The sequence below is a fragment of the Ursus americanus genome, chromosome 33 (genome assembly GCF_024610735.1).
Source record: "Ursus americanus isolate L20-20 chromosome 33, mUrsAme1.1.p, whole genome shotgun sequence".
NCBI classification, from domain to species: Eukaryota; Metazoa; Chordata; class Mammalia; order Carnivora; family Ursidae; genus Ursus; species Ursus americanus.
The window spans coordinates 896,731-1,381,780 of record NC_142159.1 but is presented as its reverse complement, the minus strand read 5'-3'; the positions used below and the strand labels follow the sequence as shown (position 1 = coordinate 1,381,780).

The 485,050-nt window shown below is 45.4% G+C and overlaps 6 protein-coding genes, 1 long non-coding RNA gene, 2 other non-coding genes and 1 pseudogene across 42 annotated transcripts; 5 read left to right on the top strand and 5 right to left on the bottom strand.

The window, feature by feature from the left end:
- Positions 1–22,413: 22,413 nt before the first annotated feature.
- AKIRIN1 (akirin 1) lies at positions 22,414–33,673 on the top strand. Of its 2 annotated transcripts, XM_045771920.2 has the most exons (5): positions 22,414–22,763; positions 27,274–27,414; positions 29,842–29,976; positions 31,257–31,328; positions 31,995–33,673. In XM_045771920.2, exons 1-5 carry the CDS (start codon positions 22,544–22,546, stop codon positions 32,003–32,005), a joined length of 579 nt encoding a protein of 192 aa, XP_045627876.1. In that variant the 5' UTR covers positions 22,414–22,543; the 3' UTR covers positions 32,006–33,673. The 2 variants fall into 2 exon arrangements, with proteins under 2 accessions (XP_045627876.1, XP_087714814.1); XM_087858688.1 differs by lacking the exon at positions 27,274–27,414.
- A 10,229-nt stretch (positions 33,674–43,902) lies between these two features.
- NDUFS5 (NADH:ubiquinone oxidoreductase subunit S5) lies at positions 43,903–49,086 on the top strand. Its single transcript, XM_045771938.2, has 3 exons — positions 43,903–44,021; positions 45,498–45,715; positions 48,859–49,086. The coding sequence occupies exons 2-3, from the start codon at positions 45,500–45,502 to the stop codon at positions 48,961–48,963; spliced, it is 321 nt and encodes a 106-aa protein (XP_045627894.1). The 5' UTR covers positions 43,903–44,021; positions 45,498–45,499; the 3' UTR covers positions 48,964–49,086.
- A 30,451-nt stretch (positions 49,087–79,537) lies between these two features.
- Positions 79,538–409,413, top strand: MACF1 (microtubule actin crosslinking factor 1). Of its 21 annotated transcripts, none has more exons than XM_087858390.1 (101): positions 79,538–79,772; positions 206,017–206,078; positions 218,600–218,689; positions 220,971–221,066; positions 223,101–223,178; positions 227,075–227,167; positions 249,724–249,890; positions 250,683–250,795; positions 250,889–250,995; positions 251,410–251,529; positions 251,681–251,776; positions 252,424–252,551; positions 252,635–252,728; positions 252,930–253,084; positions 253,858–254,134; positions 255,310–255,438; positions 256,296–256,373; positions 256,978–257,139; positions 258,704–258,808; positions 259,710–259,805; positions 260,890–261,015; positions 263,528–263,680; positions 265,492–265,646; positions 266,789–266,915; positions 267,467–267,650; positions 268,074–268,243; positions 272,279–272,457; positions 273,119–273,257; positions 273,932–274,125; positions 275,108–275,270; positions 276,191–276,274; positions 279,350–279,457; positions 279,659–279,757; positions 281,362–281,514; positions 281,830–281,918; positions 284,953–285,088; positions 288,625–294,066; positions 294,603–294,752; positions 296,840–297,055; positions 297,143–297,292; positions 299,380–299,613; positions 301,819–301,968; positions 303,557–303,790; positions 305,041–305,244; positions 307,980–308,498; positions 309,259–309,435; positions 309,697–309,820; positions 310,621–310,829; positions 311,209–311,526; positions 314,323–314,489; positions 315,938–316,094; positions 317,964–318,081; positions 321,880–321,942; positions 322,597–322,838; positions 323,788–323,917; positions 324,598–324,797; positions 327,743–328,238; positions 328,908–330,379; positions 357,730–357,891; positions 358,095–358,265; positions 358,902–359,068; positions 362,454–362,613; positions 362,958–363,284; positions 364,267–364,351; positions 364,886–365,127; positions 365,815–366,021; positions 367,372–367,491; positions 367,922–368,029; positions 368,907–369,125; positions 370,091–370,294; positions 372,009–372,240; positions 373,346–373,572; positions 374,058–374,180; positions 374,271–374,372; positions 374,996–375,097; positions 375,192–375,365; positions 375,457–375,612; positions 375,755–375,952; positions 376,538–376,666; positions 377,364–377,537; positions 380,077–380,232; positions 380,334–380,540; positions 380,674–380,793; positions 381,209–381,378; positions 382,445–382,604; positions 383,421–383,615; positions 383,959–384,087; positions 384,985–385,128; positions 385,592–385,780; positions 388,204–388,324; positions 389,031–389,194; positions 390,531–390,693; positions 391,974–392,128; positions 392,980–393,054; positions 394,201–394,218; positions 397,212–397,329; positions 398,121–398,174; positions 403,234–403,445; positions 403,960–404,070; positions 406,475–406,604; positions 407,454–409,413. In XM_087858390.1, the coding sequence occupies exons 1-101, from the start codon at positions 79,553–79,555 to the stop codon at positions 407,708–407,710; spliced, it is 22,734 nt and encodes a 7,577-aa protein (XP_087714516.1). In that variant the 5' UTR covers positions 79,538–79,552; the 3' UTR covers positions 407,711–409,413. The 21 variants fall into 21 exon arrangements, with proteins under 21 accessions (XP_087714516.1, XP_087714515.1, XP_087714522.1 ...); XM_087858389.1 differs by having other exon boundaries at positions 398,121–398,189; XM_087858399.1 differs by lacking the exon at positions 79,538–79,772 and adding an exon at positions 92,983–93,296 and having other exon boundaries at positions 398,121–398,189.
- Positions 146,178–146,284, bottom strand: LOC123776131 (U6 spliceosomal RNA). The gene has a single exon (XR_006775282.1). It is a non-coding gene; the product is annotated as a U6 spliceosomal RNA (small nuclear RNA).
- On the bottom strand, positions 395,526–398,674 carry LOC148107202 (uncharacterized). Its single transcript, XR_015722723.1, has 2 exons — positions 398,556–398,674; positions 395,526–398,129 (listed from the first exon to the last, which is right to left on the bottom strand). It is a non-coding gene; the product is annotated as an uncharacterized LOC148107202 (long non-coding RNA).
- A 4,416-nt stretch (positions 409,414–413,829) lies between the features above and the next one.
- LOC123776110 (bone morphogenetic protein 8B) lies at positions 413,830–449,803 on the top strand. Its single transcript, XM_045771904.2, has 7 exons — positions 413,830–414,163; positions 427,797–427,986; positions 428,382–428,530; positions 436,661–436,855; positions 437,641–437,720; positions 438,279–438,389; positions 446,414–449,803. Exons 1-7 carry the CDS (start codon positions 413,830–413,832, stop codon positions 446,561–446,563), a joined length of 1,209 nt encoding a protein of 402 aa, XP_045627860.1. The 3' UTR covers positions 446,564–449,803.
- Positions 429,671–432,216, top strand: LOC123776123 (succinyl-CoA:3-ketoacid coenzyme A transferase 2, mitochondrial-like; annotated as a pseudogene).
- On the bottom strand, positions 439,909–466,879 carry LOC123776111 (peptidyl-prolyl cis-trans isomerase E-like). Of its 9 annotated transcripts, none has more exons than XR_015722801.1 (5): positions 466,539–466,879; positions 461,396–461,487; positions 460,103–460,834; positions 458,787–458,910; positions 451,953–458,419 (listed from the first exon to the last, which is right to left on the bottom strand). XR_015722801.1 is itself a non-coding variant. In XM_087858597.1 (4 exons), exons 1-4 carry the CDS (start codon positions 466,060–466,062, stop codon positions 443,731–443,733), a joined length of 525 nt encoding a protein of 174 aa, XP_087714723.1. In that variant the 5' UTR covers positions 466,063–466,530; the 3' UTR covers positions 439,909–443,730. The 9 variants fall into 9 exon arrangements, 3 of the variants coding, with proteins under 3 accessions (XP_087714723.1, XP_087714722.1, XP_087714724.1); XR_015722802.1 differs by having other exon boundaries at positions 466,682–466,879; XM_087858597.1 differs by lacking the exons at positions 451,953–458,419; positions 460,103–460,834; positions 466,539–466,879 and adding exons at positions 439,909–443,804; positions 465,828–466,530.
- A 2,373-nt stretch (positions 466,880–469,252) lies between these two features.
- PABPC4 (poly(A) binding protein cytoplasmic 4) lies at positions 469,253–484,832 on the bottom strand. Of its 5 annotated transcripts, none has more exons than XM_045771916.2 (16): positions 483,695–484,832; positions 480,751–480,944; positions 479,873–479,988; positions 478,464–478,603; positions 478,022–478,116; positions 477,224–477,361; positions 476,523–476,618; positions 473,574–473,846; positions 473,158–473,245; positions 472,898–473,017; positions 472,311–472,397; positions 472,089–472,216; positions 471,065–471,158; positions 470,823–470,953; positions 470,581–470,640; positions 469,253–469,560 (listed from the first exon to the last, which is right to left on the bottom strand). In XM_045771916.2, exons 1-16 carry the CDS (start codon positions 483,885–483,887, stop codon positions 469,543–469,545), a joined length of 1,971 nt encoding a protein of 656 aa, XP_045627872.2. In that variant the 5' UTR covers positions 483,888–484,832; the 3' UTR covers positions 469,253–469,542. The 5 variants fall into 5 exon arrangements, with proteins under 5 accessions (XP_045627872.2, XP_045627873.2, XP_045627871.2 ...); XM_045771917.2 differs by having other exon boundaries at positions 470,538–470,640; positions 472,946–473,017; XM_045771915.2 differs by having other exon boundaries at positions 470,538–470,640; positions 483,695–484,831.
- Positions 476,124–476,258, bottom strand: LOC123776133 (small nucleolar RNA SNORA55). Its single transcript, XR_006775284.1, has one exon. It is a non-coding gene; the product is annotated as a small nucleolar RNA SNORA55 (small nucleolar RNA).
- Positions 484,833–485,050: the final 218 nt, after the last annotated feature.

The following is a 485,050-nucleotide window of genomic DNA, read 5'->3' as shown; positions in this document are numbered from 1 at the left end:
TTCCTAGATCAGAGCAAATTTTGAAATTCAGAACCATCATGAAATGCGGCAGGAAGCCTTTCTGCCTGTGCCCAGCACTCTGCAACTGTTTAGCACCTGTCTCAAAAACATACTAATTTTTAACACGTGGTGCAAAACAACTGGATATCCACGTGCAAAAAATCAAAGTTGGGCCCCCAGCTCACACTATACACAAAAATGAACTCAAAATGGATCATAAACTTAAATATAAGAACTAAAATTATAAAACTCCTGAAAGAAATACTGGAGTAACCTTGGATTAAGCAACAATGTCCTAGATGTGACGTTGAAAGCACAACTGACAAAAGAAAAAACAGGTAAGTTGGGCTACCTCAAAATTTAAATGTGTGTGCTGCACACAAGACCACCAAAAAAAAAAAAAAAAAAAAAAGGAGAGAAAATATTTGCAAAATCATATATCTGATAAGGGACTTGTCCAGAATATATAAAGAACTCTTAGAACTCAATAATTAAAAAGACATAAACCTCAATCAAAAATTGAGCAAAGTGGGGCGCCTGGGTGGCTCAGTCGTTAAGCGTCTGGCTCAGGTCATGATCCCAGGGGCCTGGGATCAAGCCCAGCATTAGGCTCCCTGCTTGGCAGGAAGCCTGCTTCTCCCTCTCCCTCTCCCTCTGCCCCTGCTTGTGTTCCCTCTCTTGCTGTCTCTCACTCTGTCGAATAAATAAATAAAATCTTAAAAAAAATTGAGCAAAGAATTTGAATGGTATTTCTCCAAAGAATATATACAAATGAACATAAGCACATGAAAATATGTTCAACATCATTCATCACTGGTCATTAGACAAAGGCAAATCAAAACCACAATGACATACCTACATGGTACCAGCCTGACCTCTAGGGAAGCTCAACCAGTGATTGACGGCCAACCAATGGCCCCATGATTTAATCAATCGTGCTTATATAACGAAGCTCCAGTAAAAACTCTGGACTCTGAAGCTTGGTAGAGCTTCCTGGCTGGCAAACATTGATGTGCCAGGAGGTGACATGCCCTGATTTCACAGGTAGAGGGCATGGAAGCTCTGCATTGGAGGCCCTCCCCACTTCTGAGGCTCTTCTTTGGCTGGTCCTGACTAGTCTTGTTTATAATAAAACTATAATTGTAAGTATAGAGCTTTGCTGAGTTATGTGAGTCATTCCACCAAATTTTCAACCCGGGGGGGGGGGACCTCCCACTTTGTAGCCAGTTGGCATAAATGGGGGTGGCCTGGGGATGGCTGAAGTTTGGGTGCCTTCTGAAGTGAGGGCAGTTTTGTTGGGGACCATGCTTTTTAATGGTGGGGTCTGTGCTAACTCCTGGTGGTTAGTGGCAGAATTGTATTGCAGTACACTAGCTGGTGTCAGAATATCACCTTATATGGTAAAAGGGGTAACTAAATTAAGGTTATCTGATCCACCTGGATTATCCAGGTGGGCCCTGAATTCAATCACAGGTATCCTTGTAAGAGGGAGGCAGAGGAAGATTGGCCACAGGCAGAAGAAGAAACGGCAATGTGACCACAGAGGCAGAGAGTAGGATGACGTAGCCACAAGCTGAGAAACCAACTAGCCACCCAGGCGCCCCTAATGTCTTGATTCTTGCTTTTGGCCCAGTGACACTGACTTCAGGCATCTGACCTCTAGAATTATGTGAGAGTAAATTCCCATTGTCTCAAGTCAGCAAGTTGGTGGCAACTTGTTACAGCAGCCATAGGAAACCAATGTATCTCATTTACAGATAAAACTGAGGCCCAGAAACTTTCCCCAAATTCTGCAACAAGGACAAATGCACTTTCAGGCTATCTGGCCCCAGAGCCAATGTTCCCAATGGCTACGCTGTCCTGCAACGAACAGAAAGAAGATTCCCACGGCTCACCATCTGGCTGTGGTTGCCACATCCCCTTCTTCACAACTCCGGAGGTCTGCTCCTTGCAATCTCCCTCCTCTCCTTGAATTCTGCATTAACTTCCTTTAGGCTAAATGAAACAAAAGCACCCCCAGCTTATCACAGGAAATGGGAATTTGGTGTAAAGAATCACATATAAGGGTGAGCCTGGGTGGCTCAGTACTTAAGTGTCTGCCTTCGGTTCAGGTCATGATCCCAGGGTCCTGGGGGGCTCCCTGCTCAGCGGGGAGCCTGCTTCTCCCTCTCCCTCCGCCTGCTGCTCCCCCTGCTTGTGCTCTCTCTCTCTCTGTCAAATAAATAAATTAAATAAATAAACAAATAAATAAATAAAATCTTTAAAGAAAAAAAAAAGAATCACAGATAGGAAACACACAAACCGGCAGCTGGATGGCTCAGTAGGTTAAGTGTCCAACTCTGGATATTGGCTCAGGTCTTGATCTCACGGTTGTGAGTTCAAGGCCCACACTGGGCCTGGAGCCTACCAAAAAAAAAAAAAAAAAAAAAAAAAAAAGCACAAAAACCACCTTGGGCTGTATATCCAGGCTTTGTGCAACTGGCCCTTTGCCATCTAGAATACAGTAACAGCTCTAGTGGACAAAGACACCACCAGTGGTCACTCCCCTCCCCCATCCACAGGAGGTCATCTATTGCTTCCTACCCTCCACTCTCTGGACACAGTTCATCTCTGTCCTTGCCCCTGTTTCTTCCTGCTACTTCTACTGGTGGCTTCTGTTCCTGATCTCCTTCTATCTCCTGCTGGATTTCTGCTTTCTCCTAGATGCTACAACCCTATGGCTTCTGCTTAGAGCTTTTTCCTTCTGTGTCTCGACTACCGTTTCACAAATAGTCAAATGCCGCAAAAAGGAATATAGTGAGGTTGGTCAAGCCCTATCTGATCTGGTGCCCTTATTGGTCAGAGGTCTTTCGAGACCACCTTATAATGATTCCTTATATTTCATATATTTATAATGATTCTTGTGAAATCAGTGAAACTGATTTCAGACATCTGACCTCTTAATATTCAATATATTCAAAAACAGTTACATAATGGTTTTTAATTTTAAAGTGTTGATATTTGCAATATGCTAGAAATCCTATCCTTTGCAGTATTTATCTTAGAATGAAAAAAAATTATTTTTTTTCAAAGATTGTATTTATTTATTTGAGAGAGAGACAGCGAGAGCACAAACAGGGGGAGGGACAGAGGGATAGGGACAAGCAGACTCCTGCCGAGTGCAGAGCCTGATGTGGGGCTCGATCCCAGGACCCCTGAAAAAAATCACAACTTGAGCAGAAGTCAGATGCTTAACTGACTGAGCCACCCAGGCATCCCAGAATGAAAAAATTTATTTTTTTTTAAGATTTTATTTATTTGAGAGAGAGAGTATAAGAGAGAGCACGAGTGGGGGAGTGGCAGGCAGAGACAGAAACAGAAGCAGACTCCCTGCTGAGCAGAGAGCCCCACGCGGGGCTTGATTCCCTGATCCCCCAGGACTCCGGGATCATGACCTGAGGAAAAAATTTAAATGTCAACTAAAACATATGCACAAGAGCACACAGTTTTTCAAAACTGTTTTAGAGGATATGTAAGCAAAACAGTTGGTTCAATGCCCAGCTTCTTTGTTGGGGTCCCACAGCAAATAATGGGAATAAAGGTTGTGGGTTGAAAAATAAAAGTAGCTGACCACAAGTGACTCCACTGAGAGATACTTTCTGACTTTATTAAGAAGAGCTGCGCGTAGCATTTGAGATGCATTATCTCACTTAACGCTGGTAATTCACCTGTGATGTAGGTTCATTTTGCAGGTGAGCAGGCTGGGTTCAGAGGGGTTGTGACTGGCCCAGGCTTACACAAAGTGGTCAATAACTGAGCTGGGATTTGAACCCACATCCGCCCGATCCCCAGATCTGTGTTTTAACCACATCATTGCGCTATTTGAGAGGCGTCTGCTACGTCCCATCTCTACGAACGGCTGCCAGCAGCAGCGGTAGTCAGAGCCCCACACACAATACAGAGGCAGAGCCCCCAACAGTCAGAGCCCCCAACACAAAACAGAGGCAGAGAGGAGACTCAGGGTCAGCTCAGACAGGGACAGAAGAAGACCCAGAGCATTGTGGACCTGTTGCTAATACAGGCTCTGTACCTCAACAAAGGAAGCCGGAGTGTCTTCTGGTGGTCTAAGCAAAGTCACCATCCCCGTGCCACGTTGACAGGAAGGGTGGCCTCTGCTGTCCTGTCTTGGGGGATGGGGAGCAAACACCTACCAGCAGATGATTATTCCCCCTTTGTTCCACACTCCTTTGACATTCACGGTATTTCCCTGGATCTCTTTTTCCTCCCTTTTCTTTGTCATCCTCTACCAACGTGTGATTTACTTCCCCTCAGAAATAACACAATACATGGGCACCTGGGTGGCTGAGTCGTTAAGCGTCTGCCTTCGGCTCAGGGCGTGATCCCGGCGTTCTGGGATCGAGCCCCACATCAGGCTCCTCCGCTGGGAGCCTGCTTCTTCCTCTCCCACTCCCCTGCTTGTGTTCCCTCTCTCGCTGGCTGTCTCTCTCTCTCTGTGTCAAATAAATAAATAAAATCTTAGAAAGAAAGAAAGAAAGAAAGAAAGAAAGAAAGAAAGAAAGAAAGAAAGAAAGAAAGAAAGAACACAATACAGAGGCTAAGTTCATGGACTGTGGACCCAGATTTTTTTGAATCCTGGGCCCTACTCCTTGCTAGTTATGCGATCTTAGACAAATTACATAAATTCTCCATACCTTGGTTTCCTTTTTAAAATCCTACCATTAAATTTGCATACTTCTGATCCATTTTTTCAAGAGCTGCATTAAATGTACTATACTTTCTTCAACCACTGCTTGAGTGATGACTATTCTCTTTAATCTCAGTGTTTGGCCACTGTGAACAATGCTGCAATAAAGACCCTTGTAGATACAGTTCAGTGCATTTCTTTTATAGGAGGTCTACCCAGAAGTGGGATTTGTAGATGAAAGGGTAGGTTTTCATCTTTAAATAGGTGTTTGCTGAAATGCTTTCCGAAAAGCCTATACCGGGAGCACCTAGATGGCTCAGTCAGCATGTGACTCTTGATCTCAGGGCCATGAGTTCGAGCCCCACCTTGGGCGTACAGATTACTTTAAAAAAAAGGGGGGGTTACCTGGGTGGCCTTGCTCAGCGGGGAGCCTGCTTCTCCCTCTGCCTCTCCCTCTGCCTGCTGCTCCCCCTGCTTGTATTCTTTTCTTTTTTTTAAGATTTTATTTTTATTTATTCGACAGAGATAGAGACAGCCAGCAAGAGAGGGAACACAAGCAGGGGGAGTGGGAGAGGAAGAAGCAGGCTCATAGCGGAGGAGCCTGATGTGGGGCTCGATCCCATAACGCCGGGATCACTCCCTGAGCCGAAGGCAGACGCTTAACCGCTGTGCCACCCAGGCGCCCCCCCTGCTTGTATTCTTTCTCTCTCTCTGTCAAATAAATAAAATCTTTTATAAAAAAAAAAGGCTATACTACTTTAGAGCAATATGTAATAATGCCTCTTTTTCAGCAATCCCACCAGCAATAAATGTTGTCTAAATTTTTTAATTTTCACAAGCTGGTAAGCATAAAGCAAAATCTTACTGTTACTTTAATTTGCATTTCCCTGGCTTCAGTGAGTCTGAGCACTCTAGTATGCTTGTTGTGCATTCATATTTGTTCTGTGAATTATTTCTTCAAGGCCATTGTCCATTTTTCTGCTCAGTTCTTAGTCCCCTTCTTGACCATTTGCAAGAATTCCTCTTATGTTATAAATGTTAACTCTTGGGTGGCTCAATCACTTAAGCATCCAACTCTTGGTTTTGTCTCAGGTCATGATCTCAGCATCATGGGATCAAGCCCCACATCAGGCTCAGTGGGGGACTGGAGGTGTCTGCTAGAGATTCATTCTCTCTCGCCCTCTGCCCCTCCCCCCATGCTCTCTCTCTCTCTTTCAAATAAATAAATCTTTTAAAACATTTATAAATGTTAACTCTCTGTTCACTCAGTTGTATTTTCTCCCCAAAATTTTTTTGCCTGTTTTTGACTTCATGTAAAAGGCTTCATTTAGGGCACCTGGGTGGCTCAGTTGGTTGGGCGTCTGTCTTTGGCTCGGGTCATGATCCCAGGGTCCTGGGAGCCTGCTTCTCCCTCTGCCTCTTTCTCTCTCTATCTCTCATGAATAAATAAATAAAATCTTAAGAAAAAAAAAAAGGCTTCATTTAGTCAAGTAGGCTCTGCACACAACATGGGGCTTGAACTCTTGACCCGAGATCAAGAGTTGCAAGCTCTGCAGACTGAGGCAGCCAGGCATCTCCTCTTTGCTTTTCTAACAGCTGGGTTTGCTGCGTTGGTCTGCCTCATACCTAGGTTGTAGGTATGGTCTTCTGCATTTTCTTTCTTTTTAAAAAATACGTACAGAAAAGGGGTGCTTGGGTGGCTCAGTCACTTAAGTGTCCGATCCTTGATTTGAGCTCAGGTCATGATCTCAGGGTCGTGAGATTGAGCCTATGTCTGGCTTCTCGCTGGGCATGGATCCTGCTTAAGATTCTCTCTCTCCTTCTGCCTCTCAAAAAAAAAAAAAAATTCTATGCAAAATTAAAATAATTGCTTTTTAAAAAATGTTCTCCTCTTTAAATTATGTAACATATCTAAATTTTACCAAAATGTTTTGAGCATCTGAACTTCATACAGGAACTTTACCAGGGAAAGTGTCTTTTTTTCTTTCAGCTTTATTGAGGTATGATTGACAAATAAAATTTTTGTATAGTTAGGTTGTACAACACAATTTTTAAAAGTGTATAAGGTGAGGGGAGCCTGGGTGGCTTAGTTGGCTAAGCATCTGACTTTTGATTTCTGCTCAGGTCATGATCTCATGGTCGTTGGATCAAGCCCCACGTTGGGCTCTGCGCTCAGGATGGAGCATGGCTGCGATTCTCTCTTTCCCTCTTCCTCTGCCCCTCCCAACACTTGTGTTCTCTCTCTCAAAATAAATAAATAAAATCTTTAAAAAAAAATAAACCTGTATAACATGGCGGTATACCTACACATTTTGAAATGATCACCAGCAAGATGATTAACACATCCGTCACTTCACATGGTCACCATTGGTATAGTGACAACACGTAAAAGCTACTCTTTTTTTTTTTTTAAGATTTTATTTATTTATTTGACGGAGAGAGAGCACAAGTAGGGGGAGCAGCAGGCAGAGGGAGAGGGAGAAGCAGGCTCAGCCTAGTACAGGGCTCTATGCCAGGACCCCAGGATCATGACCTGAGCCGAAGGCAGACGCTTAACGACTGAGCCACCCAGGCACCCCTAAAATCTACTCTTCTAGGAAACTTCAAGTATATTAACTATAATCAGCATATTGTACATTAGATCCCCTCTTACATTTTCTTCTAAGATTTTTATTTTTATTTTATATTTACATTTAATTGTAAATATTTAAGCCATCTGCTGAAATTGCATAAGATAGGGGTCAAATTATTTTCTTCCAGGGGCACCTGGGTGGCTCAGTTGGTCAAGCCTCCAACTCTTATTTCAATTCAGGTCGTGATCCCAGGGTCATGAGATTGAGCTCCCAAGTCGGGCTCTGCGCTGGGCACGGAGTCTGCTTGGGGCTCTCTCCTTCTGCCCCTCCCCACCCCTTACCCCTACTCGTGCTCTCTCTCTCTTAAAAAGAAAATAATTTTCTTCCATATACAGAACCAGTTCAACAGCATCATTTACTAAAGGAACCATGTTTTCCCTTTATGACAAATGACACCATTGTCATATGCTGAACTGTCTAATACACTAAGATCTAGTTTTAGATTTTCTATTATTTTCTACTGAACTAGTCCTATGCCAATATTATATTACTTTGATGACAGCAGTTTTATGAATATTCTGACATCTGGTTAAGCAAGTAGTCCCCCTTCATTATACTTCATTTTTATACTTTCTTTGTTTATTCTAGGGCATATATTCTTCCATATGGGTTTAAGATTCTTTTAACAATTCAATTCGATGTACTTAAAAAAAAAAACGCCTGTCTGCATTCTAACTAGAATTGCATTACATATAAATAATTAAAATTTTTTTTGTCTTTATAACATTGTTCCCCAAGAACAAATAACTTTCTTTTGGTCTAGCTCTAATTTTATGTTTTTCAATAAGATTTCACCATATTCTTTATATATGACCTGTGACTCTGTTCAACTTATCCTTAAGTGTTTTCTTCTTTTTTTTTTTATTGTGACGGGATACACATAACATAAAATTTACCATCTTAACTAATATTACACCACATGTTAATTATACTGGAATTTTTAAAAATTAAAAATTAAAAAACAAGAATTGTCATCTCAGCTGTTTTTAAAGTTTACTTATTTATTTTAGGAATCTCTACACCCCACATAGGGCTTGACCTCATGACCCCTAGATCAAGAGTCTCACACTCTGCTGACTGTGCCAGCCCCATCTTAGCCATTTTTAAGCACATGGTTCAATGTCATTAAGTACATTTACATGGCTGTGCAGCCATCACCACCATCCAGCTCCATAACTACTTTCATCTTCTTAAACTGAAGCTCTTACCTATTAAACTATAGCTCCCCAGTGTCTCCTCCCCTCCACCCTGACAACCACCTTTACATGCACTGTCTTTATGACCTTGACTACTCTAAGTGCTTCGTAAAAGTGGAATCACACTGTATTTGTCTTTTTGTGACTGGTTTATTTCACTTAGCATAATATCCTCAAAGTTCATCCACGTTGTAACATATTGCAGAATTTCCTTCCTTTTTAAAAAAATTTTTCTTGTTTTTTAATTTTTTACTTTTTTAGAATTTCCTTCCTTCTTCAGGCTGACAATATTTCACTGTTTGTATGTACCACATTGTGCTTATCCATTCATCAGTCAGTGGATACATGGGTTCCTTCCATGTTTTGGCCATTGTGAATAATGCTGCTATAAACATGGGTGTATAAATAGCTCTTCAAGACCCTGTTTTCAACTCTTGCGTATAGCCAGAAGTGGAATTGCTGGATCCTATGGGAATTCCATTTTTTTTTAAGATTTTATTTATTTATTCGACAGAGATAGAGACAGCCAGCGAGAGAGGGAACACAAGCAGGGGGAGTGGGAGAGGAAGAAGCAGGCTCATAGCGGAAGAGCCCAATGTGGGGCTTGATCCCACAACACCGGGATCACGCCCTGAGCCGAAGGCAGACGCCTAACCGCTGTGCCACCCAGGTGCCCCAAGGGAATTCAATTTTTAACTTTGTGAGCAACCACCATACTATTTTCTTCAGTGGCCGTTCTTTTACGTTCCCATCAACAGTGCACAAGGGTTCCAATTTCTCTACATCCTCGCCAACATTTGATATTTTCTTTTTTTTTTTTTTATTACCTGCCCTACTGGGTATGAGGTGGTATCACTATAGCCTTCATTTGCATTTCCCTAATGATTAGTGATACTGAGCATCTTTTCATGTGATTACTGGCCATTCCTTTATCTTCTTTGTAGAAATGTCTATTCCAGTCCTTTGCCCATTTTTGAATCAGGTTTTTTTGTTCTTGTTGAGTTTTAGAAATTCTCTTTATATTCTGGATATTAATCCTTTATCAGATATATAACTCACCAATATTTTCTCCTGTTTTGTGAGCTGCTTTTTTACTCTGCGGATAGTGTTTTTTGATGCACAAACTTAAATTTTTCATGTAATCCTTTTCTTTTGTTAGCCGTGCCTTTGGTGTCATGACCAAGAAGTCATTGCCAAATCCAAGGTTGTGAAGTTTTTGTCCTATGTTTTCTTCCAAGAATTTTATTATTTTATGTCTCACATTTAGGTCATGGATCCATTCTTAGTTAATTTTTATATAAGGTATTAGGTAAAGGTCCACTCTTTTACATGTGAATACCCAGTTTTCCAAGCACCATTTGTTGAAAAGATTGTTCTTTCCTTGTTGAATGGTCTTGGCACCCTTTTCAAAAATCATTTGACCATATATGTGGTGGTTTATTTCTGGGTTCTCTATTTTATTCTGTTGGTCTATATGTCTGTCTTCATGCCAATACCCTACTGTTCTGATTACTATAACTTTGTAGGAATCTAAGTAATGTAGTAATATAAGTAGGAGTATAGGTCTTCCCGATTTTTTTTTTCATTTTTTATTTTAATTTATTATTTTTTAAAGATTTTATTTATTTCTTTGACAGAGAGAGGGGGAGAGAGCCCAAGCAGGAGGAGCTTCAGGCAGAGATAGAGGAAGAAACAGGCTCCCCGCTGAGCAGGGAGCCTGATGTGGAACTCAGTCCCAGCACCCTGGGATCATGACCTGAGCCAGAGGCAGATGCTTAACCGAATGAGCCACCCAGGAGCCCCTGTTCTTTTTTTTTTTTTTAAGATTTATTTATTTATTTTCGGAAGAGAGAGAAACCCAAGCAGACTCCACAGCATGCACGGAGCCCAACATAGGGCTCGATCCCACAACCCCAAGATCACAACCCAAGCCCAAACCAAGAGCTGGACGTTCAACCAACCGCACCATCCCAGCACTCCTCTTCTTTTTAAGATTGTTTTGGCTCTTCTGGTCCCTATAGATTCCATCTGAATTTTAGGATGGGTTTTTCTATCTCAGCAAAAAAATGTCGTTGGGATTTTGATAGAATTGCATTTAAACTGTAGATTGCTTTCGGTAGTATTGACATATTAACAATATTAAATCTTCCAATTTATGAACATGGGACATGTTTCCATTTATTTACGTCTTCCTTAATTTCTTTCAGCAATGTTTTGTGTAGTTTGCATTGTACAAGTCTTTCACCTCTTTGGTTAAGTTAATCCTTATTTTTTTTAAGATTTATTTATTTATTTGAGAGAGAGCATGCGTGAGGGGGAGTGGAAGAAGGAGAGAGAGGGAAAGAGAAAGAAAGAAACTCAAGCAGACTCCACACTGAACGTGGCCCAATGCAAGTCTTGATCTCACAACCCTGAGATCATGACCTGAGCCAAAATCAAGAGTTGAATGCTTAGCTGACAGCCACCCAGTCGCCCCAATCCCAAAGTATTTTATTTTTTGGTGCTATGTAAATCGAATTGTTTTCATAATTTCCTTTTCAGAATCCTCACTGTCCATGTATAGTAAATGATTTTTGTGTGTAGACTTCATATCCTGCTACTTAGCTAAATTCATTCATTAGTTCTAACAGCTTTTTTGGGGGGTCTTTAGGGTTTTCTACATATAAGATCATATCATCAGCAAGCAGAAATAATTTTACCTCTTCCTTTTGATTTTGAATGCCTTTTATTTATTTATTTTTCTTACTTAATTGTGTCGGCTAGAACTTCCAGTACTACGTTGAACAGAAGTAAAAGTGAGCGTCCTTGCCTGGTGCTTGATTTTAGAGGAACAGTTTTATTCTTCCACGCTTGGGTATGATGTTTGCCGTGGGTTTGTCCTATGTGCTTTTTATTATGTTGAGGTAATTTTCTTCTAATTTTGTTGAGTGTTATCAGGAAAGGATGTTGAATTTCATCAGTGCTTTTCCTGCATCAATTGAGATGGTCATTTGGGGTTTTTTCTTTCGTTTTGTTGCATTGATCAATTTTCATATGTTGAACCATCCTTGCATTCCAGGAATAAGGCCCACGTGCTCACGCATCCTCTTAGTACGCTGTTGGATTCTGTTTGCTAATATTTGGCTGAGCATTTTTGCATCAGTGTTCAGAAGAGATTTGGTCTGTTTCTAGATATTTTATAATGTTATTGGGAATAAATTTTTTCCATTTCCATTTGTAGTTGTTTACTTCTTTTTTTTTTTTTAAGGTTTTATTTTCAAGTGATGTCTACATCCAATGTGAGGCTTGAATCCACAACCCTGAGATCCAAAGTCACACTCCACCCAACTGAGACAGCCAGGTGCCCCATGTAGTTGTTTACCTTAAGTATAGAAAAAAAAATTATTTGGGTTGCCTGGGTGGCTCAGTTGGTTAAGCGTCTGCCTTCATTCAGCTCAGGTCATGATCCCAGGGTCCTGGGATCGAGTCCCGCACTGGGCTCCCTGGTTGGCGAGGAGTCTGCTTCTACCTCTTGCCTGCCACTCCCCCATTTGTGCTCTCTCTTTCTTTTTTTTTTTTTTAAGATTTTATTTATTTATCTGACAGAGATAGAGACAGCCAGCGAGAGAGGGAACACAAGCAGGGAGAGTGGGAGAGGAAGAAGCAGGCTCCCAGAGGAGGAGCCCAATGTGGGGCTTGATCCCAGAACACTGGGATCACGCCCTGAGCCAAAGGCAGACGCTTAACCGCTGTGCCACCCAGGCGCCCCTGTGCTCTCTTTTTCTAACTCTCTCTGTCTGACAAATAAATAAATAAAATCTTTAAAAAAAAAATAGAAAAGTTGTTGTTTTTTAGTTTTATTATTTTTTTTATTTTAGAGAGAGAGAGAGCAAGCATGAGCAGGGGGAGGGTCCAAGGGAGAGGGAGAGTGAGAATCTTAAGCAGGCTCCATGCTCAGCACAAAGCCCAATGTGGGGCTTGATCTCATGACCCTGAGATCATGACTTGAGCTGAAATCAAGATTTGGACGCTTAACTGGCAGATCCTCCCAGGCGCCCCCACACTATTGTTTTTGTTTTTTTTACCTTGGGGGCACCTGGGTGGTTCAGTCGGTTGAATGTCCAACTCTTGATTTTGGCTCTGGTCATGATCTCAAGGATGTGAGATCAAGCCCCATGTCAGGCTCTGTGCTGAGAGTAGAGCCTGCTTGGGATTCTCTCTCTTTGTCTCTTCCTCCCCCCACCCCCACTCATGCTCTCTCTCTCTAAAAATAAAATAAATTAAAATAAAAATTGTAAAAATATATTTGCCTTGTAGCTACCTGCCTTTTCAAATTCTCTTACTAATTCTAGTAGGTTTTTTGTCATTGTTGGTATCAGCACAATTAGTACCTCTTCTTTTCTAATGTTTATGCAATGTCTTACCTTGTTTTAATCCCTATGATAGTAACTCTGAGGCAATATTTAATAACAATGGTGATTGTGGTCCTTCCTGTCTAGTTTTAATCAAAGTAGTTTGAGAATTTCAGCACTTGGAATGCTACTGTTTGTTGGTTAGAGATAAAGTCTTTTTCATGTTTAAGTAATTTCGCTCCATTTCTTAATGTTAAACAATTTTTCTTTTCATTATTTATTATCATGAATGTGGTTCTCATATATTTTAGAGAACTTGAATTTGCCTGTGCTCTTAAATGATAGGGCAAGCTTGCTTTTGGCATGTGATTAGAGCAAACTGTACATTCTTATTAAGAATGGCTATTGAATTTTATTCAGACCTTTTCAGCATCAACTGATATTATCTTAAGGCTTTTTTTTGATTCATGAAGTTTGTGAATTATGTTTCCTGATATTCTAATCACCCTCATATGTTTGAAATAACCCAGTTAGGTCACAGTGTGTTGCTTTTGTGTATTGAATTTCATTTGCAAATATTTTATTTGGAATTTTTGCCTCTATTCATTAGTAAAGGTGAGCAATAGTTCTCTTTTGGAATTATCTTTATCAGACTTTGGTTTTGAAATTATGTCAGCTTCATAAAATGTGTTGAGGAGTTTCCTAAGTTTTGATTGGACTAGTAGATGAAATACCAGTGGAATTGTGTGTTATTTAAAGGTTAGATAAAACTGAGTTGGAAAACCATCAGGTTCTGATCCTTTTACTTTTTTGTATTTTTTATTTTTTTAAGTAATCTTTCTATCCAATGGGGGACTTAAACTCACTACGTCGAGATCAAGAGTTGCATGCTCTACTGACTGAGCTAGCCAGGTGCCCCTGATTCTTTTATTAAATGGTAGTTCTTTAATTACCTTTCAAATCTCCTTCGTGATGAATGCTATATTATAGTTTTCCTATTTTTAAGTAAATTTATATAATTTATAATCTAATTGGAAATTAACTATTTCTGTTACCTTTTGAAATGCTTTGCCACCAAGTTGCAAGTAATATTCTAATTTTTTCATCTCCTCCGTATGTATGATTGTCCCCTTTCTCATTCCTAATATTTTGTCTTTCTTTTCCTTAGTAAAACTTTGAAGTTTATCGATTTTACTATCCTTTAAACGAAAAAGCTTTCACTTTAGTCATCCTTTTTGCTATTTTTTGTTTTATGACTTCAGCTTTTTTAATCAATGATTTCTTCCTATTTTCCTTTAGTTTATTTGCTTTTCTAATTTCTTAAGATGAATTGTAAGTTCATGTATGTTTTCAGTATTTCATTTCCAATACTGAAGGCACTAGGCTATAAAATTTGCCCTGACTACAGAAGAACTGTTTGCTGCGTATAGATTTTAATCTGAAATGTTCTCAAAACTTTTATTGCTTTCTAGTTTACAACTTCAATTTTTATTTCCTCTTTGATTTCAGTGTTATCTAGGAATATGCTTATTAATTTCCAGGCATTCAAAAATTTTCCTATCACCTTTTTTTTTTTAATTAATGCATTTGTTTTAGTAATCTCTACACCCAGGGTGGAGCTCATGACCCCGAGATCAAGAGTTGCGTGTTCTACTTACTTACTTAGCTAGGTGCCCCCCCTTCACCTTTTTATAATATAGTTCTAATTTTATTGGATTATAACTAAAGTGTGCTCTATAAACTTGCTTTTGAAAAAAATACATTCATGTTTTCTTTGTGGCATGAGTATGTGGTCTAATTTTGCAAATGATTCATGTGCATATAAAAAAAAAGGATATTCTCCATTCAATGGATGTTAGGATCCATAAATTACTATTAAGCCAAATTTGTTTAGGGGCGCCTGGGTCGCTCAGTCAGTTAAGCATCAGACTTTGGCTCAGGTCATGATCTCAGGTTCCTGGGATCAAGTCTCACGTTGGGCTCCCCGCTCAGTGGGGAGTCTGCCTGTCCCTCTGACCCTCCCCCTGCTCAGGCTTTCTCTCTCTCTCAGATAAATAAAGTCTTTAAAAAAATAAATCAGGGGCGCCTGGGTGGCTCAGTCGTTGAGCGTCTGCCTTCGGCTCAGGGCGTGATCCTGGAGTTGTGGGATTGAGCCCCACATCAGGCTCCTCCGCTATGAGCCTGCTTCTTCCTCTCCCACTCCCCCTGCTTGTGTTCCCTCTCTCTCTGGCTGTCTCTCTCTCTGTCAAATAAATGAAATCTTTAAAAAATCAATCAATCAATCAATCAATCAATCAATCAATCAAGGGGCGCCTGGGTGGCTCAGTCGGTTAAGCATCTGCCTTTGCCTGGGGTCATGATCCCAGGGTCCTGGAATCCAGTCCCGCTTCTCCCTCTGCCTGCTGCTCCCCCTGCTTGTGCTCTCTCTCTCTGTCTCTCTGACAAATAAATAAATAAAATCTCTTTAAAAAAAGAAAAGTCTATCTGTTAAAATAAATAAATAAATAAAATGTGTCTGTTCAATTATTCAGTTCCTTTATGGTCTTGCCTATTATTCAGTACTAAATCTATTTAATCACAATATGACTGCATTTCTATCAAGTTCTCTTTGCCTTTCTAATCATTTATTTTTATTTTTATTATTTGTTTTTTAAGTGGGCTCTACGCCCAATATGGGCTTTGAACTCATGACCCAGAGATCAAGAGTTGCCTGCTCTACCAACTGAGCCAGCCACAAGCCCTTCAGTAGTTTTTTCTGTATAGATTTAGCTGCCGTGTTGTTTAGTTTATAATCATTAAAACTTCTTAAATTATGCTTTCTATGATCGTGTCACATTACCCCACTGAGTTCTTCTTCTTTAGATCCCTCCTGATATTAACACCGTCACTTCCGCCTTCCTTTTACTTAGCATTTGCTGGATTTGCCTCATCCACTCCTTATTTTCAGCTTTTCTTTATCACTGCATTTTTCTTTTAAGATTTATTTATTTATTTTATCTCTCTCACTCTCACTCTCTCTCAAATGGATGAATAAAATCTTAAAAAAAAAAAATGGGGGGGCACCTGGGTGGCTCAGGCAGTTAAGCGTCTGCCTTCAGCTCAGGTCATGATCTCAGGGTCATCAGCTTGAGCCCCATGTCAGGCTCTCTGCTCAGCGGCGAGTCTGCTTCTCCCTCTCCCTCTGCCCCTGTGATCTCTCTTGCTCTCACACTCTCTCAAATAAATAAGTAAATAAAATCTAAGATTTATTTATTTGAGAGAGAGAAAAAAAGAGAGACTGTGGGGGGTGTAGTGAGGAGCAGAGGGAGAGCGAGAGGGAGAGAGAATCTCAAGCAGACTCCATCCTGAGTGTGGAGCCCTATATGGGGCTCGATCTCAGGACCCTGAGATCAGGACCTGAACTGAAACCAAGAGTCAGGTGCTTAACCAACTGTGCCACCCAGGTGCCCCTTTATCACTGCATTTTAATCTGTTTCTTATATATAGTACCGAGTTGGGTTCTTTTTTTTTTTTAAGATTTTTTTCATCCATTTGAGAGAGAGCACAAGCAGGAGGGAGGGGCAGAGGGAGAGGGAGATGCAGGCTCCCACTGAGCAGGGAGTCCCACAAAGGGCTCGGTCCCAGGACCCTGGGATCGTGACCTGAGTCAAAGGCAGATGCTTAACCAACTGAGCCACCTAGATGCCCCTGGTTGGATTCATTTTTAACTCAATCTGACAACCTGTCTTTCAATGGGATAGTTCTGTTTATTAACGTTTAATGACAATTAATAGCACTCAGTTCTGTCGATTGATACTGTTTATTATTTATTTTGCTTTGCTGATTCCTCTGGTTTTATCAAATTACCATTTGTTTCCCGTTTTTTCTTTTTCTTTCTTTCTTTTTTTAAGATTTTTATTTATTTATTTGAGAGAGTGAGAGAGAGCAGAGAGCACAAGTGGGGAAGGGGGGGCAGGAAGGGAGGGGCAGAGGGAGTAGGAGAGGCAGACTCCCCGCTGAGCAGGGAGCCCAATGCAGGGCTTGATCCCAGGACCCTGGGATCATCACCTGAGCCAAAGGCAGAAGCTTAACTGACTGAGCCACCCAGGCCCCCCTACACCCGCCGCCCTTGCTTTTTCTTTTTCTTGTTAATTTTTGAGTTCTACTATACTCTTCATTTTTATTTATGATTTTTCTCCTTTCCCTATGCTTATTACTGCATGCATATTTTTCTACTGTCACATAAAAAAATACCAACTATTTGCCTTATAGAGATGCTTTCTTCCCCCGCTTCTTCCTTCCCTTCCCCCAACAAGATATGATCTTTTAGAATGCTTTTATTTCTCCATTCTCCACTCACATGAAACTTGTGGATGGATTTTACCACCTCTCTCCTGACTCCCACCCCAATTTCCAGATCTTGCTCAGATAATTTGGTACTCTTTGTTTCAGGCTATTATTAGAATTTCCTGGGGCACCCGGCCCGCTGAGTTGGTAGAGTACGTGACTCTTGAACTTGGGGTTGTGAGTTTGAGCCCCACACTGGGTGTAGAGATTACTTAAAAATAAACAAAATTATTAAAAAAGTCACATTTGTTGCATCATGGACGGCACTGGAGGAGATAATGCTAAGTGAAATAAGTCAAGCAGAGAAAGACAATATCATATGGTTTCTCTCATCTATGGAACATAAGAACTAGGAAGATCGGTAGGAGAAGAAAGGGATAAAGAAAGGGGGGGTAATCAGAAGGGGGAATGAAACATGAGAGACTATGGACTATGAGAAACAAACTGAGGGCTTCAGAGGGGAGGGGGGTGGGGGAATGGGATAGGCTGGTGATGGGTAGTAAGGAGGGCACGTATTGCATGGTGCACTGGGTGTTATACGCAACTAATGAATCATCGAACTTTACATCGGAAACCAGGGATGTACTGTATGGTGACTAACATAATATAATAAAAAAATATTATTATTAAAATAAATAAATAAATAAAGGCCAAACAGTAACCACATCAAAAAAAAAAAGTATTACCTTTGCAGTATATTTCTTAAATCTCAAGAATTTTTTTAGCCTTTATATTATATAGTTCCTGATAGTTTATTAATATCCCATGGATAATATTATGTATTTCCAGGTAGTCTATTAGTATCCAATGGATAACCAATGGATATTGATAGACTATCAGAAAATTAAAACATTTTAAAAAATGGCTAAGAATTCCTACCCTAGATAAACCCAGCTGCCCCTATAACTTCAATTACCATTTCTACACTAATGACTCCAGTTTTTTCTCCAATCCAGACTTCTGAATTTCAGACCCACAGTTTTACACACACGCTTCCCACTTGAGAATCCCACATGATGCTTTAATGGGACCTCTAACTCAACAGGTACAAAACTATGCATATCTTCCTCTCCAGTCTGGTCCTTACTTGATAAAAACTTTTTTGGAAAATGGCACTGGGAAAGAGTCATACCTGAGTCCTTCCTCTCTCTTACCTCCATACCTAATCCTCGCCAAGTTCTGTTCATTTTATCTTTTGTTTGTTTGTTTTTAATATTACTTTTTAAAGTTAACATTTTTTTAGTAACGTCTACACTCAACATGGGACTTGAACTCACAACCCCAAGATCAAGAGTCACATCCTCTTCCAACTGAGCCAGCCAGGCACTACTGTTCACTTTATCTTCTAAACTTTGCTTGTGTCAGTCTACTTCTCTCCATAGCTTGGAGACTTTACCTGTTTTAGTAGAATGGAAGAGGCAGAAATTAGACCGCTATGGGTTGACACTTGGTAGGTAGGAAGATGTAAAAGAAGACAGCAAATATAGACAACTCCTTTGAAAACTTTAGACAAAGAATCCTAAAAGATTTTGGAAGATGGTATCCTTCTTTCCTTTCATTCTCATCCCCAGCTTTAGCCCAGCCATGCCCCCTTGAGAGAAAGAAAGCAGAGCTTTCACAGGATGAACTAGCATTGAAACACCTGCAGGTGGGGATATGAAAGAATTTGTGTGTGCCGGGGAGGTGGGAGGCTCCTTGTAATATTATAAAACTAATGCTACAAGGCATGCATCTGGACAGATAAAATAACCTCTACTGATTTCCACCCACCCCAGCTCTCCTCCAACCAGTTCTCAAAACAGCAGCCAGGAATCTTTTCAGATGTAAATCTGATCATACTTAAGCTCTTTTGTTCCCACCTTAACCCCTGAAGTGGCTTCCCACTGCTCTTAAGATAAAGGTAGCCAGGACTGGGCGGCTCAGTTGGTTGAGCGTCCGACTCTTTGATTTCAGCCCCGGTCTTGATCTCGGGGTCTTGAGATCAAGTGCTAGGTCAGGCTCCGTGCTGGGTGTGGAGCCTGCTTTTAGGATTCTCCCTCTGCCCTGGTCCTGCACTCTCTCTCTAAAAAAAATCAAAGTTAAAACACAAACAAAAAAAGATTCTCTTTAAAAAAAAAAAGCAAAGAAAAGAAATAAAGGTAAAAAAATCTCTTGGCAGCCAGTGGGGCATTAAATGATCAGGCTCCCACCTTCCTCATCAGTTTTTCCTCCCTGACTCTGTGCGTTCCTGCTTTGTACCACAGCCACTTGAGACTTCCTTTGAGTCTTCAAATACATTACGGTCTTTTTTATAACAAGATACTGGATATGCTGTCCCCTCGGATTGAGATGTTCCCAACCTGTGCTGTCCCCTCGGATTGAGATGTTCCCAACCTGTCTTGGCGTAGTTAACTCCTAGCTCAAATGTCACTTCTTCAGGGACGTCTTCATTACTCTCCAAGATTGGTTAAGTTGTCTGTTGTCATCTCTCATAATATTCGGTCCTTTTCCTTCATAGTCCTTGTCATGGTTTGTGATTATATATTTGTCGTTGTGATGATTTGATTGTCTGCCATCTCTAACAGACTGGACGCTCTAGGAGGACAGGAACCATGTCTCGTTTCATACCACAGTAGCCTCGACCACGATAGCATAGTGCCTGGTAATTAGTAATGTGTGTGTATGTGTGTGCATGTGTACGATTGGTCAAGTGTCTGGATATGCAGAGCAATGAAGACCTGCACTGTGGTGACCCCATAAGCAGACACCACACTGAGTGGCTGTCAGAGCAGCCTGTCTGCTTCCCTTCAGGATATCTCTCTGGTTGGGCCACTGTCAACTGCAACTTATAATAGGATATACCACCTACTGGTTTGGTTTCTGAATCACCTGAATCCACCCTTATTCAGCAAAGTGGACTATCAACTTTCAGGGACAGAGAGAACAACCTCAAAATAATTACCATTTATGCATTCAACCAATATTTATTCTATGCCAACCCTCACTGTATTCGAGCACTGTGCTGGGATGGGGAAACACAGATGAATGAGGCCTGGTTATTATTCTCAAGGAATTTATAGTTTTGATGCACAGTCAAATATGTAAACAAATTATAACTTCCTGTTTTAAAACACTAATATTACAAGGCACGCTCCAAGTTTTAAAGGATCATAGGGAAGAGACTGATTATCAAAGCACTTAGCAAAACCCTAGCTAGATAAAGTGCTGTTAATGATGACCCAGGAGACACACTTTTCAAACATTCTAAGCTCTAACTTTGGACCACTTTAAACCACAGAAAACAATTTACATGTTAGACAAGCCCCTTAAAAAATAGTCATCAGTTGGTTGCTTTTATGTCCTTGGCTTTTATTGAGCATAACAAGAAATATCTGTATGAATTTTGCTTTTGCATTTGTTGTTCAAATCTTCTTGATTGCTTTGTTATACCATTCACTGGTTCCTAATAAAGTCACAGGAGCAACTACCTTTAGAATTAGCAGTTAGCTGTGGAAAAAAAAAATGTATGGTCTGTCTCTTCTGATGCACTAATTCCTTTTAGATACCATCTACCATTAAAAAAAAAAAAAAGGCACCATATACTGTTTCCATTTTTGCCCCGGCAGCCAGGAAGCTCAGAACTGTTTCAAATTCAGTCGCAGGCATATTTAACTTTAGGATAATTGTGATCTCTTTTTAGTGTGGCCTTAATATTCTATTTCTGGTTTTCTAGCCTATTTTAAAACTTCCTTATGTCCTTATGAAAAAGGGATGGGATAAAATAAATTTGACATCTGGTATGTTCAGTCATCTTAGAATTATTTCTGCTATTTGTCAAAGATAAATACAGGTGTGCCTGGGTGGCTCAGTCAGTTAAGCAGCTGCCTTCAGCATGGGTCATGGTCCCGGGGTCTTGGGATCCAGCCCCATGTCGGGCTTCCTGCTCAGCAGGGAGATGCTTGTCCCTTTCCCTCTGCCTCTCATGCCTTCTCTCTCTCTCTCTCCCTTTCTCTCTCTCTCTCAAGTAAAGAAATAAAATCTTTAAAAATAGACAAACAAATTAAGATAAATACAAAAAAAAAAATTGACCTGTGCTTGGATCTTTATAAAATCTAGAGAAACTGGGGAAGATCCAGAGAAAAACAACAGAAAAGGGACAAAGAATGGGACTGAGGTAGTACGACCATATTTTCCAACTCAACTATTGGGGCACATTGATCTGGCATGTGGCCTATTAGAAAAGAGAAGAGTATCTGAAACTTGCACTGTACTGGAAACCTCCCTCGCCCTGGAGCTATATTGAAGTAGACAGATCCCAGGAGGAATGGCCATTATTCAAGGTATCTGAATAGTTATAGAAAGGTTTTAACCTTTTTTGGATCACAGATTGTTTGGTGATCATTTGAAAGCATTTGACCTGCTTCCCAGTAATACAGAAACATACAGCTTCTGAAAGTGGAACCCTCCTGTTATCTATGTATCTTTCCGGAATTTATCAAAAGCATTTTACAGCTGTCACTGCTATAAAGAATTCTCATAGACCCGAGGAAGCACTGAGCTGCCAGGTCAGATGCAGAGACTGGCAAATCAGTTACCAGCTTAAGTTCTTAACACTCTGATACCATTCCAGGATGATTTAAGCCAATGGGTTTTGTTTTTAACTATTGTGAGTAGCAGACCCCTTTGATGAGCTGCTGAAGATATGGGTCATCTATCCCAAGATATATAGACACAATTTTGCACACAATCTCATGGGGTTTGAGGACTTTCTAAAGTCCATACTCAGATCTCAGGTTATGCTTAAGTGAAGACTTCCCTAGACTCGGGAATGCCCTTGAAGACCTTTTAGAATGCCCCTCTCTTCCACCACGGGGACTAGAGCGCCCTAGATTGGAGGTTTAGCTGACCCGGAGACACCCGACCCCCCGCGCCCTCTCGACTGGCCTCTCCGAGCTCACCCCTCCCCCACACCCCTGCCGCGCAGGTGCGAAAACCTAAGGGGCCACCCCGGCGCGACGGCTCGGGGAACTGGGGGGACGCCAGGTGGGGGGGTGGGGGATGATGGGACTCCGGGAGGGGCGGAGGCGGGGGTGGGGGCCTTCCCGAAGTTGCTTGGCGACCAAGCTCTCCGCCCAGACTGTTCCATTTCCTCAGCGGGGGGCGCCGCGGGCCGGAACGTGGCTGACGGGCGTCCCAGAGCGGCCCTCTTCCGGCTTCTCCCCCTCTGCCGGACGGTGGCCAGGGCCCGTGACGTCACAGGAGGCGGGGCCAGCGCCGCTGCCGGGTGCTGGAGGCGCCATTGGAGCCGGCTTGGCTTGTGAGCTCCGCTGAGGAGCCGGAGGTTGGGCCGCAGTTACCTCCGCGTCCGCTCCTGATTCCTGGCCCCTCAGCGGCATGGCGTGCGGGGCGACGTTGAAGCGGCCCATGGAGTTCGAGGCGGCGCTGCTGAGCCCTGGTTCCCCGAAGCGGCGGCGCTGCGCCCCTCTGCCCGGCCCCACTCCGGGCCTCAGGCCCCCGGACGCCGAGCCGCCGCCGCTTCTCCAGACGCAGACCCCACCGCCGACTCTGCAGCAGCCCGCCCCGCCCGGCAGCGAGCGGCGCCTTCCAACGCCGGGTAACCTATGCTGCGGGCTTGGCAGGAAGCCAGGCCCAGGCATTTTGGGGGTGGGGGTGGGGCGGCTATGGGCGCTAGGCTAATTCACCCACAGACCCCTTCTTTGCCCTGAGAAACGGGAACTGGGGTGCCGCTGGGCCTCGTCGCTTCCGGGGATGGGAGACATCCGGGAGGGATGGTGGGGCCCCAGTGCCCGTTTTCGGTTTTCCTGGAGCTGGAGAGACTGGAGGGGTGGGCAGCAAGAGGAAGATGGGAATATCCCTGGCCGCTCGGGGCCCTTCCCGTGCGCAAAGCCCCTCCTGCCTCCGCTGCCCGGGCCTGCACAGAGCCGCCCAGCAGATCCAGTGGGCCATGGAAAATGGGATTCTACTCACGAACCCGGCCTTGAGGGTGGGGGCTGGGGGCGGGTTCCTGGGAAGGGGCCTGAGTGCGTGCTGTTCACTGTAGTGTAGTTTGGAGGGAGACCTGATTTCCAGAAGTCTTCAGGAACCAGAGGCCGTCGCAGAAGTCATGGAATTCGATTTCAACCTATTTCTAAGGGTCTGGCCATGTTCTTCTATTGTATGGCTATTGTCTTGTACCATATATGGCTTGAAATCGGTAGGTCGTTAGCTAGAATTTGAGAATCCTTAAACATACAGAGGTTCCGGAAGCAGGAATTCAACTATCCGTAACAGAGACTCTTTCAGTAAGGATTACACGTTGGTCAGGGAAAGGGGAGAGCTAGTGTGACTGGAGAGTTAGGACAACCCCCCCCTCCCGCTAACCATTGTGTAGGAATAGAGGGGAAAGTGCATCAGAATTAATGTAGCAGTTTTAAAGGGCTCCTGGAAATGGGGGAGGTCCTCAAAACTGGACTTCGGCAAGTTATTTCTTTATGTGTGTTTTTCTATTACTCAGGTGTAAGTGGAACCTTAGGACTGCCTTAAAATCGTTCTTTTCCTCATCCTTTTTCAGTTACCAGTGTCTTTGGGCTTTATTTCTTTCCTCTTTCCTCTGCATATCCATAATGCAGATTTCAGGCTCTCCTACTCTCATTCCGAGATGCCTGCAGTTGCCGGCCAAGCTCTCCCAGATGCTGTATCCTTCTCATGTTCACCTCTTCTTTATCCTGGCATTCAAAGGATTTATCAGCTATAACCATGTGCCTTACTCAATCTTCCACACATTTTTTTTCTCTTCCAAACAATGCTTTTGCTGCTCTCTTTCTCCAGACCCACCTGGGTGTGCCTGTTACCCTTGCCTTCCATCATGATGTTGTCTTCCCCTTGCATTTGCTAATCCAAATGCAGCCATTTTTGCAAGTCTCTCACCCGTTACCTGACTAACCCTGCCCCAAGGAACTCTGTTCTTTAAATTCCCTGACCACTTAATGGCGCAAAGCCTTATGTACTGAATGAGATAGTGTTTGCAAACGTTTTTTGTAAAGAGCCCTTCAAAGAGCAGGGGACTGGTGCCTGGATGGCCCAGTCAGTTAAGCATCAGGGTCTTGATCCCAGGGTCCTGAGTTCAGGCCCCATGTTGAGCTCCATGCTGGGCATGGAGCCTACTTAGAAAGAAAAGAAAAGAAAAGAAAAGCAGGGGACAGAATGCCCACTTGAAGTGATATTTTTTCGTCTGCTGTTCCTACAGATAACAAGATAGTCATAAAATCTTTCTGGATCTCTCTTCTGCAAAATAGAATTAATACTTGCCCTATCTATCTTGATGGATTTTATGCATGTTTTATTTCATCCTATCATACTCTGTAAACTAATTCTGTTGTAGTTCACATTACAGCAAATGTTTAATAAATGATTGTTGAATGCATTTGGAAGCCTCAGTTTTGCAGAGTGCAATAATGGGAGTCACTATTCTTTTTATTTTTAAATTTTAATTTTCATATAGATCATGCAAACTACCTTCTTGGTCATTTATATTAAAATATTTTATTTAAAATATTCATTTGTAAAAATTGATCAGTTAAACTCCTTAATGCTTATTGGAATATGGTTCTGTCAAGAAAGAAACATAAAGTATGAATGATTGATTATATGATGCTTTGGCTTAAGTGGAAGATGTCTTCTTCTGGATTAAAAAGGAAGAATGGGGAGGAAATGTTAGTTGCTTTACAAATTGAAAGAATAAAGCTAACTAATAGGAAAGTGAATTTAAAAATCAGTGACTTCATTTTGTAACATTGTAATTGTTATTTCAAAGGTTATGAAGTTCTCTCAGAAATGGTGAAGAAACTATGTTTTTATTTCACTTAAAAAAAAAGATATGTGTCATAGCACTTTTTGTGGAAAAGGCATATAAAATTAAGCTTTTTACCGCTTAAATGAGCTAAGTTGATACCAGGCATAGGAGGGTGTTGCTGACCTGAGGGAGATGTTTGTAAACATGGAGTGAGTCTAGGTGCAAAGCCATTAATTGACCATGACTTGAGGGTCGGGGAGTAACATCCAGACTGAAGTAGCATTTAGCTGGGTCTTGAATGACGGAGGTGGAAGAAAGATGGCAACATTTCAGGCAAAGGAAAACTGCTTGAGCAAAGCCCTGAAAATGCACAAATTAAGGAAAGGATAATGTAATGTAACTGGGCTATAATGAGAGAGGGAACTGGAAACAATTTGGGGCCAAGTCTTGGAAGGCATGGAATGCCATGTTGAAGAGTTTGGATTTTTTTTTTTAAGATTTTATTTATTTATTTGAGAGAGCACAAGCTGGGGGAGAGAGACAGAGGGAGAGGGAGAAACAGACTCCCCACTGAGCATGGAGCCCAATGCCGGCTCGGTCCCAGGACCCTGGGATCATGACCTGAGCAGAAGGCGGACACTTAACTGACTGAACCACTGAGTCACCCAGGCTGAGCCACTGAGCCACCTAGGCACCCCGAAAAGTCTGAATTTTGGAAGAAAAAAAAAAGAGTTTGAATTTTGGTCTGTAACAGCTAGGAACCATTGTAGAATTTTGAGGATAGGCTTTGTCAGATATAACCCAGAGGCACAATGTCAAATAATAATGGGATGCAAAGGTTAAAGTTATTATCCACTGTTAAAAAAAATTTGCATTTTTTAAAAAGTGGCCTTTTTGGAGAGAAAAATCACATCTACTTCCTTATTTTTCTACTGTGCATGCCATATTCAGATTCTTGGACTTGCTTGTCCTTTAACCAGCCTAAAAGTTGTATCTTTCCATTTGTTCACTTCGCCATACAGGAGGCAGTTAGAGGGTTTATCAAAGACCTTCTGTTCTTGTGAGCATTGTCCTCATACTTGTCCTTTCTTGTTTCAAGGCTTTGCAGTTCCTTACATCCTTGTATTGAATCTGACAAGTATATGCTTGGAGAATAATACATTTTAAAGATGAAGTGAAGACTTCATAAATTCAAGGATCTTAAAATATGAACTTCATAGTATTTTTAAGGGAAAGCTTTGCTAATCCTACATTGTTTATGTGTTTAGGCTGAGTGTTAGCAAATTTAGTTATGTGTGGAGATATTTTCAGTTTGTGTCAGTTCCTAGGCTGTACTGTCACTTGTTTTCAAAGCTTCATTGGGTAGGCAGTTAACATTTATATTGAAGAAGTAGGCTAAAGATCCTGAATGACTTTCCAAGGTCATAGTCACACAGCTAGGAAGAAGCAAAATGGCATTATTAACACTCAACCCCATAAAAAAAATACAATTATAGCAAAGTATACATTAGAATAATGTGAGTGGGGTGGTGATATGATTTTCTGGGTTTTATTTTTGATAAGGAGGCTTTATTATCTGGAAATTGGATACATATTCTACCGCAAAAATGAAAAACTTGAAAACCACATCCTTTCAGACTCTGTGTTGTCTCTAGGAATGTACTTCAAAGTGAATTTGTGTGCCCTGGACTCCCTTAAATAGCGTTAGCAAATTTGGTTTATGATTACTTTGACTCAGAACAGTAATCTGAGTCCTATCAAGTATTGCCTCTCAGTAGGATCAGAAAGTTCTTTTCTAAGCCCTGATCATCAGTTCCAAGCAATAAATCTCAGGTCGTCCCGTGGCCTGTGTCCAGGAGATGACCATATTGTGGTCTCTTCTGTCCTCTACCCCAAAGATCTTGAGTCCCAAACGGGACAAGAGCTTCATTTTTAGAAGGCCTTGGATGGTAAGAGAATCACCCCAGTACACTAGTTTGTAAAATTGTGCAGCTTAACAGAGATCAAAAATAGCTCCTTATTAGGTGAAGGATGGGTTTTTTGTTTTGCTTTAAGTTGTACTAGTTAATCCTAAAGCAAACTGCAGATCTAGTCTTCATTGTCACAGGAAAACAAGCAAAGGGATCTGTCTGGAGGGCTTATGCTGAAATATCTGATCTTCCACGTATTGTTGAAATAGCAGTAAGAGGGAACACTTTGGGGGTCATAGGAGGAGTGCTTTATTCAGTATAAACATTTTTTTTGCTAATATTAATAACATGGGGGAAGGGGCAAGAAGTTTGAAGAAATGGCACAATAAGTGAATGCTCAAATACGTTCTTTTTTTTATTAGAACAAATTTTTCAGAACATAAAACAAGAATATAGTCGTTATCAGAGGTGGAGACATTTAGAAGTTGTTCTTAATCAGAGTGAAGCTTGTACTTCGGAAAGTCAGCCTCATTCCTCAGCACTCACAGCACCTAGTTCTCCAGGTAAGCAAACATTAGTGTGGATAGAGCGACCATTTAAGAGTTTGTAAATGGTACACTTGGTGATGAACCTTGGGTGTTGTATGTAAGTGATGAATCACTAAATTCCATACCTGAAATTAATACTACACTCTATGTTAACTAACTGGAATTTAAATAAAAACTCGAAAAAGGAAAAAAGAGTTTGTAAGTGGTTCTTAAAATGATGGTTTCCTGGGGCACCTGGGTGGCTCAGTTGGTTAAGTGTCTGCCTTCAGCTCGGGTCCTGATCCCAGGGTCCTGGGATCGAGCCCTGGGTTGGGCTCTCTGCTCAGCTGGAGCCTGCTTCTCCCTGTCCCTGCCACTCCCCCTGTTTGTACTCTCTTGTCAAATAAATAAAATCTTTTAAAAAATAAAATAAAATGGTGGTTTCCTAATCCAGAATTGATTTCATCTAAAGTAATAAAATTGGTAAAATGTATGCATTATATTACTACTAATAAATACTCTGAAACTGTAGAGTCATGAAATTGGAAAAAAAAACCTTAGGTTGATTTGATTTGGCTTCCATCCACCCAGTGCAGAAGTACCTTCTGTAACTGCAGTGTCTAATATCGTAGCCATTAGATTAGCCACATTTTAAGTGCTTAGTAGCCGCATGTAGTTCTTGTATTAGCACAACTGTGGGACAGTTCCATCATTGCACACATTTGTGTGACAGCAGTGCTCTATAACATTGACAGGTGGTCAGAGAGGATGTGCTCAAAAATAGAATCTCAGGGTTGGAGAGAATCTTCCTGGTCACATAGTTCAGCCACCAGTCTTGCCTGCCATATCCCTGCAAATAGTCAAGAGGCTAGTGTGCAAACATCTCCATTGGTGGTGAGCCCTGTCCTTTAACAGTAAAGGAGTTTATTTCCTTACAAAGTATTCTAATTTTTAGTAGTCTGAGAGTTAAAAATTACCTTGATTAAAAATTTTCTCCTTATAGAACACAGATTGTGTTGGCCAGGAGCTAGGGAGAGAAGGGAATGGGGGGAAACTGCTTAATAGTAAGGGGTATTACTTTGGAGTGGTGGAAATATTTTGAAATTAGATAAATGTGGTTGTACAAAATTGTGGGTATACTAAATGACACTGAATTGTTCACTTTAAAATGATTCATTTTATGTGAATTTCACCTCAATTAAATTTTTTTTGAAAATTTTATTTACTTGAGAGAGAGAGTGAACGAAAGAGAGCATAAGCCGGTGTAAGGGGAGAGGGGAGGCAGAGGGAGAGGGAGAGCAGACTCCGGGATGAGCAGATGCGGGGCCTGATCCGAGGACCCCAGGACCATGACCCAAGCTGAAGGCAGATGCCCAACTGACTGAGCCACCCGGGTGCCCCTCCCCTCAAACAATTTTTTAAAATTTTTCTTATGACCCAAAGGTCTTGGCTCCAGAATAAAGTAAAAAATGTCTCGTTTCAGAGTGCTTAATGGTTTACAGATTAATTGGGCTGAAGAAATGGAGTCTAGGCTGAGCTTTGAGGAACACCTCAGAACTGGGCTACCAAGTAGCTGCTGCTGCTTTTCTCATGATCAGGAAGCTGATTTCCATGTTTTCTGGCATTCCAGTGAATATTTTGGTTTCTAACTACTATCTTATGAACATTTCATTCTCCTCTTCCTAGATTCGAAAGGGATCAAGGATGAGATATGTAGTGCCTGATTGTCTCCTTCATTCATACTTCAGTGACTTTGCTAACAATTCGTTATATTGGGCAAGTTACTTGGTCTCCTGAGCATCAGACTTCTAACCATTTCTTCTCAGAATCACCTATGAAGCTAAAAGATGGCCAGGCCCTAACCTCGAATTAAATCAGAATGTGTGTCATGTTTTGTGAATTCTACAGATAATTATGATGAGCCTCGGTTAAACATAGGTCTAGATAATCGCCAAGGATTTGGGTGGCTCTGTGCATCTGCTTTCTCTAATCCAGACTAGAGGCTTTATATCAACTTACTTTTTGTTCTAGTTCTTTACCAAATGAGCATTGAGTATGGGCTCACATTGTTACGGCATCAGAACTGTTTTTCTGTATGCAGATCACCTAGCACACCTGGATACACATTGTTCCTCCTCCTTCTCGGTTTACCTTTGGCTTGACTTTATAAACTAATGGCAGAAGCTCAGAGATTTTGTGAAATATCCATGTAGAGTTGTGAAGAATACCATTTTTCTGAACAGTTTTTGTATCCCCTAGGACTGTTTGCATAAAGTTATTACTTCTGAACCTTAGAACTATAATGTATTATTTAAACTGGATTTGTCTTGGGCCACCTGGCTGGCTCATTAGGTAGAAACATGGGACTCTTAATCCCGGGGTTGAGCTTGAGCCCCACATTGGGTGAAGAGATTATTTAAATCTTTAAAAAACAAGAAAAACCTCAATTTGTCTTTTGGCCAGGTTCCTCCTGGATGAAGAAGGACCAGCCCACCTTTACCCTCCGACAAGTTGGAATAATATGTGAGCGTCTCTTAAAAGACTATGAAGATAAAATCCGGGAGGAGTATGAGCAGATCCTCAATACCAGACTAGCAGGTAGGCCGAGGCGGCGACTGTGCCGGTGTTAGTAGCGTTCGGGAAATAATAAGGGTGAAGTAAATGGTAACTTAGAAAAAGAGCAGGACTTCGTGCAGGAAAGTTTAATGAGTTGTGAATAGTAAGTTACTCTCTTGGGTGATTCTAAACACTTAATTTATACATTATAGGAAGGACTTTTCATTTACATCTCTGAAACAAGATAAACCAAGCTTTTCTTCTTACATTTTTCCATATGAATAAAGGCAGTGAGTAGTTTATTTGGGCTAACCTCCCAGCCGGTGTTTGGAAGTGCAGTATACTCAACATGGTCAGACTTCCGGTGGCAATCACTTTGTGGAAGTGGGAAATCTGCCCTTCTGTGATTTGGAGGTACATTAGTTTGGAAAGCACAGTTTGAACAAAGGGAGTTGACAGTGATGTCAACCTTAAGTAGAGCCTTTTGTGAAAGGAAGAGATCTGAATCCGGAATAGAAGGTAGTACCCATTTAGTGAAAGGGTGTTGACAATGTTGGGTCGGAGAGGTTTTAGACAACAACTTTTTCCTGTAACAGTATTATTTCCTAATCTGGTGACCCACACCACATGGTTCCTCAGAATGTTAGAAAGTCTGCTTTAAATTGAGAACTTTTGGTTTAACAACAGCTAAACGGGTTTCTTTATAGTCGAACTTCTTTGATCCTTTAATATACTAATAATGTGTATTAAAACAAGAAGCTCCAGTATATCATTTCCCCTCTCCTACCTCCATCCCTAAAATTGTTAAGCTGAGCTCTAAATCTGTTCATGAATGTCAGACTACCTTCTTTTTTACTGAGTTTCCCTTTAGAAGGTAGTTCTGTGGGACTGTTTACAATTAGGTAGTGTTAAATTTTCTGTGCTTTTTAGCCATTCCACTTCTTTCACTCAATGTGTCTGTTGAGATTTATAGCAAGGATAGACTCAGAAAAGAGCTTCAGGCTTCATGTCTTACAGAGTTTCTAAAATTTGTTGACTTGTGGTACCGATCCAGTCTGTCTGTCTTGAGAAGCCTTTAATAGGGGATGGAGTTACCGCAGGGGCAAGATTAGGAAAATGTGATATTGTAGTGACCAAATCTAGGAGCCAGGGATTTGGCTCTGGGATCTAAAAGGAAGTAATCGATCTCAGAGCGGCTGTTACAGGGAGGGTCTGAGAGTGGAGAATTTAAACTGGGAAGCTAGATGTGATCCTGACACTTGATTCTTGAAAAACTGGGGTAGAGTTCTGGGGATAGTATATACTGTCTTTCCCCCTTACAGAACAGTATGAATCTTTTGTGAAATTCACACATGATCAGATAATGCGACGATATGGGACAAGGCCAACAAGCTGTAAGTATTGCCAAGTTTTTCTTTGAATTTTCCAACTTCCAAAGCGAGATGTTGACACTGAATACCTTGTCTCCTGAGAGCAGAAAACCCCTGTGAAGTAAAATAATAGCTAACATGAAAAAAAAAAAAAAAAAACCATGCCCAGCATTGTGCTAAGCCCATTAAATCCTCATGAAGTTTATTTAATCTACAGTAACCCTATGAGGGAGGAACTGTTGTTAGCCCCATTTTACAGGTGAGGATGGCACTTAAAGAGGTTAAATAATTTGTCCAAGCTCATAAAACTAGTAGTTCAGCCAGGACTGAAACCTAGGTAGTCTGACTGCAGTACCAATTTGTTTGTTACCTGGCTTTTCCTCCAGAAAGGTAGTTTCAATTATTAATTTATTAGAGTTAATTCCTCTAGCTTATCAAATGTGTGGTCAGAATTTTTTAATTCTGGACATCTTGGAACCACTAGTTACTCAAAACATGAAGTAATAAATAGCTGTATATCTAAACTGAAGCTGAGTCGGGTGTCTTAAATTCTGGAAACCTTAGGACATTTTAAATGTTGACTTAAATTCTCCATGTTGCTTATCACATTTCCCATTGGTTAATATTTTTAAAAAGCACAGCACTATATTTTTAGTATTCTTAAACTGTTTTTTTCCCTCTAATTTATAGATGTGTCCTGAAGCTTTCTTGCATATCTGGGTACCAGGTTTGACCTCAAGAGATGGCTGCTGTACACTTTTTGCAACTGGTTTGATATCACATTTCAGCTCCAACTTTGCATCCTGAGAACACTTAAACGTTTCTGCAGGTCCATTTTATACAACTTGAAAGACCTTAAAACTTTCTGGTTGCCACAAGCATATCTTTCTTTTCTGCTCATCCAATAAACAGCTGTGCCCTACTGTGATAGATTTTCCAAACAAAAATACCTGGAGCAGCAGTTTAGCAAAATATGCCCTCAGTGGCACTCAACAAATGGAGTTTCCCCAAGCACAGTTCTGTAAGAAGTGTGTGTGAGAGTGTGTGTATATGTGTGTGTGTGTGTATTTTAAGTTATTATTTGTATTGTGCAAATTTTTTTGATCTTGGGGATTCTGGCTGTGAATTTGATGCACGACAATTATGGTTAAAAACATTTGCTTGGTCTACAGAAGATCATTAATGTTTTGTGACCATATAGTTGTAACGGTGGATTGTTTTATGTTGTAGGTGTTATTGTTAAATACAGGGACTGTTTCCAGGCACAGAATATGAATCATAAGTTAGGATGGACATTAGATGTGATGATGATGACATAGCAAAGGTCTGTGGTCCTAGGTCTACAAACGCGTGGTGAGGAATTAGGACAAACTGGAGACGGGCCGCTTGACACATGGACTCTGCCTAGCCGTGTTGAAAAATACTTTGACTCCAAGCCTTAAAATACCCACGTGGAGTCTGTGCTCACCTCATTCACACAGAGAATGGACACTGAACCTCTAAAAAGAAAAAGTCTCCCTGGAGCAGGAGCATCAGGGTTTGCTTGGGAGCACAACAGAGGTGAGCGTGGGGCTGGGCCAGGCCCTGGTGGCCCTGCTACTTGGGAGGAGCCATTTTGCCTTTGTATCGGTTATTAAACACAGAATTTGGATTCTTTGGTCAGGCTCCCCCAAATTCTTTTTAAGAAGTGACCATGTTCAACTGCTTGAGCTTTGTTTTGGCAACCCCCTGCCCAAAGTTGCTTACAGACTGTTCTTCACCTTGTTTCCAAGGCTGTGGAACAGAAAGTAGCCTCTGTTTTGAGGAGGTGGAAGTTAAGTATACATTTATTTTTTACTGTGACTTGTTCAGGACCACATTTTACAAAATGCCTTGTTTCCTTTATTATTGTTTCTGGAAAGGAAAGTTCTATTAAAATTGTTTTAGTTTGAATATAGAATAGTTTTATTAATTAGGGCTTATTTTGAAAAATTCTGAGTTTAATTCAAGTGTATGCCAGTACCTTCCAAAGTAAGGTAATATTCAGAGACAGTTGTTCTGATCAGATGGCTTAGAGAAATTCTGGAATATTCATATTCGAAGATTCCTTATTAATGAATGTCTTTGACTTAAATCTAACCAAAAACTGCAACATTATTCTTTGTACATTTTCATTATATAGTGTTAACAAGCTTAGTTGCAAACAAATAAAATACTTAAGCTATTTGTTTACCTTGCCTTCTTAATACTGTGATAATGTTTCTTAATTCAAATAATTTATGTGAGGCTGCTATAACCATTTCCCCAGTAAGACATTACATTTAAGATTTATAGACTTTTTAAAAGGCCCATCAGTGATCTTTAAATAATTAAAGAATTATTTTACTTCATATTTGAAGGGCAGTTTGTTTCATCTCTTCCTTTTCCAGGGTGGTCACTTGTTCCTGGAAGAGGAGCTAGCCGTGGCTGTCATGGGAGTGGCCTTACAGTGGGATAGTCACACCAAAACAAGGGAGGGGCAGCTGGGGGGGCGGGCATCAGAAGTCCTGAAGGTTGGATTAGGAATGGGGAACGCTGCTGCACTGGTGTTACAGAATCAGTGTGCTGGAGGGCAAATGTCAGTCCCGTTCCTACTAAACGGTTCTGCGTGGGGGTAGAGTAGGGTTCTATAAGGGAAGTAATAGACACTCTCTTACTGCACCCGGTGTTGTTAGGCTGTTACGATATGGTTGCCCTTTGGGGCCCTAGGGTAAGTAAGACCGCCGTGGCTGGGTTTTTGGAATCTCCTCAAAAGGGACTAGACGTATTTGTTTGGTGTTTTATCCAGAGAAGAGACAGTTCCTAGGACAGAAAATGGGGACCTATAATGTAGGCCTTAGACTGACAAAAGAAGTTTTTCCCTAGACTTGATTTCTAGAGCTTGAACTTAGGGGCATTCCCGGGTAGGGAAGTGTCTTTGTCCCATGGAGGTAGGTCAAAGCCCAGGGAAGAAGTCAACCTACAGAGACCTATAAGGATAGGCCAGGACTTGTGGTCTCAGAACAGCCTCATCTACCACCCTAGTCACAATTTTTTGTTTTAATAATATTTATTACCCTCTTTTGGTAAAATCTTAAGGGGAATGAAAGGAGTAGGTATTCATACTTAGGTCAGAGGAGTACAGGGGAGATCAAAGTTCCTGAGGCAGATAATTGTTAAGAGCTCCCCAAGGAGAAGAGCATCAGGGAATACAAGAATTCGGGCCAACCTCTCACTCATGGTGAATCTTCTCTGCCCACCATGGAGGACGGGTTGGCTGTGTTGTAGGTAAAGGAATGGCCTTTGGATGTGTGTAGCCCTAGAGTTTAGTTTGCTACATGAGCCTTGCGAAGCTACTGAAATTTGTGAGCCATAGTTTTTTTGTCTGTAAAATGAGGGTGAATTGTATGTACATCACTGGGTTTTGTTTTCAAATGCGAGATTAAATAGCCCATGTAAAGAAAGTAGCACAGCCCTGAGACATAAAATATGCATTTGACACTGTTACATAGCAGGTTTCTTTACAGTGGTCTTCGTTAGATCTGAAGACCCAAATGTTTCTTTCTGCAGCTGCAATTCTCAACTCTCCACTATGAATAGCCCTTTGTTAACATCAAAATCTCACATTCTCTAATTAGAATTTGTACTTTTAAGTGTTTGACTGAGAATACAATAAAAGATGAATGACCAATGAATTCAGTAATGCCTTTCAGTGAATCTGTATTTTGTTACTCACTGTAGCAGGGGTCAGCAAACTAAGGCCTGGTTTTATAAATAAAGTTATATTGACACACTGCCACACCTATTTGTTTGCGTCTGTGGCTGCTTTCATAGTTGGCCACTCCAGAAACAGGTAGTATGGGCCACGGAGTTGAAAATACTCTGGCCCTTCACACAAAAGTTTGTGGGCCCTTGCACTGTAGCACTGATACACATTTGAAAAGCTCACAGACAAGGCAAACTCGGTGTATCGTGAGTTGGTGGACAAGAACCTTAATTTGTCATTTCTAGGGAGTCACACCTCTGGTGTGGCCTGATAAACATCCTGTGCTTACAAATGAAAACCGACTGATTGTCAAGGTGAGTATCTTGCAGAAAAAGCTAATGAAGTTTCAGAGCAATGATTCTCAAGGATGGGGACAGGGAACAATGCTGTGGGGTGGGGGGGTGGTTAGAATGACTTATTTTTGGCATATTTAATTTTGAAATTTTAGATACAAAAGTGGGTGTAAGGATTTTATGTTTATCAGAAGATTGTTAAGTATTGTTCTTAAGGAACAGTGGTTTGACTGCTGCCCGGGTGATTATTTCCTTAAAATGGCTTCAGAGAGTGCTGTCGTCCACAGCTACAGTTAAACTGGTCCTTGAATAACGTTGATACCTTCAGGAAGAAAGAAGTAAGTTTACCTAGGGAAAAATCTCCAGCTACTTAACCCCAAATGATACTTTCAAATGATTAGCACTTCATTGTGAAGATTACCTAAATTTGTTTAAAATTTAAGCACCTGAAGTCTTCATGGGTCTCTTGTTCTTACTGATTGTTGCTTACAGTATCTTGTCTCTTTATGTGCCAGATTATCTGTGAGCTGGATGCTACATTTAACAATTGGAGTAAACAGGACACGGATAAGGCATCTGCCTCTAGGGGATTTCTGGCCGTCTGTGCTGGGATGTTACTAAACCTTAATTCAGACTGAAGGCTGGAGGTTCCCTAGGTCTTCCAGATTGCACACAACCAGCTCTCGAGTCTGCGTGAGGACTGGTCTACTTGTGTTTCACCCTTATCTTGAAAGTGTAATACTGAGGAATCCCAGCTTCAGGAGCCAGTGATGGGGGTTCCCACCTTTAGCTGGCCTTAGGTTTTGATTTTTTTTTTTATTAAATGTTTTTTTATTATATTATGTTAGTGACCATACAGTACATCCCTGGTTTTTGATGTAAAGTTCGATGATTCATTAGTTGCGTATAACACCCAGTGCACCATGCAATACGTGCCCTCCTTACTACCCGTCACCGGCCTATAAGTCAAGCAGAGAAAGACAATTATCATATGATTTCTCTCATCTATGGAACATAAGAACTAGGAAGATCGGTAGGGGAAGAAAGGGATAAAGAAAGGGGGGGTAATCAGAAGGGGAGAATGGGATAGGTTTTGAATTTTGTCCCCTTCAGTCCGTGAGGCTTCTGCAAAGTGTGCTGCGGGCCCCCAGGGGCTTCCAGGCTGGCAAATGCCCTTACAGCACAGCTTTGTGTTCTGGGCTTTCCGGGTTCTCAGATTGTGGCTCAGTAATTCCTAATTACCTAGTTAGCCTTTTTATGTTTTTAAGAAAATAATTTTTATATTTCAACTGCTTTTTCATTGACTAGCGATAGGCTGATCCAAACTTCCTCATGCTCTGTATCTAGAGGTGCAAGTTCCCATGTGTTTTTGGTCTCAGAGCTTTGGTGAAGGTGCTTAACCTGGTGTACCCAACATGCCTTCAGTGGGAGATAAGAGGGAAAGACATGTTTATATTGGATTCGAGTGTTTTTCCAATCATTTGGCAAGCATTACTGGTGTCTTCTGAGTTCTTTATTTGTGGAGGATAGATACTTTGAGCTTTTAAAGCCTGACAAGTTTTTTAAAAAACATTTATTTATTGTTTTAGCGGGGGGGAGAGGCAGGGGGAGAGAAGCTCTAGAAGACTCCCCGCTGAGCTGGAGCAGGACACAGGGCTGGATCTTAGGACACTGAGATCATGGCCTGAGCTGAAATAAAGAGTCAGAGGCTTAACCAACTCAGCCACCCAGGCACCCCTAGCCTGCCAAGTTTTGTAAGTAGCCCTAGTCCATCTTATATCCTCAGTACCTGACTTGGAATTAACCTACATAAATATACGTAGGCATTTGGATCTTGACCCCTGAGAAGGAGTCTCCATCTAGCGAGGAACTAAGCAGGTTAGGTAAAAGTTGCTGCCTGTTGAGTGAATGGTACAGATAATGGCCTAAGGTAAAGAAGAGATGGTTCTTAGTAGCAGTGGTGACCAGGAAGTTTTCATTTGGGGAGGCAGAGTTGGAGCAAGGTTTCAAAGGATGAATAAGACTCAGGCAACAGTAGGAACTGGTGGGACACCTGGGTGGCTCAGTCGGTTAAGTATCCATCTGCCTTTGGCTCAGGTCCTGATTCCAGGGTCCTGGGATTGAGCCCTGAGTCAGGCTCCCTGCTCAGCAGGTTATCTGTCTCTCCCTCTCCTTCTGCCCCTCCCCCACTCACGCTCCCTTGAGCGTGCTCTCTTTCAAATAAAAACTTTTTTTAAAAGTAGGAATTGGAGCTTGAAATGAGCAAAGGCTGCGTGGTGGGAAATCACAGCAGTGTGTAGTGAGGACATTCTTGTTTCGCCAGAGTAGGAAATCTTGTAGATCCTGGGAAGAGAGCTTAAAGCTCGGTAGTAGGGGCTAGATAATGAAGGGTTTTGACTACTAGGCATTGAGCTATTAATCTGTGGAAATCTTGGAGAGTTTTGGGGAAACTAATTCAGGGGTAAGTACAAGACAGAAGGGCAGATACCAAACTAGACAACAGGTTGACCGGTTAAGGAGCCTCTTTTTTGTCCCATCAGAGATAACCAAGGCCTGTACATTGATTGGGAAGGATGAGTAAACATGGCTCTGGCTTTGCCGGGCTAAGAAGCTCCTTGAAGGATCTCTCTGGGCTCATTTTCCCTCTTCGTATAGACACACGGTGAAAGATCCTTTTTCTTCACTTAGCTAATCTAGCCCAGTTCCACGGCTGCTGCTGCTGTGAGGGGTTTTTGCATAGATTCTTTAAGTCTACCTAATCTTAAAAGCACTGGTTAGTTCTTACATAAGCTATTGAGAAATTGTCCTCAAACTGTCCTCACCACCAACTCAGTCTGTCATTTTTAATGGTGCTCCTGTTGTTCCTCTGCCTGGAGTTAAAGTTCTTCTCACTTGACAGTCGTCTACTCAAGTGGCAGTTGTCTTCCGCTCCCTTGCTTGCTCCCTGCTCTCTCCCTAACAGGCAGAGTTAACCTGTCCATTTGATACATAATTTTTTTTAAAGATTTATTTATTTGAGAGAGAGAGAGCAGGAGAAGACGGAAGAGGCAGAAGGAGAAGGAGACTCCCCACTGAGCAGGGGGCCCAATGTGGGACTCAATCCCAGGAGCCCCGGATCATGACCTGAGCCAAAGGCAGACGCTTAACCAAAGGAGCCAGACACCCCTCATTTGATATATATTAATTGAGCACCTACTATTTGCCAAGTACTGTTCTGGGCACCAGCAATGTATCACTGAGCTGGACAGAAAAGGATCCTGCTCTTATGCTTCCTTTCTTAGGAGGCAAGACAGGCAAACTAATAACACAAGTTAAATCCAAGATTTAAAGGTGTTTAAAGAAAATAAAATGGTAGAGTAACTAAGATGCCTCAACTGGACTGTGAGGAAGACCTTTTAAGGAGGCAGACTCTTACACAGTACTTCATTTTAGCACTGCATTTTGTCTTTATAAAGTTGTATAATGCATTTATGTGTCTACATGACCCACTATACTGAGCAATTAGTAGCACCTTGAACTATTCTCAATTCTTGGCTCTTTTTTTTTTTTTTTTAAGATTTTTTAAAAAATTTACGGACGCCTGGACGGCTTAGTTAAGCGTCTGCCTTCGGCTCAGGTCGTGATCCCAGGGTGCTGGGATAGAGTCCCGCGTCTGGCTCCTTGTTCAACAGGGAGTCTGCTTCTCCCTCTGCCTGCCACTCCCCCTGCTTGTGTGTGCTCTCACTCTCTAACAAATAAATAAATAAAATCTTTTTTTAAAAAAAGATTTTTTTAAAGTTTTATTTTAAAGGAATCGCTACACCTAACGTGGGGCTTGAACTCAATCCAGACATCAGGCGTCCATGCTCTGTCCACTGAGCCAGCCAGGCCCCCCTCTAGTTTTGCCTCTTAAATGACGAGTGACTAAATGAATTCTGTGGCTACTCCTACCCTTTTCTAGTCAGTGCGCTACCTGAAACTCTCCCTTAACTCCCAGGTAAAATAATTTTAAGCCTTCTACAGGTTGTCTCCCTGTAGCCAGGGTTAAAAGAGATGTGGTCCTTACCCTAGAAAAGCTCACAGTCTATGGGCAGAAATGGATAAAACTTGCTTTGATAAGTGTTCTGTGCATCTGGACAGAGAGACCAGGGTGTTTCCTGGGGAAGGCTACTCGGCTGCCCTGGCAGTTTCCCCCCAGGTAGTTTAATCACCCTGCTCTGTGCTCAGGAAGGCTGACTCACTAATACAGCTATATTGGTCTATAAAACCAGACTCCAGTGTGTTGTTTTATTTAGTTTTTTCAATTTTAAGTAGGCTCTGTGCCCAGCGAGGGGCTTGAACTCATGACCCTGGGCTTAAGAATCCCATGCTCTACTGAACCAGCCAGCTCCCCCTCCAGTGTGTTAATTTATGATGAGAAGTATGTCAGGTGCAGCAGACTACCCCATTGGCCTTAACAGTGTGTTTTCTTCATGTAATCATACCACTTGAGAAGCCTAATTGAAGTCAGAATAAGGGGAGTTAATTCTGGAGATGGAATATTTACCATCATCAAGTTACCCCTACCACCATGAACCCGGCACAGGTTCCCACTTCAGTTATGCTGCTTTAGTTCCTGGTCTTGTTGCATCTTCAACTTGGTATCTTCTCCACTCCCGTGGGCATATTCTTCTCCGGTTTTAATAATCACTCCGGCTTCCAGTATATTCCAGGAGTTTGCACCCATTTTTTTAAAGTTGATTTCTTATAGTAATCTCCACATCCAACATGGGGATGGAACTCAGGACCCCCATCAAGAGTCACATGCTCCACCGACTGAGCCAGCTAGGCGCCTCGGCCTTGGTCCCCATTACTCTCTAAGATGATTTTGCTTATTGGCTTTTTTGTATCTATCCTATAGCGGGGGGCTCGGGGGCTCGGGGGCTCGGGTGGCCGTAAGTCTCCAAACTGTCTTCCCCAGATATGCTAGGACCCTCAGGCTATCCAGTTGTTTGCTCAACTCTGTAGCAGTGGTATGATACAGGCCCGAAAAGTTCCCCATGTGTTGAACTATACAGACGGCCTATCTGCCGAAGGGTAGTGTTAAAGCTTTTCTTGGGTTATAACTGAGTAAGGTGTGTAAACATGAAGGAATCCTTCAGGTCAAGGACAGAAGTCCCGGGAATGGACTTTTAGAAGGCCTGCGACCGTCCACAGCCTGCGCTCACACAGGGCTGAAGCTAGTTTTCAAGGGGGTGGGGAATGGGGGGCTTAGATTAGGTCATCAGGCCATCCACACCCGCTGAAGCTGGGAGCAAAGCTCTGCTTGCTTAGCACAAATCGCGGCGAACGCCTGGCCGAATTCCACTCGGTCTCCGCGCCTCGGCTTCCCGAACACAAAATGGAAGAACACGACAGCTCGGGTTTGCTTCTGCGCATAAAGTTCTTCGAAGTCGTTGTAAAAAATCACACTTCCCCGAAGCAGAGAATCTGCAGAGCAAGGTACAGGGAAGGTAGACGAAGGGCGTAAAAGTGCAGCTGCAGCGCAGTGGCAGCGCAGCGCTAAGGTCGGGAACCACCGCTCTTGTCACGTAAACCTCAAGAATCCAAGAGCGCGTGCGTGTTCACTATAGCAACGGCGCAGACTCAGTTCTGGCGTGGGCGTTCTGGGAGTTGTAGTTTTCCAAGATTTGCAGTACAGGAAGACCGATCGCGGACATCCTCTCACACCGTGCGGGCACGGGGGTGTCTGCACGTCCAGTGGAGGGGGCCGGCGTGTCAACAGTGAACAGCATCTGTAATAGAAGTCTGCAAGGCTGGCGGGACTCCTAGTAAATTCCTGAGGAATTTGGGAAGCTTTCATCAGAAAACGCTCTGTAAATGACCTGGACGGATTAGGCATTCGCCAGGGAGACAGTAGGAAGGTGGCAGCGAGCGGGTGGGACCATTCCAGGCAGAAGAAACTATTCCTACAGAGTTTGGAAGAGCAATTCTAGATGGCCGAGAACACGAGGAGGCTGACTAAGCAATTGTATCCGAGGATTTAGAAATGGGAAGAAATCAGATCATGAGGGGTTTTGAATGCCAAACCCAGTAATTTGAACCTTTTCTTGAATACACTGACACCTGACACACAACCCAAGCAGTATGAATAACCCCCTCCTTTGTGTTTTCCCTTGTTTTGTTCATATTTCTGTTTTATCACTTGCTATGGTATTCTGTGCCCTAGTCCGAAGAGCGCGACAAGGGCCGTGGCATAAGATAAAAGCTCAGGAAGTATTTTGGTTTTGGGGGTTTTTTTTGGTTTGTTTTTTTTCAGGAAGTGTTTTTTGAATGATCAGTTTTGAGTTTTAGAAAAGCAACTGGCAGCAGTAGGGAGAGTGGGTAAGAAGGGAGCAAGGCTGGATGTAAAAAGCCATCAGAGTAATTGCTTTGCCTACCTTCAGATTTCCCTCTATCCAAGGGTTGAAATCTAGCACGTCAAAATACATTTCCAATGTGGGTCTTGTTTGGCCAACACTTGGAAAAAAAAAACACAAAAACCTAGTTGCCCGCATTTTAAAAGTGGTAGTTTTCACATTTAAACAATAACAAAAGATTTCTGGCTTCTCTTGAAAAACTTGGGAGATTCGACAATTTGGGGGCCCTGATTTTCTCAACAGCTATAGGATAGAGCTGAGTAGCTGCCGCCGCCTTCAGACAGGACATATCCTCTCCAGTTTGTCACATTCCACACGACTCCTTCCATCAAACTCGGGCCAAATGCCAGCTGCCATTTATTATGGTGCTTGCTTTTATTTCCTTATAGTGAACCCTGTTGGGCCTTGGAGGCATTTGAGTCACCCATCTTTGAACTAATCTATCCTGCCTGGTATCTGAGGAGTGATACAATGAAATTAGTATTTTAGAAACATTATTCAGTGAAAAACAGATTAAACTGAGGGAGCTGTGAGGCAGAAGGAAGAAATAAATGAGAAACCTGTTGAAGGAATATTTGAGAGAACGTGGCCAGTAATTAAAGATTGGATGAAAGATGAGGACAAGGCAAAATACAACTTCAGAGTTTCCTGCCTGAATGATTGGGAAGATGATATCACCAATTTAAACAAGAGAAATGGAAGAAGTGGGAAGGGAGTTGGCAATCAATATCTTGCTATCTCTACTATTTTGTGGGCAAGGGCTGGCCACGAATTACCAGTTCCATAATTTTCCAGTACTCTGCTGGACATGCATTAAGTGTTCAGGAAATTCTACCTGAACTGAAACTCTGATCCCAGTTGGGAGGTATATATATCTGATGGGCTGGGGGGAGCAGAGGGAGGATTGGAATGCTTGAAAGAAACCAATTAAGCTGTGGGACCTTAGGAATTCTCTCCAGAGTGGGTGATCCTAGGGCTTGGAGGCAGTTCACGCATTCTGGGGAAGAACTCATGCAAAAGTCCTGAAGCAGAGCAAGAATGTGACGCACAGAAATGGAGATGGGGTGGAAATGGTGTCCTTCCAGGGGAAAGGGGGGAAAAAATCAGAGACTGGCTGGCAGGACTTTTCCAAGAATACAGTGGAACAGCAAGTTCTTGGATGGGGAAGAATAGGCAGAGGATTTTGGACAATGAGGCTGGGGAGGATGGAAGACTTCTTTAAACGTTTCTGAGAGCACATCATTTAAAAGGAGAATAAATTTTCAGCCCAAACCCCAAATAAATATTTATATTTTATGTTACTAATATGTACAACTGCAGTCATGTTACATACTTCATAAACACTTACACCAAAAAATAAAAATTAAAGGGGCACCTGGCTGCCTCAGTCCCTGGACCATTGCAACTCTTGATCTCAGGGTCTTGAGTTCCAGTCCTATGTTGGGTGCAGAGTTTACTTAATAAAAAAAATATTTTAAAATAGAAATTAAAAGAGATTAGATAAAAAATATAAGTATTCGAGTAAATTTTCTTTCTTCACACCCAGTATATGTCACACACGCCACTTCGGAGGCCGTGCTGTAATCAAAGGGAGCCACTGGATGTTCTGAAACAGAGGAGCGGCATGGTCTCTGTTGACTTTCTCGAATCTGCAAGCTTTAGAGGCAGAGATATCAAAGAACTGTAACTGCCTTGGAAAGCAGGGCTTTCCACGTGCCAGGAACCGCCTCGGTGTTTTACGCTTAACTCATTTAATCCCCAAAGCTGTAGGTACTCAAGCTGACAAAACTGAGGCATAGTGAGATTAAGACACTTTCTCAGGGTCATACTGAAGTGACGGCGCCAGAATTGGAACCCACCCAGCGTAGGTCCACAGCCCATGAGCTTAACCACTACTGGCAGAGGTGGAGGTGGGGAAGGCACTACTTTTTCTCTCTTATCGCCCGGATCAAGCCCCTCACCAATCCGAGCTGTCGTAAGAGTGCTAGGCACAATGCGAGCAGGCGGCAGAAACTCACAGAGGGGCCGCATCTAAGGGAGTCATCTAGAACTCAGTTTATTTACAAGTCCGTAACCTCAAGAGGCTGATGTCGACGATGCGCAAGCGCAGACCGAGGGGCTTGGTTTCTATGGTTTCCGGGTGCGACAGCAGAGGGAAGGTCGGGTCTCGCCGTCGTGCTGCAAGCGTCGCACTGCGGGCGTCCTTTGCGGCAGGCCTCTGCGTCGCTCGCAGATCCTCCAGAAGCGGCGGCCAGGGGGGAGACAAGGGCACCGCGGCGCGACGGTAGGGGCTGCGTTTGTCCGCGGGTAGATCCTTCCGAGATTTCTTTAACGAATTTTCTCTTGCTTTCCTGGGTGTCCGTTTTTCCAGGCCCGAACTCTGGGCATGTTTTCTGCGTTCCCAGGCCCCTGCGCCCACAGCCAATGTCACTGATCGCGCCTCTCTCGGCTGTGTCCAGGTTAACTTAGCTTTCTGCTGGACTAATGCTTTGGCCTTCTGTTTCTTAACCTGAGGTCCACCCACCTTATACTGGCTTTCAAGGCGCTGAGTGATTGCGGCCCCGCCAGCCTCCAGCTCCTTTCGTTCTTCATCCCGACATGCACTCTGCGCTCCAGCCGGATCTGGGTGCTCAGTGTCCCGCAGACATACCCAGTACCTCCGGCTGTGATTCGTGCTGTGCTTTACTGGAATACTCTGCCCACTGACCTTCACTTGGCAAACTGAACCCTTCTTAAAGGCATTTTCAGATCTTCTGGGCAGAGTTGGTGCTTACTCCTTCGAGCTACACCCCCTGTGCGTTGGGTTCCCGGTTCCTTGTGTGTCTCCATTCTAGTGCTTACGTTGCAGCTGCTGCTTTTCCCCCATTCCAGTGCCTGGAACGTTATTACTCAGTAAACGAAAGAATGGGTAGAAAATATAAAAATTAAGTTCACCTGTGAATCTACCACTCATACGTGACTTTGACATTTTTTGTGATTCCCTCCAGCCTTTTTTTGCAATTTTTCTTTGACATTGTAGACCCTTGTTTTTAAATTTAACATTAAAATATAAGTACCATGTATATTATCTATCATATTCTACTAGGTAGGTACCGGATTAAATTATCCATTTCCCTAATGTTGCACACTTAAGTTGTTTGAAATTCTCCCCCCCGCCCCTAACAATTACTGAGCCCCTGCCGGGTCCCTGCCCTCACAGCACTCATTGTTCAGTAAGGGAGACATTCAAGTTAACAGTCCATTACAGGGGCATGCAAAGTACTCGTACGGGAAGTTGAGATGCTGTGAGAACATAGAGGAGGAAAACCAGATTCAGGATGCATTCACAGGAGAAGTGTCATCTGAGTTGATATGAATAGAAAAATGTAAAGAAATGTTTTTGTGCTTGTGCGTTTTTGTTCTTTTCAGTTATTTCTTCAGATCTATCTCAAAGAATTGGGATTGAGTCAAGGCATAAACACTGACTTTTGATTAAAACGACCTTACAAAAAATGACCTTCTCAATACAGAGATGACTTTTATGCATTGTTTTTTAGTTCTGGTGGTTTTTTCCCCCTTGGGTTTTGTGAAAACACAGGTATTGCTAATCTACCATAAACTGGAGGAACCTGTCAAATGAAAAAATTTAATGAGACTATATTGGGAGAATAGCATAAAATACCTTTCTAGAGAGATGCTTATAAATGTCTCATTTTTCTTAGAAATTTCTCATTTGATTGCACTTTTATGGCATTATTTATTTTTTTATCTTCCATTTCAGCCATGCCTTTCTTTGATGTGCAGAAAAGGCTGGGCCTTAACTTAGATCATTGGATGACAATCCAAACTGCTGAGCAGCCTCACAAGATTCCAGGTCGATGCCATGCTTTTGAAAAAGAATGGATAGAATGTGCGCATGGAATTGGTGGTACCCGTGCAGAGAAAGAGTGCAAGATAGAATTTGACGATTTCGTAGAATGTCTGCTTCGGCAGAAAACGGTGAGGAGTGACGGAGACGGGAGCTCAATTATTTCCTTGTGTCTTTGGGTCTGCTTTCAAGTGTTTTTAACTGGTCATTGGCAATGGCTTGCCCGATGTGAATGGGCAAAACTGTTGTGGTGAAACACTCTCTCTACATAGGTTGCATGTCAAGGAAGTTAAATCCCTTCAGATCTGAGAAGGGTCTATTGTTCCTCAGTGTTCTTCCTTATCTTCTGACATGTTTTCCTTAGCGTTGCACCCTGCTGTAGCCACCAGATTAGAAATCGCATGTGTTTGTGTATTCCCATTTTTGCAGTAGGCTATAAAGCAGAAGTTACCAACCAGCTTTGGGTGTTTGTCCTTGAATGTCTCTGGGTGAAAGTGTTCCAGATTCATCGAACCCTCATTGGAGAGGTGGTGAAAACACTATTACACTGAGCCTGGTATAACAGTCTCTGGATTAATTTCTACTCTGGGGAAAATGGAGGTGTTAAGGAAATTATTTTAGGTGAGCCTGGCCGATGAGGCAGGGGAAGAAGGATGTTAGCAGCATGATGTCTTCCTCCTCGAGAGTTGAATGAGTTACGTAACATGTGGACTGTATTCTCCCTTAGAGAACAAATCTTTGGGTGTTGGCTGTTATTTTGCCTGTTTCTCTGCTCCATATATAACAAATAGAAATGTTTTTATTACTCCCAACTCCTTGGAGTTCAGGAAGGCAATTTAAATTTTTAAATTTATCAGTTATTTGTATCAAAATTTGTAAGTTTCTTATCTTTTAACATTTGCTATTGGCATGTGGGTAAAGTGAAGCCAAACTTGGAAGGAATTAGCGGGTATCAGGTAGTAATTTTGTATTGATCTCTGCAGGAATATTGATCATTAAGTGAGTAATATTGTAGTATTACTGAGGGACAGTGAGTGGGTCATGGTTAGCCACCTACCAGCTATTTAGTTCACTATATGTCTTAACTTCTCTTCTTGTGGGCCCCAGTTACTCATTACTCAGGTTAAGACTACTCTTCATGCAAAATTTACACCAAAAGGAGGCAGTGTGGTGAGGCGGAAGGAACACTGGATTGGGAGTTAAGAGGGCTGGTTTTGTTGTTGGTTTGTTTGTTTTGTTCTCTTAAGACTTTATTTTTAAATAATCCCTACCCAACATGGGGCTCGAACCCACAACTTGGAAATCAAGAGCCACACGCTCCATTGACTAAGCCAGCCTGGTGACTCGCAGAGAGCTGGGTTTTAATGCTGGTTCTGCCACCACCGGTTTTGTGACTTTGGGCAAGTCACTTCCCTTTTTGGTCTCAGTTTCCTTATCCGGAGATATCCAAGAGTTGCTCTCAGGTCACTTCCTCATCCTGTGAATTTGTAAACAGGTCTGTTACTGTTTTAGAGGTCACCCTGAATAACTAGATACTTAGCTCTAGGTGAAGAAGCTAATGAATCAGGGAATTAGAATCAAGCACTGTTCTAAGTTCTTAGCTTGTAATAGTGGATTTATTTCACACAATAATCCTGGGAGATGCTTTACTAGAATTTTTCCGATATACAATTAAAAACTTGGGGCAAGACAAAAAAAAATCAAGGCCATTGCCTAAGGTCATATTGCCAGAAAGCGGTGGAACTGGGATTTGAACCTGGCAGTGCAGCTGCAGGGCCTGAACTTCTATCTACAGCACTAGGAGGTGTTAGACTTCAGAGACAGATTCGGCATTAGGTGTCGGATTAGCTCGATCAGGACTAGTCCTCTGTTGGGAGATTCTTTATTTTTGGTTTTTAATTTTTGGGATGAGATTCTTTAATAGAGAAATGTTTAAGAGTGCAGTCTTTTATATTAACAATACTGGAATTTTTAAAAATGCAATCTTTTAAAAATGGCTAATGTTTCTATCATAATTTAGGACACCTAGAGGTTTTTCCACTGAAGTTACATCCTGACTGATTCTTTAAGGTTGATGGGATCTTTTACTAAATATACTGACTCTTCATGCCTTTGTGAAAACTTACTCACCAAACAAAGAAATATTCACTGAAGCACCTATTACGTCAGGAGCTATTGTAGGTGCCAGGAATATACGTAAGAAAACAGCAAGAAGTCCCTACCCTAGCGGAGCTTATATTTGGGTAAGGGGGTGTCAAAATTAACAAACAAGTTAAAGTGTGTTAGGTGTTGGTAATTGCAGCAGGGAAGATAAAGATACAAGGCGCTGTGCGTGGGAGCTGAGTGGATGCTCTTTCTCTCTCTCTCTCTCTCTTAAAGAGAGTGGTCAGAGAAGAGCTCAGCACTAGAAGACATTTGAGCAGAGACTTAAAGTGAGCCATGTGGATGTGAGAGAAGAATGTTCTGGTTATAGGAAAGAGCAAGTGCAAAGGTCCCTGAGCTAGAGCGGACAGAATGAGGGAAAATACTAAGACATATAGTCAGAGGTAGGCCTGGTAAGTCATAAGGAAGGATTCAGGTTTTTTTCTCGGTAAGATGGGAAGCCATTGGGTTTTGGGCAGAGGAATAATGCAGTCAGGATTAGGGCGTGTATTTTGTGTGTCACAAAACCTGTGTGAATTACAGCTTTCCTATAATCTTGTATAGCATGGCTTTCTGTGGTTGGGAAACACCAGTGTCCTACCTGAGAGGAGGAGGCAGAACTCAGGGCTCAGTAGTGACAGTAGCTGAGCACATACCAGGTCTTTATTTTGGTGTGGTGAAGAGAAACCTCATATTGGCTGTTTCTGCTTCCTTCATACCCAGTGAGCAGTCACCAGCAGCAGTGCCAATTTCACAGAGAGGTCAGGACTCTATCAGCTGTGAGACTGTCTTATCTTTTAATATTGTAAGGATTTAAGTATGCACAAGTATGCCTCTTAAAGGTTTTTGATCTATGTTTTGTTACTGTTTTTGTAAATAGCTGTATTCCTGTATATAACAGGAACATTTTAGTTACTATTTTTAAAGGAGATCTTATGCATGCCAGAAATTCGTTAAAGGCTTGGGAAGTGATTTCAAGTTACTTCTTTAAAGAAGGATTTCATCTCAGAGGACCTCTAGGATGAAAAGCTTCCATAGTTTAAAAATGAAGCCAGTTTTCATTCTGTTTCTCTAGCCCTCAAGTTTATGGTACATATTTCCCCCTAGTTTAAATACTTCTTTCCTTTGACAGATGAAACGTCTGAGTGACATCAGGAGGCAGCGGGATAAACTAATAAAGGAAGGGAAGTACACACCTCCGCCTCACCACTTGGGCAAGGAGGATCCTAGGCCCTGAGCAGAGCTGCTGCTGATGGCTGGAAGCCGATTTTCATGTTCTCTCTTCTCCCCTGGAAAGTTCATTTACTGAAAACCTCTTTGTGAAAGTGTCTAAAAATAAAGGATTGCTCTATCCTATTTATTCTATTTTCTCTTGGATCATACTTTTTTTTTTTTTTTTTTGAAGATTTTATTTATTTATTTGACAGAGAGACAGTGAGAGAGGGAACACAAGCAGGGGGAGTGGGAGAGGAAGAAGCAGCCTCCCAGCGGAGGAGCCTGATGTGGGGCTCGATCTCAGAGCACCGGGATCATGCCATGAGCTGAAGGCAGACACTTAATGACTGAGCCACCCAGGCGCCCCATTGATCATACTTTTCTATAATGAGATTGCAACCTTTTTTTTAGATATGGAAAAATACCTTTACCTATGTCTTAAAAAATAGCATGTAGGTAGTAATAAGCAGGATTTAATGACACTTACTATGTATCAGGTACTTTAAATATGTTAACTCGTTTAAGAACTTGCAGTATTCTTTACTGCTTTCTTTCTGGTTTATTTTCCATAAAACACAGACTTGGGCTGGGAAGGGGAGGCAGTAGAGAGAGTGGTTGTGTAAATTCAGATAATTTTTTTTTTTTTAAGATTTTTTTTTACTTATTTATTTCACAGAGACAGACAGCCAGCAAGAGAGGGAACACAAGCAGGGGGAGTGGGAGAGGAAGAAGCAGGCTCCCAGCGGAGGAGCCTGATGTGGGACTCGATCCCGGAATGCCGGGATCACGCCCTGAGCCGAAGGCAGACGCCCAACGACTGCGCTACCCAGGCGCCCCTGTTTTGTTTTTTTTTTTTAATTTATTTTCAGATAATTTTGAAGAAGCAATCCCATTGCTTCAATTTGCTATCTTATATCAGTGGCATATTAGTACTTCAAATGACATATTTAGGAATGGGGTTTTTTTGTTTTTTAAGATTTTATTCATTTATTTGTCAGAACACAAGCAGGGGGAGCGGCAGGCAGAGGGAGAAGCAGGCTCCCCACTGAGCAAGGAGCCCTATGTGGGACTCGATCCCAGGACCCTGGGATCATGACCTGAGCTGAAGGCAGATGCTTAACTGACAGAGCCACCCAGATGTCCCTAGGAATGTTTGTTTGTGGTTTGTTTTTTTCAAGATTTTATTTATTTATTTGAGACAGAACAGGAGCAGTGGGCAGAGGGGAGGGACAAGCAGGCTCCCTGCTGAGCAGCGAACTCAGCGTGGAACCCGATCCCAGGAGACCCTAGAAATGGTTTTTTAAAGAAAAATGCAGATGTAGAAGGGATGTATGAACCTTAAAAAATTAATGTAAGTGTTGAGAATACAATTAAGACCTCATATCTTTTAGAGTTTTTTCCAACTTTTTGTGTGTGGTAAGATACACAGAACACAGTTTACCATCTTAACCACTTTTTCCCCTTAGTAACCCCTGTTAGGTACACAGCTCACTGATATTAAGTATATTCACATTACTGTACAACCATCCCCACCATCCATCTCGAGAACACTTTTCATCTTGCAAAAGTGAAGCTCTTTAATTCTCCCTACGGTAACTCCCTCCTACTCCTTCCCCCAGCCCCTGGCAACCACTGTGCTACTTTCTATGATTTTGGTTATTCTGCTTCACGTAAGTGGAATCATACAGAATTTGTCTTCTTGTGACTGGTTTATTTCACTTAGCATACTATTCTCAAGGTTCACCCCCGCAGCATCTCGCAGAATTTCTTTCCTTTTTAAGGCGGAATAAGATTCCATTGTGTGTATACCACATTTTGCTTATCTATCTGTTGGTGGACATGTCCACTGCTTCCATGTTTTAGCTTTTGTGAATAATGCTGCTATGAATATGGGTGTACAGATAATCTCTTTAAGACCCTGTTTTCAGTTTTTTTGACTATATACCCGGAAGTGGAATTGCTGGATTATAAGGTAATTCTATTTTTAATAGTTTGAGGAACTGCCGTACTCTTTTCCATAGTGGCTGCATCATTGTTTACATTCCCCAACAGCCCACAGGTGTTCCAGTCTCTATATCCTCGCCAATACTTGTTATATTCTGGGTTTTTTTTTTTTTTTTTTTTTTTGTAGCTATCTAATAGATATTTGGTGGTACCTCATTGTAGTTGGTTTTTTTTTAAAGATTTTATTTATTTATAAGCAGGAGCGGGGTGGGGGTGGGGGTGGGGAAGAGGTAGAGGGAGACGCAGACTCCCTACTGAGCAGGGAATCCAACTCGGGGTTAGATACCAGGACCCTGGGATCATGACCTGAACAGAAGGCAGACGCTTAACCGACTGAGCCACCCAGGCGCCCTAGAAGTAGAACTTGAATCTAAATCTAGGCTTCCACTTCTAGATGACCTTTTGCTAATGTGATAAGAAAAACCTAGACAAAATAATTCAGAGTTTTCCGTGGTGCTAATAAAAATGGTCTATGTAAGGAGGCCTTGAACTGAACTCCAGAAAAATATGTATGTAACAGAGCTGGTCAGCTTCCGTTCCGGGGGTGGGGGGGGCTCCTGGTGCGGATATGGGTAGGCCTGCCATAGGGAGATATTGCAGGGCTAAGGGGGGAACTCGCTGGGTCTAAGATGACCCTTTGGAAGGGAAAACAGCTTGGAATCGGGAAGAACCTCAAACACAGCAAAGTGCCTGCTTCAACAATTCTGCCTTCACTCCTGCTGCCTTCCCCTCCATATAAATAATGTAGCTGTGTACATTCTTGGGGTGACTACATTCTGGGACCCTGTCAGAGCTGACTCCAAAGGTGAACCAAGAATATCTAGAAGTGGGGCGCCTGGGGGGCGCAGTCGTTAAGCGTCTGCCTTCGGCTCAGGGCGTGATCCTGGTGCTCTGGGATCGAGCCCCACGTCAGGCTCCTCCGCTATGAGCCTGCTTCTTCCTCTCCCACTCCCCCTGCTTGTGTTCCCTCTCTCGCTGGCTGTCTCTCTCTGTCAAATAAATAAATAAAATCTTAAAAAAAAAAAAAATCTAGAAGTGCAACCAACTCAAATTCTTCCCAGCTCAAATTCTGACAAGATCAAGAAGACAACATCTAGGAAGGTTGGGAGTTTTGTTAATCACAGGTGAAATCAACTTAATTAAAGCCGCAACTCAGCCCTAACCCTACTCTAAGACCAGTCTGAATGATGAGTCCTTCTGATGGTTAGAGAAAAGGGTTTCTACAAAGCAAATATTATTTATTCTATGCTTATTTCTTTTGATTTTTTCTTCAATAAGAAACTATTCTTCTTTTATATACAGTATCTGATATGCACTATCAAATTGTAAAACATGCAAAGAAGTGAGAAAATGTGACCCAGGGGTGCTTGGGTGGCTCAGTTGGCTAAGTGTCTGCCTTAGGCTCAGGTCATGATCTCAGGGTCCTGGGATTGAGCCCCTCATTGGGCTCCCTGCTCAGTGGGGAGCTCCCTCTTCCCTCTCCCTCTGCCCCTCCCCCTTCCACTCCCTCCTCCTCCTCATATGCTTGCTTTCTATCTCTCTCAAATAAATAAATTAAATCTTTTTTTAAAAACGTGACCCATAATCGAGAAAAAGTCAACAGAACTATTATAAATTTTATTATTATAAACAAATGAAAATTATAGAACTGAAAAATACAGTATCTGAAATGCATTGAATGGACTTAACAGATTGGATGCTATAAAAGAATCAGTGGATATGAAAACAGATCAGTAAGAACTAAAGCAGAGAGAGAAAAAAGATTAGAAAAAATAGAGTATCAGTTACCCATGGAGTAATACAAAGCAGTCTTCGTATATTTGGAGTCTCAAAAGGACAGGAGAGAATATAGCATGTGACATTGGAAAACAGTCTGAAAATGCAATTAAGAGAACAATTCCACTTACAATAGCATTGAAAAGAATTAAACACTTAGGAATAAATTTAGCAAAAGTGTAAAACTTAACTCTTAAAACTTCAAAACACTGGTGAAAGAAATTAAAATCTGTAAAATGGAAAGACATGTTCATGATCAGAAGATACTATTGTGAGGATGATGGCGTTACTTCCTAAACTGATCTACAGATTTAACATAATCCCTTTCAGAATCCCAGCTAGCTTTTTTGTAGAAATAATAACCTGGATCTTAAAATTCATATGGAATTATAAGGGACCCAGAATAGCCAGAGCAGTCTTGAAATTGAAGGACAAAGAGGAGGGCTCTCACTTCCTAATTTCAAAATTACTACAAAGCAATAGTAATCAAGATAGAGTGATACTGGCATAACTGTAGACATATATAAATCAATGGAACAGAATTGAGAGTCTGGAAATAAACCCATATATCCATTGTCAATTGATTTTTGACAATTTTTGACATTGGATAAAATTAATTTCCACAAGTCCAAAGAGATCAGCCAGTAATATGGATACCTGACAGAATAAAATCAACACTCTTGAGAAGATAATAACAGAAGCCAGAGTCTCTACTACTTTTATCATTCACAATATTTAATATATAGTAGGCATGTATACTATAAACAAGAAATGTAACCCATAGTAAAGGGAAAAAGCAGTCAACAGAAATAGACTCCAGGATGATTCAGAAGTTCAGTTAGCAGACAAGGAGTTAAAAGCATCTATTAAAATGTTCATGGGGTACCTGGGTGGCTCAGTTGGTTAAGTGGCTGACTCTTGATTTTGGCTCAGATCATGATCTTAGGGTCATGAGATTGAGCCCTGTGTTGGGCTCCATGCTCAGTAGGGAGTCTGCTTGTGATTCTCTCTCTCTCCATATCCTTCAGCCCCTCCCCCCTTGCTCTTTCTCTCACTGTCTCTCTCAAATAAATAAATCTTTAAAAAAAATATGTTCATGAAGAGGTAGGGAATCTTAGAAGAGAAATGAAGACATGCAAGAGAGCAAATGAAATTTTAGAACTGAAAACTACCATACCTAAAATGAAAAATTCAGTAGGGGCACCAAGTGACTCAGTCATTTGAGCAACCGACTCTTGACTTCAGCTCAGGTCATGATCTCACGATCATGAGATTGAGCTCCATGTTGGACTCTTTGCTCAGCATGGAGTCTTCTTGAGATGTCTCCCTCTCATGCTGCCCCTTCCCCTCCTCTCTCTCAATGGATACATTTTAAAAATCTTAAAATGAAAAATTCACTAGATGGGCTTAAGAACAAATCAGAGACACTAAGAGAAAGGTTCAGTGACATTGAAGATCAATCAAAGAGTTTTACTACAAAGAAAGATAGCCGAAGGAATCTCGAAAGCAGGTTACATGAAAGAAGTCAGACACAAGGGACTGTATATACTATATGATTCCATTCATAGGACTTTCATGACCATACAAAGTAATCTCTGGTCATAGCAAACAAAGCAGTAATCGCCAAGGAGGGACAACTGGATGGGGATTGGATGCGAGAGGACATGAGCACTCTGGGAGTGGTGGAAAGGTTCTTTATCTTGATTGTGGTGGTGATTCCATGGATGTACACAATCCTCAGAACTCATGAAACTGTACACGTAAGAGCTGTGTATTTCACTGTATGTACAGGATTAACCTGAAAGAAGGCAAGAAAAAAGGAACAGGAACAAAAAAACAGGTGAAATAGATAGGAAACAAGTAGCAAAGTGGTATACTTAAACCCGACCAGATTAATACTTAAGAAATGGTAAATATGTGAGTAAATGTAAAAGGTAGCTTTCCCGCTTCTCTTAATGTCTCTGAAAACTACAAAGTGGTGAGAAAAATTAAGGACAGCTGTGGTAGGCTGCTTCTAAAATGACTCCCAGTGATCCCCATCCCCTGATCCTCATGTCCTGTGTAATCCCCTTTTGTGGTGTGTAAGCCTGACTTACAGAATATGTTAAAAGTGAGAGGATGCATAGGACTGTTATCCACCTTGCTGGCTCGCTCGCTCTCTCCCTCACTCACTCTCCTCACCTGCTCACTTTGAAGAAGCAGGATACCTTGGACTTTGACACCTGCCCACACCATCCATCCAACAGTAGTGAGGTAACCCTCATCCATGCAGAGGAGGATTTTGGAGATGAGGAAACTGATGAAAGAGGCTCTTAAAAACCTGTAAGTGAGGAGCACCTGGGTGACTCGGTCAGTTAGGCATCTGCCTTCGGCTCAGGTCATGATCCTGGGGTCCTGGGATTGAGTCCTACGTCAGGCTCTCTGCTCAGCCGGGAGCCTGCTTCTCCCTCTCCCTCTGCCATTCCCCCTGCTTGTGTGCGCTCTCTCTCTCTCAAATAAATAAATAAAATCTTTTTTTTTAAAGATTTTATTTATTTATTTGACAGAGACAGAGACAGCCAGCAAGAGAGGGAACACAAGCAGGGGGAGTGGGAGAGGAAGAAGCAGGCTCCTAGCAGAAGAGCCTGATGTGGGGCTCGATCCCAGATTGCCGGGATCACGTCCTGAGCCAAAGGCAGAAGCTTAACCGCTGTGCCACCCAGGCGCCCCTCAAATAAATAAATAAAATCTTAAAGAAAAGAAAAACTTATATGTGAAGTCCTAAGCAGACCCCAGAGTGACCCACAGGTCAAAATGAATATAATTTGTATGGCAAAATTTGGGAACTGAATTACAGTGTGGCTGCCGTGCAGGTTTTCAGATTGGTTTCTGGTAGCGCAGGAAGGAAGCAGACCAGAATAGCACGGCAAGCACTCTGAAAACCAAATTGTCTTTGGAATGACAGCTCTCAAAATTAAGCCAGGACCTGAGCACTAAACTAAAAAGCGTGACTACCAGCTAAAATAGATTTAAGTAGGATCCAGAGTCTCATAACCTAATACACAAAATGTCCAGGTTTTAATAGAAAATCACTCATCGTGCCAAGAACTAGGAATTTGAATGAGGAAACAGAATTAGCAGATGCCAACACAAAGATAGTTCAGATGTTGGAATTATCTGACAAAGATTTTAAAGCAGTCATCATAAAAATACTTCAGCAAGCAATTACAAACTCTTGAAACAAAATAAAAATCTCAGCAAGTAGAAAAACATGGGAACCAATCTGAAATTATTGAGCTGAAAAGTAGAACTCACTGCATGGGCTTAGCATCCAAATGACAGAAGAATCAGTGAATTTACCAGTAGTTCTAGAAAGAAATGTAAGAGTATGTATATACGATCTTAGGTTGGCAAAGATATCTTACAAAGAACACAGAAGCCACTAACCATTAAGAAAAATTGATAAATTAGATTTCATTAGATTAAAACTTCTATTCATCAGAAGACAGTATTAAAAACGAATAGGCATGCCGGGGCACCTGGGGGGCTCAGCTGGTTAAACATCTGCCTTCGGCTTGGGTCATGATCCTGGGGTCCTGGGACTGAGTCCTACGTCGGGCTCCCTGCTCAGCCGGGAGCCTGCTTCTCCCTCGGCCTGCCACTCTCCCTGCTTGTGCCCTTCATCTCTCTGTCAAATAAATAAAATCTTTAAAGATTTTTAAAAAATGAATAGGCAAGCCAAAATTGGGAGAAATCTTCAAAATACGTATATATGATGAAGGTCTTATATCCAGAATATGTATGGGTGTGTGTGTGTGTGTGTGTGTGTGTGTACATACACGTGCATATATAGCTTGGATTTCTGCAAATCTATAGTAAAAAGGCTAACAACCCAGGTTTTTTTTTTAATGGCAAAAGACTTGAATACATATTCCCATAAAAGAAGATATACACATGGTCAATGAGCACATAAAAAGATGCTAAAAAAAAGTGCTTGATATCGTTAGTAATCAGGAAAATGCACATTTAATACATAATGAGATATCTCTTCACACCAACAAGAATGGCCAAAATTTTTTATTATTTATTTTTTTAAAGATTTTATTTATTTATTTGAGAGAGAGAGAGCATAAGCAAGGGGAGTGGGAGAGGGAGAAGCAGACTCCCCACTGAGCAGGGAGCCCAATGGTCTTGATCCTAGGACCCTAAGATCATGACCTGAGCTGAAGGCAGACGCTTACTGACTGAGCCACCCAGATACCCCAAGAATGGCCAAAAATTTTTCAAAACTAAGAGTACCAAATGTTAGTGAGAATGTGGAACATCTGGAACTCTCTTACATTGCTGATGGGAGTATAAAATGGTATTGCCACTTTGGGAAATTATTTTGCAGTTTCTTTTTATTTTAGATAAAGCACATGCAGGCATGGGGGGAGGGGCAGAGGGAGAGAATCTTCAAGCAGACCCCCTGCTGAGTGTGGAGTCCAACATGGGGCCCGGTCTCACAACCCATAAGATCATGACCTGAGCTGAAATCAAGAGTCAGATGCTCACTGACTGAGCCACATGCCCCCCTATTTTTCAGTTTCTTAAAGTTAAATATACATTGGCCACACGACCAAGAAGTTTCACTCTGAGATGTTTTCTCGACAAGTGAAAATGCTTGTTTAATCGAAGTTGTATTGAATGTTCATAGCAGCTTTATTCATAATAGTAAAAAACCCGAGCGATCGTTGGTACGATAAACAAATTGTGGTGTACCCATATAATGAGACACTTCCCAGCAGTAACAGTGAATAAACTGCAGGAACACACAAGCACTTGGATAAATCATAGTCTTTATGTCGAGTGGAAGAAGCCAGATGCAGTGTACATTGTATGATTCCATTTATACAAAATTCTGCATTTTATGTGTAAACTGTACCTCCATTAAAAAAAAATCCTGGTTTATTGAACTCCAAAGCTCACACTCTTGAAAGATAGTGAATCTACATCCATTTCTCTGTATTCTCTGGTCAAAGCATTGTGATTTATCAATGGAAAGAAAAAGTAAATTCCTCTGAGGGACGTACAATTTAACCATAAGTCAACGCACAATAAGATAAATACAACTGGAGGCAAAATTTAAAGACTGAAGAGGAGCTTGTTTCTGGATTATACTCTACTGAGCTCTGTCATCAGAGTAAATCACTTAAGCCTGTCTGAATCACTGTTTCCTGAAATGAAGCTTTCTTCCAGCACTGCATTTCACTGATCTGTGAACTTCCGGCGAATCTAGTGCAGACTGCATGGAGACCTTGAGAGGTGTGGCAGGGCTTCCGCCGGCAAACTTGTGGGCAGGGCGGTTCAGGTAGTCACACGGGCAGAGGTGGGTAGAGGGGATTATGAGTGGGTCCCTCAGTTCCTCCTGAAGCAGAGGTCCTCCTTGTGAAATGGCTTATGTGTAGCATTCTGGTGCAAAGAATGTTCAAGAACCATGAGGCCCAAATGTGGAGTAGCCAAGGGGGAGCAAAGAGAGAGACCTGACTGAATAGGTGAGATTGAGGTGGGGAAGAAAGGCAGAAGAAAAATGATGAAATTTCCTTACTATCTACAGCCCATTGACAAGTCCTTGAAACAGGCATGGTGACATTCCTCTAGGGACTCAGCTGCCTCGATGTGAATACTTTGCTGAGGGCAAAAGGCAGTCGTAGCCCGACCCCCAGGACCCTGTAACATATACAAATTCTTTTGGAAACTTCCTTTATCTTTACCCCCCAAAGGTACGTGTTGGCAATCATTCCCCAAGCATACGACCCCCCGATAGACATCTGAAGGGTCTCATGACTCAGGTCTTATTAGACAGTAATAAATGACCCTTTTCCCAACAACAGCTAGCCCCCTCGAGGTCCTGGAAAACTTGCTTCCCAATTCCTTAGAGACTTAAGCTATCCCTAACCCCCTCCCAACTTGGGCCACTCTCATGACCCCAGTGCGGCTTTTTCTGCCCACAAGTCCTGTCCCACTGCTTTCACAAAATCACCTTTTTGCACCAAAGACGTCTCAAGAATTCTTTCTTGGCCGTGGCTTCGAGCCCTAAAGTCTTTCCTACATCAGGATGAGCCATGAATGTAAGTGCAAGAGTTTACTGACAGCACTGGGGAGCCCCCATAGGTTCAGGAGCAAAGGAGTGACGTGATCAGAGCTTTGGAAGATTGGCCAAACAGCCTCTGAGGGACAGGTGGAGAGGGCAAGGAAGGCTCGATCTGTGTTTTTCGGAGGCACATGTTGGCCCGCTATCTCTGGCTTGGGGGAAGCAGGGAGAGTAATGGAGACTAATGCAAGGGCACACATTTGGCCTAGAGTAGTGGTGGTAAGAGAGCAGAGGAGGGGATGGAAGGGAGGCACGCCTGGAGGTAAAGTCCCTGGCCTCCTAAAAGGGCACCCCTCAGGTCCCTGCCTGGAGTCAGTCAAAATGGTGTCCTCTCTCCTGCCCCACTATCCAGCCTTGGCACCTGGAGGACTCACTCCGATGTCAGTGACCATTCAAAGTGACAGTGGCACCTGTCATTTGCAGACCATAGAGATCAGAGCAGAAATGACCCAGGCCACAGTGACTTATTATTAATCTGCATATCATTTAGAGGCACTTATCTGCCAGCCCTGGCTGGAGACCGCAGCGACGCTGGACAGTTCTCCTTCTCTTGCTCAGTATTATCACTATTCTGTTATACAGGGCCAGCCCTTTCGAAGGGTCTCTTTAAGGGGAGTTTCCCCCTGGTTGGCACTAGTGCTTCTGTTTCCTTATGGCACAGAGGGCCAGGCACATGGCTTTGGCCAAGGAGAATGATGATGTCCCAGCCAAACACTCCATCAAGATGTATTGAGCTGGCCGGCGCCTTGCTGACCGCCCAGATTGTTTTGTGTTTGATCTTCCAAAGACAGAGCACATAAGGGAATCCCGGGTCACTCGGGAAGCTCCCGTCCTCTGTCAATGGTTGGGCTTTGCTTTATCCCAGCAGAGCAAAGAGGTTGCTCCTCATTTCTCGGCTCTGGCCAGACACAGCGGTGGCTGGTCCTGCACACAGAAGGCCAGAGGTGTGGCCTGGGGATAAGGAGGAGTGAGGATTCAGGAACAGAAGAACAGTGGCTTCCTCCTGATATTTCCCTTTCAGGAAGGAGCCAGAGTGCACTGGAGTGAAGAGACTGGGCAGCTCATGAGGCCTCATGTCTCCGAGCAGAGTCGGTGAACTCAACAATTTGAAAACATCTCCCTTGAGCGTGACTCTGCCACCCCAGCCGTGCTGCTAACTTTGGGCACTGAAGTGACAGCGGACCAGGCTAAGAGAACCACTGGTTTGAATCTGTGATGAGAAATGGACCACGTTTATAGGCCTTTCCTTGGTTCGACTAACACTCACACGTGGCCAGGGTCATCAGTCTGGCCGAAGCTTCCAACACAACATCCTTTGCTGCTTTAGAACACAAAAACTGCCTCCCCTCGGGGCTTGCCTTTGCAGCCACCAAGAATCCGAGGCTTCTGCTGACTTCTGTTTCTCTGGGCCACCTGGCTCACTCTCGCGCTTCCACAGGAGCGGGCTGGGAGCGTAACTCTGGGTCATGTCATGATTAGGGGTTCTCTAGGAGGAATGAGCTAGCTGTTTTCTGAGACGAGAGAGGAGAATTTTTTTTTAATTATTATTTTTAAATTATTATTTATTTGACAGAGAGACAGCCAGCGAGAGAGGGAACACAAGCAGGGGGACTGGGAGAGAGAGAAGCAGGCTTCCCGGCGGAGCAGGGAGCCCGATGCGGGGCTCGATCCCACAACGCTGGGATCATGACCTGAGCCGAAGGCAGATGCTTAAGGACTGAGCCACCCAGGGGCCTGAGAGGAGAATTTTTTTCTTTTCTTTCTTTCTTTTTTTTTTTTTTTTTTACCGTAGCTGCTTAGAACAGTCCGTGCTAGAGCAGAGTTTTGTTTTGTGCTGGGAGAGAGAGAGCCTTCCCACGATGATACAGCAGAATCCGTTAAGGATCCCGCCAGTGGCTCCTTTTCCGGTGTCACATCCCATCTTTGTTGTGGCCAATACTTCCTGGAGATGGGACACAAGTTCTTATACGGAGGCAGCAAGTGCAGACTCCGACAGAAATGTGAGAACCAGCGATACAACCCTGTTGTGGGTATAAATGCATTCACTGGGAGAGGGCAGGACCGACGGCAAGCTCGCCAGAGCCATCCGTGGTGGCAGTGGGCGTCCAGCTCCAGCCAGCTGCTATGAAGCAGAAGCGCAGACCAGGATGACTTCTCTTCCAATGGTTCATGAGAAACCAGAGGTCTACATTTTTATGAGAAATGTGTGATTTTTTTTTTTAATTTATTTATTCGACAGAGATAGAGACAGCCAGCGAGAGAGGGAACACAAGCAGGGGGAGTGGGAGAGGAAGAAGCAGGCTCATAGCAGAAGAGCCTGATGTGGGGCTCGATCCCAGAACGCCGGGATCACGCCCTGAGCCAAAGGCAGACGCTTAACCGCTGTGCCACCCAGGCGCCCCTAGAAATGTGTGATTTTTAAATGTGGGCCTCTATCTTTTTAAAGGATGTAGAGCCACTTCCACATCTGGAAAGATGGAACAGAGGTACTTTTCCCTATTCCTCCTGCTAAGTATAGCTAGAAACTCTGGATTAAGTTATGGATCTTGAGCTAAGATCATCCTGGATTATCTCAATGAGCCCTAAATCCAACGACAGGTGCCCTGGAAAGAGATAGAGAGAAGACACAGACGTATTGGTGAAGGCCATGTTAAGATAGAGACGGACACTGGGTGTAAGGACCCACAAGCCAAGGAATGGGGGAAACCAAAAGAAGCTGGATGAGCTTCTCAAGCAAGGATTCTCCTCTCACATCTTCGTAGGGAGCGTGCTGATTTAGGACTTAGGGCCTCCGGAGAGGGGAGGAGAAGTTTCTGTTACAAGCCACCAGGTTTGTGCTAATTTAAATACACCATGGAGGGGGCGCCTGGGTGGCGCAGTCGTTAAGCGTCTGCCTTCGGCTCAGGGCGTGATCCCAGTGTTCTGGGATCGAGCCCCACATCAGGCTCCTCCGCTAGGAGCCTGCTTCTTTCTCTCCCACTCCCCCTGCTTGTGTTCCCTCTCTCGCTGGCTGTCTCTGTTAAATAAATAAATAAAATCTTTAAAAATAAATAAATAAATAAATAAATAAATAAATACACCATGGAAGACTGCTCACCCCTGACAAGGACCAAACTCGATACGGCAACAACTTAGATGGATCTCAAGGGCTGAGTGAAAAAAAGCCATCTCAAAAGGTCGCACACTGTATAATTCCATTCATGTAACGGTCCTGAAAAAACAAAATTGTAGGGATAGAAAAGAGGTTACCAGTTGCCAGAGGTTAGGGATGGTGGGGTAGGCGGGAACATGATTATAAAGGGGCCGCACTGGGGAGATCTCTGGGATGACCAACTCTTCTGCGTCTTGATTGCGGTGCTGGTTACATGAATCTGAAAGTGACAGAATGACACAGCCGATGGGGCACCTGGGTGCCTCAGTCAGTTAAGCATCTGACTCATGGTTTTGGCACCGGTCATGATCTCACGGGTCGTGAGATCGAGCCCTGCATCGAGCCCAGCATTGGGCTCCACACTGAGCAGGGAGACTGCTTGAGATTCTCTCCCTCTCCCTTGACCCTCCCACCACTCATGTGCATGCTCTCTCTCTCTAAAATAAATAAATAACTCTTTTCTTTTAAATGACAAAGAGCGGGGCACCTGGGTGGCTCAGTTGGTTAAGATTCTGCCTTCGGCTCAGGTCATGATCCCAGGGTCCTGGGATTGAGCCCCACATCGGACTCCCTGCTCCACGGGCAGCCTGCTTCTCTCTCTGCCTGCCACTCCCCCTGCCTCTCTCTGACAAATAGATAAATAAATAAATAAATCTTAAAAACAAAGTAAAATAAGATAACAAAGAGCTCTTGATTCCCATCAACTATTCACGTTGTACAAGTGTAAGTTTCCTGCTCCTGATACTGTGCCACAGTCGTGTAGGATGTAACCACTGGAGAAAACTGAGTGAAGGGTACATGGCACTCTTCTGTACTATCTTTGCAACTTCCTGTGAATCTATAATTATTTCAAAATGAAAGGTGTTGGGGTGCCTGGCTGGCTCAGTCGGATTAGCGGGTGACTCTTGATCTCAAGGTCGTGAGTTGGAGCTCCACGTTGGGTATAGAGATTACTGAAATAAATGAATAAGCTTAAAAGGTTTTTTTAAAAGTTAAATAGCACGAGGGAACTTTTGGGGATGAGGGACATGGTTTATAGACTCTGTTTGTAGTAGTGGTTACATGAGTGAATACAGTTCTCAAAGCTTACCTAACCATTCTCTTAATGTGGGTGCATGATGTTGCCTGTAAACTATACCTCAGTCAAGTACTTTAAGTTCAACAACAACCACAGACTATGGAGTAAACAAAATACACCAGCTTGCAGCCTGAGTTTTTCTAGGCCAAACATTGGAATATTTTATCTTTTGCCACCCAGTGCCTTCCAAATCAATACGTATTAGCGAGTACTTGAATGCCGGGGTTCCACTGCCTCTGCAACGTCTGACGGGGAATAGAGATAGGCAAATGTTTATCAGATGGAGGTGTGTTAGGAGAGGAGATACTCTGGGGCTTCCAGCCTAATGGGATAATTTAGATCATCTCTTGCGTACGTATCTGGAGCCCCTCTCTCCTTGTAGTCCAAGGAGTAAACACTTAAAGCCAGTCACCCGTAGGTGATATTCTCTCCATCCTAGAGAGTAAGTGCTTCGGGACATCCGAGAAGCCAGTCTGGAGGGGCGATTACTCTTGGCGTCGTTTGGGTTGTTGCTTCTCTTTCTGTGTTCTGCTTCTCTATTACACTGTGAGTTGGAAGGCGGGGACCCTTCTATGTTGTTCTAACCGTCTCATTCCTTACATTGAATTCAGCAGCCACTCAAAAATCCTTTGCCATTGATGAACTGTAGTACCATTTGTTCAGGGAGATACCCAGCTATTTATGATATGAACAGGAACAAATTCGAAAGTGCACCTATTCCATGTGCTGAAGACAGCAGGTGAGACACTTACATGGAAGCCTTTTCCATCCCAGATCAACCTACTCAGCTTCCCATCAGTTCATCATCCAAAACAGCCAAAGACCACTTTGAGGAATAAAGCCGAAAGAAATAACAGCACATGTAAATAAAAATGCACACAGGGGGCGCCTGGGGCACAGTCGGTTAAGCGTCTGCCTTTGGCTCAGGTCATGATCCCAGGGTCCTCGCATTGAGTGCTGCAGCGGGCTCATTGCTACATGGGGAGCCTGCTTCTCCCTCTGCCCGCCACTCCCCCTGCTTGTGCTCTGTCTCTCTCTCCCTCTCTCTCTGACAAATAAATAAATAAAATCTTAAAAATAAATAAAAGTGAAAATACACGCAGGAGAATATTTGTTGCAGCATGGTTGGGATTAAATTGAAAATAATCAAAATGTCTAAGAGGAAATAAACAGATTATTGCCTACCCCAAATGTCATACTAAGTAGCCATAAAGAAATGAGAGACAGACTTTGAAAAAGTTCTGTATTAAAAATAAAATACAGAGCTGCCTGGATGGCTCAGTCAGTTAAGCCACTGACTCTTGGTTTTGGCTCAGGTCATGATTTCAGGGTCGTGAGATCGAGCCTCGAGTTGGGTGGGCTCCACGCTCAGCACAGAGTCGCCTTGCCCTCTGCCCTTCCCCTCACTGTCTGTCTGTCTGTCTCCCTCTTTCTCTCGCTCTCTTTCAAAAATAAATGAATCCTGGGGCTCCTGGGTGGCTCAGTCGGTTGAGCATCCGATTCTTGGTCACGGTCATATAAATATATATCTTGCGGTTGTGAGATCGAGCCTGGAGCTGGCTCTGCGTTCAACAGAGAGTCTGCTTGGGGGAGTTCCCTCCCTCTGCCCCTCCCTGCACACGTGCGTGCTCTCTCTCAAATGATCAAAATAAATCTTTAAAATGCAAGGCATCTGTGATGCCTGGCGGGCTCGGCTGGTGGAGCAAGCAACTCTTGATCTCAGGGTGGTGGGTTGGGTGTAGAGATTGCTTAAAAATAAAATCTTTAAAAAAAATTAAAATAAATGGGGCAATTGCCTGGCTCAGTAGAGCATGTGACTCTTGATCTCAGGGTCGTGAGTTCAGACCCCACATTGGGCACGGAGCCTACTTAAAAAAATAAAAATAAATAAATATAAAAATAAACTATTAAAGCGACATGCAAAGCATCTAAAATAAAAACATAATTGGCAAAAGATAAAAGAAAGAAAATGCAAGTTTCAGAGTCCAGCTATATTACACATGTATATGTGTTAAATGAAATCATAAATATATATGAATTTAAGGAAAGGTCTGGAAGTACATAATAACACTTTAACACTAATTGTTTTTGGAATCTGGGATTAGAGACAAATTTTTACTTCTTTAGATAATTTTTTTCAGTAGTAGGATTTTTTTTAAAGATTTTATTTATTTATTAGAGAGAGAGTGCACGAGTGGAGGGGGAAGGGGGAAGGGACAAGCAGACTCCACACTGAGCAGGGAGCCTGAGACAGGGCTCGATCCCTGGACCCCGAGATCAGGACCTGAGCCAAAGTCAGACACTTAACCGACTGCGCCACCCAGGTGCCCCTAATTATTTATTTTAGAGAGAGAGTGTGTGAGCAGGGGAAGGAGCAGAGGGGGAAAGAATCTCAAGCAGACTCCACATTGAGCACTGAGCACAATGTGGGGTTCGATCTCATGACCCTGAGATCAGGATCTGAGCCAAAACCAAGTCAAAACTGACTGACCCACCCCAGTGCCCCATAGTAGGATTTTTTAAAAAACCCTCTTAGATCCATGAAAACATGCTTACTCTCACTCATATTACGAGCAGTGCGAGTAAAGAGGGCACGTGATGTGATGAGCACTGGGTGTTACCACGCAACTGATGAATTAGTGAACTCTATGTCTGAAACTAATGATGTATTATATGTTGGCTAATTGAATTTAAATTAAAAAAAGAAAGCGCAGGGTGAGCTGACACTGCACTGGTATTTCATTTTTCACCTGTCAGACTATCAGGGAATACGGTAAGCAGATCTCACACACTTCAGGAGCGCGTTTCCGCTGGTGCTGCCTCACTGGTGGGCGATTTGACAATATCTATGAAAAGTATAAATCCATACACCTTTCGACTCAGGGATTTCACTTCTAGAAATTTGTATTTCAGATGTGACATATGTGAGAATTGACATTTATACACAGTTCTTCCTGGCAGCATTGTTTATAATAGCAAAAGACGTGAAATCACGTAAAAGCCCATCATTAGGGTACCAGTGATATTAATTATGATACATCCATACAGTGAAATTATATTCAGTTGTTTATAAAGAATACAACATCTCTTTATGTGTTTTTCTCTGAATTAATTATTGTGGCCGAGAAATGCAATGTTATGATGGGTTTAGCCTGAGTTTACAAGATCCTTCCAAGTGGGTTGGGGAAGAAGCCCTGAGGTTGAATCCTGGACCTTTGGCTTTTTCCTATAACCAAGCTGTACCTTGCCAGTTCCGGGCACTTGCTCCCTGCTTCGTACTGCTTTGTACTCTTGCCTAATTTCATCTCTGGTTGGTTGTTGACCAGCCCTCTCAGAGGCTAGAGTTCATTCATTCTTTCACTCATTCATTCATTTGCTAAATATTTATTGCATGTGATTTTGTGCCAGATACTCTTCTGGGGACAGGTGCGGGGTGGAGGTGGGGGGAGGTATAGCAGCGATCAAACAGGCACAAATCCTTGCCTTCGTAGAACTTATATTCCATGGCCCCGAGGAACCAATCTCCCCAGAGCTGAGCCCCACTTTCTGCTGCTCGTGCCCACAGCCCATTGCCCAAATGAGATAAGATCTGCAAAGCATCAGCTCTATTTCTGACACCTGAAAGACAACGTGGCATCGTAGAACGAGGTCAGTTTTTAGAGCTCACAGACTTGGGACAGGTCTTCCCTCCGGCACTTACTGGCTGTGAGACCTTGCTGAAGACGCTTCTCCATTCTGAGCCCTGATTTCCTCATCTGTGAAATGGGATACTGACAGCACATACCTTGTAGTGTCGTAAGGACTGAATATAATATACTGTTATTTGGGAAGCAAGGAGCACCATGCCTAAACAATGAGGGGTTCGTACATGGTAGATATATGAGTTTTGGATGTCGGAACCAGGAGACTCGTGCTCAGCCAGGAAGGTAGAGTGAGTCGGCATCTAGGAACTGGGACAAGGGAATGGAAGAGAGTAAAGGAGAAGCAGACTCTAAGCCGCAGTCCCTAGCCAGAGCGCAGGAGCTCAGGGTGGAAGAAGGGGCAGCTTTCAGCCCTGCCAGGATCATCTCTGGGCTGGGGGTTGAGAGTGACTAGCAAAGAGAAGAGTGGGCAGCAGGACCGAGGTGGCATGCAGGTCCCTGGAACCCGGACAGCAAGGGGACGGGCACCATGGAAGGCTGAAACAAAGGCTGCCGTCACCAAGTCCCCAGGCCTACCTACCTCACCTAAGAGGCTAAGAGCCTTCCTCCACTCCCACATCCAGTCCCTGCCACCTCTTCGGGGCCCCCACACCATCTGTAACCTATTCTCCCCAGTCTCTCCCTCTCTATGCCTCCTTTCAGATCAGTTTTCAATCAACCCCAAATCTTTCCCTGCTTCAAAACAAACAAGCAAACAAACTCCACAACCCTCCAGTTACTATCCTATCATTTCTCCTTCCCGTCACCGCCACACTTCTCCACCTCCTCCTCAGTGCACGCCAGCCGGGCTCCTACCCTCAAAAGTCCACTGAGCCCGTTCACGCCAGATCACCAGTAACAAGGAAAGACGTCCTGTGCGTCCGGTGCAGGCTCTCTTTGTCTCTGAGCCTCGAGTCTGCAGGGGTGAAAGGAGAGAGAGAGAGCTGGTTTCCTGTGCAGTAGAAGAGGGATCCAAGACCCCACGCTGCCTCCCCTATAATTAGAAGCAGTATAATGATAAAGGAACACGTGCGCTGCGTTTCATGTCACAAAGGGACCTCACATGTCCCTGCGCGGAGCGCGTCAGTGGTTTCCTGATCACACACAGAATAATTCCAGACTGCTGTGACCACGGCCCCCCAGGGTCTAGCTCCTGCCCTTCGCTCCAGCCGGCCTCCTCCCGCGTTCTGCCCACTCACCCTATGCCTCAGCACTCGCTTCGACTGTTTCTTTTGCCTGAAACGTTCCCCCTCTACATCGCCCAGTTTTGAAACTACCAGCCACGTGTGGCTGCTCCAAATTGAGACGTGCTGTGAGTGTAAAAGGCACACGGGATTTTTGAGGACCTAGTTCACAAAAAGAGATGTTCAAATATCTAACTAATTTTGTATGTCAATTACATTTTGAAATGACAGTGTTTTGGGTATGTGAGATGTGGAGGATTGTTGTGAGGACTGAATATGCCAATATTTGCAATATATCATTCAAATTAATTTCACCTGTTGCTCTTTACTTTTTTAAAATAGTCTTTATTTTTTCAACCACATTTAGGTCCACAGCCACACTGAATGGCAAATCCAGAGAGTTTCCATATACCTCCTGCCCCATAGATACACAGCCTCCCCTGCCACCATCGCCCTGGATCACAGTGGTACATCTGTTACCATCGATAAACTTTCATGAACCCATCATCCTCCTCATCATCATTGGAAGTCCATAGTTTATATTAAGGTTCACTTTTTTTTTAAAAAAGATTTTATTTATTTATTTATTTGACAGAGAGAGAGACAGCCAGCGAGAGAGGGAACACAAGCAGGGGGAGTGGGAGAGGAAGAAGCAGGCTCCCAGTGGAGGAGCCTGACGTGGGGCTCGATCCCAGGACTCCAGGATCACGCCCTGAGCCGAAAGCAGACGCTTAATGACTGAGCCACCCAGGCGCCCCAAGGTTCACTTTTAATGTTGTACATTCTGTGGGTTTTGACAAATGTGTAATGACATTTATCCACCATTCAGAACACTGCCCTAAAAATACTCTGTGCTCTGCCTATTCATCCCTCCCTCCCCCATAACCCCTGGCAACCAATGATGTTTGCTTTTTTATTTTCCTTAATGTGTCTTCTAGAAAATTTAACATTATAATGTAGCTTGCACCCCATTTCCATCGGACAGCATCCTCTAGAAGTTCACAGGTCTGCCTCTCTTCCTCTCTTCAGGTCTTGGCTCCAACATCACCTCCTCAGTGAGGTCTCCCTGACCGCCCTCCCCTACCCAAAATAGCAGTCCCACTGTCATATTTTCCTTTCTGCTTCATTCTTCTTCCCGGCACTTGTTAATAACTCTATCACACCGAAATGTAGTTGTTCATTTAACGCCTGTCTCCCCTACTAGGCTTAACGTTTTGTGGGCACAGATACATCCTCTGTCTTGCTTCTCACTGTGTCCCCAGCTCCTCTAACAGTAGCTGGCACACAGTAGGCTCCCAATAAGTACTCGTTTAATTAATTAATTTCAATATTGCTAAAGCCAAAAATGTCTTGAGCCAAGTAACTGAAAAGACAATGATGACAACAACGAGAAGTGACAGCAGAAGTCTCTCTGGCGACTCTTGAGAGTAAGGAATCTTCTTTACCGATCTTCTTGGTGTCTCTCTGGCCTGAAGGGGCCCAGGTCCATGCCCAAACCAGTCCCCGGGGCCAGAGGAAAAGTCATCACCCACTGCCTTAGGCACTGCCATTTTCATTCCTTTCCGCGCTCAACTTTTCAGCCCCTTCCTCCTAACCGAACACCTCCTCCCCGCTGTCCCGTGACGCCCTTCTACTTTTCCTCCTACCTCTTAGGGTCCAGCGTTGAGGCAGCTCAGGGCTCTGTCCTCCTCCCTCCTCGCTCGTCACTTGCCCTTGGCGAGCTCAACACGGACGCTCAACTTTCTGTCCTCGTCCTCATGCAGACACCTCCCCCGCACCCCAGATCTAGTTCTGGCCTTGATCTTTCTCCTGAGCTCCAGGTCTGGGTATCTCCACCGAGCAGCCCAAGGGTACTTTGAAGGTAGCATGTCTAAAAATGAGCACGGTATCTTTCTCCCCAAACCTGTTCTCCTTCTGTATAAACTTAGAAAATGACACTTAATCTGTATGCGACAGAAGTCAGGAGGTTTGCTTGGCACCTCTTCTCCCTCACCCTCCACATCTAGTTCATCCTTAAGTCCTGTTCATGTCCTTTTTTTCTTAAGTAAACTCTTAACCTCTACCCCCAATGTGGGGCTTAAACTCATGACCCCAAGATCAAAAGTCATGTGCATTACTGACCAAGCCAGCCACACACCCCTGTTGATGCCCTTTTATTTTTTTTTATTTTTTAAAGATTTTATTTTTAAGCAATCTCTACACTGAATGTGGGGCTCGAACTCACAAACCCGAGATCAAGAGTCACACTCTCCACTCACTGAGCCAGCCAGGTGCCCTATTATTGCCTCTTTTTTTTTTTTTTAAAGATTTTATTTATTTATTCGACAGAGATAGAGACAGCCAGCGAGAGAGGGAACATAAGCAGGGGGAGTGGGAGAGGAAGAAGCAGGCTCATAGTGGAGGAGCCTGATGCGGGGCTCGATCCCATAATGCCGGGATCACGCCCTGAGCCGAAGGCAGACACCCAACGGCTGTGCCACCCAGGCGCCCCCCTATTATTGCCTCTTTAAAGGTCTTTGATTCCTTACAATTCTCCCCATCTTCACTGTTACCATTCTTGTCCAGGCTTGTCAGGACAAGTTGAAATGTCTTTTCACTGGCGCCCATCAATAGCTTTCTCACACTCAATCTAACCTCCTTATAGTCTATTCTCCTCCCAGCACCCAGAATGATTTTTTTTTCTAGAACATCTACTGGATTAAGTCCCTGCCCTATTTGAAATGTCAGAATGGCTATCATCAAAAAGACAAGAGATAACAAGTGTTGGTGAGGATATAGAGAAAATGAAACCCTCATGCACTGCTGGCGATGATGTAAATTGGTGCAGCTACTGTGGAAAAAAGTATACAGCTTTCTCAAAAAATTAAAAGCAGAACTACCATATGATCCAGGAATCCCACTTCTGGGTATATACCCAACAGAAATGGGAACAGAGTGTCAAAGAGATCTCTGCACGCCTATGTTCACTGTACATTAGTCACAACAGCCAAGATTTGGAAACAACCTAACTGTCCATCAACAGACAAATGGATGAAGAAGATGTGGCATGTGTGCAACAGAATATTATTCAGCCATGAGAAAGAAGGAAGTCCTGCCATTTGGACAACATGCATGGACATTGGGGGCATTATGCTAAGTGAAATAAACCAGACAGAGAAAGACCAAGACTGTGTGGTATCACTTATATGTGGAATTAAAAAAAAGGGGGTCAAAGTTATAGAAACAGAGAGTAGAAAAGTAGTTGTCAGGGGCTGGGAGGTAGGGGAAAGAGGGACAGGTTGGTAAAAGTGTACAAACTTTCAGCTATAAGATGAATAAGTTCTGAAAATCTAATGGGAAATATGGTGACTATAGTTGATAAATTGTATTACATAATTAAAATTTGCTAAGAGTTGAACTCAAGTGTTTTCATCCCCCCCAAAATATTGTGTGTGTGTGTGTGTGTGTGTGTGTGTGTGTGTGTGTGTGTGTGTGATGATGGCTGTGGAGGGGATCCTTCCACACGTATGTGTATGCCAAACCATCGTGATGTTCACTTTAAGTATCTTACAATTTCATTTGTCAACTATACCTTAATAAAGCTGAAAAAAAAAAAACAAAAAAAAGCAAAAAACCAAACAATCCAACCCTCCAATGGCTTCCCATGGAACTTGGGAGAGAATCTAAAACCCAACATTCTCCATAGTTTCTCCTAACTACTTCTCAAGACTCATTTTGGACAACTGGCCCCCAGCACTCTCCATGCCAATTATTGTGAACTTCTGTCAATTTCTCGAGCATTCGATACTCTCTCTCAGCTTCAGGTCTTTGTATATACTGATCTCTCTACTGGGAAGTCTCTTCCTCTGCTGTTCTCACTTCATTGATTCATTCATTCAAGCTCATTCATTCAACAAGTGTCTACGCAAGCCTGCGGTGTGCCAGGCGCTGTAGGGACACAGCGTGAACAGCACAGACAGCGTCCTCTCCTGGAGCATCCTGGTGGGGGAGACAGAAAAGAAACAAGTAAACAAATAAGCAAGATAATGACAAAGTGATAACTGTTACAAAGAAAATAAAGATGTTTAACAGAGGTGGTTACTTTAGATGAGTGATCAAAAAGGCCTTTTTTAGGGGTGAATTTTAAGCTGAGTCCTGGATAATGAAAAGGGCACCAATTATACATTTTAATTTTTTTTTTAATTTTAAGTAGGGTCCATGCCCAACATGGGGCTTGAACTCATGATCCCCAGATCAAAAGTCCCATGCTTTACCCACTGAGCCTGCCAGGCACCCCAATTATGCAACATTTTAGAGAAAGGAATTCCAGGCAGCTAAGACAGCTTTGCAAAGCCCTAAAATGGGAATGAGATTCGCTTGTGAGAGGAACAGAAAGAAGGTGTGATGTGTTGGAATCCAGTGAGCAAGGGGTCTTGAGATTAGATCTAAGCAAGGGCCAGATCATTATGGACCATTATAAGGAGTTATATTTTATTCTAAGTGCTACTTGGAACTGTGTGTGGGGCGACATGACATGATTTATGTTTAAAAAAGGTTCACTCTTGGCTGCTTCATGGGTTGAAGTGGGTGGGAGCAAGAGTGGAAACAGGAAGAGCATTCAGAAGGCTAGAACAGTTGTCCAGGTGAATGACGGATTAAGGTGGTCATAGAAAGATGGAAGAAGTGGATGAGTTCAGGATCCGTTATGGAGGTAGTTTGTCAGCCCTTGCTGATGTGGAAGAGAATGAGAGAAAAATCAAGAGTAACTACTAGATCTTTGACTTGAGAACCTGGGTAGGTAGTGGGGCCATTTTTTCTGAGATGGCAGAGACGGGGAGGGGGAGTTTTGTGGGCGGTAGGGGCAGATACCAGGAGCACTATGTGGGACTTTGTGAATTTGAGATGCCTGTCAGATATCTGGATGGGGATAGGGGTGTCAAGGAGGCAATTGGATCTGAACCTGCAGCCGAGATGAGATACAGATGGGATACAAATCTGGATGTCATCAGTGTCCGGATGTGAGGAATCACTCAGTGAAAGGTGGGAGGGAAATGTTCTAGGCAGAACTTAGAAATTTTCAAAGTCCCTCCAAGTTTGGGGAGCCTGTGCTCTTGCCTCTGGATAGCATTACTTCACAGGCCTCCAGCCTCTACTCAGGTCCATGTTTACCTCCACCTTCCATCGGACACCTGTCTGCTGCCAAAGGGTCCAGGGGAATAGGTTGGGATAGAGGACAAAGTGGAAGGACAAGCCAGTATGGAAGATGTAGATAGGTGACTGGAAGAGTTTCCATTTAAGCAAAGACCTAGAAAGACAGGGATGAAAGTCCTGGTAAAATTATCTGGCCTCAAACTTCTAGGAAGTGTCCCTGTTCTGGCTCCCCCCCAGAGCCCTGTACATCCCCCCTCCCCATCTCCGCACCATCCTTGAAGTATAATTGCCCTTTTGCTTGTCTGTCTCCCCACCAAGACTGTGAGCAGCATGAGAACGGGGGCCATGCCTGTGTGATTTGGTTTTGAACCAGCCGCACAGAACAAAGCTGGGTGCTTGGCACTGAATCCATGCTTAATTAGTGTTTGCTGAATGGATGGATTCGAGAGCGAGTGTCGTTTTCCTGATGTGGCTGGAAACCTAGGGGCCCAAGCCAGTCTGGGGCCAAGTTCAGGACTCCAAATAGTCCTGGGTAAGAGGTTGTTTTGGTGCCCCTCCGAGGAGAGAACCCTGCCCAGGTGTTTGGGGTGTGAGGCTCCCTAGTTCCAAGGCCACTAACTTCTGGAGGGAGTTAGCAGAGGTCTTCAGTTGGTGAAATGGGGGACAGTAGAGGGGAACACTTACCAAACCCAGAGGACATGGTAGAAGGGAATAATTTTTAAGTGTCTTCCCCCTCCACTATGCCTCAAATCCTCAAGGACAAAGACCCGATCAGATTCACTTCTGTGTCCCGACAGGACGCAGAACTGTTCCCAGCACATAGTATCCCTCAATAAAAGACTGGCTGAAATGAATCGAAGCCCAGTAGCCCAAGGTTACTGGCCAGCTGCCAGCTGCAAAAAGCTCGGCAAATCCTACCAGCAGCTCAATCCCCGGCAGCACTGCTGGAGCTAGAGCCCCGGGGAGACACAGCGGAATGTCCTAGGTCCTAAGTCCCGAAGCCTCTGGAAGCTCCACCTTCTCACAGCCCACAGCATGAATAATTCAGGACAGGATTGGTGGTCAGATTTGGGAAGGACAATGAGGTTGAGAAGAGGCAGACCTTCCGATGCTCTCCAGTCAGAGAGGGACTTCAGGCTGCCTAGGTGATGAGACAGCCCTGCCAGGAGCTCTCCCCGGCTGGTCCTGTCTCTGGAGCGCGGGCCGCAGCCCCAGCCCCGGAATCACTTGCACACCCAGCCACCGGCACTCTTGCTACGTCTTCCTCTTGGCACCCACGTTACCCTCTCACCGGAGAAGGGTTTTTTGCCCTTCTGCTTCTGCCTCATGGTTTCTCAACCCATCCCCACAGGAACTTTCCAACTGGGCGGCCAAATTCTCCTGGGCTGAGGCCTCTGCAGGCTTCTGGGGAGAGATGTCCCACACAGGGACCTGAGCTACCAACCCAGCTATGCTTTGGGTTACATTTGGGGACCCCTGACCTTTCTCTGGAAGTCTAAAAGGTACCTGTGGTCCGCAGTGAAGAACCCTTGGCTGAATTAAAGGACCTGGAGTCTTTGCCTTGGCTTCAGATGGTAGAGAGCAATGGTTCCAGTAGCATGAGATTTAGAGTCTTTGCCTTGGCTTCAGATGGTAGAGAGCAATGGTTCCAGTAGCATGAGATTTAGAGACAGGCCTGGGCTTTAACCCAAGCCCTAACACTAGCTTGCTTTGTGGCCATCAGCAAGTCGTTTAACCTCTCAGAGTCTCTGTTTCTTTATTGTAAAATGAGAATAATAAAGATACCTACTGCGCAGGGTTATGGGGAGGGTTTAACAAGATAATGTACACAAAATTCCCCGGGGCATTGCCCAGCACTTAAGAAATTTAATAATGGTGGTTCCTTTCCTTTATTTAATATGGGAGAATGCATTCAGACAGAAACCTAGAAGGTGTCATTGGGTGGAAATCCCTCCCTTCCCAACCCCATTGTCCCTTCCTGGGATCAGAGCCTCATTCCCTTTTGCTGGGACTATTGCACTAGTCTTCTGGCATAACCACCCTCACCCATCTTGTGCCTGTCCTTGGGTCACTTTCACTCTTCTGCTTTCCTTCCTTCCTTGGCTGCTCTTACCATATAACTTACACCAAATTTCTTAGCTTGAAGTTCAAGAGCCTCTAAGTTAGTCCCACTCACATTCTCCTAACCTTTACAGTGAAAAGGAACCCATGAGGACATGGATTCTAGTCTGAACCAGCTACTTTTCGTCCTGGATGACTGAGTAAATTATCTAGTCTTAGTTTCTACATCCAGAAATTGAAGATCATAACACTGCCTCAAGGGGTGCACTGTGATTTCTGTCCTCTGTCTGTACTTCTAGGTCCAGTGGAGTCAGTGGGTAGGGACCAAATGCACCTTGCTTATTATTGTATTCTTAGCACGGAGACCAGGGCCTGGCACATGGTAGATGTTCAGTACATCTATTTGTTGAAAGGCCGAATGAACAGGATTGTGAGAATCAGATACGGCATGACCCAGGAATGGTCCTTGCATGGTCCCCCAGGAGGCACACCCAAATAGTAGCTGTCGCTATGCAGGCTACTAGTGGAGTGACTTGAGGCAAATACCCTCCCTTCTCCGAAGATATTCACTATCTGTGCTATGAAAGCACCGAAGGCATTCCTGGCTCGTATTTTCTGTATTACTAGGCGGAGCATGCAGAAGCAGCTCGATAAATGTTTTCTCAGGAGATGCAGCCTCTTCAGAGGCTCAGAATGGAGCCGGTGCTGTCTAAACAAGAGTCTGAGTTGCCTCCTGGGCCTGGCTCCCCTCTGCCCTTTACCCCGTGGGGAAGATGGGGCTTCCTGACCCCTCCTACACTCAGATCCAGAAGCCCAGCGGGTATGCGGACCGGCTTGGGCGCTCTCCGGAGCGGAAGCAGAAGCCCCAGGAGCAGGGAAAGAATGTGGGTTTGGGGGAAGCGGGCAGAGGAGGGGCAGGAAGGGGAATGGGCCGTTCAAGAACCAGGTCCGTGCTGAGCGACAGCCCGGCAGCCTGGGACAGCGACTCGGGGACCCGCGGTGAGGAGCTTCAAAGGGGCGGGCGGGGGAGCCAGACCCGGGTCAGCGAGCGGCCGCGGGGCCCCGGCGGAGAGGGCGCGGGAGCACAGGGCGGGGAATGTGGGGGCGTGAGTTGGCCCGGGACCCGGCGGCCGCACGGGAGGAGTTGCGGAGGGAGGGACCCAGAGAGAGGGCCCGGGGGCAGCAAGAGGACGCGGGGGGCAGCGCGGAGGTGGCGCCGGGCTGCGGCCGGGCAGGGGCGCGCGGGGAGCAAGGCAGCGGCCGCGGGTGGGGTGCAGGGCGGGGGGGAGCGTGCATCGGGGGGCGGGGGGCGGCGTCGGCGCCGGGGGTGGGGGAGCGGGTTGGGCGGCTGCGCCGGCTCTGCTTCAGCCGCTGCCGCTAGGGCGCGGGGGGCGGGGGGCTCGGCGCCGCGAGCTCGGCCATTGTGGGAGCCGCTCCCCTCGGCTCCGCTGAGCTTCAGCCCGGGGCGCGCCCAGCCGCCGCCGCCGCCTTTGCTGCTGCTGCCGGCCGGTCTCCCTTGCTCCGGCTCCCAGGGTAAGGCGCGGGGCGCGGGGCTGGCTGCAGGCTCCTTGCCTGTCCGCGGGTGCGCGGCGGCGGCGGGGCGCGGTGCTGGATGGCGCGGGGCGGCCGCGCCCGAGCCCGGGCGGCCGGCGGCAGCGGGAAGGCGGGTTGACAGGCGCGGGCATCGCGGCCGCCCGGGCCTCGCACCTGCAGCCCCAGCGGCCGGGGCGGGGGAGCGCCGAGCGCGCGGGGCGGGGGGTCTCCCCGCGGCGGACGCTGCCCGGGCCAGAGGGAGGCGTGTTCTCCGGGAAGATGGGACACTGAGCCCTCCCGGGCCGGGCGAGACAGCTTGCGGGAGCGGCCGGGGCCCGGCCCGGGAGGACGCTTCCCGGCCCCAGATCTCCGCCGCGGGCCCCGGCACCCGCTCGGCCTTCGGTCGCGCGTCCGCATGGCGCGGCCCCGCTCTTTGTCAGCCGCGCGCGGCGGGCACGCGGACCCACCCGCGGCGCCCCGGGCTCCCGGGCGCGCCCCTCCCCCACCGCGGGGAAGGGGTGGGGGCCGGGGGCGGGAGGGCCGCAGCGGGCGAGCCAGGTGAGGTGTCCGTCGCGCACCGGGCCTACGGCCTTGGGAGTGGGTTGGGGGCGTGGGCGCGCGCTCCGGTGAATCGGGGGCTGATGGAGTGACTCAGGTGACCGAGGGGTGGGGCGAGAGCCCCGAGGTCAAACAGGTGTTTGCGAGGGTAGGCAGACTGACCGGGGTAGAGCCGGGGAGGGACGCTCTCCTCGGGAAGAGGCCGGGGACATGCCGGCCTTTGTAGTAAATGGGCGTCTTGGGGAGGAATGGGCGGTTCTGGCTTGAAGCAGGTGGTCTGAGAGGAGGGGCGTTTTCCTGGCCCCGGGTGACCGTAGGGAAGGAAGCCTCGCCTGAATTTCCTCCGAGGCCGGGGCAGTCGCTTCGGCATCCGACCTGGCTGTGGGAGGCGGGCACCAGAAGTAATTGCGGGGAGGGGGTAAATGCTAGGATAAAAGGCAAAGCTGTGCCAAAACCTGGGTTCTTTCCTTTCTGCCTTCCGTGGCTGGATTCCTTCTTGATGTTCCATGGGAAGAGGGCCCGAATGCTTCTGGCACAGGAGGTGCCCTGGCAGGGCTGTTCCGTCTGCCCGAGGCTGCTTGGAGGCCTCCTGTAACCGTTTGCTGTTTCTTTTGTTATCTCTTCACATTCTGTGCTTATGGTGGGGCTCTGCCAGTGACCCTGTCCCTGCCCCTTGCTGCCTCCAGGCTGAGGTTCCCAGAATCCGGGAGGAGCTGCGCCCAGAGACCCACGGTGTCCAGCTATTTGGGCCACCTCATGCTCTCCACACAGCCCTAGGTGCCAGTATTCCCCATAAGGGAAAGCCGACAGTCTCCTGCCCACCTGGACCCTAGAGCCAAAGTGAGAGCTGGTTAGTTGAGCTGGATTTGCGGCCTGCAGGGAGGCTGGTAGCTGAAGGCATGCACCATCCCGGTCTGATGAGGCGGTTGGGATGGTGGCCCATGTGTAGCAGATGGTTCTGGGAAGTGAGCTTGGCCTGGCTGAGGGACGGCTGCCTGGTCTGGCCAGTGGAGCCCAGCTGGCCCCAGAGTGGTTGTGTTCCATTCAGATCTCTCCACTAGCTAAACTGACCAGAAAAACCGACTTTCTGTACCAGCTCCCCCATCCCCACGCTGTGCCACGTATTCGCTCAGCAGCCCTTGGAATAAGCAAATGGACATTTTATCTAACGCCCATTGTGATGCCAGCCAGTTTTATATTTGCATTTCACTGTGTTCTTAAAACATCCTCTAAGGTGAAATATTGCCCCCATTTTGCAGATGAGGAAACTGAGTCCCAGAGAGGTGAAGTGAGTTGCCCCAGACCACACCAGTGGTAAAGTGGCCAGACCAGAGTTGATACGCACGCAGGTCTGTCTTATTTCAAGATCAGTACTTTTCCCAATAGACTGGCCAGAGATGGAATGGGAGAAATGTAGAATCTCTGTCTATTCTAGCTCGTGCTTTGTTTCATGCCTGCCAGTGAGATCGTGCTTTAGCTTTTTGAAAATCCTTCCCATCTGCTGCCCCACTTTACCCTTACAACATTCCTGGAAGGTAGGTCGAACAGGAACGTAACAGTAGATGCTGTTCATTGAGTGCTTATTAGACACCATTCACTGGTTAGCGCTCTACCTGCAGGAGCTCATTTGTGCCTTGCAAACAATCCTGTGAGGTGTAGGTGCTGTCGTCATGCCCACTTTATAGATGAGATTGCTGAGGCTCAGAGGTCAAATGGCTTCCCCAAGGTAGAACTTGAATCCACGTCTTACGATCTGTGGGACTTGAAAGCTCCAAATGTACCAATAACAATAATAGCTGTTGCTAGTAATAGGAGCTTAACTTTTACAGACTGTTTTCAGATTTATTTTTTTATTTATTTTTAAGATTTTATTTATTTTGAGAGAGAGAGAGTGGGGGGGGGAGGGGCCGAGGGAGAAGGAGAAAGAGAATCTCCTGCAGACTCCTTGCTGAGCTCAGAGCCTGACCAGAGCCTGGACCCACGACCCTGAGATTATGACCTGAGACCAAACCAAGAGTCGGACGTTCCCCTAACTGAGCCACCCGGGCGCCCTGAGTATTTTCAGATTTATTAACATCTCCATGCGTGTTACCTCCTGGGATTTCTCTCAAGCCCCGTGAGTTCGTTTTGCCGTGTTATCATCATCCCAGTTTCCAGATGAAGACACTGAGATTCAGAGAGGCGAAGAGGTCCAGTCAGTGGCAGAACTAGGACGAGCACCTGCTTCCCAAGTCCCGGGCGCCTTAGACGGCCGAGCCCTTCGCCTGCTCACGTGCCCTCCTCTCTCCCACAGCTCTCCTGCCCCTGGGCTCCCAGGCCCTCCCGCGGCGGCCCTGCCTGGGCGATGTCTTCCTCAGACGAAGAAACGCTCAGCGAGCGGTCCTGCCGGAGCGAGCGGTCCTGCCGGAGCGAGCGATCTTACAGGAGCGAGAGGTCAGGGAGCCTGTCCCCATGCCCCCCGGGGGACACCTTACCCTGGAACCTGCCGCTGCATGAGCAGAAAAAGCGGAAGAGCCAGGACTCGGTGCTGGACCCTGCGGAGCGGGCCGTGGTCAGAGTGGCCGGTAAGAGAGGCCCGGGGGAGCCGGGCGGCGGGAGGCAGGGCCACACTGGGCCCGTGTCCACGGGCTGGGGGCGAGTCGCGCGGGGGGCCCCTCGGGGCGCTCTGAAAAGCCAGCTGGATTCCAGTTTGGCATTATTACTGTTGGAAAGAGGATGGAATAACGTTAAAGAAAAAGCCGACCGAGTAGAATGTGCCGCTTCTCATCCCCGGGAGCTAGCTGGAGACCTGTTTCCATTTTTGCACCTTTTCTGTCTTTGTCCCCACGCAGTTGCCTTCATGGCTTACCTACCATTCTGGAGCTGACTTTTTTTCACTTACTCTTATACCCAAGTGATTTTTCATATTATACCTTAGGCTTTAGAGTTACCATTTATAAAGGCTGCGTAACATTTCATGATTTTAAAAATCCTACTCATTTTCTACTTTTTTTTTTTTTTTTTACCATAATAGACAGTGCTGCAGAGAACATCTTTATGAATACTAACACTTGACTTCTGTCGAGTTATTTCCTTGGAATAAGTCCTCGGAGAGGGCAGTTTCACTCACATTGCTTTCTGCAAATGTGGTAACACCTACCCTCCCTGCCAGCCGGGGCTGGGGCTGCCCCCTGCCGTGAGCGATGCCCGCTTCTCCTTTGCCAAACAGCTGAGCGTGCAGGGCAGCGGTTAGGAGCACAGACTCCGCAGGCAGGGAGGCGAGGCGCTGGACTGTGGTCCTGCCACCGGCCGGCTGTGTGGCTCTAGGCAAGTCTCTTGTCCTGTCTGAGCCTCACTTTCCTCGGCTTCAGTAAGACAGCTTCCCGTGCAGAGCTGCCTTGAGGATGAGATGAGATCATGGATGTGAAGCTCTCAGCACGGTTTCTGGCTCAGGAGAGGGGAGCGTTGCCGAGTGCTCCCTCTGCTGCTTCCTCGGAGGGCGTCCAGAGCCGCCTCCGGGGCTGTGCTCAGCGTCCCCGGCAGACAGCGGGGCCAGAGTGCAGAGGCAAAATGAGACAAAGCGGGGCGACAGTTAGTTCAGTGACATCACCCGCTTTCATTCCATCACCAAGGCCTGTCCTGCTGCCTCTTTTGTGTCTCTCAAATAATGCCCCCGGCCCGCCTCTGCTTTGTCCCCTCGCACCTGGACCTTCCAACCTGCATCTCAGCAGTTCTCCTCGCCGGCTCGCCCCTCCTCCTGGTGACTCACAAGGGTATTTTGTTCTAAAATACAAACCTGATCCTGTTTGTTACTCAGCAGCTTCTCAGCCTTCTTTGGCTCTTCCCGGCCCGGGGAGTAGAGGCCCCTGAAATCAGGCCCCTCGCGAGCTTCACCTGTGTTATCTCCGCCTCTAAGCACCTTGCCACCTTGAGCTCTACCTTGATCCCTAGAGCTGTGCGTCTTGCAGGCTCAGACCTCCACACTTTAGCTTTCTTCTCTGCAAGGCACTGGGAAAGTGCTGCCTCGTCTGTCCCCCATACCCCCAGTGGTATCCAGAGCTCTCTCCCCCGCTCTCGTATTCATACTTTTCCCTCCCCTGTGTTCCCTTGTACGGTATGGCAGTTATCCCCCAGGGAACCCGTCACTCCCTCGGGACTGTTAGCAACACCGCCTGTGTCTTGTGTATGTGTTTGCCCCCAGCTACTTGATGGGGCCTTCTGTTGGGTTAACCAGCCCCGAATGACTGAAGGAGTGCGAGGAGGGTTTAGGGGGGATTATGTGACCGATTGTGATCAGGAGCAGGCAGTGGGCTGTGATGGGGTGCTAGGTAAGGAGAGGGTTCTGTGGGCTTAAGTCCTGGGGGGGGGGGTTAGCAGAGGTGAATCTCCAAGGAGGAGACCTGGCAGGCAGGCTGGAGAGTTTGCACTCCTTTTGTGGGCAATAGGAAGCCCTTGGAGAAAGGACTTTGGGCCTGTGGCATCAGCCAATCCGTAGAGTTTCTCAGCTGTCTCTAGGATGCCGGAAGGCCTTTACTTGTCTCCAGCCTTGAAGGGCCCCGACCAAGGGGTCTCAGGACCCACAAAGCTCTCATTTTCCTGAGGGCGTCTTCCTTCTACCTCCATATGCTCTCCAGCCCCATCCTCCACCACGTGGACATACTTTGAGGTCCCTTTGTGATGATTTCCCCTTCCAGGCTGCTCTGAGGGGCCCCACGGGATGATTTGCCCGCTGTTTAACATTAAGTCTAGAACAGAAGTGGAGCGGACTTGAGAGGGCTTCGGCCCCAGGCAACATCCCTAAAGATGCTACTGGGTCAGCTAAGCAGAGGAGAGTGTTGTGTTTCCGGCATCCATGCTGATCTTCTCTACCTCCTGATGCTGCCAAATGACAGTCTTGAGGAGGGGGCTGGGCCAAGGAGGCTGAAAATGTGGAGACTGTCATGGTTAAAAATAACTCGGGTGCTGCAGTTGGGCGTGTTTCGTTAGCAGCAGAGAAGAGGCGGGACGGCTGCTTCAGGGCCTGGCTGAAATCTTGCTGTGATTTTGGAGCGTGGTGGGGGCTCGACCAGGGTTAGTTAAAAGGCAGCCTGGCTTCTGCAGGGACTGCTTCCTGTGAGGTGCAGGAAGGGCATGTCTGGGAGACCCTGGGTGCTCTGAGGCCCTCTGAAGTTACAACTTTCATTCTGGGAGGAAATGAAGTCAGTCTGGCCCTGGAAGCCGGCTGTGGCCCGTGCAGTTTTCTCTTCCCCATGGGTCTGAGTGTGAAGCCAAGTGGGGGTGCCTGAATCAGTCTCACCAAATAGAGAGACCTCCCTCCTTCCCCGGCCCCATTCAGTGTCCTGTGCTTGAGAGGCCTGATGGGGAGGTGGCCCCTGCTGGTCACACATGTCGGACTGGAGAGGCATGTCAGGGCTGAGAAACCCGCTGATCTCAGTCTACAAAGCCCAGACAGGTTCTGGGGGCTCCATACATGCTGTAACCCGATTCTTCCCATCCTCATCCTTTCCCGCCAGTTTCTCTCTCCTTGGCCAGCCCTATTCTCAACTCCTTAAGCCTAGCCGCATTACAATGGAACAATAGTCCATTAACAAGAAAGCCTATTTCTGTTGATCCGTGTTTTGGTTTGCATAGAGATTTCACAATAATTGTGAGTTGGGTAGGACATGTGTTAGGATCTGAGGCCCAGAGGATTTAAGCAACTTGCCTGTAGTCACACCCTGGTAGAGACAGTTCTCTGACTCTGGGCACACTGCTACTTCCATTTCCTTAGGCAATGTGTGGCAACCAGGCCAGGCTGAATCTTCTGCAGGTGACAGTCTAAAAAGCTGAGCTGGTCTCCAGACTCACCTGAGAGCCCTTCTGATCACTTCTGGGAGAGGTCTCTGGCCTATAAAAAGGCAAAGATCTCCGAAACTTTGCCTCTTTGAAGAACTCTGGCTCTCTGTTGTCGGCGAACAGCTTTAGGGATATCCTTACTCGTGTGGGGGTGCAACAAGGAATGGGAGGGACTGGGGAAGGTACTCTAGCAAGCAGCACAACCCCACAGGAGAGGAAAGAAGGCTTTATCTCTTGGGGCTTGTGGGGAGCCCCCCGCCTCCTCCGGGGAAAAGCCGGGAGCAGGACAGAGTGTCCCACTGTTGCACACTGTACAGTTCTAGGGGGCGCCATTCCTACTTTTTGTCATTGTGGAATTGTGTATTTATGATGACGAATTTCCTGCAGATGGCAGTAAAGTGTCTGGAAGAAGGGATTCCCTTTGGGCTGGGGCTGGGCTGGGTGCAGGAGGAATTCACCACCCATGTATCCATCGGGTATTCATCCATCTAACATCACAGCTTCAGGACCCTCCCTGTTCTTGGCATTGATATTCAAAGATGGCTGAAGATGTGGTCCCTTCTTCACGGAGCTCAGTCTGGTTGAGAAGATAGCAGGGAAAAAATAATTACAGTCCTGCGTGCATCGTGAAAGAGGGGAGCACAGGGACTCAGGGCTAGGGATTGGCCTCCAAGTTAACCAGTAGAAATCATCTGTAGGATTTGTTCTTGGGGGCCCCTCTGCAGGTGCTGGTGAAATCATCATCTGCTCCAGTGTGGCCTCCTGCAGGAAGCCTTCCCTGATCCCTCCAGTCAGAAAGCAGTTTTATCTCTGCCCAGCCCTTGTTTCAGTTGACCTTATATGAAAGTTCATTGTTTCCACCACCAGATCTAGAGGTCGCTGTACTTAGGAGTCCCATCTTACCCTTCCTTGGTGTTGCCCCAGGATCTCACTCTGAGAGCATGGGCTTACTAGAATCTACAAGCCCAGTGAGGGCCGTGAGATGCAGTTCTGATGCTGGTTTGCCCTGCTTTCAGAGCTCAGCTCAGCTCAGCTGCTGGAGTCTCTCAAGGGCTTACCTTTGGGCAGACAGCCTTTGAGAGCACATGCCTGGTCAGAGGGAGGGGCCTGCTTCTCTGCGCCCATGCATCTCTCCTCCAGGATGGAAGCTCTGACAAGGAGCCTCTTTGCTTGTTCATTCATTCATTCATCCATTCAATTAAAAAAAAAAAAAAAAAGTGGATTTAGCCCCAGCGAGGTTCCAGGCTCTATGGAGGCAAGTGGACCTGGAGTCAGAAAACTTGGGCGAATGACTTCACTTCTTAGAGCCTCAGTTTCCTTATCTGTAAAAGGGAGATGATGGCATTTGCTTTGAATGATCATTGAATGAGAGTCAGAATGTGTTAGACAAACACGGGTTAACATGCCCATTACTGCACTTAGCCTGTCATTCCCTGTTAAGTTCTCTGAGCCACTAGAAGACGCAGTGGAGTCTCGTGGAAGGCAGCAGTTTCCTAGGTGAGCAAGGGAGGGGCTCCAGGCCTCTTAATTCATCCCTTTCTTTTGTTCACACTAGGGCTTTGTCAGAGGGCAGGTGGAAATGGTTTTTTTCTGGCCAAGCCAATTTGGGAAGAAAGGAATGCAGGGGTGGGAAAGGGAGCCCTAAAAACAATTCCACTGGGAACCCTTACTCCAGAGCCACCAGTCTTGCTTGCCCCAGGCTCTTTGACCTGTGCACCCAAGGAGGCTTCTCTTCCTTCCTAGCTTCTCCACTCTTTTCTGGTAGTATCCTGGGAGTCCCTGATCCTGTCCTGGAGCTTGGTTTCAGTAGCAGGAGACAGGAGCAGGGAGTCCCATGAAAGTGGGGCAGAATGGATTGTAGCTACACACCACCAGCTCAGCCCCAGCCCTTTGAAAGTGAATCTGGGTCACAGTAGCTGCGGGGATGGAAAGTGACCACGTGGGCAGGATTTTGTGCAGGCAGCAGAAAAGACAGCCCGACTGTCTTTTCTCTGAGGCTCAGGGTCTTTGTGGGACCCCAGCTGGTGAAGGAAGGTGGTTGCCATATTGCAAGGTGTTGGCTTTGTGCCGTTAGTTTCCCATCATGATTTTCTAGTGACTTCCCAGGTGACATGGAGACAGGTTTGGAAAGGCAGTCTGACTCATGTCTCTCTGTTCTGAAGCAAGCTAAGGACTGCGGTTAGGAATGCGGAGGAAGGACTGGTTCGTTTGGGGGCTGCGGAAGGCTGTTGTTTCTCAGTCCCACGGGGTTAGAGATGACATGCCGCCGGAGGAGCTGACCGTGCAGCGGAATCTAGGGCTGCACTTTCTTTTGTTCCAGCAGCCTTCCCCCTGGGGAGGCGTCTGTGAACATATCCGGGCGGGGGGATTATTAATAACCCACCATCACCAAAGTGCTTATCCTAAGTCCAGCCATTTGCTGCGGCTAGGACCTGCTGTGATTTGGCCCTGGGTCTGTCTATTGCCACCTGTCAGGTAGAAGCGGGCCAGCTTCCTGGCTCTGCCTTGGCGCTCCTGCAGGAGCAGAGCCGGTGCACCTGGCTGCCATCGCTGCCTCGACTTAGGATGCTGCTGCAGAGACGGGCTGGCAGCCCCTGCAACTTTTAAAGTGAGGATGCACGGAAGTTTCTGTCCTCACCCCTACCCAAGAAGATACCAGGCTTTTGCCTTGTGTCCAGGGGAAGTTTCTGCCTGGAGCCTCAGTGGGTGTGTCTCTGGACATGCCTTTCCCTCTGCATTCCCTCCTTACCCGTTTCCTCCCTCCCGCGCTCACTCTTCCATTCATTCACTCAAAGGCATGGCTTTGGGAGTCAGCTGGAGTCCTAGTTCCAGTTCCATCACTTGCCAGTTGGGTGAGCCTGGGAAATTACAAACCTCACTGAGCCTCACTTTCTCACGGTTAAAATGGGGGAGCAAGAGTGCCACTGTGGGTGGGAGTCTCATGGGGTGGGTTAAATGAGACAGTGGGAGTGAGGTGCTTGGCCCAATGCTTGCTATGTAATCAGCGCTAGATACACATTAACCATTCTCATGAATAGCATTCATTTGCTCATACACTTGTTCACTAATTCACGAATGCATTGATTCATTACTTGCTTATTCATTGATCGTGCACCTACTCGTTTACCACATATTTCTAGAGCTGCTTTGTGCTAGGCTCCGACTGGGCTTCAGAACCCAGCTCCCTCCCGAGCAGGCAGCTAGCATACAGCCCGAGCTGCATGCACATGGCAAGCCGGAGTTATCTGGAAGTTCCTAGTGGGAAGGCCTTCCTCCTACTTGTGCCCCCACTGCTAGCTTAGTGCTATGATAGAATTTGATCTGGGCCTTGGGAAAGAAATAGGACTTTGCCAGGACAACCTGAAGAGAAAGGGCATATCCCTGTTGTTTGTTTCTATTCCTGTTCTCCTCTCTTCGGCCTCAGTAGAAAGGAAGGAAGGGAAATGAAGAGAGAACAGCCAGTAGGAGTTAGGAATTAAAGAATTCAGAGGATGGTTGGGGGATTTGAACTCTGGACTCAGTCCAGGAGCTCCCAGGAGCTGGTGCCAGCTGGGATCCCCTAGTAAGTAATAGTTGTAAAAGCCACTGTGTATTGAGTCCTAGATGTGTGCCTATATCAGTCAGTCCTCAAAGGATCCTGGGAACTAGTTGCTATTCTCCCCGCTTTGCAGAAGAGAGGTGAAGGACCTTGTCTGAGGTCAGACGGTAAGCTGCTGGTGGAGCTGGGATTCAGCGTTGCTGAATGTGTATGGCGCCCCCTGGAACACCCCACGTGCGTTGTGCCCTTCAGAGTTCCCCATTGCTGTGGTTCAGGTTGGCCTAACTCCAAATTGCCTGCAGTCTTCAGAACATTTCACACACACCAAAGTTGTGGGAATAGTGTAGTGAACCCCCATCACCCAGATTCAAGAATGATCAATTCATGGCCAATCTTATTTCACTCACGCACCTCACTTCTGCCTCCCCAGTTACAGAGATGGAAGTTCCGCCTCCTCACAGTTAAACTATTATATTGCCCCCCTCCCATAGTCGATATATTGGTTTATCTGCTCAGTAGCCATATCTGAACTAGAACCATCCCACTCAACCCATTTCCCAGAGGCATCATGCGGGATTCTGACTTCCGAATGCCAGGGCCCCAGGCATCATGTGTCCCTTCCAGTGTTGCTTATCTGATCCTCCGGCCCTTCCAGCTTGCGGTTCATGCCGTACTCCCAGAGCACGTGGAGCTAGGCTCAAGCATTCCCAGATCTGTGTCTGGAAATTTGATTTCTGAGGATGGTGTCTGTCTGTTTTGCCTAAACCACTTCAAACCTATGGACCCTGGGTTTGAATCAGGATCCTACCAGTGTAATTAAGAAAGTCCCCTGAAAATGGATTTCGAGGATTCAGCTTAAGAGACTGGACTTGAAATGCAATAGAATTGAAGTCTTTAAAATCATAGAGAGGAAGGATTCTGGTCTTGTGAGAGGGGCCTGGGCCCCAGGTCCGCCCACGTGAGCATCCCCCGCTCTCTGGGGCTTCTCTGGGATCTGTGCTCAGCTTCCAGGCTGCCTGTCACTGCCGCTGTAGAGGTTTCTGTCTTGAGGTAGTACTGGATGAGGAGATTTTTTTTTTTTAAGATTTTATCTATATTTTTGAAAGAGAGCGAGCGGGAGAGTGAGCATGAGCGGGGTGAGAGGCAGAGGGAGAAGCAGGCTCTCTCTCTGCTGAGCTGGGAGCCCAATGAGGGGCTCAGTCCTGGGACTCCAGGATCATGACCTGAGGCGAAGGCAGATGCTTAACCGACTGAGCCACCCAGGTGCCCCAGGCAATGTTATTTCAAGAGGAGGGGTTAGCCACAGCTCCTAATTTGGGGAGCCTCCCAGTTCCCCCAAAGAGTGCAGAGTGCCTACAGCCCTGTTTGGTAGGAACCAAAGAGACCCTACACAGGATGAACAGGAAGGGAGATTGGGTGCAGTTGACTGAGTGGGGCTCACATTAGCCCGTTTCCTTCAAAAGAGAAAAAAAATATGGTTCTAAGTCACAGAAAGCCTGGGAGACTGCAGAGGGGCCAACAGCTTTCCTGTTCCCAATGCCGGGTTTGGGCGTACGTGCTTTATTTGACCTCATCCTTAAAACAACTTTAGGAGGCAGATGTGCCATAGTAGATGGAACAGAAACCCAGAGTCCCGTAGCTTGTTCAAGGTCTCCCAGCCTGTAAGGGGCCAAGCCAGGAATGGCTCTAGCTCTGCCTAGGGCAACCCACGGCCTCCCCCATTACAAGGAAGGGTAGTTGAATAATAGCCAACATCTGCGCAGCACTTCAAGGTTCACAGAGTGCCTTAACTCCCATTATCTCCACTGTGCCTCGGGAAGCCCCGGGCGGGCGAGGCATTCCACGCCCCTTCGGGACAGCTGCCTATCAGGGGTCCAGCTTCTGCTCATTTCCCCGGTAAGGATTGGAGATTCTTTGGCATTGGCTCTGACAAGCCAGGGGAGAAGGCCTAGGGAGAGGCTGAGGTGGAGAGACTTGGCCAGTTGCTATGGTAACCCAGATGGCTGAGTAACCATTTTGAGGGTTGCTATGGTGACGGGCTGCCTGTGGCAGGGATCTTGTCTTCCTGGGTGGCTGGCACCATCCAGACCTCTTAAACTAGTGACGTTGCACTTTCTGAACAGAAGAGGGCAGCATGATGGTGGGCAAAGGCTTCCTACCCCAGAGCGGATCTGGGGAACTGGAGGCAAAGCTTAGTTACATGTTTCCAGGGGCTGGGCGGAAAGGGAGTTTTGGCTGGTAATGGAAAGGCTGATGGGGCTGAGCCTTGAGGCAGGTGTCCTGAGACTAGAACTGGATGATTTTCTTCCAAGATCTAGCTGAAGGACAGGGCTTGGGGCAGTCCCCTCAATGTCGGGCTCCAGCTACTACTGGGGAATGTAAAAGGCACAGGAGACAGCGTACCCCTGCAAGGAGGAACAGAGCGCGTGCGCACACACACGTGCACGCGCACTTGCACGCACACGCAGTACTAGCAAAGAATTTATTTATAAAGCATCCATTAACACATGTAAAATAATGCAGTAGGAGCTAAGCTGAAGAAGTGCTGGGAGTAAACCTTCTAGAGGTTGGAGGAGGAGCACTAGCAGGAGAAATAATTTTTCACTTTCTTCTTTCTTCTCTGCACCTGAAGCCCTTGGCCACTGAGTGGACGCTGAATTGGCTGCTCAGCTGTCTTGACTCACAGATCCAGCCCACATCGCCCACCCCCAAATGTCCTCAGTTGAGACATCTATGCCTTCAGCAAATATTTCTTGAACATCTACTAGGTGCAAAGCATTGTGTCAGGTCCTATGATGAGGGAAGATGAAAGAGATGTGTCTGCTTCAAAGAACTTCTGAACCAGGATATTAAGGAGGCAGTGATGTAGACACCCACAATACATGCGGCTGGAGCCCCAGGAATGAGAGAAAGAAATTGCGGCCAGGATTTTGAGAAGAGCCTCTTCTACCTGGGTTGATTAAAAATAACTTCATGTCATTTTTGGGTGAGCTTTCAAGGTGGGTAGGATTTCATTAGGTGAAATTGGGGAGTGGAGGACATTCCAGGCAAAGGCTCGGAGTTTCATTGTAGGGGAAGACGCCGCACATGAGGGTATCATGGGAGACCAGCTTGTAAAGTAAAGCAGATGTCAAAATATGGAGGGCTTTGACTGCCAGGCACAGGTAGGGGATACTGTGAGAGACAAGCATATTCTCTTCTTAAGTACTCTAGCTTTCTAGCTAGTCAGAAGCCACAGGCAGCCGAGTATTTTAGGATCATCTGGTTCACTCATTCATCCACTGAATCAAAATTTTAAACAAATATTTGACGAGTGCTCTGCCCGTGCCAGGTCATTTGCTAGATGCAGGTCCTGTGGTGAACAAGGCAGACAACAGCCCCAGTCCTCAGGGAGCTAATGGTTTCGTGAGGATGAAAGACATGGAACTGATAGCTTCAAGTGTGATGGATATTACCAAAGGGGAGTAGAGGGGGAGGGAGGATCTACTAATCCGGTGGATCAAGGCAGGCTTCTCTGCGGGAGTTTCAACAGAGGTGTGAGTAGGAATGAGCCAGGCCAAAAAAGGAGAACAGTGAAGACTTACAGCCTGGGAAAAAGAGCAGGTGGGAAGGCCCTGAGTTGAGAAAGCACCTGTTTGAGAAGCTGAAAGCAGTTGAAAGAGGCTGGACCTTAGAGAGAGGGGCCCTTGATGAGGCTTAAGTAGGGGAGGACGCAAAGGAAAAATAAGGCTTTATTTACTTGCATTATGCTTTTCTCCCACTAGATGTCCTTCTGAGTACATCCTGCCTCCTTCGGCTTCCCCATTGCAGCCTCCTTAGAAATGCAACAGCAGTCTCGCCATCAGGAGCAAAGGAAAATCATAGACCAAAAGCAGAAAGCCTCAGAGCTGTCCTGATTGTGTGGTCTGGCTATAAATTTAGACTGTTGCTTGGAAAAAAACAGAAAACCTCCCCTTCATAGTCTTCCTTCTTCCCATCCCCCCACTCTCCAGCAGCTGCTTTGTTCCTCTATCCTTATAAAATTTTTTCTGTATAAAACAGAAACATCAGCCAAACATGTGGACTTCCCCTTTTCCATTCATTAGAAGAATTCATTACTTCAAAATCTCATGGGAGCATTTAAATGCAAATCTTGTCAAGAAAGCTACTTGAGTCTGAGAAGCCCTCCAGCCACAACCCAAACCAGAACTTTCTTCCTTGATTACTATGTTTCTTAAGAGGAATCTCAACCTCTGGCCCTCTCCCCCCCCAACCCCCCCCAAGCCTTCAACAAAGTCTGATTCCCAGAAGAGACTCTCTTTCCCTTCTTGCCTGTCTTTCTTCACTTTTGGCAAGCCTTGGTCACAATTCTTGAGGAAGCTGCTTACAAAGTGGCACACGTAGCAGCCCCAGGAGGGAATGGAGGGACTTTTCTATTTACTGTAATGAAAATGAGGCGGATGTCTGGGGGTGAGGGTGGAGGTGTGTGTATGTGTATTTGTGTCTGGGCCGTCTTAGCCCTACTGGAATAAAATAATATAGGAAATGCAGATGACTCAGCGCGGATACAGTCAAGGTCCCCAGAGTTAGCATTTCTATATTCTTTGCTGTTTACGAAGAATGTGCTTATGCCATCAATCTCCAACTCCTTCACCCTGCATTTTCCACTAAGTCTCTTATTTGAAAAATAATAAACCTCACGCTTATTCTCCTTCTTTTCTTAAACTGAGCTCACTAGCAGCTGACACCAAACTGGGGTCTAGCTTTTTTTAAGCACGAAGGATTAAACTGGAAGGAAACGAGCCTTTGTCCAAATACCCTCCCTGTCTGCCCTCTTTTAGGCCCTTCCCTGTATGATTTCCATGCCTAGAACTTGGGCAGGTCAGCAGAACTTGATGGATGGAGAAAGATATGATTAATGACTTGCTCACCCGATTTTTGATCATGGTATGATGTGGAAACAACCAGTACGCACCTATTAGCGAAAAGCATCATCTTTTCTTATTAATGTGCTGAGCATCGACCAAGCACTTGGCACTACTCATAGTCTATAAAGAGGCAGGCCTTGCCCCAGGGGGAAGAAGCTCCTCTTTAAAAACCTTGAGAATAGGAACTGAAATGGAAACCTCAGTCCCAATTTTGCCTGCTCAAAGTCCCATGGATTCTTTTTTTACTTGCTAATATGCTGCTATTGTGAGATCAGCCAGCTTAACTTTTTACCCACAACCACCTCCCCACCCCCTGAAAAATCAAGTTAACAGTTGATGAGGCCCTGGAGGATAATGGCTGGATGAGGGGAGATGGGGGCAAAAAGATCACCTGCATGTACCTGAGTTGCTCATTCACAGCTATGCTCCCCCCCCCCTCGTGTGGTCTGTGAATATTGGGACTGAAAGACACACGGATGAATGGAGGATCGGATGATATTGGGAACTCCCTTTCTCAAAATGGTTCCAAATAAATCCCTACCTGTATTTACCAGTTTCCTTCCTTCACTTTCCTTTCCCCTGACAGAGAATACTGGGCTTCCTTTTTTTTCTTCCCTGACCAGCTAGGCTCCAGGATCCTTTCCTTTGTTCCATAACAGGTCCCCACATTTCTCCCTTCCGATCTAAGGCTTCCTGTTCTGATGGCTGTCACAGCGCCATAATCCTGTTGGGTCTTTCCCCCTGTAGATTTATGTCCTCCTGTCTCTCTTATTCACCCCACCGTGCGGTCAGAGTCCCGTTTTCATTCCTCCCCCCCACCATTGTCATTTCTCAGCTTCTGGCTCCTCATCCTTGGCCTGGTTTCCTTCATGGCGCTTGGCGTGCCCTCTCATTTCAAGTTCAGTTTCTTCCGTTTCTGGAAAACCCTTTGTTTCTGGGATTCCGTGTGGCCTCCGTGTGGCCTTCGGCCTCGCACTGCAGCCCTGTCCGGATCCTGCCCCTGTCCTCATTCCGGCCGTGCCTAGCCTTGGATCTATCTAGGTCCTTGGCGCTCTCCCTTCCCCTCAGTTTCTCTAGGCCCGTCTCCAGCGGCGGCACAGGCCCGGCTCGGTTTCCTCCAGCCAGTGGGCTCCCTTCTTTGTCCCAGCGGCGGGTGGAGGTCAGCGCCGAGCGGGGTGCCCGCCCGCCCCGTGGCGTCGGCCCGGGGTCTCCCTGCCGCCGCGGCCGGCCCAGCCCTTCATTCGCGCGTGGGCCCCTCGGCCCCGCGCCCCCCGCCTCCCTCGGCCCGCGCCCCCTGCCCCGCCGGCGGTGGTCCGCGGCCAGCCGGGACCCGCGTGGGCAGTCGGGGGGCCGGGCCGCGCCCGGCGGCCGAGGCGGCGGGAGAGGGGCGGGAACGGGCCGGGCCTGGCCCTCCTGACAGGAGGAGTCGCCGCCGCCGCCGCCGCCGCGCCGGGGCGGGCTGAGGGAGGAGCGGAGCGAGGGGTGGGGAGGCGGAAACGCGAGCCGGGACCGGCGGAGCGCGAGCGGCCGGGTGCGGGCGGGCTGAGGAGCGGAGCGCGACTGCCAGGCCGGGCGAGGCGGGAGAGGAGCGGACAGCGGAAAGCGGACAGCCGGAGCGCCGCCGCCCCCGAGCCGCACAAAGGGCCGAGGCTGGGGCCGCCGCCGCCGCCGCCTCAGCGCGCGGGCCTGGAGCCGGCGCCGGCGGGGGCCCGGGGAGAGCGCGGCGCGGGCGGCCATGGCCGGCTACGTGCCGGGTCAGCAGCCGGCCAACCGCAGCCAGGAGAAGGAGTTCGTGCAGGCGTACGAGGATGTGCTGGAGCGCTACAAAGGTGCGGCGGGCGGCGCGGCGGGGGCCGGGGGCTCGCCGGGGACCCCGCGGGCCGGGCGGGGTGGCGCCCACCCCGGCGTCGGGGCTGGCCCCCGACCTGCTCCTTCTCGGGCCAGCTCATTTGCGGAGTTGAGATAAGCCTGCGGGAGACGGCGCTTGCCCTAGCACAGGTTACATTAGCCGCCCTATTATCTGGAAGGAGGCGAGCCCGGGCGCTGGCTCCGGAGCCCCGGCGTCGTGGGGAGTTGCCGGGGAGGAGGAGGAGTCGGGCGCGAGGAGCCTCCCCGTCCGCCCCGAGTGCCCGGCTCCCCTCGCCGAGGCTCGGGCGGTCCCGAGCCCGCCCGGGGGCCCTCGCCCCCCTTTGTCTCCCTCAGTCTCCGCTCGGTCGCGTGGCGGCCGGGGTCGGTGAGTGTGCACTTTTAGGGGGGAGGCCTCCTCCCCGCCCAGCCCCGGGGGGCTTCGAGCCGGTGGAGGCGGGGGTCTGCCGCTGCTCTCCCTCCCACCGAAGGGCTTGCGGTCAACCCGGGTTGCAGCCCGGAGGCGCTCTGGCTGAGCAGTCCCGCACCCCAGTGGCTCCTGCAAGGCCTGGGTGTCAGCGAGAAAGTTTTGACAGGCGGAGGGTCTGCGGACTGCGGCTCCCCAACGTGTCCCGGGCCGCCCGAGGTGCCCTTCGCGCTCCAGGCCGGGCTGCGCGGCCCCGGGGGCCCCTGCTCAGATCTTGAACATCCAGGGCTGGGCTTTTGCTTTGTGTGGCAGTTGAGCTTTCCAGACAGGGAGATTTCCCCCAGAAACTCCAGAGGCAGCACTTTCTCCTATTTTATATAGCGGCGCCCTTGTGACTGGGCCTCTAGTTTCTTTTCATCAGAAGGAGAGGAAACTTCAGCCCTTATGACTGAGTCCAGCATACTTGTTTACGACACCTACCCAGTGAAGGGAAACTAATGCAGAAGCTGTAAAACGCTCCCTCTTTTTCTTTCCTTGTGGCATTAGAGTTCTGCTTGGAAAAGCAGCAGGAGAGAGAGCAGTGAAATGCTAAAGGGACCTGCTGAGGAGGTCTGCTTGTTCCCTTCTGCATCAGTTCCTGTAAGCTGTCCAGGTTTCCCTGCCTGCAGCAAGTGTTCCGTCAGCCCCCTGTGGTCTTTCTTTTAAGAAATGTGGTTCATTTCAGAGCACAAAGAGGTTAGATTGTGCTGCTGAACTTCATTGAAAAGATGCTGCTAAGTGAATGGTTGGTTCCCTTAAGTTTCCTTGCAGGCTTTTGAGCAACACGGCGCTCTTCAGAGGGAGGACACTCTGCGCCTGTCTTGGGCTGTGACAGCTTTAACAACTAGAAGAATTATAACATAAATAGGTGAAGAAATCTCAGCACCTCACTGGATCATGTTGCTGGTGGCCTCCAGCTGAAAGGAAGTTGGATTCCTAGCAAATGAAAGGAGGAAAGAAAGGGGAAAGTAAGGCCGGTTCCAGGAGAGAGGCCTCTTGTGCTTGGTTCTTTTAGCTGGCTCACTTAGTTTGGTTTCCTCTGAAAGACTTTGATCAGGTGTATAGGAATTTGATCCTTTCCAGGCACAGATCTCTTTCTTGGGAGGAATGAGTCGAAAATGGTTGGTTAAAATAAATTAACTTGAGCTGTTTGAATTGTTGTGCAGACTGCTCTATATTAGGTGCAGAAGAATTTCTCATCCCCCGCCACTGCACCATTCTCACTGGGAAGTCAGGGTGGATTAGGATCCAGGCCTTTGTTACTTTGCTGTATGGAATTCTTGCATTTTCCAGATTTAGAAATCCCCTTAGTGCCTTTATAGGAGAACTCTTTGCCTAAGCTGGAATCAATCGAGTGACCAGGGGTGTAGTTTGTGAGAACAAAGACAAGAATTAGTTTTGGAGAGACTTGGGGAAATAGATATTGATGATGTTGGGGTGATGGACTCTCATTGGTTGGCCACCAGATTAAGTAATCTGGGTCTCTCTCTCTCTGCTGCTGTTAATTTGTAGTCGCCTCATTCTACAAATGAAACAGGATTTTTGTATTCAGAAGAAGAGCTAAAGTTTTCAGCTGCATAAACTGTCCCTGGAAGGGGCAGAGGCCAGAAGGGAAGTGATGCATTTGCATTGTGAAGGGAGTAGAACAGTATGTATTGCAGCTGTATTAGGAATGGTTGTCAGGCATGGATTTTCCATAATTGTGCCTGGCAACCATTTCTCTGTGTGTTGGTAGTGAGCATGGTTTTGGCAGGATTAGATGATTCAGCATGGACATAAACACTCTCTCTCATTTCCTAAATATCCCAAAGGCTCTTTCAGAGCCTGACTGTCCAGCAAACAGGAGGTATTAGCTAATAACTTTCTGTCCTAACATTTCAGATAGGTAGCAACCAGCAGAGCCAGGATATGTTCTTCTTCCAGTTCTCCAACAATTATTAAATATCTATTACAAATAACACAGTCTTAGGCGCTGGAAATGCCAGAATAATGAATGAGATCTGGTTCCTGCCCTTGGTTATTCACATCTAGCAAAGGAAAGACCTATGCAAACAAGTAATTATGATACTATCAGTGCCAGAACAGAGGTGTGTATAAAGGACCGTGGAAGCAAGAGGAGGGATGAGTATTTCCACTCGGGGTTCATTGGGAGATTTGACAAAGGAGGTGACCCTTGAATTTAGTCAGATGGAGGAGGGTGGGGAGAAGATGGGAATAAATACCACATGCAAAGGTTTCGAGGTAGAAGTGAATGGAGGGCTTTGAGGAACAGAATGTGAGTAGTTGGGTATGACTAAAGGGCAAGAGTTTTGGGAGCAGATGATACTGTAAAGGATCAGAGTCCCACTTATAAAGATTTTTTATGGCTTTATTCCATGGGCAGTGGGGGAGTCGTTGAAAGTTAAAAAAACAACAACAACGAGTCTGTCAACTTTATGAATTCATGATAGAGGAGACATACCTGTCCAGTGATTGGAATACTTACATTGCTGTCTGGGTCACCCTTTTCCTTGTACCATAGTGACTATGAAGCTGGTAATCAGATGGTTGCTTGGTACACATGGAAACAAAGAAAAGAGACATGCATTGTTTTGAGGAATATTTCATCCAGATGATTTGGGCCAGTTGCAAAGTTTTCCTTTGGGTAGATTGAGGTTCTTGTGAACACCGAAGCAAACTAGGAAGAACAGGCAGAGAGGAGGAGAACCAGGATCTGATTCTTTTCCCGGGGGTACGGACAAACTCTGTGCAAGTAGCAGGCCACATACGGGCGTAGTTTTAGGTTTTAGAGAAGTTTAAAAAAGAAATACAATCCTGGTTCCTGGTGGTTGGTTAAGCAGAAGGGTAATATGTAAGTTGGTTTGTGCGGAATTAGATTTTGTGTTTTCACAAAGCCCTAAAGACTAAAGAGCCTTTACATGCCAGGCTCAACGAGGAGTAAAAAACATTCACATTTCAACTTTGGTAACATGGACTGTCCGGTACTTAAAAACTTCATAGTTCTCACTAGATGCCATGGGTTATATGAAGCTAGTTATGACTGATATTCGTTTATTGAACACAAAAAGAACTTACAGAACTTACTGTACAGAGAGGAGTGAAGGATCTGCATATTATTTAACATTCAAAACTAGCAAGGCAGTGTAGTATAGTAGAGACGAGGTTTTGAATTTCTTTAGTCTTGTTCTCCAGTCCTGGTTCTGCCATTTAACATCTCCTTTGGGTTTCACATCTGTTAAAATGGGATTGATAACACTAACTCCTTGGGGTTCAGGAGAACCCAAATGAGCTACTGGCACATATGAGGCCATTCATGTTTAGAAAAACTTCCATGTAGATAAGACTTCATTTATTTATTTGTTTATTTATTAAGATTTTATTTATTTATTTGACAGAGAGAGAGACAGCCAGTGAGAGGGGGAACACAAGCAGGGGGAGTGGGAGAGGAAGAAGCAGGTTCCCAGCGGAGGAGCCTGATGTGGGGCTCGATCCCAGGACTCTGGGATCACGCCCTGAACCGAAGGCAGACGCTTAACGACTGAGTCACCCAGGCGCCCCGATACTTTATTTTTTACAAGGTAGTTTCATATTTATTATCTTATTCGATCTTTATAATGTTTTGTAAGGAAAATATCATACACATGGATACATTTAGACATGCAAACTTAAATTATTGTCCAAGAGCCAGGATCCCAGATTTCTAGATGAAGGTTTCACATTGTATCACAGAAGGAGTCTTAAAATCAGAGCAGTGACTTGGGTTAAATGAGATAATTGTGAAAATACTTCAATTGTTAATATCATTGTTAGTTTTTAGCCTCTGAACTATACTCCCATAACCCCTTATGTGGCATACATTTCCAGATGTCTGAACTGTGGAGAATTTCTCTTCCTTTCCTTTTATTATGGGTGAAGTTTCATGGTATGTAAATTACTTCAACATTTAAAAAAAGATAATTTTTTTTATTTTAGTAGGCTCCATGCCTAGCATGGAGCCCACCTCGGTACTTGAACTCACGACCCTGATCAAGACCTGAGTGGAGATCAAGAGTCAGATGTTTAACTGACTGAGTCACCCAGGCACTCCCCTCCCCCGAATTTTTTTTAAGTAATCTCTACACCCAAGGTGGGGCTTGAACTCAGGACCCTGAGATCAAGAGTCACGTGCTCCATGGACCGAGCCAGCCAAACACCCCCACGCTGAAATTTTTATACAAAAGCAATGTAATGCAAAGTGATCAAGTTTTGTTAACACAGTGGTTAGAAAATATAGGCTGAGGCTTTGGTATTGTTTAACTAAGTGACTCTCTGAAGCAACCTCTTGGTTAAATGTAAACTCAGTTTTTAAGTTCCTTTTTAGAACACAGCCCTTGAATTGGAGTGGATGGCTTCTAGACAGAACAATAGAATAATTGCTGCTTCTGGACATGGACACTGTTAATTCAGAAAGTGAGTCAAGTCCGTCTGCTGGGAAATCACAAACTTTGGCCACATTCATGCTGTTGAAATCATAAAATGTGTGCATGTGCTAACAGTGCTTATGGGAGCTACTGCTTTCATCTTGGGCTTGCTTGGCAAGTGACATAATACACACCAGGGAAATGCATCAGCTGAGGACTTATTATCGTGGTATTTTTCAGTGCCAGTTTCAGGTTTTGGAGATGATGGTAGAAAGAAAGCTATTCAGAGTGCACATTCCAAGATCAAAGGTCACAAGTAAACAATTATGGGTTGCAAAATTAATTTGTAGCATTTTTCTCAGTGCTCTTGAAACACCCAGGCCTTCCTTTTACTAAATAAGGTTGGCCCGTTAGCTTCTGGTAATTATATGTTGAGCCATGTTGCGATGAGGTTATATGATATGCTGAAGCTCCTGCTTTTGCTCTTCATGGTTTGTTTGTTTTAAGATTTTATTTATCCATTTATTTTAGGGAGAGAGGGAAGGAGAGAGAGAGAGAGAGAGAAAACTCATGAGTTGGGGAAGGGGCACAGGGCGAGGGAAAGAATCCCAAGCAGACAACATGTAGAGTGTGGAGCCCGACTCGGGGCTGGATCCCACAACCCTGAGGTCATGACCTGAACTGAAGTCAAGAGTCGGCCACTCAACTGACTGAACCACTCAGGCACCCCACTCTTTATGTTTTGATTGGAATTTAAGCCTCTGTTGGCTTGCTTCTACCAAGGGCATTTGCTCATTTCTGTTCTGGGGAAGCCCTTTCAGGCCTGTTGACTTGGCGTGTAGTATTTAAGAGTGTTTATTTCATCTTTCTGGGATTACTTCTTCTTCTTCTTCTTTTTTCTTTGAAAAGATTTACTTATTTTGTTGAGAGAGAGAGAGAGCTTGAGTGCGAGGGGGAGAGGGAGAGAGAGAATCTCCAGCAGACTCCACGCTGAGCACAGAGCCCAATGCGGAGCTTGATCTCACCACCCTGAGATCACCACCTGAGCCGAAACCAAGAGTCGGATGCTCAACCAGGTGCCCCATTTTTGGTTACTTCTAATAAAATACTGTTTTTCCTTCCAGAACGTCTCAGTTCCTGGAATAAATTACAATGAATCACTGATTCTTTGTCTCTGGCTTTCAGGGCCTTTTTTGCTTATTCTGCATACCTAACAGTATCAACTGATAATTGTCCAACACAGCTCTCTGCTCCATTTGGGTAGGTCTCAGTATTCCTTCCCCCTAGGTCTTCATATCTGCCCCTGTGCCTTTACGTTCTCTTCCTGGAATGCCCTCTAACTTTCTCTCTGATTATTCAACTCTTATCTTTTTTAAAAAGAATTAAAGCTAAGTGTGAGACCTTGTGCTACATGCAACTTTCTCCCCTTCTCTTTAAGAAATTAATCTCTCCTTCCTTATTCTTTTTTTAAAGATTTTATTTATCTGAGAGTGAGAGAGAGAATGAGCAGGGAGGAGGAACAGGAGAGAGAGAGAGAGAGAGAGAGAGAGAAGCAGACTTCTGCTGAGCCAGGAGCTGGACGCGGGACTGGATCCTAGGACCTGGAGATTATGACCTGAGCCCAACGAAGGCAGACGCTTAACCCAATGAGCCACCCAGGCGCCCCTCTCTTTCCTTATTCTTACAATGTCTGCCTCATAGTCTCTTACCTTTATTCTGTTTTGTATTGTTTTTGCATTGCCTCATGTCTGTTAGAATTGTTTTCCTAATGAAGTTTTATGCTCTTACCGCGCAGGGACTTTTTATTACTTCTTTTGTATGTGGTTGATTGGCAGGGAGTTTCTCTCAAGAGAAAAGAGGCAATCATATGAGCACTTTCAAGTCATATTTTAAAATAATTTTCTTTTCAGTTATTAAAGTAATATATGTTTAATGTGGAAAATTGTAAAAAAATACAGGAAAGTATATAGAGTTTAGGTAATGGGTGTGGGTGTGGGTGTGGGTGTGTGTGTGTGTGTGTGTAGGGGGAGAGTGGAGAGGCAGGCCGACCCACAGATAGATGTGCTCTGCCCGGGGAGAATGCAGTGCTCAAGGATAGACCCTTTTTGGCCATCCGGGGATCTGATACCCTTGGCCTGCTGTGGCTCCATACATTTGTGTGACAGTGTTAAGTCTATTCTCATGGGGCACAAGCACTTATTTTTCTTTCTCTGTTCAGAATTTGCTTTCTTCTGCATAACCATGTGTCAGTCATCTGGGATGTGCCAGTGATCAGGGATGATTTGGGTTGTTGCCTAGAACAAGTTAATTAATTGGTCAGTCAGTATCCTCCTTTTGGGCCAGGGCTTTGCCAGCTGTACTACCGGATTCCCTCTTACCATAGCGAATTTCTATTGTGAATTTTGTTCAGAAAGGTAAACACAGTTCCTTTGTGTCAACGAAAAGAATGAGCTTGCTTGAAGTGTCTTGGAGCGCAGATGGTTTCAACTCGCAGGAGCACGTTGGATTGAGACATATAGGAAGGGTTTGTGGTTTTTTTTTGGGCTGTACTTTTTAGTTAGTCAACAACAGTAAATAAGCTCAGATTGTACTGCATTCTGCTAGCCTATAAGCAGATACCGTGTTGTGGAAAGTGGTAGTGGGGAATTGGGGGGGCACTGAGAAACATTAAGAGAATGATATCAGGATTAGAGGTGGAGGGAGAGAAGGTCCTGAATGTTAATAGGAGGAACCATTATAAAATAGCGGCTGTATAAATGATGGATGAGAGTGGAGCTTTATTCTGTAGGAGGCCGTGGTTGTAACTGAGTCATGAGGTTAGATCAAGGGATGTTAAAGGGGTGTATGCTTGAGAGACATGTTGGGCAGGTACAGGTTGAGAGGACTTAAGTTCAGATACTAACATTGATCACTTTTTTAAGGAGATTTTGCCTTGAGAAAAAGAATTAACTACCCCTTATATCAGGGCTATTCCAAAATAAAGTCCTCTTTCTTCTTGTATAAAAATCTTCTTTTGAAGATTTTACTCCTCTCTGAAATTGTTAGATAGGGCTGTGCATTTGGGCCTATGTCTCAAGGTTGTGTTTCTGAGTCTTCTCATTTATTATTATTTTTTAAAGATTTATTTACTTACAGAGTGTGCATGAGTCGGGGAGGGGCAGAGGTAGAGGGAGGGAGAGAGAATCCTTAAGCAGACTCCCCGCTGAGCACAGAGCCATTCTCTGGGCTCAATCTCACGACTCTCAGATTTTGACCTCAGCTGAACTCAAGAGTCCAACCTTAACTGACTGAGCCACCCACGCACCCCTGCGTCTTCTCATTTAAATTAACAATGCTAAATGCCCCAGAATACCTATTCTACCCATTCTCTAGACAGGCTTCATTGTGTTTCCCGGAATACCTGCCAAGAATTGCGTAAGAAATCCTCTTAAATCCCTTTTAAAATCTTCAGTTATATCTTGAACTGCTAATCTCCTAGGGTGTCAGGGGCCTTGTTTGGAGGCTTCATTAATTCATTTAATTAATAAACGTTTATTGAATGTCTTCTCTGAACCAGGCAGTAGGCACAGTGCTGAAGTAGCAAAGATTTTGCCCTTGCATCTCTGTGATCTTACTGTTTAATGAGGAAAACATATTGGTAAACAGTTACCATGCATTGTAGGGAGTGCGTCATAGAGATAGATGCTGGTGCTGTGGAAGTGAAGAGGAGTAGCCATGATGGCCAGGGTGGAAAAGGGTCAAGGAAGGCATCCAAGAGGAAAAGACTGAGCTGTCACCTAAGAGATTTGGGACTTGGGGCCAAAAGTTTAGGTAAAGGGCATTCTGGGCAGTGTGAACCATGAACAGGAGTGAGTGGATGAGAGAGCTTGAGGAGGAAATATGGGGTATTCGTACGGTCAGAGTGTAGGATGTAAGGGAAGGAGAAGTGAGATGAGTGGGAAAAGTGGGTGGGCTTGAAGTGTTGAGTGGCTTTGTATGTCATACTGTATACAGTTTGGACTTGATCCTGTGGTCTTTGGGGAGCCATTGAAGGATTTGGGGCAAGGAAGGCTATGACTGGATTTACCTTTTAGAAATATTTTCCCTCTGGCAGCAGTGTGAAAAAGGCTTGCAGAGGGGCAAGACAAGTGACAGACCAGTGAGGAAGCTGTTATAGTAATTTAGGCAGGGAGTGATTAGAGTTTAAGGTTATGCAAGTAGTAATGTAGCCAAGTGGGCAAATCAAGAAACCTGGTTAAGGGGTAAATCCATGTGTTTTGATGACTAATTGCATGTGGTGTATGAGGGGAAAGGGAAGCACCTAGGATGACTTGCAGGTTTCTGGCTTGGGGTTCTGTGTAGGTGGGTGATATCATTAACCGAAGGAGGGAGTCTAAGAGGAGGAGGGTTATTTGAGGTGGCTTGGTGGCAGTGCTGGTGCAAGGAAAGATATGAGTTAGTTTTGGTTGCCTTGATGTCTTTGGGATGCCGGGCAGAGGTGTGCAGCAGGTAGGTGGCTGTATAGAGTGTGGCGCTCAGGAGAGCTGTAGACGAGGCCGTCATCAGCTTATGGAATCACAGGGGTGGACAAGGAGATTGCTGGCAGCGTGTGTACCGGGAGAAGAGGTTTGAGACAGAAATTCTGGGGACCTCCAAGGGGGGAGGGGTGGCTTGGGAGCAGAGAAGGAGGATCCCCTGAAGGAAACTGTCCAGCAAAAGGAAGTGCCCAGAGATGTAGGAGGAAGAGAGGTGAGTTCAAGAAGGAGGCCGAATCACACAGTGTATGACTGTGAAGAAGTCAAGCAAGATAAGGACTTGGGGCTCTAGAATATGAAGGTCACCTTTCCCGGGGCATTTCTGGGGGAGTTGTGGGAAGCGTGGTTCTGAAAGCAGTGGGTTGGGAAGTGAAGGAGAAGTGTGGACGTGGAGTCCGGGAGTTTTGAAACCTGGACTTGGAAGAAACAGGGAGAAGGCATTTGAAGGAGGGGGGTGTTGGGTGGAGGGTGTTTGTTTGTTTATTTTAACATAGAGACGTAAACATGTTTAAGTGCTCTTTGGAAATAGTAGAGAAGGAGAGATATAATAAAATTCAAAGAAGAGAGAGAATAATCCATGGGAGGTTGGGTTCTGGAGTAAAAAGAGGAATGTGTCTGATGAAAAAGATTAGAAGGGAGGAAGGCAAGAATGCAGGTGGTTGGCTACAGGTGTAGGAACTTGAGGGAATGTTCCCTGATGGCTCCTGCTCTGTCTTTGAAGTGGGCGGTGCAGTTATCTGCCGAGAGTAGGGGCTGTGTGTGTGCGCGCGTGTGTACGCACTTGCATGTATACCCACATTCCTTCCCTCCAGCTGCAGAGGGAAGTGACCTGGGTGTAGATACTGAGAAGGCACACAGGAGGCTTGACCGGGGATCCTTTTTCCAGCATAGGTTTGATGGAAGAATAAGTGGTTCTTGTAGAATAAGGGGTCCTTCCCCCAAAATGTAACATCTGCTTGCTTATTGCTTGTATTGCTCTCTGGCTGGCTTGTGCTTTGTTCCCCAGCAATATTGTAAACTCTTTCAGGGCAGGAACCAAATATGTAACTTTTGCATTCCTTTCTATCATTTCGTAAAGTGCAGGGCAGAAATTGATTCTTACATATATTTTTTAAAATTTCATCTAACTTTTGTTGGTTGGGGCGTCTTGACTCCTGAGGCTTTTCTCACCTGTGGTCTTTAATCCTTATCTTACTATCTGATATGGAGAGCACGGGGCTCACCGGGGAGGGAGGCGACTCCATGCTTAGCCTGGGCATCAATCTCACAGGCGAGCTTCACTTACTCTCCCAGAGTAGTTGAGCTTAGAAACATTTGTGCTTTCCACGAAGGCTGCGGGATTAGTATTCCCTAGTCTGTTTGGACCAGGCTTGTGAAGACCCGGGTTCTTTGTAAGACTAGACAGAGTGGCTATTGTCTCCAGGATATGCAGCCTCCTCCTTGTTTATTTTGGCAGGCGGGCAGCGAACGTGATGGATTTGTTCTCATGACTCAGAGTCCTCCCTGCCTTACCTTAACAGGTTCAGGATAATCACTACCTTTCAGATGGCGGTAGTGTCCTACAGCGTTTATCTGACCTTTATATCTGAAAAGAGCATTGGTTCCCCTTTCCTTTGTCCTCTGCTTGCTTGGGATCTTCACCTTCAGTGTAGGCAGGAGGATATTCCCTCCTGTATTAGGTGGGTCCAGAAGTGACGGAGGGCTGCTCCCTTTTGGCACACTGAGCATCCTTCGCTTGTTTACTGGCATGCTCCCCACAGTGAAGCTTGTTTTTTGCTCCTTGTTTTGTAAATCTGGACTCTGTATCGGATAAACTTGACGTGAGTCACTCCAGGGAGTGGAAGGTGTGTCTCCACTAATTTGGAGAATCTTTGATCTTGTTTCAGTCCCTGGTTTGGCTTATCAGGTACAATTTCTCTGTGTCTCATGCAAGACGTGTGTGTGTGTATACTTGTGTCTCTTGCCTCTGGTTTCACGTATTGTAGTGAGTATGTGGGATGCCACTTCGCATGTATGGATTCTCTCTACTGTCCTTGTCATCGCTGGCAGCAAAAATGCCTCTAAGAGCCCTTCTGAATGTAGTAGACTATCTAACACTGAATAAATAGAGTTCATAAACCCCTGTCTGTCCTGTAAGAGCTTACAGTATACAATAAACATTACAAATGACAAAAGACAATAAGGAATGTGTAAGCAATTGAATAATGGAAGGCCAGTCCTCATTTAGCTATCATTTTCACAGAAGATATCCCAAAAAGAGACCTAGTCCTGAGGGAAATGGGACCAACAGAGACAAGGTCATCTTCTGTTCCAACTTGGATGGCAGAGCAACTGCCCTCCATGGTTCCTTGGTACCAGGCAGTTTCTCTGTAATATCCTTTCTTGTCATGCCAGGCTTTATTGCTGTGTTATCTTTCCATGCAGCCGGGACAGGATCCTAACAGGGCCGTCCCCTCTCCAGCGACCCGTGGCTAAAGTGGTAGGCAGGGGGAACATCCAGAAGACTTGGGTCCTCTGATACAATTATCTTTCTAATATGAGGAAGTTCATCCCAGACCTACTGCAAACACTCCCGTGCTCACAAATACCCCAAATGAGCCATGAGCCCTGGGGTCGGGGTTGGGTTAGAAAGAAGCTGGTCTGCCCTGGTATGGGGCACCTCTAGAGGGTAAGAATGTAGGACCTATCCCAGCCTCTGTTGGCTAGTTTCCCAAATGAAAACTGGGACCAGAGTGGTTAGTTGAGGTGCTTTGAGGTTCTAACACCTATCTCTCAGAGGACTGGTTCATTGTTTATTTTCTTATTATTAAGAAGTATAACAGTATTCATATGATACTGCTTTTTTAAAAAAAGTTATTTATTTTAGAGAGAGGGAGAGGGTGCACGTGCACTCAGGGGAGGGGCAGAGAGAGAGGGAGAGAAGCCAACTCCCTGCTGAGCGCCTGGTTGCAAGGCTGGATCCCATGACCCTGAGATCACGACCTGAGCCGAAATCAAGAGTTGGATGCTTAACTGACTGAGCCACCCAGGCGCCCAAAACTTCCTTTTTAAGGAAGAATGGGGAACTGTCAGGGGCTGCAGTTTCCCTCCACCCTCACTGCGGGAGAGAGGGAGCGTTAGATTCTCATCTCTTCGGCCTCCTCTCTGATCATCTTTGGGTGGCTCCTGGGAAGGGGTGCGGCAGCCGAGGCCCTGGCCTGAGAAGGGATCAGAGGTAGTATCTGACATAGCTGTAGCACCGGAGGTCTGCTCGCAAGAGAAGACGGGCGTGGGGCAGGATTCAGGGGGCTGGTATGGCAGAGAATATTTGCTGCCATCATTAGCTGTTTCTCTTTGCCTTTGCCTACATATGTTGTCTCAGAGTAGAGCCAGAACCCCTGCATTCTTTTGCTTTTCCTCCTTCTCCTTTTCTTGATTCTTTTTTTTTTTTAAAGATTTTATTTATTTATTTGACAGAGATAGAGACAGCCAGCGAGAGAGGGAACACAAGCAGGGGGAGTGGGAGAGGAAGAAGCAGGCTCATAGCGGAGGAGCCTGATGTGGGGCTCGATCCCGTAACGCCGGGATCACGCCCCGAGCCGAAGGCAGACGCTTTAACCGCTGTGCCACCCAGGCGCCCCTCCTTTTCTTGATTCTATCTCGTTTTCTGACTTGTAAAGATGTATAATACCTTCAATAAATAGACTTGTGAGAATTTGGAAAGTTAAATAAAAGCTCCAGTAGACTGAAAAGCTAAGTGGTGATTTGATTCTGGTCTTTAAGTATAACAAGTGTTTTTCTTGCAATTCATCGTAAACCAGAACTACCTGGTAGCATTTCTTACTGTACTTTTTGTTACTTAACTTTTTGTGTGTATTTGTCTGGACTTCCCAGCCTCTTTGTGATCTTGTTGAAAGTATAGGTTATGTTGAATGAGATGCACTTTGTGAATTGAACCCCTTTGCAAATGGCGGTAGTTGTTCTATTTCTTTGTACTTCTGCCAACTTCAGGCACCCTTCATGATGGGTTTTCCCATGTGGTTGTCCCACAGACATCTTAAACTTGCTGTGTCCAAAAGGGGTGCCATCATCTCCATTCCTGCCTCCAGACCTGCTTTTGTCTTGTGTCTGCATCTCGGTGACTGCCTTTCCCCACCCATCCGGTGGGCTTCATGAATTCTTTCTCTCTCTCCCAGACAGCCAATCTTTTAGCAGGTCCTGTTGATTCCAGCTCCTCTCTCTCTCTCTTCTCTGTCATCTCCTCCAGCCTCATTGCTGAGGCCTGAGCTCAGGGCCTTATTTCTGCTGTGACACCTCCTAACAGCTTAACCCTTTCTTCCCCATCAGTCTTTCTTTCACAGTCTTCCCAGAAAACCCCCCCACCAGACTTCAGAAGTACGAAACTGATCATGTCTGATGGTGTGACTAAGAGAAAATAGGTGTGGGGCAGTATTAAGGGGGCTAATAAAGACAGAAAATATTTATTGCTATCATGAGGTGCTTCCCTTTGCCTTTGCCTGCATATATTGTCTAAGATTCCCTGCATTCATTGCTTCTCTTCCTTCTCCTTTTCTTGGGTACATTTCATATTCTGATTTGTATCAGTGGTTTCCACTGCCCATACAATAAAGACCAAGCCTGCAACAAAAAGTTTAATACCTGCCTGCTTTTGTAACCTCATTTTTCTTGCATTTTTCACCTTGTCAGGAAGAAGCTATGTTCAGCTGCCTTAGGCTGCCAGGCTGGAGAGTGTCTCTGTGTGACCACGTTGTTCCCCTTGCCTACAATTCCTCTTTCACCTGTTAACCTCACCTGCCAGCAAATTCCAGTTTACCCTTAAACACAATTCAGACATTGTTACTTTTGGGAAACCTTTCCTTACCCTTTCTTCCCACATGGTTAATCTCTCTCCTCCCTGCTATAGTCCTCTGATATGCATATCACAGTGGATTGTGGTTTGGTTGGTCATATGATTGTCTCCTCTACACCCTTGAAGTCCTGTTCCCGAGCCTTAGTACAGCGCCTAGCACCTGTAGGTGCTGGAGAAGTGTTTGGTGAATGAACACCCCGCACAGATTGTTCCAGGTGTTGTCCACTGCATGAAATCAGTCTAAATAATAACTAAGAGGATATAGCACTGGGTAGTAGTAGCAAACATTCCAGGAATTCCTGTTATTGGGGTTATAACATTAGATTGTTAGAATGGCATGCCGTTTTTGCTCTTGAAGAATTTCGAGAAGGAAATAGAGCACTCTCATGGATGGTTTACTTCTTCATTTGGTAAAGATAGGAAACCGAACCAGTTGTTCTTCTGAGGATCCTTTTAGGTCCCTGGCTGTCTATCTGAACGTGTGGCCAGCTGCCATGTAGGGTCACTATGAGATGCTTCTGTGCTAAGTGCTTTGTGTACACTAAATACATAATCTTTTCAAGAGTTTCCACCGTGCAGAATATAATACAGTTCCCTGATATGATCTTCTAAGTCCCATCTCCCTTAAACTCTATTTCTTAAACTCCCTTTCCCTTTTGGAATGTTATAATTCTGCTTCACCTTACTCCCAGAACTCCTCATTGCCATCTAGCGTATTCTACTTTATTGTCCGAGTCTTCCTCTCTACTAGAACGCAGCCTCCTGAGAGTAGAGATTTTTATTTATTAACTCTTGTATTCTCAGCACCCAGAAGAGTATCTGGCATACAGTAGATATTCAAGAAATATTTGTTGAGTGAATGAACTGGGAACAATCAGTTCAGCTCACTTTTCTTATTGCTTGTAGGGGAATGAATGAGGCATGGAAAGGGTCAATAACTGGCTCAAGGTTATATAACTAGTTAGTGCTAACGCTGGATCTCACCAGGTGAGTGGTATTTTTTTTTCCCATGAAATCATGCTTAATCATAGTTCCTTTTATGTGATTTTATACTGATGTGTGTTATGGATTTAACTGTATTTCGCTATGAGCAGAGTTTGAGGGAGCAAACTAATATGGATGGAGCCCTTACTAAATGCCAGGTGCTTTATCGCATTTAATCATCACAAATAACATATGACAGTCCAAAGACATTGGTAGATTTTACACATGAGGAAACTAGGGTTTAAGGAACCTAAATAACTTGCCTGAGGGTCACACACCTATTAAGTGACTGAACTGGGTTTTGAACTCCAGCCTGATAAACTCCACTTGGCAATAGGCCTTTTTACCTTAAGGTGTTATAAAATTTTTTGGATTTGTGGTCTGAGTTTCTTTAAGATTTGCAAGTCAGACTGCTCTTGAAAATGATTTGATTTGAATGGCTCAAGTAGAATTGCAGAAATTATTTAAGACAACCCTATGTAACAGTGGGGTTGGGTTGTGGTAAAAGGGCGGAGTCTGTAGGGCTCTTGAGTAAAAAACAAAAACGAAGACAACCAGTAATCCCATGCCGTGGGATATACTGCTACTCAGTTATAGCGTGTATAATTCAAGTTCAGACTTCCTTTTTAACCCAGGCATCCAGGACCACTCTAGGAAGATGATTAGGTCGCACTCCTGTGCGGTGCAGCAGCTTCTGAGCGTGTCTGGTAGTGCTCTTAAGTGCCCAGAGCACAAAGGCAATGCCTAAAATGTAGGACAGGTAGAGCAGGAAAGGAGTGAACCCAATTGAAACTAGCTGTTTCTGTGGTAAGTAGGCAGACCATAATTACCTGCGCTGCTCAGAGACCTGAGCTGAGAGTGGGGGTGGGGAGAGGTCACACACATTCTTTGGAGAAATGATGGGAGTAAATAACTCTTAGTTTCCAGTTTACTCCAGAAGTATTTGCTTACCATTCAGAGTCACAGTAGTGATGTGGACTTTTGAGTTGGCACCTTGTCACCCCAATCATCCAAGCATAAGGTTAACATTTTTTTTTTTCCCATTAGAGAGGTCCCCTTGGATACCACAGCCATTCATTTTCATCTCCCTGTTAACTTCCTCTCAGGGAGCTTTGTGTAGCCTGCCTTAGGAAGAAGAGTAGGGACAGAGCCCGAAGGAGAGAGAAAGGGATTGCGAAGGTGGCAGAGAAACAAAGGCTTAATTAGGAGGTTCTGTCATTTGGGACCTGGGTCCTTTTGTGAGCTGATTACTGAGATGGTGGAGACTCAGGAGGAGGAAAGGTTGTAATGGGATGTAAAATAGTGTGGCACTCGGTTGTGGTGGTGGTGGTGGTGGTGTGAGGACCGTCAGCATCTGCAGCCCCTGGGGACTTGTTAGGAATGCAGAATGTTGGGCTCCACCCCAGACTGGCTGAATGTTTTCATTTTAGCAAGATTTCCGGGTGATTCTGTGCACATGGAAGTTTGAGAAGCGTGGAGTTGTTGATTAAGTGGTTCAGTGCAAGGGTCTTTGGAGTCTGATAGACCTGGGATTGGAACCTGATTTGACCATTTTAGTAGCTGCGTGATCTTGCATAAATTGTTTAACTTCTCTGTGCCTTGGTTTTTCATATGCAGAATAGGGGAACTCTTAACTCTGTAGGGCAGTTTGGGAGAATAATGAACTATTGGTGCATTTTCAATTGATGGTGCCTTAGATTTAATGAAATTTAGTAATGTCTGTAACATACTAGATACTGAGCCTGCACAAAGTAAATAAAAATTGTTATTACTAATAATTAAGTTAGACAAATTTACAGGAATAAAGAACCTCTCTCTTTTCTCTCTCACAGAGTGTATTTGTCTGCAGTTTTATAAAAGTACAGCCATTGTGTGTATATTCTTTGGTGTTTTGCTTAACATTATTTAATAATAATAGTTGCAGCAGCAGTTAACAAATATAGCGCTTACTAATGTGCCAGGCACTATTGTAAGTACTTTATATATAAATTCTTTCAACCCTTAGGACAACCATGTGAGACATTTTTTTAGAGGTATAATTACCTCTATTTTCAGATCAGGAAACACAACAGAGAGGTTGACTTGCCCAAGATCACACAGCCAGTAAATTGCAGAACCAAGATTTGAATTGAGGCAGTCTGATTCTAGCATCCATGCTCTCTATTTTAATGTATTGCTATTGTCCTCAAATTTATGTGGTGTAGTGGAAATCAAAAGACGGGTTGCTACCTGACTCTGCCACTAGCTTATTTGTGACCTTGGTCAAGTCACTTTACTTGTCTAGGCTGATTTCTGTACTATAAAAATGAGAGACTTAGAATTCATAAGATCTCTTCATTGATTCATTTGGCACATAGTTATTAAAAAGACAGTTTGGTAGAAAATTATATCTAGGGAATTGGTTCAGAAGTTCTTGTTCAAGCAGGTTGGTGTATTTAAAAACAGGGGGTTTGAATCTTGGCTCAGCCACTTCCTGGCTGTATGCTGTTGGGCAACTTAACCTTTCAGACATTGATTTCTTCATTTAGTAATGGCGAGAATAGTCCATACCTTGCAGGGATGTTGTGAAGTTTGAATAAGATCATGTGGGTCAGCACCTTGCATATGTGAGGCGCACAGTGGATAATCAATGTACATGAGTTCTCTTTCCTTCTGTCTGTTCATTCAGGGATGATTAGGGAGGCAGATATACCAGGTTCAAACAGAGTAAGAGTGTATCTTGGTTCTAATATGTTTTTTCCATAATGATATTCTCACTGTTGGGAGATGAGGAATAGTAGAGAAAGAAGTGTACATGTAGCCAGGTCCTGTCATTTAAAAATAACCCATGCTTTGATTAAAAAAAAAAAAATTTATTTGAGAGAGAGCGAGAGCCAGAAAGAGAGAGAGAGAGAGCGTGCGCCCGTGAGCAGGGGCAGAGGGAGAGGGAGAAGGAGAGAGGCAGACCCCTGGCTGAGTGTGGAGTCTGACGTGGGGTCGATCTCACGACCCTGAGATCCTGACCTGAGCTGAAATCAAGAGTTGCCTGCTTAACCAACTGAGCCACCCAGGCGCCCCACCCACATGTTGATTTTTAAATTAAGATTCTCTTTAAGAATATATAGTTTATAGGGGCGCCTGGGTGGCACAGCGGTTGAGCGTCTGCCTTCCGCTCAGGGCGTGATCCTGGCGTTCCGGGATCGAGCCCCACATCGGGCTCCTCTGCTGGGAGCCTGCTTCTTCCTCTCCCCCTCCCCCTGCTTGTGTTCCCTCTCTCGCTGGCTGTCTCTATCTCTGTCAAATAAATAAATAAAATCTTTAAAAAAAAAAGAATATATAGTTTATAATAGGATAAATATCAGTTAAAAAACATGGTATCTTACTTTCCTGGGGCTTCATGACGAAGTACCACAAACTGGTGGGGCTTAAACAAAGAAATGTATTGTCTTACAGCTCTGGAGCCCAGCAGTCTGAAATCAAGGTGTCAGCAGGGTTATTTCCTTCTGAGGACTGTGGGGGAGAATCTGTTCAGGCCTCTCTCCTAGCTTCTAATCGCTTTAGAATTCCTTAGCTTGTAGATGGCATCCTCTCTCTTTGCTTTCACATCATTTGTATGTGTCTCTGTGTCCAGATTTTCTCTTTTATAAGAACACCCGTCTGATACTGGGTTGGAGTCCATCCCAATGACCTCATTTGAGCTTGATCATTTGTAAAGGCTCTATTTCCAGATAAAGTCACATTCACAGATACTGGGGGTTAGTACTTCAGCATCTTTTTGGGGACACAATTCAACCAATAACAGAAGGTTTAGCCACTTTCTAACCTAGAGAGAGGAGCATATATGAAATTAGCTTTTGCTGGTCTCTTAAGACTTACTACTAAGATTCTCTCAGTAGGAACACATGAAGAACTCAGGTTTAACCTTGCTCCTGCTAATTCTGCTCTCTGGTTTTTGGCTACATTTAAGAAGGAGCTGAGATGAATCTGGTTTTGTAGCTTCCATGGGTGATGTTTCACTTTTATGGGCTGAATGGATTAATAATAGCAATAGAAATAATAATAGGGGTGCCTGGATGGCTCTGTTGGTTAAGAATCTGCCTTTGACTTGGGTCATGGACATCTCAGGGTCCTGGGATCGAGCCCCATGTCTGGCTCCCTGCTCAGTAGAGAGTCTGCTTTTCCCTCTCCCTCTCCCTCTGCCCCTCACCCTCCGACTCGTGCTCTCTCTCAAATAAATAAAATCTTAAAAAAAAAAAAAAAGAAATAATAATAATAGTTCCCATTAGTTGTTTTTACTGTGTGCCAGGGACTATGTTAAGCACTTTATATACATTAGCCCATTTAATTTGCAGACTGGCCCCATGAAGTAGATATTATCATTTTTTTACAGAAGGAAAAAGTGGGGCTCAACCAGTAACATAACCTGCCCAAGGTCACAGCTAGTAAATGGTAGAGCAGGCATTTAAATCTAGCTCAGTGGGGGGCGCCTGGGTGGCACAGTGGTTAAGCGTCTGCCTTCGGCTCAGGGCGTGATCCCGACGTTGTGGGATCGAGCCCCACATCAGGCTCCTCTGCTATGAGCCTGCTTCTTCCTCTCCCACTCCCCCTGCTTGTGTTCCCTCTCTCGCTGGCTGTCTCTATCTCTGTCGAATAAATAAATAAAATCTTTAAAAAAAAAAAATAAATCTAGCTCAGTGGGACTACAAAGCTCCAGCTCTTAACCATGATCTTATACTTTGCCTTCACTTCCTTGAATAGAACTGTCTGGCCCGGGTCTCCTTCTTTTCTCTAAAAACTTCTGGTCCTGGAAGCATGCCGACTAAAGGGGTCAGGGAAGTGACCTTTAGTTGCATTCTTGTGAGCTCTTTTTGTTTGCGAGTGGGAAAGGGAGTGTGACTTCAGCTTGCACTTTTTACCTAGTAGTTTAAGACTTGTCAAGGGGCCCTGGGCAGGTATGGGACATTGTGAGTTCCTTTAGAACACAAATACTGTCCTAGAACCGAAGAGGAAAAAACACAGTTGGACTGTGTGTATCTAATCTCTTTATTATTACTATAGAATTACACATGCTCATTGTAATAAATTTAAGCAGTACAAAGGAAAAGGTAAAAGTTCTCTTTTCTAGTCTTTTTCTCTACTTTGTCCCACTGGTCAGTGTTCAAGGTTTAGTCTGTATTCTTCCAGCTTCTCCCTTGCCAGGCTTATTTTGAAACTGCCCCCTTCCTTCCTTTACTCTTTCGTACCGGCCGCGTCCCCTCTTGTCTCTCAGCCTTACCTCTTCCTTATTTTTATTGCCGTACCTCCCGCTTACTTTTGGGCCTCCATTTGGTCCTTATGATTTATGCCATTGCCGGAACCACCCCTCTCCTGAAGAGTCTTCCCCTGTCTCTCCCAGTGCCATCTACTTTTTTGTGGAGCTGGCTCCAGTCCTGCCTTTCCCATTAACCCTTCATGAACCATACTAACCTGAGATCGCTCGTTCTGCTTCTGAACTCATAGCATTAGCTTAGACTGCTCGTTTGCCCATTGATGGTGTAATGCTGTATATGGTCATTGGTATTTTATTATTTGCATTTTAACTTCCCACATTTTTGTCCAATTAGATGTGCTCCTGGGGCTCACAGATTATGATTTATTCTTCTTTCTGTTCCTCATTTTGCCTAGCACAGTGCCCTGCATTTAGCAAGTATTCACAAAATGTTTGATGCGATTAGATTTTCTTAATACTTAACACCCTTTTAAAGATTGGGTGCTCAAGGCCAGAAGGCTGAGGGAACACTTAACAAATGACATCATCTTGCCTGCCCGTCAGGATGGGGCGTGTGCCACCAAGAGGAGTGTCGCAGATGAAATACTTGTGCGACAGGTTCTATTTCCTCCTCTAGTGAATGGGATTAAGACTCCACATTGGGGAAAAGAGATAGTAAGTGTAGGAGGAGGGCTGACAAGGGGATGGAAGAGAGATGCTACATCGTTAGGCATAGGATCTGGCTTTATTAAAAATATAAATAAAAGGATGGTGTAATGCTGAGAGAAATTTCTTGGAACCAGTAGGCTGATTAGACAAACCAGCTTCTCTGGTGCAAACCAGTTATTAATTGCTATTTATTTTCTTTGCAATAAAAGTGTACCACCCAGCTGCTTGCTTTCTCATTAGGGTGAGTCTGGAGAAAGGGCTTAGGTTAGGATTAGGAAATCCAAGAGAGATGCAGGGTAGTCAGAGCAGGTTAAGGGATGGGAATATTCCTTTCTCTTGTTTGTCATATCAGCCCTACACTTCAATGGTTGCCAAGATCCCCTTCCATTTGCTTGTAGGGGTTGCTACTGGAGTGGTATAAAACCTCTTATTTCCACCCCTACCACTTCCTTTAGCCCTGTCTTGTCTTTGTCCTTCTTCTGATTCCCTCCTACCACACAGGCTAGATTAGTCCTCTTTTCCGTCTGTGAGGCCCAGGTATGCAGTGGACCACCCTGCCGTGAACTGTCCAGATATCAAATGTAATTTGTCTATCTTCCACTCCTCTGCCTTTCCCAAATAGTAGGAAGGTGGAGAAAAGCAAATGGAGTGTGATTGGTTGAAGTCTTCTGTGGTTTATAGGGCAGAGTATTTTGATTGCTGAATTTAGGGGTCTTGGGGTCTCCTAATACGAAGACCTATTCTCTTGTTGATGGAAAGGCATCACTCCATTCTTCATTCTTTTACTCTGAGTATGTGGACCCAGAGACGGATTTGTATTGGGGGGTTGCTACCTGTCCCTGAATCGGAAAAGACTACTCTTTGACTTGATACTTTTTTTGTTTTTTTTTCTGTTACAGAGAATACCTCATTATCATAAGATGAGAATTAATGGTGTTTTGAACAGAGTATGACTATAGCCAAGACCCTAATATGTTTATAATGATTGGGCTTTGGCTTTTATACCCTTTTTAAAGTACATTGTTTTAGGTTAGATGCCTCCCTGCTTTCTTTGGGATGATTTCGCTGCAGACTAATCTGGAGGGAATAACAATGCTAAATGACTTTTTGTAGATCATGAAACATCGTGACGTTACTTGAGACTGTCTTGGTGGGGAGAGTTTTGGTCCACGGGAATAGTGTGGGTTGTGTTGTCTACTTCTTTTTCTCCCTTCAGATGAATCCTCCTACGTGTCCCATTCTCTGGCTCTGGGAGGGATGGACAAGGTGGGGGGTGGGGGAGATTTAGTACACTCACCACATTGTTCAGGTCCTTTCCTGGGTGCGGTTCTGCAGAGCTTCCTCCAAGAGCTGACTCAAGAGTTCTCTTCCATTGTGGTGGTGTTCTTGTTTTTACATGTTGTACCAATTTACAGCCTTGGCATTTTGGGTAGCATCATTTGGAGGTGTTAAGTTGGGAATGAGGAAAGTAGAAATGTTTTCAGAAGTTTCTTGAGAGAAAGGTTCGTTTCACTGGCACTCCGAGTCTCCCTGGATGCTATGGCTGGAGGGCTAAAGAATTATAAGCATGTACTCTTCCTTTTTGTTGTCACCAATTCCTCTGAATAACAGTTATTTGTTTGTCTTTCTGTCCTCCATGAAACTGAGCACCTTGAAAGCTGGGATGGAGTCTTATTCATCTTTGTGTCCCTAATGTTTAACACAGTGCTCAACTCAAAGTGCTTATAAATGTATGTTGAGTTGAATAGTGGAGGGAAGCTTTAATTGCATTGACTGCAGGCAGATGCATGCCTGGCATATTGAGTTGGGAGACATTGGTAGAGAGTGGAGATGGATAAAGGAAAGAATTTTTGTGGATAGGACACAGAATTTTTATTGCCTAAGAATTTCTCGAGAAGTACTTGTTTTGCAGTTTTCCTTTATGTGGGAAAGCATTAGAAGTTGTGTTAGTTTCATCTGACCAGCTAATGACCTTAGGCAAGGCTTCTAGTCACTGACCTTTGTAGCAGGGACTAAAGATACCTACCTACCTGCCTTTGCCTCCCCAGTGGAGGGATTCAGCAAAGGGAGGGGCCCAGGATGAGACTGGGAGTGGGGAAAGAAAGCTTTGGGCCGCTCCTGGCCAGGCACTGTAGAAATACAAAGCTGTTATTATGTTGATTGCTGTTGGCAAACGAGAAGGTCTCAGCCTCTTGTCTAGTGTGTATCCCACACCCACCCAACAACCTCAGATTGGGTGGATACAGATTTGAATGTTGGGGTCACCTGTGGCTGTTGGCAAATGCCCCTTGTGGTTTCTCGGAGTCCTCTGCAGACGTTACTTTTTGGCTGCTTTCCTTCGGTCCAACAGCAAAAAATAGGAAGTTTGTGGAGGTGTGCTTTTGGTTAGCATGTGAGCATGAGATGCCTCATTTTCCACATTTGATTAGTAAATATCTAAACTGGTAAAGATCTATAACAAGATAGGCCGGGTTTGGACATTCTTACCTGGGGAGTGACTGAAGCCTGAAGGAAACTAGGCTTTGCACACCCCCCTGCCTTGAGAAGGGAGCAGTTGCTTCCCGAGAGAGGCTTGGATCCTCATCAGCTGATTTCCTGTCTCTACAGGGATATGATTCCTCCCCCTTCCTTCTGGAAGAAGTGGATATTTTTTCATTTCCTGTTTGATAGCATATTTTCTGAGCACCAGGAGACACTTGCTGACTATAAATCAGTTGGCGGTGTGGGGTGGGAGAGAGGCTGCTTTTGCTTTCCCGCAGAGTGGCTTTTGTTTGAGGAATTCAAAGCATAGACATGAAACCAAGCTTCCTTGTCCCCCTGGTAGAGACACAGGACCTACAGGGTTTGTTTTGAATCCCTTTCCTACCTGACCTGTGGTGGAGCGCCACCTCCCACTTGGCTCAGAAAAGCTTCTCCCTCATGGCGACCTAGCTGTGATTCCACATCCACATCCTCTGCTCAGCCCTTTTGGTGCCTGGATCTACGGGGAGCCACGTTAGTCCCTGGTGGAAGTGACCCCACCTTGGAATGGAACCTGGCAGGATGCCCCTTTGAGTCCTGACTGACACGGGCTGGACCGGCATGTGGCTCTGCCGATTTCCTGTCATCTGCCCTTAGGAGCAGACCCTCCAGCTTCCTCTCTAGCTTCCTCTCTAGCCGGGTGGGAGCTGGTTGTTAAGAAGCAGCGCCACCTGTGGACCGACACAGCCGCTTCTGTGTTCCTCACCGAGAGCTGCCCGCCGCCCGGCCTGGCCTGTTCCTGATCCATCTGGAGTGAGAGCAGAGCCCCAGAAGAGAGGACTGGGGAGGAAGGCATCGCGATCCACTTTGCTTGTAGCAGAGCTCTGCTTAGTGTTTGGGGAGCTGGAGTTTAATTTGCAACATACTACTTCATAGATTTTTGGGGGCACCTTGGAGAAGTCCTTAGAAATTCTTACAAAATAAGACATTGCTTGGTAGGTTATGAGAAATGTCATTTTTAGGTTCTGTGGTAACACAAACAGCTTCTTCTAGTTTGCCAGGGTTTTACGTGGCTGGGTAATTGGTACGTTTAAAGTTCTTGGAGATCATTAGAGGAAGAACAGCCTTATAAATAGAATCAGAGAGCATGTGCCTAACTTTTAACAGTAAATTCTTCCTTTTGTTGCGGACCCTGTGCCCTTTCTCCTTGCTCCAGGGACCTTCTGGTTTGGGGCTATTTTACAGTATCAGATTAATTTCTCCTGTAGGGTGGGAAGCAGCATCTTGCAGTGGAAAGCATGTAGTGTTAGAATTGTGGTTCTGCTACATACTAGCTCCATGACCTTGGACAGTCACTTAACCTATCTGAGCCGTGTGTGCTTTTTGTATTTTATTAGCAGAAGTTGGTGATAATAGCTATCTTGCAGGGCTTTTGTAAAGGTTAAATGAATGAATGCATGTAAAGCTCATTGGTTGGTACATAGGGGGTATATCATTGGAATTTTTAGTAGAAAGAGTCATAATAACAATATGATTTTAAAAATTGTGGTAAAGTATACATAACATAAAATTTACCTTTTTAAAGATTTATCTATGAGAGAGAGAGAAAGAGCACTCACAAGAGCGTGCAGGGGTGAGGGGCAGAGGGAGAGGGAGAGAGAGTCCCAAGGGGATTCCGTGCTAAGTGTAGAGCCGGATTTGGGGCTCGATCCCATGATCACTGAGATCACGACCTGAGCCGAAACAAGGAGTCAGTCACCTGAGTAAGCCACCCAGGTGCCCCCGCTTTAACCATTCTTAAGTGTACAGTTCAGTGGTGTTAAGTACATTCACACTGTTGTGCAACCATTACCACCATCCGTCTCCAGAACTTTGTCTTCAAAACTTAAAATCCGTACCCATTAAACAGTAACTCCTCATCCCCCCACCCCCACCAGCCCCTGGCAACTATCATTCTGCTTTCTGTCTCTATGAATTTGACTGCTCTAGGTACTTCATGTAAGTGGAATTCCTTATCCTCTTGTGACTGACTTATTTCACTTAGCATAATGGCTTCAAGGTTCATCCGTATTGTAGTGTCAGAATTTTATTCCTTTTTTAAGGCTGAATAATCCTTTGTATGCATATACCACATTTTGTTTATTCATTCATTCATTGATGGACATTTGGGTTGCTAACAATATGATTATTTTTAATATTAATATTGTTAGATTGAGTCCCTACAGTTAGAGATTCAAAGCTGGGGGGAAGAGGATGAGGTGAAGGAAGATAATCGTGTTTTTTGTTGATTTCATCTCTCTGGGTTTTGGTTACGGGACCTATTTTGGTAGGAGTCTGATGGATGATGGAGCCCATTTTGTTAGGAGCCTGACATATGATGGACCCACTGGAGCCCATACGGAGGGTCCAGGCATGGCAGAACTCTAGGGGAGAAAAATTTCTTCCTGGTCTAATTTTCCCAAGGGTAGAGTGCTTTACAGTGCCTGTGGCTTACCCGCCTTGCCTGCCTCCCTCTCTCCTCTGCTGTTATTATGAACGGGATTCTTGCTGTTGGAACACATCTAAACTCTTAGTTTGTTGTTGTTGTTTTTAAAGATTTTATTTTTAAGTAATCTCTACACCCAACTTGGGGCTTGAACTTAACAGCCCTGAGATCCAGAGTCACATGTTCTACCCACTGAGCCAGCCAGGTGCCCCTAGACTCTTAGTTTGTGTTACACAGGTCAGGGGCTGAGGAGCAATTGCTGTACCATGGGGTGGTGAGCACAATGAACGATTAGCACAATGAACGATTAACAGCCTGGCTTGCTAGGGTATAGGCTGCAGGATATATATACGCATGTGTGTGGGTGTGCGTGTTTACATGCACATGTGTATCCACACACATATCCTGTCATCGACAGTTGGCACAACATAGAAGCTACATGTTCTCCTCTGGCTTCCCCTCAACCAACATTGGCAACAGGGGGGTCCCAGGATGATGGGAGAGATTTTTTAGGGGATTGAAGCATAAAGAACCTTAGCAGGAGGGTCTTGATAGTTCAGATAGGCTCTTGCAGTTTCTAACAAAATTCTGAAGAGAGTATGACTTCTTCGCCCCACACCAGGCCTGGGTTAGACCTCTAAAAGTCCAAGAGCCCGGGCTTCTGTGTCCTGTGCTTATTGTGGACGTAAGGGCTGGAGGTTGGGATTGAGAAGGAGAGGCAGCCCCTCCAAACTCCCGGATACCTATAATGTGCACTCTCCTGTTTGCTTATAGGGCTAATGCATGATTTGTACTGATTTGTCTCCAGTCTTCTCTCTCTATGCTTAAGAGGACTGCAGTGTCATTGAGGTTTTCTGCCCCATTGTATCACAGATACAGGGATACATCCCCTCAGTGTGCTCCCCCACCCAAATTGGCCTGTTTCATATTTCCTGCTTTATACCTCCAATGCCTAGATACCAGTCATCTTTCAAAAGCTCTTCGGGATGATTTTATGTTGTCAACGTAATGAATATATTAATTCTATAGTAAGTTAATAAAAATTACATTTAGTATTACTCAGTTATGGTTGTATAAATATACATGACTAAAGAATTATGTTTGTGCTTTGTGAAGGATCTAAAAATGAATGTAAAAAAAATAATCTATTTTAGAGAAACAGGTTAAATACAGAGGACAGTAGGGGGCACTTGTATGACAGTGGAGTTATAAAGACATGCACAAGATTGTTCAGTTTGATTTTTGAGCTTTAACGTGTTTCTTGGAGAGTTAATATTTTTTCCTTATGTAGTTTTCTTTTTTCCCCCCTTATGCAGTTTTCTTTATGCAAAACTGACAGTTGGATTTTAAACATAAAAATATTTGGCATATTCAACAAGTTATATTTACTCTGTCAACTAAAAATGGACTTTGTTCAGATTTGTTAAATTTCTTACTTTCAGATACTCTTTGGCAAGCAAAAATTACTAGATTAAACATTATTTCATTTAACAATATCAACATACAAAGCTTTAAAAATTTGTCTGAAACAATCTATTGGAAGCCTCAATTTCTGTATGGGTGAATTCTTACTACTCTAGGTCGTGTGCGAGCCGTCACTCAGGGATCTTGTTGAAATAATTTATTTCTTGTACAAAAACAATGAGTGAAAACAAACAAAAACCAAAACAAAACGAATGTACTTCATATTGTGTGTGACTAGAGGTACCAGCAAACACTTGAAAAATGGCTAAGAGGTTTGAACCCTTTCCACTTCATTTTATAGCCGGTGTTAGATGGACATAGCTTTCTCTTACTTGAATAACGTCGTCAAAAGGTCCTAAAGGCCAAAACAGTTAGTTGTGAGCGATCCCTCTCCTGAATTCCCTATGAGCAGCTTTGATGAGGAATAACAGTATCACTTTCAAATTGGCCCAAGCACAAAGTACATAATTACAGGTATTCCATTTTCCATACATACGATATAGTTGGCTCTGAATCAACCCATGAAAATGGATGGAGCAGAGGGCGTGCTGAATACTTCAGGCTCACAAATAAATCCTAAAACTGATTTTAACCAACTGTTCTATCATTACTCCTGCTTGAATTACCAAAGATGTTTATAAGGGGAACAAATGAACATATTTTCCCCCCTTTGTTATCCTTTACCTCCCTTTTAAATGTTCTCACCCATTATTCTTTACATTCCAGCAGAACGAACTCGGGCCCTTCCTATATGTGCCCTGTGTTTTCCTGCTTCTGTGCCTTTGCTCAGGCTGTTTCCTCTGCCTGGATTTTCCTTTCATTTCTGCATCTCTTTTGTCCTTCCACATCCATCTCAGACGTCTCTGTTTTTGGTGCAACATTTTCCTCATCCCTTCAGGTAGAAGCCCTATCATCTTTCTGAACCTACATAGTATTATTGAAAGAAATTCACTTAAAAGCAGTAGTAATAACAACTGACAGCTAATGTCCATACAGTCTTTTACAAAATGCTCTTCATGTATATTAGCTCTTTGGAGCTTCATGTACAGTTTATGTCTTCTGCTTTACAGCTGAGGAAACTGAGGCTCAGGGAGGTTAAGTGACTTGCCTGAGGTCACACGCAGCTGAAATTGAATATAAATCTTATGACCTCAAACCCCATGTTCTTTCTACCAAACAATGCTATCTTATGATTCTTATCTCTTGCTACTGTGTGTTACAGTTACTTGTGAAAACGTCTTATCTGGTGCGTTACTTTGTGCTGTCCTTGTTCTCTGTGACCCTTAGATCCCATAGCACAGAGTATTGCGTATAATAAGCCATCAGTAAATGTTTGAAAGGCTGATGATGAATCAGGGAGATGTTGGTGAATGCATTTGCCTAGCACAGTGCCTGGCACATAGATGCCTGACACCTAATTGTTGGATTTAATTGTAACATGGATCAAAGACCGTAGTTAATAAGCACTTACGTAGCATTTACCAAGTGCCAGACACTTTTATAAATGCTTTGCATGATATTAAGTCATTCAGTCCTCTCAACAACTAAATGAGGTAGGTACTGTTTTTTTTTTTACATTTTACTCTCCGATGAAACTGAGGAACAGGAAGGCTAAGTGACGTGCCCAAGGCCACACAGGTGGGAAGCAGCAGAGTTGGGTTTCACACTGACAGGCGGTTGGCCCTAGAATCCGCGTGCACTCCTAATCATTATTTCAGAATCAGTTGTTTAGAATATTTTTACATTGTGAAGTTCCTCTGGACTCCTTTCTGTGTTGGGTGTGGCGCACGTAGAGAAAAGCAGAAACAGCGAGCTTGTGACTGTAGCGTAGAGCAGTGGTTCCTGGGAGAATCACCTGGAGGGCTTGGGCCCCACCCCCAGGTTATGATTTCAGTAAGTCTGGGGTGGGGCTTGAGAGTTTCTAATTTCTTTCTTTTTTCTTTTCTTTCTTTCTTTCTTTTTTTTTTTTTAGATTTTATTTATTTATTAGAGAGAGAGCATGAGAGGGGGGAGGGTCAGAGGGAGAAGCAGACTCCCTGCTAAGCAGGGAGCCTGATGTGTCTCAGTCCTGGGACTCCGGGATCATGACCCGAGCCAAAGGCAGATGCTTAACAACTGAGCCACCCAGGTGCCCGAGAATTTCTAATTTCTAACATGTTCCCAGGAGATGCTGCTGTTGCTGGCCTGGGAATACTTGTGTAGAGTATAAGGGTTAAGAGCATGGACTCTGGAGCTAAGCTCCCAGGGTTTGAATCTCAGCTCTGCCATTTACTGTGAGCCTGGGCAAGTTCTTAAGCCTCTCTGTGCTTCAGCCCTCATCTGTGAAGTGACCATGTTGATAGTATCTACATCCTAGGATTCTTACGGACTGAATGAAATAACACATGTGAAGTGTTTAGAATGGTTATTGGCTCACAGTAAATGTGCAGTGTTAACCTTGGTAATGGTGGTAAGACATGGTTCCTTCCTTTGTAGATTTTACAGTTTAGTTACAAAGACTAGGCTTAAGTTGAATAAATAATAAAAAATATTGTGAGATCAGATTATTAGTTCATGTGGTTCTGACCCTAAAGTCCCTTAGAGGTGAAGTGTGTGTATGTTGTGGGGCAGGAGAAGCAGTGGGGGGTGAGGAGGAGGAGAGGTACATGGGGCTAGCAGATAATGGAAAGTTCTATAATCAGAATTTGGAAAGATTGGGGCTGTCAGTGGTTTTGGTTTTGCAACCAGAGAATTGAAGCGATTGAGAGAGAAAGGAAGCAGGAAAGAGGAAAAAAAAGAGAGAGAGAGAGAAACAGAGAAGAGAAGGGGTGGGGGAAAGAGAGAGAGATGCCTGCACTGTGTTTGCCAAAGAGATAACCCACTCCTTTTCTCATTCCTCTTTCATAGAGCTGGCAGCTGGTCGATGGTGAAGTTCCTGGCAGTTTGCTCTTTGTGGGGAACAATGGCTAAGGAAGTGGTTTGCCACTGGCTTCTGAAGCTGGGCTCTGCAGCCTTGATCCTCCACAGCTGATTCACATACTTTTGATTCTTGCTGAGAAAGGCAGTTGTTAGGTTTGGGAGTTTTCAGATTCCAGAGCCAGCTGGACAGCTGACCCTCTGGTAGCTGTTTCCCAAACTACCAGCCCTCTGTCGCCTCATTTCCCTGGGCCCCTGCTTTTTGACTCTGAAGCAATATCCTATATTTAGTAAACTAGCCAGCTAGAGGTTGGGGGAGGTTTCAGGGGGATGTCTCTCCCACCTTAGAATTCTGGGTGGATGGAGTATTTGGACCCAGGAGCATGATGTGTCCTGTTAAAAAAACTTTAACCCCTTCTGCATCATCAGCCATGTTCAGAGGTGAGCTTACAGTGCTAAGAACGTACCTCTAGCTCATGGGCCAGGAACGGTGTTTATTTTTGGGTGTCCTGAAGAAAATATTTGGGAAAGGAGTGGGGAGAAGTTCAGACAGCTCCATTTATGGTTGAGCAATGCTTGGTATTCTACAGAAGGGACCATATGGACGGTGGGGAAGAGTTTAGCATTCTGATTGTTCACCTCTTGCTCCCTCCATTCAGGGATGATTGGGGACACCTCATTAACCATCAGAGCGGGACAAGTATTTCTTGGACTCACATGAACCTCAGCCCCACATCCTGGGCATCTTCTGCCGTCCCCGCCTGCTGAATCACCACCTAGGAATGGCAGGAGCCAGGTTGCTGCCCGGAGCACCTGGAGCGCTCTGGGCATGATGCACTGTTGACTGGTCTTGGTCTCCTAGACACGGCTTGGGCCTCTCCGGGCCTGTTGGAGTGATAGGCTGGGCCTTAGCACCCCCTCCAGCTTGTTCCACAAGGCGCTGACCTACTTTTCAGAGACAATTAAGTGTTTGTGAGCAAAAGAAGGCGGTGACCCAAGTGAAGGTGAACGAGAGCTGCATTAAACAAACATTTGCAGTTACTTTTTTTTTGTCTCACACAGCAGGGTCCATCTCAGTGCAAAAGGAACGAACCGCCAACCAGGCTGATACGGGGGCCACATTCCAGATTCTTATCCAGATAGCCACCCTCAAAATCTCAATCCGTCTGTCAGTGTACTTTAATATAAGAAATCACCTTTTGTGATCATTGACCTCTTTGTTTTTGGGTGAAAGGAGAAGGCTTGGAAGGAAGCTGGGGCTCTCAGAGTGAATCAGCATTGTAAGCCAGCAGTCCTTTCTGGTGGCAGTGTCCTGGCTCACCCTCTGAGAGGATTCGAGTCTCTTTGTTTTTGTATAGGGTGGGCTACGAGGCTGCATGGGAGCCTAGACATTTAGGAAACGAGTGAGTAGCTTGTTTAGGTTTTCCTGTCCTGTGAGACGAGAGTAGATTCAGGCTTCACAGTGAAAGGAAGGGTACGAACTCATTTTCCCACCCCAGTCCTGGATGTCGCTTACCTTGTTAGCAAACCCCACTCCTGCCTCCCTATGGAATACGATTACGCTTGATTTGTTATCCTTACCGTTGTCCTTTAGCGCTGGGGGAAGGATCCAGGGCCCCCAGAAGGGCTGTGACTCCTGTCCTACATCAGCTGGCTCCAGGACCCTGAGGGAATTGCTAAACCAGCAATTAGGCAGTTTCTTAAACTTTTTATTTTTAGCAACTCCACACACATGACAACTCCTGTAATCTCCCAGTCAATAAAAAGAAGTTACTGATAATGCACCCAGAGATCCAGATCAAATCTTAAAGTTCAGGAAGGAAGAAGTTTAGGAGGCCTCAGTCCTGCCACTCTCTCATTGGAATGAAAGCCCATCTGAAGATCTAGGTTACATATCAGAGCATGGCTTGGAAGTCGGCATGGCATCAATTTGGGTTGTGTGAATGGCTAAGTTTCTAGGGGAAGAGTATTTGAGGTGACCTGAAATTGCTCCCCTCCTCCTAGAAATCCCAGAGTCTAGTCACAAGCTTCTTTCTTCCGCTTCTATTCCTTTCTGCTTATGAAGCCTGGTCTCTGCCTCTTTTCCAGTCTCTCAGCCTCTGAATGGTGTCATTGCCTTCCCCACCTCTATCCTATACGACAACACCTGTCCTGGCATTTCCAAGTCTCTTGCTGCCAAACCTTACTTTCCTTTCCCCAGAGTTGGACCCATGTTCATTTTCTCCACCGAGCTACCGAGTTCTGCTGCATAGCATTATGCTGACTGACTCCTTTACAAATGTACAAGCTCCAGCCACAGTTGACTCTGAACCCTGCCCTTGCTTCTCTTCTCTTCTGGTTGACTCCTGCTCCTTGTCCCTATAGCAGCTCTCCCAGACTTTCCCCTCTCCTAGACTTGCTGCTCCACCCCCCTGGTAACTCTCAGCAGGTTATGTCTCCTTGCACTTCCCATGGCTCTGCCTCTCAGTACACCTGTGATCTTCCAGTCCTTCCCACATTCCTCCTGGGTCAGAGGGAGGCAGGCCTCTGGGCATGCACATGGTTTGTATTCTCAGTCTCTCCCCACCTAGAGTCTCTTTATAAATATGTTTACATTTCCTCCATCCTAGGGCAAAAATTCTTTTAAGCTGGTCTCTTCTTTCTCTTTCTGCCTTTTTTTTTTTTTTTAAGCCACTCGTCATATTGACCCCCTGTAGCCTGGCTGCTGTGACCACCATCCCAACTGAAACTGCCATCACCTTTGCTGACCTACTTGCAGAGTTCCTGAGTCTCCTTCACTTCTCGTGCTCTTTGACCTTGTCACAGCATTTGACCCTCTTTTGACCTCTTTCCCTCTCACTCTGTGTGCTCTCCCTGGATGAGTTTACCTACTCTGGCGATTTCACTTATCAACGTTGTCTATGTGTATGGTGATGAATTCTCAAATCAGAATCTCTAAGGACTTTTCCCTGGGGTCCAAACTTGTATTTCCAAATGACTACTGTCCTTTTCCACCTCAGCGTTTGCAGAAATTCTCTTTAATATATCCCAGACCAAAGCTCATCATCATCCCCCTTCTTTCCCCTGCCCAACCAAACTCACTTCTCTTCTTGCGTACCCTCTCTCCGATACCAGTATCATTCTCCACCTATTTGCCCGAGCTAGGGATTTGGGGTTCGTCTGTTTTTTTTGTCTTCTTCATTCTCCATATCTGATTGGACACTAGTTCTGTTTGTTCATCTCAGCACCCACCCTTTCTCATCCGTCCATCCTGGCTGGATCCACGGCCCTATTTGAGATCTTCATCATCTTTGGCTTACTGCCAGTGACTTTTGCAGGGTCCAAGTCATTGTACTCTTAAAAATTTTTTAAGATACATTTTGCAAAAGTACTCTTCACGGAAATTATACCATGTGCTTGAGTTTTACACTTTATCCTTTGTTGAAAACTCCAGTGCTCACTGCTTTCTGTTTCTTCAGGGTGAAGTTCAGACTTCTTAGAATGGGCCTGATTCTCAGTTTCATCCCTTGTTTATGCACTTCCCTGTGCTTTGGGTGTTCTTTCTACTCCGTCTGTTCCCAGACTCCTGTTCATACTGTAAAGCAGTCTTCATGCTAGCTCAAAACTAACTAGCTTTTTATGATGTTCCGGCTTCTTTCCCCCTGCCCCAACCAGAAAAGATAGAACTTATCTCCTCATCTGAGTTCTCATGGTGCTTTATACATCCCCTTGTAATAGTATTTATCTTATTTTACAGTTATCTGTTTAATCGTCTGGCTCCTTTACACGAAGAGTTTAATGAGGGCACATCAGACCTTCTTCATCCTTGTTTCTCTGGTGCCGTACACTTGGTTGAGTTGTTGGGTTGTCTATACAGATTCTCCTGTCTCTGCATTTGGGAAGTCTCAAAGAGCTATGCTACTGTTGGATATTAGTTGTGGTAGAATCTCCCCTCCTCTTTTTATTTCACAAAGTATCTGGGTGTACTGTATGAAAATTATAAAATAACGAAAACTATAAAATTAAAGTCTCCCAAGGGTGCCTGGCTGGCTCAGTCGGTAGAGCATGGGGCTCTTGCTCTTGGGGTTTTCAGTTCGAGCCCCATGTTGGGTATAGAGATTACTTAAAAGTGAAATCTTAAAAAAAAAATTAAAGTCACCTGAAATCCCATCACTTGGATAACCACTGTAAACATTTTGCTATATTTTCTTTCAGATATTTCTTCTGTGATACATACATGTAAATATATATTTTGCAAAAATATACTGTTTGTAACTTGTTTTCTTTATGGTGAAAGTGTCAAGAAATACGTACCCATATAATAATTTATATTGCTGTCAATATTCCCTCGGATGGGTGTACTGCACCTAAGCCAGTCCCCCTGTTGTTGGACTTTAAGGTAATTCTGCATTTGATGTTTTAAACAATGAGATGAATATTCTTGTATGTATGTCTATATTTTTTTCTTTGTGCACGTGACCACATTTCTTTTGTATAAATTCCTAAGTGAGATTACAGGGTCAAAAGTCACTGCACACTTTAAAAAATTTTAGATACATTTTGTTAAATTGCCCTCCACAGACATTGTACCATGTAGTTGAGTTTTTACACTTCCTTGAGATTTTTTTCCTCTGGTAGGTTTTGTGTTGCTGTTGGAGGTTTTATGTATTGGGATGATTTTTTTTAATTTTAATTTTAATTTTTTTAAAGATTTATTTATTTAACAGAGATAGAGACAGCCAGCGAGAGAGGGAACACAAGCAAGGGGAGTGGGAGAGGAAGAAGCAGGCTCCCAGTGGAGGAGCCTGATGTGGGGAATCAGTCCCAGAACGCCGGGATCACGCCTTGAGCCGAAGGCAGACGCTCAATTACTGAGCCACCCAGGCGCCCCTGTATTGGGATGATTTAATTGAGGCTGTGTTTTAGGAAGACTGATGTTGTACCGCGTGTAACATGGATTGGGTGAGAAGGAGAGAAATCCATTCTGTGGAGGCCCTTTTAGCAATTCGGGTGTGAGTTAACAAGGATTAGACGGGAGAGGCCGGCTGTTGAGTAAAGGAGAAGATGATGAGAGGCAGTGGGAAGAACTGAAAAGAACTCAACAGTGGGCTAGGTAAAGGATGCCATTACTCGAAGTGGGAAATTAAAAGGAGGTATCAATTTGGGGAGGGAAACTGTGGCTTCACTTTTAATAACTTGAGTGCTGGCTGTCATGGCATGCTCAGGTGGAAATGGCCCACAGGCAGTTGGCACGCCACAGCGACAGTCAGAAGAGAGGCAGGGCTCCGTCATCTCATCCTGATACTTAACACCCTCCATTAATAACCTTTCCAGCACCCTCTCCTGCTGCCGGCTCGGGTTTGAGCCAGACAAGACTGTCTTCCTGGAGGGCCTTCACTCACTGTGTCTGCCATGTGGAATCCTACTCATTGTTCACAACCCACCTCAGAGTCCTTCAGGAAACCTTTGATCAACCCCACTGGAAGTTAGTTCCTAATTTCTTAAATGCTGAGGGTCATTTTTTTTCTGTATCTTTTATATTGTACTTTAATATCCCATTCGTACATGTGCAAGATTGGAAGCTCCTCAAGGTTGAGGACTGTATCATAAACTCCATTGTATCTCCCACATTATTGCCAGCACATAAGTGTCCAAAAGTAGTTGGTAATTTATGGAGTAAATGGAACCAGTTTTAATGTATTATTAATATATTGGATTATTATTCTGTACCTAACACTTAATAAAGTGCTAGCACTATTTTATGCGCATTTTCCTACTTATTTTTCTTAAATACACAGATATATTATGGGATGTGAAGTGGAGAACAAGAGATGTTAGGTGTTTCCCCTTTCACAGCCATGTTCTTTGTTTCCTCCAAGATTCTTAAGTGTGGTATATGTCCCTGCCCTTTAGCTTCCAATCCCCTCTGCTCTCCTGAAATTGCTGTTGCCAAGGTCATTAATCACCTCCTAATTGCCAGATCCAATGGGGGTTTTTCAGTCCTGATCTTACATGACCTTCCTGTGTACTTGACTCTGTGAAACGCTCCATGGTCCTTGAAAGTTTCTCCTTCCCTAACTTATTGTGACCTTATCCTCTCCTGATTTTCTTCCTTCCTTCACAGGTTTGTTTTCCTTTTGATAAAGGTGCTTTCTAGGGGTGCCTGGGTGGCATGGTCGTTAAGCATCCGCCTTCGGCTCAGGGCGTGATCCCAGAGTCCTGGGATCGAGCCCCACATCAGGCTCCTCTGCTGGGGGCCTGCTTCTTCCTCTCTCACTCCCCCTGCCTGTGTTCCCTCTCTCGCTGGCTGTCTCTATCTCTGTCAAATAAATAAATAAAATCTTAAAAAAATAAAAATTAAAAAAAAAACTAGGTCCTTCTAAGATTTTGTCTTTGGCCCTCTACAGAGTTTTCTGGAATGATCTTATTCAGACACATAGATTCAACTGCTGGGTCAGAGCTCTCTCCTGAGCTCCATGCACTTATCTCTGGGTTTTGGAGGACTTCTTTCACGTATCTTGTAGGTGTCTTTTACTCCACATGTTCCACACTGAACCCTTCATCTCCACCCCGGCAAGCCTGCTTTTCTCTTTCCTGTACCTTACTTTAAGGCACTGTCTTCCACCTAGTCACACGAGTGAGGTATTTGGGAATCATTTGAGAATCTTACCTCACATGGTCCATCCACCCACCCCCAGTCTAGCTCAAATAAAATAGTGATCAAATGCCATGTAAATAATTCTACCTCAGATTGCACACCCCTTCCTTTCTTCGCATTCCCAATGCTGCTTTCTTTGTTATGATTCTGTTATTTCTCAGCATTTAACTGTGATAGTGTCCTAACTGGTTCCCCTCCCTTCTGTCTTGCTCCCCTTCCTTTCACAGCTGCTAGAATGCACTTCTGAAATTAATACCTAATTATAAAAAAATAGTCACTCCCAAGCATAAATGCTTTCGATGACTTTCCATTGTCTTTAGGGTGAAATACGGTTTCTTTAGCATGGCATGCAAAGCTTTCATGTCCCGTCATCATTCTTCCAGGGTAGAGAGTACCCTACACTCTAGCCATGTCAAACTATTTTAAGTTCCTTAAATGCATTGTGCTCTCTCATGTTTCTACTTTCCTTTTTCTGTCTCCAGCACTCCTGCCCCCGTCAATCTAGTTCTGTCTGGCCCCGAAGTTCCAGTTGCAGCACCATCTCCTTTGGGAAGCCTTCCCTAGGCTTCCATGTGCTTCTTTGCTTCTGTGCACCTTTACCAGCATCAGCTGCGCTGTACTGCATGTTGGTACACGTGCTCGTCTCACTCCTAGAGCATACACTGCTTGAGAGAAGAGGCTCTGAGCTCTTCACCTCTCTCCTCCGTGCTGTACAAATGGCACAGGGCAGGCTTGTTGAATGTATGAATGATTGAGTGAGGAGGTATGTGGTCCGTGGCAGTGCTGGGGTCAGGATTTAGAATCTCCAGTTCTCGGCTTTTAAGCTTTCGTTTATGTTTTGACTAGGTAATACGTTCCCGTAATTGACTATTCAAAAGGTACAAAAAGATGTTCAGCGAAAAATCTTCCTTTCACTCCAGTCAGCCTTTCCCCCTCCCTGAAGACAATCATTATTATTAGTTTTTTGTGCCGTCCAGAGATGATTCGTGCACTTATTTATTTAACAAATATTTGTTGAGCACCTCCTATGTTCCAGGTACTAAGCTAGGCTCTGGGGATAAACAGTGAAGAAAACAGATAAAAGTCCCTGACTTTCTGGAACCTAAATTCTATATATTTTTCTTCCCTCCTTTGTAAAAAAAAAAATAAACAAAAAACATAGAGGATAACATACACTCTGACCTTTCTTTGTTTTACTTACATCTTGAAGATGAATCTGTTTTAGCTCATAAAGACCTTCTCTCCCCCCACCCCCGCCCCGCTTATTATTCCATTATGTAGATGTACTATCATTTGTTTAGCCAGTTCCCTACTGATGGATGATCTTTTGTTATTACAAAATGCTGCAGTGAAAAGCCTGTTGTACACTTGTCATTTTGCATATGTATATCTATAGGAAAAATTCTTAGGTGTGCATTTACTGAGCCAAACAGTATATCTATTTGTAAGTTTGATGGATAGTCTGATCTATGACTTTAATTTTTTATTATGACTATTTCAAGCATGTAGACAAGTATAGATAACACTATAGCAGATACGTATGTACAAATACTCATTAAACAGCTGCTGTCACCTTACTGAGGTTCTGCCTGTTAGGTACTTTTAGCCCCTCCTTAACATTGTGATGTTTCCCCACTGAATATTATCTTAGACTCAAGATACTAGTTTCTTAGAACTCAAACGCTGCCATCCTGGAGTCATCACTGTACAATCTTTCTTGCCTTTTTTTTTTTCCCCTAATATAACCTCATTTTTAGGAAAAGCCAGCTTCAGAGGAAAATTCCATTATGCTATTTTTAGTGTCTAGAATCTGAGTTTCAAAAATGTTTATTTTGCCTCCTTCCTCTGCTCAAAAGCAACATAGGAATGCTACGGGAAGTTGGTGGCCTGTCGTCTTGGAGACTTGTTTTATTTGCTGGTGGAGGAGCTCAGGTGAATTGAGCCAGCAAGCACTTTTCTCCCCCCGGGTTTGTCAGAATAACTAAATGTGGTTCTCCTTAGCGGGCACCTTTATCTGACATGGAGTGCAGCTGTGTCCTCTGGGTCCTGATGGATTTAATGAGAGAAGCTTTCCTGGAGGAGGGGGAAACTGTTGATCTCCATTAAACCTGGATGCCTGTAGCTCTGTCAGGATGCTTTTGTTGAAATAAATGTCCTTCCCTCCCATCTCTCTGTTGGAGGTCCATAACCTTGTTCCAGTAGTAGGTGATTCTTGTCTCTGACCTTTTTCTTATGTCCCCAGAATGCCTTGTGAGGCTATTAGGTTACTTTATGATGTTATAAACCTAGAGGGGATCTTAAGTCTTAGGTAGAGCTAGAATCAGAGGTCATGGCAGATACAGATTGACCTTAAGAGCAGGTGTTTTTGCCTTTCCTCCCAATTGGTCAGTCCTTTTCACCTTGTTTGGTCTTGTAGTATTACATAACCATTGTAGGGAGGAGAGGACTCCTAGGATTCATCTGTTTTTCCATGGACCGCACAGCCAGAAAGAAAAGGATCAAGGAGAGGGAACGGATTTGAGAGCATGTGGCCTAAAAGCACAAGGCCTTTTTATGTATTTTTAATTATTTTATTTTATTTATTTTTTTATAATAATTTTTTGTTATATTATGTTAGTCACCATACAGTACATCCCTAGTTTTTGATGTGAAGTTCCATGATTCATTACTTGCGTGTAACACCCAGTGCACCATGCAATACGTGCCCTCCTTAATACCCATCACTGGCTTGTCCCATTCCCCCACCACCCTCCCCTCTGAAGCCCTCAGTTTGTTTCCCAGAGTCCACAGTCTCTCATAGCTCATTCCCCCTTCTGTTTACCCCCCCTTTCTTCCCTTTCTTCTCCTACCAATCTTCCTACTTCCTATGTTCCTTAGATGAGTGAAACCATATGATAATTGTCTTTCTCTGCTTGACTTATTTCACTTAGCATTATCTCTTCCAGTCCCATCCGTGTTGCTGCAAGTGTTGTGAAATCGTTCTTTTTGATGGCTGAGTAATATTCCATTGTTTATATGGACCACATCTTCTTAATCCAGTCATCTGTTGAAGGGCATCTCGGCTCCTTCCACAACTTAGCTATTTTGGACAATGCTGCTGTGAACATTGGGGTGCATATGGCCCTTCTCTTCACTACATCTGCATCTTTGGGGTAAATACCCAATAGTGCGATTGCTGGATCATAGGGTAGCTCAATTTTTAACTTTTTAAGGGACCTCCACACTGTTTTCCAAAGTGGCTGTACCAACTTGCATTCCCAGCCACAGTGTGAGAGGAATCCCCTTTCTCCATATCCTCTCCAACTTTTGTTGTTTCCTGCCGTGTCAATTTTTGCCATTCTGACTGGCGTAAGGTGGTATCTCAATGTGGTTTTGATTTGAATTTCCCTGATGGCTAATGATTTTGAACATTTTTTCATGTGTCTGTTAGCACAAGGCCTTTTTAAACTTGTTGCCAGACCCCAGAGTCTAAGTCTGGTCTGTACAAAGTAGCTCTCCAAGCCTGGGTTGAGCACAGAGTGGGCAGATCTCCTTGGACCTTAGCTGTCATTTCCTCTGTGTGTTTCACCACTGGAATTGTTTAAAAACACTTGGTTCCCTGAAAGCCTCCCTTGGTTTTGCCATTTCGGTTCTCTCCTTCTAAGCATGAGGTCTGACTTCTTTTGTCTTCTGTTCCTCAGCCCTGCAGAGGCAGCTCCGGCTCTGGGGACAGCTCTTTCTTCAGATGGCAAACTCATTTTCTCTCTAGCAGACCAGAGGGACAAGGTGTAATTCAACCCCTTTTTCCATCAGACACTGCTGCCATTGGGAGACAATGAAGAAAGTGATCTTTTTTGCTCCCTGAATAGGACCATGAACCTGGCACCTGCTTTTGTTACTGGCTTCTTAAGTCACTGGAGACATTTTTGCTGTCTTCCTGGGTCAGCAGCTGCTTTGGAGTAACAGTACCAACTGGCCTCAAAAAAAAGGGGGGGTGTATTTATATGAGGAGAGTTACCTTTCATATCCCTAAACCTCTTGTCTTTAGGGCTGGTCTAGAGAGTGAGCAGTTGGAAGTCAGCTGTGCCTTCAGTTGGACCACCTATGACCCTCATCTTCCCTGAATCTGAGCAGACAGGTGATTCCTTTTTTATCCTGCTCTCTATCCCATTAGACTCTGAGTTCTGTGTTCCCAGCACCTAGGTTGGTGCCTGGTGTGTGGTGAGTACGCAACAAATGTATGTAGAATGAATGGCTGGGCGAATTCCTTGAACTGGCTGTCCAGGTTTAGCTTCCCTCGTCCTGATGTGGGGGTGCCTGTGGGAGAAGGACCTTTGTTTTTAGAAGAAAGATTGCTTTGAAAGAATTATGGAAGTAACTGATTCGTAGAGTGATTTTGGGGGACTGTGTAAACTCCAGGGTAGGGCTTTTTTTCTCTTCATCAGCCTAGAACTTTCTCCTCAGTTCTGACTCTCTACTGGCAGACTTGTCCTCCTGTTTCAGGATTTATGTCCTGAACCTGACTCGGGCCTTCACTCCACCTAGGTTCTGGTGTTCCTGAGCCCACTCAAGGGCAGGGTAGGTATTCCTTTTTAGCCGTCATCCTGTCCCTGTAGAACAGGCAGCCCTAAGGACTGCATCTCACCCACTGCCCTCTGCACTCCCCCATCTGCCTGCATTCAGTCAAGTTCCACTTCGTTCTGAGGTGTCTGTGCCTTTGTCAGGGCTGTTGGAGACAGCAGGGCTTTTTTCCCCCTCTGTCAGCAGCTGGCCAGAGAGTGCCTGTTAGACTGCCAGATTCTGAGCCTCTCACATTGTTCATCTTTGTCTGGAACTCAGGGAGCATCCCTCCTGCCACCTGAGGTTTCACCTCACTCTTCGCTGTGTGGAACCACGAGGATGAAAGATGAACAGCCACAAAGAGCATGTAGTGGTATTGGACTATGGTGCTTTGAAATGCCCTGATTTTGAGGAAAGGTCCGTGGTCTGCAAGAATACAACTGGAGTCAAGGTTGCTGCCCCCCCCCACCTTTCCCAGAAGCCTTGAGTTGGAACCGTCCCTCACTTCATAATGCCAAACATCCTTGTTTTTGTTTAATTTTTATCTGATAAAATGTTATTAAACAATTCCAGTGGTGAAACACACAGAGGAAATGACAAACTAGCATGTGTTGTCTTTTAAAATGCACTTAGTTCAAGTGGCTGTTTTAAAAGTCAGTTTTTCCTGCTGTTAGATTCCTGTTGTCTGGGCTGCTTTGCTCCTTCAGGTGGGAGGAGTCTCTGAATAGGATTTTATAGTGGCGTTAAAGCAAGAGCACCCAGTTCCTCCCTGGCTAATTGATTGTTCTTTTACATTCTTAGATTCACATTGCACTATGTTGCTTTCAGATCATGACACAGGATGGATCATGCAGATCAGTTTAGAGGTTCTCTACCTGTGGTTCATTGACCTCTCTCCACTGCTAAACAACAGTTTGTATGTAGGTCAATATGTGCCCTTTTCTAGTGAGAGTGTCTTAGTTTTCATCAGATTTTCATTAGAGTTTGTGACCTAAAAAGAAAAGAATAACTAGTGTTTTTTTTTTTTTTAAAGATTTTTATGTATTTATTTATTTATTCGACAGAGATGGAGACAGCCAGCGAGAGAGGGAACACAAGCAGGGGGAGTGGGAGAGGTAGAAGCAGGCTCATAGCGGAGGAGCCTGATGTGGGGCTCGATCCCAGAACTCCGGGATCACGCCCTGAGCCGAAGGCAGACGTTTTAACCGCTGTGCCACCCAGGCGCCCCGAATAACTAGTGTTTTATAGGAATTTGGGCCTTCTGCTCACATAGCTAGTTTGTGGCAAAGTTGGATCTTGAGGTAGACTCTGGAATCCAGGTATTTTGACTCTACAACTCAAATTCTTTGCACTGTCCTCTATTATCCACTCGCTTCCAGGAGAAATAAGTGGAATATGCAGGAAACAGACACACGGTCTGAACTGATGTTTATGTCTGCCTTTCTCTGTCTGCAGCCTTACTTCACAGATGAGGAATCCAAGGATCTGGTCTTTGGGACTCGGTGACCTCAAAGATATAGTGATTCTCACAGTAATTAATACATCATAGACTCTTGTTGTTTTTTTTTTTTTTTTACTGTTTCCCATTGTCTAACTTACGCTCTGTAAACATTAAGGTCCCTTTTAACCATTGAATCTTGCCCATGAAATTGTTCTTTTGAAAAGAGGAAACATATATTGTGTCCCCCTTGACTCCTAATAAATATTCAGATCTGCGCACAGTGGTTGGCTGCCTTGTTGGTACTGTTGACTGGCTGGTAGCATCGGAAGGCACAAAAGCTTGGGTTGGATACTTTTATTATTTAAAAATGTTCCCCTCCCTGCTATCTTAGCAGCTGTTAATCTTATTTAGCCTGATCTTTTCACGTGGGCACACTCCTTTTTCTTTGTTTTCACAGTGCCGCTTATACAGTTTCTTCACCTGCATCCAACCTGCATAATTGGGAGTTTTATGGAACATTATGTTTGACATTCCCCGTATTTGTTCTACCCCAAGTCACCGAATGGCGGCCTGCATGGCAGGTTGCTTGGAAAACCTTCAGGACTGGGGAGAAGGGTGTCTCTCTTGGGAGGCGTTCTTCCATGGAGTCTAACTCCGTTCGTTGCCATGGGTTTCTAGGATGCTGAGGCTTTTATGGTAAGATGAGCCAGAGTACCAGAGTGTGACTTTTAGGCAGATTGCTTAACTTATTTTCTCATATGTAAATTAAAATTTACGTTTTTTTAAATAAAGACATTTTAAAAGATGAGTATAATGATGCAGATAAACCACTTTTTAAAAAAGATTTATTTATATGAGAGAGAGAGCATGGGCACATGTGCACGAGTTGAGGGAGGGGCAAGAGGGAAAGAGAGAATCTCAAGCAGACTCACCACTGAGCACGGAGCCCATGTGGGGCTTGATCTCCCGACCCTGAGATTATGACCTGAGCTGAAATTAAGAGCCACCCAGGCACCCTGCAGATGAAGCACTTTGAATTTCTTACAATGAGATGCTATAGAAATCTCAGGGTTCCCCCCCTTATTATATAATCTGTGTAGTTTATCCTACAAGCCTGTGATTATTGGGCGGTGCGGGGGGCGGGTCATCTTTTTGAGGCTAATGGAGTAGAAGGAAATTTACATGAGCTACTGACATCATTAAAGCAAACCAAAAACAAGTCAGCTGAGCAGAATAGTGCCCTGGAGTGGGGAGCATGGTGGGGGGGTGGCTGAACTGCCTTTTCTCCTGAGTTGTCTATGGAGAACGTCCCGCCTTCCCAAGTTGTGCATTTAGCACTTAGGAAGTGGGCTTCACAGTCTCTGCTTCTGTCTCCCGGACGGACTGTGTTGATCAGCAGTGTCTCGCCTGTGTGTGGCTGTGTTCCATGCTGTAAACAGGACTGCTGCAGGCAGAGTGCAGTGTCCATTGTTTATTTTGTAAAACCTGCCCCGTTGCCATGTGATATTTGCCCAAGAGCTCCTGTAGTGACATTCTTGTGTGGCGCTTTAAAGGTTTCATTCTCCAATGTTAGATGAGCCCCTAATTGGTGTCTTGAGAAGCATTAAAGCCTCTTTCCCTAGAATTTAAACCAGAGGAGTGGTAATCCCAGTGGAGCCTGGGCTGGAGTCGAGAGAGAAGGTGGCAGATGAGGTGGCAGATGATAGGCAGGGGCCTGTTGTGGTCTCCCGCCTCATTTTTGCACAAAGGAGGGGCTGTCCCCTCCTGGGGAGGTATTTCCGCTTGCTGCAACAAATGAGGGAGCACAAAGGGCTGTAATGTAATAAGCCTTCTGTGGTGACGTCACTTGTAAATGTGGTCAAAGTCCAGTTCTTGGGGGCTCGGAGGTGCGGTGGTAGAGACAGTCGGTTCTAACGCTTTCACTTCTCAGCTGTCACCGTGCCATGCTGCCTGCTTCTAGCCACTGAACCAACACAGCTGGGCAGGGGCATGAATGCCTACAAGTACCAAAAGTTCCTGGAGGGACTCAACAACCTTAGAGGTATGATGGGGCTTCTGGCTCCCTGCCTTTATCCTTGCTGAGTTTGTGAACACTTGCTGTGTTGTGTGTTATGTGGGGTCTTTACTTTCTATCAGTTGCTCGGGGGCTTGGAAAGCCCTCTTACTCTGAGCTGGCCATAATTTTTGGTGTGTCTAGGGCTGGCATTGTAAATGCGATAGTGGGTGAGTGGGAGGGGATCCTCTTAGCTGCTTCAACAGCCGACTGTTCTCTTGCCTGAATGGGCAATGAAGAAATGTCCCCTGCTCTCTTGAGTCGAGCAGAGCTCAGGGCACTCCCGGGGCAGTGAGGGTGGAGGGCTCTTGCCATCAGGCACTGCAGCCTCACCTAGGTGTAGCTGTTTCTTGGGCCAGGTTTTCCAAGGCCTGTGTCTACAGTGAGTCAGAGTCCCACCTGGAGAGAACGGGGAATAGGGAGTGGTTGGGGGGAGGAGGAATGCAGGTTGACAGGCCTGGAAAGCCATGTAAAGGGATAAATCAGTGACTTTAAAGGAGGTAACTTTTTGATCGAATAATATTTAAAAGGAATAGTGTCTGCTTTACATGGTTGGCAGACTCTTCACTGACCACAGATGAAAAAAATACAGGCCTCTTTGGCTCTTGAGAGGAAGATGAAGGAAATCTTTTTGCTGCTGCTTCTCTAATTAATTGGTTTTATTTCCATGTGCTTAGGAAGGTGCTCAACCCCTCCCTCTTTCATCAGCAGTCTGGATTCTGGATCCAGAGCAACCATGGGGTGGGTGCAGAGAGAGTAGGGGAGGTAGAGAGAGGAACAGGGTAAGTGGGTTTCTTTAGGGAGGAGGGAGTGGGAGACTCCCATCCTGCCAGCGTCTTTGGGTATTTTCCTTCCTTCCGTTATCTGTTGAAGAACTGTTTCTAAGAGAGCATATACATGGAAAGCTTTGTATGCTATCAAGGGATATGCAGCTGTAAAGCACTGTTCTACTAATTTCTGCTTTCTCTTTCCTTTTGTCTCCCTCTGCACTGCATAAATATTTTTTTTCCCCAGGACTCCTGACTCCTGTTTAGGTTTGGGTCTCTGCAAGCTCATCAGGCATCAGGCAGGTCTTAGCAAGAATGAGTCACATTAACTGTTGTTTCCCTGTCAAAGGAAGTTTTGAGAGGGCAGAAAGAGTCCGGACTTCTTCATCCAGACTCATGGGGAAGAGGTGTGAGATGCAGCACGGAACCAGTGGAGCTTCTCAGACACTCGTCCAGTTCTTGGGCTTTGTTGGGCTCTGGGTGAGGGGAGGTACAAGGATATACCCTTGTGCCAAAGAAGAGCCCCCTTTTCTTGCCCTATTTCCTGTCTTAGAGGGATCCTTCTATATTCCTGGGCATCATGCCCACCCAGCAGAAGGAGCCCTTTCCCTCCTCTGTTTGCAAAACTCATGGAAGGATTATCAAACTTAATAACTTGAGTGTTCCTTCAGTAGAAGAAAAGGTTTGGAGTAGGAACCCAAGGCCTCTCCTTGGATGCTGAGCTCCTTAGTGTAGTTTTATTCCCTATTACCCTTGGCACCAGTCTTGTGATAAAAGGCCAGAGCTTCCTGAAGATGGATAGGTGGTGGATGGAAACTACAGGAGATTGACTTACCTACAGAATTGGAGAGTACGACTTTTCTTTTTGGTTCTTCTTTGTGTCAGGTTTAGATGAGCGGTTAAATCACATGAGGGTGGCCATGGCCGTGGCCTAAGTGAATCAAGTTTAGAAGTGACCTACGTAGATTCCTGAGGTTCTCAGGAGACCACCCCACACATAACCCTGTCCTCTTCTGCTGCAGGTGCTTCAGGAACAAAGTGCAGATATGACCGGTAGGGGCACTTCTTGTTTTCTTCCCACGAAACATGCATGGAGGAAAGAGTCCTTCTTCACTCCCTAAATAGGGGTTGCTTTGGTCTCCAGTTTCCTGTAACTCTTCTGACTTCCTCAGTGGAGCTAATGGTACAAATAGGTCTTGATTTGATCCTTTCAGGGGTGTAGAGTTTAGAAATTCCACCCTAGCAAAGGTTATTTCTGCTTTTGAAAGAGGTTATATTAAAACCAGCTTGGCAATCATTTATTTTCTTAACCCACCTGTAAAGTTTTTCACCCCCTCCCTCCTTTGCCTCTTTCTTTTCTGGGAAGGAGTGAGTAACAGTGCTAGGAATGAACAAGTAACAGACGAGATACACCTATCCTGGGGTGTGTCCTGCATGGGGCTGAAATCAGAGCATAGCAAAGACCACAGTTGCAGTGGCAGCGCACACTCTGCTCTTCCCGCCCCAGATCCGAGGGTTATTTTGGTTCTGCCTCTCCAAGATGAACTCAGAAGCACTTACTGCTGTGGGCATTAAACAAGAGGATATATATACAGTTGAGTGTCTGGAATGTTACCAGAGTTCACCAGATGTTGGTTCTATCTCTTCTTTCCTCTGTTCCTCCCGGAGACTTAGAATCATGATGAGTCCTTGTGCCTGCTTTAGTCCAGGATGAGCTCGGTCAAGTCACAGTCTGGCTGGGGAGTTGTAGCCCTGGTCATCCATCCACATGGTTGGCTCCTGGTCTTATTGATCTCACTGTAGGACGGTTATGATGGTTGAGACAGGAAGACAATAGCACTACTGATAATAGAAATAAAAGCAAGCATTCAGCAAATGTTAGTTATGGACAAGGCCCTGTTCTAAGGACTTTACATGTATTAATCCACGTAGCTGTTTAAATACTCCCATGGCATAGGTCATTTACATTGGAAAACCCAAGGCTTGGCTCATCTGAGAACATCGGTCCTGCTAAGGACTTCCTGGGAATATACCAGCCAAGATGGCTGTATTTGCTCTATTGGAGAATAGCCACAACTGCCCAAGTGTATGTGTAACACACATTGGGGCACCTTATTTTCTGCGGGAGAGCAGAGTATGGTGCTTTGAGGTGAGGACAATAGATCTTTTTTTCCCCACACTGGCCTCCTTGAGCTGTGTCCTGTTTTCTAATCCTAACTTCATTTATATACACTGCATAATAGTCTTTATAGCGTAAAATGTATAAGATAAAGCAGTCGTCTTGTTCATTCACCCAGAGAAAGCATCTGATTTAACCTTCCTTCTTTCCCAGAACTTGAATCTTTTTCGGGTGGAGAGGTGCCTGAAAGAGGGCATGTAGTTGTTGTGGTTTGGTATTTATAATCATTTCTGGAATGTTGTCGAAGCTGTTAGACAATTATTTCCTCAACTCTGGGCGTCCAGGCAGATGGTTAGATACAAACCACTGCTTTTGTCAAACTGTCTAATGGGCGGAGTATCACCCACTGTGCTTCCAGATTATGGTGAATAACTACTTCCCTTTTCCTTTTCACCTGTATCTTTGTGTATTGCAGAGGGGCTGATACAAAGAGGTCCTGCGCTTCCCTTTTTGTTTAGTTACTTACTTTGCTTTTCTTGACATGGTTCAGCTTACAGCCATTCTTCCATCTAGTGTTGAAGGGAGCCCAGTGGGAGAATAGACACATTGTAGAAGTCTTTTGAAGTACTCGTCCCCAATTTCCTGTGAATCTTTGGTGCTCTGACACCAGTATTGGGGTGCAGTGTATCCCATTGTTGTGGCGGCTTCTGGGCTTTAATTTCAACTTTTCAGGCCTGCCAAAAACCATAGTCGTTGAGTGATTTCTGCCCAGATGGACCTCTCCTGTGGGTACAAGAGGTTTAACTATTGGCCCAAGTCCTGCTCTTTGGCAGAGTCCAGGCCTCTGCTGTGGCTTGGTAATTGGGGATTAACTAGGGAGGCAGAGACGGTAGTTGAAGTTGAATGATGAGAAAGTGGTTCTCTAGTCTTTTCTAAAAAAAAGTTGTGATAGGTCCATTAGGTAATGACTGATTTTTAAAAACCAGTATACTCCAGGGGCACCTGGGTGGCTCAGTCGTTAAGCATCTGCCTTTGGCTCGGGTCATGATCCCAGGGTCCTGGGATCGAGCCCCACGTCTGGCTCCCTGCTCAGTGGGGAGTCTGCTTCTCCCTCTCCCTCTGCTTTTCTTCACTGCTTGTACTCTCTCTCTGTCAAATAAATAAAATCTTAAAAAACAAAACAAAACCCAGTATACTCCAGCATACCCACACACTTTCGCCTTTCTCTTCCTTGGCATACACTGTCCTGTTGCCTTTGCCTGGAATAACCATTGTCCTCTCTCTCTCTCTCTGTTTTTTTTTTTTCAGACTTATTTATTTATTTATTCATTTATTTGAGAGAGAGAGAGAGAGAGAATGAGCAGGGGGAGGAGCAGAGGGGGAAGGACAAGCAGACTCTGCCCTGAGCCTGGAGCCTGGGTTCCATCCCAGGACCCCAAGATCATGATCTGAGCTGAAACCAAGAGCCGGATGCTTAACTGACTGAGCCACCCACGCGCGCCGTCCTTCTCTTTATATACCAAACTTCCACCCACATTTCAGTGCCTAGCCCAACCTCATTTCCCCCATTGTTTCCTTCCTTTCCTTTCCTTGCTCTCTCTCTCTCTTTCTTCTTCCTTTGCATTTTGAGATAGAATTCTCTTCCTCAGCACTTTAAACGTACTTATTTTAGAGCATGCCTATAGTTACCGTTATTAACTAGTTGTAGTTATTGAACTTGTTATAGTTATATTTTAGTTATAGTTCTTAAACATTTGATTTTCCTCCTACTCTTTACTTCTTGGGTAAGTTTCCTGTAACTTCTGTAAGCCTCAGTATTCTCACTTATAAAATGGGGATGATAATAAAATTTACCTCACAAAAGGTTAAGATTAGATGCAGTAGTAAGTGTAGCATCTGGCACAGAGTTAGAGCCCAGGAGATGTTCGTCATACTGTTGCTAAAGGTGGGCACCCTGACTCCTTTCTTCTTGCATCTGTTTCATTGCCTGCCCGGCATGTGTGAAGCATAAAAAGACATTTGAAGAATTGAACTAACCTCCTGTATCCAAATGTCCTTCAGTAGTCACCATAGGGGGTTAAAAAAAAAGCCTCTGACATCGGTGCCTATGCTGTATACATTTATACAACCTTTTGTGTGGTTTTTCTCTTCACTGCAGATTTATGACTCCCGTGAGAAACTACAGTCATTTTATAGTTCTACTTAATTTTTGGTCAGAAAATGATACTATGTAAGACTCAGGCTGTTTTGAAACATTAAAACCAATCTCAAAGAATGGAAATGGACTGCTCTTGGAAGCATTGGGAAGATGGTGTTCCCAGTCCGTAGGCAGTCCCAGATGAGGAGCTCCCAGGATGCCTTGGGCAGCGGCCACGCTGAGCAAGTGAGCACGGTGACCACTGACGAGCTGCGGGCTCAGTTTTAGTTCTTGGTTCTGAAGTGTCAGGTCATCGTTCTCATTATCTGATCGCTTTTCTTTGGACATCCACTTCGTTGGCCAGCCGGGAAGACTGTCCCTTAGCGCCGTGTCTGGGCAGGCAGGAGAAGTCCTCACACCCTGACACCACCCTTCAGAGATTGGCTTTTTTGGGGGGAGTTTTTTTTTTTTTCCCCTCTTTAATGTGGCTGGCTAATAAAGAATCTTAGGGGGAAAACAAAACAAAACAAAACTTAGGTTTTTTTCCTCTGCCATTAAAATAGAGGCACAATTTTAGCCATATAAGAAGCACAGAAAAATATGGGTAGCGCAGTTGTTAGGCTTCTGCCTTCGGCTCAGGGCACGATCCCGGTGTTCCGGGATCGAATCCCACATCGGGCTTCTCTGCTGGGAGCCTGCTCCTTCCTCTCCCACTCCTCCCTGCTTGTGTTCCCTCTCTTGCTGGCTGTCTATCTCTGTCAAATTAAAAAAAAAAAAAAAAAAAAAAAAAAAGAAGCACAGAAAAATAAAAACCCCAAATCATGAAGATCCTACAATTCACAGATTATGTTCACACTTGCTGGGTTTCCATTTAATCTTTTTGTGTCCATATGTATAACATTGTTTTTATATATTTCGTTTTATTGTAATGTTAATTCTCTATCTTGCTGTTTATTATTTTGTGAGCATTTTTTATGCCTTTACCTATCTGTCTACAACATTTCTTTCTTTCTTTCTTTCTTTCTTTCTTTCTTTCTTTCTTTCTTTCTTTCTTTCTTTCTTTCTTTCTTTCTTTCTTTCTTTCTTTCGCAGAATGGTGGTTTTATTAAAGCACGGGGACAGGACCCGTGGACAGAAAGAGCTGCTGCCTGTCTACAACATTTCTTAACGGCTATATGGAATTTATATGGATCATTATTTAACATTTCCCAGTTTTGTGGCATGCATATTTCTAATTTTTTCTGCTATGATACGATAATCAACATCCTCATAAATAAAATTTTCTATGCATTTCTGATGATCTTTTTAGGATAGATCTCTAGAAGTAGAATTACTGATCTTAATACATAGATTCAAAGCTCTGGGTGTTGGTTTTTAACTTTATTGCACTTTTAAAAGCTACCGAAGTTACCTGTAACACTTTGAATACCCCTTAGTATTCAAGCTCTTGGCCCCTTGCCCTCTAGGGATAGCTCTGTCTTCAGGCTTAATGGCCAGCTGGTTCAGATATTTTACTATGCAGTTAATTTCATCATGGGACAGGTGCCAAGTGTCTCTTTCACTTAGTCAGCAGCTCCCACATGTCATCATCTCATCACTGCACTGTTTTATTCTGAAACTTTTGTGCTAGCAACTCCAGGCATTTAAATGGCTTCATTGATCCTCCCAACCCTAGTACCTTTTCCGCTTGTACTATGAGATCCATCAGTGTTGATCAGGAAATTGCAGTACCAAAAATGACCTAATCATTGCTGTATAGAGATTCTGGATTGGAACCCCAGATTGGTCCGAGGTTGAGATTCTCTTTTTCTTTTCTTGCTGTTACTGAGCTAGAACCTAGCTAGTAGATTGGGCCAGTTTAACCTGATATAATTGGTTGACAGACTACTATGTCATCACCCTTGCTTGTGGTAGGTGACTGCCTCTGAAAGAAATCAACATATTGCAGTTAAGTGCAAATTGGCTTCTGTTACTTGGGACTGACAGCCTTAGGGTAGAATTACAGACTTGATAAGTGTACAGTCTTGTTTCTGACTTGGAGTTGACATCCTGGAGCAGACCATGTGGTTTTTCTAGCTGATGATACACTGGGGTGTTTGGAAATTAGCTTGAGGACTGACAGAAAGAAGACACGTGTATGGGACTTTGTGTGCAGGGGGTGGGGGTCAATAGAAATGCCTGTCTTTACAGCAGCCAGGATAGTGGAAAATGGCTTGAGTCACCCACAGGATTGCATCCTTCACAGTGAGAATTGTCTGCCCCTCCCATTCCCAGGGCCCTTAAGCAAACCAATCACAATGGGGTGATTCTCTCCAGTGCAAGGAATCTGGGAATCTGCATGTTTCTGGGGTGAGGCCTGTCAACATCTTTTACAGCGCTAGGCACCTATTTAGACCTTCAGTAAAAGTCCCGTAGTTTTTAGATGCATGACAGTTTTGTACTATTAAAATTTATCCCCTCCTTAATTGTGTGCTTGTGTGTGTGTATTTAGCTCTTTTTAAAAAAATATTTAATTTTTTTAAAGTAATCTCTATACCCAGTTTGCGGCTCGAACTCACAACCTCAAGATCAAGAGTTAGATGCTCCACTGACTGAGCCAGCCAGGTGCCCCTTATATTTAGCTTTTAAAAATAATTTTTGTTTTTTCTTTTTATTTGAATATAGTTGACACACAATGTCACATTAGTTTCAGGTGTACAACCTGGTGATTTGACAAGTTTATACATTATGCTATGTTCACCACAAGTACAGCTACCATCAAAAATATGGAATGCTTCATGAATTCGCGTGTCATCCTTACGCAGGGGCCATGCTAATCTTCTCTGTATTGTTCCGATTTTAGTATATGTGCTGCCCAAGTGAGCACCTTAACTGTATATATTTTAGGCTTACTGCATGTCACTGGCCTGGAGAGGGTTATCAGTCAATCCAAGTTCACACTGGGGTTGGCTTCTATTGCCACTGGTGTGAAATGCATGGAGAATATGGGGTTCCATGGCATAGCGATTAGTACTCTGGACTTTCAGATGTGTGGGGATAGTTCTGTGTTTTTTATTACAATAGGTGATGAGTGTTTACTATGCTTCTCTCTTCAGAGTGAGCCTATATGCTAACAAAATATAAATTATTTTTTCTCCCCCATCCTTGGTCTTGTGTTTTTTTTTTAAATTAGATTATCAGTATTGAAAGGGTAAGGCTCTTGCCTGCACCATTCTGCCACAGTTTCTTTTGGCTCTTTTCCTGGAGAAACGCCATGCTAGTCACCCTAATCATATATATTATTCGTTATAACAACTGTGGGGATGGTCCCTCTGAATGAATGCCAGTGGCTAAACAGCATCCTTTGCTCATTGTGGAGTGGGAGGAACCTTTTTAGACTTCCTGGTATGATATATATTGAAATCCTTTGATTTGGAAGATCGTTTTTTACAATTTGTTACCAACTAACTGGTTTACTCCCTGATAATGTTCCGTGCTTCTTCTCTCTTTTCTGGAAGTCCCCATATTTTTCCCTTCCCTCCCTCCCTCCCTCCCTCCCTCCCTCCCTCCCTCCCTCCCTCCCTCCATACCTTTCTGGTTTTGTTTTTGTTTTTGTTTTTGTTTTTTGAAGATTTTATTTTTTAAGTAATCTCTACACCCAACTTGGGGCTTGAACTCACAACCCCAAGATGAAGAGTTGCACACTCCCGCGACTGAGCCAGCCAGGTGTCTCCCCCACTTCCTTGCTTTCATTGAAAACCTGTACAAGGCATTGAGGGATTGTCAGTCCTGTGCACAGTCGGGGGGGGGGAGTATAGTTGTCTGTTTATCTCCATATCAGGTGCTATTTATAGAGATATCAACAGAGTGCTGTGAGAGCAGAGGTGGAGTGATTACTAGGGGCAGCATGGTGGGTGACGGGGAAGACTTGACAGCGAAAATGGTGCTGGAGCTGAATCTTGAAGTTGGGTGGCAGTTTGGCGGTTAAGAAGGGAGGAAAGGTACTTTGGAAAGACAACAGGTGTGCAAAGGAACAGACTCATGGAAGTCTCCGTTTCCTCTGGGGAAGAATGGGAAGTGTTACAAAGTAGGAAGCGGGGGAGAATGGGCAGTTGTTGAGGGTGAGAGATGAGGCTGGAATGGAAAGTTGAGTCTCCGTTCATAAAGGGCTAAGGAATAACGTAGGCAGAAGAAGGCGCTAGATATTTTCAAGGCAGAGAAATGATATAAACAGTGTGGGGCTTTTTAAGAGAAGCCTGACTCTGGCAGCAGCATGACAGGTCATTTCCAGGGAGGCTGGGCCGCAGCAGAAGTGGGGCCATACGTAGCTGATTTTAGTTTGTCTAGGATGACAGAAGGAAGGAGAGCAGGCGAAAGCCTTCTCAAAAGCAAGTTTGGTTCTGGAAACAAACACCGGATATTGCATGAAAGTTGGAGTGGTGATCCACTTCTCCCGCAGCTCAAGTCAAACCTGACCCCATGTTGTGCAACAGTTTGTGTTTGGCTGGGTATTTCCTGGGACTGGTCAGGCACTGCAGCAGGAGGCCCGTGGAGTGGCCAGGAGTCCAGCAGCCTCAGGTGCCTGTCAGTGATAAGAGGGAGAGAAAAAGCCCGTTTAGCTGGGGGTTGGGCCTCTTTGAAATTCTGTGGGCTGCCGTACCTGGCCCATCTTTACATGACTCTTTTTTTTTTATTTTAAAGATTTTATTTATTTATTCAACAGAGATAGAGACAGCCAGCGAGAGAGGGAACACAAGCAGGGGGAGTGGGAGAGGAAGAAGCAGGCTCATAGCGGAGGAGCCTGATGTGGGGCTCGATCCCATAACGCCAGGATCACGCCCTGAGCCGAAGGCAGACGCTTAACCGCTGTGCCACCCAGGCGCCCCTTTACATGACTCTTTACAGACACACTTGGAGTGTGGACCTCCGTCTGTGTTGGAGTGTTGGCATTTGACACTGTTGATGACTTCGCCTGCCTTTTTAAAAGGTTCTCCTCTGTTAGCTTCCGTGAGGGCATTTCTCGGTTTTCCTGTACCCGATTGCTGTTTGTGTGCCTTTTGCTGGGTCTTTTCTTTTTTCTGACTCTACCACTGGCAGTTTCCTAAGGGGCGAGGCAATGTAGTGATGTGGGAGGAACGTGGGCTTTGGATCCAGGCGGGTTTGGGTTAAAATCCAAGTTCCTTCATTTACCAGCTGAGTGACTTGGAGCAGGTTACTTACTTTCTCTGAGCTTCCATTTTCTCACCTGTAGAATGGGGACAGTACTATCTCCCACATAAAATTACGAGGATTAAATGGAGTGGCAGATGTAAAACTCCTAACAGTGCAGGCACATAAACCCACAATACAGATGTAGCTGGCGCTATTACACTGCTCCTGACCGTTTTTTCTTTTTTTCCCCCTCTAGCCGGTTCTTTGATGCCCGTCTTTCTTTGAAATTGCAAACTCCCACATCTGCCTTCTACTCCTTAAGAATCTCTCAATGTTTTCAGGTGTTATTTTTTATTGTGATAAAGAACATAAAATACCAAATCTACCCTCTTAGCAAATTTTTACATGTACAGCAGAATATTAACTGTGTGCACATTTGTTGTACAGCACATCTCTAGAACTTTCTCATCTTGCGTGACTGAAACTCTATACCGGTTGAACAGCAACTCCCCCCCCCCCACCCCGCATTGGCAACCACCACTTTACTTTCTGCTTCTGTGGATGTAATTGCTTTACATACCTCATGTAAGTGGAATCATGCAGTATTTGCCCTTCTGTGTCCAGCTGACTTCCCTGCACCTAATGTCCTCAAGGTTCATCTATGTTGTAGCATGTGACAGGATTTCCTTCCTTTTTTTTTTAAGGCTGAATAATATTCCACTGTATGTATTTAAAAAAAATCTCAATTTTTTGGTCTATTTTTCAACTGCCTGCAGGACTTCTGTACTTGGATATCGCCTCAAACTCAGTACTTTCAAAACCAAGCTTAGACTTGGCTTTCCTCCTTGATTCCCCATTTTTGACAGTGGTGCTCACATTCTTCTAGTCTCCTACATCAGAAACCCTGGAGACATCTCTGGCTTCTCTCTCTGCCTCAACCCGCATTTTCAGTCTGTCATCGATGGTCCTTTGTTTCTTCAGAATTTCTCTTAAATTTGCGCTTTCCTCTTTGCTCCCTTTGCCATGACTCTGGTCCAGTCACTTATCTCCTCATGCCTGAACCACTGCAGCTGCCTCATATTTTGTTTCCTGTGCTTCCTATTACCAAAAAGTAGGACAGACCTTTTATTTTTTAAAAAAATTTTTAAGTTTATTTATTTTAAGTAATCTCTACACCCAACATGGAGCTCAAACCTATGGCCCCGAGATCAAGAGTCGCACACCCCTCTGACTGAGCCAGTCAGGTGCCCCATGACAGACTTTTGTGTTCTGCCCACCCACCCGTCCCCCGACTCTTCCAGGCTCATCTCACATAATTTCCTAGAACACACTTCCAGCTGCAGACAGACCCATCTCCTCATGGTATCTCGAAGCACCTCATTCAGTCTCTCCTGCTGCCATGTGTTCAGCAGTTCTCTTTACCTGGAACACCCTTGTTCTGTATACTTGACTGGAACCTATCCATCCCTTCCAGCCTCACTTTAGGCTTTCTTCTTCATGAAGACTTCTTGGATTATCATTGTCCAAAGCTGCTGTATCACTTTCCTACATGGTAGTTTTGTCTTCCCGTCGAAATTATATGCTTTTTGAGGGGACCACTCTGTAGACGTTCCATTTCCATAACTCCCACAGTACTTAGCCCAGACCTAGCCAGGTTGAAGTGCTCATCGCAGAGCACTTACAAGGTATGGTGACCGAAGTGAGCCATTCTTTCATTTGACAGGTAGAGTTGAGCACCCACCGTGTGTGCTGTGCTGGCCACTGGGATCTGGGGATAAACCGCACAGTGAGGAGACCAGTTATCTTATACACAAGCACACACAATATTGGTTGGTGGAGTGAATTTGAGGAAGCCAGGTCAGACTCTGAGAACAAATGACAAAAAGAGGGAGACTTTAGAAAATAGGCATAAATGAAGCAATAATTTATTGAGTATCCCCTGATGTTGATTTATTCTGGGTATTAGGGATACACCAGAGAATGGGGCCAAGTCTCTTCCCTTGTGAAGAGCTTATGTTCTAACATTTAAAGGCGTTTTAAAAATGAACACTTACTGTTGAGTGAAGCCCATCTGCAGGAGGTCAGCAGTGAAGGAGTTAATACACTTGTGGGGCTCTAGGCTTGGTTGAAGCAGATGGTTTCTCTACCCTAGGGAGTGTTTTTAAGGGGGATTAGAGGACAGGGCTGAGGAGGGCCTGAGACCTCTCTCTCTCACCCCATAGCACGCACACCTGCTGTTCTGGCGCCTGGTGAGCAATGTAACTTGTCCCCCACTTGGTCGGCACTTATTTGCACGCTTGCAAGTGTGGCTTTAGGGCTGGCTGTATGCTTCTGGCCTTCTTTTCCTTTCACGATTTTTATTTATTGTCCTACGTCGGTGAAGTCCCATTTTAATTTAACAGATGTTCGGACTTGTCTGTGTTCCTCTGGTTCACGTCTATTTTTACATAATTGTAATCCTGGCGTGTGTGTGTGTGTGTGTGTGTGTGTGTGTGTGTGTGTTTTCTAATCTAGGTTTTGTGTGTGTGTGTGATAAAATACACATAACATAAAATTTACCATTGTAATTGTTTTAAAGATTTTTTTAAATTTATTCATTTGAGAGAGACCAGGAGCAGGAGCAGAGGGGTGGGTCAGAGGGAGAGGGAGAAGCAGACTCCCTGCTGAGCAGGGAGCCCCATGCATCTCCACCCCAGGACTCTGGGATCAGGACCTGAGTTGAAGGAGACGTCTCACTGACCAAGCCAGCCAGGTGCCCCTCATTGTAACTGTTTTGAAGTGTACAGTTCAGGGGCACCTGGGTGGCTCAGTTGGTTAAGCGTCTGACTCTTGATCTCAGCTCAGGCCTCCATCTCATGGTCGTGGGTTCGAGCCCTGAGTTGAGCTCCACACTGGGCGTGGAGCCTACTAAATAAATGAAGAAAGTTAGTTCATGGACATTACATACATCTGCAGCGTTGTGCAACCATCATGACTGTCTAACTCCAGAACCTTTTCATGACTCCAGCTGGAAACCCTGTACCCATTAAGCAGTCACTCCCCACTCCCTCCCCTCCCTCAGCCCCTGGCAGCCACTGATCTGCTTTCTGACTTGCCTATTCTCAATCTTTCATATAAATGGAATCCTATAACGTGGCCTTTTGTGTCTGGCTTTTTTCACTTAACATATACCTATATGTTTGCATGCCTTTTTCATGTAACATTGTAAAGATTTTTTTTTTAACTGTTTCCCTATAGTCATTATAAGTCAAGTTATAATGTTGATAGTGGCTTCAGTTAGCCATTTTCTTAATTGTTGAATGCTTGAATTGACTCCAAGTTGTTGTTGTCTAAAAACTGCTGCAAGGGACATCTCCCTGACTATGGCCTGCCATCTTTCAGAGGACTCTGTGTTGCATACCAGCTGCAGAGGAACCATTGTCCTTGATTAGGATAGTGTGGCCTGTTACCCAACTCTGGGGGAGAACAGTCAAGTAATGAATTTTATATTGAAGGGAGCATTATACTTTGCAACAGAAGAGCTTGATCACCAGGGAATGGCAGGGAAAAGAAAGGTTTTTTTTCTTCCTACTGTCTAGAATTCTCTGACACTGCCTCCACCCTCTTGGGTGTAGGAAGGAACTGATTATAGCAGTTGAAGATGAAATGTTTTATTCATTTATTCATTCAACAAAAATTTGTGTGCCTACTATATGCCAGACGTTTGAAACTTTCCAGTGGGTTGAGCCTGGCTGAGCAGGACCTTTTACTCCACCTGCCTTTGATACTGCATGGGGGCAAGATGAGGACCTGCTTCCTGGGTAATCAAGACGATTTAGAGTCCTAAACCGTATGGAACCTTATTACCTCATGGTCTAACGCCTCAAGATTTGGTACCATAGATAGCAATGACACCTTAATTTGGGCTGTTCACTCCAGGGGATTTCAAAGCCAGGCTGAGACTCCTCATACCCGGCTACTCTTGTTTCCCACTGTGACAGAGACCTGGCTGCTAGGAGTTATGCCACCGGGCGTGTGTCCTCATAGTGGTTTTGTTGATAATATCATGGGTAAGGTAGCAAGGGGAGGGTGCTGTTGACTGGGTATAAAGGCTTTAGGCACTTTATTATCGTAATGCTACTGTTCTCATGCTCTGGGTGGGGGTTGGAGTATCACAGACTCAGAGTTTAGCCCAGATATATCTGGGGTCAGTGCTGCTAGGGCCTTCCTGTCTTCTGGCAGACTGTCTCCCTTCCTTTTTCTCCTTATTGACCTATTTTTAAAAATAGTCTTAATTTCTCTCTCCCCTGCTGGGCAAATAATGACCACTTAAGGCCATTCAGGGCCACACTATGCCTCTAAAACCCAGTGCTGAGTGGAGAAAACACTTGAGACAATTGCCAGATCTTCACAGTTTACTTAGGAAAGTGCTAAAACTCTGCATTGTTGATTTGGGGTGAGAAGCACAGAGGCTAGTGAGAGCCCCCGGAGTTAGGCCTCCTCTCTGCCTGCTTCCGCTACTGCCTGTTGGTTTTCTTACACTGTCAGAATTTGATCTGTTATGTGTCTGTATCTTCAGATGTGTTTTCCTGCCTAGTGTACTTGAAAACCTGTCGAGCACTCCCCTCTCAGGAAGGGGGCAGGGGAGAGAGGTCTTAGACCATCAGGAGTAGTAAGGATTTCGCTCTTTCTCTCTCCCTAGACCCTGGAGTTAACTGAACCGGCCTTGAGTTACTGACCGGCCGTGTGTTTGTGTTTCAGTGGGCTGGCTTTACTGACTGAGACACAAAAGCCCAAAGCACAAGCCATTCCCACAAGCCTAACATTTTCATATTTCTTTCTCTGCCAAAGAATCTTTGGTTAGGGTTGAGAGTAACTAGTCTGTCTGTGGAAATACCAAAGCCTTTTGTTTGCCAGAAGAAAAGGGCTTTTGATTAAGGCCTCCTTCTCATTTTTTTCTTTTCCTTAAGCTGCTGTGGGAAGACCTCAGAGCCTGTGAAGGTACTGTGTTTGAGGGGTTTAGGGGAAGGAGAGATAGCTAAATAGAACCAGGAGAGACTTAGTCAGGTTTTACCACCCGTTTTGCAGAGGTGGAAAAAAGGAAACAACAAAATTTGTCCCATTTTTGGTGAGTGCTTTTGCTAGACTTACTTTCTTCCTGTCTTTTCTGAACTGCATCCAAAATAGTAGTTCCCCAAGGACCTGCACTGCTGATGACCTTAAAGCCCACATTGTCACTTAGTTTGACTATAGGCACGTTACTTACCCTTCCTCTTTAAGCCAGAATTTCTCAGCTTATAACACGAGGATTATAATTGTGCTATTTCCATAGAGTGGTAATGTGAATCAAGTGAGGTAATTATGTAAAAAGGACTTAGAACAGTGTCTGGCACAAAGTGCGTGCTCAGGAAATACTGACTAGTTCTGTAAATATTACTACTACTGTCTGTCTACTACAAATGCTGAGTGTAGCTTTATCTTCCTGATTTCCAATGTTGCTTCCAAAGACTGTCAGGCCTTTGTCTTTTTAGAATAAAAAGGAGGCAAACATTCCCATCAGGAATGATCTTTTTATCAGTCAACTGAGGCAAAGATTTATTCTCTATGTGGACACATCTTGGAGGTTTAGTGTCTCCATAGTTGGATATCAGCAAGGATTCCTTTTCATTACGGGGAACTTTTATTAGTACTGTTTGGCAAAAACAGTCCTTATTTGTGGAGTGGGCATGGGTCATGACTACAAGAGGTCATCTGGTTTCTTGGTCTTTGTCTGAGGGTAGCGAGGTTTCTTGTGCTCCAGGAGAGCCTGAACTGAGCTACAGAGCAGAGGCCCTGGTCTTCCAAATATATGGTAGTGAGAGAAGCAGGAAAAGGAAATTTCAGTAGGGAAAGGGAGCATCCTCAGGGCTGGTCTGGCCCCAGTGACAGTAGTACCAGGGCTGGGGAGTGTCATTAATGGTGCCCCTGAGCAAGTGTCCGGCCACTGCATCTCCCCGCCATCGATAAGAGACCTGCTGAGCCACCCGCCCCAAGCAAGCCTCTGGGCTATTTTATAAGCTTGCTACCTCCTTTCCCAAGTCTGGGGGTGGCTCAGGAGTAACACAGAAATGTAAGTCAGTTGTCTCTTTCTTGGCCTTTTCTGTTTTGTCTTTAGCTTTTAGGAAGGGTTTCCATGTCTGCCCTGTCTTCCCCACAGGGCCAAGTCTCATCTTACCTCTTGCAAGAGGTTAGATCCTAAAGTCAGCATATAAAGTGAAAATCCCAAATAATCAAAATCATCTTGGAAAAATACCTTAAATGACCCACAAATCAAAGTATATAAACACGGCTTTGTGTGTATGCCGGGACAGAGTTAGAACACCATATGAAGTAGTTGGCTTGTAAGTAGGGGACATTTCATATGAAAAAATAAGTATTCTCAAACACTAGAATCATACTGAGTATTCAAGGTGCCCACAGTGTAAGAGGCACATGGGAACCAAGACTTGCTCACGTCTCAGATCCCCGCACTCTCTCTCACGTTCACCCTGGTGCATAACCTTGTCTTAGTGCACAACCTCGCTGAGTGGATGCTTGAGCAGACCTCTGTGTGTATTTAAATTTTTGCTCTCTCTGGTCAGATTTGTGCAGTTAAACGCAAGTGTGTTGTGATTCTCCTGTATCTTTTTTTGCTTTCTGTTTTTATTTCTTCTGTTTTTTAAATCCTTATTTTCTTCTCCTGTTTTATAGCTCTCAGCAATTTTTTCTCTTGTTCAGAATGCTGATTTGTATGTTTGCCTTTTGCATTTCTTAATTTTCAGTGTTCAGGATTCTTTAAAGGAGGCTGGGAGAGAGCGAGTGGCTGGGGGTGGGGGACACCCTTAAGAGTCTTCATTTAAGTTCTGTAGTCCCAGCTTCCACTTTCTTCCTCTTGGGTCCTCCACTAAGTTGTGATTATTATCCCTTGCATAGGAGGCCTTTTCTTTCCTTTATTTTCTTCCTGTTTTAGGCCATCTTTTTCTGTAGGAAATTACTGCTTAGGTTAGGCCAGTTAGAACTGCATTGACATTTTACCCACTAAGCATCAGTGGTTTAGCTCTAGAGGTTTAGTGCGTTCTGGGATCAACCCCAAATTCATAGTATCATAAAGAGGTAGATGAGGAAGAGCCCACCCAGAGACGTTAAAGGACACTTTCCTCAAGTGACACAGCTGCTTAATGACAAGATGAAACCATGACCCAGGTTTCTCTGAATCACGTTGCTTGCCTTTGAAGCCTTGGAGGGGAACAGTCCTTTGAAAGACCCTTTAACTGTTTTTACACCCTGCTTTTTGGGGGAATTGTGACTTCTTTTGTTTAATTTTATTTCAGTTCCTTTCCTTAACAAAAACGCCAGCCAATATGAACTACAAGAGGGTTAAAATGTGTTCTGTTTCAAAGACGTATTTGAGAATTATCTGGCATCTTTTGGGATAGTCTGGAAACTTGGAGCTGTGTTTTGATTTCCAAGACTGGGAGTCACTGTCATTGGCCTAGAGATTTGAGAGAAGGGAGATTGGTGACCATAGTTACAGGAGGACGAGGGTTTGTATCACTTGGAATCCAAAAGGATAGTTAAGGTCAACAAACATTTGTTGAATTCCATTCTTTGCAAGGTGCAGAACTAGGTGTTGAAAATACAAGCATAGTCACAGCTTTCAAGGGGCTCACACGGTCCCCTGGTTCAACTTGAGAAAAGATGGTAGTGTGTGTACTTGGGGAGATACCTCAGCAAGGCTGTAGTTTTCTCTTATCCTGATTTGGTCATAGAACTGGAAGAGATGGAGTTTCTGTTCATTTGGAGCTTGGAAAAATCTTAAAACACAAGGCACTGAATGCTAGTTTGGTCTCAAATAGGTTGAGGTGGGGTTTTCCTAGGTATCAAGGATCAGTGGTATTTACTCAGTGAAAAGGGCAGTTGGGGAAGAATGGAGCTCCTTATACCGTTTTCTTTTCTTCCTAATGTTCTTCCTTCTGGGAACTACTGGTAAGCAGTAAAGCTAGGTAATTTCTCATCCTTAAAACATTTTTTTAAACTATTTTTGTTTTGAGCATTGGGGGCGCTATCAGAAATAAGTAGCTAATAAGAAAAATGGTTTGTGAAAGATAGCCCTTGCTGCATGTAAATCAGCCGCAGTGAGGGGGGCCAGTCTATGCAGTCAGTGTTTCTTAGATACAGAGGCAGAAGGAGCTTCGGAATGGGAGGGCCTGCAGCTGTTCTGGTCTTTGTAACCCTGCCCCATTCTACCTGTTGTCAGGCTCTTGCAGCTTTTGTTGGTTCAAAATATCACATTGTCACAAAGGTCAAAGCTGCTTTCTCAATCCTAAGAAAGGAAAATGGGTTATTTTCAGCCACATATGCTGCTGCTTCACCCCAGAAAAAAAACCTAAAACAAAAAACCACCACCACCACCACCACCAAAACCCCAAAAAACCCAATAAAACAAAAACTTCAACAACCATGATTGACCTGTAGAGCCTCAGGTGTTGGGCCACCTAACAGGGTTTGTTTGTTTGTTTCTTTCTTTCTCTTTTTTAAAAATATTTTATTTATTTATTTGAGAGAGAGCCAGCACAAGCAGGGGGGAAGGGCAGAGGGAAAGGGAGAAGCAGACTCCCCACCCAGCAGGGAGCCTGACGGGGGCTCCATCCCAGGACCTTAGGATCATGACCTGAGCCGAAGGCAGACGCTTAACCGACTGAGCCACCTAGACGCCCCTCACAGGGTGTCTTATCTAGGACTTTTCTAGATTTTCATCATTTTGCTGTGCAAGGAGGGGACATCAGAGAACGGTTCAGGAACCACTCCATGTGCCATTTATAACGTTTTTATTGCTGAGAGGGGGATGGTGGTGGTGGTAGGAGCATTTGTGTGGGTAGAGCAAGGTAGGGCTGCAAGCCCCATGCCCAGTTTCTAATTGGCATTGGTAATACAACCTTTCAGAGAGTCAGCTCCATTAGGTGACTTTGTGGAAACGTCTCAGTTCTGCTCTATGCACTGTTTACTTTGCTATCTTTACCAGCAGCTGTGGTAAATGGGACAGCCTTGGCCTTCTCAAGTGCCCTTAGGCTGTTCCCAGTGACCCTCAAGTCTTAAGAATCAGTTGGGTGAGAATAATGCTGAAATCCTGTAGCTATTTGGCTCAAAAGAAAAGCTGCACTGCCATGGTGACAAAGCTCCCAGTTGAATAAGGAAAATGCCAATTTCCAAGAATCTGGGTGGTAGTTATTTTAATCAAGTTGAGAAACGGGGATCACCGAGAAGGGGATTTCCGCTGTATCTAGGCTGTCAGGGAAACAGTTATTCCCCCACTGCCTTCTATTTACAAATTCCAGGAGAGGAGCATGAAGCCTTGAGGCTGTGTCCCTGTCGTCAGTATGACGGGCAGTCCACAGAGGCCTGCTAGCAAACTGCTTTATAGTTACAGTTTTGCCTTTTAAAAATACATTATATACGAACATAATCGTAGTGCCTCATAGGTGCTACACATGCATGAACATCCTTCCCGAAATCTGCAAATACAAGAAGTTTAGAAATACGTACTTTATAAGCCTTGGCTTTTGGGGAAGCCAACTTGGGATTTCCCTTGTTACTTTGTCCAGTCAGACTCCTTGAGAGGGATGGTAAGAACGTATCTTTTTTCCCCTCCCTCTGGTTCACCCAAATTGGGGAAATTGTTGGATTCGACAACATTCTTTCCCAAATGATTCTTAAGGCATGAGGGTCACTGAGATTTATTTTTAAATTCGTAGTCTTGGGCGGAGGGAAAGCAGTTGTCCTTACTGAATCCCCTTGTGGAGGCTCTCAGCTGCCCAGACACCACCCCCACGTCTTTACTAGGCACATTCCAGCAGTCTTAAAGCCCTGGCCCTCGGGAGTGAAATTCTGGCCTGGCGTCTCACTCATGGAATCCCATGAGCTGTAGCCATGCGTGGATTAGGTGTCAGATCGAAACGCTAAAGGAACAAGTGGCCTGTGAGCTTAATATAAAACTTCCGGCTTGGTAAGGTGGTTTGGGGGCCTTACGCTTACTGAAAATTTCTTTCTGCTTTCTTGTTAGCTTTAGCCATCTTTTGATGGTCTCCTTAGCTCCCCCCAGAGTTTTCTAGGAGCATGCTGGAAGCTGTCAGAATATAAGTAGTTAACAACAGCCCCCCCCCCCGAACTTGGAGAATGATTAAACAGTGATTAAGTGATATTTTAACTTCTATTTACAGAGGAGAAATGGAAATCATCAGTAAAAGAAAAAAAAGTTAGTAGTTTTGACTGAAGTCGTCTTATCTTTCTTGGCCAGGGCTGCCTGCCCTTTTTCAGTTTCATTTTTAGCTACAAGGTGAACTCCCTCACACACTTCTTCACTGATGTCCATCTTTGTCTTTGGTCATATTTCTCTCTTTGTCCCTGCCCCCAACCTCCTTTCTTCCCCCCTTCACCTCTGCCTCTTTCCCTCCCTCTCCCATGCTGCTTTCTTGGTCAAGGAAAGCCAGTTGCACTCAGAACAGTGTTGGAGTGGGCCTCGGCTGCTCTTCTCTGTGTTCTGTTCCTTGAAAGCCTTGGGATGAAGCATGATAAGAGGTTTGGGATATTTGGAAAGCCCAAATATCTGGACTAGTGGAAGAATCACCAGATAAAGAATTGAAGATGCCTGGGTTTGAATCCCGGCTCTGCCGCTTATTAGCTGTATGATCTTGGACAAGTTACTTAATCTCTGTCAGTCTCAGTTTCCTCTTCTGTAAAATGGGGGTGATAATTCTTACTTGAAAGAGTAGGATTTAGAGAGGATTAGAGTTATGCATGGAAATATCATTGCCTGGTACACCCAAGAGGCATTTAATTATGTTTGAAAGTGGGAGCTTTGCTGAGTGATTGAAGAGGTCAGGGTTGATGGTTGCTAGTGGACTGCCTTTGGTTAGCTTTTTGCTTATTTAACTACATAATTTTAATTATATAATTCATATATTACATAAAGTTGTACTATTCTTTGCCTTTATTCTGGTTTAGTAAATATAGTGGCAACCCAAAGGAGGGCTAGGTGGGCCTTTAGTGTCCCCACTGCTGCCATCCCTCCGACCCCTGTCAGACCAGCACCCCTTACCCCAGCCACTCTAAATAAACAAATTTTAGTGCAAATTGTTTGTTATATAAATACAGCATTAAGAGTTACTAAGTTTGTGTCCACTCTTCCAACCCAATTGGTACACACAAGTCCATTTTATTAAAAATGTCTGGTTCCCTACTGTGGTACTGATACAAAGACATATTTCTCTCAGAAATGATTTGTGGCCAATTTATATAAAAGAACATACAAAACGATTTCTGAACATTTTATTTTGTCTTATTTAAGGCATTTGTAGTGGAGAAATGGGTCGTGGTTATTCTACTCTTTGTCCTTCACTAAAGTGGAATGAGCCAAGGCCAGCGGGGCCTGGCAGATCACAGGGCTTTTGCTATTCCTTTCAGTAAGCTTGGCTGAGTCTCTAGGTCTTAGAGTACTCAGCTGTTTTGGAAACTTGTTAAAAAGCATAATGTGTTGTAATACGAAAGATACTTTGAGGCTGTTTAATTAGTATCTTTTAGTATATTACTTCTTTGGGGGGAAGGCCTTAAAATCAAGTTATCTCCAGTGTGCTGTTTTTTAAAAAAATATTTTATTTATTTATTTATTTATTTATTTATTTATTTATTTATTTATTTGCGAGAGAGACAGAGGGTGGGGAAAGGAGCAGAGGGAGAGGGACAAGCAGACTCTGAGCTGAGCACAGAGCTTAATGTGGGGCCTGATCTCACAACCCTAAGATCAGGACCTGAGCCAAAATCTAGAGCCAGATGCTCAACCAACTGAGCCACTCAGACCGCCCCAGTGTGCTAAGTATTTGACAGAGCATAAGGAAATTTAAATATTTATGTCTCAACGTCTCAGAAGACAGTGGCTCAGATTGCTTCTTACCTTAGATGTTCATGAGCTGGAAGAATTAATATTGTTAGGATGGCAGTGTCCCCCAGTTGATCTACAGACGCAGTGCAGTTCCCACCAAAATCCCTGCTGGCTTTTTTGCAGAAATTGACGGGTTGACCCTAAAATTCATACAGAAATGCAAGGGGTCTGTAATAGCCAAAATAATCTGGAAGTAGAAGAACAAAATTGGAGGACTCATGTTCCCAATTATCAGAAAGCTACAGCAATCAAGACAGTGTAGTCCTGGCATGAGAATAGACATATAGATCGATGGAATAGAATTGAGAGCCCAAAATTAACCCCCTACATTTATGATCAATTGATTTTTGAGAAAGGTGCCAAGACAATTCAATGTGGAAGGGATCGTCTTTTCAACAGATTACATTGGGACAACCAGATATCTGTATGCAAAGGAATGAAGGTGGACTCCTGCCTGATACTATATGCAAAAGCTCAAAATGGTTCATGGACCTATGTGTAAGAGCTAAAACTATAGAACTATTAGGAGAAAACTTAGGACTAAGTCTTGGCGACCTTGGATTAAGCAACAATTTCTTGAATATGACACCAAAAGCACAAGCAACAAAAGGAAAAACAGGTAAATTGGACTTGATCAAAATTAAAAATTTTATTGCTTCAAAGGACACTATTTAAAAAGTGAAGAGACACAGCACAGAATGGGAGAGAATACTTGCAAATCATATGTTTACTAAGGGCCTTAAATTCTATCAGTCTATATATTTTATTTTATTTTTAGGTTTTATTTATTTGAGAGAGAAAGAGAACAAGAGAATGAGGGCAGGGGTAGAAGCAGGCTGTCCGCCGAGCAGGGAGCCCAATGTGGGGCTTGATCCCAGGACTCTGGGACCATGGCCTGAGCTGAAGGCAGACGCCCAACCGACTGAGCCACTCAGGTACCCCTAGTCTTTATACATTTTAAATATAAGAGTAAAAAGGCAACTCAATCAAAAATGGGCAAAATATTTGAACAGACATTTCTCCAAAGAAGATAAGTAACCAATAAGCACATGAAAAGATGCTCAACATCAGTAGTTATTAAGGAAATGCAAATCAGAACCATGATGAAAATACCACTTCTTACCAACTAGAATGACTACTAATCAGAAAGACATAGTGAGGATGTGGGGAAATTGGAACCCTCACGTGTTGCTGGTGGGAATTGAAAATGGTGCAGCTGCTTCAGAAAATAATTTAGTGGTTCCTTAAAAAGTTAAAGATAGACCCAGTAATTCCACTAAGCAAGAGAAACAAATCTGTATGTTCACATAAGACTTGTATACAATTGCTTACAGGAGCATTATTCGCAATAGCTCAAAAGTGGAGACAACCCAAATATCCATCAATGATGGATCCATCAATATCCGGATGAATCGGTAAACAAAATGTGTCATATCCATACATTGGAATATTATTCAGCAATCAAAAGGAATGAAGTACTAATTGATGCTAACATGGATCAAACTTAAAAACATGCTAAGTGGAAGAAGCCTGTTACAGAAGACCACATACTATTTGATTCCATTATACATAATAGGCAAGTCCACAGAGACAATAAGTAGGTTAGTGGTTGCCAAGGCTAGGAGAGGGTGGAATGGGACATGACTGCTGATGGATATGGGGTTTCTTTGGGGGGTAGTAGTGACATGTTCTAAAATTACATAGTGGTGATGGTTGTACAACTCTCTGAATATATTAAGATCTATTGAATTGTACACTTTAAAGGGTGAATTGTATGGTGTGTGAATTAAATTCAATAAAGCTGTTATCAAAAAAATTTAGGATGATTTGTATGTGTGAATAGTATTTTGTCAGTTTGTGCTTGTCCCCTTATTCCCGCCACTTTGAATCTTTTTTTTTTTTTTTAAAGATTTTATTTATTTATTTGACAGAGATAGAGGCAGCCAGCGAGAGAGGGAACACAAGCAGGGGGAGTGGGAGAGGAAGAAGCAGGCCCATAGCGGAGGAGCCTGATGTGGGGCTCGAACCCAGAACGCCGGGATCACGCCCTGAGCCGAAGGCAGACGCTTAACCGCTGTGCCACCCAGGCGCCCCCCGCCACTTTGAATCTTGAACTTAAGCACCACTGTCTTGAGCACTGGGCAGGTTACTGTTTCCCTAAAGCCTAAAGACGAGGAATTTAGGTATGTGGTAACTTCATGCAGAAGAATACTTGATGGCACCCTGTATGAGGAACAAAACCTTTTAAGGGGAATGCCCTGAGGTTGAAGGCTTTCCAAGTTTTAAGTGTGTCTCTCTGTGCCCTACTCTAGTTCTTATTTATCTTCTCAACTTCATCCATACACACCACATAGATAGTTTATGTTTTGGGTCACAGGCCCCATTCCAGCTCCACTGAGAACCTCACTTTCATTTCTTAAATTTTTTCCTCCAGGCTGTTGATCTTGCTCTCAGACAGTCTTTCCTAGGAGGTGTAGAGACAGCAGCTGGAGGAACCGCTGGGGGGCGCCCTGCCCTCAGAGGATTGACAAAAAAGAATGACTCCAGGAAGAGGCTTAGGCTTGTGCCGGCAGGAAGAGATGACTCATTTTTCATCAAAGGCATTTCAAAGAAAATATAATGACAGGATGATGTCAGAGGAGCAGGTGGAGACAGGAACCTTGATTGAGGCTGGAGGGAGGTGTTGAATAGAACGGTTGCCTGGGCAGTCAGAATGATTGACTGGCATAGATCACAAGAAACGTCACCTGTTTTTTAGTTCCTTTCCCATGAGCGCTGGTGTGGGCAGTGCTGTTCATGTACCTTTAAAGCATGTGGTCAAGTCTCTGCCTGTCCTGGGTGTACTGTGTTCATATCTGGGTGAGACATCTCATGACACGCAGTGTGCTGTGCTCCTACACTCTCTGCATTAACTCTCTGGCTAGCAGGATCTGTGTCTTGGAATTGAACCTCACAGGCTCATGGTGGCTGCAAGTATGTCATTTCCCTTGGTATATTAGATACAGGAACTTGCCTAGATATCAGAAGGTCAAATCTCAGGGACTTCATTGCCAAAAGTACTCTGGTTCCCTCCAGTGTTTTTATTTTTTTGTTTTGTTTTTTTTCAGTTTCCTCCAGTGTTTTGGCAAGAGCTGGATCTTTGCTCTAACCTCAGTTAAATTTCTTTTCCCCCCCCCTCTTTGAATTGGTGTGTATAGATGAAGCTGAGAAGTGGGGGAACCTTACAATCAGGAGAAAGGATAGTAAATTTTGGTATCTCTTCATATTGCAGATCACTAAAGTTGGTTAGGTATTTGGGCTTCCATTTGTTTTATTTTATTAATTAATTAACTTATTTTTAGTAATCTTTCCACCCAACATGGAACTTGAACTCACGACCCCAAGATCAAGAGTCACATGCTCCTCCCACCCCCGTACCCCCATTCTGAGTCAACCAGGCACCCCCAGGCTCCCATTTATATTAAGATTGTAAGACAGTGCTCCTGGTCACTACTGTGCTTTAATACTTACCAGAGTCTATAATTATGAGGTTGGAGGCTAAATCAGCAGTTTTCAAAATAAGAGAGGGGGTACTTATTGCTTGTATTCTGTTGTCAGGATTCAGGTCTCAAATATCTGGGGAGAGATGGCTTAGCAATATCAGTTGCTGCTTTTGTGCTTTATGGATCATTTATCCGAAAGTGGCATGGAGGACTTTTTGGTAGCATAAGACAGAAGATATTGCCTCTCTTTAAGAAATATCATAAGCAAGGGCACCTGGGTGGCTCAGTCAGTTAAGTGTCTGCCCTTAGGTCAGGTCATGATCCTAGGGTCTGTGATCAAGTTCCATATCAAGCTCCTTGCTGGGCAGGAGAAGCAAGGAGCCTGCGTCTCCCTCTTCCTTGCCTGCCTCTCCCCCTGTTTGTGCTCTCTCTCTCTCTGACAAGTAAATAAATAAAATCTTAAAAACAAACAAACAATGAGAAAAGTAAAAAAAAACCAAACAAACCCAAAAAACCCCAAATATATAAACCTCAGAATTGGAAAGGGAGGGAGGAAAGCTTACTATTTGGTACTGTATTTATGTTTGTTTGTTTGTTTGTTTGTTTGTTTATTAATTAAAGGGGCAGAAGGAGAGGGAGAAGCAGACTCCCGCTGAGCGGGGAGCCTGTTGTGGGGCTCAATCCCAGGACCCTGAGATTATGACCTGAGCTGAAGGCAGACGCTTAACCACCTGAGCCACCAAGGTGCCCCTGGTGCTGTCTTTAATTGTTCATCCTTCTGGCTGATCATGGGCTGTTTTGGGCTAATACTACTAGGTAGGTCTGTTGTGGGACTAAAACTGACCTTTGGGTAAGAAGGACATGAATCAGAAGGGACCGAATCAGAGAACGTGTCTTAGAGAAGATACTGGACTTGCCTGGGCTCTGCTTGGCAATATTCGTCCTCCCTGTTAGTTGTGCTTCTCCCTATATCTCTCCATGAAATGACACATCATTAGAAGAGACTTTGAGCCTGAAGTGCCAAAAGACCCAGGGAAAACTGTTCTCCAGCATGGATTGGATTTGGGAGCCCCCTGAGGGTAATCTGTGGTCAGGCTGTTTCAGAAGTCACCACCTGACTCACTGACTCCGATGAGTCTGAGCAGAAGCCGCGGTCTTGACCTGGACATGTTTTGTGTACCTGCCCATGGTGTGTACAGATCTTCTCTCCCTTTGGTTATGAGCTAAAGTCCTTTAATCATAAGGTTGAGCAGTGGTAAGGGAGACATATTCTGACATACCAATTAATGAGAATGTTAAGGGAATCCATGTTGGGGCTGGGATTCCAAACATCTTTTTGGTTTTTGTTTGTTTGTTTTTTAAGTAGGAGTGGACTCTTAGGGGCTCATTGTCATCTATAGGATAAAATCCAAAACTCATCTTGTCATTTAAGACCTTCCATAATTCAGTCTGACTTTCTATACAATTATTTTTATCAAAATTATATTTATTCTTTTTTTAAAAAAAAATTTTATTTGAGAGAGAGTGTGTGCACACGCAAGAGCATGAGCTGGTGGGGGGGGGCAGAGGGAGAGGGAGAGGCAGACTCCCCACTGAGCAGGGAGCCCGACTTGGGCTTGATCCCAGGACCCAAGATCGTGACCTGAGCTGAAGGCAGATGCTTAACCAACTGAGCCACCCAGGCGCCCCAAAATTATATTTATTCTTGTTTTAAAAGGTTAAATATTACAATGAGGCTTATAACAAAAGTAATCTATCCCTCCCCACTTTTGAGAACTGCTTCCAAATCATTTAGCTATTTCTTTTAGTGTTTTCCACTACATTTCTTTTTCTTTTCTTTTTAAAGTAGACTCCAGCCCACCGTGGGGCTTGAACTCACAACCCTGAGATCAAGAGTTGCATTGTCTACTGACTGAGCCAGCCAGGTGCCCCTCTACTACATTTCTTAAATACACCCTTGTGCTAGTGCTTCTTGATTTTTCATTTTTAGACATTATCTGTTGATGATCTACCATTGAAGATTAGGATTTAGTTCTTTCATCCCTGCCATTTTCCCCCTTTCCCTATTTCCCATTGTCACACATCATTACTATTGTGTGGTATTCAGTGTTTAGGTTATTATGATTATATAAATATTTGCCTAAAGGTGAGTCACATATATTTTATAATTACATTTTCTTCCTCGATTGACTTATTCCCCCCCTGGAATTAATAATTGCCTTATTTTATCATTTGTTTACTGTTCTGTGGCCCTATCTCTGTGCTCTCCCATGGAAAGCTAAGACAGCTCTCAGTGTGTTGGAAAATATCAAATAATCTTTTTTTTTTAAATCAATCTTTTGGTTCAATATTTTCTTTCGAGACATCCCCCAGGAGCTTTCTTTTCTCCAATTCTGTCCTCCAACTCAAGCCTTTAGTAAAGTTGTCATTCTGGGACTTCCTACACCATCATACTGGGAAATTCCTTTACTTCTCTTCTGTGTTGGATCCCATGTTTCCTGGATCTCATGCTGCCATTTTTCTTGGTTCACTCTATCCCTTCATTGGAATATATCTTAGAGTAGCCATCAAATTAGCTCAATATGCAACAGAAGTATCAGGGAAAATGGAAGGGAGGAAATTATCAAAGAACTAATAAATGAAAGACGTGTTTTCAAAATGAAAACGACCCACAGAGAAAAATCAGCAAGTTAAAAAAGATCCTCACCAATGCACATCATCATAGTGTTTCAGAACACCAGGGATAAAAATAAAACCCTAACAGCTGTCAAACAACATCAGGTCACAAACAAAAGTCAGAAACCAGAATGGCATTGGACTTCTCAATAGCAAACTGGAAGACAGAAGGAGGAACGCCTTTAAATTTGCAACCTAGAAGTCTATACTCAAACTCTTACCAAAGAGAAATTAAAATATTTTCAGACAAAGATTTTCAGATTAGCAAAGTCTTAAAACTATTTACTGCTTATGTATCTTTCTTTAGGAAGCTACTCTAAGATATTTTTTAAAAGGGGCTCCTGGGTGGCACAGCGGTTAAGCGTCTGCCTTCGGCTTAGGGCGTGATCCTGGCGTTCTGGGATCGAGCCCACATCAGGCTCCTCCGCTAGGAGCCTGCTTCTTCCTCTCCCACTCCCCCTGCTTGTGTTCCCTCTCTCGCTGGCTGTCTCTATCTCTGTCGAATAAATAAAATATTTTTTTTAAAAAAAGATTTTTTTTTAAAAGATTTTATTTATTTGGGGCACCTGGGTGGTTCAGTTGTTAAGCGTCTGCCTTCGGCTCAGGTCATGATCCCGGTGTTCTGGGATCGAGCCCCGCGTCAGGCTCCCTGGTCAGCGGGAAGCCTGCTTCTCCCTCTCCCACTCCCCCTACTTGTGTTCCCTCTCTTGCTGCCTCTCTCTCTCTGTTAAATAAATAAATAAATCTTAAAAAAAAAAAAAGGTGAATCAAAACTTAAAAAAAAGCCATGTTAAAAGAAAAAGATTTTATTTATTTGTCAGAGAGAGAGAGCACAAGCAGGGGGAGCTGCAGGCTCCCCTCTGAGCAAGGAGCCCCATGTAGGACTCGTCCTGGGATCATAACCTGAGCCGAAGGCAGACGCTTAACCAACTGAGCCACTCAGGCATCCCTGTATTTTTTATTTCTAAGTGTTTAAAAGATTTTCTGAGTGTTCCCTTTTTATACTACTTATTCTTGGTTTATGGCAGTACTGCCTTAGTTCTCTCTGAGGATATTAATTACAGTGCCCCCAATCCCCTCGATGTTTTCCTCTGCTTCCAATATTGTCTCTGTTTCCAGCTCTTTTTGTTTGTTCATTTTGGTCTCTGTCTTTCATGTTGGAGACTCTCTTAAAATGTTCGCTGTTTCTTGGTGTTCTTATTTAAGACTTAGCCCTTAAAAAAGCTGAATGGAAGCCTAAAAAGCTGGTAGGTGGGACTTGCTGATGGGTGTACTCTTAATGAATCACCAGGTAGGGGGAGGTCTTTCCCTCCAGAGAGGAATTGGCCAGTCTGCTACTGGGGCCTCGGAAGCCTGGCAGCCAGAGCTCTGGGGTTGCCAATCAGGACAGTGGGGCAGGGTGGAGAGGCTTGTTCATGATGTCAGATTTCACTTAATACCCCTATTTTTAGTAAGGCACGCTTCTGACCTCGTGTGGGCCTGAAGACTTCCAACTGGTCTTCTTTTCAGCCTCCCCCTGCAGCTTCTTTCTGCTCCCTCAGCCTTCAGAGACCCGTGGTACATCCAGTTCCCCAGGCTTTCCGGAGCCCTGCAGCACAGATCACTGGTTTCTGACTGTTCCCTACTGGTCATGGGCACTTAGCAGAAAGATTAAGGTGAAATGTAAATTAGCGACCGTTGATCTCTCCACTCTGCAGTTTTTCAAACTTCTGTTGATATTTTTTATTCTTCTTTTCCGTGGGTTTGTGCCATTTTTTATTCCTTGACTGTGATTTTCCTGAGGTTTCAGAAAGAATGGAGATAACTATGCATGTTAAGTCTGCCACATACAACCTGAAGTTGGCCCAACTTCTCGCTCACGCTCTCGCTCTCAAATACACAAACCCTGTGCTCTAGCTTCCCTTGTACGTTCTCGTTTTTGTTTTCTTGCTCATGCCATCTTTCCTCCTTGGGATGTCTGTTCTCATTTCAGACCTTTGACATCCTACGCATTCTCTTAGACCCAGTTTATGTGCCTCATACATGGAAACCCTTCCCCCCCCTTTTTTTTAATTTCTCCAACTGAAAATGACCGTTTCATTGACTAAACTTCCAAATTTCTTGTTCACCAAATCCTTGTGGTCTTGCCACCCTCGTGACACAGCGTACTGCCTTATGCTATAATTATTTATACACATACGACTTCCCTAGTTAGATTGTAAGGCCTTAAAGGGTATTGCAAGAGTGCTTTGTAATTTGTTATTATTGTTGTTGTTATGGGTAACAACACAGAACCTAGGCAACTAAATATTTCACAGAACCATAGAAGTTTAGGGCTAGGAAAGAATGTAGAGCTCTAGAATGTCAGCTCATTTTATGAATGAATAAACAGATCCAGTGTGATTAAATGATCCTACAGTCATATGATGAACTAGGAACAGAACTGGAACTGGCACCTCCTCCTCTCGTTCTTGAACTGCTTAATGTAGTGGTAAAATGTGATATGTGCTTAATCAAATATTCTTGTTAATCCAGGGTTACCAAAGGGTACTTTCTGTTTCACTCTTCTTGAACATTTTTATACATATCTTTTTGGTCTTAGTCATTAGGTAATTTTGTCATAGGTAATATCATAGGTAATTTTTTTTCTTTCTTCCTTTCTTCCATTTTCTTTTCCCTTTTCTTTCTTTTTTTCCTTCTTTCTTTCTTTCTTTCTTTCTTTCTTTCTTTCTTTCTTTCTTTCTTTCTTTCTTTCTTTCTTTCTTTCTTGATAAATTAGGATCTTCAGTAGTATAGGTTTAATCAAAAACTGAGCTGGGTAATAGTTTTATTCCAAGGTATCAGGGACCCATGGATTATAGGTAAGAGAAAAATGTAAGCAACTGTACTGAAAGTGCCCAGATTTCAAGGAAATCTTAAAAAAAATCAGTGATATCATGTATTTGAGGTGATTCTTTTTCACTTAACAGTAGAGTGCAGACCCAATTTAGTTAAGTCCTGGTTAATTGAAGCTATGCTGTTTGATAATTCATCAAGGATTATTGCTTCAAAGTATCTTTTTTGGGGGGTGCCTGGGTGACTCATTTGGTTGAGTGTCTGTCTTCAGCTCAGGTCATGATCCCAGGGTCCTGGGATCAAGCCCCATGTGGGGCTCCCTGCTCAGTGGAGAGCCTGCTTCTTCCTCTCCCTCTGCCTGCCACTTTGCTTACTTGTGCTCTCTGTCTCTCTGTCAAGTAAATAAAATCTTAAAAAAAACAGAACCAAAGTATCTTTTTTTAAAAAAAGATTTTATTTATTTTAGAGACAGAGATAGTGAGAGAGAGAGACACACAGAGATAGCAAGAGTGAGAGAGAGAGAGAATGAACAGGGAGGAGAGGGAGAAGCAGACTCCCACTGAGCAGGGAGTCCGATGCCAGGCTCAATCCTAGGACCCTGGGATCATGACCTGAGCCAAAGACAGCTGCTTAACCGACTGAGCCACCCAGGCACCCCTGCTTCAAAGTATCTTTAAAGTAAGTTGTGTCAAAAATTATCTCGCTCTTGACAGTCATTTCCAAAATGTTTGAGATAAGCTTCAGAGATTTAGATATTCCAGGAATATCTATTGGGGAAAGTTGAACTACAACTATTATCTGTATAGGGTTTGTTGAATATGGGGTGTGCCAGTCACTAATCAAAAACCCAGTGCATCTTTTTCCTCATTGCCCTCCTTTGGGAACTTGAGGGTAAATGGGCAGGTATTTAAGAGGCTGCTCCCTTTCTTTGAGATTCGGTTTTCATTAGGCTTTTGCCTTAAAAATGAGGCTGAAGATAGTAGGTAGTTCAGTACTGACCTGGTTTGCCGTCTCCACTGGGCAAGCTGTTGCTAGACAAGCAGTCTATGGTGGATGAACCATAACCAACCTCTAGGCTGGGTTGGGCTCTCCCTAATGCCCATGACTTTTGGTTTTATCCGAAATAGAATCTGTTGTCCTCAGATTTGAGAGAGCAAGGATTTATTGTCCTCGCCGGTGTTTCTGCCTTTGGCTGTTTCCACGTTGCCACCTGGCTGCCGTTCGAGGAAATTCACTATAGCTCTGAGTCCCTGCAGAGGGCTGAGAGGAACTATCCCTGTCTCCAGGATGGAGCATGTGTTCTCTTCCCTTAAAACTGTTACCCATATTTCCTTTTATGACTTGTTAAGTCAGAGGCAGCTGGGAGGATGCATCAGGGAAGCATTACTCACTGGGCACACATAGTGGCCCTGACTGCTGGTGGGGAGTCTGGGCTGAGCTGAGAGTGAGTCAGCTTTGGAAATGGAAAAATGTAGGGTGGGGGGGGGGGCAGGGATTGTGTGCCAGTGACTGCTGCTTCTCTGCCTGTTCTTTCTTCTATAGAACTCATCACAAAGCTGTGAATACTGGGGATCCAGTTGGGGCAGCCAGTAAGCCAACCAACTTTGAGGTGATAATGTTTTCGTGAAAGGAGTGAGCTGACTGGACCTAGTATTGCTGCCTTTTATGGTGTGTGTGTGCGTTTCGGGGGCAAGCTTGAGCTTGTATAATGAGCGTTCTGTGTGTGCAAATTTCACTAGAATAAAAGCAGTCACAGAATCTCTTTGTCTTAGTTATAAAACTCAGCCTTCTGTATCTCTCTTTGTCCAGTAGGGGTCACTGGGGGTTTAAACTCTGAATGAGAGAGCCTGTCACTAATCTTATGGTAGGCCAATCAGACTCCTTGTCTTTATTGTGGCATCTCTGTATATTAAGCCCCCTTTTTTATATTAGTGCAGAAATAAAAAATGTGAACTTGTATTATGAATGTTGTGGCTCCAATGACTACTGGGTCTAAGAGATTTCCAGGAGTAACCCTAAGCTATAAAGAAAGAAATGGATGTGTACAGGGGCCACCTGGTAGGAGTCGTCTCTGGGAATACTTGTAGTCAGAGAGTGCGGGGTGAAGCAATTTTTTTATAAAGCCATAACTGCTTGAAGAGTCCATGATGGAAAGGAGCTGAAAGGGATATGAAATGTTCTTTTAATTTTATTTATGCCAACTCAATCATTTTTTAATCAAGTTTTTAATTTTAATTCCAATACAGTTAACATACAGTATGTTCTGTAAGTTTCAGGTGTACATCAGTCATTTTAAGATGTCTAATTTTGAACATGAAAATAATACAAATTTGTAAAATTAGAAAAATTAAAAAATACAAAAAGAAAAAAAGGATTTTGTGGATCTATTGAGTATTTGAAGAACAGATTATTCAAGATGCTAGGTGAAGCAAGAAAGCAAGGCTGAGGTGGAATTGGTTTATAAATAAGACCAGAAGAGACTTTTTTTTTCTTTTTAAAGATTTTATTTATTTGACAGAGAGAGAGAGCGCGCAAGAGAGGGAACACAAGCAGGGGGAGTGGCGGAGGGAGAAGCAGGCTTCCCGCTGAGCCCGATGTAGGACTCAATCCCAGGACCCTGAGATCGTGACCTGAACCAAAGGCAGATGCTTAAGACTGAGCCACCCAGGCGCCCCTGAGGAGACTTTTTTAAAAAATGAAAGCAGACTGGAAGAAAACTATTTATTAAGCATCTGATATGTAGCTACCTACAACAACCCTGAGAAATAGGTATATTTATACACATTGTACATTTTAGGAAACTGAAGTTCCGAGATACTAAGTGGTGTCCCTAGGGTCACATAATTAGTATTGTAGTGATGCTAGTAGGGGAGATCCTATTAGGCGCATTCATTTGACTTTGGTCCTTGGACCCTGGTCAGGGTTCTTGAGAGCAGGTTTTACTAGAAGGTAAGCAGGGCCTGGTGGTAGATTCTCCTGAGAAAGACCAGAATGATTCTTGTGTTGTGAATTCGGGTTCAGAGCAGGCTCCAGGGGTCCACAGGTGTAAAGAAGCTGAAAGTCTGTCTTTGTCTTTGGGTGGCAAGCTTTTCCTCTTTATTGTTTAGGGCTACTGCCAGGATCTAGAAAACAGTCTCACAGAGATCTAAAATTAGTTGTTTGTGTGCAGAGCTTGGTTTCTATGGATACATAGTTTAAGTTGTTCTCTCTTACCTACCTCTTATCTTGGCCTACACTCTTCTTCTGAGTTTTGAATATAACTACCTATTGGCATTCTCAAGCCTGCCTGGTGACCTTATTCTTATTGTTGAGGTCCTGACCCTTCGTCAACCTCATGCCCATCCTGCCCCCTTGTGTTCCAAGGTGTCTCAGAGAAACTAAAGTGGATCACGTTTCTTAGCCAGCCCACACTAAAAGATGTTTGCCTTTGAAACCGTTTTTATCTTTAAAAGAAAAAAAAGAAAGAAAGAAAGAAAAGAAAAGGAAAGAAACTTTTTATTTGGAAAAGCATTTTAAAAATGTGTTTAAGCTGGATAGGACTCAGATGCTAACTCTCCATCATGAATTCACTTGGAATGAGGGATATTTCTGTACAAAAATAACAATCCTTAGCAAAATTCAGGAGCAATCTCCATGGGCAGGGCTTCTTTTCCTTGAATTGTCTCCGTTTATTTAAGATACTGGCTACCAGGGTTTCCTGGAAAAAACTTAATAGCTAGGTCTCATTATTGCTTTGTGGGGGAAAATGATCAGAATCACAAAGAGAGAGATTATTTACAATAATAATACGGATATTACGGTGGACTAAATATTCTTGTCCTTTCCCTTTGTGAAGCAGTACCATTGAAGCCTAATTTTATTTATTCATTGAGTTGGTGGCTTAGAGCTGTTAAATACCACAGGTTTACCCTGACTTACCTCCTTGCATTGGCCACTGAAGATGACTGATACGCTGCTGAGGCATAAAGGCTGTAAGAGTAACAATAATAACAATAGCTAACATTAATGAGTTCATGTTTAATGTTTTTTTTAGAAAATAGTCAATAGCGAATGCTTGTGGTGTGTCAAATAGTCCATGTGTTTCCGCACTTAATCCCCACTGTACCACCAAGAAGAGGTGATTTTATTATCCCCGTTTTACAGATGAAGAAATTGAGGATTAAAGAGATGAAGTAATTCATTCAAAGACACACCGCTAGAACCTGTGAATCTAGGTTTCGCTAACAGACTGTGTCAAGTTTAGAGCCCTGGGCAGAGAGAGAGGTTGGGTTTTAAGAATGAGTTTTCTAGGGGCGCCTGAGTGGCTCAGTCAGTTAAATGTCTGCCTTCGGCTCAGGTCATGATCCCGGGGTCCTGGGATTGAGCCCCACATCGGGCTCTCCGCTTACTGGGGGAGCCTGCTTCTCCCTCTGCCTGTGCTCTACCTACTTGTTCTCTCTCTCTCTCTCTCTTTGTCAAATGAGCAAATAAAGTCTTTCAAAAAAAAAAAAAAAAAAGAAAAGAAGAATGAGTTTCTTAGGGGAGCCTGGGTGGCTCAGTCCATTAAGCATTTACCTTTGGCTCAGGTCATATGAGATCATGTCGTCCTGGGACTGAGCCCCATGGCGGGCTCCCTGCTCAGTGGGGAGTCAGCTTCTTCCTCTCCCTCTGCTCCCCCCCACCCCGTCATGCTCTCCTTCCTATCTCTCTCTCTCTAATAAATAAAAATGAAATCTTAAAAAAAAAAAAAGAATGAGTTTTCTAGGGGTGCCTGGCTGGCTCAGTCAGTAGAGCATGCGCCTCTTGATCTCGGTGGTGTTAAGTTCCAGCCCCATGTTGGCTGTAGAGATTACTTAAAAATAAAATCTTTAAAAATGGTGGGCCACTGCCTTCTGTCCTCCATTTAAGAAAAAAAAGATTTATTTATTTTTAAAGATTTTATTAATTTATTTGAGAGAGAGAGCGCACGCACAGAGGGAGAGTGAGAGGGAGAAGCACATTCTCTGCCGAGCAGAGAGCCTGATGTAGGGCTTGATCCCAGGACCCTGAGAGCATGACCTGAGCTGAAGGCAGACACCCAACCAACTGAGCCACCCAGGCGCCCCTAAAAAAGATTGATTGATTGATTGATTGATTAGAGAGAGAGAGAGAGACAATGAGCAGGCAGGGCAGAAGGAGAGAGAATCTCAAGCAGACTCCCTGCTGTGTGCAGAGCCCGATGTAGGGCTCTGTCCCAGGACCCAGAGATCACGACCTCACCCAAACAAGAGTCCGGCGGTCAACCGACCCTGCCACCGAGGTGGCCGGTTCTGTCCTTCGTTTATTTTTTTTATTTTTTATTTTTTTTAAAGATTTTATTTATTTATTTGACAGAGAAAGACAGCCAGCGAGAGAGGGAACACAAGCAGGGGGAGTGCGAGAGGAAGAAGCAGGCTCCTAGAGGAGAAGCCTGATGTGGGGCTCGATCCCAGAATGCTGGGATCACGCCCTGAGCCGAAGGCAGATGCTTAATGACTGCGCCACCCAGGCGCCCCTGTCCTTCGTTTAAAAAATAAAGTAAAATAAAGAATAAGTTTTCTAGGTGCTACCACAGAGCATCACCCATTTTACTGTCCATCTTTCCTTTTTTCCTTTCCTTTCCTTTTTCTTTCTCATTTTTAAGGATAAGTGCCTAAATTGCTAAGCTAGACAAGAAGGCCACCCAGAGTTTGGATATTGAGCAGAATCCATGTCTGGAGAGATTTCTAGAAGTGAAATTTCTGAATCAGTTAATTGATTTCTTGCCAGCTTTAAGAAAAAGCAAAACTTACACTGTGTTCTTGGAGTCACTTTTTTCCTTAAACTCCCAGGTGGATTTGGAATTCCACCCTTAAAAGTGGTTCAGCTCCTTTGTTATTGTGTGTTATCTGCTGGGCCTATCTAGAGGAGCGTATTGGGTTATTCCTGCCGTAAGATGAATAGTTTTCCAGGCATTTGCTCTCTGTTGAATATTTTTGCAGTCAGATAGATGCATTCCCAAGAAATGCTTAAATTTTGTGAATCTCATGGTTTACTGGACCTTGTTTAGCTCTTTCTAGTATGTTCCACCCTTATGCCCCTGGCTCTCACAGTGCTCTTCGGACCCTCTTGTTCATTAATTAATTCATTCAGTTATTACACTAATAGTTGTTTAGTGATGAGATTTCATATAGGAGAGCAGAATTCATCTAGCTTCAGAAACTTTAGTGAGAGAGTAAAAATAAGCACATGTATACAGTATGATATAATCTCAAGAGAGCGAGTAGTTTACTTCGAACTGGGATGGAGGGAGTCACCAGGGAAAATTCTGTGGAAGCATTGGCTTTAAGCTGGTCCATTCAAATGGGATTTTGACTTGTAGAAATGGGAAGGAAATACATTCCAGAGAAGTGAGGAAAATATTGTAAAGCCAGAGAGTTTTGGATTTAATTTGCTGACAGTAGGGAACTGGAAGTTTTAGAATGAAATTACAAATGAACATTCATTGAGCATTAAGATATACTCATTATGCATGTGTCAGGGAGATTATCTCACAGTGAATGTGGACAGGATTGGCAGGTTGAAGACTGGGATTAGGAAAATTAGGTAAATTATCAATTTATTAAGGTTTTGTACAGTCTGAGCAGTATTTAGTCTTTGTGGTCAGATGTGGTTTGTATGCTACTCCTCCAAATAATAATAGTAGCCAATAATTATTGAGCACATACTGTATGCCAGGCACTATATAAGCACCTTAAATGCATTAACATATTTAATCCTCACTACAGCTCTATGAGACAGGTACAATTAGTGTCATCATTTTACAGATGAGGAAATTGAGGCTGTATGAAGTTAATTAAATAATTTGCACAGAGGTGCTAATGACATATATAGTAGAGCCTGGATTTGAACCTAGGCAGTGTGGCTTCAGACTGAGCTTGTAGTTACCGAGCAAGACATTTGGGAGATTTTTCTATCATTATTGTTTTCAGTGACACTTTGGGTAGGTAGAATATTTTTTTTCGGTGTTCTGGGCCTTTGCATGTTGATTGTTGTCACAATCCCACATTGCTAAACATTAGAGACAGGAGTCATAGTGTCTCCTAATTAGCTCCTAGGAAGCACACACATCCCCTGCCTATCTGTAGTTGGATGCCTACTGGACTTATGGGGGGAGATGGATGACTAGAGCTCAGCGCCAGGCTTTGATGGCCTGGATCCTGCCATTCCCAGAAGCCCAAGGTTTCCAATGCTATCAGCCATATGCTAGTCTCTACCACAAAAAAAAAAAAAAAAAAAAAAAATTAAAAAAAAATTTTTTTTTTAGGAGAGAGAGCATGTGTGCCTGCAAGTGGGGAGAGAGTTGGGGGGGGGGCGGAAGGAGAGGGAGAGAGAATCTTTTTTTTTTTTTCTATAAGATTTCATTTGTTTATTTGAGAGAGAGAGAGAGAGAGAGAGAACATGAGCTAGGGGGCCAGGGGCAGAAGGAGAGAGAGAAGGAGACTCCCCACTGAGCAGGGAGCCTGACGAGGGGCTAGATCCTGGGACTCCAGGATCATGACCTGGGCCGAAGGCAGATGCCCAACTGACTGAGCCACCCAGGCGCCCCAGAGAGAGAGAATCTTTTTTTTTTTTTTTATTAATGATTTTTTATTATATTATGTTAGTCACCATACAGTACATCCCCGGTTTCCGATGTAAGGCTCGATGATTCATTAGTTGTGTATAACACCCAGTGCACCATGCAATACGTGCCCTCCTTACTACCCATCACCGTTCTATCCCATTCCCCCACCCCCCTCCCCTCTGAAGTAGAGAGAGAGAATCTTAAGCAGGGTCCATGACCCTGAGATCATGACTTGAGCTGAAACCAAGATTCAGACACTTAACTGATTGAGCCACTCAGGCACCCCTATTCTCTACCAAATTTTTAATCTCAGGTGTATTTGTTGTTTGAAAAAAAGTCTCCTCTTTGTAAGCATTATTTTTCCAGAGTTTGGCCCTTTAGATGGGTCCTAAATTTTTAGTCTATGTCTGCTCAAGTTAAGAAGCCGTGGATGTCAATTATTTTGAGACCAGGTCTAACTCCACGGCAGTGTAACAGTTACAGTGCCCCTTCTCACGAGCTTGCTTTCATCTCGAGCTTGCTTTCATCTCGTCAAAGACATGAAAGTGATTCTGGGGTGTTGCCTTGTTTTGAGATTTCTTGTGGGTAACGGTTGTGGGTGATCATTCTAAATTCTTGTGAGTGAAGTAATCCTAAAGAGAAGCAGGTCTAAAATCTTTAATGAAGTTTAGAGTCTTGCATTTACAGGGCTGCTTTGGTGGTTTGGGGCCCTGCCCATTGGCTATATGGAAGGGATATCCTGTGGGGTGCTAAATATGACTTTAAGTGGCCCGTTCTTTGTATAATAAATGCTCTCTAAAAAAAACCCCAGTCACTCCCTCCTGCCAGCCACTAACCACTTCCTATAAATGACAGCACACAGATCCATCTTAGTTTTGCTAAGTGAAAAATTTATTTTATTTTCACAAAGGCAGTCCTCCTCTTCTTTCTTCCTTCAGACAAACATACACACACACACACACACACACACACACACAAAGGCTGGAAACGAACTTTTTACCTGTCGTATGTAGACAAATGGTGTATCCAGGGTATAGCGTACCATCTTACGAGGAGTGAATGACTTTGGATACCTTTCATTGTCTTCTCTAATAATAACAGTAGGTTCAAATGTCTTGACGTTTGAGTGCTTTGGATTTTTTTCTTCAGATTTCCTTGGTATTTTTGAATGGCACAAGCATGATATATGATTTTCTAATTAAGACTGTTTTGTAGTGGCTTCTGGTAGTAAGTACTAGAATAAGGCAGAGGCATGGCTTTCACTTTGGGAAATGAAAATATGGTGAAGATACTTATAAGTTACAAAAAGAAAATTGTACAGTGGGCGATAGAGACAGCACTGGTACTGTGATGTTCGTGTCGAAGTTGAGATTCTTCCCTTCTGGGCGGGCAGGGCTGTGTACAGACTGTCTTATAAAGAGGAAGTATTCCAAACATATAAATATTTGAATTGTTTAACTGCAAGTTAGTGTACTTAGTTTGCCAGAAGGTTTTAGCAAAGGGAGACAGTGTGATAAAATACATTGATTTAAAATCAGACAGATAAAAGTTCAGATGTCAGTTTATCCTCTTACTTTGTGACTTTGGACAAAATAACTTGAATTTTCTGAGCCTCAAGTTCTTTTTAAAAATTATTTTTTATTTATAATAAATTTTTTTTTTAAATTTGAGTTACAGGTGACATACAATGTTACAAGCCCCAAGTTCTTTTTTTTTTTTTTTTAAAGATTTTATTTATTTATTTGACAGAGATAGAGACAGCCAGCGAGAGAGGGAACACAAGCAGGGGGAGTGGGAGAGGAAGAAGCAGGCTCATTAGTGGAAGAGCCTGATGTGGGGTTCGATCCCATAATGCCGGGATCACGCCCTGAGCCGAAGGCAGAGGCTTAACCGCTGTGCCACCCAGGCGCCCCTAAGCCCCAAGTTCTTGATTTGTAAAATATCCCCATTTGTAATATTAATTAATAACATATAATAATATTAACTAATCCTAATAATATTACCAGGGTTAAATGAAGTTACAGATGTGAAGGTGCTTTCTAATAGCCACTCAATAAATGTTACTATATTGTAGTATTGGTATAGTATATTATAATAAATGCCCTTCCAAACAAGTTCATCTTCTCTGGCTATCACAGCTCCGGGACTTCTCCACAGTAAGGGGTATGTCATCATCATCATCTTTGTGGCCACTGTGTCTAGCATGATGCTCTGTGTTTTTAAATTGAATGAATGAATGAAATATTCTGTTTCACAAGAGAGCCCTGCTCCAGAGGGAGCTCCGGCTTAGTCTCCCCTGGATTGCACTATCCATTTTCCTTCTGTTGCATTTATTCCTTTCAGCAAACACTGAAATACATTTCACATGTCAAGAAAAGTTCTCTTGACTCTACATCCCTCTCTCTGCTTTTGCTTTACAGCAAAATTCCTTATCGTTTTTATTTTGTTGACACTAATTCTTTTCCCATTCTCTCTTTTTTACATTTAACTTTTAAAAGTTTTTTTTTTTTAAAGATTTTATTTATTTGTCACAGAGAGAGAGAGCACAAGCAGGGGGAGCGGCAGGCAGAGGGAGAAACAGGCTCCCTGCTGAGCAAGGGGTCTGATGTGGTACTTGATCCCAGGACCCTGGAATCATGACCCCAGCCAAAGGCAGACGTTTAACTGCTGAGCCATCCAGGCGTCCCTAAAAGTTATTTTTTAATTGAGGTATAGATGACACATTATATTAGTTTCAGGCGCACAGCATAATAATTTGATATTTGCATATATTACGAGATGAATACTATAGTAAGTCTGATTAACATCTGTCACCTTATATAGTTACCAAAAGGTTTTTTTTTTTCTTTGTTGTAATGAGCACTTCTAAGATATACTCTCTTAACAACTTTCACATATGCAGTCCATTTTAAATTTTTAACTCTAGTCGCCATGCTGTTCATCATATCCCTATAAATCCCATTCTCTCTTGATCATTCCAGTCAGGCTTTTTCTGGCATCAAAACTGCCCTTATTAAAGTCACCAGCAACCTCCACATCACTAAATTCAGTGGTCCATTTTCAGTCCTCATCATGACACATTAAGAGCATTGGCATGGTTAATTACTACTTTTTTTTTCCCCAAGATTTTATTTTTAAGTAATCTCTTCATTCTACATGGGGCTTGAACCTACAACCCTGAGCTCAAGAGTCGCATGCTCCAACAACTGAACCAGCCAGCTACCCCTAATTACTACTTCTTAAAACACTTCCTTCCCCTGGCTTCTGGAGCATCATGCTCTTTTTGGTTTTCCTAATCCACTGGCTTCTCTTTTGGTGGTTCTTCCTCTTCCCTATACAATGTTACAGGTTTTCCAGTGCTTAGTCCATGAACTTGGTCTCTTCTCTCTCTCTGTTTACTCCCCAAGTGATCTCACCCAGTTTCCTGGCTTTAAAACTCATCCTGGGTCTCTCCTGGAACTTTAGATTCATATATTCAGTTGCATATTCAGAGTTCCACTGGTATATCTACTAGGCATTTCAAACCTGTATCCAAAAGGGAATTCCTACCCCGCCCCCAAAAGAACAACTACAACCACCAATGAGCCCCAAACCCTCTGCTTCTCTGGCAGTCTTTCCCATCTCAGAAGTAGTGGTTCTGTTCATTCAGTTGCTCAGGCCAAAACTCTTGGAGCCATGACTCTATCCTTTCTGTCTCATAGACATCTAGTCTATGAGCAAATCCTGATGACTTTCTAATTTATCCAGAATATGACCACATCCCACCAGCTCTAACAACACTCTGGTTCCAGCTATTGTTTCTCGGCCACCAGTTTTCACTTGGATTATTGGAATGGCATTTTAACTAGTGGCCCTGGTCCCATTCTTGCCTCTCAGTAGTCTGTTCTTAATACAGTAGCAAGGGGATTCTTTTAAGACCCTAAGTTAAATCATGTCACTCTCTCACACAAAACTTTCCAAAGCTTTCCTACTTAGAATAAAAGCCATAGTCTTTACAAATGGCCTACATAGCCACAGGTGATCTGATAATCTCCCTTGCTTCATCTCTTGATACTCTCCCCTTCTCTCTGTCAGCTCCAACCAATATAGTTTTCTCCATGTTCCCTGAACATACCAAACCTACTTCTGCCTCAGGATCTTTGCACTTGCTTCTTAAAAAATTTGGCTCATCTTTTCTCTAGACAGCCATATGATTTATTTGTTCATATTCTTTAGGTGTCTGTTTAAATGCCATCTTGTTAGAGAAGGCTTCCCTGAACATCTTATACATAAAACTGGAAACTTGACCCCACTGGCACTCCCATCTCCTCTTCATCTCTTTTAGTATTCTCCACTGTATTTGTGTGACTCTTGATTTCAGCTTAGGTCATGATCTCAGGTTTGTGAGATCGAGCCCGGCATTGGGCTCTGCGCTAGGCGTTGAGCCCCTGCTTAAGACTCTCTCTGCCCTTTCCCCCCCTCTAAAAAAATAAATAAAATAAATAAAGGTAACTTTACAGGTATTAAGGCAATTTGCATTTTTAAAGCTTATTTGTGAGAGAACATAGTATATTTACATACCATAGTGTAAAAGGCACCATAGGAATAAATAAACAGCTAGTTTGTTAGCAAGAGAAGCTGTAACTATTCCCGGAGTGAACGGTGTTATAGAGGATGTTAGGTGTGCTCCTGACTGTTGGGTCTTCTGTGTTACCTTGTGTGTCCACACTTCATTTTATAAAATATCTCTTCAGAGAAAAGTAGGTGAAAAGAGGAGCAGTGGTACCGTGAGGCCTTTGCATATTCAACTTAGGTTGTGCGAGCTTCTTTCCAGTCTTCCAGTGTGTTAGGTTTATTGCGGTATAATTTACATACAACAAAACTCACCCTTTTGGGTGTACAATCCAGTGAGTTCTAACAAATGTATACAGTTATGGAACCATCACCACAAAAGTTCCCTTGTGTTTTTTGTAGTCAGCTCCTTCTCTCACCCCCAGGCCTCGGCGACCAGTTACCTGGTTTCTGTCCCCATAGTTCTGCTTTTCTAGAATGTCATATGGATGGAACCATACGGTATGTAGTCTTCTGTGTTTGGCTTCTTTCATGCAGTGTAATGCTTTTGAGATGGACCCCTGCTGTTGTACCTGTAGTTTGTGGCTTTTTTATCGCTGTGTTGTAGCCCATTGCATGGACGCACCATGGTTGGTTCATTAGCCCACCAGTTGATGGATTTTGGGCCGTTTCCAGATTTTCATTATTTTGAATAAAGCTGCTATTATCTTTCACGTACAGGTCTTTGTGTGGACACATATTTTCACTTTTCTTGGGTAAATCCTGGGAATGGTACTGCTTGGTCGTTTGGTATGTGTATGCTTAACTTCGTAAGAAATTGCCAAACTGTGGGGCGCCTGGGTGGCACAGCGGTTAAGCGTCTGCCTTCGACTCAGGGCGTGATCCCGGCGTTCTGGGATCGAGCCCCACGTCAGGCTCCTCTGCTATGAGCCTGCTTCTTCCTCTCCCACTCCCCCTGTTTGTGTTCCCTCTCTCGCTGGCTGTCTCTATCTCTGTCAAATAAATAAGATCTTTAAAAAAAAAAAATTGCCAAACTAGAGCCATTGTGCCAGTATATCCCCCCACCAGCAGTGTATGAGCGTTACATCCTTATTATTGCTTCACGTCCTTGCCAAGACTTGATAATATCGATCTTTTAATTTTGGTCATCCTAGTAGATACGTAGTGGTAAAGTGTTTTCAGTTGCTGCTACAGCCTCCGTATCAAGTTTTCATTTGTAAGCAGGTCTTAGTTTTGTGGAAGGCATTGTTTTCTGCTGTCACCGAGCATCCCCATATCCACTCGGGCAGCTAATGGTGGATTTTCCAGCTCTGAAAACACAGTGGTTTTTTGTCCTCCTTCTTCATCTTCATCACACGATGTCAGATCTGTCTCACGGAGCTTGTTGTATATGTGATCCTCTCTGTGATGATGTTCGGGTCCCTCGCCGCCTCCTCCTAGGCCATGCGTGTGGAGGGTTGCCCTCCGACTGGCCGGGGTACTCGTGGATACTTAAAATACATCCTTGTGTACTTCACCTCCTCTCCGCAAGTGATTCCCTAGTAATTCTGTGACTCTTTTCTTTTGGCTTCGTCCTGAAGTCTGGTGTTCCAGCCTGGCTGGGAATGGAAAGTTAAGAGTGTGACGTCCTCTGACACCCTCCCTTCTTGTAGAGGGGTCTGAGGTTTGTTTGTTTAAGCTGAACAGAGGATGCCAAAGATAGAATTTGAGTCAGCTCAGCACTAGCTTAGGCGCTCCTTTTCTCTCTCCTGGTTCCTCCTTGCCTTTCCCCTCCCCCTCTGGCCAGTTGTTTCCTGGGCTTTGTCTGAGATACGCTGTACAGTTTTAGCCCCATCTAGTACTGCCTGCTGAAAGAGGCGAGATGGAGGAGAAGCCGCCAGGAAGTTTCTGACAACAGTGTGCTGCGGCCGCCGCCTCTGTGCTGATGATAGTTCAGGACAGCAGTAACCTCAGGAGAAAGGCATTCAGAGGCCTGCGCTGAGCTGCGGGCTTGTGGCTAAACTCAGGGAAGGAGGAAGGACGGGCCTGGAAATGCCTCTCTTAGATTCATCTTATTTGCCATCAACCATCTTTATTTTGACCCACGTTCTTGGAATTGCCGGCGTTCTGTACTGGAAGAGATGTGCCAGAGGCAGAGCAGGTAACTTTTGCACAGGAGTTATTCTTTAAGTCAACCGTGGGGCTTCTGAGGGTGGGGTGAATGACAGAGGGCTTCCCAGTGGCTTTCCTTAAAGGGCCAGTACCTCTTTTCAGTCGGGGTGCTGTCAGACCTTAGTGTGTGTGTGGGTCTGCTGAGGACACTGGGCTGCCGCGGGACCAGTGTGACACGCGGACTCGTCCCCATTCTATGGGGCCGTCTGCTAGAGGGTGCTGGTTTGATGAGGCGCTGTCTGGGCTCCAAGCTGAGAGAATCGGCCACTGTGCTGACTTGGGTCCTTCCCCCGAGAACCAAGGTCTTCCTTTCCCTACTTCCTCACAATCTCGAAGTGGCTTCTGGATCTTTGTTTTAAACCAAAAACATAGAGTAATTCTATCACCCTCCTCTACGTAGAGATATGAGAAAACTTGTGGGATTAGAGAAGTTTCTGAATTTGGTGTATTTTTGGGTGAGAAAAGGCAGAGGAAGAAAGGCCAGTGAGAGGAAGGGGTGAGTGGTGTCCCTGCCAAGGTGGCCCTGTTCTCTTTGATATGATTAAAATTGTTCCTTTTCCCTCAGGCAGCCATGCAATTTACTTGTTTATCGAAGTCATCCTGTTTAATGCATGGAAGTTAACTGTTCTTTTCCCCAGGGAGTCAGGCCCTGATACTTCAAAAACAATAATAATAAAATAAATGGTAGCAGACCCCTCTTTCTTCTCATATTTGCTGTTAGTTACATTATATTCCTTTGATTTCTAAAAGCCCAGTGCAGAAATCAGCCTCACGTTTAGCTGATTCTAAATCTCCATGGCTGAGGATGAATAAAGTCTAACTTTTCCTGGAGTCCACCCTCTGATCTCTGTGCCTTCAGGCCTGCCTATTACCTTCAAGCCAAGGTATTAAGATCCTTGTTACTTTGTATCTTAAAAGTTAAGATGCAGATTTGATGACTTACTACTTAGCTTTTTATTAAAAGTTCGTGCATGCTTGACAGAATTAGAATTAGAATCAGTCATTTCCCAGTGTCCTTTCCAGTAAGTCCCAGAAAAACTTTGGACTAAATATTCAGATCCCCGCATGTGTCTGTATCAGCAAAAACAGACATTTAGAAATATGTTTGCTTGTATGGTGGTGTGTTTAAAGAGGTAGCCCAAAGTGACATTCCTGAAACGTAAGCCTATATTGGAACTTAGAAAGAAGGGAGTAGGCAGGCATGAATTATTCGGCGGTATATTCTATTTCATATGCAATGAGAAAGTAAATACCATCAAGGCGGAGGCCGCTCCTTTCCTTCCCTGTGCACTGTGGTAATGACATGTCTAAACCACTAACTGATTAATATTTTAAAAGTTTATCTTCACTATAGGATTTTCTATGATACTTAGGAGTCAGAGCCCTATATTTTAAGTGCTTTTTTTTTTATGTTTTAGAAAATGAATTTCATGAACAGCCATAAACTGCATTGAAATAAAAAGAAAAACAAATTGTAAAATCTTTTTATTTCTATGAAACAATTTTCGTTCTAGTACCTAATAGTTAATTGGCAAGGTGCCGTGTTCACTTTATCTGTACAGTTGAAGCGGGGGTTTTATAATTGGAGATTACGGATACCAAAACTTCTGTAGGAGTGCTTAAGAGATCCTGTACCCATTTATTTTCATTTCAACTTTGAGGTGTATTTTATCTAAGATGTATTTAAAAGTAATGCGTCTGCTGTAATGTACTACTTGCCGATTGGACATCCCCAGAATAACGTTTCTCCGCTATCTCTAAGTATATATTTAAACTGCTTATAAATGTATAGTTTATTAAAGTGAAGTTTGTACCTTTTCATCTGGCCTTTTATTTTTTAATTGGGAGCGTTTCCCTCTTGCAGGACATACTGCAGAACATAGGTCCTGTGCCTGGTAAATTCTAGGCAAGGCTCAGTTGTGTGGGCTCGGGTGCTGAGTCCGTAACAGTGAGTGGGTAACACATTGCCAGGGGATGACACTGTAATATTGGCTGACTGTGTACTAAAAGATTTTGCGCTTCTTGTCCCACATTTCTAGTCATATTTACATATTATAAAGAATCTACAGAATTTTAGACATCCACGGTAGTTGACTTTGAAGCAACTATTTCTGCTATTCTTTCAGCCTTTTGTATCAATTTATTTGAATAATATCCTGAGATTACCAGGCACACTGTGAAACTATTACTGTTTGTTGCTATTTGTATGAACCAGTTTTTAAAAAGGGTTCCCTGTGATAAAGTGGGGCATAGAAATAGACTGGATGCTGAAGCTGATACAACTGTAATTAATTTATCTCTACTTTCAATCAAAATTACTTGACTGGTTATGTCATTTGGCTTTAAAATAAGTAACATAAATTTGAACCCATAAAATAGATTTATACTGTTAAACGCTGCCTTCATTTATTTTTTTAAGCACTGTTTTTATATGTTCTATATGTTGAGTTGCATATAAGATTTGTTTGAAAAACTGATTGAGAACATGCAACCTCTGGATTATTCATCGTGTTGGTAACTGGGGAGTTCTTTTTTAAGTTGGAAGTTGCCTCTTTGTAACTTAGGCCCATTAGTCCAAATTCTGCCTGGCAAAGGTCAAGTCTGCTTTCTCTTCTAGGTGTCAGTCAGGCTCGCTTAGGTTTGAAGGCTGTCTTTGCCAGTCAGCACTTCCCTTTCCATTGACTATGTACAATTCCCTCACTCCTTAGTATTCTAGTATTCCCTTTGGACAGTTAAATAGGTTGTTTTTGCTTGGAAATTTTGGAGGCCAGTTATACCTGTGGAGAGGTGAAGGGAGTACAGCAGAAACATGGGGAAGCAATCGCCAATCACTATTCCTTCATTTTCCTTATTTTTTTTTTTTCCTGAATGTTATGTTTCTCAACCATTGGTGAGCTCTGGTTACATAAGTGCGTGGCTTTTACAACCATGTTCCCAAGTCACCATCTCTTCAGCGGATGTAAACAAGATACAGGAAGACACAGACCGTTTGAAGTCATATAATGCCTGTAAGACAGAACTTTACATTCAGTTAGTATTTAGATTTTTAAATAGTTTTTGATACACCCTGTCCACACTTACATTCACATATATTATTATTCCAAAAACTTCCTCCTATTTTAGTTTGCATCCTCATTTTTTCCTCTAGGGCTGTTTGAAATAATCAGTTTCTCCCATACTCCTCCCCCCCCCCCCCCCCCCCCCCGTGTTCTAACTGTAACCGGAGTTACCTTTCTAAAGTGCAGAGCTCTCTGTATCACTCTCCTGCTTAAAATCCATCAGTGCTTCCTCTCTGCTTTTAGAAGAAAATTCAAACTTTTCAGCATGACATGAAAGTGTTTTTATGAGGCTCCTGGCTGACTTTTTGGGTACAGCATGTGACTCTTGATCTCAGGGTCATGAGTTTGAACCCCGTGTTGGGCGTAGAGACTACTTAAAAAAAAAAAAAAAGTGTTTTTATGATCTCCCCCTGCCTATTTCACTAGTTCCATTTCCTCTCTTGGCCTTACAAGCACCTGGTACTCCAGCCTCATTTAAAAACTTATAGATCTCTACCTCAAATGCTTGTACCCTCTTTTCAACTGGACTGCTTGATACTTATCCTTCAAGGTAAGTAGTGAGCGCCTCTGGAAAGCCTTCCTCCACTGAAGTAAGAGTTCCTCTTCTGTGCCCCGGTAGCACTGTGGTAGTGCTTCTTATCCAAACCTGTACTGTCATCTTGCTCTGCTTGTCTCTCTCTCCTAATTACAGTCTTCTAGACTGTAAGATCTTTAAGAGCAGGGACTCTTACTCATCTCAGTTTCTCCAGTGTCTGAGACAAAATAGCTGTCAGTAAATGCTACTTGAACAAATAAAATGAAAGAATTAAGATAGCATTAGATATAAGCTATAGCAGGGAACTTGTCTTATTCATTTATATACTTACAGGGTTTGGCTTAGCTTGACATGTGGTCTAAGGTAGGTGCTCAGTATAGGTTAATTGAATGATATAGAGTTGCCCTGTGTTTTAGTTTATTAATATCTCATATTGTGATAACATATGGAAAAAAGCTTTATGGTTCCTTGAGAACATTTGAATTTTTGCGTGTTTGCCAAAGGACAGATGGTCCCTCTCTAGGGTCTTGTTTTCTTAATCTACAAAATAAATGAGTTGGACAGTCCAGTCTCTTAAGGTTCTTTCCATTTCCAACATCCCACTAGGAAGACCAGCTATAATCCCTGGATCTGGACCAGGTGAAGTGCAACCTAAGATTGCATCACCTTTTCCCTCCCCTCCCCTCCTCTCCCCTTTCCTTTTTCTCTCTTCTCTTCTCTTCTCTTCTCTTCTCTTCTCTTCTCTTCAGCAGCTCTGTGACACTGTTAAGCTTAAGAGCAGTTATAAAATGGTCAAACCCGATACATGCATTGCTGTTATCTCCCCTCTAGACACTGCTGTGCCTTCAGTGTTCTTGAACTTCATTCAGTACAAGACATAGGTATTCTAGGGGCGCCTGGGTGGCGCAGTCGTTAAGCGTCTGCCTTCGGCTCAGGGCGTGATCCCAGCGTTCTGGGATCAAGCCCCCACATCAGGCTCCTCCGCTGGGAGCCTGCTTCTTCCTCTCCCACTCCCCCTGCTTGTGTTCCCTCTCTCGCTGGCTGTCTTTCTCTGTCAAATAAATAAATAAAATCTTAAAAAAAAAAAAAAAAAAGACATAGGTATTCTAGTTACATTTTGTCCTGTGAGATTTGGTGTCACTTTTTGAGGTTGTTTGAATGTTGATTCCTCCATTTATGATATTAGCTGTGCATCCTCTATTCATCTTCTCTAAAAATTTGTTGTTAACAGGTACTTGATAAATAAGTAAATGGTCATGTATCTAATATATCTTTACTCAAATAACTAAACCATTAACTGTCTTAAGGTGGAGCCTTTGCCTTTTTCTTTCCTTAGCTCTTTTTTCTAGATCTGTGTGGTGTGTAGGAAGACCACTGAACCTGGAGTCAGAAGACCTGGGTTCTAAGTCCTGGCTCTTTTTTTTTTTTTTTTTTTAAGATTCTGTTTATTTATTAGAGAGAGAGTGTGCGGGTGAGAGAGTACAGGAAGAGGGAAAGGGGAAAAGCAGGCTCCCCATTGAGCAGGGAGCCCGATACGGGGCTCGATCCCTGAACCCTGAGATCATGACCTGAGCTGAAGGCAGACGCTTAACCGACTGAGCCACCCACGCACCCCAGTTCTGGTTCTGCTGCTGACTCTATGAGATGTTAGGTCACTTACTTCCTGTGCACTTCAAATTTCCCGTCTCCATGAGAAGAGTAAAGACTAAGGTCTCTAATTTCCTGTGCTTCTGGCAGTGCGATCATCTGACCTTTGCTTGGATGTGACATGGAATTGTGGTTGAGAGGCTGGGTCAGGCCACCTGTGTTCTCGTCCTAGCTCTGCCACTGCTGGTGTAATGCCATCAATCTGTCTGGCTCTGTGCTTCCTCATCTATAACGTGGGGTTAATAATACTGCATGGGGGGCGTCTGGGTAGCGCAGTCGTTAAGCGTCTGCCTTCGGCTCAGGGCGTGATCCCGGCGTTCCGGGATCGAGTCCCACATCGGGCCCATCGGCTGGGAGCCTACTTCTTCCTCTCCCTCTCCCCTGCTGTGTTCCCTCTCTCGCTGGCTGTCTCTCTGTCACATAAATAAAATAAAATCTTTTAAAAAAATAATAATACTGCATGGTTGTCTTGAGTTAGTTTTTAGAATACATTCTGGACATGGTAAGGACTATGTAATTGTGGGATTTATTTATTTATTTATTTATTATTATTATTATTATTTTTAGTAATCTGTACACCCAATATGGGGCTTGAACTCACGACCGAGTTCAAGGGTCGCATGCTCTTCCGACTAAGCCAGCCAGGCGCCCCAAGGACTATATAATTGTTTACTATCCTCATGATACTTTTTTCACAAAAGATATCATTGAGGACATCGTAATTTCCTGAAAGCTGCAGGCACAAAATATAAATATTTGTCTTTACAGTTGGGAATGAAAAGTGAAAAAGCCAATGTGGGAGTATACAAAAAGTTAGTGATATATTATGAATCATTGCCTTACACACTAGAAGGAAAGACTTCTGTGTCCGCTTTAATATCCTTAACAGTGGGTGATTCTGGCATTTAAGGAATAAATGTATAGCTTTGATTTTCTGTGCTATTGTAAGAAAGCCCATAGTTGTAAATTCTCCAATAACTTCTAGCCATGTGTGGAAGTACTGGCTTGGATCTCTTCCTTCCACTCAGCATTTTATTTTTTATTTCTATTTTTTTCCCATTCAACATTTTAGATATCTGCAGGTAGCAGTCAGATTCACTTTTTGCTGCCTCTTACATTTCTGGACACCCAGTGACTAAAAGTTGGGCAAAAAAGAAGGGGGATAGCCTGGGTAAATCACTGCTCAGGTGCGTCTCCTCTGAATAATTAAGAGCTGACCGTGTTAATCAGATTCTTGCTGTTAGCAGCTTCCCTTTTGAGGCTCAGGACGTCTTAGGAGGGAAGGCCTGTGTTTCCTGGCAGGTAGGCTGACCTTATCCCCAACGCTCTCCCCCAGCTTCCTCAGTCTGCAGTACCTTCACAGGAAATAGATTCTGCTTGGATGCCAGGGGAGTGAGGAGAAGGCAGGCTTTGATTTACCTTTTTTCAAACCTTACCCAGTGATGATTATTTTGACTTTTAGAGACTATGAAATTATTTAGTATTTCTAGAAGTAACCCCACATATTCATTTGGGATATACCCTAAATCTCAAGTTGGCTGTAGTCAAATATTTTTATTTCCTGATCTTCCCAGGAGTGTTCTGTTGCCTTAAATATACAGCTCCCCCATGGCAGTGTAGTTACTCTGGGTTAGGTCCCTCTCAGAAACAGTAGGCTGTAACAGGAGCTGGAGCTTTGGAGCTGGACAAATGGGTACGTAATCTTGGTCAAGTTATGTAGCCTTTAAAAAAAATATTTATTTATTTTGGAGAGAGAGAGTCATAGCGAGCGTGTGTGAGTGCAGGGTGGGGGAGGGGCAGAGGGGCAGGGAGAGAATTTTAAGCAGACTCCCTGCTGAGCTAGGAGCCAGAGGCGGAGCTCCAGTCTCAGGACCCTGAGATCATGACCTAAGCTGAAACCAAGAGTCAGATGCTTAACCGACTGTCCCACTCAGGCGCCTCCAAGTTATTTAGCCTTTTTAAAGTATTTTCATTTCTAAAATGGAAATGATAATACCTGTTTTAGAGAATTGTTGGGGTTAGATGAAATTGTATTTAAAGTTCTTAACACACTACCCGTGAACTGTAGATGCTCAGTTAATTTTAGCTTGGTTATTAATTGCATTCAAAATGTGTTAGAGACCAGAATATGAAGACAGAAGACACAAGACTCTAGAAATTTAAATCAGATAAAGGAAAAGTTTTTTAAAATATGAATCAAGAAACATTGATTCCTTTTTCTTCTCTCTTCCTTATTTCTTGTGCATTTCTCTTCTCAGGACAAGGTAAATTCTAGGAGGACCCTTCCTGTCCAAGGCTGACTAAAAAGAGTCTAATAAGGGGCGCCTGGGTGGCACAGTCGTTAAGCGTCTGCCTTCCGCTCAGGGCGTGATCCCGGCGTTCTGGGATCGAGCCCCACGTCAGGCTCCTCCGCTGGGAGCCTGCTTCTTCCTCTCCCACTCCCCCTGCTTGTGTTCCCTCTCTCGCTGGCTGTCTCTCTCTCTGTCAAATAAATAAATAAAATCTTAAAAAAAAAAAAAGTCTAATAAGAGGAACAGAGTAGAGTTGTCGCGGGTTATCGGGGTGACTGGGAGCTTAGTCGAGGAGGGATAAAGTCAGCTGTGAGTCCCGTTATTAGTAAGTAGTAACAGGATTACTAGCAGTTTGTAGGTGGGAGGGATGCCCAGTAGGGAGTGAAGAAAGCTGTTGGGGGACTGAGGCAGGTCGAAGGGCTTGTTTAAATTGAGTGGCTTGCTAGGCAAGCTCGCGTTTACTCTTTTTCACTTGCAGTCTTTGGGGCTAATCTCTGCAAACTTGCTTTCCTGGGTGTTGCCCCTCCCTCCCTGCCTTTAGGAACAGGATTGGGAGTAGAATTAGCCTGAAGAAGTCATTCTATTTAGGGAAAGGGCAGTGATTAAGCCCTTATCTGTAGTGGGGCCTTTCTGAGTAGTGTGGGGCCCAGATCGGGATCGGAGTGGCTATCCTGCCATCGACAGAGGCTCCGCTTTTCTAACCCCTGGTTGGGTCAGAAGTGTGAAGAAGCAATAGATGGACTGGGCCATCTGAATGAAAAAGCCCTTCATTGTGTTCCTTCAGCATTCCAGTGTCTGGTACAATTAGCCGAGACTCAGAAAACAAGTTGGACAAACAAGCGAGCAGCCTTCCATTGATGGATAAAGGGATCTCTGGCTCCGAGGAGTTAAGTGTGCTGACTGCAGACAGAGTGGGAGGTCTGGGAAGAGGAAGGGGACTTTGGGATGACATTCCTGGCTGGATGAGGGGAAAGAATGGAGCAACAAGCAAACAGTATTTTTGAAGTTGATGAAATCTGCCCGGCTAATCTCCCTGAGAGGCTGGCTGGGGCTGGGCTAACCTGTGAAGTAGGTGGAATCATTGCGAAGAGACTGTGACTCTTCCCTTTGGGCAGCTGTAAACGTGGGGAAATGAAGCTCCATTTAGAATCTGGGAATCTGTTGGCAGTGGACAGTGGATGGGATTCACTCTATTATAGTCTCTCGCATTGCGGGACCTTCTCAGTTGGTTAACACTTTACACGTACTTCTGCCCGAGAAGAGGCCAGCCAGAGGAGCAGTTTGTTGGGCAATGGATGTACTGTGCCTGACTTGGCAGTAAGCTGTTCTACCTTACCAGCTCTTCTGCAACTGTCTGAGATTCACCAGGTCACAAGCGTCTGCTCTGCAAATGGAGGGTAACTCAAAGACCAGCCTCTTTCTACCTGCTCAGGCTTACTCAGTAACTTGGCTGGACTTTTTCCTATGAAGCTCCCACCTCTGTATGCTGCTGCTCTTCTGAAAACACTGAGCTGCTGCCTCTTTTGAATAGGATGCTATTTGCCTGAAGACCTGAACCCGGTTTTTGGAAGTGCCCTAGGGAGGAGCTTCCTCTCTGACCTCAAGGGGAGGAGGAGGTCATTAGGAAGTGGAGGGTGGAGCCACGTCTCTGTACTTCTGCTGCCTCTCTCTGCTCATCGAATAGCCTTTTGGCTATCTGTCTTTGTTTACCTCGAAGCCTTTTTTGAGGAGCTGCAGAGGGTGCACAGGCTGCTAGCTGGAGGTTCTTTGGAACACCCTCCTTTTGGGTGGGGTCAGCAGACACAAGAGTGCCATGTGGCCTAGTTACCAAGATGAGCACGAGTTCAACGCCCACCTGGTTGGCCGCATGTGCTGTATGGGTTAGTATGTGAAATTTTTTCCTTGTCTGGGCCTGTGGATCCCAAATAGCCCTTGCTCTCATTGACTCATAGGAATATATGGGCTTTAAAGTCTTGCAGGTGTTACAAGCTTTGGGCTTGTTAAAGTGTGCAGGGGAATAGACGGGTGCCCTACTTCCTGGGGAACTTCTTAAGCTTGTAGTGACTGGCAGTTAAGAGCCTGAGCTTTGGGTGTGGGACTTTTTTATAGAGACTGAATTCATGCTCAGGCTTCTTTTTGCCTGTATCAGGAAACCACTTTTAAGTTATGTTACATAGTTCTGAGAGTCCAGGGTGTATTTTTAGCAGAAGTTGGTTGGTTACGGAGTCCACCTCTGAGCGGACTGGATGGGGCGGGGTGGGGGGGGAGGAGTCATAGTCTGGGTTTCCTCTTTCACTTACTCTCTTCTGCCAGCAATGAGGAGGCAAGAGGGCTCCAAGATGGTCTGGGGACGAGTCGGGGACGGGACCTAAAGAAGAGTTGCAGGCTAGGGGGTGTGTTGTGTAGGCTGTGACTTAGATCGCCCTGGATGAAGGACGAGAGTTCGTTTAAATAATGTTCTGTGACCTTGAGCAAGTGGCCCAGGCTTTTGGCCACAGGTTTCTCTGGCTTCCAAACTGCGGGGTGTACAGACTGGTGCTGGAATGAGATATCAATTCATCAGTTCTTGGTAAAATGAAAATGATAAGGAGAAAGTAGTGTGACTTTCATAAAAGGAAACTCATTTAAAGGCCTGTTCTTTACTCTGAGATGCCCTTCCTACTTTCCTGATGTTAAAATGTCCTTTATTTTATGAAAGAATTGTTCTTAGGTAGTAGTTTGGTTTTAGATATCCCTACTTAGCAAAAGAAAAGGTTGACAGCTTTATGTTAGGTTTTCTGATATTTTGGAACATTTACTGGTTTGGGAACTCCTGGATTGATCATCGACTTTGATAATTAAAATACCTTTTGATATTATATTCTTGAGTCTCTGAAGCAGGACAAAATGGTGAGCCAAATAGGCAGGCTTTCACTAAAATTGAAATTGCTGGCTGTTTACGGAGGGGAGAGAGCGGAAGAAATCTCAGAAGGGGTCTAGCAGAGCTACAGCTCTGATTCTGTCTCCTCATGGCTAGGCCAGTACTGCCAGATATTTAAGCGCTTTGTGAGAAACAAAGGTGGTATTATAATAATGTTTGGGGCACACGGAGGGGTTTAGTCTGTTGTTGCCATGCAGTCTAGCCTTTTATCTTTCTGGTATCATTGAGAGTTCCTCCCTGAGATCTAGAGAAAAGAATCTTCTGCATCTGAAAGTGCTTGGAGATAAAAGGGCCACTTTTCTGTAATCAACGAGTAGTTTAAGGAAGTTTAGAATCTTTATTGAAAGTTTCGGGGCAAAAACGTTCTCTCTCATCCTACCCTGTTTAATCCCCCAGAGGCAGTGAGGCAGTGTGGCCTAACGGTTAAGAGAATGGGCTTTGGCATCACCTGTCTGCTTGGGGCTCCTGCTAGACCACTGAGTACCAGCTAGATGAGCTGGGAGAATTGCTTTATCTTTCTATGCCTTGGTTTCCTCATTAAAAAAAAAAAATTTAAATAGACCCTAACTCAGAGTCATTATGAGGAGCACATGATATTCAAGCGCTTAGCCCAGTGTAAGCTCTGCAGGTGATTTTGATACGGCCAGTTCACAGACTGGTAATTGGGAACCATTGACCTAGTCCAAACTCCAAACTCCTCACGTTATAGATGAAACTCAGACTCAAAGAGGGGAGCTGAGTGTTCTATAAGGTAAGCATCGTAGACTACAGGCCAGCAAATCCCAGTTACAGACCTGTCCCTATGACACTTTATCCAAGTTCTTAAATTTCTTAGCGCTTGGATTTCTTCATCTTTCAGATGATATTTTGAGGGTTCTTAAACCTCCGATCTCTTTGTATCTGTGATTTAGTTTTTCTGATAATCTAATGAATAGTCAAGAAACTATTGAGCTTTTCTCCCTCCTCCCTCCTCCTGGTGTGTCTCTCCCTCCGTCTCTGTGGCTCATTTCTCTTGCCACCATGCTAGCTTCTGGCTTATTTCTTTATCTAACTTCTGTTGTTTACTCTCGGATTCCCAATAGAGCAAAGAATTATCATTAATAAAGTTCCAGTTTGCCTGAGAAATAACATAAAACTTTAATTTTGCACTGAAGGTTCTAGAATTATCACCTCTCTAAACTCACAGTTCTCAATCTTCACTGAGACATTCTAAGCCTGGTGATGGATACCTGTCATGAATCCCAGTTACAGTTAACGGTTTGCACCACCTCTTCTTCCTGTCATTACACAGGACGATATTGTGTTGCCTTCTGATAATTTCATGGTGGCAGTAAGTATGGTGGCTAAAAGTCCATGACAGACTTAGATTTGAATCTCAGTTCTGATACTTGCTAGTTGTGTGACTTCAGGCAAATTATTAGTAAGCCTTTTTGAGCCTCATTTGATAAAAATGAGGGTAAATAGTGTGTACTTGATAGAGTTGTGAGGACTGAGTCAAATACTAAATGAGACAGGCCTTGCACAGTGCCTGACACAGAGTAAGCACAATATCTAGGTCAGTCTTACCTCCCAAAGTTGACTTATGTATGTCTGAGGATAGGAATCATTTATAATGCTGGTGCCATTGTATATTTTTGGTAAGCACAGTTAATTGCTTGATCTCCATCTGTCTCTCTTTCTCTCTCTTCCTTCCTTCCTTCCTTCCTTCCTTCCTTCCTTCCTTCCTTCCTTCCTTCCTTTCTTCCTTCCTTCCTTCCTTCCTTCTTGAAGTATAGTTGACACATAATGTAACATTAGGTTCAGGCATATGATTCAGTAAGTTTATACGTTCTGCTATCTTACCATAAGTATATTTACCATCTGTCTCCATATGCTGTTGCAATATTATTGACTGTATTGCCTGTGCTGTACCTTTTATTCCCGTGACTTATTCATTCCATTACTGAAAGCCTGTATTTCCCGCTCCTCTTCGCCCATTTTGCCCATCCCCACACCCCTCTCCCCTCTGGTAGCCATCAGTTTGTCCTCTGTGTTTGTGGGTCTGTTTCTTCACCCCATTTCTTTGAGCTTACATGAAATGGTGCAAAGTCTCCTGGGTCCAGACATGGCAAGAAGAATTTGGGAACGCTGTAACTGTAGGCGGGACATCTGAATGGAAATCCCTGCTCCCTGCTGAAAATCAGCCTTTTTTTTTTTTTTTTTGAAGATTTTATTTATTTGACAGAGAGAGAGAGACAGCCAGAGGGAACACAAGCAGGGGGAGTGGGAGAGGAAGAAGCAGGCCCCCAGCAGAGGAGGCCGATGCGGGGCTCGATCTCAGGACCCCGGGATCACGCCCTGAGCCGAAGGCAGACGCTTAATGACTGAGCCACCTAGGCACCTCCTGAAAATCAGCCTTTTAATTATCATTTGGGAATACTTTTTAGTCTGACTTTGAAAATGCCATCATAAAGTATCGTTGTAGTTATAACCTTGGCACATAGTGGGCTTTCAGTATATATTTGTTAAATGAATGAGTATTCTTGAGTACCCGTTATTGTCTTAAATGTTGGATATTTAAGGAAATTTAAACACAGTTCTTGACTCCAAAGAGCTAAAGTTCAGATTCAGATAAATAGGATTTACATAGAGAGGTATGTAACAATAGGTTTTATATGCTTGGGGCCAAGTAAACTGAATGAACACAGGCACCTGCAGGCACCTAGAAGTGGCTGGCGTAGGCGGAAAGATAGAAAGGGAGAAGTGGGACTTCAGCTGGACCTTGTAAGGAGGCTCTAACTTAGATAACCCAAAAAGAGGGAGACAGATATTCCGGTAGGGACAATAAAGACAAGAATGTGCAAGTTATGTTTGGAAACAATAATATCAAAATGGTTGCATTTGAGTCATGCAGGGGAGAGCCCAGAGATAAAGTTGGAAGAGTAGATTGTAAATTTCTTCAGGTCAGAGGCCACTTATTTATCTCCTCCAGGCACCTAACACACAGGGAATAAAACCCAGAATTGAATTTCAAAGGGTTGTAACAGACTATGGAAATGAAGCACCTGCACTTGGTCTTCTGGGAGCCACTGAAGGATTTTTGAGTAGAGGGATAATACGGGCAAAGGGGTGATTTCGGAAGATTTGTTGAGATAGGCTGTCTGCTGTACTTGCCACAGCCATAGCTATCAACTGTTAGTTTCAGATCTGTTGCCTCAATTCTGATTGCTCTTCTGAACTCTAGACCTAACGTTCCCACTGTCAGCAAGAAGGTCTACTAACACCTCATTATTTTTCTTCTACTTTACCCATTCTACCCAACGCCCCATCTGTGCCTCTTTCTATTTTCCTAATCTCAAGATACCACTCCTCCCAGTTCCTGGAAACATTAGTTGACCAACATTTATTGACTAGAAACATTGGAATTATTTTGAACCTTCCCTTTCCTTAACACATCTAGTCAATATTTAAGGGCTATTGTTTCTGCCTCTACATTATCTTATAGATCTGTCTGCCCTCTTTATATCCGTGCTGTCTCTGCCCTAGTTCATACTGTTAGATTTCTTTCTTGGTTTGTCAGTAGACCTCTAGCTGGTTCTTGTGCCTTAGTGTCTCTCTGCCGCAGACTGGCCTTCAGTCCAATGCCAGATTAATCTTTCCAAAACACCTTCTGGTTCAGAAAATCTTGGGGCACCTGGGTGGTGCAGTTGGTTAAGTGTCCAGGTCTTATTTTCGGGTCAGGTCATGATCTCAGGGTCATGAGATCGAGCCCTGTGTCAGGCTCCATACTCAGTGCGGAGTCGGCTTGGGACTTTCTCTACCTCTCCCTCTGCCCCTCACCCTGCTTACGCTCTCTTTTTCTCTCTCTCAAATAAATAAGTAAATCTTTAAAAAAATCTCAGTGGTATCATTTTATTTACTGAATTAAGTAGATACTCCTCCAATTTTCTGGAGTGATTTAACCTCATATGAATTGCAAGCTTCCTTTCTCATTAAATTGCTAAATGTATGCAGTGCATAGCTATGCAATTCCCTGAAACATATCCTGCGTACTTACATGTCTCTGAATTGCTGCTTATATTTCTTCCTCAGTTTGGAATTCCTTAACTCCTTTTTGTACTGGCCAAATCCTAATTGTTATCCAAGATTTAGTTCAGACACCGTGCCTTCCGTGAACTCTTCTGCTGCCCTCTGTCAGAATTAATCAACTGTGCTTATGAGCCTCATTTTGTGTGGTTTGTGTCTAGTGTATTATTTGCTTGATATTATTGTTAATTATTTATATATTAGTGTTTGCCACTAGATTGTAAATTTCATGACGTCAAGGAACAGGTCTGTTCTGACTGTTTCCCTTCTCTGTCAGCTCACGTATCTCATTTTTAAATTTCTAGGAGGCTGGTGCCTCTTGAGCTGCTGCTGCTGCTTCTTCTTCTCCTCTTCCTTCTCCTCCTTCTTCTCATTCTCCTCCTTCTCCTCATTCTCATTCTCCTTCTCTTCTCCTTCTTCTTCCCCCTCTCCCTCCCCCTCCTCCCCCCACCCTCCTCCTTTTTTTTTTTTTTTTAAGATTTTATTTATTTATGAGAGAGAGACTGAGTGCACAAGTAGGGGGAGGCACAGAGGGAGAGAGAGAAGCAGATGACCTGGGGCTTGATCCCAGGACCCTGAGATCATGACCTGAGCTGAAGACAGACGCTTACCCAACTGAGCCACCCAGGTGCCCTGTTGGGCTTCTTGAACCATTTGCGATTTTTCTGTGGCCCTCAGGGAAACAAGCAGAAGTTCTTTTATTTGCTTTTGTAATGATTTATAATGCTCTGGGACTATGTTACTGGCTGTGTTGGATTAGATCACAGAGCTTTGCACCTCAAATGCAGGCTTTAATTCTAATTCTAGGCCTGTTCTCAAAGTGCTCCTTGTAGCGTAGGGCAGATAGACACATAAACAGTAATACTGTGCAATAAGCACAAGAGAAAGATCACCTAAACCACTGTGAGTAAAGGATAGGAAAAGCTCCTGGAGGTTGAGTTGAATAAAGAGCAATGAGTAGACAGACAAGGGAGAAGCTATATTCCACACAGAGGGAACACTGAATACAAGAGCAAGATTACATTTGGGCAAGAGTGTTCAGCAAGGCTGAAAGTTAGATTTTTATGAAAGGGTAGAGAGGGGTGAGTGGCAGGCAGGCATCACATCATAATTGGGTCTTAGATGCCAAGGTAAAAAGTTTGAATATTATCCTGAATGGCGACATCAGGCTTTGGAATCCAATGGAGCTGAGTTCAAATTGGACTTCTTTACCTACCTTGTGATCTCAGACAGATTACTTAACCTCTCTGGGCTTTATCTTTCCAGTAAAATGATATCTAGCTTTCAGGGTTGAGCATTAGAAACGATATACATAAGGTGTGCAACACATAAGCATGTGTTCAGTCAGGGTTAACTACTAATATTATTAGGAGGCTAAGGAGTCACTGAAGGGTTTTAAGGCAGACAATAACAAGATCAGTTTTGTTAGAAAGATTGCTGGCAGCAATGGAAAAGGATGGTGTCTTAGTTTGGTCCACGGACGTGGTGGCTGCAGCAACACACCTTTATTTCTCACAGTTTGGGGGCTGGAAGTCTAGGATCAAGGCAGCTACAGATTTGGTGTCTGGTGCAGGCCCTCTTCCTGGTCATAGATAGCTGTCTTCTCTCTGTAACCTCACATGGCAGAAAGAGAGTGAGAGAATTCTCTTGGGGTCTTTTGTAAGGACCACATTTTTATAAGGCTCATGACCCACTCATGCCCCAAAGGCCTCACCTGATACTATCACAGTGCGGGGTTAAGATTTCAGCATATGAATTTAGGGGACAAAATACAAAGATTCAGACCATAGCAGATGGATTAGAGCAGGGAAACCTGTTAGAAGCAGAGAGAAAAGAAGAGTTCAGTTTCAGACAAATTGAGTTTGAGATGAGCATGAAATGTTTAGGAGGCGATTAGACATGTGAGATTGGTATTTAGGTTGAAAGCCTGAGCTAAAGATATGGATTTGAAAATGATCAGTTACAGTTTGAACCATAGGAGTAGGTAAAATTATTCTGGGAGAATGGGGGAGAACTGCTCTTCATAAAACTTTTTTTATTTATGGGTTTTTTCCCCCCTCCTACCATGCACGTAACACCCAAAATTTTCATGCAGTTTTAGGTGGTTCATGGCACCCCTTTCCAAACCCATCTATGTACCTTTGGGTCCATGAATATCTTAAAAACCCGTAATAGAAAATGAAGGAAAGAGGGGCGCCTGGGTGGCGCAGTCTTTGGGCGTCTGCCTTCGGCTCAGGGCATGATCCCGGCGTACCGGGATCGAGCCCCACGTCGGGCTCCTCTGCTGGGAGCCTGCTTCTTCCTCTCCCAATCCCTTGCTGTGTTCCCTCTCTTGCTGGCTGTCTCTCTGTCACATAAATAAATAAAATCTTAAAAAAAAAAAAAAAGAAAATGAAGGAAAGAAGGCTAGGGATGAATGAACATCTCAGGAGTGAGCGGAAGAGAAGGAATAACCAAAGAGGAAGGAGGAACACTAGGGTGGAATGGAGACTCAGATTCAAGAGGGATAGTGAGTTTAAAAGGTGAAGGAATGATCAGCAGTGTCTTCTGAGTTGCCAGGTACGTAGACAGTTGTGGAGAAAGCAGTTTCAGTGAATTTGTGGGGCTCAAAGCCACACAGGTTACATGGGGGACTAGAAGGTGAGGAAGTGGAGATAGCATTGTCATCATACTTGTTCAGGAAGCCAAGGGGAAAGGAAAGAGAGAAGTTAAAGACATACAAGCCAGGGGATAATTGTTGGATTAAGGTTCCCAAAGAGAAGGGAAGAGGTGGGATCCAGATTTTAGGTGGAAGGACTTACCTAAGTTACCAAAGGACATCTCTACAGGTGAAACTAAAACAAAGAAAATTAGGGTACGTATTGGTAGCTCGGTGGACTGTAATGGTCTTAATAGAAGTTGGAAACAAGTATTAAATCCTTCTAATTAACCCCCACGTCATTCGTTGGTGCCTCAATATGTTCAATCTTAGAATTTCCCAGTGGGCGGTTGGGTTCTTTGTTGGCAGTTCATAGCCTTTGGTAGGGCTGAGTTTATGAGAAGCATCAAAGAAGATGGCTTTGTTAAATTGACTGGGGTATCTTTGAAAATTCTACCTCCAGTGTTAGGTAGAAAGATCTTCGCTGGGCCTGGAATTAAATTAGGGATTTATGTGTAGGGTGCCAAACCTTAAAGTTTCAAAGTCTGAGCTGTTTGGAGCATTCTGAAAGTTTAATAGTTAAAGTTGCTCTTTGGCTTCTGTAATAAATTTCCTTGCTCAAGTATTACAGTCTTAAACCCCAGGCACTGCAGTATCTATCCTCTTGTCTTAATGCTTAAATCAGGAAAGAACTTGCATGTAATTGATGGGTCTGCAACACAGGATCCTAAAAAAGGATCCTTCAGTTTTGGGGGCACAGTTATTCCATAAACCCTTTTCTGAGGAACTTACGGCTCAGCTGTAAAGCAGGCTAGCTAGTCTTGAGAAGGGCTTTTAATCATGTTGCCCTTAGTAATTATGCTCAGAAAAAGTGCCTGGAGCTCTTGCTGCTGAATTGAAAATCCGTTTTTAGCAGTTGGAAACATAGTAAGATGGACCAGTGTCCATTGTGCCTGTCGCATCTTCAGGTCTAAAATAAAAGAGGCAGTGGACTAAAAAGAAAAAGACATCTCATGAATGAAGCCCCAGCACGGGGCTCGAATTATGACCCTGAAATCAAGACCTGAACTGAGATCAAGAGTTGGATGCTTAACCGACTGGGCCATGCAGGCGCCCCCTGCTTCTTCTTTAAAATGTTGATTAGTTTAAAAGGAAATTTGTTAAATTTTCCTTTTCCATCTATGTATTATTTAACCTGTCATGGCAAATACATATAACTTTTATAATTAAAAGTTCTGAAAAGAAAAATAACAAGGAAAACTTATATCTCTAGAGTGAGAATTAAACCCGGAAATGGCCATTCTTGGTTATTCAGATATTAGTGTAGTGAGGCAGAATGGGTCTGGTGGTGGTGAAAATGTAGGGGGGGTGCAGAACTTTTAGTTGGCTTTAATTTTGTTTTCCCATCATGGCTGCATGTTTCAGCACACAGGTGACAATTATTGGGGTGTTGGTTTTTTTTTTTTTTTTTTAACATACTGGACTGTTTTCTGGTAGGGAACTCAGCTCTGATTTCATTCTGTGTGTTTCATTAGCCAGTCTTCTAATCATATATTGGCCAGTCCAAAAAATTTTTGTTTTTGTTTTAGGTCATATCCTGTGGAGCTGTAGCTGTTAGCAGCTTTGGGAGATACAAAAAGTAAAGCATGATCTCTTTCCTTAGGAGTTAGTGATCTCATTGGTGATGTAAGAATAAGCAAATTAAAAGTTCAGGACTCTATATAATTATATAAGTGCTGATTGAGTGATTAGCCTAGTAAGTACCCTAAAAATTTGTAGGACAAAGAGACTGTTGAGACCTGGAGTTGTCAGGAAAGGCTTCCAGAGTAATTTTTCTCAAGCACACATGTGATCGTGTCATCTTCTGCTTAAAATCTTTTCGAAAATTTCCCTTACCTTTTCCTACCAATTTCTCAGTGCTAAAGTTTGGACTCCTTAGCTTGTAAGAAAGGTCATGATTTGGCCCATGCCATCCTGTCTAGTTTTAAGTCTCTCCACTACCTAGTATACATCCTGTCTTTCAACCATCCTTGATTCTGTGCACTTTTCTGAACATAAGCTCCTGGTTGTCTCCACGAATTTGCATTAGGTGAAATTTTGCATGTAGTAGCTTTGTCCCTTCCCTTTAATTCTTGCCTAACTTCGAGTCATCTTTTAAGGTTTAGTTAGACTCACTCCTGTGGAAACTTTCCCTAACTGCCCATGTTTCCCTCTCTTGTTCGGGTAGCTTAACCATTCATTTTTCTTCTGTTCTTGAGCACTCTGTGCTTAGCTCTGTTTATAGCGTGTATCAGACTGCACTGAAGTTATTTCTTTTCTCTGCTAGACTGTCATCTATTTTATTTTATTATTTTTTAAAATAGGCTCCACACCCAACATGGGACTTGAACGCATGACCCCAAGATCAGGAGTTGCGTGCTCCACCAACTGAGCCAGCCAGGTGCCCCGACTGTGATCTCTTTTAAAGATAGGGACTGTGACTTTGGGATCTATTTTTTCTTTTTAAAGATTTTATTTATTTATTTGAGAGAGAGCGAGAGAGAGCATGAGCTGGGAAGTGACTTTGGTATCTATTGTCGGAGTCAAACACAGGCTGTTCCAAGCATGAATACATCTTACTAAAGATGTATTCAAAGAAGAGATGAATGAACGGATGAGCTAGATTTTAAAGAGTAAACAGTATTTGGGGCACCTGGGTGGCTCAGTCGGTTGGGCATCCAACTCTTGATTTTGGTCATGATCTTGGGGTTGTGGGATTGGGCCCAGTGTTGGAGACTATGCTCAAATAAACAAATAAATAAAACCTTAAAAAAAAGAGTAAATAATATTTGGATAGGTAGAGAGGGAGAGAGTAGCATCCCGTGAAGAGAAAATAGTGTGAGCAGTGTCAGTGATGTAGATGAGATTGCACTTGTAAGTTGGTTCTCATTCAGTCTGTAGATGACACAGGTTTGGAAAGGATAATGAAGATGTTGGATAATTGAATCAGCATCTAAAAAGGTGTTGGAATGACAGTGGTCAAATCTAATAAAAACCCTAGCTTCAAAAACTTGGAGGGCTCTATTAAGTGAAAGGTAGCCTGGGGTGCCTGGGTGGTTCAGTGGGTTAAGCGTCTGCCTTCGGCTGGGGTCATGATCCTGGAGTTCCGGGATTGAGTCCCGCATAGGGCTCCAGCCCTGCATTGGGCTCCCTGCTCAGCGAGAAGTCCGCTTCTCCCCCTGCCCCTCACCCTGCTCTTGCTCTCTCTCTCTCTCTCTCAAATAAGTAAAAAAAAAGTGAAAGTTAACGCTACACCTAAAAAAAAATTCTAACAGTTCCAAATGAGAGCCAGTAGGGAGAATTTATAAGGAAGCAAATGATGACCTATTTATAGAACTACTAAATCGATATATTGCCTTAGGAGGTGTGAATTCTTTATTAAGTTTTAAGTATCAGAAATATTATAGAGTTATGCAGGATTTGGGCAGACCTTTCAACCCTGAACAGATGATTCTTTGTTGTTGAAGGGAATCATGTTTTAGCAGGGAATAAGACTAGGTAACTAATTCTAATTCCCAAGTTCTGTGGTGCGTAGTAGGAAGAGATCACTGTTCCCTGCAAAGCATAAAAAGATTCAAGGCTGAAAAGAAGGATGTGAAGTTAAGAGCAAAGACATGGATGAGGTAACACTGAGGCTATAAACTCAGAAATGTGAGTAGGTAGTATATGCACCTGGAAGTGGAGAGAGAGTGTCAGCATCGTTCGAAAGGTAACCATGTGGGTCTTACTAGGCAGTGAGTTAGAAGGGAGTAACTGGGCAGTAGGGAGGGACGACCTCACTGATGTTTGTGCGGATTATTAGTGAGCCAGAGTTATTTAATTCTGCCACTTTCTTCTGAAATGCTCTCTGACTTGGAGAAAAAATCAAGAGTTGAGCCTTGGTGGTAATTCAGGTTTGCAGATTGTCACGGTGAACTCTGTGGTAGAAGGTTAGGCAGGTGGCAGTTCCTGGGGGATTAGTGATGGCAGCTTTAATTGCTTAACTGTGTCATCCAGCATAGACCAGGATAAGCTCAGATGCTCTTAATAAAAGGGCTACAATAAGAATGGAGCGATAAAGCTTGGGAGTGATTAGGGGGCTGCTAAGGCGGCGTGTCTGGAGCAGGAATGCAGCGTGACTGTGGTGTCTGGCTATGAACTGGAGGTGAAGTTGAGCATGATGCCCGAGGATGCATGTGGAGATAGTGCATGTGAACTGAGTTGTTGGGAGGTTAAGGTAGACTTGCCATGTGGAGGGGGGCATGTGCCCGGGAGTGGTCGATGACAGTGAGCATGATTTGAACAAGGTAATAGGGGGACGTCACAGGCTTCAAATAGAAGAAAAGGAGCAAAGCTGATGGATCAGTAGGTCTGGAAGTGCTCTGGGGAATTGGCGGATGTGGGAGAAAGGGAGTCCTCTGCGGGATCGGGCCTCCGGAACAGTGATGCCAAATATTGGCAGTCATGCTTTTGTCAATGAGGTGCACAAAACTGAGAGTGGAGAGTGTGCCTGCAAAGAAGTGGCTCTGTAAGACTTAGCAGAAGGAAGAGGTGGGGGAGATGTGCAGTGCAGGTAAACTGAGCAGCTTTCCAGGGTTGCCTGGTTGGTAATGGCTGCTGAGGAAATGGGAGCTGGGAGTAGACACCAGGGCAGGAGAGGGTGGAAGCAGAGCACTGGTCGGGCAGAGCCGTATGTGAAGAGGGAGGTGGAACCGCTGCAGTACGAGTGGCCCAAATGCCAAGGCCACTCGACCTCTTCTGAGGGTGGTGTTCACAGCTTTGGCTTCTTGGAGGTTGCTTTGGGGGAAGCAGAGACTCACTCGCTCCCCCGATTGTGATGCTAAGGAGACTTTGCCATGGCATGGTTTTGAGGCGTATGATTCGGTCTCATCTCTGAAGTGTCAAGATGGTCAGGACAGAAGAGGAAGTTCAGACAAGCCAAATCTTCCCAACAACAAGACACTTCCATGGGTGTGTGGAAACCATCTCCATGGTCCACGGAGAAGCTGGGCGGTGGACGAAGCAGGGGTAGGGGAACTTCCCCGGGCCGTGCTAAGCCAATGCCTTCTCTGTGTTTCCTTTACAGATGAACGGGACCGTGTTCAGAAGAAGACATTCACCAAGTGGGTCAACAAGCACCTGATGAAGGTAGGACTCCTTCGTAGGTGCTGCCCCAGCACCTCTGGCTGCCCTTAAGCTGGATCTGTCAGTGCCTTCCCGCGGATAGTTCAGATTGCTTGTCATGTGCTCGTGGAGACACACATGTGACTTTTTAAAAATAACCAACATAGTCATAACAGTGTGGAAACTTGTACTGATCAGTTTCTTGGAGAGGACAGTAATAAATGCCATTACCTCAGAAGGTTGAGGTTGAGGATACCAGGGGGTGATTCCTGGATTCAAAGAACGCTTTGTTCCTAGCTTTACAAATTATTTTATAAACTCCCTTCTTTATTTTTATTTCTAGATCTGATTACTGTGTAAGGATGGGGCAGAGACGCTTTTGTTCTCTTTCTTTCTCTTTAAGTGCACAAATCGTAAATGTTTAGTTTAAGCAATTTTTACCTGTGTATATACATTATAACCACCATGCAGTTTAAGATGCAGAACACTTCCAGAACGGCTAGGACTAGGGAGAGATTTTATTAATTGTTTTTAAATAGAAGAGAAACCGAGGCAGAGTCATGTTTAAAAGCCCACCTAAGGATAAGCAGTATGACTAAAGTGGCAGTCCAGATTTGAAAACAGCATTTTTGAATGTTATGTAATAATCTCAAATAATTCACATAATTTTGAGTTATATTGATTACTGTTCTGGGAAAGGTCACCAGTGTCCTCTTAATTGCCATATCAGTAGCCTAATTTTATCTTTCTCTTATTTGATTTCTCTGCAGCATCCGATATTGTTGACTAACTTGTTATTCCTTAAAACCGTCTCTTACGTTGACCTCTAACACACTGATTTTTCCTGAATTACCTCTTTCCTGTATGAATGCCTTTTTCCTTCTCCAACTCCTCCATGTTGCTGGTTCCTCGGGGTCCTAACCCTACCCATTTTCTTGTTTTGTTCTCTGTACTCTTCTTTGGCAGTCTCATGTGTGCTAGTCACAGGGATCTTTGGTGGTGTGGAACACAAGGAAGCACGAGTAGAAAAAGGATACGAGGGGATCTCCCAGAATCTGGTGTCTGGATGCAGCGAGGCTTAATGAAAACTAAACATTATCAGGCAGCTACTCTCTCTTTTTATTGAGGCCTGTGTTCTCTCCTTTTTCTTTCTTATCTTTCTTTCTTTTTCTTTTTTTTTTTTTTTAAGGATTTTGTTTATTTGACAGAGAGAGACAGCCAGTGAGAGAGGGAACACAAGCAAGGGGAGTGGGAGAGGAAGAAGCAGGCTCCCAGAGGAGCAGGGAGCCCGATGTGGGGCTCAGTCCCAGGACCCTGGGATCGCTCCCTGAGCCGACAGCAGACGCTTAACGACTGAGCCACCCATACGCCCCTATTTCTTTCTGTATGTCTCCTACATTCATTGCTTCTGCCATTGCTTGTGTGGAAGCTGTGGTGGCTGTCTCTCATGCATCATGGTGATGCAAACCCCTGTGGCTACATAATTCTGAAGACACAAAACACAGAAAATCTGATCGGCTGGGATGTTCTTTTCCTCCATGGGTCAGGTGTCCATCTAGAGCTCAGTAATCTCTGGCTAGGGAGATGGTTACATAAATCAACATGGCTTCTGAGGGCCACGTTTAATGGGGACTGCAGGTGAGGGCAGTTTTGCAAAGTACAAGATCTGGATAAGGACGTAACGATAGAGCCACTTCCTGTATTCTTTCCTAAGCCAAAGACAGTGTACTGGACAAGTTCATCTGGATGTCACCCAGACATGTCCTATATTCAGCACATCCCAAATTGCTAAATATTTTCATTCATGTATTTAGCTATCCAAATTAGGAATCTAGGACTATTTTCAATCTGCCCATCATCTCCCTTGTCACCAGCTCCAGTCAATCACTTCCAACTCAGACTCCTCTTCTCCATCCCCACGACCTCTGGTCTAGTCCAGGCCCTTTTCAGCTTGCTTTGATCACCGTAATAATTCTTAGTAAGGTTTTCTGTAGTAACACTGATAATGCAAATAGTAGCAATAGTTTGTTGAGTGCTTACCGTAAAAGCCAACATTCTGGACTAAGTCCTCTGTGTGGATTAGCTTCTTTATTCAATGAACTTATGCTGTAGACTCTTTCAATTTTCCCATTTTATCAGTGAGGAAAATGGACTTTAGAGAAGTTAACTTGTTCAAGGTCACACCACTAGAGAGAGACAGAACTGAAATTTCAGAATTCAGGCAACCTGAAATCTAGAACTGGTGCTGTTAACGTCTGCAGTAATGGCCTGACTTCTCCCTACCTTTCCAGGCTCACGGTGTCGAATTCCCCTTCTGCCTCAGACACTTGCTGAACCATGTGCCATGCTAAGAGCCGTGTGCATGCTGTTTTATGACTGTATCCTTGCTCCTGCCCCTCCCTCTGTGTGGAACCTTCTGCAGTCTCTGTTCTGCCTGCGTAACCTCAACTGAACACCACCTCGACAAATATTTTCCTGAATCTCCCATATGGAATTGACTGCCCTTTGCTTTGTGCCCTCGCCGTATTCCTTATGTACTTCTGTTATAGCCCTTGTATACATTCTGTATCTTTCTGTTGATTTTTTTTTTTTTAAGATTTTTTATTTATTCATTTGACAGAGAGACAGCCAGCGAGAGAGGGAACACAGGCAGGGGGAGTGGGAGAGGAAGAAGCAGGCTCCCAGCGGAGTAGCCTGATGTGGGGCTCGATCCCAGAACGCCGGGACCACGCCCCAAGCCGAAGGCAGACGCTTAACGACTGAGCCACCCAGGGGCCCCTCTTTCTGTTGATTTTAACTTGAAGGCAGATACTGTGTCTTACTCTGTTAGTGTCAGGATAAAGAGGAAAGGGAGAGAAAATTGCTATTTCCCTCTAATTCCCTCAGTATGTACCATTTGCCTCCAGTTTGATGCCCGGACTGCTGTCGCGATGCAGAGTCCTTGACAGCCTGGCTCCGAGCCGCCCACCTTCATTTGCAGGCATCGTCCCCGTGTAGCCTGTGCCGTGGCCACACGAGATAAGTCACCGCTCCCTAAACACCGTGTGCTTTCACACCTCCTTGCTTATTCGTCTCTCGCTCCCTAGAATGCACGTCCCAATCCCCTCTGCCTGGCCATCACCCACTTACCCTTCAAGGCCCATGTCCAGTATCACCTTCCTGAGAATCTGACCTTCAGTCCTCAGACTAAATTCATCTCAACTCTCTTTCTCTTCCACACCACTCTGAAGGGATGCCTTGTGTGTTCGCGCACTGGTCTCCCTGTCCGCGTGCTCACCGAGGGCTCGGGCTGTATTGTACTACTTTCTCTACACATACTGCACCACAGATACGAGAAATATCCAGGATTTGTTGCCTCGGATAAATAATATTTTAACAGTGTTTTATAGCTTGCAAAGCACGTTCTTATCTGGCTTGATTCTTATGCTAACTCTGAAGGCAGTAAAGGTATTTTATCCTCTCAGTTTTCACAACTAAGGAAAGTGAGAATTAGAAGGGGTAAAGTGACTTTCCCAAGATCATACAGCTGGTGAAGGAGGGACCTGGGACAACTCATGAGTCTTATGACTAAAATTACTTAGTCTTTCTACTAAAGGTGCCCCCAACTTATTCTTTCATGCCTCATCTCTAACAGTTGGAAGAACTGAATTTATCCTGACTCAGGCTTGTTCCCTAAACTTTGTAGTTGAATACAAAGCCCTGGCTCTCCGCTGTAGCCGTTGGACCTCTGCCTCAGTGCTGCGTGATGACAGGAGGCCCAAGGAGGGAGAAACAAGATGAACACAACAGAGCATTGTTAGAAATTGGAGGCTAGCCAGAGCTTTACTTCAGTCCCTGGCTATTTTTCCTCTCTTCTCGGACCCCCAGACCTATAGTTCCAATGGCATTTTCTCATCTTGGGATATTTGAGAGAGAGGGATTCACTGCTAATCAGAATCACTGCTCCATGCTGGTGTTCTTTGAACTTTGGGCTGAGAAATATGGATTGAGATTTGTTTTTTGTAATTCAGGCATCCCTTGCCGTGCTCCCCAAGTACACCCAGATTAATGTGGCCGTTGGCAAGTAGACGGATGTAAGATCAAAGCAACCAGGCCTCTCAGGTTCTGGACGTAGTTGACTCAGGATCTCTTGATCCCCAGCTAGCTCTGTGGGAATCAGCTTGTTGTGGAATAAGCAAATTAATTCCTCTTTATTAGTTGAGAACACTGTTGATCCCATCTTAAAACAGATTTGTTAAGGCTGTTGACATCTGTAATATATAAATAACCTAATTTAGAATGCAAGACTACAAACTGAAGTGTTCTGGGCGTATGCTAGAACCATCAAAAAGAAAAATCTAGAGGGACACCTGGCTGGCTCAGTCAGTGGATCCTGTGACTCTTGATCTCGGGGTTGTGGGTTTGAGCCCCACATTGGCTGTAGAAATTATTTTTAAAAAATTAAAAAAAAAATAAAATAAAAGTAGGCTCCATGCCCTATGTGGGGCTCGAACTCACAACCATAAGATCAAGGGTAACATGCTCTACTGACTAAGCCAGCCAGGCACCCTGAAAAATGTAGTTTTAAATGAGGTTTTATTTAAATTATTTATACCATGTCTCTAGGTCCTGGTAGCCGATCAAGCGTATGCCCCCAGAGAGAACTCCCAGAAAGGATTAGAGAACTGAGCACATGCATTCCAGAGGAGGAGAAAGGCTTTCTCTGATCGGTTCTTGTTGACTTCAGAAGTTATAGGTGGAAAGGAGAGGCCAGTATTTCGTCTAGCAGATGGGACAGTTCTTATCCTTTTTATTCATGTATGCAATCTAGAAGCTACTGGCCTTCCTGGAATTTCAGTTAAGAATTCCAGGTATACCAGCAAAAGTTTTCCAACTCCGAATTTTACTCCAAACCTTCTCCAGCTTTTCTGTGTGAGGCTCTCTAGCTGGACACGAGGTGGTAGATAGCTGTAGTGATTCTCGGCAGCCCAGTTCTTCTGTAGCCGTACCCATAGCCATGAGACCGAAGCACCTCATGGACTTTCACACGCCTTTGGTTATTCACATCTGTGCGAAAGGTCAGAAGGAGACTCGCTCTGGAGTTTCATTTAAGAGATTGACAGAGTAGTGCTGTTTAGACACAGAGGGGTGGAACGTTGCCTTTGTTGTGCAGGCGTGACCATATGGTGGTGGTTCGTGACCATCTCTGCCTTGACCTGAGTTTTCAGGACCTGATTTCACTCCAGATACCTCTCAACCTTCACTGAAAGTTTTGGGCCTACATTTGGATTGGATTTCTACTCCCTACACCTGAGTGCCTTACCTGCGTGTCCTGTAAAGCTGCCCTTTGTGGATTTTAGAGTCATCCTCATCTTCAGAGAACCTTTGTGAATCAGATGTGGCTGGTGTCACTCACTGTTAGATTCCTCAAAACTTAAGGAATTCTCCAAACAGAGTGACAGTAGAATTCCTTATCAGCAAAGAGCCTCACACTTTGCTCCCCTCTCCCTCTACTCACCCCAACAGGTTTCCAGCCTCTGCTCATTCCCTGCATTTGAGCACCGTTCTCTCACAGGCGGAAAGTCTGGGACAACTGTAACCTGTTTTTTAGCAATAGCATTTCGGCTTTGAAAGCATTTTTTTAGCATTAGTATTTTTAGCATTAGCATTTAGGCTTTTCCTTGAGGATAAATTTGGCCATTGAATCAATATGGAATTCCCCTCTTACGGTTTAGAAATCTACAAATTCAGAAATCCGTTTAAAGTTACCAGGCTCACTCTCGCTTAGTGTACCTTTTATAAATGTAGATGAGAATAAGTAACATACTCTTCTCTTTAAAACTTTCTCCTCTGACCCGTTTATCACTCTTCAACATAGTTTGGGTCAAGGAAATTGAGCTGCTATGTTTCTTTTAAGTCTTAGAGGAAAGGTTTTCTTGATGAGATTTGCTGCAGGTGTCAAAGCATACCATGTGACAGTCCTTGGTTCTTTTTGGAGGAAGGGAGGTCCTCTTAATATGTCCTTTCTACCCTTCAGGCATCATGGAAGCCCTGTGAAGGGAAAGAGCACTGAACTTGGAGTCAGGAGATGGTGATGGGACACTTCCCAGCTCAGTGATCTTATACAGGTTACTTAACTTCAGGCAACGCTTTTCTCATCTGCCAGCTAAGAGCGTTAAAGTCCCTTTGGGCCAGATTCTGATTCCAAGTACTTAAGTGCAATTTATTCCCTTCGCTAAAGCCACTCAGAAGCTGGGGGAAGCTGTTTGTTTTTCTATAACTTCACATTAATCTTCCCCCCCCCCCCCCAAAATAAGCTCTACACCGAACATGGGGCTTGAACTCACAACCCGAGATCAAGAGTTGCATGCTATACTGACTGAGCCAGCCAGGCACCCATAACTTCAAGTTAATCTTTAAAGAACTGGGAGAGGAGAGCTTTCCTTGGCTTATTAATGCACAGGAATTGGGGAGGATGGGCCTGAGTGGACTTGATCCCTCAAAATTTAGTCATTTGTTAATTTTTAAAAATAGCTTTTTTTGGGATTTAATTCACATATCCTACAATTTACCCATTTAAATAAGTATACAGTTCAGTGACTTTTAGTATTTTCAGAGTATTTCAGAGTTCACTACAATCCATTCTGGAACACTTTCATCATGCCCAAAGGAAACCCTGTACCTTTCAGTCATCCTCCCACCACCCACCCCCCCATACCTTCCCCCAGCCCCAGACAACCACGGATCTACTTTCTGACTCTATAGATTGGCCTATTCTAGAAATCTTTTATTAATGGAATCATACAACATGTGGTCTTTTTCTTTGTAACTGGCTTCTTTTACTTAGCATAATGTTTTCAGAGTTCATCCACACGATAGCATGTATCAGTATTTAATTGCCAAATAATATTCCAGTGTATGGATGTCCCACATTTTGTTTATCCATTTATCAATTGATAGACATTTGGGTTATTTTCACTTTTTGGCTCTTATGAATAATAAATGCTATGAACGTTCTTTCATGCACACGTTTTTTTCCTGGACCTATATTTTCAGTTCTCTTGGGTATACACCTGGGAGTGGAATCACTGGGTCATATGGTAACTTGCGTTCAGCCTTTTGAGGAGCTGTCAGACTGTTTTCCAAAGCAGCCGCACCATTTCACATTCCTACCAGCAGTGCATGAGGGTTCCAGTTCCTCTCCATCCTCACCTTCAGTTACATTCTGTCTTTTTGATTATCGTCCTCCTGTTGGGTGGGGAGTGGTACCTTACTGTGGTTTTGATTTACATTTTCCTCATGCCCAATGATATTGAGCATCTTTTCATGAATTTGTTAGCCATTTGCATGTATTCTTTGGAGACATCCACTAATGTTGACAGTGATTTTCACAGGGAGTGCAAACAGGCAAAGACCTGGGTCGTTGAAGTTATTCACTCATCTTTTTGTTGGCAGAATAGCATGAGTATTTGCTGGAGAGAAACATACGTATTGATGATTCTTGAGCAGTCTTAGCTTTGCCTGGCTGCCTCTAAAACATCTGATGCTTGCTCCCCTGGACTTCTTGTCTTTCCTTTCCTTCCCCTTTCCTGTTTTATTGAGACGGAAATGACATACACGACCGTATGAGTGTAATGTGTACAGCGCATTGGTTTGTGTACATTATGAAATGATAAGCAGTAAGTTTAGTTAGCATCCATTGTGTCATATGGATACGATAAAAAGAGAAAGCAAAAAAAGAAAAGTATTTTTTTCCTGGTGATGACAACTCTTAAGGCTTCATATGTGCCATACAGCAGTGTTAGTGTTAGCTATTAGAGCCCCCCCTTTTTTTTTTTTTCTGTTGGACTTTTTCTTAAGAGATTTGTGGAGAATTTTAGGGGCACCTTAGTGTTTGCAGAAGAGGTAAAGACTTTGGAATGGGGCAGGCCTGGACTTTATTGACCTGGCCATTTATTAGCTCTATGATCTTGGAATGTGAATTGAGCCCTCCAGATACCATCTCTGTATCTGAACATTTTCTGACATAGAAGTACTAGTAAGTGTTATCTAGTACTTTATCCTTCTCTAGGCTGAGCTGTGTCCAGTATGCTTCGGAAATAGACTATTGTTCTCCGTTACTGAAAATTCTCCAGGGGAAAAATGCTCCCCTCCCTTCCCCCATTACTTCTGTCTGTATCTCTCTTTTATAGTTTTTCATAGTTTATAATCAGTCAAAGACTGAGAGACATAATAAACTAGTCTTAGCTGAGTTTCTTGTAAGGCTGTTGAATTTTGCTGTTCACAGGTATAAAACATAACTGGAATTTTTAGAAGGAGATGTTGAGTCCTCGATGTGAAATTAACTTTATATTTCAAAGTACCACCTTTCTCTTTTCAGTACTCTGTGGTATTTAGTGTCCTGTTGATGATATGATCTCTCTTGTCCTCATTCCTTTTATAATTTATTTAAATAGTTATTCAGTGCCCATTCCTAATTTGAATGCCCTATGCTCAGGTCTTATCTATCAAAAATAAGTCCCTCAGTGTTGTCAGTTTTCTTTATAACTTAATATGAAGTGTTTAATATCTCTCTCTGTTTTTTTAACCTACAATTCATTTATAATCTGATTTCTGTTCCACCACTCTCTAGAAAGTGAGTCTCAGAAAAACACCATTATTTGTAAGACTAAAAACCCTGTCTTGGTCTTCACGCTTCTCCTAGAGCATTTGATACTGGTGATCGTCCATCCCCTCCCTCCTTGATTACCCTTTCTTGTTTTTTTCCCCCTACCTCTTTCCCTGCCTTTTTCCACCCCCTATCCTTTGTTGATTGCTTTTCCATCTCCTGCCTTCTAATTTTGGCAATTCCCACAGGCTCAGTCCTTAGCACTCTGCTCTTCTCTCTTGCCCCTAACCCAGAAAGGCCAACATTTCCCATGTCTTTAGCTAGCACCTCTATGCATATGACTTCTAAACTTAAGTTCTCAGCTGACCCAAATTGAATTCTGGTATTTTCAGCTGCTTCCAGAACATTGCCGTTTGTAGCTCCTTTGCTGCTGTTTTAAATACAACGTATTTAAAATTGAACTTTTCAGGGGCACTGGCTGGCTCCTTCGGTAGAGTGTACCGCTCTTGATCTTGGGGTTGTGAGTTCGAACCCCATGTTGGGTATGAAGATTACTTAAAAATAAAATCTTAAAAAAATTAAATAAAAGAAACCAAAATTGAACTTTTCAAATCCACTCTCTTCCCAGCCCTCACGACCTGCTTATTTCTGTTAGTGGTGCACTGTGGTTGTACAAGCTTGAAACCTCGGACCCATTTGAGGGAGAGGTCTTGAAAGCTTGGAGCCAGCTTACATGGGCTCACAAGAGCTGAATGCTAATTTTGTGAGCGGGTTGCTAAGCACAGCCGTTATGAAAAATTGAATTATATAAACTTATAATTAAATAAATTATAATTAAGATAAAGGTAATAAATACTCAAAACACATCACCTCATAATTATTTTACTACATGTTAATATTGTCTGTGCTCTTGAGGTTAATTATGTCTGTTGTATCTCTGATGGAAAAATATATAAAGGTGTGCTGTTGTACATTTCTTCCCAATACCACGTTTAGTAATATTATATTAGTGGCTGGAAATTGGTCATGGTGGGAGTATTTAAACTATGGAAATCAACAAATGCTACAAGTCTGAGCTAGATGTATTATTTTGTCTAGACTTAAAAGTGGTGGAGAAAATGTTAATATTGCTGATTAAAATAAAAAGTGTATTATATCTATATTCATATTGTGAATAGCACAAAAATTAAAGAAATATTCCTTCAGTGTTTGAAAGCTATTATCTAATTCATCATGAACCATTTTCTCCAACTGGGTAATCTACCCATCACCTTCTTAATCCTTCACTCACACAGGTACACTCATACCTTGCATATTTCCATCTCTGTACCTTGTCTTCTGTGGTTTTACCATCTCCTGTCTTTCTGTCAAAACATTTTCTTTGTCTTTTCTTTTTTTTTTTTTTTTAAGATTTTATTTATTTATTCGACAGAGATAGAGACAGCCAGCGAGAGGGGGAACACGAGCAGGGGGAGTGGGAGAGGAAGAAGCAGGCTCATAGCGGAGGAGCCTGATGTGGGGCTCGAGCCCATAACACCGGGATCACGCCCTGAGCCGAAGGCAGACGCCTAACCGCTGTGCCACCCAGGCGCTCCTGTCAAAACATTTTCTAATCCTTCCAGGCATGCCTGAGTTGCTCAGTTGGTTAAGCATCCAACCCTCGATTTTGGCTCAGGTCTTGATCTCAGGGTCGTGAGATTGAGCCCAGCATCAGGCTCTGCACTCAGCAAGAAGTCTGCTTGAGATTCTTTCCCTCTCCCTCTCACCACACTTGTGTGCATGCTCTCTCTCTCTGTCTCTCTAAAATAAATAAATACATAAAATCTTTTAAAAATCCCCCTCCAATCTTTCCAGTTGTTTCTCTTCCAGGAAGCCTCATCAGCTATTTCCAGCGTTTATTATTATTTGTTTAAATATAATCTCTACACTCAACGTGAGGCTCGAACTCACAACCCCAAGATCAAGAGTCAGTCAGATGCCCTACTGAGCCAGTCGGGTGCCCTGTAGCCATGATCTTTTCTGACTCCCATTCTGTTTGGAATGCTAGAATATTATAATTGGAAATGACTGCATTACAGTTTTCCACTGAAATGTGGAAATCCTAGTATCCTGGTCTCTGCTTGAGAAATTCAGTGACTAGAAACCCACTACTTGTGAAAGTAGCCCTTTTTATTGTTGTGTAGAGAACTATCTATGTTGAAAGTGAATCTTCTTCCTTCTACTTGCCACTAGTCTTCTGATTCTGTGTTGTGTCACTCAGTAAAGTTGTCACTGGACTTGGAACGAACCAGAAAACCTCTTGCTGCTTCCTGCGTTTATGTGACCTTAACTTCTCAAAGCCTCAGTTTCCTCAGTTCCTTCTGAGGATACGTAAATAAACTTCACAGGGCAGTTGTTTTGATTAAATAAATAAAATGAGATTATGGCTGATTATAAAGCATAGTAGTTAATGGCAAAGACTAAATTCAGAAAGCCCAAACTGAGGCCAGTTTTTCCACTTGTGACCTTGGGCAAGTTACGTAACCTCTCTGTGCCTTATCTCCTCGGATGTGTAAAATAGGAGCACTACCTACCTTATCAATGTGAGAGATGCGATAATGTGTACAGCATCCAGCATGGTGTTTGACATTAACCACATTTTTCCAGAGTGAGATCTGTTTTCCCATAGTTTCAGTTACAAAATTGGAATTATTTTTTTCACAAGGAAAATCACCCTCAAAAGGTATTTTTTTTAACAATTTTTATTTATTTATTTGACAGAGAGAGACAGCCAGTGAGAGAGGGAACACAAGAAGGGGAGCGGGAGAGGAAGAAGCAGGCTCCCAGCGGAGGAGCCTGATGTGGGGTTCGATCCCAGAACGCCGGGATCACGCCCTGAGCCGAAGGCAGATGCTTAATGACTGAGCCACCCAGGCGCCCCCCTCAAAAGATTTTTGATTTATTTTGAGAGAGAGTGAGCCAGAGTGGGAAGGGCAGAGGCAGAGGGAGAGGCAGAGAATCTCAAGCAGACTCTGCGCTGAGCGCGGAGCCTGACGCAGGGCTCGATCTCACGATTCTGAGATCTCGACCTGAGCCGAAATCAAGAGTTGGATGCTTAACCGACTGTGCCATCCAGGAGCCCCTAAATAGATTCATCTTTTTTTTTTTTTTTAAAGAAATATTTGGTAAGAGAGGAGTTAACATATAGTTACATTCTATGAAACACTAGATACCTCGCATTTTGTTTTCCTTTGCACTCTGGAAGGCTTTTCTTTTCTTTTTTTAAAGTTTTTATTTATTTAAGTAATCTCTACACCCAGTGTGGAGCTCGAACTCACAACCCTGAGATCAAGAGTTGCATGCTTTTCTGGCCGAGCCAGCCAGGTGCCCCTGGAAGGTTTTACTGATTCTGACTGGACTCATCTGTCATTGGCCATTGTATCACATTTTGGTCCAAAATAATTCCTGAGAGGTTTCAGGATGATTGACTCTCCATCACTTTGTCCAGACTTTCTAGAACATTGTTTACAGTTGGGTACAGTATGTAATAGATCTGGCTTCAGTTTTTATTTTTATTTTTTCTAAAGATTTTATTTATTTATTTGACACAGAGAGAGGGTAGGGGGAGAGAGCAAGCGGGGGGAGTGGCAGGCAGAGGGAGAATCAGGCTCCCCGCTGAGCAAGGAGCCCGATGTGGGACTTGATCCCAGGACCCTGGGATCATGACCGGAGCCAAAGACAGCCGCTTAACCGACTGAGCCAGTCAGGTTTCCCTGGCTTCAGTTTTTAAAATGCACATACATTTCTGTTAAGTGTTATCATTTCATGTGTATTGTAATCCTAACTAAAAGTTCCTGAATTTTATTATTGTCTCCTGTTTTAAATTCTTTAATCTGTGTTTACCTAGAACCAGAAATTCTTGTATAGATAATAAAAAAATTCAAGATCAAATAAAAATCAGTCTCATTCTCACACACAGGTCCGCAAGCACATCAATGATCTTTATGAAGACCTGCGGGATGGCCACAACCTGATCTCTCTGCTGGAGGTCCTCTCAGGCATCAAACTGGTGAGCTTCTCCCTTCTTCTCATGAGTGGCCTCACAAATGCAGTCCTGTTAATGACCTACCGGTCCATCTTGTTGAGTGCCAGGACTGGCCACCACTGTCTGCTCTTGGTTATGTGGGAGGAAGAAGGAGAAGACATTATTGGTGGACTTTGTTTCTAACGCAGACTGAGTTTTAAAATGATGTAATTTCATCTTAATGTGAATTGATGTATCAAATTCTCATTTTTTGATGGAATCAGGTATCAGTTTTATTCCTTTCATATCTGCATTTTTTTTCTCTTTACTTGTTTTTTACCTATTTGTAGATAGAGTATATCAGGGGAACAGCAGATTCACATTTAAAGGTATTTTAGTAAGGTATATTTCTCTCTCTAGGCTCTCCTGTTTTCCCATCTGCTGTGAATTGTTTTATTTTCTGTATTCAGCTAAGGATGTGGAGTTTACATTGAAAACTGAGTTGTATTTAGAGTTATTTAATTTTTAGAATTCACCTCTCTTTCTTCCTTCTTTGATTCACTGAGTCTCACAGGTTTGGAGAAGTACCGAAGTTGATATCTGAGCACAGCCCGGGACGCGGTGCCTTTGAGTTCCTTGCGTAGTTAAATACGCCTGCTTCCTCCCTAACGTGTTAAACGTTGCTTGTGGGAAACACCCACGCATCTGAAGGCAAATCCTGCCTGGGCTTCTTGGCTCATCAGATGACGGTTCTTCTACTAGCTTTGTCTGAGGGATCAAAATAACCCCACTTGCAGGCTCTGTGTTCCATACAGTTGAGCCTAGTGGAAGCAGGCAGTCCTGTGCGGTTTGCGTTCCACTGCTAGTGTCCGCGACAACATCTTTTTCATTCAGAAAAGTCCAGGGCTGGGTACTGGAAACATCTCTGGGGAGAGAACGAACTGAAGCCCGGCCCACGCACTGCCTTTGGTGAATTCTTAGTCATTGTTTGCTGCGTTTCAAGGAGGGAATTTGGCACATTCAATTTCACTCCTTAAGTAATGCTCAGTTTCTTCAAGGATTGGGACTTGGCTTCCTCTAGCCCCTTTGTTTTGGTTTCACATCTTTTTTGTCTTATGATAGAATTACTTTTATAATTTTTAATGGACTAAAATCAACAGACGCTTTTTATTAGCACAGCCACTGCTGGTGAATTCCACTTCTTATCTGGCCCTCATTTATAAATCTCATAAATAATAGAAATGCCACTTTCACATTGCTGGACTTCATTCTTCAACACACAGAGTTACATTTTGGGCATTTTGGCTGGGATATATGATGAACTCGTAATGATTTTTTTTTTTTTAAAGATTTTATTTATTTATCAGAGAGACAGAGAGAGAGAAAGAGCACAAGCAGGGGGAGCGCCAGGCAGAGGGAGAAGCAGGCTCCCTGCTGAGCAAAGAGCCCGATATGGGACCCTGAGGTCACGACCGGAGCCAAAGGCAGACGCTTAACTGACTGAGCCACTCAGATGACCCAAATTTGTAGTGATTTTTATATTAAAAGTCACTGGGTGTTATACGCAAGTAATGAATCATGGAACTTTACATCAAAAACTAGGGATGTACTGTATGGTGACTAACATAATATAGTAAAAAATTAAATAAATAAATAAAATTGTTCCATGAAAAAAAAAGTGATTCTTTTTGGTGACATTGCTTACAAAACAGGCTAAAAACACTCCAATCCAATTTCCTTGCCTGACCTTTGAGAATCTGCAGGTTGTTTATGCAGATATTCATAGGATATCATCTTTTCACTGAGAACCATCCAAATATCTCTCCCATGTTTATTCTCACATTCTCTTTCTCCTTTGGTTGATTCACAAAAAGAGAGGATGGGTGGCCATGGAGAATTGAAGATGTGTTTCTTTTCTTTCTTTTTTTTTTTTTTTAAGATTTTATTTTATTTATTTTAGGGGGGGTCGGGGGGTTGAGGGGGGAAGTGGGAGAGGGAGAGAGAGGGCAAGCAGACTCCCCGCTGAGTGCAGAGCCCAACACAGGGCTCAATCGCAGGACCCTGAGATCATGACCTGAGCCGAAATCAAGAGTCAGTTGCTTAACCGACTGTACCACCCAGGCGCCCTGGAGATGTGTTTCAACATAAGTGTTCAGTATAACCGTGTGATCTGGTCTTGATTTGGTTTTGCATGTTTTGGGAGGTGGGAAGGTATTTTCATATTTATTTTCACTTTTTTTTAAATATTGCATTCATTTCCTTTTCATTTTTGTGTTGTGAATTTCCTGTTGCTCTGTCCTGTCTTTGCCTTGGTTGGTGGCCAAAGGAGCCAGCAGGGCTGAAGACCCTCCGTCCCGTGAGCATGCCCTCCTGGCGCCGTACAAACAGCGAGGAGCAGGAGGAGGAAGATGATGATGATGTCGTAGGTCCTCCTGGGGATGCCAGGATCCCAGCTGGCACGGCAGGGCCATCAGAGAGCCTGAGGTTCTCAAGGTCTCCAAGTAGCTCAGTTATCAACGGCCTTCTTCCCTCTGCACCTGGGAATCTGGGTCCCAAAGAAAGTGGTTAAAACTAATTGTGCCTCTTGCCACTGTTAGATGATCCTGGAGTGGGGATTATTTTGCTTATCTGAGAGTGGTTGGCACAAAAAGAAGCATGGTGTTTGGAGGTGTCAAGTGCCTTTGTGACCTGGAGACCCATAGCCTTCTGGTGGCCTTGCTGTGTTGTCTGAGTCTGGATTGCAGAGCTGTGGAAAGTTCAGTTGAAGGCATGACAGTTAATTGTTCTTGGCTCCACACTTCAGACTAACTCTCACTCTCTCTCCACCTCTAGCCTCCGGGTTCTCACCACACACCACACACTGTGTCATTTGTTTTCAAAACAGCCTGTTGTTTGCAGACCACTCACTGCATGGAGGTTCTCTGCCTTGGTCAGTAATAGCAGTCGCTGTAGAGGACAGTGATTTTAACTCGCATGCTCTTAACGGTGTTTATTTTTGGTGGGGAGTACCGAGGAGTGAAGTAAGAGTGTGTAAGAAGGGCATTTCCTGCTTGCAGGCCCTAAATTACAACCCATAATCTTTCTCCAGAAACAGGGATTAGGCAATATCCCTATTTCTGGTCTTCTTAAAATGATTTTTCCACCACCTCGATCTCCCTACCCATTGCCTTAGACTCTTCGGTTTCACAGGCTCTGTCATCCTCAAAGCCATGTTCACAAGTAGTTTAGCTGAAATGACTGAAAAAGAGGTTCTTGCTAGAAGGATTTTTCCTAAACCTTTGACGGAAGAAGTTATCCTTTTGCCCAGGCAGGCCTCGACATTTCTGCAGTTTATCCTCCTGTGGGAGTATTGTTTAGACGTGTTGGGGGCCTCCAAAGAGATGCTTCTACCCTTATCTTTACATGTGTTGGGTTACTTTTTGTGTGGTTCAACCTGGGGGAATGTTTCCTCTGTGCGAGCACCTGCCACAGAGCTATCTTATTATTCGTCAGCCTTTAATCAGTACCACTTTGACATTTACAAATGAATTGGGTATATATGTATAATCTAATGAGAGTGTTGTCTCAGGCCCACTTTTAGTAAAATAAAAGCAACGTTGGAAAATGAGCAGGAGAAAAGGTGACAGAGGTAGATAGCCATCCTGCACGTTCTCACTGGGCAAACGGATTTCAAGCACTTTCGGATGGATAATAGCTGAACTGAGGACAGGGCACCAGAGGTACCAGAGGATGGAGATGCGCTTTCTCTCCTATGGCTCGTATGACATCCGGGCCTGAGCGACTAGCGGGAAATACCTTTCTTTGGAGTATCATGTTGAACAGCCCTACATCACCAAGGTTTTCGTTGCTCTTGGTATTTCATACTGAGGTAAAAGGTGGCCTTCCTAAACGGACACCTCTCTGCCTGGAAAGTAGGTTTCTTCCCGATTTTTGTCTCTCGTTTTTTATTTTTTCACTTGTTTATTGAGCATATGTAATTCTTCATTCCCTGGCTTAAAATTGGCTACCTCTAGCTTCTTTTGCCAGGTTTTTAATAAGGTTGGCTCTATTACTGTGCAGTATGCAATTAGGACTTCCCACCTTCCCTTAAAATAGCATTTGACTGTGATTTTAGGAGCCATAGAGGCAGGCTTTCTTCCCGTTACCTGCACACCCAGAATCAGGTTCTGCCACATTGCCACAGAAGGACCTGTAGAGAAGCCGCAGTGCTGGTTCAGCGTTAGTAAAGCACACTGCGTGTTCACAGGAGGCGCAGTGGTAAACAAGCGTTTGGGAGGCCTCGGAGAGCATGGCGAAACACACACGGGTTCTGCCATTAAGGGTTGCTTTGTGTGATGCTCCCATGGCTGGCTTCCACCATGAGGAATTCTTTTAGTCCCTTAAATGAAAAAGGACTGGGGTCCGCGTGGGTAAATTGGTGTAGCTACAATTAACATCACCTATTGTTTGTTTGCAGCCCCGGGAGAAGGGCAGGATGCGTTTTCACAGGCTGCAGAATGTGCAGATTGCCCTGGACTTCCTAAAGCAGCGACAGGTAAGACGATTCCATGCTTTCCCTATTCTGCCTGGGAATGCTGGCGTTGAGTCCCCACTTAGGAATGTTCTTAGCGCTCCTCGTGGGCCCTCGGTAATCACTGCACCTGACTGGCCCGGTCTGAGTCTTACCTGCTGGTGAGGAGTTGCGTTATGGTGGACAAATCATTTGGTCATCCTTGGATAGAGACAGTGTTAATAGAGAAGAGCAGGATGCCAGAGATTGGGGGCGCCTGGGTAGCGCATTCGTTAAAGCGCCTGCCTTCAGCTCAGGGCGTGATCCTGGCGTTCCAGGATTGAGTCCCACATCAGGCTCCTCCGCTGGGAGCCTGCTTCTTCCTCTCCCACTCCCCCTGCTGTGTTCCCTCTCTCGCTGGCTGTCTCTCTGTCACATAAATAAATAAAAAATCTTAAAAAAAAAAAAAAGATGCCAGAGATTGAACCTTAAGGTCAAAAGGAAGATGGAAAATTAAATCAGCAAAGAAGATAGAAAAAACGTACATCATCCAGAAAGAGGGAAAACCAGAAGGTTACACGATCCTGAAAAGTAGAGGAGGGGCTGGTCAGGATTGGCCGCTGTGTTGGTGCCATATCAGGTCTGAGGGAAAGGTCCGAGCCATCAAGCATTGGTGACTTAAGAGAACGGTCTGAATAGAGCAGAAAAGCACTTGGAGTTTAGTGGGCCTGGATATAGAAGGGGAAAAAAGAAGTTTTCAACATTTTTTTTTAAAGATTTTATTTATTTATTTGACAGAGAGAGAGGCAGCCAGCGAGAGAGGGAACACAAGCAGGGGGAGTGGGAGAGGAAGAAGCAGGCTCCCAGCAGAGGAGCCTGATGTGGGACTCGATCCCAGAACGCTGGGATCATGCCCTGAGCCGGAGGCAGACGCTTAATGACTGAGCCAGCCAGGCGCCCCCAGCATGTTTTTGGACATAGGAGGAGAAGCCAGTCAAGAGAGGCAGAGGGAAATGAGAGTGAGGAGGAGTACTGAGGGATAAAATGTTAGCCCTGGGAGATGCCATAGAGATGTACCAGCCCAGTTTCTTCATCTCCTAGATAAGGAAACTGAGATCTGGACAGGTGAAAAGACCTGCCCCAGAGCGCACAAGCTGGAGCAGAGCTGGGACTTTCATCCAGGTCTCCTGCCATTGGAGTTCAGTAATCCTGCCACCACCCATGCTGTTTCTCCCCTTCCTCCCCACTTCCTGGTGGATGGAACCAAGTCCGGGGACTGGGGGTGAGATCCTGAGCACAGCTAGTATGGTTGTCTTTGAAAAAGAAAAGGAAAATGCCCCTTTCTCTGAGATGCAGGGAGAAGGAAGGAGGGAGGGATGACGATGCAGGGGTGGTGTGTGGCAGAAAGGAAGATGGACGAGGGGGTCGGAGAGTTCATCTGCTTAGAGCCAGCCGTGTAGAAGAGCTGGGTCTAGCCGCCGGTGCTAGGCAGTAGCTCGGGTCAAGCTGATGTTGAATGGTATGCATATTTTAGAATTAGTTCATTTTTGTCACTTTTGTCAGTAGTTCTCATTAACTTGGGAAATTCTCCTTCTCTGTGCTCCCAGAGCAGTTCAGTCCCAATAGAACATCTACTGTATTATTTCTCTGTTTACCGTCATGTCATGTAGGCCCCGTGAGGACCAGGAACAGGATCTTCCTTAACATTTTTATCTTAATCGGCTGTCAGAGTGAATGGTCCATAATTGACACTTAATAAATATTTGTTGAAATAAATTGACAAACGAAAAGTGGTGGAAGAAGTAGAAGCAGTGTTTAGGGTAGTGGAGAAAGCAAGATTGGAAATGTCTGTGTGTAGAGCTAGAGGGAACCTGGGGGTTCTTAATAGCCAAGGTCGATTGAGAAGAATTGATTAGCTACACGTCTAAATAAGGACCAAGGGTAGATTTGGTTACTATGATCAAATGAAAATGTGTGCGGATAAGAACAGTGGCCTCAGAGAAGGGCAGGGTGAACTCTGGAACAGCTCTTGGTAATGGGAGATCCACGTCGTAGTTGTGTAGGTATCCAAAGTAGAGTAAAAGCAAAAGTTCTCAAAATGGAAAAGGCACACAAATTGTGCAGATAGGGTGACATTTGGGTCATTGTGATGAGTACTAAGACCGCCAGTTTTAGGAGTTAGGTGCTAAAGTCGTCAAGGGTTAGGAGAGATTGGGAGGTGGTTTGCCAAGATAGACTTCGGAATGGAGGAGGCCAGCTGACGGAAGTGGGACCGAGGAATACGGACTGGACTGATACTGCAGCCTACCAGCTGTGAGTCAGTGATGAGTGGTTAGAAAAGTTTCTTCTCAATCTAGAAGGGCAGCATCTCCTTCTGGAGATACAGGTGTCTTTGTTCAGGCTGCTATAACAAAAATACTGTCGACCAGCTGGCTTATAAGCAGCAGAAATGTATTTCTCACAGTTCCGGAGACTGAGAAGTCCAAGAGCAAGGCACTACTGGCAGATTCGGTGTCTGGCTAGGTCCTGTTTTCTGGTTCGTAGTCCGCAGTCTTCTGGCTGTGTCCCCGCCTGGTGGAAGAGCAAAGGAGTTCTCTGGGGTCTCTTCTACAAGGGCACCGTTCCCATTCATGAGGGCCTCCCCCTCATGATTTAATCACCTCCAAGGCCCCACCTCTAAATGCTGTCACACTGGGTGTTAGGAGGGACACAAGCATTTAGCCTGTAGTACCAGGTCCCTGTTAGTGTAGGGGAGAAGTGAAGCTTGTTTGAGGTCACTAGAGTTCTGCAGAGACACACAGATTTCAGTTCAATTGAAGAGATACAGGGAGGACAGCTCAAGGACAGTTTGTCACAATTGAACAGGAACTCGTGAGGGTGTGACAGACGAGGCTTGCTGAGCTGGTTTTCCTGGTGTCCTCGCAGTTTCACCACTGAAAGTACCACATCCCAGGAAATCTCTCGGTTTCTAGCACATGGGATGGTCAGCCACCCTAGTGGAGGATAGGGTCCGTGTGTCTGTGCACATTGTGTTGTTGGAGTGAGATTTTACAAGTGAAAGCAGATGCTAGTGGAGGCATGGGCAGGTGTGGATACCTTCAACAAGGAGGGAAAATGGAGGTGAGAGCAGGCCAAAGACTGGTAAGGCAAAAGAGCTTGCCACCCCCTCCACCAGGGAAAAAAGAAAAAAAAGTCAGGGCTGTGATGACTTAATAAAAAAGCAACTCGGGATACCACGTGCTTACAAAGTTACCTTGCTGATGGGAATGCAAATTGGCGTAGTCCTGCTGGAAAATAGTTTGGCAGTTTCTTATAAAGCCAAGCATATACCATATGACCCAGCAGTCCCACACCTGTAGATTTACCCAGTAGAAATGAAAGCGTATGCTCATGAATGGAGGAGCTTGATTCGTTATTGTCCCAAACTGAAAACAATCGGAATGTTCTTCAGCGGTTGAATGGGTAAACACAGCGTAGTCTGTTGATAACGATGGAATACCACTCAGCAATAAAAAGGAGCAAACTACTGATAGACGTTACAGCGAAGATGGAGGTCTCAAGGGTATTATGCTGAGTGGGGGAAAAAAAAGCCAGTATCAAAAACGTACGTATTGTGTGATTCTATTCCTACAACGTTCTAGAACAAGTAAAACTGGGATCAGATCAATGGTTGGCAGGAATTAGGGCTGGGGGCAGGGTGTGACTACAGAGGGGCAGCATGAACTCACCTTTCTGGGGGAATGGAACTGTTCGATTATCCTGATTACAGTGATAGTTACCCACATCTGTGCAGATGTTGAAACTCATAGAACTGTGTGTGTGTGCGCGCACACACACACACACACAATGAGTTTAATTGTATATAGTGATGAAAATCTATAAAGATGAAATCAAAACAAAAAGTCCCAGAGCTCTGAGAACAGCCTCTGTTTCTTTTCCAGGTGAAACTAGTGAATATTCGCAACGATGACATCACGGATGGCAACCCCAAGCTGACCCTGGGCCTGATCTGGACCATTATTTTGCACTTCCAGGTAGGGCCTGTGAAGTTTGGGGTCACTGTTGCTTGGCTTGGACATTGCCTAGAGAGAGCTGGAAGCTGTACGGCCTTCCATGGGCCGAGCAGCTAGCCTTCCTTCTCTGTGCGTGGCCGAGAACAAGGGTGAGAGTAGGAGTGGCCTGGGAACAGAGCTGTTGTAGCTTAAGCCCAGAACTTCCTGCTCATTTGCATGCTGAAATGGGATTTGTCACTTGTCTGCGTGTTGGCAGTCAGGTTGTTAGAAGTCTGCTCAGCTGAGTCAAAACTGGCTCTTTGGGGACTCAGAGTGTGGAGGGTTTGATGCTTTAGAAGGGTGGAGTGAAGGCTTATAATCCTACTTTGATGTAGACTTTTCCTCATCTCTAATTATCTTAAAACAAGCCCGGTTAATTATAGCACCGCCTTCGTCGGTTTGGGCTTCTGTAGTGAAATACAGGCGCACCTCAGAGACATTGCCTGTTTGCTTCCAGACCACCACAGCAAAGCAAGTCAGATGAATTTTCTGGTTTCTCAGTGCATATAAAAGTTATGTTTACACTACACTGTAGTCCATAAGTGTGCAGTAAATAGCATTAGATCTAAAAAAAAACAGTGTACAGACCTTAATTTAAAAAATACCTTATTGCTAAAAAATGCTGTCGTCTCAGTTTTCGGTGAGTCATAATCACTGATCATACATCATCATAAGAGATATAATGAAAGGTCTTGAACTATTGGGAGAGTTACCAAAATGGGACCCAGATACGAGGTGAGCAAATGCTATTGGAAAAACGGCACGGAGAGACTTGCTTGACGCACGGTGGCCACAGACTTTCAGTTTGTAAAAAATGCAGTATCTTCCGAGTGCAGTACAGTGAAGTGAGGTGTGTCTGTGCCATGGATTAGGTGGCTTAACCAACAAATGCTTTTTTCTCAGGGTTCTGGAAGCTGGCAGTCTGAGATCAGGGTGCAGCATGGGCAGGTTCTTGGTGGGGGCCTGTTCCTGGTTAGCTCCTCACATGACCTTCCCTTGGTGCACGCATGCAGAGAAAGAGATCTCATGTCCCCGCATCCTTTTATAAGGGCATTCATCCCATTATAGGGGCTCTGCTCTCATAACCTCATCTGAACCTAATCACTTCCCAAAGGCCTGTGCCTTCAAATCTATCACATTGTGGGGTGGGGCTTCAACACGAATTTTGAGGGGACACACACCTTCAGTCCATAGCAAGCACCTTAGGAGCTGGGTTTGTATATGTGCTTGTAAGCGCAAGTGTTGCTTCCATCATACTCAAGGGCGGTGGCATCTTGGTAGTGTTGACATGGTCACACCGCCTTCTTGTTGCTGCCCCCTTCCTAAGAGGGCAAATCCGTTTCAAGTCTGGATTGCTATTGGAAAAGAACAGCCTTATTTTTATAAAAAGACCGTTTTGAATCATTTTAGTCCAGCCAAACAAAGCTGTTTCTCAGACAGCTCTCCCACACACAATTGCTGTTTATGAGGCTGATAGATTCGAGGGAGCACTTCTTGAGCAGGTAAGAAAAGAAGGCTAATATAAATAACTCAAGGCTCTGACTCCAGGGGCTGAAGTGGCTGTGGTGTCCTAGTTGGGGCATTAGTGCCACCTGCTGGTTTTAAGGAGAACAGCAGGTGTCCCAGAATTCCGTTACCCAAGAAAATTCTGAGTTTGGGGCTTATTTCTTGGAGCTCTGGTTTGGAGGCAGTGCTGGCAATCTGGAAAATGTGGAAGTAACATGTGTTTTTGTGCAATCACAGGGTGTCTTCAGGCATGCTTTGGATATAGGGGTAACTAGGAACATGGACTTGGCAAGGGTGCATTAGCAGGGTGGGAACAAGCACTTTGCTGAGTTTTCGTGGAGGACTAGAGTTACCCCCGGAAACCATTATGAACACAGGAGTTTTTTGTTTTTGTTTTTGTTTTGGGGGTTTTTTTTTGGTTGTTTGTTTGGTTGGTTTTTTTGAAGAAACTGTTTTGGTCATTTGTATTTTTGCCACAAACCTGTCCTCACTGTGAGTGCTGAGTGTTAGTCTCATAGGTGTGAGGTGAGAGGATGCTATCCACAGTGTGTCTGTTTACCCTGACTGCAACTCAGTCTCTTTTTAAAAGGGAGACTCATGGACCAAGGAATAAAAACTGAATTGGTTCATCAACACTTTGCTGGGACAGAGGAGACAGGGGTAATGAAACTGTTCCTTTCCTGAACACCTCCATCAGGAAAATGCTTACTGTCTCTTTCTTTAAAAATTTCTTACATGGGGCGCCTGGGTAGTGCAGTCGTTAAGCAACTGCCTTCGGCTCAGGGCGTGATCCCGGGGTTATGGGATCGAGCCCCACATCAGGCTCCTCCTCTGGAAGCCTGCTTCTTCCTCTCTCACTCCCCCTGCTTGTGTTCCCTATCTGGCTGGCTGTCTCTCTGTCAAATAAATAAATAAAATCTTTTAAAAAAAATTTCTTACAAAAACTTTGAAACATTTAAAAGTAGAGAAAATAGTATGAAGAACTACCATGTACCTATCACCTAGCTCAACAGTTCTTTACTCATGGCCAGTATTATTTCATCTTTATCCTAATCTACTCCTCAAACCCCAGTAGGTTATCTTGAAAGAAGTCCCAAACTTCATGTAATTTCATCTGTACATATGTGTGTATCTCTGAAAGATAAAGATTCTTAATTTAAGCAAACTATTATAACACTGTAAAACTCAATAATTTCTTAAAATCATCAAATACCTGATTAGTGTTCATATTTTCTCAATTACCTCATTAAAAAAAAAAACAATTGGTTTCTTTGAATCAGAATCCCAACAAAGTCTACATATTGCATTAAATCGCTCCCCCCCCAACATTGCAGTTCATTGAGGAAATCAGGTCTTTTGTCCTTTAAGGTTTACAAAGATGCTGATAGCATCTCTGGGATATCCTCCATCCCTCTGTTGTATTGCTTATGAACTGGTGGTTTAGATCTGGACCTGAGGCTCAATCCCATTCAGGTTCCTTTTTGGGGGATGTGGAGGGCAAGGGTGGTGGTGTTGAGTTGTGTACATCAATTGCTGCGTATCAGGAGGCACATGTGGGTCCAGGTGTTACCAGCCTGATCCGCCCATTCCTTATTAGCTGTTCACTGAATGGTAGTTAGCTGTTCACCTAACTACTGATCATCATGCTAGTTCTACCGTTTCATTAGAAGTTACAGAACGGTGCTACTCAAGTTCTTTCATTCCGTCTTCGTTATTTAGCTGGTGTACTTCTGTAAAGAACTTCACCTCGTCAATTACCCTGAGAGGTATCTCCTATAGGAAAGGGGAGATCCAAAGAGCAATGCTCCCGTCTTTCCCTCTGTTTACCAGTTTTCAGCATAATTAATTGGGTCCCTAATATTCTCCAGAGATGACAATGAAAGTTTCTTTCCTCTTCTTTTTTTTTTTCCTTAGTATCACTTATGACTTACGGGTTTTTAGCAGATGTAAAGGTGTCGCAATAAAATACCACTATCATTCTTCCTACTACTCAAATAACTTCAGCTTTGACCAACGAGAGCTTCCTAAAGTTGACTCTGAGTCCTTTGGCATGACTCCCTTTGTCCTTTTTGATAATCCTTAATTTCTTGTGATGAGACATTCCAGACTCTTTTTATATATTTCCTGTCCAAGACTTGAAATTAGCAATTTCTCCAAGGAACTCTCATTCTGACCACAATCTGAACGCTGCTGGGTTGGTCGGTTTTTCTGTGGACAGAGCTAGGTAATGTGTGTATTTTTCTCTTTTAAAAAATCATGAATTTATATGGATAGATCTCATTCAAACTTAAATTACAGAGTTTTTTAAAGCTTATTTGTTTATTTTTTAGTAATCTTTACACCTCATGTGGGGCTCGAACTTAGGACCCCAAGATCGGTAGTCACATGCTCTTCCAACAGAGCCAGCCAGGCGCCCCAAAATTATAGAGTTTTATTTAACTCATTTGACTTTATATCTCTTTTCCTCATGCTGAAAATCTTGATTCTAACACTAACATACTACTTATTCCCTTTTCTGTACACACACATACATGTAGATGTCTGTGTAGTCACGTGTATATTACATGTAATGTATTTGAAATAAAACAACAATCTCAGTGTCATTATTCACAGTATGATTGCTGAGAAGTTTGGGATTTCTTTGCAGTTTTCTTTGTCCTTTGGTTATATCTCCTAAGGGTGTACAAATAATTATATTTTAAGGTCATTTGAAAAAAAATTTCTCTCTGTTTTGTGAAGCCATTAATTCAATACACAGTTAGGTTCATTTGTCTTTTTTTGCCTCCACAGTTTTAGGGATTGCTTTTTCCCCTTTCAGTTTTATTTCATGTTATATAGAACATCTGTGTTGTTCCAAAGGGACATTTTAAGAGTAAACATGAGGTATATTCAGAGAAGTCTGGCTTCCGTACCTGTCCTCTCTATCCTATATCTTTCCCTTCCATATTAGTTTCCTAACCGTTTTAAAACACCTTTTTGGTTGCCATTCTATTGTTTGTTTATTTTAGGAAAATGCATTCTTTTTTTTAAACGACTTTATTGAGGTATAATTTACATACCATAAAATCGACCCATATTCGTTATACAATTCAATGATTTTTACGAGTTAAACAGCCATCGCCATAATCCAATGTTAGAACATTTTCATCGTACCAGTAAGACCCTTCCTGCCCACTTACCATCATCCTTCATCCTCCTCCCCAGCCTCAGGCAACCACTCATTTATTTTCGGTCTCTATGGATTTGCCTGTTCTGGACTTTTCACATAAATGGGATCATGGAATATGTGCCCTTTTGTGTCTGGCCTCTTTCACTTCGCATTACAATTTTGAGGTTCATCTCTGTTGTAGATGTGTCAGTATTCTTTTCCTTTTTATTGCTGAGTACTCCTCTGTGCTATAGATACCCTATATATTTTGTTCATTCAGCCGTTGGACATTTGGGGTGTTTTCATTTTTTGGTTGTAATAAATAATGTTGATATGAATATGTGAGGACCAGTCTTTGTGTGGATGTATGGTTTTTTTCCCCTTGGATATATACCTTGGAAGGGAGTTGCTGGGTTGTATCGTAAGTTCATGTATAACTTTTTAAGACACTGCCGCGCTATCTTCCAGAGTGGTTATACCATTTTACGTTCCCGTCAGCAATCTGTGAGGGCTCTTACTTTTCCATATACTCGTCAAGATTTGTTACTGTCTGTCTTTTGATGACAGCCATCACAGTAGGTATGAAGTGGTGTCTTCTTGTGGTTTTAGTTTATAGGAAAATGTACTCTTTCCCTGAACTCCACAAACATATACTGAGAACCAGCTATGAGCAATATCCTAGGCAGAGTCTGCGGGAGATACAAAGTGAATCCGACACAGGCTGAGCCCAGGTTCAACTGAATAATTCATGGAAATGAGAAGAAATGCGCCATAGAATAACTTGATGGAGACTTAAAGAATCGGGGAGGTATGAGGCTGGGAGATGGAGCACAGTATGTACTCCGTAATTAGCAGCTATTGGGAGCAACTTGTTATAATTGTTAACGGACCTTAAAATTTCCATAGTTTCTGACTTAGCCTACTGTTCCCTGCCGTTCGTTACCAGTTTCACTAGGAGATAAAATACTTTTGGTTTCGTCTGCCTTCTGCACGCACATTGGCTACCTGCTTTTCTCTGTTCGCTGTTTCAGCCTAGCCGAACAACTGTTTTGTCTTCTTGCAGAGGGAAGCTCTGCTGCCAGAGGTCTTCTCAAATGCAACTGACTACAAATTCCTTTTCTTTGCTGTTCTTGCTGGCTTGGTGTTTGTCTGTATTAGCCAAGTGTTGGGGAGCATGGGGAGGGGTTCCCTGCCTGCAGAGGTTTTGGTTGGCTGATAAAGAGTTACATAGAGCCTCCACTATCCTTGTCTTGCTTAAGAGAGTTTGACGTGACTCTTGCTAGTTATGTATTATTGCGGTTTTCTAGGCTTTCATTACTGAGTATCTATTAGCTGTTCTCACCAAGGACACATGCTATATAAAGCCAAAGAGAAATGTAGAGTAGAGCTATCAAATGTTAGGGGATCAGTAAAATAGTCATTTTATTCTCTGTTATTGGTGCTAATGAAATATTTCTGATACAGCCAGCTTTCTTGCTCCCTCTGAACCCCCAAGTAAATACTGTCCCGAAGTTGATGCAGATCATTGCCATATATCATTCCCATACCACGAAGGTACAGACCTTTATGACAGATGAGGTAGTCATGAACAATATGTGCTGTTTTTATAGTTGACACAGATCCTATCTTCTATAGACCCTTTCTTTTTTATTTTTTTTAAAGATTTTATTTATTTATTAGAGAGAGAGAGTGAGCGAGAGAGAGAGAGAGAGCAATAGCCAGAGGGGAGAGGCAGAGGAAGCAGCAGACTCCCCGCTGAGCAGGGAGCCCGATGTGGGGCTCGATCCCAGCACCCCTGGGATCACGACCTGAGCCGAAGACAGGTGCTTAACAGACTGAGCCACCCAGGTGCCCCTAAACTAAACTTTGTTTTTGAGGTTTATTGTGTAGATAAAAGAGGACCTGATTTGTGCGTCTTAACTGTTGATGTGGACTAAAACATGAGTGGAGCCCCTGCAGCTGTGTGACACAGCTGTTATTTGCAGTCTGTTACTTACCAGTATGAAGAAGGCATTCATTGCCACAGTGAACATCTGCGTACATGTGTCCTTATGCAAATAGGAAAGTGGGGTTTTGTTGTTGTTGTTTGGTTTTTGTTTTTGGTGGGTTTGTTTGTTTGTTTTTGGAAGTGGGTTTTTGGATAGATACCTGGATTGGAATTGCTGGGTTATACCCTTTCCTTTATTTTGCCAAATTACTCTCAGAAGCAGCGTGTGACGCACAGTGTTGGATAACACCTACTACTGCTTGAACGCTTGTTTATGTGTTGTCTGGATCCCTGCAGTAGGATGCCAAAACAATGGGTTTTGTCTCTTTTATTCTCTTCTTCGCCTGGCTTAGAACAGGTACTTAATAAATATTTATTAAGGGTGAATGGATATTTTATGAATTTGATCTCCTCAAAACCGTGGGGTAGGTAAACCAGATGGACAGACTGTGATGGACATTTTCCAGTGCTGGGTGTTCAGATGAGCAACGGAAACACTCCAGCTGACATTTTTGGATTACATTTTCTGATCCTAATAATAGGATTTCTTGTCTCTTCATTTTGTCCAAGCCTGTTTTAATGCTAGGATTTACAGTTTTTCAAAAAGATAAGTTCTTCAAAGTCAGAATCTGACAAAATTAGCTTTCCAACTCTCAAGTGTTTATTAAATACTAGGGTATGTCTAGCACTCTGAAATTTAAAAAAAATTCAGGGAGTTAAGGTGAAAAGTGGTTTTTAGCTGGTAGACGCGAAGTTTCCATTTTTGTGCACCTTATGGCACTTGGTACTTGGCATATAGATGAGGCACCATTGATGTTTGTGGAATGAGTGAATGAGCTCATTCACTCCGGCTGTCTCCATGGGAGAGCTGTGAGCAGTAAACAGTTAACTAGAAAAAACCAAAGCAGAAGACCTGCAGAATGTCTGTGCCCTAGTCACCCCTAATCAGCTGCTTTCCCAGAAGGCAGCAGGCCGTGTGTTCAGAGCTCAGGCGAGATGAGAAAAAGGTCCAGGGGGAGGTCTTGGTGATCAGAGTTAACTTACTTAGTGAAATAGTGGAAGCAGAGCCCATGTGGAGTAAAACAAGCCCCCGGGGCACCTGGCTGGCTCAGTCTGTGGAGTATGTGACTCTTTGTCTTCGGGTTGTAAGTTCGGGCCCCACGTTACGTGTAGAGATTGCTTAAAAATAAAATCTTAAAAAAGAAGAAGAAGAAGAAGAAGAAGAAGAAGAGAGAAGGAAAAGAAAAACAAGCACCCAAACTTTGGACCTTAGAAGGTATCTACTTTCCTTAGAGCCTAGTCAAGAGAGTATATTAAGACCCTAGTGGTGGTAGTAGAGGGTCTCCCATCTTGTGGCTTAAGTAACAAATGGGAAGCAAAGGGATTTACTATATAGGGGTTGTCTCATCAGCCCTCGCTCACCCCCCTTACACAGGTGGTAGTATCCAGGTAAGGAAACGGAACCACCTAGCAAGTTAGTTACTTAGCTACGAAGTTCCTAGAGCTGGGAATTTGAACCTAGGCCTACTTTACTGAAAGCCCTGCTCCTTCCCGAGGCCAGTTTTCCTCTGGAGCATAAGGAAATGAAGGCTTGATTTGTCCAACATATGCAAGAAGTTTAAAAAAGAAAAGGCTCCTGGAAATAAATATGCTAGGTTCCGTCAGGCCTCTCTGTCAGCAGCGGTCAGACCCAGCAGCTGTCTTGCTTGCCCCGGAGTTGATCAGTTTCAGGAATTTGGTATGCTTGTATTTCATGAATTTTATTCAAGATCTGGAAAGCTCCATAGTTCCAGTTCTCTTTGTTGGAAGAACGAAGGCCTGGTGCCTGCCTAGAGAATTATATTGTAATGTCAGGTTTTTTTGCTGATCGAATGATTTCCTGAAGTCTGACTGAGTTTCTCTCCCGTGCTAGTCTCCTTGTCTGGTTTCTTGCTATGGTTTATGATCACCACCAGGTGGTGCTGCAGCTTCGCACTCCGCGTTAGGGAACGGCCTGGGAGAAACACCCACTGCGGTGGAGCCAGATGGGGGCAGGGTCTCAGGAGCAGTTGTGTAGGAGCTGTTGCCTTAGGGTCTCTTGTTGCTTTCCTTATGTGGAGGGCGTCCTTCAGGACTCCAGGAGAGGTTGAGCAGGGTTACGTAGAGCCAGGCCGGCTATGTCCCTCTGCTGTGTGTTCTGGATGCTCTTGGTATAGAATAAACAGTGGCAACAGGGAATAAACATGTACAACCTCTTTCCACTCCATCCAGAGCCCCCTGGGTTGCGGTGTTGTCTCATCTGTCAGACACTGCACTAAAAATTGGGGTGGGCGAATCCCGTTGACGTGACAGGGTGATTTTTGAATCCAACTTTGAAGACTTTAATTCAGACTCTAATTCAGACTTCCTGCCCTACTGCAACTTGAGTAAAAACCATCTGGGCCTCATTTTAGCAACTTCCTCTTTTACTCCCAGTAGCCAGCCCAGTGTTATCTGTTTGAGCCCTTGGCCCACGTGAGTCTAGTTGACAATTCAGAACAGTAGGTATATTCCTGTTTTACTTAATTGAGGACAGACTTATCCCTGCTGCAGTTGGAACGTAATATAACATGGGGTTGAAATGAAGTCTTTAAAAGGAGTTCACATACTGGCTTTGCCACTTACTTGCTGTGTGGCCCTGAGCAAATTATTCAGTTTTCTTAAATCTCTGTTTCTTTACCTGCAAAATAGTAATTTTGACCTCATATGGTTACCGAAGAATGAAATGAGGTAACGCATAGCTTAGCACGGTGCTTGGCACATAACGAATGCTGGAAAAAATGCTCGCCAGCGGCCTCAGTAATTACTGTTGAACGTTTGTGTCAACTGTTGTTCAGCAGAGGCGGAGCTTCTCTGTTTTATTTGGAAGCCGTATCCTTTTTTACGGAGCTTCCTTAACACAATCCTCCAAACCGATTTCCGAGTGTCTCCTCTGTGTCATTGGCTAGCAGAATTAACAGATCTCTCTACTCTCCCTGTCTCTTTCTCTCTTCTGTCTTTCTCTTGGGCAAGGCAAGGAGGAGGGAAATAAATGCTGTAGGAGGCTAGGTCTTTAAAGCCTGTGTGTCCTGACTGTGAGGAGTACGCTCGGCTCTCTCTTCAGGTTATAATTTGAAATAATTATTTCTGACCTGAAAAATTTGAACATATATGTACATGGCTTGATATTCTCTTTTGAACATCCTGGCACAACAATTTGAAATCTCTTTCCTTTCAGAGTCTGGGGGCAGTGATAATGGCAGCATCCCCAGCCCTGGTTCTTGGTCCTTCCCTGCCCGGTTGGTAGCAGCAGGCTGGTTTGCTTTCCCCTCTTCCTCCTCCTCCTTCCTTCACGTTACCTTCTTCCATGGCCTCTCTCCTTTCCCCTCCCTTTTCCCTTTACTCTTACATCCCACCCCCTCCTCCTCACCCTCCGTAGGTTTTCCCCTCCCCTGGTTTCTAGCTCCTTTTTGCTTTCTGTTTGTGTTTCTGAGGGCAGTGCTCCAATTACCTCATATTTGGAGAGAGGAAGCTGCAGCCAATCCGGTTTCTGTCAGCTTTTAGGTCAAGTGATTTCTGAACTGCAGTGAGATGCTTTGAATTTGTCTTGTTGCAGCTCTGAGCCTGTAAGATGGCTGTCTGAATCGGCAGCGGCTGGGAGAGACAGAGAGGCGGGGAGGGAGGGAGAAAGAATTGGAGGGATTGCCGGCATAGTGCACGTTTTTAAATGTGCATCGAATCCGATGAAACCAACGTTGGAATTTCTCTGGGATACCAGGACCGGCTTAGCTGCGTTTTTGATGAGATTAGGAGAGGAAGGCGATGGGAAATTCACTGGGCTGTGTTAAGGAGCCGAAAGATTCACTAGCTATTCCTGACAAGGCTCCCATATCTCCTAAGAAAAGGGTTCGGTTCAAAAGGAAGTGGAGGGGGAAGAAAACCCCTACTCCAGAGGTATCTCATGAGGAAGAACCCTTGGAAGGAACCAGAGTCACTGAAGAGACGGAAACCCAACCGAAGTTAACAGTGAGTCTCCAGAAGGGGGAAGGAGCGGGAGGGGTAGAGTATCTCCCCCCAGACATTTCACTGCCTCGGAACTCGGCCCCCAGCGCAGGGGTGGGTGATCAGGGGATGATCGTGCAGGTGAAGGAGAGGTTCCAAGGGGAGATCCAGACGGCTCACCTTTTGTTAGAGAATGAGTCACCAGTTGCCGGAGGGGCCTGGGATTCCCTGGAAGAGGGGATGACTGTCATCGCTCACCTGCGTGATAACCCAGCGGAAAGCAACTGTGAGAAGTCAGTGAGCCAACTGGTGGAATTTCCGAGGACAGCCTCCTGCAGCAGCAGAGCTGTGCTGCTGCCTTTGCAAGGAGAGACTGCAGTGGGGAAAGGAGGGACTCCACTTGGACTTCGGAGCAGCACTTTGCCCAGGACAGACCACCCCACCGTCAGAGGGACTCAAGACTACCATTCAGAGGGCTGGCATGCGGGGGCAGGAACCATGGCTCTTTGCAGTGCCCCTCACACAGGTTCCTGGATTGCAGAACCTTCTGTTCCTTCATCCCTGCTGGACCAGTCGAGAGGCCATAAATGCACAGAATCCCCCCACGTGGGTCGAGTGCCCCCCCAGGGTCCCAGACTGCCTACTTCTCAGAGTGATTTATCCATCAGTGTCAGGACTGTGAGCATTTTGCCCTCGTCCTCTGGCTATGGCAGTGACGGGCCACATTTTCATGGGGTCCAGCCTAGAGACACAGAACCTGAAAAGAGCTCCACATCCTTCTCGGAAGAGGATGGCACCCTTTCTTTGGAGGCAAGTCACACCCCATTGTGGGGTCTGGAGGAGGTGGGTGGGCTTTGTTCACGCTTGGATTTCTGGCCCTCAAACTTACTAAAGTGGAGCGTGCTAAACAGTGAGGATCTCGGTACTTCTTCTCAAGCTTACCCGTGCCACGTACCAGGTTTGGCAAACAGAGTCTATTTCAGGTCTGCCCCTTGATGCTTGAAACCAAGTCTTTTGTTGTCTCTGGGGAATCCCTGATTCTGGGTAACCACGCAGCATAATTGCTCGAGCTATCTGGTAGGGTTATCTTTCAACGTGCAGTGCTAGGTAGCACTTAACTTTCTCAGGCAGGTCTGTTTATCAGCTTCCCTGCTACAGGAAGTTGTGGTGTAGTAGAAAGGACAACGGGAGGCCTGGCTACATCTCCTAAGTGAGTGTGGCAGGCATGGAGAGTGTTGAAGGGGTTCGGGGTGAGGCAGCTCTCACCGACGTGATTGTTCTTCCCTGGAGAGTGATGTTCTTACGAGCTGATGTAATCCTGCTCCTGTGGGGACACTGCTAATGACAACACCCACCCAGTATTCACCCAGGTGGAGAGGGCTGGTCCTCCTTTGGTTCCTAACTCCAGCATTAGAGGAGAGGCACACAGAATTATCTGGAGATTAATCCAGAGAGGGGGTTAGGGTGGTTTGACGGTTCAAGGCTAGAAAAAGTTTATGTTCTGATTGGACTTGTTCATGGCTTTAACAAGTTTTTGTTTGTGAGGTGTATATATACTGAGGCGTAGGTGGCCGTGGTGATGGTGGTGGGTGCTGTGAATGCTTTTAGGGTCTAGGAGCAGGTAGGCATTCAAGAGATCTGGACATCAAAGGGGGAAGAGGACCCAGCCCAGAGTCTGGCATGGAAATGTGTGATTGTGTGGGTGACCGAAGTTACAACTCAATGATTGAAGAACTTTTGTTGGCATGTCAGCTTCTGCAGCAGAAGCAATAAAAACTTTAGGAAATGAGAGCAGCAAAAGGTGGGGATGAAGTCGGGCATTTTCCTTGCTACGGCTGTGGCCAGCTGCCCTGGTATCTGCAGAGCAGGGATGTAGCCTATGCACGGTGCCCTGCTTATCACCTGACAGCATGAGGCCGAGTAGAGACACACTCTCTTTTGCTTGATCTGTGCTTACAGTGTCCTCTTTGGGGATGAATTTGCTCCATGGATAGTCTCGTGTCAGTGCCCTTTGTTATTACAGAGTCTAGAAACTCCCAACAGCTAGAGGGAAATGTGCTATTTGAAAATACTTGTTATATGGTTGGACAAGAGGCCTCCATCAGTAGAGAATGTGTGTTTTGGGGGTAGGAAGGAAAGAGAAGTTGGAAAGGAAAGCAGTGGTGGCTGCTGGGGTGGAGTGTGCGAGTGTTTGACTCTTATCTGTGTTTGGAATAGATGGATGCAGAGCAGTTTTGCTGAACTGATTGCTGTGCTGATACCATTGGCGTTGAAGTTGAAGTTTGGAGGCACCATAATGTTTTAGGAAACATGCTTGTAATTGAGTGTGAGATTGTCAGAAAGTTTGGAGTGTAAAATTTTAAGGAGCTCCTAGTGGAAATCAGTTCTAGATAATGGACCATAGGTGACCATGGCACTTTTAGTCTGGGATCTCCACACTGAGAAGGGAAGACTCTGGACAGCCCTGTGCAGAGTCTTAAGGAAAAAATTGGTGGGAGAAACCTTTCAGACCACGATCTGTAGTTCAACAGTATTGACAGCAGTGTGATTCGTTTGCTGTTCAGTATGAGTCAAATTGGTGTGTGCTGTGTTCTGGGCATCCCATCCCTTCTACCCTTCCAGAGCCAGACCACTCAGTTATAGTCCAGCCTGAAAAACTCAGTGACTGAGTGTCAGCTCAGATGGCTGATAGATTTCTGGGGCTCCATGTCTGTCGTGTGAAGCAGGGATCACAGACTGACCATCCTATATCACAGATAAGAAGTAACTTCTCAGGGTAAGTGTGAGGTCCCTTCAGAATGAAAGTCCTTTAGGCCAAGAGGCCTGAAACCCTCACTGGTTCTGACAGGAACTGTCTTAAGGGAGCTGCGCCCTTGTCAGCAGGCTGTTCCCCAGGCCTCGAGGACAGCGGCAGCCAGGGAAAGAGAGGCGGTGTTCTGACACCGCAGGCCTCCTGCAAAATGTGGGTTGAGACTCCAGGCGAGAGCATCCGACAGGAGTGTGCGTTCCCTCTCTTGAGTGTGAGAGCCCTGGGAGGACACGGGTCAGAAGAGCAGCTGCTGCTGGTCACACTCCAGCTCCTTCCTAAAGAGGAGACGGCTGGCAGTCCACAGGCTTGATTTTTTGGTTTGCTTTTTGGTGCTTGTTTTGCTTTTAATATGTCAGAGTAGTAACCCTCCTTGGGAAGCAGTTCAGGTTCCAGAGTGCTGTCTGTTGTTGGCATAACTCGGGCTGCATCGTCTCTCCTGTGGATCCGCCCAGGGCGTACTGATGGGCGTGGGACCAGCCTGTGCCTGCGCAAACTTCGCAGTGGGATTTGTTTCTTTTCAGGATAGAGAGAAATGGGAACTGATTTTTGCTGAGTGTGGAGCTTAATGGGAGAAAACAAATGGTCTACTTTCTGGTTCACCTGTGATAGTTGATGCTTCCCTTGCCAGGAAATAGTTAATGCCGAAATAGGATGACAGGGATCAGCTAACAAAAATGGTTTTCAGAATAAGCGGGCTAGGATTTGGAGCTGGGTGGGAATGTCAGGCACAGAGCTTCTCTCAGGAGGACTCCCTCCCCCCAGCTGCCATCAGTATCCATAATACCTGGCTTACTGGAACAAGGAAAATTACTGAAAAATCCCTTCCCCCTCCCTGGCTTGGCTCCCATGCCAGTCTCCTGTCCACACTGTTGGCGGGTTCTGTCGAATGAAGAATCTGGCTGTATACCAGTGTCCTTGCCACGAAACCTTAGAGTCCCTACAGTGAATAGTAAGATAACATTGGAGGCTAGAAGTGGTGAGAAGGAAATTGGTTGGTATATTATTTTCTGGGCTCAGCCTTTTCAGTTTACAAGTATCCCTTTCCCATTTCTCCTCTTTAATTATAGGGAGTTGTTTTACTAATATTGGCTTTGTATTGCAAGAAGAAAGCAAAATTAACCAGATGATCCTGTTAGACGAATGTAGCAGTTAAAGTCAAAGCTCGAGCTTTAAGAAAGGACTTTTTTCTTTTTCAAAAAATTAGTGCTAAAGAATCCTCATGAATTTTTAGGTATAATATGGTGGTATGGTTATGTTAAAGAGAGTCCTCATGACTTAGGGATGCCTGGCTGGCTCAGTTAGTAGAGCATAGAGTTGTAAGTTCAAGTTTCATGTTAGGTATAGAGATGACTTAAAAATTTAAATTAAAAAAAAAAAAAAGCCTTTCTTATTGGGGCTCCTGGCTGGCTCAGTCAATAGAGCATGCGACTCTTGATCTCGGGGTTCTAAGTTTGAGCCCCACGTTGGGTGTAGAGAGTACTTAAAAATAAAATATTTTTTAAAAACCGTCCTCATGTTTCAGAGATGCTTTCTGAAGTGTTTGTGAAAGAAATGCCATGTGTGTGGGTTTGCTTCATAATAACAGGGGAGGGTGAGGTGGGCGGAGGGCAGATGAAACAAGATTAGCTCTGAGTTGAAGTGGTTGAAACTGGGTGATGGCTACCTAGGAGTTCATTATAGTATTCGGTTTCTTTTTGCATGTATTTGAAATTTTCTATTTCAAATGGAAAGTTGAGAAAAATAATGGTAATTATTGCATAATGCATATTCTGAAAAAGGATTAATATTCAGAATCTGTGAAATGTAGTATAAGTAAGGCAGTTAAGAGTGTGGAGTTAGACTGGCGGAGTTTGAATTCCAGCTCTGCTGCTTACTGGCAGTGTACCTTGGGGCGAGTTACTTCTCTGTGATAGGATTTCCTCATTTGTAAATTGAGGATAAGAGTAGTATATACTTTGTAGAGTTGTGAGAATTTTATGAGTTAGCACAATAAATGCTAGTTATTAGTATTAGTATTTAAAGAATCCCTACCAGGGGCGCCTGGGTGACTCAGTCGTTAAGCGTCTGCCTTCGGCTCAGGGCGTGATCCCAGTGTTCTGGGATCGAGCCCCACATCAGGTTCCTCCGCTGGGTGACTGCTTCTTCCTCTCCCACTCCCCCTGCTTGTGTTCCCTCTTTCGCTGGCTGTCTCTCTGTCAAATAAATAAAATCTTAAAAAAAAAAAAAAAAGTCCCTACCAAATAAGAAAAAGGTAAATGCCCTTGTAGAAAAATAGGGGAAAACCCAGGAATAAGCAATTCACAAAAAAGGAGACCCAGATGCCTCATACACATTCCAGTAATCAAAGATATAAACATCAAAACAAGTTAGCATTTTATACCCATCCAAAAGTAAAAAGTCTGATAATCCCAAGTGCAGATGAGGGTCTAGAGTGATGGAAAATCCCTTTGCACCCTGCGTATGGAAGTGATAGTCCAAGTGGAACTGGTATTTGGAGAGCAGTTTACTAATAGTAGAATTGAAAGATGCCCATATTTTATGACCGAGGATTTCCATCTAGTCATATTCCCTCAAGAGCCCTCCAAGACTCTGAATTGGAATGCTAAAAGGAGCACCCCTTGACCATTAACCTAACTTGGATGTTGGTAATAAACATAGCTGCCTTTAGAGCCCTCTAACTAGCCAGGCATTTGTTATGAATGATGGCACCTGTCCTCACCTGCTCCTTGTATGCGAGTTTTCAGTCGTGGGATGAAATCAGCTAGAAACTTCAAGACATGAGAATCAAGTCTCTATTTGCTCACTATATCTAGTCCCATTCCCTGAGACTTACATAGACTTACATAGACTTACAAAGTCCAGACTCCACAGCCTAGCCTTCCAACCCTCAGTGATCTATCTAACCCTCTCTCCTTTGTCAGTTTTCCCTTTGAACCTACCTATCTTAACAGGTCAACCCCTCAACCATCTCTTCCAGTTTCAGCTTATATCAACTTCCAGTCTTTGTTTGCGTCCACTTTCTACCTAGAATTCTTTTCTACTTTCTCTTTGTCTATTCTAGAACATCCTTCCAGGGTAAGTTTAAATCATACTTGTTTAAGTGTGATTTTTTTATCACCCTAACCCGCACTGACTTTTCATTCTGCTGGGATCCTCTGCTGGATATTACTCGTTACTCTATTACGGTTGCGTCTTTGGGGCCTTCGGCGTAACTCTTTCAGGTGCCCTACCACATATGGTGCGTGCAAGGTAAGATTTTTTTTTCCCTCCAGAAACTAGCCTTCAGAAAAGAGGGATTTTCCTTGTATTTGACTTTTTATAAAAAAGTTTTTCGTCTTGTTGGGCTCCCAGTGAAATTACAGTCAGTTCATGAAAAAGGATGAATGAATTTGTGTCACCATCAGTTCCATTGATATCAACTTTTATAGAGATCAACCCACATTAACTGGGTAGACAAAAAACCTAAGAAAGTTTTAGTTATATTGTTTTTGAGACTATAAACGTCCTAATTTGAAGCATTGAATGTATTGTGTCTAAGTCTTAATCACGTTAAAAACTTTAAAAAAATCATTCACATCACTTATAAAAACACACAGCAAGTGTTCAGATTATGGGAACCATAAATAAATACCAATAGAATGAATGAATTGGGGGAGGAATCTAATTCAATGTTATGCAACTGGATTCCTGTGGCTGGGAATAAAATTTCCAGTGACAACATGGATCCAGAAAAGTGCTATTGTGTCTCAGAAATCTTACTAAGAAATGTAGGTGATGTTTTCTAGAATATTCACTCAAAGAATAGCTTTAGTTTTTTTTAAAGTAGCTTTATTGATGAAAAAGACGTTGATGCCAAAGGTGAGTGTGAAGAGTTTGAATAACGTGGTTTTATGAAATGTAAAAGTAGAAAATGCATTAATTCAAAGTTTTTAAACAGTAGTTATTAAATTCCAGTTAGTTATCATACTGTAATATTCGTTTTGGCTGTACAATATAGTGATTCAACGCTTCCATACAACACTTGGTGCTCATCACAGCAAGTGGCATTAATTCTAAATTAATGCATTAGACATACTGCTTAATTTTAAACATGTATACATGTAAATAAATTTCTAAAAGTTTATATATTCAAGAGGACCACAAACGTTCCCTCTCTCCATTCCTCTTTTCCATCCTTCTGTTATTATTTAGAAAAATTGGGGAGGGTCTTATATTGGGGATAGTCTTATTTTAGCCAGATAGGGCAGCTATCACATAAATTGTTTCAAGGCAAGCCTGTCTGTTTTTTTATTTCCCTCCTTTCACCTGGCTAACTTACATGTCTTGAAACTCAGCATAAATGTCATCTCAGAGATGTTCCCTGACATTGCTAGTTTGGGCTACTTGCTTACCTCTGTCGCAGCATTGATCCCTCTGTGTGTCATATTGCTAAATTGCTTGGGCTTGAGGCCCGAGGTTGTGCTGTTGCCTTGAGATACCAAGAACTTAACACAGCTCCTAGAATATAGTGATTGTCAAAAAACAACAGAATGAATAATTGGTGTTTGACATTTTTTTAAAGAAATTTTTTTTAAGTAATCTCTACTCCCAGTGTGGGGCTCGAACTTGCTCACAACCCTGAAATCAAGAGTCCCATGCTCTACCAAGTGAGCCAGCCAGGCGCCCCAGTGTTTGACTTTTTTGTCTTGAGATACCAAGAACTTAACCACAGCTTCTAGAATAGAGTGGTTGTCAAAGAAATAACAGAATGAATCAGTGGTGTTTGACTTTTTTTGTTCTTCTCCATGGTTTCTGGAATAAGGTTAAGCACAGATGAGATGTTGTTCAGTAAATACTTATTGAATTATTAGGAACACATTAAGTTTTTAGACACACTTCAGAGAAGGAATTAATCAAGGCTTGGAAAGTATGGGTTGAAAGAGAATTCAGGTAGACCTGCATAGTGTCTGGGATGGTGTTGAGGCTGTCCTCCTCTCCAGATGGCTTCTTTTTAAAAATCCAGATGAGATAGGGCACCTGGATGGTGCAGGCAGTTGGGTGTCTGACTCTTAGTTTCGGCTCAGGGTTATGAGATCGAGCCCCGTTTTGGGCTCCACACTTGGTGTGGCGTCTGCTCAAGTATCTCTCTGCCCCTCCCCCTTGCTGCTCCTACTCGCTCGCTCTTTCTCGCTAAAATAAATAAATATATCTTTAAAATAGAATAAAAATCCAGATGAGGGAGAAAGCTCTCTGACACTGAAGCTGGGTTTCTGCATTTGGGAGATTAAGGTAAAAGCTTCTACAGCCCCAAGGACAGCACTGCGCACGTCACATGTGAGCGTTCCATGAAGAGATGGACAAAAGCCCAATTTAATCACTAAGATGATTGTGATGATAATCCCATTTTTCTCATCCAGTTCACAGTCTAGGAAAGGCCCGAATCCAAACGGGTATTTTTCTTTTCCCTGAGGGATCCAGACATTTCCCTGTCTCATTATAGCTGTGTGGAAAATCTGAAGTAAAGCTGTTCATTGAACTGTTTTCAGTGCAATATACAAGATATGGGATTGGCAGCTAGAATGCCACCAGAGATTGACTACAGTCGTGTTGGACATACAATGCCAATTAATTAAGCAGAAAAAAAAATTTTTTTTAAATAAAGAACACAAATACTCAGATTTCTGCTTGTTTATTCAAATTCTATCCCTTTTCACTTCAACATATCCTGTTCCTGACAGTGTTTTTGCCTTAATATGTATGTGAGGCAGCTACAGTGGAAGTGCTGGGATCCGTCAGTGGTGGGTGGTATCTAGCCACTGACATAAGCATCTCAAAGTGTTTTTACGGAGAACTGGAATAGAATTGGTACTGGGGAGGGGCTGTTTTCACCGGAGTCATAGGATGGTAGCTTGGGTACTGTGATCCATCATTGGGCCTCTGCTTTGCAACTCTGTACGTTGTTTTTTCAGCGTACTTGGAGTTGACTGAGTTTTAAGGGATTGACTCACAGTGATCATACTTGCTAGAGATTAACTGATATAAATTAATTAATTTATAATATGAGTTATAAATGCCAAGTGGTACAGTATTTGAACTGACCACTCAGTGCATTTTGTTGCTTTAGGATATTGTGAGCAAATACTAATCTGAAGATTGTCGGGTGAACATGGAGTCAGAGCAAAGAAATGGTGGGTAGAGAGATTCGTAGGGTGGTGTTACTAACTGGCATCATCGAAGTTTGGGAGCCTGATTTCTCCTGTAGAAATGCACCTGTCAAGGGGACGAGAATCCTGGAATCCACTGGTTAGGCCACCATTTTGCCATCACAGTCTTGGAGGCAATACTTATTGATTTCCCTTTTCTAGACTCCATGCAGGCTACCCATACTCTTTTGTTCTCGTAGTCTTTCTTCAGACACCTTAGAAATATTTAATAGTCTTCAGCTTTCTTGTATACTTAATGGAGTGTTAAAGTTCCTGGCCCTGTGTTTTTCTGAATTTAGAGTATCTTCACCAGATATTTAATCTTATCTACCAGTTTGAGTTTGTAAATTGTATTCAGAGACTTGGAAATGCCTTACTGCTGATTGCCCCCCTTGTACTGACCACCAGGGAGGCTACTCCTTTTACAGGGCCGCACCTGATGGAGAGAGCTGGGAGACAGGTGTTCCACTGACATGCCTGTGCCTTCCCTGCCCAAAACACCTGGCCCCAAAATTGTGCTGGGCGTGCTGTTTTATTTATTTATTTTTTTAAATAATATTTTACTTATTTGAGAGAGAGAGAGAGAGCCAGAAGCAGGGGGAGTGGGAGAGGGAGAAGCAGGCTCCCAGCTGAGCAGGGAGTCTGATGTGGGGCTCGATCTCAGGACCCTGGAATCATGACCTGAGCCAAAGGTAGACATTTAACCAGCTGAGCCACCTAGGTGCCCCCAGCATATGCTTTTTTATTATGATAGAAAGGAAATGCATGTTCCCTAGATACATTACCTACATGACTTTATTTAATCCTTATAATGACCCTACGAGAAAGTTACTATTTTATTTTAAATACGGGGATGATGGGGTACAAGAAGCTTAGATAATGTATTTGCCTGAGGTTACATTCCTGGTAAATACTTCCTCTCAAATTCATGTCTCTCTGACTCAAAGGCTTATTCTTTGTCTTATTGATAAAGTTTATTTTGTAGCTTTCATTATAAAAGTAAAGTATGTTCATTATTTAAAGTTTGAAGAAAAGAAAAGCAAAAAGAAAAGAAAATTATCCGTAGTCCTAGTCCAGGGGAGACAGCCACTGTTGATATTAGCTTAAACTTGTTTGGTTATACTACGCACTGTTTTGAATTTACTAATAAGTAAGCTTGCTGTCAAAAAATAGTGCGTCTCAGGATTCTAGGTGGGCCTTACCCCAAAATACGTTTGTTTATTTTATTTTTTTACATTTTTTATTGTTTTATTTTTGAACTAAGCGATGCTTAATTAAACATGTTAAGTGTCCAGCATGTGACCAGCACAGCACTAGGTGGCCGTGGGTGATGTATGGAAGCTCTGTGCTCACTGAGTCTCAGAGCTGGAAATTATTTCTTCTGCAACGTCCCCACTTCTGCGTGAACATGCCATGTTGATGAGCTCTCCCTCGTAGGGGCTGCTCTTGAATTTTAGATCGTTCTGATTATTAAGATGTGGGACTGGCTCCTCAGGAAACCTGCAGTCTTGGAGAGGTAGGACCAAATGTATGAAATAAAAGCCAGTAATTGAAGATCACGGTCAGTGTTATGTGGGAGTAAGAACTGAAGGGAGACCATCATCCATGCAAAGAAGAGCAGTGGGACTCTGTTGTGCACAGCCTTGTGTTTGGACTAGGAGCTTTGCTTATAATCTCGTTGGCTATCACAGCAGCCCTGGATAAGGTAGTAGGCATTATTCCCACTTTATAGATGTTATGACTGAGGTCCAGCTTACAGTTGGTGAAGTTGAGATTCAAGCCCAGGTCTGCATGGAACCAAAGGCATGCACTTACTTCTCTCCCATACTGTCCTCTCTCTAAAGTAGTTCCTGTGCTAGATTTGGGGGGTTTCGTAAAATAACTTTTTTTCTTATAAAAATGCACATAACATAGAAAATTTGGAAAATAAAAATATCACCTCTAATGCTACCTTTTAGAGATACGTGTGATGACTAGTTTGGTGTCTTTCTCTCCGTATTTTGCCTTATTTACTCTCACATACATATATGCACTTATCACGTGTCTTGTGTATACGTAAGTATATATCTGTACATATGACTGTATACTTAGGTATTCAGTATATCTTTTATACAAAACCACTATTATTATATACTATTTTGTGTGTGTTCTTTTTCTTTTCATAAAATATGGTGATCATTTTCCAATATCATTAAGATTTGTTAAAGCATATCTTTTTAAGTCCTACAGAGGATTCTACCATGTGTATGTGCTCTTACTTTGTAACCAGTCAACCCTTATTAGAGTTGAAGCTCTATAATTTTTGCTGTAATGTTTATCATATTTTTTAAAAGATTTTATTTATTTATTTGACAGAAAGAGAGGCAGCGAGAGAGGGAACACAAGCAGGGGGAGTGGGAGAGGGTGAAGCAGGCTCCCTACTGAGCAGGAAGCCCGATGTGGGGCCCGATCCCAGGACCCCGGGATCACGACCTGAGCCGAAGGCAGATACTTAACGACTAAGCCACCCAGGCGCCCCTGTTTATCATATTTTGATAAGCATTCTTGTATAAATGTTTTTTGCATGTATCTCTGATGGTTTCCTATCAAGTGTATGTGTGTTTTAAGACTTTTGATTCAAAACTGCCATCTGGAGGAATTAGGTCCAGTATGATGTGTGAGAATCCATGTTCTCTCCAGTACTGGTAGTATCATTACAAAAATCTTTCCCTATTTGGTAGGTGAAAAATGACCTCTTTGTGGTTTTAGTTTGCATCCCTTTGACTACCAAAGAGAATGAATCTATGTTGGAGCTGTCGTCTGAAGTTCTGCCAGTCTTGGATTTCCTTCTAAGAGCCATATGTATGAAGCAGAGAAGGCTAGAGGCTTCGTCTTGTTTCAACTAAAGTACGTCCTGTCTTTTGGCAGATCTCTGACATCTACATTAGTGGAGAGTCAGGGGACATGTCAGCCAAGGAAAAGCTGCTCTTGTGGACCCAGAAGGTGACAGCTGGCTACACAGGAATCAAATGTACCAATTTTTCCTCCTGCTGGAGTGATGGGAAGATGTTCAATGCACTTATTCACCGGTACAGGTAAATGCAGTAGAATTTCCCTGTGCCGGGAGGAGCTTCTCGTCTTTCTTATAATAAGTTATAATGCCATTTTCCTCTCAACCAAGAATCAAGACCCTGGTTCATTTTACTTATCTAAAAAAGGAATATGTATTGAACTCCTACTATTCCAGGCACTGGGTATGAATATCAGTGAACAAAACAGCAACAGCTCTTGCTTTCATGGAGCTTATTTATTTATTAGGCGACAAGCAAATAAATACATGGTGTTACGTGATGGTAAGTACGTTACATAAGAGATGGGGTAGAGAGTGATGGGGTTGGTTGTATTTTGGACAGGGTTGCTGGAGATGGCCTTTCTGATTAGGGTGTCAGAGCAGAGCTGTAAAAGAGTGAGCCATGCAGGCCTTCTCGGGTCAGAGTGCTGCACTGGGAGGAAGCAGCAAGTGCAGAGGGCCTGCAGTGGGGGCTTACTTGGAGTGGATGAGAAACAGCAGGTGGCTGGAGTGAAAGGAGTGAGGAAGATAGGAATTTTTTAGTGGTCATAAATACATTCCAGGTTTCACTCTATACTAGTTTGTGATACTTCTCCCATGAAATCCAGCCTGCCTGCTCTGTGCATTTAGAATGAGCGAGCTCTAGGCTCCTGGCGTGTAATTGAAAATGGGATTAGTACCTTTCTACACCTCTTGCTTTCTCTCTAATGCAATTAGCGTATTCCAGTTCTGGGTACTTCGAAAAGGTATACTTTGTGTGAACTCATATATGGTGTGTAGATGGTGGCCTTTCATGTGCCTTGGTGGACTTTTACAGACCTGATCTGGTGGATATGGAGAGGGTACAAATCCAAAGTAACCGCGAGAACTTGGAGCAGGCTTTCGAAGTGGCAGAAAGACTGGGGGTCACCCGCTTACTAGACGCTGAAGGTGAGACGCCGAAGGTTCGCCTTATATTCATTGTCCTTCTCCTGGCAGCGTCGTCCGTTCTGACTAAGAAATGTCTTACCCTTTCTCTCTCAGACGTGGATGTGCCATCTCCAGATGAAAAGTCTGTGATCACTTACGTGTCTTCAATTTATGATGCCTTCCCTAAAGTCCCTGAGGGTGGAGAAGGGATCAGTGCTACGGTACAGGAACGCTTTCCCAAAATACCTTCTGACTTTGATACGTTTGGGTGGAATGTACTGATTAGACCTTATTTCTCAAGCACTCACCGTAGGCAGAGCATGTTTATACAGAGCAGACTGAATCTACATCCTCTTTATACATGGTCATCGTCTTTGGTCCCAGCCAATGAATCCAGATGCTGCTAATTTTGTAGCATTCAGCATAGACTATTCTAGTGTCAGGAAATTGAATACCCTCTTGAGAGTCCTTGAGGAGCTCTGAAACTGGGACTCGAAGCATTAGGCTGAGCAGCCGTGCAGGCAATTAGAGGAAAGGGATTTTATGTGGTTTGGGGTGGCCTAAGCTACTGTCTCCCGTGCTGGTTTTGTGTACCGCTAATCGGAAGGTGTGTGATATCTACCTTTTGGCAATAGGAAGTAGACTCCAGGTGGCAAGAATACCAAAGCCGAGTGGACTCCCTCATTCCTTGGATCAAACAGCATACAATACTGATGTCAGATAAATCTTTCCCCCAGAACCCTGTAGAACTAAAGGTAAAGTCATGGACTTAAGTTGTTTTTTGTAAATTCATTCCTGGGATTAAGTCTCAGAGCTTGTTGCTGCTGGCTCCTGGGTGAGGTGGGATAAAAGGTGGGTCAGGTTGCTTACACCCATCCACTCATTTACCAAATATTAATTTTGTAGGCACTTTATAACCAATATATACACTTCAAAGAAACGGAAATTCTGGCCAAGGAGAGAGAAAAAGGAAGAATTGAGGAATTATATAAATTATTAGAGGTAAGGAAGCTTATCCTTTACTGATTCTTGGGGTGTGCTGGTTTGCCTTATTGTTACTTCTTGGTTAAATTGGCCTGCATCCTCTTCCCAACCTGTATTAATAGCAATATTCTCAGGGTGACAGACAAGCCTTTTAGGCTGGTCTTGAAAATTTGTGGTAATGGGGCAGTATCAACCATCTGTATTTCTTAGAGGCTTTTGAAAAATGACATACATTTATTCAGAAATGTCGAGTTTTGTGAATGAGTTTTCTGTTTTTCAGAAGGAAGCTAATTCTTTCGCTAAGATGGAAAGGAAAGAGACTTCCACCCACATTTTGATTCCTAGAGAATTTGAAACTGTAGATTTGGGCATTGGGCCTTTGCAGAAGGGGGGTTATCGAGAAGACAGGAGGATTTATGGAAAACATAGAAGAAATGGAAAGATGTAGAACAGGCAGTAGTCCCTGTATTTTGGAGCTGGTTTTTCTGCTCTGACCGCAGGCTGAGGGACTGCTAGGTATTCAGCTGTTTCCTTTTATGGGACACGGGAGAAACTGCTGGTGGCGGGGTGAAGAAGCAGGAGGCGAGGTAGCACCAGCGCGTGAGACCAGGCCCGAGGGCATGGCTGTGCTTTTGGACTAAAGGAGTGTCTCTGGGATTTTTTAGGTGTGGATTGAATTTGGCCGAATTAAACTGCCTCAAGGTTACCACCCAAATGATGTGGAGGAAGAGTGGGGAAAGCTCATCATCGAGATGCTGGAGCGAGAGAAGTCACTTCGCCCAGCTGTGGAGAGGTGGGCCCAGGGCCTGACGGCGACCTGATGTGACCTACCCACTTGGAGCCTGGCATATGACTATGGTTTTTATCTTATTATAGGCTGGAATTGCTGCTACAGATTGCAAACAAAATCCAGAATGGTGCTTTGAACTGTGAAGAGAAGCTGACGCTAGCTAAGAATACACTGCAGGCTGTGAGTGTGTGTAGTCTCTCCCCTCCTGTCACGTGTTCTCCCCTTCTCACCCTGTGCTCTCATGGTCCAGATTAATGATGGAGAAGTCCAGCCATGTCACTTCCTCACTCTTGGATGTGCGGCGACCCACTTGGCTCTCTCGGTCCGTGTGGCTGAGGGCACTGGCATTCTCCCACGTCCATTACTCCCTTTCCCTCCTAGGACGCCGCTCACCTGGAATCGGGACAGCCGGTACAGTGCGAGTCGGATGTCATCATGTACATTCAGGAATGTGAAGGTCTCATCAGGCAGCTGCAGGTGGACCTCCAGATCCTCCGGGATGAGAATTACTACCAGCTAGAAGAGCTGGCTTTTAGGTGAGGACTGTGAGACTCGGATAGAGGGCTTGCTTACTGCTGAGGCTCGCAGATCAAGAGTCAGGCTCTGAATCTTGTAACTTGGGTCAGAGGTCAGTGTCTCAGTGGGGATACTATAGGTATTTGGGGCAGAAAAATTCTCATGGTGGAGGACAATTTCCCTGTACCTGCAGGATTCCCTCATCATTGTGGCATCTTACAACAGCCACACACATTTCAGAGTGACCTGCCGGTTATAGTTCCACATCTGGGTTAGAACTGCCGGTGACTGAATGCATCATTTTACGGAGAAGAAAACCAAGCCCCATGGAGGGGATGAGAAGCATCTAAATCACGTAGTTTGTACAGAGCCAAGACAAAGACTCACACCTTTTGACCCCTAATCCATTGTTCATTCTGTTACACTATCCAAAAGTTACATAAACAGATACTGGTTTGCCTCCTTCCAATTAACACTGTAATTTGGCATTTGCCTCAACAGCTCCAAATGATGAAGATGTTAATACCACTTGCGTTCATATAACACTTCCTTTTCAAAACACTTTTCCCGATATGGTCTCATTTTTATTTTTATCTCATTGTTATCAAATGGATAAGAAATATTTTATCATAAAAAGTACATTTCAGGGGTGCCTGGCTGGCCTAGTCGGTGGAGCATGCAACTCTTGATCTCAGGGTTGTGAGTTCAAGCCACACGTTGGGCATGGAGCTTACTTAGAAAAAAGTGAGGTACAGATTTAAGTCCCTTCCTTTCTTCTCTTCTTGCATTTCAGGGTTATGCGCCTGCAGGACGAGCTGGTCACCTTGCGTCTAGAGTGCACAAACTTGTATCGGAAGGGCCATTTCACTTCACTTGAATTGGCTCCGCCCTCTACTTTAACCACTACTCATCTAAAGGCAGAACCCCTGACCAAGGGAACCCATTCTTCCTCTACCTCCTGGTTCCGAAAGCCCATGACTCGGGCTGAGCTTGTGTCTATCTCCTCCTCTGAGGATGAAGGCAATCTTCGATTTGTGTACGAACTACTGTCTTGGGTAGAAGAAATGCAGGTGGGTGTATGTTCCAAATGCTTAAGCAGTGCTTTCAGGTTTACTGGATCCAGCAGCTCGTCGAAGGGGGCCAGGTTGCTCTATGCCCCTTGTGTAAACTCTCTTAATTATTAATGCTGCCTGGGACTCAAGCCCCCTTCTCAAACGTTAAATGGGCGGGTTCAGCTCAAATCCTCAAGAATCCCACACCAAATAGTGTAGGCTTTTCTGATTTAAAGCCCTTTGGGGATTTGTTCCCTTCAGCTAATTGCTCAAAGTGGAGCTCATGGGAGAAATTGCAGCCTATAAATCTCAGTCACCTTTTTGGAAATTTCCTCATTGGCAGAGGAGCTTATTCTTCACTCTTTGTTGTTGGTCTTACCTCTTGAGTTTAAGCAAGGCTCCCTGTGTTTCACTATTCTTAGGGGCATTATTTACATGTATTCTAGAATAGTGGTTCAAGTTCGATATTGTCCTTTTTATCCTTCTAATCCTTTTGCTTTCTTTATTTTTAAGATTTTATTTATGAGAGAGAGAGAGAGCGTGTTCGCATGAGCAGGGGGAGGGGCAAAGGGAGAGGGAGAAGCAGACTTCCCACTGAGCAGGGAATTAGGGCTCCACCCCAGGACCCTGGGGTCATGACCTGAGCTGAAGGCAGACACTTAACTGACTGAGCCACCCAGGCACCCCATCCTTTTGTTTTGTTTTGTTATTTTGTTTGGTTAAATTCTTCCCATGCCCCTATGTACCAGTAAATAAAAACATCCAAAGACAAGCTATTTGAAAATTACCTGCCATTGGTCAATAGTTGATGCCATGAATGAGTTTAACATTTTCAGATATTTCTTTCTTATATCCATTCTGATTGTGAAATGAAGAGCCTCCATAAAGGAAAAGGCCTAAACTATAAAGTTAATCTTCAGTCCACGGAAACATCTTTCTGGTTGGTAAATTCAGGAATATATCCCATAATGTGGCAACAGAAGGCTGCCCCTGCTGCAGTAGTTGGTGGGGTCTAGTCTCCAGCTCCTTTGGGGGTGACAATGGCATGTTTTTCTGTAAGAGACCATGATGGAGACGGCCTAGGTGTCCTCTTTCCCAGTTTTCTACCCTCAACCCCCTTGCCCGGCATCAGTTCTGAAAATTTTCTGTGTTTGCCTATTCAGCCAATTATATACATATTTTTTCTTTTCCAGATGAAACTGGAGCGAGCAGAATGGGGCAATGACCTGCCTAGTGTGGAGTTGCAGCTGGAGACACAGCAGCACATCCACGCCAGCGTGGAAGAACTGGGCTCAAGTGTCAAAGAGGCCAGGTTGTATGAGGTGCGTGCGTTCAGAATGCATTACGGGAGCGCGTGCTGAGGCAGGGCAGGTAACGGAGTAGCTTGTACGGTGCAGCTATTTCTGAGGAGAAGGGGGCTCTGGGGGCGCCTGGGTGGCTCAGTCAGTTCAGCATCTGATTCTTGATCTCAGCTCAGGTCTTGATCTCAGGGTTGTGAGTTTAAGCCTCATGCTGGGCTCCACACTGGGCATGGAACCCACTTTAAAAAAAACCAAAAAAGACATAGAAGAAGGGGGCTCTGGAAAAGAAGGATAACCAAGAGCAGCACTTTACAACAAATTCCCTTTCCAAATGAAGTGTCTCTTTTACTCTTTGAAATACCCTCATGAGCAAGGTATTTTTTATTAACCCTTTTTACTAAAAAGAATTGTGATACTGAAAGCTAAGGTCAAAATCAGTAGGTAGTGGGTGCAGTTGCCAAACACGAGCCCTCTGCCCCAAAACTTCATGCTCCTTCCACTTCACCTCCCGCCTGCAGGGAGAGCTGGTACGGAGGAACTATTCACTCAGTCTCTCCCTCCCTCATTCTGTCTTCCCATTTGTGATTTCAGTTTTTCCCTTCAAAAAAGCCATCGAGTAGTTTGGGAATCATCAGGCATAGGTTTTGCTAGAAACCTCCCAGAGTTACTGGAACCACGAGATCTGTCAGCTGTATTCACCCCCACTGAACCGTCCCTCACCCACTGCTGCCCCAGGCTTTAAAACCTGACCCAGAGATTTGTTATCTCAGCTAACCAGTCCCTGTATGTGTGCAGACATAGTTGAAACCATACTGTATATATAGTTTACTTACTTTTTCTGTAATGTATTTTAATTTCATTCATGCCTTCCTTATCAGGGAAAAATGTCCCAAAATTTCCATACCAGTTATGTTGAAACTCTCGGAAAACTGGAGACACAGTATTGTAAACTGAAGGTGAGTTTTAGCTCTTTTGTTCTCCTCACGGACGATCCAGTTCCTTCCAAACAACTGTCTTCGCTAGTTCAGAAAGTTAATGATTCGGCCCTATTTTGTTTTTATGTTTATTAGGTTATATCACTTATTTTGCAATTGTTCACGTGCATTATAACATTTTCTTAATTTTCGCAGTGGGTCAGAAACCACTGCCCCAGAAAGTTTTAATTACGTAGAGCCTGTCCTGGTTTCCGTGTTTCACCAAAGTGACTCTGTGTGCTTTGAGACACCAAAACTAAAAGTTCGAGATCACTAGGAAAGAGACTCCTATCTCTTCTTCGTTCCTGTCTTTCAAGATTGTCCAGAGTAGGACAGGCCTAGGATCATTCTTTACTCAGAGAGCCCCACAAAAACCTGGGGAGTTCTGACTTCTTGCTAGGATTGACCGGGACCCTGGGAGTCCTGTTCCAAACTTGTACTAAATTTGAGTTCATGGAGAAGCACCTAGAGATGAAAACTCAAGGCTAAATTTATTTCCTGGTTATTCTTTGCTTTGATGTCACATGCGCTGTCTTCTGCAGAGGAAAGCCTGGAAATCTAACCTTGTAATCCTTGCTTTGTCTAGGAAACGTCTAGCTTCCGGATGAGGCACCTTCAGAGCCTGCATAAATTTGTCTCCAGAGCTACCGCTGAGTTGATCTGGTTGAATGAGAAGGAGGAGGAGGAACTAGCATATGATTGGAGTGACAACAATCCCAACATCTCGGCCAAGAGAAATTACTTCTCTGTGAGTCAAGCACAACAGACCTGTCATATTTATGTGTTAGCAGAGGGAGACAGAGAGGCTAGTCTGTTGAGAGCTTGGATTTCTGGATTTGCATTCTGCTAGGTAGAAATAGGGACCTCCCTGCTCAAGTGCATCTGTGCATGTGAGAAGTGTACATGGAGAGAGGGGAACCTGAGCCCTAGAATGTATTTACTTAGAATGCATTTAGAAAGGCAGTGTCTTGGGGTGTCTGGGTGGCTCAGTCAGTTAAGTGCCTACCTTTGGCTCAGGTCCTGATCCTGGAGTCCCAGGATGGCACCCCACGTCGGGCTCCCCGTTCAGTGGGGTATCTGCTCCTCTCTCTCCTCCCCCTGCTCCTTCTGTCTCTCTCTCTCTCTCTCAAATACATTTTTTTTAAAAAAGGCAGTGTCTTGGACAAAGAGAGTATAGTCTGCAAGTTGAGTCATTTCAGAATAGCTTTGTGTTTAAGGTGATAGGCTTTGGAGTACAAGAGACCTGGGTTCAAATTCTTACTCCTCCACTTACTGGCTCTGTGACCCTGGGCAAGTTATTTAATCTCTCTGGATCTCTATAAAATAGGATAATAGTACCACTTCAAAGGGTTGTGTAAAAGATTGACTAGCTAATATAGGCAAAGCACTTAGTATAGGGCTTGGATATTGTTTAATGGAGGCATACTCTCGGCTTCTCGCAAATTGTGAATTCTCTTTTATTCATTTAATAATTTCTTGGTCAAAAATCTTCATTAGTAAAATGGGAAGGGAAATTCAGCATTGGACAATGGTATAATTTTATTCTTTTTCAGTGAATACAGGTAGGGTCATTTTTTGCTAAGTGTATTTCCACATCTCAGAGGTTTTTAAGGATTTCATAAACTCTATGCAAATAAGAAGCTTTTTTACTAACACTTTAGATACTTCTTAATTCCATTAGAGTTTAAAAAATATAAATATCTCCTGATCAGAGAATGGTATATGATTCTTCTGTGGTTAAAGGAGAAAGAATAGATGCTATAATACAGGAAACAGTCTGTCTGAGAATGGGCATTAGGCTATGGTAAAGGTAAAAAGAAAGTGCTTAGAAAGAAGGGTCAGATCTGACAGCAGGGATCAGTATCTAGCTTCATAGAAGAGCTAGCATCTAAGTTGGGTCGTGTACTGTTTACAGAATTTAAAGCCAGAGGAGGGCACTGCAGATTGATGGAAGTCTGAGCAAAGCGCGCCAGTCAGTGATTGGGATCTAAGGGTGTGTCAGGTACTCTGTTAGGCCAGTGGGGACACGAACCAGCCTCGCCTGCCAAGTTATCTCCTTTCTCTGCCTCCAGTGCTCATCCTGTGTTCCCCTCCTTCCTCAGGTCTGGCCCAGGTCCCATGTCCGTTGTGAATCATTCTCCAGTAATTCTAGCATTTTTGCTCTTCTCTGAAACCCTCTGGCATGTGCTGTTTATTCCTCTCATTTTGGCGCCAGGAGGCTCCTTTCAAGTTGGGCGGGGAACACAGCCTTTTCTTTATTGTCCCTCCCCCTTTAATAGCACTTACTGCATACAATTGAATTCCATTTTCAGGAGTTGACAATGCAACTAGAGGAGAAACAGGATGTGTTTCGGTCTCTACAAGATACGGCAGAGCTGCTGTCACTTGAGAACCACCCAGCCAAGCAGACTGTGGAGGTATGTGACTTGAGAATGTGTGGGGGTCAAGTGCTCAGACGTTGTCATTAGAGAAGCATTCAAATCCGAGACTTTGTTCTGTTGCAACACCTGGAGGAAGTGTCAGTGATCGTTTGTCTTGGACCCTCTCTTTTCATCCCAGACCCCAAAAGACTAACAAAGGAGAATATGATGAGAAACTAGAAGAGCTGTAGATTCTTATTGAACCATATTTTTTCCAGTAAGCGTCCAGGCAGATCCTGTCTCTTGTTGTTTTGGTGCCCTTGCCCAGAGAAGAGGGACAATGGAGGAACCGGGAGGGATTTATTCATGTCTGGCTTTTGCTGATCATTTACAACTGACCCTTGAACCACATGGGCTTGAACTGTCCGGTCCCACTTAAATGTGGATTTTTTTTTTTAAATAAATACCGTATAGTACTGTAAAGGTATATTCTCTTGTGATTTTTTAAGTAACATTTTCTTTACTGTGGCTTCCTTTATTGCAAGTATATAGTATATATATGGTATCTGATAACATGTAATGCACGAAATAGGTGTTTGTTGACTGTTTATGTTACCAGTAAAGCTTCCAGTCAACAGCAGGCTATTAGTAGTTCAGTTTCTGGAGAGTCAGAGGTCACGCGTGGATTTCCGACTGCATGGGGGTTCGGCGCCCCAGCCCCTCCATTGTTCAGGGGTCCGCTGTAGTCGCAGTTGAGCGTGGGACAGGCCTTTCCTATGTAACCCGAGTTGGATGAAAGGCAAGCCTCTTTCTGATGGCGAGCGCTCAGCTGATGCCCGTCGGTTGTCTCCGTGTATCTTCGGTTGGCCTGTCGCTGGCAGAGCTGCGCTTGGAGGGGAGCGTTGTGCACAGGTGTTGTTAAGCCGTGCCCTTCTGTGTGTGTGTTCGGTTGCTGCAGGCTTACAGTGCCGCCGCCCAGTCCCAGTTGCAGTGGATGAAGCAGCTGTGCTTGTGCGTCGAGCAGCATGTAAAAGAGAATACTGCTTACTTTCAGGTATGTGGACTTTGTGCGTGTGTCTGTGTGTACTGTGTGTGTGTGTGAGAGTGTGCACGCACAGGAGGAGAAGACCCTTTTCCATTCAGGTGTGTGTGTGTGTACACTCGTGCAAGCCTGCACGTGGAAGAGGTAGGGTGAAACACACATCTGTATTAGTTAACCTGTACTGTGTAAACCACCCCCCAAAGCACAGCTGCTTAGAACAACAGTCCTTTAGCTAGCTCTTGGTTCTGTGGGTTGGTAATTTGGGCTAGGCTCCGCTGATGTGAGAAAAGATGATTTTTCCCCTCTTGCCTAGCTTATGCGTGGCTGCAGGCAGCTGGCAGGCAGGCGAGGGGCTGGTGGGTGCCAAACGGCAGCACTTCCATGTCAGACGGTGGGGGTGGTGGGGTACAAGTGTGTATACAAGTCCCTAGCATCTAATAGGCTCTCCTAGGGTTCTTCGCGGAGTAGCTATGTTCCACAAACGGCCAGAGAGAACAAGTCCCAGGGCACAAACCCTTTTTCCTACTGTCACATTGATTAATGTGTCACTGGCCAAAGAAAGTCACATGCCCAGCTTCAAGGGGAGAAGTAGACCCTCCCTCTTGATGGGAAGGGCTGAAAACTACCAGGGCCATTTTTCTTTCTTTAGTCGATCACAACATCGAGAATATACTCCTTGTTTTCAGGTGAGTGTGGCAGGAGGAGATAAGCTGTTACCTGTATTTGGCTTTGCCCTAAATGAAATAATCTTCCCGATCATTTCGTAACCTTATCAGTGGATTGGAACATTTGATCACTCAACCTCTAGGCTTTTCACGACGTCTACCTCACAGCCCAGTGTCGTCACTAGCCGTGTTTTTGAGGAAGGGAGGCCGACTGACTTTCCTGTAGGATGCCATAGGCTTTGTGGTTGCCGTCACTCATATTTCTGGACGTGGCGTTTTAAGCCCTCGGTTTCTACGCCTGTGGACTTTGTAATGCAGCATCACGAGCAGTCATCAGTTCTGCCTAGCTCTGCACAGGGAGATGGCTCTTTCTCGGTTAACACCCTTGTGTTGTGATGAGTTGCACATGAGGTACCCCCCTTCCCCCACAGTTCTTCAGTGATGCACGGGACCTGGAGTCATTCTTGAGGAACCTCCAAGACTCCATCAAACGAAAATATTCCTGTGACCACAACACCAGCTTATCTCGCCTCGAGGACCTGCTCCAGGACTCCATGGTGGGTGTTGCGTCAGCGGGATGATTACTTCTGAGAAACAGAGTAAACCATCCCAGCTGCTGCTGTTCATATCCTTGAAAGCTCCAGGGCAATGGGTCATTACTATGCAGTCTGGCTCATATTCAAATAGAGTTTAACCCCAATTTTGTTCTTCTTTTTTTTTCTTTTCTTTCTGTAAAGAAGTTGCTAATAAGATTCCTTTGGGTGTGCTATTGAAGTAACAGCCTAGTCCTCTCCCCTTGAGCCACTTAGTGCTCAGCATACTTTCTTTGCATTGTTTCTATTTTAATTCAGTAGTTGGGACCAAAGATGAGGTGTAGAGCATGAAAAATAGAGTTGAAGGGGATTAGGTGACATCAAATTCTTTTTTACTCTCTCATGAAAAGAGAGTTAAAACCAAACCAGTGAACTAGACCTGAGCCAGATTTTTCCTCGTTGGTAATTTTGTTTTGGTAAAATGAGATACTAGAATATTGATTTTAACTAAGGGTGATATTAAAATCTTACTTAGATGTAATGCAATATTTGTCCAGTTTATGTAGCAGTATTAACTTTTAAAAAACTTTGTATCCAGTATTTAATCCAAATCAATTTTATATTCATTTTCTCCAATGAATTATTCTTTCAGGAATGCTGGTAATAAAATCAGAGCAGGACCGTTTACATGTATTGAATATATGTTACACAGATTCGGCAGGACAAGGCTCCAGCTAATCCTAAATTAAGATAGAAGAGTATGTAACAGGGAAATTATTTTTTCTATATGAGAAGGAGGGGACTCTCATTTCAGTAGAAAATTATAAGTAAGAGAACCAGAATAACGCCAAACCGTCATTTTTTTTCATGAGTGAGACTTGGGTATTTGCAAACATTTGTATTATTTATTGATTTATTTTTACACTTTCAGGTATTATTAACCTGTGAATGGGTTCACATTCAGTGTTTCACCTGGGCAAATAATCTGTTAATTTAATTAATTTGGAATGAAGGATAAAAGCCTGACGTTTCAGATGTTGTCTCTAGAATGTCTCTCTTGGAGGTACTTCCAAGTATGAAGGAGGAATATAATAATCCTTGGCTATTATCTCCTCCCTTCCACAGAGTACCTTCCTGTCTTAGGGTAACTCCTCTGCAATTGTTGTCATATCTTCTCTTCTCGAGGGTCGCTGCTCTGTTCCCTCCTCTCCAGGTCAGGGGCATCGGGTTGGCGGCGTCATCTGGGCATGAAGTCACCTGGGTCTGCTCCTCAGCTTTTCCTCAGCTTGTCCGTCAGGTTCGGGAGCATCTGTCATGGCTTCTGGTTCTTTTCAGAACTTTTACCACGCTGAGCACTTGGTCTCTGGAACTTGAGATGTTTGGCTATGGGTTAGACAGAAATTGACATCTTTATTGCAAGGAAACGGAAATGGGTAGACCAGCTCTCAAGTATGGAACAGTGTGGCTGTCTCCCTGATATATTCCATTCCTCTTTCTTAACTAATAAGTTAAAGTTGTATTTCTTCCAATCATGCTCCCGGGGACAGGCACAGGTAGTTTATTTAAGCATTTCTTTTTCTTTACTTGCATATTCTTAAATCTTTAATGGCATTTCTTAACATTATTAACTCTTTACTCTCATCACATCTACTTCCATCCTAAGAAAGCCCTCTTCTAAGGACTTTTTAAACCTCAAAATGGGCTTGACACATCCTGGTAATACATGAAAGTTATCTTTTACTCTCTAACACAATTGGTAGTAGATTGCTACCAATTTTGTGGGCAAGAAGTTCATTAGTTTTTAAGATAATGGGGTTTGCAGAGACTTGAGAGCTTCAATTTTGCATGATACTTCTTTCAAACTAGTCAAATTTACGTGACTGTGGCACAGCAAGACACTAAAAGGTAAATCCTAAATCATTTCTCATGATGTCTTCACCAACAGCATTGGTTTATAAATTGTTGGTGGAGGAGCCAAGATCTTTCTCTAGAAAGTTTGACTCAATTTAAGAAAGTGAAATATTACTAGTAGAGCTTAGGAGGTATGATTATTTAAAAATTTCTTAAAGAGCACAATTCTGGCTTCTCCTAAGCGGAAGGCAAGAACTGGCTTCTTCCAGTAAGAAAGTGAATAATGATAATAATAATAGCAACAGCAACGTTGTTATTATTGTTCTAAACTTCCATGCTTTCTGAACCTTATTTGGGGGAATCCTGTGTTAGCTGTGTTTATCTGTATTTGGCAGCTGGCAGTTCTTTTTTTGTTTTCTGTTTTTATTATTTTTGCATGTGGCTTCATGATTCATTGAAAAGGGCACAGGGAGAAAGCTGAACAATTTGAGTACAAAGGCACTTGGTAGAAGACAAATACCCTCTCCTTGTTTCTTTATCTTTGTATTTCTAAGATGGCTCCACCACGGATCCCTACTTAACTGAGAAATGACATTCTCTGAGGGAGTGGAGCACTCAGTTTTCTTTGTTGACTCAGCCTGAGGAGCAACATTAATGTCTTTCTGTGTTTCTTCTCACTTCGTAGGATGAAAAGGAGCAGCTTATACAGTCCAAAAGTTCCGTTGCCAGTCTTGTTGGGAGATCAAAAACCATTGTTCAGCTAAAGCCACGCAGTCCCGACCACGTGCTGAAGAGTACCATTTCTGTGAAGGCCATCTGTGACTATCGGCAGATAGAGGTGAGTCGGTGGAAGGGGTACCTCTGACTTCGGAGGGAAGGAAGGGAGAAGCAAAACCTTCAGTTAGGGTTATGATCGGGAGAGGTCCAATGGTGGAGGTGTTTTGTTTTGTTTTTTTAATTAGAATTTAAACATACTTAAAGAAAAATAAAAGCCCGAACTCTACAGTCTTGACCTGCTCCCTGCCTCGGGTATTGGCATCATCATCCGCCCCATATCCTAAGTGGTGTCAGAAATGGGACTTTGGGGGCACCTGGGTGGCTCAGTTGGCTAAGCGTCTGCCTTTGGCTCATGTCATGATCCCAGGGGAGTCCCACATTGGGCTCCCTGCCCCACAGGGAATCTGTTTCTCCCTCTGCCCCTCCTCCCACTCATTCTCTCAATCTCTCTCTCAAATAATAAATAAATAAAATCTTTAGAAGGAAGGAAGGAAGGAAGAGAAAGAAAGAGAGAAAGAAAGAAAGAAAGAAAGAAAGAAAGAAAGAAAGAAAGAAAGAAAGAAAGAAAGAAAGAAAGAAAAGAAAGAAAAGAAAGAGTACTTTGTAGCACCTGAGTGATACCTTTGGCTTTCCCCCTCTTATCCCCTACAGATAGTAGGACTACCAAGTCAATATCAACTTGTAAATAAATATCCCTTAGATATACTTTTTTCTGTCCCTGCAGCTACTACCCTAAGTTAGACTCTCAGTTTCTTTCACGTGGATCGTGGCATCGCCTCCCCAATTCAATGCGTTCTTTATCCTTCTACCAGCATGTGTTTTTTTTTGTTGTTGTTGTTTTGTTTTTAAGTTTCACTCATTTATTTGAAAGAGAGAGAGAGCACATGAGCGGGGAAGGGGCAGAAGGAGAGGGAGAGAGAGAATCCACAAGCAGAGCCCAAAGCAGGGCTCGATCCCAAGACCCAAGGTCATGATCTGAGCTGAAATCAAGAGTCGGCCACCCAACTGACTGAGCCACCCAGGTGCCCCCAGCATGATCTTAAAAAAAAAAAAAAAAAAAAAAAAGGTCATTTCTCTGCTTACATCCTATAACAATTCCTCAATTTTATTTAGAAAGTGAATTCCTTAATGCGGCTTCAAGGTCCCGAATAATCTTTCTTTACCTCTCTAGGCCAGACTGGGTCATTGTCCCTTTCATGCTTTCCCTGGTAAATTGCATTTTTCACACAGTATTGTAACTCTATACCCCACCAGAATATGTGGAATATGGACCATGTTCGTCAGTTTACCATTTTACCATTCTTTTGTCCAGTGGCCCACCAAAATTCCAGGCACATATTAGGCTCAGTAAATATTTGTAATGCAAAAGAATGAACTTTTCTGGCACTTTTCTGTGTCTCAGTATTTCTGTCTATAAAATAAGGATGATAATGTTGGTTACTTATTTCCCAAGAGAAAGAATTAGTGATTCCAGAATGCTTGAACTTTTTCAGGGATTTGAGTGGGATGACAAGAAGGGAAGAAGAGGAAGTATCACAAAAGCAAAGTTGCAATTATTCGTGTCCCTTTAACGTTTACCCTAATGGTTATAGATGCAGAGAGACAGCTTCCTTATAACTTTCATATACTGACTTACTTGACATGTAATAAACATTTAACACTTGCTTTCTTGATTTATTTGATGTCACAGCCTTTCCTGTATTGTGTATTTATAAGGTTATCTTTTTATCACAATCAGGAACCGTCACTAAGTGATGGCAGATTTCAAAAATGATTTTTTTCATAAGGATTTCATAGCCTTGGAATCAGGCACCATATCATAATGGTTGTTGGTTTATCCATTAGCAGTAACTTGTGAGTTTGTCTCTTCAGATCACCATCTGCAAGAACGATGAGTGTGTTTTGGAAGATAATTCACAGCGGACCAAGTGGAAGGTGATCAGCCCCACAGGGAATGAGGCGATGGTGCCATCGGTCTGTTTCCTCATCCCGTCACCCAACAAGGATGCCATTGAGATGGCCACCAGGTAACTTTGCTTAGCTGCCACCCCTGCTGCTTGGCCTGAGGGAGCTGATGGAGGGATGAATCTGCATTTGTGATCTTAAACGGAGCAGCCAAGTTTTAAAGTTTCTTCTGGTAAAGACCTTCTATGATGATACCAAGTCTAGCACTGGCAGCTACGCTGTAGCTTTTCAGTAAATGCTGATGTTCAGTCGAGATATTCAGTGATCATGCTGGAGTTAAACAGTTTCCTCTCAGAAGACTGATTTTTATATTGATACTAAATTTTCTTCTTTATATTTTATTAATACCATATACATACATATTTTTAAAAGCTGAATTATACCACAAAGCTTATAATAAAACCCACCCACCCCAGAGTTCTACCTTCCCGAGTTTGTTATTTTCAACTATCAATTTTGAGATCACTGACATTTTAGTGGGATTTTTGGAGAGAGAAGATAAACTAATGGGTTTAGGTCTCTTATTTAAGTGAAGTCCTGGCTTCTAGTTTTCTATCCTGTTCTTTATAGTTCACATTTCTTGACTTGAAGAAATTCAAGGTAATGTGGTGTGTGTGTTGTGTTGAATACGTCTGCGTATTTGTGAGTTTGTAATTCTTCCAGGAGTTGAGATTGAATTAGGCATGGGATACTTTAGAAAAAAAATTTACTCCAGTCCTCATACTGCAGTCTTGTTTTTTTTTATTTTTAATAAGCCAGATGACTTTTTAAGTTGCTCTTAACTTTCGAACATCTTAGTAGTTTTGTGAATATACAGACCACAGCAATATACTTTTTAAGCATTGATATTGTCATATTTCAACAATTCCAGGTGGGGTTATTTTATTTCTACTTTTCTCTATTACTTTTCTTCATGGAAATATCTTCTCACTTCTCATGATTATATTATACACAGATCACATTTATAAGACTGCTAAACATATGCTGACATCATGGACATAATACTGCAATAAATCCAGATTGTTTGAATATCTCAGTTAATTTTGTTCTAAAGATTGCCTTGTTAGTATTTGATTCCTTGCCCTTCTCTGCTCAACATATAAACCCAGTTCTGCTAAGGCAATCACATTTTCCCCCCGGAAAGGTCTCTGATGTAGATCCCAAGTTTTGGAAAAGCTACAGCCAGGTTCTCTGTTGTCTCTAGGGTGGAGCAGTCTTACCAGAAAGTGATGGCCCTTTGGCATCAGCTACATGTTAACACCAAAAGCCTTATCTCCTGGAACTATCTGAGGAAGGACCTTGACCTTGTAAAGACCTGGAACCTGGAAAAGGTAAGTGTGAAAGCCTTACCTCAGGCTCACATCCTATTGGCAAGCTTTTTTTGGAAGGAACTTTTTTTTCATTACTGTGAGACTCCTACCCACCCAAAGGGAGTAAAATGGAGTTGGGGATAGTGTTTCAGGATTAGGAGGTTCTAGGAACTAAAAACAGCAGCCTGCATGGCCAAGGAAATTCCTGATGAAAATAAACAACTTCTTCGGTCTTCTTGGCCGACCAAAGATTGTAGGATTCTTCTCACTCTGCAGGACAAGCAGCTCTTGTTTAAGTGTGTATATAGTGGAGGAATAATGGTGAATTAACCATTATGAAGGGTTGCGTCCAAAAGGGCACAGTGGATGCTTCTGGGGTGCTGGTAATATTGTTTCTTGATCTGCATGGGTAAGTTCTGTCTGAAAGGTCAACATGTTTGCAATTTATGGTGTGTGTACCTGATTTGTATGTATGTTAAACATCAATGAAAAGGAGAACTAGAGAAAGTATTATGTTCCCATTCTACTAAAATTTCTTCTTCTTCTTCTTCTTTTTTTTTTCTTTTCATTAGCTTCGATCCTCAGCACCAGGGGAGTGCCACCAGGTTATGAAGAACCTCCAGGCCCACTATGAAGACTTTCTGCAGGATAGCCGTGACTCTCTGCTCTTCTCAGTGGCTGATCGTTTGCGCTTGGAAGAGGAGGTGGAGGCTTGTAAAACCCACTTCCAGCACCTGATGAAGTCCATAGAGAATGGTGTGTGCCTTGGGAAAGGGAGAGGAATGGTGGATTGAGAGCCCTGAAGGGTGCTGCTAGACCTTCATGGAGACTAGAAAGTACCACCTTCTTACTATTTGAGTGGCTCAGAACTTGAGATAGAGAAAAACTTACAGAGATGAATTCTCAAAATCAGATCATGGATGATGAGGCCTTATTTCAGTCATTATTGCTAATCAATGTATCGCATTTTCTTGTGGAAATAACATGTTTAGATCCTTAAAGATGAGTATACAATGCGGGGAATTCAGGATCAGGCAAAAGGTTCCCCCCATATAAGGCCTTGCTTTCATTTGTGGAATATCAGGTATGCTGCCCTCTATCTAAGCCTGAATCTATTGTTTCAGGTTTCTTGACCTCTGTTGTGGTGCTTAGTGGTATCCTGTGGTTGTGTTTTTACAGAGGACAAAGAGGAAACGGTGGCCAAGATGTACATTTCAGAGCTGAAGAATATCCGGCTACGCCTGGAGGAGTGTGAACAGCGGCTGGTCAAACGAATTCAGTCTCCAGCCAGTTCTAGGACTGACAAAGATGCCCGGCAGGATAATGCGTTGCGGATCGCAGAACAAGAGGTAAGCCTGAAGAGCAGGCTGGGTGCTGGTTGCAGTGTAAATGCTTTCAGAGTGAATTGGATGGCAAGACAATATGGAGCTTAAGAAATAAGGCAATGGGGGCGCCTGGGTGGCTCAGTCGTTAAGCGTCTGCCTTTGGCTCAGGGCGTGATCCCAGAGTCCTGGAATCGAGCCCCACATCAGGCTTCTCTGCTGGGAGCCTGCTTCTTCCTCTCCCACTCCCCCTGCCTGTGTTCCCTCTCTCGCTGGCTGTCTCTTCTCTGTTAATAAAATAAAATAAAATCTTTAAAAAAAAAAAAAAAAGAAAGGAAGGAAGAAGGCAATGGACTCATGGCATTCCTACTTGAGAATTCTTCGCTGCAGCCTGCAAATGCCTTTTTTCTATGGCAAAGCATGATTTCAACTCCCAGTGTGTTGCTGACTGTTGATTAGTTTTCTACACAGTAGGAAGGCAGACAGACTGGCAGATTGTTCTAAGCACTGCATTTGGGCTTCATGTTTTAAGACTGCTTAGCAGAGATGCTACTATCTGCTCTATCCCTTGTGTGCATGGGTTACTTTCTATGACATGGTTGTCATCAGCCATAGGATGCAGAAAATATTAAGGAGGGGCACCTGGGTAGCGCAGTCGTTAAAGCGTCTGCCTTCGGCTCAGGGCGTGATCCCGGCGTTCCGGGATCGAGTCCCACATCGGGCTCCTCTGCTGGGAGCCTGCTTCTTCCGCTCTCACTCGCCTGCTGTGTTCCCTCTCTCGCTGGCTGTCTCTCTGTCACATAAATAAATAAAATCTTAAAAAAAAAAAAAAGAAAATATTAAGGAAAGACTCAGATTCTACTCTAGGCGCTGATGCACACTGGACTTAACTCTCATTCTAGTTTCCTTTCTTATAAAATGGATATAATGCATGAGTCCAAACTGTATCACTTAACTTCGGAAGTTTTCCAAAACTTAGGAAGTTAAGTGATACAGTACATATAATGAGTTTCCTGAAAAAGTGAAATGCCATCAAAATTTAGAGTAGTATTTTTAAAATAAAAGCAAGTATTAATGGCTTCGTTATGTGCTTATAGGCATATAAAGAGAGTAAGCCGAAGTCCTCACTCTTGGCTTACGGTGTAAAGAAGGGTAAAACACTGAAGTCACAATTAGGACCTTCAGTATAAGAGATGTCATAAGATAATACCAAGGGTATTTGCAGGTTTTGAAGCAAACATTGCTGTAGAGATTGAGAGTATTACTAGACCATTTCTACTTGGGATCATAGGAGAGAGCTCTGTGAAGAATAGTAGATTTGATGTGGGAGCTTAAAGGAATGGAAAGGACTGGCTGAATTAGGAGCGATTTTTCTTACCTTTCTCAATTATTCCTAAGCTTGAAGAAGAGGACGAGAGGGCAGTGTAATTTTCTTTGGCCGAGATGGGTCTAAATGCCCAAATGAGGCATATCATATAAACCTATAATTTTCATATTGAAACTTTAGTTTTCTGTAGTCATCTGAAACCTGTCTCAGCAAAATAGGACATTTTAAGAAATGTTAATATTTAGCTCTTCTAAAGGACATTCCTTTTTTTGATTTTTATTTTGAAGTAGTTTCAGTATACAGAAGATTTTTTTATTGTCACATCACCTTCACCTAGATCCCACAAATGTTGACATTTTTCTCTATTTGCTGTATCGTTTTTTCTACAAATGTACATTATAATAATCTTTTTCTTTTCTTGAGAGTGAGTTCTGGACGTGATACTCTTTTATTCCTAAATACTTTAGTGTGCATTTCCTAAAATGTAGTCTCTCTCTTTTTTTAAAGATCTATTAATTTATTTGAGAGAGAGAGAGAGAGAGAATGTGCGTGTACAAGCTGGGGGGAGGGGCAGAGGGAGAGGGAGAGAGAGAATCTCAAGCAGGCTCCCCTGCAGAGTACAGAGCCCAACACAGGGCTCAATCTCACGACCCTGAGATCATGACCTGAGCCAAAATTGAGAGTTGGATGCTTAACTGACTGAGCCGTGCAGGCGCCCCAAGGGTAGTCTCCTACGTAACCAGAGGACAATGATTAAAATCAGGAAGTGAACATTGATATAATGCTGCTATCGAAGACTTCATTAAAATTTCATCAGTTGGCCTAATAATGCCTTTTTTGGGTACGCCCCCCCCCCCCAACACCAAAGAATATTTTTAGTACAGGACTCAATCCAGAACTTATCACACATTGTGTTTAGTTGCTATGTCTCTTTAAATTTCCTTAACCTGAAACAATTTCTCGATTTTTTTATCATCTTTCATGCCCCTAACATTTGTTAAGAGTGCAGTTCATTTATTTTGTAGAACGTTCCTTTATTTGTGTTTATCCGAGGCTCCTCCATGATTAGATAGAGGATACGTGTTTAGGCAGAAATACCACAGAACTGATCTTGTGTCCTCAGTGTGTGATATCAGGAGGCACGTGATGTCGATTTGTCCCATTACTGGCGATAACTTGTACTGCTTGCTGCTCTCTTCCCCTTTGTAATTACTAAGCATATTGTGGAGAGATACTGAGACTATGTACATACCCTGTTTTACATCACACTTTCACCAACTAGTTTTAGCATCTCGTGTTGATTCTTGACTGAATTAATTGGTATGACTGTTGCCGAAAGGTGATTTTCTAATTCTGTGATTCCTTTTACAGTACATTATTCCTGTTTACATATTTACATTATCCCTATTACATTATAATGGAATAAATTTCTATTCTATCAAAAGGGAAGAGCTTGCCTGCCTTCCTCCTTTCTTATTTCGTTATGTCAGTATGGACTTAGGGATTCTTATGTTATTTAAGGTTTGTAAGTTGTTATTGTCTTTATTTTAATGTTCAGAATTTCCCAAATTTAGCCAGTGGGAGACCCTTTAAGCCGGCATCTGTATCATTTTAACATGTCCTTACCATTCTTTTAGTGCTTTCTTATTTCTCAACAAAACAAAACATTCTAGGTTCATCTTGCCTTTGCCAACCCCACCTATGTAATCAGCCATCTCTCCAAGGAGTCCCGCTTCCTTTGGATGGAGAATGCTATTTAGAAACCAAGATCTGGGTGCTGAGTATGCTCATTATTATTGGGGTGTCATTGTTTCTAGGTCTACTCAGCCGACAGAGCTAGAAAAATACATACTTACAAACACATATATGCATACACACATACAAAACCACCTCTGTCACATATACACATATATGTATACATACATGTGTATGTGTATATATGTATGTGTAATTGAGATGAATGTATCACAAAGGTGATATATTGATATCAGTATATTTATCAATCTCTGTCTCTCACGCACACGCGCGCACACACACGCGCACGCACACACACACACACACACACACAGATGTAACTATGAATTCATATGCATCTATTTTCATCTGGTTCCAAACTAGTACCACAGGGTTCATTCTAACCTCTCTTCTTTCCAAATTTTAACTCCCTTTGCCAAGACTGAAAAACGTACTTTATGTTATCCATAGTAAGTTTACTTACTGCTCAGTTCTAGCGCGTAGAGATAAGTAGTTTTAGAATTGCTGACTCATGGCACTACAAAAAAACAAACCTACTAACTGGAGTTCAGCATTTATGTATGGTTCCTTTTGTCTTTAGCCTGTAGTCCAAATACTGTGTTCAGGAAATACTTGTGTGTGTTCTTCCCATCCGCCCCCTTCAGTGCTATTTCGTAGTTTATTCAGCTACTTTTTTATATGGGGGCATTTAGGTTGTTTGCAGTATTTGCTTATTACAAACAAGAACTTCTTGGGGCACCTGGGTGCCTCAGTCGTTAAACGTCTGCCTTCGGCCCAGGGCGTGATCCCAGGGTCCTGGGATCTAGCCCCACATCGGGCTCCCTTCTCCACTGGGAGCCTGCTTCTTCCTCTCCCACTCCCCCTGCTTGTGTTCTCTCTCTCTGTCAAATAAATAAATAAAATCTTTAAAAAAAAGAACTTCTTTCAAACTTCTTTGTTCAAGTCTGTCTCCATTTTGTTGTGTATCTTGTTCCTGACAGCGCACCCAAGAGGATTTGCAGCAACTGAGGTCAGAGTTTGATGCTGTTTGCACGAAATGCAACAGCTTTCTTCATCAGTCTCCATCTGGTTCAAGTGTCCCAACTCTGCGCTCAGAACTCAATCTGCTGGTGGAGAAAATGGACCGTGTGTATGGTCTGTCCACTGTCTATCTGAATAAGTGAGTAAGCGGAGGATTTGGAGCCAAGGGGCAATGTTTTCACTGGGATGAGAAGGGGAAGTGCCCGGAGTGTTTTTAATGAATAATCCAGAGAGGTTGCAGATCTTGAAGATCATGTACTCATGAAGAGAGACCTTGGCCTTAGTTCCGGGCAACATGGAGTGGGTTCATTGGGGTGCAGCGAAGAAACGCAGTGGTACAGAAAGGGAGATAGATTCTCAGTGTTAGGACTATTTTGTACCTCATTTCTGTTTGATTAGATGCCTCTGAAAAAAAAAAAAAGGAACAGTAAAGAATAAAAATAAAAATTTTCAGTTAAACTAAATATAGTCTTTGAAGGTTTCCCTCTACCCACCATGACCATTAGGGTCATAGGTCTTAGACTCTTCGTAGTGTTACGTGGGTTTCTGGCCTCATGTTCTTTCTCCCATGAGTCCATCACATGTGTGCGTGTCCCAGTATCACCAAGAACTTTATTTTGAATTGGCTTAAATTAGCAGCATGTATACCATGCTCTCTTGTTTTCATGAAACCCTGTCATCATCTAGTAATGGTAACACGGACGTTAGCAGTTCCGTTTTGGGAACTCTGTATAGCACTCCAAGTCTGTGGCTCAGCTCTTGAAATGTGTGTGTTAACGAAGGTGATTCTACCCTCTTAGGCTCAAGACAATCGATGTCATAGTGCGTAGCATCCAGGACGCTGAACTCTTGGTGAAAGGTTATGAGATCAAGCTAAGTCAAGAAGAAGCAGTACCAGCAGATCTCTCAGCTCTGGAGTCCCATCGGTCTACGTTACGGGTTGGTTGCTCTGAGTTTCTGAGTTTTGTAGGAGCTTGACTTAACATGCCCATTGCTTTGGGTTAGCAGAGATATGCAATTTTGGATGGCATGACAGTAATTAGCATTTGAACTAGGCAGAATAGCATATTTAATATGTTTTAATGTGGATTCAAAGAAGTTGGGACTAAGAAATATGTTTAGCTGGAAAGGGAAAATAAAGGACTATGCCTTTCTATTTATTTTCTCCCTTTTCTCCCCAGTAATATCATAGCTACGTCAGATACAATCGTGGTTGTACTGTAAGTTTGTAAAACACTTAGCTATCACCTCGTTGATTCTCACAGAATTGTGAGTGGATGGGGAAGAGATCTTTATCCCCACTCACAGATGAGCATCCTGAGATTCGGATTGGGCAAACAATTTACCTTGGTTTCATAGCTTATAAATGGGAGAGCCAGGTCTCAGACACCAGTTCTTTGCACATTTCTCTGTACTGTACCGCCCGGCCTTGGCCTCCTGGTGTGCATGAGCACTGTGGAGGTGTTTCTAGCACAAACATCATAAGGTCTAGCTTCTGATTTCCAGGTATAATGTGGAGCCAGCTGTGGACAATGTCCTTGTTTTCTACCTTAGTCTGAGTCCTTTTTAGCATGGAATATATTTAACCTGTTGCTGTGCTTGTGTTTATATAGCACTGGCTTAGTGATGTGAAGGACAAGAATTCAGTGTTTTCAGTCCTGGATGAGGAAATTGCCAAGGCCAAGGTAGTGGCAGAGCAGCTGAGTCGTCTGACCCCAGAGCGAAACCTGGATTTGGAGCGCTATCAGGAAAAAGGCTCCCAGCTGCAGGACCGTTGGCACCGGGTCATTGTCCAGCTGGAGACCCGGTGAGTGGTGGCCTCACCGCTTTTTCCTATTCAGGGACTAGGTTTTAAACAAATTGAATTATATCTGTGTATTCTTATTTAAAGGCAGGAAGTGAGAGAGAAGGGTACAAATTGAATGACAGTATGAATTCTGGACAAGAGAAACAACAGAAAATTGGGACCACCAACCCCAAAGCAGACCTGAGGCTTGCTTTTGGATCAGCAGTGATGGTCCTGTTAGCCGTGCTTCTCCTGTTCCAGTTTTTATGTAGTTGAGCCATGATGACAATGAATCCAACTATGAGCCATTTTTCATAGTGTGGCTTTGCAGGATTTCTTGCTTCCACTTTCATTTGCTAATTCAGTGGCTTTTTATTTCTGTTACTTGAAGTCCTCCTTCTGATGTCTGATTTGAATAGGAAAGATAGAAAATGATCTTTCTGAGGCTAGGCTGGGTAGGTAAATATATAGGGAGAGGAGTTCTAGTAGCTCGTAAGTTTGGATTCATTCTCTGTTATTGAATTACTTACTATCCCAAGTCTAGTTAGACTAACGGAAGTGATACAAGAAACTGTTACCGAAATTAACAGAAAATAACTACTGTTTTCACCCACCTTTCCCCAAGAAATTACAGCAGTCCCTAAAACATAACTAGGGCACTCTGTCATCAGGAAACAGAAGTATACAGCCAGCACTACCTTATTGGCAACCCTGGTGATCCTTGGCAACCTAGGTAAAAATTGGACAAGGATTATCATGGGATGCCGGGCTCCCAGGCAGTGTCCAGGGCTAGCATGCGCAACTGGTTTCTATTCACCTGCACCCCATAGGGCACTGGGTACAAGCATAGGTCCCGGCATTGCACTGCTGTTCCAGCAAAAAAAGATGTATCCTCTGTGATCAGGCCCAACTAGAGGAAGGGGCTAAGGAGGGAATCGCACCATTTATTTTATTGTTTGTACCAACGTATCTGATGGCAGTTTCTTTTCCTTTGCTCCTCCAGCCAATCTGAGCTGGAAAGTATCCAGGAAGTTCTGGGAGATTACAGAGCCTGCCATGGAACGCTCATCAAATGGATTGAGGAAACCACTGCCCAGCAGGAAATGATGAAGCCAGGCCAGGCAGAGGATAGCAGAGTGCTGTCGGAGCAGCTCAGCCAGCAGACGGTGGGTGTGACAGTAGCGTGGTGAAAGTTGGGGACGAGGGCGGTTAATTTTTCATAGAAGAAGATGATGGACTAGCTATTAAGCTTCCCCCAAATGGTAAGACATTCTGAGCCTCCTCTTCTGAAAAGAGTTCAAGCAGAATGGTCTCAAGATGATGCTGGGTTTGCATTTAGGCCAGACAGACTTGGAAGGTCCCTTCCAATCCCGAGTTGTAGTGACTATATTGAAACCATAGATGGACAGATTACAATTATCTTGCTTCATTTTGTTACTTGATACTGCATTTGATCGAACTGGGATTAGAACATGGGGCATTGAAAACCGGGAAAGATGTGAACGGACAAAAATTATTTGAAGTGGTTTTTACTTGTTAGTGTTTTGGGGATTTTTTTCCCCCTTTTTTTCTGTGTGTGTGTGTGGAGGGGGCTTGTTTTGTGTCGCATTACAGTTTAAACTATGAAGTCTGGTGTTAGATTGCTTGGATTCCAGTCCTGACTCACTCACTCACTATGACACCTTGACCAAATTACCTAACCTCTCAGTATTCCACTTCCCCATCAATAAAATGGATATAGTCCGTTATTTGTTCAGCCTGTCTCACTTGTAAGGTTATTATTGCTGGGATTCAATGAGGCAATACATGTAAAATACGCAGAGCAGTGGTTTCTGGGGTGTGGGCTCCAGACCAGTAGCATCAGCATCACCTGGAGCTTGTTAGAAATGCACATTCTCAGCCCTACCCAAACCTACCAAATCAGAAACTCCAGAGGTGTGGGGCCCAGCAATCTGTATTTTATTCAGCCTCGCAGGTGATTCTGATGTAGCTGAGATTTGAAAACTGCCTTAGAATATAATAAATGCTCCACTGTTTTGATGACCATAGGATAATGATAATGTTGTTGTGATACTTTGGTTTCTAGGATCTGTTTGCAGAAATCGAGAGGAATCAGACAAAGCTGGACCAGTGTCAAAAATTTTCCCAGCAATACTCCACTATTGTAAAGGTAATTCTGGCGTATCCCTGAAGGCATGTAAATGATCTCCAGCATGGGAAGATCTTGCTTGTCACTGTAGGTTTTGTTTCTGGACAAATACGTGCTTCCACTAGAGGTTGACGCTGCCCTCCAGTTAATGCCAGTGTGTACTGTTCGTGGCCCTACGTTCGGGAATGCTCAGAGGGGTACCAGACATCAGCTCTGATTCAAGGAGTCACCCTTTGAATGATCCATAGGTTTTTTAAACTTGCCGTGTCAGAAACAGAATGTTTTGGATTTCCTCTCAAATATACTTCTCATTGTCTTGCCTATTTCAGGAAATAGTGTCCCATTTTCCTACGTGCTGAAACAAAAAACCCAAGAGTCATCCTTAATTCTTCTCTTTGCCATAAACTTTATGTTCAGTCTGTGAATAGCTTGGCTCCATCTTCCAATATGTCCTTGATCTATCATTTGTTACCCACCCACCTGCCCCCATTTCCCTGCTTTGCACCTAAGTAAGGAATCTTCGACTATTCTAATACCTCTGAGCTGATCTCTTGCTTTTACTCCTGTCTCACAGGCTATTTCCCCACATAGTAGCCAGACTCACCTTTTTAGAACATACTGAGTGTCACTGAATCTCAGACATTTTATATACTACCAAAAAACAGGAAACTGCCAATTATGCAAATACCATTGATTGTAAGACATATTCTAGCTTCAGAGATACTAAAATGTGGGGGAAATGTACACCTCATAATAGCTGAAATACAGGAAATTAGATCATGCCACTCTTCTGCTCAAAACTGTCCAGTGACTACATATCCTATTCATAATAAAATTCTAAAGCTGTATATGGCCTATGAGACCCTGCATGATCTGCTATCCCCTCCCTATTTCTCTGATAACATCTTTAAATAAAAATGACCTGAGGGGCGCCTGGGTGGCTCAATCGTTAAGCGTCTGCCTTCAGCTCAGGGCGTGATCCCAGCGTTCTGGGATCGAGCCTCACATCAGGCTCTTACGCTGGGAGCCTGCTTCTTCCTCTCCCACTCCCCCTGCTTGTGTTCCCTTTCTCGCTGTCTGTCTCTCTCTCTGTCAAAAAAAAAAAAAAAAAAAAAAAAAAAAAACCTGAGATTAATATGTATTTATTATGTTCCTTCCCACTAGAATGTAAGTTCCAAGGGAGCAAGATTTTTTCTAACTTGTTCTCCACTGTATGTATAGCATTCAGAACAATGACAGGTGCGTAGTAGATGCTCAATAAATACTTTTTGAATAAATGAATTTCTTTAGTTAATAACAGAAGACTTGGTATCACAAAGAATTGAGTTCAAATCCTAGCTTCACCATTTTCCAGGGTTAAGACTTTGAGCAAGTTTCTTAGCTTCTCAGAGTGTCTGTTGCTATATCTACAAAATGGGAATAGTAACTACCTCACTGAGTGGTTGTCAAGATTCCACGAGATAACGTATACATAGGACATTGCCTCAAACTTAAAATACATTCAGTAAATGATAGCACCTGCTTTTATTATTATTACTATTTTGTTACTACTACAGTTTGTTTATTTTTTATTATTTTTTTAAAGATTCCATTTATTTATTTGAGAGAGAGAGAGAGCATGAGAAGGGGAGGGACAGAGGGAGAAGGAGAAGCAGGCTCCCCTGCCGAATAGGAAGCCCAAAGCTGGGCTTGATCCCAGGACCCTGGGATCATGACCTAAGCTGAAGGCAGACGCTTAACTTACCACCCAGGCGCTCGAGGGAGAGGGAGTCTTAAGCAGACTCCACACTGAGCACAGAGCCCGACGTAGGGCTTAATCTCACGACCCCGAGATCACTCCCTGAGCGGAAACCAAGAGTCGAACGCTTAACCGACTGAGCCACCCAGGCGCCCCACTACTACTGTTTAATAGGCTGCTTAAGGAATTCATTGTGTGTTTTCCTTCTGCCTAGAGTCTTCTAAGTAGACAACAGAAAGCAGGACATTCTAGGCAAAGGGAACTGCGTAATCAAAGGCACAGAGGAATGGAAATACAATGATTATATGAGGAAATAGGAAATATGCTGGCGTAGCTAGAAGGTGTATGGTGCAGAAGAAGCAGTGATTATGAAAAAGGAGAAGGGGAGGTTGAGGCCAACCTATGAAAGGCTATGTCCAGTTCTCTTCGCTTTACCTTCTATTCTTGTTCCTCAACACGGGGTGTTAGAACCAGGAGCATCAGGACCATCTGGGAGCTTGTGAGGAATGCAGAATCTTCCACCTGCCAAATCAGAATTTCAATTTCAGTAAGGTCCCTAGATGATTTGTGTGCATGTTGATATGTGAGAAGCTCTGCTCTAGATCTTTGTACGCCTTCAAACAGAGGAACAAAGTGGTCATCTTTGTGTTTTAGAAAAGTTATTTTGGTGGCAGCATAGAAAATAAATTGGAAAGAGAGCAAAGCAGGGTAGTAGTTAGAGGCTCCTGCACCCATCCACATAAGAGTTGAAGAGGGCCTGGCCTCGGGGAGCAGTCTCGGGATTGCAGATGGAGTGTCAGCCTAGCACGGGGACAGGAGAAGAGCATTGGTTTAGGATGACTCTGTTGCTCACCCACTGGGTAATCAGGGAAACTCACTCTCTGTCTCTGGGCTTCAGTTTCCCAATGGATGAGATGAAAAGGATGGTCAGCAAACACCAAACTGCAAACCCAAGACTCAGCATAACTATGACCCACACGCATGCCTATTTTTCTGTGGCCCATGAGAAATGGCTTTAAAAAAAAAAAGTCGAAAGAAGACAACTACTTCATGACACATGAAAATTCTACGAACTTCAACTTTCAGTGTCATACATGGCGTTGTATCATAACACAGTCACACCCTTTCATTTACTGAACGTCTACAGTTTCTTTCACTTAAGTGGCAGAGTTGAGCAGCTATGACAGACCATATAGCCTGACAGTTTCCATCTGGCCCTTTAAGGAAAAAGTTCGCTAACCACTGGTTTAAGTGATCACCAAAATGCCTTCCAGCAATGAAATATTATGAATCTGTTGCATGAGTTCTATGCGCTGTAAAGCCCCATGGAAATGCAGTGAACTTTCTTCCTCCCCCAGGACTATGAATTGCAACTGATGACATACAAGGCCTTTGTGGAATCACAGCAGAAATCCCCTGGCAAGCGCCGTCGGATGCTTTCCTCCTCAGATGCCATCACGCAAGAGGTGAAAGGGTGGGGAAAGGACACGCCACTCTCTTCCCTTAAGGAAAGATTTGTTTGTCGAGGCCCTGACAGTTTAATTTAGGGTTCACCTTTCTGTTGAGCATGTGATTTCATGAAAACTTCCTCTTATTTTCAACTATTTAAATATACTTTTCTGGCAGATAATTTATCTAATTTTTTTTTTTTTTTTTTGGAACCATAGTTCATGGACTTAAGGACTCGCTACACAGCACTGGTGACCTTAACCACCCAGCATGTGAAATATATCAGTGATGCGCTCCGGCGACTAGAGGAGGAGGAGGTGAGGACAGCTGGGTCCTAAATCATTTTGAAAATAGAATTAAAAACCCCATGTCTCATCTGTCAAAATTTAAAGTGCACATACAGCCAATTCTCCTTGTTCACGGTACTGCGTTCTGTGACACTGCTGTGCACACTGCGTTAGGGAACGCTGGACTCTTGCATTTAGGGGGAAATACAGGGTTAGGTTCCTGTAAGCCTCTGTCGCATATTTCTGTCAATGAATAATCGATAACCTGTTACATTTAATATATTCTGTTGATTCAGGCCAAGAGCCCTCTAACTCACACCTGAATAAAGTTTATTTAACATTGATTTTCTCTGTAAGGCACGTCACAGCCTTCTTGTGCTTAGGAACACAAGACGGCACTTCAGCACTATGCTCGGGTCCATTTTAAATGGTGAAATCACCAACGAAAATTGTGAAAAATGTGGCAGTAAATAGACTGTGAAAAGGACACTTGTTAAGAGCTGTATAAGAGGTGAAATGAGAAGGTAGAGCACCCCTTGTTCCACCTCAGCTGGGAACATCGGGTATACCTGGGAATGACTGCGAAAATGCCACCAGGATTGATTAGGGGATTACAAATAAATTCCAGTGAGTAGAAAATTCACAAATATAAAATTTGTGAATAATGAGGATTAACTGTATTATGTCCAACACTCCCACCCTCAAGTATCTTCATTGTAGAAATACTGTAAGTATGATGAAAGGAAACATGAGGAAAGATCCTTAATAAAACATAATTTGTTAAAGGGAAATATTGGAAACATACAAGTTCCATACAATGGCATGCTCTGAAACTATTAAAAACAATGAAATAGGCTTATTACATATTGTGTTCTTATAATAAAGTAAGCTAGAGAAAAGATGTTAAGAATATCATGAGGAAAAGAAAATGCATTTACAGTGCTGTATTGTATTTATCGAAAAATCTCATGTGTGAGTGGAGCTGAGCAGTTCCAATCCCACTGTTCAAAGATTAGCTGTACACCAGATTTCTGGGGAAATAAGATTAAAGGGACATCCATGACGCATTTCAGATTATTTGAATTTCTTGTAATGAGTATATAATCTTTTTGTAATTCTAAAAAACTTCTCTCTTTGGAAAATTGTTTCTGCAGGTTCACCCACTTTTATAAAAGACTATTGGAAGCATTAACTCACCAATTTTTGTCTATGTGAATTAACAAAAAACTTCTTTATGTCAACAACTACCTCACTTAATCTCTGTAGACTTCACTCTCTTTACCTATACATTTAAGAATCATGAAAATAAGATGCTATATGTAAAGGGTTTTTAAAAATCAGCAAATAAATAAATAAATATCAGTAAATAATTATTGAACATCTTTCATATATTTAAAAAATTGTGCTTTTTAAAGAAAAGGTGCTAATCTAGATATGATGAATTTTGCTACTAGTGTCATACGGTTAGGCACTGGAGAACAATGCTCTAAACGGGGTAAATTATATTTATCTTGGGGGTATTTCAGCTCCCTACTGGTTTAGATAACTTTCATGTCTCTATTTTAGGAAATCAGAAGTCAGGCCAGTTTAATAAGACATTGACAAAGATACTGATTTTCTAATTCCTATTCTAGAAAGTTGTAGAAGAGGAAAAACAGGAGCATGTGGAAAAAGTTAAAGAACTTTTGGGCTGGGTGTCTACCCTAGCAAGGAACACACAAAGCAAAGCTACCTCATCCCAGACCAAAGAATCAACAGACATTGAAAAAGCTATTTTAGATCAGCAGGTGAGTAGAAGGTCTGTCTGTCTCTTGTTGGGTAGAGTAATACGTAATAACGCAATAGGTGGGAATAAAGCAAATCATATGGGCCACTCCAGGAATGATTATCTCAACAAATGTTAACTCCCAGGACTTAAAGAAACTTACGAGGTCATCTTATTTGTACTTCTACCTTCTTAATCAACTTTCTGCAGTCCATTGGTAATAGTAATCTGACCTAAGCTAGGTTTTTCTCTAAGACTTTTGAAGTGTTATTTCAGATAATTTTGATTTTTTAATTTCTTGGGTTCTGAAGCTGTACTCTTTATTTCTGTCACGTAGGTTCTGGCAGAGGAGCTGACAACCAAGAGGGAACAAGTCTCTGAGGCCATTAAAACTTCGCAGATCTTCTTGGCCAAGCATGGTCATAAGTGAGTATTAAATGAGAATTTATGGCACATCTAGGGGACTGAATCTACCTGACTAAAACTTAGGGTCATGGTGAGATTTCAGGCTGTTCAGAGCTGCAAGAGCCAGATTGTGAAGAGCCTTGTAGGTCATGCCAAAGAGTTCGCATTTTACCTTGTTGGCTGTGGGGAGGGGTCTTCTGCATGATTGGGTTTTGTTGATGAAGGTTGCTAGAACAGTTTTATGGAGAATAGATTGACATGGGGCCAGAGTGGAGGCCTGAGAGACCAGTAAAGAGGCTTTTGTGATGATACAGGTGAGAAATGATGAGGTTGGAGAAGGGCAAAGGTTTAAAATATACTAAGGATGATGTAGTACTTACAGTGTTTGGTGACAAATGAAAATTGTCAGCTATAACTTCCAGGTTTCTGGCTTAGGCCCCTGAGCGTATGGTGATGTCACTAACCAAGATAGGGAATACAAAAGCAGGTACGGGTTGAGGGAGAAAAAAGCAGCTTTGGTTTTAGACATAATGAACGAGAAGAACCCAGAGGACATACATGCAAATACTTAGAATGTATTAGAGAGTACCTAATACATTAATATATGCCTTACATAGTTCTGCTAAAGTTGTCCAATGGGTAACTGTATATGTAAATTTAAAATTAATGAGAGAAGTCTAAAGTAATGCAGATCTGAGTCATCATAGTAGAAACCATGAGTGGATTAGCTTCCAAGGGTTCAAGGGCTTCACTGTGCTCCCTCAGCCTGTAAAGGAACTATGAGCGATACCTCAGAGCCCAAGAGAGAATAGAATTCTAAAAAGAAGAATGTGGTCAGAAGTCAAGAAAGATTGAGACTGAGAAGTTTCTATTGAATTTGGCAAGTTGGAAGTTTTTGGTAACTGATGAAAAGTTGGGGCATGATGTCAGATTGAGTATGATGGGGAGGTGGGAAGCACATGAGGTAAGGGAGGTACTCCTGGCAAAATTAGACTGCTCCTGCAAGAAGCCCGGCCATAAGAAAAGACAGAAATAATATAGTAAATAATTAAAGTAGAATATATGATCAAGAAAGGCTTGTTCTGGGGCGCCTGGGTGGCTCAGTCAGTTAATTGTCCGACTCTTGATCTCAGCTCAGGTCTTGATCTCAGGGTTGTGAGTTCAAGCCCTTCCCTGGGCTCTGCGAGGGGCGTGAAGCCCTCTTTAAAAAAAAAAAAAAAAAAAAAAGATTTGTTTTCTTAAAAGATCAGAGGTACTTAGCTGAGTTTATGGACGGAATCTCAAGGATCAAAAGGGAGAAAGAGATTGAAGGAATTAGGAGAGAGGTCCCAGAAGAAGCAGGAAAGGATAAAATTCATCAGTCGACTAGACTGGAGTCAAGCCAACTTTTCCTCTGAGGTTTGAGGAAAAGGAGATTAGGAAAGGTATGGCTGGAGGTAAATATGCCAGGAATGAAGCCAGAAGGTAAGAGGGTTCATGCCCAGTGGTCTGCGTTTCTTCTTTGAAATAAGCAGAGAGATTGTTTTCTGTGAGTTAGGGCAGCTGAGGGCAAGGGAATTAAGATGGATTGGGGCTTCCAAGAGGGTTGTCAGGAAGTTCTGAGGTCCAGTAGAGGCTGGGAACCAGTAGGATCTCCTCCAGAGGGACCTCCCTCCAGAGGGACACCCCCCCCCCCCTCCGCCTGCCACAGAGAGATAATTCACCTGCAGGCGGGAGCAGAGAAGTCCAATGGTTTGATTGATCTGGGGCAGGAGTTTCATCAGATTAGCAAGGACAGAGTTCAAGGATAAGAGCAGGGACCTGATTGAGATGACAGATTGTGGGGTCTGAACCCCAATGAGAAGATACTGAAGATCCTAAGGAAGACTGATAGATTAAGAAAAAATGGGTGAGTTAAGGAAAGCTTGGGAAAGCTCAGTAAGTTGATGGGTAGTTGTAATATATTCTCAAGAATAATATAGAATGAGATGAGGAAGATGTGAAATTCACCAGATTCAAGATCATGGTTACTTCTAGGGAGAAAGGTAAAGAACGGGGTTGGTGACAAATGTACATTGGACTTTGAATATATCTGTAATGCCTTATTTCTATGGAAAGGATCTAAAGTTGGGACACTGGGTGGCTCAGTTGGTTGAGGGTCTGACACCTGGTTTCAGCTCTGGTCATGATCTCAGAGCCGTGAGATAGAGCCCTACGTCTGGCTCCATGCTTAGCAGGGAGTCTGCTTGAGATTCTCTCTCTCTTTCTCCCTCCCCCCCCCCCCCAGCTCTCTCTTAAACAAATAAATTTAAAAAAAAGAAAGAAAGAAGAGGACCTAGGGGTGCCTGGGTGGCTCAGTTGGTTAAGCATCTGCCTTCAGCTCAGGTCATGATCCCAGGGTTCTGGGATCAAGCCCACGTCAGAATCCTTGCTTAGCAGGGAGCCCGCTTTTCCCTTTCCCTCTGCACCCCCTTCCCTGCTCATACTCTCTCTCACTCTTTTTTAAATCTTAAAAAGAAAGATCTAAAGTAAATATGGTACAATATCAAAATTTGGTCAAGTCGGGTAGTGGATAAATGAGAGTTCATTTATTTTCTCTTTTGTCTGTTTAAAATATTTTATTTTGAAAAGAGAAGTGGTATAAGAGTAAAGAAACATAACTGGAAAAGTAGGGTTATAATCAGAAGTTACTGTCAGACAGTAGATTCTTGAAATTTAAAAGTTCAGAGGTAGAATAATTTTAGATAATGGCAGGATCTGAGTTTGCCTTGTGTGAGTGCAGTTCAAGTGGAGTAGAGGCCATTTGGATCGGAGGCTGTTTGCATTGAGAAGGTTGCAGGACTACAGCATAGGCTGTTAGACAGTTGGTGACATGAATCATAACTTGATTGAGATAGACAGGAATATGAGGCAGATGTCAGTGTTCAGTGGATATGGAAGAGTAACCAGATGATCCATAGTTAACAGGGACACAGAAGAATGCCATCTTAGGGGGAGAAATCATGATTTTGAAGCAATAGAGGAGAGTTTGGAGAAAGGTTTTTCTCTAAAAGAGCTTTAATGCTTCCTCTTCCAGGCTCTCAGAAAAAGAGAAGGAACAAATATCTGAGCAGGTGAATGCCCTGAATAAGGCTTACCATGACCTCTGTGATGGTTCAGCAAACCAGCTCCAGCAACTTCAGAGCCAGTTGGCCCAGCAGACAGAACAAAAGGTACTTTTAGTTTCTTTCTCCAAATGGGAAGGGTACCTTTCGAATGGTAAGAAAGCAGCTTTGCTGTTTGAGAATCATGTTCACTAGCTCTCCATGACCAGTGTGATTTAATTTTTAACCGCACCATAGCAGCCATTTGTCTCGTGTTTCTTTACTGGGGTTCCATGATGTATTGGTCAGTCAAGAATACTAGAAGGCACTCATGGCTAACTCTATAGACCCTCTTTCAGCATTTCTGTTGTCTGCCATTTTGTGGCAGACCACAGTTGAGAACATAAGTCCTATATTATGTCTGATCACAGGGCAGCAAGATTACTCCTTCATGGCATTGTCACTCAAAAGTTGATAGCCAGGAGTCCTGAGTATTGGAAAGAAAAAGCCATGTCCTCTTCCCCCTTACTTTTTTCGTATCTACTAAATAAATGAGAAATGTTCATTTCCAAGCAAACTGGTGGATTAGCTGTACTGACTGAGACGCTGGTTCCCCTTACCCATAGTCATCCCATCATGTGACATCTTTACCAGTTCCCACTCATGTTCACTTCCTGGACCATATGAAAATTGTCAAGTTCCTCCTGATTGTCCTGAGTTCTTCCTGGATACTTGCGTGTATATGTAAACTTACCATATTATATACATGTGTCTTTGGGATATATATGTGTGTTTGCCTGCTTATTTCCTATGTTGTGAAGCAATGGCCAACATATGTGGGGCAGGTCAAAGTTTGAGATCATGTGGTTATCAGATTTGGTCTAGATGATGCTCAAAATGATATTCAGACAAAACATGCTTTGACTCTGGTCCTTGGATATGAAATTGGTGCATCAGGAGCTAGAGTTGTAAAGACCGCAAGACAGAACCAGCTGAGGTTTATTTGGGAATAGATTTCCAAAAGGATGTGCTGGTTCAGCATTCTCTATGTAAGGTAGCCCACTTCTAATGGCTTATTGCTTCACCATATAAGGGAGTGTGTGACAAGTTTTAACAATTGCTTGCTGAGAACACCCAGTTCTCATTTTGAAAGGTTAAAAAAAGGGGAGAAAAAAAGAGCCAAGCTGCCGAGCACCACTACATTGAGCATGATGTGTCCCTGGTACTGTTCGTGTGTTTCATGTGAAGCATTGTTCTGGTTAACTGACATCCTTGCTTACAAGTTTCACTAACCCTTTGGAGTTTAAGCACAAATGCACAAAAGGGAAAAGAGGACGACCTGTTTGGGGTTCTTTTTTGCAAAAAAAACAAACAGTCGCATGCTGGACGCTAACCCCAAGCTTACACTGTGTGTGCGATGCGGCTGAGCTGCTCCGTAAGGCTCTCTCTCTGTCTGCCCAAGGCGTGCCGCGACTCTGGTAAGTAGAAGCCTTTTACGTTTCCCTTCCTCCCCTCCCTCTGTCTCGCTCTGCTTGTTTAGGTCAGAATGCCCATGTTCGGTGGGACTGAACTGGATTTCGCTGGATTATTTCCCAGCTCAGTGCTTCCTGCCTGTCCTTCAATAAAGAGAACACTGGAGGGAACAGCATGTAGTCTTTTCTTTTTGTCTAGCAATTGGCCAGACTCCAGGTCTTTCTTCAATATGAGCATCTCTGAGACTCGAGGAATCTCACAGAAGAAATTAGAAGTTCTCAAAAGAATCTTTTCCTCTGTCATCTTGTCTGGTTCTGAACAGTCTTGGCAAGGATTTTATAAAAGGGATTATTTATATATCTCGAAGAGTCATATGCCAGTGCAATTTTCCCTCCGGTTTTTGCAGAACAGGCGCCTGGTAGATTCGCGTAACATACATTTGCTTTACACAAGGTGAACTACTTTCTAGGTCCGAGCACAGAAGGGGGGTGGGGAACAACACATAATATTTTAAGTACTGTGGAGAAGTCTATCTATTACTCCATTATTTGAACAAATAAAGTGAGTTAGGGATGTGAACCAATGTGTTCCCTCATTTGCCTTCCATTCTTTGTCTCTTAGAGCGTGCAACTAATTGAATTTGAAATCCTTGGTGTGTATGTCTTTAAAATCTAGGGCCAAGTAGCTTAAGACTTTTAAGGATTTCCTTACTATTTACCAATTTATTCATGAACTCAGCAAATGGTCGTTGAACTGCTGGAACTGTTCCTGGGGCACTGAATGGGTAACGTACCCGCTCCAGAGCCTGCTCTCGCTGAGACCGAGTGAGACGCGCTATCTCGGCAGCAGGGAAGTGACTGGCAGTTGCTATACCATCACCCTTCATGGATAAGTTCGAGAGTTACGTTTAAGAGTTAAATAAGAATCAGAAAGTAATACCGACCGAAGAGGGACAGACAGAATCTTCTATAGAAAATAATGAACATGAACAAGAAGAGGTAGAAAGTTGAGAGTAAAGAAAGTGTTTTAAGTGGCAAAACACCTGAAGGATTTAGTTTCCGAATACCATCATTCTGTGATAAAAGGCTTTAAAATAAGAAGTCTTTTAGGAGGTGATTTTAGGTTTTCTTTGCAAGGGTAACTTCGGCAATGTATAAGATTTGCCTTATTTCCTGGACTTAGGACCTAACTCCTGTGTATGATACTGACCTATCCTTCATGCTCTTCTGGATCCGATGGGGGAGGCAGGGTAATAACACAAGACTGAGAGTCAGACCTTGATTTGATTCTGGAACTCACTTGTTTTCTAACGCTGGACAAGTTACCTAATAACCTCGCTGTACTTTATTTTCTCATCTGGAAACTAAAGATTAAAATAACCGCTTTCATAGGATTGTTGCGAGGATTAAGTATCGATGCTCAGTGCATATATTAAGTGCCCCACAAATGATAGCTGTAAGCATAGTGCTTGTACTACCCTGTATAGCCTGGACTAGAAGAAACGTTGCGGGTGGTTCCAGAGGCAGAAGTCCCCAGTCTTCCTTCCTTGACTTGCTACTTCCAGTTCCCAGAACTGATTTAACTCGGGGCCATTGGCTTGGGAGGTGCTAATAATGGCCACTGACTATGACTGCCCCCGTTGTAAAGCAGCTGCTTGAGGACTATACACTGGGCTGTTTACAGAGATGCACAGCTGTTGTGTGGCTGCTGGCCTGCTTGAATCTTTCTTCTAATCCTGTGAACTGGTCCTGCTGAACTCATTAGCACAGAAGTACTATTTCAAGAGTCTTCTTCATGGGTTGCAACATTGAGAAGTTGCTATATAGAGTTGACTTCTCACTTCTGGGGAACTGGTATATTTCTAGAAGAACCTTTGTGGTGATTTAGTCTTAGAAATAGTTGACCTTTCACTTTCACTGCTTGCTACTTTGTAGAGCTTGTCACTCAGATATGCTTAATGCTACCATCTGTCAAGTAATCTGAACTTCTGGCCATGTTCAACATCTGCAGTTTAGACAAATTCTTTCTTAGTATTAATGCTGCCAGGCTTTAGAGTGTTTCTTACACATTGGGGCTCATCCCAGGCTGGGTTTTTCTTGTGGTCAGAATTTGATATACTATAGTTCTTTGAATGAGTCCTTTTAATAGTTGGGCTTCTCTGATTCAGTTTTCTTTTTCCTTTTTTTTTTTAGGGTTGCAGAGCAGTTGCTGGGGTGATTGACCTAGGCACAGTGGAGATATTTCCCATCTTCAAAGCCATGCAGAAGGGCCTCATTGACCAAGATACGGGCCTTGTGCTCCTGGAATCCCAGGTTATCATGTCTGGCCTCATTGCCCCTGAGACCAGCGAAAAGCTCTCTCTGGAGGAAGGTCTAGCCAGAAACCTCATTAATCCCCAGATGTACCAGCATTTCCAAGAGCTACAGGATGCCCTGTCCTTAATAAGCAGGCTTACTGAGAATAAAGGTCTTCTTTCTGTGGTGGAAGCAATTGAAAAGAAAATGATCAATGAGAGAGTTGGGCTGAAAGTCTTAGAAGCTCACCTGGCAACTGGAGGTTTCAGTCTCCCCCCTAATAAAAGCTGCATTAACCTAGAGGAGGCTTTTCACCAAGGCCTCATTTCTGCAAGGCTTCACTCAGTGTTAGAGTCTTACCTGAAATCATCCAAGAATCTGATAGATCCCAACACAGCTGAGAAAATCAGTTTGCTGGATCTGATGCAGAGATGTATTGTCCACCAGGACTCAGGGTTGAAACTGCTGCCTGTCAAGCAATTGGCAGGGGGAATGGTGAGCTTGAAATCAGGCCGGAAGGTTAGCATTTTCCGTGCAGTTCAGGAAGGCCTAATAGACAGACAGGTCACTGTCCGGCTGCTGGAAGCTCAGCTTTTTGCTGGTGGCATAGTGGATCCAAGAACAGGACACAGACTTACTGTGGAAGAGGCTGTAAGACATAATTTGATTGACCAAGATATGGCCTGTGCTATTCTCATAAGGCAGCTTCAGACAGGAGGCATCATAGACACCGTCACAGGGCATAGGCTGACAATAGATGAAGCAGTGAGCAATGACCTCGTAGCTGCTAAGATTGCCCTTGTGATTCTGGAGTCCCTTTGGTCATTCATGGGGTTGCTGTGGCCTGAATCTGGAGAGATCCTTCCAATCACAGATGCCCTAGAACAAGGTATTGTGTCTACTGAACTAGCTCATAAAATCCTTAGTGGCCGACAGCATATTAAAGCTCTGTTTCTACCAGCAAGCACAGAGGTTTGGTCCTGGAAAAAAGCAGTAGAAGATGGTATGTTGGACAAAGATCTTGTCAATAACTTAAAATCAATTTGCATACCTGATGTGATGCCCCACATGCAATTAGCAGATTCTTCAGAACGAAGCAAATTGAACATTAATCCTGGAGCAGTGGGTCTACCACGGAGCCAGAGCCAAACGGAGGGCCTAGTAAGCCCTAGCGAGAAGCTGTTGTTTCAGTTGATGACTCATAGCTATATCGATGTGCGGGATGGACAGAGGCTGCTCCTTTTAGACAACGAGCTCTTAGAGACACTGACAGCAAGAGGTGAATATCAAGCAAGTCCTCCAGAAGCGTTGGAAGTTGGGCATCAGAGACTAGAAACTCCCGAGGAATTACAAGAATCTGTAAATGTCAAAAGCACAGAAACTTTCTGTGATGGGCTGAATGTGAGGCCACGTGAGTTCCAGGGTTCTTTTCCGAATGAAGAATATCCCAAACGGGCAGATTGCGCTGAAGCGAAAGGCAAAACGACCACTGTAGAAATTGAAGCTTCCCCCATGGAGAACCCTGAGAGGGACCTATTTGTGGGAGAACAAAAAGTGAGAGTTCCAGATGTTGATACTTTGATGGTCCCAGATAAAGGCAAATCAGAGTTAAAAGGGCACTTGCTAGGCAACAAAAAGGAAGAACTAACAGGAATATCTACCAGAGAAAACATTAGCAGGGGACTTCTTACGGTACCCACTGAGGAAGCTGAAGATGTGACCTTGGTGGTGAGCAAAGACCCATTTCCTGTTGAGACCCTGAAGGAAGAATGGCGGACTCCCAGAAAGACTTCCTTTCTGTGTCAGACAGAACGAGCAGACACACTTGAAATTGAAATTCCAGGTGAAACTGGAAGTCCGCTCATAAAACCCCCGAGCAAAAAGTCACAATTTCAGGTAAAGAAAACTCTAGATTTAGAATCAGAGCTAAAGTCTGAAAATGACATGAATATTCATACTCTAGACAAAAAGAAAAGCTTAAATAAAACATTTTCGGGTAGGGATGACCATAAACAAAATCCAGAAGGACACGACACTGTAGGCGGTAGTGTGATAACGTTAGAAAAGACAAACGTGGAAGACAATGGTCATGAAACCTCCCTGTCATGTAGTCGTCCTTCAGAATTGCTCCAGGAAGCTACCTTAAATACATTGTCTGCACAATTACTAGATGGTGGTATCATTCACGAGCAAACAGGTCAGAAGCTCTTATTAAATGAAGCAATAGCCCGAGGTATTGTGCCTAGTCACACTGCTGTGAAACTTATGGGAAAACTGAACATGTTTCGGGGCTTCTTTGACCCTCAGACCTGCGAGTCTTTGACCACTGAAGAAGTCATTGATGAAGGTCTGATGGATGAGAAATTATTGCATAATGTCCTCAAGGCAGACAAAGCTATAAGTGGCGTCTTAGACCCCCGTACCCACACACTCTGCTCTGTGAAGGAAGCAGTTTCAGTTGGACTTCTTGACACACAAACAGCCTCCAGAATTTTAGAGGGGCAGGTGGTGACTGGTGGAATTGTTGACCTAAAACGAGGCAAAAAGGTTTCGGTAACTTTGGCTTCAAATCTTGGCTTGGTGGACAGTGCTGACCAGACAGAGCTTATAAATCTGGAGAAAGCTTCCAAAGGCAGGGATGCTGAGAAAACAGTTAGGGAAAGATTTGTTAGCTTACAAATGGAAACGACTGGAATTATGGACCCTGATAGCAAAACTCCTTTAACAATCATGCAGTCCATTGACAGAGGACTTCTGGAGAGAGAGGAGGCTGTTCGGTTATTGACTAAGCAGGTGGTAGATGGAGGTATCATTCACCATATATCTGGAATGAGACTTTCTGTTGATAACGCCTTTGAACATGGCATCATTGATGAAGATTTAGCCAAGCAACTCAAAAAAGTTGAGAACTTAAGCCTCTATCAGTTTTTTCATCCTGAAACCAAGGAAACTATTACCCTTCCTAAAGCCATAAAATTAGATCTTGTTACCCCACAGTTGAAAAGAGAAATCCAAGAAATTCAGGCTCGGACTGGACACTTTGTAGATCTCATTTCTGGCCAGAGATTGACCTTGGCAGAAGCTGAAAAAGAAGGACTGTTAACTAATAAAGCAATATTGTCTTCAGGAATGATGCATGGGATTGTAGATCCTGAAAATTACAGAATTGTTCCTTATTCAGAATTAGTAAAGAAATGTAAGATTGATATCGAATCTGGACAGAGATACCTAGAAGTAATTCCCTTCTCAGACATTAAAGATGAAGCAAGTGACAAAGTGCTTACATTGCCCCAAGCAACTCAGCTTGGAAAAGTGGACTTTGTATCTACACTGAAGGTTCTGGAAGCTCAGGCAAATAATGGGGGAATCATAGATACTGCCACAGGGAAAAGACTAACATTGGCATCAGCTTTGGAACAGAAATTAGTAGATGAAAACATGGTAAAAATTATTGCATCTCATCAGGTATTAAATGGAGGAATTGTTGACATATTTAATGATCAGAGAGTGACTGTAAAGGAAGCTGTTGAGAAAGGATTTATCAGCCCTGAACTGGCAACTATGATCCAGGCAGATACTTCAGAGTCCTGCCATCACGGGGCTCAGACTAAAAAGCAAGGTGGGATTGAAGTATGTGAAACAGAGAAGGAATTTCTAAGAAAGGAAATGTTAGTTGCTTGTAATCGGACTGCTGGAATGAGTTATGGTAAAGGAGCAAGTGAGAAATTATTTGAGATTGGAAGTCAGTCTGCACAAGGAAAAGTTAAAACAAGGGTTTCTGACAGAGGCCAGGACAAAAAGAGCAGGGAAATGTCATTAAAGGAATTGGAATGCAAGGATCAAGATATAAGAACTTCTCCAGATGCTGAAGAATCTGTCAGTATCATAATTCCTGGTGATCCTAAAGATACATCATTGGGCCAAGGTTCAGTGACACTCTCTCACTCGGAAATTCGTGATTTTAAACTCAAAGAGGCGACTAGTGATGACATGGAAAAAAACACAAATGAAGTGCAGAAAAACATAGAGGCCCAAATGGAAATTACTTCTCATATGAAATGGTCTATATCGAGTCCAGCCCCTAAAGAAATAAGAGAAAGCCAAGAAAGAATTATTTCAGAAGGACAAGAATCAGATTATGAAACTTGCAAATTGCTGAGTGAACAGGTTATGCAGAAACCAATGACTACCAGGGAGAAAAAGAAGAGGGAGAAGAGGGAGATGATTATAGAAGAAGGTGTCAAAACACGCAAACCAGTTCTTTCTGAAGAAAAGTTGAATCAAGAAACCACCATTAGAGCTGACCAGGCATCCAGTGTAGAGGGTCCACCTGTGGAAATAACCGTTAATGAAAAAGGAGAAGAAGCTGATAGAGAGCTAGGATTTTCTATCATTTGTCAAGCTGAAAACTCTTCCCCAATGATACCCAAAGGAATTTCGGTAAATGAGGATGTTTTAACATTCTTCAAACCTAATCAGGTCAGTGAAGGAGAAGTAAAAAATTTAAGCCTCTCCTTAACTTTAAAACCAGAAGAAAATTTATCTCAAATTACTGGTGGGGCCCAGAGTGAACCATTCTCTTCTACAACCCCAAGACCTGAAGGATTATATTACCAGGAATCAGTTGGAAAAGCCCAAGTTGCAGGCAGATCCCAAATTTCTGAATCAAACAAACCTTTCCAGGGAACTGTCAGACCAGAGACCACCTCTTGTCAAGATTCCTGTGTTACTTTTAAGACCAAAGAAACCAAAGATCTGATTTGCTCATCTAATGAATATAAAGAAAGATCATACCAGGAAGTACCTTTTGACTCAACAAGAACTCTTAAATTAGGAGAAACAACAGTTTCTACAGTAGAAGCAAAAGAAGTCAGTTATCTGGAATTCTCAGACAGAAAGGACTTTCATCGTCAGGACAGCAAAAGTGATAGTGAAATTTGTGGAATTCTCACATCTAAAATAATAGCAACTCAGGAAATGACTGGAGAGCAATTTCTAGAAATGTCAGACCCTAGAGTTACAGGTGTAGAAGCAGTGTCTTCTGAAGGCATGGTGTCTCAGGGTGTTCCCAGAGTCTTAGCGTCCCTTCCTCCAGAGAAACTGTTCAAAGATGTGTCTCCAAAAGAGAGTGCAGGGCAACAGGATGCCACCGTTAGTCCCACTATTCCAGAGATTAGTGAAGAAAAGCCAGTGCCGCTCGTACAGCCTACAGTGAAGGTGGATAAGACACCACTGGAGAAGCTCAGAGAAAGTCCTCGTGATGAACAGACTCCCTTTGTGACTACAGCTGGGGGAAGGGGAAATGAAGGTGTAAACTCACAGCCCTCCAGAACAACTAAAGTAAGTTTCCCCGTGGTGTATTTGTATATGTATTTTAGATATAACTAGTGTAATGCTTAAACTCTTGACTGGATACTGAGTTTACGTATGTACAGTTGTGTGCATACATACAGTTTCAGGGGACTAGATGATTCCCTAAGGTATAACTTAGTTTACCATCATCTGTTTGTTACACAGTTGTTAGAAAATTAGGCAGAATGTCTTTCTGAAATTTGCAAAGGCTTTAAGTTAGAAGCTAACACTGGAGCTAATATGAAATAGCAGAGTGATAGTACCTGTAGTCGGAATACCTTTTGGAAGTTTTGCTACAATGATGTTTATAGATTGATAATTGTGAGCCTCTCCTGAGGAAGTTAATAAAATCACTTTTTTGTCTATTGACTTGAGGCAACATAGACGCATAGCATGTTTTATTTCATCCCACCCTATGTGTAGTAAAAATTCCTATTTGTCTATCAATAAGACCCAGCCTGCTTTTAAAAGCAGACTTAAAGGTGAATGTCTGATCTGAGTGAGTTTTCTTTTTGGCCCTACAGAATGTATTTAACCGACAACTCTGTCTAGAATATGATGAGAAGCTGGTATCCTACCTCTCTCTGTTACGTGACATTGAAATGAGGACCAAACAGATTCAGCCTCTGGACATAAACCTGGCAGAGCTACAGGACCTGCTGGGTCAGGCCAAGGTGGGTTCCCAGAGACTCCCTGCAGGCCCACCAGCTTGGAGGGAGTAGAGAGTATTCAGGAAGAAAAACATATTCAGGGGCTCCTGGATGGCTTAGTCAGTTAAGCAGTCTGCCTCTTGATCTCAGCTCAGATCTTGATCTCAGAGTAGTGAGTTCAAGCTCCATATTGGGCCCAGCATGGAGCTGCTTAAAAAAAATTATTGGGGTGCCTGAGTGGCTCAGATGGTTACGCATCTGCCTTTGGCTCAGGTCATGATCTCCAGGTCCTGGGATCGAGTCCCACGTCAGGCTCCCAGCTCAGCAGGGAGTCTGCTTCTCCCTCTCCCTCTCCCCCTGCTTGTGCTGTCTCTGTCTCTCTCCCTCAAATGAATAAATAAAAATATTTTTAAAAATTATTTTAAAAAAAGAAAGGCAGGGGTGCCTGGGTGGCACAGTCGTTAAGCGTCTGCCTTCGGCTCAGGGCGTGATCCTGGAGTTCCGGGATCAAGCCTCACATCAGGCTCCTCCGCTGGAAGCCTGCTTCTTCCTCTCCCACTCCCCCTGCTTGTGTTCCCTCTCTCACTGGCTGTCTGTCTCTGTCAAATAAGTAAATAAAATCTTTAAAAAAAAAAAAAAAAAGGCAAAGACCACCACCATTTAAGGGACCAAAAAAAAAAAAAAAAAAAAAAACCAGATTAAAAAAACTGGAGATCTCTGAAGAACATCAGGAAACTCTGGTCTCACAAAAACCAAAGCAGAAGAGACTCAAGGGAGGAGTTGCAGCAGGAGTAAATACAGTAGGGAGACTGAGTGAGGACTAAAAGGGAGATTTAGTGCCCATAGTCATGGGTAACCTTAATAAGAATAGTTTCAGTGGAGTCATAGGATACAAATGAGGTTTCGGTGAGAGCAAATGGGAGGTTGGAAGGTGGGAGCAGTTAATGTAAATCATTCTTTCCAGAAGCTTGGTGGTGCAGGCAAGCAGAGAGGTAGGACACTAGCTGGAGGAAATGTACTGAAAGAAGAATGTTTTGAGTGGATTTTGGGGCCAACGAGGAGGAACCAATAAAAAAGGAGAACTTGAAGTTAGGGGAGAGAAGAAATGATAATGGATGGCATGAGGTTCCTGGGGACATAAATTAGACAGCTTGAGTGGCTTGAGTGGGAGGAAGAGGAGCTCTTTTCCTCAACTGAAGTTAAGACTTGTCATAGGATTGGAGTCACAGTGAGGACAGACTGTAGAGGCTAAGCAGTTCTCTCAATATCTGGAGTGTGGCCTTGGGTAGGGCAGCAGAAGGGCAGGTGAAGATGATGTCCAGAACTGCCAACTTTCCCACTGCTTATTTCTGAGGCTTTAAGTTAGAAACTAACACTGGAGCTAAGGCTGAGGCCTTTGCTGAGGCTCAGAATATTGTAGACTAGCTGAGTTGGGAAGGCTGGGTTGGGATATTTTTCTATTTTTTCCTTCTGCCCCCTTGGAATTTGGAGTGGAAAAGTCTTTTTTTTTTTTTTTAAAGATTTTATTTATTTATAAGCATATGAACAGAGGGAGGGGCAGAGGGAGAGGGAGAAGCAGACTCCCCACTGAGTGCAGAGCCCAACACGGGGCTTGATCCCAGGACCCTGAGATCATGACCTGAGCTGAAATCAGACGCTTAACCGACTGAGCCACCCAGGAACCCAGGAAGAGTCGTTCTTTTGTTTGACTTATATTGTGTCACGTTATATAATGCAGAATGACACTCTTGAAAGAGGCAGCAAGTTGTATTGGAAGGTGCACTACACTGACTCAGGAAACCTGAATCCAGGTCCTTGCTCCAATGCTGAGGTGGGTGACCTCAGACAAAAATAAAATAAAAAATAATATTTTCAAACGCCGACGCATTGCTTCGGTAAATCCAGAATAATAATGTCTATTCTGCCTACCTCGAGGATTAGTGATTCAAGAATTGTGAGAACCAAAAAACGAATGAACATGCATAAAAACATTTCATAAGCTGTAAAGCAGGTGTCAGCATGAGGCGACAGGAAACTGTGTTCACAGCTGATTCTTAAATAGCAAGAATTCTAGTCTTGATTTTGGAGGTAACTCCACTTTATCCCCCCAGGTATTAGACAGGGAGCTAAAGGATCTGTCCACGTTGGTGAATCAGGAATTAGAATGCGTGAATCAGATTATCATCAGCCAGCCTCAAGAAGTCCCTGCTCAACTGCTGAAGGCTCTAGAGAAAGATGCCAAGAATCTTCAAAAGTCCCTCAGCTCTGTGAGTGACACCTGGAATTCCAGACTACTCCACCTCCAGAGTGCTGCGGAAGTAAAAAAGGTTGCTTCTTGTTTTTATTCACGAAGGCTCGCAAAGTCTGGGCGGACTTGAAGATTTTCATCAGCTAATTTGCCATTTGTTTCTTAGACTAGAGTGTTAAGTCAGCACGAACAGCTAGAAGGCCGACTTCAAGATCTGAGAGCCTGGGTTGGCAGTACCAATCTTCTTCTGAGCAGCAAGGAATATAACGATGAAACCAACACTGACAGCCTGAAACACCGTCTCCAGCAGTTTGAGGTAGGCTCTCCACCCATTCTCAAGTGCGTTTTCATTGTCCTCGGAGTTGCCTCGGTTTTATTTTCCTGCAAGGGAAACCGGAATCTGTACTTCTCTTTCTCAGAAAAACTGATTTTCCATTTTAGAAATAAAGTCTGCCGTGTTTAGTTTTTTAGGTTATCATACCCTTAGAGCTTCAGTGATTATGTTTATTTCTCCTTTCAGCTATTCTCTGAGCGTCTACAGAATGGCCTGTTATCAACTTCATCTTGTCTTTGTAACTGACCATCTAGTATCCATCCTTTGTTTCTAATTTTACACACACCAATTTCAGGAGGCTTGTTGATCCATGATTGAGAGCATGGCTTGGCAAACTTTCTATAAAGGGCCAGATAGTAAATATTGTAGGCCTTGAAGGTCGTACACAAACGGACCATTTCTGTAGCAGCCATTCATCTTTGCTGTTGAAACATGAAAGCAGCTGTGGACAGTACATAAGTGGATGTTCATGGATGTGTTACAATAGAACTTGATTTACAAAAACAGGTGGCAGGCAGATTTGGCCTGGGGACTATTGATTGCCATCCGCTGATCTAGGGAGATGCTTTTTTTCTTCTTAAGCTTTAAATTAATTGATTCTTTTTATGAGTCAGTGAGAGAAAAATAGACACTGAGATACTCATGAGCTGAGGTGGGTTTTTTTTTCCTCCCGACATCGTTCTTTGTTTTGATTATACTTAAGATAATATCAGATATTACTCACACTGGTTTATCCACCCTCTGCTATAGATAGCACACTCCTTAAATTCTTTCTAAAGTCAGAGCAGAACTAAAGATGCCCTCTCTTTCTGTTGTATCCTCTTCTTTTCCCCTAGTCTTAGGAGAAGCAGACATAGTTTGTCCATAGTCAGGCTTCTTGTATGTAACCCATCTCTTCTTGTCTTGCAAGAGTTGACCTGCCATCTTTGTTCATGCCTTTTCTTCCAAATCTGTCATTAGGCGCGTGAGCTGCAGACTTGATCTGCTCACTAACAGAGTATTAAAAAAGAAAGCAAGAGTGAAAAAAATTCCTTGACAAAGTATATGATATAAAAACACAGAGCATCTCATGCATGGTTTCGTGCCCTAGTTATAACTTAAATGAATGCCCTAATGGGAAGACAGCCACAGTCTGAGTCTTATTTTCCTAATGACAGTTTCCTAAATCCATTCATCACAGATGAAAAGAGACACTTAGCTTGATGGTAAATATTCAAGTAGCCCTTTCTGTCTGCTCTGCAGGATTGCTGACTACCCTCAGTTTCAAAGCGATACAGATGTAGATATCTTAAGTGTTTTTATTGCGTTTTGTGTTACATAGCTGATGACCACTAAATGTTTATGGAAAAATTGCATACTTTTAATTGTCTGAAAACAGATAAATTTTAGTGTTTAGGTAGGGGTGTGTGTGTGTGTGTGTGTGTGTGTATATATATATATATATATATGTATATATATATATATATATGTATATATGTATATATATATACATATATATATATATATATATATAACTGTTATATAAGAAAGTCTGACTGTAATCTTTTACAGCCTTAAAATATGTAGGCCACATTATTTACTCTAAAAATCATGTATTAGTGAACCACAAATAACTTGAGTGATTCCCGAGTTCTGGCCTTCCAGTAACTCACTGCTGGACAAATACAAATAGGTATTTGAAACTAAGAAAATACAATTAGGCAGACCTATCTCAGTCCAGAAATTCATGATACATTTTCTAAATCTTAAAAAAAAATTTTTTTACATATAACCTGGGATTAGCAGAAGTATAATTCTATAACATAAATAATTAAAAATTTACTGCATTTGGAGATCAAGATCCAGTAAAGAAAACCTAATTGTGATATATGAGGAGTTTGGGGAGACCAGAAGGGAGAGAAATTTCCTGTGCTGGTTTGGCACTAGAAATGATTAGTTATCGATGATAAAAATATAGCAAATTAACCTGCCTTTATTTATGTTGACTCTTTGATTAAAACCAACAGCTTCTACTTTGATAGAGAATTCGAAGTTTTACTTATTTTTATTTTTTTCATTTCCTTCCTTAGGATTTGAAGCAGCCCATGGCTGAAAGGAAATCTCAGCTGGATGCTCTTGCTTTTGATATTCAGTTCTTTATCTCGGAGCACGCCCAGGACCTATCCCCGCAGCAGAACCGGCAGATGCTGAGGCTTCTGAATGAACTGCAGAGGTCCTTCCAGGACCTTGTGGAGCAGACCGCAGCTCAGATGGATGCCTTGCAGGGCCATTTTCAACAAATGGAGCGGGCAGCCCAGGTCAAGGTCAGACTGAACCAGCGGCTGGGCTCTATTTGTCTTTTGGGGTATCCTCTCTGTCCTTGAGATTTCTGGCCAGACTCCATCTGTCATGATTCTAGGAGCCTGCATTGACAGTTTTTGAAATTTCATGTCTTCCAGGCCAGTTTGGTTCTGGTTTAGGAGGCAGCTATTCTGGCTGTATTTCTTGCCATGTTTTTGGTTTTACGTGTGCGTGTGAGAGAATGTGTGTGTTTACGTGTGTGTGCATGTGCAAGTATTTTCCTTTTAGTGAGACTCGACCTTCACTGTGTCTCATCATGTCTGACTTCCAAACAAAAGTCACATCCCTCGCCCTTATTTCTCCTCCTTTCTCCCTCAGCATTCTTTTCACGGCCATTAGGAACGGTTAGGTACTCTGAGCTCTTGAGAAGAATGGTTCTGAAATGAGATTTATTCTGGGGCTTTTCACATGATTAACAGTAATATTCCTTGACCGCCTTCACATAGCCAACAACGAAATTTTTATCAGAATCATATTAATTTTTTAGCACTTTTTAAATCATGATTAGTTTCTAGCACCTTCCTTCACACTGTGATGCCCAGTGCTCATTCACTTATGGAAACCATCCTACCACTGTCCATCACAATCCTCTTCTTGCAAAACTCAACAGAATTCCATTGATGGTAACATCATAATCTAAGAATACTGAGAATGATGCTTAGGCATTTTTGCGGTTTGAATAGTAAGTTGGAGTTCAACAAGATGATATTAGAATGTCATTATCACCAGCAATCTGTCTCAGGGTTGCCTTTATTAAATATTGTATAAAGCTGAATGGAGCTTTTGAGTTAGGCTCAGCAGAAATTAGCTTAGTCAGTTCCGTATGTCCCCCATTATTGCTTGTCGTTCCAACTGTATTGAAATTGAAATTGAAATAAAATACTGATGCAACTCTTTAGGTTACTTTCCAAATCTGAAAATTTGCAGTATCCTTGCTTGGGAATGTATATAGCATGGTGTAGTCTGTGGATAATTAATGAAGTGGCATTGGTCTGAGCCACTTTAAGACACAACCCAGGGTAGGCCCCTGAGCTGCAGCAGGTGGTAGAACTGCATGTGAACATTCTCTCTGAGCACATAATTAATTCCACAATGTTTATTAACCTTGTTATTGTCAGAAATGCTCTGCTTCTCTCTATATTTGCCCTGAATGCATGTGTATGTCCGTGTGTTAACTTGTTTGCTTTGCTTTTTTCAGATTCAGTCTGCACCCATCCTAACCCATGAAGATCCCGTTTTACAGCGAAGAGCTCTTAGGAGTTCTCTTCCAGTGCCCTTCTATTTGTCCTAAAGAGGGGGAGAGAGGGCCAATGTGGGCACCTGTTTGTAAGTGCAGGTGACTAAAACACCATCAGAAGGTAGAAACTGGTGGACAATGGTTCTAGAAGGATGGTCAGGAGAACACATCATGCTCAATGGCTCAATTAGGTGCTTCAGTGTCATGCAGCCGAGATGAGATTTGGAGAAAGGATCAGGCACAGAAACATATTCCCTTCCTCCCCGTGGGCCTGGCTTTTGTCTCTGATATCACTTGTAGACACCTGAAGGACTGAGCCAGTTGCTATTCTTGGGCAGTTTTCTTCTCAAAATAACCAAGCCCCTCGTGCCTGGCATGTAATCATTCCATTTAATGGGTATCTGCATTTGTGAGACGTTTGATTTATAAAGTCAGCTCAATTATTAAGCTCGATTAGCTTATGAATTATCCAGATTCTTGATTTTTTTCCCCCTCCTAATCTAGTCCTTCTAATTTCTGTATTTTAGCGTAGTATTAGCATATCCTTTAGTTCTGGTGGAGGAATTGATCATAACCACTAATTTATTATTATCACCATTATCATTTATGGATTTGAGGCATCTGGGCTCTCTGTTCTCCATTTCCAGGGCTAATAACAGCAGCCTGGCAGAGGAATTCCCAACCAAAACCTGAGAGCATTCTCACCTGAAATTACCCCAGAATATAACCCAAACTATTGACCCAGGTCAACAGACTGTCCAAATGAGGGGAGCTTTCTGAATATGACTTCTGTGCTTTTTCCTGTTCTAGTCTCCCACCAACTCTTCCATCCTTAAGATATAACCTTTCTGTTTTACATTTCAGGGAGTTATCTTGTATTTGTAAAATGAGAATTATTAATCATCTCTTGGCCCCTTTGCATTTTAATTAGACCCTGCAGAAACAACAAAATACCTGTCACCAGAAACTGGAGGATCTTTGCAACTGGCTAGGACAGGCAGAAAGCACATTGGCAGGCCACCAAGGTAGAGCCACCCAGCAGGATCTCTCTGCTTTGCAGAAGAACCAGAGTGACTTGAAGGTCAGTGTGAGTTAATTCACTTTTCTCATTCCTTCAGCAAATCTTTATAAAGGCTCACTATGTGCCAGGCACAGTGCTTCATGCTGGCAACGTAACGGTAAACATCCCTGTTCTCATGAAGCTTAGAGTCTAGTGGGAGAGACAACATTACACAGATAAGCACAAAAATGAACATGTAATTATTAACTGTTATATGTATAGGGGCACCTGGGTGGCTCAGTTGGTTAAGCAGTTGACTCTTGATTTCAGCTCAGGTCCTGGGTCCTGGGATTGAGCCCCATGTCGGGCTCTGCGCTCAGCGGGAAATCTGCTTCAGGATTCTCTCTCTCCCTCTGCCCCTCCCCCTGCTTGCTTGCTCTCTCACTCTCTAAAATAAATCTTTAACTTTTATATGTATGAAGGAAAGGTTACCCGAGAATGTTTAACAGTCAGACCCAATCCTGTCTAGGATTTTAGAAAAGATTACTTTGAAGAAATGTCACTTAAACTGAGAACTGAAGAGCATGCAGGGGTTGACACATGAAGGGGCGGAGGGCGGAGTTGGACTGCAAAGAACAAAAGGAAGGTTAGTGAATGATGAGGTGGGACCCATATCATGCTGGGCCTTGTAGGCTGCATGAAGGATAAGGAGTGGTGGATGCCTGGCTGGGTCAGTCAGTAGAGCATGTGACTCTTGATCCTAGAGTTGTGAGTCCCAGCCCCATGGTGGGTATAGAGATTACTTTAAAAAAGGTGGTGGGGGGGTGGGGAATGGACACCTGGGTGGCTCAGTTGGTTAAGCATCTGCCTTCTGCTCAGGCCATGATCCCAGGGTCCTAGGATCAAGTCCCACATTGGACTCTTTGCTTGGTGGAGAGCCTGCTTCTCCTGATGCCTGCCGGTCCCCCTACTTGTGCTCTCTCTCTCCCACTTTCTCTCTAACAAATAAATAAATAAAATCTTAAAAAAAAAAAAAGGCTAAGAAGTGATACCCAAAAGAGTATAAAGGACTAACCAACCCTCAAGTCAGCTAGAATCCCATTGTCAACTCCTCTGTATAGAAGAATGATCTCTTTGAGGACAACTCATTACAAAATAAGCATCATGTTTGTGGGCAGTCTCCTTTTTCGTCTTCACTAAGTATTTGCTTAGAAATTTAAATTTTGCTCAGAAAATTAAGTATTAGAGGGACGCCTGGATGGCTCAGTCGGTTAAGCATCTGCCTTTGGCTCAGGTCATGATCCCATCCCAGAGTCCCAGGATTAAGCCCCGCTTTGGGCCCCCTGCTCAGCAGAGAGCCTGCTTCTTCCCCTGCCCCTCACCCCGCTTGTGCTCTCTCTCTCTCTCTCTCTCTCTCTCACTCTCAAATAAAAAAAAAAAAATCAAAAAAGAAAAAAGAAAATTAAGTGTTAGAATATTTCTTAAGTAAAAAAAATATCTTAGAAATTCTTATTTGCATTGGTTTAGGCCTAAACCTTAAGCAGATTACAGTCAGGGACACATATCTGGTGCAGGTGTGTGTCATCCTGGCTGTTCCATCTGTGTGCTGTTAGCAGTCTCAGAAGAAGTAACACTGATGTCTCTGCCCTCCCTGTGTTCATGTGTTAAGGATTTACAGGACGACATTCAGAATCGGGCTGCCTCATTTGCCAGTGTGGTCAAGGACATCGAAGGGTTCCTGGAAGAGAACCAGGCCAAGCTGAGCCCCCATGAGCTGACAGCTCTTCGGGAGAAGCTTCGTCAGGCGAAGGAGCAGTACGAGGCTCTCCAGGAACGGACGCGAGTGGCCCAGAAGGAGCTGGAGGAAGTGGTGACCTCAGCCGTACAGCAGGAGACTGAAAAGGTAACCAGACTTCTTTGATGCTTGGTATTTTTCAAAAACAAAAATTTTGGTGCCTGGCAAATGAGGGAAAGGTAATAAGGGGAAACTGCCTTACAGAGAGCCTACAATCATGAAAAGGGGCTACTTCAGGAGCTGGTCTGTGAGTCATTATTTATTTTGGTAAGAAACAACCTGAAGGACTTTAAATCAGGAATAGTTGGTAGGAAGTTCATATCACCCACCCCACCCCCCAAAGAAAAAATATTTCTTGCTATCTGTGTACTCAGGACTTTAATCGGAAAGTCTTGGAAAGAACTCAGTGAAGAAGGGTAGTACTTTGGGGAGGAAAAAGCAAGTGGCATATTTCAAACATGAATCTAGATTGATAATCCAAGAGCACGAGGGGAAATATCTGGGGAGTCTTAGTGTGCCACAAGCTGTCCGCAAGCGGCCCCTGTAGATCAGCGGGAATTGTGGCGCTGGGATAAACCTAGAAGGTAAAATCTCAAATGGTTTTCTGCACCCCCCCTCGGCACTGGCAGATTGAATTAGAATCCTTTGTCTGGCCGTGGACTCTGACACAAATGGGAGAGGTAGAAAGTATGGAAAAGAGAAATAAATTACCTGAAGGGGAATTCTGAAATATATGAGGCTATCACTTGGCATAACCTGTTTAATTAATAACAATACGGGAGCAGTCAGAAAATGGAATTCGAAAGGCAAGTTTTAGAACTCAATACTCTGTCTGGCAGGAAAAGGATGGGAGAAGTCTGCATGTCCCGTAGAGAAGGGTAGCTGGTAATCGAGTGTGACTGTACTGTTTCTGGCCCTACCAAGCCAGGGCATCGCTTCTGTACACCTGTGAAGGATTCCATAAAGCCTTGCTGGGCTGCCAGGACTAAGCCATCTCTTAAAGCCCTTTTAAATCCTGGATTTTGCTACCCCCACACCTCATGTACTTTGGGGGGGGGGGCAGCAAAGTAAGGTTTATTGAGCGATAACAAAGCTCCGGAGGAGGGAGGGGACCTAAGAGGGTTGCCCTTTTTTTTTTTAAAGCAGTGAGATATGACAAAATCTAGAGATTGTTTTAAGTAATTGTTTTTCAGCAGATTTGAAAGATGCTCATTCTTTTTTGTGGATACAAAGACCGTTTTATACACAGTCTTAGAGCTTCTCTTCTTTAGCATAAAAGTCTCACCTTTATTCTTAACCTTTGCTTGTATAGCTGAGTATCTAAGGCCTTCTCACTAGACTCCTTCTGTGGCTTTCAGAGTAAAGCAGCAAAGGAGCTGGCAGAGAACAGTAGTAAGATCGATGCTCTCCTGGAGTGGGTGACTTCTGTAGGATCGTCTGGAGGACAGATGGAGCAGCTGTCAGGAGCTAGCCTGGGGAAAGAAGCCTCTGATACCACTGATGCCCACAAGGGGGCAAGCCAAGCCCCAGAGGAACTGGACAAGCAATGTGAGAAGATGAAGGTGAGAATGTTAGCTTGTCCTCACTCTGCTGGGCGCCTCTCTGCTGCCCTGGGCAAGTCACCATAACCTCCTTGCCCCTATATCCAGTAAGCACAGTAAGTACATCTCAGTTCACGCCCTCTTTGGTACCTCAGCGGCTTCGACACTGTTGAAATACTCTCCTTTGGTTTCCAAAGTGCTACTCTGCCTCAGTAATCCGTTTTCCTTTCCTCTGGCCAGTTTGTGAGACACCAGTGTGCTTCCAGGTGGCAGCCTCCGCCTCTTCTCGTCTTTCAGAATATACTTCCCTTGGGTAGTTTTATCCACTCTTCAGTTACCGCCTGTACTAGAGAATTCCATGTTTGTGTCTCCAGCCTAAATGCCTGTGCGGAGCTTCAAACCAGTACATAAATCCATCTGCCTGTTTGTAACTTGGAACCATGAGCAGCTCAGCCTCAAAAAAATTGGAGCTTCTATTTCCTGTAGCATCCTTCCCACCCCCCCGCCCCGCCTCCCCATCAGACCCGTTCTCCTTCCTCTACTCCCACTTCATTGCCAGAACTAGACATCATCCAGGGCTCCTTCCCTTTTCCTCGCTCTCCTGTAACGAATCAGTCATCGAATCCCCTGCTTCTTAGATCTCTTTCAGAGTCATTCCCACTTCTCTATTTCCACTGAGCTATGATTGTGGTTCGGACTACTGTCAGCTTCCATTTGAGTTGTTATGACAGCTTCAACTGGTCTCCTTGCCTCGTGCCTTCTACTGTCCCTTCTACACAACTAAGTGATCTTCCAAAAATTCGATATCCTTAATTAAGCCTTTTAATGTTGCCTGTGGCCCTCAAGAAACCATTCCTTGGGGCGCCTGGGTGGCACAGCGGTTAAGCGTCTGCCTTCGGCTCAGGGCGTGATCCCGGCGTTATGGGATCGAGCCCCACATCAGGCTCCTCCGCTAGGAGCCTGCTTCTTCCTCTCCCACTCCCCCTGCTTGTGTTCCCTCTCTCGCTGGCTGTCTCTATCTCTGTCGAATAAATAAATAAAATCTTAAAAAAAAAAAAAAAAAAGAAACCATTCCTTACTCACTATTTATCTTTGCCCATGTATTCATTATTCAGCAAATATTAGGCACCTGCTATATGTCAGGCATTGGAGATAAACCAGCGAACCAGCCAGATGCCGTCTCCTAGGATATTAACTGGCATATGCAGGCATATTTTATTGCATGATTGAAAAGCAATATGTTTAGGGAACTTAAAAAACACATGGATCACCTATTTTAGTAGTGACACCTTTATAGCAAAGAAATTTGACTCAGCTAGAATGCTTCTATTGAATGGCCTATGTGAGTCATTGCTTTATTTTGTATTAATAGGATTTTTGCCTCTTGCATGCTGCTGCTATGCTTGGAGATCCATCGTAGGGTGTCCCCCAAAGTTGTGGCAGTCATACAGCACAGAGCAGAGATGGTCCTGCTGTCACAGGACTGCTGGCAGTAGTCAGCCTGACCAAGGAACTTCTCCATGGAGATGAGGGAGGAGGGAGACTGCCTTACTCGTGGTGGATGAGAATGGGGACACCTGGGGGGTATACAGACAAGCGATGGTACTGCCCCTTACTAGCTATTTGAGAAGGAAACATTTGTCACCCTAGCTTCCCTGAGATGATGTTGGAAGCTAACGCTATCAGGTTGCTGATACCGGTTGAAACTGGACAATGTTCTGGAAAAAATTAGGCTCTTGTCCTGATCCAGGAAATCACATACGGTATAAATAGGCAAGAACACTGACTGAACTCCCACTGTTGTCTGTTAGACTCAGGAAGAACATTTTGTTTTATTTTATTTAAAATTTTATTTATTTATTTGAGGTGGGGGGAGGAGAGAGCTTGCAACACCAGGTGGGAGGGGCAGAGGAAGAGGGGGAGAGAACCTCCAATAGACTCCCTGCTGAGTGTGGAGTCCCAGACCCTGAGATCATGACCTGAGCCGAAATCAGAAGTCAGATACTTAACTGACCGAGTCACCCAGACGCACCTAGACTCAGGAAGAACATTTTTAAAAACAAAACAACTACAACTCCCTAAAATAACTTACATTCCATTGAAGTAGAAAAAAGGTCCATGTGTAAGCACATAGACATAGCACATATAAATAAAAAATACAGATTGCCTATGCTCCAGAAATACCTTTTACTCTCACTGGATTACAAATTGTTCATTTAATGAATTAATTTTCCAAGAACTTTCCTAGTTGGGACAGTGTTCATGGATATGTAAGTGACATATTTCACAGCTAAGAATTTGCAGTTTTTATATTGTCATGTCTGGCTCATCCAACTTACTCTCCCCTTCCATTAATGTGGGTATTTATGAGCTGGCCATTTGTGCCTTCTCTTAGACTTAGAATGGTTTAGTGAAGAGAGCCAGATTCTAGTCTCAGTTTGTCCCTTAACTGTCTGCATGACCTTAGTCAAGACATGTAACAAACATGGATATCGTCTGCTTACATTGCAGATTGTGCCTCAAATCAGTTGAGATAATACATGTGAAGTCTCTTTGAAAACTGTAAGATCCTGTATGTGTCCGTTCAGCCGGGACTAGTATATGGCCTAATACTTAGAGAGTAAGAGATACTGGTGATTTTTGAACAGCTAGAAAAGTGGCCTATTGAGATCTCTCTCTACTTCCAGCTGCAGACATAAGCGAATTTTTGTGGTATCCCTACTGATCGTCCTTTGTTTTGGGGAATTTATTGCCAGGCCCGTCATCAAGAATTGCTGTCTCAGCAGCAAAATTTCATCCTGGCCACCCAGTCAGCTCAGGCCTTCCTGGACCAGCACGGCCACAATCTCACGCCTGAGGAGCGCCAGGTGCTGCAGGACAAGCTAGGAGAGCTGAAGGGGCAGTATGCAGCTTTCCTGGCCCAGTCAGAAGCAGAGCTGAAGCAGGCACAGACACTACGGGACGAGCTGCAGAAGTTTCTGCAGGACCATCAGGAGTTTGAGAACTGGCTGGAGCGGTCCGAGAGAGAGCTGGAGAACATGCATAAGGGAGGCAGCTGCCCTGAAGCCCTTCCCTCCCTGCTAAAGCGGCAGGGGAGCTTCTCGGAGGATGTCATTTCCCACAAAGGAGACTTGCGATTTGTGACTATCTCAGGCCAGAAGGTCTTGGACACAGAAAACAGCTTTGAGGAAGGCAGAGAACCATCAGGCACTGGGGCCTTAGTGAAGGGCAAGTTGAAGGATGCAACAGAAAGATACACTGCACTCCATTCAAAGGTACCGAGAGGGTCCCACCAGCCTCTGGGGGGACGGTGGTGGGAGCCGTCATACAGCTGGGGGTGGTTTCTAGGGCTGAGGATAAGAACCTGAGGACACAGTGAGGGAGCTGAATTGTATATTGACCACAGGCAGAATGTCTTTACAAGCTCTGCAAAGATGCAAAACGTGGAGGCCCGTGGGCTGATGCGTAATCCCAGCAGTGTCAGGGGTCTGTCACCCTTCCTGTATCCTGACCAGCAGACGTGGGCTCCCAAAAGACACAGTACAGGGGACAGTGCAACCACGTGCACAGTCTTTATTCCTGCACAGAGCATCTAGGGTACATCCTTGCCTTCCTGCCTATCAGAGAACTCCCGTTAGCTCCCAAGCCGTAGAATCCAGTCAGCTGTATTACCTGTCTTGTGTACTTTGCCAGCATCTCTAAACTAGCCAAAAGGAACTCTGGACCTCCCAGTCCCTCCCTCCCTTAGCCTGCAACCTGAAGTGTATTTCTTTGGTGGCTTGTCCTACCACTCACTTAGTCTGAGCGGGTATATAACATGAAGTTGGGGTGAATAGTGTGGATCAAACAACAAGGGCCGTACTCGCAGAAGATTTCTGCTACTCATCTGTCCCTGGAGGCCTCGGCGCCTCCCTTCACTGTGGTTAGAGTGAGATCCTGTAGCAAGACCAGGCTTTTCTTTGGACTATGCCTAGGAAGCCCCAGCCTTCAGCCGGACCTTGCCTAAGCCTGCTCTCCCTTTTTTCTCTGGCACAGTGTACACGATTGGGCTCTCACCTGACCATGCTCCTAGGCCAGTACCAGCAGTTCCAGAGCTGTACCGACAGCCTGCAGTCCTGGATTCAGGCTTGTGAGGCCAATGTGGAGAAGCTGCTCTCAGATACTATTGCCTCAGACCCTGGGGTTCTGCAACAGCAGCTTGCAACAACAAAGGTAGGCCGGGACACAGGCTGTTCTGTCGCCTGGGGTAGAGTACCCCAAAATAGAGTAAATACTCGCATAGTTTAAAGGCAGTGGTTGGGAAGCCTTGGACAAGATCTGATTCCTAAACACTTAATTCTAACATCCGTGGGTTCGGATAAACAGAAGTATTCTTTGTAGCTCTAGTAGCACTATGCTAAGTAGCTCTTGGTTCCTAGAACCAGCTTTGATTACTCAGACGTTTTACTTTTGGCCTTTTTCATGGACAAGCAGCAGTTGCAGGAGGAATTAGCTGAGCACCAAGTACCTGTAGAAAAGCTCCAAAAAGTAGCTCATGGCCTCATGCAAATTGAAGGCGAGCCAGCGCCAGACCGCAAGCATGTTCAAGAAACTACAGGTATGAAGCAGCAATAACAAGAATGCTCCCTTGATTCTCAGTGCATGCCAGTGTTCTGCAAGACATCACACTGTACGGTGCAAGTATCTGCAGCGCGGGCTAGGGGCTGAGGACACAGCAAGAGCTTACCCTGGAATGAACTTTGTTCTTGTACCATTGAAGGCCTTTGCGATCTGGTTTCCACCCCTTTCTCCAGGCATTCTGCCTTCTAGCCACGCCCTGCTTCTTTCCTTTCCCAAGCGAAGTAGTCGTTTCTTCCTGACGTTACCCCTGAAGTTTTGCCTATGGCTTAGCTGCTATTATTGAGTGCTTGTTAGCATGTGTGATGAAATCTTGCTCAAGCTTCTAGATGTACCTGAGAGGTTACTTCCTTGTAAAGTCCTGGCCATCACCTCCAACCCCCAAAAGAAACTAAAGATAAGAAAGAGTCATTCTTCTTTCAGGCTTCTCTAGTACATTATTCTTAGCATCAGTATAGCACTTACAATTTTATTTTTATGGTTGGTTGTGATGTGCCCTTTTCTGCCTATGCTCACTTTTATAGTCTTAAGTTTGTAGAAGCCAGGGGCTTAACTATCTTCAGTCCTCAGCATCCAGCACAATTTCTGGCACTTAGTAGGTGCTAAATAAATAATGCTTTGTGAATTTGGCTCAAATACAAATGCACTTTAAGCTTATTCCTTCTATTTGTCTTTATGTCTGTTATTATTGTAATTAACACGTGTGATTTAAATACATTGTTTTTAAAAGCACCACACGAAAATGGTCTCCACTCTCTTCTCATGGCCTTGATTTTCCAGATTCCATACTCAGCCGCTTCCAAAGCCTCTCGAGTAGCCTGGCTGAGCGCTCTGCTCTGCTGCAGAAGGCAATTGCCCGATCTCAGAGTGTCCAGGAAAGCCTGGAGAGCTTGTTGCAGTCCATCAGGGAAGTTGAACAAAACCTGGAGGAGGAGCAGGTGGCATCACTGTCATTGGGAGTCATCCAGGAAGCCCTGGCCACTAACATGGTAAGACCTAGGCCCCAAGAGTTAGCATCAACGGTGTATTTGCTGTGTTCCATAATCACATCATTTTGAAAAAGTATCAGGAAGAGAATTCATTTCCATGAATCTTCTAATAAGACTTAGAGATGATGACTAATCCATGTAAAGATATTTCTACCCAATGTCCAAATCATTGTTAAGCTTGAGGAAGAGTGATGCTACAAAGTCATTAGTGGAATGGGGTGGAGAACTAAGGGGATGGGGTGTTCGATATTCCAGAGGCTCAGCTGCAGTCCTGCCCTCCTTGAGGAGGTGAGCATGTAATTATTAGATTATTAGTCTGTGGCTCAGATATCCTAGGATAAGTGAGCCAGGAGCTGACAGACATATTTTTTGGTAACAGAAATTGAAGCAGGACATTGCTCGGCAAAAGAGCAGCTTGGAGGCCACCCGTGAGATGGTGACACGATTCATGGAGACAGCAGACAGCACCACAGCTGCAGTGCTGCAGGGCAAGCTGGCGGAGGTGAGCCAGCGGTTCGAGCAGCTCTGTCTACAGCAGCAAGAAAAGGAGAGCTCCCTGAAGAAGCTTCTGCCCCAGGCAGAGATGTTGGAACATCTCTCTGATAAGCTGCAGCAATTCATGGAAAACAAAAGCCGGACGCTAGCCTCTGGAAATCAGCCAGATCAAGATATTGCACATTTCTTCCAACAAATCCAGGTGAGAATATATCTGCCACAGTGGCAGAACAAAGAGAAAAGAAGGGCAAGGAGGGGACCAACAATCACAGGAGAGCATAGTATGTCAGGGTACTAGAAACTTCACCTGCATTATCTTAAAAAATTACCACAACCAGTGGTGCCTCAGTCAGTTAAGCCTCTGCCTTCGGCCCAGGTCATGATCTCCTGGTCCTGGGATGGAGCCCCACATGGGGTTCCCTGCTCAGCAGGGAGTCTGCTTCTCCCTCTGCCCCTCCCCCCTGCTTGTGCACACACTCTCTCACTCTCTCTTTCAAATAAATCAATAAAATCTTAAAAAAAAGAAAAGAAAGAATTATCACAACACCCTGTAAACTAGATATTGTTTGTCCATTTTTTTAAAAAACACAGCCTAGATTGATTTTTCTACGTGTTCAGCCCAGATCAGCCAGGCTGCTTAGCTCATCATGGTCACTCAGGGTTCAGTTCGATGGGGACTCCGTCCTGCCCTTTGCCTTCACGACTACTGCTGCAGCAGGGGGAGGGCGCATTACATCCGTTTTTGTTTCATTAGTTTAAGCAGGTTTCACACTGGGGTTTCAAGAGGGTGGAGAAATGTATTCCTACCATGTACCTAGTAGGTGCAGAGTTAGAAATATTTGACGAAGAGTCTTACCTACCACAGATCCAGATACATGTGCAGGAGTAGGATTGTAGGTCACATTATATGCCTATACTTAGGTTGAACAAGGAGTGGTCACCTTGGCTCCAGGACGGCTGCAGGTGCCCGCGTTGCCCCCTATAGGACCTCAACATTCTGTATCCCCACATTGGTGCCTTGGGGTTATCCAGCTACCTACCGTTTTCCATTTTAAAGTAGGATCTCATGGTTTGGTTTGGTTTGGTTTGCTGTCCTTTTTGGGTTTTGTTTTGAGTCATTTCAGACTTACAGAAAGGTGGAAGGAATGGCACATAGACACCAGCATCCTTTTCACCTGGATCCCGGTCTGTCCGGATTCCACTGTTTTACATTCCCACCAGCAATGCACGAAAATACCTGTTGCCCCTACCGCCTCCCCAGCAGAACGTGTTGTCAGCATTCCAGTTTCTGTTAATCTGATTGATACAGCACGATATTTCAGTGTGGCTTTAATTTTTATTTCTTCTCTGATGAAGTTGAGTATATTTTTATACATTTAAGGGACATGTATTTGTAAACTCTTGGTTTGTGGCCTTTACTGTTTTCTGTCAGGAGTTTGTTTTTTGTTTTTTCTTCTTCTTTCAACTTAATAAGAGTTCTATATTAGGGAGATTAGTTCTTTATATATGCTATGTTGAAAGTCTTTTTTCACAGTTTGTCTTTTGTCTTTGCTTACAGTGTTTCTGGCCATTTGTAAAAGCTTTTTAAATTTTTACACAGTAAATTTTATCACTTCTTATTGAACATGCATTTTTGGTCATAATTTGGAAGTCTTTTGCCACACCCAGGTTTGAAGGAATTCGCCCATACTTGCTTCTAGAACTCAAATGGTTTCTTTCTTTCATTCTTTTACATTTGAATATTTTAACATTTTAAGTTCATTCTGAGATACAGTGTAGTATGAATCCAAGTTCTTTTTCTGAAGGGCTAGTTCCCACTATCATTTCTTTGAAAAGTCCATCTTTTCCCCAGTGATTTGAGAAGTCATCTTTATCAGATATAGAATGTCCATGTGGTCTCAGGTCTGTTTCTGGATTTTCTATTTTGCTTTGCTGGTCTGTCTATTCATGAACCATAGTATACTATTTTTTATTCTAGAGGTTTCATGGTATGTTTTACTATCTAGGAAGGCTAGTCTCTCTCTCTCTCTCTTTCTTTCCTTTTTTCTTTCAGGATTTTTCACACCGATAATTGTACATTTATTTTTCCATGTGAACTTCAAAATCAACTTTATTAGTCATGGAAAAATTGGTATTTTTATTTGGATCATATTAAATTTATTTATTCACACATGCATATATGCACCCATACACACGTACATACATACGCACACACATCTTTATGGATGTCTTTCCATTTATTAAGGTCTGCTTTTGTGTCTGTCAGAAATATTTTAAAGTTTTATTCATAAGGGTTTTGCATGTTTCTTGTTGGTTCTTAAAATTTTACCTTTTATGCTGCTATTGTAAATGAAGTTTTCACTCTTGATTTTTATATGTTGGTTTTATATCCTGCTACCTTATTGGATTACTTCATTGTTTGGTTAATTGTATTATTGATTCTCTTGGGTTTTACAAGTATATTTTCATATAATCTGCAAATACAGTTGTACCTCTTCTTTTCCATTTCGTATACCACAAATTGTTTTCTCTTATCTAATTGCGTTGGCTAATATCTTACGGTGTTACAATAATAGTGGAGAGCGTATCTTTGCCCTGTTTGACAGAAGAGATAAGCTATGGAAGCTTAGAGAAATTTAATAGCTTAAGATCACAAGCTAGAAGTAGCAAAGCTGTGAATGATTTTCAGGAGTCTTTTTGACTCCAAAAACCTCCATTCTTTTCATTCTGTCATGCTGCCTTCCAAATCTGTGAACATCCGTCTAAAGGAGACAAGACTCATTTTCGATTCCTAGCGACTCTCAGGTGGATCGGAAAAGTCCTCCATGTTTATTGCTTAAGTCTAGCAGTTGACCCAGTGAGCATGCCTGTTTTCTTGTTCCCTCTTTTTCTACAGATTAGGGGAACTTGCCCCCGATTTCATATAGATACCTTTTTTTAGAGTGTATTTATTTATAATGATCAGAGGATTTAGTACATTTCCCTGTTTGCTTGACAGGAGCTCAATTCGGAAATGGAAGATCAACAGGAGAACCTCGAGACTCTCGAGCACCTGGTCACAGAACTGAGCTCCTGTGGCTTTGCACTGGACCTCTCCCAGCACCAGGACAGGGTGCAGAACCTTAGAAAGGACTTCACAGAGCTACAGAAGACAGTTAAAGAAAGGTGAGTTTTCGTATGTGTTGGTCAATTGGGGGAGCTAATTTTTTCTTGCTGTTGAATGAAATGATTTTCTCTTCCTCCTTTGGCAGAAAAGATGGCATCAAGAAGTCTGCTACTGAGTCATAGGAGATTAGAAAGTGCCTCTTTTAGGCAAAGCTATTCAATCTACTTGGTGCTTAGTGGTTTTCTTTTACTAAATCATGAATTCCTTCTCGGTAATGGGGCTCAGTTTCCCTCTGTACAGTCAAAAGCCCAGGTCACCTGGACCTAACAATAAATTCGGGGCAGCAAGTAGGATTGTGGCAGGATTTGAAATAAAGAGAAAAATTGGAGGGGACTTTCCAGATGTAATTAATGGTTATATTGGTTCTCTTTCTGCTTGCTTTGACCACATTTAAGTTGTTGTTTTGGAAGAGTGTCTAGATTCTTCTTTTAAGGGAATCATGGGAATATATGACAGGGATGACTGATTTCAAATTATCTGCTGACTGTTTAAAAGTCATGATTCCATTAGTAAACTTCACATGGCTTTAGGAGCTTGATAAGACTTCCTCTCATGGTTTACCTATATATATAATCTTGATTTGGGAGGTGGCTGCCTGAGGAAAGTGACCAGAGAAAAATTGCTTAAAACAACACTGTAAGCCTCAGGTTACTTAGTGGAGAGAAGGGGAACGGAGGCCAGGGAAGCTTGTTCTTCCTCTGTACTCAGGGCCATTTAGCCATAGGAAGAACCAGGGACTCTGGCTTAAAGTTTAATAGTTGTGGCCACTTCCAAAATTTAATTTTGAAATTGAATTCTCCTTGGCTCATTTTACCCATTTGTGTGCTTTTTTTTTTTTTTTTAAGATTTTATTTATTTGAGAGAGGGAGATAGAGAACGAGCAGGGGGGAGAGGAAGAAGCAGGCTGCCCACTGAGCAGAGAGCCTGACGTGGAGTTCAGTCCCAGGACTCTGGGATCAGGACCTGAGCCGAAAGCAGACCCTCAATCGACTGAGGCACCCAGGTGCCCCTAGTGTGCTTAACCTAACTTCTCTGAGCCTCTGTTCCAGCATCTTCCTTGCTAAGGGGATTAGCATTTGAATTAGGCCTTGGAAAAGTCAACTACCTAAAAAGTGACAGAGCTGGACTTGAGATTCAAAGCCTACATTCTTTCCATTGTATCATTGCACCTAAATAGCAGGCTCCTTTTAGTTTCTCTCACTTTCACTTTAGCCTGGAGTAAGATTGAAGACTCCTCTCCCCAGAAATGTCCAAACAAGGGCAACAGATTCCTTAGTTTGATGCTCTCCTACATTGTATGTGGTGGTTTAGCCAAAGCTGCTGTGGAAAAGATTATGGGAAGGAAAAGATGCCTAGAGTCCCAGAATGAGTGTAGTTTTAGTTCAAGTTGACATCTTTACAAAGCTTAGTCTGGCAAGTAACAAAATGTCCTCCTTGGTGTTGACAGAGAGGAAGATGCATCATCTTGTCAGGAGCAATTGGATGAATTTCGGAAGCTGGTTAGGACCTTCCAAAAATGGCTGAAGGAAACTGAAGGAAATATTCCACCTACAGAGACTTTTATGAGTGCAAAAGAGCTGGAAAAGCAGATTGAACACCTGAAGGTAGGTGAACAAAAGGAGCTCCAGGAACCAGGCTAGACAGCAGTTTGGAAGCTTATGTGATCTTCAACTGTGGTAGGGAAGTGGTGCGACAAGTCCAAGTTATCCTTCTGCATCAGACTAGAAATCCCTCCATTTTCTCCATGTGACTCCCACCTGCCCCTACCTAAGCACTGAGCACCAAAATGTCTCCTATTTAAAAACCAAAACCAAAAAAGTCACCAGAGAGTAACATCTGTAAAGTTTCAGGTGTTTTTCAGTTGCCTCTCATGCTGTAGTGGGTCATAAAAAAGATAGTTGTTAAAGTCCAGTCCTCGAGAACCTTACACTCTCACTGTGTGTGTGAGAATTCAAGAGTTACATGTGAGCAGGTGACCAGATCCAAGACCAGGAGACTGAGGAAAAAAGAACGAGCTCTCCAGCTAAAAAAGGAAATGTTAGAATCAGATGGTTGGACGGTACCTTCCAGAGTCAGATCAGCCTTTCTTCCATCCCCTGCAGAATCCCTTCTTTGATTCAGAGTCATTCGGCCTCTTCTTGCGCCTCTAACGCATCTCTTCTTTTTGTTGAAATCAAGCCATATCCACCTCCAACTAGTTCTCATGTATTCTCCTTATTTTCTTAGTAAAAAAGAATTTATTTCGAGCCAGACGACGGGGAGTTTTGTTGCTTTCACAGAGAGAGTGCCAGGAGCATTTGCTGTAGGGAATCCCCCAGGGCAGATGCTTTCCAATTTCTAGGTTCACAGTGTCCTTATGGCTTCAAGAAATTTTTCATAGTACCTTAAGGCCAAAAAAAAAAAAAAAAAGGAAGAAGAAAGAAAAAGAAAAGAAAAAACTAAAAAGTCTCACTTGCTATGTGGTTAGGTCTAAATAACTTCGTAGTAGTTGTTCACATGGTGTCCAATAGATGTCGCTGTATTTCCCTGAAAATTTTAAAATACCCTGTGAGCAGATGCGTGGTTTGGGAACTGCGGCTCTTTGGAAGCTAGAGTGATTAATAAAGGAATTGACAGCAGTGAATTGACAAGGCTCAGTTTGCAGTTAGGCAGCATGAGCTTGCTGGACATTCGTGGCTCTGACTTTGCTGCTGGGCAGCTTAAAGTCAAAAGCAAACTAAGTAGACTGTCAGGGAAGTTCAGTGTGGAGGAAAGGATTCAAGGCTAAGAAGGTGCCCCTGCTTTGGAAGAAGTAGAATTCTACTTCTGTGGCAGGCAGTCCACATCTAGAGACAATATGACCTTATTGTTAACAGCAGATGCCTTTGTTTCCTAATGGTTTTCTGTGGTAGATAGAGCTCTGGCTTCAAGAAAATGCCAAGTGTAGCCAAGATTCTATGTATTTCTCTAGATCTTGATATCTGGCTCCTCATTTTACCCTCCATTTGCCATTTCCTTTGTATTCTTTGCACGCATGCCATTCCCTTTTACTACCTTTTTCCTCACTCAAAGCTTTCCTCTCTCTAGACAGAGTTAGATGTGTCTCCTCTTGAGCTCTCAGAGTTTACTGTCTGTATTTCTGTAATAACATTTTCACATTACAATGCAATTGATAATCTGACCTCTTGGTTTTAGGAATTGTTTCATAATCCTATTTTGTATTCCCAGGATTAAGCATGATGCCTGGCCTCCAGTAATGCTCGATAATTAATTGATGAATGAATGAATGAATGAATGAATGAGAAGGTCCTGAATATTCCAGGGTATCATTCTCCCACATCATGGCTGGCTGAATCAAGATCCTGAAGTGGCTGAATACATGAGGATGGTCACTTAAAGCTTATCAGAAGTTAGGGAGGATATGTAGAAGAACAGTTGTCCCTACTGACGAGGAGAATGCTCCCGGGTGTTACATTTAGCTCTTCTGTTAACAGGGTCTTCTGGATGACTGGGCAAGTAAGGGAGGTTTGGTAGAAGAAATCAACTGCAAAGGCACTTCTTTAGAAAATCTCATCATGGAGATCACAGCACCTGATTCCCAAGCCAAGACAGGTGAGTGCCGGCTCTTAAAAATGCAGTGAATAGACATCATTCTTTGCTTTGGCCTTTGGCCTTTGGTTATGGCCCCGTATTTCATAAAAGTCAGAATCAAGGTTGGTATGAGAACAAAGGGGAGCGATCCATGAATCGGTCTTCCCTCTACCTGATCTGTTTCCCATTTGCTATATAACTTTGCTCCGTTTTGCAAAATTCCTTCCTATGATGGGAAAAAGTAAAGAGACTGGTTAGCCTAAAGGAACAGAGAAGGACTAAAATTGGATTTCCGTCTTGGCGGATTTCTTTCTTTTAAACATGGGAATGGATGCGTATGCATCATCTTTAGGTTGGAGTCAGCCCTGGAGGGTATAAGCATGGTATCTTGAGAGAGACTAGGAATTTAGGAGTCAGCATTGGTCTACCAAAGACTGCCACACTTCTTGGAAGTGGATACAAAGATTGTGCTCAGATATGTGAATAATCTCTGGCTGCAAATTAAATCTTTCAAACAAAATCCATATGAGCTCACGGTCACTTTCTGTTTTTAATTGGGACCTCATAGGTTTTATTGCCAGACTGTGTTAGTGCACACCTACAGTCACTTCAGTCGTAAGGGAAACGTTTATTTTTTTCCTCCTGAGAACAGCCACTTTTCTGTTGAAGTTTACAGATCTCTTGGAACTACCCAGAAATGACAACATTTCAGGGAATTGGTGATTCTTATATTGCAACGCATAAAACCTCTAAGTTCAGGGACTTACTAGTGTGTGACTACATCAGGAGTCAGCAAGCTTTTTCTGTAAAGGGCCAAATAGTAAATACTTAAGGCTCGTGAGCCACATGGTCTCTGTCACACTACGCATCTCTACTACTGGAGCACAGAAACCGTCGTGGACAATATACAAGGGAACGGGTGTGTCTGTGTTCAAATAAAACTTTATATACAGAAATAGGCAGAGGACCAGATTTGGCCAGTATAGTTTTCTGACTCCTACACTAGATCATTGGTTTTTCAAACATTTTAAAGCACTAAAGTCTTTTTAAAAATAATCTCAAATAGTACTCTATTCCATAAAACAGATACAAATGATATTTTGTTGGCATACATTTCCCTTATAAGTGAATTTATAGCATTTTATCTATTATAAAATCCATCAGTAAAAATATTGAGACTATCTTGGGGAATATAAAGATTTGACAGCATTTTTGGATGACAGCTTTATGATCAGATTTATTTCTCCATTTTGTTTGGTTGCATTGTATCCAGAAAATACAGGTCACGCAGATAAGTAGTTGTAAAGGATGACGAATGTTTTTAAAACTGCACTTTACAGTTCACCTGTGTCCGAAAAAAATTGTCGAAGTCTTGGAAATGGACAACAGAAAAGTATTGGGTGTCCTTTCAATGAAGTGTTGGGCATTGCTTAATGGGCTTTTGGAAATTATTTGGTTCTGAGTGTGCATCTTTAACTGAATATCTATTTACTAAACTATTCTAGAGTTTTGTAGATAATTGATAGTAATGCAGATGATAATTGTCCATAGCAATTCAAGTAAATTTTGCCCAACAGAAAAGATAATCTCAATTATTATTGTCCTGTAGATTGCTAACCAGTTTCCCATTAATTACTCATTTATTAATCTCCTCAAGAGTCATGGGGTAGAAGTTGTACATTGAGTACAGGTGAAGGGAAGGGACTGAGGGGGCACAGTTACTGAGATGTCACCCACTATGTAGGTGATGCAGCCTAAATTCAAACACAAATATACTTGATTTAAGGTGAAAAAAAGTTCACTTTATAGTCTCAGAACACTCCTCAATTAAACTGAACTAGAAGCTTGAAAGTGATGTAATAAATTCTTGTTTCAAAGTTAAATCACCAAGAATTTTAATGAATGATCACATTCTTTTCTTAAACATAGAAAACACCTAAAACTGGCATTGAGGACAAAAGCTTGCCTGTAGCTTGATATCATCATGACCTGATGTGTTAAGAATTCTGTTGCCACACGGTTCTGCTCTAATGAGAGCCTCCTCTGAGTAGATGCACCTTAGCCTTTCTTGTCATTTTCTTGAATACTGCACATGTGCTGTACATGTCTGTCTCTGTACGAGCGGGCTTGTGTAGGTTTGACTACTGTAAAGCGCTAGCAGAGAGCTACAGTTTTTCCGGTCGGTGACACTCAAAGTGCAAGTTTAAGTGTAGGAGGGGGAGGTACAGAAGCTACTTCATTCTCTCCCCAAAGCAGCAGAAATGCGTTATATCTAGTGGGTTAAAATGTGGTCAACATAATCGAATGTGCATGTTTTCTTGCCGTTTCTAAGTAGTTAGAAATACATTCTGAAGATTAAATTTAAACCAAACATTTACAGAGTCCCTAAAGCAGCTCCTTCAGTGCTTTGAAAATCACTAGCCTGAGTGCTCTCAAAGTTCTCGTCTACCTCTGAAAAATCACGACTATTACAGTTCTTGACATTTATGTAGCTCTTTTTGTTTCATAAAGTGCTTTCACGTACACTCCCTCATTACCTCTCTACAGTAACCCCATGGCAGCTGACCGGATAGCTAGTATTATCTTCATATCCTAGAGAAGACACTGAGGTCCCTCCATAGACTAAGGCTTGTATACCGAGTGAGTGATGGTCTTGGCCAGGACCTTCTTTTCCCAATTACTAGTCCAGTTTCTTTTTTGGTCATCACCCTACTGCAATGGAATATGATCTTTCTGTTTGATCCATTTTTTTCACTGAAAATACAATAATGTAGGGGTGCCTGGCTGACTTGGTCAGTTAAGTATCCAACTCTTGATCTCAGCTCAGGTTTTGATCTCAGGGTCCTGAGTTCAGGCCCTGAGTTGGACTTCATACTGGGTGTGGAGCCTACTTAAGAAAGAAAGAAAAAGAGAGGGAGGGAGGAAGGAAGGAAGGAAATACAATGTTAACATTTAAAAGTTTCACAATTACTATTTTTTAATATAACCTTAACGTAAAACTTTCCAGTGAAATCAGTGCACATGAGAGTTTTATTCTGTCCTTGTAATATAACGTTATATCATGAATATTCGTCACATTTCTGTATAATTTCTATAATTCCATGATCTGATTTTTATTTAACTTGGGACACTCCTGAAATACAAGGAATCAACCTAGGAGAGAATATAGGTGAAATCGTGGTAATTAGAAACAGAACCAAAGGCCCAAAGCAGAATTTATGGGAATATTTATGAGCCAGATTTTTTGGCGCTTAGAATTTCCGTTTTCTGGTGAAGGAGAGCAGAAAGTCATGGAAGAAAAGACAGAGAATCTGCCTTTTGAAGCAATATAAGGAGTCATTTTAATGTCTTTATTAAAAGAATACTGCTTTTTCTGTCCTTAATTACACTGACTGTTCATTTTTATCATGTTGAAGGACATTGATGTTAAAGTTGAACCTTTTTGGCTTTATTATAAATCCTCATTCCAAAATGTGGCAGACAGCACAGGTATTCTGAAGACTTAATAATTTTATCAGTACTTGCTTTGCAACATTATGGCAGGATCCAAAGAATTCAAGTTGGAGATCAAGGAAAGGAATTCGGGTTTCCTTTAGAAAGGGTTAGGAATCACTACTGCTAAGCAGCCAAAACACCTGAGTGATGCTCTGTTGCCTGGCAGCTAAAATGATTTGTCTCTTTCCATGAGTATGTTGTCTTGTGCTGTGTTAACCTCCTGATACCTGAGCTTAAAGTGAGTGCCAGAGAACAAATTCAGTGCCTGTATGTATTCCTAACACGTTTGTCTTGCCCTGTTTGTCTCCCTGTCCTTCTGCTCAGGTTCCATACTGCCCTCTGTAGGAAGCTCTGTAGGCAGTGTAAACGGATACCACACCTGCAAAGGTGAGAATGCCATTTCACAGTGCCTCTTTGCTGGATGTGTTAGGACAGTGTTCACGTTGGCATCTGTGTATGTTTCCGTATGTGTGAAAGAACCGCTGCCAGGATGGGTGTGAGGGTAAAAGTCTTGGGAGAAGCCACTGTGATGCTTCTTGGCTGGGTTGCTAAAGGCTAAACGGGTTGGCAGCCAGTGAGATACGGTACTAGGAAATAAATTGGACCACTAGATAAGACCAGAAAGGAAAGACCTTGAAGAAAATATATGTGAATCTTTGAGTCATAAGAAAGCCACATTAGAGGTAGTCTAGTCTAACCCTCAGCCTCCCGGCCCCATGATTTCTCTGTTATTTGGAGAAGAGGGAGCAGAAGAATGCCCCAAATCCTTCACTCCCTTCACTTCTGCAGTTCCCAAGTGTATTTAGCATTTTATTTGTACATCTGAGTACCTAATGTCAAAATCCAAAAGCAGATTAATGAAAGCTCTTTTGCTTTGTATATATAAACAAGAACATTTATGTGATTTAGCAGGAACAGAATCTCTAGTTCACTAGAAGGAGTAGGAGAGACGTTTAATCCTGATGAGTAATTTAGCATGAGGCACCCATGGGGAGGCTTGGAGAGCTATCCCCAATCTGATTTTCGTTTCTGTGATACTAGATCTGACGGAGATCCAATGTGACATGTCAGATGTAAACTTGAAATATGAGAAACTGGGGGGAGTGCTTCGGGAACGCCGGGAAAGCCTTCAGGCTGTCCTCAGCAGAATGCAGGAAGTTCAGAAGGAAGCAGGCTCCGTGCTACAGTGGCTGGAATCAAAAGAGGAAGTCCTGAAAGCCATGGATGCCTCTTCATCTCCAACCAAGCCAGAAACAGTGAGAGCCCAAGCTGACTCTAACAAGGTACTGTGTTTGCATGAGCGCTGCATCCCAAACACTAAGAGGAAGGGGCCGTTGTACCCGTGTTGCTGCCGGAGCCTGGGACCTGAGCACGGGACTCGGCCACCCACCCAGGCCATGAGGAGCCCTTTCAAAGGACTAATATGCCTAAACTCTCCTAGAGAATTTTCTTACCTATGAAATGAGAGATTATTATAAATAATATTCAGAAGCAAAACCAGGCACACCTGATTGGCTCCGTCGGGAGAGCAGGCGACTCTTCATCTTGGGGTCATGGGTTCGAGCCCCACGTGAAATGTAGAGATTACTTAAATAAATAAAACTTAAAAAAAAAAAAAAACCAGGTCTGTTTATAGAAAGAGAATATCCCTCCTCTAAAGGATCGGCTCACTGAGAATGGGATCTTGTTTTCCCTATGATGCTGTAAGCCAAACCATTCTCATCAAAGCCCCTTTCCAACTCTTGGGAGTTTTAAGTATAGCTGTGATTACAGTTCATTCTTAAGGTTGACATGTAGGACTAGGAAAACTATGGGGAGAAATAAGACCATATAGAAAGTCCTATCGAAAAAGTTTTTTGCCAAAAATTTTTTATGTTATAATTGGACATAGTATGCCATCTTCTCCAGCTACATAAATGTCCTTGACCATCACCACCATCATCATCATATCTGACACTTTGTGTGTATGTGGGGGGGGTTAATAATACCTTCTTACTGGTTCTACCAATATGTTGTACATAAAAGAAATTTAGATCCTGCCACTTAGATTTTCATTTTAAAGTAAAAATTGAAGCAGAAATGTTAAGTATCTTAAAATCATGAAATAAGACACTGATAGAATCAGAAGGGGAAGCTGTAATTACGGCCCAGTCTTCCCGTACTTTCCTCCACACACACAGCTCTGTTTCCCCTGCAGAAATCTCATGGCATCCCTGATGTTCTCTCTCCTAGGCCTTCCTGGCTGAATTGGAACAGAATTCCCCAAAAATCCAAAAAGTGAAGGAAGCCCTGGCTGGATTACTGATGACATATCCCAATTCACAAGAAGCCGAAAACTGGAAGGAAATGCAAGAGGAACTCAGTAAGTATTCAGAGGGATGTCGTAAATTCACCAAATTGCTTATCTTCAAAGCAAATACAGAATTTCAGCACATCCTATAAAGCAGGACTTATTTTTAGTTAATTTTCATAAGCAATCAAGAGGCCCAAATAGGGTTAGAGAGTGAGTGTGTCTGATTAGGGAAAAGAATCCAGGGATTCCACTCGAAAGTCTCAGAAGTTTGGCTTTCTTGGGCAAGTCAATCTGATAATCTGCTGTGATAAGGAGAGCATTGGTGATGAAAATGAAAAATGGGAAATAATCCATTCACTGGAAGGATTAGATGAATTATTCTGTGTTCATATTGAACTATATATAAATGATATTGGTGAATATTTATTGGCGTGAAAAAACATTGGCATGAAAGATGTTTATAATATAGTAAGAGTTAAAAAACAGGCCATAAAATAGTATAAGATAAACATGCATCTGTGTGTGTGTGTGTGTGTGTGTTGTATGTAGTTTCATATAACCACTACCACAGTCAAGTACAGAACTGTGTTACTTTGGTTAAAATTAAATGAAGGTTATTTTTAACTTAAATTTTTTTAACTAATGCTACAGGGATCATTTCCTGCAGTATATTAGGAATGTAACTTAGGGATCAGGCCACAGTGACTGGTGAGACTAAAGGAACACATTCTCTCATTTCCCCTCTACAGATTCCCGATGGGAAAGGGCCACCGAAGTGACCATGGCCCGGCAAAGGCAGCTGGAGGAATCTGCAAGTCATCTGGCCAGCTTCCAGGCTGCAGAATCCCAGCTCCGGCCCTGGCTGATGGAGAAGGAACTGATGATGGGGGTACTGGGGCCCCTGTCTATTGACCCCAACATGCTGACTGCACAAAAGCAGCAGGTCCAGGTGAGCCACGAAGCTTACTGCATTAAGCAAAGGAATTGGAGTCACATGAACCTGGTTTTGAATGCTGCTCTCAGCAAGTAGATTTCAAATGACCCTAGACAAGTCACTTAACCTTCCAGAGTTCCATTTCCTCACTTTAAATGAGATGTCTGTGAGGGCTTTATCATAGTGCCTGTCAGATAGTAAATAGTCGATAACTGTATTATTAATATCATTACAGAGGCAGTTAGATGAGCGGATGTGAGAATGGGGAATTTCTGACTACCTTGTAGAATCGTATTTTACTTTTAATCCCCAGTGGTAGTGATCATATTACTTAATGTAATGTCTTATATCTGCTGGCTTCACTTAAAGATTCTCTCTTGCTCAAACCTCAAAAAAGAATTGATTTAAGTGCCTACCATCATAGACATTTAGGTTGGTCAAATTATGTCATTTCTAATTCTTTCCTGCTGAGAACTTTTTCTTCTTCCTCCTCCTCCTCCTCCTCCTCCTCCTCCTCCTCCTCCTCCTCTTCTTCTTCTTCTTCTTCTTTTTTTTTTTTGGCTAGCACCAGAGAACCTTCTCTTGTTCTACATCCTCTTCCAGACTCTTTCAAACTTGTTCCATTTCTTCTCACCGTCCACCAAGTTCTCTAAACTAAGACCTAAGAGTAGTTTTTGAAGGAACCCTTTCTTTTAGCCCCTGCATCCAATTAATTATCAAGTCCTATTTAGTTCACTTACAAATATTTTTTATTCCACTGGTTTCCAGACTCTTTGGTCTTAAAACACTTTTACACTCTTAAAAATTATTGAAGACCCCAGGGGCACCCGGGTAGCTCAGTCCAGTAAGCATCTGACTCATGATTTTGGGTCAGGTCATGATCTCAGGGTTGTGAAATTGAGCCCCACTTTGGGCTCTGTGCTCAGCACAGAGTTGCTTGAGATTCTGTCTCTCCCTCTGCCTCTCCCTCTGCCCTGTCTCTTTGTCTCTCTCTCTCTCTAAAATAAATAAATAAATTTGTTTTAAAAAATTATTGAGGCCCCCAAAGAGCTTGTGTTTAACTATTGATATCTATTAAGGGCACTTGGGTGGTTTAGTTGGTTAAGCATCTGACTCTTGATCTCAACTCAGGTCTTGATCTCAGGGTCATGAGTTTAAGCCCCACGCTGGGTGTAGAGCCTACTTAAAAACACAGAAAAATACTGAAGAATTTAAAAATATATATTTATTAATTAATTTAAAAACAATATTGGTTAAACTGTAACATTAACATAAGTAACATATTTATTTTTTATGAAAAAATAACATTTTCCAAACATAAAAACTTTAATAAAAGAGTGGTATTGTTTTATGGCTTTGCAAATCTCTTTGATGTCTGACTTAGTAGAATGTTCTCACACATTTTCATATCTGCTCCTGCACTCAGTCTACTGCAATACCAGACGTCATGTAGCCTCTGGAAAACTCCACTGAACATTCATGAGAGAAAAATTATAAAAGACAAATAATATCTTAGTATTTTTATGACAATAGCTTGACTTCATGGACCCTCTGAAAGGGCCTGGAGACTCTGAGGACCCCCAGAGCATACTTTGAGAACCACTGTTCTAATTCTCCATGCTAAGTGCTCCTCCCTTATGGAGGCTTGATCTCAGGCCTCTACCATTGCAGCAGCCTCCTAATGGGCTTTGTCTAGCACTTTCTCCACACAGTTACCAATTATCTCCTTAATTCACACATCTGAATACATGAAAATGTTTCGCTGGCTCTTGGCTGCCAACAAAGTCCAAGTACTTGCTCAGTGTCGTATATGAGGCTTTCCACAATCTGGTCCCAGTTTGTCTTGCCAGCCTCGTTTCCCACTCTTCTCCCATATACGCAGGTTTCGGCTCACACCAGGTGACTCGTCCTTTCCTTGAACACACCCTGCTCATACTGCTCTGCGCCTGTGCTAATCTACACCTTCCACCTGAAATGCCCCTCCTCAGCCTGTCTGCTCACTGGGAGAACTCCTTCCTTGTGTCCTCTGTGAAGCCTTTCCTGACTTCCCTTGTCCCCTCTTGTCATCCTCCACAGAATTAATCATCCTTCTTGCTTTCACAGTGCCATGTTCACATCAGTGTTATCATTCTTACTTTTTTTTGCATTCTGTTTTAGTTCATCGTTTATGCATCTGTTATTCCTTAAAGTCATGTCTTACTTACTTAGGTACAGTGTGAGTAACGAACACTTTCCATAAATTATTTTATTTAATCCTTAAAACAGCCAAGATAAGTACTTTCTCTCCTCATTTTATAGATGAGGAAGCTGAGATTTGGAGAACTTTAAAAACTCACCTAAGGTTATATATACAGCTCGCGAGTGATAGAGTCAGGATTTGAACCTAAGCAGTCCAACTCCAGTGCCTATAACCCTAACTACTTTGCTGAGTGAAATAGTGGATAGAAAAGAGTAAAAACACATGCTACTTGCTTTAAAGAAGCTCATTGTCTAATCGTGCTATGTTATAATGGATAGATTGTATGCGCTGTTGGAATTCCAAGAAAGAAACTTGGAAAAACAGAGGTATAGAGAGTTGAAATGGCAAGCCCAGCCAGGAATATAGCTAGCTCTGGGACCCAGGGTTCCAGACTTGCAGTTCAGAGGCCTGGGTTTTGTCTGGCAAACCTGATGAGTGCCAATCCAGAAAACAAGGCCAACGTTAGTAACTGATATTGAAACAGAGTAGGACAAATAAGAAAAGGAATAGGCACAATCAATGACCTTTCAAAACAAGTTTTTATGAAGCAATTGTTAGAAGTGATATTGCATTTTCCTAGTAGCCTGGTCCTTGGAGTTTTCTGGTTTATTTTCTAAAGGAGTTGGCACTACTTGGCATAATCCAGAATCGGTTTTTGTTTTGACACTCTTTTTACATCTGTCTTTTCTCTCTAAACATCTTGATGTCATTTCTATTACAGTTTATGCTGAAGGAATTCGAAGCACGCAGGCAACAGCATGAGCAGCTGAATGAGGCGGCTCAGGGCATCCTAACAGGCCCTGGAGATGTCTCTCCACCCACCAGCCAAGTACAGAAAGAACTCCAGAGCATCAATCAGAAGTGGATTGAGCTGACTGACAAACTCAATTCCCGTTCCAGCCAAATTGACCAAGCTATTGTCAAAAGTACCCAGTACCAAGAACTGCTCCAGGACTTATCAGAGAAGGTCAAGGCAGTGGGACAGCGACTAAGTGGCCAGTCAGCCATCAGCACTCAACCTGAGGCCGTGAAGCAGCAACTAGAGGAGACCAGTGAGATTCGATCCGACGTGGAGCAGCTGGACCATGAGATTAAGGAGGCACAGACGCTTTGCGATGAGCTCTCAGTACTCATTGGGGAGCAGTACCTCAAGGATGAGCTGAAGAAGCGTTTGGAGACAGTTGCCCTGCCTCTCCAAGGTTTAGAAGACCTTGCAGGTAAGTTAGGGTAGGCACACACGGCTGACATTAGTGGCAGGCCAGAAGATTGGCTTCATGATAGTCCCAAGACTCTAGGGTAACCTGTAAGCAGGTTTCGGACTCAGACTAGTGTTACCCTCACCCTTTGTCCAGCTTCAGTGAGAACCACTGTGGTTATCACATGTTGACTGAGCACTAACAATATGTGAAGCTTTATATGGCGTAATCCCAGAGATAAGAGCACTGATATCCGTTTCGTCAGCGGGTAGAGATTCATGCTCACAGATACATGTATAGGTGGAGTTACACACATACTTTCACTAACACTCATTTATACCGTGTGCGTGCACACACACATACATACCATATTGCAGAATTAGATGCTTATGATGGCCTTGTACAAGAAGAATTTTGCCATCAATTTGTTGCCTTTCTCTAGAAACATTTATGGCCTTTTACCAGCTTAGAAGTAAAAGTTTACTTCTGTTACTCAGATCACCTTACAAGGTTGATGTGAGGATTAAATGAGATCTAGCATATGAAGGAGACCAGTTCCGTGCTGCTTTTATGGTAGGCCCTCAGTTAGCATTAGCTTCCTTCCCCAAAGATTAGACCATATACTCTCAGCAAACATTTTGAATGCCATGTTCAGATTTGATTGGTTTACATTTGATTTTCTCATTTCAGCTGATCGCATGAACAGACTCCAGGCAGCTCTTGCCAGCACCCAGCAGTTCCAGCAAATGTTTGATGAGCTGAGAACCTGGTTGGATGACAAACAAAGCCAGCAAGCGAAAAACTGCCCAATTTCTGCAAAATTGGAACGGCTACAGGCTCAGCTCCAGGAGAACGAAGAGTTTCAGAAGAGCCTCAACCAACACAGTGGTTCCTATGAGGTGATTGTGGCCGAAGGAGAATCTCTGCTTCTTTCTGTACCTCCTGGAGAAGAGAAAAAGACTTTACAAAACCAGTTGGTTGAGCTCAAAAGCCACTGGGAAGAGCTTAGTAAAAAAACTGCAGACAGACAATCCAGGCTCAAGGATTGTCTGCAGAAAGCTCAGAAATATCAGTGGCATGTGCAGGACCTCGTGCCATGGATAGAAGATTGTAAGGCCAAGATGTCGGACTTGCAGGTCACTCTGGATCCAGTGCAGCTGGAGTCCAATCTCCTGAGATCAAAGGCTATGCTGAGTGAGGTGGAAAAGCGCCGCTCCCTGCTGGAAATCCTGAACAGTGCTGCTGACATTCTGATCAACTCCTCAGAAACGGATGAAGATGATATCCGGGATGAGAAGGCTGGGATCAACCAGAACATGGATTCCATTACAGAAGAACTACAGGCCAAAACAGGGTCTCTTGAAGAAATGACTCAGAGGCTCAAGGAGTTCCAGGAAAGCTTTAAAAATATTGAAAAGAGGGTTGAAGGGGCCAAACACCAACTTGAGATCTTTGATGCTCTAGGCTCTCAAGCCTGTAGTAACAAGAACCTGGAGAAGCTAAGAGCTCAACAGGAAGTGCTGCAGACCCTGGAGCCCCAGGTAGACTACCTGAGGAACTTCACTCGGGGCCTGGTAGAAGATGCCCCAGACGGATCTGATGCTTCCCAACTTCTACATCAAGCCGAGGTCGCCCAGCAAGAGTTCCTGGAAGTGAAGCAGAGAGTGAACAGTGGTTGCATGACAATGGAAAACAAGCTGGAGGGGATTGGCCAGTTTCACTGCCGAGTCCGAGAGATGTTTTCTCAGCTGGCGGACCTGGACGATGAGCTAGACGGCATGGGTGCCATCGGCAGAGACACCGATAGCCTCCAGTCTCAAATTGAGGATGTACGGCTATTCCTCCACAAAATCCAAGCCCTCAGGTTAGACATAGAGGCCTCTGAAGCAGAGTGTCGGCAGATGCTGGAGGAAGAGGGGACTCTGGACTTGCTAGGTCTCAAGAGGGAGCTCGAAGCCCTGAACAAGCAGTGTGGTAAACTGACAGAGAGGAGCAGGGCTCGCCAGGAGCAGCTGGAGCTGACGCTGGGCCGCGTGGAGGACTTCTACAGGAAGCTGAAAGCCCTCAACGACATGACCACAGCGGCAGAGGAGGGGGAGGCCCTCCAGTGGGTCGTGGGGACCGAAGTGGATCTCATCAACCAACAATTAGCAGATTTTAAAGTAAGTCTTGCCCTTGTTTTTTAATCTTTTGCTATCTGATACGTATTTCTTTTCATGTAGCTTGGAAACCCGTTGTATATACATCTTAACTTTTGTCCCCGGGGCTGCTATTCTCACTTCCAACACCGTCAAAGCACACTGTCTGGAGACTAAACAGTCTCTTGGATTCTGGGCAACTGGTTTGAACATTTTTCTATTGTAATTTATTTCAGTGTCAATACCAACTAAGGGTATAGAAAGAAATGTCCAAACGTTTTTGCTTACTCTGAGAATCTCCTCTTGTGATTTGTAACAGCAGCGGATGTTTCTCCGGGTCCCTGTTTTTCATTTGAGGTGTGAGAAGTCATAAGATAAACAAAGGTCATCTTCCTGAAGTGTTGATTTTTTTTTCCTCATATTTCAGGGGAAAGTTATTGATGTATTATGAAATAAAATCAAAATTCTCATGAGTTATTAGGATGAAACATGACATTTCAAAGGAAATTCCCACTTAGAGCACGCAGTGCTTAAGACTATACCCCAGGCCTCCAGGAGTACGAGTTCTTGGCCTATAGGAGAGTTTGAAAAGCACCACCCTAACTGCAAAAATGTTTTAATTCTTTGCCTGAGTCAGAATTTCCAGTCCTGAGATTTTGTGAGTCGAAATGAAAACAACAGGGGAAGATGGGAGGAGTTGACTAAAAAATGCGATTTTGCCAGGTTAGGGGCTTGGAACTTTCAGGACTGTCTGTTGGGTCATGGCTCTCAGGATAGGAGCCTTTCATCCTGAGTTTCCTCTGTTGTCAATGCCAAAAACGGCCTCACTCCACTGCTGGAGGGCCCTCTACTGCTTTTCCGTCCTGGTGCACGGAGTAGATGTGGAAAGGCTGCTTCCAGCACTTTGTTTCCATCACTAGTGTTAATTATTCCCACGTACACCGTCATACTCCTGCCATCAGAGTTTGTTCTCTAAAGCCCCTGCCTGTCAGGATTCTTTTGAGTACAGACATGGATGGAGAGGTGGTGTTGACACCAGGTCAGAGCCCCGTAGTCCTGAGAAAAGTTACAAGACCCAAGTACAGAAGGGTGGCTATTTCAGAAGGACCCTCAACTTAGGGGATGTTCAGCTCTGAAGCGGGACATTGGCTGAAGACCCTCTATGGTGTTTGGAGACGGTGCACTTTGGAGTGACAAGTCATCATTTTTGGGATTTTCGAGGCCCCAAATAAGGAGGGGGAGGAAGGGGAAATTCAGACCTGTGAGCCCACATGTTTTCTTCTTGGAAACGCCCACACCTCCATTCCAGTGGCGGGGTGGCCCTTCTTGCTTCATCACATGTGGTGTTCCTGCCTCTTCCACTGTAGCGCCTCAAAGGAGAGACTGTCTTCTACAGGCTCTGGCTTACTTAGGATTAGCTGTCTAACCAAATAAATGAATTTCTTAGAAAACTGAAGCCTCTCCCTTTGGGCTTCAGAATAGTTTTATCAAACTAGATTCTGATTTACATGGGAATTGTTTTAAATTTTATTTGCCTGATCTTCTAACCACTATGTCGTGTAGACGTTTTTCTTGATGAGTGCAGGTTAGTGTTAGTAAAAAGATGATGCTGTTCTCTCTGATGGTGATATCCTCAAGGATATTAGAGACATTTGGGGCTGCTTTGTACTGAACGTTTCTCAATCACTGTGCAGGTTGAGTTGGGTTTTGAAGTTCTTGTTTAGTGCGTCTTAGCGTGTGTGTAGCTTCTAAGTTCCTCCCTCTTTTTTTTTTTTTTTTTAAGATTTTATTTATTTATTCGACAGGATAGAGACAGCCAGCGAGAGAGGGAACACAAGCAGGGGGAGCGGGAGAGGAAGAAGCAGGCTCCCAGCGGAGGAGCCTGATGTGGGGCTCGATCCCATAACGCCAGGATCACGCCCTGAGCCGAAGGCAGACGCTTAACCGCTGTGCCACCCAGGCGCCCCCCTAAGTTCCTCCCTCTTATCCGGATAGCCGTGTTCTACCCTCCTGCGGTTACTTCTCACTTCTGTCACTGGGCCTGCCTTTAGCAGTGTGTCCCTTACTTCTCATCTTCAGTGAACTGGAAAATGAAGTAAACAAGCCTGTTAAAATTGCATTAAATACAAGCTGGAATATAAAAAAGAGTCCACAGGCAGGCATACAGAGCGGATTTGAGGACAACTAATCATTTCCTTTTCATTTAATCCTAGGTTGCTAGAAACATTCTGAATTTTGATGTAGCTGGAAGATTTTAAGAAATTACTGGACGTTACTGTATTTTATTTGTAGCCTAGTATGTAGCCTGGAAGTGCTCAGAGTTGTCACTGCTTAGTTGTTTATGATAGCGTGTTTGTTTTGCTGATTTCTAAGAATAAGCCTCCCACTACCAATACCCTGTGAGGACTGGGACCAGACACTGATGAGCTGGTCCCCTTAGAGTGTGTTTCTCTGCAGGGGACTGCCGTTGAAATGCAAGACTGGGAGAAAAGAGAGAGAAAGAGGGTGGTGGAGCTGTGCGCCTTGTGTGTATCCTCCTCACGTTGGGGGTGCAAATCAGAAGCCTGGTTCCACAGGTCCGCCTTATAAAGTCAACGGCTTTGGGAAGAGTTTTTGTCTCCTCCCAGCAAAGGCCTTTGGTCAGGAGGGGAGGAGCACACTCCTGGCTCAGCTCCTGCTGAGCTCATGGGAAGTGAAAACAATGGGAGGGGAAAGCTCAGTGTGTCAGTTCCACAGTCCCTGAGAGGCTAAGTAAAGGGAAGGTCTTTTTGGACCCATTCTGAGGACTGAGTCATTTTTGTGGTTTGAGTATTGAGTTCTGGGTTAATGTGCTCTATATCCAGCAATGGATTAATCTTCCCTCACTAAAACAGCAGACCAGATTCATAAGGCGTGACTCTGCTTTCAGATAAAGTGTTTCTAATAAGTCAAAACCAGAGGGGCGCCTGGGTGGCTCAGTCGTTAAGGGTCGGCCTTTGTTTCAGGTCATGAACCCAGGGTTCCAGGGATCTAGCCCCGTGGCCCTTTTTTGTTCCTTTAATGGGATCACACTCTCAGCACAGAATCTGCTAAAGAGAAGAGGATATGAGTCTATAGACAGAAGTGCGGGCTCTGCCCTGACCTGGCTGACTCCACTGCAGATGGGTGGAAGGGACAGATGAATCAGGTCTGGGGACAACCCCAGGCTTACTTGGGGCTGTGCAGTAGTGCTGAGAAATGCGTAGAGAGGCAGCTTGTGGGAAAAGTTATTTCCTCCTTAAATGAACGTGAAAAACTGAAAGTCATTATTCCAAGGAAAGGCTTTTCCCTCAGTTGCTTCTGAGTAAATGATAGAATCTGGGCAGCCAGTAAGGATTATCAAATGGGAAGAGAGTCCTCTCCCACTCTACACAGGCAAAGACCTCAAACCTTCCTGAATTAGGTGCTTTACTGGGTTCCGTCATTCCAGAAATCTCAAATGAGAATGTTGAGTATGTTTTCAGAAAACTGGAAGGAAAAGACTTTGGCTAATCTCTTCAGGAAATTCTGTTTTCCTGAACGAGAGTCAGTGATTATTGAGGAAAAGGAATTGTATGTGCATAACAGGACACTAACAAGAAAGGAGGGACCTTTATTTCACTGAAACCGAAGCCAAAGAAATCTATTAACTGTGATGATAACACGAGGCTTTCCTCATCTTGAAATTCCCTGTGCTAGTTTTATAGTCAAGAATTGAGATCATTCTGGGTCTCAAACCAACCCCTTCCTACACACACACACACACACACACACACACACACACACACACACTGTCTTTCTCTCTCTCTCTGCCCAAGAACCACAGTGGCCTCTCATTCGGGAAGCAGGGCATCAAGAGCAGCATCAAGAAACCCAGATGCCCTTGGTAGTCTGTATTACATGTGTTAATTTGTATTTACTGCGAATTTGGGCCAGGCTTCAGATTCAGCACTCCATCACTTGGTGACAAGAAAGAACAAGTGGGAAAAATGGAAACATTTTAGGGTCCATAGGTTTCTCACAAAGGTTCACTTCACCTAATGGTGCATTGAAAGCACCCAAGCCTGTTGGTCTTTTCCTTCCTTGCCTTTGAGGCTGGGCTGGTGGGATATAGGTAAGGCCGTGGGCTTGCTTAGGACTGTTCTCAATCCTAATTCTGGTTGAGCAGAGCCCGGGGTCAGGGATTGCGCATGCTTACAGCCTTTGTCTGAAGACCTTGGTATCCTGCCATAACGCCAGAACAAGAAGGCCCTGTAAACCTCTTCATTTGATTTTTTTGCTTCATGGAAGGCGAGTTTAGGCTTCCCTCTGAGCACACATGAAAACTCTTAGAAGACAGGGCCTGACATGGAGCTGAAAGGCTGCCAATTTACACAAAGATACTTTCCTGCCTTTCAAACAATTACAAAGACAGTATCAGCCCATCTACGGTTTTGCCAGTTAGATTCACTAGAGAATAAAGCAAATGAGATCAGCATTATCTGCCTGCCCTTGGAAAGAAAGGAAATCACACTTGGTATGACCTGTCTGTCACCTAGAGGTTTCAGTATCTCCAGCTCTACAACAGCAAGGAAAGTTGAGTAGGCACCCCTGTCCAGCCTCGTGCTGACCCTTGGCCTGTCCTGGTTTTTTCTTTCTTCCATCCTCCCCTTCCTTCCTTCCTTCCTTCCTTCCTTCCTTCCTTCCTTCCTTCCTTCCTTCCATGAGGCTACTCCAATAGGAACTACTAGGGTCCAAGGAAGTAAAGAGAATGCCCTAGAACAGCATTTCTCAGCCTAGGCACTCTTGACATTGTGGGCTGGATAGTTCTTTGTGGTGGGGGGTTGTCCTGTGCACGGCAGGGTGTTTGGCAGCCTCCCTGGTCTATACCCACTAGATGCCAGTAGCAACCCTTCTCCAGTGTAACAACCAAAAATGTCTCTCTAGACACTGCTCAACGTCCCCTGTAAGGCAAAAATCTCCCTTGGTTGAGAACCACTGCCTTTGAAGAAAATTGCCACCTACATGTGGGAAACTTAGAATTCAGCTGGAAAAGGTGCTGGTTGATTAAGTTAAATATTTATGTAGCAGACGCCTTCTCATAATCTGATTAAGGCTGTGTGGTAGCAGCAACTGCCTCTAAGTCAGCCTTCCTTTAGGCCAAGCCCTGGATTCTTGATTTTTGCTAGTACTAATCCGTGTCTGGTTTAAAATTTCCTAGGCACTTTCCCTGGCGTCAGCAGTTCATTTTTCGTGGAGTTGTTGATGCAGGTGTTTGGTTGATGATGCGTTTCTAAAGAGAAGAGGAACTTCCTGTGTGGAAATACTTCAGGAAGCTTCCTCGTTCCATGCTTTTAAGGGGAGACTACGGTCTGTCAGTTGCTCTCCTCAGCCCAGGAACTCACAGTTTGGCTGCTGATACTTATAACCCTTCGGAGACCACCCCCCAACCCCCCACCAGAATCCCAGGACTCTGTAATAATCCTCTCTGCCCCCACTGTAGCAAATGGGTGGGGAGAAGGTGAAAAAGGCAACTTTAAGGACTTTAGGTTTGCTTTATGTTGAACTTTTTCCAGCCCCATTTTAAGTATCCCCACTAGTATTTTAAATATCAGCATCACAAAGCAAAATCCCAAGATTGCAGCCATTACATCATCTTAAAGGAGCCTCACGCCTCAGAGAAGGTAGTAAAACCAAATGGAAGATCGTCAAGAAATCATTGATGGATTTCACACACACAAAAATCTGTCTGCATATTTTGATAGCAAGGGAAGATTTTAAAGCAACAAAGGAAAGGACTGAGCAGTTTGATTTGAGTTTCCTGGAATTCTTCACATATCATATCAGCATGTAGCATTTGCAACTAAGGTTCACTATTTTGTACAAGAAGGAAGAAAAATATGTTTCTAGAAAAACTAGAATTTACTCCATGCAGAACTTATGTTTATTGTTGAGTATTTGTTTAGTGAACACGGTTGAGATAAGCACAGACTTGTAGAACAGGACTGTTTCTCATTGTATCTGGAAATGAACGGTAACCAGTCTCAGGCCTTGGCTTAGTCCTCAGCCTTAGGTTCAGAAAAATCCTAGGCACCTTCAAGCTAGCTGGCTGGCACACGAGCCATAGCATAAGCAGGGAGCCTCTAGGAAGTGTGGTAAGTTGCTCTGAAGGGCACTTTATTGTTAGGGTTGGTTGGTTCACCAGGAATGAAATGAGTCCCACAGGGAGTCGTGTCAGGTCACCGCACCAAAGCATCACTGCACCAGAGGGCTGTCTCCTGCCAAACGGATTCTTCCCAAGTCTCAGCTGTCCTGGTTGGGAAAACCTAGCTATGGGAAGAATGTGCTCCCTCCCCACCTTCCTTAATACTTAGCCACTGCCACTACTGAGTGCTTTTCAAATACCAGCCTCTGGTATTGGCGGTGGAAGATGAATGGGATACACTTATTCCCTAGGCCATCACAAGCTGTTTTCCTGCTGCTAGCCCTGTGATTGAAACGTGGACCTTTCAGAACTTTGGCCAGTCTGGGATAAGAATAAGTGCTACGTGGTGATGGTCCATGGATCCCTTGGTGGGGGTTGGGAGGAAGGGGCTCCTTATTCCTTTCAGTCCATCCGTACTGAGCACTTGCTCTGTGCCAGGCCTTGTGGGGGGACAGTGTGTAACGGGAAGCAGGCACAAGGGAGTGCAGCGGCAGTGCTATGTAGTGGCAAGTACGGTGAGAGACACCTAAGTCTAAGTGAGCTCGAACCCTAACCTCCCCCCATCAGTCAGACATTTAAAATTCCAGTTGCAGACAAGAGAACTCTGTGACGTGAAGGTGTTATAATACTTTGTTCAAGCCAACTGCAAGTGACTGTTAGAGCTGGGATTGGAAAGGTTTGTTTGGTACCAAAGGCCATGTTTGACCAATAGTTCTGAACTGGGGGCAGTTTTGCCCGTTAGGGGACATTCAGCAAAATCCAGAGACATTTTTGATTGTCACAACTGGAGAGGCTGCTACTAGCATCTTATTCAGCCCACTTCTAGAGAGGTGGGGGTTTGATATTTTTTCCCCCTCTTCAGATGCCATGACAAGTAAGAGTTAATTGACAAAAGAGTTCCACTGCCTGGCAAAGCTTCATGGTTTTCCTCCCTCTTTTAAAAAATTAGTCAACACACTAGTGTTAGTTCTGAGAGTGACTTACACAGATCTGTTGGATAAAGTCAGCATCCTGGTGAACTAATTTGAGTCAGTGGCTAAAGAATTCTCTTAATGCTTGACCAGTCCCCACCCCACCCCTCCACAAGGCTCCTGCTGTGGAAATCAATCAGCTGCGTATCTCAGGCCGCTTCCTGTAGGGTGTGTTATGGAATGGCATCAGCCCCTGCACCAGCTGGGAGTCCTGCTCTCAGTGTGATTTTATCAGACTGTCTCTTTTGAGCCTTGCTGTTTGGAACAAAGGATCCTCTGTTAGGAATGCAGAGAGCTTCTCTGATTGGACAGCAAACATGTACGCACATGGTTCCCATGGAAAAAACAGACAAATTATGCTGTAGCCTTTAGAACTTGGGCCTCCAAGGTGCCTTCCCTAGCTTCTGTCTGTTTTCACCCTTCTTTCTGTGGGTGCTTATCCTGCACCGAGATCAGTGTAGGGGCCACCTGATCTGATAGGTTAAGTGATGGCATCCTTCAGAACTGGTCTATATCCGTGCCTCTAGTCTTTTCCTTCTCCAGCCTTGGAAACTACATATTTGATCCCCACTATTTTCCCAGTCTTATTTCTTACATAGACCATCCATCCACTCCATCCACTTATCCCAAACACTCCTTATACATTTTGCCTATTTCTACCCAAACCTGAAGGCTTGGTTCAAGTACCATGTCTCCCCAAAGCCTCCTTGATCTACCCAGCTCACTACTTCTCCTGTTCTCCTAAACCACTTAAGATGTGTAGCTCATTTGGTCTTTATCATAGACTGCCAAACTTTGGTGTTTTCTGATTCTGTGCATTTGTCCCATCTCTAATCTCAATAAATTTATTTTCGTGTCCCTCGAAGTAGTTAACATATTGGTGTACATGTACTTGGAGATTAGCAAATATATGACTGATTAGATGAGTGCTCTTAATTTCTCATAAGCCATGTGAGCTCTGGGATTCAAAATGCTGTCTACTTTGCAAGACTTGAGGCAAATCCTTGTGAATCCTGAGAAATTCTAATCCTAGCCTAGATTCTGAACCTCTTTTTCTTGCCTGTGGACTCCCTTCCTTCTCTACTAGTTAACATATGTTAAAGGAACACAATTTCATTTTGGCATTAGCCTGAACAAGACAAAGAAAGAAATTTGCTACTTCAAGTGCACTTAAAGCCAAATCCTGAAATATTGTCTTGTAGTTGTTACCCATCACTTTAGAGTCATTGTCACCAACCCAGTTAGTTCACAGCTAGGAAGAGTCTTCATACTTCATGCAACTTACTGTATTAAAAAAAAAAAAAAAAAGAGTTTGAGTCAGAAATACCCAGCTTTAAATTCTGGCTCTATCATTTACTAGCTAAGTGACCTTGGGGGAAATTATTTAACCTCTCTGTATAGTTACTTAAACTATAAAATGTGAAATGATAAATCATACCTTTAGAGTTTTTATGAGAGTTAAATGAAGTGATGTAGATGAAAGCACTGGGCATATATTAAGTGCTCAATAAATGATAATAATCTCTTATTTTTAAAAAAAAAATGTATCCAGGCATACAAATTAGAATATTATGAAATCTTTTTAATAAGAAGTTATGCCCTTTGTGCCTAGAGATAATTATTCTCCAGAAGATTTGCTCAAAGACCCAGTTCCCGATTAGATTAGTTCTTTCTCTTTTTGGAAAAATGGAAATTGTGAGGGTACAGTAAAATTAGCTCAGTGGCAGCAGTGAAACAAGTGGATGGACAGACAGCTTTCCTGAGCAGTTTTTGTGGGGAACGAGTGTAGAGCTGGTTTCTAACCTTAGAGTTGCAGTATATAGGCAGTACAGGTCATGACTCGTAACACAACTTTAAATATACTTTATGTACACATACATACATATACTTGTTTGCTTACTTATTCATTAACTTGTTAACTTATTCATATCAAAATCCCACAGCCAGGGGCGCCTGGGTGGCATAGCGGTTAAGCGTCTGCCTTTGGCTCAGGGCGTGATCCCGGAGTTATGGGATCGAGCCCCACATCAGGCTCCTCCGCTATGGGCCTGCTTCTTCCTCTCCCACTCCCCCTGCTTGTGTTCCCTCTCTCGCTGGCTGTCTCTATCTCTGTCGAATAAATAAATAAAATCTTTAAAAAAAAAAAAATCCCACAGCCAGCATGTTTTTCTGAGACCATTTTGACCTTGGCTTATGTGCTCTACAAATCAGTGTTATTTTCATATCATTAACCAGAATTAACCAGAAGCCACTACCAGCTCAGTGACTTCCCCAGTAACTCAGAGTTACTCATCAGATCAGCTTTAATGATCTCAGGGTCCTTGGCCTAATTAGCTTTTAACATAGGCCATGTTATCTTCTGTTGCCATACAATGGCAACTACCAAGTCAGCATCTTTGGGAGAGACACCTCTTAATATTAATCAATCTTGAATTAAAACATTGAGGTGTGAGGGGAAAAGGTATCAGCTTAGTTTCAGAGGAAAGCAGCTTAAAAAACACAGATATAATTAATCTCTCTGCCAAGCATATATACTAGATCCAGATAGTTTTACAGAAAAGCTTTAATTCTTCACAGTTTCAGCAGACATGTTTTTAATATTCGGTTATATGTATATATGAGTTAAGGGAAGAAGGTGCTAAGAATTCAAAGAAATTGACTTCTCTGAGGCCTCCTCAAGCTTGAATTCATTGCATCTATCTAAGTGACCCATTTAATGTCTCTGTCATCTTGCAGTTCGTTCATTCCCAAAGGAAAAGCTCTCATTTGCGTCCAGTTCTTTACATTCAAACCTAAGTTTGTTGGTTGTTGATCAATGGCAAGAATTACTTTAGTATCAAAATAAAAGAGACAGTTTTCATAAATCTCTTCTCTCTGAATTATTTATCCTAACTCCTTTTCTAATATTGGAGAAAGGACACCCATAGCAAGATTTCTTGGCAGTTCACCCCAAGGGCCTGTTTCATAGAAATAGCCAAGCAATTTTGTGAAGTTGTTAAGACGTGAAAGTTGTGAGGTCCTGCAAACCTGGAGCAGGAAAGACTGCTGTCAGGCGCCCTTGACTGATGCTCTCCTAGTGCTGTTCGCTTTCCTTTCAGAGTACTCATCACAAGTGAGTCCAAATGAGTATCTGCCGCCCCTACTGGAACGTAGGCTCCTGACCACATGTGGCTTATCACTCTCCCCCCTGGTACCTGGCATAATTTAGAGCACATAGTAGACCCCAGTAAATGCTGAACAAGTTGAAAAGAATCAAGGCTCCGTCTTATTAAATTACTTGCCTTAAGACGACAGAAAGAGGAACTCAAAGGTCAAAGAAGTACAGGTGAAAAAGATAGCATCAGGACAGCATCATGTCATGGAAGCCAAAGGAGCCGAGTCTCAGGAAGAAGGGAGGATCAGTACTTTCTCACCACTGCTTATCCTTAACCCACTAATGTGATCCAGCTGCTATCACTGCACTGAAACCGTTCTCTTGGAAGTATTCCCTGATGTCCTAGTTGCCAAAGCTAGTGGCCTTGTCTAACTCATCGTTCTCCTCATCTGTTATGCAGCATTTAACATCATAGCTTCTTTCTCGTAACCCTCCTGTGCATTTACTTTCCTGACATGGTATTCTCTCCATTCTCTTCTCTGGCTGCTATTCTGCTTTCTTTTTTGGTTGTCCTCCTACTTCCCAATGTGGTTCTAAAATTCTGTCATCTGCCCTCTTCCCTTTTCTCTCCACACTTAACCCCTGGATGTCCACCCCCTCACTCTTCTATGGGGGGAGACTTCCAAATCTGTATCTCTACCCCAGACCTCAGTCTTTTGTGTGAGGGGCCTTTCTGGACGTCTCCATGTGGGTTGCCTTTGAGTACTTCACACTCAGTATACTCTAAATTGAATGTGTACCTTTTCAAATAGTTTCTTCCCCTCTGCTGCCGTTTTATAGGACAATTATGCCCTCAGGAATACAAGAGAAAGGTACAACATTATTTTAAGTTTATTTACTCCTTAACCTCTACCTTTTATCTGGTCAGTTTTGAAGTCCAAATATTCTGTCTCTGTGATTTCCTTCTCAGCTCCCTTCCTCATTTTCACGAGTTCAGGCTTTTGTTACCTCTTGCCTGAACTACAAAGTCCTCCTGATTGTTCCACCTTCAGTTTCCCCCACCTGCAGCTTATTCTGTACATACACCAATGCAGCAGCATCAGACATAAGCTCAAATCCTAAGAGCCTGGGCTTTCACTAGCTATGCTACTTTGGACAAGTAAGTTTACCAACTCAAGCTTCATTTATAATTTAAGAATTTGGATTTTTAAAATGCGATCATGTATATTAAATGGCAGTTTAATGAGTACCTAGTCCCAAATTCTTAGGAAACTTTCCTCCCACCACTCAGTAACTCTCATGAGCTCCTGGTAAGTTTAAGTAAATCTCAGTGTCATAATGATTTTCTGAATAAAGCATAAATTCATGCTTGGCACTCAAGGGCCTTGTTGAACTGGCCTTGAGCTACTTACCATTCTGACCTCTCATTTTTCCCTTTCAATATGCCCTGTACTGAAGCCATGCTGACTTTGAATTTGCTTCTTTAAGGTCCCTGCCTCTAGCCTTTCACTTAGAAATCCTGTCTTCACCATCTCTACATATACACATCCTAGTGAGTAAATGTAATTCCCTCCATAAAGGCTTCCCTGACTCCCCCTGCCTTCCTTCCCTCCACTCTTCTGTCCAGTCTTTTCTAATTTGCAGAGCCTGGTGCTTTTGTCATTACTGTCTTGGTGAGTGGCTAAAAGAGGGATTAATATACTGTCTTTTGGAAAGTCTGCAAGCAGGAAAGGGCTTACAGGGGTCATGAGAGTTCCTGCAGAGTGTGTGGAAAGTTTTCTCATGGGTTTGGAAATACATGTGAGCTCACAGAGCATCAAAATCCTTAGTATCCCATTTAAAAGAAGCTTCACATCACATTGTATTGCTTAATGAGCCACTCTGTAGCCATCTTTATGTAATAAAAACACCTCAGGATGGTAGTTACTGATGCCCAACAGGTACAGACTAATACTGTGGAGTTTCCACTTGCCACTAAATAAGTGCTTGTAAAGTCTAGCGAGCCTAAGATGAAAGGCATTTCATAGATTTAAAATGTGCAAGATGTAACCAGTCTTCTGTATCCTCCTCTAATCAGAATTAATCCTCCCAAGAGAGAGGGGTACATGAAAAGATAGTAAAGAATCTGGGGAAGTGTGGATCTGGGGTCTCCAGATTGTCCTAGGGGGCTGGTGGTTTAAGACTGGAGCAAAGGCAAAATGTCGGGTTCAAAACTTGGAGAGGGAGCTGTGTTAGGGTGTGAGGAGACTCCACCCGGCTGTCTTTAATTAAGAAGACAGCAGGAAGGGCCAGGATTGTTCTTTCTTCTAAGTTCACTGAAAGAAAATCCAACCAAATTTTGGTCTTAGGAATTTCAAAATAAGTAGAGAATTCTTTGAACTCTGTAATCAACTAACTGGAAACTAATTTGAAATTTGGCTTCAGCACTTATATTTGTGGTTACAGGAGTGGGGGAAGCATCCAAAGAGGTTCTCTGGAGCTCCCTGTACTTGTCTTTTGAAAAGTTTACACACAGCATGTGAAATGAACAGATGCTTTTTTTGTTGAAGCTATCAGGGTAACAAGAGGCTGAAAGCTATATCAGGTATTTATTTCAGTCACTGAGATGGCTATTGGCAGAGTTCCACATACCAAAACTAAAGAGAAACTCATGAACAGATTAAAAAAAAAAAAAAAAAGACATGGAGGAAAGAGCCCTGTGCTTCCTCTCCTGATTTCCTCCTAAACACATACTGATGATAAAAAAGGAGCAGTGCACTCAGATAGCACCCTCTGACTTCTTTTTTTGTGGTCGGGGAGAGAATTGGGCAACTTTATGTAATCCTTTCTATAAGACTGTGTTTGAACTTTGGGGAGATTTCTCTATAATAATCTCTTAACACTTTAGTCAGAGTATAACTTAAGCCAATAAATACTTTGAATTTTGAACTTCATAGTTGTTACAATGCTATGCTTATTTATATTACAATATGGAGCATTTGGCCAGAGTAGTGAGAATAAGGTAGATAGATAGGTGTGGGGAGGGATTAAGAAGACTGAATTGGTTGGCACCTGACTGGGTGAGGAAACAGGAAAGGAATTTCTGGCCATGAAGTTTGTGATTCCGCATCAAGATCATTCTTTATGATGGAATAACCACCCACCCCAGTCGAGAGCCAGAATTCCTCAGATTCTTCCAACCAGAGGGGCCCTGGCACACTAAACAGTCTGTTATGATATCTGAACACTTAAGTGAGTGTATTTGGCCAGGGAGACTTGCTAGTGAAATTGATCTTGCCTTCCCTGGGTTTTTCCAGTTGTACTGAATAATTAAAGGAAAATTAAGACCCAGCTTCCCTGAAATGTTAAGTATCAGATCTGTAAGCGGATCATACCTTAGGATCACATTTTGTCAGAGTTAGAAGGGACCTTAAAATTCACCCCAAACAAACTGATAGAGGATTTGTTTCCCCCAAATCCTTGCCAAATGATTGCATGAATTTCTGCTCAAACACCTCCAGGGTCAGGAAAGTCATCGCTTTAGGGGACACTCTATTCTTTGAATAGCTGTGAGAAGGCTTTTTGTTGGTTCCAAATCTGCCCTTGAATCTTAGTGTGCCAGCTTAAGGAGACATCCAGAACAAGCCTCCTTCCTCCCACATCCCAGCCCATCAGACACTTCATGTTGATCACATTGCCTGGAACCTTCTGTAGGTCAAGCATTCTTGGTTCTTTCTACTGTTTGTTCCTCAGGGGACAAGGTTTCCAGTGCCTTGTAGTATAGCACCAGGAAGACTCAGGATTCTGGTATGGCTTCTTTAAAACTTTCAGAACTAAAGAAAAAGTTAGAAAGGCTATCAAGACACAATCTAGTCTATACCCTTCCCTTTCAGTTTACAGATGGGGAGATAGTCTTTTGGATTTGAGAGGGCAGAATTGATCAGCAGTCTCTTTTGAATTGAGAAATGAAGTATAACACATTTTGTCAGTGAACGATCTTTTTTAAGTTGCTTAATTCTTTTTCTTTAAGAACTCATGACCCAGAGATCAAGAGTGGCATACATGCTCTACCGATTGAGCCAGGCAGGTGCCCCTTTAGTTGCTTAATTCTGACCAGAGGCTTCAGCCTACACCTCATTTTTGCCAAGGACCTCTCTGGCACTCTAAGTTAAGCCTAAGGCTCAACTCAGGGGTTCACTGCCAGATCTCCATATGCCAACTCTTGGCTTCACTCACTGTTTGTGTAAAGGATAGAAATAACTTTTACATAAGTTTAACCATCTATATTGACCACATGGTTGAAAAGAGATTCAGAAATTTTAATAGACTTTGTTGCTTTTCCTTCATAAAATCATAAAGTGACCATCACAAAGGGAGCCGAGTATTGCACCCCTTCAGAAATGCAGCTGCCTCTGTTGGACAGTTTCCTGGGTTGCCCTTTGTACTTTCCTGGTTTAACAGTCACCAGGTGATTAGATGGCTTTTCTAAAAGCCAAAAAGCTGTGGCCCGGATTGTGGGCCAGTTTTCTCTCGTATTTTCCGTTTTGAGACTTGAAATACAGACACATGCTTTTGAGCTGGCTCCAGGGAGGCTCAGGTTTCCTTGGATGTGCGCCGCAATAAAGGAGCCCAGGTGTTAGGGCGTGGGTCTCCGCTGCCGGCGTCTCCACCGCCCCGCCCCCCTTCCTCAGTCATTGCCACCTCTCAAGTCTGCAGGCAGAGAAATTCTGGTGGGAGGATGGACCAAGACCTGATGTACAAAGAAGGGAAAGGGAGAAGGTGCCTAGAGTTCATCCAGTAACTTGGCCTCTGGGCGTAACAGAATGCCTTCGGGTATCAGGAAAGTGCCGGATTTAAGGCTAATGTTCTTGGGCCCGGCAGGAGCGCGCTAAAGGTGACATTGGAGGGACTAGGACAGCCTTTGGTGGTAGAGCTGGAGCCAGGAGCCATGCGTGCGGCCCGTCGCAGCCGGCGCAACCCCGCCGGCAGATGTGGCCCCGAACGGCCCCTGCCAGAACCCGCTGGCTGTGGAGAGGCGGGGACGCCTCTCTGGGTTCGCTCGTCCTTGGGCTGGGCTCGGAGCCCGGCGGGTCCGGACGCGGCGGGGGCGGCAGGGGGTCGGGCCAGAGGGAGGAGGGCGGGGCTTTCCTTTGTCAGGGGATTTGCGCGGCGCGGCCGAGCCTCGCGCGGGTACCGCCCCCCTCCTCTCGCCCTCTTGGGGGGCGGGGCTCTCCCTCGGGCCCTGGGGCGCGGTGGGCGTGGGCTTGGTGAGGCGAGCGGCTGGCGCCCGGACTCCCTGGCCCCGAACCGCGCGGAAGCGCCGCCCCCGCCGCCTCGGCCTCCAATCCTCTCCGCCGCCCCCTCCCTCTCGGCTTGGGTCGCTCCCTTTCCTTGCTCCCGCCGCGGCTCCGCCTCCGCCTCCGCCCTCCTCCCCTTGGCTCTCCGCGTCGCGCTCCCGGGCTTCCAGGGGGGCTGCCCGGGCGGGGCGGCGCGGCGCGGCGGCGCGGCGGCGCGGGGAAGGGGGAGGAGAGCCGCCCGCCAGCCCAGCACTTGCAGCGAGCGGCGGGCGAGCGGGCCGCTCTGTGCGAGGGAGGAGGGCTCGCCCCCGCCCGGCCCGAGCGGAGCCTTTTGTTCCCAGCCAGAAGTTTGCATGCCGGGACCGTAACAGCTGCGGGCGGGGAGGACGGCGGGGCCGCGGGGCCGGCGGTGGCGGAGAATAGAGGCGGCTGCTTGACATGCAGCCCACGGCGCGGCGGCTGCGGGCCGGGGACTGGCGGCGGCGGGGGAGGCGGCGCCCACAGCACGCGGGACTCAGCTGCCGGAGGGACAAACTAACTTCCTGAGCGCGGGACTGGAGGCCGGCGGCCCGGAGCCACCTGCCAGGCTGCGGTGAGGCATCCCTGGCTCTCGGGGCGCGCGGCATGGCGCGGGGGAGTGGGCCGCGCTGAGCGAGCGCTTGGACTGGCCCTCGGCCGCTGCTGCAGCCTGCCGGCCTCTCAAAGGCCCGGCGCCGGGCTCCACTTGCCTTGTTTTGCGGCCACAACGCTGGGCTGTTCTGGGAGCCACAACAATGCCATGATGTTTTGGAGACAGGAAGCCCCAAGCTGGCCCCGAATGAAGGACTTCCTGTGTTTAAAGTTGCAGGAATATCCGCCGACCAGCCCAGTTCAAATGCAAACACCCGAACTAGGGAGGACGAATGGCTAATTCAGACCAGCTGGACTCTCCAGGACTGGAACTGAGGATAAAGTGAAAGGAATTCTTAGGAGCTTGGGCCATACTTGAAGACTGGAGAGGCTGTGCCATTGTTATTAAAGGACACAATTGGTATAAAGCTTCTTCCAACTCTGGGTGAGAAGTGAGTGGAACTAGATTCTGAAAAAGACTTGTCAATATCAGATGGGTTTTGTTTTTTGTTTTTTTTGGTTTTTACTGACTGAATTAGAAAGAGCAGTGCTCTTAAAAGACACACACACAAAAGAAGCCATACAAGGAATTATTTTATGTTTGTTGACTAAATTATACCACTTAACTGTCTGCAACTATGAGGCTGTTAGCCTATGAGGAAAAAGCTGTTTCTCTTAGAGCTTCTCCCAGAATGGTTTCAGAGTTGGACTCGCAGGCCTTTCTGGAAGGCAGATCGAATTGGTGGTCCCCGGTTGTGAACGTGTAAAAGGATTTTTAACTTACGCAGAATGCGTTTTTGGGTAATTGGTGAAAAACTTTTAAAAGGTTGATATTTCATCTTGATTGAAAAAGTATGGGTAAGCCACTCAGCAGACCAGACTGTTTAAGGCAGAACCCCACCTGCCTGGGGAAAGGAGAGGAAGAGGATGGCTATATAGAGGATTGTTATGTTCCACAACGATCTATATATGATACAATGAGGATAAATGAACAAATTGACCAGGGGTCAAAGCTTAATCAGACATCGAAAAGCACCATGGAAAAGGTGGAAGGAAGTACTATATCCAGCAATGGTACGTTAGGAGCAGCATCTAATGTTTTTGAATCTAGAGCCCCAGAAGGCAAAAAGCTGGATGAAAGAATAATATTTGATGCACTAAAGTTAAGCAGCGATGTGCAGAAGTCAGCACCCGTGCCACCCAGAAGGCGACCAAATGCAGAACGCAAAGACAATGTTAACAGGAGATCATGGAAGTCCTTCATGCCACCTAATTTCCCAGAATTTGCAGAAAGGATAGAAGCTTCTCTCAGTGAGGTTTCAGAAGCTGGTGCTTCAAATCCTTCCTTGCAAGAGAAGAAGGAATCCAGTTCTGCATTAACAGAAAGTTCTGGTCATTTGGACCACAGGGAACCTCAGTCAGAGTCAGTGACTCTGGAACATGTGTCCAAATCCATAGAGACTCCAGAAGTGCAGGATGTGAAAATTTTAAGCGGAGGGTGCCAAGACGTCAGATCGCAGCCGCACGGTGAGCATTCTCCCCATGAATTCCAGCCTTTAGAATCAGAAGCTGCAGCAGCAAGTGGTAACACAGATGTAATGCAGGAACACAGTTTCTCAAGTGCAACCTGGCCCAGAGCCACAAAAAGTTTAGCTAAGGGAGGCTTCAGTGAGAAGCAGCACCCCCTTGGGGACACAGCCTGCACTGTGGAAATGCCACCTCTCTCCCCTTGCCTGAGTGAAGAGCTGTTGGATCCAGAATTACATATTCTCATAACTCCCAGCCTGAGAGAGAAAACAGAGTCTGAGCTAAAGTTTGAGGAGGATGAGCGGTGGATCATGATGGAGGCTGAGGAGGAGTGGGAGGAAGAGAAGCTGTCAGAGAGAGGAAAGATTTTTCTAACGGCAGATGAGAAAAAGACCAGCCTGGCAGATATTTTTGAAGAAAGAGAACAGGCAAACACCGTAGCAGTGGCAGAGGATGGGGCCAGTTGCTCAGCTGCTGTCCTGAGCACTTTTGACCACTTAGCTCTTGGTCAGAGTGGTTGCTCTGAGGACCTACAATCAGATAAGAACCATTTGGCTTCTGTTCTCGAGGACACACCTCTGGATTACAGTTGTGGTCTCCCAGGTGAGAGAGCTGTAGGTGAGCTGACAAACAGAACTGCTCAGGGGCTGGAGGGTCTCGTTTCCGACTTAGAATGTACCGTTGGTCCCAGTGATTCAGAGCAGCTCTCTGACACAGATTCAGTGCAGATGTTTCTTGAACTTGAAAAGGAGTGTTTATGTGAAGAAGGAGTAACCCCTCTAGCTGAGCTGGAGAGTCAAGCCGCTTCTGAAGGGCTGGCCCCATCCCAGGCTGCAGACAATGCACTTGTAGTTAGTCATTTTCCAGGGGCTGCCTTAGAAGAGGGACACATAGGCCTTTTAAATGTAAGGGTGAAAGACTCTGATACTGGATTGGATTATGAATATTTTAATGCCCTGGATTCTTCTCAGGTGCCTAATGCTATGGAACTTATTGTCTACTCTGATACCAAGAGAGACACTTCCACTGCTAGTGAGGAGGAGCGTGAAAAAGTGCCTTCTAGCCCCGAGACTGCAGGGGAATTTAAGTTCAGACACCCAGCTGATCTGGAGTCACTGGGAAAGCTGGACCCAGGAGCACTGCCCAACTCTGATCACAGGGCTTCCCAGGAAGATGACTTATTAGGCTTTGTAGCTGAGCTGGCCAAAGAAAATGGCAGTTTGTCCCAGGTGGACTGCAGTCACTCTGAGGGGAATGTTGACGAGTATGTTGAGAGGGTCCCCCTCAATTGTGCTTTTAGCTATGAACTAACAGATGTTACCTCAGGATCCGAAGTAGAGGTGTTCTCATATGATTCACATTTACTAACAGATGAGATTCATTTGGAAAGTGAGAAAGGAGCTATTAATCAAGAAAATAGCAGTCTGACTTCCTTGGGAAATGTGGATCCTTGTGAATTGTCCAAGGAGGAAGTGTGTGATGAGGATGGGGAGGGGCAAGAGCTGAGCTACGAAGACAAGCTTTTGGAGGACCAAGCCCCAGCACGTGTTCACAGAGCCTTCCCGGAGCAGATCTTCCAGGATCTCCAGAAGTCTGCAGAGTCAGATACTCTGACTCTGCCCCTGCTGGTTGGTGGCTTAGGACATAGCAGAGGTGGAGTGGAAGCCGTAAATGATTCAAAGCCCAAGCTGAATGTGGCCTCGTCGGAAGGCGAGGAGACAGAAATGAGAGATTCAGAATCGTTGCTGAGTATCTTTCTGGAGGAACAAGTTACCGAGGCCAGTAGTACTGGACCAGTTTTGGAGGAATGGATACCCGTCCCACGGAAGCCTGCCCCAGCTGCTGCAGCGCCCACTCCAGAAGATGCCCTAGATGCTGCAGTGTTCGTCCCAGCGGCCGATGTCCCGGTTGCTGCGGCGCCTGCCCCAGACGGAGCTGCTGGGGCTGCTGCAGTGCCTTTCCCGGAGGCAGACGTCCCAGTTGCTCCGGGGGCTGCCGTAGAGGCACATGTCCCTGTTGCTTCAGTGGTCACTGTAGAGCAGGATGTCCTGGCTGCTGCCCCAGCTGTTGTAGTGCCTGCTTCTGAAGGGACTGCTCCAGCTGCTGCAGTGCCCACCTCAAGGGATGACATCCCAGAGGGATCTGTCACCCTGGCTGCTGCAGTGCCCACCCCGGAGGATCCTGTCACCCCAGCTGTTAGAGTGCCCACCCCGGAGGTTCCTGTCACCCCAGCTGATAGAGTGCCCACCCCAGAGGAGCCTGTCACCCCAGCCTCTGTAGTACCCACCCCGGAGGAGCCTGTCACCCCAGCTGCTGCAGTGCCCACCTCTGAGGAGCCTGCAGCCCTGGCTGATAGAGTGCCCACCCCGGAGGAGCCTGCAGCCCTGGCTGATAGAGCACCCACCCCAGAGGAGCCTATCACCCCAGCTGATAGAGCACCCACCCCGGAGGAGCCTATCACCCCAGCTGATAGAGCACCCACCCCGGAGGAGCCTATCACCCCAGCTGATAGAGCACCCACCCCGGAGGAGCCTATCACCCCAGCTGATAGAGCACCCACCCCGGAGGAGCCTATCACCCCAGCTGATAGAGCGCCCACCCCGGAGGAGCCTATCACCCCAGCTGATGGAGCTCCCACCCCAGAGGCACCTGCAGCCCCGGCTGTTAGAGCTCCCACCCCGGAGGCACCTGCAGCCCCAGCTGCTGCAGTGCCTGCTATTGAGGAAGTATTCCCTGCTGGTGTACCCTTCCTGGGAGATACTGCCCACACTGATCCAGTGCCTATCTCAGAAGAAGGAACTCCTGTTCTAGAGGAGTCTTCCCCCGCTAGAATGTGGATCAAGGAGGACCTTGATTCCCCAGGATTTGGAATAAAAGAGGTGACTGGCACAGTGCTGCATGGGAAAGTGCCTCTGGCTGCAACTGATGGATTAAATTCAAATGAGGTAATTGTTGCTCATTTCGTTGGGAAAGGATCTGGGGAGTAAAGTGAGATTTGCAAGTTCTCTGACTTCGTAGTGATTAGAAAGGACACAGTCCTTTCTTTGGTTCTCTTTGGGGGCAATGGGCTTTTCTGGTCTTTCTATTGCATTTATGGCGAGAATATGTCTTACTTTCATTTGGTGAAAAACTTTACAATTCGTACTCTGTTTTTTTATTCAGTGATAAGCCAAGCCCAAGGAAAACAGGGATGTAAACAGTTGTTGGTTTACATTTTGGAAAAGATTATTAGCAGGAAGGGGTGATTCTGCTTTTGAAAATGGTAGTGAGCATGTTCTGTCCTAAATCAAGAGGCTGCTTTTTAATCGGTGATGTCAGCAGTGAGGTTGGAGCTGGAGTGTGGGCTTTTAGAGAGAACCGGGATAGTTCTTAGCACTTGGCAAGTTAGATGTCCTGAATCACCGGTTTGCTCGTTTATTAAGGCAGAATCCTGTGAGGATAATGAGATAACCCGTGGAAAACACCCAAGTGTGTGAGATTTCAATCACTGTCACTATCCTCCCCCTTTCTCTTCCCCAGAGCTGTGTTGGTTGGTTGAAAGAATTCACCAGAACAGGTTGGGTGAAGGCAATAGCTAGAAGTATGAATAACAGCTTTTTAATACAAATGTGTGTTTCTTAAAGTCAGAATAAGTTATAATAATGCTTACAAAAAGAGATATTTTAGCCATCTTGTCAAACTTTGTGTCCTTGAAGCAAGTCACTCTTTTTTTTCCTGGACCTCTTGTTTCCTAATCCATAAAATAAGGGAATTGGACTAAATGTCCTCCTGCCTCTCTCTTAGCTCTAAGGGTCTAAGCTTCTTAATGTTAGAGAATGGAATGTGTTAGGGAACTGATGGGAACAGTGTTCACATCCTTGAGCACTCCTAGTCAAAGACGTTTAAGATTGGCTGCTTTCTACAGTTCACTGCCCCGGTGTCATTTGGTCAGTGGTAGGGAATGAAGGAGGTAGAAGTTTCATCTATCTAATACAGTCGGGGATTACTGAGTACAGAGGTGGTTTTGATTTTATACCATCCCCAAGGCCCATTCAATGGCTTCCTTGTAGTGGGCATTCACTGTTGACTGACAGAGTGAATGTCAGTCTCCTGAATATCTGTGATTGCTACAGAGAGATGGGTTCTCGCATCCACCCCATGGCAGAGCCTTTCCGGGCAGCCTTGGTGGCTAGAGCACCAATTAAACCTGCAGCTTCCAGCGACGAAAAGTCATTTTGATTGCAGGCCACAAGCTGCCAGCTTTGTACAGATCCTCCTGTTTAGCTGAGTGGTGGTGGTATCACCTTGGGCTTCACCAAATATTTTGTAACGTAGCATCCCATTAAGCTGTAATGTATCACCTTTCAGACTGATGGAATGATTCTGTTTTCTGAGTTTTAACTGAATTTGGGAGTGACACCAAAATCCCAGAAGTCACAGGCCTTCTTTATTATAACAGAATATTTTTAGTATAAAGCCTGCAGCAATAATCAATGAAGTATAGGGATTAAATTTGTAAGGAGCTGATCAGATCTGCATAAAGGAAAAATTCAGAGGAATCCTTAATATCAGTCTCAGATCTGTTTCCTCACCTACAAAATTAGTAAATGAGGTTAGATAATTTCTGAGGCTCCCTCCAGCTACAGGAGGTAATCATTTTATGAAATACCGCTTGATAAAATGACAGGAGAAGGCAGTGGTGGGTTGCAAGTTTGTCCATTATCTTTGAAGTACGGTTACTTTATGGAATATCTGTGTACGTAAGCTGATGTCTGCATTTGTGTATAAAAGAAGAAATTTGAGCCATCGCCCCAGCCAGGATGTTAACCAAAAAGAATGTAGAGAGGCTATTTTGAAAATATTTATTGAAACAAAACAGGTGTCATTACAGAGGTAACACAAGTATACAGATTTTGCTAAGCTGGTGAAATATTATCGAGAGAAAAAGTTTTTCCAAGATGAGAGCTGTATGGATTTCATTTCTTCCCAAAGGTATCCTAGAGGCAACTGAACCTGCCATTTTAATACATAAACACTTAGAACTCAGCAAGTGATCATACCTGAAATGTGATTTAGATTTTGTGTGTTTGTGCATATATACAAATGCACACCTGTATATATGATTAAAATAGATACAAATTTTTCTTTCTTTTTAAAGTATTTATTTATTTGAGGGAGAGCACACATGCTCAGGAGCACACAGGGGAGGGAGAGGGAGAAGCAAACTCCCTACTGAGCAGGGAAGCCTGACACTGGGGATGCGGGCTCCATCCCAGGACCTTGTGATCATGACCCAAGCGGAAGGCAGCCGCTTAACCCACTGAGCCACCCAGGCGCCCTGATACAAAGTTTCTAATAGCATTAATGAGCGATTGGTAGAAGAACCAAAAATGCTAGAACTTGTTTGCTATCCCTTTAGTGAGATCCTAGGCCCACTGAGAGCAATCTGTGGTTATTTAAACCCTCATTTCTTTTGCAGACTTCTTTAATCTTATTTCCAGACAGTAGTTCAATGGAAGACAAAACAATCTTTTAATATAAATTAGAGGTTCTATAAAATTCAGAATTTACCAGAGAGTCTTTTAAAGAAAAAATTGGGGAGCCCTACAATCTTAGTTCAGTGTTTGAATGCTCATCTGATCAGCAGAACCTTCCTAAATTTGTTTGCTTTGCCTACTACCATTTCTGTACAAATACTCATTCACTGGATAAATATTTATTGCATACCTACTCTGTGCCAGGTATTGGGGCTCCTGCAGTGAATAGGATTGGCATAGTCCTTGCCCTTGTGGAACTTACACTGTTTTAGCAGAGCCAGATATTAAGCAAAAAGGACACAAATAGAGGAGCACCTGGCTGGCTCAATCAGAAGAGCATGTGACTTTTTCTCCCCACCTAAGACTGATTTATTTATTTCAGAGGGAGAGAGAATCTCAGGCACTCTGCTGAGCATGGAGCCCCACACAGGGCTCGATCCCACGACCGTGAGATCATGACCTCAGCCAAAACCAAGAGTCAGATGCCCAGCTGACTGTGCCACCTAGGTGCCCCAGAAGAGCATGTGACTCTTGATCTTAGGGTCATGGGTTTGAGCCCCACACTGGGTATAGAGATTATTTAAAAAAAAAAAAAAAAACTTAAAAAAACCCCACAAATATATAATTGCCAATCACAGCAAATGTTTTGAATAAAAAAGGCCGTAATAAATAACAGGGGTATTTAATTATGTCAGGGAAAGGATTTTAAAACTAAAACTGGAAGGATGATAGAAGTTACTTAGGCAGAGAGTCAGAGGGAAGAATACTCCACGCAAAGGATATGGAAGCTGGGAAGAGCTTGGGATGTTAGGCCTCAAAGAAGGCCAAGTGGCTTAGCCCATGGTGAGCGGGGTTTTGGAGCAGAGCCCTGAAATAAATCAGGAAAGGTAGGAAGAGGCCAGATGAGGCAGGGACTAAGAGAAGTTTTCAAAAGGATCTATACTTTAAAAGCCATGAGAAGCTATTGAAAGATTTTAAGGGGGGGGGAGATTTTAAGTAGGAGAGTGAAATTATTTCATTTACATTTTTAAAACATTACTCTCAGCCTAACGATAGAGAAAACCAGTCTACACAGACAGTAAACGTTCTCAACATTGGCTGGAGTTTATAAATCTGAGGTTTATTTTGTCTTATATTTTATTAGTTTGTCTTAGGTTGATTGGCATGAAATAGAGAAAACTGAATGGTTTGCAAAAAAGAAAAAATCAAACACACACACAAACAAAAAGAAATCACACTGGCTGCTGTGTGTGGAGTGCATTATAGGGGATCAAGGACAGAGTGGAGAGGCCTGCTAGGTTACTGCAGTTGTCTAGGTGGCTTGGACTAGAGAGATGTCCGTGGATTTGAAGACAGTCGGTTAGATTTAAGATATATTTTGGAGGTAGAATCAATAAGACCTGATAATGACTTTTATGTAGGGAAGGAGGGAGAAGGAAAGGGAGTTATCAAGGTTGGCTTCTAGGTTCTAGTTTGTACAACTGAGTGGATGGGGCCAGTAGTAAATTTTTTATTTAGGGAAGAACAGATTTGGGGGAAGAAGAAAGGAGGAGGTACTGTTCAGTTTTGGAATGGTTAAGTTTTTGAGGTACCCATGATTCATTTGTATGGCAATATTAAGAAAATATTTGGATGTGCGGATACACACACACACAGGCATATACAGACACATACATACCATAAACATCATGGCTAATATTTAAAGCCAAGGGAATAGATAGAATTGCCAAGAAGAGAACCCAGGACTGACATCCTCCCCTGATCCCCACCCCAAAAGATGAACATTTGGAGGTCTAGAAGAGAAGGAGGAAGAAAGCAAAGGAGATAAAAAATGGATCAGGAAGGATGAAAACTGGGAGAATGTGGTATGACCAAAGATAAAAGCGTTAAGTTCTTTGGGAAATTTTCTGTTTTATGCCCCAGTTGCATCTACACCCTTGCAATAATTTGTACTAGTGTTGTGCTCTGGGAAATGTCTGCCAGCTCTGGCTGGTTACTAACATGGCACAGCCCCACTGAAAACTAAGGAATAGGAATTTTAAGCATCTAAAAGCACGGATTTTGCAGAACAGCTTTATTTGGAAGTTGAGGGAAGGGAGCAAGTGTTTTCAAGTGTACTTTCTATAACATTCTGTTCACTTGTGTTCAAAATAAATATTTAGATAGTATTTATTTAGGAGTAGTCTCATCGATTTCCAAACTTCTGGAAAAAAGATGAGACAAATACCCATTCCCTGTCAACTTAATCCATGGAGTGGAGCTTGAGAAGCAAAGGAAGGAATCTCTAATGCTTCTATAGGGAATGTTCATTGACAAAGTAAATGCAAATTTTTAAAAAGAATTAGCTCGGTTATATGAAAGAGATTACTAAGTTATTTAAATGTATTTTATTTCTCTGTGTCATGTATATCGCTATCCGGTAGAGTTTCTTGCCAAGATGGAGATATTCTCTGTCTGTACTGCCAGTACAACAGGCAGTTGGCCACATATGGCTGTTGACCACATGAAATGTGGCTAGTGTGGTTGAGGAGCTGAATTTTTAGTTAAATCGCCTCATATTGGACAGCACAGAAGGAACTTAAATGTCAAGTGTGAGACAAGATTTGCTTACTGGATAAAAGGGGGCTCTTCAGTGTGGACCTGACGTCTTCCCTCCTCACCTTTCTTTTTCTTTCTTTGCCTTTCCAACCCCCACACCCTGCCACCACCACCATTTTGTTGCACCCAAGCAACTTATAACATTGGAGTTGGTTTTTTCCCCCTCTGCTTTGATTTTTCTGCAGTGAAAACATCTTTAGTAGAAAATGGAATCATAGCACTTGCTTTTTCCGGGAATCATGTTGTTGGGGCAACAGTCATTTTTAGCTGAACTGCCTTGCAGTGTTGCCTAACAAAATATGGTGTAATCAAATTATAGTATAAAATGGAGCTCACTGGTAATTACCTCTGTAGCCTTCCTCGTTGAGTGCTCCCTGGGGCTTTTCCTCCCTGGTGCTCACTTATCCAGCCATAGCCCATTCTTTCAAGAATCGGTTTCCTAATCCAAGTGTGATCTGTATCTCATATAGGCCAAAATTAATCTTAACCCAAGCTTATGTTTTTCTTTTACATTTTTGTTCTCTTCCATTTTCTGTCATTCTTTGGCTTTAATTGACTCACCTGTCGCACTGAAACTGAAGGAACATTTCGTGGAAGAAAAGAGAATGGCAATCCAATCCAGATTGGATCTATAATATGTGTAGAATGTAGCTGGTTTTATCCTCTGATAATTGAGAGAAGTCTGATCTTCGAGACAATTATCTATTTCATTCTTTTCCTTAATACCCGTTAGAGTGTCAAAGTATCATTTTCTTTTGACTCTGTTTCCTTTTAGAAATTTCTAAGTCATAATGGAGCTTATTAACTGCAGTAGAAAGAAACATGCATTGTTTGTTACACTCCTTCACATTGTTTTAAAATTCCATTATTTAATGATGAACATGGATATATAATATTATAATTTTAAGAATGCTTTATGTGTATCTGCATCTCAGAGTATGTGCCTGAAGTTGGTAAGGACATTTCCCAGTATTACTGGCCCATTTCCTTTTGTAATCTCAGGAATACTGTTCCAAGATTATTAGCGGTGTGTGGTCTGTGGCCCTGGACCAGAGTGGAATTAAATGACCACAGGGGGATTAAACTATGAGGTTGGCGTTTTTCACAACATTAATAATGTTTTGGCTAATTGAGTTATTAGTCTAGTCAAAGAAGAGCATTGCATGTATCAGTGGTCGGTTAAAGCTATTCCCCAAGGTATTTTTAATAACTGGTCATTTGGTATTATCCTTCCCTTTTAGGATTGATCTACATCACACTTTTATGATATCTTGAGGCTAATCCTTCTCTATTCTCTATAGCTTTTTGCATTAAAAATTAAGCAAGCAGAAACCAACCAACCAACCATGAGTCATTGGCTAAAAGACCTAAGTAGTGCCATAACTCTCTGTAATTACTTGTCCAGAGGAGGATGTATTGAAATATGAAACCACGTGTTTCCTTGATAGTTCCCCTGTACAAATGGCTTGTTTTCTCTTTTTTCTTTTTTTTCCTGCCCCTCCTTTGTTAAATCATAAATCTCCCAAGAATGACCAGTCATTGTGTGGCGTAGAGGATCTGATTGCTGCCTTTAGATTAAAGCTTTGGCTTGCAATTATCTAGATGTTTCAGAAAGAACAGGTGGATCCCCTTCAAGTGAAGCTGCAGCAGGTGAATGGTCTCGGCCAGGGATTGATTCAGAGTGCCGGAAAAAACTGTGACGTGCAGGGTTTGGAACATGACATGGAAGAGATCAACGCTCGATGGAACACACTGAACAAAAAGGCGAGTGGCCAGGGGGTAACTAGTGCCCTGGGAATGGAGGGTTTAGAAAAGGCGCATCTCAATCCGAGGTTTCCCTGCAACCTGAATGCAAGTACAAATTTAGCCGTTGTAATCTGGAATTGGGGGGGGGGGGGGGCGGTGGTCAGTAGTCATTGAAAAAGCTCTCTCCTTCCTCATAATGAGCCTCTGCATCTGTGATACAGGTCGCACAAAGGATTGCACAACTGCAGGAGGCTTTGTTGCATTGTGGGAAGTTTCAAGATGCCTTGGAGCCGTTGCTCAGCTGGTTGGCAGACACTGAGGAGCTCATAGCCAATCAGAAGCCTCCATCTGCCGAGTATAAAGTGGTGAAAGCACAGATCCAAGAACAGAAGGTAAGCGAGAATGTTGGGACGGTGAACTGGAACAGCCGTAGGGAGTGGCAGACGACACATGTGCTTAAGAGTTCGGCAGCATATTCCGGAGTCTAGGAGAATCCTGACCTACTTTGTGTGACCGCGAAAAGAAAGGTGGAAATGATTCACCTCTTCTTACTTGAATCTACCAGCTTTCTGTGGCACATGCCGGACCAGAGAGTTGTATGCGTTTGTGTGTCCTGCTTTGGTGTTTCACTCACAGCTCTGTCTTATGAGGTTTTTGGTATTTTTAGGGTCAGCAATATTCTAAATAACACAGTATATCATGTATAAGGTTCTGGCTATGTGTTTTGTTGGTATAATTTCCATTTTAGTGCATTTTTCTCCTGGTTCAAAATAAGTTCCCTGTTAGCCACATAATGACCGTCACTCCTACATTTAAAAACCGAAGTAAGCGTATGAGAAGTTTAGCAACTCTGCCGCATCTCATGTTTTTGCCTCAGGATGGAAAGAAAGCCACCATTATTCCATTCAGTTTAGGATTTGGTGGGGTGGGGTTTGGGGATCTTTTGTTTGTATTTTCTTCCTTATTTCAGATTTTAAAGTGACCCTGTGTTACCACTTTTCATTCTCCTTAAACACTATGTGCACTAGTTACTCCAGCGGCTCCTCGATGATCGAAAGGCCACAGTAGATATGCTTCAAGCAGAAGGAGGCAGAATAGCCCAGTCAGCCGAGCTGGCTGATCGAGAGAAAATCACTGGACAGTTGGAGGGTCTTGAAAGTAGATGGACTGGACTACTCAGCAAGGCAGCAGCCAGGTAAGGCCAAAGGGGTTTTGAGGCATGGGTCAGAGAAGGTTGGTTTTGTCCGGTTTTTGTCTTGCTATCCCTGAGGTGCTCTAAAAGGTCCTGGATGAGTCATAGAGTGTTCTGGAAGGTGTATGATGGCTTTTATCTTGAAGGGGAATAAATTTTTGGTGATGGTCCTCAAAATCACAGTCACTCTCAGGAAGGAAGCCTCAGCTACTCTGTGAATTTCTGAGGACCGGAAGACTCATGGCTCTGTGTTGTTGGTCTGCTGAGATACAGTCATGCTTCCAAACCGACAGACACTGACGCCTGCAATCCAGCCAAGTTATTTTCTGAGTTTTTGAGACAGATTTTTTTCCCCTTCATATTTATAAATACTACTTTTGATACTTGGAATTGAAATTTATCATATTTCTCTTCTGATAGCTTATCCCAATATTAGATGTTTTTGCATCTAGGAGCTAGTCTCTGTGATTCTGTTAAGTATATGGACCTTCAAGAGATGCAAGAACAATTTTCAGTAAGTGGCCAAAAGACAGGCAGCATACTTTTCTTCTCCGAGGAAGTGCTTTCTCCTTCCATAGTTGTATACCCTAACATCACTTAAGCTTAGTATGTCGCCTGAATGTCTTTTAGCTTCTATTGTCCCCAGTTTTAAAAATAAATGCTAGCTAGTTAGAAATCTGTATGAGTAGTGTAGGTGATCATTTATGATTCTTTCAGTTTTCTAGGTAGCCAATGGCAGTTGTCAGCTAACTACTCTTGAGTCTCCTTGTTTCCACTGGCCCATGGTGTCCTTATTTCTTATCTGTGTTGCAAAATATTGTCGACCATATTAGTTGGGAGAAACAAAACGAAAGAACTCAACTTATTTTTTTTTAATTACGCTTATTTTTATTTCCAGATTGCACTGCTTTTTTTCTTCTGTTTGTCCATTTCCACTAATAGTGCCATTAACCTTCCACTTACAAGGCTTCAAACCGTAACCCCATTTTTCCCCCACTCCTTTGTGTCCCACATCTATTAGGATGCTAAACTCTGTCCATTTTACTTCTATAGTGTCTTCCCTATTCATCCATTTCTCTAATTCCCATTCCCTACCTCAGTTCCTAACTTGGGCTAGTCCACTTGAGGTTGCTCACTTGAGGTAGTTCCCTAACTAACTCATCACTAGTCACTCATCACTTCATTACTTACCCTCCAGCTTCCCCTTCGCCTTGCTCAGAAATTTAATGACTCCCTGTTGCCTATGAAATAAAATCTAAACTCTTTAACCCAGCATTGGAAGCCCTCAACTGTTTGGCCCTAATCTACATTTCTTAGTCTCTCCTCTTCTTCTCACTCCTTATATTTAAGTGAAGTACACCATATTCTTCAGTATCTTCTGTCACTTCCTAATTCTGTGTCTTTGCTGATGGTGTTGCTTCTTCCAAGAAATACCTGTGTTTATCTTCCCCTTTTCTACGAAGCTTTTCTTTGTTCCCCAAGCGTGGTATACCTTCATCTTCCTCTTAACTGCTGTAATTCTTTATTCGTACCTTGTACCATTATTTTATGTACTTAATCTCCTACGCCCGTAAGCTCATTGAAGTCCTGACTTACTTCTGAAGTGTCTTTCTATGACTCTATCTTTCTGTCCTACCCACTTCCATCCTCCTAGCCTAACACAGTTTCTAGGTCAATATTTTAAAGAGAAATACCAAGAGCAACTGCATTTGTTACAGATATCCTAAAGACTTTTATTTAGATTCTTTAATATTGGATTTTTGATAGCTCCAAATTATGTTAGCTCTTTGCTACCCCAAATCCTATTACACTGAGTTCTTTAAACTTTCAGATTCCAAAATCCAGAGAAGTCAGGAAGACATAAAGATCAGGGATAATTTTTTTCATGATATAGTATGTTTATTAATAATAATTTTTATTATTAATAGCTTATTAATAATCTTTATTATTAATAGTTTATTAATAATAATCTTTAAGGTTACGTGCTTTAGTTATGTTCATTGGTGATGTATTTTGAAGGCTGGCATAAACAAATTATTTTGTACTTCATATTGACATTTAAAAATAGCATTTAGAAGGGTGGTTGGCTGGCTCAGTCAGTAGAGCATACGACCCTTGATCTCAGGGTTGTGAGTTTGAGCCCCACACTGAATGTAAAATTTACTTTAAAAAAAAAATAAAAATAGCAGCTTCATATTCTTCAACATTAAAAAAAGTAATAAAAATTAGGGCACCTGTGTGGTTCAGTCTGTTGAACATCCGACTCTTGGTTTCGGCTCAGGTCATGATCTCAGGGTCCTGGGATCAAGCCCCACATCAGGTGCTATGCTCAGCAGAGTCTGCTTGTCCCTCTACTTCTACCCACCCCCTACTCATGCCCCATATGCATGCTTGCTTGCTCTCTCTCTCGCTGTCTCTCAAATAAATAAATAAATTTGTCCAGGGTACACAGCACAGGACCTGGCACATTTCCTGTTTAGTAAATGTTTGTTGAACTAAAGTGCCTCATGTACTTCCAGGCCTTTTCAAATAATATAGCATTTAGTCTATTCTTAACAATTCAAAGACATAATTACGCCCTTTTATTATTAATCTGGGTGTCAGTCCAGTTCTGTAGTTGTTTTTCTTTCACTCTCCTATCAGGCTTCCTCTCCCCATTGTAATTTGCTGCTTTTAATCTATAGGCTACTTGAAATCTCAGCTTATTTAGTGTGGATGTTGCATTAAGTAAGATTTAAGATTCCAAGTGAGCTGTGAAGTCTATAGTTCTTTTGATTGCCATGTGTGTTGGCAAATTCCGCTACTCTGAGGTCATTTTTTGCCTTAGATCTGGATTCAGGGTTATGTTCTGGTGTTTAAAGTCACTGGGACCCGGGAGATGGTGGAGGAGTTCTGGTCCATAGTCTGTCTATACTCCTCACATGCTTGCTTCTCTTAACTCACAAGTGAAGGTAGCAGTGACAGGGAGAGAGAAATGAAAACTGATGATGTTTTTGACTCCTTTAAAACTTTATTTTGGTCTCATGTTTAGATGATGCGTATGCTACATCCCGTAGGAGAAAGAGCATTAGGAGGTCTGATTCGAGTCCTCATTGCACTGTTACTACTCACTGGGTGAATTGGACAAATCTTTCTTTAAGCCTTCAGGGTCAGCTTTCTCTTTCGTAATAGTGGGATAATTATTCTGCCTACCTTACAGGGTGATGACAATCAAAATAAGGCAATGCTTATGGAAAGCCTTTAAAACCACGAAGTGCTATGTATATGTGTTCTGTTTACTGTGGATACTTAAAATGTACCTGGTAAAGATTAGTCTTTCACTGAATATAATACAGTTAGTCTTAATGTGAATTTCTGCCTGAGCAGTTTGTTCTGTATATTTGTGTAGGCAAAAACAGCTGGAAGATATCCTGGTTCTGGCCAAACAATTCCATGAGACAGCTGAGCCTATTTCTGACTTCTTATCTGTCACAGAGAAAAAGCTTGCTAACTCAGAGCCTGTCGGCACTCAGACTGCCAAAATACAGCAGCAGATCATCCGACACAAGGTAGGGAGAGGCTGTGGCAAATGCAGACACAGCACTGCAGTCAGAGAGCCTAGAAATTACCTGCCTACGGCAGTCTAGAAGATATGTTGGGCGGGGCAGGGCGGGGGGTTAAAAATTTAATTTGAGATGTCCAGTCACGTCCTTGAAGTAAAAATAGCAATAGGCTAATAGGCTACCATCAGGAAAAAAACAGCTTTTGTTCTCACTGTTTGTATTATTTTTGCCTTTCAGTAGGTGAACTTTTTATATTATTTAATTTATTATATCATTTGTTATTCATTGTTTCATGTTTACTTTTCATTTATTCTGTTTCTGTTATTCATTTTTTCCATCTGGATTTCCAGGCTCTGGAGGAAGAAATAGAAAGCCATGCAACAGATGTGCACCAGGCAGTCAAAATTGGGCAGTCCCTCTCCTCCCTGACATGCTCTGCAGAGCAGGGCGTGCTGTCAGAAAAGCTAGACTCCTTGCAGGCCCGATACAGTGAGATTCAAGACCGGGGCTGTCGGAAAGCAGCCCTGCTTGAACAGGCACTGTGTAACGCTAGACTGTTCGGGGAGGATGAGGTGGAGGTGCTCAACTGGCTGGCTGAGGTTGAGGACAAGCTCAGTTCAGTGTTCGTAAAGGATTACAGACAGGATGTCCTGCAGAAACAGCATGCTGACCACCTGGTATTCACGTTTTCCATTTTTATTGATCATGTTATTAAGTTTTATTTTGTAATTTTGATTCATGTTTCTCTTCATTTCTTTTCTCTTTAATTCCAGACATTTCAACTTAATTTTATACATTTCTACATAAGCACGTAGTTATAGCCTTGTTGCTAGGGACTAAGCTATCCTTAGATGAGTCCGTGGAAATACTTGTACTTAAACTGAATCAGTAGCTCTAGAAGACGATCTAGAGCACAGTCAGGGCCATCTCCTCTCCAGCTCATGTTTTATATCATTAGGTCAGGTATCACTCCGTTTCCGTCTGAGCAGTTCTATGGAAGAGAATGTAATTTAACAAAACCAGAAATCCCTAAATATAGCCCAGGGTTTGACCATGCAGCTATAACTTCTGAAATATTTCTAGAATTCGTATGCTCAAATTCCAGGGATTGTCATCTTAATAGAAAGAAAAAATTGTTCTTTTCATCTGATTTTTATGAAATTTCTTTGGGGATAGTAAAAATAGGCAAAGTAGTTTTTTTATTGTTGTTGTTGTCTTAAATAACCTAAGATTCTTCTCCTTCATTGACTTCACATATTGAGAATTTTGAAGTAGGATCCTGATTGAAGTCAGCCTGTTCTTGCTGACTTTCTTCTCTTGAACTTTCTGAGCCTTGGTTTTGGACATAGTAGACATTTTTGCTGAATTTTACTTCCTCCTTTCTTGGGCTCAGATTTGGTACCAGTAGATTGGTAAAACGGATTTAATCCTACATCTCCTCTTATCCAGTACAGGGGAGAACTTGCCTGTAAGTATCAGATTTAATTATTCTGAGTACTTACTAGCATAACCAAAGAGATAATGAAGGAATCGAATATCTGATGTGTAAACTAACCTGGTATTTGTCTCTTTCCTTTAAACTTGCCTTCTTAAAGGTCTCATCTTTCTTTCCCTTTGTTGTGCCATAGTTTTAAGATTAATGCTATTCTTTCCTTTCAGGCTTTAAATGAAGAAATCATTAATAGAAAGAAGAATGTAGATCAAGCTATTAAAAATGGTCAGGCTCTTCTGAAACAAACCACAGGTACTTTAAAGTGCGTCTCTTAGCACCTCTGCAGTTAGGCAATCCCGTCTCCCGGGAGATAAGCACCCTGCACTACTAGCCCCTTCTCTTTGTATGTAGGAGAAGCTTAGTATTCGCTGATTGTATTACCATGTGCTTCTGGAGACTGGCAGCCTGGGGTCCCATTTCCTGCTAAATCTTTTGAAAACTAAAAGACCTTGTTGTCTCACATTTGGTTGTAGATGATGACTCCCCTTGCCCTCCAGTATGTCCAAGGCCAGCAATCATGGAACGGTGCTGGGAACATCTAGAAACACCTGCAGTTGAATTCAGATCTTAATAATCTCAGAAGTGGCTTCTTTTATCAATTAGAAGGTTTATTTCCCACCTCCCTTAGTGTGGGATGGTAGGTGAAATTGCTACCAGAGGGAGAGAGCATCTGTAAAATTCAAGCTCTAAACTGAAGAAAGGGGGATTAAAGAGACTTCCTCATCCCTGGAAAGAGACTCCCTCATTTCCTCTTAAATATAAATAATTGTGTGCTGTCCCCCATAGGTGAAGAGGTATTGCTTATCCAAGAGAAACTGGATGGAATCAAGACTCGCTATGCAGACATCACAGTCACTAGCTCCAAGGCCCTCAGAACTTTAGAGCAAGCCCGGCAGCTGGCCACCAAGTTCCAGTCTACTTACGAGGAACTGACCGGGTGGCTAAGGGAGGTGGAGGAGGAGCTGGCAGCTAGTGGAGGACAATCTCCCACAGGGGAGCAGATACCCCAGTTTCAACAAAGACAGAAGGTGAGCTGTCCTTTCACACAGTAAAGGGGAAAAAAATTTCCTCTTAAAATCCTTAAGTTCAGATTTTTAAGTTTTATCACCAATGGTCTATACCTTAAATCTAAACCAAAAAGTTCTGCCTCGTTTGTTTCTGGATCGCTCATGGACAGTAAAATATGACATAAAGGCAGACTTATGTAGGACCACTTGCTGAGGTCTGAAGAGGGAGAGAAAGACCGAATCACAGATCCCTGGGAAGTTTGCTTCACATGGTAACGTTTTAAAATTTACTTCTGTAACTCATTCTCTAGGTGCTTCGTGATTATATTTAGTTTTCCTGCAGGACCTAGTGCAGTTCTAGATGTGCAGAGAAACTGTGGAGGTACTGATTGAGTTAAATGCCTGTGGTTAAAGAATTATTTTATCAATTCTATTGAAGTGAAGAGAGAAAAAAAGAAAGAGGCACTCTTTGTTTTACCCAGGGACAGTCTGGCCCAAGAAGTGTTGCAGACAGTTCTAAGCAGCAACTAAGCCTAAAGTCAAGCTGTGGAATGATTGAAAAATCTGAGACAAGAAAAAAAATAAGTGGAGGAAGGAGGTCAGAGCCCTGCTGGGATGTGTGGTAGAGATAGCACTTTCCACCCAGCACAGCTGCTAATGTGCTTAATTTAGCAAGGAATGGCCTGAAAACTTTTTTTCCCTCCTTAGGAATTAAAGAAGGAGGTCATGGAGCACAGGCTGGTGTTGGACACAGTGAATGAAGTGAGCCGTGCTCTGTTAGAGCTGGTGCCCTGGAGAGCCAGAGAAGGGCTGGATAAACTTGTATCTGATGCCAACGAACAGTACAAGTTGGTCAGTGACACTGTGGGACAGAGGGTGGATGAAATTGATGCTGCTATTCAGAGATCACAACAGGTAATGTTTATAAACACCTCTGCATTAACATTTGAGACAGCAGGGATGTATGTATAACGTACAGAACTATGACCCACATAAATACAGGCTCAGGAATAGGAATAATGAGATCAAGGGAAATCTGATGCAACGGATTATTTCAGTGATGGGAAGTGATTGGGTAAAGATATGTGAGGATGGATCTCAAGTTTAACTGAAACTATTTGACCCTTTTTGAGAAGACGGGAATTTGTGGTAGAGTTTATGTGAGCCCTCTTCTCAGCTGCTGCCCCATTAAGAGGCAGATTCTGATAGAAGAAGATAATATCCAGGACCAAAAGGTCCAAATGCATCCCGATCTTAGTTTGACATAATCAACTGTTTTAGTATTAGCTGGGGGAGGAGGGAAAGGAACCAAGAACTATAATTACTATCAAATATGCTAACCAAAATAGCAGAGCCATCCAAAATAGAACGTTCCCAGTAAACACAGGTGTCATATTTCCCTCAGTCTTTTTTCCTTCCTGCTTTCTGGAAAAAGTTATTTGCTTTCCTAAGTAGCTGGATATGCACCTATTAATGTGTCATGGTGCAAAGTACGTATAACATGACTGCTTCAGTTCACAGTGATGAGCAGAATCTTTGTGAACCACACGGAAGCTAGCTCTGACTTCAAGTGTATCCCCAACATGTCTTTATCGGTATCCCTAGTCTTGGGCAGATATTTCAGTATGAAATTTATCATGCTTGGGCGGAGCTTATTTCCTCTTTAAATAGATATTAGTGTAAGTTGGCAAAGTTGAAGAAGAAAAACAATGGGGGGCCCCTAATTAAATAGCAGTTATATAGAACGTGTTCTTCGTTTTTCTTTGTTTCTGCATGACCCTTGGGTGTTCTCCTGGGTTCTTATGCTCGTTCAGCTGAGCAGGCACTTCCTCGTTAACTGGCTCAACTGTCTGCTGCCATGTTTAATGATATATTTAAACATACAACTAAAACTACCCTTCAGTGTATGCGTAGGAAAAAGAACTGGCAGAAAGAGAGCACAGTCTCATAAAAGCATTGTGATTAGAAGTATATTTTTAAGAGTGTCAGTTTCCATTGTTGTAGGGCCACTAACTGGGTTTTGTAACTTCTTTCTGAAGAAGTTGAAATAGGATCAACTCCTATTTGTTGAAGTATAATCCGTTCCAAATTGTCTTCATCTTGATTTATGATTTTATGAAATTCTCCCCAGTTTTGGCTTTACTTCATAGATACAAACCATATTAGTGAAAATCCAGGCTTTTCTGTGTTGAAGAAATTATAATTCTAAGGAGGTGGACCTTTGTTATATGTAGTTTGTTCATTTTCCTTTAATATGTCTGTTAGTATGAGCAAGCTGCTGATGCAGAACTAGCTTGGGTTGCTGAAACAAAACGAAAACTGATGGCCCTGGGTCCAGTTCGCCTGGAACAAGACCAGACCACAGCTCAGCTGCAGGTACAGAAGGTAAGTGTAACACAGACGCACACACTGTGCCCTGAGTGAGGAGAATCTTCGCCCACTTAGAGTGACTGCAAGAGAGTTCCTGACCATCCCCAGGTGGAATAATGCAGTTTGATGATGGATAGAGATTAAAAATACTTGTTTAGGTAAGGAAGAGATTCTTTGCTTTGTGAAAAAGGGAGCAGGAGGACCATTAATTCAGGAAAGAATAGTTAGCAGTTTTCTGGATGATTTTAGGAGAGATGATACTTTTGTAAGCTACTGAAAGATAAGCACTGAAGATGCGTGGATAGGCAAAGTGTCAGCCTTCAGAGAACAGCTTTGATCTGGCTTTATCAGAGCAAGGAGTTTTTCATAGATTGTGTCTAACATTTCGGTAACACAGGCGTGGGGTCCTTTTACTTCGTGACCTAACTCTAGTTCACTTTCAAAGGCTTTCTCCATTGACATCATTCGACACAAAGATTCAATGGACGAACTCTTCAGTCATCGTGGTGAAATCTTTGGCACATGTGGGGAGGAGCAAAAAGCTGTGTTACAGGTGAATTGCATTTATTTATTCAACATGTTGTTCTTGACCATGATGAGTCAGTACAATTGTGAAATGATATTTAAGAAGGTTTTTCCTTTCTGTTACTGGTAATGGTATTAAAGTGCTGCTTGATGTTCTGGGGGGTTCACACCTCTAACCCTGTGTGCACAAATGTCCAAACAGTCCTACTGTATGATGGGAAATATATTGCAAATCCATTTTCTTTATAACCGAGGATTTGCTTCTCCAGTCCATAAGGATCTTTGAGTTACCTTTCAAAGTATCTGTGATAGATTTTTCAGAACCATATACAGATATTCTTTCTTCACGTCCTTCTAAATGATCAGACCAGTTTTGTTTTGGAAAGACCGGTTTTGTTTGTTTTTGCAGAGGTTGTGGTTAACCGCTGTTTCCTCAGAAATACTCATAAATTGAGCTACTCACTTTAAACGTATGAAGCGTAAGTGTCAGGTTTATGGAGACATTTTTGTTAGAGGAAAAATGCCAAGTGAAACTTGATGGGTGGAGGGCCCGTTGCAGGCCCTGAGGTCTTCTGTCTTGAACTGACCCACCATAATAATGCTGTGTCTGAAATTGTGTGTCTTCACTAAAAGGTTAATGCTGTGTTGTGCGTCTGACTGTTGCTCTGTTTGACTGTCTTTGAAACTACTTTCATGTGCTAAAAAGTCTAGAAAGATTACATATATGTGATAGGAAAAAAGAAAATTCAGATAAGTATAAGGAAAATATAAATCACTTGTAATTTTGCTCAATTAATCCATTTCCGAGCATTAAAAACCAAAGGTTTTTAATGTATATACACTTATATTTTTCCTTAAAAGAAGGGTTCATAAGAGTAATAAGTATTATACTTTGTTGTTCATAGGAAAAGACAGAGTCTCTAATACAGCAGTACGAAGCCATTAGTCTGCTCAATTCAGAGCGTTACACCCGCCTTGAGCGGGCCCAGGTCTTGGTGAACCAGTTTTGGGAAACTTACGAGGAGCTCAGCCCCTGGATTGAGGAAACCCGGGCACTGATAACACAGTTACCTCCTCCGGCCATTGATCATGAGCAGCTCAGGCAGCAGCAGGAGGAGATGAGGGTAAGGAGCATGCTGGCTTTTATTTCATTGCAGAACTGAACATGGGCTCCATGATTTATTTGAAAACAACATATGCATTAGTGCCTACCTGGTGTAAGTTCTGTGTTAGGAAATTAATTCTTAATCAGAATTTCTTTGCACAATACAAACGCATACCTGAATTCTTTCCCTTGTCCTTAAAATGAATGCGTTAAAGAAAAGCATGGAGATATCAGAGCCCGGGGCATTTAGAAGTAAAGAACTAAGTAAACACCAAGGGAACTTTTCATCTTTCCAGCCACCGAGGGATGTTGTGAGATGGGTGTGGCTGGGTGGCTTTTTCCATTTGGTTCGGCCCTGGTTGGAGTGGGAGCCTGAAGAAAGGGCAGAGAGCATTTGTGGCATGTAGTTTAGGGGAAAAGGGGATCTGTAGACACTTAATGCTGTTACCATTAAAGATAGTTTTTAATGTTTCTTTTATTTGTGGTTAATGGCTTGTGCTTCCTTTCTCTGTGTTCCTATACGTGGAAGGATATAAACTGAAGGAACCGGCAATAAAGTCAAGGAGTGGTTGGATTATTAGTAATGTTGCCATTTGTGCCTTGTCTTGCTAATGTCTCTCAGTTTGGGGAGGGAGACAGGTATTTAACCATGTAAATTATAATACCGTACACAGGAGTGTTTATATATACAGAAGAGGGGGATTAAACTTGTATCGGCGGGGACGGGTGGGGGGAGTAAGAGAGGATGTGTCTGGGAAGGCTTCCTGGGTGATGGGACATCTGATGGCTTTCGAAAATTAGGTTTAGGTAGTGTTAGAACCTCAGACTTAAGTGTTCGGTTTTTCTTTCATAAATGGTGAGATGCTGGGACTTGCTGGTTTTTAGCAATTCAGTTTGTTCCTCTCAAAGTTGATATGAGCTCTGATCAAAATATTTAAGCAAATTAAACTGGTACAAAAACGCTCACTTTATTTTTTTACATAGCAACTCAGGGAATCCATTGCCGAACACAAACCCCATATTGATAAGCTGCTAAAGATAGGCCCACAGCTAAAGGAGTTAAACCCCGAGGAGGGGGAAATGGTGGAGGAAAAATACCAGAAAGCAGAAAACCTGTATGCCCAAATAAAAGAGGAGGTGCGCCAGCGGGCCCTGGCCCTCGACGAAGCTGTTTCCCAGTCGGCTCAGGTATGTGTGTGTCTTAAACGCATGACCCCTCAACCTGTCCTGTAGTCTAAGCAGGAGGACTCTGTGTCAGGCGAGCCCCTGCGGTCTCGAATGTCTAGACCAGCATGCTGATGATACATCATCAGTAGACCAGGAACCTTGGCCTGTCTACATTTTCATTCCAAGGAACATTGGTATACTGACACTGTAGGGGGGTAAAACTCATCTCGGCTGGCATATATCGTCTGTGGACAGTTTCCTTGAAAACTTTATATTGTGATGAGTCTTTAGCAGGGATGATTTTGGATAAATTCACCTTGAAGCAACAAATGTGTCAAGAAAAGTCCGATTCCTATTTGGCTTTTTACTTTTGAAATTTAGAGAACAGCACATGAATTTTCTTATTCAGGAGGCCACCAGCTAGTTCCTGGTTCAGAAAAAGATGCTTGAGTAGGGAGAAGTAAGAGCCAAAGAGAAACATAAACCACCAGCAGTGGACTTTAAAGCATGTAACTACATACTTTTCAACTAATATATTACTGTTAGTGGTATTTTTGTCATGTCTGGGTATTTTATTCCTATGTTTAGTGTCAATATTCTTGGTTAATATTTGTACTTACTCAAGTTTCTCCCCCCACCTTCCGTCCCATCTCTCACTCACATTGTGGAATGTGTTACTTTGTGTTGTTGCTGCCTGCTCCTGTCTTCCCCACATCGTCACATTTCATTGTTGTGTTGACCGCGCCCACCATTACAGATTGCAGAGGTAAGGTGCCCACCGCCACTGGGATTACGGGGTTCTCATGAAGCTGAGAATTGAAAGAATTTACCTATAAGGAAATTTCCTTAACTTCAGTGAAATAAGTTTTATTAGTGTGGTTTATTATGCCAGTCTCACCTGGGGTGAAACCTAGAAGTGAGGTAGTGGTGGGGAGTGATTTTGTTGAGGAAATCCCACTGTGTCTTCCCTGTAAGACACTTAGAGTTGATAAGCCTTATTCCAGTGAATCCAGAGTCGGTTCTAGAGAGCTTTTGGGGAGCAAGCTTATCTTCATTGTTCCCTTCCCCCCTTCTCTGCTTCAGATTGTAAATGAAAATTTTATGATTATAGTCATGTTATTCAGATACCAGAAAAGTGGGAAGATAAATTGTTCTTTTAGAATAAACATAGATTTGGCCTTCCTTAATTACCTTTCATCATGCCAACATTTTCCCTTCTCACTGTTACATATGGTGGGTTATTAAATTGCATGCCATTTACCTTTAATCTCCAAATCATGTGGTATATTGAGTTCCCCATTCATGTACACAGTTGGTGGAGGGCCTCTAACTTGTTGGTCTAATCTGTTGCATGCAAATGTCATCTGAGATGTTGACACACTGACTCTCACCAGTTTCATGGTCTTGTCCCTTTCTTGTCACACTAGTTGGAGTAGGGAGAGTATTGTGACAGCACTAAATGACTGGAGTTGATTTCTGGCATATTACTTATATCTTTTTGTTTGTTTGTTTTGAAAATAAACATCTACTTTCTTTTTTTGATGGGCCAGCACTGGTATGCTATGCCCAAACCAGTTTCTTAGGCCAAACCTAACACTTGACAGCCATCAGGCTAGGCTGAATGCAAGTTATCCTAAACAGTAGTAGATTTATACCCTGGCCTTGTTCCCTAACATTTCCCCCAGAAATGTGGTGAAGTATTACTGTGATGGCTAATGGTCCAACATTTGTTTAGTTCCATGATAAAATTGAGCCCATGTTGGAGACTCTGGAGAATCTCTCCTCTCGCCTGCGTATGCCACCACTGATCCCTGCTGAAGTAGACAAGATCAGAGAGTGCATCAGTGACAATAAGAGCGCCACTGTGGAGCTGGAAAAACTGCAGCCTTCCTTTGAGGCCCTAAAGCGCCGTGGAGAAGAGCTCATTGGGCGATCTCAGGGAGCTGACAAGGATCTGGCTGCAAAAGGTGCTTGACGAATCTAATTTTTTCTTTCTTTCTTTCTTTCTTTCTTTCTTTCTTTTCTTTCTTTCTTTCTTTCTTTCTTTCTTTCTTTCTTTCTTTCTTTCTTTCTTTCTCTCTCTCTCTCTCTCTCTTTCTTTCTTTCTTTCTCTTTCTTTCTTTCTTTTTTTAAGTGGGCTCCATGCCCAGTGTGGGGCTTGAACTCAAGACCCTGAGAACAACACCTGAGCTGAGGTCAAGAGTCAGATGCCTAACCTAGTGAGCCACCCAGGTGCCCCTGAATCTAATTAATTTTTAAAGAAAATCGGTAGAATAAATTCTAGGCTGTGGTTACTCCAGCATCCCACCAGGTATATTTCATTGAATGTGAAGGCAGGCCCCAAGTAGTGAGTATTCCACAATGTCATTTGGAAGTCATTTGGAATCCAGAACACATCTCCCCCATTAAAACAAGATTATAATCGGTAGATTCCCAAGCCAGGAAACCAATGCTCTTTTAACCCCGAAAATGAGTAAGCTGCAGTATCCATAGTAGATGGAACATAACTACCTTTTGTAATGCTTTATGTGGGAAACACAGTTTCAACACAGAACACTGGAAACAGAGTTCTCATCTCAGCCCCCTTATAAGTTAGGTCTTTTAGTTTTGTTTTTGGTTTTTTTAAGATTTTATTTATTTCAGAGATAGACAGCACGTGAGCAGGGGGAGGAGCAGAGGAAGAGGGAGCAAGAATCTCAGGCAGACTCCCGACTGAACACAGAGTCGGATGCAGGGCTTGATCTCAAGACCCTGAGATCATGACCTGAGCCAAAATCAAGAGTCAGACGCTCAACCGACTGAGCCATCTAGGTTCCCCTTGGCCTTTTGTATCTTAGCCATACCTTTATGTTAGATGATAACTCATTTTCACATTACCTCTGTGATCTCTTTCTGTGGGAGACCCACATAAGTGGAAAATACAAATGTCAAAATAAGAAAGCAAAGGTAGAAAACTGTTCTTCAGTTTAAATTTTTAGAGCTTTTTAAAGGATAAGAACTAGGCGAAATTTCTGATGATGCAGATTCAAGTACTTAGAGAGTCCCATTCATATCTATTCTTTATTCCCTCAGAAATCCAGGACAAATTAGATCAAATGGTATTCTTCTGGGAGGACATCAAAGCTCGGGCTGAAGAGCGAGAAATTAAGTTCCTCGATGTCCTTGAGCTCGCAGAGAAGTTCTGGTATGACATGGCCGCTCTCCTGACCACTATCAGAGATACCCAGGACATCGTGCATGACTTGGAAAGCCCGGGCATTGACCCATCTATCATCAAACAGCAGGTGGAAGCTGCTGAGGTGAGACAGAAGCAAACCCATCCTCCCCAAAATCAGTTATCCAGGTGGGAGGGAGGGATAGGAGGAGAGAATCTGAAGCAGACTCCGTGCTGAGCGCAGAGCCCAACAAGGGGCTTGATCCCACGACCCCCATGATAGATTTCTGGCTGTAGATTATAATCTCTTGGAGGCTGGAAGCATGAACCTTTGGTAAACTATTGAAGCTCATTAGACCTTCCCTAGACTAGTTTATACATATTCTTATATAGATAAATATATTTCATACATCTATGTAGTATGTGAGAGAGACAACTAAAGAGAAATGAACCGAGTCTGAAGTTTCACTGTCTGGGTAGGTGAAATATGAAGGACATTGAAAGGCTTTCATGAAATTGACAGTTCTGTTCAACATCTGCTATTGATGAGGGTATAAACTACATTTGCAAAGTTTGGGAAGTTCTGTTCTGCTTTCTGTTTTGGCTCACGTTCTGTTCATTTACATGTAGACTATTAAGGAAGAGACAGATGGTCTGCATGAGGAATTGGAGTTTATTCGAATCCTTGGAGCAGATTTGATTTTTGCCTGTGGAGAAACGGAGAAGCCCGAAGTGAAGAAGAGCATTGATGAGGTGTGGAAAAATGGATATGGAATTCAGATGACACATGAGTGGACTCATACTGAAGACTGATATTAATGAAAGAATCTGTTTTTCCCCCAGCTGAATAATGCCTGGGAGAGCTTAAACAAAACCTGGAAAGAGAGGCTAGAAAAGCTTGAGGATGCCATGCAGGCCGCTGTGCAGTATCAGGACACACTTCAGGTGAGAGGCCACAGGGTGACCACCACAGAAAGAAGATTCTGTGTTCTTTTTGTCATATTCCATATCCAGCGTCAGAGTGGATCACCTTTACAGGACTGGGGCATCCTCAAACCTAAGACAGTGCTGTTTTGGTATTTCTAGCCTAAGTTTCCCATTCCTAGTGAGAAAAGTACTGATCTCCCAAGTTCTCCTCTTCTTGCCATGGTTTCATCATCATCTTTACCCTCAGGGTGGCTCTGCAGTGAAGCTGATCGTACTGTGTAAGTCCCTGCTTGCCAGAGGTTCCAAACCCACGTTACCTTGAAGTGCAGCTTGGCACAGTACTTTCACCCCACCCTGAGCTTGCTAGGTGGCCATGATAAATACTAACTTTTATTCACATTTAGTTTTTCCAGAGTGTAGTTTATTTTGGACGTTATCCTAAGAACACTGGCTCCGTTCTTCAATCTCCATATCACTGGAGTAAAGATCATTATCCCTTACCTCTGCCTCCCACCTAAAAACACAAGCAGCACAGGGTACTTTGAATTCTGTCTGCTTATTTCAGCAGAGATAATGCTAATTCTCTCCCAACAGCTGGTGCTTTTTTTTTTTGGTTTTTGACGTTTGTATTTTTATTTTAGGCTATGTTTGACTGGCTAGATAATGCTGTGATTAAGCTCTGCACCATGCCCCCTGTCGGCACGGACCTCAACACTGTTAAAGATCAGATAAATGAAATGAAGGTTTGTCACTGGGAGTGGCTTTGGAAGAAGGGTTGCTTTTTCATTTGTTTTTAAAGACTTTGTTTGATGTTAATATGAAGTCTGTCTTTGGTAGGAGTTCAAAGTGGAAGTTTACCAGCAGCAAATTGAGATGGAAAAGCTCAATCACCAGGGTGAACTGATGTTAAAGAAGGCTACAGATGAGACGGACAGAGACATCATTCGAGAACCGTTGACGGAACTCAAACACCTCTGGGAGAACCTGGGTGAAAAAATTGCCCACAGACAGGTGAGGCAAATGGTAGAGTCCATCATTGGACAACTAGCTGCTGTTTTCTAATTTCCTGACAAATGTTTCCTTTATATCTTTTCCTGAGTAGCACAAACTAGAAGGTGCTCTGCTGGCCCTTGGCCAGTTCCAGCATGCCTTAGAGGAACTGATGAGTTGGCTGACTCACACTGAGGAATTGTTAGACGCTCAGAGACCAATAAGCGGAGACCCAAAAGTCATTGAAGTTGAGCTCGCAAAGCACCATGTAAGTGCTCAGTTTTCCTCTCTAAGCCTGTTGGTTTGAGACCAGTGTTGTCACCAGGAACCTTCTGATGTTGTGTGCACCGTAGAGAGCCAGGCTTGATGATGTATCCATGGAAATAAATGGCGTTCAACTTTTTTTTTAGGTTCTAAAAAATGACGTTTTGGCCCATCAAGCCACAGTGGAAACCGTCAACAAAGCTGGCAATGAGCTTCTGGAGTCTAGTGCCGGAGATGATGCCAGCAGCCTAAGGAGCCGTTTGGAAACCATGAACCAGTGCTGGGAGTCGGTGTTACAGAAAACGGAGGAGAGAGAGCAGCAGCTTCAGCTGACCCTGCAGCAGGTACGTGTGTCGCCAGGCCGGGTAGGTGGGGCTGTGCACGTCACAGCACCCGGAGGAGCGCCTGTCCGAGTCAGTCAAAGGAAAGCAGTTGGGAGTAGAATCCCCTCCACTCTTATGTCTTAAGAGGAAGGTCAGTTCCGTGCTAGAACTTGTCTGGAAAGAATACCTTTGATTGAGTGGTTCTTTTTGGATTTGTTTGTAGTCTAGTCTCTTCAGTTACTATTCAAAGTTAGTAGATCTTGGCTACGACAAAGCTTGCTGACGGATTCGGTTATTTCTTGCATCAAGTCAGGATTCCTCCCGCCCCCCCACCCCCCCGCCAGTCCATCTACAATAGTACCTAAGTCATTCAGTTCATCAAGTTATTATCAGACATCAATGATAGGTTATAATGAAGTAAAAGGATTCTGCTAGATTCTAGAAATAAATAACTATATTGGCTCCATGCTAATCCAGCAACAGAACCACCCTGAGAGCAGCCCAGAATTCCTCCCTCAGGATAGGCTCCTCATATGGTCATTTAGGAAGTCTACTTTTGAAGCTGAGAATTGACCACTGACCTTGCTGATATGTCTTTTCTCAAAGGCCCAGGGTTTCCACAGTGAAATTGAAGATTTCCTCTTGGAACTGACTAGAATGGAGACCCAACTTTCTGCCTCTAAGCCCACAGGAGGACTTCCTGAAACTGCTAGGGAACAGCTTGATACACATATGGTAATAGACATTTCTTGAAGTTGAACATAAACCCCTGTTCAGCAGCTCCTTACTGAATTCACAGACGTGTATGTATCTGAGAGTCTGCAAAGTATGCATTTTTACCGACAATCTAGTACAACCTTAAGGATGGCTGCTTTTATGTGGGCGTTAATACCCCTACCACAGGCAGCAGTGGTGACGGGAAAGCTTGACTGGAAATACATTGGTGAATTTTGAGTTGGTCAGTCGCTTGGCACAAGGATATTGACTGGAAGGTGAGAGCATGAAGAAGACAAACACATAACACAGATGTGCCTCCACTTAGGAAAAGAGTGTTTGGGGCACTTAAGGAAGTCAGTAGATACTGACAATATTTTACGAAAGGGGCTGAGGGGGAAAAAAGGCAACATAATTTCTAGGCAAATGTTTGAGGAAACAGAAATAAATTATTGGGGTCTATTTTTGTGATCTCTGATCCTTAAAGAAATCCTCTTTACTTGATAACAAAATTATTTTAATTTTAATGAAGAATGGTAGGATTCATTGCTCAGCAGTTGAACTGAATCCAAAAGAAATGGTTTTAATCAAGAGTGAGGCCTTCCTGGACTTTTCCAACTGTGCTCATAAATCTGTGTGTGGGTGTCTCTCGGGGAATTGGCATTGCCAATCTCTTTCTTGCCTCTTTTTTTTTGTTTTTGTTTTTGTTTTTTTGCAGGAACTCTATTCCCAGCTGAAAGCCAAGGAAGAGACTTATAATCAACTGCTTGACAAGGGCAGGCTCATGCTTCTAAGCCGTGACGACTCTGGGTCTGGCTCAAAGACAGAACAGAGTGTAGCTCTCTTGGAACAGAAGTGGCATGTGGTCAGCAGTAAGATGGAAGAAAGAAAGGTATCACCACAAAATACAGTGTGTGATTACTGGGCTTGAGTAGTTTGCTTGGCGATTACATGTAATTACCATCTAGTTTCTGTGAAGATTCTTCAAAGACCAGTACATGGTACCAGAAGTTTCAGAACTGATACCCTCAGGATCGCTTTTGTGCTAATCAAGCTGTCTTTTCTGCTGTTAAATTTCTATTTTGTATCTGTGTCAAGTTGCATTGATGGTACTAGTTTCTGCTGATATTTGCTTTTATTATTTATTCCTTTTCTGCCTTTACCAGTTAAGACATCACAGGCTGTTACTGCTCAGTGATGGACTTATATAGCCCATATTAATCACCAATTCGTGTTCCTACTGAAAAACAAGGTTAAGTTGGAGTCACTGGTTTGGGATTGGGAGGGTCGGAACAGCATGCAGGAAGTCGGGCTAATATTCTCCGCAAGGAATTTGGACTCTAGTATAAATGGAGTGTGCAGAGAATTTTACTAAAAATTGGGAGACAGGTAGATTATGTGACCTCTTCCCGTTCTTCTTCAAAAATCAAATTCTCTTCAAAAGAAAAGTGATCAGGGATCAAGGCCTCAAAACATTGGTTTTATGAATACCGAGTTTTGGAGTATCCCTCAACACTGTGCAGATCAAATATAAGATACGTGTTCAAATCTGTTGACGACATCCATTCATTCAGTGGTTCTTAAGCATGTATGTACCAGGCACTGTGCAGCTAGGTGTATAGTGGAAGCAAAGGCGTGGACCCTATCATTTTGAAATTCAGTGGGCAGAAAGGACATGAAACAAATATTCACATATCTAATGAACATTTTGAGAGAAGCATTAATTTCCTAGAATTCTTTTAGTGTGGGGTCTGGTACTTCTCTTATATGAAGAATGACCAGAGGAGCTGAGTGTAAGGCTTTGTTCTAATTCTTAGACTATCCTCTGTTATTCCTGCAGAATGCAGAACTAAGACTAATTAAAGAATCTGAGGCAGATTTTGGCTCATAATCAAGAAGTTTCTAGAAGGTTTTCCCATCAATGGAGCAGGTTGCCTTAAGAAATAGTGATCCATCACTGGTGGAACTGGTCCAACAAGGGCCGCATATCAAGGATAGTTATTTTGGATTTCGTAGGACATTACACTTCAGTTTCACTAAAGTCATTTATTAAATGTGTGTGGTGGTATCTAGATAGAAGATACAGATAAAATGATGTGGAGAGATGTCCTGTCATCTAGGGACTTGCATTTCTGTGATAAATTTGAGGGAGATTTTCTTCTTCCTTTTAATTGGTTTTTGATTGGGTCTTACGTTTTTGTAACATTCATTATAGTCTTTTTCTAGGTTACAAAAGTAACCTGAAAACACAAAGAGAAAAACCTCTACAGTATGACTCAGTTAACAGCAATTAACATTTATCATGTACGTCTTGGGTTTCTATGAGTATTTTAGATACATTCATTTTTAACAACATGTCATTATTCCACTGTGCCTGCCTGGTAGATGGGCCAGGGACAGAGGCCCTCACTTAGGTATGTGGGTAGAGCTTATCTCTGAGGGTGGAGCTTGTAGACTCTGGAATTGGGTTGTATTCTTGGGCAGTGGCACATGCCCCGAATGAGCCATTGTTTTTGCCATTGTGATTTAGATCGAAGTGTCTAAAAATTTATATCTAATGTTGCCAGATTTTTGCTTAGAATTTATGGCTCTTATCACCTTTTCTTCTTGTAGCTTAAAAAGGAGCTTCAGGGGTGCCTGGCTTGCTCTGTCAGTGGAGCATGCGACTTTTTTTTTTTTTTTTTTTTTTTAAGATTTTATCGATGTATTTGAGAGAAAGAGAGCATGCACACAAGAGGGGAGGGGCAGAGGGAGAGGGAGAAGCAGACTCCCCGAAGCCTGATGTGGGGCTCACTCCCAGGACCCCAGGATTGTGACCTGAGCTGAAGGCAGACGCCTCCCAAGCACCCCAGGAGGATGCAACTCTTGATCTCAGGGTTGTGAGTTCAAGCCCCACGTTGGCCCTAGAGCTTATTTAAAAAAAGAATAAGCTCCAGCCTCATACATTTTCAGGGGCTGTGTTTTCTGAAAACACTTAAACAGCACTGCATAGGCATCATCGTTAACAGTAAAGCGCTTTTCATTTAGTTGTTTTTACACCACAAAAGTACATTCTAGGGAAGTGAGGCTTTGCCCCAAACAAGTTGCAGCCCCTGCAGCTGTCACCGCTAAAGGATCTGTTCACTTAAATTTACTGAATAGTTTCATCCCTATTCTTTAATGTCCCAGGAAGTGGGGAATGGAAGAGAAAGCAACATAGCTGCAAATCGTGCTCTTTCCTTTTCATATGTGGTTGTTTTGGTTTCAGACACTAACGTTGAATTGCCCCCCCCCCCTTTTTGTAAGCAAGGCATGTTTGGAGGTTGATTAAATGAGGCTTCCTTTTTAGAGGTCATTTCATTTGGTGTACAATTCACGCCTTTGTCCTTGAAGCTACAATTCCTGAATTCGGCACTTTCTCCTTTTGTGTGTGTGTTTTAATTAAAATTCAGTCAAAGCTGGAAGAGGCCCTCAACCTCGCAACGGAATTCCAGAATTCCCTGCAAGAATTTATCAACTGGCTCACTCTAGCAGAGCAGAATCTCAACATCGCCTCTCCTCCCAGCCTGATTCTAAATACTGTCCTTTCCCAGATTGAGGAGCACAAGGTAACTATGACGTTACGATGTTCCCTTTTTGAAAGGACTAGTTGGAAGAGAAGCTCCTCTATGTTGTTCTCAGTTTAAAAAGAGCAACGTTTTCCCCTCAGGTGTTCGCTAATGAGGTCAATGCTCATCGAGACCAGATCATTGAGCTGGATCAAACTGGGAATCAGTTAAAGTTCCTTAGCCAAAAACAGGACGTTGTTCTGATCAAGAATTTGCTGGTTAGCGTCCAGTCTCGATGGGAGAAGGTTGTCCAGCGGTCTATTGAAAGAGGGCGATCACTGGACGATGCCAGGAAGCGGGCAAAACAAGTGAGTTATGGAAGAAAGGCACCAATTTATTGAACAACCTTGGGATGCATGTGTGGAGTCTCTGGAATGAGTTGCATGAAAGTGTAGTTTGCATAGTCATTCCTGTTATAAGTTATTTTTTATGTAATTGTAGTTCCATGAAGCTTGGAAAAAACTGATTGACTGGCTAGAAGATGCAGAGAGTCACCTGGACTCGGAGCTGGAGATATCCAATGACCCAGACAAAATTAAACTCCAGCTCTCTAAGCATAAGGTAAAGCGGTTCATGGCTCTTAGGTCGTGAGCTTGGTATTCACTGAAGATTGCTAAAAACGGAGGTCAGAGCTAGTCAAAAGAAAGTCAGTTAATGTTGGAAAGTCAAAGTGATGAAACCAGCACTCCATTTTATATCTAGACCATGTCTAACCATAAGAGTCGTTCGTTTGAATAACAGTTCAAACAAAGTGATTGTGGGAGTAACCAGTTAAAACTACAGGTTTTAGAAGTTGTCACTGCTGTATATGGTATAAACAAAAATTTATAAATTTCTTAAGGACAAGCTGTTGTTCAAGAGGTAGTGACATTCATATTTTGATTACCAACCTGAGTACTGAAAATTTTTCTTTGTTCCAAATCAAGATGTCATCTGACTTTTAGCATCGGTTTTTTTCTTTCCTTTTTGGAAACAGGAGTTTCAGAAAACTCTTGGTGGCAAGCAGCCTGTGTATGATACCACAATTCGAACTGGCAGAGCCCTGAAAGAAAAGACTTTGCTTCCTGATGACACTCAGAAACTTGACAATTTACTGGGAGAAGTCAGAGACAAATGGGATACTGTTTGTGGCAAGTCTGTGGAGAGGTAAGTGTGAATATTTGCTTTGTGGCTCTGTATATTATCCCAAAACTAACAAAGACTGTTACTGGATTCCATAAAATGGCCATAAAGCTAATGCATCAATAATAGGTTTTGTGACATCTCAATATTTCTAGTTCATTCAATGAGAGTTATGAAATAAGTCGAATAAAATATTAAAATTCTCATTTAAGCTTGAATCCTACCGTATTAGAGGCCCGTAAACTCAAGTCAATAGCAACAGATTACTAACTCCAAATATTTGTCAATGACCAGTTTGTGATACTAACAGGTATCTCAGGCACTCTCTCACTGTGTCAGCGAGCAAAACCTCTGGATGCATCACCTCATTCCACGATCATAATGCCTGACTTTACTGGGTGGTTACTGCTGAGCACATGCCAAACAGATGCTACTAATTTAATCCTCGTAACAACCACTGAGGGGGATACTGTTATTCCCCTTTTACAGATGAGGAAAAATGATCATAAAGGGGTTTCTTAACTCCCCCACAGGGTCACTCAGCTACTAAGCAGCAGAGCCGGGGTTTGAAGCTATTAGATTTGGTTCTGTAGGTTGTACTTTTATCCACTATGCTGTGTAAGTAACACGGTACGTTTGTATTATTTGTACTCCCTTTTTTTTGGATGAGGTGACTGAGGTTCAAAGAGGGGATGAGAAAGTCCTGGGTCACACAACTGGTGTAGAGCTAGGAGTTGCAATCCTGACTACAGAACGTGACCAAAACCATCATCCTCTACCTGAGTGGTGTAAAATGATTAACACAGATCTTGGGTCATTAGGGTATATCCTCGTGTGTAACCGTTGGACTCTTAAGGTGCCAGGAGGGCATCTGTACCACCTGCTACACTACACTTACTCCATTCTAGGAGTAGTTGGATGAAAAATGTCTAGGAGTATCTCTCAGTCACTTTTTACTCTTTGCAAACCAGTCCAGCATGGAGGGCCCTCTCTCTCGAGCTCAAGCAGTATTCCATTCCGCAGTCAGAACTGTGAGCCACCCGAAGAAAAGGGATCTCTGCAGACAGTGAGGTTTGTGTGCTTTTCTCAGGCAGCACAAGTTGGAGGAGGCCCTGCTGTTTTCGGGCCAGTTCATGGACGCTCTGCAGGCCTTGGTCGACTGGCTGTACAAGGTGGAGCCGCAGCTGGCCGAGGACCAGCCCGTGCACGGGGACCTCGACCTCGTCATGAACCTCATGGACGCCCATAAGGTGAGGGGCGGGAGCCGGGCCGCCTGAAGCCAGAGCCGGCGGGTCGTCCGCCTCTGCGGGCCTTCTGCTCATGCTCCCCATCCGGGGGAGAAAGGACGTCAAAATGAGCCTGTGTCTCCTCGTCGGAGAGACGGCCGCTCCTCACTCTGTGTACTTAGACTATTACTGGGATTCTGCGTCAGTCACACAGATTTTACCGATTGCTTTGATTCCGATTTGGCAGTGTGTAAAGTTCACCTTGGGGTTTTCCCCCCCTTCCTCTTTGTATCTCTCCATTGCGTCACACAATGAATTTAAACTTAGGAGCCCCTCAAGATATCCATTTCCACTGACTCCTAAAATGAAAATGAGTTCTTGTTTTAATTGCTTTTGGCCCTAGCAAGCCCAGCACCATGCACAGCAATGTTTATGTGTAACCTACATCTGTCGTGTTAACCTCCGTACTGTCCTCTTGTTTTAGCACAGAGCATTCAGCTTTACTTGAAATTACATCAAACTCTTACTGTGCACGTGACAGATGTGTTCTTACTTAACTCCCACAGTTCTGAAAATTTCGCTATAACATCATTCCTGTGTTCCAAGTTAGGAAACTGGGACTCCAGCTAAGTAACTTACCCAGGGCCATGCCACTTACCTTTAGAGCCACCTCTCCCGGTGGTTCTTTCTCACACATCGTCCTGCCTCTCTCTGCGTAAAAGACACATGACTGGAACCTACCGAGGATAAAGGAACTAAGAGATTCCTTTCCTCTGTGGTTTTGCTTTTTGGGTTCAAAACATTTCTCAGTAAATTAATTCCTCTGTTTTTCTTTTCTAGGTTTTCCAGAAGGAACTGGGAAAGCGAACAGGAACCGTTCAGGTACTGAAGCGGTCGGGCCGAGAGCTGATTGAGAACAGTCGCGATGACACCACGTGGGTGAAAGGACAGCTCCAGGAACTGAGCACTCGCTGGGACACTGTGTGCAAACTCTCTGTCTCCAAACAAAGCCGACTTGAGCAGGCCTTAAAACAGGTCAGAGACTTTGGTGGGGACAACCCAAGGGGGAAGATCTGAGCAGATTCATTCTTGTTTCTTTATTAGGATCAGTTCCAGCCAGCCTCAAAAGGAACAAAAGGTCAAACATTGATATTGTGAATGTTCTACAAGATTTTAACATCCATTTGTATTAGAGAGAAAAAAATTTCAGTTGGTTTTCCAGGATCTACAAATGAAAGATGACCTCTGTGGGGGGCCTTGATACGGCCAGCAGCGCCTATGATGCACTGAGTTCAGGCCCAGCCCCGTCCCTGGCATACCCCAGTGTTCAGTACCTGGTCTGCAGAGAAGTTCAGTCTCTTGTGCTTGGTTATTTCAGGCGGAAGAGTTTCGGGACACAGTCCACATGCTGTTGGAGTGGCTTTCTGAAGCAGAGCAAACGCTTCGCTTTCGGGGAGCACTTCCCGATGACACAGAGGCCTTACAGTCTCTCATTGACACCCACAAGGTAATCCAGCCCCAGGGTTCAGTGACCCAGGCCACCCACCAGGGTGAGGGCTGCCCACCACCAAAAGAGAGCAGCTTTTGCTTGGGAATTTCAGACCACACGTCAGAAGGACTGAATCCAGAATGGGCCCAGCTTACTGGTTTATAGTAGGGATGAGAGGCAAATCACCAGTGGGGTTTGTGACACCTTAAAGGTCTTTCATTTGTTTTTACAAAAGTGATGCATGTTGATAGAAAACAAGTAAAACAACATGATATCATATAAAGAAAACTGTGGACTAGTCCACCCTCTAGACTTCTCGCCTGCACACAGCTTGGTTTGGCTTTCTTTATGTTACCAGCTTCGGGCCCTGAGCCTCTTGCAGAATATGATGCAGTATCTGGGGCCATAATCTGTCCTAATAAAAAGGAAAATACTTCCTTTTTTACTTTTTGTGTTACCCACCAGGCGATTTTAATCTTGGTTTTGGCATTGGGTATTCTGTTGCTGGTATTTCTAAAGCATTACAGTGTTTTATAGTTGTCATTTGTCCAAGACAGTACTGTTTGTTTATACACACAGAAGTGAATTAAAACAGGATTTTTAAAAAGGGAGAAAGGAACTCAGAATAGGGCAAGGGTCACGCCCAACCTGGGAAAGGGGGCACCTGCCTGTGTCCTTCCTCATTCTTGTCGTCTGTAGCAGAGACAGTCATTCTTACGTAAACCCTTCACCTCCTCACATCTTTCAGAACTGGAAAGAAAGTACCAGAGACACCAGGATGGAGGCTTGTAGGGCCCTGTGTGAACACACACGGAGGAAAAAATACGTTGAAATCTTTCCCCCCTCACAGTGTAAACTCACAGTGCCGCTAGAGTAGATTTCTTCAGTTCGGGTTTTCAAATCTTTTTTGTTTAGGAGTTCATGAAGAAAGTGGAAGAAAAGCGAGCGGATGTTAGCACAGCGGTAGCAATGGGAGAGGCCATCCTGGCTGCCTGCCACCCCGATTGCATCACTACCATCAAGCACTGGATCACCATCATCCGAGCTCGCTTTGAGGAGGTGAGTTCCTGGTTTTAGAGGAAGACGACACGTGCCCCAGGTGGTGGGTTTATAGGGAAAAGTGCTACTGAGCTTTCTCCACCCACCCCCCAGATAAGGAATTTCTCCTCACTCTGGGTAGCTCAATAAGGATTAAGTTAGCATTTTAGTAATGATCGTTTTCTTGATAATGGAAGAATAGTGCTGGTGTAGTGATGTATTCATCAATGAATTCCAGCGGACTCGGTTTTGTAGTTTTCCCTCGTCCCGAGAAATCCTGTGTTTAACAGGGCGTACGTACTAGACTTGCTTCCAGGAGTGCTGATTGCATATTCCAGCTCTGTCACTACAGTAATTGTGAGGCCTCTCGAGTGCTTGAGTGGTCTTCCTCCTGAAGGTCATTGTTAGGATCAGATGACAAAATGGACTTTGGAAACAAAGGGATGTGCTCGACTGAGAGAGGCGATGGTTTCTCTCTCCCCAGGTCCTGACCTGGGCTAAGCAGCACCAGCAGCGTCTTGAAACAGCCCTGTCAGAACTGGTGGCTAACGCCGAGCTCTTGGAGGAACTTCTGGCGTGGATCCAGTGGGCTGAGACCACCCTCATTCAGCGGGACCAGGAGCCGATCCCTCAGAACATTGACCGAGTGAAAGCACTTATCGCCGAGCATCAGGTGTGGTAGTTGAGTTGGGCGGCCGCAGGCGTTCCCCACGTGGCTCATGGAGCCCATTCCTTTGCCCTATTTCTTTTTAAATGGCTATGATAAATATTCGCACAGACTTGGCAGCTTAAAACAACACATGTTTATTATCTCAGAGTTTCCGTGGGGCAGGAGTCTGGGCATGAGTCCTCTGGGTCCTCTTCTCAGGGTCTTATTGGGCCAAATCAAGGTGTCAGCCAGCACTGCAGCTCTCGACCAGGCTTACTCAGGTTGCTGGCAGAATCAGACTCCTTGTGGTTGTGGGACCTGGGTCTCCATTTTCTTGCTGGCTGTCAGCCAGGAGTCACTGGCTCCCAGAGGCTGCCTTTAGGTCTCAGCTGCCCGGCGCACTCACAGTGAGGCAGCCTAGGTCTTCAGCGCCAGCAGGAGAGGCCTCCAGCCTGCTCAGGCAGAACTTACATGGTAAAATGTAATCAAGGGAGCGATTCTCCCATTCTTTCCACAGGTGTGACCCTCCCTCAAGGGGAGGGGCTGATACAGGGCGTGTACCCCAGGAGTGGGAGTCCTTTGGGCCATCTCGGAAGTCAGCCAAGGTTTTACACCTGGGTGCAGAAAGATCTCTTGCCTGAACCCGGAGATGGGCAAGAACAGCACATCAAACTAAACCGAACGAAGGAAAGCTCAGTTGAGCTGTGTTCATAATATATCCTTGGGAGGCAAAGATGGTTTTTCACCATGATCATTTATACTGAATGCAAGCGTGGATCTTGCTTCTTGCTTAGTTATACTGTGGACATACAGTCTTTTTAGTGTATATGAATAATTAGCCTCACCCTTGAAAACCCCTTGTACTTGCTGTCAAGGTTGCCCACATTGACACCTTCTCTCCTGACTGAGAGATTATCTTCTTATTCAAGGCCACCCCCTCTCCCTTCTGTGATCTCCTCTTTTCCTTGTGTCTTCAAGCTCTCCAATTCTATTTGCTCTTTCCTCCAAACCTTCTAGACGTGTCCTCTCAACCTTGTGTTCCCTTTGAGTTACCCTCATTGTTCCTTCCCTCCTTTTTCAAACAAGCTTCTGGTCCCCTGTCTTCTCTCCTTGTTTCCCACTCACTCCCCAGGTCCCCGGGGGTATGGCTCCCATCCCCATCAGACCACTAATACTGTCCCAGTCACATCCCACGGGCTAAATCCAACTGATGCTTCCAGTCTTTGTCTTGCTTGACATGTGACAGAGTTGCCTCTTCCTTCCGAAAACTTCTTTTGACTTCTGTCCTTCCATCTTGTTTTTCTCCCGTCTCCCTGTTCCTTCTCAGTCTTTTCAGCTGGTTCCTCTTCCTCTCTCCACTTGTTAGTGTTGTGTTTGCTTAAGTTCCATTCTTGACCCTCTTCTCACACTGTTGAGGTCTTACCTAGTCCAACAGCTTCAGCCACTGCCTATAATCCAAACCTTTCTTGTCTGTTTCTTCATCTCCAGTACCATTATTTCCAGAAGTCTAGACGTACAGTAAACCAGAGGCACCACTGAAACTCCATGTTATCCGTGCCACAGCCTGCCTTCCTTTCAAGCCTGCCTCCTTGTCCACCCAGCTTCTGTGATGTGTCTGGGATGCGTGCCTTTCCCTACGCCCCCCACATCTGGCCAACCCCCGGGCTCTAGCTGTCCTGCTTCCAGAATTCGTCTTGGTTCCGTCTTTCCTGCGCTGGCTCAGGCCCTCACCATGTTTTGCCTCAGTTACTGCAGTAGTTTCCTAACTCCTCCCCCACTACGTTCTGCCTTCTACACCGAAGCAGGAACCATAGCTCTAAAATAAGGATCTCATCAGGTCTCTTCTCCAAATCAAAATGGCTCAGTTGCCCTCCATTGCTCTCCAGATTAAATCTCAGTCCCTTAGCCAAACACAAGGCCTTAATGGATCTTTCTCCTGCCTACCTCTCCAGCCGTCCCTGCCGTCCTTCTGATTGCATCTTGGGCTCAGCTGGTGATCTGAAGGGCCCTGGCTCACTACGTCGTCAGGCTCCCTGGCTCTCTCTGCACCGTGCCTTCTGCTAAGACTGCCCTCCACCCAGTCTTTGGCCAGTTCTTCATCCCTCACCACTCCCGTGGGGCCCATCTCAGGCAGCTCTCCGTGGCACCTGAGCCTGTGGGGTGCTCATCCTCAGTCTGTCTTGGCCATCCTGGGTGGCATTCATTGCACTGACTTCCTAGTTTTCCTCACTCAGCTGTGAGCTCCTTGGAATCAGAAGCCATGTCTGATCCCTTCAGGTTTCCAGCACCTGATGAAGTGCCTTGCTCAGCTGTGTTTCCTGAAAGGAGTGAGACAGTGTACAAAGGCATCTGTTCCGTCCTGAGCTTGGGCTTTGTAAGAAGTTGCCTGATTCATTCTTAGTCCAAGAAAACACTGAAGTCTCTTCCCTGTTATTTGTGTTTGACAGACGTTTATGGAGGAGATGACTCGCAAACAGCCTGACGTGGACCGGGTCACGAAGACGTACAAAAGGAAGAATGTAGAGCCCGCTCACACCCCTTTCATCGAGAAACCCCGCAGTGGCAGCAGTATGTTTCTAGCCTCCTGTGTTAGGGTGTTTCATTCCGGCTGTTTGAAGATGAGCACTTTCCAGAACCCTGTCAAAAAACTTCTTTTTTGGGGGCACCTGGCTGGCTTGGTAGAGCGTGCAACTCTTGATCTCAGGGTTGTAAATTCAAGCCCCATGTTGGGTGTGGAGCCTACTTTAAAACAAAACAAAACAAAAACCTTTTCCATTTCCAAAGACTAGATTGGATTTGAACTAGAATATTTTTTTTGAAACTCACTTTTCTTACACCAACACATAGTAACTATGTTCTGTTTTCTTGGACTGGTGTAAAGTTTTGGAGTTGTCAAGCGGATTGTTTTTGCAGTGGCCTTTCCATTGTTGCAGTCATCAGCGCTAGCTGTTTACATCTGGTTTGCACTGATTTAATTACCAGATAAATCAGCTGCTGTAGAGCCATTGCTTTTTTGGTTGAGTTGACCTTTCCTCAGTTTGCGAAGGACAGAATAAATGGAAGATGTGAGACAAATACCTGCTGGCTGGGAGGAGGGGCCGGAGTTTGGAAATTAGTATGTGTAATACCCGAATGTTGCCAGGTCCCAGGTTTCTTTTCACATTTACTGACTGGATACCATTTTAAAGGTGTCCTGAGTTAACACATCCAGCACTTTCTCTTCGTGAACGGACAAATCCAGCTTTTCTAATCTTGCAGTTATTTTTCCTTTTAGGGAAGTCCTTGAGTCAGCCCACACCTCCTCCCATGCCAATCCTTTCACAGTCCGAAGCGAAAAACCCACGGATCAACCAGCTGTCCGCCCGCTGGCAGCAGGTGTGGCTGTTAGCGCTGGAGCGGCAGCGGAAGCTGAATGACGCCTTGGATCGACTGGAGGAGGTGAGGCCCTGCCATGCAGCCTTCCCTGGAGGGAGGTGACTTCTTACCTGAAGGCCCTCTTACTATGCTGTGTGCCTTGACCAACTTCTCTAGAAGTAGAAAGAGACCAGGGTGAGCCAGTACTCTGTCCCTCAGGGCCTGTAGGAGACAAGCACGTGTGTGAGGAGACCACTCACAACAGGGTAGGTCACAGCACCTAGTCCATTTGAGGGTCCGGCCTGTGACCCGACCCTCCTCAGCACCTGGCTGTGATCAAGAATCAGGAGCATGACTTTACAAAGTTACCTCCAAGTGTGGAGCTGATCACAGTAACGACCATTATTGGGCCTTCTGTGTGAAGATATAAGCTGCACAATTATGAAATAAGGGTAACTTTATGACCTTGTTATTCCACTAGTCTTCACTAATTACGAAAAGCAAATCTATTTTGAAGTATCATTAACCAACCTAAAAAATATAGTACTACACATCCTAGTTTCTAAAACAAATCTCTAATACCTTTTATATTTTTTTTATTTGTGCGTATCAAAGCAGCTATGCCCGGAAGTGAGTGTTCTGTGTTTTTTGTTGTTATTTCTGTAGGTCAGTTGAGTTTTAAGCATATTTGGGTTTTGGCTTTTTCTTTTTTCCCTATTCCTTCCAGCTTTGGAGTTGAAAGGCCAGGGGGGAAACTGCTGCGCTGTCTCAGTCATTCTGATTCTCCCACTAGCATAGTCCCAGCAGCTCAACATCACCTTGCGCACTGCACAGGCCTGCTGTTGTCTGCCAAAGCCGAACATTTCACATGGAGATCAGGCGGGCAGTTTGCCCCCTCTGGTGCCATTCCAAAGAAACACGCTTGCGTGCAGGGTTGGATTCTTAATGCTTCCAGCCAGAGCTCAAGTGATCTCATGGGAAACATGAGCCTTCCGACATGGGCCTCTGTGTGACCATAGTTCTTATCAAAATCACATAAGGGAGGAGTGCTAAGGACTTCTCTTCTGGGGTAGACTCCATCCCCTTACATCTAAGAAGGTGATCCTTTGGAAAAGTGCAAAGGGAAAGCAAGGCTGGCTCCACCCATTCTTGTTCTCTGTGCTCCGTATTTTCCATGGTGGTCGTTCAGTTACTGTTTTTCTCACTGCTTCGTTATACCACGGCTCATGTCAGTAATCATGGCTCTAAGTGAAGGACCCAGATGGTGCCTTCACCAAAGAGACAGCACGTGGATATCATTGTTGATGCCCCTCCGGAAGGCCTGCATGGCTTTACTGAATGTCTGAAACTTTGGGTATGCTCCGGGCAGGTTTGAGGGCCAAAATCATAAGTCTTGTTGACACCTACGATTTCTGTCTAGTTGAAGGAATTTGCCAACTTTGACTTTGATGTCTGGAGGAAAAAGTATATGCGTTGGATGAATCACAAAAAATCTCGGGTGATGGATTTCTTCCGGCGAATTGACAAGGACCAGGATGGGAAGATAACACGGCAGGAGTTTATTGATGGCATTCTAGCATCCAGTGAGTTCACTCATAGTTCCAGAAGTGGGTCTCACCTGGATTCCTTGCACTTGGTGGAAGCAGGTGATATTCTGGCTAAATAGCCTTTCTGAAGTTAAAGCAATAGTCTTATGGAAGAAGTAATGTGACTGCTTATTACTAAAATTGGTCTGTCATTTTGATGGAAAGAAGAACCTCGTTTTGCTGGAAATTTAAAAAACAAAACAAAACAGGTCTTATTGACACAGTGTGGCAAGTAAAACCCGTTTGAGTTATAGATTAAGGAGCCAACTTCGTGAATGCATGATGAGGTTCTAAGTAAAATGTTTGAGAAAATACATTTTTCATAATACCAGTTCCTGACATCTGTATAACAGCTTACAAAATACATGATCTCATTTTTAGCAGGAAAAATACTTGAAGCGTAAAGTAGCTAAGTGACTTGCCAGGATCACAAGGCACATCTCACAGCTGTGCTGCCTTACACGGCTGGCCAGGACAGGCCTGTCTGCAGAGGTGATACTTGAGGGAATAGTTAGAGGCAAAGGGAACAGCAGGTACAAAGCACTGAGGTGGGCACGAACTTGGCATGTCGTCGGAATAGAAAGATTAACGTGGTTGGGGTGTCGTGATTTAGGGGAGTGGCGAGAGATGAAGTTGGAAGGACCAGCAGCAGCCAGTTCGTGTGCGGCCTGGTAGGCCCTGGGGAAGAGAGCAGATCTAACCTCTTATTCTAGAGGCAGTGGGACAGTGAGAGGCCACCAGAGGTTTTCGCCTGAGAGGTCTGATTCACATTTTAATAAATCACCCTGGCTACTATAAATATTCATACTTCCTTTGGGAAGCAATTTGTCAAGAACCTAAGGCAGTTACTGAAACATAGAAAGACTTCATCCTATTCCAAATTGTCACTATCCTGAAATCATCGAAGTATCCAACGGTGGATAAGAGTAGATGAGTAATTCTTATGTTGGATGGTAGATCTGTGGGTAGTTTTAATATTATGTCTTTTGGTATATCTGAAATACTGTTTTGGGTTTTTTAATCGCATGGGGGTGGAGGAAATCTATAAGCAAAAACACCAAAAAACTTAACAGTGAGTAGTCTTTGTGTACTGTATCTCTGGGTGACTTTTTTAAAAAAAAATCTTCTCTATAACATCATATCTTCTAAATGAGCATGTAGTGCTTTTCAGAAGAAAAGCAAGACATAAATATTTCTTCTTTCAAGAAGTATTTGCATGCCCTCCAGCAACCCAAGTAAGCCCTCTTAATTTTCCAAATGTGATTACTTTTCTCCAGAGTTCCCTACCACCAAGTTGGAGATGACTGCTGTTGCTGACATTTTTGACCGAGACGGAGATGGCTACATTGATTACTATGAATTTGTGGCTGCTCTCCATCCCAACAAGGACGCTTACCGCCCAACAACGGACGCAGATAAAATTGAAGATGAGGTACGGAAGTTACTGTATTTGGAACACACTTTGACCGTAGTGGTTGGGCAAAATGGCCATATCAGCCCCGTGGCTTATCTGTTACAGGGTCATTATCTGGAGTCTGTTTGGGGGTCCTCATTTGGAGGATGCTGCCCCAGAGGATGTCTGGCTATTGAGCTCTCTCTTTCAGTCCAGATGACTTCCCACTCCAATGAGTCACATTTGTGTGGTTCCTCCAAAGTTCACAAACTTACAAACTCATCCTGGTTCATAGGGACCGTGTTGCTTAGAACAGACTCCTCTCTCAGACCTGGGCACCCCACATCAGGATCCAGGGGGAGTGGTCTTTAAAGCAAGCCTTTAAGGAGTAAAATGTGAAGTAATGTGTAAGATGATGTGTACCCACCAAGCTTTCTGCCTAGTTAAGGACTTTTTAACATTGGAAATCGCACCCATCACCTGGAAAATAGCAAATTCATTAGTAACACATGGAGATCCTAGGATCTGAAAAGGGAGATCCTGAAAAGGGAGAGATTAGTGGGTCAGGTCTTGGGTATGGCCCGGAACACCCCAGGACTGACTTCTGGGACTCAGAGTCTCCTAGATGGAAATTTAAATCAGTTTATAATTTGCTTTATTTGATTTGATTTTGACGCATATTAGCACATTTCTCTGAAGGAACTTGGAAGCAAATGTGTAACATGTATTAATTTGGAGTAAAGGATAAATGCATATATCAAAAGCCTAAAATACCTCAAAGAGATATAATGAAGAGCTTTCTGCTTACATGTAAAAATCTTTGTTTCTCTGAAGAGGAAGTCTTGTTTTACCCTTCACACTTTCCTTTTTTTGTTGTTTACAACCAATAGGTCACAAGACAAGTGGCTCAGTGCAAATGTGCAAAAAGGTTTCAGGTGGAGCAGATTGGAGAGAATAAATATCGGGTAAGGAAGAGAAAACCAGACCTTTGTGGTGGTGGCTCCTTCCACGTGGCCCTTACAGGTGAAAGCAGCCTGACGCCCCGCAGGCTGGGTGATTCCACCTTCCCACTGCCCGTGCTGGGAGGACCGGAGCCAGGGGGACTTAAGATGTGGTCTCTCTCATGTCTGTAGATTCCAAATGTCAGGTGTCCTGTTGGGTTAAGCTTAGTGCCCTACATAATTCCACCCGAAAAATAGTACCATATTTAGCTAACAGTAGCTCGTACTTTAGTTCCAGTGTAGGAGATATTTCAGAATCCTCTCTTTGGCTGATCAGAATCTTTAGGGAGATGGTGTCACCTGCGCCAGTTACCTGAAGACTAACCCATCACTCCGAAGTGCTGGTCAGTGTGAGCCTGAGTGGCTCCCAGGCTCCGAGAGGGCTGGAGGAACTCTCTCAAGGTTCCAAGGGATACTCTGTCTGCCCTGAGCTGGGTTACCAATAGGGCCTAGATGCACTAAGGGGACGCCAGGCTCAGTAGTCTTCCCTGGAAAGCTGTTCTGTGGGCATAATTTGACCATGAATTATGCTGTGTTTCAGCTGCTTTAGGACCAGGGTTAGGGGATAGAAGGAATCTGAAACAGCATTTCTAAAATCTATTTAGCAGTTTATCCGGATTCTCTAAAGTCCTGAGGAAAACCTAGGATTCGTAAAGAGAGTTCAGATTGTACAGTTACTTGCACCGAGTTAGAAATAGGAAAATCTAGGTTCCATTAGTACATCAGAATGTCTTCAAAGTACACCAAAACCACCCTTGGGCTCCTCTTAGCTGGGGAGTGTTGGGTGACTCTGCCCCTGTATCCAGCCCGGGGCATTTAGTAAATAAACTGTAAGCAATCTTGTGCTTGCTTTTGTTGCTTTTTATTTTCTTGTTTGTTTGTTTTCTAATTGTCTATGAGAGAAATGAAGTAACAAGAGCAATCAGTAGAGTGGAAAAGTTAGGTCTTTATAATTTGTAAAACCATGCCCCCATGGCAGGAGCTCTCGAAGAATATGCTTGAAGACTGGTAACGGGATTGCGTGATTTTTATTCCTTAGTGTTAATTTGACAAAATGTTCTCTCTTTTTTTTTTCTTCATTTCCTCCATCCTTTACTCTTTTGTCTGTAGTTCTTCCTCGGCAATCAGGTACAGTGTGCCTTGCAACATTCTCCTTGGTGGAAATGGTCTGTGTAGTTCATGCTGCCTGTTCTTTGCTGTGGGGAGAGGACCATGATCTGAAGCATGCCTGGGTCACATCTGGTTGTCTTACCAAGTGGAGAAACTGCTAACAGGGTTAATATTATAAAGCTGTCTTAGCAGCAACAGCAGCAGCAGGATATGTTTCTTTTTAAAAGGAGATGAAATTTTCTATCCAAAATTAGATTGGTGAAAGACAGTATTCTGCTGGACTGGTTCAGGGGAATTTGAAGCTATGGTATCAATCCATCCCCCTTCTTTTCAGAATAGGAAGTCAGAATAGCAGAAGGCATAGTTCTGTCTTTTGACAGATAACCCAAATTTTATAGCGTACATGAAATCAAAAAAGTCTTGGGGTACTTAAGTACTCAGTCTGTTCAGGTACCTATTTACTTGTATTTATCGCATATTTTATAATTATGAGGTGCCTGAGAAGCACGGTATAACAGTCATGATTTGGTCATAGCTTGAAGTTTGCTGCTTATGTCCAGCTAGCCAAACTCTAAGGGATCAATTTAGACTTGCAAGAAAAGATTGAATGCTTTTGACTCCACTTGGTAATTCTAACCTTATAGATCTTTTTGAGGGCTCTGGGGTCCTGTGTCTTCAAATGGAAGGAAGTTGCATGGGTTAAGTCTGTCTTGTGATGTGAAATTAGAAACACTAACAGGTGATTTGAGGCCCTTGATCAGTGTTAAGTCCCAGGCACTGCCATAATCATTCACTACAGTAACATTCTGGGCCAGTGGGAAGAACAGAGGATAGAAACGAAAGACAAGAACAGTCAAAGAGGGTTTAAAATATCATTGCAGCACAGTGCCAAGGCACACCTCCAAGCTGGGCCTGTTCCCTCATACCTGCATGTGGGGCCCAGGCATCCTCTGAAGTGGCACTGATGTCCTCGTCCGATGCCCCACTGACTGGCAGAGGGTCAGACGAGTTAGTTCCGATGTTGGAACAGAGTCATGGGGTTCATTTTGTGCACGAGGCACCTGCGACCTGAAGGCGCCCATGCTGACAGTCACACAGCTAGTGTCAGAACCACTGCAAGAACCCGGGTCACCATAAGGGGTTTTCCAGTTAAGGAAACCAAAGTTACTGTTGCCCTGAGACGTTTCCAGTATCTGCACCTCACGGACAGCCCAGCTCTGCCAGGTTTGCACAGGTCCCCGGTTTTGGGGCTGCTGTAGCCCCTTCTCCCACTCTCACTCTGGCCTCAGTGCCCCAGCTACTTCAGCTGCTGGCTTGGATCGAACCTCCTTTTCCCTACAGCTCAGCAGAAACAAGTTAGACTCTTTCAGAGAGGGCGTTAGTGAGAAGTTAAGGAGAAAAAAAGAGTGAGTTAAGTAAAGTAGTTCTAGAAGCTGACAGACACATAGTCTACGGGACACAGTGACGTTAAGGGTAAATTCTTCTTGGAGTCGCTTCCTGATCCACTGTGGAGGACCTAGAGGCCCTTATTTCCTCCCTCTCCACCAATCCAGAGAGAACCCCGACTAGTGACTCGAGTGACTTGGGCCGTCCCTGCTCTTGGATGTGGCAGAATTCTCAACCTCTCCCCCAGGGCCTCCCCATTTTCTCTATTGGGCCAGCTTCTGAGGGAGGCGCCCTCAGGGGCCAAAGGGGCAGCTTCCTTCCCGGGACAGGACACTTACTCCCTCACATCTCTGGGCACCCACTTCAGTGCTTTTTATACTACACCGTGCTGTTGCTGTGGTCACTCTATAGAAAATCTTAACAACTGTGGGGATGAGAGATGTAAGACTCTTTCCATTTTCAAAGTAGAGGGCTGGGGAGGGGGATGGTGTTGTTTCAGTCACTTCGCTGCCTATGTAAACAGTGCACTTGAGCCAGTACAGGGTAATACCGACAGTTACCACAATTACATTAATTTTGAGGGAGGTTGGTTATGTGTCCTTGTCAGACATCTTTTCTGGCATTTTCAGTTTTTGTGCCTTGTTTCAGAGTTACGGTTCTCCTTTATAACTTGAGAAATCTTAATTAACTAATTAGTCCCTTCAACTCCTCCCCCTATGCCAACATTCTCCTTGAATTAAATAATTTTAGGAATGCTATTTCTTCTACCAGATGTTTGGATTTTGTTTTGGGATCTCTGCATGATTCCCTTTTGTTGCCTCTTACCTTATTTTAGGAAGAGGGTAATTTATGCAATGGGAAACTCCAGATGTTAACAGGCTGGGAAGCAGGGATGTTAAATTAGGAAAAAATAAATATCAGAAAGTCATGCTTGCCTTAATATCCCAAAAATGGTTGTTAAATACTATTTATAATCAGCATGGTTGATTACAACTTTAATTTTTTTCAACTAGATTTTAGTATAAATGCCACAGTCATTTGCTCAGCTGAAGAAACTTTTCTGCTTGGTGACATCACAATTAGAGAATACCGAGGGCTTATTTCTGAAGACCTTGTGTGGAAAATCAGATTTCCTTCTACGCTTGTAATAATAATGATGCTTGCAGGGGTTTCCTTAAGGCTTGAAATAGTATTTGCTCTTCTCCGTTTACCTTCCAAGCACACTGTATTCAGAAGTTGACATCCACTTTATATCCACCTTTTACGAAAGCAAACTAACGTAACAATTTTACTACTGGGTTTTAATCCGGGCAGAATGTTTAAAAGAATCGAGGTGAGCTAACGTTTATCTGTCCTCTGCCCTCCCCCTTTTGGTGCAGGGGGAGGGGTGTGACCACCGAAAGTTAACTTTGTCCCAGTAGAAAGAATATCGACACCATTCTTTACCTTGATATCTCCGCTTTTCCATATTTTAAATTGTTCTGCGAAAATGCCAACTAGTGAGTTAAAATTCTCCCAGAGTGTCAAATCATCACCTGTCTCGTCTGAATACAGTCTGCTCTGGGAAGGAGGCCTCGGCCTGCTGGAAGGCACGGTCACTCATCACTCTCCCCTTGGTCCTGCAGTTCGGGGACTCCCAGCAGCTGCGGCTGGTCCGCATCCTGCGCAGCACCGTCATGGTCCGAGTTGGTGGAGGATGGATGGCCCTGGATGAATTTTTAGTGAAAAATGACCCCTGCCGAGGTAAGGAACCTTCCTGAGCATGAATTAGACGCAAGGTACGCCCTCGCCACTGATCTTTCCTGCTTACACAAAGTGTCAGTAGTGTGTCCGTTTGGTTTTTATTTTGTTAAGCTGCCCAGATATCGCTCTACCAGCACAGATTAGAACTTTGGGGTGCCCAAGGAGACCAAGAAGAGAAGGCGGGAGAGGCTGATGCTGTCAGGGGAGACAGGTTTTGAGGGACACAGTAACAAGAATTAGGAATTTTTTGTTGTCTTCAAATGTTTCAGTTTGAAAGGTGTTCAGCCTAGAAAGAGCCTAATGAAGCCGTTGAGGTTCCTGGTTAGTGCTCCTGACCCCTCTGCCCGTAATTCCTATGCCGGAAACCTGGGGAGGGTGTTAGGCTCTTCCCATGCAGGGAAGGACTGGAGGCTCTCCCTTGGCCGGGAGAGGGGGTAAAGAACACTGAGCAATGAGCACAGACACCTGCGAGAGAGTTGATCACCGAAGCAAGACAGGGGGTATGAAACATGGAAGGGCAGGCCTGCCAGCCCCGCGGCAGAAGAAGAGGGGAACTGAGTATGATGCTTGCACCTGCAGGCACAGGTGTGTGAGGGCTGCCGCAGGGCCAGGTGATCGAGTTCCGGTGGCTCAGTCCTCCTCAACTGCGTCCTTTCCTTTTTCCTGTTAGCCAGCTGCATGTGGGTACACAGGAGGCTCCCCCACTGTCTGCCAGTTTGTCTTTCTTGACCGGTTTCTGCGTTTCCTGCTGTCTCTGTTTCTTTGTGTTTCTTTATTTTTTTTTATTCTAGTTCACCATCCTGGGAGTAAAATAAAGCGCTCTGATTCCAGCTCTTCGATTTCCAGTCAGTCTCCCATAGGTTGGCTTTTAAGCTTTGTCCCCCCTTCCCCACACCCCAGCCTGTTGAGAATGGCTTTGCTTCCTCGACTGTAGCACCTCTTGGCTCTGTGGTACCTGCTGCCTTCACGAATGCTTTGGAATAGCCAAGCCATAGCTTTTCTAACTTCTGAGTTGACAGAGCATAGAGCACTTCTGTTGAAACAGTGCCCATGGAATTTGTTCGAGTTTCTATGTATTTAACCGATACTTACATAGTTTCTTAGGTACTACACGCTGTTACAAGCAATTTACAAATAATAACACATTTACACTTGTGTGGGGTATAGATTCTATGATGGCCTCCATTTTACAGAATAGGAAATTATAGAAAAGTTAAACAACTTACCTAAGGACAGACTGGGTTCCAGTCCAAGACTAGTATGGCTCTGAAGTGTGTTCCTGATTGGGGAGCCGGGTGTCTCAGAGGCTGACGTACCCACCACCACCCCTTTCTGTGTGTGGATTGCTGGTTCAGCCTGCGTAACTTAATTGGTAAGGCGTATTTATAAACCTGGCAAAAATGTTTACAGTACAGTTACATAACTTCTTTGGAAGTGATTTATAGTCCTGTTTTGAAGTGTTTAGAGCTAAAGGGTGCAGTCCTCACATGAATTCAGATATACCATAGCTTATTTTAAATGTCATTCCGCATTTACTCCAGTAAACAGAAGTAATTTTCATTAGTTTATATATATGTATATATAGTGAATTTTGAAAGTACCTGTTCTGATAAAAACTTGAAAGGGTTTAATCAGTTTTATAAGTTAATTGCAAACAATGCAAACTAATTTCCTTGATAGAACAGTCCTCCTTCATTGTCTTAGTCAGGAGCAGGAGCCATATATATGATTTTAACCATAACTTGGTAAAACAGCATTATTCCTTCGCAAATCTATCAGTAAGGTTTTGGGGTTTTTTTGTCCTGTATGATTGGACTAAACACACAGAGATGTTGCATGTGACGTTTTGGAATCTGGATGCCTGTTTGCTGCCTGCTATACTTGCTCTACTGATAATAACTTCATGCTCTTGGCCAAGGGCAACACTGCTTTGCTCTGTCCTTATGTTAATAGCTAAAAACTGGAATCCCGCCAGGAAGTTTGGGAGGGCCACGTAGTACCTATTCTCTAAGGAACATAGTAGCCTTTTCAGGGTCCCTGGGGGCAAACAAGGTAAGGCTTTCCTCTGTGCCTCTCCAGGAGTATCCTCTAAGCACCCAGTAATCCCCTCGATTCCCCTGATGGCAAGAGGCCAGCACTCCCCAGCAGTCTTAGATGTCATAAGTCTGCCAGTGACAGGATGAGCATTTCTAATCAAGTACAAAGTTGCGCGAGGAGGTGAACACCTAAGGGCTGGGGTGGATGTACGAAGTGACTGGGGAGGGTATGGACGTCACAAAGAGAAAGGTGTCCTGGAGCTGTGTGGGGTTCTGTGAGGATTCACATGGCTTCTAGAAGCACTGCCCGGGGCAGATTCTGTATTCATTTGCGTTGCATTTCCTTGACTGTGTGGACCACAGAGAATGCCGGACAGAGGCTAGAACACAGCTGACGGCAGTGTCACACCAACATGCTGGGCGTTTGTTGCCCTCCACACACTGTTTCAGAAGGCGAGGGGGCTCGGACTGCACAGTGCTCTAGCCAGATGCGTAAAGTGAAAATACTCAGCTGTTTGTTGCCCTCCACACACTGTTTCAGAAGGCGAGAGAGCTCGGACTGCACAGTGCTCTAGCCAGATGCGTAAAGTGAAAATACTCAGCTGTTTGTTGCCCTCCACACACTGTTTCAGAAGGCGAGAGAGCTCGGACTGCACAGTGCTCTAGCCAGATGCGTAAAGTGAAAATACTCAGCTGTTTGTTGCCCTCCACACACTGTTTCAGAAGGCGAGGGGGCTCGGACTGCACAGTGCTCTAGCCAGATGCATAAAGTGAAAATACTCAGCTGTTTGTTGCCCTCCACACACTGTTTCAGAAGGCGAGAGAGCTCGGACTGCACAGTGCTCTAGCCAGATGCGTAAAGTGAAAATACTCAGCTAGGTAGGTTCGTGACACTGCCCAGAATCGGAGGTTCAGCTCCTGAATTCATCCATGACGAAGGGGATCATGATGGTTTGGGTGGTGATGAAGACAGTACCTAAGAAATAGGTCTACCTTTATCTGAGGGTGTGTTTTTGAGCATTAGACAAATTAGTTCCCCCAAATAAGTGAAGATCTAGAAAACGTCATTTATGAAGATTTGAAAGACAGTTTGGCTGAGAACCGAATGTTTTTCTTTATTTTTTTTTTTATTGTGGTAAGGTACACATAACATAAAATTTACCATCTTAACCATTTTGAAGTGTTCCGTTCAGTGGTTGTGCTACTATCACACATCCACAGGGCTCTTTTCGTCTTGTAAAACGGAAACTCTGTACCCATGAAACAGCTTAGAACTCGGTTGTAACTAACCAACATCGCGTGGCCAGCCTGAGTCCCTTAGAAAACAGCGGCCTCTTTGGTGTTGAAAAACTGAAATGGTTGCCTTCAGGGCCTGGCCTCTAAGATGTGATCTTCAAAAAATAATGGTCAAGTGCTTTTGGGAGACACTGGGTTAAAGCTAAGAAGGTTTCTTTACTGTAGAACTTCCCAGAGCTTACAAAACACTGATTGCATTAGGAATCTCCCAAGGCGGGGGGAGTGTTTATTGAATTCTTTTTGTAGGAACCCCCTTAAAAACCTTAGTTTGGGAAACTGCTATAAACAGTGGAAGACCATGGAAGGATTTTGAGCCATCAGAGTTGTCAGGTTTTTATTTAGAAATTCCATTTTGGGGGATGAGATGAGAAATGAGACCAGTTGGAAGCCTACTACAGCCATCCAGGGTAGAGGAGGCTCCATGAATCACATAAGTGTAAGGGGGTGCGAGGGGTGTGGGAATGCTCTGGGGGTTCAAGAAGGGCCATTTCAGAGTCTTCCTCTTGTATCACTCTGTTGTTCTTGTCTGGGAGGGTTGGTGCAGAGATAAACTATTAAATGTTTACTGGGCTTAAACTACATGTCTGAAGTTGGGTATAGTTCAGGGTCACAAGCAGTTCTTTTTGGGTGAACCCTCAGCTGAGTCATGAATTTCACTCATCACTGTTACCTTAGTGCTTTTGCTGTGTGCCCACCATCAGGCTGGGCACATTAGCAAACACAAGATAAATAAGTGTAAGCCCTGAATCAGCAGTTATTAGTGATGGAAAGTCTTACTGAAGTACCTGTGTTAGTGCTGAAGGGAGTTCTCTTGAAGAATCATTAGCATAGACACAGACGAAAGCACTGAAGTCCCAGAAGATGGATGAGTAGAGAACCCGGGTCCAAGGAATGAGCCGTGAAGGGCACATTCTATTGGGGCCTGAGGAGGAAGGAAACAGCTTAGCATTTACAGACCACCCTGACATTGGGGTCAGCCTGAGGAAACTGAGGCCTGGAGCAGGAAGAGCTGGTTGGTCACTGAGCCTAGACTCTCACTCAGGTTGTGATACCCATGTCAGCCCTTTTTTTTTTTTTTTTTAAAGATTTTATTTATTTATTTGACAGAGAGAGAGATAGCCAGCGAGAAAGGGAACAGAAGCAGGGGGAGTGGGAGAGGAAGAAGCAGGCTCCCAGCGGAGGAGCCTGACTCGGGGCTCTATCCCATAATGCCGGGATCACTCCCTGAGCCGAAGGCAGACGCTTAACGACTGAGTCACCCAGGCGCCCCCCCCCCCCCCCGCCCCATGTCAGCCCTTTTAACCTGACACCTGGATATGTTATGTCAATGTAGTATATTGAGAAGAATTTGATCTCGGAATTTGGAACTACCCTGCTTGGACACCCATGCAACCTGATTTAAAATCTGAGTCTACCAAGATTACTCGGTTCCCTTGAGGACATGCAGGTTTGGGCAGAAGAGGGGGTGGGCACAGCTACCTCAGATCTGCTGAAGTCATGATTCCTGGCCAGAATGAAAAATCTTACATTAGAAAAGAACAACAAACATTCTGTATATAACGATTGATTCCCTTTTCCCGAGTTTCACCAGTGGTCCTGTGTGTTCGGGTCTATCAAGCATAATCTAAAAAGTAAACAGTGCAGGATGGATGAGGAGGTAGGAAGTTATTGCAGAATAACACCTTTTGGTGAGAAATAATCTAAGGACATATTCCGGAGGAATTATTTCTTTTAAATTAGTAGTGTCTTTCACATTTAACATTTATGTTGGCCATCCTTGGAATCATCTGACCAAATCCAAATTTTAAGTTCTGGTCTTACAGCTCCAGAAAGCCATGGGCCAACACCTACTGGCCTTCAGAGCAGTTTCCAGATTGTTTCTACCCTGACGTTCCTCCCACTTGCCGTTGTCCCTCCAGCTTCTTGTTGCTTTCAGTTTTTGACTTAATGTTTCTCACTGGCAAGTTTTGTGCATGGTCTTCATCTTTCTCTCTCTCCTCCCACATGTTTACTTCTTAATGATTTTATCCTGATCTTTTATCCCGAGTTCCTGGACCCCTTCCCTCCGGATTATTATCAACTGAATTCAAATAGAAGAGTCTGGACGATGTTGATTTCAATGATTTTTTTCTCCACTATTTGGTTACTATATATCCTGCAAAATCTGAGCAAAAAGTACACATGTACTATGAGAGAGAAAAGAGGGGGTTTGATTTAACGTCGGAGGTTTGTGCACTGCTGCATCCGCTTTCTTTGACGTTGAGTTACGGTCTGCTTGCCCCGGGGCCAGTGGCAGGGCAAGAGCATTACCACAGAATGGCATGGTATTTTGTATATAAAGTTCTTGATCGTGACAGACCAAGGGGCTGGTTAGTTAATTGTCTGCTGTGGGTAAGAATCATGACAGACTGACAGATCATGAATTTCTGTCTACTTCAAAAGAATCCACAGATGGTACTAAACCTGTAGCCTCTATAACTGTTATCATGGGGTCAAGCAGCTGTATGACCATCAAAGATACATTTTTTTAAGATTCACTGACATTGTATGTGTGTATTTATTGCTTTTTTAGCACGAGGTAGAACTAACATCGAACTTAGAGAGAAATTCATCCTACCTGAGGGGGCATCCCAGGGAATGACCCCTTTCCGGTCACGGGGTCGAAGGTCCAAACCGTCTTCCCGGGCTGCTTCCCCCACCCGCTCCAGCTCCAGTGCTAGTCAGAGTAACCACAGCTGTACGTCCATGCCGTCTTCTCCAGCCACCCCAGCCAGTGGTACCAAGGTACGTACCGACCTTCCTCGTGGCCTTCTTCCTGTTCCCGTATTTACAGATGGTCATCGTTGAATGTAGCCTCTGAACACCTCCAGCAAGGAGAGGAACGTGAGGACCTACAGACCAGGCTCTACCTAGACCAGCCTTTCCAGGCCCCAGTAGATAATAGGACCTTTTAAGATTTTTACTCTGAAGGACATTTATTAAAATATGAACTCAGATCTTAAGTCAGAAACACTTTTTGCCACATATTTTCCATCCAGAGTTCCTAATTTTGGAAATCCAGGCATTATCTTTGCAGCCGAAGCTAACGGATAAGTTTGTTTTGATGGGTTACTTATGAAGAATGCTGTTGCCTTTCTGCCTGGTCCCTTTTATCCTGTTGAACTGATGCCCGTTTTGTTTTGTTTTCTGTTTCTTTAAAATTCAGTGTCTTCTATTTATTTTTCGTGTTCCCAATTTGCTTCCTTTCTGTTCCATTTTCAATTGTTCCCGTCCTTCCCTTTGGATTTCCGTTTCGCAGACTCCACTTCAGTTCTCTCGCTGTTATGACAAACCCTGGTTGGTAAACAGTAAAGCTGGCACCCCTGTCAGGGACAGCCATTATCCTGACCTCCAGCTGCCCAGCCCCGAGGTAGAGTATGGTTTTGCTGACTAAGGACACAGTCAAGAGGAGGCCCTCGCTAATGCCCAGACCTTGATCAGCTACTCTTCCTGACACAAGTCCATGCTCTCTTCCATCTCTGTGGTGCTTGCTCTCACAGCTGATTCGTCTAGTCAAGTGTTTTTCGGGGGTTTCTAACTCGGACTCACCAAAACTGGAGATAAATAAAAGATGCCTAAAACCGGATTGTTTAACAGCTTGCTAACAGTCTTTAGAATGATGTTTTCTCCCAGGGTGATAAACAGTGGTCATTCCTGGTGATCTGTTTATGGATATTATTTATAAAACTCAGGCCTCTTGGAGTCTCCAAACACGAGCTACACAGACGAGTTACGAACACTTGAAATTCAACTGTGGTGCATGTTCAGCCGTGTTCTATCTTTGCTTAGAACAGAAGAGTGGCTGGCGTCCCCTGCCCTGAGCCACTTCCCCAGGGTGGTTGGTATCGCCAGACGGGTCTGAGGCATGCGCGCTGCCTACCTCAGCCAAGCCCCGTATCAGTGGTCACTGCTCTGAAGCTCAGATTTTAACTTCTGAATTTCTTGGCCTCGTCACTTGGGTGTCCGAAGCCTTGATCTGAATACACTCGCTGGCAGTTAAGCATGTTTGAGTGCAGCCATTAAAGTGCCCGGAGCATTTTTGGAAGAGCAGTGTTTCAGAAACAAATCACAGGCTGCTGGCTTGCCTGAGAGCGGGAAGATTTGCATTCTAGCTCCAGCTGGGAAATACTGGATTCTTGTGCCTCAAGAAAGTGGGAAATGTTAAGAAGCCAGTGCCTGTGAATGGGCTGCTGCTTTGGGATTCATCTGCTCCAAGCTAAACCTCCAGTTCAGAAATCTGTCCGGTTTAGAACATGATCTGGGGACCTGTTGCCAGCAGAACCCCAAGACTCAACATGCTTACCTTGCTTTTCTTCTTCCTTAATGGCTCCAGTTTCATGAAAGTCTCAAAAGTTCTAAAATTTTAAATGTTTTAATTATGAAGTACAAAATACTCACAGGATTCAAATAGACCGGCCTTTTTGTTTTGTCTTAAGGTTTTACCTTTTGTTTTGTTCATTTCGAGGTTTCACCTTTCCTAACCTGTGGGTGTTGCACAGGCCGCATCCTGACGTGAACTCCCAGCCCAGGGGCTCCGGGGCTGCGGTCTTCCCGGCGGCCGTGCGCACGAGCGGTAGCTTCTGAAACTGGTGCTCTTCCTCCTGTGTGGGCCAGGAGGGTGTGTGCGTGAATGTTAATCACTTTCTGCCGCTTCTGCTTTTCCTTTCTAAATTAAAGACATTCAAGAAACACAATGAAACAGGTTGCTTTACTCTTTCCTTTTGTATGAACATCTTAAAGGTCCTGGAAAACAGTTTACACAATTTAAAAGAAAAATTAGAACAGTGTGTTGTGGCCTGCGTGGTATTTAAAATAGACTTAAATTTTCCTTCTCCAAATTAAGTCTACTACTATTTTAAAAAAAAAAAAGAACAGGCAACAAAACCAAAACAAAACACCTACACTCAGTGGGAAATGTTGCTTCTCCCAGTAGCAGTAGCAACGGGTATCTGTCCAGCTCTTTTTCCACTAGGAAGTGCTTCTACACACGATTTATTCATTCAGCAGGTGTTTATTGAGCCGTCTTCTGTTCCAGACTCGGTTGTAGGTGCTAAGGATGGGACCACGAACAAAACAAAGGCCCTGTTTTTGTGGAGTTAGACTTGAATGCAGGTGGAGCTGCAAACAAGGGTAGGCGCGCCAGATCCTGAAGCCCGGGGAGGAGAGCAAGATAGGCCGTCTTCAGGAGTGCGGCAAGGCCTCTCTGATCAGCCATTCCAGCCACGCCGCCCGGAGGAACGGGAGACTGAGCCACGCAGATACGGGGTGGCCCAGGGGATTAAACAAGAGGGAGTGTGGTTATCTCCATTCTTTCCAGTGAAGAAATAGATCTTGGCTTCACTGAGGTTCCTGCACACACGCATCTAGTGAGAGAGGCTGGAGTGATCTTTGCATCTCCATGCTAAATATTTAGGGCTAGAACCCATCTTTCAAATTTTTAACCCCAACACTTTGACACTTGGGATTATTTGGATTTTTTTTTTTTTTTTTTTTGGCCATTTCTAGTGGAAATTTGTCAGTAACATATTTGTCAGTAAATTTCTAATAGAAGTTTAGAAGACATTGTGAAATTTTAAATTGGAACATAAGACCTTTTGTGTGTTGGAATTATTAAAATATATGACCTCGGACCCTTTGAAAATAAATCTTTGTTTTCCTGGACTTTTAATTTGCTTTCCAATCGAATAGATGTGAGGAGGCTTAAGTAGACCTTTTTAAATTGAATTTCAAAAATTTTACCTAGTAAATTTGACCTTTATTTTTTTTTTTTTAAGGTTATTCCATCAACAGGCAGCAAGTTGAAACGACCAACACCAACTTTTCACTCTAGTCGAACATCCCTTGCTGGTGATACTAGCAATAGCTCTTCCCCAGCCTCCACAGGTGCCAAAACGAATCGGGCCGGTAAGTACCTGTCCCCGTCCATAGGCTTTGGGGTGCACGGGGAGGGGGAGTGGCCAGGCTAAGAATTGGGGAACAGCAGCCTCTGGGCAGTGCCTCACTGCTCTCCAAAGAGCAAGTAATGAGAGCAGCATTAGGTGTGATGTCCAGAGAGCCCGGCAGATTCTCTGCTGCCCTTTCCTTTCCCTCCCACTACTGTAGCTAGCTATAGCCATGTCTTTTGAGAGCAGAGGCTTCTATGGCTAAAGCCGGGCCCCCTGGATCAGGAATGACCATGTTTGAGAGAATGCAGAAGGCAGGAGGGGCCTCCTGAAGTGGGCCTTCCTCAGAAGGCCACTCATTGTTGGGACTGGCAGTTTGCTAGTAATTTTTCCAACACTGTGTTTGTGATAGCTGTTGGCAAGCTGAGAAAGTCAGAGAAAGATCACATCTGTTCACCTGTTGATGTTCCTCATGGGAGCCTACGAATTGGCCTCATTTGGCCTCATTTCTGGCACTCTTTTCGCCTGTCCCCGACCCCACGCCCTATAGTGGGCTCTCCTCTGTGCCCAGATGACTGAGCAGTCCTGCTTGGCACCACTCTGGGGGCCACGCGAGGTCATGTGCAGCTGAGAGAAACTGGCTTCTGATCCTCGGGAGGCAAGCTTCTCAAGGAGAATCACAAAACCAGAAAAGGTTTCAAGCAACTGCTGTGTAGATGAGGAGATGGGGGGTCCAGAAAGGCTCTGATTTGCCCGGGGTCACACAGCATATCAGGTGGTTTTGGAGTCAGAGCCCTGACCACTGGGCACTTGTTCTCGCTGTCCTCCATGTTATCTCTATTAAGTCTGCTGCTGTATTCTCGAATTCCAGACCCTAAAAAGTCAGCCAGTCGCCCTGGGAGTCGGGCCGGGAGTCGGGCCGGGAGTCGGGCCAGTAGCCGGCGAGGAAGCGATGCCTCTGACTTTGACCTTTTAGAGACACAGTCTGCTTGTTCAGACACTTCGGAGAGCAGCGCCGCAGGGGGCCAGGGCAACTCCAGGAGAGGGCTGAACAAGCCTTCCAAAATCCCAACCATGTCTAAGAAGACCACCACTGCCTCCTCCAGGACTCCGGGTCCCAAGCGATAACACTGTACAAGCACCCCCAAGCCTCTATCCACTTTGAAGCCTGCTCCGTACATTGGGTGTATATTTATTCTGAACAGGAGAAGTTATATTGTTAAAAGTGTAAAAGAATAATTGTGTTATGAAGCTGCCTTATTTTTTTTTCTTTTTGTAAGTTACTATTTTCATGTGAATATTTATGTAGATAAAATTTGCCTCCTGGTAACCCTGTAATGGATGGGGCCCAGAAATGAAATATTTGAGAAAAACAAGTGAGAAGGTCAAGATGAGAATGTGTATTAAAAAAAAAAAAAAGCCTCTAAATAGGGTTTCTGCGCGGTGCAGGGTTGTAAACCTGCTTTATCTTTTAGGATTATTCCTAAATGCGTCTTCTTTATAAACTCAACTTGCTGTCCCAGCAAGATAAATTATATTAAAAAAATAATAAGAATCCTGCAGTGTTTAAGGAACTCTTCTTTTGTAAATCGCAGACACCTCAATTAGCAAGAACTGAGGGGAGGGCACTCCTAATTGCTTTTTCCAATGTTTTTAATGCTGTGTGATTTTAACTGAAGAGAGGGAACCTCCTCTGGTGGTAACGTTTGCACATGATCAGCGAAAGGAGTTCATTGCAATACTTCGAATACTGGCTCAGTACTGGGTGTTTAAAGGACAAATAGCTGCTAGAATTCAGGGGTAAATACGACTGTTCAGAAGACGTCAAAACATTAGGGTTTTTAAGAGTCCTGGTTTGTAACTTCCTATTCAGCCCAGCCACCAACAACTCCTGTGCTCACCGGGACCCAGGCCCTTGGCAAGGGGAGACTCCTTGGTGGCACGGTGAATTACACAATTGTTTATCTGCATTTTTGCTATTTATTTAAATGGTCGATCAACTTCCCACAAACTGAGGAATGAATTCCACGAGCCTATTCTGAAAATGTGGACATAAACACTTTGCTTGTCCTTCAAAGGAGTTCACCAGCACACCTGTTAAGTCCCGTTTGCTTCCGTCTTTTTTTGAGTAACAAAGTCAACTGACCAAGTGACCATGAAGAGGGGCTGTCTGGGGCTCCTGTTTTTTAGCTGCTGTTCCTCTTCAGCTCCGACCATGTTGCTGTGTGATTATCTCAATTGGTTTTAATTGAGGCAGAAACTGAAGCTCTACCAATGAACTGTTTAAAAACAAGACACACTTTTGTATTAAAATTGCTTGCAGTAACAAATTTGTATTTCCTGATTTTCTTCTCAACTATTACCTTAAATATAACCTGTTACCCTGGGTATGATTGTGTTTTAGGTACTTAAATGCATTATTCAACTCAAAATATCTTGGTGGATAAATTATGGAGTTCACGAATAGATTTTTTTTTCTTGTTTATTTCATCCTTGTTAGTTTTAACAAAGCAACAAAGAAATAATCAGGCTATTGTTAATATAAATCTGTAGGGAATGTCTCCACTTAGCTGATTACACAAATAACAGTATGTAAGAAAATTTCTGTGTTAGAAATCACAAAGATCCCAGGTTTGAGAGGATGGGGCCAGTTTCCCACAGTAGGCTGAAATTTCTGGTAAATTATTGAATTTCAAAAGTGAAAGCAAAATTGGTCATCAAATCCAGCTCCTTCCTTTTCTAGATGGAGACACTGGAATGGGAAAGTGGGAGAAGTGTTATTTGCCTGAGATCACAGAATTAATAAATGGCAAAAACGGACCTTGAATCAATCACTGATTCCCTATTTAAGCCTGGCATTTCTATTTCCTTTAGCCCCTAGTTGGTTGTATAATAATAATTAGAACAGCCAAATATTAAGTAATTCTAACAGGAATTAGGCTAGGAAGTAACAAGAGAACTTGAGATGTAGGAAAGGGGTTCAAACTCAGGCCGCCTATGTTTCTGATCATTAAGCCATACATACTCATATGATCAGGAATTGGGTGAGATAGATACATCTTTGCCACAGCTGTTTGATAGAATTTTTTTTAAGATTTTGTTTTTATTTATTTAACAGCACAAGTAGAGGGAGCGGCAGGGAGAGGGAGAAGCAGACTTCCTGCTGACCAAAGAGCCCAATGCGGGGCTCGATCCCAGGACCCTGAGATCATGACCTGAGCTGAAGGCAGACACTTAACCTGAGCCACCCAGGTGTCCCTCCCACAGCTGTTTGAATCCAAATATCCAGATTAAAAGAAATCCAGTCTGATGGATCCTGAAGGAAGTGCTTACTCTATTCCCCCCTGGAATTAAGAAACTTCAAGCTGCCAGACTGTGCAGGATAGTATTTTCACCCAAATTTGCTTCTCTAGGCTTCGTGGCAGCAGAAGCATAGTTAAAACAGCTTGACCTCCATCCTTTCAGATTCTGGACTGTGATCACTTGTTTTTTTGTTTGTTTTTACCAAGTAATTCCTCCCTTAGTCTTTGCAGCAAAGCTCAGCTAGTGGTGGAATCTGCACAAATTGTATTTCCATTCACCAAACACCTACACGCAAGGTATATGCATAGGGACGCCAGAAAAAAAGCTTAACATTATCTGGGATACCAGTGCTAAATATAAGATACAAATTGGGTGTCAGCTGGGTAGAGATGCAGGAGTCCCTGGGGTTTTGAATAATACAGTAACAACAGCTAACATTTATTGCCCGCTTGCCACAGGCCAGTCACTGTGCTAAGTGCTCTATCTACAACGCCACCATCGTGACCCCATTAACAGATAAGCAACAGCCTGGGTGGTTCAGAAACTGCCCAAGGTCACAGCGTGGCAGGAGGCTGGGGAAAGCCCTCGTTTGACACTACTTTCTCGGAAACCTTCCCCACCTCGGTTCCCTTCCGGTTCCTGAGTTACAGGATTCCGCTCACATCCCCGCCCCCACGTCCCAGCTCCTTGTCCTCTGTCCTTCCAGACGCTTTGCCCAGGGTCTCCTAGCACAGCCTTGGTTCTGCCTTCTGTAAAGACTATGATCACGTGACTTATCACCTCCGTTGAGGGGCGAGCCACTCGGGCAGAGACTGGTCGGCTTCATCTCTGGCTCAGGGCAGCGGACGGAGCAACCCATGGAGGTTGCTGTTGAACTGAGTTGTGGGATGACACCCTTTGGGATGGCTAAAACCTGATGTTTAGGTTTATGGGAATGTGAGGCCCATTGTTAAAAGAACACAGCTATCTCTGCTCACCCGAAATTGAGAGAAATGATTTCTGCTCTAAGAATCAGGCCCGCACTGGGCTCCTTACAATCTGGCTGGAAGCCCAGTGTTGCACGATACACGACCTGCGGATTACAGGCTAGATCTGAGACTCCAGAGGATGTGGTGTGGACTCCAAGGGGAGTACAGAGGGATGCCCAGAGGACAGTGAGGAAGACGGGAGATTCAGAGTCCCTGAACAAGTCTGACATGGGGATGCCCCCTTGACTGCCCCTGCCTCTGTTATGCAGTCACCAAGCCCTGGGGATGCAGCCTCCTCAATGGCTTTCTCCTCCGCCCTCCCCCCTGTCCTGGAAAAGGATCATGGTCATTGTCCCCCCGCCCTCATTACCGTACCTGCCTCCAACTGTGGGCCTTGACTCTAATCTTCGCCCTCCGATCCATATGCACCCCTGCAGCAGACTCTGTCTTGGGCACTTTCAGTGGCTAAGTTGCAACACCCATAAGGGGCGTATAAGCAGTGTGGAAATTTACCCGTTGGATAAAAGCAGACTAAGCATGGGCTTAAGGCACCAACAAATGACTCTTTGTTTATTAATTTATGTACAGTAGGCTCCACACCCAATATGGACTTGGCTCAGGACCCTAAGATTAAGGGGCGCACGCTCTACCAACTGAGCCAGCCAGGTGCCCCAGCAAATGACCGCTCAGATTTAAAATGTGATGTAAAAGTTCTGATATTTTTTAATTTGTTTTAAAGATTTATTGAGAGAAAGAGTGAGTGAGCGAGAGAGAGCATGAGCAGGGGTTAGAGGCAGAGGGAAGGGGAGAAGCAGACCCTCCTGCTGAGCAAGGGGCCTGACTCCAGGCTTGATCCCAGGACCCCAGGATCATGACCTGAGCTGACAGCAGACGCTTAACCAACTGAGCCACCCAGGTGGCCCAAAGTTCTATTTTTAAAAGATTTTTTTGAACTAATCTCTACACCCAACATGGGGCTTGAACTCACAGCCCGAGATCAAGAGTCCCACACTCTACCAACTGAGCCAGCTAAGCGCCCCGTTTTGATACTTTTTAAAAGTGTGAAGTGATCATGGGAAATTCTTCATTTTGGTGGACTTCTTAATTTATTTTGAAGTTTAATATTGAATCCACACTGGGGTCCCATAACCATCTGTTGTCCAGGGCTCTCATCTAGTCTCCCTGAAAGGCCCCTTGGGTCCATCCTTTGTCAGCCCCTCAGGCTCACCCAGGACCATTGGCCCCCCAGGCTCTCCAGGTTCCACTGAACAGCTCACCTGTCCACGCCCAGCTCCACTGTTGTGTGAAGGGGAAGTCCCTTAACCTCTCCGTGCCTCAGTTTCCCCATCTGTTCAAAGAGGGGGTCGAAATGGCGTCTACCCTATATGTGCGCGCATTAAAGCGGTGATTCAGAGCACGCATGGCACATGGTAAGTGCAGAGTGGTACCTGCATTACGCTCCCCAGAGTCTCACGACATCAGCAGTTTCCTCGGCCTGGTACACTCTTCTCCCACTGACCCTTCCTGTCATCCCAGGCCCATTCTTCCAGCCTTCCAAGCTCAGTCTAGGTGTCACTGACTCCCAGCGCAGCGCCTTAGCCATAAATGAATAAATGCAGCGAGAGAGCGCCAGGAAGAGCAGAGTGTGCAGAGGGGGGCTAAGTCAATGGAGGGGTTTCTGTGTAGAGCCTTCTCTTGCAAGCCCTTGGGGGCCCTGACAATAAAGGTGTGCATAAGTTTTCCGGGCGCCCCGGAAGGGCCCCAGAGCTCCCTGGCCCAGCTGGAGGCTGGTGCGCGCCTCCTGTGCGCGGCTAGATCGGCACCAGAGGCCGCAGGGCGCACAGCGAGAGCTGGAAGTGACAGCGCCATCGCGGGAACATCGGGGAGTGTGGGGAGCCCGCCTGGGACGCGGGCCGGGAGCACGCGGGAGCCAGGTGGCTAGGCGCCCGGGAGCAGAGACGGAGCAGGTGTCGGGGTACGAGAAGCCCCCAACAGCGCGTGCAGAGGAACAGCGGGGAAGGCGCCGGGTGGCCAGCGAGGAACTGCAGAGGCCGCTGGCAGAGGAATGCGTCCCACTTTCCCGGCGCGACTGGCACCTGAGAGGCCCCTCTCCCTCTAGACCCTACTGAGGCCTTTCAGGTCCCGGAGCGACACTCCGCGCACCAGGCGGAGCGGCCGGGTCACTCGCTGGCGGGACGGAGACTCTGGATCCCCGCCCGGCGAGAGCGCTCGAGGACACGGCCCACGAGACGGCAGGTCCCCGATTTCCCCCGACAGCGCCGCTACCCTGACGTCCCCAGGCCGAGGCCCCGCGCTCGCCGACGGCGCCACCAGCGGCTGGGAGAGGAGCCCAGCACGGCCCCCAAGTCCCGACGTCCGGACAGGGGACCCCTCACCCGAACCGTCCAGCACCCAACAGCGGCTCACACCTCGGGATCGCCGGCACCCACGAAACCAACCGAGATCCACAGCCCCTTCTCCCGGCGTGGGTTCCGCGGCCTTGGCCCCGCCCCGCGCCCCCATTGGTCGGAGCCGGAGGGGGCGGGGCCCGACTGCGGCGCGCGGGCCCCACGGGCGGCGGAGGCGGGGCGCGCGGCGCAGACGGCCGGTCCCACCGAAGAGGCGTCCGCGGGTCTGCGCCGCCCGCAGCGCCTACGGGAGCTCGCCCGCCGCCCCTGCCTCTGAGCCGGCCTCGGCAGCAGCCGTCTGTCGGTACGGCGGCCACAGACACGTTGGCCGCCGGACCCCGGGCCCCGGAGGAGCTCCTGCCGTGAGGCGGCAGAGGCCTCGTCCACGCCGCCCAGAGCCCAGCAGGTGCCGCGCGGGAGGCGAGCGGAGACAGCGTCGCGGCCGCCGGCAAACCCGCCCCGAGCCGCCGAGCCCGAGCCTCGCCGGCCACTCGCCGTCGGGGCGGCCCCGGGCTCGGCTGGGCCGCGGAGCGGATGCGCGCCCGCTGAGCGCCCGCCCGGCCCGCCAATGGCCGCGCGCCCCGGGCCGCTGTGGCTCGTGGGCCTGGCGCTGTGCGCGCTGAGCGGCGGCGGCCCCGGCCCGCGCCCCCCGGCCGGCTGCCCGGCCCGCCGCCTGGGCCCGCGGGAGCGCCGCGACATGCAGCGCGAGATCCTGGCGGTGCTGGGGCTGCCCGGACGGCCCCGGCCCCGCGCGCCGCCCGCCGCCGCCCGGCTGCCCGCGTCGGCGCCGCTCTTCATGCTGGACCTGTACCACGCCATGGCCGACGACGACGACGAGGACGGCGGCCCCCCGGAGCGGCCCCAGGGCCGCGCCGACCTGGTCATGAGCTTCGTCAACATGGGTGAGTGCGGCCGCCGGGTGGGCGTCCGGGGCCCCGGTGACCGTACGGCCCTCCCATCGGGTGGAGAGACCCGGCGCCTTGGCCAGTGCGCGCCCCGCCTTGACCAGTGCGCGCCCCTGCCGCGAACAGGTGCCCGCTGTTTGTGGCCACGCCCCCACAGAGGGGTGGGAAGTGTGGAGCTCAGGGCCGCCAAGTCCAAGGGCTGTGGGCCTCGTGGGCTGTGGGACCCGCAGGGGCAGAGGCGTGAATGTGAGTCCCAAGGATGTCCCGCTCCCGAACACACCCAGGGGTAGGAATCATCTCCTGTCTGGTGGACCGGGCAGTGCCAGGAAGACAGTCTGGTCCTGGGGAGACAGATGAGTAAACAGGCCGGGATGCTGTCACAGTGATAAGGGCGGTACTGGAGAGAAGGCCAAAGTTCAGTGTGGAAAGCCCCGGTCACATCATCAAAGTGACCTGAGCCGAGAACCCAGATGTCGTGAGTGCACAGCTGCCTGTTCCCTGGCCAGAGCCCCAGCTCCTGTAGGTGAGGGTGTGGCTGTCAGGGCAGCGGGTGGGGAAGGAGTAGACTCTGAGCTCAGTGGGCCAGTCGGTCGTCTCGTCACCCTGGGCCTAGCACCTGGCACATGGCTGGCGTGCAGTGAGTGTCCAGGCCTGTGAAAGGACCAGCAGGCCCCTTGGACCCTCGTCATTCTCCCACACAAAGCCCAGCCTTTCTTTTCTGCAGAAATTTTTCTCCAAGTCTTGGAGCCATTTGTGGTTAGAGTACTTGAAGTTGTCTTTCCCATTACTAAATGCTCTTTAATCTACAGTCGTGAATGTCCTCTATCCGCTTTGCTTCCTGTCTGTGGCCAGTGAGGGTCAGGGGTCCGGGCTGGAACAGACACCCCACTGGATCTGGGGATTCAGGGACTGCAGCTCAGACTGAGGTGGGGACAGGACCCTTGCCAAGGCCACCAGCATCCCTTCACCTACAGCATCACCCTTCCCCTCCCCACAACCCTGGGAACAGACATGATATTCATCCCCATCTCCCAGATGAGGACAGTGAGGCTCCGAGAGGCAGTGTCATGCCCAGGATAGCACAGCCTCTCCATGGCCCAGTCAAGACAGGCCCAGGTTGTTTGGTCCTACATCCAGGCCTCAAGGAGGTGATATTTCTGTCAGGAGGGCAGGCTTTCAGGGTGGAGAGAGCTTCCAGAGGGGTTTAGGCAGAGAAACCCAGGGGATGGGGCAGCAGCAGGTTTTGTGGGGTTTTCAGCCATTTGCTTCCTCTACTAGGGCAGGCAGAGTGGACAGCCAAAGAGACCTCTGTCCCCCACACCCCAGAGCTGGTGGGTGGCTGAGGTGAGGAGTGAGCAGCAGGAAGTGGCTGTTAACCTCTGCTGAGAGCCAGGTGCCAGGCATAGGACTTGGTCAGTGTGCTCTGAATGCCACCTACTTGGTTAAGGGCAAGGTAGGGGACTCGGGACAAAAGAGACCATGTGTGAAACTGAGGCCGGAGCCCTGTCCTCAGGACAAGCTGACCTGGGCTCAGAACCAAGAGGGGTTGTGGACACAGTCATCCTGAGAATGACCCTTAGGGCAACATCCATTAGAGTGAGTCACTGCCCAGCCAATGTCCTGCTTCCCCAGCATCCCCTGGGTGAAGGCGTGCACAGCCTTGGTGGGAGCTGTTACTGTGAATCAAGCAGCGCCCTTAGCTCAGACAAATCTGATTCCTCTCCTGCCTCTGCTGTGTGACCTTAGGCAAGTCTCTTGCCCTCTTGGAGCCACAGATTCCTCCTTGTTCAGTGGGGCTCCTAGAGATCAAGGCATCGTCAAGGTTATTGTGTGATTGGTTGATAGATGGGAGGAGCAGAAAATCAGCCCTCTTGTAGGTGCACCTGGGCTGGTCCCTGCTGACCCAGCTGCTGCCCAGCCTTGGATGGGTGTGTTGGGAATGTCCCACACTTCTTACGTGCAACCCAGACACAGATTTTAAAAGCCAATCAAAAGGCGTCTATACCTATTTTTAGAATAAAAACTAGCCCTTGAAGTTCTATAGCCTGAAGGGTCCTTGTTTCCTCCATGTAGTAACATGTAAACTGTTTTCCAAGCCAGTTCCATGGGCTCAGAGAGGTTAAATGGCCAGCCCAGGGCCACACAGCCCATCCATGACATCATCCAGGGCCTGTGGATTCCAGATGCCGCCTTCTTCCCACGCTGTCTGTGCGTGTTGCATTAAGATCTAAGGCCTCTGATGCTGTGGGATTAACAAGCAGATCTTTGTTCGGTGGAAGCCCGGCCTGTGGGCGGGCCCAGCCGCTGTCAGAAGGGCCTTCTTTATTCTGATGTACTAATTGCACTAGAACTCTTTCGGTTTGAGTGGTTTTAACTGGTAATTACCTAGGCTGTAGGGGCAGGGCGGGGGGTTAGACACCTAGCAGGATTCTTTGCTTGTTGAAGGCCCAGGCCCCAGGCCCTTGAACCTCCATGGAGTCTAATGGCAGAGTCGCCGCGGTACCAGCGCCCACGCCCGGGCTCCTGTCCCTGTGCCTCCAGCTCCACCTCTCCTCTTGGCCTCATCTGGCTCCTGAGAAGCCAGAGCCGGTACCTGCCAGGCCCCTGACCGTCCACGGCAGCCTGTGGGACCCAGAGAGCACGGGCCTGTCCCAGGCCTCCGGCCCACAGGTCGGGCCTCTGTGCCCAGGCAGATGCTTTAGGAAGCCCGTGTCATGGCTGACTGTGTCTGTAGGGAGGCCAGGGCTGGGGTCAGAGCTGGGGCCCCTGCCCGGCCTGTCAGTCAGTCTCAGACTCTACACTCTCGGCTCCCCTTGGTCAGGACACGGTAGTGGGGGCCGATAGCCACGTGGAGCTGACAGGGTCTGTCCTCGGTGTCCCCTGTGCTCAGGGAGAGGAGAGCCCTGAGCTGGGAGGCAACCTCCCCTTCTTATACCGCCTGGACCCGCCACTGACTCGTTCCTGTCCCGAGAACCTCCCTTCCCTCCCTGGGCCTCTGTTTTCTCGTCCAGTCCACAGCCATGGTGTCAGAAAACAAGGGGCCTCCCAGCCCTGACCCCCTGGCTCTGTGTTGGAGACAGCTCGTCACAGCACCACCCCGTCCCCTGGGCCGGAGCGTGGGTCTGACTGGCTCTACCTCGGGCACCTCGGGCCAGCCCTGCCCCTGATAAGGGGGGAGTGAGGCCGGAAGGACCAACTCTGCATGTTCCTCTTGGCCTTCTCCACCTGGAGTCAGAGGAGCAGCAGGTGCCATGTTCAGGGTTGAGAAACTGAGGCACAAACAGCCCTGCAGGCAGAGGTCTAGCCAGAAATGCATGGAACCGTCTTCACTGTTGTCCCGGCCCTTCTCTGACCAGACTTATTCCCGTGCCTCGGGCAGCCGAGGACGGGGGTGTTGACCTGAGGTGTTGGGCTTGGGAGCGGCAGGACTGAGTGGAAATGAGGGACCTGGCCCGCGTCCTCCTCAGCCCTGTGACCTTGGTCTCCATGAGCCCACAGTCACTTTCCTTGGTTCTTTTTTCTTTTTCTCTATTTAAAAGAAACCTTTTTTTAGGGGCGCCTGGGTGACACAGCGGTTAAGCGTCTGCCTTCGGCTCAGGGCGTGATCCCAGCGTTATGGGATCGAGCCCCACATCAGGCTCCTCCGCTATGAGCCTGCTTCTTCCTCTCCCACTCCCCCTGCTTGTGTTCCCTCTCTCGCTGGCTGTCTCTATCTCTGTCGAATAAATAAATAAAATCTTTTAAAAAAAATAAAAATAATAAAAAATAAAAAACCCCTTTTTTTTTAAAGATTTTATTTATTTGCTTGTCAGCATAAGCACAAGCAGGGGGTGGCAGGCAGAGAAGGCAGAGGGAGAAGCGGGCTCCCCGCTGAGCGAGGAGCCTGATGTGGGACTCGGGATCCCAGGACCCTGGGATTGTGACCTGAGCTGAAGGCCAGACGCTCGACAGACTGAGCCACCCAGGCGTCCCTCTTTGGTTCTTTACTAGGGAATTCTTTCATTGTTTGTGAATTCTCTCGACAAATAGTCGTGCCAGGCACAGTTCTGGTTACTGGGGTATGACAGTGAGCCTAACCAAGTCCCTGCCCTCACGGAGCCGGCCATCTACGGGGAGCAAATAATAAATGCATAACCACGGAGAGGGTTGTCAAGTGGTCCAGACAGTGACACCCCCATCTGGAAACCAGGAGCGGACGGACAGTGGGAGGGCAGACCGGACCTGGGTGGGGAGTTCTGACCTGGGACTCAGACCGAGTCTGCATCCTGATGCAACCACCTGCTGTGTGATCTGGGCCTTCCAGTCCACCTCTGGGAGCCTCAGTTTCTTCCTCCGTCAAATGGAGGCACTCGTGGTACCCAGCCTGCGGGGCTGTTCGGGGACCGTGTGAGATGATGCCTGGTGAGGACTACGTGCCCAGAACCTGCAGGTCTGTGCCTTCATTCGCATCACAATTACGGTCACATCTATGTTTTGGGAAAGAGTGTAGCTCAGAGAAGTTAGGTGATTTTCCCAAGGTCACCCAGCAGGTCTGCTCCCTGTCTCCTGTGCTCTTCTATATAGAAGCCGCCTCTCCGCCCGGGTGGGGGCCTGGCCCGTCATTAGGTGCGTTAAGTGTTGCTGAATTGGACTGTCTTGAATGTATGTTGTGAAGAGAATCCTATTTAAAGTGTCTTTATTGGTTTGGGGTTACAAAAATAAGACATGCTCAATATACACCATTCAGACCATATAGTAGCACGTGACATGGGTGCCCTAGGGGATCCTTTTCCCAGCAGCCCATCACCCTCAGGCACCCACTTCCTGACATCTGTCACAGTGCACTCCTGTCACCCGTCCTTGAGCTTCCTACACCTGGCATCATACAGTGTGTGCTCTTAGGCCTAGTGTTTCACTCAACATAGTTTTTTTGAGATTCATGCTTATTATCATTGTCTCTGTAGTTATTTTTTAAGTGTTTTTTTTTAAGTCATCTCCACACCCAGTGTGGGGCTCGAACCCACAACCCTCAGATCAAATCAAGAGTCAGATGCTCTTCTGATTCAGCCAGCCAAGCACCCACATAGTTCTTTTTTTATAATTGAGTTGTATTGCGTTCCACAAGTATATGCATTTATCCGTTTTTATTAATGGGCGTTTGGGTGGTTTCTGGTTTTGGGTTATGAGTCGAGGTGCTGTGAGCATGCGCGTGTGGATGCGGCTCCTGTAAACCCGCGTTCTAATTCCAACTCTGCCACTTGGGAGCTGGGACATGTTACGCAGGTGCTTTTTAAAGTTTTGGAGCCTCATTTCCTCACCTGTGCGGAACTAGGCGAAACGCGCAGTGGGGCTGGCTAGATGCTTGTCACGTGGCAGGAGCTTACTCACTGAGGGCTATTACGCCCTGCTTGTTCCTCTGCTCATTTTGAACCCTCTGCATACAATATCCTCACTTCCATTTCTACTTTAAAAAGGGGTGGGCAGAAGTTTCCAGAAGTCTGACTGTTTCCACCGCAACTACTCCTGAAAAGATAGGCTCCTTCTGTGCTGGAAGTCCCATCCCCCGTCGTGTGTATTTCTCTTAGCATTTGAGTCACTTTCTGCCCGCCTCATTCAGGGCCACGTCTTGCCCCTCTTTCTCCTGCTCCCTGAGAAACCATGAACAACCTGAGAACAGGGGCCGGATCTGACATCCCCCCAGCCCCCGTGTGGCAGGTGTTGGGGGCAGGCCTGCAAGGTGAAGGGAGGAGGAACCCAGCGGGAGGCCGGGGCTGAGCGCGGGGCAGGAGCCCGGGCCTGGTCGGCTGGGGCAGAGCACAGCCCGCCCTCCCTGTCTTTCTGGAGCCGACCATGGATGCGGCATCTCCCTGGACGCTTCCCTGGGACCTCCAGTCCTCCCAGGGCCCTGCCTGGAGGAAGGCGGCTTCAGCACGCATTCTGGGGGGTGGGGGACCTCACTGACAGGTGACGCCCCTTCCCAGTATCGCCACCTCGAGGGAATCTAGGGCCACTCATTTCACATGGTCTTTAAGTCTGAAAGAATGTGCCCACCCCTGCCCACTGATGGGGGCTCCTCCGGCGCTGAGGCCCAGGGCAGGGAGGTACACCCGGTCCACCTCCTCATGGGAACCCCTGTGAGAGGGATGTGTCACTGTGACCACATCTTCCTGGAAAACTCCCACCGTTCAGTTCTTTCCCCGGATTTGCACTGGGGAATCGTATCCTTGCTCAGTCTCCTTGGATCTATTTTTGGCCTTGACCGACTTGATGTGGCGGAGTGTGCGGGTGTTCCCTTTTAATTTGGGGTCTAAAGCCGTCTGAGGCCTGGACCGGCGATCATGAGTGCAGAGCCATTTATGGAAGCAGCTCTCAAAAAGAGTCAGTAATGAAGACTGACTAAAAATACCTTAGAAATGAAGCCTTGGCCTCCTCTGGGCAGCACCGAGATTTCTGGGTGGGAGGAAGAAGCCCTTCAGATGCAGAATTGGTAGGTGATCAGTTCTGCAGCTCCCCCCGGCCTCTCACCGGCCACGGAGACCTGGGTCTTGCTTTAGGTCTGAAGGGGGCCCCTGAGCCTTGTCACTAGCAGGACTCAGCGGACGGGGCCAGCGCGTCTGCCTCTGGGACCCTGGGGAGCCTGCCGTCCACCTCAGCAGCCTGGCCATGAGACAGGGCCAGTCCCACAGCCAAGTGAAAACGTGAGGGCTTCTGGTGGAGACCCGCTGTGCTCTGGAAGCCGTTCCCAGCCCAGCAGGCTGCCCCACTGTCCCGGGGAGCTCGGGAGGAACCTGCAGACACGTCCCTCTCTGGGCCCCCAGGACAAAAGGAGCTCAAGGGGAGTCCACTGAGAGCCTCCCGTTTCCGCCCCACAGGGTGCGGTCCTGCCCGCAATTGCTCACCGTCCAGAGGGGCACACGAACCAGAGATAGGACCCCGGGGGCAGGGGAAAGGGAGAGGCCAGCAGGCTGATCTGTGCGGGGTCAGAGGAGCACAAGGGGCCTGGAGAGCTGGACTGAGAGGAAAGTAGCCATTAGACATGGCAGGATGAGGGCGACTCAGGAGAGGGCGCTTTGGGGAGGGCCTCCGGGGGAGGGAAGAGGCGTTTGCAGCCAGAAGGCCCAGGAGGCCGTGAGGTTGGGCTGGCCCAGCTCGGGGGGGTCTGGAACCAGAGCTTGGGCTCCTCCTGGGGGCCCCGTGGGGCTGTGAAGGGTTTGAGGGCAGACAAGTCGGGAGAGTCTATTCTCTTAACAGCCACTCTGAGCTAAAGGGAGAGGATGTCTTTTGAAGTCTTTTTGGTCAGAAACAAGACAGATTTAGATCACCAGGATACCCTTAAATTTTGTCCAAGTCACAAAAATATCCAAAGCCATTGTTGGTGTTGGGCCGCTGGGCTCAGGGTGTGGCATCTGGTGGTCAAGCCCGTGAGCGGTGGGTGCAGATCCTCAGAGGCAGAAAGGCAGGATGTAGTCAGCGGCCGCGGCGGTCAAGGACGTCTCCGGCACGCAGCATCCTTACCCATAAGCAAATGTGGAAAGAGGATGGAGGAGAAGGCCAGGAGTCCTGTGAGTGTTTATTTTCCTGGAGCCACAGTCATGGAGTAGAGAAAGTAAACTCTGACTGCTTCCCCACGTGGCGCTTTGTAGAAAATAAGGTACCTGTGGAAACAGTGGTGCGTTGTCTGTCCCTGGTGGTGGGCCCGTGCTCTGCCAAGCCCAGGTGTCTCGATGGAGCCGGCTGTCAAGAGCCTCTGTTGGCTGCTAAAAACCACAGGTGGCTTCCGACCCCCCTCACAGGGTCATGGACTATCGTAGCATCGACAACTGTTGAGTTTAATCAGATTCTTCCAGGTCACAGAGCCTCTTTGAGGCCCCGGACAACACCTTAATCAAGGACCCCGTTAATATCACTAGGAATAATACCACCACGTTGTCCAATTTGACGCGCATATTTGTCTCCAAAATCCGTACTTCAGTCTAATGGAAAATATCAGATAAACTGACATGGGGGTCATGCTACAAAATAACTGCCCAGTGCTCTTGAAAAGGGTCTGTGTCCTGGGGGCCTGCGTGGCTCAGTCGTTAAGCATCTGACTCTTGATCTCAGCACAGGTTTTGATCTCAGGGTCGTGAGTTCAAGCTTCATGTTGGCCATGGAGGCTACTTTAAAAAAATTTAAAGATTAAAGGGGCGCCTGGGTGGCTCAGTCATTAAGCGTCTGCCTTCGGCTCAGGGTGTGATCCCGGCGTTATGGGATCAAGCCCCACATCAGGCTCCTCTGCTATGAGCCTGCTTCTTCCTCTCCCACTCCCCCTGCTTGTGTTCCCTCTCTCGCTGGCTGTCTCTATCTCTGTCGAATAAATAAATAAACTCTTTTAAAAAAAGTAAATAAAAGTGTCAGTGTCATGAAAGAAAAGGAAAGACTTAACAATTGTTACAGATCAGAGGAGACCCAGGAGACCTAACAGCTAAATGTGATGTGGGACCCTGGATGGAAGTCGAGAACATTCACGAAATGAATAGTGGAAAACCTGGCAGAATTCTGGGAAAGACTGTAGTAAATAGCCTTGCACCAATATCAGTTTCGTGGTTTTGATAATTATGCTGTGGTTTGGTTACGTATGATGTTATCATTAGGGGAAGCTGGGTAAAGAGTATAGGGGATGTCTCTGTACTATTTGTGCAAAGACTTTTCTCCAAATCTAAATCACCTAAAATTATCTCAGGGGCGCCTGAGTGGCACAGTGGTTAAGCGTCTGCCTTCGGCTCAGGGCGTGATCCTGGCGTTACGGGATCGAGCCCCACGTCAGGCTCCTCCACTATGAGCCTGCTTCTTCCTCTCCCACTCCCCCTGCTTGTGTTCCCTTTCTCGCTGGCTGCCTCTATCTCTGTCAAATAAATAAATAAAATCTTAAAAAAAAAATTATCTCAAAATAAAGTTAAAAGCTTAAAGTGACTCCCACACACCCTTCCTGCATTATCCCCATTCCCGCCCCTCCCTTGACATCCTTCATAGCCGCTCACGTACAATCACCTTGTTTGCTACCTGGCTTCCCCACGCACTGCAAACTCCATAATGTCCGTGGGGGCACGGGCCGCTCTGTGTCCCCAGTGCCTCCATAGTGACGTGCATACAGGAAGCTCTGCTTTCAAATGTGTAGGAGTAAATGAATTAATTTCCTGGGTGTCTCCAGGGAAAATGAATGGGAAAACTGAGTTTTAGAAGCCTCCTGAGCATGTATAGTCAGGAGTCCTTTCCATATGCCCAAAGGTGAAGTTATGGGACCCCCCCCCATATTAGGAATCCTCACCCCCAGATGTTGCAGATGGGGGAAATAATTGACTACCCAGAAATCTTGCCCCAGGCATCAGTGGTCCCCCCAGGGCCACCTCAGAGAGAGGATTCCTGGCAGGACATAGCTCAGATGGCCAGGATCCAGAACACAGGCCAGGCAGGGAGCACCCACTGCTCCTTCAGCCTGGCCAAATCTGCCAGGGGACTGGGAAATGAACTTCCCAACCCCATACGCGGTAGCAAAAAAAAAAAAAAAAAAGAATTTCCTGGGAAAACCCAAGAAGTCACGTTGTACAGACCTTGGCCTTTCCCATAAATTCCCTCTGCGGACTATCAACAATGGGGGTGGGGAAGGGTGGGAGGCAGCAACAGGCCAATTCCAGACGGACTTTTATGCCGTCCTTTCAACGTCAGAAGGTGGAGGTCAGCCTGATGTAGTGGAGCAGCGCAGACGGGGGTCAGGATCCCTGGGTTCCATCTCTGTGTGTATAAAAGTGTGTGGTGGGGGCGCCTGGGTGGCGCAGTCGTTAAGCGTCTGCCTTTGGCTCAGGGCGTGATCCCAGCGTTCTGGGATTGAGCCCCACATCAGGCTCTTCTGCTGGGAGCCTGCTTCCTCTCCCGCTCCCCTGCTTGTGTTCCCTCTCTCGCTGGCTGTCTCTCTCTGTGTCAAATAAATAAATAAAATCTTTAAAAAAAAAAAAAAAGTGTGTGGTGACCTCGGTCTTCAGAGCACTGATGTTCTGGAATCTTCAGCACTTTCACAAAGGGTCAGTTTCTGTTTTGTGCCTGAGCCAGAGCAGCCGCAGTGGTGGTGCTGAGGGGCTGCCTCTCCGAGCCCGGGCATCGTTGGGCGATTCCAGGCCTTGGGGAAGTGGAGGGTCGGCATGAAGGTGCACTAAGAAGGAAAGGCTCCTGTGTAATCTGTTAGAAGCATTTGCTGGACCACATGCAAGTACCTACGACAGTAGCAAACATGGCCTTTTGCAGTTTCATTGGACCCTGTATCAATTGGTCATTCTGCAGATGTGAATACTGAGGCCCAGAGGATCAGATGCCTTGACGAAGGTCAAGCAGGTGAAAAGGAAACCATCCAAATGCCTTTCAGATGAATTTTGTTATATATAAATATATATAAATAATATATTTAAGATTTTATTTATTTATTGGACAGAGAGAGACAGCGAGAGAGGGAACACAAGCAGGGGGAGTGGGAGAGGGAGAAGCAGACTTCCCACCAACCAGGGAGCCCGATGCGGGGTTCGATCCCAGGATCCTGGGATCATGACCTGAGATGAAGGCAGACACTTATCAGCTGAGCCACCCAGGAGCCCCTAGTACATTTTTATGTTACATAACCTTTCATTCCATACTTTTATTTAGAAAAAGAAAATTGAAGGTCTCCCTTTTCTCCCCCTTGGCTCTTGAGATTCCCACATGAAGGTTCTATGGTGCTGGCAGGATGTTTTCACTTTGATACAGGGATGAAGTGAGGAAATTGGAGGCCAGCACCCCTTTCCAACTCCTACTCCTATGGAATGGCCATCGTTCCTACCTACCTGATAATGCCCGCCCCTCCCAAAGCCCTTTCAGGCCCCTCTGTGGAAAGGCTCCTAGTATCCCCACTTCGCAGATGAGGAGACTGAGGCCAGTTAAAGTATCTGGTCACCAGTAGGGTCAGGGCTGGGACCAGAAGCCCCAGCTACAGGCCAGAGCACCTATACTTCTCGATGCTGTGTTAGTGGCAAAAGCAGGGGCAGCCGGTCCAGGAGCTACTGTGGGGCAAATCCAGATCCTAACAGCTGCTAGTCCTCAACACCAGCTTTTGAGAAATACTGTTTCTGGGGCACCTGGTTGGCTCAGTCAGTTAAGTCAGTGAAGACTCTTGAATTTGGCTTGGGTCATGATCCTGGGGTTGTGAGATCCAGCATGAGCCTGCTTACGATTCCTGCTCCCTCTGCCCCATTTCTAATACACAGAACCAACTGCTGGAAAGCTGTACACCCACACGGCTCCAGCACAGGGTGGGGGGGGGGCTCCCCGTTGGCCAGTTACAGTTGCGTCGTGTGTAATGCTGCAGCCCGGGAAGGTTTACTAATTTCTGATGAAAAGCATCCCTTTCCTAAAACGTGCCACGTTCTAGAACTTGCCTGGAACAGCCAGGGTGGGCAGTTGCCTGTGCTGAGCTACTGGGTGGAAGCTTGGAACCGGGGTCAGTTCAGGTGCACAGGGGTCTCCTGACCCCGCACCCAGGTCAGCAAGGGAGGGAGGCCGCAGAACGTGGTCCTCCCGTGGAGCTGGCGGGTTCGTGGGTTGTTCCTCGGCCCCCAGATCCGACAGGGAATCAGCGGCAGGGCTGCGGCCTGAGATTGCCCGCCGCCCCACAACCCGCTGGTCAGCCCCACAGCCCTGGGAGCAGATCCGTGTTCGCGGATCCGGTTGGATGCTCCGAGAAGAGTCGGGTGAAAGGCGTGACTGAGCCACCCTCCTTCACTCTCTGGGCCACACCCTGTCACAGCCAGCGGCCTAGACCCGTGGCGTCCTGCACGTCCGGGATTTTACACGGCCACGGAACAGAGGTGGTCCGTGCAGTCCCTGAGTCCACAGAAATTGCCACCAAAGCTGTGCGTGTGTGTGTGTCTGTAGGGAGGAGGGGACGCGTGTGTCAGTGTTCATGGCACGCATCCCTGGTGCGGGTCCAGAGCCCTGCCCTCCACGCTTTCCGCGTGTCAGGACACGGCTGCCACCCGGCGTCGCGGCCTCTGCGGCTCCTGGCTCCCGGCCGTGCCTGCACTGCGTGTCCTGCACCTTGTCGGAGGGTGGACATCTTATTCCTTCTCCTCCGTGGTCTGGGGAGGAAAAGCCCATCTTCTCCTGTCAACATGTGTGTCCACCGGACCCGCCCAGCCCAGCTGTTGGCCTGTCCCTCGCTGGACACGGTCCCCACCGCGAGGACAGGAAGCGCTCCCCACATCCGCCTCCGCCACAGCCTGGTGACTTGTGGTCACTGAGCCCAGTAGCCAGAGAGAGAGTTTTTAAAAAGACTCACAGACATGTCATTAAAATCTCAGTGTTGGGTTTTGGGGAAGGTGCTGGGCGGCTCCCACCCCTGCTTTCCGGAAACACAGATTTGCGGCATTTGAAAGTGGCAAGAGGCTAAAGTGAGACGGTACTAAATATACTGTCCTGGGCATTTCCGGGCAGCGGGGGAGATGTGGGATTGACTCGCCACCCCAGCCTCCTGCCCAGACAGACCAGCCCCGCCACCGGCCTGCCTGGGCTCCCCCTCCAGCCTGTGCATCACCTTCCCCTCCCTGCGTATCTTCCACCCCCCCAAAACCACATCGTGCCCCTGCTGCCCAGAACCCTGAACCCCACTGGCCAGAGGCACAGCCCGGGCTCCTAGACCGGAATTCCAGCCCTCCAGAGTCAGACCACAGCCAGACTCATGGCCAGTCCCCCACAGCGCTGACCTGTGGACGCCCCGCACTGCACACCTGTGCCTCCGAGGTCCCCTCTGCCTAGAATGGCTTCCCTGCCACCCTCTCCACCCGACAGGACTCTGTCCCATCCTTCAAGGCCAGTTCAGGTGGCGCCTCCCCTGGGAAGCCGGCTCAGATCCCACCCCATCGTGGGACCGTCCAGCTTCTCCGGGACCTGACCAGGTGTCACCAGGAGCTGTCACTGCTACCTTGCTCCTTCTTGTTCCTTTCCAGGTCTCCCTCTGACCCTTCTTCCTCCTTCACCTTGTCACCAAACAGGACCGGCCATCCTTTCGTCCTTTGCTGTGTTTATGGGTGTTGTTCCCCTGCCTGTGCCGTCTGTTCCTCACCCCTAGGCCTTGGTTCAGGCTGGCCCCTTCCTCTGCATTGCCCTCCCTTGACGTGGTGGCACAACCACGCTCACCCCTGCAGGCCCAGCCCCAGTGTCAGCTGCAAACCCTCCCTCTCCCCCAGACTCCCCTGCACGCACATCGGCAGACTCTGGACAGCCCCGGCCTCAGAACTGCCCGCCCCCGTAGCCCTTTTCTGCCTTGGGTCTGATGTCAGTCTTCCCAGAGGAGGGACCTGCCCTCTGTCTCATACTTGGGTCCCAGAGCCAGCGGGGGTGGGCGGGGCAGGCTGGGTTTGGGGTTTGGGGGCCAGAAGCGGAGGCTGCTCTTGCTGGCACCACGGCGTGCCGGGCCCTGTGCTGGACACCTCAGCACAAGCCCTGTCGCGCCCTCTCAGCACCCAGGAGGCAGAGCCTGGGAGCAAGCCCCTTTGCAGAGGAGGGAGCCATCCCCACCCAGGCTGCCCGGGCCCCCAGCTCCCCTGGCTCTGCCCAGAGCACAAGTGACCGGGGGCCCCGCTGTGTCTTGCAGTGGAGCGTGACCGCACCCTGGGCCACCAGGAGCCCCACTGGAAGGAGTTCCGCTTCGACCTGACCCAGATCCCAGAGGGCGAGGCGGTCACAGCCGCTGAGTTCCGGATTTACAAGCTGGCCAGCGCCCACCTGCTCAACAGGACCCTGCACGTCAGCGTGTTCCAGGTGGTCAGGGAGCAGTCCAACAGGTGCCTACCCTGCACCCGCCTCCCGAGGAAGCCTGGCCGGGGAGGGGACACTTGCCAGAGGACAGAAGGGGAGCTCCCTGGGGAGCACGCTCTCAGAGGCAGAAGGATACTTGGCCGAGGCCTCGTGTCACTGTGGGGAGAGGCCCAGCGTCGGTCCTGCTGCAAGTCCCTGCCCTGCTGTGGGACCTTGGGCGGGTCACTGAGCTCCCGAGCCTCAGTTTCCACATCCGCACTGGGCCCAGTAACACCTTCATACATAGATACAGAGAGAAGGCACACGGGGCGCCAGCCCGAGCCAGGCGGGGTAGGTGCCCCCGAGTGGTCCCCTAGGCAGGCACTGGAAACTCAAAGGCGGCTGTGGCGGCCCTCAGTTAATTGTTTTTTCGTGTCCACAGGGAGTCTGACTTGTTCTTTTTGGATCTTCAGACGCTCCGAGCTGGGGACGAGGGCTGGCTGGTGCTAGACGTGACAGCAGCCAGTGACCGCTGGTTCTTGAGCCGGAACAAGGACCTGGGGCTCCGCCTCTTTGTGGAAACGGAAGACGGTAAGGCTCAGGGTTGGGCAGCAGTCCTTCTCCTGGGGGTTCCTCCGACGCTGCTGGCACAGAGCCAGCTGCAGCCACCTCATTTGGCCCTGGAGGCCTGGCCTCTCTCAGCCCAGTGGCTGGGGTGATAATCCCCTACCTACTTTGGGGACTCAGCAGGGCACAGAGGGTGAAGTTCCCACAGCAGGAGTTCCCCTACCATGACAGTCTCCCTCCTCTCCTTTTGCAGAACCAATATTTCAGTCGCTAAGAGGGAGTCCATGCTGTCCCTTCCCAAGAGCAGTTGTGTACGTGGGGCGTTTCCGCACTGGGCAGGGCCGAGAGAAGGTGGTTATACCCTCAGACTCAGATCAGAGAGGCCCGGGTTTGAATCCCAGCTCTGCAGTGCTCTAACCCGGTGACCTTGGCAGGGTACTTACCTTCCAAGCCTCAGTGTCCTCCTCTGTCGAATGAGGGTTCACACCTTCATTCTTGTCCCAGGTAGCTGGGGGAGAGCCTCCGGTGTTGCAGGCAGTGGAGCGGGAAGGGAGAGGCCGAGGGTGGGCACAGGATGGGCGGATCTGAGCTACAGCAGCGGCCCTGTGGCCGGGGCTGGACGGGCCGGGCCAGGTGGGAGAGGAGACTGAGAGCTGCAGGGCACATTCTGAGCGTGGGCGAACCCAGGCCCGGTGTCGGAGTGTCGAGGGCAGCTCCCTGTACTACGCAGCAGTGGAGGACGACAGGATCTGAGTCAGGTTTTTAGAGAAGAGCCCTCTGAGACAGCCCCTCGAGGAGGGCATCACTCACCCTCGGTGTGACTACGCTTAGTGACTTAGGCTTCTCGAAAGTGCAGTGGGGACGGGGTGGGGGACGTGAGTTCACAGAGGAGAAAGCTGCCTGCCCCACCGCAGCAGGTGATCAGGTCTCACAGGGACGTCCTGTACGTCGTGTCCCCTTGACGTGATGGATGGGAAGGGCCCTTCATCTCGTGGTCTTCCCCCCCAAACCCCGAACCCCGTCAACCGTGAGAGAAACATGAGACAAACCCAAATGGAAGGACGTGCTACAGACCGCCCAACAAGTACTTCTCGACATCGTCCAGGTCGTCCAAGACAAAGTCTGACAGCAGCCCAGAGGCGCCTAAGCAGCTGCGACAACGGAATGCCACGTGGGGGCCAGGATGAGGCCCTGGAGGGGAAAAAGGACAGTGAGATCCGAATACATCGTGTTTAGCTTGTCGTCAGACGCCAGTGTTGGTTCATTAGTTGTGACAAGTGCACGGCGCTAACTTCAACGTTAGCATTTCTCGGGGAAACGGGCCCTGGGTGTCCGGGAACTCTCTGCACTGTCCTTGCGGTTTTTCTGTAGACGTCAGCTATCGTAAAATAAAAACTCACCATATGGATCCAACATAGGCCCATCCCGACATCAGCGGGGACAGTAGTCTGGGGGGACAAGAGCAAAGTCAGGCCCAGGAGACAAGCCTACAGGGGGAGCAGACAGGTGCTTGCTGGTAGCCGCGGAAATGGAGAAAAGTGGAGAGAGGAGGACTCATGGAAAACATGCATTGAGCCAGTGGCCATTTTTAATAGAATCTTTTTTTCCTGCCTGAGTAAAAGTCGAGGAGGGGCCGGCTTGAGGGAGCAAACCAAGAGTCCTTTTTGGCCGCAGTGTTATTGAGAGTCCTGGTTGACGTCCAGCTGGAGTGTCAGTTGGGACAGGTGGGTGCTGGAGTCACAGGTGTGGGAAGCACTGACTTCTAAGTGGACTGAGAACCATGGGACCGGAGCAGGTCACCCAGGAAGGGGGTGTCGATGGAGAAGGAAGGGGATGGCCTAGAACCCTGGGGCCTCCCACATGGAGAGGGCTGCCCAGAAGGGACTATGCAAGGATCTCTCCCGCCCGCTGGGGTTTTGGACTGGAGACGGGCGGCCTTCCCGCCAACCTGAGCGCCCAGGGTCGGTCTTCCCCTCAGAGACGCCGCCGTGGGGCCTCTGTGGGCATCGCTCCTTCCCCGTCGGCCCGCAGGGTTGGGTCGCCTGGGCCGGGAGGTGCGGCGCTTCCAGAGCCCCTCAGAGCGTGGAGGGGCCAGGGCGTGGGGGGCCACGTGGTCCCCGTGTCCCCGCCCCGCATGCCCTCCCTGCTCTGTGACGGGGCAGGGGGGCCAGAGCCTGGAGGCGGAGTGCACTCAGGCGACCCTCTGGCAGCTCACGGTGGCCCTAGGGCGCTGCGTCCCCACTAGCCACTCAGAGCCCGTGCTGGCCGAGGCCGAGGGCTGTGTGCGTGGCCTGGCCACCAGCGCTCGTGCCTGCTCCGGAGTCTACACGGGTCCCGTGGAGGGCGCGAAAGACCTCTCCGACAGGGCCAAGATCACGGTCGGCGGCTTTGGGCTCTGGAATTCCAGAGAACCTGGTGAAGGCGCTGCCCAGGGCGCACAGCAAGGACTTGACCGTGGGCAGCAGCACCGTGGGGGCGGACGACTTTGGGCTGGGCCTTTTCCTGGAGACCAGGCAGGTCCCCCCGCATCGTCGGCCCCTACGTGGGGGAGAACGAACGCGCTGTGCGAGCACCAGTTCCTGTTGGGCGAGCTGGAGCTGCCGCCCCAGGGCACCCTGTTGCTGTGGGGGCACCGGGGTGCCCGTGTTCTACCCGCCCACGGCCTAGGGGACCCTGGTGCAGGAGGGAGGTGCCCCATCAGGCACGTGCCCGGCGGCCACATGGCTATCATGAGCCAGCCCCGAGAGGAGGGAGTTTCACGGGACCGCTGTCTTCTGGAGCAGCCGGTCACGGCTGGTTTTGCTTTGGTGAAAGTGTGGAAGGCCCACCGCACAGGAACGTCATTTTCAGAGGAAGCCCCAGGAATTTCAATGGGCCCACGTACAAAGCCGCAGAATCCTCAGCGCTGGGCGTGGAAGAAACTGTGGACGTGGGGACGTTTGCCCCCGAAGACGTCCACGTTCCTAACATTTGTGTGGACTGCGTAATCCAGGGGGAAAATATGAGAAAAGAATTGAGCGTCTAACGGTGCGGACGGAGGAAGGTGAAAAGCCAGGTCTGTGGGTGACCTCAAGGCCCGCATCCTCACACGGTGGCTCCTGAATTCGAGGACGGCACGTGCGCCAGTTTGGGCACAGGAACCCCCTCCCGGCCAGCAGCCCCACAGCTACATCCGGGCAGTGAGAGGGGGCTCCTGGGCTTGCGTCCGTTTCCATTACAAGAGGAGGCGGATGCAGATCTCAGCAGCGCGGGCGAGCAGACGGTCACCATCTTCCCGGGGCTGTTCTTTCTCCAGCGATGACTCGTCTGCCATAATTCGAGGGGGACACCTGCACCCGCCATGCTCGAGCCATGCAGGATTCCCAGCACGGTGACCTGGCTAACCGGATGGTCCCCGGAAAGCAGGTGAAAGGCATGGGGGGAGCCATGGACTTGGTGTCCAGCGTCAAGACAAGAGTGCTGGTCACCGTGTAGCACCGCGCCAAGGACAAGGAACCCAAAATCCTGGAGAGATGCAGCCTGCTGCTGCCCGGGAAGTGCTGTGCGGACCGAATCACCCCGAGAAGGCCATGTTCGACGTGCACAAGAAGAAAGGCCTGACGCTGATGGAGCTCTGGCATGGCCTGACGGTGGACGACGTCAAAAAGAGCACAGGCAGCCCCTTCAGCATGTCACCGAACCTCAGACCCACACAGCAGGTGGCAGCCTGACCCGGGAAGGAAGCCCTGGTCACAGAGGGTGGGTTTCATTTGAACCCACAGGAGGTCCGATCATCTCTGTCCAAGGCGCTGGCCGTCTGACCAGTTTTCCTACCACCAGACAGACTATTCTCTCAAGAGGGAGATGGCTTTAATTAAAACTCAAAGGAGAACATAGCCATTTATCTTGTATGTTCTGTGCGCCCTGAGATTGGTCTGGTACCATCGTTGGGCGCTCGGACGTCCTCCTCACTGTGCTGTTTACATCAAATTCTGTGTGGCTCAGATGTCCCCACAGGATGGCTTTCACAGAAGGGGCTCCCCTCGTGAATGAGCCATGAGATGCGGGGGGGATGATGAGGAAGGAGTGACCACCCCAGTATACCCAAGGCCCCACTTTGCCAGTACCGTGAAAAATACACAAGCATAAACACGCATGGTGACCTGAGGAATGCTGTCTGCGTGAGCTTGTCTTCCTGCAGCCCCTCTGACTTTTCCTCTGGGGCCTTTCATCTTGTGGCTAAATTCTGTAGCCTCCCCTCCTTCTCCCTGCACGGCCTCCTTCCCGTAGCTAAATAGATGTGTTTGGAAGGACAGCGAGGCTGTCTGGCTGGGCCAGAGCACTGGTAATGCAGTGATAGGGCGGGGAGAGAGGTTCCTCTGTAGATAAGCAGTCCCCTGTATGCTGTCCAAGGCGGCGGCTTGTGGTAGGACGGGGTTCTAGAAACCTAAGACAGGCTTACAGTTTTTCTCATCTTCAGGCATGGGGTTCCTGTGTCGCCCAGGACACTCAGACCCTTTCTGCCCGTCGCGGAGCACTAGACCAGCCTGTCGTCACTACTCCCTTACAGCACAAGATAGGCCGTGAGGTGTTTCATCCTGAACCCACAGCCTCACAGCCTTAAAAGAACAAAATGAGTTCATATGTGTGCGTGAGTGCCCAAATGTGTGTGTGCGTGTGATGGTAAAAACAAAGCCTGACACGGAGCACGACGCACGTTCTCAGTGTCGCTCTCGAGGGGACACACACCCATCAGGAGCACGTGGGCAAGAACTGGGGGTTGCAGCTGGTGAAGGAAGGCCTTTCAGGGAGGCCTCCTTGGGCCCTTGCCCTGAAAGAAGGGCCAGATCCTGGAACAGAGGGACAGAGACACCGCTCCCTGAGGGGGCATCCGGGGGGTGGGGGGGTAGGTGGCTAGGGACCATGACCAGGTTGGGGGTGGAGTGGAAGGCCATCAAGTGGGTGGATAGTGGGGCTCTTTGGGGCTTCTGGGGAGGGGACCTGTTCGGCCCTGGGGGTCAGGTTTCCAGCAGCCGTGGGACAGGCAGAGCTTTTCAGGAGCAGACGGTGAGAGGTGTGTAAGATGGTAGGAAGGAGGAGGAGAGTGGAGTTCCTCATTCTCACATGATGAAGTAACCTAGCCAAAAGGACAAAAGCAGACCTGGTCCACAGCTGGGATTGTCCGAGGTTTCAGCCAGGCACTGTCATTTCCTTCAGCCTGGCACCAGGGTCACACCCAGGACCGCAAGCTGAGGTGGGGCCAGGTCTGTGGGGAAGAGTCAGGTGGTATCGAGCAGGAGGAGGCCTGGGGCTCTCGAGAGGCGGGAGTGATCCTGGCCTGGCCCAGTTGGGTAGGGGTGTGAATTAGGCCTTGAGCACCTGCCCAGGGACAGATGGAGCAGGTGAGCTGCTGAGATTTCTGGGTGCCGATGGAGCAGACTGAGAAGTGGGGTGAGGCTGGAGGTCTCATGGGCCCCCCCTGGCCGGGAGAAGCAGCATATTCCATCTGGGCCAAAGGGGAAAAGCCACAATGTGGCCCACATTCTCAAGGCCTGATGCACACACCCCATCAAGTGCAAAGGGGACAGCATGCCCACCAGCACCCCCACAAGGTCGGGTATAGAGGCAGGGACCCTGGGCCCCAGAGGCTCCCACCTCTGCCTTTCTAGAAAGCAGCCTTCCAGAGCAGGGCAGCCTAGGGCCCGAGCACCTAGACAGCTCGGGCCTTCCATGCAGCCCATTCTCTGCCCCCGGGAGACCTCAGGACGATCCTTGATCAGATGGGTACACAAGGAAAGCCAACAGTGAGCACAGCCTCAGGTGACAGATCGCCCTCCCTGGCTCCTCAGTGGACAGTTCTCTCCAGGGAACAGGGACAGGACAGCGGCACCCACAGGGGTAGAGGGCTGCCCAGCCGCCCAGGATCGTGAAGTTGCACTCTAGTGCCATGCAGACGACGGTCACCCTCGTGCTCCGTCCACTCTGGGCTCCTCGTGGCCTCACTGGCCCTGCCCCTCTGCTCGCAGGGCTTGTACTTGTCTTGTGGCTCTGTGTCCTCGTGGTTCTGCTGCTTCCTCATGACCGACTTGCTATGACCCAAACTCTCCCGAATGGCTTCTCTCTGGGCTCCTTCCAGTGTTAGCTCCTGAGCTGAAGACCTCCTGTCCCAGCAGGATCGTTCCCCAGCGGAGCCTCTGATGGGTCTGGTGCAGTTGTGTGTGGCAGGTGATGTCATAGGTCAGAGTTTAGTCTCTGGATTGATTTGTTGTTCAATCAGCGTGGCCCAAGGACACGGGCCTACAGCACAGCTGTTTAAGGGCTGACCTTGACCAGCTGAGCAGGACTGTGGGTGGCGCAGGCAGTGCCCTTGACCTGTGGTGTATCCCAGTGAATCATAATAGACCCACTAATGGCACAAACATAGGTATTTGTATATGTGGACGTCTGTATACTGTATGACAAATGCATGTTTCTATACATATGTGTGTGTGTGCATGTCAGGGTGGCCACATTGAGGGGACACGGAGGGGAACAGTTGGCATTGTGTGTTACAAAACATAAAATTGAGTTAGTAATCATCTCCTGTCATTTAAAAAATTCCACAGGAAGAGAAAATGAAGGGGTCTGTGGCATTCTCATCTTTAGAATGAAAGTGAGGAAATAACCAATGCGTTTAAACTGAAGCTAATATCTAAATATTAATTTGGTGTATTTTCTCAAAGGAATTTTATACATTTGAAATGCTCATAGTGGAGACATTTTAACAGTAGCGAACACGTTTGTGTGAAAAAGTTGGAAAAAATACAGACACGGTCACCATTGTGTAAAACTTCAGTTGACATGAAAATATGCCAGAACGGCGAAAATGCTGTGTTGGGAGTATGGAGAGACTTCTGAGTGATTTTTTTCCCTCAAACGTTACAATTGCTATTGTATTACTTTGACAATTAAAAAATCAGGAGGCGGGGAGCCTGGGTGGCTCAGTCAGTTGGGCAGCCAACTCTTGGTTTCAGCCAAGGTCGTGATCTCAAGGTCATGGGATTGAGCCCTGCCTCGGTCACTATGCTCAGCGGGGAGTCTGCTTGAGATTCTCTCTCCCTTGCCCTCTGCTTCTCCTTCCCTCAAATAAATAAATAATTTTTTAAAAAGATTTTATTTATTTATTTGACAGAGAGACAGCCAATGAGAGAGGGAACACAGGCAGGGGGAGTGGGAGAGGAAGAAGCAGGCTCCCAGCAGAGGAGCCTGATGTGGGGCTCGATCCCACAACACCAGGATCATGCCCTGAGCTGAAAGCAGACGCTTAACGACTGCGCCACCCAGGCGCCCCAATAAATAAATCTTTAAAAAATCAGGGGTCATTTGGAAATAAAAAGAGGTATAGAAAGTTTTATTGGAGTTGACATTTCGAGGGGTCATGAGTGTTTCTTAAGGCATCCTCATCTTGAAGCATCTTGAAGCAGATCCTATTTTCATGGGCATCCCTCTTCCTAGCCAGAGGCCCCCATGTGTCCCTGCCCACAGCCTTTTCTCTCTTTTTTGACCCACAAACCTGGGGTTAACGCCTTAGGTGAATAAGAACTTGGGGTCTGGAATAAGATAGATGTGGGCTGAACCCCAGCTCTGGGACTTTGGCCAGGTGTCTTCCCTGCTGCCCCCGGTGTCCTGTGTGTGGGCATCAGGGGACACTTAGGGCCCTGCTCTTGGCAGTGCCGGGCAGAACAAGCCCTCGCTATGCCCTGGCAGCTGCTCCCATCCACTGGGGCACGAATCCATCGAGTCCCCTGAAAATATGGGGTGGGCAGGAGAACTCGGGCCTCAGAGCCCTCAGATGGAGGTGGGAACCATGGTTCTGTGCGCCGCTGGCAGTGTGGCTCCGAAGTTTTCCCGAGAAGCATGCTGTCCAGGTTTACTGTGGAGATGCACGAGGTCATGAGTGGGAGTCGCTCGAACCTGTGAAGGGCCACACAGATGGCAGTCTTCATTGTCACGAATGACGACCCTGTGTTGGCAAGGCCCCCTCCCCTGTCTCCCTCAGGTCTCCAGATGGGGAAACTGAGGCCCACCGCCTCTGTGCGCCAGGGCCCATGCAGGCTCTGGCAAAAGTGTCCCCTCTGTGCCCCGTGCTCAGTCCCTGCCCGCGAGTGACCACCCTCTCTCCTCTCTCCGTCCCAGGGCACAGCGTGGATCCTGGCCTGGCCGGTCTGCTGGGGCAACGGGCGCCGCGCTCCAAGCAGCCTTTCCTGGTCACTTTTTTCAGGGCGAGCCCCAGTCCTGTCCGAGCCCCTCGGGCAGCCAGGCCCCTGAAGAGGAGGCCACCGAAGAAAACCAACGAGCTGCCGCACGCGAACAGACTTCCAGGGATCTTTGGTGAGGTCCGGGGCGGGCCCGGGACTGGGCCCAAGGACAGCTCGGGGGACAGAACCCTCTGGGCCCTCCGTAGGACCAAGCCTGTGGTCACCCCCAGCACTTTCCTGACACCCTCTTTTGCCTCCTGTGTCCTGAGGACCAGCCACTGCCCTCTCCGTCCCTGCCACCCAGAAGCGCCTACTCAGCCCTCCCCTGGCTCACCAGGGCTTTTTCTAGAAGTCTCTGTCAGCACCAGGTGCCCCTTCCTCCAGGCACTGGTGGCTCTCAGGTCTGCCTGGGAACCCCGAGGATCCGCAGTTGTTCATGTGAACGTCTCCCCACCACACTGAGCCCCTCAGGATCAGGGATGGGCCTGCCCTGACCTCCTGCCCTCCTTTCCTCCATGGAATGTCAGCCCTTTGGCCTCCGTGGAGTGGGTGTGGCAGGGGCGCTGGGGTGAGGTCAGGAGGTGTCTCTGCAGAAAAAGAGGAGCCACCTGATGGCTCAGGGTCCCCTGGGCTGTGTATCGGAGCATCGGGGGTCACAGGTTGGAAGTCAGGGGAGGCTGGGCTGAGTGCAGGGTTACTCTTGCTATCGGGAGCCACCTGGAGCCATGGAAGATTCTCAATCGAGCTGGGTCGCGGCACCTGCAGAGCTGCAGGATGGGCTTTGTGACACCAAATGCACAAGTTTTACTTCATTCATTTGTTCAACAAATGTGCCCAGTGGGGTGTCCCCGCCCTGGAGCTCCCTGTGGTAGCCACCCGGAGCAGGAACCCCAGAAAAGACCCCCTCTGTCCCCGCAGATGACGTGCACGGCGCCGACGGCCGACAGGTTTGCCGGCGGCATGAGCTCTACGTCAGCTTCCAGGACCTCGGCTGGCTGGTAATTTCTGAGTGTCCTCCCCCTCCTTAAATGACAGTCCCCACCCGGAGATCCTAAGGGTAGCTCCAGGAGGAGGCAGAGTTACGGGTGATTCTAATTTTCTCCTGCATTAGCTTCTGTGTTTTCTGAAGGGAGAATGTCTTACTTTTATTGTGAGAAGGTGCTTTTTGGTAAAAGCCATGAAAACAGGGATAGTCCGAATCCTCAGCCCTAACGCGTCAGATCTGCAACAGGGAAACGGAGGCCGGGCCGTGTGCACACGTGTGCTGGGCCTGTAGCTCTAGGGGTCGTGGGCGGTGGGCGCAGGCGGGGAGGACGATGCCCGGTGCCGACTGCACGTGAGGGGGCAGAGCTGTGCCCGGCCCCGCCTGCTGAGGGTCTCCCGGTGGTGCCCGGCCTCTGGGGGGAGCCTGCCTGGAGGGACCCTAGGGCTGGCGGACTGGCCTGGGGCTGGGGGAGGGTCAGGGGCAGCCCTGTGCCATCCTGTGCCAGGTGCTAGATTCAGGGGCTCAGGAGGGGGCATCTGGATGGGACTCACCTTCTCCCATTACCCCCCAGGACTGGGTCATCGCCCCCCAAGGCTACTCAGCCTATTACTGTGAGGGGGAGTGCTCGTTCCCGCTGGACTCGTGCATGAACGCCACCAACCACGCCATCCTGCAGTCCCTGGTCAGTACTGCGTCGGCCGGCCGGGCCGGACCCACGGGGAGAGGGGCTCTAGCACAACCGGGTGGATGGAAGCCCCTGCCGGGGGGTCGGGGGGCTCTCTCTGCCCAGAACCTTCCCTGCATGCACGAGCGGTGACAGCCGCGCCTGTCCGGAAAGCAGTCACTGTATGGCCGTGCTGGATGTGTGGACTCCTATGCGCCCGAACCCGCATCCACCCACCTTACCCTGCCTGCTGGCGCACACCCACCTCTGTGCACTGCACACGCACGTGTAAGGCCTTCACAGACAGGATGTGGGCACCCAGATTTACAAGACATGCTTGCTCACGGGCAGACACACGGCACACACGTAACGGACGTGCGTCCCTCCTGGGGACCCGTGTGCTCTGAACACACACATCACCGTGCGCGCGGCGTGCTCGGCTCCCGGGACGCGATGTACGTGGGGTGAGTGACGCGCACTGCGTTCAGCCGCCCGCCGCGTGTGTGTGCAGGGAGGGTCACAGGTGTGCCCTGCGGAGCTGCTGGGCTTCGGCCTCCCCTTCTGTTCACCTCCCCGCTGGCGCTCTTCCCTGGCTCCGCGGCCCTTGCGCTTTCCACAGCCGGTCGGCTTCCCGTGCTGTGGCCGGGGTTCCTCCGCAGGCTGCAAAATCTACTGAAATGATTATATGGTTTTAGCCCTTTCTGTTATCGATGTATCAGACTGATGGTGAGTATTGAACAACCGTCGCATCCCGGGAGGAAATCCCACTTGATCATCGTGAAGGATTCTTGAATGTATTGTTGGAGTTTGCTCCTATTTTGTTGAGGATTTTGCATCTGTGTTCATCAGCAATACTGGCCTGTCGTTCCCTTACTTGTGGTGTCTGTCTGGTTTTGGTATCAGGGTAATGCTGGCCTGGTAGAATGAACTTGGAAGCTTTGCTTCCACTCTTGTTTTCGGAAGAGTTTGAGAATAGGTGTAGCGCCTCTCTAAGTGTTTGGTAGAATTCACCTGGGAAGCCATCTGGACTTTTGCTTTGGGGAGGTTTTTATTACTGATTCAACTTCATTGTTGGTCGTTGGTCTGTTCCACTTTTCTTTCTTCCTGCTTCAGTTTTGGTAGATTATATGTTTCTAGGAATGTATTCATTTCTTATAGATTGTCCAATTTGTTGGCATATAATTTTCATAATGTTCTTTTACGATCTTTATATTTCTGTGGTGTTATTTCTCCTTTCACCTCCGATTTTGAGTCCTCTCTTTTTTTTTTTTTTTTTTTGAGCCTGACTAAAAGTTTATCAGTTTTATTGATCTTTTCAAAGAACTAGTTCCTGGTTTCCTTGATCTGATCTACTGGTTTTGTTTTTTAAGTAATCTCTGCACCCAACATGGGGTTCGAAGTCATGACCCCAAGCTCAGGAGTCCCATGCTCCACCAACGGCGCCAGCCAGGTGCCCTGGTTTCTTCCTTTTCTTTCCCTTCCCCTCTCCCTACTCCCCCTTCCCGCCCTCCCTCCCACCTTCCCTCCCTTCCTTCCTTCCATTTTGTTTATTTCTGCTGTACTCTTTATTATTTCCTTCCTTCTGCTGGTTTTGTTTGTTCTTTTTCTAACTCGTTTAGGTGTAAGAGTAGGTTATTTGAGATTTTTGTTAGTTTGTTTCTTGAGGAAGGACTATATTGCTATAAACTTCCCTCTTAGGACAGATTTTGCTGCATCCCAAAGATTTGGGACCATTGTGCTTTCGTTTTCATTTGTTTCCATGTATTTCTTAAATTTCCTCTTTGATTTGTTGGTTGACCCATTCACTGTTTGATAGCATGTTATTTAACCTCCAATGAATGAGTTCCTTCCAGACTCTCTTGTCATGGGTTTCTAGTTTCATGTGTTATGGCTAGAAAAGATGCATGGTATGACTTTAAGCTTTTGTAATTTGTTGAGACTCATTTAGTGGCCTAATATATGATCTGTTCTGGAAAATATTCTGCGTGCTCTTGTAAAGAATGTGTATTCTGCTTAGAATGGAATGTTCTGAATATATGTTAAAACCATCTGGTCAAACGTGTCATTCAAAGACACGGTTTTCTTGTTGATTTTGTTCGGATGATCTATCATGTCCTAACTGGGGTGTTAAAGTCCCTGATATTATTTTATCAATTACATCGTGTTTGTCTTACTGTTTTATGTATTCAAGTGCTCCCATGTTGGGTGTATTTATACAATTGTTTATACAATTTAGACAACTCTTATGTCTTCTTTTTTTTAAGATTTTATTTATTAGAGAGAGAGAGTGCGAGCGCATGAGCAGGGGGAGGGGCAGAAGGAGAGGGAGAAGCAGGCTCCCCGCTGAGCAGGGGCCTGATGCGGGGCTGATCCCAGGACCCTGAGATAATGACCTGGGCCGAAGACAGACACTTAACTGAGCCACGCAGGTGCTCCTTTTTTTTTTTTTTTTTTTTTACAATTGTTTTATCTTCTTGTTGGATTGTTCCATTTATGATTATATAGTGTCACTTTGTCTCTTGTTCCAGCCTTTATTTTAAAGTCTATTTTGTCCCATATAAGTATTGGTGTCCTGGCTTTATTTTCATGTCTGTTTGCAAAATAAAGGCTTCTCCACCCCTTTACTTTAAGTCTGCGGTGTCTTTAGATCTGAAATGAGTCTTTTATGTAGGCAGCATATAGATGGGTTTTGTTTTGTTTTGATTGGAGCATTTAGTCCATTTACATTCAAAGTAATTATTGATAGGGATGAATATCTTACCATTTTGTTACTTCTGTTAGGGTTGTTCTTGTAGTCCTCTGTTCCTTTCTTCCTTTGCTCTCTTCCCTCATGACTAGTCGGCTTTCTTTAGTAACATATTTGGATACCTTTCCCTTTAATTTTTGCACACGTATTACTGGGTTTTGATCTGTGGTTACCGTTAGGCTTGTACATAACACCTTCTGCATACAGCAGTCTCTATTAAGTTGGTTCTTTCGATGAACCCATTCTTTACTCCCCCACCACCTCATCATTTAGGTATGTGGTGTCATGCTTTACATCCTTTTATTTTCTGAGTCCCTTGACTGTGTATTTTTATAAACGTATTTATTTTTACTGCTTTTGTACATCTTACTTTTCTTAATCTTACTTATGGTCTTTTCTGCCCACTCAAAAAGTCCTCTTTAACACTTCTTGTAGGACTGGTTTAGTGCTCATTCCTTTAACTTTTGTTTTCTTGGAAGCTCTTTATCTGTCCTTCTAGTCTGAATGATAGCCTTGCTGGATAGAGTATTCCTGGCTGCAGATTTTTTCCTTTCAACACTTTGAATAGATCATGCCACTCCCTTCTGGCCTGCAGTGTTTCTGCTGGAAACTCAGCTGATAACCTTATGGGGTTTCCCTTGTAACTTTTTTCTTTTGTTGCTTTAAAAAATTCTCTTTATCACTACTTTTTGCCATTTTGATTACTGTGTATCTTGGTGTGGACCTCCTTGGGTTGATTTCGTTCAGGGATCTCTGTGCCTCCTGAATCTGGATTTCTTCCTTTCGTTTCTTCAGCTGTTATTGCCTCATATTCTGCCCCCTTTCTCTCTCTTCTCCTTCTGGGATCCCTACAATGCAGATGTTATATGCTTGATGGTGTTGCTGAGTTCCCTAAGTCTACTCTCATTTTGCATATTTTTCCTCTCTCATCTGGTGAACTTGATTACTTTCCATTACTCTGTCCTCTGGGTCACGGATTCACTCTGAGCCCTCTAGCCTACTATTTATTCTATCTCGTGTGTGTGTGTGTGTGTGTGTGTGTTTGGAATGTCATTTGTGCTCGTCTCTGGTCCTTTAACTCCCTGTTAAGGGTCGCACTGATGTCCCCCACTCTTTTCAAGTACAGTACCATTTGAGCATTACTTTATTTATTTTTTTTAAAGATTTTATTTATTTATTCGACAGGATAGAGACAGCCAGCGAGAGAGGGAACACAAGCAGGGGGAGTGGGAGAGGAAGAAGCAGGCTCATAGCAGAGGAGCCTGATGTGGGGCTCGATCCCATAACGCCAGGATCACGCCCTGAGCCGAAGGCAGACGCTTAACCGCTGTGCCACCCAGGTGCCCCTGAGCATTACTTTAAATTCTCTATCAGGTATATCACTTATTCTGTTTGTTTTCCTTAGGTCTCTTGCTGTGATTTTGTCCTGTTCTTTCATTTGGAACATGTTTACCTGTCTCCTTACTTTGTCTAACTCTGTTTCTGTGTGTTAGGAAGGTCAGCTGCATCTCCTGCTCTTAAAAGTAGTGGCCTTCTGAAGAAGAGGTCCTGTAGTGTCCTGCACGCCGTGTCCCGCTCACCGGAACCTGGTGCTTCGTGGGGTGTCTCCTGTGTGTGTTGCATACAGCCTCTGTGGTGGCTGAGCCGCTTTGTCCTTCAGTCCGGTCGTCTGCGATGGCTGTCTGTCTGCTGTGGGCAGTGTTGGTCCCTGTGGTGTTAGGTGGCCAGTCTGGGGCCACGTTGGGCTCGAGTTGAGTCACACCAGGTGCACGTTGGGCTCGAGTTGAGTCACACCAGGTGTTTGTGAGATGCAGCCACACCAAACCACAGGGCGCTTTTCCTGTGTTGTCCCCGAGCAGCTTTTGTTGGTGGGCAGGGTGGGGCCTGTAATCAGACCGGCTGTGGGTCCCCAGTCCCCTGCTGGGGCACAGCCTGACTGCTGTGTGTAGTCGTGGTTCCCTCTCCCCAGGGCAGGAGTCTCTTTGAGGGCCCTGTCGGGGCTGCTTGCACACCACCATGCTTAGAGTACCACCTTGAATGGGCTCCAGCCAAGACTGTCCTGGAGGGAGTAGATCTGCAGCGGGCGTGGGGGTGGGCTACGCAGTGTTTGCCCGGGGTGTGTGCGGGTTCTCTGCGAGAGGGGCCCAGCTGCTGCAGGGAGCGAGGCTAGCCCAGCTGGGGGAGTGGAGCTGCCAAAGCTCGGGGTGCAGGGAGGTGGCGGTAGCAAGGTGTGCACGACCACCCTCTGCAGGAGGGGACCCACGGGGCTGGAACCGAGGTGAGCATGGCTGCGGGGGCGGGGTGGCAAGGTAGGTCGGAGTGTCAGAGCTGTGCTGGTCCCCACAGGAGGTGGGTTGATGCTGGGGGACAGGGAAGGGAAATGGCGCCTGTCTGCTCCTTTGTTCATCAGCAATACCGGCCTGTCATTCGCTTTACTTGTGTCTGTTTGGTTTTGGTATCAGGGTAATGCTGGTCCTGAAAGAGTCCGCCAACCGTCTCTGCCTGGGGCCACGCTCTGAGAGGTCAGCAGCTCTCCCTCCCATATGGCCCGGGGTTTCTTCCAGCTGCTGCTTCTGTGTTGTCTCTCTGCGGGCCCTCTGTCCCACTGTCTCCTTAGGTGGGGACTCCGTCTCCTCTGGCCCTCCCAGAACTGAGCTGCTGAGTTTTCAAATTCCAGGTTTTAAGTCCTGCGGGTTGTAAGAACTCATAAAATTCAGCCCCTCTGGCTTTCAAAGCCCAGTGTTGCGGGGATTTGCCTTCCCTGTGGAGCTCCCGGTTAGTGTTCCTCTCCCCTCCCCCTCGAGTGTGGAGTTTGTTCTGGTCCTTTGGTCATTTCCTGCCTTATTTACACGATGTGTCATCTAGCCGTGTGCGTGGGACGAGGCGAGCTCAGGGTCCTCCCACTCTGCCATCTTCTACCAACTCCGCCATTCCTAAGCTTTAAATAGTCCTGATTCTGGGGTCGAGACTTCATTCTAGAATGTCTGCCTAGAAACCTAGTGCCTGGCACGCCTGAGCCTATTTGTCTGGTAAGATGGTTGAAGGGCAGGTCTCCAGGTGAGAGGAGAATCGTCACTGACCGGGGCTTTGGCTCTGTGGTAACACTGCCTTTCTCACGTCAGGTGGGATTTGCTGCCCCCCCCCCCAGCCGCCTTCTGGGAGGAGCTCAGTGGTGATGAGACCCGTGTGCGCGTCCCCAGGCTGTCCTCTGCACACGTGCTTCATGCTCCCCCAGCCCTTGGGCGTGTGGGCTGATGGTCGCACCTACAGCTCCCAGGACGGCTGGGTGGGCTCGGGCGGCAGGGAGGTGTGGGGGTGCTGGGAAGGTGACGTTGGGGGTGGTCAAGGGCTGGCTCACAGGGCTTCGGGGTCCCGCCGAAGGTGCCAGGTGGGGGGACTTAATCCCACGTAAACTGAGAAGCCGGTGCAGGGTTTTAGCAATGAAGTCTCACGATGTGACTTCCTCTCTGGAAGTCTTGCTCTGGGGGCAGCGCGCACATGGACGGGGTCGAGGGCGGGGCAGGCAGGGAGCCGAGGGAGGGGCTGCTGCGGTCCCCTGACAAGGGCCGGGGGCAGCTGGTGCAGGTGGAGGCAGGGCTGCTGGCGGGAGCGGGGGTGGGGGGATCCTTGGGGTCTGCAGGCGAGCCCAGGCACAGGAAGCCTTGTCCGGCGGCAGAGTTGTTGTTGGGGTGGAAGGCCCGCTTTGTTGTGCCATCCTGTGGGTCCTGTTTGTCTGCTGGAATGTTCCCTGTCTCCCCTTCCCTCCCCACTGAGTCTGAGAGCAGCGACCGTGTCTGGGACGTTTCTGTGCCCCGTCCTGGCAGGGCTGGCACAAGGCACGTGTCCTAGATGCGTTTGTGCTGGAAACGGGACAAGTACCGGTATACCCGTCGGGCAGAAGGGAAGGTGAGGCCCACAGGTGTGTGATTTGTACCAAAGATGCAGCAAGTGACCCTCCGCTTTGGTTTCCCAGGGGCTCAAAACCAAGCTGAACGCAAGGGCACGTTGGCCTCCACGGATCATTCTGTTTGGTGCCAGATGGGGTAAAAGGCCTTCCTTCTGTCACTCAGCTGACAAAGCTCTCTTCTGGGGGGAGTCTCAGGCCGCACCCCTGCGGTGCCCAGCTTCTCCCCAGCGCCCCAGCTCAGGAAAGGCCCTCCCTGGTTTCCAGCTACGTGGAGCCCCATGGCCAGTGCAGGCGGGCGGTGTCCCCCAGTTTTGTTCACGTGGGCTGAGAACACCAAGCACTCCCCCCCTCAGCCCCCACACATGGAGCCGGGGAAGCTGGGGGCAGCAGCACCCACGCCCCGCCTGGCTGGACTTCCCCACGGAGGCCTTGGCCTCCCCCTGGGCCTCTGAGAGGCAGCCGGGCCCCAGCCAGCCAGTGTCCTTCCAACAGGCCGGCTCAGAGCTGGGGCGACAGGGACAAGGTGGGCCCTGAGGGGCGGGGGCCAGGCTGCCAGACAGGTTCCCCCACCTGCCAGCTTCGTCTGGGTCCCGCTGGGCAGCCTCCGAGAGGGCCGGCAGCCCTGGGCTGCGGTAGGCTTCCTCTCCTCTCCTGCCTCCCCCCACCTCGGCCGCCTCCAGGTGGGGGGCCCGGACCCGGAGTCACCGGTAGTGTAGCCGGCCCACCAAGGCTCAGGAGAACTGTTTTTAGGAGGCTGAGAACAGGCCGCTCCCTCAAGCAGGCTCCTTGCTGGCAGTCAGGCTGTTAGGAGGGTCGCAGGTCCTGCACCCGGTTCCCATCCCTCCACCCCGCGCAGAGCACGGGACTCGGCACCACCTCGGCCTCCGTGCCCTCGGTCTCTGGGTCTCCATCTGCCCAGAGCAGGAGCTGGGTCGTTACCAGGGGCGGGAAGTGCTCCGAGGAATAACCGCGTTGGACACCCGAGGGGTGGACCTAGGATTCTAGGCTTTGTCCGGTTCTGTGAGCGTTCACTGGCCCGCGTTCGGGAGGGGAGACAGACCGCAAACAGCGAACGGGGACAAGAGGTGATCAGAGACATCGCAGAAGCACGGAGAGGAGCGGAGGGGACCCCGGAGGGCTCCTGGGCACACCACGTGCTGGGGTGTCCCGTCTGAGGGTGGCGCGTGTGCCCCAAGGGTGGTGGGGCGGGGCAGGGGTGCAGGGGGACGGGGTGGGGCACGTCTCCGTGTGAGCAGCTGCCTGGGCTGCAGGTGGAGGATGGAGCGGGGGAGGGCGAGCAGCTGGAGCTCGGGCCAGCAGCAGCTAGGGTCGGGGGTTCCGGGGCAGGCCCCCTCGTTCACGCCTGTGCCCGCTCCCCGCTGTGGCCAGGTGCACCTGATGAAGCCAGACGCGGTCCCCAAGGCGTGCTGTGCCCCCACCAAGCTGAGCGCCACCTCCGTGCTCTACTACGACAGCAGCAACAACGTCATCCTGCGCAAGCACCGCAACATGGTGGTCAGGGCCTGCGGCTGCCACTGAGGCCCTGCGCCTGCCGCCGTGCTGCCCCCTGCCCGGCGCAGGCCCTCGCCAGAGGCGGGAAACCCTCCCATGCCATCAATGCTCAGGCGGGGTGGCAGGGAGGGCCTGCACAGCCCTGCCACAGCCTGCCAGGGTCTCCCCGGGCCCCTCTGCCCCTTCCCTGGGGTTTGTGGCAGACCTGACGCACACAGCTGTACCGGAGACACGTGGACTGCCCTGGGTTCCGCTCAGAAGTCCTGCCTTAGGACGTGTGCTTGGCCACCCCCAGCCCAAACGGAGGCTGGCCCAGGCCCATCTGAGGGGCACCTGGAGTGGGAGGCCGGCTGGCTGAGCTTTGAGCAGGGAGGAGGGTGTTCCCCTTTCCGGGCAGCACACTGGGCATTTCCAGGGCACACTCTCCTTCAGGACCATGTATTTCTGGGCTCCGAACGTGGCCCACTAGCAGACAGCACATTAGAAAAAGAACAGGCCGGACGGGCCTCATACTAAGACGGATGCCGACAGGGATGTTTTATGGCATGTGTCTTGCCCTCCTTGGGGAAGAGGTGTGACCCCCCCCCCCCAATCCCTGCCCAGAAGCGAATAACCTTAGGGGCGTCCAGTTCCCTCCACCTTTTCCATGTGAAGCTCCGCGCCGAGACGAAGTTAACAGAGGCGACGACTGTGGCCGCAGCGGGAGGTCCAGGCTGGCAGACACGCGGCGCACAGACACCACTCCCCAGCTCCTCGCCCACGGCCAACGTCAGTAAGCAGCCTGGGTGTATTTTCCACTGAACCCCCGGCACACAACTCCAGACACCCAGCAGCTATTCAGAGTGGAAACGAACTCCGGTCCCCCTTCTGCCACACTGAGGAGCAACCATTTCACCCACAGATGGCGCCTGGGCCACCGCAGGCCAGGTCTGGGGCAAGGGTGGGAAGTGTCCCATAGCATCCAGGGGTTAAGAGCAGGCTGTTCACCAGTCCGCACCACCCCGTGTGCCCAGCAGCCCTGGCCTGTTTCTCGAGATCTGTGAGCCAGAGAACAGGTCCCTGTCCAGGGGAGTGACGGGCAGTAATCAGGCTGGCCCGAGTGAAGGTTCCCGGAAACCAGTGTTCCTTGGAGCAGCCGCCACGGCAGCTGGAGTGTTTACTGGATTTCTGACTTGCTAAGCCTGTAATTTACCTGCTGGTGCAGACAGAGTCCAGCTGCCCAACCCCTGAAATACTGTCATTAAAAGCAGCCCGTGGGCCCACCCCACCCCACAGGCACAGCCCAGCCGCCTCTCGTGTGTCACTCCGCATCCAAGGATGCGCCTCTCAGCAGTCACTCCGCACCCCGAGGAGGGGCCCCGGGACAGCAGGTGTGACAGCGGGTGTGGACGCTGGGGCCCTGCTGCAGGACAGCGGCCCCTCCACAGGGACCGGGAAGGGACTCTGGAACGAGCCCAGAGGAAGAGACCCTCCCCGGGTACACAGAGGGTGGGCCCAGACCGTCTGCAAGGTGAAGAGTTCCCTAGTAGCCGGGGCTTGGACCTCAGGCTGGCAGGCACTGGAGCACAAGGCGACTAGAGTGTCAGACCCGTGTTCTGGTTCTGACTCAGCCACTGACCTGTTTGCTGTCCGGACAAGGCCCCTTCCTGATTCAAGCTTCCGTCTCTCCTCTGTGACATGGGGACCTAGGACTCCTTCCTCGGCCTGAAACCCTGACCCCCTCCTGACACGGCCCGGACAGAGCCTGAGCCCAGCCGCCACAGGACACGAAACCTGCCATCTGGGGACCTTAGTCAACGGCTCTCCTCCCAACATCAAGGGCAGCAGAGGCTCAGAAACTTTTGACGAGTGTCAGTATTTGGTCTCTTCAATGCCCAGCACATAACCTGCCGCGCTTGGAAAGCTTGGAAAATCAGTGTTTTAAACGTGCAGACGGCCTTGCCCGTTGGGTGTGCCCACAGGCACGTTAGTATCATGACCCGAATCCCCTCCTGTGCCACCAAGCCGAGCGTAGAACGGTCGCGGCCTTTCTGACGGACTTTTAGAACCTCCAGCCATCCAGGCGGCCACCAAATGGAAACCACACAAAAGGCCTTGGAGAAGAAGAGTGGGTGCAAAGTCCACAGGACGGCGGCCGTCTGGTTTACTGGTTGCCCCCGCAGCCCCGGCTCCGCTCAAGGCTGCGCGTTAGAAGCCTACGTAAGCTGCTCAGCTCAGGCCCGCTGACAGCAAGGGCAACGCTGCCAGCAAGAGAGGCCGCAGAGGAATAGCCAAGTGCGGGGCCCTTGGTGTGTGTGGGGGCGACTGCTCCGTGTGCCTCACCCCCAGTGCATCTCCACCATCATGGCGCGGCCCGGGCCTGACGCCAGCCCATCAGCCGAAGCCCCATTCTTGTGTCTCTCTGTAGGGACGTGGGTAACATGCTTCAAGAAATGCCCAGAACTGCACAGGAAAGGGGGCTGTGAATAGGACAGGGTGGATTTTGGAGCCTGCAGACCTGACATGGGACCCTGGCTCTGCCTCTTGTTAAATTCACCAGATTTTGTCACGTCTGAGTGAGAGGTCTTTCCTCTGAGTGGGGCATCGGTTCCGCCCTTGCAAGGCCGTCGTGGGACCGGGTGCACCCGCGCAAGCCCCTGGCACCACGTTCAAATGAATTTGCGTACCTGGGCCTCCCCTGTCGGCCTTCCTGTTAACACCTGCTCCTCCCAGAACATGTCCAGGAGGTGCTGCTGTGTTTACTTTAAAGCTGCTCTTTTCCTAAAAAAATCTAAATGTGGTCCCATCTCGGGAGGAGGTGAGACTTACCCAGTCCCCTGCCTGACGAAGTCGCGGCCTGCAGGGACCCGCAGGGACTCTCAGCCACGTGGCCGGGCGCCCCTCCTGAAGTCCAGCACCCACCTGCTACCGCCGGGAAGCTGAAGGGGGAGCTTTCTGGAATTTCTCTTCTTACTGGGAAGCCCTGAGCAAGCATTTGGCCCTTTAAAAAAAAAAAAAAGTTTTTCCTCTCTGAAGAAAATATTACATGTGTGCCAGGGAAATTTTTGAAAATAAAAAGCATAATACAAATACATGTAATCCCAGCACACAGAGCTAAGCATTGTTAATAATTCCTTCCAGTCTTTTTCCTTGACACACACGTCTGTCTTTATGTAGAATATATGGATATCTTATAAAGTTAGGCTTGTACGCGGTGCACTACTTGATCTGATTTACTCAGTCTATGATATATTTAGAAAATTTGGTATTAAATCTTTAAAAACACAATTCGCAGCATTCCATCCCTTGACCTCTGCCCCAGTTCCGTCACCATTCCTTCCCCAGAGGCGGGTGTGAGGCCCCCACGACCCCGCTCTCGGGAGCCCTGGCCCAGCTCCAGGAAGGCAGCCGGGTGCTCAGGTCATCAGCCGGGACTCTCGGGACCTGGCATCTCACCTCTGCGGCGCGGGTCACCACCTGCAGGGGGGTCATGGGTGGACCCGTGTGATAAATTCCGGGGAAGCCCTCGCATGGCACAGAGAGAGCAACTGCTACCTTTTGGTTCCTCGTCCACCATCTTCCGGGCCGGTCTGCTAGTCCCGCCTTCCCAGGGCGACCAGGGACACGCAGTAAGGGGCCCTTCCCTCCCCGCAACAACTCCCCTCCCCTCGTTTCACGGGGTTGTGACCAGTCCTCCCTCCTGGGGCTTTAGGCCAGCCTGTCCCCCACCCCCGCGCACGTCCTCCCTAGAGCCAGCCCTACTGAGGACGTCGCACACATCTCTTCTCTCCCAGATGTCACACCAGCCCCGAGCGGCTGGCGTCTTCCTGGCCTCACCGCTACCTGTCCGGACAGCCACGACTGACCAGCAGTGAGAGGGATGCCTGGGTTAGGGAGCGAGGGTCCCTGCTGGGAATACTGCAGGTCACGATCCCGACCAACCAAGGGGGACAAGCCCCACCTGAAGGCAGAGACCAAGGCTGGCCCGCGATGCTAGAGATCGGGCTAGCTGCCCCCTCCGCAGGAGCTGGCCTGGCGTCACAGGCCAGCAGGCTTCTCCCCTCCCCTCCAGGCTCAACCTGACTTCAACCCAAAATGAGAACCAGCCCTGCCCGACGGTTTCGGAGCGCCGATCCTGGATCAAGAGCCCCTGGCCAGCAGCAGGGGAGCGGGTGGCAGCCCCGGACATTGTTTCTGGTGTCTGGTGGCCTCTGGTGCTCAGCCTGAGAGCACGGACATGCTGGGAGGTGGCCCGGCTGGCCAAACGCCGGTGTCGGGTGAGAGCAGCAACGCTACAAACTGTGGCACCAGACTTCGATTTCCACTCGGTCTGGGGTACGGCAGGCGGGGGGGACCATCGCTGGCTGATTCCTCAGGGCTCCCAGCACCAAGCACGGTGCGTGGCAGGAGGACTCCAGCCATTCTGCGGTGCCACAGTTCTGACCGTCGGTCAGTGACTGAATGAGGGACCGGGTGCCCAGCAGACGCACGCCAGGTGTGAGGGCACGAACGGAGCCTGGCTCCGCCAACTCAGCGGCCTGGTAGCAGCGGAGAGGGGGACGGAGGCACTTCCGCCCCAGCTCTGACCCGGGCGGCCCTGCGGTGGTCTGACAAGGGCTCGCTCTCAGACACTCGGCCCGGGCGGGAGGCAGACGGCAGGGGAGGTGCTGCAACCTCTGCAGACACCTGGGAACGGGCGGGCAGCCGTACAGAAACCAGGATGGATTTTATCAGAAGCGATGCCCCCAGAGGGACGTTTGCGCGGACTGTTGACAGCCCTTCGACCAGGCAGCTCAGACTCTAGGACGATAATACTACGTGGATGCCTCAGCCTTTCATGCGTTGACAGCGAAATGGTGAGCTGCGCTGTTGAAGTCATTGCAGATGGGCTTATCCGTTCTTTCATCCATTCAACAAATACTTACTGTCTGCTTTGTAACCAGGCTCCTGGTAAGCCCTGGGGACACTGGCCCCAGCCCGGTGTAGCTCAGTCTAGCCACTCAGAAGGTAATGGATTCATCTCGGGAACGCAAGGCTGGTTCAACACCCAAACAGCAATAAACAGAGCACACTGACAGAGTAGGGTACAAAAATCGTATCGCCATCTCAGTAGACACAGAAAAGGCATCTTACAAAACCCGACACCTTTTCATGATAAACACTCAACAAACTAGGAAGAGAAGGGCACCTCGGTCTGATAAAGAGCACCTACAACCCCACATGGTGAAGGACCAGGTGCTTCCCCTTAAGATCAGGGATGAGACCAAGCTGTCTGCCCTCACCGCTGCTATTCAGTATTGTATCAGAGCCTCTAGTCAGGGGAAGTTGCAAAAAATGAAGTGAAATTTGCAGATGACATGATCTCATATACAGAAAATCCTAAGGAATTCACTAGAAAACTCAGGACTAATAAATAATTGAGCAAGGTTGCAGAATATAAGATCAATATATAAAAATCAGTTTATTTCTATACTCTAGCAATGTACAATCTGAAAATGAAATCAAGAAAACAATTCCAGGGGCGCCCGGGTGGCTCAGTCAGTTAAGCGTCTGCCTTTGGCTCAGGTCACGATCCCAGGGTCCTGGTAGGAGCCCTGCATTGGGCTTGCTACTCAAGGGGGAGCCTGCTTCTCCCTCTCCCTCTGCTGTTACCCCTGCTTATGCTATCTCGCTCTCTGACAAAATCTTTTTAAAAAATTCCATTTACAATAACACCAAAAGAAAAAAGTACTTAGGAATAAATTCAACAGAAGTACAAACTTATACTCTGGTAACTATAAAATATTACTGAAAGAAATTAAAGATCTAAACAAATGGAAAGACACCCATGTTCACCTAATGTCCTCCCTGCTAGTCCTTATGTTCCACAAATGAGTGAAACCATATGATAATTGTCTTTCTCTGCTTGACTTACTTCACTTAGCATAATCTCCTCCCGTAGAAGGCAAAAATGAAGGGGGGAATCAGAGGGGGAAGGAACCATGAGAGACTATGGACTCCAGGAAACAAACTGAGGGTTTTGAGGGGGGGAATGGGCTAGCCCGGTGATGGGTAGTAAGGAGGGCATGTACTGCACGGAGCACTGGGTGTTACACGCAAACAATGAATCATGGATCACTACGTCGAAAACTAATGATGGTGACTAACATAATAAATAAATAATAAAAAAATAATAAACTTAAGAAATATTATTATAAATAGCTAGACTTGGAATCACTGCTCCAAAAGATATGCAAAATTGTACGGCTTTTGACTTGCATCACAAAGTTGCTCTCTAGAAAAATTACATTAATTTATACACACACACACACACACACAAAGACAGCCATGTCCACGGATTGGAAAACTTGATATGGTAACACTTCCCAAACTGCACTGGTTCCGTGCAGTCTCTATCAAAATACCAGTTGGCTTTTTTGTAGAAATTGACGTTATCCCCAAAATTCATATGGAAATGCTAGAGATCTAGAACAGCCAAAACAACCTGGAAAAAAGAACAAAATTGTGGAGGACTCACACTTGTCAAATTCAAAATGTACTATGGAGCCACAGAATACATGACAGCGTGGAACTGGCAGAGGATAGATCAATGAAACAGAATAGAAAGTCCAGAAATAAAACCCTTACATGTATAGTCAATTGATTTTCAATAGATGCCAAAACATTTAAACAGGAAAAGAACAGCCTTTTCAACATACGATGCTGGGACAACTGGATATCCACGTGCAAAAGAAAGAAATTCGACCTCTTCTCTCACACCATACACAAAAATTAACTCAAAATGGATCAAAGCCCTAAATGTAAGAGCTAAGCCATAACAATCTTAAAATATAGGAGTAAATCTTCATAACCTTAGGTAGACAAAACCTTCTTAGTTATGATGTCAAAAATACACTGATGGAAGAAAAAATAGATAAACTGGACTTCAACAGAATTAAAACCTTTTGTGCTTCAAAGCACCATAAAGAAAGTGAGAAGACAACCCACAGAATGACAGAAAACACTTGCAAATCATGTATCTGATAAGAGACCTATACCTAGAATATTTGAAAGAACTCTTGCAATTCAATAAAAAGATAAATAACCCAATTAAAAAATGAGTAAAGGATCTGCATGGACATTTTCCTAAAGAAGATATACAAATGGTCAATAAACCCATGAAAAGATACTCAATATCATTAGCCATCAGGGAAATTCAAATCAAAACCACAATGAGTGGGGCACCTGCGTGGCTCCATCGGTTGGGTGTCTAACTCTTGATGTTGGCTCAGGCCATGATCTGGGGGTCGTGGGATCGAGCACTGCATCAGGCTCCATGCCTACCTGGGGTTCTCTCTCTCCCTCTCCCTCTGCCCCTCCCTGCTCTCTCTCTCTCTCTCTCTCAAAAAACAAAACAAAAACAAAACCACAATGAGATAGCACTTCACACCACTAGGATAATATAAAGAGAATATAAAAGAGATAGTAACCAGGGATGGCGGGGATATACAGAGAAACTGGAACCTTCACAGGCTGCTGATGGGACTACAAAATGGCGCACTTTGGAAAATAGCCTGGCAGTTCCTCAAATATTAAAAAATGGTTATCATATGCCTCAGCAATTCTAAGTGTAGGTATCTACCCAGGAGAAATGAAAACATATGTCCACACAAAAACTTACACATAAATGTTCACAGCAGCATTATTTATAATACCTGAAAAGTATAAACAAATGTCCATCAACTTATGAACGGATAAACAAATTGTGGTATATCCATACACTGACTGTTCATTGCCAATTAAAAAGAACCAAGTACTGATACATGCTATATCATAGACGAATTTTTTGAAAATATTATGCTAAGTGGAAGCCAGCCACAGAAGGCCACATATTGTGTAATTCTATTTGTATGACATGTCTAGAATAGGCAAAACCAGGAAGACAGAAAGTAGATTAGTGTTTGCCTAGGGCTGGGGGACAAGAAGGGGAATGCTAAAAGGTGCGAGGTTTCCTTTTGAGAAAAATGTTCTAAAATTATTTGTGGTAATGACTGACTATGAGTACGGTAAAAACCACTGACATGTACACTTTAAACAGGTGAACTGAATGGTATGTGAACTGCATCCCAATAAAGCTGTTTAGAAAAAAGAAAGAAAGAAAGAAAAGCACACTACAGAGCAGCAGAGCCTAGTGACACACACATCTGCTCAGCAAACGGAAGCACCAGGCACAGGCACCCGGAAGTGCGCGCGCACGCGCAGACGTGACAGTACCGCGGAAGGCTCCTGGAGGACCAACATCGGCGCTGAAAAAGCCCAGGCTTGGCGAGGGCTGAGGGGAGCGCGGTACGAGGAGCCGAACGGTCACCTGCGCTAACGAGAACGCCCGCTGCCCACGGCGGGGCGGCGGGACAGCGGGCTCCCTTGGGATGGGGACCACGTCCCGCTCCCCTCTCCATGTTGGAGGCGGTCGAGATGCCAGACACGTAACAAATCAGCCCCGTGAACCTCAGCGTTCAACAGTCAGACATTTACGCCGTTTAGGACACAGTACTGATCGAGGAAGACCGCGTCCTGCCTCATGAGGCTGACGTTAAATACTCGAGGAAGAACGAAGCTGACTAACAAGAAGGGAGGACAGGAGGGCCCATTCCAGAGAGAGGGCAGGGCAGGCCTCTCACACAAGGTGCGCGGCCCCTGAAGGAAGTGAGGGGTGACCCCTGTAGATGCCGGAGGAAGAATGTTCCGGGAGAGGAGGTGACACGACCAAGGCCGAGGGGGAGTTTGCTGCGACATGAACAGCAAGACTGCCATGGGGACAGAGGGCGGAGCAGCACATTCGGGGAGCTTGGGGAGATGCCAGTTCTCAGGCCGGGGGGTCCCTCTGGATCCCGCACGCACGAGGCGGCCACAGGAGCGCCCTCAGCAGGGGAAGGACGTGACTGCGTTGATGACTGCCTTGCGGATGAGACCAGGAAGGGAAGGGGCAGGAGTGCAGACAGGGAGACGCGCGTGAGGACTTGGTGCTAGTGGAGGGTGAAGAACAGGCAGACCAAAAAGCGACTTGAAGACGTGCGGGTCTGCGGGGTGTGTGACAGAGGACAGGGGTCAAGGATGATCCTAGGCTGAGCAGGCAGCTAGGGTCTGGGGGGAAAGAGCAAGAGAGCCCGTGAGCTCTGAGACACCCATGGGACGTCCCACGGAAGACGACACGGAGAGACCCACACGGGGGCGGACAGTGGGCAGGATTCACTCACAGACGGGACTGGAAGCCCTGGGACAGGAAGGGACTGGCTAGCGCGCTGGTTCTAAATAGGGTAAGACTGCCCCCTCGAGGCTACTTGGAAACTTCAAGGTATGTTTTTGGTTGTCAGTTTTCCTGGGGGTGCTATTGGCATTAGTGGGAAGGGAGCAAGGAACCCAGGTATCCTCCAACGGCCCACGTAAGGAAGAATTCTTCTTCTATTTTTTTAAGTAGGCTCCCTGCCCAGCATAGAGCCCAACACGGGGCTTGAACTCACGACCCTGAGATCAAGACCTGAGCTGAGATCAAGAGCTGGACGCTTAAGTGACTGAGCCACCCAGGTGCTCTAAAGAAGCATTATTCTTAATCCTCTCAGGCTTTCACGTGCCCTGAGAAACATTCACGTAGCAGAGAAAAATCTGTTCATAATGATCTGAGGTGAGAACCTAACTCCAGTTTACATATAAATCCAAAGACTTATAGGGGCTCCTGGGTGGCTTAGTTGCTTAAGCGGCTGACTCTTGGTTTCAGCTCAGGTCATGATCTCAGGGTCCTGGGGGCACTGGGCTCCGCACTCAGCGGGGAGTCCGCGTAAGTCTCCTTGGGATCCCTGCTTGGCGGGGGAGCCTGCTTCTCCCTCTCCCACTCCCCTTGCTTGTGTTCCCTCTCTCGCTGTATCTCTCTGACAAATAAATAAAATCTTAAAAAAAAAAAAAAATCTCTCTCCTTCTCTGTATACCCTGCCCCCATCCCTCTAAAATAAATAAATCTTAAAAAAACGAAAACAAAAACAATGACTTATTTTTTGCATTGAATTTTTCCAGAAATAGACCTACCACATAAACTGAGGGAACATTTAATTTTTTCTTTTGTTCAGAATGTTACCAAGAGATTTTCACTGTTTCAGAAAATCATGTCACTGTGGTCCTGCCAACAAAATACACCTGTGCCGGTCCACACTGCTCACTGCGGCTCTAGACAGAAGTGCACGTTTAAACATTTCACGTGTTTAGCTGTGTCCAAGCATTTACATACTGAAATACACACCATTTTATTGTAAATCAGTTCCCTTTCATTTTCTTTCATATTATAATTATGACATAACACTATTTTTTAAAAACTGTGTGTTGGAAGGATCTATGAGCTGGGACTTCATTTCTGCCTAGAAAAGAATCAGGTCTAAGAGGCGGGCACTGGGCTAAGAGGTTAAGAAACCACGAAGGGAAGAGGGAGGGAAGAGAAGCAAAGCAAGGGTCGCGCTCTGGGTCCCGAGACACCTGAGAGGTCGGCGGGAGGACACAGGAGACTGAGGCGCAGTGGCCAAGGAGAATCTAGGTAGTGGGCGAGGTGGACTGCAAGGGGCGCCTGGGGAAGCCACTGAGATCTCCTTCAAGACCAACACGCTCACTCTCTCACCTCCCAGGAGCGCGAGAGCTACCAGCCCCGAGAGAAGTTCCGTCCCAGGAAATGCCCTCGGCAGAATGGAGCTGCCCACCCCTCCTGGGAATCATTCAGAATTCATGATTGCGGTGGGGGGAGTGGGGTTCAGAGGCCTGGCCTCCAGGCCTCAATTCAGAACCAGTCAGAAGGGCTATCGAAGCTCCAGGGCCCCCTGGGACGAGCTAAGCCCCGGTGTGACTGCACAGTGGCTGTTTCACTCTCTCCCCAATCTGCTCCCACGGCCTTGCAGTTGTCCCTGAGATCCCTCCCTGATAAGCTTTCTGCATGCAATCCTCCAGAAGTCTGTTTCCCGAAAAGTCTGACCTAAAACAGCCAAAAACTGAAAAGAAAAAAAAAAAAAAATCAAGTAGCGATAACATGAGTATGTGTTTCAGAGACAGAGCAATAGAAGCCAAAATTAACCCTTGAAAAAATGAAGGTTGCCTTTGGCGGGCAGAAAGATGACAATGTGGGGGGAGAACATCACGGTGTAACAAACTTCACAGGACAATTTTCTCTAAACTATGTGCAATGATGACTTCACTAAACATTTTTTAAAAGGCTAGATTTAAACAAAAAAAGGATTATGGGTAAAAACTGTCATTAAGAATATTTAGGAAAATAGGAAACCCACAACACCTGTGATAGCAGTCACCTCTGATGCGCTGGAGGCCAAAAGGAGAAAAAAATGTTAGCTTTTAACGTATCGCCCTACAAATAGCCCCTTTCCAGTGGAGAAAGCTGGCAGCCGTCTCCTTGAGCAAGTGGCCAAAGAAAGCAGTGACGTCATGACGCACATCCTCACGAGACGCCCCGGTGAGGCGCTCCTGCCAGCACGCGTCCCACCGGCAAGCGCCAGGCAAACTCAGAAACCATCGTAAAAACGGGCCTGCTCTCTTCAGAGTCACGGAGATCAAGGAAGACACTGAGAAACAGAGACCCCGCTCCGAACAGAGGAGACCAAAGAGACGCGACCCTGTCGTGCAGCATGAGTCCCTGCCAGGGAAGGACAACCGCTGCGGTTACTAGAAAGGACGATCCCGGGGAAGGTGAGGACATCTGAACGCAGCCTGAAGACGAGTGAACAGTGCACGGACGCTCCAGTTCCTGCTTCTGAGGGTCGTGCTGTGATCTCACAAGGGAACGTTCTCGTTCTTAGGAAACAGACACTCCGCTATGTGGGGGTCGAGAGGCATGACGTCCTCAACTTCCTCTCTACTGGCACAGTGGGGGGGACCTTTCTGTGTGTATAAATTAAATGGAAAAGCGTAGGGGACAAAAAGTAAATTAACGAGTGGATAAAGGATAGATAAGAGTTCCTCGCACTGTTCTCACAGAATTCTTATTCCGTAAATCTGTAAGTTTGCAAATACATCAAAACAAAACTACAAAAAAATAGAATTTATAACTTCCAACTGCCTACTCTTTCTAATAGTCCCTAAGCCTTTACAGAACTTCAAAAAATGCCTGCTCGGGCTCACGTGACGAGATGCTAGGGTCCCGGACGCCTCAGAAGGGCTCCGATAAAAAGCGTGGAAGTCTCAGGATTCCAGGCAGCTTCCTCCCAGCCTGCTCAGCCCCCGGCGTCCGGCCCGGCGTCCCGCTCACCTGCTGTCATGGGAACAACGTCGGAACGCAGCAGCATCTGGATGCGGCCGGCCGGCTTGTTGCCGATCTTGATGTCCATGTACACCTGAGGATTGGACCGGGCCTTCTTTGCCGCGGGCTCGCCCTGGCGCGGGAGAGATCGTGAGGTCGGCGAGCACTCCGGCTCCCCAAGCAGAGAGCGAGTACTCTGCACACACGCCGGGAGCCCAGGTGCGGGAGCTGCAGCAAGGGGCCGCCTGGGAAGGCCCTGGGCCACGGAAGGGGCGGCAGAACGCAGGGGCCAGCCGGACCCCCAGGGACGGGACCCCCGAGCACCGGCTACCTCAGCCCCGCCCCGCAGGCTCGGGACCTCGTCCCACTCACCCTCAGACGCGCCAGCTCGCTGCACCCTGGCCCGCGGTCACAGACCCACACCTCCCTGCCCGCAGTGCGCCCACAAACCCCAGTTCAGGGGCGCCTGGGTGGCTCAGTCAGTTAAGTGTCTGCCTTTGGCTCAGGTCATGATCCCAGGGTCCTGGGGCCCCTGCATGGGGCTCCCTGCTCACTAGGGAGCCTGCTTCTCCCGCTCCCTCTGCTGCTCCCCCTGCTTATACTCTGTCAAATAAAATCTTTCAAAAAACAGAACACAATTAAAAACACACAACCCCAGTTCGAGCCCACCACCTTACTCCCGTTACAGCGACCCATAACATCCCTCTGTGCTGCGCCCTACAGATTCACTGCCAGGCTGCCGCGGAAGCAGCGAGGGCCGGGCTCCGGCTGGGGCCTGAGCCCCGGGAAGACAACGACGAGGTCGGGCCTCGCTCTGTGCTCCAAGTGCCCCGGACGACTGGCTGACAAGTACAACGTTCGGTACAAACCCTACCGCTGGTCGGCTAGAGAAAACCATTACCTCTGAGGTCAGCATGTACACACTGGGCCTGCAGGCCCGGTTCTGGAGCTGTTACGTAAGGCCCTGGAGGCCCTGCGACCCGGCGGGGGAGCGATGGCCGCGAACGCGAGAGGCGAGCAGAGCCCGCAGTGGCGCAGCCCTGGCTCCGATCCCGCCCCGCACTTCGGAGCTGCGTGCTGTGGGACAAGGTGCCGATCTCCCAGCGCTCGCTTTTGTCGCCTCGAGCTGGAGACAGGATTAGTGTTTATCTCAGAGGATTACCGTTGGGGTTCAATATTTGTAAAGCACTTGGAACAGTGCCTGGTATAGAGGAAGCAACATTTAAACATCTGTTAAATAAATAATGTCAAAATAACGCCGTAAGTGCCAGGACTGAGGAAGCCACAGGAGCCCAGGGGCCATGGAAGCCCAGAAGGAACCTTACCTCACCCCACTGGGGGGGCAGAGAAGTTTGCTGGAGAAGGTAGCAGCTGAGCTCGGCGATGACAGGTGAGTAGGAGTGAGTGAGAGAAAGTCGGCTGGAGAGGGAACTTTCAGGCCAAGGAACCGGGGATGCGAAAACAGACTGATAAGCACCTACGCACCCCACCCTAGACCGCCAAACGGGCGCGCGGTGCGAGAGGGGAGCGGCCGGAGCCCGGCCTCACTCCTACAGGTGAGGGGCCCTCCGACTGCTGGAGCAGCGCCACGTGGTCAGCTCTGGGCCTTAGAAAGCTGCCTCTGGCTGCTCAGGACGGGAGCGAGCAGGCCCCGGGCAGGGAGACCAGCTAGCGAGCTGCCGTCACTATGCGCAGGAGAGAGGACGGAGGCTAAGCCAAGCCACTGCGGCAGCAGCAAACAGGAGAGGAGACGCAGGCAGACGTAAAGAGAACATGAGCAGGACATGGCAACACAGCAGGTGTGAACTGTGATGAGCAGCCGGCGGGGACACGGAAGTCCTTGGTTTGGGTGACTGCGGGAGACACCAAAATCCACTCCGATCGGGTACTCGGGATGAGCAGAGCAGGAGAGAGGAAATCCACTTCAGACATACTGTGTTGATTTACGGTGACCGGGAGAGAGGAAATGCACTTGGGGTATGCTTTGTTGATTTATGGTGACTGGGAGCCAGGCAGGTGGAAACCCGTGGAACTCGCGAGCGAGGTCAAGGCTAGCCCTAGAGATCAGGAAATCGGCAGAAGGCTGAGTGGCTGTGATAAGCTCGGACACGGGCCACAGTGGCCGAAACTGCAAGGACAGCGTGCAGAGAGGAGCCGAGGGCTAAGGGAGGAACTCGGAGAAACACCGTGGCTCCAAAGGTGGACAGACGAGGGGGAGCTCGGTTATTCCCAGAAGCAACGGTCACGACGGAGCATCGAGAAGCAGGAGAAAGTGCTGAGGCAGGAAGCGCCTGGCACCTGGGTACATTCTGAGGAGCTGGGACCTCTCTGGAATCAGGCCAGGAATAGAAGACCGAGAGCCTGGTGCCAAGGTCTTCAGTGAGGGCGCGGGAAAGGTCAGGAGGATGGCGGATGCTGGGAGGGGGCGTCCTCACTGTCCTTTCTCATCTCAGACCCCCACCCAGTTCAAGCACGCACAGGACACTTCTCCCCTAGAGTCCCTCAAGGACAAGAAAGCCAAGCTTCTCCGTTCAATTCACCCAGCGCCGCCCACGGCAGACGCGCCCTGGGTGGAAAGTGCCAGCCCCGCCCAGGGAAGCGCAAGCCTTCGATCTCACCTCCTGGGTTTCCACTTTGGGGGGCTCCGACCCTTCTTCCTCCTTATTCTCTTCAAGAGTCTTCCCAGAACACTTCTTCAGCCGGTCATCATCTGCCCACACCGAAAAGGAAAGAATGGAACACGTGCTAAGACATTCAAGCTGTCGGCCAACTGCTCCCTAGCTGTGCCCAGTTCTTTGCTGCCTTGTCAGCAGAGCGGACGCCCCGTGGGGCTCTCACCGGCAGAAGTTACCTCTTTGGACAGGGAAGCTGTCACTGGAAATGTCAGGCCTTCAGGTCCCGCTCTCCACAGAGGCAGGGGCAGATGAGACAGAGGAGGACTGAGCCGAGCCAACAGGGAAGGCCCAGCCACTGTCAAGGCTGGAAGGGCGCAGTCTGTGTCTACATCCCGGGACAAGGTAAAATGGGCACAGTGGCTCTAGCTTTGGAGAGAATCCCCACTCTGTTCCCACGGAGGCACCGCATTCTCTCCTCCACCGCACAGCTCTCTACCATGAACATTCACCGCCGCCCAGGAAGTGAGGCCGGGATAAAAAGCAGCAGAGGCCAAAGATGAGCCTTCCTTAATTCTCACCAGTTTGGCTAAATGGACACAAATGGTCCGCCCAAAGAATTCAATTCACTATGAAAACAACTGCAATACAACTCAGCTGCTTAAACCTTGTTTAGGCTAAAAAAAAAAAAAAAAAAAAAAGATTCCATTTGCTTCTAAGAAGTCTATGCTGGGAGCCCACAGCCCCCAACGGCAAGCTAAGCACAAAGCTAACCATGAACTCCCTAAGCCACCACACACTTCTTTTCTGTCAACACCAACAGGAAGTTCTGTGCTGGCATGATCTTCGGATCTGAGCTCAGAATTCTGAAATTATAAGGGTAAATGCGGTTACCATGTAGTGAGGCCACTTTAAAAAATCAAGATCGGGGCACCTGGGTGGCTCAAGTCAGTTCAGTGTCTGCCTTTGGCTGAGGTCATGACCTTGGGGTCCCAGAATGAGCCCCACATTAGGCTCCCTGCTCAGCAGGGAGTCGGCTTCTCCTTCTCCCTCCCCCCGCCCCGCTCGTGCTCTCTCTCAAATAAATAAAATCTTTTTTTTTTTTTTTAAGATTTTATTTATTCGACAGAGAAAGACAGCCAGCGAGAGAGGGAACACAAGCAGGGGGAGTGGGAGAGGAAGAAGCAGGCTCATAGCGGAAGAGCCTGATGTGGGGCTCGATCCCAGAATGCCGGGATCACGCCCTGAGCCGAAGGCAGACGCTCAACCGCTGTGCCACCCAGGCGCCCCTCAAATAAATAAAATCTTTTTAAAAAAATCAAGATCAGCACTAAATGGGAGAGCAACAGTATTGCTGGCTACTGGGGGACACGTTTGATGAAACAGTAACAGAGAACACGGAACGACGTATAGGAATATTTTATTATCCAAGAATAACTGATACTAGGAAAAGGTAAATAGATCTTTTAAAAAGGTTTGTTTCAGGTCTTTTCATGAAAACTAAAAAAAAAATCTGAAAAAATTCCTTAATTTAGTAAGAACTAGGTTATAATTATAGCTATGCTGTCGTTCTTAGAAACAGATGAATCAAGTACAAATTTTACTTCTAGCAATTAAGAAAAAATTGAACAGCATGAAATATCCTTATTTCATAGTCATAAAGATTGATAAGAAAAATAAAAGACTGATCATAAAAAAGGGCAGGGTAGAAACATAAGAGTTTTGTTGTAGGCAAAATAATGGTGCCCTCAAAGATGTCCACATCCCATTCCCCAAACCTTCAAATATGCAGAGTTAAACAGCAAGAAGGAAGTAAGGTCGCTAGTCTGCTGACCTTAAAACAAGGATATCATACTGGATTATTCAGATGCACCCAGTGTAATCACAAGGGTCCTCTATGCAGAGGGAGGCAGGAGAGTTAGTTTCAGAGTGATGCAGTGTGAGAAACGACCCACCTGACCACTGCTGGCTTGAAGATAGAAGGGACCAGAAACCAAGGCATGAGGCAGAGGCAGAGGCAGAGGCAGAGGCAGAGGCAGAGGCAGAGGCAGAGGCAGAGGGAGAAGCAGCCTCACTGCAGAGCAGGGAGCCCGAGATCCCAGGACCCTGAGATCATGACCCGAGCCAAAGGCAGATGCTTAACCGACTGAGCCACCCAGGCGCCCCTGTTTGCGGTGTTTTTAAAGCCACTAAATTGGAGGTAATGTGTTACAGCAGTAGGAATTTAAATCGTTTTCTCTTGAAGCACTCAGCCTATCACAATCCTTGCAGGTTTTCTCTGGTTTAACTTTAGGAGAGAGCCACTTTTCAAGGGCTCAAAAGTCTCCGCTCTGTTGACCAGAGCCGACCACAGCAGTTTTCCATGACCGCTTTCACACTCTCCATGGAACCCTGCCCCTGAGCGAGCTTCGGTTTTACCTTGCAATCCATTCACACTCTATTTGCGGTACGTCGCCCTAGACTGGAGGCCAGCAAACTTTCCGTCAAGAGCTAGACAGTAAATATTTTTTGTGGGTCATTCACAGTCTCTGCTGCATATTCTTTTTTTTCCCCCACAACCCATTAAACATATAAAAAACGATTGAGCTCATAGGCCATACAAAAACAGGCTGCAGGCTGGATGTGGCCTGTCGTTCCGAGTTTGCTGACCCCTAACGTAGATGGGGAGAGACTAGCCAACAAAGATGGTTGGCATTTATGCAAATGTTCAACAGAAAGGATTTCTTTTTTTTTTTTTTTAAGATTTTATTTATTTATGTGACAGAGAGACAGCCAGCGAGAGCTGGAACACAGCAGGGGAGTGAGAGAGGAAGAAGCAGGCTCCCAGCGGAGGAGCCCGATGTGGGACTCGATCCCGGAACGCCGGGATCACACCCTGAGCCGAAGGCAGACGCTTTAACGACTGCGCTACCCAGGCGCCCCCAACGGAAAGGATTTCTGAATGAGAATTCATTTTCTAAGTAGCCAGTTCACTGTGAATACTTTCAAATAATGACAACTTTTGCTTCCTAGATAACTTTGAAACTGCGGAAACTGGAAACACACAGGGGTCTGAGGGTCCCAGGTACCGTCAAGCAGCGTCCCCATAACGGCTTTAGTAAAAAGCAGAGTCTCAGCCAGACCAGGCTGTCGGCTGCCGCTGAGCACCTGCTAATACGAGTTCATGCTCGCAGTCCCACTCTTCCTGTGGTTAGCACTCAGATAAAAGCTCAGTAGCACAGGCACAGGAAAAAAAGGCACATTTGCCCTTCTTACCTACCTAGATTACACGCATTTAACAAAGACCATGTACGAACTGCTTGTTATGGCTGGTGATGTGAGGATGTGTGCCCCACGCGGGGCATGATCCCAGGACCCTGAGATCATGACCCGAACTCAAAGCAGACACTTAATCGACTGAGCCACCCAGGCGCCCCATAAATAAAATCTTTTTTAAAAAATTTAATCTTTAGATGCTTCCAGAAATATTAAAATCATTTTGTTTTAGCTAAAGAGTGAATTTTTAAACTTTGTAGTATCCAATTCTACCATTACAGAATATAAGCCTTAAGTTACTTTCCAAGCATTATAACTTTTGTCTATAAGACAGACGAAGTTATCAATTACTCACTCCAACTGAGCCCCAAGTGAGCACAGAGTGCTGACCTCACTGCTGAGTTGGGTGACTACTAGTGAAGGGAGCCTAGTGCTTGTCCTCAGGGAAACATTATGTTAGCTGGCCGACAGCAAGAGCAACAGGAGTCACTAGTTTGTAGAATTCAGGGATGGTACAGCCCCCCACAAAGCCAGCCTTACTGTTTTATTTAAGAAACAAAGAACTGACGGCTCAGACAGTTTAAGTATCACACCCAGAGTTAGTGGCACAGCTCGGTCTAAAACTCCTATCTTAGAGAATAACAACCACGGATCAAATAGAAACGCGCACCTTAACTGTGACACCATTTTAAGGGCAACTCCCCGGGGTGAGCAGAGGTCAAGGCCCCCAATGTTGCGGCTGAGCTTCCCTGCTGCCCTCTGCTACTTAAAAGCACAGCTGCCAACAGGGAGGTCTGGTCAGCAGGCGTGGTGTGAAACAACACTCAGACCTTTCAAGATTTTTCTAAAACTATCTTCCTACTGAATCCTGTTTTACAGTTTGTATATTAAATGATCAGAAATCAAAGGCCCAAACGGCTCCAAAGTGGAGAAAGCCTTTCCTCACATCCAACAAGCCATGAGTCTCTGTGAATTCCAGCCCATGGCCACACCACCGTCCTGGCCCTGTTGTCCTCAGCACGTTCCTCTTCCATCGCCAAGATCACAGTCATGTTGACCCAGAGAGACACCCTCCTGGACTTCGTTACATACCAACCATACACAGAATGCACATGACTTGAAATTTTTTCGAAACGCTTTTCCTGACACAGGAATCTGAAAATGAGACACTGAAAGGTCTCACCTGTTTCACCAGAAGAAACTAAGTATCTGTGACGTCTCCAAAAGGAATAAAAGCAGCATGAAGAACTTTGTCGTCCACCTCCTCTGCCAGCCCCCCTGCAACGAACCAATGCTCTCCGCACTCTTGCTACAAGCTGCTGCAACACTCTGTTAGCAAGACAGCAGCAGGGGGGGAAGGAGGAGTCCCTAGTCTTATGGGTATACAAAACGACCTGTGAGGTACACTCCTCCCCCATCCCGTTTCAGACCTACATCTAGCCTCCGGTTACCGTGATACCTTCATTGCTCCCAGTTTGACTCTCTTCTATATGTCACTGGAATGAATCCAACAGAAGGCAAATCGAGTCACAGCACTATTCTGCTTAATATTCTCCAAAAGCTCATTAATGCCCACCGACAGAGTCCAAATTCCTTAGCACGGCATATAAGACCCCCCTAACCTGAGCCCTGCCCACCTACTATCCTTCTTTCTCCCTTGCTCCCTCAGCGCAAACCATTTGCCCCCAGACGTTAGACTACTTCATCCCTCCAGGCTCTTGCTGCTCTCCATTCAGGCAACAGCCTTACTTCAGATCTTTCAAACCCAGCCCTGGCCACTGTGCCTCGGGGAAGTTCGCCCTCCCCTATCCAGATGGGGTGCTCATTCCCTGAAACCCTCAGCCCGACCCTCTCATCAACACTGTCCATCATACGCTCGCATCACGGTGCTCACCAGCTCCTGCGGTAAGGATGTTTCCATAATTCCCCAGCTATTCTGTGAACTCCTTTCTCTAAGGGGCCAGGACTGCGGAGTTTATGGAATGAATGGGCATAAGAGTTTGGAACGCGGTCCGAAGTCACAATAACAGATCTCACCAACTCTCCGAGACCAGGGTCAGAGGGGAACGGGTTCTGGGCAGCGCTAGGCCCAGCAAAGCCCTTAGGTCGCGGGCGCTGCTCACAGGCTGGGGGAGCAGAGCCACAAGAGACCCGACCGGTTCGCCTCAATGGAGCCCCCACGCTGGCTCAACAACGAACAGCACCGGCTAGGTGGCAGCCATCTTGCTCCCCGGCTCTTCCGCCGGAAGCTGTAGCTAGGCCCTGCCCCCCCCCCGGACCCGCCCCCTCGCCGGCCGTCGAGGGCGCGGTGCTCCTGTCCAGTGGCAGGTGCATCCTGGTTTGGGAGCACTCAGAAGGTAACAAAGGACACAGATTCATAGCCGCATTAGCCGCGGAAGTCAGCAAATATGGGACTCTACTTCAGACCCAGCCTTTATTTTATTTCTATTTATTTTATTTTATTTTTTAAGATTTTATTTATTTATTTGACAGAGATAGAGACAGCCAGCGAGAGAGGGAACACAAGCAAGGGGAGTGGGAGAGGAAGAAGCAGGCTCATAGCAGAGGAGCCTGATGTGGGGCTCGATCCCATAACGCTGGGATCACGCCCTGAGCCCAAGGCAGACGCTTAACCGCTGCGCCACCCAGGCGCCCCTATTTCTATTTATTTTAATGCTGGCGTGATTAACATAATTAACAATGTTATATTTGTTTCAGGTGCACAATATAGTGATTCAGCGAATACATATACTGCTATTGGCTCAAGATAAATGTAATCTTAATCTCCATCACCTATTTCACCCATCCCCCCCACCCACCTCCCTTCTGGTAACCACAAGTTTGTTCTCTGTATTTAAGAGTCGGTTTTTTGGTTTGTCTTTTTCTTTGTTCGTTGTTTCTTAAATTCCACATGAGTGAAATCATATGGTATTTGTCTTTCTCTGGCTTATTTCACTTAGCATTACACTGTCTAGCTCTATCCATCCATGTTGTTACAAATGGCAAGATTTCATTCTCTTTTATGGCAGAATGATATTTCAGTGTATATATGTGTGTATACACACATACACACTTCTTTATGCATTCGTCTATCAGTGGGCACTTGGGCTGCTTCCATAGTTTGGCTATTGTAAATAATGCTGCAATAAATATAGGGATGCATGTATCCCTTTGAATTAGTATTTTTTTTTCTTTTTCTTTTTTTTTTTTTTTTAAGATTTGCCCATTTGAGAGAGAGAGAGAGAACTATTGGGAGGAGGAGGAGAGGGAGAGGGAGAAGCAGACCTCCAGCCAAGCAGGGAGCCCGATGGGAGGCTTGATCCCAGGATTCTGGGATCGTGACCTGAGCCAAAGGCGGACGCTTAACCAAATAAGCCACCCAGGCGCCCCAGTATTTTCATACTCTTTAAGCAAATACCCAATAGTGTGATTACTGGATGGTAGGGTAGTTGTATTTTATTTTGAGGAAACTCCATACCGTTTTCCAGAGTGGCTGCACCAGTTTGCATTACCACTCCCAGTGCACAAGGGTTCCTATTTCTCCAGATCCTTGACACTTGTTTCTTGTGATTTTAGCCATTCTGACAGGTGTGAGGTGACACTTCATTGTCGTTTTGATTTGCATTTCTCTGATGAGTGGTGAGCATCTTTCCGTGTCTATTGGCCATCTGTCTTTGGAGAAACGTCTGTTCACGTCTGCTGCCATGTTTTAATTGGATTATTTGGTTTTTTTGGATAGGCTCTATGCCCAACATGGGGCTCGAACTCACAACTCTGAGACTAAGAGTTGCATGCTCTACCAACTGAGCTAGCCAGGCGCCCTGAGTTGTAGGAGTTTTTTATATATTTTGGATCCTAACCCTTTATTGGATGTCTACAAACATCTTCTCCCATTCAGTAGGTTGTCCCAGTTTTGTTTCCTTTGCTGTGCGTAAGTAAATCAGGCCTTTAGCTACTTAAGGTGAGATCAGACCTTACAGAAAACGGGGAGCCTGCTAAGAGAGAATTTTCCGAGGAAAATGACCCCCTGGGTAAGGTCCCAAGTAAGGACAGCCTACCAGATTTTAAGGAAGGTAAGAAGTTAACTATTCCTAGAGGACAAGGAGGGCAAGTAGATTAGTTGACTGGCCAGGTGAGGGCTGTTTTGAGGACTAGAGGAAGCACAAGACACTTAGGACTCCAGCATCTGTTTGCTGGTGCACTCAAACCTAGCCCCCAAGGCTTTTCCATCGCTGGAGAACTTAGCTGCATAATCAACTGACTGCAGAAGAGGGGACCCAAAAACACCAGCTAACACATCCAAGGAGGGCGGGGCTGGATTCTGCCTATCTCACCATACACCCTTCAGACGTGTGCCAACCCCACCCTGCACCCAGTTCTCCTGTGCCAAACCCAAGGTCAGCTATGATCAGACTTCTATTCCCTGTAGGTTGAATGGGGGTCCGTTATAAAGGTGGGCCTCCCAAAGAAGAACGCAATGGGACAGTTCTGTACACCTTGCTAAGAGTCTGTTTATAATCATCAGGGCAGTTTTATCCAACTCTAAATACCTCCAAGTGAAAACCGGATTTAACAGAATAAAACTGGTCAGAGTGAAACAGGACAGAGTTTTATGGAGATTTTTTTCTTTATTGAGAAACTTAAGACTTGGGTACATCAAATAAAACCAATTTCTGGGGGAAAATCAAAACCCACAATAGAAAAAAAAAAAAGTTAACACTGTCCGGGTCATAGCAGAACCCAGAGAATATATTCTTTTAATTGAAAAATTCTAGGTGCTTCATAATTGACCTTTTGATACAAAATGACCTATTAAACTTCCAATTTGTGGTTCTTGGTGTTGAGGTCCATAGGACACGCTAGAAATCTTCAAACCTTGAGCTGAATTCCAGGAGGGGTTATTTGGCTTTTGAATCCTGAAAAGTAAAGCACCAACACACATTAAATAAATCATCAGAAAAACCCGAGCTGCACTGAAGCCTCCAGCTTATAAACAGCATGGCAGAGCAGTGCCTCCTGACGCTTGGGTGGGACGAGTTTGTGGGGCTGTCCTGTGCACTGGGGGACATTAACAGTATCCCTAGCCTCTACCCACTGGATGCCAGTGACACATCTCCAGTTGTGACAACCAAAATGGGTCTCCATTGGCAAATGTCCTCCGAGGGGGCACCGCTGGCTGAGAACCACCTGCCCGAGGCTAAGCTAGGTACTATAAAGCCCCATGCCTTTCCTGGCCATTCTGTACTCGAAGCTACCGCTCTCTTGCTTAAATTGCAAATGAAGGGTCCGGGCCCTTAGCATGTGTCCTTTTCCCTTGCTTCTGGCTCTGGTTTATCTGGTTGTCTCCTTCCTCCATCAGGAGGCGCCTGCCAATCCTTGTCAGAGGTCCCAGTGAAGCCTCACTCACCCCCACCCCTGCAGATGGGGGCCATGGCCCCCGGGGTCAGAAGTGGACGAGAACACACCCTGTAACTGCAGTCAGGTGTGTCTGTGTGTCCCACTGACACCAGAGCCTGTGCCCCCAGTGTTCCCAGAGCCACGCGGCAGCTGCACACACAGCTGGCCTCACCGACCTCAAGCCAAACCAGGGAGACATGTTCACAGAAGTGAGGCTGTGGGAACAGATTATGACAACGCCTTGTGTATCATCTAAACCAAAAAGGTCATTCTTGAGAAAGATCTAACCAGGGGCTCCTTTTGGAGAAAATTGTTGTTTGCTTATTTTACGACCTGTTCTCTTTTCTCCAAATTAACTTTTCCAGATGACAGAGAAAACCCAGGTGACAGCCTGCCCGAGTCACCGGGTGACAGCGGCTCTATGCGCTGCCCCTCATCTTTTAGGAAGATATTCACAAGTCAAAGCCATTGCAGAAAACAGAACAGCCAAACATACGGTTTCTCCTTGTCTAAGAGGTAGCAGCAGCAACAGCGCCCACCTTCTGGGCGGCTTCTTTCTTGGCGTGATGAGCCTGCAGAACCGCCACAGCTTCGTCCACCTGCGAGGAATCTCCGGGCGGTTAGGGACCTCGGAGGAGAGGCCCTCGGCCCCTCCCTGGTGCCCAGGCCCAGTAGCAGTGTCTCCCGGGGCTGCCCGCTTTTCCTAATTCCCACCCCCGGCAGCTCTCAAATGACAGGCGCGGCACGAGGAGAGGGCTGCGGGGTGTGGGGACCAGCTCACCTTGGAGCGGAGAGACTCGGGGGACTCCAGCATGTGCAGCAGCTCAGAGTTGTCAATCTCCAGCAGCATGCCCGTGATTTTCCCCGCCAGGTTTGAATGCATGGTTTGGATGAGTGGGAACAAACGTTCTCCTGGGGGAAGAGGTCTAGTTACACCCAGGTTGAAGCCCAGTGAATGGACACTTACGTTCGGGTCAGTGCCAGGCTCTGGCCCCCTCTTCGGCAAACACACAGGTCACTCACCCAGCATCTGCTTCTGCTCCTGGGGAGGCGCTGCAGCCAGCATGGAGGCGGTCAGGGGCTCCTGCCCCTGCACGTGGACGGCAGGCTGCGGTGCCTGGGAACCAGGAGAGGCAGCAGGTTAGCACCAAGGAAAGGACACTCGATGGTCCTGAGCCTGACCACTCAAATCCGAAAGCCTACCATGTGAGAGATGGAGGTGGCTGTCCTTGCCGCGAGCTAACTGCAAGCTGGGGGATGAGGGCGCTACATAAGCAACGGAGCGTTACAGGCTTGAACACAAAACCAACTACGATAACAACAGCAGGCTATTACAAGGGCAAGGAAGTGAGTAAGAAAATAAACCTGCAAGGCTCAGCAATCATCAAATGATTCCATTCATGATTACATCCCGCATCACTTTACTGCAGCAAATGTTTTTATTTCATCAAATGCTCGAGGACTGTCAACACGCATCGTCAATGCCTGTCACAGCCCCAAAAGGCAGGCTCTGAAGGTGAAAACAATTTTACAGAAGCCAAGTTCTGAGGCCTCTCTCATTTGGGCGGCATGGCACAGGAGCAAGCAACGTAGGGGCCACAGAGCAGAGTGTGGCTCCTCTACACACGACTACTGGGCTCTGGGTCCAGCCCCATCCCAACTTAAGCTCTCTGCCACTGAACTTCTGTCAGGTGAAGCGCTTTCCTGCCTCCACGTCCCCATCTCGCAGAGCAGCTAAGCATGAGCTCGGCCCGCGGACGCGAGCAGCTCAAAGAGCCAAGCGAGCGCGCACATGTTGCGAGGAGGAGGCAGAAACACCAGCTGTTCCTGCTGGGGCGTTTCTGAGGCTACTACGGCGGGGGGGGAGTACCTCCCAGCCCCTTCTCTCCCGCTAGAGAGAGCCCGAGAGGCAGTGTTGCCACAGAAAACACGGCACCCTGCCACAGAGCGGGCGTGTAAGACCTGTTGGAGGAATCAAAGCAAGGCACCTTTTCAATCAAGTGCAAACAGGGCAGATCCTTTTAGCATTCTGTTTGGTAGGCCTCACCTGCAGAGGCTGGATGGCAGGGTGAGGGCTGCGGACACTGGAGGCGTATTTGTAAGGTGCGACAGCCCGAGGGGCAGCGGCAGCGACAGCGGCACGAGGCGCTAAGGTCTGCACAGCTGTGGGAACACCTTAGGAAAAGAACAAGCGAAATTAAAGCCCATCAGTCTGGGCAAAGACCCGTCAAATCCCATCTTTCCCCCTTCTGTGTGCAGCCAATACCACCTCCAGACTGGCAGCCGTCAGTCAGCCCTTGCTGGGCGGCGCCAGCCCCACCAAAGTCCATAGCCAAGCGGTCCGGGCACTCAGACCCTACAACAGACCAGCAAATGCACATCAGTGTCGGCAGCAGATGTCCAACTGGCCACGTCCCACGGAAGGAGCCATTCCAAAGCACGTTCACACAACACATCGCACACGGGACCACGACTGCTACTTCCGGAGAGCAGCCAACAGAGAACATACAACTCTCTCCACCTCTTGGAATACGGGACATAGTCTGTAAAGAACAGTTTCCTTCAATCTCCCAACCCCACCCGGAAGAACAGGCTGCCTCTGTAGTCATCCAGCTAACAAGCTTCTATAATTAACCTTTCTCACATGAGTCACCAATGAGCAGAATTCTGAAGTCACCGACACTCCTAGGACTCCCATTGTTTCTCTGCTCCTTTACGTACCAACCAGAGCACACAGCTAAGATTACAGAACCAGAACTGGAACATGGGCCCAACAACCTGACCAACCCCGGGCAGAGCCTAGTCAGCCTGACTCCCTCCTCCCCAGGCCACACTTCTCAAGGCCAGTTTGCTCACCGACTCTCTGAGCGGTAGTAGGGAGGCCACGAGAGGCCGGAGCATTACCAGTTGGAGCCAGATGGCGAAGAGCGGGACGAGGCCCAGACTGGCGTATAGCACTCGGCATTCCTTGGAAGCCTGGGGAAGACAAAAATTATGCATCGCTGACGAAGCATGTGGACCAGAACCTCGGCTGCACTTCAGGGGGGCGAGGAGGAGAAGCGGGGAGACCAGGAGAGGCGCATCCTGGGTGGTCAATCACCGTCCCCACCACCTACCTTGAGGTCTCCCACCTTGCTGCCAGCGGGGGTTAGGCCTCATCTGTGCTAACTGGTTGGGTGTGTAATATGGAGGTCTTCCCTGAGCCTGCAAGAAAGAGCATCCAAGCCCTTTTATTTGAAGGACCTGAATCCACATGAGAGAACTAGCTCATCTCATCTCACTGTCAGGCCCAAGGCTAATTATTCAAGAAGTTCTCTGAGTGCTCGAAGGCCTGGGCAAGGGAAGGCCAGTTAATGGGGATTCTTTCATTCTAACTCACCACTGTGTGACAGTAAGAGAGAGAGAGAGAACGAATAAATCTTCATTTTCCTGGGTCCTTTCTCTGACAATCTGAACTCCAACATCCGAAACCCCTCTCCCCAACCACAAGCAGGAGCAGCCGTCCGGGGGACACGAACACAGGCAGACCCACCTGCGGAACCGCTGGCACAAAGTAACCTCCAGCTGCAGGCTGGAACTGATTTAAGATGGCGTTGGCAGGCAGCGCTCGCATTCCGGCCACCCGCTGCATATACTGGTTGGTCAGGTGAGCCTTTCTCTCCTCCTTCCTCTGGGCCAGGGCGACATAGAGTGGTTTGGAGCCCACGATGCGTCCATTCATCTCAGTGACTGCTTTGGTCGCCTCTTCAGGAGATGAGAAGCAGACAAAGCCAAACCCTTTGCTTCTCCCATCCTCCAACATTACCTACAAAGGGACCAGCTACTTAAGGAAAAGGTGTTCTATGTTGGGGGACAGCTATTAAGAGCCAAAAAACCTGGTTTCTGCCTCAAGAGTTCCCAAGTCTAGGGCAAGGGTTCTAGCCCTGTCACTCGATGTACCCCGGACCAATTAAGTCACAACCTCTAAGGACAAGACCTAGGCATTTTCTTTGTTAGAGCCCCAGATGATCCCAAAAAGTTTCTAAACACTATGATACGGCTAAATGTTAAACCAGGAATCCAAAAGTGTTTCCTGACACCTAGAAGCATAGTACCGACCTTTGGGTACCCACTAGAGATGTGGACAGTGCCAAGCTATTTACTTGTAGAACTCGTCTGCCCAAGACCTGGGTGAACAAAACTCTCATCATCTCCTAGCAAGGTTAGGATAGGCTTTTGAAATACCACACACGGGCAGGAGTTACAACCAACGACTGCCACCATTAATTCAATGGGAGTTAACAGCAGAAAGATGACCAGCTAGGACAGACAGTTGGATTCTAGTCCCCATTCAGCAATTTCTAAGCTGTGTGACTTTTTTTTAAAAAATTAAACATTTTATGTATTTGAGACAAGTAGAGCACAAGTAGGGGGAGTGGCAGAGGGAGAAGCAGGCTCCCTCCTGAGCAGAGAGCCTGATGAGGGGCCTGATCCCAGGACCCCGGGATCATGACATGAGCCGAAGGCAGACGCTTAACCGACTGAGCCACCCCAGGGGCCCCCCCGACCCGCCTTTGTAAAAAGACTTTTTTTTTTTTGAGAGAGAGAAAGAGAGACTGCATACATACATGGGAGCAGGGGTGGGGGGTGGGCAGAGGAAGAGAATTTTTTCCTTCTAAGATTATTTGTCAGTGAGAGAGAGAGAGAGATGGAGAGAGAGGGAGGGTCACAGAGCACAAGCAGGGCGGCAGGGTAGGCAGAGGGAGAAGCAGGCTCCCCGCTGAGCAAGGAGCCCATTGTGGGGCTTGACCCCAGGATGCTGGGATCATGACCTAAGCCGAAGGCAGACGCTTTACTGAGCCACCCAGGTGTCCCAGAGGGAGAGAATCTTAAAAGCAGGCTCCACACTCAGCAGAGCCCCGATACGGGGCTTCATCTCAGGACCATCTCAAGATCATGACCTGAGCCGAAATCAAGAGTCAGATTTTTAACCAACCGAGCCACCTAGACTAGATGCCCCTGAGCTACGTGATCCTAGACGCTTGCCCTCTCTGAACCTCAATGCCCACGAGATCCTCTAAGGCAAACTGCCTCGGAGCCACAGGTCTACTGCTTCCGGCTGTCTTTTCCCATGTACGGCTAGTCATTCACAGACGGTTTTTCCCTCATCTGAGAAGCTCACTTGTAGCTCCCCCCTGGCCGACCTCCTCAGAAACACTGGTAGCAACAGGACAATGTGTGGTTGGAACCATTTTGTGTGTTAGCTTGCTGCCCAGACAGCCCTCCTGAAACGGAGGACGTGAAAGTAAGGATGTCTATCAACCCGATGGTTCTCCATCAATGAGATGGGCCAACAGCGTCTGAAAACATGACACCCTGATCTCGAATATGGGGCCTGTGAAACTTACAAGACACGGTTCTTTTATTCTCTTCCTACAAATGCCAACTCGAGCACTCTGCTGATAAGCAAGGAGAGACCATCGCGTTGAGAGGAGGGGAGAGAGCAGTTTTCCTCACACTGATGAAGGCCAGTCAAGGAGGTGATAAGAGGGAAGGGGCGAGGAAACAAGGAACCCAGACAGGGCGGCCCCTGATCAACTCCCTGTTACAACTGACGTTCCTCTGACGACACTCCTAGGTTGTGCGTGACTTAAAGCTAAGGGCCAAGGCAGGGTCACCACGTCTTTACCAGCCCACTCGGCCTCCATTCCCGTCCCCGAGAGGACTCTGACGTGTGCTGCACGTCCGCGGAGCAGCAGTGTCTGCATCAGGCTATGACCCAAAACCTTCACACACCGTCCCTCCCCCCGTGGACCACGGCCGTGCGCGCACCGTCCTCACGTAACCGGCTGCTCTCTACACAGTGTTCTCGGGCTCATGGACTCCAATTCCTTATCTTTAGGAGGGGATTCATATGCACTCACCCTGCTGCATCCGTTGATAGGAATATCAAAGAAAACCAAGCAAACATGCACACTGCACCATGTGAAAGAGCCATCTTTCCACTCCCCTTCCCCCGCCTTTAGCTTCATAAGGCCAGGACGCGTCAGGACTGAAGTTCCCAACCCCAGTTCCCAAGTCTTCAAACACCTTTGTTCAAGAAAAGTGTGGCAGAGTCGTAGAGACAGGCCCCAAGACAAATGGAAAACAACCCGTCTGGATTTCCTCTGCTCATACTGTTGCACCATGTGTCCCCACGCCAGCACAGAGCAGCAAAGAATGGGAAAGATTCAGGTGCTTGGGGGCCAAGAGGAAGGACCGCTCGGGTTCACCTCCACACCTCAGTGCCTGGGGACAGCGCAATGTATACCTGACGAAACACCCTTCTCCAGAGCATATACTCAGATGCGTAACTGGAGCCCAGGAGGAATTTGCTAGATTAATGTCGTATCTATTCTCAGAAATGAACACAATTTAGTTTCCACTCCTTCAATGAAACAAATGCCAAGACCTCTAAGAACTGTAATTTCCACTTTCGATCCCAAATCTCAGCATAAAATACCTTAGCACTGGTGATTGAGCCAAAAGGAGAAAACTCTTTCCTTAACTTCTCATCATCAATGGTGTCATCCAAGTTCTTAATGTACAGATTCACCCCCTGAAGCAGAAGGATCACCGTTAATGCACGTCTGCACCCCAGAGATGCCCTAAGACACTGGTTCTCAAAATGTGGTCCTACACCAACGGCCCCCCTCCTTGGGTACTTCTTAGAAATGCAAATTCCCGGGGCCAAAACCCAATCTACTGAATCAGAAAGTCTGGCGTTCTGAAAGCCATGTTTTACAAGCCCTGCAGGGGATTCTGAAGTGGGCTCAGGGCTGAGACTCCTGCCACGGACTCTGACAGAACCCTCAGTGTGGGCTTGGCTTTCTGCACAGCTGCTCTGGCCGACCACTGGCCCCAGCAGGGCTACTGCCACCACTCCAACAAAGGGTAATCATTTAAGTAAAAAAAACCCCACACAAGTAAGAACAGACTGAGGCTTCCAGAATGAGTCCTTAAATCAATCAATCGCTTGCCCTTGTTCTAGAATCGCTGCTGTGTCTGGCAGGTATTTCCTTTTACACCTGAGGATCTTGGGAGAAAGGAGAGGAAGAGGCAGATTCCAGGTCCCCAAAGAGAAAGCCTGCTACAACTAAGGGTGCTCTTGCCGGTATCCTAGTAAACCCCTGGTTGGGAGCCCACGCCAAGACCACCTCTCACCTGATACCGACTAATTCTCTCTTGTTTCAGCTGTTCAAATTTCCGCTTTAACTCAGCCTGCCGTTCCACTTTCTTCTGTGCACGGCCTACAAAAATCACTTTCCCACTGATTTCTTTTCCATTCATCTCTTCCACGGCCTAAAGAGGAAACACAGGTCTTAAAATCAAGACGTAGAGGCAGGGGCCTTGGCTCTAGAGGCCTGAAAGTCCCACCAAACACTTGGAGAGAAGGAAATCTTTCCTATAGGGCTAAAAACTAATCTATTCCGTCTGAAATCAGCTAAGCAAATCCAAACTTCATGTGTAAAATGGGGTTACTACTTAAATGGGTTATTGGTCCAGATGATACAAAAAAAAAAAAAAGGTAGTTTTATAAATACAAGCACGACAGACATGAGCCGAGGCTGCTAATCTGGGCATCTCAGAGTCTCTCACGCTCTTCCGTGGGGAGCGAGTGGTGTAGGCTGAGCGTCCAGCATCGTGCCTTCCCCGTAAGCAGCCGCTACTGTCAGCAAGTCAGCAACTCCTGGGGCCCGAGTCCAGTCACTAAGAAGGGGAGCAAATACTCCTCCTATTCTTTCTACCTACGGGCTGCACAGCTGAGGTGCCAGGCAGGTGCCGAGTGCTCTGGGAACAGGTACACGATGGGTTACCATGTGAAGTCCCCTCAGGCCAGTAACTGCACCACTCTGATACTCGGGCAAGCCAGCTCCGCTCGGCTACGTGCCAGCCAGGCCCTGCTCACACTCGGGGGCCACTTCCTGCAAGCGTTTCCCCCGACCCTCAGGGGACTCTCACCTTATTGGCATCCTCGTGTTTCTCGTAACTCACAAAGCCAAAGCCTTTGGATTTCCCACTGGGATCTCTCATCACCTTGACACTTAGGGTCTTACCTATTACCAAAGGACAGAACTATTAGTAACACCATCTCTGTGACAGCTCAAGGAGAGGCGGCTTCTCTAGGCGCCCAAATGAAGCCAATTTTGCTGAGCCCGGATGGGCTCTCAAAGAGGCATCGTGCCGGGCCTTCTGCTGCTGACCATGCTACTGAGACGGCCCCGGGGCTGGGAAGAGGTAGGATGAAGCCAAGAGCCTATTCCTTTCTACTCTGTGACCCTGTCATGCAAGGTAGTTTGCTTCTGGGCCTAGGCGCCCTCGTTGCTGAAACAACTACGACACAGGAGTTCTAGGTCTGGTGGACTCTGGAAAGGGGCGCAAGGGGCGAAGAAGCCCAACTTACCAAACTGGCTAAACAGCTCTTTCAGGCTCTCATCATCCACCTCTTCCCCGAAGTTTTTGATATAGACATTAGTGAACTCCTTGGCTTTGGCTCCAAGCTCAGCTTCCCGCTCTTTTCGAGACTTGAATCTGCCCACAAACCTAAAAAGAGACCATGGAAAACAGTGAACACCCGGAGGAACAAATCATGATTTCCAGGGGCCCAAAGGAATACAGGTTAAAGGCTGACAGGAGAGGTTAACACACACGAGTCCCCATCCAACCACCAAGAGAGCAAGCTCAGAGACGCCCCGACTCCCCAGCAGAAAGAGAGAGGCAGGACCGTCCTGCAAGGACCAGCCCCAGGACTCCTGGCTCAGACCAGGGCTACTCCTACCACATCACACTGCCTTCGTGAAGAAACCTGATGACCATGTTTTTAAAACGTTCATTTCTGTGCATCTATGTAAATGCATAGAAAAGGTCTGGAAGGATACAAACCAAACTGTTAACAGTGGTTAGCGCTAGGGGTGAGACTGCTAGAGTGAACTACGAGGTAGCCTTTGCTTTTGCACTGGACAAACTCTGGCGTTGCTGACACTCAGTGGGAAAATGTACCCATACTCCGAAAATCTTTACATGTCTTTCTAGTGATACCTTTGGAAGACTTCCCCACTGGCCACATACACATTACCAACGCAATCCGTCCCCTGGTCTGTTCAACATAAAAAGGCACCCCACAAAGAACAGAAATGATTTCTGCTTGCTATAGCCAAGACTTATCGTCCCCTCTCTCCCTGCATGGCTTAGCTAAGACCCCCACCTCCCCATTCTGCAATAACCACACCAAAGCGACAAGATCTATTATGAACAGCGTCTTCTGCCATCAGATGAGATTTTTCATCATAACCAAATCAAGTATTACTGTGGAGCCAGCCTTGTACGAGAAGGCCACTGAGTCATAAGTTAGCCAAGTGGAGATCTGGGGACAATTTGGCATCAACCCCTAGCAAATGACCCCATGGACAGACCTGAGTCATGGGAAGGCCAAGGTCACATGGCTAGTACACAGCTCCTGGTCAGTCCAGGGCCCTCTCCACTCTGCCGCTGGCCAAGACCCCTGCTCAGAAAGGGCTCAGAGCTGCCTTCCAGCAAGCCCCAGTTGCCGGTGCTCACAAAACCCACGGACGGATGATGCTTTTCAGGGAGAGGCAGCAGGCAGGCCATGGCTTGGGCAGGAAGCCCACCTTGGCGAGTCAAAAGGGCTGCCACGGCTCGGGCAGGGAGACTCACCAGCCCTGGAGTGGAGAGGTAGGAGCAGGCCACACTGGGCCGAGAGAACCAGTAGCCGCCTTGTGTGTGTCAGTTAATACCGAGGTGGGGCCGCGGCTGGCTCATGCGATGGCTGCTGCTCCGGACTGGGACACTCACACTTTGCGGTCATTGAGGAGCATGCCGTTCATCTTCTCGATGGCCTTGTCAGCAGCCTCTTGCGTCTCGAAGTGGACAAAGGCATAACCCTTAGAGCCGTTCTCATCACACACCACCTGGCGGAGAGAAGGCAGACCACTGTAGCACCACCGGCATCTCCAAAGATCCGAGAACCACATGGTCTTCTACTCAGAGTTTCCGGGGTCTGAGAGGCCGCCAGCCCATCCACGGTCCGAAGACAGGAGACTAGATCACGTCAAGGTTTCCTAACGCGGAGCACGTTACCAAGCACCCAGTGATGTTCTGTTTACAAATGGCAGCCGCTATTAGGCTACTTCTAAGCCAAGTGTCTTATTTCATTAAAAGACCTTGAGATTTGGGTGCAAAAGCACCATGCTGCAGAAAAAGTGACCATTTTCCAAGCCCACAATAGAATTTCAGTCTAGTGTGGAGTCGGACATGTCAACAACCGCCACACCAGTTGTACAAAATTGTCCACACAAATAGGAGCACAGGGAAGGAAGACGATGACTTCACACTTCTGAACTGACAAAGTGCAGCGGCCCGGAGACCCGAGGCACTGCTCTGGTCCCCCCTCCCCCACAAAAAGAGAAACCCTTTGATGCCCTGCAAAGGTAGGAAACAGGAAGGATATTTTAGGCAGAGGGAAGAATAAACAAAGACACAAAAGCACCTGCTGGTTATGCTGGGCTGTGGCACAAGATTACCTACAGGGAACTCTTGGGCTGCGGAGCCATTCCCAGCACTTCGAAAATGGCCATATCCTGTCACCCAATCCCAAGGCTGTTCCCCCTTCAGTGTTTCTCTTGTTCTCACGCGTCAATAAATATTCTGAAGTCACTTAATCAGGTGCTTACCTTGCAAGACAGAATGTTTCCAAAAGCAGAAAAAGTATCATAAAGTGCCTTGTTATCTATAGATTTGTCCAGATTCTTGATGAAGACATTTCCCACACCAGATTTTCTCAAAGAGGGATCCCTCTGAGACCACATGATACGGATTGGCTTTCCCTTAATCACATCAAAGTTCATGGTATCCAAGGCCCGCTCAGCTGCAAGAGAGAAACACAATTCAGTCAAGGATATAAAACGTCACCTCTTGTAGGCGACTGCCACCATCCCAGGCACAGAGAACTCTACGACTTTTCAAGGTAATTGCTCTGATATAAGGCAACTCTATTAAAATTAAAGGGCATCAGATCCCTCTAGCCTGTGTTGCTCCTGCGGGTAGACACTCTGGCCTGTTGCTCCTTCTCCTGGCAAAGTCTCCAGCCCTCTGGGCTGCACCCTTGCTGGGTCAGGGGGTTGGGCGAGATCATCTACATGGCCTTCTGGCACCAAGATCAAATCATAATACCGCACATTTGACTAAGCGGTATCAGTTATAAAGACTTTGCTGCCTACGACCCATGGTGACACAGGTGGGACAGGTGACACTATCTACTTCATAAAATGAGCAAACTTACGTCCAGGATGGCTAAGCCGTGCAGCTAACTAGTGATTAAGAAACGAATACCAGATTTCCTGATTATTTTTCAGTAAGGTATTGCATCAAGTTACCAACTAGCTGTCATTTTGTCTATGATCCGTCTATGAGACAAATGACAGAATAAAATCTAGGACTGACTGACTGGGGAGAATGTGCTATCCCTGAATTCAGCCCAGTTTCTAATATTTTCAAATTCTGAGAACAGAAATTGATTCAAAAACCTCCAAACGATAGATACTAATGGTCACACATGGCAATAGTCCTTTTATTATCAGGATGATAAGGACGAAACCTCATTTTTCTAAGCACATAGCGCAGTAGGCTCCACAGCTCGTTTCCAGGTCTTCTCAAGTCTTAATCTGAGTTCTGTGGAATTCCAGAACTTCAAATGCCCTGGTGCCCAACCAAGTTGTTCATCCAGTGCCTTGGGACGCTTCCCTAGCTTCCCAACAAATCCATGTGTGTACCAGAGACCACTTAAAGGACCAGAAGCTAAAAACACACCATCACCTGTCAGCAGCAACCCTTCTCTTACTGGTAGTAAGGAGCTCCCGGAGCTGGTGGCACTTGGACCTGACTTATCAACGAAACCCCCAGAGTCTCCTCCGTGAGGGGATCGGGGGGAGTGGGACGGGCGTTCTCCTGTCTCAAGGCACCACCTCACTTACGACAGGAACAGAATTCCCTAACTCTGCCCCTCCACAAGCTCAGTTGTCCAGTCAGGGGAGGGAGTACCTCCATCTCACTCATCTCCATTTTTCTCACCTTCTCAGGTGGGCTGGCTGGGTATGGGAGGGAAGGTCAGGGAAAGCAGAGACTGGGCAGACCCAAATCAGGAAAAGTCCAGGTCCAGAAGCGGTCACCTGTGATGGTTTATCGGGGACCCACAGCCTGAGAACCCAGGGTCTCACTGATTAGCAGCGAAGGAGCCATTTCAACACAGCTCCTCGCGTCTTTCCAGACGGTGCTGCAGAAGGCAAGTCGGCTTAGTCTAACAAATCTGGCCGGGCTTATTTATAGCAGGGAGAGGTCCTGCAGAGGCATGTGCTGGCAGACGCACTGACCAGTGGCTTCTGCTGCTAATCACCAAGTGACAGGACTTTTGTTCAGAAAGTGTCAAAAAGGCAGGCAACAGCCAGTGGACCCACTACTCTCCCCAAAAAGGCCACTTGGCCACCTCTGTGCCCTCTGGCCAGACACAGCTCAGAGCACATGGGTAGTTGATGGTAGCAGCACCTCGGATCTCTCAACAAGTCCGATTCTCTGGTCTCAGCTGCAGCTTGGGCAAGCGACATTCTCTGTGCTTCACGGACAGCGAACAAAGCGTGGACAAAAATAGGGACCCAGAGATCCTTTGCCATAGAATGGCTCGTTTCTCCCAGTAATGGTCCCTACAGTTGTTCCCTTTTAATCTGAAGTCACGTGAGGCCCCTGATTAGGTTTCCTCTGGCCTCGCTCCGGCCACGCCTGCAGCATACCTCTCCACTGTTCCAAGCAAGGGCCCCAGTCTGGGCTGGCGGGGCCCTGTGCTGACAGTCCCAGCTGAGCCTCCAAACCTTTTCTGCAGTTCCCTTCCCCTCTCCGGAGTCCCATTTTCTTCAGATGGGATGAAGGAAAAGGGTTTTGACGAGGGTAAAGCTCTGTTCACAGGTGAGGCCATAATTCCCACCAGCCCAGACTACCTGGATCCCCCTTCACAGCTCAGGGCTTCGTCCACAGTGTCAAGCGCTCCTCCACCCCAGGAGCAAAGCCACAGACCCAGGAGCTGGCCTGGCACATGCAGCGCTCGTGGCGCCAGCGCGAGCCCCTGCTCAAGTAAAACGAACAGAATTGTTCCCACTGCCTCCCACTTGCCTTGAAAGACCCCTTATCAGTCCGAAAGCAAAGAGACTCAGTCCCGGGTAAAGGTAGGGGAGGAGGCAGCAGCGTGAGAATCTAAAATTTCTGCAGGAATTGTGTTTCAATTGTTCTGCCTTTCTGGCAGGCCTGTGAGGGTCATGAACCCATGCTCAGTGACCAGACAAGGGTCCCACTAAAGCAGGACCATATATATACACAATGGAGTGACAGCGACTTTCTCCAAATCCCATTTTACCATCTCCTTGGGTTCCAACCCCACCGCCACCGCTGATCAGCCCAAGGTCACCCAGTTAGCAAGCAGTGGAAGCAAGATTGAAACTCCGGTCACCTGATGCCAGGATCTTCATTCTCAACCCCTGCATCCCGTGTGTGTCCCCCCCCCCACCTCCATGGGGTAGACCCCGAGGGAACCCCTAGGATTCCAAGAATTTGTGGCTATAAGCGTCTACTCACCGTCAGCCGGCTGCTGGAAGTTGACGTAGGCATAACCCAGGGAGCGGCGGGTGATCATATCGCGGCAGACCCGGATGGACAGCACAGGCCCCGCAGGACTGAACTTTTCATACAGCATGGCCTCGGTGACGTCCGAGTGCAGGTCACCCACGTAGAGGGAGGCCATGGGGTAGCTGCTGGCCGCAGCGTTCATCTCCCCAGCCCCCACCACCCCGAGCCCCGCCAGGAGAACTTCTTATAGGGACCACACAGGACAAAAGGGGCTCTTCTCGGAGCCGTGGCCCGTGCCGCGGCTCACAGGTGGCAGAGTGAAGCTAAGAGACGCCGGAGCAGGCTCGGAGAGACGGAGGACCGGAAGGAGGAGTTCAGGGACAGCTCGTTCGAGACTGCAAAACCGCAGACAAAAGGCTCTCAAAAACAATATGGCCCTCCCTGGGAGTTTGTAATTTGCAGCTGTCCTGGTCTGAAGCTCCGAATTTCAAAAGAGGAAAAAAACAACGTATTAAAACGGGGACTCCCCTCCAAATTATAAAAATTCTCCAAGAGGCAACCAAATGGTGCCCACGGCGGCCTCCGGGACACGCGTTTCTCTATAAATATAGGCCTCGCGCTCCCGGCGGTTTAAGATTACAGCAGCCAGGGGAAGAGGGAAACCAAATCTTGGTCGGCGCCGACTCGGCAAGCCCCGGGGGCCGGGCGCGCAGCCTCCTCCCACGCCGGGCCGGCGAAGGGCAGCGCGGACACGTGGTGCGCCCGGGGCCGACGCGCCGGGGGCGAGGGCGGCGGGCGCGGGGCTGCCACGCGGCGCGGGGGCGGCCGGAGCGGAGGCGCGTGGACGCGGGTGGGCGGCTCACCACCGGACCGACGGACGCCAAGGTGCGGCGGCGGCGGGCGCGGGCAGGCCGGAAGCGTGCAGAAGTGACTTCCCCGCGGGCTCTCTTAGGAGGATGCGCTTTTTTCTTTCTCTGTCTCTTTTTTTTTTTTTTTAGATTTTAAAGCATTTTCGGGTTTTTTTAATCTTTTCCTGTTTTTCCTTCAGGCTGCTAGAGCCCGAAAGCGACGGAGGCTGCGGCGACCCGGGGCGGAGAGAGGCGGCCGGGGGAGCCACCGCTCCATTTATACCCGCCCGCCCCGGGCGCTGCTGGTCGAAGGGCGCCTCGCGACCTGGGCGCAGTCGTGCCCGCCCACTCGGCCCGGGGGCCCGAGGCGGGGCGGCCACGCGAGAGCGACCCGGCGCGGCCGTGCGGCGCCACAGCGACCCCTGGCGCGCGGAGGACCGCTCCGCTGGGGTCTGCTCGGGACCCACGGGCCGCTTTCCAGCGGGGTAGACGGCTCACCGCCGGGCCCTCCAGGAAC

What these genes read in the sequence shown, in the direction of transcription:
- AKIRIN1 (XM_045771920.2), top strand. Translation starts at nt 22,544, where the DNA reads ATGGCGTGCGGGGCGACGTTGAAGCGGCCCATGGAGTTCGAGGCGGCG. An exon ending in CACAGCACCTAGTTCTCCAG is followed by an intron (nt 27,415 to 29,841) that starts GTAAGCAAACAT and finishes TCTTTTGGCCAG; the next exon opens with GTTCCTCCTGGATGAAGAAG. An exon ending in CCTCAATACCAGACTAGCAG is followed by an intron (nt 29,977 to 31,256) that starts GTAGGCCGAGGC and finishes TCCCCCTTACAG; the next exon opens with AACAGTATGAATCTTTTGTG.
- NDUFS5 (XM_045771938.2), top strand. Translation starts at nt 45,500, where the DNA reads ATGCCTTTCTTTGATGTGCAGAAAAGGCTGGGCCTTAACTTAGATCAT. An exon ending in GTCTGCTTCGGCAGAAAACG is followed by an intron (nt 45,716 to 48,858) that starts GTGAGGAGTGAC and finishes TTCCTTTGACAG; the next exon opens with ATGAAACGTCTGAGTGACAT.
- MACF1 (XM_087858389.1), top strand. Translation starts at nt 79,553, where the DNA reads ATGTCTTCCTCAGACGAAGAAACGCTCAGCGAGCGGTCCTGCCGGAGC. An exon ending in CACAAAAGCAGCAGGTCCAG is followed by an intron (nt 324,798 to 327,742) that starts GTGAGCCACGAA and finishes TTTCTATTACAG; the next exon opens with TTTATGCTGAAGGAATTCGA. An exon ending in GGAACACACTGAACAAAAAG is followed by an intron (nt 357,892 to 358,094) that starts GCGAGTGGCCAG and finishes TCTGTGATACAG; the next exon opens with GTCGCACAAAGGATTGCACA.
- LOC123776110 (XM_045771904.2), top strand. Translation starts at nt 413,830, where the DNA reads ATGGCCGCGCGCCCCGGGCCGCTGTGGCTCGTGGGCCTGGCGCTGTGC. An exon ending in CAGACTTCCAGGGATCTTTG is followed by an intron (nt 436,856 to 437,640) that starts GTGAGGTCCGGG and finishes CTGTCCCCGCAG; the next exon opens with ATGACGTGCACGGCGCCGAC. An exon ending in ACGCCATCCTGCAGTCCCTG is followed by an intron (nt 438,390 to 446,413) that starts GTCAGTACTGCG and finishes CGCTGTGGCCAG; the next exon opens with GTGCACCTGATGAAGCCAGA.
- LOC123776111 (XM_087858596.1), bottom strand. Translation starts at nt 466,062, where the DNA reads ATGGGGGAGGAGTGTACCTCACAGGTCGTTTTGTATACCCATAAGACT. An exon ending in AGTTTCTTCTGGTGAAACAG is followed by an intron (nt 461,488 to 465,827) that starts GTGAGACCTTTC and finishes CGGTGTGGGCAG; the next exon opens with ATGATGACCGGCTGAAGAAG. An exon ending in CCAAAGTGGAAACCCAGGAG is followed by an intron (nt 458,911 to 461,395) that starts GTGAGATCGAAG and finishes CTCCCGCGCCAG; the next exon opens with GGCGAGCCCGCGGCAAAGAA.
- PABPC4 (XM_045771915.2), bottom strand. Translation starts at nt 483,887, where the DNA reads ATGAACGCTGCGGCCAGCAGCTACCCCATGGCCTCCCTCTACGTGGGT. An exon ending in CTCCTCAATGACCGCAAAGT is followed by an intron (nt 478,604 to 479,872) that starts GTGAGTGTCCCA and finishes GTCTCTTTTTAG; the next exon opens with GTTTGTGGGCAGATTCAAGT. An exon ending in AACACGAGGATGCCAATAAG is followed by an intron (nt 477,362 to 478,021) that starts GTGAGAGTCCCC and finishes TTTCCTCTTTAG; the next exon opens with GCCGTGGAAGAGATGAATGG.